The 576,716-nt window shown below is 48.2% G+C and overlaps 1 protein-coding gene and 1 long non-coding RNA gene across 3 annotated transcripts; both read right to left on the reverse strand.

Annotated features, from left to right (window-relative positions):
• Positions 1-11,488: 11,488 nt before the first annotated feature.
• DLGAP2 (DLG associated protein 2) lies at positions 11,489-435,891 on the reverse strand. 2 transcript variants are annotated; one of them, XM_050800200.1, is made up of 13 exons: positions 435,862-435,891; positions 221,794-221,859; positions 166,860-167,917; positions 147,606-147,817; positions 89,677-89,824; positions 85,053-85,272; positions 50,955-51,304; positions 49,851-49,892; positions 42,710-42,795; positions 40,400-40,815; positions 27,880-27,971; positions 21,862-22,014; positions 11,489-18,479 (listed from the first exon to the last, which is right to left on the reverse strand). In XM_050800200.1, the coding sequence occupies exons 3-13, from the start codon at positions 167,847-167,849 to the stop codon at positions 18,261-18,263; spliced, it is 2,928 nt and encodes a 975-aa protein (XP_050656157.1). In that variant the 5' UTR covers positions 167,850-167,917; positions 221,794-221,859; positions 435,862-435,891; the 3' UTR covers positions 11,489-18,260. The 2 variants fall into 2 exon arrangements, with proteins under 2 accessions (XP_050656157.1, XP_050656156.1); XM_050800199.1 differs by lacking the exons at positions 49,851-49,892; positions 435,862-435,891 and having other exon boundaries at positions 221,794-221,853.
• A 133,703-nt stretch (positions 435,892-569,594) lies between these two features.
• Positions 569,595-572,704, reverse strand: LOC126960558 (uncharacterized). The gene is made up of 4 exons (XR_007728057.1): positions 570,447-572,704; positions 570,191-570,373; positions 570,008-570,154; positions 569,595-569,678 (listed from the first exon to the last, which is right to left on the reverse strand). It is a non-coding gene; the product is annotated as an uncharacterized LOC126960558 (long non-coding RNA).
• Between the last annotated feature and the right edge of the window lie 4,012 nt (positions 572,705-576,716).

Below are 576,716 nucleotides of genomic sequence, written 5' to 3' on the forward strand. Positions count from 1 at the left end.
TACTGGGGATAAATCCCTCTTGGTTGTGGTATATAATTCTGTTTACATATTGTTGAACTTGATTTGTTAATTTTGGGTTTTTCTTTTTTTGAGAATTTTGCATCTATGTTCCTGAGAGATACTGATCTTAGAATTTCTTTCTTTTAATGTCTTTGTTTGGCTTTGGTTTTAGGGGAATTCTGGCCTCAGAATGAGTTAGGAATTAGTACCTCTGCTTCTATTTTCTAAAAGACATGATGGAGCATTGGTGTGATTCTTATAGTTACTGGTGAGTTTGGTGGAACTCACCAGTGATCTCATCTGGGATGGGTGCTTTCTGTTTGGGAAGGTGGTTATTTAATTTCTTTAATAAATATAGTCCTATTCAGAATACATGTTTCTACTTATGTGGGTTTCGTTGGATTGTATGTTCCTAGGAATTGGTCCATTTCGCCTAAGTTATCAAATTTAGACATTAAGTTGTTTATACAATTCTTTTTTTTTTTTTAAAGCAGGTTCTCTGTCAATCACCCAGGCTGGAATGCAGGGGTGCGATCAGGGCTCACTGTGGCCTTGACCTTCCAGACTTGAGTGATCCTCCTGCCTTGGCCTTCCCAGTAGCTGGGATTACAGCTATTCTATCAGGTGCGTGCACCAGAATCCGGTGCAGGTTACTATGCCAGGCTAATTTTTTAAAATTATACTTTAAGTTCTGGGGCGCATGTGCGGAACGTGCAGTTTTGTTACATACACGTGTCATTGTGGTTTCTGCGTCCATTGACCCATCATCTACATTAGGTGTTTCTCCTACTGCTCTCCCTCCCCTAACCCCCACCCACCGACAGGCCCTGGTGTGTGATGTTCCCCTCCCTGGGTCCATGTGTTCTCATTGTTCATCTCCCACTTACGAGTAAGAACACGTGGTGTTTGGTTTTCTGCTCTTGGGTTAGTTGCTGAGAATGGTGGTGTCCAGCTTCATCCCTGTCCCTGCAAAGGACGTGAACTCATCCTTTTTTTATGGCTGCATATTATTCCATGGTGTATATGTGCCACATTTTCTTTATCCAGTCTATCATTTATGGGCATTTTGGTTGGTTCCAAGTCTTTGCTATTGTGAATAGTGCTGCAATAAACATACAGGTGCATGCATCTTTATAGTAGAATGATGTATAATCATTTGGGTATATACCCAGTAATGGGATTGCTGGGTGAAATGCTATTTCTGGTTCTAGATCCTTGAGGATTGCTACAGTATCTTCCACAATGGTTGAACTAATTTACACTCCCACCGACAGTGTAAAAGCATTCCTATTTCTCCACATCCTCTCCGGCATCTGTTGTTTACTGACTTTTTAATGATCACCATTCTAACTGGTGTGAGATAGTATCTCATTGTGGTTTTGATTTACATTTCTCTAGTGACCAGTGATGGTGAGCTTTTTTTCATATGTTTGTTGGCCATGTAAATGTCTCCTTTTGAGAAGTATCTGTTCATGTCTCCCACTTTTTGATGGAGTGGTTTGTTTTTCTCTTGTAAATTTAAGTTCTTTGTAGATTCTGGATATTAGCCCTTTTGTCATATGGATAGATTGCAAAAATTTTCTCCCATTCTGTAGGTTGCCTGTTCACTCTGATGATAGGTTCTTTTGCTGTGCAGAAGCTCTTTAGTTTGAGTAGATCCCATTTGTCAATTTTGGCTTTAGTTGCCATGGCTTTTGGTGTTTTATTCATGAAGTCTTTGTCCATGCCTATGTCCTGAATGGTGTTGCCTAAGTTTTCTTCTAGGGTTTTTACGGTTTTAGGTTTTATGTTTAAGTCTTTAATCCATCTTGAGTTAATTTTTGTATGAGGTGTAAGGAAGGGGTTCAGTTTCAGTTTTCTGCATATGGCTAGGCAGTTAGGGAATCCTTTCCACATTGCTTGTTTTTGTCAGGTTTGTCAAAGATCAGATGTTTGTAGATGTGTGGTATTATTTCTGAGGCCTCTGTTCTGTTCCATTGGTCTATATATCCGTTTTGGTACCAGTACCATGCTGTTTTGGTTACTGTAGACTTGTAGTATAGTTTGAAGTCAGGTAGTGTGATGCCTCCAGGTTTGTTCTTTTTGCTTGGGATTGTTTTGACTCTGTGGGCTCCTTTTTGGTTCCATATGAAATTTAAAGTAGTTTTTTTCCAATTCTGTGAAGAAAGTCATTGGTAGCTTGACGGGCATAGCACTGAATCTATAAATTACCTTGGGCAGTGTGGCCATTTTCATGATATTGATTTATCCTATTCATGAGCATGGAATGTTTTTCCGTTTATTTGTGTCCTCTCTTATTTCCTTGAGCAGTGGTTTATTGTTATCCTTGAAGAGGTCCTTCACATCCCCTGTAAGTTGGATTCCTAGGTATTTTATTCTCTTTGTAGCAATTATGAATGAGAGTTCATTCATGATTTGGCTCTCTGTTTGTCTGTTATTGGTGTATAGGAATGCTTGTGATTTTTGCACATTGATTTTGTATCCTGAGACTTTGCTGAAGTTGCTTATCAGCTTAAGGAGATTTTGGGCTGAGATGATGGAGTTTTCTAAATATACAATCATGTCATCTGCAAACAGAGACAATTTGACTTCCTCTTTTCCTAACTGAGTACCCTTTATTTCTTTCCCTTACCTGATTGTCCTGGTCAGAACTTCCAATACTATGTTGAATAGGAGTGGTCAGAGAGGGAATCCTTGTCTTGTGCTGGTTTTCAAAGGGAATGCTTACAGTTTTTGGTCATTCAGTATAATATTGGCTGTGGGTTTGTCATAGATCACTCTTATTTTGAGATACATTCCAACAATACTAGTTTACTGAGAGTTTTTAGCATGAAGTGCTGTTGAATTTTGTTGAGGGCCTTTTCTGCATCTATTGAGATAATCATGTGGTTTTTGTCATTGGTTCTGTTTGTGATGAACTATGTTTGATTTGCATATGTTGAACCAGCCTTGCATCCCAGGGATGAAGCTAACTTGATTGTAGTGGATTAGCTTTTTGATGTGCTACTGGATTTGGTTTGCCAGTATTTTACTGAGGATTTTTGTATCGATGTTCATCAGGGATATTGGCCTGAATTTTTCTTTTTTTGTTGTGTCTCTGCCAGGTTTTGGTATCAGGATGATGCTGGCCTCATAAAATGTGTTAGGGAAGATTCCCTCTTTTTCTATTGTTTTGAATAGTTTCAGAAGGAATAGTACCCGCTCCTCTTTGTACCTCTGGTAGAATTTGTCTGTGAATCTCTCTGGCCCTGGACTTTTTTTGGTTGGTAGGCTATTAATTACTGCCTTAATTTCAGAACTTGTTATTGGTCTATTCAGGGATTCGACTTCTTCCTGGTTTAGACTTGGGAGAGTATTTGTGTCTCAGAATTTATCCATTTCTTGTAGATTTTCTAGTTTATTTGCATAGAGGTGTTTATAGTATTCTCTGATGTTAGTTTGTATATTTCTGTGGGATATCTCCTTTATCATTTTTTATTGTGTCTATTTGATTCTTCTCTCTCCTTTATTAGTCTGACTAGCGGTCTATCTATTTTGTTGATCTTTTCAAAAGACCAGCTCCTGGATTCATTTTTTTTGAAGGAGTTTTCATGTCTCTATCTCTGTCAGTTCTGCTCTGATATTTGTTATTTCTTGTCCCTGCTAACTTTTGAATTTGTTCACTCTTGCTTCTCTAGTTCTTTCAATTGTGATGTTAGGGTGTCGATTTTAGATCTTTGCTGCTTTCTCTTGTGGGCATTTAGTGCTACAAATTTCCCTCTAGACCAGGCACAGTGGCTCACGCTGGTAATCCCAGCACTTTGAGAGTCCAAGGCGGGCAGATCACGAGGTCAGGATATTGAGCCCATCTTGGCTAACATAGTGAAACCCTGTCTCTGCTAAAAATACAAAAAAATGAGCTGGGCGTGGTGGCAGGCACCTGTGGTCCCAGCTACTCAGGAGGCTGAGGCAGGAAAATGGTGTGAACCTGGGAGGCAGAGCTTGCAGTGTGAGCTGAGATCGTACCACTGAACTCCAGCCTGGGGGCGACACAGCAAGACTGTCTCAAAAAAAAAAAAAAAAAAAAAAAAAAAAAAAAAAATTCCCTCTAAACACTGCCTTAAATGAGTCCCAGAGATTCTGGTATGTTGTCTTTGTTCTCTCTGGTTTCAAGGAACATCTTTATTTCTGCCTTAATTTCATTATTTCCAGTAGTCATTCGGGAGCAGGTTGTCCAGTTTCCATGTAGTTACACAGCGCAGTTTTGAGAGCGTTTCTTTTTTCTTTTTTTGTTTGTTTTTGAGACAGAGTTTTGCTTTTGTTGCCCAGGCTGGAGTACAATGGTGTAATCTCAGCTCACCGCAACCTCTGCCTCCCAGGTTCCAGGGATTCTCCCACCTTAGCCTCCCGAGTGACTGGAATTGCAGCTATGTGCCGCCATGTCCGGCTAAGTTTGTGTACCTTTATTTGGTAGAGACGGGGTTTCTCCGTGTTGGTCAGGCTTGTCTTGAATTCCTGACCTCAGGTGATCCGCCCGCCCCGGCCTGAGCCACTGTGCTCAGCCATTGAGTGAGTTTCTTAATCCTGAGTGTTCTAATTTAATTGCACTGTGGTCGGAGAGACTGTTATGATTTCCATCCTTTTGCATTTGCTGAGGAGTGTTTTACTTCCAATTATGTGGTTAATTTTAGAGTAAGTATAATGAGGTGGTGAGAACAATGTATATTCTATTGATTTGGGGTGGAGAGTTCTGTAGATGTCTATTAGGTCTGCTTGGTCCAGAGCTGAGTTCAGGTCCTGAATGTACTAGTTAATTTTCTGTCTCGTTGATCTGTCTAATATTGACAGTGGAGTATTAGACTCCCACACAACAATATGGGAGATTTTAAGTTTCTCTGTAGGTCTCTAAGAACTTGCTTTATGAATCTGGGTGCTCCTGTATTGGGTGCACATATATTTAGGAGAGTTAGTTCTTGTTGATCCCTTTGCCATTATGTAATGGCCTTCTTTGTCTCTTTTGATCTTTGTTGGTTTAAAGTCTGTTTTATCAGAGACTAGGATTGCAACCACTGCTTTTTTTTTTTTTTTTGCTTTCCATTTGCCTGGTTAATATTCCTCCATCCCTTTATTTTGAGCCTATGTGTGTCTTTGCATGTGAGATGCGTCTCCTGAAAACAGCACACTGATGGGTCTTGACTCTTAATCCAATTTGCCAGTCTGTGTCTTTTAATTGGGGCATTTAGCCCATTTACATTTAAGGTTAATATTGTTATGTGTGAATATGATCCTGTCATTATGATTCTAGCTGGTTATTTTGCCTGTTAGTTGATGCAGTTTCTTCATCGTGTTGATGGTCTTTACAATTTGGTGTGTTTTTGCAGTGGCTGGTACTGGTGGTTCCTTTCCATGTTTTGTGCTTCCTTCAAGAGTTCTTGTAAGGCAGGGCTGGTGGTGACAGAATCTCTCAGCATTTGCTTGTCTGTAAAGGATTTTATTTATCCTTTGCTTATGAAACTTAGTTCTCTAGATATGAAATTCTGGTTGAAAATTCTTTTCTTTAAGAATGTTGTATATTGGCCCCCACTCTCTTCTGGCTTGTAGGGTTTCTGCTGAGAGATTCACTGTTAGTCTGATGGGCTTCCCTTTGTGTGTAACCTGACCTTTCTCTCTGGCTGCCCTTCACATTTTTTCCTTCATTTCAACGTTGGTGAATCTGATGATTTTGTGTCTTGGGGTTGCTGTTCTTGAGCAGTATCTTTGTCATGTTCTCTGTATTTCCTGAATTTGAATGTTGGCCTGTCTTGCTAGGTTGGGGAAGTTCTCCTGGATAATATCCTGAAGAGTGTTTTCCAACTTGGTTCCATTCTCCCTGCCACTTTCAGGTACACTAATCAAACTTAGATTTGGTCTTTTCACGTCCCATATTTCTTGGAGGCTTTGTTCATTCTTTTTCATTATTTTTTCTCTGATCTTGTCTTCTTGCTTTATTTCATTTAGTTGATCTTTAATCTCTGATATCCTTTCTTCTATTTGATCGATTCAGCTATTAATACTTGTGTATGCTTCACGAAGTTCTCGTGCTGTGGTTTTCAGTTCCATCAGGTCATTTACGTTCTTCTCTACACTGGTTATTCTAGTTAGCAATTCCTCTAACCTTTTTTCAAAGTTCTTAGCTTCCTTGCATTGGGTTAGAACATGCTCCTTTAGCTCGGAGGAGTTTGTTATTACCCACCTTCTGAAGCCTACCTCTGTCAATTCGTCAAACTCATTCTCTGTCCAGTTTTATTCCCTTGCTGGTGAGGAGTTGTGATCCTTTGGAGGAGAAGAAGTACTCTGGTCTTTGGAATTTTCAGCTTTTTTGCGCTGGTTTCTTCCCATCTTCGTGGATTTATCTATGTTTGGTCTTTGATGGTGATAACCTTCCGCTGGAGTTTTGGTGTGGACGTCCTTTTTGTTGCTGTTGATGCTATTGCTTTCTGTTTGTTAGTTTTCCTTCTAACAGGACTCTGCTGCAGGTCTGCTGGAGTTTGCTGGGGGTCCACTCCAGACCCTATTTGCCTGGGTATCACCAGCGGAGGCTGCAGAACAGCAAAGATTGCTGCCTGTTCCTTCCTTTGGAAGCTTCACCACAGAGGAGCACCCACCAGATGCCAGCCAGAGCTCTCCTGTATGAGGCGTCTGTTGGCCTCTACTGGGAGGTTTCTCCCAGTCAGGATACATGAGGGTCAGGGACCCACTTAAGGAGGCAGTCTGACCCTTAGCAGAACTTGAATGCTGTGCTGGGAGATCCACTGCTCTCTTCAGAGCCACCAGGCATGGACGTTGAAGTCTGCAGAAGCTGCACCCAAAGCCGTCCTTTCCCCCAGGTGCTCTGCCCCAGGGAGATGGGGGTTTTATCTATAAGCCCCTGACTGGGGCTGCTGCCTTTTTTTCAGCGATGCCCTGCCCAGAGAGGAGGAATCTAGAGAGGCAGTCTGGCCACAGTGGCTTTGCGGAGCTGCAATGGGCTTGCCCAGTTTGAACTTCACAGAGGATTTGCTACACTGTGAGGGTAAAACTGCCTACTCAAGCCTCACCAAGCTCGATCATTTCAGGTCGACCTCAGACTGCTGTGCTGGCAGCAAGAAGTTCAAGCCAGTGGATCGTAGCTTGCTGGGCTCCTTGGGGGTGGGGCCTGCCGAGCCAGACCACTTGGCTCCCTGGCTTTAGCCCCTTTTCCAGGAGAGCGAACGGTTCTGTCTCTCTGGCTTTCCAGGTGCCACTGGGGTATGGAAAAAAACAAAAAACAAAAAACAAAACAAAACAAAAACAAGAAACTCCTGCAGCTAGATCAGTGTCTGCCCAGTTTTGTGCTTGAAACCCAGGGCCCTGGTGGCGTAGGCATTGGAGCAAACCTCCTGGTCTGCAGGTTGCAAAGACCGTGGGAAAAGAGCAGTATCTGGGCCAGAGTGCACCGTTTCTCACAGCACAGTTCCTCGTGGCTTCCCTTAGGTAGGTAGAGAATTCCCCGACCCCTTGTGCTTCCTGGGTGAGGTGACGCCCCACCCTGCTTCAGCTCGCCCTCCACTGGCTGCACCCACTGTCCAGCCAGTGCCAGTGAGATGAACCGGGTACCTCAGTTGGAAATGCAGAAATCACTCGCCTTCTGCGTCAAACTTGCTGGGAGCTGCAGACCAGAGCTGTTCCTGTTCAGCCATCTTGCCAGTGAGTCCCCACCAGGCTAATTAAAAAAAAAAAATTTATAGAGATGGAGTCTCACTGTGTTACATAAGTTGGTCTCAAACTCCTGGACTCAAGCAATCCTCCTGCCCCAGTCTTCGAGAGTGCTGGGATCACAGGTGTCAGCCTCCACATCTGGCCCTATGATTTTATTTTGTAGTTCATGGATCTGTAGTAATGCTTTTTCTTTCATTTCTTTTTTTTTTTTTTTTTTTTTTTTTTATTTTTTTTTGAGACGGAGTCTCGCTCTGTCGCCCAGGCTGGAGTGCAGTGGCCGGATCTCAGCTCACTGCAAACTCCGCCTCCCGGGTTCACGCCATTCTCCGGCCTCAGCCTCCCGAGTAGCTGGGACTACAGGCGCCCGCCACCTCGCCCGGCTAGTTTTTTGTATTTCTTAGTAGAGACGGGGTTTCACCGTGTTATCCAGGATGGTCTCGATCTCCTGACCTCGTGATCCACCCGTCTCGGCCTCCCAAAGTGCTGGGATTACAGGCTTGAGCCACCGCGCCCGGCCACCTTTCATTTCTAGTATTAGTAAATTATGTCATCTCTCTTTCTTTTCTTGCTTAGCTTGGTTAGCGGCTTATCAATTTTATTGATCTTTTCAAAACACTGGCTTTTGATTACATTATTTTTCTCTATTTCCTATTTTCAATTTTATTAATTTCTGCTCTAATTTTTATTTCTATTCCTGTGCTTACTTTGGGTCTAACCGCCTCCTAAGGTGGAAATCTAAATGATTGGTTTTAGATCATTCTTTTCTAATACAGGCATTGAACACTAGAATTTTTTCCAGGTACTACTTTTGCTGCATCTCACAAATTTACATATATTGTGTTGTTATTTTCATTCCGTTTAAATATTTTTAAATTTCTTTTGAGACTTCTTTGTAGATCCGTGTGTTATTAGAAGTGCATTGCTTAATCTCCACATGTTTTGAGATTTTCCAACTCTCTTTCTGTTACTGATTTCTAGTTTAACTCCGTTGTGGAATTGAGAGTGCATACATTGTGTGACTCTATTCTTTTTATTCTTTTACATTTGTTAAGGTGTGTTTCGTAGCCCAGAGTGTAGCTTGGGAAGCATGTGTGTTCTGCTGTAGCTGGATGAAGTAGGGTGTTAGGCATTCATTATAGCTAGGTAACCAGGGGTGCTGTTGAGGTCAGCTATGTCCTTCCTGATTTTCTGCTGGCTGGATATGTCGGTTACTGGTAGACAGGTGCTGAGCTCTCTAACCGTCACAGTGGATTTCTTTCTTTGTAGTTCTGCTGTTTTTGTGTCACTTGATACTGTTTTTGGGCACAGGTACGTTGAGCACTGTCACACCTTTGTGGAGAACTGGCCTCTTTATCATGTCATGTCCTTCTGTGTCCCGGAGGAGACTCCTTGTCTGAAGGGTGCCCTGTTTGGTGTTGATGCAGTACCTGCAGCTTTCTTTGGATTGGTGTCAGCACGGTATGCACTGCTCCACGGTGCCACTTTTAATCCGTTTCTTCATATTTAAAATGCTTTTCTAGTCGACAGCATGTTGTTGGGTCTCTTTTTTAAAAAATCCTGTGCTCAAGTGATCCTCTCACCTTGGCCTCCCAAAGTGCTGGGATCACAGGTGCGAGCCACCATACCCGGCCTCCCCCCTTTTAAATACAGAAGTGCTATTGATGGAATGGTAAGGTGTGAGGGGAGGGGAAGCTTTCTCTTATCCTATGATTGGGTCTCAGTCTTTCAGTGAGCCTGTGCCCTGAGGTCTGATCTTCATAAATCCTTCTCAGTCCCTCCTCCCCACCCCTGCCTTAGGATGGCTAGAGGGGGCTTCCCCTAGATACGTCAGACTCTGGCAAACCCTAAGTCTGTTTGTTAGGCTTTGGTAGGATTCTTTCACTGGAGGGCCTTTTGTCAGGTGAACAGATGCTCTGGGCATATTTCAGAATGGCTACTTTCTCCCCACCTGCTGGAAACACAAGGGCGTTTTTCTCTGATCTACACCCTGAGAACCTAGGGGGGTTCCTGGGGGTAAAGCTCACAAAGTGTGAGGGGCGTCCTAAGACTGGGCCCCCTCGAGTTTTCAGCCCTCAGCTTTGTCCATGTTGAGCTTCTGGGTTTGTCAGCTGCAGGTCAGGCTTCCCCAGCCCAGCCTGGGTCCTCACGGAGGCGTCTGTACCTGGGCATCTGCTCAGTGGGTTGGGAGTCTCTGTGTCGGCCTCTGCCATTCTGGGGGAGCTGTTTGCCTGTGACATTCATTCTGATAAGAATCTACAAAGAATTGCTGATTTTCAGCTTGCTCCACTTTTTCTTGTTGTGAGGATAGAATGCTTTATGAGAAACCAGAAATTCTCATGCACTGGTCCCTTGGTTTTTAATTAAAAGGTTCTATAAATTATCTTGTTATAATTTAAAATGAATTCCATATTAATTTATTTGTACTTTTACTGACTTCTGGGAAAATGTTTGACCACATGAGGATGAAGGTATAAAGTTTCAAATGAAAGGCCAAGTAAATTAAAATATTTATTGAAGGGCTATGGCATTAAAAAAGAAAACTATATAAAGCTTTGCATTTGCTGGTTATAAGTGTATCATGAAAAGAAATACCGTAAAGGAAAGACAGGAAAACCAATGCATGAAACACAGTCCTGATGTGCACTGGGGGAAGGTCATCCTCAGGAGCTGCACTGTGCCCTTGGGGAGACGGGAGGGCACTACTCAGAGTATCCAGGCATAGGAGTGCATAGAAAGAAGGCGCAGAGACATAAGGCAGCAGGACTTCACCGATGGGAGTGAGACTAGCTGGTCACAGGCAAGAGAAAAAGTGCAGCTGATCAAGGAGGTGGAAGGCAGGGAGCAATTGCTCAGAGTGGTAACGTGTGGTCCCCCTCCCCGGCCAGGTCCCCCTCCCCGGCCAGGTCCCCCTCCCCGGTCAGGTCCCCCTCCCCGGACTGGTCTCCCTCCCCGGCCAGGTCCCCCTCCCCAGACTGGTCCCCCTCCCTGGTCTGGTCACCTCCCCAGCCAGGTCCACCTCCCGGACTGGTCACCTCCCCGGCCCGGTCCCTCTTCCTGGACTGGTCCACCTCTCGGACTGGTCACTTCCCTGGACCAGTCACTTCCCTGGATTGGTCCACCTCTCCAGCCCGGTCCACCTCCCCGGCCTGGTCCGCCTCCCCGACTGATCACCTCCCCGACTGGTCACCTCCTTGGCCTGGTCCACTTCCCCGACTGGTCCACCTCCCCAGGCTGGTCCCCTCCTCAGACTGGTCCACATTCTCTAACCAGTCTACCTCCCGCACTGGTTTACCTCCCGCACCGGTCTACCTCCTGGAGTGGTCCCCTCCCCGGACTGGTCCCCTCCCCGGACTGGTCCACCTCCCTGGATGAACTGGCTCTCACTGCTTCCTGGCAGCTGCAGGCTCAGTGGAACCCACTTGTCCTCCTGGAGTTTCGTCACCACGTCCACATCCCACCGTCTCACTGACGCCTGGATCTGTGAGGTCCAGGGAGCTAATGTGCGTCTCTTTTCAATGCAACTCAAAAGAGCGTAAAACAACCGTTAACTAAATACTGTAGGATTTATTAATTAAAAACTCATTTAATCTATACCATTTTTGCATACATATTAAATCTGTAGCCTTAATAAATGTCCATTACTTCTTAAAATATAGAGAAATTGAGGGTATTTCAACAATGAAATATATAATGGAGGAAGAGTGTAATTTCTTTTCGGATAAAACTCTTTGGTCTATATAATTTTTCTGAGATTAAAATAACACGAGAATTCACTCCAATAAAAAAGTAAACATTACTTTTCTCAAAAAATTTAATTGCAGAACTATTTACAGGAGGTGAACAGCGATACAGAAGTCAAATGGAGGCATCATCACAGAGGGTTATGGCGGAAACGGTGCGCATTTCTTACAGTCAGATGAGTGAAAAAAAGTCATGGGAAAAAAGAACACAAATAAAGCAATCCTTAAATGCCTTAAAGGAACGACCAACATTCTGATAAGTTACTAAGAAGAAGTAAGAAATTGTCGCGGTGATGAATAGCATATTGCACATTCAGATTAGGTATCCTGCATGCTACTAAATAGAATTTATCAAAAGAACCATAAAAGCATGAGAAAGAATTACATAAAATAGTTTAATTCCAGTGAATGACTTTGTACAGATGCTGAATATTTGGCACTCTGTTCATCCTCACACTCGATATGATTTCATATTTATATTTTTATATATATATATTTATATACTTCTTTAAAACTTTAACTAAACAGCTAGTTTCCTGGTTCTAACATTCCTTGAATTTCTATAGGAGGCATTTAATGTAGTCCTTAGGCCACACCTGGGTATTTTGGTCTGTAGTATGGAAGGTCAGGGATGAGTTGTGTCTCTGCAGGGAGGACCTGTCCTGTCCGAGAGTGAAGTGGCTCACCGTTCGGAAGGAAGCATTCAAAAGGAGACTAGGTCTCACTGCTCGTAAGGGGAAGCTTTGTTGAGTTCAGCAAACCAGTTAGAAAGTGGAGTGAGGGGGACATTCATGCTGAGCCCTTTGAAAGTGATATGATTGTATTATTCAAATGAGTGGGGCTGGGGCATGGTAGTGTTTTGGGGGTAAATCAGAGAATGGGTGAGTGGCTTCCATAAGGTACCACGATCAAGCTGGGAGCATCCTTTGTCGTACTGGCAGACCCAAACCAACACACTCTCTAGGGAGACCATGGTCTACTTGAAAGAGATAAATTTGAACTTAAATTTGTCCAAGAAACCTGGTGTCAATCTTTTCCTTCATTATCACCTCTCCTCCATTGAGTAGGTGAAAGCTTGGATGCCCAAGGCTTTCAGGTTCTGAATAAGCACCAATGAAAAGAGTTACATAAAATCTAAGAAAGTAGGGAGGTAAATCTCTGTCACCTTGGTGTGTGTCTGTACAAAATCTGTTAAAAAGTAGTTTGATAGTAGGTAACGAACATTTCCTCTGCAAAGAAGTCATCTGTTAAGTGTTTACATTGAAACTTGAAATAATTTATTTTAACACTGGATAAAAACGCCAGAGTTAGGACAGCAATTCATAAAATTGTGGACATTTTTCAATGTGGCAAGGATGAAAGATGGTTATTTCCCAGAGCTTTCCCACGGACCACCTCTGCCTTCTCTGAAGTGTGAAATAGAGGAATTAATTAGAGGGGTGGGCTTCTCAAACCCTTCTGTGGTTTGAGTCACTGTGTCTGATTTCGTTCCTGCTGTTTCCCTACCCATGCAATTTTCTGCTTCCAAATTTTTTTTTTCCTTTATCACTTTAATGTTTAGTGTATCTCCTCATTTCATCTAAGAGGCAACTGAGCTTAAGTAATGGTGAAAACGTGGCCTAATTCTGGTTGATGCTGGGTTCTTGTTCTTGGAAGCATCTAGAAACAGTTGAAATGACAGCCAGAAGCTAAGGAGAATGGCCCTTATAGTTATTTCTCCATTTCCAAACCTTTCCAAAGACAGTCTCATGGCCTTTGCCTCTGGTGGTCCCTGATTATCTGAGATGTTTACAACCAGCCTGGACTTTGGCAGCATCCCTTGCAGAGCTGGGAGGGCAGCATTCCAGAAGAGGCCAGGGACTCATCCTTAGCAAGAACTCACACTTTCACCACCTGTTCCCAGGAGCTCAAAGGACTTTAGAGCCAATATATCATTAATCCTCACAATGTGTCCTCAAGGGAGATGGGGACAGGAACTATAATCCCCTTTCCAGAGGAAAAAACTGAGATGAGTTGCTGGCTGAGGATGAATAAAAGCCAGGTTGCCTGACTAACGGCCTAGAGATTCCTAGCAATATCTCCTTTACTTCCAGAACATTCTGCTGCTACTCTGCGCTGGGGGACATTCAGCCGAATGCATAGAACAAGCCCTTTCCTTTAGCACTTTGTTTATGGCCAACAAGGAATTGCAACTCCCAACTAATAGCAACAAGATGGGGCACCCGCAAGGGAAGCTGTGGCTCTGATCTGACCCCCCGTGGTGTGTGTTACAGCTGACACGGTGCTGAAGGAAGCACATTGCGTTGCCCCAGTCCACAGGGTTACGGATCCTACTCAGAAAGGGGTCATCTTTTTCATCTCTTAAGCTCATGGTTTTCTCTTTTATTTTCAAGTTTTGGAACCTTGTATTCAACCCATGCCTACAGAGAAGTGTAAACAGACATGCAGATCAAAACAAGAGAACCCTCGCACATTCCCAGGGGCTGTCGTCCGAAAACTGCTGTTTTAAACCAGCCTGTTAAATTTGCAGTTAGAAAAAAAATGAAGTTCAGGCTTGACAAGAAGAGGGCTGGGAAGTGAGCACACAAGGACCACGGGGAGTTTGGTTATTTCGGCCCGTGTTGGAGGAGCTTGTTTCTATGCTCAAAGGTGGGGCGATTCTAGTTTTCAGTGTGGGCCAAAGGAAGTATCCAGGGGCCCTCCCCGAACCAGTGCTGTTTTGGGCAACGCTTTTACGTCCGTACCCCTGCACACACTCTTACACATTTCCTCCCAGGTTCGTGGGGGGCCCTGTCATCAAGGATGGCCTTGCTGGTGACTGGGGTACCCAGGCTGACTTGGCCACGGCACATGGGCCTCCTGTCTGCTGAAACACCCCAGGGAACCTGCCAGAATTCCAAGCAAGGCTGACTGATGAAACGCAGCTGAAACACGAGCTGCGTCTCCCAGGAGGTCCCCTGGCCCCTTAGTGCTCAGGACCACAGGATGGCTTGACTTGATGGAGGTCCTGCCGATAGAAAAGGCCCTCCTGAGGAAGACTCGGACCCACCTCCCCGACTCCCTACTCGCCCCCAAAAGGTTTGGCCCAAACCAGAGAGCGGTCCCTAATACAGCTCATTCTATAGTCACTACAGGCGCTCCAAACACAGGCCTGCAGTATCCCTTCACTTTCCTGTGGAATTCCATCCTGAACTGGGGTAGCGATGCTTACAAGGATCTCACGAAAACAGAGATGAGCGAATTTACAGATGCAGGGCCTTCTAATGAAAGGGGTGGAAACAGTGGCTGCTTAATATGGCATTGAAAAGGCAAGAATCAAGACAGGGAAGACAAGGACATACGTTCCAAGAGAAATAATCAGAACCTATGCACGTGTGCGCTCTGCCACTGTGTCTTCTAATCATAAACCTGGCCACTGTCATAAGAAGCAGCAGGGAGAAACTCCCTCTACTTAGCAGGTCACTGATTTTGTAGCCTTTTTTTTTAAAAACAAAAAAACCAGATAACCTTACATGTAATTTATATTTTTATCTAACCATTTACCTTTCAATTACGTGCTCGAAGTTTTTAGAATTGATTTGGAGTTGAAAACATTTCCTTTTAAACAAAACTAATTTTTTGGTATCATAAACAGTTCAATTTTTTATATACCATTCTAAGATGGTGATATAAATTTGCTGAGAAAAATATGGTAAAAATTGTCATTGAGAACAGCTAGTTTTACTTCAAACACAATAACACGTGAAGATGCATGAGACGCATCACAAGAAAAGCACTCTGGGTAACAAGCAGCATTCTCCTTTCCTGGGCTAAATGCGAGGTCCTGTTTATCATACTTGTGTTTTATTAACTACAGCCTTCAACAGAGCAGGATCAACCTGTCAGCTATACGGAAAGTGTCTGGGTTTCACCCGTCATTGGCTGTATCATTAGAGAATGTGGGTATGGGGTTAGAGCGAACATCACAATAATTTTCAGCCATGTTCTCCAATGGATGTTTACTCTTTTCTTAAAATTATATTTTAAATATGACAAAATGGTCACACGTGAGCTCCATGGTATGTATCTGCTAGAAGTGGCTGAAATAAGCTAGCTCGAGTAACTAACACAAGTATCATAAACAGTTTTATTTTTCTTGACATGTACAATACATAAACATGGCTTATCTTCTGCGTTTCATGGTAGAATGTCACCTGCATGAGAACTGAGTATATTGCACTTGATTATGTAACACGGACAGGTAACATTCCATCAGGTCTAGCAGCAGGTATCCGTTCTACCATTAAATCATCTTCTTTGGAACATGGCGGACCGAGCGGGGTGTGTCCACATTCACCACGTCGAGTCATCAACCCCTGTGCAATGTAGTGGTAGGTTGGTCTGCTCACCTAGGGATGGTTTAGGCCAAGACTTTTGGGGATTGAAAAATAATGAGTCTACACAACGTAAGAAATCAACCTACATCCAGTGAACATTTTAAGCAGGGATCGTAGAATCTGGGATCTGAGACGAATAATTATTGTCTACTTTAACAGTTTGTTTTTATACATGTTTGTATCAGCTCAAGGAAATGAGTGAAACATATCAGCTGCCAGTAGATAGACCAACGTGAGGAGGTGGCGGGCCTGTATCCACATTACATTTCCTTTCACTCGGAGTGCACACTGACTTTGCTTTACTGTGGTTATTTCTAAACAGCAGAGTTCATCTGAAATCATACAGCATTTTTAAAGTCTAAAATGCCAATACTCGCAAATATATTTGTTTTAACATAATAGAGTGGATATAGGAAGAAGCATCATTACTGTACACTACTCAAAATTTAGGTATTTAGGTAGAAAAATGCTTTGAACACCCTGGGGAAATAGGATTCATTTATAGAAGAATATTTCAGGGAATTTTTTTTTTTTTTTGCATTTTTCAAGGAGATACATTCGTACTGATTTTTGCTTCCAAATATATTTTAAGGCTGTTTGGTAAAATATATACCAGATACGAGGCTCAATTTACAGGGTTTTGTTGTTACAGGGAATTCTTAACTACTCAGCTTTAAAAAAGTAAAACTTCGAAGCTAAACATGCTTTAGTATCAGCTCTGCTCCCAATGGTCCCATGCTCCGTGGGATGTGGCAAATGAGGCAGGGAGACCCCGCGGCTCTGGAGGGCGCTCTGCCGGACAGCTGCGCCTCGAACGCCCTGCCAGCCACGGGCTGCAGAGGGGCCGGGGACGCTGTAAAGTGCAAATCAAGGTGAAGAAACAAAGTGCTATGGGTCGTCCTCGAAAGCGGTTCTGCCTGTGGCTAAGTACATGGTACTCCTTAAGCCGGGAAGGAAGACCAGGTACTGGGGTGGAAACGTCTTACATCGCAGTCCTGCTTTTACTCTGAGTAATAACGAGGACTCTGAAACTGGAACCCAGTGGGAAAATCTGATAGGCTTTTCCTTCGAAGACTGGTCTGAACTGTGAAACAAGTCGTGTTGGAACAACGGTCATGGCAGCTGAATTTAATGATACACACGGAGAGCCTATTAGTCGTTCCTATTTTCCTCTGGCACCGACCACAGAGTCATGAACACTAATTTTTTTTTTTTTTTTTTTGAATTCCACAGCTGGAAATCACAATATGTGACCTCTTTTTCCCTTCAGGTCTAACACAGGCAAGGAATATATTCTTGACTTAAGCAATACTGCATTGGACAAAATAATTCTGGAAAAATACAAATGTAAACTACATTTCTTCTTTACCATTTAAACTGAGATATACTTACCACTCACATTCATATTTCTGAAACTTTTTACAACATCACAATTGTCATTCTAAACAAGCAAACTTTTTGTGTTTTTTTTTTTTCGTGGTTTTTTTTTTTAAAGGATACCCTGGAAAGTCAGCTGATAGAACAATTTGAGAATATATATACACACATTAAAAAAATCACATGTAGCGTAAATGGTGAAACTTAAATACTGGGTGTCGTATTTTAAGTTACAAAGAAATAAAAAATACAATAACTATTTCATAGAAGTAAGGACATTGTTTCCCCTTTATGCTCCCAGCCCTCCGTAAGACGCTCCTCTCTCTGCCTGTGAATTCCTCGTGGGAACACTCGGCTTATCTTTTCAACGTGTAGATGCTGTGCTGGGTATTTCAGTGGGTTCAGATTTGTCATCCCCTGGGATGCTGGAGAACTGTATGGTGGGGAGTTTGGTGGCTGGAGAGAGAACTTTCCCTCACAGTAAGCTGGACACAAGGAGCCTAATGTTTTCTACCTGTGACAAACAGGAGCAGGAGAGCGGAGCGGGTGGATGGGCTGCCTGTGCTCAGGGAGCAAAAGCTCGGGTGTGCGAGGGGAATGGGCCTTTCTTCCTGCACTTCAGGTTGTAGCACCTTCCACTTGGGTGTCTAATGCCTCTAGGGGGTGGTGAGATGCACCCATTTATAGTTATTTGTTATTCTTACCTCTAATTATCACACAATTTATAAAAATAGAAATAACAAAATGTAAGCTGGGTTCCAGCTCCAGAGGCATTTCTCGCCGTCCTCTGAGAACACGGAGGAGAAGTCAGGTCTCACCACGCCTGTCCCTCAGAGCCGAGTGTGAGCCAGGCCACCAGTTAAAAAAAAACAAACAAAAGTCGTCCTCGCCACGAGCTCCGTGGACTCTGAGGCCACTGACCGCATTCCACTGTGTTCACGGTACAAGGAGCATGAGAGCAAGGGCGTGTTCAGTGGAAGAAATGACAGAAACCACCAGGGAGGCAACAAACTGTACAAGCGTTTTGTGAAAAAGCAGGAACAACCAAGGGGAAGGTGGCCGGCCTCCATCCTCAGAGCCGGGTCTGGGCCTCGGGGATGTAGATCTCGATGCTGTCCGCGCGCTCGGTGGCAGAATTCTGCCGGAAGGACGCCGCTCGCTTGGCGGCCATGAGTCGTCTCCGGGCTTCCTGACGTTGTCTGTCGGGCAGGTCCAGGGATTTTTCTCTTGTGATGGGAAATTTCCCTTTGGGGGGCTTCTTTGGTATTGGAGGTGGGACCTTTCTTTCTTCCTGAAAAGCATCACAAGTCAACATTGGCAGGTGGTCGGAGGTGGGTCCTTAACAGCTCAGTGTCCCTGGGGTCTGGCCCACACCCTTCCCGACCACAACCCCCGTGGCAGCATCCTTCATTCCCTTCCCACGTTTCCCCTGGTCCCTGACTCCCAGGCCACAGGCTTGCCTTCTGCACAGTATGTAATTTTAGAAGCTCCCTCACACTCTGAATTCAAAGGGGGCAGAGGTGTTGGGGGCAGGGTTCACGAATCAGGAAATACATTCTGCAGATTCGCGCCTTGCGTCTCTGGAGTCACTGAGTTATTCTGACATTGTTGCCTGATTCCTGCACTTCCCGAAGCCCTGTGTCATCTCCTCTGAGCATCGGCCGATACCTGCGTCGCCAAGCTCGGCACTGCGAGGGTTTTGGACACCATCGCTGGACATCCCTATTAAACACTGCAGGGATTTCCGCAGACTCTGGGATTCCAAGTGTGTTCATGAAAACCATCTTACATGGGTGGGTGTGTTGGGAAACACTGGCCGAATTCTCTTGTTGGCCTCAAATCCCACTGACATGGATGATATTTATAAAACCACTATTCACTGGCTTGCTTTGTAAAAAGATGCAAGTAAGTATTCCTGACCCTTAGCTCAGATTCTCAGATAAGTCACGCTAAAATACGTGTATGCCTTTTTAGAAAGATAAATCTCACAATTACGCAACAAATGCAAAGGGTAAAGCTTGCACTTGCCCCCGCAAAACGTCTGTGTCCACAACTGTGCGTTCACATCGTTCCTAAAGACAGCGGGGCTTGCCCCGTCTCCCCTTCTGGACGGAGCCATGACAGGGACTCTGTAGCCAGCTGTTTCCTTCCCAGGAAAGGGCGCATGGCAGAAGGCGTCAGAACCACTTTCCTAAGTCGGTATCTAATTTTGGGGGAGAAAAGCACGAAAACCCCACTCGTGTCTTTTTCTCTTCAGCCTCTGAAACATTCCACAGGGAGCCCAGAGGTGCTTGGAGATCGGGGAGACAGGTAGTAGCGTGAGTGCAGAGGAGGCCTGTGGCACGGAGGCTGCTTTGGTGTCTGGAACTTTCTTCCCTCGGCTTATTTTACACGACCTAGGCCGGGAGCAATGACTCTTACCTGACTTCTCGGCGTCCATCTAAAACACCGGGGCGATGGGTTCACTGAAACCTTCAGCTACTTTAAGTGATTCCTGTTTTCAGCACATGACTGTCCTCACAGTTCAGGGGACGCCAAGAGGAGAGGAAAGAAGAGGGCCCCTTTCCTCCTTTGGTGTCCCCTGAACTGTGAGCTTGTGAGGCGCACACATCAGTATTTACTGTGGGGTTCCCCGTTCAAAGGAGCTTCTAAGCCTGAGGGTGTGGCTCTGTAGGAGTGTCCAGCAGATGCCGTGCAGGGCCCACCCCAGGAAAATATTTTTTTTTTTGAGACGGAGTCTTGCTCTGTCTCCCAGGCTGGAGTGAGTGGCGCGATCTCGGCTCACTGCAAGCTCCGCCTCCCGGGTTCCTGCCATTCTCCTGCCTCAGCCTCCCGAGTAGCTGGGACTACAGGCGCCGCCACCTCACCTGGCTAGATTTTTGTATTTTTTTAGTAGAGACGGGGTTTCACCGTGTTAGCCAGGATGGTCTCGATCTCCTGACCTCGTGATCCGCCAGTCTCACCCCAGGGAATTTTAAGATGCCATGTTCAGGAGGGGCAGGGCTGCCTCTTCAGGCATGGAGCCTCTGCTCACTTTTTGGACTGGTGTGCTCTGCTCTCAGCAAGAAACCATTTCTTTTTTTTTTTTTTTTTTTTTTTTTTGAGATGGAGTTTCACTTTGTCACCCAGGCTGAGTGCAGTGGCGCAATCTCGGCTCACTGCAAGCTCTGCCTGCCGGGTTCCCGCCATTCTCCTGCCTCAACCTCCTGAGTAGCTGGGACTACAGGCGCCCGCCATCACAACCGGCTAACTTTTTTTGTATTTTTAGTAGAGACAGGGTTTCACTGTGTTAGCCGGGATGGTCTCCATCTCCTGACCTCATGATCCGCCCGCCTCGGCCTCCCAAAGTGCTGGGATTACAGGCGTGAGCCACCGTGCCCTGCTAACTTTCCGTATTTTTAGTAGAGATGGGGTTTCACCATGTGAGCCAGGATGGTCTCCATCTCCTTACCTCGTGATCAACCCAGCCTCCCAAAGACATTTCCAATTTGAGAATCATACTCTATGTGCAGCTTGGGTAGATGGGCTCACATTCACTCTCAATGACCAAAGAATGGAAACTAGATGGAACCATCGCATGCACCTGGGCTAACTTCAGTACGTTCCATTTGAACAGCCTTCTTACTCAACATCACTGATCATTTCCTTCACCTCAGATCCAAACCGTGGCTTACTTGGACCTGCCTAGTCCCACGTGTGGCTTATGTGGACCTGTCCCAGGTGTGGCTCATGTGCATCTCTCCCATGCATGGCTTACACAGACCCTGTGTGCTCCCACCCTGCTCCCCCGTCATCTGGGATGAGAGGGAATCTGGATGGATAGCATCTGGCCTGGAACTCCTCTAGCGGCCAGGACACCTTCTGGGAGGAGCTGATGATGAGGACGATCAGCCTTGGCTCTCGTTCTAATGACCCAGGTGTGCATCCTTGCTGGATACCAAACACCACTTCCCCCAAAGGATGCTGACTTGATTTTCTTTATCATTTTAATTGATAACATTTGTCTAGAAAAATCCAATGATGGTTCCTCAGGATGTCTCTAAAACGTGTGAGGAAGTCAATGTCTGCTGCTGACTCAGAACCATCTACTAGTTCTTCTGATGACAGCAACATGGAAGAAGTGAAATGCCAGGGTTCAGATTTAATGGGAAATTTCAGCCTATTTTAAGGGCTGAGGCTGATGGATCTACAGGAAGATTAATTCATCAAACTGTTCGATAAGGTATGAAATGTTGCCTTGCCTATCATGGCTGTACTAGAAGGTATATTGACTAGGAGACAGTCCATAAGCAGGGCTAAAACTTCCCCTGTGGGAAACCAGCTTCATATTTACACAATCAGAACAGGTTTGATGAATATAATTCAGAGGTGAGACGCCTGTCCGGAATGAGGCTGCAGATTTTCCTGTCATCTTGGCTAGTGTCTCTCTGAAAGGCTTATATAGAAGAGACAGAGCAGCGAAGGCCCTATGACTTACCACCCATGCCCAAGGCTTCGATTCCGCCCCATTTTGGGCACATGCTGCACACATGCACACATACATAGAGGAAAACGTGCTCCTGTGCTGCCAGCAAAAGACTGAGAACCCCATTGTCGTGCGGTACCTGCAGCAGGTCGTTACTGCGGTGGCAAAGGGGGTTTGCGGGGAGCTGGCCCTGCACAGACGCCCTTACCTTTCTTTCCGGGGACTCCATCATCTTCCAGTCATTGAGCCGAAGCCGCTGCAGCTCGTCGAACTTCATGCTGACGTCCTCGATGGAGAGCTGCAGCATGTCCCAGTAGCCGGCCAGGTCCTGTGACGTCGGCCTCGGCATGGCGCTGGGGTCCTGGGGACACACACAGGGTGTTCAGAGCCAGGAGAGTCTCCCGTGGGCGCAGGGCTGGGGGAGGCCGCTCCTCCCCACGCGCGCCGTTCAAGAGGCGGATTAGGGAGAAGCGTGGCTAATTCCACCCTGAGGCAAATATTTGGGAAGGCCTGCCGTGCTTCCATGACAGTTTACTTTAGCACAGGTATTTGCTGATGGCTTAAAAACACGTAGCACAGCCGTTCATTGTCCCATGTTGAAAATGCTGGGGATGGGGAACATGGGAGAGTTTCTAAATGCTCCACAGCTCATAAAAGCAGTAGGACCCTGTGTTTTTGGTCACCTGTGGATGATTCAGAAGGGACAGGGCTCTGTGAGCCTGCCGTGGTATTGGCCTGGTGGTGGTAGTGGGGAACCAGCTTGGAGCCCGTTCTTTACCTGCTTGTTCTCTGACGGCTCTTAGCTCTCGTTCTTACGGGATGACACCTTACAAATGTAACGTGCCAAGGCACAGGACGCTCTCACCAACCGGCGCCCACACTTAGGAGGCACAGGTGATGCTGCTGGGCTGCAGCCCTGGCCAAGTGGGACCCAGAGATGTGCTTGGTTTCTCTGCACAGTGCCTGATAGATACATGATTTCCACCAGCTGCCTACATTTATGTATTTATTTTTGAGACAGGGTGTTGCTGTGTTGCCCAGGCTGGAGCGCAGGTGTGATCATGGCTCACTGCAGCCTTGACCTCCTGGGCTCAAGAGATCCTGCCTGCTCAGCCTCCCAAGGAGCTGGGACCACAGGCATAGGCCACGACACCCAGCTAATTTCTTTAATTTTGTAGCAATGGGGTCTGGCTATGTTGCCCAGGGTGGTCTCGAACTCCTGACCTCAGGTGATCCGCCCGCCTTAGCCTCCCAAAGTGCTGGGATGCAGGCATGAGCCACCGCGCCTGGCTTGCTCCCTACATTGAAATCCGAATGACTTTTCCAGGCATGGTTCCCTTGATTCAGTGGGGGTTCAGCAGAGTCAGAGGAGTTTCTGGTGGGTCGACATTCAACTGGATTTGCTTCCGGTTTCAGCAGTGCACACTCGGCACGCTCAGTGAAGAGCACGCTGAACGGACAGCTCTGCGATTCCTCATCCAGAGCCAGGACCTGGCGTCCCCAGCTGCCCTCTGCTCGGCTGAGCCCGTTCTTCTCTGCAGCCACACGAGGGCAGCCTTGGCCGCTCAGAGCCCCACCAGGCCATTGAGGCGTCCCCCAGGAGCACGGGGAGGGCGGCACTGGCCGCCGGCCGGGAGCCCGAACTCAGCCTCTGTGGGTGGGGACAACCAAAGTGCCTGGCAAGGAGGCCACGTTCTGCACCGAAGTCAGTCGAGGGACGCCAGGAGCTGCAGCCTCAGGGCAGGCCGGGCCGGGTGAGCAGCAGCAGGGAGGCTGCTCAGGGGCTGTAGGGGTGGTGCCTGCCTGGCTTCCAGAAGTCTTCGCCAACCTAACAATGTCCCCTTTCTGGAGGGCTGGGCATGGCTGTGCCCCCTCTTTCTGGAGGGCTGGGCATGGCTGTGCCCCCTCTTTCTGGAGGGCTGGGCATGGCTGTGCCCCCTCTTTCTGGAGGGCTGGGCATGGCTGTGCCCCCTCTTTCTGGAGGGCTGGGCATGGCTGTGCCCCCTCTTTCTGGAGGGCTGGGCATGGCTGTGCCCCCTCTTTCTGGAGGGCTGGGCAGGCTGTGCCCCCTCTTTCTGGAGGGCTGGGCATGGCTGTGCCCCCTCTTTCTGGAGGGCTGGGCATGGCTGTGCCCCCTCTTTCTGGAGGGCTGGGCATGGCTGTGCCCCCTCTTTCTGGAGGGCTGGGCATGGCTGTGCCCCCTCTTTCTGGAGGGCTGGGCATGGCTGTGCCCCCTCTTTCTGGAGGGCTGGGCATGGCTGTGCCCCCTCTTTCTGGAGGGCTGGGCATGGCTGTGCCCCCTCTTTCTGGAGGGCTGGGCATGGCTGTGCCCCCTCTTTCTGGAGGGCTGGGCATGGCTGTGCCCCCTCTTTCTGGAGGGCTGGGCATGGCTGTGCCCCCTCTTTCTGGAGGGCTGGGCATGGCTCTGCCTGATGGTGTGGGGGGAAGCGGAGCGGCTTCTCCTCCCTCGCCCGCAGCTGAGTGGTCCTGGTCACATCTCCCAGGGGACGCAGGAGGAACATGGCCGGCCACTGTGGCGGAGGCTGCCCTGGTCTGAGAGCAGGCATCGCCTTTCCATGCCCCTCTCCTTGGCAACAACATGCCCGTCCTTTGGGCTCACCCAGACCACACTGGGGCCGGACGGGCACAGCCTGGCATGATCAGGATTTGTCTTTGTCTTCTGTTTTCTTTTGGTGGGGGAGGCGGTTGCACCTGAATCCACTGGACATTCAGAGACAATAAGGTGTTTATAATAAAAAAGTCAATGGTTGTGCCATGCCATTCCCTTTACACCAGCAAAGTCATGCAGGGCCTCGTTCCTGTGAAATTGCCACTGTTTTAAATTCACACAGCCCTGTGGCTCTGGCATCTGGTCCATTGGATAGGAACTTCGGTGCCCCGTGTGGCCTGGGGCAGCTCTCTGTGCGCTGGCACCTGCTCAGACGCACACACCTCTGGGGTTGGATGGAGTTAAAATTCAGAGGCAGGCTCAGTGGGTCTGAATGAGACTGAGTTTGTAACAACCTTTCTGGGGATGCCAAACTGCTGGTCCCAGAAGCACAGCAATCAGGCCGCACGCTTTGAGGGAAAGTTCTTTCCGGTATTATGTGCCTTCTGGTTGCGTCACAAGCCACCCGTACAACCCGACCCTGAGAGGCTCCGCTCCCTGTGGTCCGTCCTGAGAGACTCCCCTCCCTGTGGTCCATCCTGAGAGGCTCCGCTCCCTGTGGTCCGTCCTTAATCTCGGGGTGGGGTTCTGACATTTTCTAGGGTCACTCTTTGACTTAAAGCTTAGTTACCCACCAACAACTTCCAGCAGACAGTGGTGCTACTTCGTGCTGTGGACCATTTGGCTTTGATGAGCAAAGCATGTCTTGCCATATCAGCGCTCCTCTCATGCCAGGCCTGTCTCAGGCACCACCCCCTCCCCACACCACTCTTCCCCAGCAAACGTGTCACAGTGTTTTTGTACTAATCCTGAATAGAAGTCGAAAGAAAAGGATGTAGCCAAGCCAGCTATTTCAAAACTCAAAAGGCATAACAAATATTAGAATGAACAATTTTAAGCCAAATATTAGCTATTTCTGGCAGAGCAGAAAGGAACATGTAGCAAGCCTGAATATGCACCTTGGGCTGTGTGTGGGAAGCTTTGGACGAGCGTTTACCTAAAGACAGCGCCTGCCTAGGCTCACCCGAGTCTGCATGATATTACACAGAGTTCATCAGTGGTCCGAATGAATTCCTTTAAAGGTAACAATTAAATAGATACTACAGAGGAGGCAAGGACGTTCACAGGCGACACGACAGCTCAGTGTTTACACAGTTAGCAGCTTCTTTCAAGGCACTCCAAACCTTTCTGTTTCCCCCTTTTAAATGATGATTATAACTTTGTCAGAGTGATGTGTTGATAACTCTTTAAATTTGCTGTGAACTTCAATGGGGTTGATTGGAAAGTGTTAGAGAAGGCACACTTTTTAATGATCCTAATGAAAAGACATGAGATGGCAACTCTGGCTTGCTTGTGCATCCTTTGATATGTAAGAATAATATTATGTCTCCTTGCGTGTGAAAAAGCCAGGGAAAACAATCAAAACACCTGGCACCATTGCTATGCGAGGCCTAGAGGAGACCTATTTGCATTTGACTGAAAATGTTTGGTCTGAAAAAAAATCGATGTGTATATTATAAAACAACCTATTAAGTAGCATAAATATTATTTAGCTATTTCTCAAAATAGTGAATACTTTAGTCAGCTAAGGAAAAGTATACGTGTATGTGTGTAGGCAAATATATAGTATATATAAAATATGTTAACATATATATGTAAACTTACATATATAGTGTATATAAAGTGTATATGTATGTGTGTAGGCAAATATATAATATATATAAAATACCAAGTAAATTTACATATGTTTTATGTATACTATATATTTGCCTACGCACATACTATGTGTATTTTATATATACCATATATTTGTATATATAAAATATATAGTTAATATGTTATATATTATATGTTAATGTTTAACATGTATATATAAGGATACATAAGTAAACCTTCATATACATGTTAATATTTATGTTTATATATCACTACACCTATATATGTTTATATAGGTATATATAAAAACATATAGATGCATACATGATTATAATCATGTATAAATCTAATATATATGAGATGTATATATGAGCTTTTCTGCTCTGCCAGAAATAGCAAATACATATTTATATATTAACATGTGTATATATATATATAAGCACATATAAGCATATATTAACAGGTATATATCTAAGTATATGTAAATATATATGTGGTTTTTCTTTCTCTTTGTCAGGAATAACCAAGTTTAACATCAACTGTATTAATACATCTAGTTCATGGTGTATTTGTTTCACTACCGACTATAAAATACAAATGATAAATTATTTGCAAAATATCCTCTTAATCTCTTCATTGTAATTGTTTACGTGTTTTTACTTCCAGGCACCTCAGATCATTTTCTTCATTTGTGACATTAGCCATAATAGAGATTTCTGTTATTTCTCCTCTTCTAAGATGCTCTGGTGGGACACCCAGTTGCAAAGACACAGCGTTGCCCCGTGCTGCTGTAGCCCCCCTCTTCCTGCCCCCACTCCCCCTTGCAGCCTCCCTACCTCGGTACCACGTTTAAACCAGGGCCGTCTCAGCCTCCCTGACTCGGTACCATGTTTAAACTAGGGCCGTATATGCCTCCCTGCCTTGGTACCACGTTTAAACCACGCCCGTATCAACCTCCCTGCCTCGGTATCGTGTTTAAACCAGGCCCGTATCAGCCTCCCTGCCTTGGTACCAGGTTTAAACCAGGGCCGTATCAGCCTCCCTGCCTCGGTACCACGTTTAAACCAGGCCCGTATCAGCCTCCCTGCCTCGGTATCGTGTTTAAACCAGGCCCGTCTCAGCCTCCCTGCCTTGGTACCACATTTAAACCAGGGCTGTATCAGCCTCCTTGCCTCGGTACCACGTTTAAACCAGGGCCGTATATGCCTCCCTGCCTCGGTATCGTGTTTAAACCAGGCCCGTCTCAGCCTCCCTGCCTTGGTACCACATTTAAACCAGGGCTGTATCAGCCTCCCTGCCTCGGTATCGTGTTTAAACCAGGCCCGTATCAGCCTCCCTGCCTTGGTACCTTTAAACCAGGGCCGTATATGCCTCCCTGCCTCGGTATCGTGTTTAAACCAGGCCCGTATCAGCCTCCCTGCCTCAGTATCGTGTTTAAACCAGGCCCGTATCAGCCTCCCTGCCTCGGTATCGTGTTTAAACCAGGGCCGTATATGCCTCCCTGCCTTGGTACCACGTTTAAACCAGGGCCGTATCAGCCTCCCTGCCTCGGTACCACGTTTAAACCAGGGCCGTATCAGCCTCCCTGCCTCGGTACCACGTTTAAACCAGGGCCGTATCAGCCTCCCTGCCTCGGTACCACGTTTAAACCAGGGCCGTATCAGCCTCCCTGCCTCGGTACCACGTTTAAACCAGGGCCGTATATGCCTCCCTGCCTCGGTATCGTGTTTAAACCAGGGCCTATTGTCTCTGTCCCCAGGGCGGGAAGTCTTCTGTGTAATGCGTGTGATATTCTGCATACCGATAGGAACTCTTTGACAAGGAAGAAAACAGTGAGGATCTAGGGAACGACGCCCATTAACTTGGTTACAGGGAACAGGGGTTCTCTGAGGATCCACTTACCATATTCTGTTGGCAAAGCCAATAAAACTGCTGGAATTTCTGGGACATGAGAAGCTGGGCACTCCCAACGGCACTCCTGATTTTCCCGAGAACTGTTTAGAACAAAAACAAAAAAACAACAGCTTCAAAACTGGGTCGATTAAACAAAAGCAGACACATCACACCAAGGGAGCGGGTCCGGCCGGAGAGGAAACTCCGAGGACTTCATCGTGCCGAGTGCGTTCGCCGGTGAGTCGGGCCTCCGCCTGCTCCGTCCCCAGCTCACGAAGGAAATCCAGAGACGACCAGACGTCACCGCGGGGACATTCTCCTTGGGTATTGGGAGAAACTTAGTTTAAAAGGCGGCCTATACCTCAGGGAGTTTTCCTTATTTTGGCATCGAGATTATTTCAGTGCTGCTGTTTGGATGAGCTGGAAGACACAAGAACACGTGTGAGTAAAAGCAACACTGAGTTCTTCCTGTTTTTTGGACTGCGTGACGTGTTAGTGAACTCGGTTAGGTGCGAATTCCTTCATTTTTAGAAAACAAACACATCCATATGTGTTCTCTCATTGGATTGGATTAAATAATTTCTAGTGGACTGTGGGCCGCTATCTCCTGGCGGTGCTGTGAGGTGTGTGTTATGTAGGAAGAGGCTGTGTGGACAGAGGCCGCGCAGGAAGGTCGTAGCAGCTAAGACGTGGCTCCTCTCCTGAAGATGGCAAAAGGGTCACGAGTTTCTGAATATGCTCACAGCTACTAAACTCACCAACCCAGGTACCCAGTAAACGTGTAATGCGCACGCTACACTTCTGAAGTGCTGAGTCAGCAGACCACAGTTTAGTGAGGTAGGAAGAATTAATCTACAAATGGTTCCTAATTGCAATGACTTTATTTGGTTAATCAAATAGTAATTTTTTCTTTTTTTTTTTGGAGACAGGGTCTCGCTTTATCTCCCAGGCTGGAGTGCAGCGGTGTGACCTTGGCTCACTGCAACTTCCGCCTCCCAGGTTCAAGCAATTTTCCGGCCTCAGCCTCCCCAGCAGCTGGGATTACAGGTGTGCACCACCACGCCTGGCTAATTTTGTATTTTTAGTATAGACAGGGTTTCTCCACGTTGGTCAGGCTGGTCTCGAACTCCCGACCTCAAGTGATCTGCCCATCTCAGCCTCCCAAAGTGCTGGGATTACAGGTGTGAGCTGTTGTGCCCAGCTGTAAGATTTTTAAAAAGAATATACTGTATGTGTGTGTGTTTATTTTTGTTTATTTATTTTGAGATGGAGTCTCACTCTGTCACCTAGGCTGCAGTGCAGCGGCGTGATCTTGGCTCATTGCAGCCTTCACCTCCCGAATTCAAGCGATTCTCCTCCCTCAGCCTCCGGAGTAGCTGGGATTACAGGCGCTTGCCACCAAACCCGGCTAATTTTTGTATTTTTAGTACAGACAGAGTTTCACCATGTTGGCCAGGCAGGTCTTGAATTCCTGACCTCCAGTGATCAGCCTGCCTTGGCCTCCCAAAGTGCTGGGATTACAGGCGTGAGCCACCGCACCTGGCTCGTGTGTGTGTGTGTGTGTGTTTTAGAGACGGTCTTGCTCTGCTACCCAGGCTGGAGTGCAGTGGCAGGTAGCTCACTACACTCTCCAATTCCTTAGCTCAAGCCACCCTTCCATCCTGGCCGCTGAAAGTGCCGGGATTACAGGCGTGAACTACCACGACTGGCCATAATATAATTCTATCAGTGGAAATAATTTAACCAAGAAAAATAGGTGCAGCTACTTTTGCGTTTAGACTAGTCAAAAAAAATACTCTGTTCAAGGAGTCTGTCTCCGAGCCTTCCGAGCTTCCTCATTTTCCTCCTCCCCTGTGTTCACACCCACTCTTGCGTCTGCTGTCAGCCTGGTCCCCACTTTGTAAATAATAGCTTTGGTAGATCCTAGCTCACCATGATCTTCAAAACCACACAGGAATCCACTGGAACCCATTTCTTACCAGTGCACCCCGGGCCCATGGATCTCTGCTAGGTTTTATTTACTGGAGCAACAATTCAACGTCATTCCATAGAGCGTGCCCAGTACACGTATGTGGCTTTTCTGTACCCAGGTCAGCACTTGGGGCCAGGCTGCCCACCAGGCAGGGGGCAGATGATATAAGCATCTCCTCGCCTCTCAGTTCACACCAAGTCTCCCCGTCATGGCCTTCAGCACGGGCGCTTCAAGGTGGGGCCGTCCTTCCTGAGCTTGCTAAGGAGGCATCTTCCGCTTCTTCCGGCCAAGCTGATTCTTCCACCTGCTCTTTTTATTCTCCTTGGAGATTCTCTGCAGCGCACAAATCACTAACCTACACGACACACCCTAAAACTGAAAGTGCTGCTGGTTTAACGAGCCCAGCCCTTTCTCCTGCTTTCACTGGAAGGAAAAGGGGGCATTTATCCTGGAGATTTGCCCCCTTGAACGCAGAGGCGAGAGATCCATCCCCACTTACATCTGTGGTTTTACGTACTTCGCGAGGGAATACTGATGTGCTCAAGGTTTTGCCTAGAGACGTGCAGGTGCCTGGAGCTCAGGGGACTTTGCAGACCCACCTGTGCCTCGCCTGGGGATCTTGTGCCAGGCATGGCCTGACTCATGGGGTCTGGGTGGGCCAGAGAGTCCGTTTCTTTCGAGCATTTAGGAGATGCCCCCGCTGGCTCCCAGGGCACACCTGACTGTGGAAGCCTAGACAGCATTTCCAGAAGTCGAAACCGAGGTCCAGGGAAGTGAACTCAACCCCCGTGGAGGTTCTTCCACAACAGCTCTTTCCCCAAACATTCCTTAACAGTCAGTCCCAGAGACAGTTACTGGTGAGATTCATTCCACACGATCCAGAAACTGGCATCAGAGACCCTGGCATCCTGCCGCCCAAGCTAGGGCGCTGCTTTAGGGAAGAAGAACCACATGTCATGGGCACAAAGGGCCTTAATGTTCATGTAATAAAATGCTATGAGCCAGGCGAAAATGACGTTGCAAAGATCACTTTGATTTGAGAGGGCTTATGACACGCTGTGACCCGGGAGTCGACCACACAGCAGGGTGTGCGGTGTGTCCCTCGTTTTTCAGAACAGGAAGGTCTGGCATTCTGTGCCACATGTTTTGTCCTGGGTGGGATAATGGACTTAAAAACATCCTTTTCTGTCTTGTCTTATTTTTCTAAAGTGAAGATTGTTTTGCTCCCCACAGTTTTATTATGAAGCTTTTCACACATGCAGAAAATGGGGAAGAAAAGTGGAACCCACAGCTCCCTCCCCGTTCCGTGGAGACGGCTGTTAGTGTTGTCCTGTGGTATCTCTTCCTGAGCCCTTTACCTGCGACCACCTTGTAGAACCAGGGCCACTGTCACCCCCGCGAAGGTGACAATAGTTCCTGAATATCATCTAATTCTCCATTGCTTCTAGGGTATGAAAAAGATGAAGAAAGCATAACTTTAATAAAAGCAAATAACTCGGATAACACTTTGGCATCATTTCAGTCTTGAAAAGAAGAAAAGAATGGAAGGTTGTCTGTCGGGCATCTTAACACCGGGGCCTCGTGCTGCTCACAAATCCACTTCAAGACAGGCTGCTCTTCCATGGAGCTGATTTGCCAGCCAGGCTGGGAACAGAGAAGGGAGGGGAGGACTGGAGAAGGGAGGCTGGAGCCCCTGCCCATGTGGCCTAGGATGGAGCTGGCAGGGCTCTGAGTTGGGGTGAGGGGAGTGGAGGGGCCGCTGCGGTCGAGATGCAGCTGGAGGCGTTGGGGCTTGAGCAGTTTTTTTTTTTTTTTTTTGAGACAGAGTCTCGCTCTGTCGCCCAGGCTGGAATGCAGTGGCCAGATCTCAGCTCACTGCAAGCTCCGCCTCCCAGGTTCCCGCCATTCTCCTGCCTCAGCCTCCCGAGTAGCTGGGACTACAGGTGCCCTTGAGCAGTTTCTTGAAAGGGGTGATGGTGAAAGCCCCTCATCCTTCCTCCGCGTGCCGATGCCCCCAGAATGAACGTGTTCTGCAGCCTTGGTCTCGCTGATGATGAGGGGAGGAATCATCTTTGCTTTTGAAATGTTGAATTTCTGTTTCTTTTGTATTCTAAAACCTGGGTAATTAATGAAGATATTTAAAGGGACTATTTTAAGCAAGTGGTTGCTGCAGAAATATATAGAAGTGGATGAATAGATGAATTTATTTTGCCAACTCTATTCTTCCTCAAACTGTAATTAAAGTCTATCAGTTTTTTAAAATTTGAAGTTTAATCCCCAATTTTCACATTTCTCTTAAAGTGGAATTCAACTCAACTGTTAATACAAAGTACTTCAATTTATACTCTTTAACACAACATGAATATATGGGCAATATCTTGGTATTGATTTAATGTAGTGGAGAGTTATTATAAAGGGAATAAATTGAATATTGCTAGGGAGAGATAATGAATGTCAAAGAGTGTAGCTAATGACATGCCTGCTAATGGCAGGAGAATTTTGCTGTTCAGTGACTGAGAATGATCCTATCTGATACCTATAATGTAAATAGCTTTCTATAATTGCAAAGAAGTTGAAGTGAAAATTCAATTTATTCTCTTCCAGTCTCTACTTTCGCCATAGTTTAGACACTTGCAGGAGCTACACTAAGGACTAATTCTCATCCGAATGCAAATTCACAGAGAACCTGCTAGAACCCTAGCCTTTGATGTACAAAGAAATTTGATTAACATACTTGGCTCTTTTATTTTTTCTATCATTCCAATTCTATCTAAATTTGGTATGAAGTAACATAATTTACACTATTCTGGTGTTCTAATATTTGAGATGGATGTTTATAAAATTTGCAGAGAGTCTGAAATGATCATTTGAGTATTTGTAACCTCTGATCCCCTGAGATTCCCTTGTGACTAATTTTGTAGTGGGGTCTGCCTAAGTTATGGCTCCCAGAAATCTCCTTTGAAGACGAGCCTCATCATTTTCATGCTTTTGAGCACATCTATTCTGTGTGTTTTTAATGGATGTATCACAGTTGTACATATTCCTGGGGGCACATGTGATATTTGGACACATGTTTACAATGTGCTATGATCAAATCAGGGTGACAGGGACGTGCATCACCTCAAACATTTATGTGTGTGTGTTGGGAACATTACAATTCTTTTAGCTAGTTTGAAATACACAATACATTATTAACCATGTTTTCTTACTGTACTATTGTATACTAGAACTTATTTCTTCCACCTAACTGTATTTTTGTACCCATTAGTATGAATCAACTTCTCTTCCTCCTCCCTCCTGTTCCCTTCCCAGACTCTGGGAATCTACCAGAGTAGATTGGAGAACCATCCACCTTCATGAGCTCTGCTTTTTTTTTTTTTGTCTTTGGGATAATAGCCATTCTAGCTGGGATGAGGTGATATCTCACTGTGGTTTTGATTTGCATTTTCCTGATGGTTAGTGGTGTCGAATCTTTTTATCACATACCTGTTGGCCCCTTGTATGTCTTCTTTTGAGAAATGTCTATTCAGGTCTTTTGCCCATTTTTGAATTGTGTGTGTGTGTGTGTTTTCTGTTGTTTCAGCTCTCTTATATATTCTGGTTCTTAGTCCCTTGTCAGATGTGCAGTTTGCCGACATTTTCTCCCATTCTGTGAGTTGTCTTTTTACTTTGCTGTTTACTTCTCCTGTGCTGACAAGCATCCATGCCTTTTTATGGTCCGATTTCCCCATGGCCATTTAGTTGGGTTGTGTGGTGACATCTTCACAGGTGCTTAGCAGAGGCCTGGTCAGTGGGTTGATTCTCTTAGTTGGATCCGCATAATGGACACAGTCCATGACCTGCATCTCCCAGGAGATCTGGAAGCAGTGGATGTTCCGTTAAGCTGTGTGATACATTGACCCCTAAGGCTGGTAGCTGCCAATATGTGCACAGGCATCTGCTGTGCTCAGAACATCATCAGTATTTCTGATTCCTCCATCTTCTCTGTTGGTCTGAGACCGCCTGGGTCAACCATGGACACAGGCACAGTTTCTCTGTGGCCATGTCCTCCTCATCCCCTGCACGGAGCATGTGTTCTTCTCGTTCTCAGAGTTGCTCTGGGCTCTTTGTCATCTGCTGACCTCTGTGTGAGTGCCGACTGCTCGGGTGCTTCTTCCCATCCAGACCATTGTGTCTCAGATGGAAGATGGCCCAGGAGATACAACGCCACACATCTGACCCCAGCTCTTGTGTTAATATGACTTGTGGTCATTCTGGCTGTAAAAGGAGACCTTAGTGAGCAAATCCCTATGTGCCTCCCAGCATTAGTGTTTGCCTGGAATGTGGCATCTGACCTGGTGAACACATAGATTATTTGTTACTTTGGGAGGAGTTGCTTGGGGCAAGGAAGTTTCCGATACTGCTTGAAAGATCTGTACATGTGCTCCCTTGGTGAGTTCTTGATGAGAGTTGCATCTCAATGGAATTATTCAATAAAGTCTTAGCTTGGGAAGGATTCCTTTTGTTTTAGCAAATGTGCAAATTTTTGATTTTTCCTTTATGTATTTACCTATTTTAACATAATTAATACAAAAATCTTAAAACATTAGTAATGATTTACAATGTCTTGAGAGTACTTTTATTAACAAGAGGAGGCCTGCATTAATGTGACTTCATGCAGACCAGCATTTCTTTGGGTTCACAATAGTTTTATTAACCATAGAAGATTGAATGAATCTAGATTCATTCAATCAGTTCAGGGAACTGTGTTATGAAATTATATTTTGGGCAAAAATTACTTCATATAATGGAAATTTCAATATTCAGAGATCAGAGTTTGTCTCATAAGCCATTTAATTTAATCTTTATTTTAAAAAGTGCCATAACCAATAACCCTGTATCTGCTCCTAAAATTAGGACTAGAAATTAAGGTTATCATCTTACCTTTTAAACATTTAGGGAATTATCTGAGCTTGATTAATATTGTGCTAGTTTTATGGACAAAGTACATAGATGAGAGGCATAGCAAGTGTTTTGACATCTTTGTCCACAAAAAGATGAAGGTATCTGGGCAATTTAAGAAAAGAAATTAAGAAAATCACAAAAAGTATCAAGTTCATCCATTCTCTGTTCCTTGTGTTCAAAGTTTATAGCAATGCAGTTACATTTTCTGATTAAAAATTAGCTGGGCATAGGGGCGCTCAGCTGTAATCCCAGCTACTCAGGATGCTGAAGCAGGAGAACTGCTTGAACCCAGGAGGCGGAAGTTGCAGTGAGCCGAGATTGCACCACTGCGCTCCAGCCTGGGCGATGGAGTGAGACTTTGTCTTAAAAAAAAAAAAATAGTAGAGCAAAGACAAGCACAATCAGGATCATTTCAGTGGATGTCTATAGAATGCGAAGTGTATGAGCTACTTCCAGCCTCCGAAACTGAGGACGGCTGGGTGATTCTCTGGGATTCTAGATGTTCTGCTTTTATAAACGTGTGAGCAGGAGTGTGGCATCCTGTTCACTAAGACGGCCCATCCTCCTGCTTCCCTTTCTTCCTCCCCATTCCTATTTGCACGGCACTCTGTGCCAGGCGATGTGTGAGGCACTATCTGTGGATGATAAATGTTAAATGTGACTACTGCATTGAAGGAGACTAAAATCTCAAATGAAGGCAGAGGGTGGAGCTTTAGGGAAGTTTCATCCTTTGAGGAACACCTGTCCCCCAGGGCATGGGGCATGGCCCCGACAGAGAGGGCTCTGAGAGGTCAGGTAGCGCACACCCTCCCCGCAAGCCGGGTGAAGGGCAGTGCTGACGTGAAGATCTTCCTCCAGAGGAAGGAGACAAAGGGGCCTCTGCTCCCCAGTTCTCTGCCTCTGCGTGGACTCTTGAATCTCCTTTTCTATCATCCCCATCCACCTCCTTGGCCAAATCCAACAGTGCGTCAAGGCCCAGCACGGTGCCACCTTCTCCGGGAAGCCTTCTCAGAATCTTCCCAGGTGAAAGCGTTGCTGAGACCCCTGAGTTTTTAAGGTACTTTATCTGCACCTCTCTTGTGACACTAAACAGTTTCCACTTCCTGTAAATAGTTTTTCCCTGGTCTGTCTGCTCCCACTGTCAGGTGACTGGTTAGGTCCTTTGCCATGTCTTACTCATTGTTTCATCATTTTTGTCTGTCGGAGAGTGGCTTGCTCCATCATAAGAAATCAGTAAATATCTGTTGAATGCAGACATCACTGAGCTGAGAGAGTCCAGAGGAGGATCCTGGAGGCTCCAAAAGGTAAAAAACAAAACAAAACAAAAAAACCCTACAACAAAACCAAACATGTGTTTAAGGAAATACAATTTGGAGGCAGCAAAAATTAACTTTCCACCCTACCTTATTGAAGAAAAATAGTTTTTCAGATGCCTAATAATAAGGTAAGTGAAATTTAAATACTAGGTATCCTGGCTGGGCGTGGTTGGTTCATACCTGTAATCCCAGCACTTTGTAAGGCCAAGGTGGGCAGATCACTTGAGGCCAGGAGTTCAAGACCATCCTGGCCAACATGGTGAAACTCTATCTCTACTAAAAATACAAAATTAGCCAGGTATGGTGGCACGTGCCTGTAATCCCAGCTACTTGGGAGGCTGAGGCAGGAGAATCACTTGAACTCAGGAGGTGGAGGTTGTAGTAAGCTGAGATCATGCCATTGCACTCCAGCCTGGGAGAAAGACCAAGACTCCCTTTCAAAAAAAAAAAAAAAATTACTATATATCCTAAGATTTTGGAATCTTACTGTTGATCTGGGTCCCTATATGTCATCAAATTCAATTTTGCATGTAGTACTTTTATGGCATAATTTATAGAATTTTCTGGAATGCCTCTAGTGACAGAAAACCAGGACTTACTGCGACAGGGCCTCAGCACTAAAGCCCTTTAATTGTAAGGACTTTCATTCTTGGTTTGAGAAATAATTTGCCTCCTTACAGCTCCCGCCACTTATTTTCCAGTGGCTAATGCGGGAGAACCTTGGCCTCAGCTTCGCGGCTGAGGGACTCTGTGGGCCATGTGTGGGTCACAGCGGTGGAGGGTCAGGGATGGGACACAACCTTGTCTGAAACAGCAGGAGAAAGCAGGGGATGCACATCCAGCGTGGAAGCAGGCAGTGGAGGGGGTGCTTCCTGTAAGGGAATATCTGGACACCTTCGGACCACGGGTTAGAAAGGCGGAGCCTTCAACGTCAGAGGGTTGTGACTCCCAGTCCCGAGTCATTGCTGCTATTCTGTGATTTGGGGCAAGATCTTAATCTCTCGGAGCCCCAGTTTACCTGTAGAATGCTGGCACTACTACCCGCCTAGTCCGTGGGGATGAGCATCAGTGAGGTCTGCAGTGCATTCAGCCTAGAACCTGACCTGTCGTATGTGTTCAGGGAGAACTGGTCTAGATATTGTTCCTTTATTTTTTTGAGACAGGGTCTTATTCTGGAGTGGTGGCGGGATATTGGCCACTGCAACCTCCACTTTTGGGGCTAGGCAATCAATCCTCCCACCTTAGCCTCCTGAGTAGCTGAGACGACAGGCATGTGCCACCACACCAGGCTACTTTTAAAAATGTTATTTTTTTGGTAGAGACAAGGTTTCACTGTGTTGTCCAGGCTGGTCTAAAACTCCTAGGCTCAAGCAGTCCTCCTGCCTCAGACTCCCAGAGTGCTGGGATTATAGGTGTGAGCCACTGCGCCCAGCTGAGGATTCCAATTTTTTTTTTTTTTTTTTGAGACGGAGTCTCGCTCTGTCGCCCAGGCTGGAGTGCAGTGGCAGGATCTCGGCTCACTGCAAGCTCTGCCTCCTGGGTTCACGCCATTGTCCTGCCTCAGCCTCCCAAGTAGCCGGGACTACAGCTGCCTCCATGCCTGGCTAACTTTTTGTATTTTTAGTAGAGACGGGGTTTCACCGTGTTAGCCAGGATGGTTTCGATCTCCTGACCTCGTGATCCGTCCGCCTCGGCCTCCCAAAGTGCTGGGATTACAGGCGTGAGCCACAGAACCCAGCCGATTCTATTTTTTTTTGAAGGTATCTTTTCAAAAATGATAATCCTTGAAGAAACTAAATTGAAAGTACACACTAAACGTGGAAAATGACAGGGAATGTAGTCTCTGTGTTATAAACACAGTAATGGCTAATGTCTCAATGTCTTACACCTTCTAAAGAAGAACAGAACTTTCTGAATGTGTCCTGAATGGGATACACTCAAATGATAAGATACAATTTTATAGGCATTTTATGGGCTAAGCCCTGACGAACATGACCTCTTTGTAAACTTTTCCCTCTCTCCTCCTCCTCAAAAGTGTTCTTTTGAGGAACCACATGCTGCAGAAAACACACCTTGATTGAGTGACACGCAGGTCTCACCACCTGCTCTCATCCTGGAAGGAAGGTACCCCAGCCCGACGCTGCCCCGTCAGCACGCACCAAACCAGAGCTGGCACTTTAACTCGAATTTGGCATCAACTTAGGCAATACAGTTTTTCTGTGTTGTATCTTTGTGCTAAAGATTATAAACCCCTTTTATAATTAAGACAGTTTTGCCAAGTTGAGGCATATACCAACAAGGGGGAAGGTGCTGCAGAAAATGAGTGATTTTTAGATGTCAAAATCGTGAGCAGTCACTCTGTTCAATGTACCCTAACCATGAGAAATGCGAACGCCACGGGAACGATCGGAACACGGCTACACTGACTTGCGCCAGCCCCCTGCAGCCGTGGGTGCTGCGGGGACTGGGTCACGTGGAAGGCTTTCCCACAGCAACATCTCCTCCCCAACACTCAGTGTCCAGCGTCACCTCCTGTAAAGGATACGTGGAATTTGATGATTAAGAGACAAATGTGGAAGAACAGGATTAGTCAATTAAAGGCAATCTCTTTCTTTCTTCCTAGGTTCAGACCTTAAGTTATAACAATAAAAAATCAGCACGTCAATGATGTTCTCAGACTGCTGAGGCTCCAAGGCCGTTGTTCTCTGTAAGTCCCGGTCAATGTAGTTTCACTGTTGTACTTCTATTTCTAGGATTAGTGAATGCCCTGTTAACACAGCCATCTAGAAATGGAATGTCAGGGACAAATTTCCAAGGATCTCAGCTATCCTTTTGAAGTTCAGAATTTATAGTGATCATGTCAATGTACAAATAAATTCGAAGAAAAAGAAAAACACTTTAGAAAGAACATAATTTGTCAAGACATTCAGAAATAGCTTTGTGAAACTGTACTGTGTTCAACATAAGCACTAGTTGTAGGTACTGTGCAATTATGTAATCTATAAACAAAGACAGGTGGTATTAGCTTAGAAGTCAAATACAGCAATTTATAATGGGAGCTGCTTCTGAACTCTTTTTTTTTTTTTTTTTGAGACAGAGTCTCACTCTGTTGCCCAGGCTGGAGTGCAGTGGCTGGATCTCAGCTCACTGCAAGCTCCGCCTCCCGGGTTTACGCCATTCTCCTGCCTCAGCCTCCCGAGTAGCTGAGACTACGCCACCTCGCCCGGCTAGTTTTTTTTGTATTTTTTAGTAGAGACAGGGTTTCACTGTGTTAGCCAGGATGATCTCGATCTCCTGACCTTGTGATCTGCCCGTCTCGGCCTCCCAAAGTGCTCGGATTACAGGCTTGAGCCACAGCGCCCGGCCCCTTTTTTTTCTTTTTAAGACAGTGTCTCACTCTGTTGCCCAGGCTGGAATGCAACGGCACGATCTTGGCTCACTGCAACTTCCGCCTCCCAGGTTCAAGTGATTCCCCTGCCTCAGCCTCCCAAGTAGCTGGGATTATAGGTGCCCACCACCACACCTGGCTAATTTGTATTTTTAGTAGAGACGGGGTTTTACCATGTTGGCCAGGCTGGTCTCGAATTCCTGACCTCAGGTGATTCGCCCACCTCAGCCTCCCAAAGTGCTGGGATTACAGGTGTGAGCCACCGCGCCTGGTCTGAACCGTCTTGATGGTAGGTTTCTCTAGACAAATGGGAGGAAGGTGGAGAATAAGGGGCTGTCCCCTTCCACGTGGAGAAGCAGAGGCACAGCTGAGCCCCAAAGGGGCTGGGACAGATCTGCCTGGTGACACCTGGTAGAGGAACGACGTGGCCTTCCCGTCCCACCCAGGTGAGGAGACCTTTGGGTACGTCATCACATCGTTAACTAACTTAATCTTTTACTTACCTTCGGCATAATGCCAAGGCATTTTCTTGTAAAGCATGAGCTGGTAACAATACTAGAAAATAATACGAATGCTCCCAATGAAGTTTTTGCCAAAATCCAAGAGAACTGCTAGGTGGACTGTGAGATCACCTGTGCTCCCAAGGAAACTGTCAGCACAGTTGATCTTCTATTCAACTTACCTGACGAACAGAACACACACTTTTCCACCGATATCTTAGTGGCTGCTTCTCTTTTCATGTAATTTATATCTTTTCTTAGAATTGAGGGGGATATACTAGAAAGCACGTTTATTTTCATTCACTTGAATACCAAAGGAAGGAACTTTTCTCCATTAATGCTGTGATGTGCATGTTTGCATGACTGAGAAATGGTGTCTAAGAGGCCCCAGGGAAGCCTGAGCTCTTACTTTCCTCCGAGAGATCGTTCTCCTCCGCCTCTCGCTCCATCTCTTTGCACCAGCCTTCCATCCTCTTCGTCTCCGTGTGCAGCAGCTTCAAAAACCAGGACCCATCCCTGCGGCACGGAGACACCCTCCCGGTCTCTACTGTGTCGATGGCGGGCTCCAGCCACGGGTCCGGAGGGGGCAGGGTGGAGGTGTCCACTTGGGTCCGATAGTCTTCTCGATAGCTGAAGAGCCCCTGGGTCCGTACAGTTCTCACCGCGCCATACTGGGTGGGGGTGCTGGGCTCGGAGTGCCGCTGGAAGGATGAGCCGAACTGGAGGCCTTTGTCCTCCATGGTGATGTGGCCTGGGAACCCCTCCAGCTCCAGGTCAGCTTGGACGGCAGCCGTGACGCTGTTAGAACGTTTAAAACGCCCGTGTCTGCAAAAGGAGGGAAGGAAGAGAGGGTAGCCTTTCTGAGAGGACTTGGTGCAACAGAATCCTACATGTGGCTTGTCAGGAGCGCACCTGAGCACAGCAGCATAGCAGCTCAAGGGTGGGTGGTGGTTTGTCTGTGAAATGTGCTGGTGTTTGTCTATGGAAGAACATTTGGTTTTGCAAATCGTTAAACTTTAACATCTGCCTAAGTCTCAGGCCCTAAAAAACGCCCACTTGGGATTTAAGTTTATTGAATGATACAATGAGAGTTAATGTGTTTCATGAAACCGCTATTAGCAAACGGCTACCTCCCTTTCAGAAATATGCTACAAGCTTATACAGCCGAGGTCATGGGTTCTTCTATGTAAACAATACCCACATCATACTGAGTTTTAGTGGCTTCCAAATTGTGTTTCAGGGCCTGAGCCACTTCTGTCTGAATAACTTAATATGTCCCCATTAACCCCTATATGCAAAATAAGGACTCCAAATTCTGACTTTGGTGTTTGAAAAACATTTTCACTGTCTGTATTTTAATGTCATCCTTTTCCACATGGCTGATCACTGAAATAGTCGGCAGGAAGGGGCTTATAGTTGGAGACCAGCATGCTGGGTGAGAACGCTGTGAGCGTGTGTGTGCACGTGTGTGTCCTCTGTATCTCTGTGTTTGGGATATGTGTACATATGTGCATCTGTAGTGTGTGCCTGTGTGGTGTGTGTCTCTGTGTCTACATAGCCCCAGCTACTGCAGCCATCCCCGTGGCTCTGCAGGCTGAACCCACAGAAGCACAGAGCTGGTTAGTAACGTTGCCACGTGTTCCCTTTGCGGGAGGGACACTGAGTCACAGAGCAGGATGGAAGGCAGCCTGCCCGGCTCCCCGGTGCAGAATATGGCCAGGTTCTAGGAGGTCTACTTGGAAACTGGGGAAGCCATGAGCTGGGGTCGGAATCTCTTTGTAATCAAAAATCTCCATAGGGTGGGTGCTAAAATGCTCCCTGATGAGGGAGGCCACCCAACACTGTCCCTATCAGAGGCTGGCTGAGCCCTCACAATGTAATAGTCTCATCAAAATTTGTTTTTATGAAATAGACAATACATGCTATTTTAAATATAAACTAAAATGATCATCCTGCCTCGTTGCAAAAATAACACTAATGGACATCACTTTATGTTTCCAGGTAGTATTTTTGAAGTGAAACAACTTCACGTTATACGAAGGTCTTGAATGTGCTTTGCTGTCTTTCTATCATTTCACGTTTAACATGACAAGGTGTGAAGCCTGTATTGGTGTCACCCTCAGCCCGTCCTTTTTTTTTTTTGAGACAGAGTCTGGCTCTGTGGCCCAGGCTGGAGTGAGTGGCGCCATCTTGGCTCCCTGCAAGCTCCGCCCCCTGGGTTCACGCCATTCTCCTGCCTCAGCCTCCCGAGTAGCTGGGACCACAGGCGCCGCCACCTCGCCCAGCTAGTTTTTTGTATTTTTAGTAGAGACGGGGTTTCACCGTGTTAGCCAGGATGGTCTCTATCTCCTCACCTCATGATCTGCCCACCTCGGCCTCCCAAAGTGTTGGGATTACAGGCGTGAGCCACCGTGCCCAGCCTCAGCCCATCCTTCTTTCCTTTGGATCAAGGACTGTGACTTTCAGGCAGTCAGCTGCTCTGCTTTCAGAGGTGACAAATTACTTTGGAAAGAATTACTCCCTTGCCTCTTGCAAAAACAAGACATAGGCAGGTGTTAACTCATACTTGGGGGCTATCAGTGGAAAAGTATAAACGTATGGCCCTGTTTCCACAAGCACAGGCATGACTGAGGGCCAGCAGGACCTAGGAGCTTCCATCAGGCATTTGACAAAGAGCTCTCCCTCGGGGGTGACTGCGTGTCAGAAGGGGCTGAGTTACCGCTTCTCATCTTCCACTTGCACCCCGACGGAGTGGTATTCCCGCAGACCACGGCTCTCCGTGTCAGAATCTGTGGCCGTTTCCACCTAATTCAACAGAGAACATCTTATTTTAGAACAGAAACATGGGGCCTGCGCAAGGGACTATTTTGTTGTTGTTGCTGATTTGCTGTAATTAATTACGTATTTGTTTAATTAATGCAGAGATACACTTGACCCAGTAGAATCACAGAGAGGGAAATGCATTCACATCAGAGTAATTACATCGCTCCTGCGTCTCATCACATTTTACATAACTACCTGAACTCAGAGCTGCACTTTGGTCTTTTAAATGTATGCAAATAAAACTGCTTAGTTCAGCTCAGGCAAAAAATAGGTTTTGTTGAACTGCATTATTACAGGACTTAAAAGCTCTTATCACGCCCTACGGTGATGAAAGTACAGCATGAACCAAACATAGCTAATGGCAACAAATAAGCAATTTAATAGAATTATACTGATGGCTGCAGCCACATACAGGGAGACACAGAAAGGAATTTAAGCATTGATCAGAAACAGAGGCAAACTCTCCACCTTGACCTCCATAGAGCTGTCTCACATCTGCTAAGAGGATGGCCAGCAGGGTGATGTCAGATCAGAACAGAAATCATATATTCCACAGAGAATTCTTACTGTGGCTATATTATTTGCCAAAAAGTCCCCACAAACCCACCAAACATTTCAATGATCATCAACTATGCAAAGTTATCCCACAAGGGAATTCTAGTACAGTACAGTTTCTTAAAAACAAAAAACCCCTAAGTCTCAGTAGGAAAACTCTGAAACCAAACGTTAGTTAAGCCATTGATGAGATTCCAGGCACTGAGTCATTCCTCCTTCCAGAAAAATATTACCTATGGTAGCAAAAGGGCTTTTGATCCCTCTCTGAAATGTCACAGCTAAGTTATAAAACATCTCTCTTTTCTTAAACATATTACTGATCACTACAAGGAAAAGGTGCAAAGCATTAAATAATTATGACTGTGTTCTCTGGGAGTCAAGAGAGGAGCTGCACGTTGACATTTGAGTTGCAGTTTGTGACTGTCCTAAGGTTAAGCCTGTGTCAACAAGGACTGGCTCAGATTTGTGGCTAAGAGAAGTAATCATGGTAACAGGGAAGACTTACTTGGCGCGTACCCTGTCCCAGGCACTATGCTGAGGTTCCAGCGTTACCACGTGTAATCCATACAATAACCCCAAGCATGTTTCCAGCCCCAGGAGAGAATTGGGGGATCAGAGGAGTGGGGGGGGTGACTTGCTCAGGAGTGCCCAGCTGGTTGGGGGCAGGGCCAGGGCTCTTGTCCAGATCTCTCTGACCCCAGAGCCGTGTGTGGCATGGAAGAAAGCATATGAGAAAACCCTGGAGCTCTTGGCCGGCCACGGAGCCAGGGGAATGGACAGAGACGTCCACTTTCATTGGGTGTAGTTCTGAAGACAGGTGCAGAATCCGTCCCTAGACTGGGATGCGTGTTCTGATAGCTGAGTGAGACGGGCTACAGGAGGAAGAACATTCCTGAGTGAAGATCCTGGCCTTCCTGTCAGAATTGACCATTCCCCTTTCTAGTTTTAAGTGGGTCACGGCTTTATTAAACCTTACCTTGCTCGACATAAACATTATTACACAAAAGGATTGTAATACAAGGAATAGATTTAAAATTCCACGTCTGTACCTATGGAGCTGCCTCGTGTTTTACCTGCAAAGGATCCCATTTGATGAATACAACCTAGTGCATTTAATGAGCCTTCAGTGGAGGGAAATCTGGTTGTTTCTAGTTTTCTGCCATTATAAATGATGCTGCTACAAATACATGTCTGTACTTGTGTGTGTGTGAAAACTTCTGTGAATGTATCCACCGGATGGGAGGTCTGGGTCAGAGGCATTTGCACTTTTTAATTTTGGTAGATATTGTCAAATCTGATATGAGTGAAATAAATTCCAATGGATACTTTTAAAGTTTTTATCATAAAAATGTGGAGAATATTTGTCTCACTTATTCTATTTCTAGGAATCCAGCCTAAACAAAGGATCTTAAATTCTGACCAATGTGTGAGGTGTTCATTGCAGCATTATTTATAAGGTAGCACCTGGGGAGAATGAGGGGGATACAGTGGGATAGGAATGTGCAGTAAGTCATGATTTACTCGTGACATGGAATACCACACAGCCGTGAAAAACGATGGAGCTGGGCATGGTGGCTCATGCCTGTAATCCCAGTGCTTTGGGAGGCTGTGGCGGGAGGATCACTTGAGCCTAGGAGTTTGAGACCAGCCTAGGCAACATGGCAAGACCCCATCTCTACAAAAAACAAAACAAAACAAAAATTAGCTGAGTGGCAGCACCTGTGGGACAAGCTACTCCAGAGGCTGAGGCAGGAGGATCACTGGAGCCCAGGATGTTGAGGCTACAGTTAGCTGTGAATGCACCACTGAACTCCATTCTGGGCAATAGAGTGAGACCCTGTCTCTAAAAAATAAAGATGGTTATAAAGATAACCTCAAGAATGCTTATAATACAGACTTTAAAGGACACAGATTAACAGGTGCCATGGACAACAGAATTACCAGGTGCATGCACACACGTAGAAACACCCATACTCACAGGCAAGTACGTGTACCATGGAAGAGACGAAAAACACACAAAAAAGTAAAAGCTTTTTTGGTCGGGCGCGGTGGCTCAAGCCTGTAATCCCAGCACTTTGGGAGGCCGAGACGGGCGGATCACGAGGTCAGGATATCGAGACCATCCTGGCTAACACGGTGAAACCCCGTCTCTACTAAAAATACAAGAAAATTAGCTGGGCGAGGTGGCGGGCGCCTGTAGTCCCAGCTACTCGGGAGGCTGAGGCAGGAGAATGGCGTGAACCCGGGGAGGCGGAGCTTGCAGTGAGCCGAGATCGCGCCACTGCACTCCAGCCTGGGGCACAGAGCAAGACTCCGTCTCAAAAAAAAAAAAAAAAAAAAAAAAAAAAAGTAAAAGCTTTTCCTTCCTTTCTCTGTCTCCAAATTTCCTCTAATATATTTTTGTTATTTTTATAGTGAATTTGAAAAATACAGCTTTTGGAACTGGTCAGATTCTGCTACTTGCTGGCCATGCAATTTAGGAAAGTCTTTTAAATTTTGTTGAATCTTTGCTTCCTTGTCTCAAAGAGGGGACATCCAATGCCTCAGTTAACTGATGTAAAACTCTCAGCATGAGGCCTGACTCAAGTAGGTTCGTCCACAGCAAGTGCGAATTCCCTGTTCTCTCATCCCAGCTTTAAGGATGGTCAGGTGAATAGTGGTATGCATATTACATTAAAATTACATTAAAGGTGCACGCATATGATGAACCATGCAGATTTTATCGTGGCTGTCTCATGAAATCTTTCTAAGGAAAATGAAGTTCAGCATTGCTGGAAGGTAAAGTCTGAGGGAGACATGGTAAAATCATACTTGGCCAGGAGGAGTTAAGTATCAATTTCAGAAATCCTGGGCATAGAGAGGCTTCCTGTGAGACAGAAAAGCAAATCTGGGACAAAGAAAATAAATTATTTTGTACAGTGGAAAGGCAATTCAAGAGTCTTTTCCAAAGGAAATGCTGGCTAGAAGTAGGTTTAAAAAGTTTTGAGGCCAGGCACACGGGTTCACACCTGTAACCTTGGTGCTCTGCAAGGCTGAGGGGGAGGATCACTGGAGCCCAGGAGTTTGAGGCTGGAGTGACCTATGATTGCACCACTGTACTCCAGCTTGGGCAACACAGCAAGCCCTCATCTCTTACAGTTTTGAAAAATACATGGGTGCAAGAAAAAAGATGAATGAGCGAAATCACTGTCCCGCCTCCCATGCAGTCCCAGGCTAGCAGCAGCGTCAAAGCCAACCAGCCGCTTCTGAGCCAGCTTCTGCAGGGACGCTGAGAAAATGACTGTGGGCAGGGCTGGCAGCAGGAACCGCTCACTAGTAATATCGGGCCAGGGTGCCAACCTGTAATCTCTGCTCTCCCGACAAGCTCATTTTCTGCTCTTTCTTCCAAACCTCACACACAGCAGGGCAGGTGCCCTGGATTTGATGCAAACTCCTCTTTCCCTCTGAGACGTGCTCTCCCTCCAAGAGTTAGGGGTGAGTGGCCAGCCCCACCTGTGAGGCTTTGAGCTCCAGGGCAGCCGTGAGGAAGAGCAGCTGACTGTGTGTCTGGAGAATCGGGCAGACACCAGTCAGCGTCTTTTCCAGGTTGCCTCTGCCCTCTCACAACCTGGTGAGATCACAGAATAGAGACTGATCTCATTGGCCGGGCGCGGTGGCTCACACCTGTAATCCCAGCACTTTGGGAGGCCGAGACAGGTGGATCAGCTGAGGTCAGGAGTTCGAGACCAGCCTAGCTAACATAGTGAAACCCTATCTCTACTAAAAACACAAAAATTAGCCAGGCATGGTGGCACATGCCTGTAATCCCAGCTACTTGGGAGGCTGAGGCAGGAGAATCACTTGAACTCAGGAGGCGGAGGCTGCAGTGAGGCGAGATCAGGCCACAGCACTTCAGCCTGGGCAACAGAGTAAGACTCCATCTCAAAAAAAAAAAAAAAAAATTAAAAAACAACAACAAAACTGATCTCATTTCTAAAGGTGGGGCTCGTAAGGCACCAGGGACAGAAGGATCCTGACTGTTAGACCAAGCCTCCACCTCACCTAACTGCAGTATCTGGGAGCTGTAAACATTTCCCACAGAGTTCCCCAAACACACACATGCACACAAAAGAAAATGGAAAACTTAGCAGGAGAGACAAACCGCAAAGGATAAAAATGAAAGTGAAAACACAAATGGTCCAATTGGAAGAAAAGTAAGGTCAGGCCAGACCGGGTCAGAGGACCTCTCCGAGGTGGCTCAGCCATGCCCACAAGCTCTCCTCCTTATCCTAGGACTGGCCTATGAGTGCCAAGACTGGGGCCCATTCTCTCCTACGGGCATCTAGCCTGCAAATTTGGAGCTCTGATGAGACCTGTCTGTGTGTCCTGCTGTAAGGGCCAGACTCACACGGCCATGTCCAGACATCTGAGGAACAGGGGACTTGCCACTGGCCTCTGCTCTAAGCTGGGCAGGGAGGGAGGATGGGGGCCATAGGTGGTGTGAGCTGAGGACCCTCACTCACTGGGGATCATGTTAGACACAGCCCAGTAATTATAATGAGAATCCTGAATTCAAACCCTGGTAGTAAAAGGTCATGCAATGCACTGTGAACAAGGGAGCTGCCTTGTGGGACGGGACCCCCCTGGAGCTGTCTTTCTGCGAGCCAGCGGGCCACAGAGGGCGTGAGGTCCACAGAAGATGTGTTCAGTAGCATGGACACTGTTCATTTGTAGGAATGACATTTGCAGAACACAGATTCTCCTGCTATCTGCACTCAGACAAAACTGTGCCCAAAGTTTCCCAGAAGCCAGTCCCGTTGGATGCTGGTTGAACACAGGCTGGCCAGCTTTGTCTATGAGCTCAGAACAGCGTGACACCTGCCCTGTGTCCCAGGACAGGAACAGAACCAGGGCAGGCTCCTGAGGGCACAGAATCATTCTGGGATTTTCTCCTCTTTGAGAAGCAGAGCAGAGAGGAGTGGAGTGGAGTGCAGGCTCCAGAGTCTCACCCGCTGGCTTCACTCATAGTCTTGGCCGTGAGCCCTTAGGCAAGTCCCTGACCCCCCTGAGCCTCAGTTTTCCCATCGATAGGCTGGGCACAGTAACAACCAGCACACAGGGTTATTATGAGGATTAAATGGTGCCTTGGTGCCTGGCGGGGACGTGGCCACCTGTCCACAGCCTGCTCACTCCTGTCTCAGCCTGTCACCTCCTGCCCTGGCAAGGCTGCTGTCTGCAGCTCCCCTCCTGAGGCCTCCCAGGCACCCACAGGAACCTGTCTTTCATCCACTCGGTTCCTTCTTTTCCTCCCCTTTACTCCTGCAGTGGTTTCAATTCTTTGGCTGTTTTCCTTATCCTGACACTGGAGCCGCTCCAGCTACATTTTCTCCATAGCTTTTCAATTCGCTTCCTTTGGATAACTGTGAGGTCACCAGCTCACAGGATGCACAGAAAACACACAGGATGTTGTACGTTTTGTTTTTTTTCTTACTGCCTTGATAGGTGACTTTGTTATCCACCTTCATTCCTGTCTTTGCATCCATCCTCACCCAGCACACACCCAGCGACCCATCCGTCCACTCGCTCACCCAACATTTACTGAGCACTCCCTATGTGCCAGGCACAGTGCTGGGTGCAGGGTGGCAAGAGGCTGGGGGTGCAGTCCCCCTCACGGGACACAGTGTGTGGGGCTGGGGTCCAGAGAGGCCCCCGGGAGGGGGTAAAGGCACAGGCTGAGCTTTGCAGGGGAAGCTGGGGGGATGAGGAGAAGCCTGTACTCAGCAGAGGCTGCTGTGCCAGGGGTGAGAGCTGGGAGTGGAAGAGGGGTGACCACTGAGGGGTGTGGGATCCTGGCTGTGGGTGGGGCAGGAAGCGGCGGCATTGTGCCCAGCGTGCTGACTTAACTGTATGAGTTTCCAAAATTATGTCCCACTCATTTCAGATAAAGTCGGTACTACACGTGCTTAGAAGTGGGCGCTGCCTTGGTCATGGCTGGGTGGACATCCTGGAGGGCACCTGTGGGAGGCAGCTGAGGAGAAAAGAGAGAGGGTGGGAGTATCTGGCAGTGGGAAGTCACCTGGCTAATTTGGGGACCTCTCCAGTCTCTACTGCAGACATGACCCTGGAGACGGAGACAGGCGAGGGCACCCTGGCTTTCCTGCTTACGGGTGCCCGGGCCCAGCGAGGCCCAGGGCTGCAGGCAGGTTATGGACCCTGGTGAGCCCCTTGTCCTCATCTAAGAGGCGATGGATGGGGGCACCCAGCATAGTGCCTGGCATATAGAATCAGGACAGAGGCAAGAGGGGATGGATGGGGGCAACCAGCACAGTGCCTGGCATATAGAATCAGGACAGAGGCAAGAGGGGATGGATGGGGGCACCCAGCATAGTGCCTGGCATATAGAATCAGGACAGAGGCGACAAGAGCAGTCGCATAAACATCCAAAAAGGGAGAGAAAATGAAAGTCATGCGGACGCGGCTTTGGAGCACATTTCGGTACTTACATCTGACCTTGGGTATGGCTGATGCTCTGGGAATTCAGAATCCTAAACAAAACAATGAAGCCACATGTGGAGACCCGGTTCGGAGGCCCTGGACCAGCGGGCGGCTCCCCTGCTCTCTCCGCCCGCATGCCTAGCTACCAGCGCGCACGGCCCGGCTCTCACGCACGCTCCACTCACCCTCCTCCCTGGGCCGCCCCAGCGGCAATCAAGAATCTGATTGTTAAAGCTCCGAGGAACGCAGGCTTAATGCAGGGGTAAAAGGAAGCAGGAGGTGGGCCGTGTTGGCAGAGGACTTGACATCCAGCCCTGCTCAACCACATCTCCCAGATCCCGGAGGAATGGGCTGCCTGACCCAGATCACAGGACAATCTCCCGGCCTCCCTGGGTGCGCAGCACTGCACCTAAAACGGACTTGCAGAGGGAGGTGCCCCGTGGGCGGGAGCTGGCCAGAGCTCTCCATTCGCGGGTAAAGGAACCGTCTGCCACGCCTGTATCATGGGCAGACATCTGGGGGCCCGGATGGACGGTGGGTCAACCATCTGTGGTCTGAAACCACGGATGCAGCATCTGTGACCTCAGCTGAGGGGACTGCCTGTACCTGAAATTGCTGTGAGTACGCCCAGGTTCTGTATGGAGGAGGGCCTACCTTTCCTTTTACCTCTTCATTCCCAACACCTTTTGGTTCCCCCACTCAACTCTTTGGCCACAATACTGAGAAGCTTTTTGAAAAATCAGACTTCAACAGAAACCCTCCCTCTTAAGCATCAAAATAGCGTTATCTCCATCCTCTCTAGGCAGCCTTTGGCCCTTGGAAAATGCGCGGCCCGGAGTGTATTTTCAGGGTGACAGGGGACAGGGAGCTGGAACCCCTGGCTTTCCTTCAGCCCTGGACCGGGGTCCGCGTCACCTCAGGGGTCTCCCGCCTACTCGCCGTGCTGGCAGGTCTGCAATGCAAACGCACAGCCCTGCTCTCAGGTTCCGCAGCCCTGCTGGGGTTAGGGTCAGTGCTAAGGACCCAGGGCCACTGGCTGGGTTCTGGCTTATTCTATGCTATTGGCAGGACTGAGTAGAGCGAGGCCCTGACGGGCGGCCACGAGCAGCTACCTGAATCCCGATGGAGGAGCAGCGGCTCTTGAGGAGTTCCTCCGCCTTGGACACCAGGATGGCCTTGTCGCTGGTCCTCGCGGAGCTGCTCTGGCTCTCGGGCATGTGGCGCTGGGCCGCGGCCGTCTCCAGGGCGAGGTTCATGGCCTTGTTGCTGTCCAGGCTGTCCGTGGAGTTGTAGAGGCCGCGGCTGTCCTGGGGCCAGGGCGACATCCTCTGCGCGCGGCTGTCCTGGTAGGCATCCTGGGTGGATTCGGTGCTGCTCTGCGCCGTCACCGAGATCAGAGGCTTGGAGGTGGTCCGAGGGGGCACTGGTGGGGGGGTTTTCTTGTAATTTGTATATGAGACGGCTGTAAGAAAAGAAAGTCCCAAGTCAACAAGCGTGTTCTCCCCCACCAGCCTCTGGTCTACAGTTTCACCACGCCCACGCCCTGTGATTGACAGAGCAAGTCTGTTCCTGGACGTCTAGCCTAAGACACTAGCACAAAACGTGGGGAGAGTGAGACAGCACACATGAATAGACTTGTAAAAGTGCAGGATTATAAAAATACCAACAAATCCAGCAATAGAGACACAGCTAAGCAAGCTGTGTCCCCGCAGGACAGCACACAAATGATGGTGTGGCATCATTCCTACGCAGGTCACGTCATCATGGAAAACGCTCATTCTATCACGTTAGGTTCAGAAGAGAGATGGAGTCTTGCTCTGTTGCCCAGGCTGGAGTGCAGTGGCGCGATCTCGGCTCACTGCAGCCTCCGTCTCCTGTGTTCAAGTGATTCTCCTGCCTCAGCCTCCCAAGTAGCTGGGATTACAGGCACCCCCCCCACCACACCTGGATAATTTTTGTATTTTTAATACAGATGGGGTTTCACCATGTTGGCCAGTCTGGTCTCAAACTCCTGACCTCAGGACCTCAGATGATCCACCCGCCTCGGTCTCCCAAAGTGCTGGGATTACAGGTGTGAGCCACCACACCCAGCCCAAAGTGGATACATTTTTAAAAACCTTGCATTGGAAAGCGAATCTGAAGGCTAGAAAACTGAGGAAGGATGATCAGATGTTATCAAATCAGTCGGGTGCTGAGCTTCTCTTTTACCAGAGAAACATTCAAAATCCTGTCTTCTTTTTGTTTCCTTTTGTTCCTGACGTTTCCCCCTAATGTCAATCCATCCCTTAAGGAAAATTATTGAAAACTGACAATATTCAAGGCACTATTTAGGAGATTCAGAAAGTTCCCAAGACTTCTCCATCCCAAAGGCCAATAGTGCCAGGGAGAGACCTGGGTTAGGAAATCATTTTGTCTCTCTGGGTGGGACGCGTTGGGTTACCACGCATTCATCTCACCTCGGCAGGGATGAGGTCCGTTTAAACACTTGTTTCTCATGACGCCTTTCCTGACAGCGTTTCATAGTGTTGATTTATCAAGGGTGTTAAGTGCGACATGGACACATGATCAGAGAGACGGCGGGTGGAGGTGTGAAGAGGGCTCATTGATAAAGGGGTTTCCACGTGACAGCCCTGGAGAGCAGGTGGCTGTTTTCATGTTAACCCATTTGTCATGGGACATTTACAGAAAACAGAGTCGTCATCATTAATGATATGTCTTCAGATTGTGCGGCTCTAGCCGAAGGCAGGCCGGTGTCTGCTGCGCGCCAGAGCGAGACTGTGGACGGGGGCTCTCAGTGACCTCTCCAGTGGCAAAGCTGGCTCTGCGTTGGTTCTCTTAACCAGAAATACTGATTCCGAAGAAGTTTTCAGTCCCAGCAACAGGGGTAGTAACAATCAAAATCAACAGAGACGCAGGAATACAGATTAAAATGTGACATCTGCCTTAGCATAAATATATTTTTCTTTGGCAAGTTTGAGGTGAGTAAAAGGTGACACTAAACACCCCAGACTGGTTGAGGTGAGTAAAAGGTAACACTAAACACCCCGGATTGGTTGAGGTGAGTAAAAGGTGACACTAAACACCCCGGATTGGTTGAGGTGAGTAAAAGGTGACACTAAACACCCCGGATTGGTTGAGGTGAGTAAAAGGTGACACTAAACACCCCGGATTGGTTGAGGTGAGTAAAAGGTGACACTAAACACCCCGGATTGGTTGAGGTGAGTAAAAGGTGACACTAAACACCCCGGATTGGTTGAGGTGAGTAAAAGGTGACACTAAACACCCCGGATTGGTTGAGGTGAGTAAAAGGTGACACTAAACACCCCGGATTGGTTGAGGTGAGTAAAAGGTGACACTAAACACCCCGGATTGGTTGAGGTGAGTAAAAGGTGACACTAAACACCCCGGATTGGTTGAGGTGAGTAAAAGGTGACACTAAACACCCCGGATTGGTTGAGGTGAGTAAAAGGTGACACTAAACACCCCGGATTGGTTGAGGTGAGTAAAAGGTGACACTAAACACCCCGGATTGGTTGAGGTGAGTAAAAGGTGACACTAAACACCCCGGATTGGTTGAGGTGAGTAAAAGGTGACACTAAACACCCCGGATTGGTTGAGGTGAGTAAAAGGTGACACTAAACACCCCGGATTGGTTGGATTTTCCCAGCGAGGTTCACCTCAGCAGGGAACAATGGGACATATCAAACGTCATAACCATGTCACCACACGTCACAGGAAAATGCAACAGGGAGGAAAGTAATCAGTTAGTGACCTTCCCAGAAAATGTAAGCAAATGCATGCAAATTCATCCCCACCTTGGCTCATTATGTGTTTCATAGTTACTCTCAAAGGTCTCCTGTCGCCACTGTTCAAAATCACAGACCTTACTAAGTGTATTTAAGTAAAATTTAAAGAGTCTGAAAAATTTCACAAAACAACTAAACCTTCCTTCCTGTGTGGAATATCTTGTAAATTAAAAAAGCTCATGGGGCAGGTTATGACTTATCTCCATATCACAGGAAAATCGCATACCACATCTTCTCACTTTATAAGGTGTTTGCTACAGGCTGATGAAATGATTTTTTAAACTGATTTCTTTGTAAAAATGTAGTTGCATGCCACACTTTTAAAACAAACAGATTAAGAAGGAGCAGTTCACCTCCAGCATACAAAAGGAAGAATTTACTACACTCCACCTGGGAGGGCACACACAGCGATTTTTCCTGGATGACTAAAGGGATTATACTGTTTCTAAATGTGTGTGCACATGCCTGCCAGGCTGTTCTCAGAACCACTAAAACGAAAACGCGGTTTGAAGCAATTAGCTGTGCTGTGGTGGTGCGGAGATGACCACTGACTGACTTTCGTTAAGTTATAGTTAGAACTTTGTGGAAGAGCATTGTTTTTCACCGAATCAGCAAAGTTCCAGTGTCAAAGTCATTATTTAGCCTACTGTATTCTCGGAATCCACATTTTAGGATGTGAATCCAAGTATTTAAAAAAAATTATTGCTTAAAACAACTGCTCACTGGTACTGAGTCTGTAACATATCATCAATTTCGTGGTGAAACCCCACACGGACGTTTGACGATGGCATTCAGTTCAACCTGAGTGTCCACATGGTTGCTGTGACCATATAGGCTTTCCGGAGACCATTGATAAGGAGGCTGAAGACCCTGGGCTTTCTTCCACGTTGGGCACGGATGTAAAGTGCCTGGCAAGCTTCGCTGGTGGATGTAAGATTGTAAGATTCGCTGATTTCAGGAGGCGTTTATCTAGAGCCTAAGAGCCTGGCCCCAGTGAGGTCCATAGTCACACTGGAAAGGCAGCCCTGAGAACCGAGGGTGCAGCATCAGAGACTGGGGATGCCCAGAGAGACTCGGGTTGAAGGAAGCTTCCTGGGGGTGAACCTGGCTGTGCCTTGAGGTGGATGGAGCTGCTCCTGGGAAGCAGGAGTGGGACAGGCCAGTGGATGTGGCCTGTGCCTCGATGAACCAGTGCCACCACGGGAAGGGCCAGTGGACATGGCCTGTGTTGTAGATGCACCGATGCCACCTCAGGGGGCCAGGGGACACGGCCTGTCCTGTAGACGCACCAGAGCTGCCACGGGAAGGGCCAGTGGGCATGGCCTGTCCTGCAGACGCACCAATGGTGCCACGGGAAGGGCCAGTGGGCATGGCCTGTCCTGCAGACGCACCAATGGTGCCACGGGAAGGGCCAGTGGACACAGCCTGTCCTGCAGAAACGCTGATGCTGCCGCATCCGCACCCACAGCCTCAGCTCTAGAAAGGCAGCCCTGGTGGAGGAGGGTTTGATATCAATGGGTCAGTTGTTATCAACAAAACCAGTATTCTCTGGCATAAAGATACTGCAAACTTGACTTGGATTTCCCCAGTGGTCTGCAGGCTCCTCTGGGGCTGAACCGCGGGTCACGTTACTGCTCTGGGGATACAGCCTGATCTCTTCTCTTCTTTACAAGTGTCGTGGAATTTTCCTCAAACTATTTACCTTCTGGCAGAACAGCAAGTGACCGTTCTGCCGTTCTCTCTTCCTCTAAATAAAACATGTGCTGTGACACTTGAACTCTTGTTTTGCTCTGTTTTCCTTTGGTGATTTAATATCTTGAGATGATTTTTACTACTCCCTGAAGTTGAGTTTCACTTACAGGATCCAGAGACTCACAGGCAAGTCACAGCTGTCAGACCAAACCTCCCCTGTTAGTCGAAGTTAACCATTTCGCTCAGGGCCCTCTCCCTGCCGGGTTAGTCGAAGTTAACCATTTCGCTCAGGGCCCTCTCCCTGGCCTGTCAGTCAAAGTTAACCGTTTCACTCAGGGCCCTCTCCCTGCCCGGTTAGTCGAAGTTAACCATTTCGCTCAGGGCCCTCTCCCTGGCCTGTCAGTCAAAGTTAACCGTTTCACTCAGGGCCCTCTCCCTGCCCGGTTAGTCGAAGTTAACCGTTTCGCTCAGGGCCCTCTCCCTGCTGGGTTAGTCGAAGTTAACCGTTTCGCTCAGGGCCCTCTCCCTGCCGGGTTAGTCGAAGTTAACCGTTTCACTCAGGGCCCTCTCCCTGCCAGGTTAGTCGAAGTTAACCGTTTCACTCAGGGCCCTCTCCCTGCCGGGTTAGTCGAAGTTAACCATTTCGCTCAGGGCCCTCTCCCTGGCCTGTCAGTCAAAGTTAACCGTTTCACTCAGGGCCCTCTCCCTGCCGGGTTAGTCGAAGTTAACCGTTTCACTCAGGGCCCTCTCCCTGCCGGGTTAGTCGAAGTTAACCGTTTCACTCAGGGCCCTCTCCCTGCCCGGTTAGTCGAAGTTAACCATTTCGCTCAGGGCCCTCTCCCTGCCGGGTTAGTCGAAGTTAACCATTTCGCTCAGGGCCCTCTCCCTGGCCTGTCAGTCAAAGTTAACTGTTTCGCTCAGGGCCCTCTCCCTGCCCGGTTAGTCGAAGTTAACCGTTTCGCTCAGGGCCCTCTCCCTGGTCTGTCAGTCAAAGTTAACCGTTTCACTCAGGGCCCTCTCCCTGCCCGGTCAGTCAAAGTTAACCGTTTCACTCAGGGCCCTCTCCCTGCCAGGTTAGTCGAAGTTAACCGTTTCGCTCAGGGCCCTCTCCCTGCCGGGTTAGTCGAAGTTAACCATTTCACTCAGGGCCCTCTCCCTGCCCGGTTAGTCGAAGTTAACCGTTTCACTCAGGGCCCTCTCCCTGCCCGGTTAGTCGAAGTTAACCGTTTCGCTCAGGGCCCTCTCCCTGCCCGGTTAGTCGAAGTTAACCATTTCGCTCAGGGCCCAAGGGAAAGGGGGCCTCTCGGTCCTTTCCTGCAAAATCTTTGGACAGGGACATCTCACACACTTCCTTCTGGTTCTATTAAACTCAATCTTTCTTGCTTCAGACATGAAATGATGTCATCGTGTGATCTTGGAGAAACTGCCTTCCCTTGGTCTGAGGGTGCTCTGTGGTGTCCGGCGTCTCACGAAGCGGAGATAAGCATCCAGAGAAGCTGGCGGAGATGGGTGCACAGTAAGGGCACTGTCACCACCGGATCCCTGAACAGCACTGGCCGTCTCCACCATCAAAGAAGAGAAGAAAACGTCAGAAGCACCTGCAAACTTGCCACCACCCCTTCATCAGTATGAGAAAGAAAAGTCACCTTGGAGTGTGCATGTGCATGTCCACACACACAAACACACCCCACACTCATGCATGTGTACACACATGCACACCCCACACTCATGCATGTGTACACACAGGCACACACACTGCCCCACACTCACACATATGTACACACACTCACACCACGTGCACACACTCAGACATGCACACACGCACGTGTGCACAGACTGCTCACAAACTCACACTCATACACATGCACACTCACACTCACACTTGCATACACATACCCCTTACGTGCACACACCCACGCTGTCACGCACATATGCACTCATATGCACACACATGCACACACGTGCACACACACCACCTCTCATGCACACATGCATGCACACATGCTCACACAGTCATACACACTCATACACAGTCACAGTTCACTGAGCATCCGCTCTGTGCCAGGCACTCTGTGGAGCACATTATATTTTGCAGTTCATTAAGCTTTTGTAACAACCTTGTGGGGTAGGCGGTCTTGGCATTTCCGTTTCTTGGAAGAGAAGGTGGAAGTGTGAATGGGCTTAAACCTCTTCCTGACATCAGCCCACAAGAAAAATGGTAGAACTGGGATTCAGATGACTCTCCAGCTGTTGGTTATGAGTCTAGTTTTCTTTCTGTGACCATTTACATAGCAGAACCTTATTTCTCATGACCTGATCTAGTATTTTCTCATTTAAGACACGGGTCCAAGAGTGCACATTGGAATCCTTGCCCACTGCAAAATTCAATGAAAGAGGCACTTATTTCAGCAAGAGTTATGGCGGTTCCAGGTTTCCTAAAAACAAAAAATCAAAATGCCTTTGGTGGAGGAAGACATTTTAAAGATTGCACCCTGACACTCCATGACCCAAACTGTTTAAAGGGACTATTAACGAATGGGCTTAAGCCAGAGTAAGAGGAGATTATATGAAATGATCTTTCAATTCCTTAAATCATAGCAAATCAATGAAAATTAGTTTGGGAAAGAGGACTTCGAATATTTGTTTATTGGCCTGATGATGTATTTCCCTGGTTCATGGGAAAGGCATGCAGGACTCACTGATTTCCACAGCATCAGTTTCTCCCTCATGATCTATGGACGGAGACCCTTTGCAGCAGCCGCGTGACCATGACCGTGTTCTTGCCCCGTGGCCTTGCTCTGGCAGAGCACCCAGGCTCGCCGTACCGTGAGGTTCCCCCGTGGCCTTGCTCTGGCAGAGCACCCAGGCTCGTCGTACTGTGAGGAGCGGGCTTTGCAGGAGATTGGTTCTCTGTTTTGGCTGAGTGACGGTGATGACACCAGCTGAATTGTCCCATAGGGGCGGATATTTATGGTTTCTTTGAAATAAACATAGAAACTGACCCTCCTAGTCCTGAAACCTGAGAAAGTTACATCTGTCTTATCTGAGTTCCTTTCTAAGGACAGCAGCCATTGGGCCTCCCAGATAGCATCATGGAGCTGCAATTCACCAGATCACTGCATCTAGACAATGAGACCACAGACCCCGCATCCACCCTGACTGCCCAACCCATCACCTACTTCCTGGTGGCCGCCTCTTCCTCACGGCTCCCTCATTCCTGTTTTCCCACACGTGGTTACACTTCTTCCCTGCTATATAAACCTCTAGTTTTAATTTGCCAGGGAGATGGATTTGAGATGGCTCTCCCATCTCCTGTAGCATCTGATTAAAGCCTTTTTCCCTGGCAATACTTGCTGTCTCAGTGATTGGCTTTCTGTGCAGTGAGCAGCAGACCTTAGACTCAGCTTCCGGCCTTTTGGCAACAGTGATGTTACTCCCTGTCTCTTCTCAGCGCTCCTTCTGGCCATGTGAACACAGAAGAGGCCATGGAGAACAGGTGGTCACGCATCACACAGGTCTCCAGCCCCCACTGCCCTGAGGCTGCATCACACAGGTCTGCAGCCCCCACCGCCCTGAGGTGCAGCGCCTCAGCGGGGTGAGGAGAACCCGGGCCCAGCAGGCTAAGAATGAGAGCTCTCCTGGGGCTCCAATGTGAACAGGAAGAAAACCAGCTTGAATGGCTTTGAAAAGGATTTTTAGTTAGACAACGTTTTCTTGGAATCAGCTAGTGCTCGAACGCTTGTGAACTGCCAGTCACTGCTGTCTTTACATGGATCTGTCCCCTAGCCTCCCCTAACCCTTGCCAGCAGAAACAGGTGAAGTTTCTCCCTGTCTTGTAGACAGGAAGTGGAACATTCGGGTCCCAGCAGCCTCGTTGCTGAAGGTTGAGGTATTAGCTATGGAATCACGGAGCCTCGTATTCTTCAGTGACACCATTCAAGGGGAAAAGCCCACTATGTTACCAGTACTTCAGGTTCTCTCAAAAACACTTGGACCACTTAGCTAAAGGACCAAGGGAAAGTTTCAATTGATCATCTGAGGGTTTACCAACCACAGGATCTGAAATGCCATCTCTGCAGGAGGGAACAGGTGTCCTGGTAGGATATTTCTAATCCCCTAAAAATATTAATCACTTGTCCATGTGAGTCCCTTTGTTAATGACCCCATGGGAAATCCAACACATAGTTTTAATAGAAATAAATAACTGACCTGTACTGTTTAAAGAATTGGAAACACTATAGAAGTTAAAGAAACATTTAGGAATACACATAAAAACTTCCAGGCATGCAGATACCAGACTCATTTTTACATGTGAGTACAGAAGTCCAGGGGGATCTCTGTGTGAAGACCTGGGACAGGCACTTAAAATCTATTTTAAATACAGCTTTTGTCATTCTCACTTACAGTGGGCCTATAGGCAAATAATACAATCCCTCATGTGTTCTGAATGGGAGTGTTTATAGCAGAACAATAAGTTACAAATAATATAGCAGTTATTAAGAAATTATTTTTAGACAACTAGAAAAGGTAAAAGATCTCACTACATTTTTCCTTTAATAAAAAGCAGCCCTCCAGCCAGAGAGAAAGGTCGGGTTACACACAAAGGGAAGCCCATCAGACTAACAGCAGATCTCTCTGTAGAAACTCTACAAGCCAGAAGAGAGTGGGAGCCAATATTCAACGTCCTTAAAGAAAATAATTTTCAACCCAGAATTTCATATGCAGCCAAACTAAACAAACTAAATAAGTGAAGGAGAAATAAAATCCTTTACAGACAAGCAGATGCTGAGAGATTTTTGTCACCACCAGGCCTGCCTTATAAGAGCTCCTGAAGGAAGCACTAAACGTGGAAAGGAAAAACCAGTACCAGCCACTGCAAAAACATACCAAATTGTGAAGACCATCGACACTATGAAGAAACTGCATCAACTAACGGGCAAAATAACCAGCTGGCATCATAATGACAGGATCAGATTCACACATAACAATATTAACCTTAAATGTAAACAGGCTAAATGCCCCAATTAAAAGACACAGATTGGCAAACTGGATAAAGAGTCAAGACCCATCAGTCTGCTGTATTCGGGAGACGCATCTCACATGCAAAGACACACATAGGCTCAAAATAAAGGGATGGAGGAATATTAACCAAGCAAACAGAAAGCAAAAAAGAGCAGGAGTTGCAATCCTAGTCTCTGATAAAACAGACTTTGAGCCAACAAAGGTCAAAAAAGACAAAGAAGGGCATTACCTAAAGGTAAAAAAATCAATGCAACAAGAAGAGCTAACTATCCTAAATATATACACACCCAATACAGGAGAACCCAGATTCATAAAGCAAATCCTTAGAGACCTATGAAGAGACTCAGACTTCCACACAGTAATAGTGGGCGACTTTAACATCCCACTGTCAATATTAGATCAATGAGACAGAAAATTAAGAAGGATATTCAGGACTTGAACTCAGTTCTGGACCAAGCAGACCTAATAGACAGAACTCTCCACCCCAAATCAATGGAATATACATTCTTCTCAGTACCACCTCATACTTATTCTAAAATTGAACACATAATTAAAAGTAAAACACACCTCAGCAAATGCAAAAGGATGGAAATCATAACAAACAGTTTCTCAGACCACAGTGCACTCAAATGGAACTCAGGATTAAGAAATTCACTCAAAACTGCACAACTACGTGGAAACTGAACAATCTGCTCCTGAATGACTACTGGGTAAAAAACGAAATTAAGGCAGAAATAAATAAGTTATTTGAAACCAATGCTTGAGCTGTGTCTCAGAATCTCTGGGACACAGAATTTCTGGGACACAGCTAAAGCAGTGTTTAGAGGGAAATTTATAGCACGAAACAGCCACAGAAGAAAGCAGAAAAGATCTAAAATTGACACCCAAATATCACAATTAAAAGAATTAGAGTAGCAAGAGCAAACAAACTCAAAGCTAGCAGAAGACAAGAGATAGATCAGAGCAGAACTGAAGGAGATAGAGACACAAAAAACCCTTCAAAAAAAATCAATGAATCCAGGAAATGATCAACAAAATAGACTGCTAGCCAGACTAAGAAAGAAGCAAAGAGAGAAGGATCAAATAGACACAATAAAATATGATAAAGGAGATATCACCACTGATCCCACAGAAGTACAAAATATGTTCGGATAATACTATAAGCACCTCTATACAAATAAACTAGAAAATCTAGAAGGAATGGATAAATTCCTGGACACATACACCCTCCCACGACTAAACCAGGTGTAAGTCAAATCCCTGAATAGGCCAATAACAAGTTCTGAAATTGAGGCAGTAATTAATAGCCTACCAACCAAAAAAAGCCCAGGACCAGATGGATTCATAGCCTACGTAACAAACCTGCAGGTTCTGCACATGTATCCCAGAACTTAAAGTAATTAAAAAAAAAAAACCCAGAAAGTAGCCCCTAAACCATTTCTTTTTCCTTAAGGGAAAGGTGCCTGAGAAGTCAGGCAAAGATATGCAGACTAGGAGCTTTCATATGTAAATGGCGCAGCTGTACCTGGAAGCCAGGTATATTCAATATGGCATCTCCTGCTTGCTTTTGCTTGTCACCATGTGTGCAGGGTGTCACGGCAGCCTCCAGGTAAAACCACGCATACAGGCATTGTGGCGACCAACCAGGTGGGGGGTGGAGGCCACATTTGCATAATAAAATATGAGGGTGGGAGGGCTGGTCTTTTTGCGGGCTACGTAAATGTAACACCTGGTCTAACCAATCCCCTGGGCCCTCTGTAAACCAATCACCACCTCCTCAAGCCTCTGTACAGAACTGACTGCATTCTGCTGCAAACGGGGACCTTCTTTTGGGCGATCTGCTGTCTCAGCATAAGGAAGCCTTTTCTCTCTCCTTTTTCTGTTAAACTTTCTGCCCCTAAAATCATGTGTCCATGTGGTAAATTCTTTCTCGGCCGTGACAAAAGGACCAGGGCACATACCCCAGACAACGAAGCTGTTTCACTTACATTTTCCTTATATCGGCAATATTTGATTTTTATAATTTAAAAATTATCAGTTGTCGGCCGGGCGCGGTGGCTCAAGCCTGTAATCCCAGCACTTTGGGAGGCCGAGGCGGGCGGATCACAAGGTCAGGAGATCGAGACCACAGTGAAACCCCGTCTCTACTAAAAATACAAAAAATTAGCCGGGCGCGGTTGCGGACGCCTGTGGTCCCAGCTACTCGGGAGGCTGAGGCAGGAGAATGGCGGGAACCCGGGGGGCGGAGCTTGCAGTGAGCCGAGATCGCGCCACTCACTCCAGCCTGGGCAACAGAGCGAGACTCCGTCTCAAAAAAAAAAAAAAAAATTATCAGTTGTCCTGGTTAAATAAAAATTGCAGTACATAAAATGCTTTCGACATAGAGATTAACATTAAGAAATGATTTCTGAAACATGGAAGTACATCACTGCATCCATTCGTTCATTAGTCCATTCTTTTGACAAACATTTGCTGTGCCTGTACAGCCCTGTGTGATAGAATTGTAAATTCCTACATGGCTTATTAAAGTTAAAATTGGAGGCTGGGAAACAATAGTAAAGAAAGAATTTAAAATGATCATTTGATCACATCAACTTGCTGCTACAGATTAAAATCAATGAATGAAAGCATTTTACACATTACAGAAAAACATCCAGCCATTCAGTTGGATGGTGTGGGTGATAATACTCGTCTTAATTCTGTTTCTGTGAATGCACGCTTAGCATGCGTTTATCAGAACTAATCCTTATGAGGTATAGGCTGTGTTATCTATCACTTTCTATATGTATGTCCAACATTAAATGTATTTGAAAATTTGAAATTTAAGTGAGCAATGTAATTCTAGTCTACATCCTCAAAAAGAAGATGAATCAAGACAGAGACAGAGATTACTAAACAGTCACATGGGATTATATAAGTGATCAAATATGTATTTTGCAATTAGAAGAAGAAATGATTGTTTAATAACTGAAAGTTTCTGAAGACCTGACCTGACTACTGTCTTTAAAATAATTACCAATTCCTCCCATGAGTGTCTGTCTGGTTTTAAAAGCCTAGCATTGGTTTCTTTTACCATGTAAACAACACTATAAAATCCCTGATGTTTTTCTAAGTGTCTTCCAAATTACAGGGAAATAGATGAAAATATACCTGGGCTTTGTAATTCAACGACTGAATTGGTTTGGATTTTGTTTGTTTCACAGGGATCACATACATCTTGGTGTCACCCCACGAATAATGGGGTTGTGGTCAGAGGGAACTGTGTAAAATGCCTTGCCTCTTGAGTACTCTGAGGCCAATGGAATGACTTCGGGCATGAAGAAAAGGTTAAGTACACGACTTAGGATGGAGGGAACCATGCATATAGTAAGTTTTAGGAAGATTTCCACAAAAATTGCATGAAACGAAGCGTGTTGATGCTTAAAGGAAATGTATTCGGGTGGATGTGTCCCTCCCTGTTAGAGCTGAATAAATGGGGCAGGGAAGAGGTGTGTAAAAACTGACCTTCCTCAGATGTATCTGGAATTGAGCCCATCTCATTTACAAACCCTTTCTGAAGAAATTGGTCCAATTTCTGGAGTCAAAAGGACTGTCAGAAGGGGAGATGGCAGAATTGATAAATACACAGTGGGGGCTGCAGTGTTGGCAGACTGAAGGGGTGGGAGACTGCTACCCACGGAAAATGCCCACATACTTAGGTTCACCGCAATTGTGTCAGAAAGCCTCCCTTCTAGACTGCCCTGCCCAATAGCTTAGCCACCGGCCACAACAAATGGCCCAAACTTTTTTTTTTTTGAGACAGAGTCTTGCTCTGTCTCCTAGGCTGGAGTGCAGTGGCACGATCTCAGCTCACTGAAATCTCCGCCTTCCAGGTTCAAGCAATTCTGCCTCAGTCTCCCAAGTAGCTGGGATTACAGGTGCCCAGCACCACGCCCGGCTAATTTTGCTTTTTTTTTTTTTTTTTTTTTTTTTAGTAGAGATGGGGTTTCACCGTGTTGCACAGGCTGGTCTTGAACTCCCAACCTCAGCTTGGCCTCCCAAAGTACTGGGATTACAGATGTGAGTCGACGCACCTGGCCTCCAAGCTTCTAACATTTCTGAATACCTAAAATACCATTACACTTGGGTTCCTCTGCGGCACACGCTGTGTGTCCACCGCTCATAGTCAGGTGTGGCCAGCGGCTACCGCACTGGCCTGCCTCAGCGTGAAACATCTTCCTCATCATGACGGCTGTGCTGGCAGCCGTGTCTAGGACATGTCCTGTGTGAAAAGGCCGTGTCTGGACATAGTTCCCCGAGAGTTCTAACACAGCGCATGAAGCAGAGGACTATGATCGTGAAGGTTCTCCTTCAGGTCTTCAGTGTTGGGTTAGACAGCATCGTGGAGGAGATTCTGGACCAACACATTTTACTGGAAAGAAGCTCATGTGAATGAGAAGAAAGAAACTGCTCCACAAGCCTCACGTCACACGGCTTTGAGGAATCGCAAATGTGAATCCATCATCGCTTTAAACACGTGTTTAATGATCCTTCTGCACCTGGAATTCTGGACACCACTTCTGAATTCAATCCCTGAGAGTCATTTGCAAGCCAAGCGGGAATTTGAAAATTAGCATTCCATCGCATAAAGCACAAATACGTAATCAAGATAAAATGCACTTAGAAGGACAAGCATTGCCATTCTATTCGAATGCAGCAGCCACACTGGAATTCACTGCACTCTCTTAATTAGAACTTCAAGGATGAGCGCATAAAAGGAATTACAGTCATCAAGCCCATGAATGTCTGAATGAGAGAATGAATATTGGACAAACTAAACTTCCAAGGCAAAAGATTCAACATAGAGGATTAAAGCCATTTGGACACTTTAATTAATGTTAGTCACAAAACAGAAGTATACATCAGACGGGACATAGAAGTCACATCCCACAAGCATACACACAATGGTTTTCCTGAAGTTACAAGAAATTATGTGGGCCCCCTGAGTTCTGGGGCAACGTTGATAGGTTAGCAGCAAAGATGTCTATTTTGAATGTGTTAATTAGCAAGAAATTATAGTCTAACCAGCATTTAACATCTTGTAGACAGTAAAATGAAGTGATGACAGCTGCTTTGCTGTTCGAGACACTTCCTGTTTCCATTTAAAAGGTTTGAACATCACATCACACAGTGAGAACTTGTATTTTCTGAAGAATACTGAGAATGAATCAACTTTTAGTGAACTGAAGAGTCACATGTTTCTAAGTACAGAATTTTGAATGTTCAAAGGGCCAGGTAACAAAACTAAAGGATAACCTGGAAAAGGAATCCATCATCAGTGATGGCACACACTGACTCTTAGGATGATTTGACATCAACACACAAAAAAAGAAACATATCAGCAACATAGTTTGGCTCCTTCCCAATCCAATTGATCAGTAGGACACAATTATGTTCCAATTATTATTATTATTATTTTTTTGAGACGGAGTTTCACTCTTGTCGCCCAGGCTGGAGTGCAATGGCACGATCTGGGCTCACTGCAACCTCCGCCTTCCGGGTTCAAGTGATTCTCCTGACTCAGCCTCCTGAGTAGCTGCTAGTACAGGCGCCCACCACCATGCCCGGCTAATTTTGTATTTTTAGTAGAGATGGGGTTTCACCATGTTGGCCAGACTGGTCTCGAACTCCCAACCTCAGGTGATCTGCCCGCCTCTGCCTCCCAAAGTGCTGAGATTACAGGCGTGAGCTACCGTGCCTGGCCATGTTCCAATTCTTTAAGAATGCAAAAATTTTTAGATGAAAACATGTTTGAAAGGAATAATTTTTCCAGTGGAAAAATGGAAAGACCAAGAACTGGAGGATGCTGGTGAGCCTGTGTTTTGAGATGCTGTGAACTGTACAGGAGGCAGCATTTGTTACACACTTTCACAGTCAGTGTGTCTCTCTGTGTGTGCATGTGTGTACATGGGACACCTAATTGTGAATGACGTCTATGCTGAAGTTGTATCAGAATGAAATCTTTCCAGCAAGATTTAGAGGGAGGCCTAATTCTGTAGGTGGTATTGCATTTAATGATGAAAGAGTTTATTTTTACCATGCACATGGCAAATAGTGAGTGCACAGACATTGATCCATCAGCTAATATACCTGAAGTTACTAATGTCTCTCTTTCTATTTATCTATCTATCTATCTATCTATCTATCTATCTATCTATCTATCTATCTATTTATTGAGATGGAGTCTCGCTCTGTCACCCAGGCTGGAGTGCAGTGGCTGGATCTCAGCTCACTGCAAGCTCCGCCTCCCGGGTTTACACCATTCTCCCGCATCAGCCTCCCGAGTAGCTGGGACTACAGGCGCTGCCACCTCGCCCGGCTAGTTTTTTGTATTTTTAGTAGAGACGGGGTTTCACTGTGTTAGCCAGGATGGTCTTGATCTCCTGACCTCGTGATCCGCCCATCTCAGCCTCCCAAAGTGCTGGGATTACAGGCTTGAGCCACCGCGCCCGGCCTAATGTCTCTCTTTCTAAAGAAAAGGAAGTGACCTTCAATTAAAAAATTAATAAAACAATAAAGCAAAGACAACTGGCAAGAGTTAAGACTGTGCTTACCCCTGACTTACACTTCAGAGTCAAATGAATAGATCCTAAACCATGTCAACGTCTCCCGTGAAGCTTGATCAGAAGGTTGGAAGGCCCCCAACCCACACTATGGATGTCTAATCTCAATCTTAAGGTGACGCTAATGGAAAAGGAAATACAGGAATCCGCCCCTGCAATTCACAGCCCACGCATCTTGACTTGCCCTCTGCCCACACCTCTGAGAGGTGGACCCATCAGAGGGCTGCCGTTGGTCCTGCCAGTAAATCAGGGCTCCTTGGATTGGAGTTGCTCTGTCAATCTCCAGAGCCTATGTGGATCAGTAAGCATCAATTTGAGCTAGCTGAGCATGAACGACGCCTGTGGCCGGGAAGCAGCCTCCAGAGAGTGGGGGTATGGGTGGCCACGGGATACCCGGGCTCGGTTCTGGCCCCACCACAGGAAGCCCTATGACCCCAGGCACCTGCAGCCTCCCCGTGAGAGGGGTGAGGATTGTCAGCCCCCCACCCCACCTGCAGGGCCAGCACTAAGAACGAACACGATGCCAGTGTCTCCAGGCCTGGCAGCATCTGTGTGGTGAGGACTGTTGGCTCCCTACCCCACCCAGAGGGCTAGCACCAAGAACCAACGTGACGCCAGTGTCTCCAGGCCTGGCAGGATCTGGGCACTCCTTCTCCATTCTAATGGTCGAAATAGATGTGTTTCAAATCCCCCATTCACAGCGGTACCCTGAAAATGAAGAGCTTCTAACAAAACAGAGAAATGTTCATGACAGTCCTCTGGGTCACCAGGAAATCCCAGCTCTCATGGGCCCAAGGCAGAGGGCATATGGACTGGAGAGGCTGGCATGACAATTGCGCAATGAATTATCTGTGGCACAGCCTTGAGACGCGAACGCTGACGGGTGATACGCAGACGAAAGAGGCTTTGCTTTGCTTTTCAGAAACCGCTCAAAACATTTGGGTTCGCCAGCTGGTCTCATTACTGTCTGTCTCGCATGTGATTCTTTATTTTAAAATAAAGATCTGACCCTGACTTCAAGAGTGACAGAAACAGATGATGCAAATTCCATAATGAATGAAAAGAAGTTCTACATTAAGTGCACAGAAAGGACTGATTCATCCATGTACATGTCCCCAAAAATCTATGGACCGCCTACCACTTCCCAGGTGTTGTTGACCTGACAAAAGGTTTTATCAAAAACCTATGGACCGCCTACCATGTCCTAGGTGGTGCTGACCTGACAAAAGGTTTTGTCAAAAATCTATGGACTGCCTACCACTTCCCAGATGTTGTTGACCTGACAAAATTCTCTACCTTGTCTCTGCCCTCCTGGAAACTCAGAAATATCACTCACAAGATGAAGGTCATTTGCAAGTGGGCAGGAGTGCGAACATAGCAGTTCATAGAGAGAGAGAGAGAATCCTTCTTATTCATTCATTTGTTCCTTGTTTTCACTAAATAAATCAACAAACATCTGTGTCTACTATGTGCCAAGCTCTGTTCTAGGCATGGGAATTCAGCAGCAAGGAAAACACAGATCCCGTGGATCTGATATTCTAGCCGGGGGAGAGACTCACAATGAATGGAACAAATTACTGAAATATACATAACAGGACGAGGAGCGTGATGGGCTCACACAAACTCCTGGAGGACTGTCATTAGCATCTTTAGGTAAGAACCTCGGTGTGCATAAAACCCAATCTCCTTTGCTGCCCACACCAGGGGTCTAACGTAATATTTCCTTAGCACCAGGTTTATGGAAGTACTTAAAAAAGGAAAGAAACACAAATATCTCTCAATTCTACACCTGCATGTTAAGGAGTGTATGACCAGAAAAAAACAACGTAATTCTCAAGGAAAAAGAGAAAGACTCACTGGGCAAATGGGGCTTGCAGAAATGAGCTGTGTGGGTGCCTGGGGCAGGTTACCTTCCTGGCCTGGGTCTGACGAGGCTCTGATGCTGGCCCACACAAAGGCTGGCTGGCGCTGGGAACGTCTGGCCAGAGGTGCAGGAGGTGGCTTGCCTCAGGTAGTCACACACGACTGTGTCCCTCCATCACTTTGTGTGGGTTTTTTTTTTTTTTTTTTAACTTTTCAAATTTACTTCTGATGAGCACAGACCCAGATGGAGAATAAAATCAGGTTTTCTGCTGCCTGGCAGTTGCCTTGTAAGTCAGACCACTTCCCCTGTTATTTCACATGGGGACGGCTACACGGCCCGTGGTGGTTCTGTGAATGCAGAGAACAGAGCTGGGGGCTTAAGCAGCTGGAGCTGGGGGCCACAGAGTAGCCTAGCAGGAGTGGGGTGGCCATGGCGGGGCATCTTCCAGAAGGGATGGACACCCCAGCCGCCATGAGCTGGAGCCATGCCTGCTGCCCCCACTTTGGAGAAGTAGCTCAGTTGGGGTTCTCAGCCTATGTTGTATGCCAGGAACTTCCGGTCTCTTAGTGATGGGGGAGGTAACTAGGGGAGTTGGATCCCTCACCACGAGCTGGCGTCACAGCAGAGACCTGCTCTCTGCAGGAACCTCGGGATTTGGAACTTGCAAGTGGACGTGACCGTGGCTGCTGACGGGGCCAGCGCTTCATTCGGCTGGGCTCAGGGTACCCGGGGAAGACGGGCCACACAGAACACACAGAATCTAGTGGGTCAAGATTTCCAGCCACATACAGGTGTGGCTCTTGCTTCAATCCTGGCCCTTCTGCTGCGAGGCAGAGGTGGGGAGGAAGAAATACGGTATCTGAGTGCTTTCGAAGAATCGGTAAACCTGTTTATCTTCAGAACGTGGACCCTGGACGGTACGTTTGAGAAAGTGAATACATGTATCTGTTAGCAAAATTCCCCAAATCATTCCCCATGTAGTCCGCTGAGCAGGGGTTTTCTTGGTGGTGGATGCTGGAGGCAGAGATGGGAAGCAGCAGCAATGGCAGGAATGTCTATACCGTCCTCCCATCTCTGCTCCAGCAACTGTCACCCCAGCTTCTGTCTCTACCCTCCTCCCATCTCTGCTCCAGCAACTGTCACCCCAGCTTCCGTCTTCTCGGTCAAGAAATGCAGATGCACATTCTGAGGATCTTTTGAAAAACACCCAGTATCTTTCTCTGGAATAGCCGAAAATGTCACATAATTCATTTCTGTTAAGCGCCATCTGCCAGATAACACAGGTGTTTTAGAATAAAACCTCCATCCACAGAATAAGTGTGTGGCAGACCACTCCTGTGCCTTATAATTAAATCATGATCTAAGCTTATGCTGTCAATATTCAGAAGAGACAGGAATTTTGACCATTTTATGAATCATAGAACAGTTTGTAGTCATTCAACACCGATCAGAAGAAGGGACAAAAGTTTTTGAACATGATTATCCTTTTGTGTATACGGAGCTTCTAAATCTATTTTCAATTCTGTTTCCTTTCCTTTTATAAAGCATCTCTCCATTATCTTATACACACCAGGCACTAAATACATATTTGTGAGTTTATTCAGTTGATTGTGTGATTGATCGAAATGGTTGTAATGACCTGCTGTAAACCAATAAACAGATACAAGAAATACTTTTTTTTTTTTTTTTTTTTTTTTTTTTGAGACGGAGTCTTGCTCTGTGGCCCAGGCTGGAGTGCAGTGGCCGGATCTCAACTCACTGCAAGCTCCGCCTCCCGGGTTCCCGCCATTCTCCTGCCTCAGCCTCCCGAGTAGCTGGGACTACAGGCGCCCGCTACCATGCCCGGCTAATTTTTTGTATTTTTAGTAGAGACGGGGTTTCACCGTGTTAGCCAGGATGGTCTCGATCTCCTGACCTCATGATCCGCCCACCTCGGCCTCCCAAAGTGCTGGGATTACAGGCTTGAGCCACCGCGCCCGGCCCTAAAAATACTCGTTTTTATTACAGAAAGAGATTAGGAGCATATCCTGCCCCTATGAAGAACTGGAAATGTAGCCTGTCGCCATATTTAAAGTGTGGGACTTTTCCTCCAGAAATTCCATGAATCTGCAGTTGCCTGTATCGACCATGATCTTTCGGTTGCCTTAGCTAATCAATGTTTTTCTTTTTCTTTATCTTCCTTATGCTCATGGTAACATTTGATACAATCCATCATTCCATTCTTTATCTCTTTCCTTCTTGGCTTCCAAAACTGAATAAATAAATAAATAAACAGAGATACAAATATTCCCCATGATGAATCCACTGGGATTTTTCAAAGCTTTCCCATGACTTATGCTTCAAGAGCACAACACGATTCTCTATCTTAATGGCTATGTTAGGATGAAATGAATCCAACGTAATTACATATTTTAAAAAGGAGTACTTTTCCTATATTCATAGAAGTTTCCTTCCTATATAACTATTTCCTTACTATATTTTATTGCTACCTTCTATGTCATTTGAAAATATCAGTAGTAGTGATACAAATCTCACCACCCAAGTACCTAAAACCACAGACCAAACCAGTGAAGTTTCTAGCACACTATATTTTTGGTGTTTGAAAAAGGGTTCAAAGATTAATTCAGAGTAATCATTCTCATTTAATCTCTTGCTTTGATTTTAGGAACATTAAAATGGCCTAAACAAATTCTGTTTAGCCTAACACCACTGCTGAAAATATAAACAGCTAGCAATAACTAGACACTGGGTATTGAGTAGTTCTGGTAGCTTTGAAAAGCAAAAAGAATTCAGTGGTTGGGTTTTTCCTTCAGTTTAAAAATATTTTTGATATATAGTGTTGGCTTTTGGACATCTTAAGTTTTAGGTAAAGGCAGTTATTCAAATTCAATGTATGTATCTACCTGAATAATTTTTACTTTTCTGGAGAATAAAATTAAATTTTGAAGGGTCACAGGCAATGATTTTTCGGGCCCCTCTGCACCTCTCCCCAGGCGTGTGTTCAGACGCCATCCAAGGATGACCGCGTGCTGGCTGTCGTTCCGGGAAACGCCTGCACTCCACTCACGTTGAAGAATAAACCTCTGTGATGGGATTTGTATGTTTTTCCCCACAGTTCTTCCTATTTCAAGTAAGATCAGCGGTTCTTCCTTTCAGAGATTTCTATGGGAGGAAGCCAACCCCAGGATATCCTCTCACTGGCAAAGATCACCTTGACTTTCACAAAAGCCTGTACTCAGTAGAGACGTGACCGAGGGGACCAGGGGCCCAGGGAGAGGAGGGAAGAGGTTGGAAGCCGGAAATGATGACAGCCACAGAAGGGGAGCTGCGGGTCCCTGAGCAGCTGCAGAACACGGCTCCTGTCCTGATCATGCCCCAGGGAAGCCCTGCAGATTTGATGGAATCCTGCATGCCGAGAGGGACCCAGGATCTCAGCACAGCCGGAGGGAACCAATGGCCTACGACCAGGAGGCTTCCCAGATGCCTCCAAACCTCCTGGGAGTCCTGGCCTTGGTAATGCCCTGAGTTTAACCTGAAATGACAGAGGCTGAATTTCACAGGACACCAGGCAGGAAGTATGGGAACTCAGAATGGAAATTCAGTTGATTAAAAAAAAAAACATTATTTCTTGCACATGTCGGTTATAGATAATTGAATCATGTCCACATAGAACATCTGATAAGGATGCATGGGTGCCCCTGAATAAGTATCGTCCTCAGAAAGGAATTCTACAGAAAAAGGCTCCAGTCGATGCCAAGGCTAACAGCCGAGCACAGTGGAGTTTAAAACTTAAACATCGAAGTCCTCTAAGTTAGGACAAACTCTGAATAGAAAGGGAATTAAAGATCTTATCAACAGTAAATCTTCAAATCACTCACTCATACGTTCAACCCGTATTTATCGAGCCTGGCCTGGTACGGTACGTGGCACAGGTTAAACTCATCTGACTTATCGCCACAGGGGCCTTGGGCGTGGTAGTGACATGAAATGTATAAAAGTCGACCGATGTCTGTGACCGTGGGTTTGTGGATTGTCTGGGGGCAGGATGAGGGATTTGTCCCTTTATAAAGGGATCCCAGGGAGCTTCCTCACGCTTCTTCCACCATGTGAGGATACAGGGAAATCTGCTCCTATGAACAAAGAGGCTGCCCACGCTGGACACCCTGACCCCAGACTTCCAGCCTCCATAACCGTGAGAGATAAATCTGTGGGGTTCATAAGCCAGGCTATGATGCTTCTTTACAGCAACCAGCGTGGAATGAGACAGAGACCCGGCAGGGGACTGGCAGCTCCTGCAGCCTCAGGTGTGGGGACGGTGGCGTTTCCAGACCGTTGCAAGAACCCTTCAGGGATGAACTATCTTGATGCTGCTGTGAGTATGAATCTCATAGGAATGTGTTCTGCTGTCTGCATTCATAACAGAAGTAAATTGTAAATTCAAGTTAGTGAAAGCTAGTGAAGACAAAGACGCACTTTTTATCCCATCCCGAGAACTGTCCGGCATTATTCCGAATAGCATCGCCTCAGGCCCCCACCACCAATGGCAGACATCACCTAACCATCTGCAAACTGAACGGGAAAGACAAGGCCGGGACACGGCGTGTGGGGAGCAAGATGTCTACTTCCTTTCATTTCCATGTGATGCTTCGAAGGAAAAACACCTTTTTAAGGTGAATTCTCTGGGATCCAGGAATACCTATCAGGAAGCTATTTTGTTTACGTCCAAAAATGTCCTATTAAATCATCTCAATGACTCTTGGAACCCACGAAGCAAAGGAAGAAAATTTCAAGTTATAAAAGTAACAAATAGGCCGGGCGCGGTGGCTCACGCCTGTAATCCCAGCACTTTGGGAGGCCGAGGCAGGTGGATCACGAGGTCAGGAGATGGAGACCATCCTGGCTAACACAGTGAAACCCCGTCTCTACTAAAAATACAAAAAAAAATTAGCTGGGCGCGATGGTGGCACCTGTGGTCCCAGCTACTTGGGAGGCTGAGGCAGGAGAACGGCGGGAACCCGGGAGGCGGAGCTTGCAGGAGCCGAGATAGCGCCGCTCACTCCAGCCTGGGAGACAGAGCGAGACTCCGTCTTAATTAAAAAAAAAAAAAAGGTAACAAATAAATTACAACTTTTTACTGTAATATATAGTATCTATAAGATTATTGTCTGGGTAATCAATAAACCCAAAAAGTATATATATATACTTCATGATCACATTTTAAAAATTTCAAATATTACTCCATATAATCCATATTTTGCATCATTACATGGAAGAAATAAATACACAGATGCTCCTCAACTTGCAGTGGGATTATGTCCCCACAAACCCATCATATGCTAAAAACATCATAAGTGGGAAATACATTTAATACATTTAACCCATCAAATATCATAACTTAGGCCAGCCTACCCTAAATGAGCTCAGAACACTGACACTGGCCTGCAGTTGGTCAACATCATCTCGATTAATGCCTATTTTATAATATGTTGACTATCTCCTCAAATTCATGGAACAGTGTACTGAAAGTGAAAAACAGAATGGTTGTGTGGGCACTCAGAGTATGGTTTCTACAGAATGTGGGTGGTTTTCATGCTATTATACGGTTGAAAAATTATAAGTCTAACCATCGTTAAGTCAGGGATGGTCTGTACTAATGTTGGATGATTTTATTTCATTCATTCATTCATTCATTCATTCATTCATTCATTCGAGGCACGGTCTTGCTCTGTCACCCAGGCTAGAGTGCGGTGGTGCAACCAGGGCTTTCTCTAACCTGGAATGCCCGGCCTCAAGTGACCCTTCCAAAGTGCTGGCACTACAGGAGTGAGCCACTGCGCCCAGCAAGTAATTTCATTGAAAAGCATCACTCTAGTTTTTTACGCGAGGAGAGCAAAAGTATTTTTTTCTCAACGTTTTCAGAATGTTTTTAATTTTATGAATCTAAATAATTTGTTTTTAATGTAATGCTTTTTAAACGAACATCCTGTTAGAATAAAAGCCACGGTGTCAATACATTTTCAATATATTGATGAGACAATGTAACGACAAGCAAATGATAAACATAATTCTCTACCATGGGAAGGAGAGGCCGTGCTTCGTGCAGACACAGATCAGATCAGAAGCGCGTCGTGCCGCTTCCTTAAGAAACGATTTCTGAGCTGGGGCTTAAAGCACAGCTAGGACTCAGGCAGAAACTCAAGGAAGAAATTCTGGGCCGACGAGCAGCAGCCGTGGAGGCGAGGAGGTGCGAGAATTTCTGGAAGGGTGGCCGGGAGGGGGTGGGAGCGAGAGGGCAGCCGGGCCGCCTGGCGGGGCCGGGTCACTGGGGTTTGCGACCCCACAGAGGATGGCAGCCTTCACTCCTCTGGCTCTTGCATGGAGCCAAGACAGGGCTCTTGGTTGGGCGGGGTTAGGGTCAGGCTGTGTTTTTAGCAAGAATGTCCTAGAGGCAGGATGGAGAGTGGGTGGGAAGTCCCGCCAGGCGCCTTGGAGGCTGAGCAGGCACCCAGGTGAGCACTGACAATGGTTTCAGCCCTGAGGGGTGACACAGGTGAGGGCTGGTGGGTTTGAGGGGTGACACAGGTGAGGGCTGGTGGGTTTGAGGGGTGTAGGAGGCAGATCCAACAGTACTTCCATCTCCACAATATATGAAAACCTGAAATGACTCATTCATTCACCTACTGACTTATGCAAACATCAATTATTTATTTCAGCCATTACTTTTCTGGGTGATAAGATGTTAAATGACCAATGAGAAATCCTTTCTCACAGTAACTGTTACTCTTAGGACAATGATACGGAAGTCCTCACTGGACTTCTGACTCCATCCCCATAAACATGTGCCTCCAACTGTACCCCTACTTTAGGGAGGAGACGGAGCCCCAGGACAGATGCACCCCTACTTTAGGGAGGAGATGGAGCCCCAGGACAGATGCACCCCTACTTTAGGGAGGAGATGGAGCCACAGGAGAGATGCACCCCTACCTTAGGGAGGAGACGGAGCCCCAGGACAGATGCAGATCACTGTCAACTGCAAGAGTCCTGGACTATGAGTCAGGAACCCATGGCTCTAGTTTCATTCCTATTACGACTAATTGGTCTAGACAAGTTCGCTTGTTCAATGACAGCCTCATCTTGAAATCTCATTACCTGGGAGATCATCCCAGCATTCACATTGTAATTCCAGTCTAAGTACGTAGACAGGAGGATTGTATCAGAGAAGGACACAAATTACTTGAAAACGGCGGCTTTGAAGGGAAGAGCGGGCTACACACTCGGGGAAAATCTTTATGAACACATTTGTTCTCACCCGAGTAATTCCGGCTTACACATGCAGTTCCTGACACAGATGCACGACTGTCCTGCATCACACTCGCCTTCTGCAAACCGGGAGGCATGTGATTTGTCTGCCGTGTCTGTTCTAGAGAGAGGTGTCAAGTATTTTACCTTTGGAAACCCTTACCGGGAGCTGGCTCCACTCCTTCTCTACAGCACAGACCGGGGGCTCCTGTCCTAACTCCGACACCTGATCCCTACCCGTGCCCCCCAGGGCTTCTCCTTCCCCACAGCCAGGAGACGTTGGGTCTCCCTCCTCTATGCGGAGACTGTGCTCTGCCATGGCTTCTCCCATCAGTCCCCAGGGCCGACCGGCTTCATCCACTCATCCTGTGTGCTCAGCACACGACAGATAAAGTACATAAAGCTTTGGCTGTCGTTCAAAGAAATCAAAGACAATGAAATCACAAAGATCAGTTTTCCTCTTTTAGGTGTCTGGGCTGCATGTCGTCATTTCCTGTAAAACACACGTCTAGATGCACAGGGGCGGCCACGTGAGACGTCCCCCTGCGCCTGCGTTTAGCGTTTGATGATCTTGGTGCCGTGCTCAGGCCCGTAACGGGGTCTCATGCCCGAGTCCCGGGTACGCGCCTCTGAACCTCGGACACAGGGATGGGATCTTCATGATGCACACCCTGGGCTTTAGTTTGCAACGTGGAGCTTTTGCTGAAGGATTCTTGGGCTTCATGGAAGCCATCGTGATTGGCGGCTTCTGAGACGTTCTAATGGGGACCGTGACAACCAGAGGCACCTCCTGAGCGGCTGGGAAGACGTTCACCTTCCCTGGGACATTTCGGACCAACTCCCGCACGATATCGTCATTGCCAGGTTTCTGGAATCCGGCCTATGCTGCGCTACGGGGTTGGAGACGTGATGTCAGCAGCAGGTCTGACGCCGAGGACCCACGGGGCAGCCCGCCTGGGCTTCCCTTCAGCAGCAGGTCTGACGCCGAGGACCCACGGGGCAGCACGCCTGGGCTTCCCAGGGTGGACTCTGAGCCTGCACACAGCATCCATCAGCCCCAGCCAGATCTGGCTCCTCTCCATCAGGATCAACCTGGACTTATTACAAGGATTTGTGTAATACTCCTGGAAGAGAAATGGGTTCCCCATGGGTCAGTGTCTGGAGAATGTCACCATTTATAACTGGCTCGGTTCCAGAGAAGAACTCATTCATTCTTGACTCATTCATTCAAAAATGAGTCCACCATTCTTGAATGGTAAATACTCCATTATTTACCGAAACCTGCTATGGTAAATAGAATAACACTCCTCCAAAAATGTCTGCATCCCAGTCCCCAGGGCCTGTGACCATGGTACTTTATGTGGCAAAAGGACTTTGCAGATGTGAGTAAATTCAGGATTTTGAGATGGGGAGACGATCCTGGATCATCCAAGTGGGTCCAGTGTGATCTCCAGGGTCCTTACATGAGGAAGGGAGGGGGTTGGAGTCAGAGGAGGAGGCTTGGATGATGGAGGCCCAGGCAGGAGCCATGTGGCCCGGAGCCAAGGATGGCAGAGAACTCCAGAAGCTTGAGGAGGCAAGGAGCGAACTCCGGGGAGCCTCCAGAAGGACCCGATGTTTGATACTAGCCCCACAGAACCCACTTTAGACTTCTGACCTCTGCAGCTGTGAGATGGTACAGCTGCGCTGCTGTAGACCACGGGGCTTGTGACCATCTTTATAGCCACAAATATGAGACCAACACACCTGCTTTTTAGGGGTTCCTCAGTCCAGCCCCATCTCTGGGGTGACCCATAGGGGTCTCTGCTGTGAATTTATGCAGGGCTCATGGACACCAGGAGCCTGGGCTTACCCCGGGTGGGGGGTGGCACAGGACCCCCGCTGCTCAACAGACGGGCTGCCCAATTCAGGCCTCGCAGCGGCTTCCCAGGACTGTCCACAGTGCCAAGACGCAGGGGCAGCCTCTGTTCCCACTGTGGTGAGCTGGGGCAGCGTTGAACTCCCTCCCGTGGTCCCTCCCCATCCCTCCTGGCTCCCACCTTTCCACTCTCCTTCCGGAGGCCCCTTCTCCCCAACATGCTGGACGCTGCGGGCTCTGGTCTCAGGCCTCTTCTCTTGCTACACCCTCCTGTTCAGGGGTGGCTCCATGGTTCCAGACTGCACTTCCAGCCTCGACCTCCATGCCTCTTCCTGAAGTTGGGTTGGCCAGTCCTGGGACCCTCAGCTCAGCACGTGGGAGCTGGGCCCCGTTGGCTTCGGCTGCTGAGGGGCAGCAGCTGGAGAGGGCTGTCGGGCACTTCATCCCACTCCATCCCGGCTCCCGGTCGCAGTGGTCATCCCTTCTTCTACCCGCACTCCATGACCCAGCTCTCTCGGCTCCGACAGCATCACCTCATCCTGTTACTGCAGCCCGAGGAGGAAATGGCACAGCCCCGTTATGTAATTGGATCTTTTTTTAGAATCTTCAGTTGCGTGTAAGATGACTGTTCTTTATTCTAGTACATTTTTTACATTCCTAAAACAGAAAGTGATCATGTGTGACTTTTTTCATTCGTGAACAAATGACTCTGTTCATGTGTTTACTGTTCATGTGTTTTCATGCTGGGATCTGCATGTGTCCGCCGCCTTCTCTGCGTCTGTCCCTGAACGGAGCCATCATTACAGCCTCTCCTCCTGGACTCCCAGGATACTGCGCTTCCTGGATGAGGTCTTGGAGACTCCCTGCCTGCACGCTGGCTTTCTGGGCCTCATCCACGTCCCAGGCAGGAGGCCTCTTAGAAGCCTCTTCACAGCTCCCTAGAGCTCAGCTGGGTGCCCCTGGAGCTTCCTCTGAAAGCCATTCCTGCACCTGTGCCTGGCACAGCCCAGCCTTGTCCCTTCTCACCTGTGCTCTTTGAGGAGCTGTCTTCGTGCTCCTCTGCAGTATGGCAGGGCCGCGGGTCTTCATTATAACTTGACTCTGCCCCCGTGTTCGTCCTGCCGTGCTGCGGTAACGGAGCAATGCTGATTCTCTCACATCGTGGAGGCCGTGAGTCCCAGACCAAGGTGCCGGCAAAACTGGGGCCTCCTGAGGCCTCTCCTGGGTGTGCAGATGCCGTCTTCTCCCCGCGTCCTCACAGGCTGGTCCCTCCGTGCGTGTCTGTGTCTTCATGTCCTCTTCTTATAAGGACACCGGACAGATTGGATTTGGGCCCCCTGTGACCTCATTCTACCTGGTTACCTCTTCGAAGGGTCTGTCTGAAACTCAGTCACATTCTCAGGTCCTGGGATTAGGGTTCAGCACCAGGTCTGGGGAAAACAACCCAGCCACAGCCCCGTCTCCTGCTTCGAGTCCTCCAGTGTTCTCCAAATTTCAGCCCCATCTCCTGCTTCGAGTCCTGCAGTGACCTCCGAATTTCAGCCCCATCTCCTGCTTCGAGTCCTGCAGTGACCTCCGAATTTCAGCCCCATCTCCTGCTTCGAGTCCTGCAGTGACCTCCGAATTTCAGCCCCGTCTCCTGCTTCGAGTCCTGCAGTGACCTCTGAATTCTGCAAGTGCAAGCACCACAGGCGCAGTGTGGACGTCCCCGTGAGCTCGTGTCCCCCGTCCGTCCCGCCTTCCCGCCTCTTCCTCTGGGCCGGGCGCCCTGCGAATCCTGGGGCTGAGGTGCCCAGCGGTTTTTGGGAGGTTTGTCATTACTTCAGGCTGGCACCTCCCTCTGCCCAGGTTTCTCCTGCCCAGGCCTGAAGCCTCAGCCCAAGTCTTCCCGTAGGTGGAAGAGGCATCCCTGAGGCTGCCGAGGTGCTGGCTTTCCCCTGGGTTTCCAGAGCTGTCCACACACATCTCACAGCACCCAGCAGGTGGCCATGGCTGACGAGCCTTCAACTGAAATTGCTTCCAGAATTCAGGCCTCTGGGGCCAACGCCCAGGACGTTAGTGCTTCAGGATTCAGAGCACCTGGTGCCGCGGCCGGCACACAGCAAACGCTTAATAAATGCTTACGATATAAATGTAATTTGATCCTTCCTTTAGAATCTTCAGTTGGCGTGTAAGATGACTGTTCTTTATTCTAGTTCATTTTTTGCATTTCTAAAACAGAAAGTGATCATGTGTGACTTTTTTCATTCATGAACAAATGACTCTGTTCATGTGTTTACTGAAATGTGGCTTTTTGTCGCCTTTGTGGGGTGTGGAGGCTGGTCCTGGCAGCGCGTAGCTGTTGACTTGTGGAAAGCTATGACCTGAGGCTGTGGGTCTGAGAGCCCCAAGCAACAGTTTCTGAGCCTATTTGTACAGCCCTCGTGTCTGAATGACAGATCCAAGGAGAAGACGTGTTTGGGGAATCTTCTGGTTTTCAGATTTTGTGGCTCACAGAATCTCCAGCTGCTCATTTTTCCAGTGAAGAGCTAAATGTCCTTCCCAAAGCCTTTCCCCATATAGCGCATCTTATTTTAACTCTGCAGGGAAGCTGGCTGCAGGGTCTCCTTGCCAGCCCTATGGGGAGGGAGGAGAGGAGGGTGAAGGGCCTGGTCAGAGGTACGTGGGCCTGGAAAGGCTGCACACCATACACCTGGTCCCCAAGCAAGCACGTCTGCAGAGGCATCCTGCCCGCGGAGCCAGCCAGAGGCCAGACAGATCCTTCTCCTCTGGGGTGCACCTCTTCCCTCTGACCTGGGGTGCTGCGTACTCGGCAGCCATCAGCCGGGTTTACCAAGGGGTGCCCGTGTGGCCCAACACACCTGAGTATGCCCTGTGGTATTTTATGATTTCAAATCACCTTTAGTCTATTGGCAAAACATTTTATGAACAGCCCAGCTGACATCCATTTTCAGTTTCTTTTCTTTTAAATTCTCTACTTTTTCAAATTCAAGTTTTAAAATATGTTCACCATCTTGTCAGGCAAACTTGCATATCAGTTATAGAGTAACTCGACGGTACCAGGCCCTGGTACCAGAAGAAGGTTGAGGCAACACGTTTAGTCCATGATGAAAATTTCGCCAGGCCCACACGCCTGAAAATCCGCTCTTCGTGGTAAGATAAAATTAAGTAAAACACTGTCTTTTATTGTAGAAGATTAAAAATGGGAGAATCAAATACATAAATAAATCATAGTTATTCAAACTGAGGAAGGTCAGCAAAGAAGTAAAATTTTAAAACAGCAACAAAAATCATAGCATTGAAAAATAGTTATTCTGCCTCTTATATTCAAGGTACTGATATATAGAGATAATTTTTCTCCTCTATGTTGGCAAGTGTCTATCTCGGAAATGAAATTACTATGTACCCTTGAGAGACAAGTTGCTATAGAAATATAAATAATAAAATAAGTCTGGGGCTGTTTCCTCTGCCATGGTTTCTACAGATTTTCCCTTTGTTTTCACGACTTCTAGAATCAGTTGTATCATATGTTGAGAACATTTCTGACCCAGAGAAAAATCATTATAACCTAATTTTACAGCATTTTGCTTCACAATATCAATAATATTCCCTCCCTAGAAAAATCAGGTGAGATGCATATTTGGACAAGTAAAGCAATCCGATAAATCATTTCCCAGATGAGAAAGAAACCATGTGTGAAATGAAAGTTAGATGTTTTCAAAACCACTTCATTGAAGGCGAGGACACTAATCAATATGCAGTGGTTTTCATAATGAGAGAAATAGTGGCACGAAGGAACGTGCATGTGTGTGGGTCACCCGCCTCCCAGTGCGTTCTGTTCTTGAGTTCCCTGGCAATTGGATTAAAAGGGTCTATCTCAGCTGAATCACCAGCTGCCTTTAAAGGTTGAGGGAAAAAGCAGGTGAACTGGGGTGTCCCCAAACCAACAAATGTCCTCTGGGAACCTCAACCTGTCCGTGTTTACAATGATGGTCTAAGATGTATTTTTAAATTCTCAATACATCTTTGATGTATATATTCAATATTTATTATATGAATATTATACATTTGTATTTCTACAAGGTGAAACAATCTAATAATAACACCAACTTTTACTTTTCGAGCCTGCATAATGTGTTTAAACAAATCTTGTTCTTCAAAGTACTCACTTTGGAATGTTTTCAAAAATAGCTCTTTAGAATTATTTTCATGAGCTAGTTTTAGAAAGAAAATCATAAAAGAAAATCAATCTGTCAAAATAATCTCCCTCCCCATACACACACACACACACACACACACACACACCACACACACACACACGGATCGATAAAGGATAGCTACTGAATGTAGTGTTAGTATATCAATTCCCAAGTATTTAAATACACAAGTCAGAAGTATTTAAGTAGAAAATTTTTGAAATCCACTTGACTCACGGACAGGAAGCTTTGGATCAAATTTGAAGTTCAGCTGTCACAATGATCGAGGCACTTACATCCTGTACATTTTGATAGTTTTCCTCCATAATTTTGTTTTCCCAGATGGGGATTTTTCATTTCTTTGGTACTTTTTCATAATCTTGCTAAATAGACTATATCGCATGTCATCTAAATTTTATTTAGTAAAGATTTAAATATTTAATATACAATACTTAGAGTAAAATGGGAAACAGGAAAGGTTAATGATTAGTCTGTACTTATATTTCTTCACAAGGGTAACTTGTAATCTTACAGTGCTAAGTATTTCCCTCAGTGCTTTTCATTTCTTTCCTCATTTGATTCTCAGATGTCACATAACTCGGACAGTCCCCTGCATCACCTAGAGGAAATTCTGACTCAAAACTAGGCCAAGATACAATAGAAACTCTGAATGGAATCTTTTTTTTTTTTTTTTGTAATTTCTTTGGTAGGTGCATTTTTGGAATACAAAATACACATGGTAAAAATTGTATATATATAAATTAAAATTTTAGTCTGAGCTCAGAACTGGTTCTTATCACTGTGAAATCTGTTTTATTTTTATTCTCTCTATAATGACAGCCCTAAAAACAATAAAGTCCTTTTCTATGAGGTAATGATTGTTTCAAAGCATTTCTGAAGACTATGAAAGTGCTTAACTGTTTACTTGCTCCTAAGAGACAGTAAACAAATACTGCTGAATGTATGAGTAATGATGTCTTGGAGTGCTGTTTTTCAATGCAATCATTGTAGATCTCATGACTTCCCGAATTCTAATTTGTTCAATGTTTACATCAGGGCAGAGCATGAGAACTGGCCCAGGATTTCACTGAGGGGCAGGAGTGAGCAGAACAGGCCAAACCAGAGGAAAACAGGAGACTACGCCGGGTGCCCACAGCTACCCGGTGGCGGCACCTGGGGCACGTGTTGTCAGCCTGTGGATATCCCTCGGCAGGTCCTGGGCACTGCTCTCCCTCGCACAGAAAGCCCTGCTGGGAGCCAGAGGGCCAGGATCTGTTGCCTTTCTCCCAAAGCCCCGGCTCAGTGGTGCCAGCATTGAAGAAACCTCTACCACACAAAAAGCACACCGAGGATCCACAGCTTTCTTTGAAAAATAATCTTTAAACTTATGCAAATAAATTACCCATGGCTACAGCTTCGTTTTGAATACCACAGAAACCAAGAGTCAGAAAAGTTAACAAGCCTAAGGTCTTACAGTGAGGACATGATGGAAGATAGTGTGAACACAGTTCCTTCCCTTCCATCCACAGACTCCACTATGAAATACTTTCTTCACAAAGTGCGACGATAGTGCCGACTGCAATGTGCGGTTCTGCAAAGTGCAATCTCCTGGAATTCTTGTTCACTTTAGCACTGAAACAAACCAAGACCTTCTCACGGGTGTGATGACACACTCACTCCTGCTGAACTTCTCTTTGCTTCTCTCCTGTTATGTGTCTGCTGTTCCTAACACGATTTATCACGAACATAGCTCTGTTCTATTTCCCCTCGGAGCTGTCCTGTAAATTCCTAAGACACAGCTGTAGCATTCCAAGCCCTCTGGTATTCAGAACGCCTCACGCCCCAGCACTGTGTTATTTTATAGCTTCTCTCTTAGCCTCTCTGTGCAGCGCCTCGAGCTTTTATTGCTTGCTGCGTTTTATGGGTTTCTCCAGGCCATGTATATTCATCGTGTTATAGAAATAATAACATCGTAGGCAGTAAAATATTAGGCAGTAATACTGAGGTTGGGCAGTAAATTTTCGAAGGGGTGGGTATGGTTTTCCATGAGAACTAAAGGAAATAGAGAGACTTGAGTCTTCAGAGCTCTAAGATGATTAGTGCAGCTGCATTAATGATGTACCTGCTTAGCGGTGGTGAGTCGTGTTTACAGATCTGTTTACCGAGCAAGAGACTGTCTGCACATCGCTACCGGGGAGCCTGGGCGTCACCACTCATCAGCCGAGGTCTCACTGCAATCCATTACACTTTCATATTTAACACTTTTTTTTTTTTTTTTTTTTGAGACGGAGTCTTGCTCTGTCACCCAGGCTGGAGTGCAGTGGCTGGATCTCAGCTCACTGCAACCTCCGCCTCCCGGGTTCCCGCCATTCTCCTGCCTCAGCCTCCCGAGTAGCTGGGACTACAGGCGCCCGCCACCGTGCCCGGCTAGTTTTTTTTTTTTTTTTTATTTTTTAGTAGAGATGGGGTTTCACCATGTTAGCCAGGATGGTCTCGATCTCCTGACCTTGTGATCCGCCCGTCTCGGCCTCCCAAAGTGCTGGGATTACAGGCTTGAGCCACCACGCCCGGCCGATCACCTTCCAAATGTTAGCACTTCCATTTTTTCCCTCCTCTCTGAAACTTTATACTAGTTACACTTGATTATTTTAAGGAAACTTGATAATTAGTTGTAAGAAAAAGAAAGGTTAGCTACAAGAGACAAAACACCCTTGCGAATGCGACGGTGTAACGAACGCAATTAGGAAATGTTACTAAACGTCAGGAGGGTACATTGTGCCTGTGGTGCCACGTGCTCCTCTCTCCTTCTAGGAGGAAGACAGGCAAGCCTCTAGAGGCCCCGCTGAAAGGCTGAAAACGGCGTTCCCTTACCTGCTGTTGACCTGATGGTGGAGGTGATGTCAGAGGGCGTCATCATGGGGATACATTCGTCATCTTGGGAGTAGCCGGCTTGAATGGCTCGAAGGTAGCTGTGACTCCTTGTTCGGAAACATCCCGGGAGGTCGAGGGCGTCCATGGCCTGAGATTCGACTTCACTGAAGACGGACTCGCACACGGACTCGAACTGCCCATTGATGTCCGCCTCGCTCACCTGCAATCATCAACAGCACAAGTGATGCCCCGGCCTCCAGGGTCACCGTCACATTACAGAAGAGCCAGGAGACAGCACTCATTCCCGCGCTCCCTTTCACTGCCTCCTATTTCAGCCCAGTGAACCCGAAGTCAGCACGGACAACGGCTGAGCTTGGGGAAGAGATCACTGGTTATCCCTTACAAAACACTTAGGCAAACAGCCAGTCCCAAACGTTGATGAAATTCTGGGGGACCACAAGGCAAACCTTCGAGGTAAGGTTGACAGTTTTTACAAAGTTTAAGAGAGAGAGAGGACTTTTAAAAGATTAGCAAAGTACCTGGTACAAAGTAACTGTTTAGAATCCATTTCTTCCTTCCCTTTCCCGCATGACTGCCCCACCTTTCCAAGCTACTAATGGCGTGATGGCTCCGGGCACTGAGGCCGTGTAAGGAAAAGCCCATTCAGTGCGTACACTAACTACTCAGTTCTTTTTCAGAATACGGAGTCTGCTTCTACCCATTGCCACGGCAACTCATCACAAATTTGGTTTCTAAACACATCTCCTTCTCACCATTACGGCAACAATCTGAGTCCAGATGAGAAAGAAATGGCTGTACTGGTGTTTTTGTCCACATGAAACGTGCTACTTTACCTAAATTCCAGGCTTTCTTATTCTTCCTTAGCTCAGGATATTAGTATACTCCTTCCTTCCTTCCTTCCTTCCTTCCTTCCTTCCTTCCTTCCTTCCTTCCTTCCTTCCTTCCTTCCTTCCTCCCTCCCTCCCTCCCTCCCTCCCTCCCTCTCTCCCTCCCTCCCTCCCTCTCTCCCTCCCTCCCTCCCTCTCTCCCTCCCTCCCTCCCTCCTCTCTTTCTCTTTCTCCCCTCACCCCCTCCCATTCAGATTATTTCTCTTCTTGTTTCTCCTGGGGATGTGTGAGAGCTCAAAGCACCAACAACTTTCTGAACTCCCTGGATTATGTTGGCAGATACATTTTAAAAATATACTGTTTTAAACACCAGATTTGTTCTTTTCCTCTAGTTGTCAGCAGAGTAAAAGGCAAAGTGAAAGAATCAGGTTCTCCCTCTAGTAGTTGTGTTGTTGACACAACACGACAATTGGTGCCGTCTCCAAGGTCAGACCCGTGGACTTCTCTGGTTTCACCCTGAGGTGACCTACGTGCTGGAAGGACACGGCCTCTTTCCTCGTGAGCCTAAGTCAGCACTGACCCTGGACAGGCAGAGGGTGAGCAAAGGGCAGCGAAGCCTGAAGCCACCCTGCAGGGAAGACAGGCCCACGCCGGTCTGCAGAAAGAGCTGGCACAACGCCGGCAGGGTGGCCTTTTTCAGAAAGGTCTGAGGATTCTTGATGCTGGACAGAGACAGACAAACCCAGGCAGGCACAACCGGGACACAGCCGGCAGGACGGCCTCAGGAACCCAGCAAAGTGCTCAGAAACACGCACACTGGCTTGGAAACGGGACGTTTTTCTGGACCATAAATTTCTTCCGATCTAAGTTTTCACTTACGTAGAATTGTATGGAAAAGTCTTAGATTGTGTCATTCCTGTCAAAGATCTATAGTAGACAGTGTGAGAAGGTCCGAATCTATGTGAGGCCCTGGTACGCCTCAGTGGACACCCTTCTGCAAGCCCGGCCCTGGGCCCAGCTGCCCTCGCTCCTAAAGAATCTCGAGACACCGTTAACCTGGTGCGTGCATTTCACAAACAGAAGCCGGCATCTCAGCAAGGACACTTGGCTGTGCTTCCAGCTAAAAGCCTTTCAATGAGGTTCTAGACATGAAGTTGACTCCTCCTCCCCAAAACAAATAAAAAGTGGTTGAGGAGCGTCTCAAGTTGGTCCAGCAGGGAATTAAAATGATCCGTTCACCCAGACCTCCCGCCGAGACTCAGGACACCCAGACCTCCTGCCGAGACACTCAGGACGTGGGGACCTCTGCCCGAGACTCTCGGAACACGAGCTGCAGGAAACCCAAGCAGAGTCCAGCTACTGAGGTTCCAACGAGGAAACGGCATGGACATAAGTGCCTCTCACAAGACTTCAGTTAGATTGTTAATTCCCTTTTTGTGCTTGAGAAAAAATTGAGTGTTAAAGATGAAGGGCAAACTTTTAAGAAACTTTGGTTTGTCACCAAATTCACATCTCCCTAGAGCCCTGAAGTGTTAGAAATTCCAGCTGTCCCATCCTCAACCACGGGAACTGTCCCCTCTCCTTCCAGAATTGTTGGGTCTCATGGCCTAGGGCTGGACAATCAATTAGTGGAAGTTTATTTCTGGGTGTGATACAGTCTCAGCTACTACTAGCGTTCCAGTTTTATTTTAAATAACACTATTTTTTTTTTTTTTGAGAATTCAGAACTGAGTTCAATTTAAAGTAATGCCACAGAACTCTGCATAGGAATGACTTAGAATTCTAAATTTCAAAGTCGTTAAATAAACCCCCAAGCACCCAACTTGTCTGCTTAACCATTGTTTCCAATGTCAATCCTTTCAGATAGAAAAAGATGTGAGAAAATGTTATTTTTACTGGCTTATTTTTGTAGATACCATCTTGGGTTCATCAAAAGCAAGATGACGAGAGAACTAGTATATTTAGCTTACGTTTACCCCCAAAAATGGCGACGAGTCGCAGAGAGCCTCTGAAAGTTTCATAAAAGTCTCTAAAGAGGTGTGAGATCCATTTAATTGAAACTTGTTTGTGGAAAGCATTAGAGATGAACGTTCATACCTCAGATGGGATACCTTTGCACTTCTGTTTAAACCTTTTGTTGGGTTACATCTGATTTTTAAAGCTGTATTTTGGTAAACCAGGTTATAGCAACTGAAACGGAAGGTGCCAGCTTTAAAAGAAGAAAGTTTGCTTTATCCTCATCTCTGTGTAGCGAGAAAGTTGTTAAAACGTATCACTGACTTTCAGTTACTCTGTTCAGTTAATTAGTGTCTCCCCAAATCATCTCGGACTTTATGCTGAAACAATATTTCCTCAATTATTAAAATAATTACAATTATCTAGCTGCTGAGGGTCCGTTGATGTTACTGTTTGCAGGGGGCTGGAGGGCCCACCATTCCCATTTGCCCAGGACTTGAGTGCAGGGCTGGGGATGGTCTTTCCTTGTCATTGGGAAAAAGAGTCAATGCAATTCCTGCCGCAGATGAGAACTTAATCCCATTTCTGGAAGCAAAGAGGTAACTGGGTAGATAAAAGAGGCGGTAGACTTCTTGAGTTGTGGACTAGGAAAAACCTTAATAGTTCAGTGGAAAAAGTTCCGAGTACAACTTTCTGATGAGAAAAAAACCTGCACAATGAATAGACTCTACCTCATGAGGAATTTAAAGTCTGTGGCAAAAGAAAAGACTTGTGCTTACTGAGCCCCAGGGATGCTTCCAAAGCTCATAGCACGGTCTGCAGTCAGGGGGGCTTTCGTGCCCAGAATCATATACTATTACTTACTGTTATCATGGTAATAATAAGCGCTATCGTTTTTGAGTACTCAGTATATGCTGGACTCTTTACCTAATGACATCCAAAATGGACTGCATACTTATTTTGTCACGCCATGAACGGCGTCATGGGAGGGCACGGAAAGCCCAGGCTAATCCCGACTCCACAGTAAGTCAGAGAAAATGTTCGGTCAGCCCAGGCTCTTAGTCCCTACTCCACACTAAGAGAAAACGTTAGGTATACAAACTCAAGGTCAACTCAAGCACTGTTTTCCGAGGCATTTAAATGAGTAAGCAATGTGTGTAATTAAAATGATAAAATTTTGATTCTTCTTTACCATATAATATAGGATGATTAGACTGAAGGACACCTGCCCATTTTGTCACCGTGCGTTCTCAGGCCTGTCCACCACAGGTGGGGGAGCAGGGGGACCTCCCTTTCACAGCCCCCGTGTCTCAGGGACCTGATTTTAATACGACCCCTCGCGTGGTGCCCAGGGACCCTTCTCCTGGCCACTGTACCTGTCCTGAAACCAGCCCTGCCTGGGAGTGGGCCCGACCGGCAGGACTCTGTGAGTGACACCAGGCCCTCCTCTCACAGGACTTTCTGAGGCACATTCAGAGGACACAGCTGAAAGCCGTGCTGCCAGAACCTTTCCCTAGCCCCCTTTTACTGGAAAAAGAGCCTGGGAAGAAGGAAGACAGCCTGAGAGGCCAGGATGTCCAGCCTTCCGGTCATTGCTTCCCCAGAAAAAATCATCGCAAAATGACACGACACGTCGAAAAGAATAGTAAGTCCGTGAGTCTTTGATCGGTCAGAGCTAATTCCAGGCGGAACCCCCTTCGGCGTGGCCTTGCACAAGCGCTGCTGACGGGAGGGCAGTGCCATTGCCGCCTGCGCACGGGGCCTCTGTGCCAGCCTGGCTTGGGAGACTGGACCCCAGGGGAAGGGCGAAGGGACCCGACCTGGCTCACGCAGCTGGCCTGGCTCAGGGTGCTGACGGCCCTCATGTAGCTCTGGTTCCGGGAGCGGAATTTCGGGGAGTTGTAGTTCGCAGCGGGGTCCAGGCTGTGGCCCACAGGCACGTCGCTTGCAGCTTGCAGGTAGCTTTGGCTACAGGAAAGAAGAAAGGAGAAAAGGTATTCTGTGAGTACCCACTGCAGGGCAGAGATGGGAACGACCGTCCAACCCACACCGAGAGGCTGACACCCACCGCAGGGCAGAGATGGGAACGACCGTCCAACCCACACCGAGAGGCTGACACCCACTGCAGGGCAGAGATGGGAATGACCATGTAACCCACACCGAGAGGCTGATACCCACCGTGGGGGAGAGATGGGAACGACTGTCCAACCCACACCGAGAGGCTAACACCCACCGCAGGGCAGAGATGGGAATGACCATGTAACCCACACCGAGAGGCTGACACCCACCGCAGGGCAGAGATGGGAACGACCGTCCAACCCACACCGAGAGGCTGACACCCACCGCAGGGCAGAGATGGGAACGACCATGTAACCCACACCGAGAGGCTGACACCCACCGCGGGGGAGAGATGGGAACGACTGTCCAACCCACACCGAGAGGCTGACACCCACCGCAGGGCAGAGATGGGAACGCCCGTCCAACCCACACCGAGAGGCTGACACCCACCGCAGGGCAGAGATGGGAACGACCATCCGACCTACAGAGAGGCTGACACCCACCGCAGGGCAGAGATGGGACCGACCATGTAACCCACACCGAGAGGCTGACACCCACCGCAGGGCAGAGATGGGAACGACCGTCCGACCCACAGAGAGGCTGACACCCACCGCAGGGGAGAGATAGGAATGACCATCCAACCCACACCGAGAGGCTGGCACCCACCGCAGGGCAGAGATGGGAACGACCATCCAACCCACACCGAGAGGCTGACACCCACCGCAGGGCAGAGATGGGAACGACCATCCAACCCACACCGAGAGGCTGGCACCCACCGCAGGGCAGAGATGGGAACGACCATCCGACCTACAGAGAGGCTGACACCCACCGCAGGGCAGAGATGGGACCGACCATGTAACCCACACCGAGAGGCTGACACCCACCGCAGGGCAGAGATGGGAACGACCGTCCGACCCACAGAGAGGCTGACACCCACCGCAGGGGAGAGATAGGAATGACCATCCAACCCACACCGAGAGGCTGGCACCCACCGCAGGGCAGAGATGGGAACGACCATCCGACCCACAGAGAGGCTGACACCCACCGCAGGGCAGAGATGGGAACGACCGTCCAACCCACACCGAGAGGCTGACACCCACTGCAGGGCAGAGATGGGACCAACCATCTAACCCACACCGAGAGGCTGACACCCACCGCAGGGCAGAGATGGGAACGATTGTCCGACCCACCGAGAGGCTGACACCCACCGCAGGGCAGAGATGGGAACGGCCGTCCAACCCACCGAGAGGCTGACACCCACCGCAGGGCAGAGATGGGAACAATCGTCCGACCCACCGAGAGGCCAGCATCACATTTCCAGCGGAATGTCTGTGTCTTTTGATGGGTAACTTTGCCTTATGCAAATATTCTGAGATTCACATTTACGATTGTGAATTTCATCAAAAGTAATAGGGGAGGCTATTTACAAAATTGCCTTTGAAACCTGAGATTTTATGGCCAGGCAGTGAAATTAAGATCATTCCACATTTTTTTTTTAGAAAAGTGCTGAAAGCACTAGTAACTCCTACAGCATAATAGCAAACTCAGCTCCTGAATTTACGCCAAAAAACTGAGAGTTTCATAAAAATTATTAGCTCTCTGGCAACTTTACGTATTTAAAAAGTAACAGAAAAAATACAAGGCTCGCTTTCAGTTTTAACTTATGCAAAGCTGTCCAGGTTATGCAATATCGGCAAATATAATAGGAGTAGGCTGAGTGAAATCCATTTTATTATCATAATGGTCATTTCCTTCCAAACTCCCTTAAAATAAATCAGCGTTCTCTGGTCTTCCTTCTTGCCATTTTGTGAAATGTTAAAAGCGTGGAAGAACCCTGTGAGTGTTTGGTAGATCGAAGGTCTGGCTTAGCTTACATTTCTGTCTAACTGGACCACTTTCCAGTTTTATTGACAATCTTACCACAATGCAGCAAAATTCATTTCATTTTATCAAAAGCTGTAGAAATGTGGACAGAAATGATTAATTATTCTTCTTGCCTCTTTTGGATCATAATAGGAACATTAAATATCAGTGCACAAGCAGGTACATAAAAATGTATCCAGATGTTAGGTGGATGATTCTGACTCCAGAGCTGGGCATTAAAGCACACACTTGCTTTTCAAATTAAACACTTGGTGCAGTTTTTCTCTGATTTACTTCAGTCTTTAAAAATGGAATATCAGAGAAAAAAACTGGACTCCATGAATTCTTATTAAGTGAAGCTTATTCATTATAGATTTAAAGTCTTTCTTTCTGCTAAATATTTTTGCTTTAAGAGAAAATGTATAACATATTCCAGCTCCTACCTATCTTCCCCTCCCTGACTTAGACCAAAAAAAGGAGGGGGAGAGAGAGAGAGGGGGGGGGGGAGGGAGAGAGAGAGAGAGAGAGAGAGAGAGAGAGAGAGAGAGAGAGAGAGAAAGGAAGGAAGAAAGGAAGGAAGAGAGAGAGAGAGAGAGAAAGCAAAGGGAGAAAATTAGTTTTGAGCCAATCTAAATTCACTATGTATGAAGCACATGGTCTTCACGTCGACGCCCGCCGACTCCCGCTGCACCTGGGCAGTGGGATGGGCAGCTCTGCTGCAGATGTGGGGACCTGCACCTGCACCAGCAGGGGCCCTGTCCCCTCCCCTCCTCTGTGGATCCCCCAGGTCACCTGCCAGTGAACACAAGGTGAACAAACACGGACCCCTGACCTTGGCTGTCACCACCCTGAGTGCACAGGTTCCACAGAGTGGCAATATGTCAACAGTATTCTGAGATATGGTCGCAAGTTTGAGGCTCAGGTTGATGGATGCGTGGACTCATTCTGCAAGAGACCACCGCTGGCTTCCTTTGAATGTGTCCACGTGCCTGTGCGTGTTTAACACAGGGTCATGTGCAGGGGACGGAGCCCTGAGCTGTGGAGCCCAAGCTGTGTGGCCTCAGGTGGATGCCAAGAGCCCTGACTGAGGCTCTTAACTTGATTCACCTTTGTTTTTGCAGAAACATAAACCTCCTGCAAGTCTGCTCTCCTTCTGTGCTTCCTTGAGATTGCTGGTTTCGTAACCTGCATTTCTACTACTCAGCACTTTCTACCAATTACCAATTTTCTTCCAATACAACAGCCATCCCTTCTGATTAATACCACCATTTTGCATTTTAACATTCTCAAATTGAGGCTGCCTTCTAGACTGAGAAAACCTAAAAGAAGGATTCTCACCCTCTGGATCTGCTGTCTAAACAGCGCGTGGTACGCGAATGAAGGGATCACTTCGAGCCATGGCTCATCACCCTGGTGGTGGCTGCTGGACGGCCCTCACAGGTGGATCAACGTGCTTCGTGAGTCTATGTTTCAAATACATATTCTCTCAATGATTCTCTTTATTTCAAAATGGGGTGTGACATGTAAATGTTGCCACTGAAGACAGCTAATAATTTTTTTTTAAAACATGGACTCACAGTAGCTAACCTTTTCTAGGCACAATTACGCCAGAGATGCTAATAAGTGTTTTGCATTGTCCTAACACAGTTAATTTTTACATTAGTCCTATAAACCAGGCCTCTTCCCAACCCTCCTCCTATGAATGCAGCATCAGATGCGCACTGGTGTCAGGTCACCACGCACTGGTCACACTGGTGCCAGGTCACCACGCACTGGTGCCAGGTCAAGCACTCAGGCAGGTCACACACACTGGTCACACTGGTGCCAGGTCACCATGCACTGGTGCCAGTTAAAGCACTCAGGCTTGGGCGGGGTGGGGGCAGCGCTCCTCTCTGAGTCCAGGCATTTTGACTCTGGAATTCATGCCCTAAAATCTCAAGGTCACAGCTGCTGAGTCACAGGACTACGGAGCCCAAAAGATCCCATCCTCTGACACAGACATTTTAAAAAGTTAAAAAATAACAAACAAAACCTCAGCCTCATTTGGCTTAAGAGGCTTTTTAAAAAATATTATAATGGCTTAGCATTTTATCATATAGCGTCCCAGAAGGCTGGGTTCCTCACAGTCACAGATCAAAACTCAAGAACTAGGACCGGGGGCGCCGATCGAGATGGGGGGATGCACCCTCTGGCGGCCCTGCCACGTGACACATGGTGACGCCCCCAGCACTGCTTGCTCCACAAAACCCGCCTGGTGCTTCCTCCTGAAAATCCCCCTCGGACATCCCGGGGCATTTTGAAGTTGACTTTCAGCCCCTTTGGTTATCTCTCCAAGTGGTAAAATTCCTACGGCATCCCAGGTGCCAGAAACAGAAACATATTTTGCTGTATACACTTAGTAGCTCAGAAATTTTTTTTTAAAATAGTGAAAAGTTTTCTAGAATAACACAGAAATGTTTTTGTTCTAGTTGTGCCTTTCAGATGTCGCTCCCCTTAGCTTGTCATCCACACACAGGCGAGAGGACAAGCCGTGCAGATGGATCCACAATCCCGAGAGAACCACAGGATTCCTGGTGTTCAACCTTGTTCTCGCCACGTGCGAATGGTTCCAGAGCTGCTTGCTGAATCCTGGCTCAAAACCTCCTCTGTGACTTAGGTCACTATGAGAAAAAACGTACATAACAAAGGTACCCTTGAAAGGGCCTCTGACCCCAGCTGTTTAGATCCATCTAAACATGCTTGAAAATACACAGCGTAAACCCTCTCCTTTGTTACCTTGGAAAGCAGTAAGGATTCTATGCAGGTTGTGCTAAGGAGACATTTAAGATTTTTTTTTTCCATACTAAATGCGTTCATTTGAAATACAGAGAGCATCTTCTCATTTCTATAAATGGGATCTGACAGGAGAAGCTCCCAAATATAAGAAGTGTTTCTTTCACTGCATTCAACGGAAAATGGAGCACGCTAAACAGCGCTAGTGAAACAGACATTCGTGTGCACACGCGTGTGTGTGCTGTGTGTGCACGTGTGTGTAGTATTCTACCTGCAAAAGGGAAATTCTTAGAACATCTTTCAGTACACATTTTAAATAATATCACAGTGCATGACTGGATTTCAGAAAATGGCTTCTTTCCTGATTATTTCCACATTCAGGGTAAAAAGCGTTCTTGAGCTTTCTGTGCCCTTGCAGGAGATGAAGGCATGCTTGTTCCCTAACTGCACATTTTTGGGGAAAACCACATTTGCATCTCACTGTTGGTGCCCACATCTGGGCTGCCCCACAGTTACCCCGACAACCCATCTCTGGGCTCTTGACTGCAGAGGCTCGGAAGCGCCACACCCTTGCTTGGACGCCCTCCTGGTGCTGACGGAGCCTCCGAGGTGTGACCCCGCTCCAGCTGGTGAGTCCATGGAGCACCTGCTCAGTGGCTTCTGAGCAGAGTCCGGCCTTCTCCATGCTGACGACTGCTCTTCCCAGAGCCCGTGGCAGGTGGGGCTGCAGTGGCTGACTCAGGGCCAGCTGTGAGAGCCAGCATGCTCTAATGCATGATGCTGGCCCGGGTCCTAACGGGGCTGACCCCAAACCAGTGTGGACAACCTCCTCTGGCTCTCCTCTGCCCTGGTCCCACTGCAGCTGACCCTGACCCAGTGTGGACAACTTCCTCTGGCTCTCCTCTGCCCTGGTCCCACTGCAGCTGACCCCGAACCAGCCAGGACAACCTCCTCCAGCTCTCGTCCACTTGGCTATACCAGTCCTTTGCTATAACCGGGGCTGGGCAGGTTTGCAAGGATGTGCCACCAAAGGCTTCCCAAACAGAACACAAGGAGAAGGCATCTCAGTAAGGTGCACCTGCCACATAAGTCTGGGTGCTTGGAAGTGCAGAAAAGGCCTTCCACAAGATAGCAAGAGTAGCGCTTGTTGACAGTGTGTTGGGGACAAAGACTGGAACATAGATATTTTTAATGCAAAATGCTAAAAGGAAATCTAGAGCGTGCGCCAGCTTGGAGGCGGGGAGCGACCACTGTTTGTCTGGAGAGCAGAGGGTAAGCGGGGAAAGGCGTTCTGGGAGAGAAGTTTGTGGAAGCAGAGGGGGAAACTGAGGGACACCCCAAAGAGCTTGATGTTTATGTCACAGGCAAAAGAAAAGTACTACAAGTTCTTGATCAGGGACTTGTGGGCTGGGAGCTCAGGAAGGTCCCTGTGCCTGGGGCTTGGAGGACGAGGAGCCTGAATGCAGGAAGTGGTGCCCTGGACACAGACCCCGAGAGGCTCACGCAGACCTGAACTGGGGTGGTTTCGCATGAGACACCAGAGGGCTTGGATTTTAGGGACACTGAGCCCACAGGAACGAGGAATGTGTTAGAGCTGAGATGATTCCAAGGCACGTAGACTTCCCAACAAAGGCAAGATCTATGCTAGGAAGAAAAGCAGGTTTTGGAGGCTGGGCCTGAGTTTGATCTGGACCTGCGGATTCTAAGGCAGTTCCAAGAAGTCTGTGAAAGAACAGAGCCAATGAGACGGTCAGGGCTGTGAACCTCCGAGCGCTTCAGATGCGAAGTGTGGAAGGCGTCGGGCTGTGAGGGTCATGCCGCAGAATCGTGGAGGAGGCCTCCTGGGTGAGGCGGGGCCACGAAGGCAGTCCAGGAGGAGAGTGAGAGGGTCGTGGGGCGGGGGAGGCTCCTGGGCACCCGTGGGGCAGGAGGAGTCCGGCCTGGATCAGATGCTGAGAAACCAAGTGGAATGAGATGGGGAAGACTGTCGGATGGAGGAACCTGGAAGACGGTTGCAGCGGATCTGGGTGCAGAAACGAGATTGCAGACGTGAAAGGAAGAAAATGCAAGCACGAGTGGAACTTCTGAACGATTCGTCAGGAAAGAGCAGCGCGGACAGGCGGTTTGAGAAAGGCTGTGAGTTTTCTTGGGTGGGAGGATGAGACAACATGAACATTTATTTTTAGAAGGTGAAAATAAGACACCATGGGAAAGACACTCAAAGAGGCTGGACTGGGATCATTTTTCCTGTCTGCAGGAAATGCTAGGCTGAGACCAACGGTGTGCTCGGCCGTGAAATGTGCTGTACAGGTCGGAAGTAACATGGCGTGCAGATGGCAGTGTGCATGCACAGGGAGCACGCGTGTTGATACCTGACAGCCCACGTTCAGATCCTGGCTCAGCCATTTGCCAACAGTGTCATTTGGACAAATCTCTTAATCTAAGCAACATACAATGAGGACGGTAGTCACAGGACATAACTCATGGAGTTCTGTGAATATTAGGCAAGAATGTAGCATGTAATACAAGTATAACACATAGTAAGCACTTAGTTAATATTAACACATACTATGTTTGTTTAATTTGTCTTTGAGAGACCTGTATTGTGACTCCAGATGTTGGCATTTGGTAGATGTCTCAGAAAGAACTGGTCTGAACATTTCAACTATTCATTTTTTATTTTGGGAAAAGGACAAGGTAAACTTACCCAAAAGAAAATTATTTTTCTTTCTTACATAGAAATGAAACAGAAAAATAAATACCCATTAAATTTTATTAATTGAGAGAAAACTGATAGACAGTGAAAGGCACAGGTAGGAATCAGTGAGTGACAGATGTTGACTATCTGTGGCCTCCACCCCATGTCCTCATGGGCATTTTGTATTGTCATCTTTTTAATTTAGGCCATTCTAATGAAACTGAAGTGCTATCCCATTAAAGTTTTAACTTTCACCTACTGGATGACTAATTCTTATTGGACATTTGTGTGTCTTCTTTTGCAAAGTAAACTTTTGGCTTTATGCCCATTTTTGTGGGGTTGTCTTTATGTTCTTGTTTTGTAGGAGTTCTTTATATATTCCGCATTCAAGCCCTTTGTCAGCTAGATATTTCCCTTATTCTATGGCTTGCCTTTCCATTTTCTTAATTGTGCCTTTTAATGAACAGAATTTAAAGATTTTGATGGCTAGAGTCTCTATTCTGTCACATGGATCTATTTTGTCTATTTGAGTAGTTCTTAATCTGGGGCGATTATGCCCTCAAGGGACATCTGGTGGTGTCTGGAGATATTTTGGGTTTGCTACAACTTAGAGGAGGGTGCTACTCGTGTCTGCTGGACAGAGGCCGGAGATGCCGCCAAAAGTTCCTACGGTGCAGAGAGAGCCCCCAACAAGAGAGAATTGTCTGGCCCCAAATATCAAGAGTGCTGAAGGTGCACAGAGAGCCCCCAGTGAGAGAGAATTGTCTGGCCCCAAATATCAACAGTGCTGAGGTTGAGAGACCCTTTTCTATTCTTACATGCATATCACACTGTCCCAAGATGTAACACAAGTCTTGAAATCAGATTGTGTGAGTCCTCCAACTGTGGTCTTTTTTATCGAGGTTGTTTTGACACTTCTAGGTTCTTCGCATTTTCACACATTTTAGAACCTTCTTGTCAGTTTCTCTAAAAATTGAGGTTGCTTGAATCACGTTGATTCTCCTGAGGTCACACTGAATCCATATCTCAGTCTAGGGAGATTTCACATCTTCACATCACTGAGACTTCCAATGCATCACAGTCTAGCTCTCGATTTATTCAGATGGTCTCTCTTAGAGCACCACAATTCTACAGTGCTGTTGAGATGTTTAAAACTAATCGCATTTTCCAATTATTCATCACGGGTCTACAGAAATGCAATGGATTTCTACCCATTTCATTCACGTCCTAGCCTTGACAAATGGCATGATCTGTTCCAGGATTTGATTTGTAGTTTTCTTAGGTTTTCTATGTAAACAATCATGTGATCTAAGAATAAACCTGGACTATAAACATGGAAGGAGCTTCTTCCTTTTAAACTTTGTGCATTTTCTCCTCTTGTTTGCCTCTGTGTCTGGCGAGGACCTCCATTAGAATGCTAAGTAGAAGAGCTGAGAGTTGGCATCCTTATGTTTTATCTCATCTTAGGGTGGGAGTTAAATGTTGCACCCTTAATGCTGACATTTTTTCTCCAGGGTTAGAATTGTAGCCTTTTACTTACTTATTCCACTTACTTTAATACACTTATTATAATGACTGGGTTGAAGTCTACCGTTTTACTGTTGTTTTCCATATGTCCTATTCATATATTTGTTCCTCTGATTTCTTTTTGCTTTCTTTTGGGTTAATCAAATATTTTTAATATTGAGCTTTAGCTCTTATTGGCTGTACAGCATAGCATTAGTATTTGAGTGTTGCTCTAGAGGTGTGCTGTCCATTAAGGTAGATAATGGGAGCGAATTAGACTTAAGAGCTTCTGCACAGCAAAAGAAACCATTGACAGAGTAAACAGAAAACCTACAAAATGGGAGAAAATATTTGCAAACTATGCATCCAACAAAGGTCTAATATCCAGCATCTATAAGGAACTTAAACAAATTTGCCAGCAAAAAACAAAGTGGGCAAAGAACATGAACAGACACTTTTCAAATGAAGACATACATGTGACCAACAAGCACATGAAAAAATGCTCAACATCACAAACCATTAAAGAAATGCAAATAAAAACCCTACTAAGATAGCATCTCACACCTGTCAGGATGGCTATTACTAAAAAGTGGAAAAACAGATGCTGTGAGGCTGTGAAGAAAAGAGAATGCTCATACACTGCTGGTGGGAGCATACATTAGTTCAACCATTGTGGAACGCAGAGTGGTAAATCCTCAAAGAACTAAAAATAGAACTACCATTTGACCCAGCAATCCCATTATTGTGTATACACCCAAAGGAACAGAACTCATTCTACCATTAAGACACATGCACATTCATTGCAGCACTATTCACTATAGCAAAAACATGGAATCAACCTAAATGCCCATCAGTGGTAGACTGGATAAAGGAAATGTGGTACATATACACCATGGAATACTATGCAGCCAGAAAAAAGAATGAGATCATGTTCTTTGCAGCAACATGGATGGAGCTGGAGGTCATTATCTTTAGCAAACCAACACAGGAACAGAAAACCAAATACTCCATGTTCTCCCTTATAAGTGGGAGCTAAATGATGAGAATACATGGACACAGAGAGGAGAACAACACACTGGGGCCTCCTGGAGGGTAGGAAGAGGAAGACGATCAGAAAAAATACCTATGAGGTACAACACTTATTACCTGGATGATGAAATAATCTGTACACCAAACCCACATGACATGAGTTTACCTAAATAACAAATCTGAGCCTGTACCCCTGAAACTAATGAAAGATAAAAAAAGATAGTGGCCACATGTGGAGACATGGATTTAATTTAAAAATACATTCCTTAGCTTTTATTTATTTGAAAAGTATTTTTTTGCTCTCATTTTTTAAAAGGTACTTTTGCTGGGTATTGTATTCTGAATCGATAGACATTTTTGATCACTTTAAAGACATGATTCCATTGTCTTTTGGCTCCCATTGCTTCTGACAATAAGTCAGTCATAATTTTCTAATTATTCCTGTGTGTTCAGATTTGACCCCTTCCTCAGTTGTTTTGTAGATTTATCTCTCTCTGGTTTGCCACAGTTTAACTATTTTGTGGCTAGGTATGATGTTTTTCTATTTATCTTTTTAGCGTTCACTCAGCATTTTGGGTCTATGGATTCTTTTAAACCAAATTTGTAAAATATTTGGCCATTGTTTCTTCAAAAACTTTTGCCAAATTCTCCCACTTTTCTCCCTGGTCCTCTAATTATATGTGTATCCTTCACTTCTTCTTACACATATTACTGAGGCTCTGTTCTTTTTCTTTTAATATCTCACCTCTACTTTCTTCATATTTGACAATATCTACTGGTTTATTTTCAAATTACTAAGCTTTTATCCTGCTCTCTCAATCCACTCTTAAACCCATCCCATACACTTTTCATTTCAGACATTGTGGTTTTCTGTTTTTGAAAATTCAATCTGGTTCTTTCTCATGGCTTTCATTTCTCCATCTAGTCATGCATTAAGACCTTCTTTTCCTTTAAGATCTTTAATCTTGTAATAGCCATTTTTATATCATTTATAAGACCTTACAATGGCTGCTTTAAAGATCTTTCCAGGGAATTCTAACATTTTTATATCATTCATAAGACCTTACAATGGCTGCTTTAAAGATCTTTCTGGTGAATTCTAACATTGAGGTCTTCTCAGGCTTTGTTTTGAGCACTTCAGGTTTTTCCTCGCATGTGGGTTCCATGTTGCTACAACTTTGGCCTCTTTTTGGCATAAAGGACACGACTGGAGGAGACCTTGGCACCTGCTCCCTCCTCCGGCGTGTGCTGGTTTTGGTTGTGGCCAGTCCTCCTGAGCTTTGGGTGTTTGGCTCGTGTGTTGCTGGGGCGGGCCTGGGGAGGCTGCAGATGGTCTACCCGGCCCATGCACTTGGTGGGCTTCAGCCTCCAGCCTGGTCTTCACCATCGGTGGTCAGCAGCTGGACACTAAACTCTTTGAGTGGTCCCCAAGTGTTAATAGACTTTGGGGTTCCCCTCTGTGGCTCCACCCCTTCTGTGCTGACCCCCACCTCTTCTGGCAGCCCCAAATCCCATCCTGTAACAGACACATCCAAGGAGACTGCGGCTGTCTGCTCCAGCTCCTACTGCCCTCCCGCGGTGGGTAGCGAGGGGGGTCAGAGGGAGCTCACGGGACCGTGGACAGCCCTGAGTGAGTGTGGTGCCTTTCCTTTAAAATGTGAATAGTCTCCACTTCCTGCCCAACTCTGCTTTCAAACAGGAGGGCATGTGTGTGCATGTGCGTGTGTGTGCATGTATGTGTGTGCATGTGCGTGTGTGTGCGTGTGTGTGTGTGGGCATGCGTGTGCGTGTGTGTGCATGTGTATGTGGGTTCCACAGTTCACGGCTGTCTTCTGTGTGAGCGTTTGTTCAATATAAGCTACTATCCCAGAGCCAGAACTCCTTATTACATTAAAAAAAATCGTGTCACCAGGGTGAGCATCTGTCTGTCCTTGGTTCGGCCAACCTGCATATCAGTTCTGCTGCTTTGGTGGTTGGTTTGGGGAGCCCAGCACTGTAGAGGCAGAGGCTGCACCACCGGGGGCCTCTGCCTGGGGGGTCTCCTTTCCAGACTCCCCAGAGCTCTTGTGGGCACAAGGTCCTCTGGTAAGACGTGTTTTCTCCACACCTGGAGGTGATGCTGGCAACACAAAGTGGGGTCCAAGCTGTTGATGGCAGCTGCGGCAGTGGCCACCTCCAGTCTGCCGGGTGTCTGTGGTCACATTCCAACCTCGGCACCCCTCGTCCTGCCTGTGGTACCAGCAGCACTGACTGAGGTCTCTGCCAACGCGGCTGGTGATTCCGTGTTCACTGAGGCAGTTCTGAGGGGAGATTCCCCCTCTGGCTGCAGAGGCCCCCCAGCTGCTCTCTTGCCCGACTGCAAATACTCAGGAGACCCCAGCTCTGTGCCATCCATTTTTTTTTCTTGCCTATGAAGAGTTGATTTCTCCATCTGCTGAAGTACTGGTGGGGTTTGCGAAGGACCCCATGAGAGTATGTGATGACCCACCATGTCCCCTAGGCTACAAGGACTCAGCCACGGCTGAAGCCAGGGCATACACTTGCAGTGAACCAGCCTCCCCCACCTGGCTCTGCCGAAGGCCCCCCGAGGCCCATTTTCATGGAAAACACTGATGAGTCAGACCTGTCAGGTCACACATTGCAAAGCCTGGCCTTATCGTTGATATTTGTACTGGGAATGGTTGATGGAACTAGAATGGAAGGTAGCAATTTAATCCTTTGGCATTCAACATTTTTGAGGCTTATTTTTTAAAAATTCAATTTGCTCATCTTTCTCTATGATTTGTTTTTCCAAAAAGAATACAGAGGAGGCCAATGTGAGTGAACTGAACACGCAGGGTTGACATGAATTCGGAAGAATGGAGACCTACATCTGTCCGAACCAGGGCAGAACAGGTTCTCGAAAACGGGCATTCGCTGCTGCTGTTAAAATATTCTTCTAATATATGTTAACTTAGAAAATGAGTTACTCATCTATCAAATACTTCCTGGGCATCGTTTATGAAGGCATGGCCCTTGTCCTCATGGAGCTGGCTGCGCAGTGTAGAAATTTCAGTTGAAGTCAATTTTCTAAAGGATATATTTACAGATGCTCGATGTCAATCTAAAAATCTTATTTTTCTCAAATTGCTTTATATTTCCACTGTGAAATGTATTTCTAAGAAAAGAGAGCAATATTGTGCTAAGGAGAATAAATTAGATTCCCTCTGAGAAAGGAGAGTGACTTACACATCAGAAAAGATGTGATGAGCATTATGGAAATCCTCCATTCATTCGTCCTCCAGGATGTGGGTGTCAGTATATCCATACTGACGAACATACAAATTTTAAGACAGATGAAAAATCTGCTCTTGCTACAAAATCGTGTCTCTATAAATCTTTAGAGATTAAAGAACACAAATCAGATTTTTAAAAATGAGGGAGAATTTTCATATCAACATGTATGTGAAAACATATAATACAATAATGTTACATATGCAACTCATTTATGTTATTTAATATTATATGTAATATAGCCACTTTGAAAAACAGTCTGGGAGTTCCTCAAAAGGTTGAACATCGAGTTATCAAGGACCCAGCAACTCCATTCCTTGGTATATGCCCAGGAGAAATGAAAACATGTGTCCACATAAAAACCCATACAAGAGGCTCACACTTGCAATCCCAGCACTTTGGGAGGCTGAGGCAGGTGGATCCCTTGAGCTTAGGAGTTTGAGACCAGCCTGGGCAACATGGTGAAACCCCATCTCTACCAAAAATACAAAAACTTAGCTGGGTGTGGTGGTGTGCATCTGTAGTCCCAGCTACTTGGGGGCACTGAGAAGGGAGGATTGCTTGAGCTCAGGAGGCGGACGTTGTAGCGAGCTGAGATAGTGCCACTGTACTCCAGCCTGGGCAACAGAGTGAGACTCATCTCAGAAAACAAAAAGAATAATGATCATAGCAGAGTTATTCACAATAGCCCCCGAAAGGAAACAACCTGAGTATACATCCATGATGGACGGGTAAATAAACTGTGGTCTATCCATACAATGGAATATGGTTCTATCATAAAAATAATTGCAGTTCTGACACATGCTGCAATGCGTATCAACCTTGAAAACATTATGCTAGAAGCCAGACACAAAGCTCCAATATTGTGGGGTTCCATGGCTATGACAGGGAGAATGCAGATTAGCGGTTGCCAGGGGTTGGAGGAGTTAGGGGAAGCGGGGAGTGACGGTACAGGATTTCTTTTCGGTGTGAAGTGAATGTTCTAAAATGGATTGCAGTGATGTTCGCACAACTCCATAAATAAACTAAGGACCACTGAATTGTACTTCAAGTGGATGAATTGTATGGCACTTAAATCGTATCTCAATAAAGGATGAAAACAAGATACGAAGAGCACTCTATTTAGCTTTGCCTCATCTGTAACTTGAAACGAACTGTATGCTCAGAATGTAGACTTGAAACAAACTTTCACAAACAAACCACTGGTACCTTCAGTTCGTCTTCTCTCTCGGGCTTCAAGGGAGGACAGTGAGGGAGCTCTGAGGCAGCAGAGTTAACAGTAATTCATTTTCCACAAATACTTTCATTCTTCACCTCTCATTTGGTGCTGGTTGTGATTCTCTGCAGAAGGTATAATTCACCTTGCTTTAACAAGAGGAGAAAGTCTTCACTTACAGGGGACAGGCTCCACAGCACAAGCTGGAGCTGCGATTTGAGCCTGAAGGCCTTCCGATTCCAAATTTGGCATGTGTTGCTTTTGTGGCATATTGTAAACATTTGCCATGGATTATTACAACTATATGATAAACTAATAATTCAGACAAACACGGAAACGAGTCAACAATTTACTTCCAGAGTGGGGAGCTGCAGGCTTCGGTTCTCAGCCCTTCATGGATGCTGTGGGCTTGGGCAGTTAGCAAAGGCTGTGGTCTGTTTTCTCCCTTATAACAGGGAACATAACATCAGCAGAGACACAGGTTTGCTGAAGGGGACGACTGTCGAAAGGAGCAGGGCATAAAAGCCTTAGGCTGCTAATTGAAAAGATTTCATCCTGAAGAGGCACTTAGGCCCACAAGAATGTAGCATGTTTCTAAAGCTCATGGCTAAGTAGAGGCCGCTCTCACTAGAGCCCCGGATTCTCACATTCACGAGAGATTCTTGTGATCATCTGCTGCCTTCAAGTCGTGAACAGAAAACGTCAGGGGAATACGGAGACTGCTTTGCTTCTCAAGCATCTCAAGGCACGCGCTCTGAGAGCCCTGCTGTATTCACCTGAGTGGTGACGGAAGTGCAAAACAAGTATGTAACCATCTTCGGCTGAAATCGGTCCACTCCCCTGAGCAGCAGGGAGCTGTGTCCAGAACACAGGAGTGGAGGCCAGGAGGTCTGGGTCTGGGGCTTGCATTCAGTTCTGTCCATCCTCACTGCATGAACCTGCCCTGAGTGGCAGGGGGCTGTGTCCAGAACACAGGAGTGGAGGTCAGGAGGTCCGGGTCTGGGGCTTGCGTTCGGTTCTGTCATCCTCACTGCATGAACCTGCCCTGAGTGGCAGGGGGCTGTGTCCAGAACACAGGAGTGGAGGTCAGGAGGTCCGGGTCTGGGGCTTGCGTTCGGTTCTGTCATCCTCACTGCATGAACCTGCCCTGAGTGGCAGGGGGCTGTGTCCAGAACACAGGAGTGGAGGTCAGGAGGTCCGGGTCTGGGGCTTGCGTTCGGTTCTGTCATCCTCACTGCATGAACCTGCCCTGAGTGGCAGGGGGCTGTGTCCAGAACACAGGAGTGGAGGTCAGGAGGTCCGGGTCTGGGGCTTGCATTCGGTTCTGTCCGTCCTCACTGTGTGAACCTGGGTAAGTCACGGATGCTGTTTGCCCACAGTTTCCTCTTTTGACAATGGAAGCAATGATCGTGTCTGACCTGCATCATCAGGGGCCGATGAAGTCAGGTAAGCCGATGGCACCGAGGCTGGCTGTAGGGTGGTGCGCCTTGCCTGGCTTCTGGAACTGTTGCTTCTAACAACAAAGCGACGGCACTATCTTTATCCTGTTACATCACAGCCGCTCCACACGTGATGCCAACGCCGGACCTTTTCTGCAGCAGCTCCTGGCAGATGCTAAGCACAGCGACTCTAACCCCCGGCCTCTCACAGAGAAGCTGTGATTCTGCCTGTGGTATCTTCATTATTACTTACATCTAAGCCATTTATGTTTGAGTTTTTTTTTAAACAAGTACATTGTTTTTTTCTTTATAAATAGTTTTGACTGTCATCAGTTTACATTTAAAGGCTGGTGTTGGAGCAACAAGCAAACATTCATTGGATGGTTTTGAAATCCCAGTCTGGATCACAGCCTCCTGTGTGCTTGTATGTGATGTAAATTCCTGGATCAGTCTCCTGTGTGCTTGTATGTGATGTAGATTCCTGGATCAGTCTCCTGTGTGCTTGTATGTGATGTAGATTCCTGGATCAGTCTCCTGTGTGCTTGTATGTGATGTAGATTCCTGGATCAGTCTCCTGTGTGCTTGTATGTGATGTAGATTTCTGGATCAGTCTCCTGTGTGCTTGTATGTGATGTAGATTCCTGGATCAGTCTCCTGTGTGCTTGTATGTGATGTAGATTCCTGGATCACAGTCTCCTGTGTGCTTGTATGTAATAAAGATTCCTGGATCACAGTGTCCTACGTGTTTACCTGTAATGTAGATTCCTGGATCACAGTCTCCTGTGTGCTTGTATGTGATGTAAATTCCTGGATCAGTCTCCTGTGTGCTTGTATGTGATGTAGATTCCTGGATCACAGTCTCCTGCGTGGTTGTATGTGATGTAAATTCCTGGATCAGTCTCCTGTGTGCTTGTATGTGATGTAGATTCCTGGATCAGTCTCCTGTGTGCTTGTATGTGATGTAGATTCCTGGATCACAGTCTCCTGAGTGCTTGTATGTGATGTAGGTTCCTGGATCACAGTGTCCTACGTGTTTACCTGTAATGTAGATTCCTGGATCACAGTCTCCTGTGTGCTTGTATGTGATGTAGATTCCTGGATCACAGTCTCCTGCCTGCTTGTATGTAATGTAGATTCCTGGATCAGTCTCCTGTGTGCTTGTATGTGATGTAGATTCCTGGATCACAGTCTCCTGCCTGCTTGTATGTAATGTAGGTCCCTGGATCACAGTCTCCTGCGTGGTTGTATGTGATGTAGATTCCTGGATCACAGTCTCCTGTGTGCTTGCATGTAATAAAGATTCCTGGATCACAGTTTCCTGCGTGCTTGCATATAATGTAGGTTCCTGGATCACGGTCTCCTGCGTGGTTGTATGTGATGTAGATTCCTGGATCACAGTCTCCTGCGTGCTAGTATGCAATATAGATTCCTGGATCACAGTCTCCTGCCTGCTTGTATGTAATGTAGGTCCCTGGATCACAGTCTCCTGCGTGCTTGTATGTAATGAAGATTCCTGGATCACAGTGTCCTGTGTGCTTGCATGTAATAAAGATTCCTGGATCACAGTCTCCTGCGTGGTTGTATGTGATGTAGATTCCTGGATCAGTCTCCTGTGTGCTTGTATGTGATGTAGATTCCTGGATCAGTCTCCTGTGTGCTTGCATGTAATAAAGATTCCTGGATCACAGTTTCCTGCGTGCTTGCATATAATGTAGGTTCCTGGATCACAGTCTCCTGAGTGGTTGTATGTGATGTAGATTCCTGGATCACAGTTTCCTGCGTGCTAGTATGCAATATAGATTCCTGGATCACAGTCTCCTGCGTGCTTGTATGTAATGAAGATTCCTGGATCACAGTCTCCTGTGTGCTTGTATGTGATGTAGATTCCTGGATCAGTCTCCTGTGTGCTTGTATGTGATGTAGATTCCTGGATCACAGTCTCCTGAGTGCTTGTATGTGATGTAGGTTCCTGGATCACAGTGTCCTACGTGTTTACCTGTAATGTAGATTCCTGGATCACAGTCTCCTGTGTGCTTGTATGTGATGTAGATTCCTGGATCACAGTCTCCTGCCTGCTAGTATGTAATGTAGGTCCCTGGATCACAGTCTCCTGCGTGGTTGTATGTGATGTAGATTCCTGGATCACAGTCTCCTGCGTGCTTGCATGTAATAAAGATTCCTGGATCACAGTTTCCTGCGTGCTTGCATATAATGTAGGTTCCTGGATCACGGTCTCCTGCGTGGTTGTATGTGATGTAGATTCCTGGATCACAGTCTCCTGCGTGCTAGTATGCAATATAGATTCCTGGATCACAGTCTCCTGCCTGCTTGTATGTAATGTAGGTCCCTGGATCACAGTCTCCTGCGTGCTTGTATGTAATGAAGATTCCTGGATCAGTCTCCTGTGTGCTTGTATGTAATGAAGATTCCTGGATCACAGTCTCCTGTGTGCTTGTATGTAATAAAGATTCCTGGATCACAGTCTCCTGCGTGCTTGTATGTGATGTAAATTCCTGGATCAGTCTCCTGTGTGCTTGTATGTGATGTAGGTTCCTGGATCACAGTCTCCTGCGTGGTTGTATGTGATGTAGATTCCTGGATCAGTCTCCTGTGTGCTTGTATGTAATGAAGATTCCTGGATCACAGTTTCCTGCGTGCTTGTATGTAATGTAGGTCCCTGGATCACAGTCTCCTGCGTGCTTGCATATAATGTAGGTTCCTGGATCACGGTCTCCTGCGTGGTTGTATGTGATGTAGATTCCTGGATCACAGTCTCCTGCGTGCTAGTATGCAATATAGATTCCTAGATCACAGTCTCCTGCGTGCTAGTATGCAATATAGATTCCTGGATCACAGTCTCCTGCCTGCTTGTATGTAATGTAGATTCCTGGATCAGTCTCCTGTGTGCTTGTATGTAATGAAGATTCCTGGATCACAGTCTCCTGCCTGCTTGTATGTAATGTAGATTCCTGGATCACAGTCTCCTGTGTGCTTGTATGTAATGAAGATTCCTGGATCACAGTCTCCTGCCTGCTTGTATGTAATGTAGATTCCTGGATCACTGTCTCCTGTGTGCTTGTATGTGATGTAGATTCCTGGATCACAGTCTCCTGAGTGCTTGCATGTAATAAAGATTCCTGGATCACAGTGTCCTACGTGTTTACCTGTAATGTAGATTCCTGGATCACAGTCTCCTGTATGCTTGCATGTAACATAGATTCCTGGATCACAGCCTCCTGTGTGCTTGCATGTAACATAGATTCCTGGATCACAGTCTCCTGCCTGCTAGTATGTAACAGATTCCTGGATCATGGTCTTCTTCCTGTCTGTGTGTGACATTGATTCCTGGATCACAGTCTCCTGCATGCTAGTATGTAATATAGATTCCTGGATCACAGTCTCCTGCATGCTAGTATGTAATATAGATTCCTGGATCACAGTCTCCTGCAGGCTAGTATGTAATATATAGATTCCTGGATCACGGTCTTCTTGTCTGTGTGTAATGTTGATTCCTGGATTTTGTGTGATGTTGATTCCTGGATTGCATTCCCAGAGATGAAATTTAGAAGGGTGGGGTCAGCCCCAAATCCTCATTTTAAATAAACATTCTAGGTGATTCCATTCCTGGTGGTCTATGGGCCAGGCCATACTTTGAGAAGTATGGATCTATTTGGATGGAGGGAATCCAAATAGATCCGCTGAGGTGCTGTTTAGAGAATCTGAATTTCTGTCCATTTCATCTGCGAATCATAATGAACACCCCAGCGAAGCATCTCTCCCTGGTGCTGGGAGACAAGATTCATATTTATATTTTCAGCAAACTGCAGTGCATTTGCAGCAAGGTCCCTGCTCCCCCGGTTACCCAGCAACGTTTCCAGGAAAATGATTTCTGAATCCATGTCAATACCGGCCGTATGTGAACAGGGTCTGCAGTGTTCACAAAATGAAGAAGGGTCCTTCATCTTTGGAGCTGTTCACTTAAGTGTCTTTAAGTACATGTCCTGTCCCAGCTGTGTCTTGGGCATCAGAGTGGGAATGTGTGGCTGCAGCTTGCCTGACTTGAGGAGAGGTGCAGACGGTGGCTGGGGTGTGTGTGGAGGTGGCAGGAGGAGCTGCAGGACTCAGAAAACACCTCGCGTGAAGGCAACTTGAGTTTAATAATTTGCATGGAATCTCACCAAATATTAAGGGGTCAAATATGGAACAGCCGTCTCCTGCCAGGAGGATGTGTGGGGAGGACGATGTAGTCAGGTTTAGAAGCCTGCAGATCCCTCCTCAGCCCCAGTTCCATAGGCAAATAAGCCCCAAGACGGAAATACTGACTGTTCCAGCTACTGTGAACTGGATCCTGGGCCCGTCACAGTGTGGAGGAGACACCGGGGGCAAAGTCTCTGCTCTCGTGCTAGTGTGAAGAGGTTTGACCACACATGAGCAAAGCAATGCCTGAGAACGACGCCATTGCCTTGTCTGCACAACCTAACAGAAGGAAGGCCCTGCCTCTCACCCTGACCAACTTGTGCAGAACTAAGACCCCACCTCCCAACCTAATCAACTTCTGTGGAACTGAAACCCAACCTCCCATCACAACCAAGCTCTGCAGAACTGAGACGCAGCCTCTGCCCTAACCAAGCTCTGCAGAACTGAGATGCAGCCTCCACTCTAACCAGCCTCTGCAGAACGGAGACCCAGCCTCCACTCTAACCAGCCTCTGCAGAACGGAGACCCAGCCTCCACTCTAACCAGCCTCTGCAGAACTGAGACCCAGCCTCCGCCCTAACCAGACTCTGCAGAACTGAGACCCAGCCTCCGCCCTAACCAGCCTCTGCAGAACTGAGACCCAGCCTCCACTCTAACCAGCCTCTGCAGAACTGAGACCCAGCCTCCACCCTAACCAGCCTCTGCAGAACTGAGACCCAGCCTCCACTCTAACCAGCCTCTGCAGAACTCAGACCCAGCCTCCGCCCTAACCAGCCTCTGCAGAACTCAGACCCAGCCTCCACCCTAACCAGCCTCTGCAGAACTGAGACCCAGCCTCCACCCTAACCAGCCTCTGCAGAACTGAGACCCAGCCTCCACTCTAACCAGCCTCTGCAGAACTCAGACCCAGCCTCCGCCCTAACCAGCCTCTGCAGAACTCAGACCCAGCCTCCACTCTAACCAGCCTCTGCAGAACTGAGACCCAGCCTCCGCCCTAACCAGCCTCTGCAGAACTGAGACCCAGCCTCCACCCTAACCAGCCTCTGCAGAACTGAGACGCAGCCTCCTCTCTAACCAGCCTCTGCAGAACTGAGACCCAGCCTCCGCCCTAACCAGCCTCTACAGAACTGAGACACAGCCTCCCACCCTTACAGACCCCCTCACTCTGTTGATTTCTCCCTCGTGGCACTCGACACCTTTAAGATGCTACACACTTCACTTTTTATTACTGGTCACCTGTCATGCTGACTGCTTATTACTTGTCCTCCTCGGTGACAGGGTGGGAAGCACGAGGGCGGAGGTCACTGCCTGCCACGCTCACGGCATTGTGGAGCATCTAGAGCAGCTCCTGACACACGGAGGAGCTCAAGGGACACTTGTGAAATGAATAAATGAATGAATGAATGAATGAATAAATGAATGAATGAATGAACTGACATCACTCCTGGGGAGGAGGGGGCTTCCTTCCTGCCCTGGTGGTCTCTGGGCTGGTAGAGGGTCAGCCTGGAGTAGCTGGTGCCATCTCATCATTGCCTGGGACGGTGTGAATGAAGCCAAAGCAGGTGGGCAGGCCTGAGACCTGGTGCTGGGGTGGCCTGGCCTGGCCCCATGGACTCGGGCCTCCAGCCCTGGCCAGCTCTGGACAACGCAGCTGCATGAGTCAGTAAATTCCCTGTGTGGCCTTTCACTGTGAATTCCCCGTGTGGCCTTTCACTGTGAACTCCCCGTGTGGCACGGGCCTTTCACTGTGAAAGCTGGAGATTCTTAATAATGCCCAACTTTGAAGCCGCAGGCCATAAAGCATGTCAGCATTTTTAAAGGAAGACCCCGTTTCAATGACACTGATTAGTCAGAGCACACCATTAATTGGAAACAGCAACACTGTCTCACACTTTCTACTAGAATATCATTAATTAGAAATATCAACATTAGCTTACACTTTCTACTGAACACTTTTACTCCTCTTGTCATATTGGGCCATTCAACAAATATTAATATTGAATATGCATTGTGAATGATGCTGGGGCATTAAGAACGTATCCATTCACTCACTCCCTTATTCACATATTCAACAACCATAGGCTGAGGGCTTCAATGCAGCCGGTGTGGCCGAGGTCTGGGATGCAGCAGGCAGCATGACTGACTGCTTGTGAGGGAGAGAGGCCCCTGCAAGCAAGAAGGCACCACGGGCTGATCACACACACATATCACTCACACACTCACACTCACACACACTCACACACACATCACACTCACACACACACACTTACACACTCACACTCACATCACTCACACACACTCACACTCACACACACATCACTCACACTCACACACACACTCACACACACACAATCACACACACACCACTCACACTCACACTCACACACACACACCCATCACACTCACACACACACACCCTATTAAATTAAGATTTTAGGATCAACAGTGACTACATAGCTACCTCTGTTGGGTGGTGAAAAAGTATCACTGAACTAGTGCTATTTAAGCTTATATATCAATGACTAATTATGCAAGGATTGAGAGGAACCATTTAGGGAGAGGAAACAGCAACTCCAAAGACCCTAAGCTATGAGAGAACTCTGAGTGTTTGAGTAAATTAAAGACCAGAGTGGCGAGCAAGCAGACTGGTCTTGGTAACAGAGATGTTTGTGGGCTGCGGTGGAGAGGATCCATTTCACTCTCAACGTGACAGACATCCGTCACGGGGCTTTCGGGGACATGGTCTGATCTGTGTGTGAAAAGTCTGTAAAACTGCTCTCTGGGCAGGGCATCTCTGAAAGAAAGGAAGCAGCCCCAGTCAGGGGCTTATAGATAAAACTCCCATCGCCCTGGGACAGAGCACCTGGGGGAAGGGGCAGCTGCGGGCACAGCTTCAGCAGACTTAAACATCCCTGCCTGCCGGCTCTGAAGAGAGCAGGGGATCTCCCAGCACAGCACTGGAGCTCTGCTAAAGGGCAGACTGCCTCCTCAAGTGGGCACCTGAACCCCGTGCCTCTGGATGGGGAGACACCTCCCAGCAGGGGTTGACAGACACCTCATACACGAGAGCTCCGGCTGGCATCTGGCAGGTGCCCCTCTGGGACAAAGCTTCCAGAGGAAGAAATAGGCAGCAATCTTTGCTATTCTGCAGCCTCTGCTGGTGAAACCCAGGCAAACAGGGTCTGGAGTGGACCTCCAGCAAACTCCAGCAGACCTGCAGCAGAGGGGCCTGATGGTTAGAAGGAAAACTATCAAACAGAAAGCAATAGCATGAACACCAATAAAAAGGACGTCCACACCAAAACCCTATCCAAAGATCACCAGCATGAGAGACCAAAGTTAGATAAATTCATGAAGATGAGGAAAAACCACCTCAAAAAGGCTAAAAATTCCAAAAACCAGAACACCTCTTCTCCTCCTAAGGATCACAACTCCGCCAGCAAGGGAACAAAACTGGATGGAGAATGAGTTGGACAAACTGACAGAAGTAGGTTTCAGAAGGTGGGTAATAAACTCCTCCAAGCTAAAGGAGCATGTTCTAACTCCACGCAAGGAAGCTAAGAACCTTGAAAAAAGGGGTTCCAAGATGGCTGAATAGGAATAGCTCCAGTCTACAGTTCCCAGCGTGAGTGACGCATTTCCAACTGAGGTACAGGGTTCATCTCACGGGGCTTGTTGGACAGTGGGTGCAGGACAGTGGGTGCAGCGCACTGAGCGTGAGCCAAAGCAGGGCGAGGCATCACCTTACCCAGAAACGCAAGGGGTCAGGGAATTCCCTTTCCTAGTCAAGCAAATCAGTGACAGAGGGCACCTGGAAAATCGGGTCACTCCCACCCTAATACTGCGCTTTTCCAATGGTCTTAGCAAACGGCACACCAGGAGATTATATCCGGCGCCTGACTCGGACAGTCCCACGCCCACGGGGCCTCGCTCATTGCCAGCACAGCAATCTGAGATCGAACTGCAAGGTGGCAGTGAGGCTGGGGGAGGGGCGCCCGCCATTGCTGAGGCTTGAGTAGGTAAACAAAGCAGCCTGGAAGCTTGAACTGGATGGAGCCCACCACAGCTAAAGGAGGCCTGCCTGCCTCTGTAGACTCCACCTCTGGGGACAGCGCATAGCCAAATAAAAGGCAGCAGAAATCTCTGCAGACTTAAATGTCCCTGTCTGACAGCTTTGAAGAGAGTAGTGGTTCTCCCAGCACGGAGGTTGAGATCTGAGAACGGACAGACTGCCTCCTCCAGTGAGTCCCTAACTCCCGAGTAGCCTAACTGGGAGGACCCCCGCAATAGGGGCAGACTAACACTTCATACGGCCGGGTACCCCTCTGAGATGAAACTTCCAGAGGAACGATCAGACAGCAATATTTTCTGTTCAGCAATATTTGCTGCTCTGCAGCCTCTGCTGCAAACAGCGTCTGGAGTGGACCTCCAGCAAACTCCAACAGACCTGCAGCTGAGGACCCTGACTGTTAGAATGAAAACTAACAAACAGAAAGGACATCCACACCAAAACCCCATCTGTACGTCACCATCATCAAAGACCAAAGGTAGATAAAACCACAAAGATGGGGAAAAAACAGAGCAGAAAAACTGAAAATTCTAAAAATCAGAGCGCTTCTCCCCCTCCAAAGGAACGCAGCTCCTCGCCAGCAATGGAACAAAACTTGCTGGAGAATGACTTCGACAAGTTGAGAGAAGAAGGCTCCAGACGATCAAACTTCTCCAAGCTAAAGGAGGAAGTTCGAACCCATCAGAAAGAAGTTAAAAACCTTGAAAAAAGATTAGACAAATGGCTAACTAGAATAACCAGTGCAGAGAAGTCCTTAAAGGACCCGATGGAGCTGAAAACCATGGCATGAGAACTACATGATGAATGCACAAGCTTCAGTAGCTGATTAGATCAACTGGAAGAAGGCATTAGAGATGGAAGATCAAATGAATGAAATGAAGCGAGAAGAGAAGTTTAGAGAAAAAAAGAATTAAAAGAAATTAACAAAGCCTCCAAGAAATATGGAACTCTGTGAAAAGACCAAATCTATGTCTGATTGGTGTACCTGAAACTGATGGGGAGAATGGAACCAAGCTGGAAAACACACTTCAGGATATTATCCAGGAGAACTTCCCCAACCTAGCTAGGCAGGCCAACATTCAAATTCAGGAAATACCAAGAACGCCACAAAGATACTCCTCAAGAAGAGCAACTCCAAGACACATAATTGTCAGATTCACCAAAGTTGAAATGAAGGAAAAAATGTTAAGGGCAGCCAGAGAGAAAGGTTGGATTACCCACAAAGGGAAGCCCATCAGACTAACAGCAGATCTCTTGATAGAAATTCTACAAGCCGGAAAAGAGTGGGGGCCAATATTCAACATTCTTAAAGAAAATACTTTTCAACCCAGAATTTCATATCCAGCCAAGCTAAGCTTCATACATGAAGGATAAATAAAATCCTTTACAGACAAGCAAATGCTGAGAGATTTTGTCACCACCAGGCCTCCCTTACAAGAGCTCCTGAAGGAAGCACTAAACATGGAAAGGAACAACCAGTACCAGCCACTGCAAAAACATGCCAAATTGTAAAGACCATCAATGCGAGGAAGAAACTGCATCAAGTAATGAGCAAAATAACCAGCTAACATCATAATGTGAGGATCAAATTCACAAATAATAATATTAACCTTAAATGTAAATGGACTAAATGCTCCAATTAAAAGACACAGACTGGCAAATTGGATAAAGAGTCAAGACCCATCAATGTGCTGTATTCAGGAAACCCATCTCATGTGCAGAGACACACATAGCCTCAAAGCAAAGGGATGGAGGAAGATCAGCCAAGCAAATGGAAAACAAAGTAAGGCAGGCGTTGCAATCCTAGTCTCTGATAAAATAGACTTTAAACCAACAAAGATCAAAAGAGACAAAGAAGGCCATTACATAATGGTAAAGGGATCAATTCAACAGGAAGAGCTAACTATCCTAAATATATATGCACCAAATACAGGAGCACCCGGATTCATAAAGCAAGTCCTTAGAGACCTACAGAGACTTAGACTCCCACACAATAATACTGGGAGACTTTAACACCCCACTGTCAACATTAGACAGATCAACGAGACAGAAAGTTAACAAGGATATCCAGGAATTGAACTCAGTTCTGCACCAAGTGGACCTAATAGACATCTACAGAACTCTCCACCCCAAATCAACAGAATATACATTCTTCTCAGCACCACACCACTTATTCCAAAATTGACCACACAGTTGGAAATAAAGCCCTCTTCAGCAAATGTAAAAGAACAGAAATTATAACAAACTGTCTCTCAGACCACAGTGCAATCAAACTAGAACTCAGGATTAAGAAACTCAATCAAAATCGCTCAACTACAAAGAAATTGAACAACCTGCTCCTGAATGACTACTGGGTACATAACGAAATGAAGGCAGAAATAAAGATGTTCTCTGAAACCAACGAGAACAAAGACACAACATACCAGAACCTCTGGGACATATTTAAAGCCATGTGTAAAGGGAAATTTATAGCACTAAATGCCCACAAGAGAAAGCAGGAAAGATCTAAAATTGACACCCTAACATCACAATTAAAAGAACTAGAGAAGCAAGAGCAAACACATTCAAAAGCTAGCAGAAAGCAAGAAATAACTAAGATCAGAGCAGAACTGAAGGAGATAGAGACACACAAAAAATCAATGAATCCAGGAGCTGGTTTTTTGAAAAGATCAACAAAATTGATAGATAGCTAGCAAGACTAACAAAGAAGAAAAGAGAGAAGAATCAAATAGACGCAATAAACAATGATAAAGGGGATACCACCACCGATCCCACAGAAATACAAACAACTATCAGAGAATACTATAAACACCTCTATGCAAATAAACTAGAAAATCTAGAAGAAATGGATAAATTCCTGGACACATACACCCTCCCAAGACTAAGCCAGGAAGAAGTTGAATCTCTGAATAGACCAATAGCAGGCTCTGAAATTGAGGCAATAATTAATAGCCTACCAACCAACAAAAGTCCAGGACCAGATGGATTCACAGCTGAATTCTACCAGAGGTACAAGGAGGAGCTGGTACCATTCCTTCTGAAACTATTCCAATCAACAGAAAAAGAGGGAATCCTCCCTAACTCATTTTATGAGGCCAGCATCATCCTGATACCAAAACCTGGCAGAGACACAACCAAAAAAAGAGAATTTTAGACCAATATCCCTGATGAACATCTATGCAAAAATCCTCAATAAAATACTGGCAAACCGAATCCAGCAACACATCAAAAAGCTTATCCACCATGATCAAGTGGGCTTCATCCCTGGGATGCAAGGCTGGTTCAACATACGCAAATCAATAAACATAAACCAGCATATAAACAGAACCAATGACAAAAACCACATGATTATCTCAATAGATGCAGAAAAGGCCTTTGACAAAATTCAACAGGCCTTCCTGCTAAAAACTCTCAATAAATTAGGTATTGATGGGATGCATCTCAAAATAATAGCTACTTATGACAAACCCACAGCCAATATCATACCGAATGGGCAAAAACTGGAAGCATTCCCTTGGAAAACTGGCACAAGACAGGGATGCCCTCTGTCACCACTTCTTTTCAACATAGTGTTGGAAGTTCTGGCCAGGGCAATCAGGCAGGAAAACAAAATAAAGGGTATTCAATTAGGGAAAGAGGAAGTCAAATTGTCCCTGTTTGCAGATGACATGATTGTATATCTAGAAAACCCCATTGTCTCAGCCCAAAATCTCCTTAAGCTGATAAGCAACTTCAGCAAAGTCTCAGGATACAAAATCAATTTGCAAAAATCACAAGCATTCTTATACACCAATAACAGACAAACAGCCAAATGATGAGTGAACTCCCATTCACAATGGCTTCAAAGAGAATAAAATACCTAGGAATCCAACTTACAAGGGATGTGAAGGACCTCTTCAAGAACTACACACCACTGCTCAACAAAATAAAAGGATACAAACAAATGGAAGAACATTCCATGCTCATGGATAGGAAGAATCAATATCATGAAAATGCTATACTGCCCAAGGTAATTTATAGATTCAATGCCATCCCCATCAAGCTACCAATGACTTTCTTCACAGAATTGGAAAAAACTACTTTAAAGTTCACCTGGAATCAAAAAAGAACCTGCATTGCCAAGTCAATCCTAAGTCAAAAGAACAAAGCTGGAGGTGTCATGCTACCTGACTTCAAACTATACTACAAGGCTACAGTAACCAAAACAGCATGGTACTGGTACCAAAACAGAGATATAGACCAATGGAACAGAACAGAGCCCTCAGAAATAATACCACACATCTACAACCATCTGATCTTTGACAAACCTGACAAAAACAAGAAATGGGGAAAGGATTCCCTGTTTAACAAATGGTGCTGGGAAAACTGGCTAGCCATATGTAGAAAGCTTAAACTGGATCCCTTCCTTACACCTTATACAAAAATTAATTCAAGATGGATTAAAGACTTAAATGTTAGACCTAAAACTATAAAAACCCTAGAAGAAAACCGAGGCAATACCATTCAGGACATAGGCATGGGCAAGGACTTCATGTCTAAAACACCAAAAGCAATGGCAACAAAAGCCAAAATTGACAAATGGGATCTAATTAAACTGAAGAGCTTCTGCACAGCAAAGGAAACTACCATCAGAGTGAACAGGCAACCTACAGAATGGGAGAAAATTTTTGCAATCTACTCATCTGACAAAGGGCTAATATCCAGAACCTATAAAGAACTCAATCAAATTTACAAGAAAAAAACAACTCCATCAAAAAGTGGGCAAAGGATATGAACAGACACTTCTCAAAAGAAGACATTTATGCAGCCAACAGACACATGAAAAAATGCTCATCATCACTGGCCATCAGAGAAATGCAAATCAAAACCACAATGAGATACCATCTCACACCAGTTAGAATGACAATCATTAAAAAGTCAGGAAATAACAGTTGCTGGAGAGGATGTGGATAAATAGGAATGCTTTTACACTGTTAGTGGGAGTGTAAATTAGCTCAACCATCATGGAAGACAGCATGGTGATTCCTTAAGGATCTACAACTACAAATACCATTTGACCCAGCAATCCCATAACTGGGTATATACCCAAAGGATTATAAATCATTCTACTATAAAGACACATGCACACATATGTTTATTGCGGCACTATTCACAATAGCGAAGACTTGGAACCAACCCAAATGACCATCGATGATAAACGGGATAAAGAAAATGTGGCACACATACACCATGGAATACTATGCAGCCATAAAAAAGGATGAGTTCATGTTCTTTGCAGGACATGGATGAAGCTGGAAACCATCATTCTCAGCAAACTAACCCAGGAACAGAGAACCAAATACCACACGTTCCCACTCACAAGTGGGAGTTGAACAATGAGAACACATGAACACAGGGAAGGGAATATCACACACAGGGGCCTGTCAGGGGGTGGGGGGCTAGGGGAGGGACAGCATCAGGAGAAATACCTAATGTGGATAACAGGTTGATGGGTGCAGCAAACCAGCATGGCACATGTATACCTATATAACAAACCTGCATGTTCTGCACATGTATCCCAGAACTTAAAGTATAATAATAAAAAAAGATATAGGAGTGTCAAACAATAAAATTACCAGGTTTCATCTAAAAAATAATAATAGGCAGGGTAGTGGTGAATTTGGGAAGGGAGTAACTGGGTGGGGAGCTCGCTGGGGACTTCCAGAATGACCTATTACTTGACTTCAGTATTTGGGAGGATTTTTGAGGTGGGAACCTATTATTTCTCCTCTTTTGTGTATGTATGTTATGTGTCAATAAAAAGTTTATATATATTAAAAAAAAACCCTGTAAAACCTGGGGATCGTGGCAAAACCCTATCTCTCCTAAAAATACAAAAATTAGCCAGGGGTGGTGGCAGGTGCCTGTAATCCCAGCTACTCGGGAGGTTGAGGTGGGAGAATTGCTTGAACCCAGGAGGTTGAGGCTGCAGTGGGCTGAGATCGTGGCCTGCGCTCCAGCCTGGGTGACAGAGTGAGATCTTGTCTCAAAAAAGAAAAAAAACGAAACCCTAGGAGCTGCTGCTGCGTGGAGAACAGTGTGTACAGATTCAAGATAGGAAGCAGGAGGCCAGTTAGTGGAGCGACCCCACGATGGTCCTGCTGACAGCTGGAGCCCCGAGTGAGTGGTAGGAAGAAGACACAGGTGGGACAGAATTGGCTGTGTCCAGGGGGTGTGGCTGGCAGGAGGTAGAGCACAGAGAAAGAGCAGGGGCAGGGATGAGTGTTAGACTTTTAAAATGTTTAACTTTTTTTTAAACCATATTTTTGGCAGTTAAACTCTAGTTCTATTAGTCATCATAAGAGAGTGTGACCTGGATGGGTACGGTGGCTCATGCCTGTAATCCCAGCACTTTGGGAGGCTGAGGTGGGCAGATCACCTGAGGTCAGGAGTTCGGGACCAGCCTGGCCAACGTGGTGAAACCCTATCTTGACCAAAAATACAAAAATTAGCTGGGTGTGGTGGTGCACCTGTAATCCCAGCTACTTGGGAGGCTGAGGTGGGCGAACTACTTGAACCTGGGAGGCAGAGGTTGCAGTGAGCCGAGATTGTGCCACTACACTCCAGCCTGGGCAACAAAGTGAGACTCTGTCTCAAAAAAAAAAAAAAAAAAAAAAAAAAAAGAGTATGGCCTGTATATGTCTACTTTTTGGAAATTTCTGAGTTCAATAATCAATTTTTAACATTTAAAATATTTAACTTTGCAATAATTGTAGACCGACAAGAAAGTGGCAAAGACCGTGCAGAGCGCTGCCATCTACCCTTCACCACCTTTCCTTAAGGTTAACATCTTACATCACCACAGTGGCTGAGAAAGACCAGGAAATTCCGAGGACGGCACTCCCAGCTCGCGACAGACCTCATCCGGATTGTATCCCGCTGAGGATCTCTCCACGGTGCTGGGTCCAGTCCAGGACCCCACACTGCGCTCACTCCCCTGCCTCCCTAAACCTCCTCCATTTGGTGACACGGTCCAGGGTTCCCCTTGTCTTTCGTGGCCTGGATGCTTCCAACGAGCATTTGTCATTTATGTTGCAAAATACCCCTTTCTTTGGGCTGCGTGATGCTTGCCCACGATTAGATGGAGGAAACATGCTCTTGGCAAGAACCCCACAGGCGTGATGTCGGGGTTTGTCGGTGCATAGCGTCAAGGCCGCTTGATGTCAAGGTGTCCGGCAGGGCTGCCCTTCACCTGAGCAGTGGTTAGGGCGGCGGAGGCTGGCTTCCTCCACTGTGCCTTTTCTGCCTGCTCCTCTCATGCTTCCAGTCTTTCTGTGTTTTCTGAAGCCACATAGATTCCACGCTGCTCTTGCCATTTCCCTGCCTGGGACTGGGATCAGACATTTCTCCCAAGAGCCTGGTTGCTGTTATGAGAAGACGGTGGTAGGAAACCAACGCCTGGCTGCAGATGCTGGTTTCTGCCATGCGTCATTGCTTCTGGGTCCTACTATTATTATACTGCTGTCTACTTCTCCCCTTAATTCTGTCAATATTTGCTTTATATATTCAGGTGCTCTGATGTTAAGTGCATGTATTTATAATTGTCGCATCTTCCTGTTGGATTGAACTTTTACTATTACATAATGTCCTTTTTTGTCTATTCTGACAGTTTTTGTCTGATATAAGTATAGCTACAACTGTTCCCTTTTGGTTACCATTTGCTTGGGATATCTTTTTTCATCTTTTCACTTGCAGCCTATGTGTGTTCTTAAATCTAAAGCAAGTTTCCTACAGAGAGCATATTGTTGGGTCTTGTTTATTTAAAAAAATTCTGTACAGGCACTCTGTCTTTTGATTGGGGAGTTTCATTTCTATTTAAAATAATTACTACTAGGGAAGGATTTAGTATCGCCATTTTGTTGTTTTCTGTTAGTTTCACAGTTCTTTTGTCTGTCTTTTCCTCTGTTGTCTTTATATCTTGTTTTTTTTTTTATTGATATGCTTTGAATTCTTTCTCTTTTTCTTTTGTGTAAGTTCTACAGTTTTTTCTTTTGGTGTGTTTGGTTACCTTGGGGACTTACATAACATATAACAGTCTATAACAGTCTGTTTTAAGCTGATAGCAATTTAGTTCAATCACATAGAGCTCTGAACTTTCACTGTCGCTCCTTCTTCATGCCATGCTCTCCTTGTCACAATTTATAACTATTTAAATTGTGTATTTTAATGTTTTTTGTTATAGTTGCTTTAAACATTTTTGTGTTTTAATTTTTATACTAGAATGAAAAGTGATTTACCTACCACTATTACAGTAGTATAGTATTCTGTATGTTTATACATTTGCCTTTACCAGTGAGTTTTGAAATTTCTTGTGTTATCATGTGACTGCTTGGTGTCCTTTGTTACTACTTGAAAAGCTTTCTTTAGCATTTCTCGTAAGGCAGGTGCAGTGGTGACAAACTCCCTCAGGTTTTGTTTGTCCTGGAAAGTCTTTATCTCTCTTTCATTTTCGAAGGATAGTTTTGCCATATATAGCATTCCGTGTGAGCACTTTTTTTTCTTTGAGCATTTTAAATATACCATTCCATTCCCTTCTGGCCTCCAAGGTTTCTGTTGAAAAATCCACTCAATCGTAGGCATGGAGAGGCTCCATTGTATGTGACAAATTACTTTTCTCTTGCTGCTTTCAAAATTCTCTCTTTGCCTTTGACTTCTGACAAATTGATCATAGTGCATCTTGGTGGTACTTCTTTCGGTTTTCCATATTTGGTTTTTCATGCTTGTTTGATCTAAATGTCTATTTCCTCCCCCATATTTGGGAAGTTTTCAGCCATGATTTTTCTGAATAAGCTGTCTGGTTCTTTCTTTTTCTCTTCTCCTTTTCGAACTTTCATCATGTTTATAATGGCCTGCTTGGTGATTTTCCATAAGTTCTGTAAGCTGTCTTCATTCTTTTTATTATTATTTTTTGCTGTCCTGATTGAATTATTTGTAATAACATTGTCTTTGAGTTCACCAATGCTTTCTTCTGTTTGATCTGGTCTGTCGTTGAATCCTTCTAGTAAATTTTTCAGGTCAATTATGTTCTTCAGCTCCATAATTTCTGTTTGGCACATTTTAAAAATATGTCCCATCACTTTGTTGAAATTCTCATTTTGTTCCTTCATTGTTCTCTTGACCTTAGGGGGCATCTTCATATGCCTTGTTTTGAATTCTCTGTTAAATAAATCATATAACTTCATTTCACTAGGGTCGGTTTCTGGAGATTTGTTTTATTTCCTTGGAATATCTTTGCCTGAGTTTTCATTTTCCTTGACTCTCTGCATTGGTGCCTCTCTCAGTCTTCGTGACCTTGTCTTATACGTGAGAAGACCCCCACCAATCATTCAGAGATTCTGAGGGTCTCAGCCAATTCTTTCCCTTTCCAGAGAGAAGCAGGTACTGTGGTTTTTGCCTGGTTGCTCTGGCTGAGTCAGGGATGAACAACATGGCATCTACTAGTCTAAGCTGTCATCTCTGTCCTCCCCTAAGTGGCTGGACGGCTGGACCCATCAGAGCTCCAAGACTGGAAGGCTTGGAAGACAGATGCAGTTCTCTGTGCAACCCTGAAGAAGCTGAGGTGTGGGATGCATGGATCACTTCTTTCCTCCTCAGTGGGAAGCTGAAAGACGGAGTTCTTGTTTGCTTATTCTGTGCTGAGGAGGGATCCACCAGCCATGCCACTGTCTTCATTCTCCCCCAGGCAGCCAGAGTAGGCCAGACTCCAGCAGGCCCAATGCTTGCAGGTCAGAGACCTCTGGGGGCCCTCTTAGAAAGTTAGGGTGCTAGATGTACTGATCCTTCCCTCCCCTGGGAAAAGGTGGGAGCCAGGGGGTCTCTTCCTGATTATAGGGTGCTGTGCCAGGGTAGGAATTCTTGAGGGAATCTCCCAAGCATCTTTGGTAAGTCTGGTTTTATATTTTCCCAGGGTGCAGGAGATTTTCAATTAGTGTTATTTATTTATTTATTTATTTATTTATTGAGACAGAGTCTCACTCTATTACCCAGGCTGGAGTGCAGTGGCGTGATCTCGGCTCACTGCAAGCTCCGCCTCCCGGGTTCATGCCATTCTTCTGCCTCAGCCTCCTGCGTAGCTGGGACTACAGGTGCCTGCCACCACGCCCAGCTAATTGTTTTATATTTTTAGTAGAAACTGGGTTTCACGGTGTTAGCCAGGATGGTCTCGATCTCCTGACCTCATGAACCACCCGCCTTGGCCTCCTAAAGTGCTGGGATTACAGACATGAGCCACCGCACCCAGCCTAGTGTCTAAATTTTTGTAAAGGGAATTTTCCCACAAATTATTGTTGAACTGCTGTGTTTGTTGAGAGGAAGGAGGGCCCAGACCATCGTACTGCATTATCTTACTGAAATCGCTCCCCAAAAGATTTTTACTGTTGCAATGTATAATCACAAATGCTGAATTAATAAATAATTTGAGTACTTCATAATATAAATGTAAGGATCTGTAGACAGTAAAATCTATCATCCTGCTGTGATTTTAGATAATCAAAGTGTTTACTGAATGTCCATCCATTTGAAATTAAAATGCTAGTGTAACCGCACCATGTAACATCCCAGCCAACGGTACCCTGGTCAGCCGGTGATGCTCACAGAGAAGTCTGAGCCTGACAATTACTGTGGGATAATAAAAAGAAATGAGTTTATATTGCCCTTCCATCTGAGGAGGCCATAATTTAATCAGGAAGTAGAGAAAACACAGAAGATAAAAAATAACCATCACTGCATTAAATGGAACTACAGAAAAATGACACACGGAGAATTCTCACAATGGAAAATTTTCAACAGTTAGAAGTTTTCCAGTCATGCAATGGGAACCCTGAAAAGGAAATGCGTGGTGGGAAACCCCTTGGCTGGACTAGGAGGATGTTGGAAGTTCCTTCCAGTTACATCCGGATGGGATTTGGGGACCGCTCTCTGGACCTTCAGGGGGCAAAGGGGCAACAGGACCGTATTTGCATTTCAGGGAGCCTTTCCAAGCAGAAACACAGGGGTAAAGTCAAAGAGGCCAGAGGCACACATCAGGCCAATCGTCAATATAAAGATTTTAGACAGGGATAAAAAAATAGAATGTGAAGATTTTCAGAGTTTTCATAATTCAAGATTTTTACTGAACATAATCGAACATAATCTACCTTAGAGTAATAAGAAAGAGCCGATGGGTGCGTATTTTGTGAAGGCTCCTGGTAAATGTGAACTGGACTAAACTGGCAGTGGGGAACCGTGGAGATCTGCGACCAGGAGACGGCCCCATTAGGTGAGGCTGGGCGGGCGTGTGCTGGGGCAAGCCATCACAGCTTTCTGTGTGTCTGGGCCCAACAAGGGCCACGGTGGATAAGGGATAAGTGAGACTGGATACTCGGTGCCCCAGCTCCCAGCAGAATTGTGCAGCAGGAGGCATGAAGCTAGATCCCAGGAAACGTGCTCGGATTTCCAAGGCCTGTCTGCATGCCACCTTCTCCCTCCGCTCCTCCTCCATCTGCCACTCGGGGTGGCAGGCACCTCCCTGGGAGTCCATCGGAGTTTGTAGCCTGTGCTAGAATTATTGACGTAGAGGCCAAGCGTGGGTTCCAGAATCCACAAATGCGAAGCGAAGCAGGGCTTCCCTCTGCTGGGGTTGGGTGAGGACCTCCTGCTGGAGATCCAGGATGCAGTTGGGTGTGATGTGGGGCCAGGAGAGATGTGGTGTGTGGGGTGTAGACTGGGCTGCACACCCGCCTTTGGGTAGAGCAATCACACGCATATTTCCTGTAGGTCAAGTAGATGCGTGGCAAATATCAGGTGTGGGTCATTTTACCCACAATGAGTCCCAAAGAAACGTGCCCCACAGTGTAGGATCCAAACAGGCTGTAGGGGTAAACCGTGGAGGTGGGAGGCGGAGGAGGGTGTCAGGCAGGAAAAGGGGAGGTTGAGCCATCTCTCCATGTTAGAAAAGAAAGGAAGGGAAGACCACATCAGGATGCTCAAAAGAACTGAAAAATGCCCAGTCCAATGTCCAGTCTTAGAGAAGCAGTGACCAGAGACCAGAAAGGCCCTTTCTTTTTGCTCAGTCAACAGCCTTCTTTCTCCTCTGTCCTCCTTCACACCCGGCCCAGATGGACCCAGCATTAGGAAGAAGGAGGGGAGGGGGTGTGAGTGACCCCCATGCTCTCACCTCCCTTCCCTGTAAGTCCCTAGAAATTAATGTTTGAGGTTTGCAGAGGGAATGGAAGAACAGAACTTTGAATAAGAAAACAGACTGAAGGTGAAAAGACATCAAGTCTGTCTGCACAGGGCTAAGGGCTGGTGTCTTCACGGGCGGCACCTGAGATTGGGTGCACCCAGTTCTGCAGCTGCCGGCATGGGGATGGGTCCCGAGCACGGAAGGGCAAGAACATGTAAGATGTTTTCATATTGACATCCTCATGTTTTGAGTTTCCTTAATTATCCCAAGACAAGAAGCACATATGTTTGCTTGGTCCTCCAACACCACTGAAGATGGCTTCTCTAAGGCGGCTTAAAGAATGGTTAAGGGACAGAGATCCAGCAGTCCCTGGTAGTGACACTGACAGTAAAGGCCTCCGCCAGGGGTGGGGTTCAGGGATGCAAGGGACTGTCTGCTGTGGACCAGAGGGAGCCTCCGAACGGGCTGGGGAGGAAGGAATGTCCCTCAGCAGGACCCAGGAGCACACAGGTGGGATTCCCATTTTCAGGCGAATAGGACAGAACAAGATCTTGAGCAACCAATTTCTTAGAACGACAAACTCAGTTAACCATGAAATTAAAGTGGAACTTGAGAGTGTGGAATATACACTTCTCTTTATTTTAGGTAGCTAAAGTTACTGCTCTTCATGAAGAATCACAATCATTCGCTAAACTGATTTGAAGACAGATAACTGAGGAAGGGAAATCAGGTTTCAGCTGAGTAATCCGTGCTTCCAGTAGTCAGCAGCAAAATCACCATGGTCACCCAGCTGGAGAAATGACATCCCGTGTTTGACCACAGATTCCGGAAGAGAAAAGTCGACATGGAGACGGAAATAAGTTTCAGAAACAGTGTCTGATAATTACCAAGATAGAGGGGTGCCGTTTTATGCATACTTCATTATCCTGGCTACGCGATTGCTTCTATTATGGACTGAACTGTGTCTCCCTCTAGAAAAGGTCCAGGGAGATCCTCATCCCCAGTGCCTCAGAACATGACCTCGCTTGGAAATAGGGTCACTGCAGATGGAATGAGTTGAGATGAGGTCACCGGAGCGGGCTCCTAGGATGACAGTGCTCTTATGAGAAGAGAAGGGACGAAGATGGGGAAGGCCTTGGGAGGCAGAGGCCGAGGGCGGAGTGATGCAGCCATAGCCACGTATGCTGAAGAGGAAGGAGGGATCCTCCCCTAGAGACGTGCAGGGAGCGGGGCCTTGTCCACACCTTGATTTCAGACTGCTGGCTTCCAGAACTGGGAGAGAGTAAATTTTTATTGTTTTAAGCCACCCTGTGTGTGGTATTTTGTTATGGCAGCCCAGAAACTAGTACAGTCCATCCCCAAATGTAAATGGTGTTGAGTCGGAAGCGACCTCAGAAAGCTTCTATCCCAGCAATACTCAAATGCGCATTCCTCACTCTCCATCAAAGCAAGGGGTTCCCTGGTGCTAACAGCAAACCCCAACCACTCCCTGTGATGTGGTTCTGTCTCTAAGTATTCCCTTACTGTACATCTTCTTTAAAAACACCCTGGGATAGGTAGATTGCTCGAGCCCAGGAGTTTGAGACCAGCCTGGGCTACATGGTGAAACCCCATCTCTACAAAAAAACAAAACAAAACAGACAAACAAATTAGCTGGGCATGATGGCACAAGCCTGTAGCCCCAGATACTCGGGAAGTTGAGGTAAGAGGATCATTTGAGCCTGGGGAGGCTGAGGCTGCAGGGAGCTGTGATTCTGCCACTGCACTCCAGTCTGGGCAACAGGGCAAGACCCTGTCTCAAAAAAAATGACCTTGGAGACACAAAATGTGGTAATACACTAAGAATAAATTTCATTTCTGAAGCTTTGAAACACACATAAAATTATCGTTCCCCTCATAGCTGAAAAGTATAATAAAGCTGTTGATCACAAATTTATTACTATGGTAACTGCAACACAAGGATAATTTGTTTTTAAATGCAGCATTATTATTGGAAAAAACTGTACTTATAGGTTGCTAGGGGGCTTAGAAGACAATGAACCTAATGTTTTTCAATATCTTTTCTTATTTTAGTGCTACATGGTTTTTGCAGGAAATTTGGAAAATATTTAAAAGAAAATACAATTCAACCACAAACCCAGAGATAACCACTGTTAGGATTATTGTGCATTCATGCATTATTAGTTTTCACTGCTGTGTGCGATAGTTTGTGTGTGTCAACTAGGATGTGGTACCATGGCATATGGTCAAACACCTGCATGGATGTTGATGTGCAGGTGTGTTTTAGAAGAGATGAATGCTTACATTGGCAGATTTCCCTCCAAACTTGAGATGAAGTCACACTCTCTGGCCCAGGCTGGAGTGCAGTGGTGTGATCTCAGCACAATGCAACCTCCACCTCCCAGGTTCAAGTGATTCTCCTGCCTCAGCCTTCTGAGTAGCTGGGATTACAGGCATGCACCACCACGCTCAGCTAATTTTTTTTTTTTTTTTTTTTTTTTTTTTTTTTTTTTAGTAGAGACAGGGTTTCACCATGTTGGCCAGACTGGTCTTGCACTGCTGACCTCAAGTGATCTGCCCGCCTCAGCCACCCAAAGTGGTGGGATTACAGGTGTGAGCCACAGCACCCTGTTAAACACTGTTAATGTTTTAACAGTCTATACACATATTATTTACTTGACAATTAATTTATCTATTCAGTCCTTAATATGTATTTACTTACCGAATGAATAAATGAATAAATTCATATATTAGGTATCATATGCCAAAGAAGACAATGAACTCACAGAATACACTGTCTTTACTGTTAAGGAGAATTACATCTAAGATGACTTGTTTAGTAAAACTCACTGCTGCTTCAAGGTTAGCACCAGGTTCTACTAATGGTGTGATTCTACTTAGCTGTGTCCTGAAATCTTACAGATTGGACTCTTTTTTGCTGTATTCTCTTCATTCAGTACATTCTCTGGAATCCTGAAGTGTCAGACCTTCAACAGCCATTAGATTAAGAGACATGAACAGAAAGCCTTGTGTGAATTTTCACAGAAGTATTTAGCTGAACTATCTGTGCTGCTGCTGTTAGACATTCTGAAGTCCATGACAGTAAAGAGAGTGACTCATGTTTAAGGAATGATTATTCTGAACACTCTTCACCATGCAAATGTGAAAAATGCTTTGTCCATTGCGCGGCCAGACCTCTGTTAGGAGTCGTGCGATGAACTCAGGTAAGGCCCTTGGTTATGGGGCAGGAATGCACGTATCACAGTCAGAGGAAAATGCAGAAAAGTAGCTCACTGGTATACTGAAGAGCTAGTAAATGCACTTTGTGGCTCTGAGTGTTATCATGAATGACTTAGCTGTTTTTGAAAGTTAAGACTTCATATAATTAGAAATGGAAAAAAATGATGGTATTTTATCTATGTCTCTAAACCTAACTCCCTACCGAAAGCATGGGCTGAAAAGAGAAAGAGGCCAGTATTAAATAATGTTACACATTATAAAAATTTGAAAAAGTAATTTAAAGGAAGAAAAATAATTAATAGTGGCTATATTTGCACTAGTAACCTTCTCTCTCCTTCCTTTCATTCATGCATCCCTTGAGTCAAAGTGGAAATCAAAGTCAAAATTGCTGAGTGTTTAGAAATTAGTGACTGTAAAAGCATTATCTATCAATATATGTGTGATGTAGCTAAGATATATTCTTAGGAACACTCATAGCCTCATATACTTTTATTACTAAATATATTTTCAGATGAAGAATGAAACAACAAATAGGTCTAAGGAAAGCCAAAGAAGAAATAGCAATAAAAGCAGAAGTTAATGAATTAGAAAACAATTGAAAATGTTTAAATCCACCCACGAGCCACTTCCTCTCTGGCTTCACCCCAGATCACCATTTTCAGTTTTCAGGACAATCCCCCTGAAGCTGGCAGACCACTATAGGCAAAGGTACTTTCCCTGAGAAGCAAATCTATAAAAATCTTCTAAGAAAGTTATTTCCTGAAATTAAATCGTTCCTATAGATGAATGGGCAATGGATTTCTGCAGAGAGACCGGTACTTGGGATAAGGCTATGCCGCCTAAAATTAGGAGATTCTCAAGCTGCCCTTTGGAAGTAGGATGTTTTTAAGAAAGCATGCTGTTACGTTTTTAGGGAAACAGGCAGTAAGCCAGCGTCTGTGGGGTCCTCGCCCTCCCGCCAGGACTTTCCAGAGGTAGGGGTTAAACTATGCATAGTTTACGGGTATAGTGAGCCCATTAAAAAAAAAAAAAAAAATTTTGGAATAACCTCCATTCTAGTCAGAATCTCCTTAGCTGCACTGATGAAGATAAAAGCTTCAGAGGCAGCCACACCCCCAGAAAACGCCCCTGTGGCGCTGCCCAGAAGAAGAGACACCTCGGGAATAAGTAGACTGGTGGCTGCACATTCACAAGTATTTTCTCTGCCACACTCTGTGCAGCAGTGAAAACGTAGAGGTAGTTCCCCAACAGTAAAGTTAAAGTCGCGCAGCAGTGTGTCCGTCCAGTGACACCTGGACCCAGAGTCTGTCGCAGAAGGATGCATGTGGTAGGTCTGCAGGCGGGACTCTGACCCCTGGGGCCTTCCACGCTGGTGCCACATCTGTGAACACGTCACGCTATACAGCAAGCGGGCATGAAGGGTGCGGGCGGAATTGAGGTTGCTAACCAGCCGACCCTGGGGTAGTGAGAACCTCCTGATGACCCAGGCAGGCCCCTGCTCATCGCAGGAGCCTTGAGAGCAGAAGAGGAAGGCAGAGCGAGTTGGAGATCGATGTGGACATGAGACAGGAGGGGTCTGCAGAGTGAGAGAGACCCCCCACCCTGTCCAGCTGGCTCTGAAGATGCAGGCAGGGGCCAGAGCCAACACATGCCTGTGGGCGACCTCTGGAAACGGGGGGCTGACCTCAGCTGACAGCAAGGACACGGGGCTTTGGTCCTGCAACTGTAACACCTTGATGTGCAAGAAACCCACTCCCCACTCAGAGCCCCGGGAAGGGCAGGCTGCTCACACCTCAGCCTTAGCCCAGAGAGACCCGTATTGGGCTCATGACCTGCAGGACTTGGCTGAGGATAAACGTCTTGTTTTAAGCCACTAAGTTTGTGGCAGTTTTTATGATAGCAACAGAAAACTAACAAAATATTTGGGAGAGAAAAGGAAATTGTACAGTAATGCACACAGTGGGACCTCATGTTTATTGTAAAATACGTCCATTCGTGTACATTTTTATACACACACGAAAGTGTCTGGACAGGGTAAAATCATGGGCAGTGGATACCCCTGGGGATGGACATGGCAGAGACAGAGTGATACTCCACTTCACATAATTACATATTGTGTTAGCTCTTTACGATGAGTCCTAATTTTACAGTTTAAGCATCAGCTTAATAACTCATTTACTGAATGGAGTGCGAGTGTGCTGAGAGGCTGGCTACAGTACTGCCCAGGCACTGCCCACAGCTGGGTGGTGGGGGCGCAGGGCTGCCAGGTTTCCCAGAGACACATCTCTAGGGACGTCTCCCTGTGGTGAGCTCCCTAAACTGCATTTCTTGTTTGCACCTGCAATGGCACAGTTGGCTTAAAGAAAAGCGTATGTATTCTGTGGATGATGTGTTTTTAGGCTGCAGTTCTCTGTAAAGGGCTGGATGGTGAAACACAGCACCCACTGCAGCCCTCTGAGCTGACAGCCCTAAGGGGTATATATATATTTTTTCTTGCTTGCTCTGTTGCCCAGGCTGGAGTGCAGTAGTGCAATCTCAGCTCACTGCAACCTCCACCTCCCAGATTCAAGTAATTCTCCTGCCTCAGCCTCCTGGGTAGCTGGAATTACAGGCATGCACCACCACGCCTGGCTAATTTTTTGTATTTTTAGTAGAGAAGGGGCTTTGCCACGTTAGCCAGGCTGGTCTCAAACTCTTGACCTCAAGTGATCTGCCCTCCTCGGCCTCCTAAAGTGCTGGGATTACAGGTGTGAGCCCTCGTGTGCCCAGTCAGTATTAATGAACAAAGCAGGCCCCAGTCTTAGGAGCCTCCCTCTTAACTAAGGTCTTCATGAAAACAATATCAGTTGTAGCAGGTTAAAAACTAGATGTTGAAGTAAAATATGAGAAATATAGAAAGAACAGAAAAGAATAAGTAAAGCGTGAAATTTAAAAATGGAAGTTTTTAAGTTGTCTTTCCTTTTACTTAAGTTTTTGATTTAACTAAGGAAATTTTTTCTAATAGAAAAAGTTAGAATGAGACTAGAGTTGGTATGCACAAGAAAAAAGAAATGAGGTAAAAAGCGAAGAATTTACTAGGGAAACAATGAAATCCATGAAGAGATGTAAGGTGAGATACTGGGAACAGCACGAAACAGGTGGCTGGATAATGTCCCGCGGCCGTTCTTCACGGCTGCCTGTTGGGCCCGCCGGGTGTGGGGTTAGCTGCTTCCCCGATGGGCAGAGTCCCCAGGAGCAAGTGCCAAGTGCCATTCGAATCCCCAGGCCCTCACCTCGTGCCCGGATGCCTGTGCCTCTGATGAGAGACGTCATCAGAGACCTGGGAACCCCTAGGGTTGGACCGATCAAGAGTGCAAATGCTCTCTCCACACGTGCTGGCAACGGTTGCAACACAGGCTGGACCAGAATCTCCCCTCCGCTTCCCTCCAGCTGAGACTAAAAATGTGGAGCCAGCAGCCCATCAGTGGTGGAGGAGACTGTGAGAGAGAGGACACCTCCCCCGCAGGAGCACATAGCTTCCTATTCCCTGAAGAACTGCAGGTTGCAGGTGTGTGGCACGCACGAGGAGGCTGGCGTCTGCTCCCGTTTTGACTGATAGAACCTAAAGCAGCTTAAGAAATCGGGGGAATGTGAATCAGCTTTACACACGTCTTTTAAATTGATTATCTTTATGTTTAGGCTCTAAACATGATTACTTTATCGGCGTCGCTAATAGCAGTTCATTTATTAAGTTGATTATCAATAATCCCTGACAAGTGCATCATAAGACGTTGGTTTTATCCATTCATCCAGTGTGTGCGCAGCACGTGTAATGCCTCCCAGTGCAGGTGCAATGGCAGTGGTAAGTGAGACAGCTCTTGCTTTCAAAGGCTATGGCGACTCTTGGGAAAGCAAACAGGCGTGTGGCAGAGACAAGCACGAGCAGTGGAAATTCGCTGCAGGGGACCTAACTCCAGGGAGGCTTCCTGGAGGAGGCAGTCGGGGAGGAGATGGTGAACAGCCAACTTCAAGTAGGGGAGTGAGGAGGAAGAAAGCTGTCAGGGGAACAAGGCTTTCCGGGGCAGATCATGAAGGATCTGCACTGGGATATGGCAAACCCCCGCAACCGGAGCGTGGAGGGTCTCAAACAGAAAGCTGAGACATGAGATCAGCCTTTGACGTGAGAGGCAGGACTTGGAGCTGGTGGCCAAGACGTGCTAGGAGCTGAGTGGTGTGAAGGAAGCTGTGAAAGCCGAGATACCAAATGGAGTCTCAGCATCAGGAAACGCAGCAATGTCAGGATTGCTGGGCTTAGAAACACAGGAAGCGGCTCTGAAGGGTCTTTCGTCTTTCTAGATGGATTCCGCAAAAACTGTGATTTCTTTGAAAGGCTTCCGACTCAGATGTCAGCCTGACTCTGCAAAGTCTCAAAAGCAGCCCTGACGCTCCCTGCCTATGGAGGCACAGCCACCTGCCATGGTCCAGTGGACGCTAGGAGATCCCCGGGCCAGGCAACCAGCTTGCCAGCATGGTGGTGTTACACTGTCTGGAGCAAAAGGTGTTTCCAGGGCAGGCTGATGGGCCAGGAGGAATGTCTGAGGCCTGTCTTCTGAGCTCTTCTCAGATGCGTCCACCAATAGCTGGTGTTCTCTTGGTTACTCATTTGATCACCTCACCCAACCAACGGCAGATGGCAGGGAGAAGAGGCTTGGAGCCATCTCATGACTTAAATAGGCTACTCATAAATATATCCCCAAACGGGTGTCAGGAGGCTGAGGTCTGCCCCTTCTCTTCCTGTACATGATGAAAAATGTATATGACATATATATGATGTCATATTCATCACATACTCTTCCTGTATATGATGAAAAATGTACAAGAATACAGTTTATTTCTCACCTTGGAGAAACTGCTTCACAGGATTCTGTTGCATCCTCCACTATCCATTGTTTTGGAAGATTCATTTTTGGCAGTTCAGGTGCAGATGCTGAATCGGTCAATGTGTCTCACTCTCTCCATGGCTGTAAGAATTTCGGCAAATGCACGGTCACGCAGCCACCACCACAATGAAACATGCAGCCCTTCCTCTCACTGCAGTTCTAAGTTCCTGCTGCCCTCTTCTCTCACAGCCATGCTTCAAGAACTTCCTTTCTTGGGAGGCAGAGGCGGGCGGGCCATTTCAGGTCCAGAGTTTGAGACTAGTCTGGCCAACCTGGTGAAACCCTGTCTCTACTAAAAATACAAAATACAAAAATTAGTCGGGTGTGGTGGTGCACACGTCTAATCCCAGCTACTCGGGAGGCTGAGGCAGGAGAATCGCTTGAACCTGGGAGGAGGTGGTTGCAGTGAGCTGAGATCACATCACTGCACTCCAGCCTGGTTTGAGGGAACGAGACCTCATCTTGGGTGGCAGGGGGGAAGGAGAAAGAACTTCATTTCATATTTCTGGCAGTACTGGTCTGCTAGCAATGGATTTTCCCAGCTTTTTTTTTTTTTTCCTAAGGATGTCTTTATTTCACTTTGATTTATGAAAGATATTTTCTCTCAGTCTAGAATTCTGGGCTAACGTCCTTTCTTTTCCTATTTTAAATATGCCACTTGATTGTGTTCTGGCAAAATAGTTTATGATGAAAAGTTTGCTGTAGTTCTTTATTCTTCTGTATACAATAGTCTTTAATTTTCTTGGCTTTTTTTTTTTTTTTTTTTTTTTGGAAAAGGTTTTGTCTGTATCCTTTGCTTCTGTTAGTTTGACTGTGGTGTGTACATGTGTGGGGTTTTGTCTGTATCCTTCACTTCCGGTGGTTTGACCGTGGTGTGTGTATGGGCGGGGTTTTGTCTGTATCCTTCACTTCCGGTGGTTTGACCGTGGTGTGTACATGTGTGGGGTTTTGTCTGTATCCTTCACTTCCGGTAGTTTGACTGTGGTGTGTATCTGTGCGGGTTTTCTGTCTGTATCCTTCACTTCCGGTGGTTTGACCGTGGTGTGTGTATGGGCGGGGTTTTGTCTGTATCCTTCACTTCCGGTGGTTTGACCGTGGTGTGTACATGTGTGGGGTTTTGTCTGTATCCTTCACTTCCGGTAGTTTGACTGTGGTGTGTATCTGTGCGGGTTTTGTCTGTATCCTTCACTTCCGGTGGTTTGACCGTGGTGTGTGTATGGGCGGGGTTTTGTCTGTATCCTTCACTTCCGGTGGTTTGACCGTGGTGTGTACATGTGTGGGGTTTTGTCTGTATCCTTCACTTCCGGTAGTTTGACTGTGGTGTGTATCTGTGCGGGTTTTGTCTGTATCCTTCACTTCCGGTGGTTTGACCGTGGTGTGTGTATGGGCGGGGTTTTGTCTGTATCCTTCACTTCCGGTGGTTTGACTGTGGTGTGTACATGTGTGGGGTTTTGTCTGTATCCTTCACTTCCGGTAGTTTGACTGTGGTGTGTATCTGTGCGGGTTTTGTCTGTATCCTTCACTTCCGGTGGTTTGACCGTGGTGTGTGTATGGGCGGGGTTTTGTCTGTATCCTTCACTTCCGGTGGTTTGACCGTGGTGTGTACATGTGTGGGGTTTTGTCTGTATCCTTCACTTCCGGTAGTTTGACTGTGGTGTGTATCTGTGCGGGTTTTGTCTGTATCCTTCACTTCCGGTGGTTTGACCGTGGTGTGTGTATGGGCGGGGTTTTGTCTGTATCCTTCACTTCTGTTGGTTTGACTGTGGTGTGTGCATATGGGAGAGATTTTTCTGTATCCTTCAGTTCTGTGTGGGGTTTGTTTCCGGGGTTGATCTGTCTTGAGATTTTCTCAGATTCTTCAGTCTGTGAGGTGACGTATCTCGTTAATGTTAGAAATTCCCTGGCACAGCGCTTCCCACGTTTCTCCTGTTCTGCTCTCCCTTCCTCCCTCAGCTGGGCTTCGGGTTCTGTGTGTGTGAGAACATTAGATCGCTCTCCACAGCTCTTGGATGCTCTTTTCTGCCTTCCAGTTCCCACGCTTTTTCTCTGAGCCTCTGCTGGGTAATTTCCATGGACCTGTCTTCAAGGTCACTGATTCCTTCGTTATGTCGAGCCTACTGATGACTCATCAGGAAAATTACTGATTTCTGAAACCATGAATCCCATCTGTGGTCTTTACCTCTGCCTCTTTCTTAGAGTTCTCCTCTCTCCGCTGCTTCCCACTGAGCCAGGCCCACTGTGCTGCTGCTTGATCACATGACCATGGTTACTTTAACGGCTTCTCTGAGAGTTTGCGGGGACATCCATGCCACTTCTGAATCTTGTCTCGATTGCCCTGTGTCTTGAGAATGAGCTCTAATTTTACTATGTCTCCTAAGTTTTGATGAAATCTTGGTCATTGTGTACAGAACAGTGGGCATGGAGGTCAATGGTATTAGTGCTGGGAAGCGGACAGGGCTCTCTTATTCGATCGGGCTTTCGGTGGAGGTGTTGAGACCATCAGATGAGGTGCAGAGCTGGCTGAATCGTGCTGCCCTGGGGCTGCCTGTGCCACAGCACACACTTTACTTCCTCCAGAGCTGCCTTTTGCTGAGGCTGGTAGCAGGGCATGGAGAGGTTTTCTCAGTGCCCCCACTTCACCCAAACCAACCCCTCACGATAGGCACTTAGGCAATGTACTGTGTTTTTACAATGATGTGTAACACGCTAGTGAACGTGGCTGTATTTTTCACGTCTTTGCATGCTTTTCAGGAATTTCTTTAGAAGAAACTTTTAGATTTTCAGTTTTAAATGGCATGCTCTCCAAAAGTTTTAGTTATTGATAAGGTAGATGAATAGTCTTTGCTTGGCCTTTACTCATTTTTGCATAGAGTCATTCATTTTTTCCTTTATTGATTTGTAAGGCGAGCTTTATAGATTAAAAATACAAACATTTGTTACTTATATTGAAAAACTCTTTCCCAGGTTTTACTTTGGTGATAGTATTTTTAGTTTGCTTGTTGGCTTTTATCATAAATAAGTTTTCAATTTTATGAATTTAAAGTGGTATCTTTATAATTCTGCCCCATGGAATCAGGCCCAGATACCTCTTCTCCATCCCAAGAGTATAGAATACTCATATACATATGTGTCTATACATATACACACATATATGTGTGTATATATATGATTTTTATGCTTACATATTTAATCCATCAGAATTTATCTTTATATATGATATGAAGTATCTTTGAAATAAGCTCGTTTTTCTTTATAAATTTAAAGTGCTACCTTCACTAGAGAATGACTCAGAGATATTTAAAATTATTAGAGCTTTGACTTTTTAACTGAACTAAGCAGAGAAAAAAAGCAAAGGCCTCCAAATGAAATTATTTGGTCTACCTTTCATCACAATCAGAATTGAATTGGTTATTCAAGTATTTCAAATGTTAATACATAAGCAAGTCCAGTATCTCAAACACTAATACATAAGCTAATTTAGAAATGCAGTAAATTGGATTCAGCAGGACTTGGAATTTGCATTTCAATTAGTTGATAATAATTCTAAGTGGTGCTCTGCACATGGGCAGGGTCTGACCCATGGACGGGGCCATCAGTCCCGGGGATCGACCTTTCCAACTGGGGACACGAGGCCGAGAACCTGTACACCAGGGCATGAGACAGGTGGGACAGGATTGCTGCTTGTTTTTATTTTTAGTTTTGAGAGTGCAAGGCCTTCTGTTATCATGCACCATGTTAGAAAATACAGCAGGGCATAAGTGAGAGTGCTCATATGTATAATTAGGATGTGCATATTAAGTGATTAATGAGAAGACTGATTTTTTTCTCAGTTTTACAGCAGGAAGATAAGATGGTTTTTAACAGAATAATTCTGGCATAGGTGGGACATTTTGAAGTAGAATCCCTGCAGTCTCTGCAGAAGGAGTGCTCTGCTCTGTGGTCCGGAAGGAGGGCTGATAACAGCTAATTAAAGACCCAGCCTTCTTCCACTCCCGTACCAGGCAGTCAAAAAAGAACTGCTGACATAGTCCATCTCGCAGGACGGCACGGTCAGTGCAGGTGTCCAGAGCCTCCGGGGCCTTGGTGTGCCTGATAACTTCCGGGTAAGAACCTGAACCCATACCTATCAAATTAAAATTAAGTACAATTAGTAAGTCCATCTTCCCGTAACATTTGCATTCTTAACTACTGTTCAGGTGACTAGAAGTTGTTCGTGCACACCAAGAGGAGAATAAAAGCCTCACGGAGACAAGTGAACATTCATTCACATTTTTATCGTTTGAATCACTTGGCAACTTAACAGATTTTGTCAATCAGCTCCTGCTGGGAAGCTCTTTGGTGCAAAAAAGAGAAAAACACTCAGTGCACTGTATCCAATTACTTTCAATTCTGTTCAAAATACAATTATAGAATCACCCATTTTGTTTAAAGCAGCCTTTGGGTATAAAATAAACTTAGGATAAGGGTGTCTCTTTGTGTAATTTACCGGCAAAACGTCGTCAGATTACGTTAACGCAGATTTCCACACCTTGCCTCTGGCAGCTATGAGCACCCGTGCTGGTGCCAATGGCAGCTCCGAGGCACCGGGCGGGGGCTCAGGACCCTCGGGGCCCAGGCGGGTTGAAAAGGAAGGTCAGTGCTGACTGCGCTGAGTGCCGCCCGCTCCCCAGCACGCCGTGGGCCGCCGTGGGCCGCCGTGGGACTCCGAGGCTGCTGCTCCTTCCTGGGTTCTGCAGGTTCCTCTTACTCCCCCGGCCGCAGGCTGCTCTCGACACCTGTCCCTGCTGCAGGGACACCAGGACGCAGCCTCCAGCAAGGCCGCCTTTCCTCTTCCATTTCTCACAATAAACCTCTTGTTGGATGTCCCGTGACATTTACTTGAACTATTATTATTATTATTACTGTTATTTTGAGACAGTCTAACTCTACAGCCCAGGCATGTAATGGTGTGATCTCGGTTCTCTGCAACCTCTGCCTCCTGGGTTCAAGCAATTCTCCTGCCTCAGCCTGCCAAGTAGCTGGGATTATGGGCATGTGCCACCACACCTGGCTAAGTTTTGTATTTTTAGTGGAGATGGGGTTTTGCCATGTTGGCCAGGCTGGTCTCGAACTCCTGACCTCAGGCAATCCACCCGCCTTGGCCTCCCAAAGTGCTGGGATTACAGGTGTGAGCCACTGCACCCGGCCCCTTAAAAATTTTTTATGGTATATTGACAAAGTATGTGTATTTATGGGGTTAAAAAGTGTGTTGTGATTTTAAATACAATGTAAAAAATTAAGTGAATTAACATAGCTATCAGCTCAAATATTTAACAGTTGTGTGATGAAAACATTAGAAATTCACTCAGTGATATTGAAATGTGCAGTACTCAATTACTCGCAGTATTCAGCGTGCCATAGTGATCTAAAAACATGAAGAATATCCTCCCGTCTCACTGAGGCTGGTTCTTTTGACCCTTGTCTCTCCATTTTCTACACCCCCAGGTTCTGAACCTCCATTACACTCTCTGCACCTGTCAGTTCCATTGTTTTAGGTCCTGCATTTAGGTGGGGATTTGCAGTGTTTGTTTTTCTGTATTTTGGCTTATTTCATGTAACCTAATGCCCTCTGCTTCCGTTCATGTCTGCCTTCCCTCATTCGCCACAGCACTGCTCACAATCGCCAAGTCACAGAGTCAACCTCCGTCACCAAGGGGTGAGTGGATGAAAATGCAGTAGATACGGTGTGGAATACTAGTCACTCCTAAAGAGGAAGAAACTCTGTCGCTGGTGATGATTTTTTGTATTGTTCATAGCCTCTTGTTACGCATCATTATGACCTAACATTGTGTTTCTCCCTCGCTTGCCTCTCTCTGTCCCTGTGTTGTGAGTGTGTACACACGTGTGTGTTTATAGAAGACACTCAGTCACTAGCAGGAAGCACAGCAGGGGATTCCAAACACAACTCTTAGGCGAAGAAACATCTTCAAGAGAGACTCATTCGGTATTTTCTCAAGGACTGCAAAATCTCACGAGTCACATATTTATGTAGAGTGAGATTCCCGTCATCATGTGTGTTCGTGGGTTTCCTTTCTTGGGGCCGGAATGATCAGGTTGAACCATATACAATTTCTGCTTTTGAATATTGGCTGAATGTTGGCAGTTTAATGTGGGTCAGCCAACTTTATCAGTAAAGGTGCTTAGCTCAGCCTAAGTGGGAGCTTTTATTTGCAGTAACACACGATTTGGGTCATAATAAAATGGAAACGCCAACAAACTGTTTAATAAATGCGCTTGCTCAATGGATATTGAGGCTCTGGTGGGAAGGCCACGCACAGGACTCATCACCGAGGGACGTGACTCATCACCGAGGGACGTGACTCATCACCGAGGGGAGATTCTGCTGCCTCTGGGGGCGGGGGCAGCGCGGTTTAGCGGTGTAAAACCGAGAGACCTAGAGTTGACTTCCAGCAGCGGTGTGACTCGCTGAGACACGGCTCTTCATCTCTCAGGCGTGGGCCATGGTGTCTGCTTCAGCACCCTTACCAGAGCGGTGAGGGCTGGGATGGCTGTTGTTCTTGGTATACTACAAGTCCTGTAATTATTGCCAGCACTATGCCTAGTTCATCACTCTCCTGTCTCACCTTACCCCTCGTACACTAAAATCTGGTGACGCGGAACGTGTTTCCATTTTCTGATCGCACCTGAGTGATGCAACAGAGTTGGCATTCAACATGAAATAGTGCTATTATAAAATATCATTTCCCTCTCCCGTAAAAATGCTGCGTTTTGGGAACTTGGTCCTGCTCTACGCAGGGCCGATGCTCTCCTACCCACCGCTTACCCTCATGCTCTAGGCTGGACCCCTCAGTGCAGATGTGAGTCTGCAGAGAGACAAGCCCGGAGCTCCCGGAATGGGTTAGGAGTCCTGTCTCACGCATTTAGAGAGTACCTCACTTTACACATGTAAGTTACCTACACCGCTTGTGACTACTCACTAAAGGGCACGGGCTCTGTTAGATTCTAAGGGGTCGGCTCACGCTTTCTGTAAAGGGCCAGATGTGAGTATTCTAGGGTCTGCCAGGTGTCAGGGTGCCTCACACCTGCTCAGCCCACCTGAACCTGGGAGGCAGCTGCAGCAACATGGTGACCAGCGAGTGGGCCACATTCCAATAAAACTTTATTCACAAAACAGGCCCTTGGCCGGCCCTTGCTGGCCAGCCTCTGGACTGAAAGCTCCATTCTCTGGTGTTAATTTTCCTGCATTTGGGCACCAGAACAGCATGTGATGTTTCCTACATACTTCCCGAATAAACGAGCTGTTATTATTGATGATTAAATATAACTTAAGCAAGAACACGTTCCCCAAGCTGTGAAGCCCACAGACAGCAGTCAGGGGTCTACAGGACTTTTCTCTCAGACACTCTTCACCCTTTCTGTCTTCTCCATCTCATCAGATGCCCCCACAGTTCACCTTCTCTCCTCTCCAGCTCATCAGACACCCCACGGTTCACCCTCTCTCCTCTCCATCCCATCAGATGCCCCCATAGTTCACCCCTCTCTCCTCTCCATCCCAGAAGGTACCCCCACAGATCACCCTCTCTCCTCCCCATCCCATCAGACGCCACACAGTTCACCCTCTCCCCTCTCCATCCCATCAGACACCCCCACAGTTCACCCTCTCTCCTCTCCATCCCATCAGACACCCCACAGTTCACCCTCTCTCCTCTCCATCCCATCAGACACCCCCACAGTTCACCCCTCTCCTCTCCATCCCATCAGACACCCCACAGTTCACCCTCTCTCCTCTCCATCCCATCAGACACCTCCACAGTTCACCTCTCTCTCCTCTCCATCTCATGACACCCCACAGTTCACCCTCTCTCCTCTCCATCCCATCAGACACCCCCGCAGTTCACCCCTCTCCTCTCCATCCCATCAGACACCCCCACAGTTCACCCTTTCTCCTCTCCATCCCATCAGATACCCCTACAGTTCACCCCTCTCCTCTCCATCCCATCAGACACTCCACAGTTCACCCTCTCTCCTCTCCATCCCATCAGACACCTCCACAGTTCACCCTCTCTCCTCTCCATCTCATGACACCCCACAGTTCACCCTCTCTCCTCTCCATCCCAGCAGACACCCCCACAGTTCACCTCTCTCTCCTCTCCATCTCATGACACCCCACAGTTCACCCTCTCTCCTCTCCATCCCAGCAGACACCCCCACAGTTCACCTCTCTCTCCTCTCCATCTCATGACACCCCATAGTTCACCCCTCTCTCCTCTCCATCCCAGCAGACACCCCCACAGTTCACCTCTCTCTCCTCTCCATCCCAGCAGACGCCTCCACAGTTCACCTCTCTCTCCTCTCCATCTCATGACACCCCATAGTTCACCCTCTCTCCTCTCCATCCCATCAGACACCCCCACAGTTCACCCCTCTCCTCTCCATCCCATCAGACACCCCCACAGTTCACCCTTTCTCCTCTCCATCCCATCAGATACCCCTACAGTTCACCCCTCTCCTCTCCATCCCATCAGACACTCCACAGTTCACCCTCTCTCCTCTCCATCCCATCAGACACCCCCACAGTTCACCCTCTCTCCTCTCCATCCCATCAGACACCCCACAGTTCACCCTCTCTCCTCTCCATCTCATGACACCCCCACAGTTCACCCTCTCTCCTCTCCATCCCAGCAGACACCCCACAGTTCACCCTCTCTCCTCTCCATCCCATCAGACACCTCCACAGTTCACCTCTCTCTCCTCTCCAACTCATGACACCCCCACAGTTCACCCTCTCTCCTCTCCATCCCAGCAGACACCCCACAGTTCACCTCTCTCTCCTCTCCATCTCATGACACCCCACAGTTCACCTCTCTCTCCTCTCCATCCCAGCAGACACCCCACGGTTCACCCTCTCTCCTCTCCATCCCATCAGACACCCCACAGTTCACCTCTCTCTCCTCTCCATCCCATCAGACACCCCACAGTTCACCCTCTCTCCTCTCCATCCCATCAGACACCCCATAGTTCACCCCTCTCTCCTCTCCATCCCAGCAGACACCCCCACAGTTCACCTCTCTCTCCTCTCCATCCCAGCAGACGCCTCCACAGTTCACCTCTCTCTCCTCTCCATCTCTTGACACCCCATAGTTCACCCTCTCTCCTCTCCATCCCAGCAGACACCCCACAGTTCACCCTCTCTCCTCTCCATCCCATCAGATACCCCCACAGTTCACCTCTCTCTCCTCTCCATCCCAGCAGACACCCCACGGTTCACCCTTTCTCCTCTCCATCCCATCAGACACCCCACAGTTCACCTCTCTCTCCTCTCCATCCCATCAGACACCCCACAGTTCACCCTCTCTCCTCTCCATCCCATCAGACACCCCATAGTTCACCCCTCTCTCCTCTCCATCCCAGCAGACACCCCCACAGTTCACCTCTCTCTCCTCTCCATCCCAGCAGACGCCTCCACAGTTCACCTCTCTCTCCTCTCCATCTCATGACACCCCATAGTTCACCCTCTCTCCTCTCCATCCCAGCAGACACCCCACAGTTCACCCTCTCTCCTCTCCATCCCATCAGACACCTCCACAGTTCACCTCTCTCTCCTCTCCATCTCATGACACCCCACAGTTCACCCTCTCTCCTCTCCATCCCAGCAGACGCCTCCACAGCCAGCCTCTTGGGCATTATGGCGTCTGCACCCGTACTGTGGTGAACATGTGAAATCCAACTGAGCCTTCTCCAAACTCAGGTGGGAATGGTCAATTCAGAAATCAATTCTAAAACTAAGATAAATGAGGAAATGGATTAGGAGAACATGTTTGGATATGAATATTCACCTGCTACACATTAAAAATGCAGATATTTAAATGTGCCCAGATGGAAAGGACCCCAGGAGTGAACGTTACGAAAGGGCTGTGCGTAATGGAGCAGGATGCAGAGACGACATCACGGTGCCAGCCACAGTCATGGGTGGTGCTGGGAGTTCACGTGGGTGAAACCCAAGTCGTTCCCAGCACAGTTAACATGACTCTGGAGGCCAGGAGAATGAAGACAGCACATGAATGTGTACATGCCTCCTCGGTCTTGTCTTTCCTGTTTCATCTGAGGTCCCTGTGATGTGCTTCTGACATCTCCACTGTTAAAATCCTTCAAGGAAATTTTGTCCACACTCACTACAACTTAGTGTGCCCTTGTTTCCTGGAAACACAGGGTTACAGAGTGGCAACTATGGGAGTTCTCCCAGTCCTGGCTGTTTTCTTCCTTTTTCTCCTCTCCCCATAGTATCTACTCTGGCCTCAGCCACTGCCCTCCACAGAGCAGTGTCATGGGGTGAAGGCCACGGGGCTTGGGGCTGAGTTACTTTCAGCTGAGAGCCTTGGTGGCTTGCACAGCCTCCAGCACCTCACCTCCCTGAGCCATGTTTCTGTCCACAAAACAGGCATCATCAGAGCTTCCCTGAGTTCCGTAGCTGCAGCAATGCCATTGAAAATGGGTAAATGAATTACACTGGAATCCATAAAACGTAAAGGAATATAAGATAAACTAAGGTGCTAACAGGCAATAGCAAAAATGTGGTGATACCTCCTGGTAACATAATTTTTTTTTTGCAGAAATATTCATTACATTAACCCCAAAGAGTGACCCATGGGAGTTTCGGGGACTTTCAGGTTAGTTCCCAGCAGGCAGGGCATTGTCTAGACCCATCACACAGCTGTTGTCTGCGTTTTGTCATCCACACCACGGTGTCAGATTTAAGGAAAAAGAATGATTGGGGCATGCATAAATTGAGTTTGGCAGAATGCCTGACATTTGTTGGACTGATCAATGAAGCAATAAATCCTGGATAAATGGAAGAATGGACCCAACTGTTGCACCATCTCTGCTGAGTGGACGGCGGCACGGGGGCCACGGGCAGAGACGGACCTGTGTCTGCTGAGTGGACGGCGGCACGGGGGCCACGGGCAGAGTCGGACCTGTGTCTGCCGAGTGGACGGCGGCACAGGGGCCACGGGCAGAGTCGGACCTGTGTCTGCCGAGTGGACGGCGGCAAGGGGGCCACGGGCAGAGTCGGATTTGTGTTTAGAACAGGAGTAACTTAGGCAGCACGTCTCACCCATTTTCCTCACATCTGATCAGATTTGAGGCTGTGGAATGCTTTCTGGTCAGGTGTTAAGGGTTGTTGGTGGGTGAACTCCCAGAGGGTTTTGCCAGTGTTTAGGTGATGCTGTCAGGGGGCCTCGGGCTCACATCCCTTCGAAAATCCCTGGCTTTTCGAAGAGTTTCAACTACATTGGGTGATGGTGTGAGTTTTGCAAATGTAAAGTTCTGGGAGCGTCCTCTGAACATCGTTAGCACTGGAGCCTCGTACAGGACTCTGGGCCAGTCCCTGATGTGAAGAAAGGAAGGAGACACCGTCTCTGCCACTGAAGAATGAGGTGATAACGATCCTGGGGGACCCGCAGCAGTGATGGTGAATGAGTGGGAGAAGGAACCCATTAACATGAAAATGCCTTTCATAATTCTTAAAATTACGAAATAATTCTTAAAATTCTTAGTTCCTGCCCATGGTCTAAAAAGGCTTTTTTTTTTTTTCTTCTTTTCACGCTTTGCTTTCAAATGTATAGAATCATGAAGTGAATCACAAACGTTTAAAGTGTGAAGTTATCAATGGCTGTTTAGCTGGGGGTCCAAAACCCCAGGACTGAGGCTGGTCTGGCAGCCTTGGACCCATGAAGCATAGCTTCTGCATGTGTGTGCTTTTCCCCTGGAAGAGGTCTCACATAATTCATAATTCCCCTAATGTCTTTAAGTGCCCCAAATAAAAGGTGGGTGAGAGCCGACATCCAGTCCAATCCTTCACTTGCCTGTTGGAGCAGATGGGTCAGACAACTTGGCTCTGCTCCCAGCTCCGTCCAGCTCTCCAGCCCCTTCCTGGTAATCATGTTTCCTGGTTGTTTCCTGGCTTACAAACACCTCCTCCCCATTTCCTTCCAACGAGTCTAAGAGCTTCCCCAGGGTAAGACTTTGGCTTTGTTCTCAGCCACTCGTCCCACAAGCTGGCACCGACCACCCTCTGTGGAAGAAGAGGAGATGGATGGGCCTGGGCTGGGCAGACATAGGGCCTGGTCTCAGGGCATGTCTTGTCTGCCATTCCAACACTATAGCGCTTGAATTTAGTTGAACTAGGCAATAATGATAGAGTTCGGATTTGTTAAGTTCTAATTTGTAAGATTTGGTTGCAATTTAAAAGTTCACTTTTTCATCTTGTAAGTCAACAGTAATGAACAACTGGAAACACTGGAAGAGGTCACATGGTCACTGGTTCATCGCTGGGTGCACCTGGCGTGGAGAGAGACGATACAGGGAGGGCCCTGCGGCCTGGGGCTTTGTGTCTGACGTGTGGGTATGATTAATATCTCTTATGTGGCACTGGCCAAGGCTGAGAAGCAGCTCCGCCCTGGCTGTCCACTCGCCCAGGACCACACAGCTGGCCGCGGGAGGCGGGGGGGGGGGGGGGGGGGGGCTTCCAGGCAGTTCTTGGCATTAGCTCCCAAACTAACCTGTGGGACTAGCCGGCCGCGGGAGGCAGTTCTTGGTATTATCACCCGAACTAACCTGTGGGACTCAAGATTCACAGCAGCTGGCTGTTGAGAGTAACAGTCATATTTTCATGGTTCGTAGGAACTGCTGATTTCCCAAAGAGTTTTATCTGTCTATATTTTCAAAATTAAATTTATTAATAATAAATTTTGGGCAAATATGTAAAGTGTAGGGTTTTATCTTTATAAAGCTAGTCTACTTCCTCCCTCCCCTACAAAAAATGTGTTGCCTAGAAATGCACTTATAAAGTTATAGACAATGACAAAATTCCCTGTTAACGATTTTTACTCATAAAGACATTCAAACACACACCCGTATGCACACATTCATACAAACAGAGACGTGTGCTTGTCCTGAGGATAATTTGAATGATCAGAAAGATATAACGGATCACATTGGCTTTAAAATTTGAAATGAAAGTTGCCCAAGCATACTTCCTTAATTACTATGTGATTAATAAATAGCCAAAGCTCTGGTTGTTCTAAACCAAACCAAACCAAACCAACCAAACAAAAAACTTGAAAATTGATGGCCATGGTGTCTACTATTTCCGGCTTGGGAATTTGGTTTAAATGGATGGCACTCAGCTCACGGCGAAGGGGTTTTGCAGAGGGAGCCCGCGGACAGTGGGAAGCGCTTGGAGTGGGAAGGCAGCTGGCCTCACTTACGTCTGGTGCTCTCCAAGCGGTCTCTGTCCGATGGACTTCAGCAGCGGCTCCGGTCGGATCGCCGACTTTGGTGACGTCTTGGGGCTGGAGTCTGACTCTCCGCTCTCCTCGTCCCCCATGGCTTTAATGTAACTCCCGCTTCTCATTCTCCTGCAGGGAATCTCTTCATCTTTGCCACCGGTGGGGTACCCTCCCCACTCGTCCTGAGGCACCTAGGAGCAGACAGACACGAAACACACGTCAACTTTATCACTGAGAACGGTGGCATCAGCTCCTTTTTGGAAACAAATCCTCTACAATTCCATCAAAATATATCTCTTTACGGTCATTTATCGGTTAAAGTCAGATGCATAAAAAAGCATACCCTAAAAGGATATGAATAAAAACATTGGTTTTTCTTCATTATAAGTGATAGGTAAACATATGGATACAGTGAGAACATGTGAGAAAAGTAAGAGAAGAAGGAAACTTGCAATCTCAGCAGCTGGGAGAAAGCACTGGCTAAAATTTAGTTTATTTCCCTCTGGTATAAGAGGAAACTGAAACTTGAGAAACGGAATGAAGAAAAAAAGGAAGAAAAAAAAGAAAACAAGGGAGAAAATGCCTATCTTGTTGTCCATTTATATCTTATTTGCAAGCAAATAAAGGAGGACAGTTTTAACTCCAGAAGCCGAGTTCTATCACACATGCAAATTCTCAGCACTCAGAGTTGCAAAAGGATCTTGTCCAGCCACATCATATGCCAGCTGATATACAACTAAGCACCTGCACATGGAATATGTCTGCCTGTTACAGAACTCAGCACCCGTGCATGTTGTATACCTGTGTGGTACAGAGCTGAGCGCCCGTGCATGTTGTATACCTGTGTGGTACAGAGCTGAGCGCCCGTTCATGTTGTATATCTGTGTGGTACAGAGCTGAGCGCCCGTGCATGTTGTATACCTGTGTGGTACAGAGCTGAGCGCCCGTGCATGTTGGATACCTGTGTGGCAGAGAGCTGAGCGCCCGTGCATGTTGTATACCTGTGTGGTACAGAGCTGAGCGCCCGTGCATGTTGGATACCTGTGTGGTACAGAGCTGAGCGCCCGTGCATGTTGTATACCTGTGTGGTACAGAGCTGAGCGCCCGTGCATGTTGGATACCTGTGTGGTACAGAGCTGAGCGCCCGTGCATGTTGGATACCTGTGTGGTACAGAGCTGAGCGCCCGTGCATGTTGGATACCTGTGTGGTACAGAGCTGAGCGCCCGTGCATGTTGGATACCTGTGTGGTACAGAGCTGAGCGCCCGTGCATGTTGGATACCTGTGTGGTACAGAGCTGAGCGCCCGTGCATGTTGGATACCTGTGTGGTACAGAGCTGAGCGCCCGTGCATGTTGGATACCTGTGTGGTACAGAGCTGAGCGCCCGTGCATGTTGGATACCTGTGTGGTACAGAGCTGAGCGCCCGTGCATGTTGGATACCTGTGTGGTACAGAGCTGAGCGCCCGTGCATGTTGGATACCTGTGTGGTACAGAGCTGAGCGCCCGTGCATGTTGGATACCTGTGTGGTACAGAGCTGAGCGCCCGTGCATGTTGGATACCTGTGTGGTACAGAGCTGAGCGCCCGTGCATGTTGGATACCTGTGTGGTACAGAGCTGAGCGCCCGTGCATGTTGGATACCTGTGTGGTACAGAGCTGAGCGCCCGTGCATGTTGCATACCTGTGTGGTACAGAGCTGAGCGCCCGTGCATGTTGCATACCTGTGTGGTACAGAGCTGAGCGCCCGTGCATGTTGCATACCTGTGTGGTACAGAGCTGAGCGCCCGTGCATGTTGTATATCTGTGTGGTACAGAGCTGAGCGCCCGTGCATGTCGGATACCTGTGTGGTACAGAGCTGAGCGCCCGTGCATGTCGGATACCTGTGTGGTACAGAGCTGAGCGCCCGTGCATGTTGTATACCTGTGTGGTACAGAGCTGAGCGCCCGTGCATGTCGGATACCTGTGTGGTACAGAGCTGAGCGCCCGTGCATGTTGTATACCTGTGTGGTACAGAGCTGAGCGCCCGTGCATGTTGCATACCTGTGTGGTACAGAGCTGAGCGCCCGTGCATGTTGTATAACTGTGTGGTACAGAGCTGAGCGCCCGTGCATGTTGTATATCTGTGTGGTACAGAGCTGAGCGCCCGTTCATGTTGGATAACTGTGTGGTACAGAGCTGAGCGCCCGTGCATGTTGGATAACTGTGTGGTACAGAGCTGAGCGTCCGTGCATGTTGTATATCTGTGTGGTACAGAGCTGAGCGCCCGTGCATGTTGGATACCTGTGTGGTACAGAGCTGAGCGCCCGTGCATGTTGGATACCTGTGTGGTACAGAGCTGAGCGCCCGTGCATGTTGGATACCTGTGTGGTACAGAGCTGAGCGCCCGTGCATGTTGCATACCTGTGTGGTACAGAGCTGAGCGCCCGTGCATGTTGCATACCTGTGTGGTACAGAGCTGAGCGCCCGTGCATGTTGCATACCTGTGTGGTACAGAGCTGAGCGCCCGTGCATGTCGGATACCTGTGTGGTACAGAGCTGAGCGCCCGTGCATGTCGGATACCTGTGTGGTACAGAGCTGAGCGCCCGTGCATGTTGTATACCTGTGTGGTACAGAGCTGAGCGCCCGTGCATGTTGGATAACTGTGTGGTACAGAGCTGACCGCCCGTGCATGTTGCATACCTGTGTGGTACAGAGCTGAGCGCCCGTGCATGTTGCATACCTGTGTGGTACAGAGCTGAGCGCCCGTGCATGTTGTATATCTGTGTGGTACAGAGCTGAGCGCCCGTGCATGTTGTATATCTGTGTGGTACAGAGCTGAGCGCCCGTGCATGTTGGATAACTGTGTGGTACAGAGCTGAGCGCCCGTGCATGTTGGATAACTGTGTGGTACAGAGCTGAGCGCCCGTGCATGTTGCATACGTGTGTGGTACAGAGCTGAGCGCCCGTGCATGTTGTATATCTGTGTGGTACAGAGCTGAGCGCCCGTTCATGTTGGATACCTGTGTGGTACAGAGCTGAGCGCCCGTGCATGTTGCATACCTGTGTGGTACAGAGCTGAGCGCCCGTGCATGTTGCATATCTGTGTGGTACAGAGCTGAGCGCCCGTGCATGTTGCATACCTGTGTGGTACAGAGCTGAGCGCCCGTGCATGTTGCATACCTGTGTGGTACAGAGCTGAGCGCCCGTGCATGTTGTATATCTGTGTGGTACAGAGCTGAGCGCCCGTGCATGTTGTATATCTGTGTGGTACAGAGCTGAGCGCCCGTTCATGTTGGATAACTGTGTGGTACAGAGCTGAGCGCCCGTGCATGTTGGATAACTGTGTGGTACAGAGCTGAGCGCCCGTGCATGTTGTATATCTGTGTGGTACAGAGCTGAGCGCCCGTTCATGTTGGATACCTGTGTGGTACAGAGCTGAGCGCCCGTGCATGTTGGATACCTGTGTGGTACAGAGCTGAGCGCCCGTGCATGTTGGATACCTGTGTGGTACAGAGCTGAGCGCCCGTGCATGTTGGATACCTGTGTGGTACAGAGCTGAGCGCCCGTGCATGTTGGATACCTGTGTGGTACAGAGCTGAGCGCCTGTGCATGTTGTATATCTGTGTGGTACACAGCTGAGCGCCTGTGCGTGTTACATACCTGTGTGGTACACAGCTGAGCACCTGTGCGTGTTACATACCTGTGTGTTACACAGCTGAGCACCTGTGCGTGTTACATACCTGTGTGGTACACAGCTGAGCACCTGTGCGTGTTACATACCTGTGTGGTACACAGCTGAGCACCTGTGCGTGTTACATACCTGTGTGGTACACAGCTGAGCACCTGTGCGTGTTATACGTCTGCCTGGTATGGAGCTGAGCACCCGTTCATGTTATCTATCTGTGTGGTACACAGTTGAGCATGTTATATGCCCGCCTGGTGCAGACTTGAGCAACCACGAATGTTGTATATCTGTGTGGTATAGAACTCAGCACCCGTTCATGTTATATATCTGCATGGTACCAAACTGAGCAACTGTGCATGTTACACATCTGCCTGGCACAGAGGTGAGCATCTATGCCATTATATATCTGCCTGGCACAGAGGTGAGCACCTATGCCATTATATATCTGCCTGGCACAGAACTGGGCCCACGTACATGCTATATACCTGCCTTGCACACAGCTGAGAGCCCACACGTATAATATGTCCACCTGGTTCAGAGCTGGGCATGTGCACGTTACATGCCCGCCTGGCACACCATCAGGCACCGGCACTATATGCTCTGCCTTGTTCGGAGCTGGACGGGTGTGCATATTTTATCCTGCCAGGCGTGGGGTTGAGCAGCCCCCTGTGCTGTGTATCTGACTGGCCCAGAACCGAACCCGCGTGCATTTTATATCTCACCCACAACAGCCCCACAGGCTGCCTGCTGTGTGTTTGTGTTAAGTGTCTCTCTGAGGGGAGGGTAAGCCATGAAGACGACAACGCGGGCCAATATTCTGTTTCCATCCACCATCTGTGAAACTGGAAACCCGACGCGGCAATGAGCAAAACATCATGGAACTGGAGCGCGGTGGTTTGCGCCGCGGGAGCTGCTCTGTGCGGCTCAGGACATGGTTTCCTTTCCCCACGGTTCATTAGCTTTGAACAGCTCCCCAGAGGCTCTGGATAAAGTTCACTCCATAGGTCAAATTCACATTACAAAAGCAAAAGAACACAGCATGCAATCGCTGAGCGTAGAGAACTCCAAAGCTTTCCATAGCAACCGGATCATCACCCACCGTCGGTAGTCAGGGAACTAACGTAGTGTGTTCTTCATGCTGGAGAAGAGAATCTCCCCAAATGCTGTTTACAGAGAAAGAAAATAAAAAATTTCCATATTTAAAAAGTCTTCAGACAGGGTATTTTTTTTCCCCTGCTGTAAAATATTTAGATACTGAGGTATATTCTTTATATCATCGTAAAAGGAACCTGCTATCTTTCCAGTGTCCATATTGCCTGTGAGTCGATCGATAGCATGACCAGCAGGAATCTGCGTGGCTGGTGGTAAAGGCAGGTCTTTTGGCTGAAGGCCCCTTTATTCATTCCTAAATGCCGTGCCACACCAGCGCTCTGGCAGATCTGACATCTTCCACATTGCAGCCCAGGACAGGAGCCAAGGCAGAGGGAAAGCCGTGCTCATTTCTGTCACTCACATATCCTGGACTTCCAGCCTGGACGAGCAGGAGCTCCCCTTACCATGGACCCCGTGTGGCAAGGGATCCTGAACACCACAGAGTCCCGCAGTAACAAGGCACAGACACCCAAACAACACACAGTCCCGCGGTAACAAGAGGCAGACACCCGAACACCACACAGTCCCGCAGCAACCAAGCACAGACACCCGAACAACACACAGTCCCGCAGTAACAAGGGGCAGACAACCGAACAACACACAGTCCCGCAGTAACAAGGGGCAGACACCCGAACAACACACAGTCCCACAGTAACAAGGCGCAGACACCCAAACAACACAAAGTCCCACAGTAACAAGGCACAGGCACCCGAACAACACACAGTCCCGCAGTAACAAGGGGCAGACACCCAAACAACACAAAGTCCCAAGGTAACAAGGCAAAGACACTCGAACAACACACAGTCCCACGGTAACAAGGGGCAGACACCCGAACACCACACAGTCCCGCAGCAACAAAGCACAGACACCCGAACAACACACAGTCCTGTGGTAACAAGGGGCAGACAACCGAACAACACACAGTCCCACAGTAACAAGGCACAGACACCCGAACAACACACAGTCCCACAGTAACAAGGCGCAGACACCTGAACAACACACAGTCCCACAGTAACAAGGGGCAGACACCTGAACAACACACAGTCCCACAGTAACAAGGCACAGACACCCGAATAACACACAGTCCCGTAGTAACAAGGGGCAGACACCCAAACAACACAAAGTCCCAAGGTAACAAGGCACAGACATCGTAACAACACAAAGTCCCAAGGTAAAAAGGTGCAGACACCTGAACAACACACAGTCCCGCAGCAACAAGGTGCAGACACCCGAACAACACACAGTCCCGCAGCAACAAGGCGCAGACACCCAAACAACACACAGTCCCGCAGCAACAAGGCGCAGACACCCGAACAACACACAGTCCCGCAGCAACAAGGCGCAGACACCCGAACAACACACAGTCCCGCAGCAACAAGGCACAGACACCCGAACAACACACAGTCCCGCAGCAACAAGGCGCAGACACCCGAACAACACACAGTCCCGCAGTAACAAGGCGCAGACACCCGAACAACACACAGTCCCATAGTAACAAGGCACAGACACCCGAACACCACACCGTCCTGCAGTAACAAGGCGCAGACACCCGAACAACACACAGTCCCACAGTAACAAGGCGCAGACACCCAAACACACAGTCCTGCAGTAACAAGAAGCAGACACCCAAACACCACACCGTCCCTCAGTAACAAGGCGCAGACACCCGAACAACACACAGTCCCACAGTAACAAGGCGCAGACACCCGAACAACACACAGTCCCTCAGTAACAAGGGGCAGAAACCTGAACACCACAGTCCCTCAAGCCCCTGTGGGTCACAGTGCAGGTAGATCACAGCTGTAGCACCCCCAAGGTGGCCCAGACATACGGAAGCTCACAGTGACACCCCAGCACCATGCACACTAGAAGATCCAGATGCTGTGATGAGGAGAGGGTTGGACAGGATGGAAAGTTCCAGATTCTCCTTCCACCCAGACTCCAAGAGGCCAAAAGGCTCAGAAGAAGGATCCTGGCCTGTGACTGTGAGCTGGACAGGCAGCGTCTGCGGTCCTCTCCAGCCGGGTTCTTCTAAAGCCTTTATGACCTGGTGCCTTTTGCCCAGGTCTGCACGGTTCAAAGAGGAACACAGACCACGCTGAAAGGGAACTGGAGGTATTGTACGCGTCTGTTCTCACACTGCTAATACAGGCATACCCGAGACTGGGCAATTTATAAAGCAAAGAGGTTTAATGGACTCACAGTTCCACATGGCTGGGGAGACCTCACAATCATGGCAGAAGGTGAATGAGGAGCAAAGTCATGTCTTACATGGCGGCAGGCGAAAGAGTGCGTGCAGGGGAACTCCCCCTTATAAAACCATCAGATCTCAGCAGACTTAGTCACTATCATGAAAACAGCAAGGAAAGATGCACCCCCACGATGCAATCACCTCCCACCAGGTGCCTCTCACGACACATGATGACTATGGGAGCTGCAATTCAAAACGAGATTTCGGCGGGGACACAAACCATATCAGGTATTAATGACCTGGTCAAGGTAAAACTCCCACAGATGACACCGCAGAGCTGCAGAGCTGTAGGTCGGGTAAGAGAGGCCTGGGGCCTCAGCCACAGCAGGTTCTCCCAGCAAGAAATCAGCAATTAAGAAAACAGGCATACATTTGCCCATGTTTTGTTCAAATTTTGTCCATGTGAATTTTGGTTTCACATTTCCTGACAGTGAGGAAGTTGGAGCACTGAAAACAAGTGACTAAGGAAGAATAAAACATTCACAACTTTGGGGACTTGACGATTCTTATCTACGTGTCTTCAGGCCACGTGGTGGGCGGTGAAGCTCCCAGTCTTTCTGGAGATGACTGGAGGCCTTCGGACTGGTCATGTCCTTAGACTGGGCAACTTTCTTTCCATGAAGGTTCCTCAAGACAGTGCGACCCAGGGCCAGGGACTGGGGAATTGCTAATCAGGGAGAAAGGAGAAACAACAATACTACATCATAGGATATGACTTACAATATTTATTACAACCACAGGATGGATACTACCCAGCTATCAAAAATAACATTGCAGAATGTGTATTTAGTGATGAAAAGATGCTCATGAGGGGGAAAAGCAATTTTTAAAGCACAGTGTCCACTTGACCTTTTTATGCCTTTTAAAGATGTAACTGTGTTATGTGCAGAAACAGCCAGAAGATGTGAAACAGGGGCCGTCGCTAGGAGATGAGGGTTACGGGCTTTTCAATGACTTTTCCTTATATTTTCTAAATTGTCTACATGAACCCTTATGACTTTTGTAATCAACACCCTTATTTTTAATTTAAGAAAAGCCACAGTCCTCAATGACGTTACAATTCGGTACAGGAGATGGACAAGAAATGAGGGATAGCATCATTAGGGTGGAGAAGCCAGTGTGGAGGGGACACGTGTTGAAGGTCACTGTCGGCCGACGGGAGGGGCCAGGATCAGGGAAGGTCCTGGGGTGAGGTCCGGGTTCCCTTTTGTCTGAGCTGGACCAGCAGAAGGTGCAGGCAGAGGCGACGGGGCAGAGGGAGGCCCGGCCTCCAGGCTCCTGGGCACAGGGGAGCTCGCACTGCCACCCTCCCGGGAACGCGTGAAGAGCTGGGTTCGGGAAGGGAGGCTGAGGCTGGCTGGCGGCAGATGGAAGAGCAGCTCATCTGCCATCAGAGAAGAGATTCACTTTGGCAGGTTTATGAGATTTTTTTTGTGTGTGAATTAAAAACATGTTTCCACAAAAAACAAAGTAAAGATTTTTTTTTTCAGCAGCCTGCAAATTAACTACAAATGAGACCAGCTTGTACGTTTGTTTCTGATTTAAGAAGCCAATTTCGCAGGCTTTGACAGAAGAAATTTCAATACAGAAAGAATGTCAACCAGAGTCAGTTTCAAAGCATGAATTCAAGTACCAAATCCCCATTCCAAAGCGTATGTCTGGAGACTATCAAAAGAACAGAAGAGCAATACTAAAACACCAGCCTGCCTCAGCAAACAAATCTCTCTCCGTTTGTTACAGCGTTCGAACCCTGCAGCCCTCAGCCCAGGGTGGCCAAGTGCACGCTCTGAAACCCAAATGGCTTTATGGCCTTCAGTGAAGGAATGAATAAATTTCTTTTCACGACAGCTACCAGACTCTGCAAATCCAGTTTGCAGTCCTTGCTGCATTTCATGGCAATCAATTACCCTAATTACCTCCTTGCACCTCGTGATGGGTGATGTTCATAATTTCTAACAAAAAGGCATTTTCATAAGGGTGACATCAGCATACATTTCGATGTCTCCTGTTTCTTGCTTTAGGGATAGTTCAACACTGCACAAACTGAAATATCCTTTCTTTCTTCCAAGCTGCAAAGCCCAGGTGAAAGGGGCCAGGATTCCATCACCATATTCTCTTTGAGGCGCTGGAACCGAGGAAGAACATTATCGTCCATTGCTGCACGTTCCCGCAGGCAAATGTCTTCTGTATTCCTTCAAGACTTGTGCGTGTGTGTGTATGTGTGTATGTGTAATGTGCGTATATGTGTGTGTGTGTGCAGGTATATGGCTGTGCATGCACGCCTATGTGCGTATGTGTGTGCATGTGTGTATGTGTGTGTAATGTGCGTATATGTGTGTGTGTGTGTGCAGGTATATGGCTGTGCATGCACGCCTATGTGCGTATGTGTGTGCATGTATGTATGTGTGTGTAATGTGCGTGTGTGTGTGTGTGCAGGTATATGGCTGTGCATGCACGCCTATGTGCGTATGTGTGTGCATGTGTGTATGTGTGTGTAATGTGCGTATATGTGTGTGTGTGTGTGCAGGTATATGGCTGTGCATGCACGCCTATGTGCGTATGTGTGTGCATGTGTGTATGTGTGTGTAATGTGCGTATATGTGTGTGTGTGTGTGCAGGTATATGGCTGTGCATGCACGCCTATGTGCGTATGTGTGTGCATCTGTGTATGTGTCTCCCTCCTTCCGGGAGACTGTGGCAAAGGCTCCTGCCCATGCTTCCCTCCTCCCCCGCCTCCTGACCCATAGGGGTGTCCCTGGGGCCTGGGGTGTGGCCTCACCCTCCTCTGGGGCTGTGAGTTGTGAACTGTCTTTCCTACGGTTGTCTCCAAACCTGTGGGCCGCACCACAGCTGAGTCTACAGAACCCCCATCTAACCCGCCTGTGACTGGGCACACGTGACTGGGCCCCTTGGCCCCGTCCAGCTCCTCTCACCCTCATGCTGATACTAGGAATGGAAGCCATGGGCTCACGGACACCGGGAGGCCACCAACGGAGGCGCTGCATGCCCGGCATGACCCCAGCCACACAGGAGTCCCAGGATGCGTGGATGCCACACTCACCCCTCCAGGACCAAGGTGCCCGCTCCAAGCTGCTGGGAGGTGCCGGCCAACGGCTAAGTCTCTCCAGGGCGTGCCCTGAGCCCCTCAGCGGGAGAAAGCTGTCTCCCCCATGTCCCTCCCTGGGAAGAACACACAGGTTATGGCCTGAATTGTGTTACCCCAAATTCCTGTATTGAACCCTAACCCTTGGGACCTCAGAATGTGATTATTTGGAGGTGGGACCTTGACAGAGGTGATGAAGGTAAGATGAGGTCCCCAGGGTGGGCACTGATCCCATCTGCCTGGCGTCCTCCTAAGGAGGGGAGATGAGGTCACAGACAGGCAGAGAGGAGGCAACCCTGTGGGGATGCGGGGAGAGGACGGCGTCTGCACACCCAGGAGAGGCTCAGCAGGAGCTGGCCTTGGGACTCCACAGTCTTGGGCGCCAGCCGCCAGGACCCTGCAGAATGAATGTGCCTTTAGACCACCCGGGTGTGGATGCCCGTCATGGCACCTGAGCTGACTCATGTACCACCCAGGCTGGCGGCACGAAGGCAGGACGCCCACTCCTTGCCTTGGTGCGGGGACCCCTGAGTTCACACGGCACCCGAATTCTCTCAGAATTGGCCGCGACTCCTCCCCGCTGCTCACCCCTGCCCTCTGCCCCATCTGCGTCCTCGCCCCTCCATCACCATCTCCTTGTTGAGAGGACACCCGTGGCCATTGACACGTCCATCTCACCAGGGGCTCTTTCCGGGACCCTGAGGGAGGTTAGGCAGGCACAGTCATAGCCGTTTATTTCCATGGAAAGCCCCTTTTCAGAGCCCCCCGGCTGCACAGCTTACAAGAAGAATCCCACGCGTCTGTCTTGTTCTAAAGCTCACGCTCTTTGGATGACACCAGCGGTTCCCAATCTGGTAATTCTGCCCCCAGGGGACACTTGGTGACATCTGGAGACGTGTTTGGTTGTCACTAAATGGGGGTGCTTCTGGCAGGTAGTGGGTGGCGCCCAGAAATGCTGCTCGACATCTCCCAGTGCATAAGACGGACCCCACAAGCATCGCCCACTCCCATCCCGCCATGCTGGGCTTGAGAAACGCGGGGTGCGTGGCTGCGCCTCCCGGGGTGCACATCTCAGCGGAAGAGATCTTCGCAACGCTGTTCAATCCACCCTGGGGTCCCTACAACAATTTAGCTTGGGTGGGAAGTTTTTCCTTTCCTGCTTGTTTGTTGTGGTTTTTCCCCTGAGCCATTGAAACCAAGTCAGGATTAGGTTTAGGGTTCAGCTGCCCACTTCATTTTCTTAAGGACAAACTTGATTCCATTTCACTCCCTAACACCAAGACAGACGAGGGATGACTTAAATCGTAGCTCACTGGCCTGAGCTCCAACAGCTCCCAGTCCTGCTGCACTTTGGGCTGGGCCAGCCGTTCCAGGATCATTCATGGACCAGCACTGTGTGTGGACCACCAAGTCCATGACAGGAGACACAGACTCAGCGGGGACAGAGAACCCTGGGGCATCCACTGCCCTAGGAGGGAGAGAACAGAGCCAGACTCTGCCCAGCTGCACACCCACAGGAGCAGACCCCTTAGCTGTCCTGGGAGGGAGAGGTCAGAGCCAGACCCCATCTACCTGCACTCCTGCAGGAGCAGAGCCTCAGCTGTCCTGGGTGGGAGAGGACAGAATGGGACCCCATCCACCTGCACACCCACAGGAGCAGAGCCTCAGCTGTCCTGGGTGGGAGAGGACAGAATGGGACCCCATCTACCTGCATATCCACAGGAGCAGAGCCTCAGCTGTCCTGGGTGGGAGAGGTCAGAGCCAGATCCCATCTACCTGCACTCCTGCAGGAGCAGAGCCTCAACTATCCTGGGTGGGAGAGGACAGAACAGGACCCCATCCACCTGCACTCCTGCAGGAGCAGAGCCTCAGCTGCCAAGTCGAGGGCACCGTGCCCAGAACAAGGTGACCACTTGGTGACCCTCGTTGCTTAAATGCAGCTGGTTCCTCAGGGTCTTAGATCACAGAATACAAGGACCCAGTCACAGACCACAGGGTCTTTGTACCCAGTCACCACGAGGTCTCTGCATCCACGGCCACCTTAAGTTACATGTAGGCTGTGTCATTCTCACCTGGTAAACCTGGATAAAACAGCGCATGTGCCCACCCAGTGTTCCATGTTCACACGAGTCATGATTTCCAATGCGCTTTTCAGGACACTGTCTTGCATCTCATCACAAACTGAGGCACGCAGGATCGATGAGGCAGAAAGATTTACCAGACACAAGGTTGGTCAAAAACCCGAAACCAGACACCCTTCAATATCCATCAGCGTTTCCACAAACATTGCTGGAATTTCTGTCATGGGGATGAGAACGTGGTGGGTCCTAAGATGATGTCACTGAAATGTGACACAGCCCAGCGATCTCCCTGCCTGCCCAGCACCAAGCTGCTCCCAGCAGTGACATGCCGGGTCCCAGGACAACGGGGGGTGATGGGAGGAGTCCAGCCGGGGAGACAGTGAGTGGCCTCACGTAATCCGGGAGGCTCGAAGGCACAGGCCCAGCTCCCGCACTCCTGCAGATGGTCCCTGATTACATGAATGGGCTCGGTGAGCACCAGCGTGATCCTGCCAAGCCCTGTGTGACGTTTCTCAAGGTGAGAGAGGATTCCGTGGCAGTCGGGGCTGGGGGGAAGGACGGGGTGCCCCAGAGGCAGGGCCGTTGTGGAGGTGCCCCTCACAACACGGGCTTTGCCGTCAGGAGATGGTGTGGCCTGGGCCACAGGATGGGGAACATAGAGTGTGGGGGGCGGGCACACGTGGCTCCTGGTGCTGGTGCAGAGGCCACTGCTTTGTCCAAATGAGGCGTTTTAGGACTCACAGCAGATGGAGGGGGAAGCTGGTGGCCAGGTGTTAGTGCCGGACAGATCCAGACAAGGAACTCAAGGGGCTGTGGAAGGAGTGCAGGGCTGTGCGTTTGTGTCCAGAGCAGCTTAAAAGGGGATGAGAAGCTCCTCCCAGCCCTGGTGTTCCACTACGGGATTGGAAGTGAGGTGTGACCACACCCCAACTCTCCTATCCATTCACGGCCCAAGATCTACACCACGAGCCACTTAAAACAAAAGCACTCCTTTCAAATTGCAAACGTGCGTTAGAGTGGAGCACGGCCCGACTGGCTGGTTCTTCCGTTCCACTGAGCACTGGTATGGCTAAGGACAGGAACCAACCACAGCCATCTCCTCTCTCACTCTTTCGGCCCTAAAACTACAAATACCAAGTTTTCTGAGAAGCTTGTCAGAACTGTTGGTTTTCTGGAGTTGAAAGCACCCTATAAGCCACAACTCCAGCCTTTCTGAACAGGTGGGGACCTTCCTGAACAGGTGGGGACACTGTGAGGGTGGTGGGGTGGGGGACTGGGACACCTGGGTCCTTCCTGCTTGCCAAGTTCTGGAACATGGGACACTGAGGTGCCCAGAAAGATCCTTATGCTCGAGCCAGCGTCCTCTGGAACGTTGTAGGACACAGGTGCCCCCTCGCGAATCGGTACCGAGTGTGTTGGACCCTCCTAGATACAGAGGTAAAGTGGGACAAAGACAGCACCCGGGCCCGGGAGACAGATGGCGAGCAGAGGGACCCTCCATAAAGGCCAAGGTGGAGGCCAAGCTGAGCTGAGGGTGTGAAGGAAACAAGCAGGGAGGGGCCACCCAGCACGTGGAGGTGGCCCTGTGGCGGGAGGGCCAGAGGTGGCCCAGGCTGTCCCAACTCTGATGAAACTCAGGTTCCACCCCAGACCGGGCAGAAAGAAGCAAATGGCCAGCATTGTGCATTCCATGACAAACAAACAATTTATTTATTTATTTATTTTTATTTTATTTTATTTCATTTAGAGATGGAGCCTTGCTCTGTCACCCAGGCTGGAGTGCAGTGGCGCGATCTTGGCTCACTGCAACCTCCACCTCCCAAGTTCAAGCAATTCTCAGGCCTTGGCCTCCTGAGTAGCGGGGACTATAGGCACTCGTCACCATGCCTGGCTAGTTTTTGTATTTTTAGTAGAGACAGGTTTTGCCGTGTTGGCCAGGTTGGTCTTGAACTCCTGACCTCAGGTGATCCCCCTGCCTTGGCCTCCCAAAGTGTTGGGATTACAGGTGTGAGCCACCGTGCCTGGCCCCGTGACAAGCCTTTTAAATGCTTATTGTAGAGACAAGAAACAGAGGAGCCTGGCTCCGTTTTGTAAAAGATGGATGATTTTTCTAAACTACACCACAGGGATGACCTGGTGACCGGGGAGATGGATTTTTAAGACGTGTTTCTGTGCCTGACCGGAAACTTCACCAATGTAGTAGCTGAGCCTGGAAGGCAGGGATCTGCACAGCCTACAAAACAGACACGTCCTTCAGAGGAACGGCTGCGAGGAAGGGTCCGTACTCGGTGCTGGGACCCGCTGCAGAGGGCGGCAGCAGGGAGAGGCTCTGAAATACTTCACACGCGGGCGGGAAACACTCATGGCTCCGTGTTTTCATTCCACCCCCTCCCCTCTGTGTTCTTTTCTGCCGTTTGCTTCCAACACGTGAACAGGTAAAAAGCCTGACAGGTAAAACCCAAAGCCTAACTGGCTGCTGCCTGTGAACACGCCAAATAAAACGGGGGGTCTGAACCTCTTCAAGTCAAATAAAACCTAGGGTCCAAACCTCTTCCCCAGGAGGGCCAGGGTTGCAGCCGGGAGATGCCAGGTGGGGAGGACACTGGAAGAGGAGAAAACCAGGAGCGCAGGAGGGGGTGGGAGACTGGGATGCCGCAGAGAGGAGGCCTGAGGACAGCAGAGAAGGAGGCGGGGACAGAGGCCAAGGGCTGGAGGGGCTGCCAGGTCTTCTGTGGGAGGCAGCAGGGACCCTCTATCCCTCCATCTGACACCGCCGGGAGCCTTCCCGGGGAGGCAGCGTCTCTCCTTCCCTGCATGTCCCTGGGACTTTCTGTGGACTGTGGCATAGAGAGTCTTTTGCATCCGGAGCTAAGCCTCAGTGAATCCCTTCTGCATTCCTACAATGCTCATTAAAAGTTTGACCTTAGATGCTTAGTCTGCTGATACAGAAAAGATGAAAATAAGAGCTTTGTGAAAGAATAACGTGAGGTCAGAATTGCCTTTCAATTCCACTTAGTCTCTGTCTTGAACTACTTAAAAACAAGAAAAAAATCTTCCTCTAATATGAACCACATACTCTGTACAAACCAAGGGTGAAAATAAAAAGTTATCCTGTCATTCAGCCGCAAGTCTTCCCAGTAAAAAAAAGGAATGTAATTTATAAACATTACTTCTCTCTTCTAATTCTTTTAAATCTTATCCATACACTAGGACCCACAGACAAATTCCTTTAGTTTCACTATTTCCTGGCTGTGAAATAAAATCTGGGTTTGTGAGGACCCAGAAACCTAAAGTTTTCTACCAGAAAGTTTAATGCAATCGACAGGAAGGGACAGTCCTGCACAGGCATCTTTGAAAACGCCAGACATCAATGCAGCTGGGTCCTAAGACAGAAGCAGTCTGAGGAGGTGGCACACAGCTCCTGATATTCAGCTTCATAGATCATTCCACGAGGGTCCAGTGGTGACCACTGGGGACAGTGAGGAGGGGAGAGAAGTCACCGAGCTGCATCCCCGAAAGAGGTGGTTTCACTGGGAGGTGGATGTGGGGATGCAGGGAGTTTGCTACTGCAAGAAAGTGCCCTTGTGAACAAGCACCATGAAAGCCGTGGCTGCAGATGTCCTCCCATCCTCCAGGCAGTGCTTCCCAATGTTGGCACGATAACGCTCTGGGTTCAGTTTCCGAGGATGTTCACCTGAGTGGACATGAGAGGGAGGCTGGTGGCCATGGCAGGTGTTGTGCTGCATGCAGGGCCGCCGTCCCCCATGGAGAAGCAGACGAAGCTGTTTGCAGGGAAGCCCTGGTGGGTGTGAGGCCTGGTGGCTGCTTTCTTCTCTCTTTCCTCTCTGTCTTGTGGCCACGTCATTGAATTCCAGGGGGATTTCACCTCAATGTTGTGTCCCCAGAATCACACCTTTTCCTGGGGTCAAATCACAGCCTGTCATTCTTTTTTTTTTTTTTTGAGATGGAGTCTCGCTCTGTTGCCCGGGCTGGACTGCAGTGGCCGGATCTCAGCTCACTGCAAGCTCCGCCTCCCGGGTTCCCGCCATTCTCCTGCCTCAGCCTCCCGAGTAGCTGGGACTACAGGCGCCGCCACCGCGCCCAGCTAGTTTTTTGTATTTTTTTAGTAGAGACGGGGTTTCACCGTGTTAGCCAGGATGGTCTCGATCTCCTGACCTCGTGATCCACCCGTCTCGGCCTCCCAAAGTGCTGGGATTACAGGCTTGAGCCACCGCGCCTGGCCAGCCTGTCATTCTTTACCTGTTACTATAAAAAGACATCACATTTTGAAGTCTGGAAAATGCGTTTTGCTGGGACAACATCTCGGCCCAACCCAGGTCGCTCCCTGCCCTGCTGGCTCTCAGCGCTTGGCAGAGTTGTGGGGGGACCCCAGAAAAAGGGAGGTTTGACCTGGCCTCTGCCCTCAAGGCTCTTACAGGCTTGCCAGGAAACCTGGCTGATGAACGTAAAGGTACCTGGTGACCCACACATGTACGGTGAGAGGCCTCGGGGCAGGGAAGTCCAGCAGTGGGTGGCCGGCTGCAGAACAACAGGACCAGAGTGTCTGAAATGACCCCATGGCACGGAACTCAGACTGACAGACACAATCAGACCAACCAGCTGGTTCCAAACAAAGAAAATCCAGGAGAAGGACGAGCGGACAGACAGGAGAAACCTCAGCCTGAACGAGATGAAGAGGCTCAACACCAGCTGCCAGGTGGGCCCCTTCTCTGGATCCTGATCCAAATAAAAGCCAACAAGAGACAGCGAGCCCTCAGGGGAATGTGACCACTGACCAGGCTGATATTGTTTTCAATATCTCATAATGCAGGTGGTTATGCTTCAAAAGAAAGCATCCTCATTGTTCCGTGTGGATCTTTTGGAGATCAACACAGGCATATTTACAGTTGTATCTGTCTGCCGTGTGGGATTTGTCGCAGTGAAGCCTGGGTGGGAAGGCGTGAGTGCAGAGGGAATGAGGTCACTCTCGGAGGGATGGTGTTTGAAAGGGACTGACGGTGTGCAGGTTCATTCTGTCTCACTTCACCTTTGTGAATGATTGGTATTCCCTGCACCTACACCATGGAGTAGCTGTTGGAGGTGGAGAGAAGCGTGTGCCTGGGAGGAAGTGTGTGGGAGAAACTCCTGGGAGAAGGCAGGTCCAAAGGGCACAGGACCTGAGGAGAAGGCACGGATAGAAGGGCTGGGGAAGAGTGGCAGGCATTGGAGGCAGGTGACCCTGGGGCAAAACCTGGAGGCTCTGACAGCGTCCTGAAGTGTTCACTCAGGGAACAGACTATACACCCCAGTTACAGACAAAAACAAGAGAGCTGTGTGTCTGTGACAACGAGGAGACCGATCAGAGTGAACCCCAATTCTTTACAGCAGGTTTCTCTAAACAAGCAGACACAACTTTTGCATTTGGATATGATTAGGGTTTGCAAACAGCAAACAAAATTTGTGCCTCTTCCATTGCTATAAAATAATATTTTATGCAACTACCAATTTGTCTCTGAATAAACCTGCCTGCAAAGGCAATTTGGTTAGCATTTCCTTTCAGAACAGAGCTATTGAGACGTGGACGCTGGACCTGACGGCGATGGTGCCGCTGGAAGCATTTGCCACCACGACTCCCAGAAAGCATCACGGCTGCTGGTTCTCGCTGCCCCGTTAGTTGACTGCCCGTTAGCTCAGCCATCAACGTCCCGTTCGTTACTCCATGAAGACATCTCCAACCCAACGTGCAGCCCACAGCTGCTGCTCTAGGCAAGCAGGAGGGATTTGTGAGTTGGGACACACAAGTTATGTTTTGTTAACAGCACTATTGACTGAGGGGAGTCTTCACTTAGCAGCATCCTCAGAAGTAGCGTGTGCTTCCCAGAGGACTTCCCCAGTAAACTCCGGCATAGCACAATTCAGAGACAGAGAGGGAAATCACATAAAACAGACAATTCCGCAATACGCCAGCTCTAGGGATGTACCTTCTTTCATTTGTTTTTGCCTTTGGTAAATTCATTTAAGCCACACCCCAGAGACACAGAGGCCTTTTCCATAATCAGGCTCTTTGTGGTGGTGGGGCTTAGAGAGGCTGCAGTCAGCTGCAGGGAGTGAACTCACAAATGTCGCAGGCCCATTTCCATTAGGCCGGTCCATCAGCTTTCACGTGGAAAACATCCACATAGGCTAGTCTGTGTTTGCTGTGGTTGTTAAACCCTCCAGCCTTAGAGGCATTAAAGAAATGGCCCACTGTGTTTAGAGGGATGGTTCCCAGGAGGAATTGGGATCTCCAGAGGCCCTCCCAGAGAAGGCCGGAGTCACGCGTGAGAGCTGCCTGTAAATAACGTCTTGCCATTCCTGCAGCCCCACACACAAAGCCATAGCGTGCGGTCAACCCTCGAGTCTACCAGCAAATGATGGATAAAGAAGACGCGGTACATACACAGGGGACACTATTCAACCTTTGAAAGAGGGAGACCTGCCACTCTCCACAACATGGGGAAGCTGGAAGAAACTGCAAAGCAGGATGAGCCCGGCGCACACAGAGGCCACACGGTTGCTCTCACAGGTGGCATCTGAAACAGCTGAACTCATAGAAGCAGAGAGTGGAACTGTGGTTACCAGAGGGACTGGGGATGGGGAGGAACTGGGAGATGTTGGTCAACGGACATTTCAGTGAGGAGGGGTCAGCTCAAGAGACCTGTTGGCCAGCACAGTAGCATCAGTTAACAACCGTGTATTGAATACTTGGAAATCACCCAGAGTGGATTTTAAGTGTTCCCACCACAAAAGAAAAAACGTATGTAAGGTAATGTGTATTTTAACAGCTCAGTGGAGCGGTCCCAGAACATATCCGTCTATCAGAACATCCTGTTGCACACCCTAAATGTGTATGCAGTTGTCATCTGTCAATGAAAAATGGAATAACGACAAAACCACCTGCTGTGCCGAGTGGGCCTCCACAGGGCCCTGCGCCTGCTTACCTGGAGGTAGTGGCACGGCCTCAGGGCGGGCTTGGCGTCCTGGTGCAGCAGCGGCTTGTCCAGGTTCAGCGAGCTCTTGCGGTAGGCCTCCTTGGCCTGGCTGACCGTCAGCGTGGACCAGGAGCTGCGCTTCAGGTACTTGGCATCGGGCGTCAGCGCCAAACCCTCGCAGGCTGAGCATTTGACGTCGTTGTTGCTTTTGGAGGTCTTGAGGGACAGGTCCCCGAACGGGCTCTGCAGCGCGTCGGGGTAGCAGTGGGCCACCGGGCCCAGGTGGTGCCGGTTGAGCACGCTGGGCGTCCGGTAGGTGCTGTCGCTGTCCAGGTTGTCGTCCGAGCTCCACCAGCTGCTCACGCCGGGCCGGGGTTTGCCCTCGGGCTTGCGCTCCTTGCTCTTGCTCCTCTTGCTGTGCTTGGCGTGGTGGGCGTGGTGGTGGTCGTCCGCCCGGCCGTCCGCCTTGGTGCCGTTGGCGTTGCTCTTGGAGGAGCCCTCCAGCGAGTGCGACTTGGTGAAGAGCTTCTGCACGGAGTGTACCAGGTGGCGGATCCGCCCGGGGCTCTCGCTGCGCTGCTCGGCGGCCGCGGACGTCCTCTGGTACTGCAGCGTGTGGAAGCCGTCCCGGTGCAGCGGCAGCTGCTTCTCGAACTGGTCCAGCAGGTTGGCCGGGATGCGGTTGATCTTGGTGCCCGCGTGGGCCACGGCGCAGTCGTCGCGCGTGTCGTAGTGCGAGCTGTAGTGCATCCGCGGGAAGGTGCTGCTGGACACGTGGTCGCCCAGCACCACGGGCATCATCACGCACTCCGAGTGCACCGAGCTGCGCGGCGAGCAGCGGTGGCGCCCCCCGGGGCAGCTGTCCGCGGGGCTCAGCAGGTAGGGCGGCCGCGCGTCGGGCCCGCGGTGCAGGTGCTCGCAGTCCTCGGGGGGCGCCAGACCGCACGTGTGCCCGGGACACAGCGGCGGCTGGGTCCGACTTCCGGAGAGGCCCTTCATGCTCCTGGGCGCGGGCGAGTAGCGCTCCTCATTGAAGTGCTGCGTGGGCGACCATGAGTACTGCGGGTCTGCGGGGAAACAGAAACGGCATTCAGCACCCGGAAGCGCGGCGGAAACCCCCAGGCGCGGGGAAGGGGAACGTGTGACCCCCACCGTGGGCTGTGTTTTCAGTAATCAGTGTCCGTGTCTGGCCTGGGCACTCGAGAGGGCAGGTTTGTGGTTTCTGGTTTTTTTTTCTTTATTTTCTTTCTTTTTTTTTTTTTTTTTGAGACAGAGTCTTGCTCTGTCGCCCAGGCTGGAGGATAAGGGCGCGATCTCGGCTCACTACAACCTCCGCCTCCCGGGTTCAAGCGGTTCTCCCGTCTCAGCCTCCCAAGTAGCTGGGATGACAGGTGCCCGCCACTGCCCCGGCTAATTTTTGTTTGTTTGTTTGTTTGTTTTTTGAGACGGAGTATCGCCCCGTCGCCCAGGCTGGAGTGCAATTGCACGTTCTAAGCTCATTGAAACCTCTGCCTACCGGGTTCAAGCCATTCTCCTGCCTCAGCCTCCTGAGTAGTTGGGACTACAGGCAGGCGTCACCACGCCCAGCTAATTTTGTAATTTTAGTAGAGGCGAGGTTTCGCCATGTTGGTCAGGCTCGTTTCAAAGTCCTGACCTCAGGTGATCACTGGCCTCCCACAGTGCTGGGATTACAGGTGTGAGTCACCGCGCCCGGCCACGCAGTTGTTTTTATATCACAAAGTGTGAGGAGTGGAGAGGGAACACTGATGTTCCCAAATGGTTAATGACCAAGATTTAGCAGCTAGTAGATTCAACAGGTCTCTTGACAGCTGGATTTTGTGGTATTAAAGGAAATTAACAATTTGGGGGAAAAGCATAGTTGTATTTCACTTAGATTTCAGTTGCGTGGTACAGCTTAAGAAGTTTTAAAAATAGCATCTGGTATTTGATGGGTGATATTGTCTGGGAAGCTCATGTATCACATACACACATATTAATTGCGAAATCATTTGTTCAGTTCACATTCTTACAGGCCAGTGAGGATGGGAGGGGCTTTCTCGAGGCCCCATCTGTGTGGGGGCAGCTATGCCTCCTTTCCCAGAGGCCAGGCTGCATGCCCTCCCACCCGACTCCTCCCAGAGGCCAGGCTGCATCCCCGCCCACCCCACTCCTCCCAGAGGCCAGGCTGTAACCCCTCCCACCAAACTCCTTCCAGAGGCCAGGCTGCATCCCCTCCTACCAAACTCCTCCCAGAGGCCAGGCTGCATCCCTGCCCACCCAACTCCTCCCTGTGCCCTTCTTCGGCCTGCAGTGAGCTTTCCCTGAATGCCTGGGGGAGTGAGGCCGTGGCTACAACACAGCACAGCCTGTCTTATGGCCGCTGAGCCACCAAGGGGCAGGTCGCTTGCTCTCTCCTCTCTCCCTAGGAGGGCAGCTGGGCGCTGGGGTGACCTGCAGAGAAGGAGGATCTGCCAGCTCCACGGCCTGTTGCTCCCCCTGGTCTCTGCACCCACATCTTCCTCCTCCTGGCAGGCCCCCCACAACCCCACACCTGACTCCTCCATCCCAGGCCCCTCCCTTCCCAGACCCTCCTCCTTGTCACCAGGACCATCACGATGGCCGCCTCCTCTGTCTCCCTCTCCCCTGCCTCCACCCAGACATAGCCGTGGGGCTGTCCCCCTCAAATGCACCCCAGCCCATCCATCAACTTTTAGGGGAGCCCTGTCTTCTTGGCCTGTAACCAAGTCCACGGCTAGGACAGCGAGCTCCCTGCGGGCTCAGCTGCCTGCCTTGTGACAGCCATGGGCCACCCTGGAGCCGTGCCAGGCCCAGACCAGACGTCCGAGCTCTGTGATGACCAGAGGAGCTGCTGAGCCTCCCTCTGCCTCATGGTCCACACGTCCCTGTGAGTCTGCTGGGCCTTAAGCACACCGGGCTGCCATCATTTGTCGATGTCGCTGCCTGGGTTCTGCCGCCTCTGCTCCCAGGCCTGGAATGCATCCCCTGCATTCACTCCAAGACCCGGCTCCACACCACTCGGCCTTGCTGTGTGCTGTCCTCGAGGCCAAAGACCCAGACAGGAGCAAGAAGTGGCCTCCTCAAGGGCTGAGTGTGGCCATCTCCTCAGGAAGGGAACTATCCCCCGCACGTTTGTCCAACAGCTACCTCCCCTGGGCCATCTCCATGCCTCAGATCCCGGAACGAGTTCCTGCCTGCCAGCTCCCCTATCACCATAAGCGTCTCTTCCACTTGCTCCTCTCTCCCCACCACCCTCCGCAGCCTGAGACGCACCCCTGCCTGCAGTCCTGGGGTGAGTCCGTCCTGCCCCTGCACTCACAGAGCCGCCCACTCTGACTCCCTGAGCAACGTGGATGCCGGGGAAAGCAAGCGGAGTGATGGGGAGTGAGAGTTTTCCCATCGTGTCCAACCCCAACCCTCCAGATAACCAAGGCAAAAAAAAAAAAAAAAAAAAAAAAAAAACAAAAACAAAAAAAACCAAAAAACAAATCCCCTGCTGAGAAAGTTTACCAAATGACTAATCCTAGGTATAGCCTCGAAACGTCCCGTTTCACGATCCAGGGCTGCTGGCCGTCTGGGCCAGCATGGCCACGGAAACATGGGATAAGGAAGGGATGCAATTTCATGGGTCCTTGGGAAGTCAGGGACCAGCTTCTCACATCCAGGTGTGAAAGCAGAAGGGAAATAAAGATTTCCTGAGGGATCCCAAGACTGACAGCAAGGTGTGGGGCTGTTTCTCCCACTGAGGCCAGCAAAGCGATTTCTCCTGCATCCTCTCACAGTAAACAGTCTCCAGTTCAAGGATAAACAGATCCCTTAACTTCAAAGTGAGCCTCACTGTGTTATATTTCAGGTGCCCACGCCGTCCCACAGGAGCACCTGCTGTAACGGCCCGGCTGCGTCTTCCTTTCTCAAATAGTCAAATTATAACGAGGGCACTTTAATATATTGGGGGAATATTTAGATATTATTTTAATATAATTAAAAGCAAGTTTCCAAATGAAATTCAATATTCAACTGCTAAATAGCAAAACTATGTGCTGTAATCCAGACTTTACAGCAGCATAAAGTTGTCATCCTATTATCTTTTACTTTGTTTTTCCATTAATGTGTAATTTAATACAATTCTAATCTCCCTTCATATTAAAAAGCGAGTCCATTACTGCCCCACTCACGTATCCTATTTCTGCCTAATGTTTAGCCCAGAAGCTATCTTATGAATGTGGCTCCATAAAAGAACGGCATAAAAGATAAAATTTAACTGAAATGAATTAAATTTGATTGTGCCACATGTTGATACCACATTCTCATTTCCACTGTACAGGACTGGATTTCCTGATGGATGCATGGAAACATGTACTTTAAAATATTATCACAATAATGACAATGGCAGCATGCTGTAAACAGTGGCAACACTAGAACGTGTAATGAGCACTGAGCTAGGTTTTTTTGGGTTTTTTTAGATGTACACGATGTGTATAATAAATACTTAGGGGCTGGTAATTTCTTTTTGTGAAAATGAGGTCGCAAACACAAAAGGCGGAAAGCATCTTAGTTTCCTAATTTCCAGCTCTTCACGACACCATTTTTGTCATTAAGAGAAAAAACAGCAATTATAGTCATTATTCATGAACGTACAACCATCTCCCCAAATTCAGAATAGAATGTAAATGCAAGTCTTACTGTTGCACTTATAGGGCGGCTGGCCTACCCAATCTAAACAGCATATTGTGAGCGTAGGAATAAAAACGTGAAGAACGCAGTGAACGTTTACAGGGTGCACGCCATGCTTGTGGGACTGTTCCTGGGAGGTCCCCTCCAACCCTCCATCCCTTCATGGAGCACTTACAGGGTGCACGTCGTGCTTGGGAGGCTCTTCCCGGGAGGTCCCCTCCGACCCTCCGACAGTCTTCACGGAGCAGCGCTTACCCTGTTGCAGGCTGAGGAAACTGAGGGTGGATGGGCAGCATTCCCACATCTTACACTTGGCCGCTGATGGATGGGAAGGTAGTGTTTGGAGCCTTACTCTCCTACTTTCTTGTCCAAACCCAGCGAGTAGTTCCACACGGGGCTGACCTGAGCCAGCCAGCTGCCTGCACACCTCGGTGACGATCTCAGCCCAGGGCTTTGGGGAAAGCCTGCAGCTTACCCAGGGCAGCCACCAGTGTGAGAGCAGAGAGGAAGAGGCCGAGCACAGGGGTCCTCCCCAGCCTTCCCCTGACTACAGGCAATGGGGGGCCTTCCCACTAGGATTGCCAGTTCTTCCTCCCTGCCTGCAGCTCGTCTGACCCAGCCTTATCTGCCTGCATTTTCTTCTCCTTAGGAAAGGGATGGGGAGACCCTCAGCATGTATCTCTCCTGCCCTCCGTCCTAGAAAGAATTGCCCTGCTGGAAGTGGGAGCCTGCTGAACTTAAAGCAAAAACCAAACAAACCAAGACAAAACAGAACAACAAAAGCTTTATAAAGTGGACCATGGAGCGAGTTTCTAAATAAAAACTGATATACTCTACCACAGTGTATTTTTCACAAACTAGTTAAACATAAGCAACGTTTCCTCAGAAACTGTAATTGCAGTTGTTGAACATGGTGAGACAGCCCTGGTGGTGCTGGAGTCACACTGACTCTCTCGGCCATCCTGGTCTCTCCATCTGCTCTGCTGTCCCTTTCTCTGTCCCCCAAGTGATACCTGCTCATCCTGCTTCTCTTAAAGCCCCCCAGGCCCTGGAGCCCACCCTGCCATTGGTCAAAACATTGGTCAAACACAAGTGCAAACATAGGCCAAGGATCATAGTAAGAAAGAGAGATTGAACCTATTCCTGTATTTACTGTATGATGGTATGAAAGGCATAGTCCACCATATGGCAAAAGGAACCTATCTGAAGCCCCATTTTTAAAAAGTTCCTTAAAACGTTAGCAAAAAGTATAAGATTTGAATGCCAACAGCTGTCAAGCATTGTTGACAGAAATTGTGACAATCTAGATACATGGAAAGACATACCATATTCATGGATTGGAATGCTTAATCCAATGGTTAAGACGTGGTTAAGACAGAAAGAATTCCCAAATTAATGTACAGATTCTACACAATCCCTATCAAATTCCAGTTGGTTACTGCTTAGAAATTCAAAAGCTGATCTTAAAATTCACAGAATTTTAAGAAAAGGAAAGGAAAACTATAGCCAAAGCTAGCAGAATGAAAGAAAGAAGATCAGCACAGAGATAAATAAAAAAAGAAACAATAGAGAATCAATGAAATCAAAATTTTGTTTTTAAAAAATATCAACAAAACTGGCAAACCTTTACCTAGACTAAAACTCAAAATGTGAGAAAACTCAAATTATTAAAATCAGAAATAAAAGGGCTTGCCACTGACTTTTAAAAAATAAAAAGGATTATAAGAGAATGTTACAAAAAATACATGATAAAAATTAAATAACCTAGATGAAATAAATACATTCATAAAAAACACAAATTACTTCAAGAAGAAACAGAAAATCCCAACAGACCAATAGCAAGCAAAGAGATTGAATCAATAATTGAAAAACTCCTGACAAAGAAAAGTCCAGGACCAGATGGTGACACAAGTTAATTCTATCAATATTTAAAAAAGAATTAACACCAATCCCTCTCAAAGTCTCCCAGGACTAGAATAGGCAGGAATGCTTCCAAGCCCATTCTATGGTAATTCTATCAGGGCCAGAATTACCCTGCTAGCAAAGCCAGATAAAGACAAGAAAAGAAAACTATAGATAAATATCCCTTATAAATACAGATGCAAAAATCATCAAAAATAGGCCAGGTATGGTGGCTTATGCCTGTAATCCCAGCACTTCGGGAGGCTGAGGCAGGTGAATCACGATGACATCAAGAGGTCAAGACCATCCTGGCCAACCTGGTGAAACCCCATCTCTACTAAAAATACAAAAGTAAGCTGGGCATGGTGGTTTGCACCTGTAGTCCCAGCTACTCAGGAGGCTGAGGCAGGAGAATCGCTTGAACCCGGGAGGTGGAGGTTGCAATGAGCCAAGATCACACCACTGCACTCCAGCCTGTTGACAAAAGCGAGACTCTGTCTCAAAAAAAAAAAAAAAATCCTCAAAAATACTAGCAGATCAAATATAGCAGCATATATGAATTACACAGTGTGACTACATAGAATTTATCCCATCTGTGCAAGGGTGGTTTGACATAGGAAAATCAATAAATGTAATAAATCACTTTAATAGAACAAAGGGGAAAAGGCCACATACTCAACACAGTTGATACAGAAAAGGCATTTGACAAAGTACACCATCATTTTATGATAAAAACACTCAGAGAACTAGGACTAGAGGGAACTTTCCCAACATGATAATGGGCATTTGTGGGAAACCCACAGCTAACATCATACTTAATGATGAAGGGCTGAAAGCGCTCCCTGTGAGAAGAGAACAAGACAAGGATGCGCACTTTCACTGCTGCTCAGCAAAGGCACAGGTTACAAGAGCAAAATAAAAAATCAATTGTATTTCTATACATTAGCAATGAGAAACCCCAAAAGGAAATTTAAAAAGCAATTCCACTTAAAATAACATAAAAAATAATAAAATCCCTGGGACCACCTAACCAAGGATGTAAAAGAGGGCCAGACACAGTCACTCACACCTGTAATCCCAGCACTTTGGGATGCTGAGATGGGGGGATCACTTGAGCCCAGGAGTTTGAGACCAGCCTGGACAACATGGCAAAACCCCATCTTTACAAAAAACACAAAAATTAGCCAGGCATAGTGGTAGGCACATGTAGTCCCAGTTACTTGGGACTTGAGTCTGGGATTTCAAGGCTGCAGTGAGCCGAGCTTGCATCACTGCACTCCAGCCTGAGTGTCAGAGTGAGATTTTGTCTCTTATAAAGAGATATAGACCAATGAAACAGAACAGAGCCCTCAGAAATAATACCACACATCTACAACCATCTGATCTTGGACAAACCTGACAAAAACAAGAAATGGGGAAAGGATTCCCTATTTAATAAATGGTGCTGGGAAAACTGGCTAGCCACATGTAGAAAGCTTAAACTGGATCCCTTCCTTACACTTTATATGAAAATTAATTCAAGATGGATTGGAGACTCAAATGTTAGACCTAAAACCATAAAAATCCTAGAAGAAAACCTAGGCAATACCATTCAGGACATAGGCATGGGCAAGGACTTCATTCCTAAAGCACCAAAAGCAATGGCAACAAAAGCCAAAATTGACAAATGGAATCTAATTAAACTAAAGAGCTTCTGCACAGCAAAAGAAACTATCATCAGAGTGAACAGGAAACCTACAGAATAGGAGAAAATTTTTGCAATCTACTCATCTGACAAAGGGCTAATATCCAGAACCTACTACAAAGAAATCAAACAAATTTACAAGAAAAAAAACAACCCCATCAAAAAGTGGGTGAAGGATATGAACAGACACTTCTCAAAAGAAGACATTTATGCAGCCAACAGACACATGAAAAAATGCTCATCATCATTAGCCATCAGAGAAATGCAGATCAAAACCACAGTGAGATACCATCTCACACCAGTTAGAATGGTGATCATTAAAAAGTCAGGAAACAACAGGTGCTGGAGAGGATGTGGAGAAATAGGAACACTTCTATACTGTTGGTGGGAGTGTAAACTAGTTCAACCATTGTGGAAGACAGTGCGGCGATTCCTCAAGGATCTAGAACTAGAAATACCATTTGACCCAGCCATCCCATTACCAGGTATATACCAAAAGGATTATAAATCATGCTGCTATAAAGACACATACACACGTATGTTTATTGCGGCACTATTCACAATAGCAAAGACTTGGAACCAACCCAAATGGTCATCAGTGACAGACTGAATTAAGAAAATGTGGCACGAAGCCGGGCGCGGTGGCTCACGCCTGTAATCCCAGCACTTTGGGAGGCCGAGGCGGGCGGATCACAAGGTCAGGAGATCAAGACCACGGTGAAACCCCGTCTCTACTAAAAATACTACTAAAACATTAGCCGGGCGCGGTGGCGGGCGCCTGTAGTCCCAGCTACTCAGGAGGCTGAGGCAGGAGAATGGCGTAAACCCAGGAGGCGGAGCTTGCAGTGAGCCGAGATGGCGCCACTGCACTCCAGCCTGGGCGACAGAGCGAGACTCTGTCTCAAAAAACAAAAACAAAAACAAAAAAACAAAAAAACAAAAACAAAAACCAAAAAAAAAAAAAGAAAATGTGGCACATATACACCATGGAATACTATGCAGCCATAAAAGAGGATGAGTTCATGTCCTTTGTAGGGACATGGATGCAGCTGGAAACCATCATTCTCAGCAAACTATCACAAGAACAGAAAACCAAACACCGCATGTTCTCACTCACAGGTGGGAAATGAACAATGAGAACACTTGGACACAGGAAGGGGATCATCACATACTGGGGCCTGTTATGGGGTGGGGGAGGGGGGAGGGATAGCATTAGGAGACATACCTAATGTAAATGACGAGTTAATGGGTGCAGCACACCAAGATGGCACATGTATACTTATGTAACAAACCTGCACATTGTGCACATGTACCCTAGAACTTAAAGTATAATAAAAAATAAGTAAACTTTAAAAAAGGAGGTGAAAGATTCATACACTGAAAACTAGAAAACATTACTACTGAAAGAAATTAAGCAAGACTTACACAAATGAAAAGACATCCTATGTTCATGGATTGGCAGACTTAATATTGTTAAGATGAGGTAGGTCCTACACCAAGTGACCTACAGATTCCCTGAAATTCCTGCCAAAACCTCAGATGGCATTGTTTGCAGAAGTGCAAAAGCCAATCCTCAAATTCATATAGAAATGCAATGGGTCCTGAGAAGCGAAAACAATCTTGAGAGAGAAGAACCAGGTTGGAAGACTCACACTTATGGATCCCAAGAGTCACAAAGTGATAGTAATCAAAAGGGTGGGGCCCCACACAAGGGTGCACACATGGACCCATGGAACTGAACTGGAGTTCAGACATGCACCTGCACTTGTGATACTTTTGATAAGGGAGACAAAGTCATCCAGAGGGGAAAGAATAGTCTCTCCTACAAATAATGCTGGGATAGCCCAGTTTCTACACACCGAACAATGAATTTAACCCCCCATCTTACACAATCTGCAAAAATGAACTCAAGTGGCTTAAAGACAGAAAAGGGCTCAAACTGTGAAGCTATTTGAAGAAAACATAGATGCATTTCTTTGTGACTGTGAACCAGGCAATGGTTTTAGACATGTCACCAAAGCACAGGAAAAAATATAGATAAAATGAACTACCTAAAAGTAAAAACTTTTATGGTTTAAGAGATGGCATCAAGAAAATGCAAAGGTCATCCACAGAATGGGAAACATTTTTGTAAATCACATATTTGAGAAGAAACTTGAATCTAGAATCTATAAATCTGACAACTCCATTATAAGACAAATAATCCAAATAAAAATGGGCATCCAAAAAAAAAAGGAGCTGAATATTTCTCCAAAGAAGACGTCCTAACGGCCAAAGAGCACACAGAAAGGCGCTCAGCATCATTCGCCAGTAGGAAAATGAAATCAAAACCACAGTGCGGTGCCACTCAAGCCCCCAGGGTGGACAGAGGGAAAAGGACACAGTTCCAAACCTCGATGACGATGCAGAGAAACTGGAACCTCACGCGCTGCTGGGGAAGGGAGAACAGGCTGGCGGGTCCTCAAAAGGCTGAACACAGAGTCACCAAATGCCCCAGTGAGTCCATTCCGAGGTGCACATCCAAGAGAAATGAAAACACATCCAGGCAAAAGCCTGTGTAAGAATGTCACAGCGACATCATTCATAGTCGCCAAGAAGTGGAGACAACCTGAATGCCGCCCGACGGACGATTGGACAAACATGGGGGCTGCACCGCACGATGAAATCATTTTCAGCAATGAAAACCAGTTAAGCCCAGAAACGTGCTGCGCCAGGGAAGGGCCTTCAAAACCTTATGCCACGGGAAAGAAGCCAGTCACAAGGAACCACCAATGTACGATTTCATTTGTATAAAGTGTCCAGAACAGGCAGATCTCGAAACAGAAAACAGATTGTTGATTCCCAGCATCGCCCGGCGGGTGAGAGGGCAGGCGGCTGCTAAGGCACAGGGTTGCTTTTTGGGGTAAAGATGTTTTAAATTTATTAGAGTGATGGTTGCACATACCTGTAAATCTACTGAATGCCACCGAATTGTACATCCTAAAGCATGACTTGTATGGTGTGTTACTTCTATCCCCATAAAGCTCGAATAAAATAAATACACACACGTGATGGAGGAAGACATACACAGAAACTCAAAATCGAATATGGACACACTTCACTTAAAATTTTTCTTCACTTGCTTTAGAACTCAGTAAAAGCTCTGTTTTGTAAAATTTAGGAAAGCAGGTATGTTTATTTTTTGCTTCTAAATCTCCTCCTTCTCCACAGAACAAAGAATGTGGCTGGAGCTGTTTCCTGGGTTGCTCTGATCACCATATGGCTCAGAGACACATCTGAGGCTCTTAAATCAATAATCGAAGGTCCTGTGACAGTCACATGTGTCTTTTTTCTTTGCCCTTCATTCCCGCTTAACGTTCCTTGACCACGATTGTGGATTCAGTGGACATTCCATCATTCCGTTGTATACGTTTCTGCTCTTACTTCAGTTCCTCATGAAATGAAGCAAGGTATAAATTACTAAATCCGTTAACTGACCCGATAATGTGAGTTTGAGTTACACACAAATGGCTGATGGTTCTTTATCCCCCACCCAGATAACTGCTGAGGAAAGCTTAAGGGAAATCCTTAGATCCCATCTGGGTGAGCTGGCAGAGGGTCCGGAACCCAGTGGGCTCTGCTGTTTCCCACTCATGGGATCCAAGATCTGGTCCTGGGACAGCTCGCTGAGGTCTTGCATTTGCTTATCTGTTTGAGGCTTGCCTTTATTTTCCCATAGTTCAAAGGGCTTTAAACCGAGGCTACACCTCAGCATCACCCAGGAAGTGTGTAAAGGACAAATTTCTGGACATCATCCCAGGCGCAGCAAGACCATACCTCTGGGGTGCAGCCCAGGAGTCTGTGATATCAGCACATATCAGTAGCTACCAGGTTTACGCTCTGCATTGTCTTACATTAATTTTTATGTTTGATATTGTGTGTCCCAATTGGCCTCTTTAATCTGAGTCATGCTGTATACTTAGTAGAATTTCTTAAACTACCAACAGAGGTCTCAATGAATGTTTGATAATGGAATGAATAAATAAATGGATTAAACGTAAAGAGGAAGTGTGCATTAGGGGCTCAGTGGAGGTAAGAATTTGGGTGAAGCTCTCCTCTAGGTCAGTTGGCAAAGTTTTCATCCTCCGCAAATTTCCAAGGCTGGAATTGCTCCAAATAACACATGGTTAATATTTTCAAGCACTCTGACGCTCTTGAGAGGAAGGACTCCGCAGAAAATCTTGGGCTCCGTAGAAAATCCCGTCCCGGTTACCGAACTGTGGATCCCTGGGCCGAATTCTGTAGAAACAATTCTGCTGCTGTACTCACAGGCGCTTCTTTGTACTTTTTTATTTAAATGTTTTTGTAAGAAAAATTCTACTGTTTCTAAAATCGTAGCCCTAAATAGATGAGACCTGGATGTTTGTGTAGTTTCAAACCATTTTCAAAGGTAGAACTGTATTATCCAGCAATGGTTGTGTGGTTGCCGTATTTCATATTTCCAGAAGGTACAGGCAGCTTCTGAGAGGAAGCACCGCCGGTCACGGCCGCCCCCGCTGGGCTCTGGCCGCAGCGATGCCCCCTCCGTGGGGTGAGACACCAGCGTGTGTCCAGCTCCCTGGAGGGGTCTGCAAGGCAGCAGAGCGGTGCAGCTGCAGCCAACTCCAGCGCCCAGCCCAGGAGGAAGTTGTTACATCATGGTCACTAGGTGGGTGTTTTTTATTTTTGGGTTTTTTTTTTTTTTGCTTTTGTTTTGTTTTCTCATGAGGTCATAGAATTATAGAATTGGAGAGGTTTTAGATAGATCTTCTGTGGTATTAGTTTTAAAAGTGTTTTCCTGCCTTCCTTTCTCTCTCTTTCATTAATGACCCAACCCAGCCTTTCAAACAAAATTTACAAAGCACCTGCTGCAAACAAGGCACCGTGGTGGACAGTTAGTGAAACAGCCCCGGCTCCACAGTCTTCAGCTGGGAGGTGGTACTGGCAATAAACAGATAAACAGGCACACGTCAGACAGTGACAAACACTCTAAAAAACGCTGGGCAAGGGGCTGATCACCATGCGTGTCCAGGCTTTACCCCCTGGGACAGGTGTGGCGGGGAGGGCTTGACTGGGGCAGAGACCTAAGGAAGTAGGATGGCTCTCTGAGGGTCCTGGGTGGAGGGTTCCGGGCACGGTGCGCCACAGCTCTGAGTTGGTGCCTGGGGCGGCACTGCTAGGGAGGAGGACCACAGGGAGAACAGGCAAGAGGAGGCCCTGTCTGGGTCCTGAAGGGTGGTGCTGGCAATCACAGGACTTTGCCGGGCTTCTGAGTCTGGAGGCCATAGGAGCAGAGAAGAGATGGGAAGCCACTGACACTTGAAGGGGTCTCTCCGGCTGCTGAGGATGGACTGAGGGGTCTCGGGGGTACAGGAAGAAGACAGAGAAGGGAGGTCCCACAGGACGTGGGCCGTGGTGCTCATGGCACACTGTGTCCCACCTGCCAGCTCTGAGGCGTGTCACACATCCACACAAAAGGTCTTCTGTATCAAGCACAGCTAGACATGCAAAGCAATGCAATGTGGGCAGGTCTCGCTGTTGGCATCCTCCAAACAGGAAAGTGGGGCCTGGAGAGGGAAAAGGTGGCCCCATCACAGCTCCCGGTGAAGGCGCGGGATCCTGGCAAGGCTCAACGGACCCCCGTCCACTCCGCGTCACGCTTCTGGCTCCAGGCACAAGTTAAATTCTCACTCAGCTCGTGGGGATGGGCTTGTTATCCCCAAGGGCACCGAGATTAGAGCTGTCCATCACAGCAACAGTCGCTAGTGTTTTAATGGTGTGGCTACTTGTGTCACGTGGTAATCTGTTTTCCTCTTCCGAGTCCTTACCCAGATGGACTTGACAACTTGTCTGTGGGTTGAATCTCAATGCGGAAGGCATCCGGCCAACAGCAGCGATTATGCCCCAGAGAATATGTGCTGCCTGAGCTTTCTCAGAGTCTGTTGGTGGACATGCTGTTAGTTATGAAAACAAACGGAAAAGAATGAGTGACAGGCCAGGTGCCGTGGCTCAAGCTTGGAATCCCAGCACTTTGGGGGGCCAAGGCAGGTGGATCACTTGAGGTTGGGAGTTCAAGATCAGCCTGGGCAACAGGGTGAAACCCCATCTCTACTAAAAATACAAAAATTAGTCAGGCGTGGTGGTGTGCACCTGTAATCGCAGCTACTCAGGAGGCTGCATGAGAATCACTTAAGCCTGGGAGGTGGAGGTTGCAGTGAGTGCAGATCGCACCACTGCACTCCAGCCTGGGTAACAGCAAGACTCTGTCTCAAAAAGAAAAAAAAAAAAGATGAGTGACAGCTGTCATGACATGAGGGGCTGTGCCTCAGGGTGGGGATCTGAGGGCACTGCGCTGATAGATTCACACACATGTGCACGGGGGGCCGTGACTCTCTGGATTTCTGAGTGACTGTGGCCACGCTGCGGGGAGGGCTGCACCCTGGGGCTTTGCCTCTGACAAGAGAGGTTGGAATGAAAATGGTAAAATCCAATGGATAGAAAAGAGGGCCAGGGCATTCTAGACAATCTCAACAGAAAAGAGGTGGTGAGATGGGAGCGGGGGAGGAAGGATGGAGACATAAGCGCCTCCCTATCTGTATTGTACCTGCACAAAGTCGGCCTGCCCGGAGCAGCTTTCATCTTTTCACAAAATGGTTATCTTATCATGCAGCCTGAGCACTGAGCCTTAAAGAAATCAGCCTGGGGATCTAAGAGGAATTTAATATGCTTTTCATTTCCTCTCTATTCAGTTCTGCTTAGGGGCTCAGGGAATTCTGTGTTTGTGGAGAGAACATGTTTTAAAACGTGCACAGCCTTTTGGGGGCATAATGAAATGGGGGAACGGACAGCCTGGAGGTCAAGGGAGTCCTGCAGGTGAGAAATAACTTTTGAACACACTGTAGAGATTTTAATTAGTTAAGAAGTGTATTTGGGTGACGTAGATAGTGATAAAAAGAAGAGAGAATTGAGAATGAATGAGAGAGAAAACAGGAAGGAAAAGGAAGAAAAGGCAAGGAACGCAGGGAGGACTAAGGCCATGGTGTGTGGGACATGCAGCCCCAAGCCCTGCAGATGCCCCAGGCCAGCTTCTCATCCTCAAATGCAGGCACTCTGCATGAGGCTACAGCTGCCCTCACCACGGACAGCTCTCTGTTCCCCCGGCAGTGTCTTGCTCTGATTCACCTCCTTACTTACGGCCACTCCATCCATCTTTAAGACCCACACGTAAGAGCTTTCTTCTCCTATAAGCATCTTCCTAAACTCTCCTACCTAAATTTAGTTCTCTTTTCTCTGAACATTAGAATTTTATCTGCACTTTTCCTATGACATTTATTCCATCCATCCATCGGTTTATCCAACTGTCCATCTATCCTTCCTTCCTTCTTTCCATCCATCTATCTTTTCATCCATCCATCCTTTCATCCATCCATCCTTCCATCTATCCTTCCATCCTTGCATCCATGAAGCCACAGGCATCATGAGTTGCAGGCTCCACAGCAGATGTTGGGGATAGAGAGATGAGCAGGACGGTCCCTGTCCTACAGAAGCAAGGTGTGGTGTTCATAGTCTAACAGGAGAAACCGGTGAGTAAGACAATCCTTGGAACAGGGTTTCTCCTGCAGACAAAGGGGTACAGCTGAGAGACTGGGGCCGGGTGGTGGTGGCAGGCATCCGAGAATCAGGGAAGGCTTTGGCAGACATCCTTTGGAACTCAAGGATAGGAAATCATTTTAATGACATAAAAACTGTCATGGCCTCCCGCTTTTCCTGCCTTGTTCACCTCCACCCCAACCCACACTCACACACACACAAAGGCACACACAACTATGTGCACATGTGTAACCACACATGCATGATTATGCACATGCACAAACTTGCAAGCGCATGCAAACACACAGATACACATGCTTTTGTACACATGTATGCACGCATGCACACCCATTAGGTCGTAAGCTCCAAGAGAACCCAGAGGCTTGAAAGCCAGACTGCAGAGCAGCAGCGATCCACCACATACCAGCGGTGCCGCCTTGGGAGACTTCCTGACTCCTCCTAGGTGTGAAGGGCCCCTGCCTTGGAGGGTCATGGTGGGCATTAAATGAGCCAACACAGGGAAACATCCTGGACCATGCCAGGCCTGCAGCAAGCAGATCACATGTTAGCCACTGCGAGCACTGACTGCCCTCATGTCTCCTCTTGGGCCTGGCTGGTGCTTCCTACAGGGAGAAATTAGTTCAGTGGTGTCAAAATGAAATATTTGAATGGAAATAAAAATAAAGAGGCGGGAAAACTTGGGAGAGAAGTGGCAGAACAGGAATTGCGATGCTTTGGGCAAAAGGGAGAGGAAATGAATATGAGACCAAATGGGGTTCAGACTAAGACTTTGCTGACTGCATCTGAGGACAGGGCTACTCTTGACATCTTTCTCTAGAGAGTCCTCAGGGATGGTCAGGACGCAGGGCTGGCCCTGTGGGAATTTATACCACACTTCAGCAGAGGCGCAAAGTCCATCACACCAGGCTCAAAATGCTTCCAGATCAAGGCAGTACTCTGGTTTACGGAATGGAAAAAGGAAGATCTTTTAGTTCACTTGAAAATTCCGAATTTTAATGCATCTGCCTCTGTACGGCTAATCTGACCCCATGGATGTTAGATAATCCTTTTTTAGGAATGAATAAGATACTGGTTCTTAGATATGAAATGAGAGGCAGTTTTCATGGTCATCGGCATGGTGCTGATTTCATGTGATTCTGCTAACAATCCCAGGAAGTCATCAGTCACTACCCATGACTGGCAGATGGCAACATTACTGCTCCAAGAAGGTGACATTCCCAAGTTCGGATGGCTTGTAGGTGCCCAAGTTTCAGCCAGAACCACAATGCCCTGGCTTCTGCCTCTTCCACTCCATCAACCAACAGTTTTCCTGAATACTCTGGGTGCCCCCACCTGCCCCAGGTGCTTGTCTTGCTACACCGAGTTGACTCTCACAAAAGGTTTAATTCCTTTAATGGAGAAACTGGGGCTAATGCTACTCACGTGTCATGACTGTTACATTATAGCACACACAACAGACTCTCAGGTCGAGCCTCGAAGAGGATGGCAACGTGTCTGCCATGCAAGGGACGTAAGAGCAGTGCTTGTGCTGGCTGATCACCAATACCATCCATCCACAGCACCATCCATGCCCAAGTCATCCAGGCTTGGGCCCTGAGAGCCGGCACGGGACAGCCCATTGTCTGTTTTCAATGCCCTGCAAGTCTCTGGCACACGTCGATGCTCAACACTGTGTCCTAAGTGGAGATACGCGAGAATTCTGCTCAGAACTCACCTCCTCTTGCAACACCATGGCCATTGTGCCAAGGTGGATGAAAACAACACCATCTGATAAAACCACATCAAGAAGCAGCACACGAAGTATGCCTTAAAAATAACTCCACATTCGCCATTTTTGGTAAAACCAAATCCATCACACATCTTACTAACAATGCAAGAGTTCACAACGTGTGTGCCAGGCACACCCATCTGACTGCGTGAGCAACACGTGTGTGTGCCAGACATACCCATCTGACTGCGTGAGCAACACGTGTGTGTGCCAGACACACCCTGCATGAACACGTGTGTGTGCCAGGCACACCCACCCAACCGCATGGTGAACACACGTGTCGCCACACTCAGCCCTGTACCGTCCTGCCCTCCTGGCCGTCGTTCCTGACCCATCGTGGGGTGAGGCCAGGCAAGTGCATTTCACGTTGGTGGGTGATGGAGAGGATAAATCACATCCTCTTTCTCAGGGTGTTTGAAATCCAGACACTCAGGGCAGGAGTTTGTCAGTGGGGTCACAGCAACATGGAGAACAATTCAGCTGCCAGGCTCAATTCAGCTGTCCAGGGCTGAGGCCGTGATGACCAGGGCTGCAGCCCAGTCCTCTGCCTGAGTGTCCTCACAGAGGCGGCCACTACCCCTGGGGGGACTTCTGGGCGTCTGTCAGGGAGTGGCCAGCACTTGCTGAGACCGGGCCTGCCTCCGTCGATTCCTCCTGTGGCTCCACAGGACCTTGCCCTACAGAAGGTGGCTCCGGGTGCCTGCCCTTTGCAACCAGAAAGAGCTTAATCAAATGAACACCTGGGACACAAAAACAGTATGCTCTGGCAAATGGAATGAAAAGGCCACCTTGGAAATGGAGCTGGCTAGGAAGATTTCATCCATTCAACACAATCTCAGCTAATATTTAGGATTTCATTACCTTTTTTTTTTGAGACGGAGTCTCGCTCTGTCGCCCAGGCTGGAGTGCAGTGGCGCGATCTCGGCTCACTGCAAGCTCCGCCTCCTGGGTTCACTCTATTCTCCTGCCTCAACCTCCCGAGTAGCTGCGACTACAGGCGCCGCCACCACGCCCAGCTAGTTTTTTGTATTTTTAGTAGAGACGGGGTTTCACCGTGTCTCCATCTCCTGACCTTGTGATCCGCCCGCCTCCGCCTCCCAAAGTGCTGGGATTACAGGCATGAACCACTGCATTAACTCTTATAATATGTTCCAGAGTAGGTCATGCAAAGTCTGATTTCACACACACACACACACACGCACATTCACAGATGCACGCACATGCACACACACGCACGTGTGCACGCACACACACACACACACACAGCCTTGTGATTCATCTTTGACCAGCAGGTTCTCAGACCAGCAGGTTCAATAGCGAGATGGATAAAAAAATCCATCTTTAAAAAAAATCTTTAAAACAAAAATCCCCACTGATTCCACATATATCAAAGTTCTAATTTTAAAGAAAAACTGCTATAGATGTCTTTCAATTGGTACAAGGTGAACATAAGGAGTTTTGTGATTCTAAACTCAGGTGTTCAACTCTTCAAATCTTTTTCAGAATTTCATTACATTTTCGATTAAGCATTATGGTAAGCATATTTGCAAGTTAATTGCACTTAATTACCAAGTGACATCTTATTTATAGGCTAACTAAGTAGCTTTTAAACAGATCTTTATTGTAACTTTTGAAAACAATGACTTCCAAAGCACAAAAGAAAGCTGCTCTCAGTTGTAAACCTAATCTCATTATTCCTCAAGCCAAAAGGTCATACCTTACTCTCTGTGCTAGAGAATTTGCCTTGTGAAACACACTTTTCGCTTCACAAAAGTAATTATAATTGTTTCCCAAATATCTTTGAGTTTCCTTTGAAAAAAAATCAAGGGCTCCTTAATTTAAACCAACCAATCAATCTTTCTCTTTTACCTTTTATATGGTTTTGGGTGATTATATTTTTGCTTTGACACAAATTTATAACCTGCTGACAATTTCCAAATGTATATACCAGAATACAGCAAAAGAATGCTTGTCTTAAAACATTTGACTTTTAAGAATTATTTCATAAGCAAATGTAATTTTGAAATATGTATTAATAGTATTTTTTTAAAATAGGGTCTTGCTCTGCTGCCCAGTCTGGAGTGCAGTGGTGTGATCATAGCTCACTGTAGCCTCAAACTCCTGCTCAAGCAATCCTCCCACCTCAGCCTCCCAAGGAACTGGGACAACAGGCTCATGCTGCTGTGCCAGGTTATTTTTTAATTTTTGTAGAGACAGGGTCTCTCCACGTTGCCTAGGCTGATTCACAGTATTTTTAAGGTATTGTTGATGACCTTCTCAGTTTATCAACTTGAAGTTTTATGAAAATTAAGTTAATTTTAAGTTTTAAGATGACAGAAACTCATAATCCTTGGTCTAAACATTGCAACTTAAAATCCACATTTTAAATTTAAATAAAATTTAATATTTAAATTTAAGCCCTGAAAATGGTCAGACAGTATTTGTTCATTGCCATCAGTGCACAGAACATTTTTAGGAAAAACATATTCTTTTACTAAATGAAATGATAAATAGGCAACATCAATATGAATGTATGCCATTAATCTTCCCCCGCCCCGCAGAATCAGTGACTAACAACTGCACAGTTTTTAAAATGACACATTTCTTTGGGGGAGAATATCTCATTTAGGAATCCATAGATCAGGTTAGATCAGGTCTATGAATTTGAAAGAATCATCTGGAAATAGCGTTATATGCAAGGAGAGTAGACAGAAGTGCAGGTGAGTGCACCTCAGAGCCCGGCAAAGGTGTGATTTCACGGGGGCCATGCGCCGTGCTGGGCCGGTGGAAAGGCAGCCTCGCTCCTGAGGACTTCAGAAAGTTACACTGGACTTGTGTTCCTCTCCTAGGAAGAGCCTTTTTGTGAGTTCAGTTCCTTAAAATTGTTTCAAAACATTTGACTATAACAGAACCTTCTAACTGACGTCAGTAGAAAGCAGAGAAAGGGTATTTTCACAAACCCAATCTTTCGTTTCTACCTATTTTAAAAAGTAACTCCATTGTAAATCAAAGTGAAAGTTTTTGCACATTCTTTGAATCAAATAGATACATTAAAAAATTAAAATATGCTGTTATGATTAGGATGCAGTAAAGCAAGAATTGATTATTTGAGGGCATTTATCAGTTAGTGTGACCTTCTGAGAAATAAACTGAGCCAAATCTTAAGAGCCATAAAAATGTTTCCACCCTTTGGCTAGGTAATTATAGTATTCTATATGAAAATACTCTTGAACAAAGGCACCGCCCCTGCACAAGGATGTTTCTGTAGCATTAGAAAACCAATCTCGTATTGCTTATTTATTAACTCCCTGACACATTCTACAAAGGAGTTAATCTGATTTTGCAAATACAAATGAGAAAGTCAGGTACATTTATAGTGTATTCAGATATGAAGCAAGAGAGAGAAGGATCAGAATGGCAGTGGCACGGGAGGGAGGCTTCCACACAGAGTGTGTTCCAGGACCTCCCCCACGTTATGTGAAAGGAAAATCCAGGGGCCCCAAAATCACTAAGCTAAAAGGAAAAATCAAGCTGGGAACTGCTCAGGGCAAACCTGCCTCCCATTCTGTTCAAAGTCATCCCTCTGCTCACTGAGATAGATGCATATTCTGATTGCCTCCTTCAAAGGGCTTATCAGAAACTCAGAAGAATGCAACCATGTGTCTCTCACCTTCCTGTGACCTGGAACCCCCTCTGGACTGAACCAATGTACTTCTTCCATGTATTAATGTCTCATGTCTCCCTAAAATGTATAAAACCAAGCTGTGCGCCAACCACCTTGGGCACATGTCCTCAGGACCTCTTTAGGCTGTGTCACGGGTGCAGGTCATCAACCTTGGCAAAATAAACTTTCTAAATAAACTGAGACCTGTCTCAAATGTTCAGGGTTCACAGTTAGCTATAGGCATGATTTACACGTAGCTCTAACTTTCTGCCAGTCAATGCAAGGAGAGAAACAAAATTTAGTTATGCACACCCCAAGACCACACGAGTTGGTCAGAAAAATACATTTCAAAATCAAAAGAGAATTTTCCTCTTAGAGAATATTAAAATATAAAAAAGGAAATATACATCCTAAACACTAACATACCTAATTTTTTTTTGAGACAGAGTTTCGTTCTTGTTACCCAGGCTGGAGTGAAATAACATACTTAATATTTTAAAAATTTCTGTAAATAAGAAAACACTTCCTTCAAAAAATTATCAATATAAAATAATTTCATAGACATGAAAATACAAATTAATAACAAATAGCTGGAAAAAATTCTAACCTCACTAACATTCAAATCACTGAACTAAATGAAGAGAACAGCTTTTGAAATATAGGAGGTCCATTTAGCAAATAATTTCACCTGGAAACTTATTCTAGGAAAACTAGGAGAATACAGAATGAAGGTTGTCCTTATCTCATTATTATCTTTATGAAATTTGTCCCAGGTTAAGAATATGAACACACACACACACATATGCTCTCTAATATCTTACTATTTAATAAATGTGCCATACTTAACCAATTGCCTGCTTTTTTAGGGGGGAGGGGAGGAACGTAAGTTACTTCAAAAATAAACTTTAAAAGAAAAAAACACAAAGTTTCAGCACATTCAAGGAAATGTGGAATAAATTTGGAAACTTTATGGTTTCTTAATATTTATTAAACACAAAACATTGGAATGAACTTTCAAAGTGATGAAGGTTAGAAAACAAATGTTTGTACCTAACCATTTATATGTTAAATCCAAAAATGTTCTTTACAGTTGGAATTTCAGCCTACTGAATTCCTGATAGACCAGACCATATCACTGGCTGATATTCACACATAGGAAACAGTCTTTTCCGACCCCAAGTCTTCACCTACCTCTGCTGGAAGTGGGTAAGGTGTGCACGTGGAATTGTCATAATCATCACAACAATTTGAGTGTCTGTTCAAAGAGCAATTATTTGCCATTTTTTCCACATTTTTCAAGCTTAACTTCTGTAATTTTTTAATGTTCACCATATCAGCAGTTGTCTGGAATTTTTGGCAACTCAGGTCCCTCTCTTGGGTTTGACAGCACTTGGTGGATCACTCTCTTTGGGTAATAAATATCTTTGGATTTAGTGCTTTCCATAAACCTGAATTTTTTCTCAGTATTTGATGAACACTCCAACCTCTCAGCTCTCCTGTGGCTTCTGAAGTCTTTGGTCCATCTCGTCGGCCACCACTGAGAGAATCCGTGGTGTGAAAGACATCATGAGAAGGTGAGATGGCCAGGCTTTGTGTCTCCATCCAAATCTCATATTGAATGACAATCCCCATAATCCCCATGTTTCAAGGGAGAGACCAGGTGGAGGTCATTGAATCCTGGGGGCCATATCCCCCACGCTGTTCTCATGATAGTGAGTTCTCACAAGACCTGATGGTTTTACAAGGGGCTCTTCCCCTTCTCCTTCCTGCCGCCTTGTGAAGAAGGGACTTGCTTCCCCTTCACCTTCTGCCATGACTGTAAGTTTCCTGAGGCCTCCCCAGCCATGCTGAACTGTGAGTCGATTAAACCCCTTTCCTTTATAAATTACCCAGTCTCAGGCAGTTCTTTATACAAAGCAGTATGAAAACGGACTAATACAGAAGGATTTTTAGCCACTATAATTTTATAAACATGAGGAAGGTTAAATATCACATAAGCATTTTAGGAAATGCTAGGAATCAATAAGTGAGGAGAGAATTATTTTTTTAAAATTGTGGAAAGGCTTTTACCGTTTCCGGAGCACCACTATTTTCTGCCTGGAAGTCACCTACGAAATCAAGCATTTGTTTGCTTTCTGTAAAAGGGGAGCTCCCAGGCCTTCCTTAAGATGGCAGGACATTCCTTTCCCATGTTTCCTCCTTGGCTTATCCTCCTGTTTCCAAACAGGAAGGCCAGGCTCCTTACTGCCAGGGCCTCTGTTTCAGCTCAGTCATCTGGTCATCCACTCACCTGTCCCTATAGCTGGAATGGCAAAGCCAACGCTGACTGAGGACGGCTCCAGGTTGAAGGTGGTGACAGGAGACAGAGCCAGCGTCACATTTATTCTCAGCATCAGAATCACCTGGGGCATCGCAGGCCAGCCCCCTGGGTGGGCCCTGAGAATCTACATTTCTGTCAAGTTCCTAGCTGCTGCTGCTCCTGGTGGAGGCACCGCCCTTTGGGAAGTTTTCAGGGATGTGAGATCTCCCAGTGCTCTGGGCTTGGGAGTTTATGATGTCTTCTGTTCTGCTTTACTTTCTTCCTCTGCCCTCCTCCCTGGCACTGGGGTGGGAACAATGCCCTGTTCACTCCAGGCCTGGGCGGTGAGCCAGGAGCGTTCTTGGGCTCAGGGCCTCCTGGGGTACTTGTCCTCCTGCCCGGGGTGGGCTCCTGCTTGGGCCTAGACTCGGCCAGTGGCCTGAGGAGGAAAGCTAGAAAGCCTCGGGGCAGGTGTTCCAGCGGTGGAACCCAGCAACCCAGGAGGAGGTGCTCTTTTCAGCAGGTATCACTGCATCTGATGGGGTGGAGGCCTGGACCGCACAGCAGTCGCTGCCGTGGTGTGGCTGGAAGCCACGTTATTGCTGGTTCCTCCAGGAGAGGCAGTGCTTTCTGTATTTTAAGTCTTTTTCGGTGAGGACGTTTTTCTTTTAGCTGAAGTGTCATCACTGTACAAAAAATGTCCATGAAAATTGTATGTAATACAATCAGTTGAATGAACTTTCTTTTTCCTGCAAATACTTAAAAGAATAGTTGAATGTAAAGATGAGCTGTGTATTTTTTTCAAACAGAAAACATTAAAAATGGGTGGACTCTCCCTTGGGCTCCAGGTAGCACATGTCCTGGGAGATGCTAAATGCATGCACTGTGTCCCCCTGAGGGGGGTGGCGCTGACAGTGAGGAAGTAACTGCTGTGTGCAATACACATGTGCCATGGGAAGAGCTTTTTGAGGAACGAAATGAAGAATACCAACATGAAAAACTTACAGGTTTGTTTTTAAGAACCACCAAGGAATATTAGGGAGAAAGAAAATTACCAGTCAGATTACAACAATATCCTTCTGCATAGGTTTGAAAAATACGAATTATGATTTAGGATGATGCGTTCTTGCATTTGAGTCACATAACTGTGTGAGACACCTCTTTATGCCACCTACTAAATAAACAATCTAAAGAAGCTAAACTTAGAACAAGAGCTTGGGCTTCTCATAAACAGCTAAAGCGGAGATTTTCAAACATAATTAGCATCTGTAATTCTATGTTCTCAGGTAGTCAGGTTTTACAGCAAAAGTGAGTATCTTTGTACTATTGACAAATAAAAATGTTAAATTATCATACATTATTCATTCATTTATCTTTAATTCATCTTTTAAAATATTCTATTGGGATGCTTATTATATATACAGTATCAGTAAAGTGCCAGATATACGTGGATTGTAAATGAATCAATACAAATATCAATGCTGCATTTGCAGATGCGTTTCTAGTGAGAAGAGTGTGAGGTCACAACAACGCAGACACCACTGCGCCAAGGCACCTGCGTGTGTTCCGCTCAGAGTTCATCTGGTGCCTCCCTCATGTTCCTTCTTGGCCTGTGCCTGGAACAGACAGTAGAGGTAGCTTAGTAGGGAGAGCCCTCTGCCCCCTTGCCAGGTGACCGGGTCCTCACCCTCACACTTGCGGTACACACCTGAGATGCCCTCACACTCTATTTCCTGCAAGGACCCAGCCATTGGTTCAGACTCCCAAATTAGTATAAGGAGCTAATATGTTAAATACAGTGGTGACTTTACCTATGGTTTGAAATAATACAGTTACCTGGAATGAAATAATAAGTACATAAAATACATACACACAGTGCTTAAATACGTAAGCCATATTTGGCTGATGGATTCCAAGCCAGACACTTGATAGCAGGGAGAGTCCTGCCCGTCCTTGACCCCTCAAGCCAGCCCCACTCAAGCCGTGCGTGCTGCCTAGACACAGGCAGGAGTGTTTTACATTCTGGGTATTTCCGTTCCATTCCCACATAGATAGGTTATAATAGGAAGCATATTTCACTTCTCTTCTTTCCTTAGGAAAAATAGAAACTTTTCTCACTCTCAGAAATGCACTGAAATTTACCTATTTTACTTCCCTCTCCATGGCAATGAATCTGTGCTGATCCCAATTAAAGTCTGACAAAGACCAGAGCTGCTGTGAGACACTAATTTCATGTTTGAACTTATTCTGGCTTTCCACTGACATCCTCTTCCTGGCGCCATCTGTCCTGCACGTGAGAAGCGAGAGCTTGCCTGTGACGGTGACTTGCCTCAGAGATGTACCAGGCGGCCCTGCCCGGAAGGGAGCAGCGGGAGAGGAGGGGGCCTCTGGCTGGAGCCCGGGTGGATGGTGGTGTCACTCAGGCATGGGGCAGCAAAGGCTCTGGTGAGAAGACTTGAAAGCTGGGGTGGGATGTGTTATTTTAAGAAGCCTGGACAAGAGGATGAGGGGCACACCATGTCAATCACGGATTTATGAACTCACAGGAGAGGGTTGGATAGGATGTGTGAACGTGAGCCTGTGGTGTAGACGATGTGAAGTCCTGGGGAATGGGTGGGCTTGTGATGGCACCTGCTGCTCGCAGCCTAACTCAAGGCCACACCACTTTTCCTTCCCTTTTGTCCTGCTCTGTCCTCTCCAAGGTGGCAAAGTCATTGCCCCCCTTTCTAGGCTCTGCTGCAGGAGGGCTTCCCAGAGAGACCCCTGGGCCTGAGATGTAAATGGAAGTTATGTAGGGGAGTCCCTGGGAAGCTCTGGGTTTCCACTAACAGGGACAGACATAGCTCACACCACTGTAGCTCCCTCCTTCCTCTCTTGATGTGGAGTTAGTAGCTGGATATCTAGCAACCTCCTTGCAACCAAGAGGACTTAAAGTCATCCCAATAAGGACGGCAGAGTGAAAAGATGAAGAAAGCCTTTGTCCTCGGTGGCAGGACTCAGCGGTCAGCCAGGACTCACAGCTGTCCTCCTCGGGAAGTCTCACTATGAGAACAAACCAGCTTTGCTTGTTCAAATGATTGTAATTCAGGTGTTTCATTATCTGCTTCCAAAATAAAGAGGCATCACTGCCCATGATTACAGTCCTGGGCTCTGGAGTCTAAGATGAATGAGTCTAAATCCAGCTCCACCACTGACTGCCCTGGGACCCACATGCATTCCCACCCTCTGAGCCCCTGATTCCTCCCCTGTGAGGTGGGGAGACTCAGCCCTGCCCGGTAGGTGTGCAGGTAAAAGGTACGAAGGTTAATGCAGGTGAGGCGCTGCCACAGAGCAGGGCTATGGACACGTGAGTGTAAAAACACAGTCGCCACCGCAGTGTCCACCTGGGGAGTCAATGTGGGAGGCTCCAGCAGAGGAAGGAACAGCGTTGGGGAACCGAAGTCCACTGGGAACACCATGGGAACTGAGAGGTGCTCACAGCATTGTCAAAACATCATTACTCCCGAATCTGAAACTTACTGGCTGCCGCGGTGATGGTCAAAGGAAATGCTCACTGGAGTGCTTTGGAGTTGAGATTTTTGGATTAGGGATGTTCACTTGGTAAGTATATAATACAAACATTCCCCATTCCAAAAAAATTCCAAATCTGAAAATGTCTCATGCCAAACATTTTAGAAGAGGGATACTCGGCCTGCAGCATAAATCCACCTTATAGACAAAGCTAAGACACACCGAGGTCCCATCACCGCCCAACATCACACCAAGGTCCCATCACTGCGCAGTGTCACATGGGAGATGAGGCCAAGACACACTGAGGACCCATCACCACCCAACATCACATCAAGGTTCCATCACTGCCCAACGTCACACGGGAGATAAGCCAAGACACACCAAGGTCCCATCACTGCCCAGTGTCACACGGGAGATGAGGCCAAGACATGCCGAGGTCCCATCACCACCCAACGTCACATCAAGCTTCCATCACCCCCCAACATCACACAGGAGACGAGGACAAGACACGCTGAGGTCCCATCACTACCCAATGTCACACAGGAGATGAGGCCAAGATACACCAAGCTCCATCACCACCCAACGTCACACAGGCGATTTGGAGCATTTTGCTAAGAGGTTGGGAGTGAGCATATGCTGTATAAGTAGAGGTGAGATTAGGAAGAACCTCCCAGCATTAGCATCTCAAGGTGACTTTTAAAATCTACTATTCTTTCTGGGATACGCACATGGTTGGGTCTGGGAATTCACTAAATCTTTAGAAATGTGGAGCTTCTGCTGTGTAAGTCCTGAGTTCTTCCATTTCCTGAGGACCGCAGCTTTGAGGTCTGCCCACCTCCTGTTCCACCATCGCCAGGACTGAACACTGGGACTGGTCGCAATAACCGTGTAGCTCAGAAAAAATGGATGGAAAATGCTCCTGTAATTCCACCAGCTAACAGCAATCAATTTCATCCAGAAAAATACAACTAAAAAGCAATTAACCAAAAACATTAGATAATACTTGGTGGTAGTAACTTGTCAGATCCCTGGTTTGAGTTTTGAACTCATGACTTTAAGGTAAGTTCGCTCCCCAAAAGTTTCAACAATGTCATATGTTAAAAAAAAAAAAAGAAAAGAAAAGAAAAAAAGAGAGACAACAGAGTCCTAGAGACACATGGGTGAATGGCTTTGAAGTTGTTGCCCTGGGAGGCCTAAAAACAGCTGAAAATCCAGAAGCTGTACAAAAAGGACCAAGGAATTCGAGCACACTTAATACTTCTGAACAGAAAGAAAACAATGGAAGCAGAATAAAGGCAAATGAAAGCCAGGGAAAGGATTGGTTGCTCTGCCATGCACAAAATGACAATCTCCTCACAAAGCCACTGAGAAGTCAAGAAGAAAAACACCAACAAATGATTGGGGACAAACAGCCAAGGGCTGGAGGAGGGTTCACAGAAAACAGCACTAACAGGTCCCAGGATCATGTGGGAAGATGCTGAACCCACGAGTGGTAAGAGAAATGCAGACAGAAGGACCCGAGATGTTCACAGAAAGCCCAGGTCTGTGGCAAGGTGGCGGGAAGACCGTAAGCTGGTCTGATGATGACGGAAGGACCTGAGATATTCACAGAACGCCCAGGTCAGTGGCAAGGCGGCGGGAAGACTGTAAGCTGGTCTGACAATGATGGAAGAACCTGAGATGTTCACAGAAAGCCCAGGTCTGTGGCAAGGCAGCGGGAAGACCGTAAGCTGGTCTGATGATGACGGAAGGACCTGAGATATTCACAGAACGCCCAGGTCGGTGGCAAGGCGGCGGGAAGACTGTAAGCTGGTCTGACGATGATGGAAGAACCTGAGATGTTCACAGAAAGCCCAGGTCTGTGGCAAGGCGGCAGGAAGACTAAGCTGGTCCGACGATGATGGAAGGACCTGAGATGTTCACAGAAAGCCCAGGTCTGTGGCAAGGCGGCAGGAAGACTAAGCTGGTCCGACGATGATGGAAGGACCTGAGATGTTCACAGAAAGCCCAGGTCTGTGGCAAGGCGGCAGGAAGACTAAGCTGGTCCGATGACTGTGTCCATCTCACTGTGTAACGTCACTTGCACCCTTGGAATGGCAATGAGAAGGTTCTTTATGTGATTATATGGAAAGAGCTCCAGGATCTATTTTTTGAGAAGATGAGATGGGAACACAGAAACGCATGGAGGGATGACGCTGTGAGGACATGGGGAGAAGACGGGGTTTGCATGCCAGGGAGAGAGGCCTCGGTGGGAACCAGCCCTGCCATACCTTGGTCTTGAACTTCAGCCTCCAGGACATGAGAGAATCAATGCCTGTTGTTTAAGCCGCCCATTCTGGGCTACTTAGTTAGGGCTGCCCCAGCTGACTCTACAGGGAGCATTTCAGTTCTGCAAACAACGCTGAATGTGACTCACACTGCTTGGAATCACGGCTGGGGGCAGCCAGGCTCCTTCCTCCCAGTCAGCACCAGTGAGGCTCTACTTAGTCCCCTAAAGAGACAACCTTCTAAGGAGATTGGTGGACCACAAACAGCAAGGATCAGGGTCCCTCGCTGCCTGCCGGCCTCTCTGATGGGCTCTGGGAACATGAGGCTGAGCCTGACGTTCGCCCTGAAGATGTTCACCTTTAAAAGCCCACTCCGATCGCTGCTTGAAAGACAAGGCCAGCCCCGTCTGGGGATCAGTTCTGCTGTCCAGAGTGGAGGCACCGCTGAACTCCCGTGGGACGACGTCATGCAGATCAGAAACGTCTTCAGAAGCACGCACAGCCCAGTTGATCTGATGCTGAATCCGGACCCGCGGCAGAGTCTCCAAACGAATTCTGGTCCTCAGATGTTCGTTTTCCCCACAGATCCAACGGCTTAAGATTGTCTCAGGCCCTCAACTTCTCGACTTACAAGGGGAATTCCACGCGGTTACTGAATTGAAGCTGAATTGTTTTATTCACTGGATTTCTTTTAAATGCTATGAAGTGCAAGAACTGCTGGGAGGCCACCATGGATGGCTGTCCTGAGCTTGCCTTTTAGGGATGTGACGTGGGAGCAGAGACACTGCGGGATCTCTAGTTGAAGGACAGGACTAGTGCCATAATTGACAATAATAAAATGCAGACGGCTCCAGGAGTGTTCCTCGGGGGATGTGTATGGACCACCAAAGCCCTGCCCTGGAGATCCGGAGGCCCCCAGATGTGGGAACAGCTGTCCTCCAAACAGGACTCCATTTTCTACCCAGGTTCCATGCGGTGCCAGCCTGGGGCAGGGAGTCCTTCCCGCCGTCTGAGGCACAGCTCCACAGCCCCGTCCGGACCGGAGACCTGGCCGCCTTGGGGCTCCGTGGGTCTGTGTGGGGCACGGCTGGGGCTGCGTGAAGTCAGCAGTGGCTTGGCCAGCGTGGGGTCAGCAAATCCCCGTCTGTGCTGTGAGGCACGGGGTGGGAAGAGGGATAGTGACCCCGTGATGCTGTTCTCTGTCGAGTGTCTTGGTCCTTCCATCCCCACATCCTGCTCCCCAGCAGAAGCCAGAGAAGCAAATCCAAATTCGACGTGTGTGTGAGGGAGCTATGTCTTCATGCTGTGGGCCCCTGGCGGGACCATGGGCCCGGACCACCAGAGGGGGCCTTTTCCTCACTCCCGCCCCCAAAACTTATTGTACATGTGGTGTGAAAGCTCCCAGGTCTCAGGGGAGGCCTCACAAGCAGCGCCGTCTGTGGGTTCCCAGCCTGGGTGCGACCCCAGTGCTGCTGGTTCTGACCAGTGAACCTCCAGCTGCCCCCGGTCCTTAGTTTACGTGGCTGCCATGAAGAGCAAGGGGTAAGGCATTTAAATTACTTTAAAACATACACATCTGTCACCCATGTAAAAAGCTGCATCCCTTTTAGCAATGGAGAGCTACTCCCTAATTTTCATTCCAAAATGCATGATATCATATTTTTTCCCATGAGGCTATTAAAGAGAATAAATGGCTGTTGCTTGCTAATTAACCTGATTTATTTACTTAGAACCACTTGGCGCGTATAATTCGAAAGTTTACACAGCAGGTCACTGCCGTCTCCTGATCCGGAAAACTCATTCTCCCTCTTTCTGCTGAAATAGAAGCTCCTCCACTCGGCTCCCAGGTTCTGCTGGTGACTTTACAGGTGTCCCCTTAAATCCTTGCAATGGCCACACCGAAGCCTGTGCGTCCTGCTTCACTGATGAGAAAACCGAGACGTAGGGAGTAAAGGATCTGCTGATGGCCGCAGGCCCAGCCTCCTGGCCGAGGTGACGACCCAGGACCCGTGCGTGACGCTCTGACTGGCCTTGGCCCCAGCACTGTGGATCCCATGCTCTGAGCAAAGGGAGGTCCCCGGGCCCCCGTGGGTGTGATGCCCCGGGCCCTGCCTGCTCCACACCTGCCAGCTTCCCCATGCACTCAGCTGTGGGGAGGAAGGCCGCAACGCTGGCCTGTCCCTCTCCTAGGAGGGCGACCTCCATCTCTGCATCTGTCTCCACAACAGGAGGCGGCAGGGGTGTTGCAACGGGGCACTGTGTGCCGTCCCGGCAGGCCAGAACTCCTGCTCCCTTGAGATGTGCTTTCCATCCATGTCTGTGGGGCCACCTGCGCTGTCATCATGAGGTCTAAAGTGCACGGAGGGCCAAGAAGTCCTGTGCATTCTCCACAATGTCGCACACTGACCTGTCACTGGACTCGGGTCCTCGCTCCTCTCCTGGGCCAGGCGGCAGCTTCTGGTGGTCCCTGCAGCTGCGTTCCCTGCCCGTCCCCCGATGATGGACATCAGTCCGGCTTTCTCTTCTGGAGGCGTGGCTCTGATTTGCTTCTCCTCTTCACAAAACAAACAAAACCTCAAGGTGTCTGCGTTGCTTCGGTACACAATCCATGCCCTCCAGACAGCAAGGCCCCTGTCCTGGATCCACGCCAGAGCTCCGCTCATTCCCTGGATTTCTCCTACGTGGTCTAACTGCCTCTAGACCCCTCGGTTTGGCCTGAACGCTAAACAGAGTTCGTGGGGTGGGCTCTCTGTGCCCCCAGTCCGGGTGTTGCTTGTGTCTTCCTTCTGTCTGGAATTCCTTCACTGTCTCTCCACCTCCTTCCACGGCATCTGGGGAGCCAGGTCCTCCCATCTGTTGGACCTGGCTGTAACAAATTCCCACAGCCCAGTGGCTTCAAACAACCTGTCAGACCCTCAGTTTCTGCTGCACACATGAGGAGCTTGGTGGGCCTCACACCATCCTGGCAGCAAGGAAAACCCCAAGCAAACTGAAAATCAGTAACTCTCCTTCTTCATTCTTCAGAGAACTAAGTCAAGGCAAAGCACGGACCCAAAACTGGAGACACAGACAAGCGGGTTCTGGGAACCTCAGCTGATGGGAGCAGAACTCCGCAGGGCCAGCGCCAGGGACCTGAGCTGTTGCTGATGAATTTCTGGAGATGCCACCTGGACAAGTGAGAGAGAAAAACTACAGGGGAACCCAGTTATGGGGGACCTGCGCTTGGTGAATGTTACCTCCGAGAGCTCAACCAGGTTCCCACAGTAAATACTGAGAAAAATTTCCCCGAACTTCCAGCCAGCAGAGGGGAAGGGAACTATCTTGGAAAATGCCAGGGCATTGGGTGTTTCTAATGAGGTTTGCCCTCAGGGGAAACTTGCTAACCAGACCCCACCCTGCTGGGGTTTATCAGAGCCTGCCCGCCTGTCGAAGGAAAACACTAACTCCAGCCCCCTGCAACCACCGTGTCCCACCTACATTAGAGAAAGGGGCATCTGAGGAGCTCTGGGGAAGGCAGGCCTGGGGCGCAGGCTGGCTGACAGAGGGGACTGGTCACTGGACCCAGGGACACCTCCCCAACCCACATCTTCACTCAGCAACAGGGCTGCTGCATCCCAGGGGAGACAGAGCCAAGAATGCCGGAGCAGGTACTGGTCTCGGACACCCACAGGTGCAGTGAATCTGGGCTGATGTCCGGCAGGTAAAGACGAAGCCTCACACACCAGGCCAATCTCCCCCCTCAGTTCCTTCCACCCAAAGCTGAAGTGTTTTGGCTTTCAGCAAAATCACCACAAGGCGTACTTCAGCACAGAACATGCAGTTTGAAGAAACGGAGCAAGCATCAGAACCAGACTGTTACATGGCAGGACGCTGCCACGTCAAACCCAACTGGGAAAAATGGGCGAAAGGTCTAAGCGGACCCCACCAAAGAAGACACTCGGATGCCAAGTGGGCGAACCAAAGATGCCCCATGCCGCCTGCCGCCCAAGTATTCCCAATTAAAACAAGACACCACCTCACCCCGACTAGCATGGCCAGAATCCGGACCCCAACAGCACCAGACGCCGGCGAGGATGGGCCCCACGGGAACTCTCCTTCATTGCCCGTGGGAGTGCAAAGCGGTACAGCCACTTTGGAAGAGACTTTGGCGGTTTCTTACAAAACTAGGCACTCTCACCATGCAATCCAGCCATCACACCCCGAGTTATTCACCCAAACAAACTCAAAACTGACATCCACACATAAACCTGCACACAGATGTCTATAGCAACGTTATTCCTAACTGCCCAGACTTGGACGATGTCCTTCAGTAGGTGAGTAAACTGTTACATCAGACGGTGGAATATTATTCAGTTGCTAAAATGAAATGAGCTCCCAAGCCATGAAAAAGGTTACACCCTGTTTGAATTCATGGGATGTTCTGGAAAAGGCAGTGAAAGAGTCAGTGTTTGCCAGGGGTTAGGGACGGGGAGGGAGGAACGGGGGGAGCACGCAGGATTTTTAGGGCAAGGAAACTGCTCCGTGTGACGCGGCAGTGGGGGGTCCACACCATTACACACTCGTCCAAACCCACAGGGTGGACAACGCCACGTGTGAGCCCTGACGTGAAGGATGAAGGATGGCTTTAGTCACTAATGCATCGATTCTGGCTCATCAGTAGTGACAGATGCACCACGCCAGTGCGAGGGGTGAAGAGCTCGGGAAACCACTCGGGGTGAACCTCCTCCTGCTCCCCAAGCACTCTCTGGGTTTCCCAATCGCGGCGCTCCCCTCCACGTGCCTGTGTTTTCCCATCTTCTTCCCTCTCTGAACCATGAGCTCCGGGGTTGGGGCCTGCAGCTGTTCTCCTCAGCCACTGTGGACACACCATCAATAGCTGATGAATCATTGATCTCGTCGTATAATCACTAACACGCCTATCAGGTGTATGGCCCATGGTGTGCCAGGAAGCAGAGACGGGGACGACGTGCCCAGCACTCCAGGGCAGAGAGCTCTCGGTGGAGAAGGCTTCTCCTTCACATGTAACCAACAGCGATGGCCCACACCTCCTGCCCCTGCGAAGCAGCTGGGAGCTCCTCCTCCTTCCGCAGACTGGAAACTGAGGCTCCCCGGGCAGGTGTGGGAAGATGGACCCAAACCCAGCCCCTCGGGTCTAGGATCCCCACCCCGCCCATGCTCCCCTGCTCTGTGCCCCCAAAGGAGGCCATGGGGGGCCCTGCCGAGGCCATCACCTGCTGAGCACAAAACCCACTGTGACAGGCAGCGGACAGCCAGGTCCCCAGGATGCTGGCACCCCAGCTGGGCCGGGCCCACAGGCTGGCTTCTCGCAGGCAGGAAAATGCATATGGATCCCAGGCCCACAATGAACTCTGGACTTTTCTTCTGGGGTCTGGAACATTTAATCTAGTTTAGGCAAGAGGTTGCATCCATGGGGAAGGTGCACGGGGAGAGCCAGGCTCAGGGTCAACGGAACCGTTAAACAAGGGGATCAGGGCTTTTTCACTTCGACTTCAGAGAAGGCAGCTTGTGCCTCTCTAACGAAAGTCTCTTACTGGAGAGGAAATAAAGTACTGAGTTGAAAAGGGAGCTTTATCGATTCCATATTTTATTTTCTGATGGGTCCAACCTTGAATTTCAAAGTCTCCTTCAGCAGCAGGTTAATGAACTTGTCACGTAAAACACGGAGTTCCGGGCAGTAAGTGAACCTGGAGCTACAGTTTAACACACAAAGCACATGTTTAGATTTTATGTTTTTTTGTTTTAAAGATTTCCAAGTAGACAAGGTTCTGTGCTTTTGGTTTTCAGGCGTAGGATGGGACGTGCCGCTGTATAAAGCCGAGCTGACTTTGGTGCTCTTCACTTCCCAGGGCAGCGTTGTTAATTTTTCTGACACCTTAGCACCTCAGATGTGAAAGCTAAGCCTTCATATCCCTTCCTGGACTGCCAGCTCTGCCAGCTCCTTCACGGCAGGGACCGCAGGCTCCTGTCTGTGGCTCGTTGTTGAGATCCTGGCACTCAGAATTTTGGGATTAGCTGGAGGACGCAGGGTCGGGTGGGCCTGGGACGGACAGGATCCTCCAAGCAGAGCTGGTCTCATCTTAGCCATGCAGAGGGAGAAGCGTGGGCACTGGCGTGAGAATGTGTTTTACTAAATATCCAGATGCCATTCACTACCCGCCGAATGCCGACGTGCACGCACATACAATTATTTTCCAATAGCCAAAGATGGTGACTAGAATGCAAATATCTAACATTGGTTTGATATGGTTTGCAGAATCACTGTACAATTTACATATTATCACAATATTTGGAACCTGAGAAAAACAAGTCTCAAAGACTCCATAATTTACTCAAGAACCATGGTCCATGGCAGGGAGAACCAAATTTATATGACCTGAGCTCAAATCTAGTAGGAACATAAGGGTGTCTGGGTCCAAATAACCACACGGTCATTTATTAGTTAATCAAGGTTGGATGAGACTCAATTTCTTCATCTAAAAATAGGATAATCACCACAGCCATGCTCTTAGGAAACTCAAACATTATATAAATGTCAGCTTTGTTCTACGTGCCTTGTAAACGCACATGTATATATGAGGTGACTTGCTTTTTCCCTTCATAATTTGTATTTAAAAGTCCATTTTAAACCTCCACTTGGTTTGCCACAGCCACAGAATCAACAATTTGAAGACAAAAACAAACAACAAAACCCATAAGAGCTAATGTGCTGTGTCCTGGCAGATGAGGATGAAGCAGACAGATTTCATTAGGGCCAGAATGCAATTTGGGAGCAGTCGCCATTCCAGTTAGGGCTGGACGCTAGCAAACTCGATTTTGTGTCCAATTGGAAGGCTAAATGGTACGGACAAGTCACATAACACAGAAGCGTAACACTCAATAACCTGGACATGCCCACAGACGGTTCCAAATGAGGGCTGTCTGAGATGCACCGGACTCCATCATCTGGCAGCAGCCATCAGTTTTAATCACTTTTAAATTTTTCTACAGATGTCATTTCAACAAAATAGTCCACAAATCTGCCTTGAGTGAAATTCAGTTAGTCTTACTGACAATGGGCATTTGCTCCAGAAAGTTCCCAGGTACAAACAATAGACCGTGGGGAATGCTTATTTTGTGCAAGGTTCCCCGGTCCCTGTCTTATTCTATGACCCTCTTATTCCAGGGTTACACTACCAACGCCGAGTGTGAGCCCTGACGTGAAGGATGAAGGATGGCTTTTGTTTTTGGAAAATAAACACACATTTGTGATCCCTAGTCCAACAAGCAGCTGGACATCGACTTCTTGCCTATTTCCACACCACCAAAACTCCTAGCGTAACTGCAGAAAGGCTTGCAAATGCTGCCGCCTGCCCCAGGCAGGGCTCTCCTAGCCAGAAACGGGAGGCCCTTCTGGTGCGTGGTGCATTTTAGCAGGTGTGTGCCTGCATTCGGGTGGAGGGACCCCTTGCTGGTGGATGGGGAGAGCACTGGCTCAGAGGAGAGCTTCTCAGTTTTCCAAAGAGGAGCGGCTCTTCTGCTCTATCGCGCTGAAGGTGCACAGCTCAGCTCAGTGGAGGAAAGGAGGCCGGGGTGGGAGGGTCTCGGTGGAGCAGGGGGTGGGGAAACATCCTGAGATGTAAGGTTGTGCAGGATCCAGCAATGGGCACCCAGGGGTGCTGCTTGCCACGGCCCCTCCCTCATGGCATGCCCTCTGCTCCTCCTGGGCTCCACACCCGTTCTTCTACCCCTGCCTAGGTCCAGCCACTCCAAATCTAACTCTTCAGGGTTCTTTTTCCAAGCTCCCCACCCCACAGAGGTCTGGACTTCTTCCTCCCCATGGCTGCCAGAATTCACCTTGTAACATCACCCCTTCCAAAAGACAGAATGAAGCACTACATCCAGGACTCACCCTCCACCCAGAGCCACGCGGGTCCCCAGCTCACGTCCTCAACCTGGGGAATGAAGACTTGGACCTTGAGGCTGCGGCCTTCAAGATGGGGTGATTCTACTGAACCTCGATTCCTGGTGACCCCGGTGGTGACAAAGCCTTCCTCACCTCCGCACCCTGGGGCTGGTGGGGACCAGCAGGCCCTCGCTGCCTGAGACAGTGGATGAGGTGCTTCATTTTTCATGTATTTTATTGTTTCAAGCAAACAGAAGAAAATGCATCTACTCATCCTCTTGAAGCCGTAGGGAGTTTCACCTGCTTAAAAATAACTTCAGCACCAAAAGGCACAACCCTGATTGTGCCTTTCACTCATTCTTGCACTCATTCACTCATTCGTGTACTTTCACTCACTCACCCACTCACTCATTTATACACTCATTCATTCATTCACTCACTCACTCATCCATTCACTCACCTGCATATTCAGTCACTCATTTGCTAACTCATTCATTCACTCATTCATTAACTCAATCACTCAATCAATCACTTATTTATGAACACACTCACTCGTGTACTCTTTCACTCACTCACCCACTCAGTCACTCACCCACGTACTCAGTCCCTCATTCAGTCACTTAGTCACTCACTCACTCATTCATGAACTCACTTATGTACTCTTTCACTCACTCACCCACTCTGTCACTCATTCACTCACTCACAGCTTATATACTCACTCACTCACCCAGTCACTCACCCATGTAGTCACTCACTCAATCACTCACTCATTCATAAACTCATTCACTCACTCAGTCACTCATGAACTCATTTATACATTGACTCACTCATTCACTCGTGTACTCAGTCACTCATTCAGTAATTCATTCACTCACTCATTAATGAACTCAATCACTCATTCACGAACTCAGTCACTCACCCACGTAGTCGGTCACTCATTCACTCATTCATGAACTCACTCATTCATTCATGAACTCATTCACTCACTCGTTCATGAACTCACTCATGTACTCTTTCACTCACCCACTCATTCACTCACTCATTCATGCACTCATTCACTCAATAAGTCAGACACTCATCCAGTCACTCACTCATTGTTCACTCCCTCCCTCACTCATTCACTCATTCACTCCCTCACTCATTCGTGTACTCTTTCACTCACTCAGCCACTCATTCAGTCACTCAGCCACTCATTTACTCACTCACTCATTCATGCACTCATTGACTCAGTAACTCAGTCACTCATCCAGTCACTCATTGTTCACTCCCTCCCTCATTCACTCCATGTACTCTTTCACTCAGTCACTCATTCGTGCATTCACTCATTCACTCCCTCCCTCATTCACTCCCTCCCTCATTCACTCATTCATGCACCCATTCACTCACTCATTTATGTACTCTTTCACTCACTCACCCATTCAGTCACTCACTCACTCATGTACTTATTCACTCATTCACTCCCTCCCTCCCTCCCTCATTCATGCACTCATTCACACACTCATTCATGTGCTCTTTCACTCATTCACTCAGTAACTCACTTATTCACTCATTCATGCACTCATTCACTCATTTTCACTCAGTGACTCACTTGGTCACTCATCCACTCACTCACTCATTCCCTCCCTCTTTCCCTTCCTCACTCAGTCACTCACTCATTCATATACTCAGTCACTCATTCATGTACTCTTTCACTCATCCACTCACTTGTTCACTCCGGCATTCACTCATTCACTCATTCTCACTCAGTAACTCAGTCACTAATCCAGTCACTCCCTCACCCGGTCATTCACTCACTCGATCATTCCCTCCTGCACTCACTCACTCACTCATCCATTCAGAGAACTGAACATTTTAATGAGCCCGTCCCTCTGTGAGATGTAGAGGAAAAGGGAAAAGAATTAAAGAGTCCATAGCACAGTACGGAGGGAATGGGAGCAGCGAGCAGACTGGAGGGGCAGACAGGTCAGGCGTTTTGTATGTGTCTGCATGTTTATGCATGTGTGTACATACATGTGAGTGTGCCTATCTGCATGTGCATGTGTTTGTGTGTCTGCATATTTGTGCATCTGTGTGTGTCAATATGTGCATGTCTCTGTATTTGTGTTTTCATGTCTGCATGTGTCTGTGTGCATGCACCTGTGTATGTGTGTGCATGTGTCTGCATATTTTTTCATGTCTGCAATTGTGTTTTCATGTCTGCACGTGTGTTTGTGTGTGTCTGCATGTGCATGCACCTGTATGTGTGCATGTATATGTGTGTGTCTGCATATTTTTGCATATCTGCAATTGTTTTCATGTCTGCATGCGTGTGCATGTGTCTGTGTGCTTGTGTCTGCATGTGTGTGTGCATGTGTGTTCACATGTGTGAATGCCTGTGTGTTTATGCATGTCCATGTATGTTCACGTATGTGCATGTGTATGCTGACTGCCCTCTCTTCAGGGAAGGGATAGGACTCCTTTCTCTGTGCCCCTCCCAGGATGCCTCCACGGTTTCTCTGGCCCAGGTCCTTTTACCCCTCAAATGAAAGAAAGACACCTCAGCCCTGAGACTCAAGTGCAGGGTGGGCGTGCTCATCGGCTGCAAAACAATCAATGCAACAACTCTCCCTTGTTTCCAAGGCTGCCTTCCATGTCTCCTCCTTCCTTGTTTTCTCTTTGGTTGGATGCATCCATCCCATTTCAGGCCACACATGCATTTTCTGCATGTCGGTCTCCCTGCAGGGATAGATATCCCTGCGCGTCGGTCTCCCTGTGTGTCCCCTCCCTCCATGTCGGTCTCCCTGTGTGTCCCCTCCCTCCATGTCGGTCTCCCTGTGTGTCCCCTCCCTCCATGTCGGTCTCCCTGTGTGTCCCCTCCCTCCATGTCGGTCTCCCTGTGTGTCCCCTCCCTCCATGTCGGTCTCCCTGCATGTTCCCGTCCACTGGCTGTGCCGTTGCAGCGGCTCTTCCCCTCGTGAGGTCGGCTTTCATCTCCCCTGGGTCCTGCCGTGTGGCTCCATCAGACTCTGGGTGGCATCACCCTGAGCGCCACCCCCCAGACTCAGGCCGGCCTCCTTTCCTGTCCTGCTGGGAGATGCAGCAGCCACACGGGCTAGGAGCTTGGGCCTCCACGTGCAGCCACATGCCCATACTCACTGACTATGGGACTTGGTCTGTCATGTGCTGTCCCCTCCCTTAGGATGGGGTGACAGCAGAGTGAGAGGCCACACAGCTGTGGAGGGATGAGTGACATCGGTGAGTGTAAGCAAAGACCTCCAGTGGTGCCTGGAAGGTGACAAATGCCCATATATGACTGATAGAAGTTTCACACTCCTGACCACATCTGTAGCTCTTAAAGATTATCGCTATTCATATTATTTCCTTTTATATTCTCCAACACAATATTTTCTCGCTGTTCCTTGATACAGTTGCTGAATTTTATACAATTTCATCAAGTTTTAAAAGTGGAGCTTAAAACGTGCTCTCGGGTTCTGTGTTACGTGAAACAGAAAGTAGGAACCGTGTGTGACGTTTAAAACGTCTGGGCTGTTCCGGGTTCCCCTTCACTTTGCAGGATGCGGGATGCCTTCTGGGAATACTGGCATAAGAAAAAATGAGAGTTGCCTTTAAATTCAGGCAGAAAGAGGACATTCGTATTGGGGAGAAAACATACCTCTGGCTAATTCTGTACAATTCCTCTTTCCCGTCACTGTGAATTCCTCAACGTCTAATTGGGTGCAGGCTTCGCTTCACTCGGGCTGCTCACGTGGCCATGAGACACCACCCAGTGCCTTCTCCAGAGTGGGGGGCGCTCAGAAGTCAACAGTTAAAAGAAAACTGTGACCCACATCACGTAAGATAACCCAGGAAGGGGAGGGGATGTGTGAGCTCCTAGTACCTTTCAGTTCAACATCTCAATCACAGTGTGTAGGCAGCAGGGTTTCGGTAAATGCTCAAATGGATGGATGAATGAAGGCACGGATGGATCGGAGAGTTCCACCGCCATTGTCTGGAAAAAGGATGTTTCCTGTTGGCCCTTGGACTGTATGAATGTGCCCATGGGTGAAACTGGGGGAAGGGTGACCGGGATTTCTCTGTATTGTTTTTGCAACTTCTTATGCATCTATAATTGGTTATTAAAAAGTGTTTCTTTTAGTTATGGGGAATTGCGTATGATTAGGAAACTTTTACTGAGAAAAATTGCAGTTCCCAAAGGGCTTACATGACCAGGAGGGCTTAGCAAGGTCTCACCTCAATTTTTAGGTTCAGAAATTCCATGCTGCGATTTTCCAGGCAGCATTTGTCTCTGGGAGATGGGCAGGTGCTATGCCACAGAGGCAAACCGCTTGCCAGTGAAGGGGTGATGGCCCCTCTGAGCTGGGCTGTGCTTGCACCTCTCCCACCAGCTGTTCCCAGGGAAAGGCAGAGCTTATCCCACCGAGCCTCCCTGGGGCTGGCCTGTGACCTCTCCTGTCCTCCTCCGCTGTGGCCTGGGACACCAATGTGCACACGCAGATGGTACAGGGTGGCGGTGCGACCGGGACCTGGGGCCTCACTTCCCGGGATCAGGGTCATTGGGAAGACAATTAGAAACCTAGAGTGTGACCTTTCTTTAGAAAATGTTGGCAGTAGTCACCCAGTTTGTCTGATTAACCTTTAGATTGATAAGTCAAAGCTGTGAAGGTGAGATCTCTACTGCATGGGCACAGCGGGCTGGGGTACTCACGCATTTGCTGTCAGCTGAGCCTCCTGGAATTCTCAGCAAGGAGCATGCTTGGCTAGAGCAACTGCCATGGTGTTTGCTTTTAATGGACAGCCTCAGTGCAGGCATTTCGCTGCTGCATCAGGCTGCTGTGAGGTGTCAGCGTCTCTCGAGAGAGTGCGTGAGTCACAAGTGCAACCCGAGGGTCTTGTGGGCTGTGATTTTCCGATGCTAGACTCCAGAGCAGGCATGCACCGAGGTCAGGATGGAACTGCCACACCCACAGCTGACACCCATGCTGGGCCCCATCCCTATGCCACTGACGACTTCCACCATTTGCCTGAACCGTGATCACTAGCTGGTGATTTCTGCTTATGAAATTGTGTGAAATAAACAACTTTGATCATGTTGTCAAGGTAAGTGTAATAACATTCATGGGTTATTTTTTAAGTTTATGGACATTTGTTTCTTTGAAATTTATGGTGGAGGAGCACACATTCTTCTACGATGGACGTTTGTTTGCTAGCAACAGGCTTTCTGCAATGTGAGCGTGTTGTAACCCAGCCGTTCCCATCAGGGCTTCTCCCGATGAACCGTGGACCAGACGCGCTAGGGAGGCCATCAGCCCTCAGCCCTGCCTACCTGGGCTGATGCCTCACAGGGCTGAGGAACACCGTTCTCTGGGAGACTTCTGAAGACTGTTAGCCAAATGTCTACTGCTAACTGCAGCTAGCATTCATCCCATGCCAAATCCAAGGGGTGGTAGGAAGTGCACATAAAACATGCATGCTTTTTGTCAGGCTCTGATAAGACTTGGAGCCTAATGTTTCTCTTTTCAATTCCTAAACAGATTTTGTGGTTCACCTTTGATCATATGGCCTATTGATTGTCCTGCATTAGACAGCCCTTACGTCCATGGAAGACTGTCCTACACTAAACAGCCCTTACGTCCATGGAGGATGGCCATCTACTGACTGTCCTATACTAGACAGCCCTTATGTCCATGGAGGATGGCCATCTACTGACTGTCCTATACTAGACAGCCCCTACGTCCATGGAGGATGGTCATCTACTGATTGTCCTACACTAGACAGCCCTTACGTCCATGGAAGATGGGCATCTACTGATTGCCCTACACTAGACAGCCCTTACGTCCATGGAAGATGGGCATCTACTGATTGCCCTACACTAGACAGCCCTTACGTCCATGGAAAATGGTCATTTACTGATTGTCCTACACTAGACAGTCCTTACGTCCATGGAAGATTGTCCTACACTAGACAGTCCTTACGTTCATGGAAGACAGCCATATACTGATTGTCCTACACTAGACAGCCCTTACGTCCATGGAAGATGGCCATCTACTGATTGTCCTACACTAGACAGCCTTACGTCCATGGAAGACGGTCATCTAATGATTGTCCTACACTAGACAGCACTTACGTCCATGGAAGATGGCCATCTACTGATTGTCCTACACTAGACAGCCCTTATGTCCATGGAAGATGGTCATCTACTGATTGTCCTACACTTGACAGCCCTTACGTCCATGGAAAATGGTCATCTATTGATTGTCCTACACTAGACAGCCCTTACGTCCATGGAAGATGGGCATCTACTGATTGTCCTACACTAGACAGCCCTTACGTCCATGGAAGATGGGCATCTACTGATTGTCCTACACTAGACAGCCCTTACGTCCATGGAAGACAGTCATCTACTGATTGCCCTACACTAGACAGCCCTTACGTCCATGGAAGATGGTCATCTACTGATTGTCCTTCACTAGACAGCCCTTACATCCATGGAAGACTGTCCTACACTAGACAGCCCTTACGTCCATGGAGGATGGCCATCTACTGACTGTCCTATACTAGACAGCCCCTACATCCATGGAGGATGGTCATCAACTGATTGTCCTACACTAGACAGTCCTTACGTCCATGGAAGATGGGCATCTACTGATTGTCCTACACTAGACAGCCCTTACGTCCATGGAAGATGGGCATCTACTGATTGTCCTTCACTAGACAGCCCTTACATCCATGGAAGACTGTCCTACACTAGACAGCCCTTACGTCCATGGAGGATGGCCATCTACTGATTGTCCTATACTTGACAGCCCCTACATCCATGGAAGATGGTCATTTACTGATTGTCCTACACTAGACAGCCCTTACGTCCATGGAAGATGGGCATCTACTGATTGTCCTACACTAGATAGCCCTTACATCCATGGAAGATGGTCATCTGATTGTCCTACACTAGATAGCCCTTACATCCATGGAAGATGGTCATCTACTGATTGTCCTACACTTGACAGCCCTTACGTCCATGGAAAATGGTCATTTACTGATTGTCCTACACTAGACAGTCCTTACGTCCATGGAAGATTGTCATCTACACTAGACAGCCCTTATGTCACGAAAGATGTCCATCTACTGATTGTCCTACACTAGACAGCCCTTATGTCCATGAAAGATGGTCATCTACTGATTGTCCTACACTAGATAGCCCTTACGTCCATGGAAGATGGGCATCTACTGATTGTCCTACACTAGACAGCCCCTACATCCATGGAAGATGGTCATCTACTGACAGCCGCTCCGTGGCTGTGTCCTCCAGAGCTGCACTCCTGAAACCTCCTGAATGCACTTCTACACCTGGACAGGTGATGCTGGGTTACCTGTCACAGCGTAAAAGCAATGACAATGATACTAATCATGGTAAAACCCAGCATTTAATGAACACTTGCTGTGAGCCACACCTTGTTCTGAGGTCTTATATTGCCATATTCAATTATCTTAACAAACAAAGAATGAGAAGAACAGGGGAGTTGGGTGAATTGCCCAAGTTCCAGGGGAGGCTTTGCCTGCAGAACCTGCCTCTGAGAACCCACGACGCGCACTGCTTCCTGTTTCAAACCCCGAGACAGCACAAAAGCGATTTCCTTTCTCTCCACCAGCCCGACTGCTGCAAGGCATTGCTCCTGCCAAGGGCTTTCAAACTTTTAGGATTAGATTCCACAGTAAGATGTATATTTTACATCAGAACCTAACACACCCACACACCCCCACACACACCAAAAAATGTTTCATTAAACATGTGCCCCTATTATCCAGAGTGTACTTTGGTATTTTCTAGTCTATACTTTTTTTTTTTTTTTTTTTTTAATGAGTCTTGCTCTGTTGCCTGGCTGGAGCACAGTGGCATAATATCAGCTCACTGCAATGTCTGCCTCCGGGGTTCATGCTATTCTCCTGCCTCAGCCTCTCGAGTAGCTGGGACTATAGGCGCGCACCACCACACCTGGCTAAGTTTTTGTATTTTAGTAGAGACAGAGTTTCACCATGTTGGTCAGGAGGGTCTCGATCTCCTGAGCTCATGATCTACCCGCCTCGGCCTCCCGAAGTGCTGGGATTACAGGCGTGAGCCACCGTGCCCGGCCTAGTCTACATTTTTCTGTTGTATTTTTGTTTCCATGTTAAAATTTGCTGGTAGTGACCCGGTCACTTGAATTCATGGCTCGTGAATGAGTTGTAGCCCACGGTTTAAAACTCAGTGCTCTAAAAGAACTGCAGAACAGAAGCCGTTGACAATGTGACAACATTAGGTCCTTAACTACAAATGATCACCTCTGGAGATCCTCTGAATCCCCGGAGCCCGAGCCTGTGCCCCGTCCGCCCGTCCGCCCGTCTTCCCCGGGCGCTTAGTCGGCACTCACGTGCCTGCTGGCTGTGTTTTTAGGGAACACTGTCAGTGCTTCCTGTGGGCACTGGGTTCACTTCCCTCCAGCAGTTGTGGATTCCTTATTTCTTTCCAACTCCTCCCCGACGTTGAACCTGCTACGTATGTCTGGGAACTTCCAGGTCATTCCCACTGGCACATCCCACAGCGGAGAAAACACCAGTAGCTGCTGTTTGAATGGATGCCAGAGCGCGTGGAGGCAGGAATGATCAACAGCCACATGTGTGTGATGGTGGGGGCTTGCGGGGGGTGGCAGGGGTGTTGGGGGGCAACTTGGGAGCAGGCACCGCCCGGCGGGAGGCAGGGCCAGGCTGGAATGTGTGATGTTTAGGAGAAAAGCTGTAGAATGCACCCCAGAAATTCAGATAAAAACCCCGGCATCCTAAGTTTCACAAATGTTAGATATGTGTAACTTTAAAAGTATCTGATGTGTTTGTGCGGATACCAATTTAAAAATGGGCTTGTTAAAATGCAGTGCTTCCCAGTGAGCCTTCCTGTGATTAACTGACACTGACCTTCCACTGCACGTCACGGCCCCTTTCCTGTGCCACAGACCAGGCGTTTCACGTGACCACGTGTTTGATGTCACAGTGGAGAAGGAGCCTTCTCCTCCTATGGTCACGGTGCTCCCACTGGGCAGTGTAGGAGGGACAAGGTTGAAGCCCGAACCTCCCAAGAAGTGTGGCAGTGGAGGCTACAGGACGCCTGGGAGGGAGGGTGGTCAGTGGAGGAGGGTGGTCAGTGGAGGAGGGTGGTGAGTGGAGGGACAGTGGTCAGTGGAGGGATGGTGGTCAGTGGAGGACGGTGGTCAGTGGAGGACGGTGGTCAGTGGAGGAGGGTGGTGAGTGGAGGGACGGTGGTCAGTGGAGGACGGTGGTCAGTGGAGGGACGGTGGTCAGTGGAGGAGGGTGGTGAGTGGAGGGACGGTGGTCAGTGGAGGGACGGTGGTGAGTGGAGGGACGGTGGTCAGTGGAGGACGGTGGTCAGTGGAGGGACGGTGGTCAGTGGAGGAGGGTGGTCAGTGGAGGGACGGTGGTCAGTGGAGGAGGGTGGTCAGTGGAGGAGGATGATGAGTGGAGGAGGAGGGTGGTGAGTGGAGGAGGAGGGTGGTCAGTGGAGGAGGGTGAGTGAGAGGAGGAGGGTGGTCAGTGGAGGAGGATGATGAGTGGAGGAGGAGGGTGGTGAGTGGAGGAGGAGGGTGGTCAGTGGAGGAGGGTGGTGAGTGGAGGAGGAGGGTGGTCAGTGGAGGAGGGTGATGAGTGGAGGAGGAGGGTGGTCAGTGGAGGGACGGTGGTCAGTGGAGGACGGTGGTGAGTGGAGGAGGGTGGTCAGTGGAGGGACGGTGGTCAGTGGAGGACGGTGGTGAGTGGAGGAGGGTGGTGAGTGGAGGGACGGTGGTCAGTGGAGGACGGTGGTCAGTGGAGGGACGGTGGTCAGTGGAGGGACGGTGGTCAGTGGAGGAGGGTGGTCAGTGGAGGAGGGTGATGAGTGGAGGAGGGTGGTCAGTGGAGGGACGGTGGTCAGTGGAGGACGGTGGTGAGTGGAGGAGGGTGGTCAGTGGAGGGACGGTGGTCAGTGGAGGACGGTGGTGAGTGGAGGAGGGTGGTGAGTGGAGGGACGGTGGTCAGTGGAGGACGGTGGTCAGTGGAGGGACGGTGGTCAGTGGAGGGACGGTGGTCAGTGGAGGAGGGTGGTCAGTGGAGGAGGGTGATGAGTGGAGGAGGGTGGTCAGTGGAGGGACGGTGGTCAGTGGAAGACGGTGGTGAGTGGAGGAGGAGGGTGGTGAGTGGAGGAGGAGGGTGGTCAGTGAAGGGAGAGTGGTGAGTGGAAGGACGGTGGTCAGTGGAGGAGGAGGGTGGTGAGTGGAGGGACGGTGGTCAGTGGAGGAGGGTGGTCAGTGGAGGAGGAGGGTGGTGAGTGGAGGGAGGGTGGTGAGTAGAGGGAGGGTGGTGAGTGGAGGAGGACGGTGGTGAGTGGAGGAGGAGGGTGGTGAGTGGAGGAGGACGGTGGTGAGTGGAGGAGGAGGGTGGTGAGTGGAGGAGGAGGGTGGTGAGTGGAGGAGGAGGGTGGTGAGTGGAGGAGGAGGGTGGTGAGTGGAGGAGGACGGTGGTGAGTGGAGGAGAGGGTGGTGAGTGGAGGAGGAGGGTGGTGAGTGGAGTGAGGAGGAGGGTGGTGAGTGGAGGAGGAGGGTGGTGAGTGGAGGAGGAGGGTGGTGAGTGGAGGAGGAGGGTGGTGAGTGGAGGAGGAGGGTGGTGAGTGGAAGGACGGTGGTCAGTGGAGGAGGAGGGGGTGGTGAGTGGAGGGACGGTGGTCAGTGGAGGAGGGTGGTGAGTGGAGGAGGACGGTGGTGAGTGGAGGAGGAGGGTGGTGAGTGGAGGAGGGAGGGTGGTGAGTGGAGGAGGAGGGTGGTGAGTGGAGGAGGACGGTGGTGAGTGGAGGAGGACGGTGGTGAGTGGAGGAGGAGGGTGGTGAGTGGAGGAGGAGGGTGGTGAGTGGAGGAGGGGGTGGTGAGTGGAGGAGGAGGGTGGTGAGTGGAGGAGGAGGGTGGTGAGTGGAGGACGGTGGTCAGTGGAGGAGGAGGGTGGTGAGTGGAGGAGGGACGGTGGTCAGTGGAGGAGGGTGGTGAGTGGAGGAGGACGGTGGTGAGTGGAGGAGGAGGGTGGTGAGTGGAGGAGGAGGGTGGTGAGTGGAGGAGGAGGGTGGTGAGTGGAGGAGGACGGTGGTGAGTGGAGGAGGAGGGGTGGTGAGTGGAGGAGGAGGGTGGTGAGTGGAGGAGGAGGGTGGTGAGTGGAGGAGGAGGGTGGTGAGTGGAGGAGGAGGGTGGTGAGTGGAGGAGGAGGGTGGTGAGTGGAGGAGGAGGGTGGTGAGTGGAGGAGGAGGGTGGTGAGTGGAGGAGGACGGTGGTGAGTGGAGGAGGAGGGTGGTGAGTGGAGGAGGAGGGTGGTCAGTGGAGGACGGTGGTGAGTGGAGGAGGAGGGTGGTGAGTGGAGGAGGAGGGTGGTGAGTGGAGGAGGAGGGTGGTCAGTGGAGGACGGTGGTGAGTGGAGGAGGAGGGTGGTGAGTGGAGGAGGAGGGTGGTCAGTGAAGGGAGAGTGGTGAGTGGAGGGACGGTGGTCAGTGGAGGAGGGGGGTAGTGAGTGGGGAGGGTGGTCAGTGGAGGAGGGTGGTGAGTGGAGGAGGGTGGTGAGTGGAGCAGGAGGGTGGTCAGTGGAGGAGGAGGGTGGTCAGTGGAGGAGGAGGGTGGTGAGTGGAGGAGGGGGGGGTAGTGGTGGAGGAGGGTGGTCAGTGGAGGGAGGAGGGTGGTGAGTGGAGGAGGGTGGTGAGTGGAGCAGGAGGGTGGTCAGTGGAGGAGGAGGGTGGTCAGTGGAGGAGGAGGGTGAGTGGAGGAGGGGGGTAGTGAGTGGAGGAGGGTGAGTGGAGGAGGAGGAGTGTAGTGAGTGGAAGAGGGTAGTGAGTGGAGGAGGGTGGTCAGTGGAGGAGGAGGGTGGTGAGTGGAGGAGGGGTCAGTGGAGGAGGAGGGTGGTCAGTGGAGGAGGAGGGTGAGTGGAGGAGGAGTGTAGTGAGTGGAGGAGGTAGTGAGTGGTGGAGGAGGGTGGTCAGTGGAGGAGGAGGGTGGTCAGTGGAGGAGGAGGGTGAGTGGAGGAGGAGTGTAGTGAGTGGAGGGAGTGGTGGGGTGGTCAGTGGAGGGAGGAGGGTGGTCAGTGGAGGAGGAGGGTGGTCAGTGGAGGAGGGTAGTGAGTGGAGGAGGGTGGTCAGTGGAGGAGGAGGGTGGTCAGTGGAGGAGGAGGGTGAGTGGAGGAGGGGTGTAGTGAGTGGAAGAGGGTAGTGAGTGGAGGAGGGTGGGTCAGTGGAGGAGGGTGTGAGTGGAGGAGGGTGGTCAGTGGAGGAGGAGGGTGGTCAGTGGAGGAGGAGGGTGAGTGGAGGAGGGGTGTAGTGAGTGGAGGAGGAGGGTAGTGAGTGGAGGAGGGTGGTCAGTGGAGGAGGGTAGTGAGTGGAGGAGGGTGGTCAGTGGAGGAGGAGGGTGGTCAGTGGAGGAGGAGGGTGAGTGGAGGAGGAGGGTAGTGAGTGGAGGAGGGTAGTGAGTGGAGGAGGGTGGTCAGTGGAGGAGGAGGGTGGTCAGTGGAGGAGGGTAGTGAGTGGAGGAGGGTGGTCAGTGGAGGAGGAGGGTGGTGAGTGGAGGAGGGTGGTGAGTGGAGGAGGGTGGTCAGTGGAGGAGGAGGGTGGTGAGTGGAGGGACGGTGGTCAGTGGAGGAGGGTGGTCAGTGCAGGAGGAGGACTTGGTGGCTGAGGACCTGGGCGAACGTATGCCTGGGAGACTGAGGGTGGATTGCTACCTTTTTCCTAGACAGAAACTCAGCACATCACTGCTTCCACTATGTCTAGACATTTCCCTGCAGGAAGTAAGTATGGACAATAAAGTGACAAGAACAGGTAGAGCCAGGTTTTTGTTTTATGAAAGAACACACAAAAGTAAACAAACATCCCAAAGGGAATTCCTGTGAGACAAGATATGGATCATCACTAGAATGAGACGCTGGTGCACTTCAATGCTGGGGCGATGACTAAAGCTATCTGAGGTCCCATTATATAAACGTGTTCACAATCTGTGTGCCTGCCAGGCGGAAAGCTCTAAGTATTATTTCAATATTCAGGTATTTCAAAATCACACAGTGTGTACATTTTCTCAGTGTTATGCTGCATATATAATATGTGCTTAATATTCTTTGATGATTTAATCTGCCTATTGTTTTCATTTCATTTTGCATTCATTTATCAATGCAAAATTTGGGTCAATATAACAATCTTCATAGATGCAAATAAATTACCAACTCTTTACAACTAGTTTAAATATAACATTCAGGAAAATGAAAGAAAAATGCCATTCTTAGAAGTAACATCTATAATGAGCCAATGTTACAAACGTTACTAAGAGGGCAATTTAATTCTAGTGTGTGTGAAGGTCTTCCCTAGAAACCTCTCTTCTGGAAAAAGTGGGATTTTTCTTTTTCATTGTATTCATTTTGAATGTGCCACATTAATCTATTTTATTGGTGACTTTAATTTTATAGAAAACTTCCTTATCCTCCTATATTTCACAGCCATTTTCCCCATCATAAAATTACTTTTCATACATTACACTCTATGAGCTTCAGAGAACGCACATGTTCTTAAGAGGTAATGGGTAATAACACAGGCATGGACGGCTTTATTAATTCATCTGGCACTAATGGTATCTTAAGCGCTTCAGCCAATGCCATTCAGCTTTCCTTGGAGCTTTTGGAGACTGAGGGCAGTTGGAAAAAAAAAGATTGATGCTTTGAAATAGGACCAGAAGCAAATGTCACTTCATTGCTTTATGACTTTAACCTATACTGTGCTATAAAATGTCCCCCCGCATTTTGGAAATGATGGTTACTCATTTACTGTAATAGCATCAAGATCATTATGAAGTGTTTTTAATTTTAATTTGACCCAGTAGAATTATAGATCCATAAATTTGTGACTTGGAAGATCCCTTAAAATCATCATTTAACTCTCTCAGTTTAAAGATGAGGAGATTGGAACACTCAATTTGGAAAAATAAATGACTAAAATGATGCTATTTGCTCCCAATGTTATTAGGATAGCGTTAGGAACCTAACTCAGATATCCTTCCCACCTTCGTTCCTTCCTTCTTCCTTTCTTCTTGTGTTTTTTGCTTTTACTCTTAATTATCCTTTCATATGTTTTATATCAGGATTCTCAATCCTAGGGGTACATTAGAATGATAAAGGAATAATCCAGGAATCCCACTTCTGGGTATTTATCTGAAGGAAATAAAATCGACGTGTGGAAGGGGAATCTGCTCTCCCGTGTTCATTGAGGTGCTGTTCACCGCAGCCAACACACAGAACCAGCCTCAAGCCCATCAGCAGAGGCACAGATAAAGAAAACGTGGAATACCTACTCGGTCTTGAAAACTGAGAAATCCTGGCATTTGCAACAACATAGATGAGCCTGGAGGACATCATGCTAAGTGGAACAAGCCCGGCCCAGAAAGACAGAGGCCATGTGACCTCACTTACACGCGGAATCTGAAAGCAGAGAACTCAGAAGCAGAGGGTGGTCACCAGAGGGAGGGTCGGGGGGAACCGGGAGGGTGTTGGCAGAAGGCTGCAGCATCTCAGTTAGACGAGAGGAGTAAGTGAGGAGGTCTAGGTACCACACGGTAAATGGTTTGTATACTTGAAAATTGCTAAGAGATGAGATCCTAAGTGTTTTCACAAGCACAGGATGATGATAAGGATGTGAGGTGGCTAAATGTTAATTAGATGTTAATTAGCTTTGACAACTCATCTTACAGCATATACCTGTATCAAGACGTCACGTTGTACACCGTAAATATACACAATTTGTATCTGTGAATATAACTTAATGAAGCTAGAAAAAAATATTTTTACAGTAAAACAAGAAGCGTTTCTTCCATTTAAAAAAAAAAAGCATCAGGTAAAGGACTTTTAAAGATGACAGTAGCCAAGTCCTTCCTCAGACAAATACATCAGATGGAGCCTGGGCACTAGTATGTTTTTAAACTTTCTCCAGGGTGATCCTGACTGACATAGAACCAGGGTCAAGACCTAATATTTCCGTGAACAGGCTAAACAGACTCACTGGAACCAGTGCGTCCACCTTCCTCACCAGGTGCACTTCCGCACAAATCTTCGACTCCAGGTCACCGCGCGTCTGCGCCCGGCTGTTTCAGCTCCCTGGGCTCACCAGACGGCTACAGCGGCTCCTCCCTCTCCCTCCACCCACGCGCGCCCCAAGAGGGGAAAGCCAGGGTCCTCTCAGCCAATCGTCACCAAATCCTCTCATTTCCTTCTTTCCAAAGCTTCTAACATCTGACCCTTTTCATTCTTACAACCGCCAACCCTCACCCCATGGCAAGACCATAGAGGCAGCTCGCAAAGCACACCCCGTCCCTAAGCAGTGTGGAGGTTCCTCAAAAGGAGGAAGCATTGGTTCACCATGGGTTCTACCAATTCCACTGCTGGACGTTTACCCAAACGAACCGAAAGCAGCAACATGGGGAGAGAGCTGCACGCGTGTTCACAGCAGCGCCATTCACAACAGTCAAGGAGAAGTGACCCGGGATCTGTCCACAGAGGAACGGAAACCAGTGTGGTCCATCCACACAGTGCAGTGTGGCTCAGCCTCCAAAAGAAAGGGCATCTGACACATTGACATGTGCAGTAACAAGAAGACATTATGCCGTGTGAAATGAGTCGGTCACTAAATGACAAATCCCGTGTGGTTCCACTTCTAGGACGGCCTCGGAGCAGTCAGATTCAGAGTCAGAAAGCAGGATGGGGGTGCCGGGGCTGGGGAGGGGAATGGGAGTGAGTGTTTCATGGGGACAGAGTTTTACTTGCCGAAGAGGAAAAAGTTCTAGAGACGGAGGTGCTGATGGCTATACAGCAACGTGAATGCATTTAATGCTGCTGAACTTACTTACAAAGGACTGAGATGAAGAAATGCTTTCTGTTTCTACAATCCTGCCTGCACCAAGCCACCCGTGTGACATTCTGCCTCCTTCGCCCCCCAGCCTCTCCCTTGATTCTCACTTTGTGTGCCTGTGGAATAAACAAGCTCTCAACCTGGGAGTCCAGGGTCGGAATCCGGGCAAAGCTGGCCTCCCCAGAGTGACTCCTGCACTCTTGTTTCGGTTCTGTGCCCCTTGCTGCAGCCTCCAGGTTCTCACTGTGCCTGTGCCCAAGAGAAGGCCCCTGGGGCACGTGGGGGCCACTGCTATGGAGAAGAACTGGCATAGACACAACTAGGGCATTAACATTGTCCAGAGACAGTGCAAAAGGCAGCTGAGCTACCTCCAAAGCCTCAAGAAAACAAATGTCAAATGAGTCACATGCATTTGGAAGCCTCCCTAGGCAGACTGAGTAGTGAAGATTCATCGCGATGGATTATTACCAGAGTGAGGTTTGAAAAACAGATGCCTAATTATTCCAACACAATAGCCATTGCTGCTTCCTAATGAGAAGTTGAAATACTTTCACTCGTCTATTTCCAAGTGAAGAGAGGCTGTGTAGAACGTCAGTTAGCAACAAATTTAGGACCCAGTTGCAGTGGATAATGGACTGTCATCCTTTACAACTCTACCCATTTCCATCATCTTACATTGAAAAGCAAACATTTTTTGGCGGTATTTTTCTTTAACAGAAATCACAGCTTTATGTAAAGTGGACTCCTTCAATTTTCTGCATTATTCTTTAGGCAAATCAAACCAGCAACAGATGCATTGGCTAAAAGTCCGAATTACGTTTTTAAAAATGCACATTTAAATATGAATTGAACTTGTGATCCATGACCCAGCCCTGAGTGCTGTCACCGCAGACAGCCATCAGTGGGTTGAGGAAGAGGCCAACAATCTTTTAGGTTAGAGAATAACCACAGACAGCAAACCTCTTTTAGGCTAGAGAATAACCACAGACAGAGCCACTGATGGGCTTCCGTCTTCAGCTGTGGTTTGTCGTTGATTGTATTCAACCGTTTGATGTCAAATGTATTCAACATTTCACATCTTTAACACAAGCATTTGGCCTTCTTCTTGTAAGCATAGCCCCATGTCAAAAGACTGATGGAAAATATGGCACCAGCTTTACTGTGCCAGTGGCAGCTCAGAAATGAAATTTCCACGTGATTTTAACCAGCACCAGGGAAAGTATGTCGTGGCAGCCTCTCCCCGGGTCCTTGGAAGGAAGAGCACAGTCATACTCAGCATCCAGACCCCAGTGTGTGGGGCTGGCTGGAGAGATGAGCTGCTTCCTGCCAAGGAAGGGCTATGTGAAAAACGCAAATATGGGAGCTCCCTGCTTCCTGAGGTTGCTTTGAATACGTTTAGTCACAGAGGAGCAAGGGAAGGAAGGGTCCTTCACCTCTGGAGACATGCATTGTTTATGTGAACGGCTGCCTGAGTTCCTGAGGGCCAGGAACAGCTCTTCCTCACCCAGCACTTCTGTAATGTTTAAAAACTATTATTTTTGGAAAAAAGTGTCCCAATGTACTTAGTTCTTTTTAGCTCCCTTTCTAAAGGCAAACATGCTAACGTGTGTTTGTGGGAAGGTCCCGATGGTGGGAGCTGCCCGGAGCGTGCCCGGTTCTGTCCGGGCCCCGCCACAGTAGGGCTGACGAAGGTACTCTACCTAGATCCTCTTCTGCCGGCCCTGGAAAGCTGATGCCCGGCTGGACCAGGTCTCCACCTTCTTCCTCTGCAAAGACAGAAACAAAGTCACTCTTTAATGCGTTTCTGGTATAGACTGCAGTCACTCCCAGCACATCTTCAAAAGCCTCCACACTCAACACAGTTCAAACATGACGGACACCTTCGTATTTCTTCAAACGTCACTGCTCAGAGCCCAGCATTTTGTGCCAATAACCTCAGGAACAACCACTGTTTTCTGTAAGGAAGCATTGTGACCACAGATGCACGTATTTCTCCTACCTAGACACGGACGTAGGCAGTGAGTCCCAATGATTCTCAGCTTTAACTCTGACCTAACTTCAAATTTATTAGGCCTTATTTGCACTGGAACAGACTTCAGTAAAATCAGCCCACTCTGTCCCTGGTTCCTTGCAGCTGGGTGAGTCCCGCGAGGGCCCCGCGTCGTCCATGATAAAGACTTTCCTTCCTGTCTAGAAAGCTTCACGCCATTCGAAGCCTCATTTTGCAATGTTCAAAGTCTGCAGTTGTGGTCTTAGTGTTTAATATTAGTTCATATTAGGTCCACTTTGACCAAAACACTGATTTCATTTCCCTCTGTTGGGAGATCATCCAGGTCACTGGCATTGATTTTCCATTGTTCACTCTGTGCTAACAAAAAAGCAGACATCACTTTCTTAGAATGATATCACCATGTGGCTGTAAAAGGTCTTGGGGTCACTGAGCACTGTCCTCCGTCCATGTGTGGGGCAACAGGGACCTGGGGAGACGGATGAGCTTGTGATTTTATTTAACTGGTCCCTGGGGAGCTGGACTGAGCGCCATCCAGTGGCTCTCCTCCCAATGTGCTCTGCCCAGGAAACCAGGTGCCAACTCTCCAGGCCGCCTTGGTTTCTACCTGGCTGCAGAGGCAGCGCAGACACAGCCGGATCCCAGGGAGGCTCTGCCCCACACCAGCCACAGTGAGAGGGGTGGGGAATGGCCTGAGGAGGCGGACAGGGAGCATCAGATAAGGCAGCATTTGGCACCATGTTACACATGCCTGTAAACATGTTATTTATGGGGTATGTATCAGAACGATGACACATGTATGTACACACATCTTTGTCACCACTTTGGCATATGTGCCCAAAATATAATTATAAATATGATTGCAGGTTCGGACTCTAGGCATGTATTCACACATACATGGGTTTCCAATGTTCATGGACAGGCTTTGAGGCACATCTCACATTTGCCCCCACCCCTGACCCAAGTGTTAGATGCAGTTAGCCAGGCTGTAGTCTGCAAAAGGATTTACTTCAGAACATGATGCTGGAGCCACTTACACTGCTGTCACCACCCCTGTTTCAGCAAATCGGCATCTGCTGTTTTCAGTGAGTTGGCAGAAGGTCAGGAAAGGAAGATGACAGATTTGGAATGTGAGATGCTGATGAAGAGGATACAGTTGCCTCTCAGGTAATGTGAACTAAGATTTCATTTTATGGGATTGCCCAGTTACAGCTTTTTAAAAAATATACACGTATAAGAAGTAGCTATGTGAATTAGGTTAAGTATTTTACAAGACAGCTCATTCAAATGATTTAACATAACTCAACCCCATTTCTTCAAGGCTAACAGCACTTTTTGCATACTCTAAGTTGCATCTTTCAGCTAATGAAATACATCTGCCAAATGCCCACATTAAGTATAACATAAAGCCACAGACTGGAATGGTCTCATTCATGTAAAAATAGGATGGACAGTTCTAATTAAGTACAGTTTCCATGGAGACCATCATCACATGTGTGAGTAATGTGAGAACAGAGCATCCAGCTAGGTGAGAATGGAATTTGGGGATAAACTAAAACAATGGACCCTCAACCTCCGCCCTCCTTATGCCCGAGTTTCAGCACACATGCACACTGAGACAAGGCAGGGCTCTCACCAGGTGGACTTGAAGGATGGGCCAACATCACACAGTTGCAATGACAAGCACGGGCGCTCTGCTAACACCACCAGCAGCAGCAGGCATGGAGTTTAGCAAAGCCACGTGCTTCACACAGAGCACAAGCTTGGTCTCAGAAGCCTGTGCTTTGCTCGAGGAACACACCTAATTATCTTGAGAATGGCACTCCAAAGATGAGGCGTGGGGACGTTCGAAGGTCAGCCCTCGAACTGGAGGAGTACAAATGCTTTGCTGCCTGATCTCCTCCCACCTGCCCTTGCTGTTTATCGGATGAGATAATAGGAGGTCTGAAAGCCGCGTGGCTCAGGCAACATGGCCCAAAGTTAAAAATCCAGCATGGGCTGAGAGTACATGTATGGAAGGTTTCCGAGTGTGGTGTGGCCTTCCAGCTAGGAGAGCTTAATGTAGCATGTGTGTCGGTATAACTGTGGTTACCATCCTTCCTTATCTAACGAGGCTTTGTATTCCCCCCCTTCTCGGAGGTTCTCTTCCCGTGGCTTCAGTCACCTGAGGTATGGAATGAGCGATTTTGAGAGAGACAACGAGACCACATTCACACACCTTTTATTACAGTAGATTGTTATAAGTGCTGATTTCATTATAGTTATTCAGATTACTCTCTTACTGTGGTTAACCTACCAGCTGAGCTTTATCATGGGTGCACACACACAGTGAGTTCTACACTCCGGCTTTCTTCTTGTCTTGCCCAAATTCCTATCCAGGGGGCCTGGGGAGTCATGCCCTACAAACCATGGAGTCTCACTAGAGGGGTTTTCTTTACCTGCATAACGTGGCTCACTTTCCAACCTGACTCTGGCACCACATCATGTGACAGATAAAGAAGGAAATAAAAATATTTCAATCCTGAATGTGTGGGTTTTTTTTTTTTTTTTTTTTTTGCCATATCTTGAAATAGTCCAGGAAAATCTACGTTCTAAAGAGTATTCCCTTCTTTTTCCTTCCTTTTCCCAGATCCAGGAGAGAACTGACTCTGGTAAGAAGCACTTACCATCCATCCCCTCTGCACCCTGCTGCCGGGAGGCTTCCCCTGCACAATGGGAACCGTGTCTCCATAACTCCTTATCTTCACCCAGACATTGCTTTCTATGGATTCTAGGTCTTTAGACAATAATTTAACTCTTTCAATCAACAGCCAGTCGGAAAATGTTTGACTCCATAATGACTTGGGAGGCCCCACTTCCAGCTGTCCCGCCTTGCCAGACCCAACCAACGTACATCTACAGGTATTGACCGATGGCTTATGTCTCCCTAAAGTGTATAATACCAAAAGCTGTATCTTGACCACGCTGGGCATGTGTTCTCAGGATCTCCTGAGGGCTGTGCCACCGGCCATGGGTCACTCATATTTGGCTCAGAATAAATCCCTTCAAAATACAGAATTTGACTCTTCTTGTGGACAATAGGAAAAATCTACCTACAAGTGCTGGCACTGGCTGAGGTTTCAGGCATCCGCTGGGGGTCTTGGAACATGTCCCCGTGGACAGAGGGGACTAGGGTACTTCTACCACGTTCCCATCCCCAGTCCAGAACACTCACTGGGCAAGAACGCTGTTCGCCTGGACAGGCGTGGGTAGGGCCATGTTCTCCTCCTCCTCACATCTTCAGCATCTGGGACCTTGGGGGAGAAATGTTAATGACCATCTCAGCCACCTCAGAAATGCCCTTATCTATGCTTAAAGAGACACAGGAACCCTCGTTCTTTCCGTAGATCTCTCTCTCTCCTGGCCGCCTCCTATGAGGGAGGAGAGCGGTTTGCTCCACCGACCATGGGAAAGATGGGCCGCAGGGCCTAGGAAGCCAGCCTGGCTGCCGTCATAGAACCACAGCTCCGCCTGCGCGCTGAGACCTTCTGAAATCAGGCGACGGAGCTCCCTCCACCTGGCGTCCTTATTTCCCACGGTCCAGACTGAACACCTCCCAGGGAGAGGCTCGGTGCCGACCCAGCCCCTGCCCACGCTGATCACGCTGCGACACTGACAGCGCCGACCTCCCACATCACGTTTCCGTGGCAAAACCAGACACGTGCCTTCCACTGAGAAGTGCTGGGAATCACCCATTCACGCGTGGGATGCGCGTCTGTCTTCACTGGAGAAACGCAACTTTCACCACGGCCACTCCACGTGGGGCTTCCTCACTCAGGCCCCTCACTTCGGTCCCTTCTGGCAGAATGCGCTTCAGGAGTCGCCTTTCTCACCTGCTGGAGCTCCATGAAGGCCGCGCTCCGTAACGCGTGGGAGACCCCTTGAACCGTGTTCCCTAACGCGTGACCCGGAGACCCGGTGAACCGTGTTCCCTAACGCGTGACCCGGAGACCCCGTGAACCGTGTTCCCTAATGCGTGGGAGACCCTGAACCGTGTTCCCTGACGCGTGACCCGGAGACCCCGAACCGTGTTCCCTAACGCGTGAGACCCTGAACCGTGTTCCCTGACGCGTGACCCGGAGACCCCGAACCGTGTTCCCTAACGCGTGACTCGGAGACCCCGTGAACCGTCTCCCTAACGCGTGACCGGGAGACCCCGTGAACCGTCTCGGGGAAGCTGCAGCAAAGCGGTCGAGCGATTCCGTGCCCCGGTGCTTCCGCGGAGTCCGCACCCAGCCCTCCCCCAGCACCGCACCCCTCCGGGCCCAGCAGCGGAAGCGTGGATGGCGTGTGCGGTGCCTCGGGTGCCGCCTGGAGAGCGCGGACCTGCCCCGCGTGGACACAACACAGGCGCACTTTCTAGCATTTCTGATCACCCTTGAGCTTCAGAGAAACGGCTGTCCTGCCAGTCCCCTGTGGCCCAGCGGGGTCTGGTGGGTCTGAGGGTCTGTGACAGCCCTTAGTGAAACACAGGGCGCCGTGAGCACTGCGGGGTACCCACGTTGCCTTCCTTTGCTAAGTGATGAGTCGTCTCAGTGTCACAAGCTGCTCACGCTTCCTGGAAGGAAGACTCCGGCCACGCGCCGTGAGAAAGGAAGGAAGTGGGAGGCTTCCCAGAGCCGCCCTCAGAGCCCTGGGCCCGGGTGGCCGCACCATCAACACTTTCCAGTGAGGAAATCAGCACCAGAGAGGCAGAGCGCATATGCAGAGGACCGAGGTGCAGCCAGACCTGTGGGTTCCAGTCCCCACAATCCTCCAAGTTCAGAGGCACAGACAGACCTGCGGGTTCCGGCCCCCGCAATCCTCCAAGTTCAGAGGCACAGACAGACCTGTGGGTTCCGGCCCCCGCAATCCTCCAAGTTCAGAGGCACAGACAGACCTGTGGGTTCCGGCCCCCACGCACTCCTCTTGGTGCCCCCACAATCCTCCAAGTTCAGAGGCACAGACAGACCTGCGGTTCCGGCCCCCATGTGCTCCTCTCAGTGCCCCCACGAGGCCCTGTGATGCTTCCACCAACACCACAATGTCTCATGTAGAGATTCTGCACTGACCTGCAACGGGGCTCTCCTGAGCCATGATGGAGGGAGGCAGAACACTCCCCCAGTGAAGAGGCAGAAGAGATGAAAGAAATGACTGTGGGCAAGCGAGTGACCGATGGGCCATGTAGCTCCAGGGTAGACTTACTTGTGAGAAGAAACCTGACTTTCAGGGAAGCCAGTGGGTGTTTTACATTCTCTTTGTATCAGGTGGGCTCGTGTTTCCGGGCACTTGAAGGAGGACCGTGCTGGGGGCCCCACATCACCGTCAGCCACACCTGGGCCAATCCTTTGCTGTCAGAGGCTCTTGGGACAGGCCAGGGAGCCGGCACCCAGTGGCCACCGGGCCGTCGTGTGCTTTGCAGATGGACACACACTATTTAACATAGAGATGCACTGAATTCGGGTGATTAGTGAATCGCACATCACCTGCAGACACTAGAAACGGACAGCATACAGGGGAAGGCCCCGAGCACAGACCCAGCACAGCCACCACACAAGCTGGAACTGCCTGTAAGATGACGAGCGTCTGTGATCTGCATCCTGAGAGGCAAAGATGTCCAGCTCAGCACAACCACAGACCAAAGCCAGGGTCCTCCAGGAAGATCTCCGTGAAGCTGAGCCTCAACTCTGCGGCTGGAGCTCCGTGTGCTCTGTTGTGTGGTGGCGTCTGTTTGGAGGAGTTGCATTGAGTGGCATCTGTTTTCTTTTCTTTTCTTTCTTTCTTTCTTTTTTTTTTTTAAGATGGAGTCTGACTCTGTTGCCCAGGCTGGAGTGCAGTGGTGCAATCTCAGCTTACTGCAACCTCCACCTCCCGAGATCAAGCAATTCTCCTGCCTGACTCCCCAGTAGCTGGGACTACAGGCGTCTGCCATCATGCTCGGCTAATTTTTGTATTTTTAGTAGAGACAGGGTTTCATCATGTTGGCCAGGCTGGTCTCAAAATCCTGACCTCGTGATCCACCCACCTTGGCCTCCCAAGAAGTTGGGATTAAGGCGTGAGCCACTGCGCCTGCCCAAGCAACCCCTCATTTCTTAAAGACTTGTCCCGTGAATGCCCAGCTGCGAGGTTTGGGAAGGAAGAGGAGGAAACCCACACTTTAAATTGACAGGTTTTAAACTCAAAGCACAAACCGCATCTTCCCGGGGAAGCTGTCTCTAAATCATGCTAATGTGGAAGCAAAAGGAACCAGTTAAGCCTTCAAAGTGTCGGAAGGGAAAACCAGGTTCACACATGAAAAGGGAAATTGCTCATAAGAAAATACTGGATTTCTTGGTGAAAAAGGAAACAATAGTATTATCACCTCACAGACACCAGGAGAAGGAAAGGATCCACTTTCGTCCTGTGTGTAGGCCCTGCAGAGTGTTTGTTATGTGTTGATGGGTTCATCCCACTGCCCCTCGATGCAGAACAGGAGGGTAGGCGCCCTGCATCCTCCTGGCATGGCGGGCCAGCCCCACCATGGTCAGGAGATTCAACACGTTCCCGCCAGTGTGGTGATTCCACACTGCACTTTTTATAGTACAGGCCTTTTTCCAAATGAAATGGACACAGAACCCCAAACCATAAAACATGCTGTCAGCACTGCCCTGGAAGAATCGGGGTAAGATGCAGGGTCCTGCCACGTCCACCCCTTCTGCATCTACCTCTGCCGTGCCCACCACCCGCCCCAGCTTCTCTATGGGACCCAGTTGCTGCCCAGGGAGATGGTAGGAGGCAGTGGGCTTGCTTCCTTTCCATTTCTGAAAAGCACGCTTACTTCCTTTCATTGCCAGTAGGACGTCTTCTGAGCTGACGGATGTCTTGGCTCACAGGAGGATTAGAATGTGAAGCCTTCACCATTAAACCAAGGTTCAGAATCTGGGGAACTTCACCAGGACCCTCACGGCCCCCACACACGTTCAGCTGTGTCTCTGGGTCTTCCCTGGGGTCCGTCCCTCTAACTGTCCCATTCTGTTGCTTCGTTCTCATCCAGGGAATCTCTGGGCTCACAGAAGCACATCTGAAAGCCACGGAGATGGAGGCAGCTGCCTATGCGCTCGGTCCACAGAGGCGCGTCTCAAAGCTGCGGAGATGAGGGCAGCCGTCTGGGCTCCTTGGGCGCTGCCTCTTCTCCCCTAGTTCTTGCTACACGGATCCACCTGGTTCTACTGCGCAGCTTGAGCTCACTCTCACCTCGCACCCTGCCCAGATCCTCCTGGACTTTCCTTGAGGCTGAATCTCTGTCCAGCCTGCCCCTGGGATCCTGGCATTTTCTCTTGCCTGGGTGAGAACTCGGTTTCCATCTTTCCCAAGGAATGCTAACTGTTCCCCTATGCGTAGGGTGGGATGGCAGTGGAGGGTGGAGGGGGGGCTGACATGTGCCTCTGGAGATGTGTGGAAAGGTATGGAGCGTGCCTGTCTTGGAGTTCTCCCTGTTTTTCTCAGACCAACTGCCCTACAGCTCTCCGTGGTCTTACACAACCCTTCTCCTTATTGGCCTCCCATGGGTAGCACGCAGGTCTTCACGCAGAATCAGCTGCCTCGCCATGAGCATGGAGCCGGGAGGGTGCCTGGTTGGAAGTCAGGGAGGCATGGGGTCCATCCCGGCCCCTCTGCCCCCAGCTGTGAGGGAGGGTCAGGCCACGTGCTCCACAGCACCTCCTCATGGGAGGAGGAGACAGGCGTGGGCCTCGGCTCTTGGAGTCACTGCGAAGGTGCAGTGACAGTGTTTGCAGAGCAAAGTGCGGTCTCCATCGGGTGTCGCCCACAGGAGCTGCTTCCGGGACACGCAGGGAGCACTCAGCAGAAGCAGACCTCCGAGAGTCCACGCAGAGTTCAGCCATCTGAGCTCGCCCCATTTCTAGATTCTTCTAACTCTTGAAAAGTTTACTTTTACAGAAAACACGCTCGAGCCTACATTTGAGCCGCTTCCGTAATGACAGGATTTGAAGGCTGTTTAAATTAGGGATTCATTTCTGCTCCGATAGGACAATGACATTGATTGGTTTTAATGCCGGCTTCCTCTTCCATTTCACTCGCAGCTGTGCACCAGCCGCGCTCAGCCACCGCCGTAATGATTACTAATGGCTTTTCTTTGAAAACCATAGAAATGCTCCTAATTTTATTTTGGACCGAGGATCAAGTCTCCACAGAAGCTGCCCCTAAAGTCTGCGGAATTTTTACCAGTGGTTAAATGTCACTTAAATCAGGCCAAGAGAAAGTCTCAAAGTCACTAATGAAGCAACCCCACTCAACTGAGAATGACAATCAGTGCCTCTGTCAGAACAGATGGCCGCGAAGGCGCACGACAGCCGGGCCCGCGCTCCAGTCACCAGGTGCGTGCATGGCCCCCTCGCCTCCCGCTCCCGAGCTCTGCAGGCCTTACCAGCTTAAACACTACCGTGCCTTCCGATAAATTACAGCATCATCTTCCGAAGGAATGCAGTTATGATTAACAGCAACATACACTTCACTTTGCATTTTTTCTGGACTCAGAAAAAAAATTAAAAAGTGCCGAAGCAGAAAGGCGCACTATTTCTTAAATATCTGAAAACTTCACGATGAAATCGCATCTGCCTGCGGTGAAACTTGAACATCGTTCTCATGAAAAGTGACACTACTTACATTTTATGTAACCTGTTTCAGATCTAAATTCCAAACGCATGCAGGGTTAGGTCTCTTGTACTATCATCTATACTTAATAAAGTTTTATACCAAAGATACCTTAAGGATATGTCCACCATGTTTACCCAGGAAACACTACTTTAAAGACAGAGTAAAGGGCATTTCACAAACCTTAGAAAACTGTGGCCTTCAAAACTCAGGCTACTGCTGTTCGTGCTCACTTTCTGAAACAACCTCTGGGGTCGGGGGGAGCAGCCTGAAGCCTCTGGGGTCGGGGGGAGCGGCCCGAAGCCTCTGGGGTCGGGGGGAGCAGCCTGAAGCCTCTGGGGTCGGGGGGAGCGGCCCGAAGCCTCTGGGGTCGGGGGGAGCGGCCTGAAACCAGCCTTAGCGTTTCTCTTGCTCCCTGCATTGGAAGTCCCTGGGCAGGGCTGTCAGGCAACACGGGACACCAGTTACATGTGAATTTCAGAGAAACAGTGAACATTTTTGTCATATATTTCATGCAACATCAAATGTTTTTCTGAAACGCAAACCTAACTGGGTGTTCCTGTATTTTTATTGGCTAAATCTTGCCTCCCTAACCCTGGGGACCTTACAGGAGGACACAGGCCTCACGCCCCAGCCCAGAGATCCCGCTCATTTGTTGTGGCGTGGGGCCCAGGTCAGCTCATTTGACAGTACCACAGGTGAATCTATCCACAGCCGGGGCTGAGGCCGCCAATAAGTGGGGCAGAACAAAAGTGCTTAACCGAGGGCCCACTTCACCTTCACCCACTGAGCCGGCTGCCGCCCAGGGCTGCCCCACCTCTGTGGACCTCTCTGGAACCACTGCCTTTCCACACAAACACAGGACTCTCCCATCACCCTCTCTCAATGTCTTTGTTACACAATATGCTTTCTGGATAGAACTTTCTCAGGCATTTTAACATGAAAAAAATGTTCACTTTGAAATGCTCTTAACTTCTTTAGTGGGTGTGTATTGTCTGGATTTCCTGCAGCTGATGGATGCCTGGGATTGGTTTCTGTCCTTCTCCACAGGTGCCATTTCAACCCCACACGTGAGGTGCTTCGATGTGGCAGGAGCAGTGACAGCTCTAATTATTACTGACACTTGTTCTGCGTTTTGTGCAAATGACTTCAGGGTAAGTTGTGACACCCATTTCTTTTACTTTAAAAAAAATCGAGGCTGGGCACAGTGGCTCACGCCTGTAATACCAGTACTTTGGGAGGCTGAGGCAGGCGGATCACGAGGTCAGGAGTTCAAGACCAGCCTGGCCAACATGGTGAAACCCTGTCTCTACTAAAAATGCAAAAAAAATTAGCCAGGTGTGGCGGCAGGTACCTGTAATCCCAGCTACTTGGGAGGCTGAGGCAGGAGAATTGCTTGAACCCAGGAGGTGGAGGTTGCAGTGAGCTAAGATCGTGCCACTCACTCCAGCCTGGGAGACAGAGACTCCATCTTAAAAAAAAAAATTGATATGCCTTGATCTTGGAATGTCCAAGTAAAGCAGAATGGTTAAGTAAATTATGGTGCGATTATCATGCAGAATGTTAGAAAGCTTCTAAGTGTTTAGAAATTCCCATCATAACGTTATGTGAGAAATGGTATACGCAAACTCAATACAGTTTGTGATCTGAGTTTGCTCTGGAAAATGTCTGGTGGCAATTAATCAAGATACGGCGATAGTCTCTGTGCAGAATTATGGCCGCATTTTATTTTCCTCTTTAAACATTTTGTGCTTTCCAAATTTTCTCCCACCAACCTGTATGCCTAAGTATAAAACATTGTAAAAGTACTTGGCATCCAACAGTCTTTGGTAAAGACAGCATCTGAATTGTCTTCCTTGTCGGAATGACGTGGCCTGGAATGAAAAGCGTGGTGGTAAAGACGTGCAGCTTCCTTCCTTCTTCCTCTAACGTGGGTCAGCCCCGAGTGACTGCTCTGTTCCCTCACACAGATGGTGGCAGCTCTGCCATCTAGAAAGATACCCACAGAACAGTCCTTCACTCATCCACTCCGCCAGGGACCGGTGCCATCGATGCACAGCGCGTCTTGCAGGAGACTCAGAGACAGTGAGGAAGACGTGCTGCCCTCAGAGCTGACGGTCCTGCTTTCCCACGAACTCCAGCTCCACACATCAGAAGCACGTTGGTCGCATTAACGAGCAGCTCAAATTTCAGCATGGAAGGTTGCTTCCCAAGCTTTTACAGTCCACAGGTAACACGGAGGAGGACATACTTTCTTGGGCATCTAGAAAAGCAACTCTGGAGGATGCATCCGAACGGGGCGACACCCTGGTTCCTTACGAAGTTGGACTGTGTGCAGAAGCTAACAGCACAGATTACTTAAGCTGAGTCCCAACTGAGTCTATGGGGTCTATCTGGTGTCTTCCCGTAATCGATTTCCAAAAACGATCTGAAATGGTAGCTGTGGGGATGACGTGCCTGCACTTGCTCACCCAGCCTGAATTCAGGTCCCCTCTGATGCTCCCTGCATGCCCCACTATCTCCAGGACAAGAGTCAGCCTGGGGCGATCTCTGGACATCATAGTCGCTGACTGCAGCTGCCTGAGAGGAGGGAACACACACCCTCTGAATGCGGAAGATAGAACGTCGTCACGCCCATGGTGCAGAGGAGGAGAGTGAGGTTTGGAGATGTTACGGAATTAAAATCCCACAACTACTCCGTGGCAGTACTGACGAGAACCTGCATCCTCAACTTCTCTCTGGCTCCACAGCCCCCGTTTCTGCCTGTGTGGTGTGTCAGTATTTACTGCTCACCTCTCGGCCTTGGCGGCTGCAGCCCACCTCAAGCTATCTGTGGAGCTGCTTAGGACCCGTCCTTGCAAAAATAAAGGGGAGATGAAGCGTGGGCCAGGCACCCTTCTGACTGGCCTTTCAATGTCTCTTTTGGGTGCTCAACTGCCCATTCCCATTTCTCTTTAAGCCTTTTCTGGCATCAAAATCTGAGCTTGGAAAAGAGACCTGCCAAGCTCACCAATACTGAGTACGAGTGGATTCCAGTGGCCTCCATGGAACAGCCACCCTGCTGCGTCCTCCTGCTATAGCCAAATCCCAGACAGGCATCTGTGTTCCGGAGATGAGGCCTCTCCGTGAGCTGCCGGGTAGGAGTGTGCAGGGCGTGGAGGACTGTGTGGGAGGGGCGTATGGAAGAAGGACTCCCAGCCTCCCACCCAGCTCCTCAGTGGAGGCTCTGCCCCAAGCGGCCTTGTCAAGAAATCCACAGCTTGAAACCGCCAAGGAACTCAACACCTCCGCCCTCCTCAGGGAAGACTCTTGGCGATGATGGAAACTCCTTTCAAAGCGATCATTTCAACAATGATTTCCACAGGGATGATTTTACCCAACGGAACCTGTCCTGGTTCAACAATGATTTCCACAGGGACAATCTCATGTAACGGAACCTGTCCTGGTTCAACAAGGATTTCCACAGGGATGATCTCACCTAACGGAACCTGTCCTGGTTCGACAATGATTTCCACAGGGACAATCTCACCTAACAGAACCTGTCCTGGTTCAACAACAATTTCTACAGGGACGATCTCACCCAACGGAACCTGTCCTGGTCCAACAACGATTTCCACAGGGACGATCTCACCTAACGGAACCTGTCCTGGTTCGACAATGATTTCCACAGGGACAATCTCACCCAACAGAACCTGTCCTGGGAATGAAGTTTAGAGGGATGATCTGAGGACGACGTGGCAGAACAGCTCCAGCAACTGTGGTGACCACTGTCCTCCCAGTTACAGGTAAAGGGACCACCACGCACCTGCTGGAAGGTAGGTAAGCTTCACCGACTACTCGTATCCAACCAGTCCTTGAGGGTGAGGACCTAAGAATCGGCGCTGTGTGGTGCACGCTTGGGATGCAGCAGTGCACAGGTGGGACCCGGCCTGCGGGCTCACAGCCAGGCAGGAGAATCATGTGTGAACAGACGATTCCTACGCCACGAAATCAGTTCAGTCATGGACACACGTACTGGGAGAGTGACTCATGTTATCTGGGTTAGACGGACAACCTCACAGCGCAAACCAGCTTAAAAAGCACATCCTTCTCTTCAGTAACACTATTTTAAATCTGCACTCAGTTGTCCTGCAGAATTGAGTCAACTCAATCGACTATAGATAGAATTTATTATATAAATCTATATACCAGAATATTTCGCAGCCAAAATAGTATGTTTATTCTCATTTTCTAAATTAAAGCACCTTCAAAAACTTGATTTGTGGTTGGTTGTTTTCTTCCCTAAATCTCTGTAAATACCCACTTTCAGTACTATTTACCCATAAAACTGAATTTTGATCTATATCCCCAGGCCTAGCCATTATTCATTTATTCCACTCTGGGTATTAATAACAGTGAATGGCATTTGTTAAAAAATGACAGATGAAACCAGTTTCCTATTATTCACGGACCAATCATGCCTGAGACATCATTATTCTTGTTTTAAATACATCACATGTCAAGCTTACTTGCAGAAAACCAAGTAAGCATAAGGTTTTAGCACGGCACCTAGATTGCAATTCATTTTTAAAGCCTCGGATTCTAGATCGATTGTGTTTTAACAGGTTACAGAGCTCCTGACCTGAAACTTAACCAGGCCATGGCAGCTTGGCGGGCCCCGATATTGTTTCCACCTCCCCAAATAGCTGGCCTCCCTGGGTTACCCAGCAGCATCAGGAATGCGGAGACACACGTTCCAGGCAGAGGCTGTTCCAGTTTTCCCATCTGTTGGTGCTTCTTGAGATTAGCAGCTGCATAAATGCATGTGTTTTACTGCGTGTTTGTGACTCACATGCATGATTTTCACGTTGCCAGCTCCACTGGCAGTATATCCGCCTTCGGCAATTTATGTTTTCTGCGCTGAAAAACCCTGGCAATTTCATCCCACTTGGCATGAAATGCTCAGATATTATTTTGAGTTGGAAGAGCAAGAGGAGACAAATGCAGGTCTGCTAGTGTTGCGACTCTCTGCATCGCAGCCGATGCTGAACTGTTCCTAAGGAAACCGAGAAACTCCTCCATTTCTTGGAATGTGCTGAGCAGACAGCCTTCCGTAGGGGCTCTTTCCCTTCTCCAAGGCAAATGGCTTTCGGAGTCTGTGGAACGTGACAGGCTTTGCACCTGCCACTGCACAGCAGTCCTTTCTAAACAACACAGATCCAGAGAGGACACAGCCCTAACGGCCTCCGGGAGCTGAGATGTCACATTCTCCTGAACAGACTTCCGGCCCCACCTGTCTTAGCTGCCATTTGCAAATGCTCTTTGAACACGCAGACTGCACAGCTTTCCATCTGCCATCATATGCCGGCCTGATTTGCTCAAATCCAGGCTCTGGTTCTTATGATTTGGGGCAAGTAATGAAAGCCTTGGTTTCCTTATCTGTAGGATGGGTCTCATGCCATTCGTGCCAAGGGTCGTTCTGAAGATGAGGTGAGGAAAATGTCCATGCAGCATCTTGGCGGAGCACGGGACGCGAGCAGAGATCTTGAAGGCCACGCTGATGACTGATCTTCCTTTTTAAAATTATTATTGAGATGGAGTCTTACTCTGTCGCCCAGGCTGGAGTGCAGTGGCATGATCTCGGCTCACTGCAGCCTCCACCTGCTGGGTTCAAGTGATTCTCCCACCTCAACCTCCTGAGTAGCTGGGACTACAGGCGCCCACCACCACGCCCGGCTAATTTTTGTATTTTAGTAGAGCTGGGGTTTCGCCATGATGGCCAGGCTGGTCTCAAACTCCTGACTTCAAGTGATCCACCTGCCTCGGCCTCCCAAAGTGTTGGGATTACAGGCATGAGTCACTGCGCCCAGCCTGATGACTGACCTTCTATGACCTCCCTGGGCCCTTTCAACACTTCCCTTATCCTCCCTGTGTCAGTAGGGGCAGGGCTTCAGACCACACCTGTCTTCCCACAGTGGGACCTGGGAGGGGAACTGAAGCGTTCTCCTTCAAGGAACCAAGAACGGGGATAAACCAGTGTTGCCATCTTCACATGGATGCAGCGTGGGACATGCAGCCTCTCCAAATTTCCTTAACTGCGTCTACTATAAAAATCTGCATCCAGCGAGTCCATGACTTACATTCATGCTTTCCCTACTTCCTTTCTTATGTAAAGCCTCATGGCACTTGTGCCTCTAAACTGGTTTTCCTTGAATTCTGAATATGCATGAACGCTCTTAAAAATATTTTCTGCATTTGAATCATAGATAGGTCCTGCCTATGCTCTAGGTGGAAAAATGATATGGAAAAATCTGCAATTCATTAGCTGCATTTTATAGCATAGAGTGGGTCTGGCTAATCAACCTAATCTAAATTATACGCAAAAAGTATATCATAATTATCTGGCAAGATGAGAGGAAGGGAGGATAAAAATAATTTTACGGAAAACTGACCGGGCAGCTGCATTAACGTCGTCCCAATTTCCAAGCTCGTTTCTGAAACTTCCTGTCAAGGCGCATTTGAAAGTGTCCACATCACTTTCTAGAGCTCTTTAAGAGAGGCCGCGGCAACGCCTGATGGTAATGTGAAATTTTCATCCTCAATGCAGTTATTCTTAGCGGAATTTAAGGTAATGCCTTCTTACTGACATTGCAGCCCCTGTGACAAAATGAAGGAACGAGGGGGCAGAGGGCAAAAGAGACGGCAGAGCAGGGAGGGGAGGAGGCTGAACGGCTGAGAGACCAGGTCTGCTCTCTGCTGCCAGGAAATACTGTGGTAACAGCCGATGACTCAGGGTGAGAGGACACGAAGCCGTCTCAGAAGCCACAGAAGGCTCTGCTGCCACCCCTCTCCCTCAAATATGATGCCCAACTATGGTTGGTTTAATTTTTCATGGATCTCTCATAAGAGTTTACGGACTAACAACATGAATATCTTTCTATTAAATGCCTTAGCCATTTTCACCAGAAATTCCTGTCCAGCTCCTAAGTTGGGTCTGAATTGGTTTTACCCTGAGGACTCTGAATCAGTGTGAACCTGCTTTGAGTGTCTGGATGGCTGTTCTGGGCTCTCAACAAAGGCCTCAGCCATTGTGATCAAAGCATCACACGCCCTGGAGGACCCGGGTCAGCGGGCACCACTCCGGGGCAGAGCCGTCCAGTCCCAGGCCTAAGCCAGCAGGTTTCCAATTTCCCTTTTCCTTTTCAAGTGTCCGTGGGCAATGAGGATCTAAGGAACTCATGTCCGTGTCTTAAAATAATCACGGATGTTTTCTTTTTTAAATCAGAAATGATGAATTCTGGAAATCAAGGCCATTGACTCTGCTGGATCAGGCAGTGATGCGGGTCTGACTGCTGACAACAAGCCCTGCAAAAATGATAGCCATGGCTGAGCCAGCTCACTGTTTATTCAGAAGCTCATGGAGCTCAGAGCCCAGGAGGCCTTGGCCTTGGTACCTGGAGGGCCTGCCCTGGCTGCTCTCTGCCACCTCACCAGCTCCTCAGCCCACAATGGCTCTCAGGAAGGAAGCCGGCTTTGTCTTTTGTCCTTCCAGCTGCCTCCATGCCTTTGGGGTCCTCTTCCCAGAAGAGTGTTTAAAATGGGGCAAAATATCCCAGTTTCCATATCACGCTAAACCCATGGGCAAGAACGCCGTTGCCCAGCTTTTAAAAACTCTTTAAAAATGAGTTTCATTCTCATTACTATACGGTGTTGCTATTTTTGAAACTAACAGGCACTAGTCAATGAACAATTGTAGCAAAACACAGCTCCCAGACCCCTTACAAAAGCCCTGTGGTCTGCGCCTGTCTCCCTGGTCCCCGCGTCCTGCGCCTGCCTCCCTGGTCCCCGCGTCCTGCGCCTGCCTCCCTGGTCCCCGCGTCCTGCGCCTGCCTCCCTGGTGCCCAGTCCTGCGCCTGCTTCCCTGGTCCCCGCGTCCTGCGCCTGCTTCCCTGGTGCCCAGTCCTGCGCCTGCTTCCCTGCCCTGTGGAGATGCCCTCAGGTCCTGCTCCCTGAGCCTCCTCCACAGCAGTTCAGCTTTTGGGTCCGTCAAGCGAACACCAGGTGTGCTCATCTCCACGTGGCGCCTGGAGACTCTGGAAACACACTGCAGCCTCATGCACGTCCAGCCCAGTCTCTGCCCACCACGGTCACTTCCTCAGCCATGGAGCAGATTCTAAAGGGACGCATTTTAAAGCCTGGGCTGGGTCACTTCCTCATGAAAACCTGAGTTTCCCCACAAAGTACAGACTCCCTGGACCCCTAAGGGCCTCTCATCAGCCACCAGCGCTCGGTGCACAGCTGCCCTTCCTGCCGGCACCGAGCGTGGCTCATCTCCCCCGCTGCCGCCGGGCTCCCCTCCGGCTCTCTGGCCGCACGCGCCGGAGGCCTACTCAAGCCAGCTCCGGGGAGGAGGCAGCGCAGGAGGGAAGAACAGGTGCGCCAGGGCCCGAGCGTGGGACGTGAGGATGGCCGGGCTGCGGGAGGGCCGAATGCTCTCAGGCCATCCGCCCTCCTCTCCTGGGTCCCTCTCCTCGCTGGTGTCTTTGCTTCCTTCTCTGTCATCTCTTCGTGCGTCTCCGTCCTCCTCTGGTCCAGCCTGATGCCCATCGAGGGTCCGATGCCCATCCCCACATCCACCCACGGCTGCCTGCAGGTCCTACTCTGTTTGGGGCGGGGAGACGCCGAGCGTTGCAGCTGTGGAAGGAAGCGCATCCCAGGTCGGGTGAGGCTGGCCCAGGCGGCCGTGGGAACCACCGCGCAGGGAAACCGTGGGGAGCGGGCGGGAGAAACCCAGCCGAGCAAGCGGCCCACCCTGTGTCTGGCCCACGAGAGCGAGCCAGGCCGGTGAGCTGGGCTTGTTGAGCCTTTTTTGTTAACTACAAGATCCTCTGCGGGACTGCCCTGTGAATAATTAAAAATGCATATAAATTGCTTCGAGCAGACATCCCATACATTCCAACTGTGATGATTTTAAATACATTCTTTAAGAAGAAATGCAATGATTTTCAGCAAATGCTAGGCTGTGTTTCTAGTGTAAAGACACTCGAACCAACCACAACAGACAGAGGGTGGAGAATAGAACTGAGTAAGGCAAGCCTCGCACAGCGTTGACCACCGTGCTGTCCGGCCCAGCTATCAAGAAGCAGATCAAACGGCTTTTTCCGCGTTTCTTTGAAAAGGAAAAGGGTGACTTGAAAAAGCACGTGTTCTGAATTTCAAAATATCTTTGAAACCCACATGTTCTGAAGCACATCACATTTGATATAACTGTGTGATTCCTTGCAGGCTGCCATGTGAGCGTGACACGGGATGACAGATGTCACACAGCCACTTGGATGCTTTCATTTCTTGTGAGCACGGTGACTTTCCAGCCCTGCTGTGAAGACGTGACCAACTTTCCCCCAAGGAAAACAGTCCTGATTCCACAGGAGGGCTGGGGGCAGTCACTGGGGCCCCTCCCACCTGGCCCTTCTCCACCCACCTGGTGGGAGGAACCCTGGCATCAGAAGGATAATCGGGTAGGGCTGGAAGCTTGAGCCTGAGACATGATCAACCCACTGGGTGCCCTGACGTGAGTTTAGTTTTCTGGGCCAGCCAAGGAGTCAGATATTTTTACAATTCCTCTTCTGAGAGTCTCATGTCTTAGAAAATAAAATTTGGCCGGGCGCGGTGGCTCACGCCTATAATCTCAGCACTTTGGGAGGCCGAGGCGGGCGGATCACCTGAGGTCAGGAGTTCGAGACCATCCTGGCCAACATGGTGAAACCCTATCTTTACTAAAAATACAAAAATTAGCCAGGTGTGGTGGCACGTGCCTGTAATCCCAGCTACTCAGGAGGCTGAGGCAGGAGAATCACTTGAACCCAGGAGGTGGAAGTTGCAGTGATCCGAGATCACGCCATTGTACTCTAGCCTGGGCGACAAAAGCAAAACTCCATCTCAAAAAAAAAAAAAAAAAAAAAAAAAAGAAAAAACAAATCCAATAAAATATCATCTCACTTTGACTTTTCCTCTTAAGATTTTTCTGGCAAAAGGCTTTGCCATTGGAAAGAAAAATGTAAATCTTTCCTATCTCCACCTCCAGGCTGGTCTCTGAACGGCCACACTCATCAGTTATCACACTGTTTTGTTTGTTTTAATGGCCTGTCCATGGATCATATAAGAAGAGCATAAAACTAGGCTCCAGGAGGTTTTAAAAACGCCTCCTTCAGTCTTCTTTCATTTTTGCTGTTTTTTTTTGTTTGTTTGTTTTGTTTTGTTTTTTGAGACAGAGTTTCGCTCTTGTTTCCCAGGCTGGAGTGCAATGGCACGATCTCGGCTCACTGCAACCTCCGACTCCCGGGTTCAAGCGATTCTCCTGCCTCAGCCTCCCAAGTAGCTGGGATTACAGGCAGGAGCCACCATGCCTGGCTAATTTTGTATTTTTTTTTTTTTTTTTTAATTAGTAGAGATGGGGTTTCACCATGTTGGTCAGGCTGGTCTCGAACTCCTGACCTCAGGTGATCCGCCCACCTCAGCCTCCCAAAGTGCTGGGATTACAGGTATGAGCCACTGCATCCGGCCTGTTCTTTTATCTTGTTAACATAACTCTTTATTTGGCAAATCATTGATGAGTGATGGACTGGGCCAGGTCAGGGCTCAGCCAACTGTGTGTTTGCTTCAGTGCTGTGTTTCTGGGTTTAAGCAAAATGTGTGTGTGGGAACGTGCCCTGCCACGAGTGCACAGAGCTTCTGCCAGTAAAATGTGACCCTGAGTATTAGGAAGAAAGACGGAGTCAGCACTGAGACATCCCCATCACCCATCCTCTTCCTTTTCCAAGAAAATCTGGAGGCAAATCCATTTAAATCACGTGTGGACTCCAAGGAGACATAAAAACAAGACCTGGCTTTTGGAGACTCAAAACTGACATCTAGCCCCGTGTTTCCTGTGCTCTGAAAAGCTCAGCAGGAGGATGGGGGATGTTTGGCACAGTGGTGGTTAAAGGCTCCACGCCTGCAGCCAGACAGCTGGGGTTCGGCTCTGCACTGCGCGGGTGTCCCTGGGACTCACTGCCTGCCCTTGGCATCCGTGCCTCTCTCTGCAAGAGAGATACTAATTGCACCTGTCTTACAGGGGCTGTTGAGGACTAATCTATGTGAAACATTTAGCACAGGGGCTGGAGCGCTTGTGAAAAACAAAAGTCACGCCAGCACTACCCAATTTAGATACACAGCTGAGATACTTTCACAATGAACCCCACCGGGGTAAATAATCATAGCATTCACATTTTCCAGCCCAACAAAGTCTCCCAGGCCAAAATTTCTGTTCGCTATTCATATTACTTTATCGCAAAGCACAGACCCCAAAAATTAACAGCCAGCTTGGACTGCAGGGGGCTTCTGATGAGGCGCAAGGAAAAGACTACCTTGAAATCAACTATTTTCTTCATCTTACGGTTGGCCAACCCCTTTGCATAATAGGAATGATAAAGGAGACAGAAATGAATGACTCACTGAAATGAAACAGCAAACTCTACCATTTATTGCTTTCAAGAATTGATCAGCAGGGGAAATGGAACACACAGCCTTCCCCTTTGCTCATGAATTAGGTCCTCCGTCAAGTAAACGCCACTTTCCCCACCCCCTTTCAGGATGGATCCAATGTTCAGATGCCCATTCGCAATTAATTAGTGGCTAAATATGCCGCTGTGTTTTCACACCTTGGCAGTAAATCCTGCCAGCTTCCCAGGACAATGCTTCCTATGCAAAAACAAACAGAGGTCACTTTCATCCCAGAATGCCCAGGGGATGAAAGCTTGAGAGGCAGATAATCATCCCTGCGCCCAGCATCTTACTCTGTCCCCACCGCCCCCAGTCCCCATCTGGTTTGGCGGCGGAGTAAAGGTCAGGAGGTCCTGCAGGTTTTGAAAAGGAGCATCGTGTTAGACGTGACTGACTCCGAGACTCACAGCCTCTCTTCTCCTTGAAAGGTTGCTGGAGAAACGCTGGCCTGCTGGCTGCTGCCCCGGGGTTGCTCCCCTGCCCGGGCTCACCCTGCTCCACCCTCAGAGGCCCTTGTGCTCTCAGCTGATTCTATGCCACTGGAAGCAGGTGCTCCTTTCGATTGTTTCAGCGTCATTTGTGGAATGCCAGTAAATTAACATGTCCCCAGAGGTTATTTTCTGTAAGTCGGACGTGGCTAATGCTGCGGCCTGACCTTCAGTTTCTGGGATGCGCCGTGATCTCCCTCAACCTCCAGCTTCATGACTCGTTCCAAGCTACTTTCCTCTTCCTTTGTACCTGGCTAATGACTGATCTTCATCAAGGAGGGGGCTGGACTGATGACCCTCCATTCACAGGCCTTTCGGGATTCCCAGCGACATGCAGCTCTCACGCTGGGGAACCAGCTGGTGGCCGGGGGTGGCTGCCATCCAGATGCCGCGTCCCGGACCAGGTCTATTCCGCTGGTTTGACCATTGCCCTGGGCATCTCCCGTGTCGATGGAGAGAGGGATAGAGAAAGGAGGGCCTTGTGGAGCAAGAATGGCCGGAATCATGGACGCTGTCGGCCACCTGCTGAAAGCCGGGGCTGAAAGCAGTGCCCTTCACACTGCGAGGAGCTTCTGAAAATCTCACGGAAACTCTGGGAAAATACGCTGTCTACACACACCACGTCTCACATGAGCTGAGGGGTTCTCATGTTCCTTCATGCCTGTATGTGTCCTCCTGGCTACAGAGTCCTGAAGGAAAGGGAAGGAGGGCTGGCACCCACACCCCAGACAGCCCAGAGGAAGCCACCAGCGTCCCAGCCCGAAGGAGAAGTAAACAAAGACGGCCACAGGCTTGTGGGTAAGATGAATGCAAGAGAGTGGACAGACACCCGGGATTAAAAAAAGAGAGGACATTTCATTAATTTGCAGCAGTTACGTTCCCATGATCAAGAGCTCAGGGACTGTTTGCAAAAATCGTTTCTTGAAAACTTAGTGCTGAATCACGTAGGCAACAACTGCCTGTTTGGTCAGATTTGCAGGAAAACGTAAACAGATTTCAGTTAGAGACTAGACTTGAACCGCCAGCCCAGTCCTACGGGCTTCCCACCAGCTGTCAGATGGCAACGGTCTCCTTACTATCCACACGGGTCACATGCAGAAGGCCACTACGATTTTAACTGCCGGGTTAAAGCCTGATGCTTCGGTGAAAGATGGCAAATGGGGAAAAGAAACGCAGTGACTTCTGAAGGTCACATTTGCCCCTTACATTGGGGGAATGAAAGTAAATCAAACCCTACATATGGAGGGCGACAGGCAGCACCAAACCAGGCAGGTAATCCCCTGCCTCCCACCACTGAAAATGCATTTTCCACTGGACTGACAGGTGCTCTGTCTCGGGCAAAATGACTCAGGGTCACTCTGCCATCCTGACACCGGCATCCAGAATCAGGTCTATTCATTCCATGGTCGGGACTATCATTTCATTAGGACACTTTTTTTTTCTTTCTCACCTTTCAAATTATTCTGGGCCACATAATCTGATTTCTTGTGGGCTCTGAGTCTGTGAACCCATAATAATCCACATGTTTAAACATGAGAAAATAAATGTCAGGGAAGTAAATAAGTGAGCTATTTTGGATGCACATTCCTGGGTGCAGATCGGCAGAAGCAGGCTGTTTGTCATGGCCACAGACAGGTGAGCTGTGAGGAATAGAAACCACAGCAGACAGGCCCTGAAGACGACCGCCGGGCTGCCAGCTCTCAGGCTGTGCAGCTGCATTTCTGAGCCAGAATTTCAATGAAAGAACAAGGTTCCTCATGGTTAAGGCTGAACGGAGAAAGCGAACTTGAATCGGTCCAGCAGGGACAGGCAAAGCGCAGATTCACAGGGGTGGGGAGAGAGGCTGGCTTCAGAAGGAAAGGACAGAGCCGGAGCGTGGGGAGGCGGCCTGTCCAGCTGGACCTTCCACGGCTCTGCCACCAACACGGCCTGGGACAATTCACATCTGTCCAGTACCCTGCATTACGGTCGGTACCTTCCAGCCATCATCTGAGACCTGACCTAGGCAAAGAGGGTGGGGTCTCTCATCCTGGACAGGTGCACATCCACCCCCACAACTCCCACCTCACATCCAGCTGGTGACATTCCCAGCAGGTGGGTCGAACCCCCTTGAGATAAAAGGCTATGTGTGCAGTGCCTGTGGCAGTGACATGATTGATTGTGTCTGCGGTGGAAGCTCTGCTCTGCAGGAATGACCTAAGAATAAACCTGTCTTCACAGGTGTTTAGATTCCTGGAGGATCACATGAAGTGTGCAGATCACAATGTCCGTCTGACTTGGCAGAATGGGCTGGTGGGTGGCTGACAGCACTCAGCCATCATGGGTGGGTCTGCAGAACGGGCTGGAGGTGGCTGACAACACTGAGCCATCATGGGTGGGTCTGCAGAATGGGCTGGTGGTGGCTGACAGCACGCTGCCATCATGGGTGGGTCTGCAGAACAGGCTGGAGGTGGCTGACAGCACTCAGCCATCATGGGTGGGTCTGCAGAACGGGCTGGTGGTGGCTGACAGCAGGCAGCCATCATGGGTGGGTCTGGCTCCAGGTAGTAAAGAAGGGGAGAGACTGGCTTCTGAGGAATGTCACCGATGGGGACAGCACTAACATTTGCCCTGGTGGTGGGGGAACCGTGAGGAGGTGTGTGATGAAAATACCCAAGCTGGTCTCAGTGGAAATCAGTTTGACTCAGCTCAAAATACCCACGCAGCGCTCAGCTGAACTATAAAAAAACAGGAAGGAACAGGCAACGCCCTCGCAGTGCAGAGGGGAGAAAGGAAGTCGAGGGCGCGATAGGAATAGATTTACTTTGCGATGCAGCCGAGAATGTGCTGCAGGAATATTATTAGGATTGTATTGTTCTCTCATGTAGATGTACATGTAAATAAGACTTCAGAGGGATTAAAAAAAATCATTCAGATGACACTTCAAAAACGTACAGAAATGGAACTAAAAGCTGAGAGATGTACCACGGCAAGCCATGGGTCCATGAAAGCACCTTGGCTCATGAAGCCAGTGGGAGTCAAAGCAGGTCTTGAGTTTCAGAGAGCGAAAGGCTCACTGTCTTGTTCTTCAGACACTGGTTACTGTACCCCCTACACTCCCAACAACCAGTGATGCCCCCTTTTGAAGGATGCCTTGGGCCCCTCATATTTCCTTATTCAAAAGGAGTGTTGGCCAGCTCTGCCTCCTGCAAGATTAAACTCGAGAAGAGTAACTACAAAACTATTTTTCTTTATAATGAAGAAGACATTTTAATGACGTTCTAGAAGAGCTACTTCTAAGATTTCCTAGGGGAGAGAAAAAAAACAAGAAATGGGACCTGAAAATTGAACCTTTCCATTTGGTTACAAAGAGTAATGATCTTCTATAAATCGCACACTAGAAGAATTATTGAATAGTTGATGAACAGTAATTCTTTCTGACAAGCCTTTTGCTGACCTCCCCAAGCCAGCAGGTGCCACTCATGTTCTGCCGTGGACCACGTGAGGGTTCCGGCTTCCTCTCTGCTGTGGCCTTGTGGTGGGTCCTGTGACGACAAGCAATGTTCCTCGGTTCTGAGGATCAATGACTTTGTAGGGCTTGGGGGTAGTGACCTGAGTCAGTATGGAAGATGTTTACTCCCAGCCCTTCATCGATCCTCACAAAACAACCAGCAACCATCAGCCGGGCGCCTCCAAAGCAAAACGCTGGGGGAGGAGTGTTCTCATTTTGATGACTGGTCACCACGATGGGCTCGGTTTTCCATTTCCTACCTAGGGCACTTCAGGGGGGATCAAAAGGTATCAGGCTGCTCCGTGATTTCTCAGTAAAGCTGTTAGAATTACAGCTAAAACCTGCTCCCCTCCCGCTTTTTTTCTTTTTTAACGTTTATTTTAGAATTGAGGGTACATGTGCAGGTTTGTTACATGGGTTGATTGTGTGATGCTGAGGTTTGGGGTACGACGGATACTGTCACCCAGGTAGTGAGTGCCTGGGACACCCAGTGTCTTATTCCCATCTCTGTGTCCATGTATGCCTAATGTTTAGCTCCCACTACGAGTGAAAATGTGCAGTGTTTGGTTCCTGTGTTAATTCACTAAGACAGTGACTCTGGCTACACCTGTGTCTCTGTGAGGACGTGACCTCACTTTTCTTCATGGCTGCATAGTATTCCATGGTGGATATGTACTATATTTTCTTTATTCAATTCCCCTTTGATGGGCGTCTAGGTTGAGGCCATGTCTTTGCTACTGTGAATAGTGCTGTGATGTCTGTATGGGGGCATGTGCCCTTTGGAAGAACGATTTATTTTCCTTTGGCTACATACCTAGTAATGGCATTATGGGGTCAAATGGCAGTTTAACTCTCAGTTCTCTGAGCAATCTCCAAACTGCTTTCCACGGTGGCTGAGCCGATTTACATTCCCACTGGCAGTGTGTAAGCATTCCTTTTCCCCACAGCCTTGCCAACATCTGGTTGTTTATTTTTAACCTTATAACAAAAGCCATTTCTGACTGATGTGAGATGGTATCTCGCTGTGGTTTTGATTTGCATTTCTCGGGTGATGACTGATGAAGAGCATTTCATCATGTTTATTGGCCACTTGTATGTCTTCCTTCTTTTGAGAGGTGCCTACTCATTGGCCATAATCAAAGAATCAAAAAATAATGTTGGTGTGGATGTGATAAAAACAAAACATTTCTGCACTGCTGGTGGGAATATAAACTAGTACAACCACTATGGAAAACAGTGTGGAGATTCCTTGAAGAACTAAAAGTAGATCCACCATTTGACCCAGCAATCCCACTCCTGAGTATCCACCCAGAGGGAAAGAAATCGTATGAAAAAGATGCTTGGACACACGTCTTTACAGCAGCACAATCCACAATCACAAAAACGTGGAACCAGCCCAAATGCCCATCAATCAACGAGTGGATAAAGAAACTGTGGTATACACATACCATGGACTACTAATCCGCCAAAAAAAGGAATAAAATAAAGCCGTTCACAGCAACCTGGATGGAGTTGGAGACCATTATTCTAAGTGAAGTAACTCAGGAATGGAAAACCAAATATTGAATGTTCTTGCTTATAAGAGGGAGCTAAACAATGAAGCTGCAACGGCATAAGAATGATATAATGGACTTTGGGGACTCAGCGGGGAGGTGGTGAAGGATAAAACACTACTCACTGGGTACAGTGTACACTGCTCATGTATTAGTCTGTTTTCACGCCACTGATGAAGACATATCCAAGACTGGGTAATTTGCACAGAAGAAGAGGTTTAATGGACTCACAGATCCACGTGGCTGGGGAGGCCTCAGTGATGGTGGAAGGTGAAAGGCACGTCTTACATGGTGGCGGACAAGAGAGAATGGGAGCCAAGCCAAAGGGGAAATCCCTCATAAAATCATCAGGTCTCGTGAGATGTACTCACTGCCGCGAGAACAGTATGGGGGGCCCACCCCATGATTCAGTGACCTCCCACACATGTGGGAATTATGGGAGCTGCCACTCACGATGAGATTTTCGTGAGGACACAGCCAAACACCACACTCAAGACAGCACATCCCATCACTCCAAAGCTTGCTTGAGTCCCACTGCAGCTAAACCCCTCCCCAGTCTCCAGCCCCTGGAAACCACAGATGCGGCTTTTTCCCTTCAGTTCTGCCTTTTTGGGAATGTGATATGTGTAGAATGAAACCATATGCAGCCGTTTTCTGGTGATTTTACAACGTGGACCACCTGAACACCTTCGCCTCCAGCCCCCTCCCTCACTGCAGGCTCCGTCCTCCGTTCCTCTCGTCCCTGAGTGGTGCTCCGCTGGCTGGAGGAACCTCCTTCTGTTCATCTGCTCAGCCCCTGAAGGGCACTGGGTGGCTATGGGTTTCTGGTGATTATGAATAAAGCCGCTATAAACATTTGTGGGCTGGGCACGGTGGCTCACAGCTGTAATCCCAGCTCTTTGGGAGGCCGAGGTGGGCAGATCGCCTGAGGTCAGGGGTTCAAGACCAGCCTGGCCAACATGGCAAAACCATGTCTCTACAAAAAATACCAAAATTAGCCAGGTGTGGTGGTGGGTGCCTGTAATCCCAGCTACCTGGGAGACTGAGGCAGGAGAATCGCTTGAACATGGGAGGCAAAGGTTGCAGTGAGCTGAGATTATGCCACTGCACTCCAGCCTGGACAAAGCAAGACTCCGTTTCAAAAATAAAATAAAATAAAATAAAATAAAATAAAAACAAAACTTGTGTGAAAGATGTTGTGAGGACATAAGTTTTCCTTCATTTTAGGGAAATATTTAGGAAGGGAATTGCTGGGCCACGTGAAAAGTGTATGCTTAACTTTTTAAAAACTGCTAAACAAGTTTCTAAGGCAGTTGCTCTGTCTTGCATCTTATGGGAGTTCAACTCACTCCGCGTCCTTGTCACCCCAGTTAGTGTTTTTCTAATTTTAGTCATGATAGGGTTAACTTTCTGCAGAGGCCACTGTGGCTGGCTGGCAGCTGCACCCCTTGCCTCATCTGTAGAAAATACCTTCTGAGCTTTAATTCTGAACCTGTATATGTCGAGGGTTGTTTACATCGTGTGTTATTCCATCATCCTCAGTCTGACCTCAGAGTCTCCATTGCTGGCACTCGGGGCCTGAGACCCTGACATTTCCTGCCCCGTCTCCTTGCTTCTAGCCTTGTCCTTGTTTAGTGATGTCAAAACAAACAAAGTGGAAGCAATTCTGGAAATATGTAAACCAGACCACGTCATTCTCACTAAAAAACAAAACAAAAATCACCAACATAACAAAACCAACTACGAGAGCCGCACCCGCTTTGGGATTTACCAGAAGGGCCTGAAGGGATGATGGCACCTGCGCCCCTGGCCTCCCTCCCAGCTGCATCCTCTCCTGCTCCGGCCCCGCGTCTGGTGCACAGCTGCTCTACTGCGTGGCTCAACCCCAATCCCTCCCAACACGGTGGCAGCGTCCCTCCTGCTGCAAGGGTTTCCTCCAGCATCACCTCCCCAGTGTGGGCCCCGTCTGAGCTCTGCACGTCCTGCTCTGTGTTCTCACCGCGGAGGGGCACTTGTTCACGCCTCAGGCCCTCTGTCTCACTCCCACGCTCAGTCGTGGCTGCTGTGAGACCAGGGCTTGTCGGTGCTCACTGCTTTATCCTTAACGTAGTGCCTGGCACAGAGACCGTAGCTAAGTGCATGTTTATTTAATGAAGGATTAAAGAACAATTTACTGATGTTGTACCGAGCACAAGAAGCGGTTGCAATCATAACCATTTACGGACCGCAGGCCTGTGTGGAACCCCGCGCAACTGTCACGGCACGTGTGAGGTCGTGGAAGAAAAGAAGACTCGGAGAGGTTGATTTTGATTTCACCCAGCTTTAGCCACAAAGGTGGGATGTGAACCCAAGGCTGGGAGTAGAAGGGTGAATTCCTACACGGCGTGGCCCGTCACGAGCTGCTGATGGATACGAACCCCTGCTTGGTCTTGAAGAAGAGGCATTTCCCATGGTCATAAAGGGAGGTGTGTGGGGTGGTTGTTTGAGGCTCCCTTAATTCAGGGGTGAGTGGGCTGTGGACAGGAGGTGAGAGGAGGTTAGGGGGGAGGCTGGGGAGGGGAGGGGGTTGCAGAGGCTGCGTTGGCCGTTGTGCACAAGCCTCTGACAGAGGTGAGGCGGCTGGGGGTGTCCTGGGTCACAGTCAGATGGAAGCCTTGTTTGGGAGCTGTGCTGGGGACAGAGTGCTGAGGTCAGTGGCTGGCGGGAAAGGCTGAAGGGGTCGGGAAAGGCTGAAGGGGTCGGGAAAGGCTGAAGGGGTCGGAAAAGGCTGCATGGGTTGGGAAAGGCTGGAGGAGTTGGGGAAGGGGAGGCCGTGGTTGGTGATGCCTTCATCACAGAATATCCACACGGAGCTATGGGCTCTTAGAATGGCAGGATTGTGTGGAGAGATTAGTCACTTTCACTTCTATTCTGCTAGAGTATTTATTCAGTGGCTTGGGATTTAGTCAAACATCAAATATTTAAGAAAGAATAGAATAGGATTCCAATACGTGCCTCCGCGTGTGACTGGTCCATGGATTTAGTTGAATCTAAACGATTCTGTGGAAATACTCAGAAGAGAGTCGGTGGAAGAAGGTGGTGTTTCAGCAGGGATGATATTAAACATATCTATCAGCTGCCACTGCATCGACTGCTCAGAATAATTCCAGCTCCCACCGTGGTGGGCTCGTGTTGTAAGGAACCAGTGGGCCCGATTTGGTGGCACCAGTTGAGGGATGGGGGATGGTGCTGGGGGCCGAGAAGTGCTGGATGGAGCACCTGGCCACCAGGACTGAACACAGGCGGCACAGCGTAGAAGCCCAGAGAGACAGCGGAGTGAAGCATCCACGGTCCGGCGATCCTGTCTTTGAGCAGCCACAACTGAGGCTTTTCTTTGGAGACAGGGTCTTGCCCTGTGACCCAGGCTGGAGTGCGGTGGCACGATCATAGCTCATTGCAGCCCTGACCTCCTGGGCTCAAGTGATCCTCCTGCCTCAGCCTCCTGAGCAGCTGGGATCGCAGGCACACACCACCATGCCTGGCTAGTTTTTTTTTTTTTTTTTTTTTTTTTAAAAGGGATGAGGTCTCCCTATGTCGTCCAGGCTGGTCTTGAACTTCTGGGCTCAAGCAATCCTCCTGCCTTAGCCTCCCAAAGTGTGGGATTACAGGCATGAACCACCGTGCTCGGCCCTCAAGTGAGTTTCATAGGAGTCTGTGTTTTGTGCAACTCCTAGAGAAATAACGGAGAAATAACCGAGTGTCATACGTGGACTTGTAAAGTCGGTTCCTCTCAAACAACAGCAGCACTTCAAGGAGGGCCCATTGCTGGGGTGGATTTTATTTAGGGCAACAAATAATAAATGTGATACAACAAAGAATTCCCAGGCACATGTGGAGGAGGTACTTCTGACGTGAGAATCATCTTGGGGTGAGGCAGGTGCGCTGCTGACTCCACGTTGCCCGAGAGCTGCCAGGCAACACACGTGGGAGGTCTGAGGAAGGTCAGCGCGGGCAGCGAAGGAGCAGGCAGGATCCTCAACAGCAGCGTCCCTCTCCAGGCTGCTTTCCAGTAGCTTCCGAAGAAAGCTTTCCTGCACAGGAAATGGCAGAGATGTACCACACTTTGCTGCCCTTGGTGGCCACGCCGAGGGTCTCCTGAGGAGGTGGTGACCATGCATTAACAGCTGGCTCCTAGGAGTCAAAATAAAGCCCTCTTCGCTCTCGTACAGGGCCTGCTGGGCACAGAGCTGAATGCCACAAGGTGTCGTCCCAGGAGCCAGGGTGGCTGCTGTCATGGCCAATGCGCTGGCCACAGCCACCCTTCACTGTGTAGGAGCTGGGCGAGGGGAGGAAACCCCGGGCCTGGAGGGTCTGCCAGAGCTCCCAGGGCAGGCCTCTGCCTGGTGCTCACATCCCAGCCGGACATGTGGGGTGCCCAGCATGGATTTCTTTCATAGAATGAATGACAGGACGTGTCATGGGTTGAACTGTGGCCCTAGAAGGACGTGTTGACAGCTTCACCCCGGAGCCTGTGACTGTGACCTTGGCCTTTGCAGTGGCCCCAAGTTCAGATGAGGCCGTACAGAGGGAAGGTGGTCCCAATACCAGGACGATGTCTTTCTCAGGAGAGGGAGAGGCTGGAGTGAGCACAGCAGGACGGACATCGGAAGAGAGGCCAGGCCGGGCTGGGCAGCGTGGCCCCAGGACGATGGTCACCACAAGCTGCTGGCATCCATGGAAAGTGGGAGGGAAGAGGAGTTTTCAGAGCCTGCAGCAGGAGCCGTGCCCTGCCCTGCCCTGCCCTGCCTCGGCTTTGGTCTTCTGGCATCAGAACGGCGAGAGGATGCCTTTCTGTGCTTTACGCTGCCCAGGCTGGAGTCACTTTTTACAGCAGCCCTAGTAGATAAAGCGAGGAATGCCCTGGCCCCAAAGCACAGGCTTCCTGGGTTTCCTTCAAGGGCGGAGGGATGCCGTGGTCCTGACCTGGTGGCACCAGGAGCCTAAGACTTGGGATCCATGCGTTGGAACAGGGGCGGTTCTCAGAACCAACCACAGCTGCTGAAGACTCAGGGCCAGCCCAGATCCATGCCGTGTGAACGGGGGCAGTTCTCAGAACCAACCACGGCTGCTGGGGACGCAGGGCCTGCCTGGACTTCCCTGCTCCTGTGACCCTGCGTCCACGTCTTTGGCAAATGATTTCTGAAAGTGTCTCTGCAGAGGGGTCAAGATGCAAAAGCCACAGCACCCCCGCTTCGCAGCACAAAGATTCTTAGAATTGGAGGGCTGAAAGAAGTAGCACGGTTCTAGCTCGGTAACACTTGCCAAAAATGTGTAGCCTCAGAACTTACTAACTTACTTACTTATTTATTTATTTATAGTGAAACAAAGCTGTATGATGTGGTCGCCTCCTGACCAGAGGTGGTCTGGGATCTCAGAGCCAGGTCAGCCTCCCACCCTGGCGTCACCCCTGCAGCAGGGCGTGGGACCCCAGGGCGCTGTGGGACACAGTTTGAGAACCACGGTGGTCTCCGCCGCTCTGCCCCCTTTACTGGCAGCAGTGAGCTATGGAGAGCAGCCAGGCCACGCTCCCTTTAGTGATGGGACATCGCCGTGGTTCTGTGCTGGGGGCTAAAATGTGCAGGCTTATGGGAAGGTGGGCAGGGCAGTCTGTCTGCTTGACACAAAGGCTCCCTGAAACTCTCCCTCTGCACACGCCAAACGCCCATGGTCTCCCATCCACTTAGCAAATGCCAGCTTGTGCCGGGCTCTGCCAATGTGTTGGGGGTCTGGAGCCGAGGTCATGGAGCCCCTGCCCTCAACAGGTCTAGTGCGGGAGCCTCTTGGTGAGTGGGGGTCCTGGGTCTGTCTGGAGCTCCCGGGAGGTATCCTGCGGAGCTAGAGGGCAGAGCTCTGGGGGCTGTGGGAGGCCGTGGATGGGAGGTGCAGTCACATGGGGATGGGTCTGAGGGCCGGGGCCTGCAGGAGGATCATAAGGAGGGCTGGATGTAGAAATGAGGGTGAATGGGGATGGGGGGAGGGGCTGTGAAGGACACTCGGTGACATCGGAGAGAGAAGCCACACGTGACGACGAGAGACCTCCCAGGCCCCTGCCAGACCCTTCTTCCCTCTGGCTGGATCTGGGACTGACCCTCCTGGACCCCCCAGGCCAGGTCCCTCCTCCCTCTGGCTGGATCTGGGACTGACCCTCCTGGTCCCCCCAGGCCGGGTCCCTCCTCCCTCTGGCTGGATCTGGGACTGACCCTCCTGGTCCCCCCAGGCCGGGTCCCTCCTCCCTCTGGCTGGATCTGGGACTGACCCTCCTGGTCCCCCCAGGCCGGGTCCCTCCTCCCTCTGGCTGGATCTGGGACTGACCCTCCTGGTCCCCCCAGGCCGGGTCCCTCCTCCCTCTGGCTGGATCTGGGACTGACCCTCCTGGTCCCGGACGTCTGTCCTCTTTGTCACCCAGCAAAAATCCCATCTGCCCACATTCCCCCCAGTTTCTTGAGGCTTCAAAGTGTTCAGCCTTTCAGCCTCTTTTTTAAAAAATTAAAAATCACTTCTATAACTAGCTCTCTTTTAAACTAATTTCTAAAAGGTGTGTTTAGACTCTAGTTAAGGGGAAAAAAAAAAAAGAAAAGAAACAGCTTCTCCCTGCCCTGGTAGCTCCTAGGTTCTGGCCACTTCCTGAAAAATAGTAATTACCACACGTCTCACCGATCACATTACAGTGCTGAAATTAAGGTTTTTATCACGTGTGGGCCAGACACACACACACACACACACACACACACACACACACACACACACTGAGATGTCTGGAAAAGTTGTACCCTGGTTCCTGATACCCTGTGCCAGGAAAAAATATTCCCTTTTGAGCCACTGTGTCCCCACACAGTCAGGGCACGCGCAGTTCCAGGGGGCAGATTTCCAGCCTGAGAGGAAAAGGGAGGGAAATGTCTCCTGGGGCAGCCGCGGGAGCCGTTGCTGAGGACGAGGGTCAGATGGGCCTCGTCACTGCTCTGCTTGGCTCAGGTCGCCTGGCACCAAACTGTCAGTTAAACCTTTCCAATCCAAATGATAAAATCTTCTTTTTTTTTTTTTTGAGACGGAGTCTCGCTCTGTGGCCCAGACTGGAGTGCAGTGGCCGGATCTCAGCTCACTGCAAGCTCCGCCTCCCGGGTTCACGCCATTCTCCTGCCTCAGCCTCCTGAGTAGCTGGGACCACAGGCGCCGCCACCGCGCCCGGCTAATTTCTTTTTGTATTTTTAGTAGAGACGGGGTTTCATCGTGTTCGCCAGGATGGTCTCGATCTCCTGACCTCGTGATCCGCCCGCCTCGGCCTCCCAAAGTGCTGGGATTACAGGCTTGAGCCACCGCGCCCGGCCGATAAAATCTTCTTTTCCGAGAAGCAAAGGCCATTCTGTGAATTAGTAAAGAGTCTACTGTTTTATTTTCCTGTCTGGTTTGACCCCCTCTGACTATTTATCCACGTGGGTCAAGAGCACACTTGACTTCAGCCTAAACGCTCCAACACGAACGCGGTTAATTTATTACTCAGAAATGCAGCGTAGGTCGGACAGCACAAGCAGACGGGAACGTTATGGCAGATGCAACCGGCTTCCGCCTGTGGTGCCCCCGTGACTCCCTCGGCCTCTGCTGTAACGTTGGGGATCTTTCTCTGACCTCCCGCTCTGTTCACTGCTCTTTCTCTCCCCAAGGCAGGGCCCTTTCCTGGCCTTTCTGTCATGGTGTTGGCCATAAAGGCATCTCTGACCCACCTTTCTCATGTGAGTTCCAAGACCCCCACCCCGGAGGGTCCCGCCCACACCAGGAGGACGGAACGCAGCAGAGAGGCCGGGAAGAGTCTGCACACGCAGGCCTGGCTGGTTTCTACCCTTGGTCTGTCAGCAGCAGACAGCACAGCGACTTTGTCCAGTGCCATTTCCACACGGCTGTCTGTGCCTCAGTCATGCCCATCCACACGGCTGTCTGTGCCTCAGTCATGCCCATCCACACGGCGGTCTGTGCCTCAGTCACGCCCATCCAGTGGAGTCTCCACAAAAAGCCCTAGGACTGGGACCGGGGATTTTGTGGCGCTTCCAGACACCTGAACCCGTGAAGGTTCCTGGAGGGTGGTGCCCTGGGAGGCACAGAAACTCCACGCCCCTTCCCTCTGCTCATCTCTTCGTCTGTATCCCTTATAATACACCAGGAAACCTAAGTGCTCCCCAGAGTTCTGGGAGCCACTCTAGCAAATTAATGGAACCCACGTGTGGGGGCTTGTGGGAGCCTCGATTTACCGCTGGCTGGTTAGAAGCTCCTGGAGCTTGTGATGAGCATCCAAAGTGATGGGTGGTCTTGGAGACCCAACCCTCACCCAGTGGGACCTGAGGCTCCAGCCAGGAGGCGTCCACCGCGGGGCCTGAGGCTCCAGCCAGGAGGCGTCCACCGCGGGGCCTGAGGCTCCAGCCAGGCGAATATGCTGAATTAGGGGATACCTGGCCGGTGTCCCCAGCAGAGCTGATCACCTGCTGGGTGGTGGGGAGAAGCCCCCAACATTTGGTCATGGAAGTCTTCTGTGTTGGTTGCTGTTGAGTGAGAAAATAGGAAAAGCACTGTGGTTTGTTTTCCCTCATCTGGTTTGTGCTTGTCTCTACTCAGATACTACTTTTTTTTTTTTTTTTTTTTTTTGAGACAGAGTCTCACTCTGTTGCCCAGGCTGGAGTGCAGTGGTGCGATCTTGGCTCACTGCAGCCTCTGTCTCCTGGGTTCAAGCAATTCTCCTGCCTTAGCCTCCCGCGTAGCTGGGAATACAGGCACATCACCATGCCAGGCTAATTTTTGTGTTTTTAGTAGAGATGGGGGCTTACCACGTTGGCCCGGCTGGTCTCGAACTCCTGACCTCAAATGATCCACCTGCCTCAGACTCCCAAAGTGTTGGGGTTACAGGCGTCAGCCACCGCTCCCGGCCCACTTGAACTTTAAAGTTACTTCCAACTTCTCATGGAATGGGATGAGGGCAACATGTGTTTGAGCCATTTGCTGGGAAGTAACATTTCCTTCTTGAACGAATCCTTTCAGATAAAATAGATCCTAGAAATTAGAAGCTGCTGCTGTGTTGGGGGCGGGGCCTGCTGTATCTCATGGAGATGAGGCTTGTTCAGGCGGTAGCCCTGGCCTCTGCGGAGAGACGTGGCTCCCTGGGCCTGAGACGGCACATTCCTGGTCCCCTCACCTTCCCCACTGGCAGCCTGAGTCCTGGAGGCTGAATTACCCCAGGATGACTGAGTTGGGGAGGAACTAAAGTAATTCCCATCCACCCGAGGCAGCCACAGTCCTGTGACAGCAGCACCTTCTCCCAACCCGAACACCGCCCTTCTCCCTCCTCCTGGCCACCGAATCAGCTGCTGCACCCAGCCCAGGTGAGGGCTGCTGATTTTGGTTTGTGGAGGCAGAAACCCAGGCCAGGCTTTCCAAACTCAGTTCTGTCCAAATTGTACCCTGGCATTTATCTCTGGAGAGAGTCCTTTCTGATCTGCACCGACCCAAAGACTCGTGTGGAAATTATACTGAATAAAACCCACTGGCCGGTTTCCAGGTTTGTAGATTGCAGTCTTCACCCGTAAAGTATCTTCTCTGATTTAGTAAAAATCATTCTTTACTTTTGATTCCAACCCAATGTCTCCAAAGAGACTGTGGCACAAAACAAAGTATAAGTTTTTATCTCTTTAAAGTTGAGAAAATGTTACCCTAATCTAATGTATAAAAAATGCACAAAAAATTATCCGTCTTCCTGCAAAAAAGAATCAAATTTTACAATTCCATCATTAAAAACCTGTCATGAAAACCATCAATGAAAAGGCCACCAAGTCACCATGGCTGTGCTATGATCCACTGTGGCTCCGGGACGGCGGCTGTGACAGAGGAGGGAGAGGCGCGGCCCCTGCCTGAGCCCCAGCTGTGCAGCCGGAGGCAGTCGCCTGACTTCTCTGGGCTCTGCTGGCTGCATCAATAAAGCGACATGTTCATCTTCAAGGGGCTGTTGTGAGGGCGACACGAAATAAGCTGATAAAAGTCCTACCCAGCATCTGACATGTTACATTTACTCCACAGATATTTGTTTGCAAAATCAGAGCCAATGGTTTAGTTTCTTCATAGTAAATTAAAAATACATATATAGTCATAAGACACAAGTTCGATCATAAGTCACTCATCCATGGAGAACATGGCTCTGGTGTATTTGAGCAAGTGGTCTTCAATGGAGGATTATTTCACAATGACAGGCTCAATTCTTAGGCCTATGTAGTTCCACGTTTCAAAGGAAGCATGGTGCGGACAGAAGCCCAGGGCTGCGGAACCGAGTCCGGCCACGCGCCAGCATCCTTCGTGCTCAGGCTGCACCTGCTCTTGACACGGGGCGGTTACTCTCCGGGTCCCTCTGCCAATTCTGGGAAGTGAAAGCGTTTACTGACTTCACTCCATTACATAAAAACACCCTAGGTCCCGAACTTCTGTGAGTACTTTTTGCCCTGTGGGAGGCTGACGTGAGTGGATCACTTGAGATCAGGAGTTTGACACCAGCCTGGCCAACATGGCGAAACCCCATCTCTACTAAGAATACAAAAATTAGCCGGGCGTGGTGGTGCACACCTGTAATCCCAGCTACTCGGGAGGCAAAGACAGGAGAATTGCTTGAACCCAGGAGGCAGAGGTTGCAGTGAGCCGAGATCACGCCACTGCACTCCAGCTTGAGCGACAGAGCAAGATTCCATCTCAGGAAAAAAAAAAAAAAAAAAAAAAAAAAAGAAAAGAAAAGAAAACAAAAAAGAAAAAAACAAAACAACAGAATTTAAAATTTAAAATGCCAGAGGGGGGGCTGGATGGACCTGACAGCTCTGTGACTGCTCTAGGCCTGCTCCCATTTCCTACATATGTGCAATTAATCAATTTTATAAACAATACATGCTTGGTATTGCAGTTAATTTGAAGAAGAAATGAGCCCAAGCTCATTTAAAGTTTTCCTGACAGTGACAAACAAGCGTGCATGGAATAGAACATCTTTCAAGCATTCCTCAGTTGCAATGTTAATTACAGATAATGAATATCACGACAAGTGACAATCTCTGAACGTGGTGCTTAAAATATCAACATGCTCAGCAGAATAGGATGACCCCTCGGGTAGATGCCTGTAAACCAGCTGACTCCTGTCTGGGACACATGCTGGTCTGTGGGGTGACCACTCAGGTCTATGCATGTAAACAAGCTGGCCGTCGCTCCTGTCTGGGACGCACGCTGGTTTGTGGGGTGACCCCTGAGGTCTATCCATGTAAACCCAGCTGGCTGTCGCTCCTGTCTGGGACGCACACTGGTCTGTGGGGTGACCCCTCAGGTCTATGCATGTAAACCAGCTGGCTGTCGCTCCTGTCTGGGACGCACACTGGTCTGTGGGGTGACCCCTCAGGTCTATGCATGTAAACCAGCTGGCTGTCACTCCTGTCTGGGACGCACACTGGTCTGTGGGGTGACCCCTCAGGTCTATGCATGTAAACCAGCTGGCTGTCACTCCTGTCTGGGACGCACACTGGTCTGTGGGGTGACCCCTGAGGTCTATCCATGCAAACCAGCTGGCTGTTGCTCCTGTCTGGGACTCACGCTGGTCTGTGGGGTGACCCCTGGGGTCTATCCATGCAAACCAGCTGGCTGTCGCTCCTGTCTGGGACGCACACTGGTCTGTGGGGTAACCCCTGGGGTCTATCCATGTAAACCAGCTGGCTGTCGCTCCTGTCTGGGACGCACACTGGTCTTGCACATTGGTGGGAAAGATGCTGAGTGGCCAGAGGCCCTGGCAGAGCCTCCAGAGCCCCATATCACGGGGACGCCTGGCCCTGCTCTCTGTCCTGGGACGCCCTGCATGGCTGCCTTCTCCCACTCGTGTTTCCATGTCTGGATGCAGAGAAAACTCCCTGTGTTCTCTCGAAGTCGACACGTCCTAGGTGGGTCCTGAAGGCTGTGTGCAAACCCTGTCCTCCCCGGGGGATGCTGCTCGGAGCCCTGTCCTGCGACCCGAAGCCCCACACAGGGCTGCGCTGCTGGAGGCTCAGAGATTGTTTTGAGTTTGATAAAAAGTCACGGACACATTTACACACCACTTTGCAGAAAGTGTTAGGGTTTCATGAACTCCCTAAAGTCTGAGCCATTAGTCATGACGCCAGGTAGCAAGGCCTGTCTAAATATGTCAGGTTGAACCATGGGAAGCTGACATTTGTGAAGGTCAAAAACAGTGAAATATCAGTCATCTCATCTGATTCAACACAATCAAAGGCCAGGTATGATACACGTTAGAATAACTTCTACCTGAAGGCATGAAACAGAGTAAAAGGTTTTATCCTTACTGTGGGGAAGGTGCTCAGTTATTCAGAATACTAAACTAACTTCAATGACCAGACTACTACAAACTCAAAAATTTTGTGTGTTTCCAAACATGTTGCAGGAAGGCAACATAGAAGATCTTATTAAGATCAGACAACAGAGGCCGGGCGCAGTGGCTCACGCCTGTAATCCCAGCACTTTGGGAGGCCGACGCGGGCGAATTACGAGGTCAGGAGATCAAGACCATCCTGGCCAACGTGGTGAAACACTGTCTCTACTAAAAACATGCTGGGCGTGGTGGTGGGTACCTGTAGTCCCAGCTACTCGGGAGGCTGAGGCAGGAAAATCACTTGAACCTGGGAGGCAGAGGTTGCAGTGAACAGAGATTGCACCACTGCACTCCAGCCTGGTGACAGAGTGAGACTCTGTCTAAATATATATATATGTATGTATGTATGTATAAATAAAAATAAAAGATCAGAGAACAGAGACAACTGACAGGAGTTCAGCTTTTATAATTTCCCTGCCTCATAGTTTAAAGCTATTTCGTGAGCTGCAGAAATGTACGTGCCCTTGAAGATAGAATTAACAACGAAAATGACAAGCAGTGAGTTCTGTGGCTCTGCAGACACCAGCTCTCTGCGGCCATCACTGAGGCATCCTGGAGGGAGGAAGGGCAACCTTCCGGGGGAGGGGGTGGCACAGGAGGGGTGGGTGGGCTACAATATTTGGCTTTCATGGAGGAAGTTATGCTTTGTGTTACAGGGAAGAGAAATATGGCAATTAATGCACAGTGAGGAAAAATTGCCTGTAAGAAAGATACCATTTTTAGTAAATACCAGATATCAGTTTATTTCAAAATGAAGCTGGTTTGCGAAAAACCATCTGTCTTATCAGAATTAAAGTTTCGACTTGCTGCCATCAGCTTGTCCTATTAGTATTCAAAGTAGATTTCTGGGCTACTAATTAAGGATACAAACCTATGTTTCTAGGAGACCGGGTACAGACAAATATGCTGGAATACATTTCTCAGTAAATCTCTTCTTACGGTATACGCAGCCTCCATGAAAACTGAGAGTTTCATTTTAAAGCAGGAACAATGAAGAAATCTAGTGGAGACGTTTGTTTTCTCTCTGCAACTATTTCTGTGGTTGCCAATCAGTGAACACATCGATGAATTATGACTATAACTCGAGAACAACCCCTCGGACTTCGATCTTGTAAAAAATGTATATAAGCAAAACAAATAAAATGGGATGAAAAAGAATACACAAAAGGCCTACTCCAACATATTTCATCTGCTTGAATATAGGATGCCTTTAAAAATCTTGCAACTCCAATAAAATAGGAGTCTTTTATCAAATCACCGGGGGCATGGAGGGAACAAAGAGGACCGCATTGAAATGAAGCCCTGTGATCTGCAGGCCCGGAGCCGAGCAACCCTCTGAACTCGGGAAAGGCTAATTGCAGGCCCGGGCGCCAGCACTCATTAATGTGCTGTGATGCGGTGCCACTGAGAGACCGCTCGGGGCCGGAGTGCAGGCACCCGGGCTCATCAGCATCACAGAGCTCCCTGGCAAAACCGACGTCACCAGCGCACAGCCTGCTGAAGTCCAACCACCGGGGCCGTCAGTGCTGGCTGGTCACATAAAACATCCTAGACAACTCGTCAACCATTGGTCTCATTTTTATTTTTCTGATGATGCAATTTATGTTTCTCTGGTGACACTTTTTCATTAAATTGCTTAGTGTGCTGCAAAAAGGCGATGCTTCTGATGGTAATTTTTACAAACCAGTTTTTACTAAGAAATGGGCCCTTTCTGGGACCACACTGTCACCATCCTTGGAGTTTGATTGATCCTTGGAGTATGATTTGGCAGATTCTTGATCTGCTGTTTGCAAACAGCAGAGCAGACACCGAAGTCAGTTTTGAACCAGTATGTGATCGCCTTGAAGACGCTCTGCTGTACGACTCACCCGGCGCCATTCATCGGGAAGATGAAAGAATTTCGGCCGTATTTAAAGGTGCGATGAATATGTACAGGGTGGCAGCCTGGGAGAAGTGTGTGCGTGGAAACATTCCATAACCTGCAATGCTGCCAATGAGGAAGGCAGTGTGCAGCGCACTCGGCGCTTGGCAGAGAGACCAGGGCATCCTGTTGGCAAAATGCTGCAGGATCCACGGCTTTCTTAGGAAAGAGGTGGCTCAAAAACCTGCATGAACTCACATCTGAGTTCAGCGCGACGTGGGAGTCAAGCTTTGATCCATTGAAAGCTCCTGGGAGGGACCCAGGAGTCGGCCAACAACAGATTCCTCAGAATGCAACCAGCGAGAAGCCATCGGGCTGGTGGGCATCGAGGGGAGTCGGCTCGTTTTAAGACAAGATGATGTGTCATGGGTCGGACCACGTGCTGGGGGCATCGGGTCCAGCCTCTCAGTCATGTGTATGGATTTCGTGCCGGGCGGAGGGCGAGACAATGAATAAGACAGACCCACTGCCTGCCGTCCTGGAGCCTGTGGTCTGCCTAGGACGCCACGGCCTTGCTGACGGGAGAAGGTGGTGCCTTCCACACACTCGCTCAGCAGCGTGATGGAGCTCGGGTGAGGGTCAGGAAGCGCCTCTGGAGGATACGACCCTTAGTTAATGAATACATGGGTGGAGTGCCCCTGGCAGTGGGACCGGCCCTGGGCTGAGACAGCAGGACAAGCTCAAAGACGAGGTGCGCTCTGCCTCCGTTGAGGCCACGAAGAAAAGCAAAAGGTACTGGCAGCACCTCTGTGTATCGGGCGGCCTGATTTCCTCCTCTCGCCCCCAGGTCGGGCGTGAAGGACACAGGCAAAGCTGTCTAGGCTCACGTCTGAATATTGACATCTTCCCTTCAGTTCTCTCCCCAACAGCTGAGTCCTGACAGGCCAGGGTCTACCTGGGACCCCGAGGGACAGGGGGACTCACGTGGACTCCCGTCTGCAGCGGCCTTGACCCCGCCATCGGGAAACCCCACCTGTGGCCAGGCAGCTCCACAAACCTGCCCCAGCGAGCAAATCAGTGCCCGACCCACCTGCACCTGACTGGGCGTCCATGAGGAGCGCCGTGACCCTGGGCACTCACAGACTTGGTGCCAGCATCTCCATCCGGGCTTTGGACGGGCTCTCAGGGCAGCCGCTCACAGGGTTGCCACGGGCCCATCGCGTTGCTCAAACTACCCCTCACGGCAGCCAGGGATCTGATGACCTGTCTGGAACCTTCCTTGCATCCCACATCTCACCCTCCCCAGACCCCCAAGATGTAGCTGACATGCTCATGGGTGGCTGTGGTTTACCACGGATGAATGTGTGGAAATTGGGGGCCCGATTGGCAGGGAAGCTCAGAAGTGGCCACTCTTCCTGTCCTGGCCATCGGCTCATCCTGTCTGCATGACGGGAGGGTGGGCCACAGGACCACAAAGGCCTCAACCTTCCGTCATCCTGATGGGGTGTCAAAGGTCTGAGTGCTCACCAGGAGTCTCGGGGCCACTGACTTTATTCCTTTTCTACCCGCCTGTTCTGTGACTGAGATGCTGCTCATGACCTCAAACCACAAAACAGATATCTCAGCCTTCAGGCAAACACATATGTCAGCCCTCAAGCAAACAGGTATCTCAGCCCTCAAGCAAACAGGTATCTCAGCCCTCAAGCAAACAGGTATCTCAGCCCTCAAGCAAACAGGTATCTCAGCCCTCAAGCAAACAGGTATCTCAGCCCTCAAGCTGAGCTCCCTTAGAGGATAAGTGAAGTCAAAGATGTCCTTTGAGTTTTTGGAAGTGTCCAGCCCCTGGAATGGAGCTCGGAAATGTGTAGGGATATCATTTGAGATAAATCTTGGCCTTCCTTGCAATGATCACTCACGTTGGTCGATCCCAGCCCACCCAGGAGGACGCAGCGCTTTCTGCTCCTCTCCTCCGGGGCGGGTTTCTGGCTTGAGTCACTGCTACAGCTGCTGCCCCAGAACGACCTGCCCTCCCCTCTGTGAAGTCGCCGGCAGGAACACCCTTGCCCTCAAACTCATGCAGGGACGGTAGGTTCAGTACAGACAAGAGAGAAAAACATCAAAACGTTACAGAGGAAGATAAACCTCAGAGGTGTTCAGATTGCCACAGATGCTCCTGTCCGGCAGCTGGGAAAGCTGGCAGTGGAAACCGGCCACCTCCCAAGTGGGGACTCTGTGGATGACATCGAATGGGGACACCCTGCCGGGCGGCTGTGGACTGCTTGTCACACACACACACACACACACACACACACACACACACACACACACACACACACACACACACACACACACACACGGGGTTTGTGAAGATCCGAATCCCATTCCCAGCCCAGAAAACGTTCCCAAATCTCTTTGCATGTGGTTTCCATAGCTTCATCGTGCCTCAGATTTCAACTCTGCAATCTGTCATTCAACAGTGGTAACTTTCCGCTCTGCCTTTCGGCTGATCCCACTGCCTGGCAGGAGGCCACGCCGGCGGACATCGCCTGTGCCACGCGCCACATCTGGCTTTGTGTCTGTGCACGTGTCCACATTCCAAGACATGTAAAACCCCAAAGACAAAAATATCCCAGCGCATCTGAATATCCCGTTTCCATGGAGACGGAAATCAAAGTGAGCTGTCTAACGAGGGGGCGTTTTTCTCTATAATTCTTGCGTGATGCCTTCTGGGTTGGGAGTATGTTGAAACTCCTGCTGGTTACTAGTCCAAACACATTTTCTAATATGCAAGTCAATATTCTCGTGAGAAGAGTTGATGAGGCTGATTCTCCCGCTTCTCAGGCCCGGGTAGAGGGTTCGGCTGGGTGGACGGTGGTGGTGCAGGCACAGGTGGAATCGTGCTTCTTGCAAAGGACCCCAAGAGATATTCTGTAAGGTGTCACCGAACTCAGTTTGCAAATGACTGCACTCAGGAACAATCCACTTAATTTCTGGGTGTTTTACTCAGAATACATAATGATTTTCAATGCAGCCCCACGAACACTCCAGCATACACTCCGTTCTCCCTCTTACGTATGGAATAATTAGTCGACCCTAACAATAACCTAGTTAAAAAGGTAAATTTCATTATGGGCTGTGTTGCTTTCTCAGACACTTGTGAGAAATACTCAAGAAGATAAATATGATGAAGGAAAAGACTTTTTCTCCCACTGGGCCAGTCACACACCTCCCCAGACTCCTCCTGCTTCTCCCCAGCCTGACCAGCCGGCACGGCCCATTCCCGTCACCGTCACAGCCCCCAGTTCTGCGTGCCTAAGACCTTCCATCCTGGGCTCAGTGGGCCGCCCCAGCCCTCTGCCCAGCGCACTCCAGTACCCAAGAACGTTACCTTTCCTGGCATCTCAGCTCCCAAGCTGTCTCCTCCACCAGGGATTTCTCTTCTGGTCATTTGTGTCCATCTGCACCCCAGAGAAATGTCTAACCCTTCACAGACGGCACTCAGTGTCTCTTTCTTTGAACTGCGGATGTCTCATGCCTCCTTCCCATCCGTGACACCTGCCGCCCGACAGGTATCAAACCCCCGTGATCCACTGCATGGTGGGAGCACAGAGACCTTCGTAATAGACCCGGCCACCCGCCTTTTACAAAAACAGAGACTCTTTAATGGGCACCTTCCTGAGATAATCTGGTTTCATAGGCTGGGGTCCATGGACCTGCGTTTCTAAGAAGCTCAGGTCCCCAGAGATGCTGGTCCGGGAAACCCCTGGAGAACCACTGACCCAGCCCAACCCTGGCTGCTGTGGAGGTGACGGCTCAGCCCCTGGTGCAGAACCCGCAGGGAACCTTTGCTGATAATGTTTCGGGTCTACTGCCTCCTAAGTGCTCTGTTTCCCTCCAGAATTCTCCATCTCCTCTCCCCTGCGTCCTACCTCCACCCTTTGCCTGGGGATTTGAGCCAGACCACTGGGCCTCCAGCTCTCCCCCGAGTGCCCAGCGTCCCACATGCTCACAAGCGTCAGGCATCCTAGTGGCCCTGAGATGACCAGATTCCAGGTCCACTGGTGCTGAAAGCATCATCCACTGTTTTCATTCTCCTTCCCGACCTGGGGCTGATGAACCTGTCGCACGCACAGCCTCGGCTCCGGGCTGGTGTTTGATGCTCTTCCCATAAGCACCTCTGTCCTGTGCACACCTGCGTGGAGGGTGCGTGGCCCTTCACTGTGCAACAGATTGCCCGGCCACAGAACACCGGGCCACAGAACACCCGGCCACAGAACACCGGGCCACAGAACGCCTGGCCACAGAACGCCCGGCCACAGAACGCCTGGCCACAGAACACCTGGCCACAGAACGTCTGGCCACAGAACGCCTGGCCACAGAACACCTGGCCACAGAACGTCCAGCCACAGAACACCTGGCCACAGAACGTCCGGCCACAGAACGCCTGGCCACAGAACACCTGGCCACAGAACGTCCAGCCACAGAACACCTGGCCACAGAACGTCCGGCCACAGAACGCCTGGCCACAGAACACCCAGCCACAGAATGCTCAGCCACCAGGCTACGCCTCAAACTGAGACAGTGTCTTGACAGACAGCTGGAAGACACAGTCCTGGCACATGTGTGTTTGCTACAACCGTGCCCACTGGCAAACTTACGGATGGCTCAGACCTGGATGCCTCGGCTGCATGCTGGACGGGACGTGGACAGAAACCGCAGTTCCCGTTCTCTTAACTAGATTTTGTTGTTGTTGTTGTTGTAAGAATCAGACATGGGAGTGGTGCACAGAGAGCGTGGAGGTGTTCAGAATTGTTTGGGTCCATTCGTGATGATCGCAGGAAACGTGGGCCCAGCTACCTAGTGGGACGTCTGGACGTTGGGAGAATGTCAGGCCTCAGGAAGATGTGGGAGTGGTTAGTGTGGAGGGAGGTCCTGGACATAGACGGAGTTGCAGAGGCGGAGGCAGCAGAGGCTGCGTGATGGCTGAGAAGGGGCTGCTGGGGACCTTGGTTTTCCATGTGGGGAGGAAAGAGGATCCAGCAGCAGAGGCAGAGGGCAGTAGAGGTGGAGGGAAGCCAGGAGGGGACACGTCACGGAGGCGGAACAGGTGCCTCGGGTTTGATGAGGCTGGGGTGGTGCCGAGGTGGGGAAGGATCAAGGTGGGACAGGGACCCTGGCACTGGTGCCCTTTCAGAGTGTGCTGGGGCTGATGGATGTGAGAAAGCGTCAAGCAAACCTCAGGTCTGGCAGGAGTTGGCATGAGGACTCAGTCATGCACGAAACCTAGAGGCACTTGGAGAGGAAAACGGGTGCCGGCCTTGGCTGCCTCCTCCCCCAGGGACTGAGTCTGGGGAGCTGGCTGAGTTTTAGTGGTGTGGTTATACAGAATGTTAGTTATGCTGCAACAGGCCTGTTCCTTCTTCAGGTGTAGAGGAAGGAACCAGGCTCCAAATATGGCAGCAGCACTGGCAGTGGCGGAACATGCTGGAAAGGAGTGACTCCAGTCCCACCCATGGCCTACAGAACAGGAATCCACATCTCACAAGGCTCCAGCACTGGCAGCAGCAGAACATGCTGGAAAGGCATGACTCCAGTCCCACCCATGGCCCACAGAATTGGGGTCCACACCTCACAAGGCCCCAGGTGATTTGTGTGTACCCTAAGGCTGAGAGGCGCTGAGCCAGAGCCAGATGCAAGACCTGGTCATGCACGAATGCCACTGTGATGAGGCTCTGAGCACAGGCGAGCCGCTGGTTCTGGAGACAGGCCAGCTGCAGGGGCGACCGCAGCAGGATTAGCTTCAGGCTCTGCAGGCGGCCAGGCCGAGTCACAACAGATGACATGAAGAATGCTTCCCGAGAATGGAGGGCTTATTCCAGCCACGTCCATGTGGGTCTCACTGCCTTCCTTCCTTTGGCTTCCTTGTAGCCCCAGCCAACAGAAAAGGAAACTAAGGCACGAGGTGCTTCAGCAGTTAACACACAGCATCAAGGCCGACCTCGCACGGAGGCCACCTGGGTCTGATGACGAGGTCCACACCCTTCCTATCCCTGTCACTTCCCGGCCTGGGGGCCTGGCTCACGTGGCACTTGCAGGTGACATCTTCAAGGCCCCTGGGGAGTCCCTTGGACAAGGGCTTGGGGGCTCCTGGGGTTCCTCTGAGTGCCAGGAGGCTGAGCACCTTTGTCCATAACTGCACACGCCCTCCCATCACCACGGACACCAGCACCGCTGTGGGGTCAGACGTCTGCCATTGCACTGATATCACCAGTCGAAAGCACTCAGGCTGGGCCCCGGGCAGTGTGGCTAGAACTCCCCTGAACTGAGTGAATTCAGGACCTCCCCTGCCCCCCACCGCCCACATGCCAGCACCAGGGATGTGGCAACAGAGAGATGCACCCCCCTGGGCCTCGGGTCCCTCAGGGAGGCCTGGGCCACGCCGTGGAGGATCCCAAAGGCAGACACTGAATCCTGATGACTCTCTAGTCAGGGGTCCCTGGAGGTCGGTCCTGGCCTAGGACATATTTGTGTCTTTTATAAACAATCATAGACTTACTGACTCCATCACAGACAATGTAAAATATTTTACTACAGGAAAAGATAGAGGAGACTTTAGCGAAATGTTCCCTCTGGGTGATGGGTTCAGGGTCATGTTCTTTTTCTTTTTCTCTTTCTTTCCTTTCTTTCTTTCTCTTTCTTTCTTTCTCTCTCTCTGTCTCTCTCTCTGTCTTTCTTTCTCTAAGTAGGATATGTGTTACTCACGTAACTTTAAAAACCACCATGGGTATCCACAGGACCTCTGCCAAGCGAGCCAGTGATGCCCTCGAATTCGGCGACACTGGGGCTCCCTCGTCACGGCAACCTTACGAGGTTTGACGCATTTCCAAATGGAGAAATTATACAAAGAGAAGCAACATAAAAAGTGTTCGACTAAGCAATTCATAGACGACTGTTTATTACGGTGTGTCTTTTAAAATAAATATTATTATTTTGTTCTTTACCAGAACAAATGCCTTCTAAATATTTGCCCAAACAGCACTTTTCTGTCTCCCAGGCTTTGGAATGTTGAGCACAGCGATGCAGCCACGCTGCGTGGAGGACGCTGCCTGTCGCTCGGCCCCCTCCTCATCCCTCGGCCTGGGGACGCTGGTCATTTGGAAACGCAGTGTCACATAATTGTAGAGTGGGAACAGTGGAAGCTTAGACAGGAAAACAGGCGGGCAGGAGGAAGCGGCCCGGGGCCTTGGTTCATAGAAAGGCAAGTCCTGCCAGCCCCGCAGTGCCCTGATTCCGGATGTGTCCTCACAGCCCCGCCACAGCCACCGAGGCCGCCCACCTCATCTTCACGGCAGCCGACTGCAGCACGGCTCCTTCTCTGAGGCCCTCCGTGCCTCTCTCGTTCACATCCTGCATCCTTATAGCAAGGCCTGTCCTGGCGGCTGGTGTCATCTGCACACCCTGCTCCCACCTTCTGCTGAAATCTTGGCCTTTGCAAGTGTGGCCCAGGGACCGGCAGCCTCAGCATTGCCTGTTCAGAATGCAGAGTGCCAGGCTCAGGAATGGGATCTGGGCGCAGGCTGGGCTCAGTGGCTATGGTGACTGGAAGCCAGCAGCTTGGCTGTGAGCGCCTCTGACATCCCAGGTCCACGCACGCACGTTCCGTCCCGTCCCACTGCTCTTCCCAAAACGCTGAGCTCTATTCCCAGCTCTGTCAAACTCGAGTCCCCCTGGAAGTTCCAGCTCCAAGTCAACTCTGAGAGAATTTCTGCGGCTGCCTGGGCTGGACTAAGCACGCCGGCCCATGCCCCAGTGACCCTGCACTCTTTAGCCCGTCATAGCCCGACCCTGTCTCAGAACAATTACCCCGGAATCACGAGGGTGAGGACTTAATTGGTACGTGTAGAAACCTCTCTGGCAGCAGGAGGCTCAGCTGGGCTGAGACGTGTGCTGTGTGGTCGGTGTAATCAGGTAAGTGACTTTCCCCATCGGGGAAGATGAGAGGAAAGAATAGGAATCAATAGTCATTAGGCCAGGATGACAGGCACCAGGCATTCCCAGAACTGCCCTGGTGGGGGGCCGGGATGTGCCATCCCTGACCCCTGCTGAGCCTCCCCATCACAGCCTACAGCTCTCAGAACACGCGTCAGCTTTTCAACCACACTGTGTGTGACCTCAGGACACAGACTGTTTCCTTGAAGGCCCAGCAGTGGCTGAATGTTTGACCCACTGTGGAGACATCTGAAATGTGACCTGTTATTACGGGTGAGGATCAACATTAGAATCCAGGCTTTCTTCAAATCTTTCCATGGCTGGATCAGGGCAGTGACTGATGTCATGCATTGATTTTTGTAGGCACTGAGGACGGAAATGCTGAACAAAAATGTTGGGTCTCCAAGTGAAAAGCACATTTAAAAATAATAGCAAAGAACTGTCAAAGTGTTCTAGTTGCTCAGAAGTATTAAATTTATTTAGCTGTATTATTTTGTGGGTGATAGTGTTTGTTTGAGTACCTAAGAATGACCTGGCTGGGCAAGGTGGCTCATGCCTGTAATCCCAGCACTTTGGGAGGCTGAGGCAGGCAGATCACAAGGTCAAGAGATCGAGACCATCCTGGCCAACATGGTGAAACCCTGTCTCTACTAAAAATACAAAAATTAGCTGGGCATGGTGGCGCACGCCTGTAATCCCAGCTACTTGGGAGGCAGGAGAATCGCTCGAACCGGGAGATGGAGGTTGCAGTGAGCCGAGATTGTGCCACTGCACTCCAGCCTGGGCAACAAGAGCGAAACTATGTCTTAAAAAAAAAAAAGAAAAAGAATGACCTGGCTTGAGGCATGATCATGAAATGCCTACTATGCCTGACTACAGGAGTAAGCAGGGGAGAAAGGAGACTGCAGATGGTGAAACTGAGTCAAAATCATGAGATCATCAGCCTGAAAAATGGGGGAAAGAAGGCCCTGAAAGAGGGATGATGGAGAAGGAGGTGGAGGGAGGGTTCTAGGGATCATGGAGCATTGTCAATGTGCTCTTTGAAGGATCATGCACACTGTCTCTTTCTCTCTTACAAAATCCCATAAGCAATGCAAAGACCCACCATGCAAATGATGGCATATCAAAGACGTCAAAAAAAAACAAGGTTAGGGAAGGCCTTAAATATGGAAATATTGTAGACACTGATCTTCAGAAATGAAGAAAGCCACAATGCTGCTCTTCAATAATGATTTGAGTATTTGGTAGTGTTGTTAACAGTTACAAACTCGAATACCATGTAAGTGCCCACTAAGATGGAGTTGGTTAAATTATATTTCAGTCATATTATTGAAGATTATGACATTTAGACAGGTGCAGTGATGCATGCCTATAATCCCAGAGCTGTGGGAGGCCAAGGAGGCCAAGGCAAGAGGATCGCTTGAGGCCAGGAGTTCAAGGCTCTAGTGAGCTATGATCGCACCATTGCACTCCAGCCTGGGTAACAGAGAGACAAAAAGCACTGGAGCGGAAGGTAGAGGGAGGTGTAGGGAGGTCATGTTTTTTCTCCTCCATCCACATATTCAGCATGAGTGGAATGATCATGAACACTGGAAAACTCGTAATTGGCATACTTCTGATAGTCCTAGAAAGCTTAAGTCACAGCTCTGTCTTGTTACAGAGCTAAAGTTGTCATTTATCATCAAGAAAGGCTTTTATCAGTACCACTTCCAAGTCACTCACCCTGAACACTGTTGCCATGAGACACGGTTTGGCTGTGGCCCTGTCCAAATCTCATCTTGAATTTAACAATCCCCACGTGTCAGAGTGGGGCCAGGTGGAGATAACTGAATCACGCAGGTAGTTTCCCATATACTGTTCTCGTGGTAGTGAATAAGTCTCATGAGATTTGATGGTTTGATAACCATTTTAGTGGTTCCCCTGCACAAGCTTCCTTGCCTGCCACCATGTAAGATGGGACTTTGCTGCTCATTTACCTTCTGCCATGATTGTGAGGCCTCCCCACCCGTGTGGAACTGTGAGTCCGTTAAACCTCTTTCCTCTATCAACTACCCAGTCTCGGCTATGTCTTTACTAGCAGGGTGAGAACAGACGCATCCACCACGCTACCCCTCTGTTGCAGGAGAAGAGTGAGTGATGTGAGAAGATGTTCATGAAGCATTAAGTGAAACTGGTAGAAATAAACCCAGGTGCAGCTGGAGAAGGGAAGGCTGGAAGTATTAATATCCAAACATCACCCGTGATTATCTTTGGGCGGTGGGATTACATGTCAATATGTTTTCATGTTGATCTATGTTTTCTAAGTTTTTCTATAATGATTATGACTTTCACAACATAAAACTTTTCACGTTTTTTTTAACTATATACTTTCCATGTATTTGTAGTATTAAAATGATAATATAACTAAGGGTTGTCTAGCAAAGAGAAATGCACTAAATATTAAAGGAATGATAAAGTTAATTTAAAAATCTTAACTACAAGAGCTTCCATAAGTATGTAAGCAGAACTCATATTTATAGAAAAAGATGTAAGCACATTTACGTGATACAAATAGCTAGACTCAGGATCCTGTGGTTTATGGGACAATCCCAGTGGCTGAACCCACAGCAGCCCGGCAGGTCTATGCCTGGATCTATCTCCTCCTCCAGTGGATGAACCCACAGCAGCCTGGCAGGTCTATGCCTGGATCTGTCTCCTGGTGAGGACAGAGGAGACACATGCTCACTCTGTCACTCCTGAGTTTAAGAAGGTGCCCTCTGGGCCTGTGTGCACAGTTCCCCTTAGAAACTGGTCACACTCTTGCTGTGTCAGTTTGCTAAGGATAACGGTTTCCAGTTCCATCCATATCCCTGCAAAGGACATGATCTTGTTCCTTTTCATGGCTGCATAGTATTCCATGGTGTATATGGACCACACTGATAGGTGCAGCAAACCCCCAGGGAGCGTGTTTACCTACGTAACAAACCTGCACATCCTGCACATCCCAGAACTTTAAATTAAATTAAATAATTTTTAAAAAAGAAACTGGTCAAACTTGTGAAAGCCCACTCTTACCATATGTTACAAGCTGAGAGGGCAACTTTCAGATTGAACAGTGATCCTAACGATCCTAAATTTGAGTTTTACTTTTTCTTTTTTTTTTTTTTTTTTGAGGTGGAATCTCACTCCGTCGCCCAGGCTGGAGTGCAGTGGCGTGATTTCAGCTCACTGCAACCTTCACCTCCCGGGCTCAAGCAATTCTCCTGTCTCAGCCTCCTGAGTAGCTGGGACTACAGGCACCGCCACCACACCCGGCTAATTTTTGTACTTTTAGTAGAGACGGGGTTTCACCATGTTGGCCGGGATGGTCTTGATCTCTTGACCTTGTGATCCGCCTGCCTCGGCCTCCCAAAGTGCTGGGATTACAGGCATGAGCCACCGCACCCGGCCGAGTTCTACTTTAAATGGGGCCATAGGTTAATCACTCTCAGAAACAGTGAACAATTAACAAAAATAGCGGCATGAAGACATTTCGATTATTTAACAAGCACAGACATAAGTAATGTAATTTTATGCAATTTAAAAATACAATGATAAACAGTATAGACATAATTAAGTCTGCCAGAATTTATGAAAACTCAGGATACATTTTAATGAAAAGATTAACACTGAATAAATATTGCACATCAATTATATTAATACATCTCTTTGTTCAGATAATACTTCCTCAAAACTGCATTTCTTGGAGCTTTTTATTCTGGGATTATGTTTTGAATATAAACTTTTCCCTTCAGTATCTTTTCTGACTTTAAGACACAACTACAAACATTTCATTTTTCTATGTAGGCCCCTACTGTTTGGCTGAAAAATCCAGGCGGGGAGGGTTTCACGTAGGCTTGTGTGCTTTTGCATTATATTTGTTTTTATAAAAGATATTTCAGAAGACAGTCCTCCAAACTTGGCATGAAAGTAGCAGTTTAGGATGTCCTAAAACACCCCTGGGCACTCCAGAGAGTTCCGTGGTTGCTGGAATATAAACAGAGCCATTGGTCCTCACAACCCGGGCAGTGCCCAGCCTCGTCTGCAGGTTCATCTGCCTGCCTGCACCAATGTTGGGGTTCCTTCTCTGTGAAGAGACACCAGGGACCCTTCAGGACCCAGACGGCGGCTCACCCGACAATCCATGCCCAGCCAGTCACGAGTTCAGCAGGATTTTTATTCAGGGGAGCCCACGAGTCTTTTATAATTTCTGACGTTTTCCCCCTTTAGTCTTAGATTCGTGTCACAGCAAATGTGCATCGTGTAACATTTGCACGGCTAACAGATTCCGCTCAGACTCTCTGGGTTTCTCACTGCTGGGTGAAGAGCTTCTAGTGTTTCTCTGCATTCGGCAGGGCGGGCAGCACACTCACAGCGGAGTGCCTGTGTGCCGTCCCGCTGGTTTTACACCTGTATATTTACATTCACTTTTGAAATGTAATGCAAAATTCAATGTGTAAAATATTGAGTCCATTTCTCATGTGAGTCCATTTTAATGTTAAATTCAAGAAACTGTAACATCCTGAATTTAAAAGTATGCTAAAGTGGAACTTGAACTCAAAATAGATCCCCGATTTACACCACAATTTAGGGCTATGTCTGTTTTATATTTGGTGGGAATTGTATCAGGGTCTTTTCTCCCCTTTAATAGACTTTTTTTCCTTCTTAAAATGAAGAGGAGGAAAATCGCACATTTCCGCTTTCTAGAATAATGGGACCCGAGAGGCAGCTGAGCTCAGGGCTGAGGAGAGTCTTTAAACCACATTCGTATCTTTACGTCCTCGATCCATCACTTACTAGAGTGTGGCTCTGGTGACTTGCACATCGTAGGTGCTCAAACATCAAAATATATTGTGGCCTTAATAAAAACTCAGTTCACAGTCATTGTCTAGGGATGAGGACATTCAACCCGTCCACGGTCTCACGTCTCTTCACACAGGAGGCCTCCAGAGCGAGTGCCCCACTAGGCAACCTCTCTGCTCTGTGTGCACACGTGGCTCATCCAAAGCAGACTGAGGGACGGTGGGGAGAGGGTGGGCAGGAGAACCGCTGCTCACGTTGCTGTTTCCGTTTCAAGACCCCGTCTCACTGCGCACTCCGGACTTCTGCCTGCAACATTCTCACTATTTGTCTAGAAAAAAAGGTAGTAAAGTGACTGAAGACCATGTTGCTGTGGGACTCAGCAAGGCCCACATTAGGATCTCAGCTCGGCAACGTAGCCAGGGTGGGCCTCCGAGGATGGGACTGAGCTCCAGAACCCTGGTCAGCAAGGCTGGGCAGCAGGGCCTCCTGGGTGGGCTCCCGTGAGGAACTAGACAGGATACGCCGAGGCTCCGGAGGGCACATGGTACACAGCAGGCCTGTGGCAATGACGATGCTGTCAGCATCCACCTCCAGCTCCCACGGACAGCGCGAAGCTTCCTCCCAAAACCCCCACAGCGTCCGTCCCTCCTTCCCTTCCCTCTGCCACCAGAACCTGGCTGCCACGTGCTGTTCAGTCCTGGCCCCGGGGACCCTGCTCCCGCCTCTAGAGGGGAGCGGCTGAGTGGACTATGCTTTTCATTCATTTTCTTAAATTCTCAGCACCTAACATGCCACATGGCTCCATAAATCATCAAGGAGGATGAAGTCACCACTTTCTCAGCCCAGGATGTGCCTTCTCTCCTCTCCCATTTACACTCCACACTAAAGCTTTGTTTCCTCATAAGCAGAAGCTACTACAAAGTGGCCAACCTTATTTTAACAAAATGTTCCTATTTTCATGCTTCACAGTTGTGAATGTGTTTTTTTTCTAACAAAAAAATTAGGGAGAAGGTGAATATTACGATATCGTTATTAGAGCCCATTCCACTTCCAACCAGTTTCTGCTCATGAAACATTGTGGATGGCAGTTTCCATAGCAACGAGCGACGTATCTTTAGAGCCTGCTGCTGCCTCCGTTCTAAGAACTGCATTGTTACCACAGTCTGTGCATGCGGAAGTCATTTTCTGATGAAGTGTGTATTGTGATACATCAGATCCTGCCCTTGGGGGAAAAAACTCTGGCGAGTGTTGCCCGGCTTTTGCTCCATGTATAAAATAGTTCTCGGTTCTCTCCTCACTGCTAGTTTCACTAAAATATTTTTGATATCAGTTATTCTTTTGAAAAGAAAAAAATTCCTTGGTCAAAATCTAGTGGTGAGTCACCACTTACATACGTACGGGGGGGTTTCTTAACAAGCCACAGCTCTTTGGGCCTTGTTACTGTTAAGTTAAAATAGTAATTTTATTCTTTGGAAAAACTCCCTTAGCAACCCACTAAAATGGCCTCCTAAGCAGCAAATCTGATGAGATTTAAGACAAAAATGCTAATTGTAACTGGTCTTCTGGTTTTAATTCTCAGTAATGGAAAGATCCCTTACCCTTCCTCCTGTCCATGACAAGAATAGGTGGGGGGAGGAAACTAGGGTTGGGGAAGACTTCAAAGTCTGAAACACACACTATTTAAAATGCATTTTAAAAGAACCAGGTGGCTCGCGCCTGTCCTCCCTCATAACCACACCCACACGATGGGAGTGCTCCCTCCGGCACTTCCTGGGACAGGAGTACTGACCTCTGGGGACCAGCAGTTCCTGGGACAGGAGTACTGACCTCTGGGGACCAGCACTTCCTGGGACAGGAGTACTGACCTCTGGGGACCAGCACTTCCTGGGACAGGAGTACTGACCTCTGGGGACCAGCACTTCCTGGGACAGGTGTTTCTGGGGACCAGTTCCTGGGAAGGAGTAACACTTGGGAGCTCACAACTTGAGAAATCCTCTGGGGACCACACAATTTGGGGGACCAACTTCCTGGGAGGCTGACCTCTTTTTCTGAAGTGAAAACACTTAGCTCACAACTTGAGAAATCCTCTACACATAATTTTCACTTAGGCCTCTTTTCCTACTTTGGTTTTTATTTTTATTTTTTGAGATGGAGTTTTGCTCTTGTTGCCTAGGCTGGAGTGCAATGGCGTGATCTCAGCTCACTGCAACCTCCATCTCCAGGCTTCAAGCAATTCTCCCACCTCAGCCTCCCGAGTAGCTGGGATTATAGGCACCTGTCATCAGGCCCAGCTAATTTATTTTATTTTATTTTTGTATTTTTAGTAGAGATGGGGTTTCACCATGTTGGTCAGGCTGGTTTCGAACTTCTGACCTCAAATGATCCACCCCCCCTTGGCCTCCCAAAGTGCTGGGATTACAGGCATGAGCCAAGCCGATAATATTTATTTTTAATGTATAAACTAGATGCATATTTATAGAAAAAAAAAAAGCTGATGGAGGGGAAATAACTTTTCCTCACACGATGAGGAATCACAAAAGGAAATAATTCACCACTCAGATAGTATTCTGTGTGCTCTGATACATCCGCTCATGTGAACTGAGGTGTTCCGGGAAGGTAAGTCGATGTCAGAACCTGCTCAGAAATTCGGTAAAACAGCGTTTCACTGAAAACACGGTACAAACCAGTGAGGTTCTACTTTCCATCATTAGAAGTAATAAGTACAGTCATGTTCCACTTAATGAGGGGACACAGAGAAACGTGAGGTGGCCTCGTGGTTGTGTGAGCATCGTGGGGCACACTGACACAAACCCGGATGGCGTGGCCCCTACATGCCCAGTCTGGACGCAAACCCCGACCGCGCCGCCCCTACACACCTGGGCTGGACACAGACCCGCACGGCGCTGCCCCTACACACCTGGGCTGGACCAGACCCGCACGGCGCCACCCCTACACATCTGGGCTGGACACAGACCCGCACGGCGCTGCCCCTACACACCCAGGCTGGACCAGACCCGCATGGCACCGCCCCTACACACCTGGGCTGGACCAGACCCGCATGGCACCGCCCCTACACACCTGGGCTGGACACAGACCCGCACGGCGCTGCCCCTACACACCCAGGCTGGACCAGACCCGCACGGCGCCGCCCCTACACATCTGGGCTGGACACAGACCCGCACCGCTGCCCCTACACACCTGGGCTGGACCAGAACTGCATGGCACCGCCCTTACACACCTGGGCTGGACACAGACCCGCACAGCGCTGCCCCTACACACCTGGGCTGGACCAGACCCGCATGGCACCGCCCCTACACACCTGGGCTGGACACAGACCCGCACGGCGCTGCCCCTACACACCCAGGCTGGACCAGACCCGCACGGCGCCGCCCCTACACACCTGGGCTGGACACAGACCCGCACGGCGCTGCCCCTACACACCTGGGCTGGACCAGACCCGCACGGCGCTGCCCCTACACACCTGGGCTGGACACAGACCCGCACGGCGCGCTGCCCCTACACACCTGGGCTGGACCAGACCCGCACGGCGCTGCCCCTACACACCTGGGCTGGACACAGACCCGCACGGCGCTGCCCCTACACACCTGGGCTGGACCAGACCCGCACGGCGCTGCCCCTACACATCTGGGCTGGAGGGCACACGCTTCCTGCTCCCAGGCTGCACCTGTACAGCGTGTGACTGCACTGAAGACTATAGACAACTGTCAAACAGCGGTAAGAAGTTGTGTATCTCAACATGGCTCCACATAGAAAAGCTAGAGTAAAAATATGGTAGGAAAGGTTAAAATGGTATGTCTGCAGAGGGCACTCGCCATGAATGGAGCATGCAGGATGGGAAGACCACTCTGGGTGAGCGGGTGAGTGGGTGGGTGAGTGGGTGAGTGGGTGGGTGAGTGGGGAGTGAATGTGGGGCCCGGGACATCACTGTACGCTACTGTAGACTCTACACACACTGCAAACTTGGGCTACATTCAATCTTTAAAAAATATTTTTCATTCCTCAATAATAAATTAACCTTAGCATACTGTGATGGTTAATACTGAGTGTCAACTGGACTGGATTGAAGCATGCAAAGTGTTGTCCTGGGTGTGTCTGTGAGCGTGTTGCCAAAAGAGAAGAACATTTGTGTCAGTGCCTGGGAGAGGCAGACCCACCCTCAGTCTGGGTGGGCACCATCCCATCAGCTGCCAGCACAGCCAGGATGAAAGCAGGCGGAGGAAGGTGGAAGGCCTGGACTGGCTGAGTCTTCCAGCCTCCATGTTTCTCCCGTGCTGGATGCTTCGTGCCCTGGAACATCAGACTCCAAGTTCTTCAGTTTTTGGATTCTTGGACTCACACCAGTGGTTTGCCAGGGACTCTTGGGCCTTTGGCCACAGACTGAAGACTACACTGTTGGCTTCCCTGCTTTTGAGGTTTTGGGACTCAGACTGGCTTCCTGGCTCCTCAGCTTGCAGAGGGCCTATCGTGGGAGTTCACTTTGTGGTCGTGAGTCAATTCTCCTTAATAAACTCCCTTCATATACATCTATCCTATTAGTCCCATCCCTCTAGAGAACCCAGACTCATACACACACTGTAACTCTGGTACTTTATAAATCTTATTTTTAAAACTGTTTGACTCTCTTGTAATGCTGAGCTTAAAACACAAACACATCGTACAGCTGTACAAATATTTTTAATATTCTTATTCTATAAGCCTTTTACTATTTTTAATCTTTAATTTTTAAATTTACTTTTTAAACTCTCTTGTTAAGCACTAAGACCCAAAAACACATCAGCCTCAACCTGCACAGGGTCAGGACTGTCGACATCACCATCTTCCATCTTCACCTCCTGTCTCACTGTTAGGACTTAAGGGGCAGTGACGGTGACAGACATGGAGCCGCCATCGCCTACGACCACAGTGCCTTCTTCTGGACACCTCCTGAAGGACCTGCCTGGGCTGTTTGCAGATAACGGTTTCCCACAAGCAGAAGGAGCACACTCTAAAATAATGACGAAACGTACAGTATCCTAGACGCATACACCGGCAACACAGTCGCCTGTCAGCATCATTGCAAGATGCACTGCGCGTCCCTGTGTGGCTACACTTCCGTACGGTGGCTGCACAGGGGCTTTCTTCACCCGGGTAAGTCACACGTGAGTCACCACTGTGCCGGCTACGAGGTCACTGGACGGCAGGAGTCTTCCAGCTCCATGACGATCTTACGGGGCCCCCGCTGCACCTGCAGTTTGTCTTTGACGGAAACACGCTTGTGTGGTGCGTGATGCAGTCACAGCGCCGGTGTGGGAGGCTGTAAAGCCCTTGCCTGCTTCCCATGGCACTTAACGCCTGTTTATTCTTACAAAAAGGCTGTGTTGCCCTCATTCCACTACCACCCAAAAATCTACAAAACTTGCTCAAGTCACACAGCTGATGTGGAAGATCTGGGGCTTAAACCCAAATATCCTAACCCCAGATTATGCTTGTTCAGGAAATACAAGAGGACAGAGTAGGCCCAAGTAGGTTGGAAGGGCCGTGGGTTCCTAAGCATCCAGGAGCAGTAAGGACGGCGGGGCCAATGTGACCGTTGAAATGTTGGCAAAGCTCACGTTTTAGGAAGAATAACACAGAGTACTGAGTGTTGTACATCTGGATCCACAAGATCAAGAGTCCAGGGCCAGAGGCATGTGACATGCAGACCAGGCACACCCACTCCTGATCAGAGCCCAGTGATAATAATGAGGATGATGACGGCATGGAGAGGGGAGAGGAGGAAGCGGGACAGGAGGAGGAAGGAACGATAATGCGTGTTACTCATGTTCACGGAGCATTTTCTGTTTCTCAAAATGCCAATGACTGCCGGGCACAGTGGCTCACGCCTGTAATCCCAGCACTTTGGAAGACAAAGTCCGGCAGATTGCCTGAGTCTGGAGTTCGAGACTCAGGGGCAACGTAGTGAGACCTCATCTCAACTAAAACACAAAAATTAGCCGGGTGTGGTGGTGCACACCTGTAGTCTCAGCTACTAGGGAAGCTGAAGTGGGAGGATTGCTTGAGCCCAGGAGGTTGAGGCTGCAGTGAGCCAAGACTGCCCCACTGTCTTCCAGCCTGGGAAACCGAGTGAGACCCTGTCTCAAAAAAAAAAAAAAAAAAAAAAAAAAAAACAAAACCAAAACCCAAAATGCCGACACTCTCCCAGGCGGTATCTCAGTGACCCTGAGGTGGACGCGGCAGGATGCTACGGGCTCTCCCTTACACAGGAGGTGGGCCAGGCAGGTGCAGCACTTGCTGTCTGCGTGTGCGGCTACCTCCCCGCATGGCCCTTCTGCCTGTTGTCTCCTGTCAGCCTCCTGGGTGACTCAAGGACCCCATCTCTGCAGACCCAGATTATCTGCGGGGAAACAGAATGAGATTTCCTCAGGGCCAGAGAATCCACGTTTGCCAAGATGAAACCCACTCAGGAAAAGAGAGCGGCTGAGCTGCTGATGGTCACATTAATCCTCCAATGCCAAACCCTCAGCCCTGCAGCGGCCTCCGCCTCTCCGTGCTCCATCTGCAAAGCAGCCACGCCCACAGCACAGGGCCTCATTTGGTGCCATTTCTGGGACTGTGTAAAAACACTTTCTTGCAGGGCATGGAGAGGCTTAGTGAGATGCCCACGTCCCTTCTTTCTCTCCACTAACATATTTACATGAAGAATCTTGGCTTGTGGTTTGCAAAGAGGTTATTCTCGGTTTCTGAGAGTGTAAGCACCCCAGGGACTGCAGACAGCACTGGATTCCATATGCATCATGGAGAAATTTAGAACAAATAAGCAAAGGTTTATACCATTTAATAAAAATTTGGATTCCGACAAATATGACCTGTTCAGCTGTCAACACAATATCTGAATTCTCCTAGCAAAAAAAAAAAAAAAAAAAAAAAAAAAAAAAAAAAAAAAAAAAGCCAGTTTTGCCTCATCTGTGTATTTATCTTCAGTGTCTAGCAAAACTCCAGGCACCTAATCAGTGTTCAGCAGTTTGCTGAATGTGTGTTTGTGGATACAGGAAAAAATCCAAGTCAGTCGTCAGCTGTGTTTGCTGCCCAGTGTCCAACTAGGCACCTAACTGATTAGGACTATTCTTCAAATGTGTCATCCAGCTCGAGGACCCACTTGGGTGGGCTCGCCAGACAGCACCCCCTGTACACTCGCACACCACAGCAGCCTCACGGGCTCAGCAGCAAGCACCTTTGCAAAGGACCTTTCTAAACCGCGTGGTTCGGGTGCGTGGCCGTGGTCACCATGCAGTGGGTGCATGGTAAGGACCAGCCCCTCCTGTCTGTGGCCCACACAGGCCGTGTGCTGCCTGGGACCGGAAACCCCGACAGCCATAGCTGGACCAGTACAGGGGTTGCTTCGGAACGTGTAGAGCAGACACCTGGATGGGTTCTGTTGCCAGAGGCACCGGGAAGCATCTTCAGTGACTTATTTTCAAGGTGAGCCCCCTCAAGAGTTCATGGAACCCAAGTCCAGCACCTTCCTGGAGGCGGGAGCTTCCTCCCTGCTGACTCCCACCTACACACGGCAGACACGTGGCTCAGCCAGGGAGTCCCAAAGCCTGTGTTAAGTGCCCTGGGACTAAAACTTGGCAGAATCGTGAGGAAAGCAGACTGTGGGGGTCACCTCCGTGGAGGTCCAGCCGCGGGTGGGCCCGCTGGCAGGTCATGGAGGTGCCCAGAGGCCCAGCATCTCACTGGCCAAATTCACAGCATGCCGACGTGACAGACGCAGAAGAGAACAGCTCAGAGCCAGTGCTTTCAATATGAAAACTTCAAATGTGTTTTTACAATTAACTTAAAAGGCCTTGAATTTCTAGAACTACAACTGCAAAAGACAAAGTTTCATAAATTCCACACCCTTGACTCCCTCGTCCATTTCTTTTGTCTCCTCTCCCCAGTCAACAATTTCACTGGCAATTTCAAGAGAATATGCCCCATGAATCTTTATGGGAAAATGACAAATAGACGTTTAGACAGGACTGTGGCTTTCTTGATTGGGTTAATCCCCAGACTGTAGCTTCTTTCAATTAAGTGGATGTTTCATCCCCTCTACCATTATTTTTTTAAGGTGCATAGAATTTCTTGAATATAAAAGCAGTTTCTCAGACTAAATTTGGCAGGTGCTTTTGTAGAGGAAGCAAAGCAAAGCAATAAAGAATTGTTAAATGCTGCAATCTTCATCTTGGCCACTGGCTTTTACAGCAACGAAATATGGGGCAAAACAGCAGAAAGAGAAATGCTTGTTTCCATATGAGTGTGTGAGGTGGAACTAGCCCCGAATGATGAAGCACCTGGGTTGAGCCCCGATGGACGGCAGCTGTCGCGGTGCCGGCTGGCGTGGGGTGCTGGGTGCCGGCAGCGTTCTCAGGGCTTGGTGACCATCGACACGGAGGCATCAGAAGAGTCCATGTCATGCACGCATCAGTGTCTTCATTTTACAAATGAAAACACCAAAGTAAAGAAAGGAAGGCTGAGTAAGCTGCCCAATAGCCCAAAGAGAGTAAGCCTGAGAGCCAGTGTCTCCACTCGGCTGTCGGACTGAAGGCTACACTGCAAGGACCAAGCCCAGTCTCCTCACCATGCCAGTGAGCCTATGATAGGTCAGCCGACTCCTTGCACGGGTGGACGTGGCCAGTGCTGCCTTTGGCCTGGGAACTCGTGCATGAACAGCTGCTGAGCACCAGGCAGCTGGTCGCCTCTTCCTTTGTCCTTTCTCTTCTTCTCGCTGCTGCTGTTTCTATGCATTGCCCGTCCACCTGGTCAGCCAATGGGACTGAGCTAGACACGGTGCTGGCGCCCAGTAGGTTGTCAGCATGGATCAGAGGTGCAATCAAGGAAGATAGTGAATAAATAGATGAATAAAGCCCCTACTCTGTTACTCAACATTAAATTTAGTGAGTTTTAGTCTTTAAAAACATCCCAAAACATTGAATCGGGACTTATGCATAATGATTCTAATGGCGTGTCAGATTGACACAAGATGTAACTTTTGCCAATGGCCTGTAACAGGCATGAAAGACATTTCAGCTCAGTGACTTGTATTTGAATCGTGTGTGTTTCTGTTCTCTGTATACTGGGCTGTAACAATGGAAATAATAGTAGCCGCCTTTGCTTCCCATTTTACAGTTAACAGGCATATTTTTGTTTCTATGTCCAAATATTTCCTTTGCTCCTTTCCGTAAGAGGGGCATGAGTGCTAGCCTCATCTTGTAAAAAGGAAACTTGAAGTGAAAGAGAAGATAATGATTTGCCCAGAACCCCAGAGACAGTCAACAGCCGAGTCAGAATTGGAAACCAGAGCTTTTCATTATTCATTCATTATCGCCTATGCCTGATATCGAAGACGCTGCCGTGCCATTCCTGATTTAATGTGTCAGACATGTTAGGGTCGTCTTTTAAAAACTAACAAAGGACATTTTAATAACTGTTCATCTTATTTTTGGATCTGCAGGTTGAAGCTATTTCTGAGTGGAAGAAAACTGTGATAGAAAAGAATACTTAAAATGATTAATTTTTCTTCAAGAAAATATGAAAGGCAGGTCACAAACTCCTCTGAATCTCATAGAACAGCAGTCATAGGCAACTGTGACACTGAGATCCATGGTCTGATCTTCATTTTAAATACAAAACCTCTGAGGCCCAGAGGCAATGGGATTTGTCTGAGTCACCTTAGCTACAAGGCCTGTAGACCTAGGCTTTGCGAACATCAATCTTTCTAGTCTTCTTCCACTGGAAGCCCAGCTTACAAGTCCTTTGCCTAATGTGATTTCATCAAACCGACCTTGAAGAAACATCAGCATGATTTCCTTGTATTTGAGAAAACACCCACACATTCACAATGCAACGTAAATGTGGCTAAGTTCCTCTATAAAGCAATGAAGCCGCTTAAGATTTAATCTGTACTATTATTTTCTTCTTATTTTTAGCAAGGCGGATTTCAAATGCTTATTTAGAATCTAAATTAAAATCTAACCAAAGGAATCACAGATCATTGGTGACATATAGGGATTAAAATATTTTTGCAGAGGATGTCATCTTTAAAGTGAGTACTGAAACCTCCTAATGAGCCATAAAATTATCCTAAAAGGCAAAATGCTGTGGCAGTGGTTTATTTTACCACACTGTAACATAATTATTCTCACTAGAAATGAATTCTATGTTCATATATATATATGTGTATATATATGCATCTCTTCCCTTCTGTCTGTTTTTGTTCTGCGGAATATTTTCAGGTGCGTATCTGAAAATTATAGAAAAGGCCATGTATGATGAAGGTAAAATGGGTTCTGAGCATGGGCTTGACTCCACAATGAATGGCCAGATCACCTTGGACAAATCAGATGAATACTGCTTATTTTTTTAAGGACATAAAAACACTGCTTTTCTGCCTCAGTGTGAAGCATGCACTGAATATCCTCTATGTGTAAATGAAAAGCACTGGGATTTATGGCAGGGAGGAGAGGTCTGCTTGGAGAGTTGTGACACATGCCTGCTGCAGGCTCATCCCTGCTGGTTTTTACTGTGCTGACACGGGGCAGTAGAACACATTTCTCCCCTCCTCTCAGTGGCTGTGGATGACTGTCTTTAGGATTAGTTCTTGTAAGTTGTTATTTAAGAATGTTTCACAGAAGAGCAGTGTTCCATGTTCCTGAGTCATCTTCAGCTTACACATCGTCAGCACATTAACCCAGCCTTTTGTATCTCTTATGTCTCCTGTACTTTGTGTAGTATGGAAGCCACAGCAATGAACAAGACACAATCCTGGACCCCATGAGCTCACAGTGAGTGACAGCAGCCACCACAGTGTTAACAAAAGTTTAATTGGGAGGCCATTGGGCTGGGATGGCCCCAGCACTTTTGGTTCCTATGTAAGCAAACCAAAGTCCCATGTAAATGGTGAAATGAAACCAGAGACCTTACCAATCAGAAACCACCAGCTCACCTCTAAGTAGGAATTCTACCATTCAGAAACTGCCAACTGACCTCTAAGTAGAGACGCCACCAATCAGAAACTATCAATTAACTCTAAGTAGGGATATTTCTAACTAATCTGACATGTTTTGTTTTGCTTCTAGGAACAACTTATGAAAGCTTCTGTCTCACCTCTCAAGCCCCAGAGAAGTGCTACACTGCTTGCAGTCTGGTGCTGCCCAATTCATGAATTGCTGTCTGTTCAAATAGATTCCACAGAATTTTAATGTGCCTAAGTTGATCTTTTAACAACAGAAATGCCCAAACCTCAGGAAAACAAGGATGGGTCACCCTAGATAGCTGAGCAGGGCAGGGGAGGATGTCCTTTGCATGGGAGTCACCTAGCTGGTAAATGAGCAACTGGATGATGGACCATGCATGCCAGATTTTGTTTAAGGCTCTCCCATGATGGTGTGCAGCACATGTACTGATATGAGCCACATGGCCTCTTCCTGCCTGCAAAGTTTCCACTTGGCACATTTGCTGGCATTGAGCCATCCTTGCATTCCTGAGATAAACCTTACATGATTGAGAGCCATCACTATGTTAAAAGTATGGGCATATGCATATTTATTAGGTATACATATGCATATTTCTGTACCTGTAATTGTCTGTCTTATTTAATATTTTCCATCTGTTCCCAGCAGTCAATCTGACCTATAATTTTCTTTTCTTATACTGTCCTTGGCCTGTTTTGTTACCAAGAATATACCATTTTCATGTTAGCCAAGTAGCTTTCCCCTCTTTTGTATTCCCTGGCACATATTCACTCTCTCTTTCTCTCTCTCTCTCTCTCTCTCTCAAGGAAAGAGAGATCCAATTATTTAAAATTATGGCTTTATTTACCGGTAAAAAGTTTATTTGCATTCTCACTGAATTGTTCAATTTAATTTTTTAGACAAATTGTCCTTTTTATCTAGCTTTTTAAATTTTGTGTCATAAAATTGTTTATTGTATATTTTTTCAAAAAATTATATTTCTAATAGGTTTTAAATTTTTTTTCTGATTTGGTGAGTTTTGATAGAGACTATTTTTAATGAACTAGCATTTTGTTTTCCATTTTGAGTATTTTTATTTTATATTTATCATTTTCTTTCTCTTATTTAGTGTACTCTGTTCTTTTTCTAGCCCATTTTGCTATGTAAGTCATTTATTTTTATTTTCCAATAAATACATTTAACTTTTAAGGCTGCAATCTAAGTTGCATTTTAGCTGTCTTCCTACAAATACATTTTATATTAATTCCAAGTATTTTACAATATTCATTGTGGCATTGTTAAGTCATGAATTATGGAGAAGAGTACTGTATTAGTCCATTTTCACACTGCTGATAAAGACATAACTGAGACTGGGCAATTTACAAAAGAAAGAGGCTTATTGGACTTATGGTTCCTTGTGGCTGGGGAGGCCTCACAATCGTGGTGGGAGGTGAAAGGGCATGTTTCACATGGTGGCAGACAAGAGAAGAGAGCTTGTGCAGGGAAACTCCCATTTTTAAAACCATCAGATCTCATGAGACTCATTCACTATCAGGAGAACAGAGCAGGAAAGACCCACTCCCATAATTCGATCACCTCCCACCATGCTCTTTCCACATGTGGGGATTGTGGGAGTTACAATTGAAGATGAGATTTGGGTGGGGACACAACCAAACCATATCAAGTGCTTTCTGTTGACATTTGATTATTTTCAAAGATATGAGTATGTTTGTTTATATTATTTCTAACTCAATTGCATTACATTATGAGGGAGCAGCTGCATCATATTTATTCTTTAAAATGTTTGTAATTGATTTTGTTACTCTTTGGGGTATGCTTAAAAAGAGTGTTTATTCTATACTTGGTAATACATATTTATCATATTACATTTGTCGTTGTGTTCAAATCATATATATCCTCACTAATTTGTCTGCTTGAGCAATTCCTTTTCTGAGAAAATATACTGAAATCTATAATTGTAGGCTAGTCAATTTCTCCTTATTTTATTAAATTTAATCCTAGTTGTAAAAGGCTTATTAGTTCATACTTGTTATTCTCCTGATTAATTGGATTTTTAACTCTATGTAGTCTTTATCCTTTATTTTGTATTTTGCCTTTACTAAAGTTATTTATTAAAGATCTTAACACATTTTACCTATTGAAGCCACTTCTTTAAATTATTCAAATAAACATTCATAGGTTTTAATTGTCAATAAGACACAATTTTTTTATTGATCTTTCTGCTCATTGTTGTTTCTTGTATTCTGTATCTTCTGTCATTATTTTTTTCTGCTTTCATATGCATTGCAGTAATCTTTCAAGTAGAATAGAAGGTTGAATTTTTGTATATCTGACACTAAATTTTTTTTACAACTAATTTACTTAGACATGAGATTTTAGGTAGGAATTTTATTTTTCTTCGAGATGTGGAATCCATAATTTGACCTTCTTCTTGCATATGTTTTTGCTAATGAAGAATCTATTATTGGTCTAATCCTTGCTCCTTTGTAGATTCCTATCTTTCTGGGTGAGATTAATAAGAGTTTCTCTTAGCCATGCATGGTCTTGAGTTTCACATCATCTGTCCAGGTTGGGGATTTTTCCTTCCAGGCCTCAGGCAACAGCTGAACACTTTCAGTCTGGATGGGTGATGTTATCCTGGTCACTTCCCAGTCACTCTTCCCTGGATACAGCTTCTCTGTCACCCTCTGGGATCTTTTCTTCTGGAATTCTGCTAACTTGTTGGAGTCTCTACATCTTTCCTCCCTAGCTCTGGGCTTCTGCTTCATGCTGTTCATTTGTTTGTATTCCTCAGCCATGTTCTCATGGGCAACTCAACATTTCCCTCCAGATGGACTTTGAGCAGATCTAGTCTGGAGTCGGTCCTTCCCAATGTTAGGTCTCCAAATTCCTTGGTCTCCTCGTTTTTCATAGACATCTGTTCTTAACTCACATCTGCCTCTCTTCTCATCATTTTTAATTTGCTGATGTGGGTATTGGATGAACAAAGTCAGTTCACAATTGTCCTGCTGCATGTGTGGCCTTGCGGTGAGTTTCTCCAGCAGCTGAGCTGGTTTCTTCCTCCTCTTACCCTACACTGATGATTTCTCCCAGCCTTGGGGGATGCTCTCCCTGCAGTTCAGAGCTGGGCCTCACTCCACACTGAGGACCCCACACCCATCCCTTCACCTTGCAGGTATAGCATGTTCTGTTCGGTGCTGTCCTCCAGGTGCCTGGTTTCCATAAGCCCTACATCAGGTCTTGGCTGTTTTGCTTTTCTCCAGTCTCCTTTCTTCCCTGGTTTCAGACACTGAGCTCCAGTCCGCATTCCCCTCTCGGGCACTGAACTGAACTTCTGGCTGTCTCTGTTTCTGGGTCTAGGGCCCTGACATCCCCTGGGCTCATCCTGCAGTGGCTGTGCTGTGGGTTTATTTTTCTCATGGTGCACAGATATCCTTGTCTTGGTTCATGAGCCCACAGGGACCAGTTCCCTACAGGACAGGAGCCTCATCTTGCCGTCAGGGCAGCATCAAGGGTTCACGTGATAGCTCTAGGCTTATGGATGACCATGTGGATTGTGCACCAAGGCTGTCTGGGATCTGGAGAGGTCCACGTCTGCTCCAAGGGATCCAGAGGAACACCTTCTGGGGCCCCTGCGGAGATGCGCCCAGCTGTCCATCTGTGTCTGTCCTCAGGGAAGACCTAAGCCCAGTGTTCCCATCAGACACTTCTTTCTTAGTCCCAACTCAGTTTCCTGATGGGTCCCTGGTACCACAGGCGATGCTGTCAAGTAGCACAGCTAATGTTGTACCTGGCCAGCCTCCCAGGGAAGATGCTAGATGTTAACACCAGGTCCCCTTCTGACAGATCAAGCACAGGCTTTTATTAACCCCCCATTTGCCATGGGCATGGCTAAGTCCTTTATATTCTTTAAAATACAGACATATATTTTCACTATCATTGAAGCGAGTTAAAAGATTGAATTCATAATGTTATCATGAGGCTATGGATTTAGGCATAATTCATAAATTTAAAAATCCTTATATCACCCAGTGCTGAAATATAATTTTAAAAACTACCTTAGTTGGCAAAGTACTATACAAGTTTACTAAAAACTAAGTGCTTAAAACTTTTTAAATGTTTAAATTGAGGTCAGCTACATGTAAGATTCACCATCATAGCCATTTTTGTCTATATTAGTGGCATTAAGCACATTCTCATTGTTGTGCAGTCATCACTACCATGATCTCCAGAACTTTTCGATCTTCCCAAACTGAAGCTCTACTCCATTAAACACTCCTCCTCATTCTCCCTCCCCAGATGCTGGCAGCCTCCCTCTGACCTGTCTGTGCATCTGACTCCTCCAAGTGCCACGTGTAAGGGGATCACACCATCCTTGTCCTATCTGGCCTTCTGTCTGTGCATCTGATTCCTCCAAGTGCTGCATGTTAGAGTAATCACACCATCCTTGTCCTTTTGTGATGGCTTATTTCACTCAGCATAGTGTCCTCAGGGTTCACCCAAGTCATAGGCTGCGTAGAATTTCCTTCCTTTCTATGACAGGGTAACATTCCATTGGGTGGCTATACACAATTGAACATTTTCATTTTATTATTTCATTTGGAAATCACAACCACCCCATATGCCAAGTATCAATATGATCTGGCTAAAGAAAAATGAGAAAAATGTGTAACAAGGGGCTTGGCTCATAGTGGACCCTTGATATGTATGTCTTAATAAGTCTCTGTTGTCTTTAGATTGAAGAGTTAGATGCAGACTACAGAAGAGACCTCCTTTGGCAGTGACTTTCTTACCTATGCCAAGCCATCAGCTTAAGACTAGCTGAATCTGTAGAGGTCTCTCGACTTGCATGAAAGAGAGAAACAGCTGCAGGCTCATTCTGTGTTCCTTCACCCATGTGGAGCCTGCTTTAGTTCACAAGGACGTTCACCCTGGTGTCCTCTGAGTGCCACAGGAGAGTATCTCACATGGGAGGAGAACCTCCATCCAACTGGCTGCCTGATGCGAGCTTTGAATAATCTGGCTGCTATTTCTGCAGAATTCATTCCAGTCATGTGAGTTGATCACAAGAGTACATCTATTTTTCAGCACTCCTTCCTCATTTGGGTTCTTCTGAATGCAGGATATTTTTGCTTTCCTGATGTTCCCCTGCAGGGAATGGCTGTAGACGTGCAAGTGTCATGTGAAAGAGGGATTAACTTGCTCGAATTTCTCCTGTAACAACTAGAAGCTTGGAAGTGCATGGGTCCATTGTTCCTGCTACTAGCCCTGGACGTCTTCCCCACCCGCCTCTCTCCCTTGGAGTGCTCATGCACACTCTGTTGATGGTGTTAGCAGCTAACATGCCAGGCTGTCACTGCACGGAGCAATTCCTCCAAGAGTTCAACAAGGGAGCAGCAGGTCCCAGCAGCCTCCGCTCCCAACATCGTGTTCCCTCATCCTGGGGGGTCATGCTTTTCAAAGCCACTCACAGTCAACACTTGAGGAGTATTAAGCTTGGGCCTGAAAGCGCTGATGCCTTGACAAGCTGGTGCCAGAAGTGCATGGAGCGGTATGGAGATGGCAGGGCAGTGGTCACCAGACCTCGTGGAGCACAAAGTGGACTTCGGCATGTGGTGGGAAACGCAAACTCCACTCTCGATCCCTCCTGGAAGCGGAACCTGGGGTGGTCCTGGGCTCTGCCTCCACCTGAGCTGCCCAGGTGCCTGGGGGAACCTGTCTGTCCCATGGACTGAGCGGGGCTGGGGTCAGGGAGTGGTAAGAGCTGTGACTAAGTAGAGTTCTGAGCTCTACACACCTGTGTTTACATTAAAAAACTCAATCTCTGCTGGTTGAATTCAAAACTATATTAAACTATTAACTTGCCACCTGGGCTTTAGCTGTTGCAATTCATTCATTATTTTAAAAACACATATTTCCACCTAAAAGATTTCCACTTGTCTACATTGTTGTGGCAGTCTGAACATTTTCACCTTTGTTTTGATGTCACTATGATGAGCACCATGTATCTTGATGTGCTCAAGATGTAGCCACAGTCACATGTACCATGCCCCATGCCTGGACCACCTCCCCAGGCTAAGGGGCCCCCCGGACAGAGCTGGCCTAGGGTGAAGTGAGGAGGGAGCTACAGCTTCCTCAGGCCTCACAGTGCTTGATTCTGGAACAGCACAGTACCCAACTCTGCCCTGAGCAGCTCTCACATTTGAAGACTGTTTGTGGATGAAACACTCCCATGCCCTCAGCCTTTCCCCTGCTAACGAACTGACACATCCCCCCCCACCCCCAATCCTGGCTGGTCTCAGCATGCTGAGTTCCCTGAGCACTTAATTAGCACCTGCTATGTACCACCCCATGGTGGCCAGGGAACACACACCAGCCACGCCCTCCGGCCTTTGCCAATAACGGTGAGTCAGCTTCTGAAGATGCATCTACCCCGTCTGTTCCACCCACACCTTATTTTATTTTATTTTATTTTTTAATGTCAAAGAGAGCCTTTTCCAAACACTCTTCTGCCTTCATGGGATCAAGACGCAGATGTACATTAAGTCTCTAAAGACAGGAGAGGTTTCCCTGGCATCACTTGCTCTTAGTGAACCATGCTCAGTCATGGTCATCTTCGCTTTTCTCCCTACGTATACACAAGTGTGTCATTAAGACTTGAGTTGTGTAACTTCGTCTGCAGTGGACATAAATTTCACAGGTACATAATTAATTGCCAGAATCCACTTCTTCCCTATTTTGAAAACTAGAATGACATTTTTCTATCCCTGGTCTTCTGGTATCTTTTCCATATTCTGTAACTCCTAAAAAATACCCTTTGAGAGTGGCTGTGTCTTTCCCACCTAGCGACTGTGAGACATTAGGAAATGCCCTTGAGACCCAGCCATGTGGTCCATGAAACGGGGTAGCTGTCCTACGCACCCTATCCGGGGCCTCTGAGATTCCACAGAGTAATGAACTTGTCTACATTGTCTACACCTCATCTACACCTCGCCCTCAGTGCCTGGTGTGCATTAGATGCTCAGTAAATATCAGCTATTATGATTGCTAACATTTTTACCTGCCACATTTTTTTCTTTTTTTTTTTTTTGAGATGGAGTCTCGCTCTGTCACCCAGGCTAGAGTGCAATGGCGTGATGTAGGCTCACTGCAAGCTCCACCTCCCGGGTTCAATTGATTCTCCTCCCTCACAGCCTCTTGAGTAGCTGGGATGACAGGCATGCGCCACCATGCCTGGCTAATTTTTGTATTTATAGTAGAGACGGGGTTTCACCATGTTGGCCAGGCTGGTCTCGAACTCCTGATCTCGTGATCCGCCCACCTCAGCCTCCCAAAGTGCTGGGATTACAGGCGTGAGCCACTGTGCCCTGCCCTACCACTTTTATAATAGACGAACATTCTTGATCATCACTAATCTCTACTCTCATCTTTTGCAATCATTACTCTCTTCAATATATGAAAATAGAACTTTCCTAATATTCCTAACTTTAATGAAATAACTAAATTCCCCCCACCCCATGGAATACTGTGGTATTACAGAAAGGCTGAGTACGTAGCATGAAAGTGATTCTACGTATTTTCAGGTTGTGTTGGCCTATATATTAATTCTGTGTGTCTCATGCGGGTGTTATTATTCTGGGAGCCTCAGAATGGGATGTTGATTGATGAACTGCAGTCACAACTTCATTCAAACACAGCTGGAAGATTCTGATGCATGCAAGGCCTATACACAAGCTTTTCAGTTCAAAAAGCACTGGATAAAAAAATCAAAGAAGAGCAAATGACAGGCTGTGTTCACAGATTACAGCAGCGCTCACACACACGACATGAAACACACAGATGTTAGAGCCATCCTCCAGGAAAAAAGAGCTTGGCTTCCTGTTTATGAAGCACAAAATTCAAATGTCTGAAAAACATATTTTGGATAAGTGATTTTACCATTTTCTACTAGTCACTTGTTGGAGAGACTGAAGTTTTCTCCAGTGTATTCCTCTGAGTTGGAAAGTCTATAACACAACTTGCATCCTCCTCAGGGGAGCTACAGCCCATGAGAGAGGACCCTGCTCTTTGGGAAGCAACATTCAGTACAGCCTCAAAACAGCCGATCGAATGATTACAATGCAAGAAAGAGAGACCCTTGCCACACCTGCAGCGCAGGCAATGAAGACACCAAACAGGACTGCGCAGATGGGGAAGCGCCTTTGAAATGGCACCAATAGGTCTAAACCTGGATGATTATGGGATTTTAATCAAGGTCACTGTGGGAGGGCCAGGTTAACAAGATTACCACCGAGCCAGGGAGCTGAGTTATGTGATAGATTTGGGAAAGAGCAGTGGCTATATGGGGTTGGAGTGGAGGGCATTTTGGCGAGACGGAATGCAGTCGGAAGCACAAATTGGGTCCTGAGAGCGTGAAACCTTAACCCACAGGCTTTGGCTGTGCTCAACACAGAAGATCACATTTTAAAATATATTCTGGATATACTGTAGATAGCTTAAACATGCTTTAGTAGGATAGTGACATGCATAGAGTTGTAGTTTAGGAAATTTTCTATAGGATGAATTGGAATTAAAAAAAACTCAAAGTGCTGAGATGACCTGGGACACCAGCATAGAGTGGAAGAAAATCGCTGAAGTGAGGTGGCCAGAAATAGGCTTCATTTATGTGGACTTATCTAAACACTGTTGTGATGACTGACTTCTTGCTCAGAGCTCCTAAAACCCCACGGCTTCCCAAGCGATAAGGGTAATAAAGGTTGAAAGGACAGTCCTTGGTCATTCCCAGCCAGCCCTTCAACCACACCTGAGTTTACACTGATGCAAAGACTCCAGGTGGACCCCGGAGAGCCTCAGGATAGGGCAGTCCCCAGGGAACTAGCCTTGTGATTAGAGGATTGGAACTTCCAGCCTCTCCCCACCCCAGACCTCCCGGAAGGGAAAAGGGACTGAAGGTTAGCCGGATCAGGGAGGGTCGGTGATTTAATCCACTGTGCTTATCTAATGAAGTCTCCATAAAAAAAATCCTAAGGATTTCATTCTTTTTGCAGCTGAACTGTATTCCACTGTGTCTGCCTACCCCATTTCTCATGTTCTTTCTCCATTCTTCTGTTGATGGATACTCAGTTTGATTCCATCTCCCGGCTATTATGAATGGTGTCGCTCTGATACCACTTCTTTTGGCTGTACACCCAGTAGTGGGATTGCTGGGTCATATGGTGGCTTTTAGTTTTTTGAGGAACCTCCATGCTGTTTTCCACAGTGTCTAGACTCATTTATATTCTCACCAACACTGTAAGAATTCCCTTCTCCATATCTTTGCTAGAACCATTATTTTTGGTCTTTCTGGTTACTGCCATTCTAATTGGAATGAGACAGTATCTCACTGTGGTTTTGATTTGCACTCCCCTGGGGATCAGTGATGCGATGCTGGATGCTAAACATGTGTTCCTATACCTCACCGTATACCTTATATACACGTATCAATGTGTAATACAGGACTCACAGATATGTACAATTACTATGAGTCAACCAAAAATAACCATTTATAAAAGGAAAACAAAACCTACACACACGTATCAGAGTGTAACACAGTCTCCCACAAATATGTACTATTACTATGATTAAAAGTAACAATTTACTATAATTATAGTAAAAGTAACTTTTACTATAATTAAAAGTAACAATTTTAAAAAGGAAAAACAAAACCACCAAGGGTTTTAGAGTGCTTGCAGAGGGCTGAAAACAGGAAGGTGATGCCCAGAGAGGGCATGGAGGGTCCACTTGGCCCTGGCCTCTACCTCGCCCCATGCGCCCCTTCCACCTGGCCGTGCCTGAGCAGCAGCATTTATACAGTGTGGGTAAATATAAGTAAAGTGTTTCCCTGAGTTCTGTGAGCCATTCGAGCAAATCACTGAACCAGAGGTGGGGCCGTGGTGAACCCCTGATCTCTAGCCAGCAGGCCAGAAGCCAGACTTGGGATTGGCCCGGGTCTTTTGGGGCTGCGTCCTTAACCTGCGGGGTCTGAAGCTAAGCGCAGGTGGTCAGTGTCAGGACTGCAATGAATTAGAAGATACCCAGTTGGTGTCCTGGTAGTGGGAGAAACTATGCATGGGAAAATACCCACACATTTGGCGGTCAGAAATATTGGTGTAAGTGTAGCAAAGAAAAAAAATGGAATTTTTCTTGCATTTGGTGTCAAGAAAGAAGCACTTTTTTCACTTCTATTTGGCGTCAGAGTGCAGAGAGAGCACTGGCAGCCAGCTGAGGCTTCCATTTTAACTGTGAAAGTAGAGACATAAATTGTGGGTTTAGGGTTAAAAGAGAGAAAGAAGTTAATGATGGCTATAATTTCACACTGACTACAGAAATAATCATTTTTTAAAAAACATGCCAGAATCAAATCCATTCATTAGCTATATTTTTTAATGACTAGAGGATATTGAATATAAATATCTAAAAGATGAATATGTTCATGTTTGAGGCCATCTAAAGTGAAGCTGTTTAATTTTTAGACCATACTATTTAATCAATGACTTAGTTATTACATATAGAATATCCATATCTTAAATGTTCAGTAGTGCTGACAGTTACATCATCATTCTTTGGGCCACCCAAGATCAAGGTCTTTGAAAATGAATCCGAAGGAGATTGCTGTGCATGAGGCCGCACCGTATGGCTGGAGATCTTTCATTTGGTGGAGGGGCAGGAGTTACATTTATTTTTGCTAATGAGATAAGAATATTCTTGAGGGCATCTAATCCTCCACTTCCCCTGTCCAGAATGGGACTAAAGACCCCACTCTCCAAACGTGATTTCAGATATTTAATTCTTTGTTTCACGACAGACGCATATCAGTGGTAGCTCTGTTTTGAAAATGTAATATTTTATCAGAGCGAAAGGCTCCTGGAGCTGCACTTGTGTGTTGTGAACTCTGAATTTCTGCCAATAAAGACGAGGTAGTAATCGAATTCTTCAAATGCATTAGCTGCATTTATGGCGACATTGATCACTTTCTCTGAAATCATTCCAGGACCCTCTGGTCTGTTCATAGGTCTCCGTTGCTTCTGCGCCTGGAGCCTCACCGAGTGAGGCAGGAGTGAGGCCTGTTGCGCCCCCGTGGAGCCTCGCCGGGGCAGGAGTGAGGACCCCTGTGCCCCCCTGGAGCCTCCTTGAGTGAGGCAGGAGTGAGGCCTGCTGTGCCCCCCTGGAGCCTCCTTGAATGAGGCAGGAGTGAGGCCTGCTGTGCTCCCTTGGAGGCGGCCACGCAGTGAGGTCCTTCCGAGCCTCCAGTTTATGTGTCCGCATTTTCTCCTCCCCTCCCCCGTTCTGGGCTTCGGATCCGCGGTGCATTCACACCTGCGCTATGCACTATGCCTGCCCTGGTGGGGCCCGTCGAAACCACTGTTACCACATTAACCTTCACAGTGAGAGAACACAAAGAGCTGAAGTCAGAGAAAAACATGGTTTGCTTCAAGGAGCAGAGGCTCCGTGTCCGGATCAGGATAAAGGCAGTGACAATGCTGCTTGCTTCAAGAGCTTCTATGAAAATGTGGTGAGAGGCTGTCCAACCTGTGCACCGCGCAGACGCTAAATGGACGCTGGTCTCCCCCCACTCAGACACTAAATGGACGCGGGTCTCCCCAGGCTTCAGCTTAAACGGACGCCGGTCTCCCCCCTCCACTTCAGACACTAAATGGACACCGGTCTCCCCTGCCTCAGACGCTAAATGAAGCTGGTCTCCCCTCCTCAAGAAGCTAAATGGACGCCGGTCTCCTCCATGCGACTCAGACGCTAAATGGAGGCTGGTCTCCCCCACCTCAGACGCTAAACGAAGCTGGTCTCCCCCTTCTCAGACACTAAATGGACACCAGTCTCCCCTCCTCAAAAAGCTAAATGGACGCCGGTCTCCTTCCCCCGACTCAGACTGAACGCCGGTCTCCCCACTCAGACTCTAAATGGACGCTGGTCTCCCCCCTCAGACGCTAAATGGACGCCGGTCTCCCCCCCCAACACCCCCACCCCAGACGCTAAATGGACGCCGGTCTCCCCCCTCAGACGCTAAATGGACGCCGGTCTCGCCGCCCCGCCCTTTCTCCTGCTCAGCCCGCCAGGGGGAGTGTGGGCGGGAACCCTGACGGCTGCACGGAAGAGTGACGGGGACCCCCAAGCCTGGGCTCGCAGTCCCACAGCCACAGCCGGCTGAGCTGGGCCTCCTCACTCAGCAAATCTGTTTCCTGGAACCAAAGCGCATTCTTTGCAAGTTTGAGAAGCGTTCACATGAACAGGTTTCAGGGAGAGAAGGGATGAAGCTCAGGCTTTGAAACCAGTGTCTGAGGAGAGACAGAAAGGGAGGCCTGCACGGTGCTGACGAGCCGCATTCCACCGCCAGGCTCTCCTCTTAGGCAGCCAACGTGTCTGATTCCTTGTTTTACTACCTGGTTTTGGATTCCTTGTTTTACTTATTAAGCTACCTGATAGACACTTTGGATTAAAATGTCAACATGGACATAGAGTTTCCATGTTGACATTTCTATGTTGAGGTGACAAGAAACTGTTGGTTTTCATGGTGACGTTTTCAAAGAAGGGGTGGCTGTGGAGACAGAGGGGTTCTGGTTCCGACCTCGGGTGGCTCATTCAGCCGGGCCAGAACTCCGTGTCCTCCCTTAGGAAACAGGAGCAGGAAAATTGGAATCTCCCGCCTGATGGACTGTTCTGAGGATCAGACACGTTTACGGAAAAGTTTAATTCGCCTTAGAAACTGAAGTATGGCTGCACTGCAGAGGTCTGAACCTCCCTCAAGTGACCAGGTATATCTGAAATAGGAAGACGGACACCTGCGCTGACCACGGGAGGCGGGTTTCCACGGCTGTGGTGACAGGAACGTACAATCCCCCGCCAAGCCTGGCTGGTCGCCACTCTGTAGAGATGCTGGAATCATCTGGTGGCCACTCTGTATTGACATTGGTATCCAGGCATCGTCTGGGGACAGGATGGCTTTGCACTGAAAATACTTTGAAAAGTCTCTTTAGCAGCTCAAGCAGATATTATACAGGATCCTCTATGTTTTTGTCATCTAAAAACATCTCAAAGTCTGCCAAATAGTTTTGCATTTTCCACCTGCTTCCCATTGGCAGGGGTAGTCAGTTTTGTCATCCATCACCCTCCCCCAATTTATATGTTAAAAAAAATTCTTTTAGTCACGAAATTACCCCTTAAGGAGTTTCTACCCTGTTTGTGGAATTGTAAATTAGTTCAGCCACTATGGAAAGCAGCTTGAAGATTTCTCAAAGAACTTAAAACAGAACTACCATTTGACCCAGCAATCCCCTGACTGGGTATATACCCAAAGGAAAATAAATCATTCTATCAAAAAGACACCGGCACATGTATGTTCACAGCAGCACGATTCACAATAGCAAAAACATGGAAGCAACCCAGTGTCCATCAACGGCGGACGAGATAAAGAGACAGTGCTACCTATACACCATGAAATTCTACGCAGCCATAAGAGAGAATGGAATCACATCCTCTGCAGCAACATGGATGCAGGTGGAGGCCTTAGTCGCAAGTCAATTACTGCAGGAACAGAAAGCCAGACACCACGTGTTCTCACTTACAAGTGGAGGCTAAACATAGGGCACACATGGACGTGAAGGTGGGAATAGCAGACACCGGGGCTACCAGAAGGGGAGGGAAAAAGAGGCTGGGCAAGAAACACCTTCCATTGGGTTCTGTGCTCAGTGTCTGGGTGAGGGAATAATTTGTACCCCAAACTTCAGTGTCATGAAATAAACCCATGTAACAAACTTGCCCATGTACCCCCAAATCTAAAATAAAAGTTGGAAGAATAAAAATTAGCCCTTAAATCAGAAAGAGACTCACTAGAGAAAGTCATAAGAAGATAATTAAAAGTGAAAGTTTTGTATTCTAAAACCAGCTTAGGGCTGCCTGGAGTCAAGTTCACAGATTAAAGATAGAGACAGCCCACAGGTTGGCAGAGTAGACTTGCCTGTTGGTACGCATGTGTGTGTGCATGTGTGTACTTGTTTGTAAGTGTGTGTGCACATGTGTGTACACGTGTGTATGCATGTGCACCACAGCCAAAGGCTGGACAAGTATAATACAGGATCAAGAATCAATCAAAATGCTTGATTCTTCTTCTTCTCCTCCTCTTCCTTTTTTGAGATGGAGTCTTTCTCTGTTGCCCAGGCTGGAGTGCAGCGGCAGGATCTTGGCCCACTGCAACCTCCACCTCCCAGGTTCAAGTGATTCCCCTGCCTCAGCCTCCCAAGTAGCTGGGATTACACGTGCCTGCCACCATGCCCAGCTAATTTTTGTACTTTTAGTAGACATGGGGTTTAGCCATGTTGGGCAGGCTGGTCTCCAGCTCCTGATCTCAGGTGATCTGCCCGCCTTGACCTCCCAAAGTTTTGGGATTACAGGCATGTACCACTGCACCCAGCCAGACACCTGATTATTTAACAGGAGGTTCCATGCCTGTAAGGCAAGACACGCTGAGGGCAGAGGCCACCTGGACATGCGTGGATGGTGGGATCCTCAGAGACACCTGGCCTACAGCTCTGCTCAGTCCCTCCCCGCCACCTTCTCCTCTGGTGTGGACCCTGCGCTGGGACCCCCAGCCTGGTCAGTCCCTTGTGTCCCTGTGCCTCTTGCCTCCTACAGTTGACTGGCTTTGTGGGTCATGACCTGACTCACACCCTGGACCTTGCATTTCTGGCTTGCCCTTGACAGGTCCTCACTACCTCTCCCTGGCTACAGCCTTCAGCCTTATTGGCCTCACTTCACCCATCATGCTGACAGCTGTGAAACACACCCTCCAATCACATGCTTGGGGCGCCGTGCCAACCTCACGAGAGTCCACAGAACACTCCTGCCATGCCAGTTTCCGGCTTTAGCACTTTCTCAGGTTCCATCTTTATGAATATGTCAGTTTCTCTCAACAGACAACTCCCCCCAACTCTGAATATTCCACTTTCTCAACAGCCTGTAACTCTGACTTTACAGACCTTGAAAGAATGCCTTTCCCCAGCACTAACAGCAGAGGAAAAAGCAGAATTCCTGGACATGTCACCAAGTGTCCATGCAGTGCCCTGAGCTGCACTTTTTGACTATTTGCTTTAAATGACAGCACCCTATTGATGGTGTCTTCAGGGAACAGCTTACAATGACTTTGGGGCTCTTTTTGAAAAAAAGTGATAAACAAGAATTCACCATTTAATAAGTATACCATTGACATTGCGCATCTGCACGTGCCTCTTCTCAGGCTGTGCCTCACCAAGGCCCACCTGGCAGGCGTGTGTGTACTCATGGAGCTTTGTGACAGCCGCACAATCTATCCCCATCATCCTGTCATTGCAGCTGCAGAGGAGCTACATATTGGGAGACTGGGTGGTGACCTTTGAGTTCAAGACCATTTATCAAAGATAAGAGTGACTCCAATCATTGATTACTGAGATTTTCATTCCCTTTCATATTATTTCTCCATCCAGAGAAGGGCCTTCAAACATTTCATGTTTCTGAACTTTAAGGCAATATTTTTCTGTGACAAAAACATTTTTTCATTTCCATTATAACTCTATACTTGCCAGATTTAGTGGAAAGTAATCTACAGCTTTTTGAGAATCTAAGTAAAATATGCATAGTGACTTTTGCTTGCCCTTAAATTGGATTTACTTTGAAAGTCTTTTTTATGCTTCTTGAGCATTTAAACTATATTTTCCTTTCTTCAATAGATGGTTCATTTATATTACAATAGTAATTCAGTTTCTTCCTCTGTTCTCATAAATATCTATCCATTTATTCATTCTGCTTCCCATCCTTCTATCTTTTGCTTCTTCCTTTATTTACTTTAAAAATACTATAAATAAATAGCTAATAGTAAAGGTGTTGAGACATACAAAGGTGCTACAGAGAGCAGGGAGACAAGCCATGACTTGGAAGGAGCCACCATCCAGTAAAAAGCACAGAGGGGCAAATAGAACACAGGGCTGTGAGTTCCAGAAGAGGGATTTTCCAGGGGTCACTGGGAGCACCAAGGAGGGAACAGCACTGTGGTCAGGAAGAGGAAGCCCTCTTCACAGGGGAGGGGACACTTGAGCTGGGTACTGAAGGATTTTCCCCACACTGTGGTCAGGAAGGGCAAGTCTGTTTCACAGAGGAGGGGACACTTGAGCTGGGTATTGAAGGATTTTTCCCAGTGGGAGGGAGGGAAGTCAGAGACAGGAAATAGCATGTGAAAGGCACTGTAATCTCAGGAAATGGCAGGTGGCCCTGGGCACTGGAAACACAGGGCATCTGCTGGGGAGGACTGTGAAGAGGGAGGGTATATTAGAGCCAGAATGGCCATCACAGCTGGCAATTGCCTTGTGACTGCAGAGGTCTTGCTAGGTGCCCAAGAACAGCAAGAAAGACTCAATAATTACATGCACTGACTCTGACCTTCACAAAAAGCCTGTGATCTTCACAGTGGGTTCCGTTGCTATCACCATTTCTCAGATGAGGACACTGAGGCAGAGAGGGGTGAAGGAACTTATCTGAGGGCTCACGCTGGAAAGACTGGGGCTTACCGAGGATACACAAGGCCAACCTAAGAAACCACACTTTTATTCTGCAGGTCAAGTAGCAGCAGTGGGATATTTCAGCATTGAATTCGTGAGATCAGATGCATGCATTTAACAATGTAACAAATTATGTAGAAGTGGGTGAGACTCCCAGAACCTTCTGGAACCTCCACATCTATAGGAGAGATGGAGGAGAAAGAGCCTGGGAGACAGGGAGGTTGAGGGAGCGAATGGAGCCTCAGAAGGCTAGGGAGGAGGAGGCCTGAAGAACAAGCAGGCCGCAGAGTCTAGGGCCCAGAGTGGGAGGCTGGCGGGGGACCTCCCCTTCAGCACAAAAGTTCCAGTGCTGGGGGCTCTGCAGAGGGCAGTGGGAGCCATAGCACTGGGGTTAAAATGGGAGCACAGGTGAGGAAAAGGGAGACGTAGCAAGCCCAGCCCAAGCTTGAGAGGCCTGGAGGCAGGAATGGAGAAAGGGCAGCGACTCCAGGGAAGGTGAGGGCCCATGGCAGGACATCCCTAGCAGGAGGTCACCTGGCCATAGCATCTGCGTCTTCCAGAGCCCTTGCTGTTGCCTTTAGGTTTTCGGAGCATGCGTCTGAACGTGGAGGATACTGGCGTGGCAGCACCTACCCCCACACTCTGTGTCCCACTTGCACAGGCCTCGATGGGTGTGCTGCACCACTAGGGCCCCCATGACGGCTCACGGGGGCAGAGCTGATTAGGGAAAATTCACCCTTAGTGAGAGAGACTTCATGCATCGCTTTCCATAAATTCAAGTTCTGGAAAGTTCACGAAAATAATTTTAGAAGCCCTTAAATGAAGCAGACACGCAGCTTAGTGAGCCTGTGAAATGTGTATTCTTGGCATTGTTTGAAGTTTAGCAGATGGTTCAGAGCAGGAGGGAAATGAGTGGATAAACCGGGCCAGGAGCAGCGCGAGGCCCTCAAGTCTACCACCTGCAGGTTTTGCATTTCGGTTACCTCATCTAATCTGCCCAAGGCTCCACCAGCACGGTGTATGACTCCATCTTCCTGCCAGTGTTGCCAGGCCAGGGAGGCGGAGGTAAGCAGGCTGGAGCTACATCGTCAGCACAAGTGGGGCCGAGGGCCAGCCAGGACTGCCTGGCTCAGGGGTCAAGTCCTTCGTGCTTTTATGCTGTCTTATGTGGAAAACCCGTATGTATCAACATTATAATTCCCTGCCTTCAAAACCATACAACATTTTTGGTGTTTTGATTATTCCTAACTCTGTTTTCTTTGACTTATAATGGTATATAATGTAGCTATTCATTGCACATTGTTAAAAGATATATATAATATAAATATAAGCACTTATTTTCAGACCAAATTACTGCAATGAATAATTTCTCTGTGGTTAAGCAGAACAATTAGCATACGATGATTTTAATTAGGAGATGTTGGGTTTCTAGAACAAGAGACCATGACTGAAGACCTGTAGGGAACGTTTGGCATATACAGGTAGCTTTCCATGGTGACACTTCGGTCACTTTTTATGCACTGAAACTCAATAAATAAAGCCAGAGCAATATTAGTTTAGCTGATGAATCAAACTAATGTACAACACTATGCAATTATAACAAACTAACGATTACAATCTCTTAAACAGAGATGTAAAGATATTTACATGTTCACCAGGAACTCAGCCTTCCTTCCTGGATAAGACAACTCAAGGAAGTTTTTTAAAAAAATGGCTCCAGAGTGAGGCAAGGAGGTTCCCACAGGGAAAGGTGACCATAATCTGGGAAAATCCCTGAACAAGAAAACTAAGTTCCGAATCAGCATCTCTGGATCCCTTGACCTGGATGTGGGGTTTGACGCAGGCCCATGGGGTGGTCCCCGAGGCCGTGTGTGAAACACACTTGGGTGCTGTTGCCTCTTCACATTTACAAGCTCTCCCAGGAGTTTTAAGCCATAGTTTCATTGTATTTCATTCTGAGAAGGGAGCTGACTTGATGCTTTAACCCGACCTGTGCAGAAATGCAGTAGCCTGTGGACGGACTCCTGCAGGAAGCCTTCCTCCAGTGACCCCATGACACTGTGGGACACGACAGTAAGTTATTACTACAGAAATATGTGAACTGCGGGGACAGAATCAAAAGGAGGTGCTCAGCGAGTATTTCACAGGGGTCAGAGCGGCGTCCGCTCTGCTGTGAGCTCCTCACCGTGAGGCTGCCTGGGCCACAGTGCCACACGCCCGAAGCCATGCCTGCGAACGTTACCTTCTGTGTCACTATTACTGTATCCTCGTTGCCAGTGCCTCCCACTGCAAAGATTCTGCTCTGAAGCCAGTGAGATTCCAGCCACTCCCAGATGATCTGGGCCCTGATGGAAGCTTGAGGTCTCCTCAGCAGATCGAGGGCATGTTCTGAAACCGCCCCTTCCCCTTGGGCACTCAGTGTCAGAGTCGGACATTCCTGGGGAGGACACCGTTTGGCGTGTGGACCTGATACCGTTGCTTACTTAGCCGAGGGTCTACACACCTGCAGCGGTATTCGTCGGGGTTCTCTGGAGGAATGGAACCAACAGGACTCACAGACACATAACAGGGGGGTTTATTTTCCAGACTGGATCATGTGATTATGGAGGCTGAGAAGCCCCACAGCTGGGGACCCAGGGCGTCGGGTGTGATTCAGTCTAAGCCCAAAGGCCCTGGCACTGAGGGGCTGCCGGTGAAAGCCTCAGAGCCCAAAGGCCCTGGGGCTCCAGTTCAGGAGAAGAGGAAGGTCCCAGCTCAAGAAGACAGGAGGTCCTCCCTTCCTCTATCTTTTTGTTCTACTCTAGCCCTCGTGGACTGGGGGACACCCGCCGGCACTGGGGAGGGGTCTGTTTACTCATTCCCCGATTCAAACGCTGGTCCCTTCCAGAAACACCATCACAGACACACGTGGATAATGTCTTCCCAGCTCTGCGGCATCCCCTATCCCAGTCTAGGCGATGCAAAAGATTCACTATCACACGGTGACAGGCCGGGAAGTGTGGAGGGTTCTGAGCACGTTCGTCATGCCCAGCTCTCGTCTTGAACTTGTGTCTAAAGAATTTCTGAAATCAGTCTTTACTGAGCCCATTTCTTCACGTTGATCCTCAGCTGATCTACACAATTCTATGCTGAGGACCAGGACTGCCAAGGGGAGCTGGGCGCCTGCTACAGTGAGGAAGGGACTGGGCAGTGGTCCATTCTGGAACTGAGGCAATGCTGCTGTCTTTTCACAGGTGGATGTATCTTTCAGGGAATTAACTGACGCTTCCCCAACAGACATCGATTAAATGTCCACTGTTTCCAACACAACGGACCCTGTGGCCCGGGCAGGTGGGCAGACGGGCATCATGGACCACTGCTGCCCGGCTTTCCTCTCTGTGCCCTGCACACCTGAATGTTAAAACGACAGTCAAATCTTCTCACTAATGCAGTGAACGTGACAGACGAAGGGTTTCTCAGGGGTAGAGCTGCTACGAGTTCCCAAAACCTGGCTTTCCCGGGTTCTGCTCTCACCAGAAAACCCTTTACACTGTCCTGTGAAAGCCTGAAACGAGGACTTGCTAGGAGGCTTCAAACATCCGAGACGCGTTTTCAAAGAAGTTATGCACGAATCCATGTTGCCTGCTCCAGAAAACAGGCTTAGAAACTCCAGTTGCTGAACAGTCAACACCGTGTGTGTCTTGCTGCTGGAGTCCCAGTGGAGAGCAGCACCCGCATCATCCAAAGCCCAGAGAAGGACCCTCTGCAGGGCCACGAGTCCCAGTGGAGAGCAGCACCCACAGCAGCACCTGCATCATCCAAAGCCCAGAGAAGCTCCCTCTGCAGGGCCACGAGTCCCAGTGGAGAGCAGCACCCACAGCAGCACCTGCATCATCCAAAGCCCAGAGAAGCTCCCTCTGCAGGGCCACGAGGGCTTCAGGACTCGACACTGTGCCCAGATGCTTATGGAGATTATGCCAGGCCCCAGGTGAACTAAGAGGTTGCGAGGAACTTGGAGCTGGGGCCTGGAACTGACTTCTCCCCTGATGAGAATGCAGACGCATCCCGAGGGAAGGGGAAACCTTCAGACACTCTGGGGAGTGAGGAAACAGACCCAGGTCATCAGGAGGAAGGGAAACTGAAATGGCATCGAGAAAGTGGAAGATGAGTTGGACAGTCAGGCAGATGGAAAGAGCGTGAGGATTCCTGTGTTCTTCAACTCCAGGAATAAAATGTTAGCTGCAGATGCTGGAAAGAAAGAGTGAGCCAGAGACTGGGCTTGCCTTGACCTCAGTGAAGACCAGCTATTCTCAGGGGATAATTCTATCCCCTGGGGGGCATCTGGCAATATCTGGAGGCATTTTTGGTTGTCCTGACTGGCATCCAGTACTGAGTCCAGTGATGCTGTTAAACATGCTGTGCTGTCCAGGACAGCCCACCCCAACCCCCAACAGGAACTGTTGGAAGTCCTGAGGTGGACCCTGCGGCGCTCAGTAAGCACTCAGTACACAACTCTGGAGGACGAGGAGGTGCGCTCAGTAAGCACTCAATACACGACTCCGGAGGACGAGGAGGTGCGCTCAGTAAGTACTCAGTACACGACTCTGGAGGATGAGGAAGTGCGCTCAGTAAGTACTCAGTACACAACTCTGGAGGACGAGGAGGTGCGCTCAGTAAGCACTCAATACATGACTACGGAGGACGAGGAGGTACGCTCAGTAAGTACTCAGTACACAACTCTGGAGGACGAGGAGGTGCACTCAGTAAGCACTCAGTACACGACTCCAGAGGACAAGGAAGTGCGCACAGTAAGCACTCAGTACACGACTCTGGAGGACGAGGAGGTTCTGAAAACCTCAAATGCCTTCCTGAGGCCTCGGATTCACATTTAGAGCAAAACTGATCTGTCTGCATTTGGGGGGAATAGTTGTAAAAAAAGAGTCACATTTAACAAGACGCATGCCCCATTCCAACACACATACATTCACTTTGGCAAAGTCAAATCGCAGATGCTCAGGGGTTCCAAGCTGCAATTATCCAGAAGAAAGAATACAGCCCACGAGCATCGCTGCCGTGCAATCACCCGGCACAGGCCCGGTGCCTTTGCTGAGACGCAGAAGTGCTGACCCAGGCCTTGCCCAGTCCCCAGAGATGCACGGAGGCCCAGCCGTTCATTAGCAGGCCTGTGTGACTCCCCATGGGTTTCCACAACGTGTAGGGTCACAATTAAAATTCAAAGTTAATATGAAAATAAGCAGAGTCTATTTTAGGCCTTTTCGGACAAGGTCTATTTGCTTTCACTCGGCTGCATTCTCACGCTCGGCAATGAGGCACAGCAGGACAATGGCACTTAGAAGGACCACATAGCGTCCGAGTCAGCGGACTGGGTTCTCCTCCCATTAGCAAGTCAGGCCGACGCAGGCTGCAAGCTTTCCCTGAGTGCCGCGAGTTGATGGGAAGAAAGGGAAACCCTCCTCCTGGGAGTGCAGGTAACGGGCAACCCTGCGCCTCGACCGGGGATCTGGACTCACACAGGAATGACTCATACTCGCGTCCACTTCAAGGCTGCCCTGTCTATCATCTGGGTGTTCCAATGGCACCTGAGCCTGGAACCCAGGGGTCTTGCTTTCTAGGCCCTTCTCCGAAAAATGAGAGATATAGATGAGGCGATTCAAACAGGTCTTCATGCTCTCAGTCCTACGACCCGGGTTTTCTGAAAGATCCTACAGCATGGCAACAACGGCTTATTTTCTCATAGACACGCACGGCTCCTCCATGGCCCCTCGCTGGTCGTCCAAGGTGGACGCACAGGCGTGCGGGAGGGTAGGACACACACTCGGGTCGTGGAGACGCAGCAACGCATTTGCTGCCTCCGCTTAATGAAATGATTGCTTCTAAAGATAAACTGGTTTGAGAAAGGGTGTTGTCTTCAATCTAGGAAAACTAAATTATTTGCACCAAAGTGAGCTCCTTAAATACTGGAGTAAAATCAAGAACAGAAAACACATCGCCAGACCCTCTGCCCTCTAAATCTTTTATGAACCTGTCTCCTCTTCCAGAGCAGCCCCCCCGCCCAGCTCCCTCCTGGACTCTGGACGGGGTCAGCTCTGCGAGGCATCCACGGTGGACCATGTGTTTGTAGTGCTCCAACCGATAAAAACACCAATCTTACTGTGATTACGCTGGGCCAAACCCGATATTACCATTTTCCATCATCCCTCACTTTGCTTGGCACTGAGTCACGCCTTCCTGACATCCCATTTGCAGCCACAGCCTGGTGTCTCCGAATGAGCTGCACGTCCCTGCACAGATCGGATCTGGCCTCCAAATGGGGCATCCAGACGCACGGGTACTGCCAGGATGTTCTGCAGGGTACCCCAAAACCCCTACCTCAGGCCGTTTGCTTTCTTGCTCCAAGTCCTTGAATGCCCCATTGCCTGGTTTGGAAGCTCGTAATGTCTAGCCTTGGATTCAACATCCTGGACAATGTCTCCATGGACACTTCTGAGTGAATCTTTCCTGCTCCCATCTAGCCAACCAGGCATCTCATTATCCCCAGACATCTCTGCCTCCAAAGCTTCTTCCTACTCTTGGAATGTGTTCTTTCTTCTTACAGTCCAACTCATTTTCGAGGTCCTGTTGTCTTCACCCAAGGCACCTGTTCCCGATGACCTCACATGGGGGGGGTGCAGCTGCTGCCCCTTCGTCCCGCCAGCGCAGACCCTGGGTCCTTCTGATTTCGGTGCTGCCACGCTGGCTGTGTTTAATTTGGCTCCCTAGGCTGCTGCCTGCCTTGCCATTTTATGAGGATGGTGATGCTGCCTTGTAATTCTTTACGACTCTTGCACACAGCACAGTGTGTTTGCATTTGCTATGGGCTCGCTCTGTGGATAAGAGACTTGAAAAATGGTTTTGTAACAGAGGGTTGAGCTGAAATCCACCTGCAGTTTTCTTAGGCACAGCCCCCTGGCAAATGCAAAGATCCTCGCTCACCACCGTCGCCCAACGAGAGATTCCGATCAGAGCCTGGCGGCTGAACGGAGGTGAGAGGTGGACGGGACTGCAGTTAGAGGGCAGAAGTCCAGTCCCCACACGGGCAAGGGAAACAGCACACAGAGCCCAGATGCCTGCATGCATACAGGAGCACACAGCTCAGACAGATCGCAATTTTCTAACTGTAGTGCAGGACACAGAGGTCCCAAAATACACAGCAAAGGTTTCTAGGTGGGCCTGGAACTAATCCTGATGTTCTGAGTTCATGGCCATCTGTTTCATTTTATGCTTCCAAAAAACTTACTCCAGCAAAAGGAATAAAATGAAAAAAAAAAAGTATTATTTTAATAAATGGAGTTTTAAAAGGTCACACATAAGAGTTTGTAAAGAAACACACCACAGTGTTGTGTAGGTGACAGACACATTTCCGCGCCTTCTGGAGACACCCAGGTGAGAGGCTCCCGTCTGGTTTCCACCAACATGATTACTATGGCAGAGATCATTCCAGAGTCAGTGGTTTACATCTGCAGAGCTCATAGAGTGCCTCGATTTAGTTACTGACTTTTGGAAGAGCTTCTCCTCTAAGCCTGATACTCCACCAGGGCCCTGTGATCCCCATCAATGGATGAAATGTTGGCCTGTGAAGTTTTTCCTGCCTGGAAGCATTTCCGGGCAATGTCCACCCAGACATGCTCCGTGGGTGCAGACAAGAGCCTGCGGTTGCTCCTGTTCACGTGTGAGGAAGAGCTGTCCATGTCGGAGCTGGGTGCTCCGCAGCCCCTCTCTGTGGGACGCCTGCTAGCTGTTTTTCAGCAATCACCGTTGTCTTCCGATTCTCACAAAGTGACAGATCTAGGTCTGTGGTGGATCTGGGTCTGCGTTGGATCCTTGCAGGGAAGGCTCGTTCTGGGTCTCCACCCGGGTTGTGCCTCCAGGTCCCCCAGCTGTTCCACCGTCACCTAAGAGGAGGTCTGGAAAACAGCTGTCCTTGAGGACGTTCTCACAGACACACAGTGCTTGTCTGTCCGCTGCATCCATTCTGCACAATCTGAGGTCTGGAAACATTTCATCATTGGCTTTTCCTATCCAAGCTGCTGAGCCTGGTGGGATACAAATCAAAGAACTGGGCAGATTGGTTCTGCTACAAACCTGTGGTCTGCACAGAGCAGCCTCATCCACACCTCTTCCAGCTCTGGGTGCCCTTAGCGGGGCCCCTCGTCGACTCCCGAGTGATCATTCCAAGCTTCGCCACGCTCTCTGACCTCTCCTCTCTGCAGAGCCTCTGGCTTCCCTGGGATGCTGCAGCTGCCCTCCCCACTGACAGGGAGGGAGCCATGTCCCCTTCCCATCGTCCTCCTCCTGTGTCCCGCTCCTCCCATTCGGCATTTCCCATAAAGAGGTCCACGTGCCTCCCGCCATGAAGAGGTCCTGCACTTCCACACCCTTAGTCTGTGCGACCAGAGCCCTCCATACCCACGGCCTCTGCCTCTCACAGCCCTGACGCCGTGAGATGCTGACACCAGCCCCAGCCCGCACGCACTGGCTGCATCCACCTCTGGCTGGTGAGTCTCTAGCAGCTCTGGGCCCACAGTGTTTGCTCATGCACTGGGGACCTCCACGCCTTGATCCCTAACCCACTAGTAACCCTAACTGCGGGGCTCCAGGCCCCCACATGAACCCACTCACAGGACATCTCAGCTTCCAGCGCCACCAAATGCACAGGCTCTTAAACTGACATCACTGGCCTCCTTATGCCTTTTCCTGGTTCCGACTGTGGCACAGGTGAGGCCCTCCACTGAGAAAAACCTGGTTGCCCTTCCTACCCGAACCTTCCTCTCACCCTTCACCCCTCTCAGTGACCAACCACCTCAGGCCAAAACCCGGGACCCAACTTATCGCCTCTTGATCTTCCTCACTTCAAAGTCAATCAGGCACCTGATCTTTTTGCGTGGGGTAGAACATACATGAAATTGACCATTCTAGTCATGTCCGATGGTGTAGTTCAGTGACGTCAGATACACTCACTGCTGTGCAATCACGACCACCGTCCATCTCCAGAACCTCCTCAGTTCTGCGAACTACCCCTCAGGCCCCGTGCTCCGGACCGCCAATCTTAATGCTGTGACGTGCATCTCCAGGTGGCTCAAACCCAGCCTTCTCTGCAGCCCCGTGGCCACTGCCCAATTCAGGGGTTTCTACTCTCTGTGAACTTATTCCATTCTTGTAAATTCCAAATTTTGTCTTTATACTAATTTTTCATGTATACACTTTTACAAAAACCCAATAATACTACAAGCCTTACGAAGAAAATCAGCAGACCTGCCTCTCAGTCTCTCCACCCTCTGCATGAAGACCTCATCCCACAGGCAAGCTCACCTCTCCCAGCCGTTTTCTTCAATACCATCTTCCTTACTGATAATGATCACGACGGCTCTGCTGTTTTGCTATATGATGCTTGAGCTTTTCAGCCACACCAGCAGTCCATGCTGGTATCTAGTTCCCCTCTTCTCTGGCTTACCAATATGACGTTCAATTTAATATTTAGTATTAAAATTATTTTTAGATAAATATTGTTCAATGTCAATCTGCATAATGAGCTATTATTATCTATCCTCATACAACATTTTGCCTTCCCTGGAGTTATTACTTTATTTTTAATGTGCATAATTTGTATCATTAATACAGTTTAAAATTCTCTCAACATAGTCATATCATTTTTTTCCATCAGTATAGTAAAACCCATTCAAAAATCAATCCTTTTTTCTTTGGATCCCACCCTCTTGCCGCACTCTGTGCCCGTGTGGCCTGGGCTTTCCTCCCCATCCTGAGTGTCCCCTCAGGCTCCCACCTGGCTGGATTCCCGGTTCCCGGATCCCCACATCTTCCCTTGTCCAGGTTTCTTCTCTCGTTTCTGGGCCAGCATATCCCCCGAATCTTGCTGAGAGAGGGAAGGGGAACCTCAGAGACTGCATGGCTGGCCTCACACTCTCCTCTCACATTCGGCCGGTGGTGTGCCTGTGTCTGGAGCTCTGGAGCAGCCACCACTTCTCCAGGGTCCTGGAGGGAATTCTGCAGGTTCTCCCAGCTGTCCCTGCTGCCCTGGAGAAGACGGAAGCCGTCCTGTTTCTCCATCTGTCTTTTCTCGCTGAAAGCTCACAGGCTCCCCCGGCTATGCCGGTGTATGGGAGTTTCCCAGTGGTGTCGGCCTACGTTGTGTTCGTTGTTCTGGGGAGTTCATGCTCCTGTCATCTACAATCTCACCAACTTTGGGTCTGGTGATTTTTCTAGAATTTCCTTTTCCTGGACAACTTCCCCACTCTGTGTTCTCTATGCTCTTTTGAGAACTTTGTCTTCATATGTTGGAGTTTTTGCAAAGTCACTCTGAGCAGCTCATCTTTTCACTTATTTTCCATTATTTTGCCATTTTCCTGTTTTCTGGGAGATTGTTGTTTTCAATTTTATTTTCAAAATCCCATGTAGATTAAACCATATTTTTGTAATGAGAGATTTAATTCCTAGGAGCACTTGCCTGGGAATTGCTTGTATCCTCAGATCTCATTGATTCTGGTGTTAGGACTTTGGGTGCTGCTGGCTAGGTTCCCGTGGCTCCAGGAGATGCACCAAGTTCTCAGGGGCCGGGCACAGGCCGGGATAACTGTGCACCAAGCTCTCAGGGACCAGGCACAGGCCGGGGTAACTGTGCACCAAGCTCTCAGGGGCCGGGCACAGGCCGGGGTAACTGTGCACCAAGCTCTCAGGGGCCGGGCACAGGCCGGGGTAACTGTGCACCAAGCTCTCAGGGGCCGGGCACAGGCCGGGGTAACTGTGCACCAAGCTCTCAGGGGCCGGGCACAGGCCGGGGTAACTGTGCACCAAGCTCTCAGGGGCCGGGCACAGGCCGGGGTAACTGTGCACCAAGCTCTCAGGGGCCGGGCATAGGCCGGGATAACTGTGCACCAAGCTCTCAGGGGCCGGGCACAGGCCGGGGTAACTGTGCACCAAGCTCTCAGGGGCCGGGCATAGGCCGGGGTAACTGTGCACCAAGCTCTCAGGGGCCGGGCATAGGCTGGGGCAGAGGAGGGTGCAGAGACTGTGCAGTCACAATTTCTGCTCTTTCCAGGAAAAAAATTAAACTCTGAAAATGACATCCCGAGCCACTTCATCCCTGAACTTTTATGAATGCTTTGGTCACAGTAACTTTCGCTTTAACAAATATAGACCTGACATGGCAACTTAACGAATTCTGACCTAGTTCTTCTATTAATTGATACCTAAATAAGCGTATCTTCTTTCCCAACGTCTGAATAAGCCAGTGAATAATGAAAAACCCTTTATTCTTGGGGTCACATATTTCATCACTAAGTACAGACACCAAAACCCCAGACACGCATGTGTGGGTCTCCTTCATGAATATATCACATCAGAGAAGAGAATGGGAGTAAAATGAGCTTCCTGTCAGAGTCCACCGCCAAAGACGTCTGCCGCTCTGTCACCCATGAAGAGTAAAGAGATTCGTTAGTTTACTCTGCTGGAAAGGGCTTGCTGGGAGCTGCTGGTGGTCATCTGACCAGGAGTGTAATTCATGCTTCCTGTCACTGTCAAGTTAAAGTTAATATGGGCTCTGATGTGGCCATTCAAACACCACGAAGTTTTCACTGACTTTGCAGAGAGACAGCCTCAGCCCCGGGCCAGGCGCACGGCAGCCTATCCAGCCCCAGCCAGTAAAGGGAGCCACGGAATTGGGATCTGGTCGTTAATCAAGCAGCCTTTGAGCTTCCCCAAAAATAAGACACAGGCAGGGAGGCTAAAGCTCCTCAGACTGGTAACATCGCCGACTTCGTGTGTCCTGAACCATTTCCTTCCTTGAGCGAAGGCCAATCAGCCTCCACCTCTGTGTTCTCGTGTGTACAAGGCAGGGCTAACGCATCCCAGACCATGTGACAGAATCTCTGTATAAAAGTCTGAGATTTTTAATGCATTTCTCCTTCAGGGTTGCTGCCCTGTATGTTTTCAGCATCCGGCACCAAGTGGCAGCAGAAGCACTTTTCCAACACCTTTTCCATATTTGACAATTTGAAGTACTGTAATATATTCTCCAAACCTTATAACTTGATGACTTTTCAGAAAGCATGTAATTATTTTTTCAAAATAAAAATCGCTTATTTTTCTGGTTACAAAATTAATGAATATACCTGACACAATTATAAATTTGCCAAAATAGATAAAGGAGATGATCCCTGCAATCTCACAACACAGATATGGCACTGCTCACGTGGTGAGGAATATCCATCTGAGAGTACTTATGTCCAAAGATCCTTAGATTTGTGTTCCACAAAGATAACACTGCATATGCTAATTGTATCAGCCTGATTAACATAATATTATAATTTCTCATTGATTGGGGTCTCCCTCTCTACACACACACACACACACACACACACACACTTTGTATACATACATCCCTTCCATAATTGTAATTGCCTATAGAACTTTTTTGGGGTGATATACTAAAGTTTATTTAACCAGTCCTCTTTGATGAAGCATTCAATATGGCTTCTAATTTCTTGCTATAATAAACATAAACTATACATTTTTCTTTCCCCCCTTTGAGACAGGGTCTCACTGGGTTGCCGAGGCTGGAGTGCAGTGGTATGATCACGGTTCACTGCGGCTTGGATCTCCCGGGTTTACACAATCTTCCCACCTCAGCCTCCAAAGTACTGGGACTACAGGCACACGCCACTGCATTGCTAAGTTTTTAAAAGTTTAGTTTTTGTAGAGATGGGGTCTCACTGTGTTGCCCAGGTTGGTCTCGAACTCCTGGGCTCAAGCGATTCTTCTGCCCCTGCCTCCCAAAGCTCTGCGATTACAGCTGTGAGCCACCATGCCTGACTGATGATACATATCTCTGCACATATATTCATGGACACTTGACCCTTGAACAACATTGGGTGGAACTGCTGGAGTCCACTCATATGTGGATCTTCTTCCTCCTCTGCCACCCCTGAGACTGCAGGAAAACCTGTCTTCTCCTCCTGAGCCCACTCAACGTGAGGACGGGGATGAAGGCCTCTGTGGTGGTCCATTTCCATTTAATAAAATGTAAATGTATTGTATTTTATGATTTTCATAACATTTTCTGTCTCTAGCTTAGTTTACTGTATGAATACAGCATGTAATACATGTAACAAACACAATGGGTGTCAGTGACTGTATTATTGCTTATGCTTCTGGTTAACAGGAGGCTATCAGTAGCAAAGTTTGGGGCAATCAAAAGTTATATGTGGATTTTTGACTGCATGAGAGGGTTGGTACCACTAACCTCTGCTTTTTTACAAGGGTCAACTATGCATTTATTTGATTTTTTTCAAGACTGCATACATGTAATCTAAAAAACATTGTGTAGACTTTATCATTCTTGGTGCTGGGGTTCAGGGGTAGACAAGAAACATACATTTTATATTTCCTTAATGTAAATGTGTAGACATGGAATTCCTCTCTGAATGGCTATGCTTACTTTGGAAATGTCACACACACACACACACACACACACACACACACACACTAGAATAATCCTCATATTTGCTAAGGAAGAAAATCCTAGCACTCACGGCAACCCGATGGAGCTGGAGGACATGCTGCTGAGTGAAATAGGCCAGGCACAGAAAGGCAAACGCCGTGTGGCCTCACTTATTTGTGGAACTAGAAAAACCCAGATTCCTACAGAGTAGAAGAGTGGGCACCAGGGCCCAGGGAAAGCAGGATGGGGAGATGCTGATCAAAGGACATAAATTCAAGTCACAGGATGGGCAAGTTCTGGGGCTGCACTGTCCAGCCTGGATGGGGATGGGTGTGTTAATTTACCCGGCTGTGGTCATCACTGCACAAGGTAAACTGACATCAAACCATCATGTCTTACTCCTTGAGTACAAAACAGTTACGCTCAGTTCAAATTGCCAAACTGACCCACAGAAATGTTTAATATGTAAGCAGGAACCGTAACGGCCCATTTTTTCGTATCTTTGCTAACATTGGCTATTATTAATCTTTGCCAATCTGAAACAGCCAACAATGGAATCTTATTTTCATGGGCACACACAGAATTGGTGGTGAGGTTGAACGTCCTTCACTGTCTCTGCTTGTTTCTGGACGTCCCGGGGAAACACCTGTTCTGGCCGTCATCCAGCCATGTTTGCGTATGAAGCATTTTCCGTCGGTTACGAAGAGCAACTCCTCACCATATGCTGTGAGCCCTTTATTTTTAATTTCCTCTTAAATCTAATTTTGATTTAGAAAGGAATTCCTTATGTTATTTAAGTAAAATATAAATGTAAAAATATAAAATGTAAAGAATAGCCTTTTTTCTTTTTGGCCTTTTGGGTGTTTTTTTTTTTTTTTTTTTTTTTTTTTTTTTTTAAATCATGTTCAAAACATCCAACCATTTCTGAGATGATACAAATGGTCACCAAAATCATCTTTTGCAATTCTTATGGCTTTATTTTCTTAAGTCTAAGCTTTTAGTCTCCATGGAATTTAATAAGATAAGGTATTGTGAGTTCGATGTCACTTTTTTCCAAATAGCTATCCCTGTGTCCCAGTTAATACCAATAGTCATTACTTTAGCAAGAGTGTAAAGAATTTTTCAAAGTAGCTCAGCGCTACAGAGTCCCAACTGAACATGACACCTCGGTGAACTTTTAATTTCTGAAGCAATTTGGAGTAAGACGTGGTTGGGTGTTCATGCTGATCCTTCATGTGGCCTTTAATTCATGTCGCTTTGTAACCAGGTGAGATCCAAAAGGCCCGCACGCTATCTCAGAAAAAAGCCTCGCTTTTCACAAGTCTTTTGTGCAGTTGAGCATCTCTGGCAACTGGAGGGGTGGGTTTTATGTACGAATTTGTGCTTTTCCAGTCTCCTTAGTTCAACTCAATGGTGATTGAAATGCTTCTGAAGTAACCTGCGATTTATTTCACAATTTCTGAAGAGACGGCTGCTGCTAACCAGGTGCATGTAATTTGCGATGCAGGAAGCAACAAAGCCTGACTCGCGTCGGCGCCAGCAGCCCCACATGCACCGCAAACACTCATGTTCATGTCTCTGCAAAGCACTTTGCTGCCTGAAGTGCCAAGAGACACCCTTTCCCACATTCCAGAACTCTTTTCAGGATTTCTGCGCATGTTCATTTGAAAGTGTTTATTGAACTACTGCTACAAACCAGTGGCTTGGCTGGGACATAAAAGAGAATGAGACCCAGAAAAGGCAGCCGCTGACCCCAAGGACTCAGCAGTGGGCAGGGCAGTGATCTCCTGACCAGGGTGCAGATGCTGGGATGGAGCCAGGCTCAGAAGAGACTCAGAGAGCACCCCCAAAAGAGCAGGCCCCCACCGAGCAGGAGGCGAGGGACGGGAGGGCACCCTGAACTCAGCAGGCCCTCACTGAGCAGGGAAATGAGGTTGTTGGCTGCTCCCTGGCAGCCCCTGCACAATTGCCCTTCTCCCAGGCACAGCTGCCATGCGAGCCTCTGTCACTCAGGGCACTGGGGACTCCGATTTTAAGTGCTGGGCCCCTGCCAGTTAGAAAGTAAACTCTTTCAGGGCCTGGAACGAGTTTTCCCATCTGTATATGACAAAGACCTCCAGGGACCTGGTTAAAAATGATGATGGGGGTTACCGTTCTTACAAGAAGAGACTGAGTATGACACGTTAGTGTACACAGCAGCACGCATGGTGGCTCAGTGAACGAGTGAAGGAAGCGGGAAGAGGAAATTCGCCATGAGGAGAGGGCTCAGCGGCCAGAAGCTGCCTCGGTCTGAATCCCAGCCAGGTATTTAGTCTCCCTGCCTGTTTCTCCACCTCTCAGTTAAGGGATGCCAGGCATACGTGCTGTGTGGGGCAGCTGTGCCAGGGGCATGACTTAGCAAAGATGTGGCTGTTAGGCCTATGCCTGGCACAGAGAAGGTGACTTAGCAAGGATGCTCTCAGGCCTGTGCCTAGCACGGAGCTGGTGACGTAGCAAAGATGTGGCCCTCAGACCTGTGCCTGGCACAGAGCCGGTACTGCATGGACATGAGCTAAAATGTGCGAAGGCAGGAGGGCTCAGGCTGATGGCAGCGGGTGTCCCCACGAGACCGACGTGCCACAGTCTAGTGGGGCTCAGGGAAGAACCGGCCTCATCTCCTTACTTAGGTGTGCATTTCATGGTCTTGTAGCTATAGAAACTACACCTTTTTGGGAAAGAAATTGAATTTTTTCATTTTAATTCAAAAAGAAGCTTTATCCATAGCCCAATGTCAGCCCAAGGGAACACATGCTTTGGTGGATCCTACAGGGCTAACACTGAGCTAGAAGTGATTGAATTTTTTAACAACTTGGAGGCCAAAGAACAGGGAAGTGTGAGTGTTGAACCGGCCGACCACAATGCCCTGAAGAGGACGGTGCAGACTCCTCAGGGAAGAGAATCAGGATTTGAAAGAACCTGGGGAAATCAAGGAAATGCCAGAAACTACGTAAGAAAAGAGTGAAAAAGCGAGAATGGAAATAGAATAAAAGCAAAACGTGACTTTCCAAAAATGAGGGTGATGAAAGCATAGAGGAAGATGGAGCCTGTTCCCGCCCAACCCATGTGTGCAGGACAGACAGGTGAGGCCAGATGCACGCGGGGTGGACAGGTGGACAGGTGAGGCCAGGTGTGCGCAGGACAGACAGGCGAAGTCAGGTGTGTGTGGCAGGGACAGGTGAGGTCAGGTGTGCACAGGACAGGTGAGGCCAGGTGCACCTGGGGTGGACAGGTGAGGCCACTTGTGTGCAGGAAAGACAGGTGAGGTCAGGTGTGTGCAGGACGGACAGCTGAAGTCGAGTGTGTGTGGGATGGACAGGTGAGGTCAGGTGTGCGCAGGACTGACAGGCAAAGTCAGGCATACATATGAGGGACAAGTGAGGCCAGGTGTGCACCTGCATCCAGATATCTTGAGACGGGTCACTTCAGCAGGAGCACAGCAACTCCTCTCTGAAGAAACGTGCAGGTCAGGTCTCGGGGCAGCTGTCTGATTCAGCGGCTACTAAGAGGGACCAAGCCTGAGGGTGTACGGCAGCCAAAGGCCCTGGGGGACACTGCCCTGGGGGAGGCTGCGTCTGCACAGGGGTGCATGAACTCCATCAGCTGATTTGGGGCTCCTCCCTGAGACAGACAAGGTAGGTGCAGCTTGGCCGAGGAGATGCAGGCTCCAGGCCTCCCCCTGGGCACACTTCCATGCCTATGTTTGGGTTCTGCGTGGAGCTTGAGTCTTACATCACAAAGGTGAAAAAGATTAAGAAGCTGTGCTGGACCAAGAATACCCGAGCTGGCAATATTATATTATCTTGGGAGGAGACAGGAGGGAACTGGACTCAGATCCACCGACCCCCATCCCGGCAGGGCCCTCCCCGCAGGCCCTCGGGGCACACTGGGTTCTGACAGGCTGGGGTGTTACCCTCTGCCTCCCAGCTTCACCTTTCCTGGGATATGAAGACCTGTGCATTAAGCAGCCCCCTCCTGGCTGGCCCCAAACACCTCTGCTGCCCTAACCCTACAGCTGCACACCACTGACCTGGAGGCGCCAGGCAGGGACAGATGCTGTGGGGCTGGGCCCCGGGGACTTCCTCTCGCTGGGACGCACACGCCTGTCTGGAAGCTCCGCACAGAAGTGGCAGCCGCCTCACTGCCCTATTCTAATTGAAGCAGCCAGGGACCACGCACAGTAGCTGACACTGTGGTTCTGTGGGAGCCTGTGGCCCCTTGGTGCACTTGGTTAATTGCATGGTATGATTACAAATCAGTTCCCATTCCTTCAGAACCACGTCTGCACAAGGGGCCACGACGAATCCTTCGATTTGGGCCCCGCTCTGAGGCCATTTCCTACCCTTGCACATTTCGCTTTCACGGCCAAATATGCTTGCAGTAACAAGAACAACTCCACCTGCTGACCACACATCCCACCGGGCTCAGAGTGAGGGTCCTGTCAACCCTGGGAGCCGGCGTGTCCCCACCATCCACCGACCACACATCCCACCGGGCTCAGAGTGAGGGTCCTGTCAACCCTGGGAGCCAGCGTGTCCCCACCATCCACCGACCACACATCCCACCGGGCTCAGAGTGAGGGTCCTGTCAACCCTGGGAGCCAGCGTGTCCCCACCATCCACCGACCACACATCCCACCGGGCTCAGAGTGAGGGTCCTGTCAACCCTGGGAGCCAGCGTGTCCCCACCATCCACCGACCACACATCCCACCGGGCTCAGAGTGAGGGTCTCAGCAGCCTTGGGAGTCGGCGTGTCCCCGCCACCCGGCTGCCCACCGCCACCTGGCTCCCCCTTCCTCAGCAGGAGGAGAGCAGCTTCTGAAAGGGAGCGTCTTCCTCTGAAAGCGCCTCAATTGTACCAGCAAGGCCTCCAGCACCGTCGGAGCTCTGAGTTCTGAAGCGCAGGTCGGCCCAGCTTCCAGGCTGATTCATTGCTGCCAGCAGGCGGGCACAGAGGCCACGCGGTGGGGTGCTTTTCAAAGAAGCTCCTCTCTCCACAGGCCCTGTGGCTGATGCTCTGTGAGGGACTGTGGTGCACGGGAGCTCACAGAGTGAGAAGAAAAGGCACAGAGACCTGGTTTGTCTCCCGGGAGGTGGCTCATGGCTATGAGACAGCGCATCCCGGGCCCTTCACCCACAGCTGGGCTTCAAGGACTCTTTCTGAATTTACTGCCTCATTCTGATTCCTTTCATGGCTGATGTCTGTCTTATTTGAGAAACACTGAGCCCAAATGTAGGAGGTGGGGGCTCAGTTCTCATGCCATGGAGAGGTGATGTTAAGGATCTAATTTCCTAGAGATGAACAGTGCCTCAGTGGCATTCTCCCCAGTGACCATCTGCTGTCAGTGAGGACAGCGCTCTGGCTGTGGTTGTGGGCTTGGGATCCCACTCATGAAACAGGCGAATCATGGAAGACGAAGTGCCAGGCCATGTGGCATCAGCGTCCCACGCACGGCTGTTTTCCTAAGTGGCCTCTGCTTGGACCGATTCGGACTGCAGTTGTGACGTTAGGTGCCTCGGTGCCCTGCAGGGATTTCCACCGTCCAGTCTCCACTTTATACATTTTGATAATGCAAAGTAAAACTAACAAAGTCAAGAAGGATGAATAATTACAGAATCGAAACGAATCAGAGATGAACTTGGGGTTCAAATCTTTAACTCTGCCACACAGTTACATCACCGGAAGGGTTTTTAATTTTCAGAGAATCATAAAGCACAGCCCAAACAAATCCACCTGAATGCCCTTTGTTAAGTAAATTGGAGCAAACAGAAGCCTCAGAACTCCTGCTGCTTTCAGAATGACTCTGGTGACCTTTTGTGCAATTATCCTACAGAGAAAGCAAAATCGGCTCTGGTCCAAGAACAAAAGTCGGCCTTGTAATCAGGGAGCTGCCTCCCTGCTGAGGTCACTGGACCCACGCGTGTGTGTTTGGGGGATTGTGTGGGACCACCCTGGGACAGGGAGAAGGCCCCACCTCCACCACACAGCCCTCTGCAAACCTAACCTAACCTCCACCACACAGCCTTCTGTAAACCTAACCTAACCTCCACCACACAGCCCTCTGCAAACCAAACCTAACCTCCACCACACAGCCCTCTGCAAACCTAACCTAACCTCCACCACACAGCCTTCTGTAAACCTAACCTAACCTCCACCACACAGCCCTCTGTAAATCTAACCTAACCTCCACCACACAGCCCTCTGCAAACCTAACCTAACCTCCACCACACAGCCCTCTGCAAACCTAACCTCCACCACACAGCCCTCTGCAAACCTAACCTAACCTCCACCACACAGCCCTCTGCAAACCTAACCTCCACCACACAGCCCTCTGTAAATCTAACCTAACCTCCACCACACAGCCCTCTGCAAACCAAACCTAACCTCCACCACACAGCCCTCTGCAAACCTAACCTAACCTCCACCACACAGCCCTCTGCAAACCTAACCTAACCTCTACCACACAGCCCTCTGCAAACCTAACCTAACCTCCACCACACAGCCCTCTGCAAACCTAACCTAACCTCTACCACACAGCCCTCTGCAAACCTAACCTAACCTCCACCACACAGCCCTCTGCAAACCTAACCTCCACCACACAGCCCTCTGCAAACCTAACCTAACCTCCACCACACAGCCCTCTGCAAACCTAACCTCCACCACACAGCCCTCTGCAAACCTAACCTAACCTCCACCACACAGCCCTCTGCAAACCTAACCTCCACCACACAGCCCTCTGTAAATCTAACCTAACCTCCACCACACAGCCCTCTGCAAACCTAACCTAACCTCCACCACACAGCCCTCTGCAAACCTAACCTAACCTCTACCACACAGCCCTCTGCAAACCTAACCTAACCTCCACCACACAGCCCTCTGCAAACCTAACCTAACCTCCACCACACAGCCCTCTGCAAACCAAACCTAACCTCCACCACACAGCCCTCTGTAAATCTAACCTAACCTCCACCACACAGCCCTCTGCAAACCTAACCTCCACCACACAGCCCTCTGTAAATCTAACCTAACCTCCACCACACAGCCCTCTGCAAACCAAACCTAACCTCCACCACACAGCCCTCTGCAAACCTAACCTCTACCACACAGCCCTCTGTAAATCTAACCTAACCTCCACCACACAGCCCTCTGCAAACCTAACCTAACCTCCACCACACAGCCCTCTGCAAACCTAACCTAACCTCCACCACACAGCCCTCTGTATATCTAACCTAACCTCCACCACACAGCCCTCTGCAAACCTAACCTAACCTCCACCACACAGCCCTCTGAAAACCTAACCTCCACCACACAGCCCTCTGCAAACCTAACCTAACCTCCACCACACAGCCCTCTGCAAACCTAACCTAACCTCCACCACACAGCCCTCTGCAAACCTAACCTAACCTCCACCACACAGCCCTCTGCAAACCAAACCTAACCTCCACCACACAGCCCTCTGCAAACCTAACCTAACCTCTACCACACAGCCCTCTGCAAACCTAACCTAACCTCCACCACACAGCCCTCTGCAAACCTAACCTCCACCACACAGCCCTCTGCAAACCTAACCTAACCTCCACCACACAGCCCTCTGCAAACCAAACCTAACCTCCACCACACAGCCCTCTGCAAACCTAACCTAACCTCTACCACACAGCCCTCTGCAAACCTAACCTAACCTCCACCACACAGCCCTCTGCAAACCTAACCTCCACCACACAGCCCTCTGCAAACCTAACCTAACCTCCACCACACAGCCCTCTGCAAACCTAACCTAACCTCCACCACACAGCCCTCTGCAAACCTAACCTAACCTCCACCACACAGCCCTCTGCAAACCTAACCTCCACCACACAGCCCTCTGTAAACCTAACCTAACCTCCACCACACAGCCCTCTGCAAACCTAACCTAACCTCCACCACACAGCCCTCTGCAAACCTAACCTAACCTCCACCACACAGCCCTCTGCAAACACCCCACCCTTGGGCTTAAACCTCAGGTTGCATTTTGTGACCTATTGGGTTACAATAAAGAGAAATAAATGACTATTCTATAGGGATAACTTTTCTCAGAGAATGCCCATTACACTAATTCCATGTGTCCGGCGCTTCACGTGCTGTGGAGAGCATTCTCCGCGCGTGTGTACACATGTGGCAGCGGGCAGCAGGGTAGATCCGTGCATTGAACCTGACCTTCCTTGCAGGCTACGTTTGTGTGTGAGGAGAAGACACGGGAAAGGCACGTCCCTGAGGTGGAGAGGTCACCACGGTGCACTGACTAAGCTCCTAGCTGGCGGACGCCCCATGGATGTGGAAGGACTTCACTGATGGTCCAGATTGGAACCCCCTGCAAGAGGAAGTGAGGTGAGGGTAGAGAGAGCGCCGCTGTGGCCGCCTCATCGGTGAAATGATCTCACTGAATGTTGACAAAAACCACATCTCGGTGAAGGGAACGATCGCCCACTGCCCTCTCTGTGGGCAGACGTGTCGACAGAAACACAAACCTGACCCCGAATTTGGGTCTCCGCAGACGCGTCTCTGCGTGCAGCACCCCCGTCCCTGTCAGGCAGAAAGCCCAGGAGACGCACGTGGCACCCGGCTCTGCGTCTGGCGCTTCCCAACCTGTGGCCACGGTCCCGGCGCGGCGCCTCCGGAAAGGCCGGCCCGTCAGCGGCTGCGCGCTGCGCTCAGCTCCCGACACCCTCCCGGGGGCAGGTCCGCGCTGCGCACGCGTGGTGGCGGCGTCTCGCCTTGAGGCAGGTCCGGGCTGCGCACGCGTGGTGGCGGCGTCTCTCCTCGAGGCAGGTCCGGGCTGCGCACGCGTGGTGGCGGCGTCTCTCCTCGAGGCAGGTCCGCGCTGCGCACGCGTGGTGGCGGCGTCTCTCCTCGAGGCAGGTCCGGGCTGCGCACGCGTGGTGGCGGCGTCTCGCCTTGCCGCAGGTCTGGGCTGCGCACGCGTGGTGGCCGCGTCTCTCCCCGAGGGGCGTGGCTTTCTCCAGCACAGAGTCTTGCTGTTTAGTCAGTCACTCAAGCAAACGGTAGCAAAAGCAAATGCTCCAACGGTCAAACCAAATGAGACCCCTAGAGACGCCCCCGCCCCACATGCTGACGCCTCCCCAGCCATGGAGATCTCGTGGAAATCACTCTCACGAACGAAGTCTCAGTGCTCCAGAAGAAACAATAGGAGGAACATGGATTTGTTCATAAAGGGCGGCTAAACTATGAACGAAACTGTCATCTTGCATACATGGCCATGTAGGGGAGCACATAACCCCGCATCCTTTCACTGACACATTTAATAACACACTCAGAGTGCCCTGTACGGATCTTTAAACGGAACCCCTAAGATTTCACAAAGAAGAATGAAACACAGCTGAAGGAATTCTGGCATTGAAATGAATTTTGATTTGGTTGTATCTAACCCCATGTTCACTTGGGAAAATGTACTGCCTCTCTTGCAGTACAATAAATAAGAGTTTAATGATGAAACACTGGAAATATATCACAATTTTCTCTCTCTCTGATCTTCCTCTAACCCACGCCATCCATGTCCAACTTATTGAAAAGCATTAAGATAACTGGTTTTGAATCATCGGACAGGTCACTCCGGAGAGTGGCTTAAAGTCTCCGCACTTTCACGAAGTGCTCCTGGCATCTAGCAGGCAGCAGCCAGGGATGCTCCTAAAATCCTGCAGTGCACAGGACGGTGCCCACGCAGAGGAATTACCCAGCCTGGATGTCAGGAGAGCTGAGGGTGAGAAGCACTGCTGTGGAGGGGACCCACATGACATTCGTCTTCCCCATACCAGGAGAGGGAGGAGTGAGGGCAGGACGGTGTCTGCTTTGCTCGCTTGCAGAGCCGGCCCTCGATAAGTGTTGGAAGCACATTAAACAGTGTCCTAGTGTTGGCACCACGGCGACTGGCGTCCTAGTGTTGGCACTACAGTGATCAGTGTCCTAGTGTTGGCACTACAGTGACCAGCGTCCTAGCGTTGGGCGCCACAGTGACCAACGTCCTAGCGTTGGGCGCCACAGTGACCGGCGTCCTAGTGTTGGGCGCCACAGTGACCAGCGTCCTAGCATTGGGTGCTATGGTGACCAACGTCCTAGCATTGGTGCCCTGGTGACCAGCATCCTAGTGTTGGGCAACATGGTGACCGGCATCCTAGTGTTGGCACCACAGTGACCGGTGTCCTATAATTGGGTGCCATGGTGACCAGTGTCCTAGTGTTGGCACCACAGTGACCAGCATCCTAGTGTTGGCGCCACAGTGACTGGTGTCTTAGTGTTGGTGCCATAGTGACCAGCATCCCAGCTGGTCCCTCTGCCTAGACCTTCTCCCTGGAGAATCCGTCTGCGCCATAAAAGTCTGTTCCTGTCATGGATCCTTAACGCCCTTTGCTGCCTCCCTACTACTTAGAGTGCTGGTTCTCACAGAGCAGCCCTGGGACCAGCAGCCTCGACTTCCCCTGGAAACTCTCAGTTGTGGCCCCCCAAGCCCTGCCCAAGAACCCCTGAATCAAGAGGTGTGGGGTGGGCCCAGAATTCTGCTTCCACAAGCCCCCGGGTGACTGAGGCTCACTGAAGCTGAGCACCACCGGCCACGAGAAAGCTCCAATGTAGGAAACCAGCTTCCTCCTGGCTGCCCTCATTTCTTATTCTAAAGCGAAGGCAGAAAGAAAAGTTACAGTGTCCAACTTACTTGTGTGAATCCTCTGTTCTGGCACTGGACACACAGAACCTCAGTATAACTCAGAAAGGCACCCACAGACACGGCCGAGACCCAGGTGTGCGCATGACACAGACACGGCTCGGACTGATGCTCCTTCTGACTCTCGTTCTCACAGAACCTCAGTATAACTCAGACAGATACACAGACACGGCCCAGACCCAGGTGTGTGCACGACACAGACACGATGTGGACCGATGCTCCTGCTGACTCTTGTTCTCACAGAACCTCAGTATAACTCAGATACACAGAGACACGGCCCAGACCCAGGTGTGTGCACGACACAGACACGGCTCGGACCGATGCTCCTGCTGACTGTCGTTCTCACAGAACCTCAGTATAACTCAGACAGATACACAGACACGGCCCAGACCCAGGTGTGCGCACGACACAGACACGGCTCGGACTGATGCTCCTGCTGACTCTCGTTCTCACAGAACCTCAGTATAACTCAGACAGATACACAGACACGGCCCAGACCCAGGTGTGTGCACGACACAGACACGATGTGGACCGATGCTCCTGCTGACTCTCGTTCTCACAGAACCTCAGTATAACTCAGACAGATAACAGACACGGCCCAGACCCAGGTGTGCGCACGACACAGACACGGCTCGGACTGATGCTCCTGCTGACTGTCGTTCTCACAGAACCTCAGTATAACTCAGACAGATACACAGACACGGCCCAGACCCAGGTGTGTGCATGACACAGACACGGCTCGGACTGATGCTCCTGCTGACTCTCGTTCTCACAGAACCTCAGTATAACTCAGACAGATACACAGACACGGCCCAGACCCAGGTGTGTGCACGACACAGACACGATGTGGACCGATGCTCCTGCTGACTCTCGTTCTCACAGAACCTCAGTATAACTCAGACAGATACACAGACACGGCCCAGACCCAGGTGTGTGCACGACACAGACACGATGTGGACCGATGCTCCTGCTGACTCTTGTTCTCACAGAACCTCAGTATAACTCAGATACACAGAGACACGGCCCAGACCCAGGTGTGTGCACGACACAGACACGGCTCGGACCGATGCTCCTGCTGACTCTCGTTCTCACAGAACCTCAGTATAACTCAGACAGATACACAGACACGGCCCAGACCCAGGTGTGCGCACGACACAGACACGGCTCGGACTGATGCTCCTGCTGACTCTCGTTCTCACAGAACCTCAGTATAACTCAGACAGATACACAGACACGGCCCAGACCCAGGTGTGTGCACGACACAGACACGGCTCGGACTGATGCTCCTGCTGACTCTCGTTCTCACAGAACCTCAGTATAACTCAGACAGATACACAGACACGGCCCAGACCCAGGTGTGTGCACGACACAGACACGATGTGGACCGATGCTCCTGCTGACTCTCGTTCTCACAGAACCTCAGTATAACTCAGACAGATACACAGACACGGCCCAGACCCAGGTGTGCGCACGACACAGACACGGCTCGGACTGATGCTCCTGCTGACTGTCGTTCTCACAGAACCTCAGTATAACTCAGACAGATACACAGACACGGCCCAGACCCAGGTGTGTGCACGACACAGACACGGCTCGGACTGATGCTCCTGCTGACTCTCGTTCTCACAGAACCTCAGTATAACTCAGACAGATACACAGACACGGCCCAGACCCAGGTGTGTGCACGACACAGACACGGCTCGGACCGATGCTCCTGCTGACTCTCGTTCTCACAGAACCTCAGTATAACTCAGACAGATACACAGACACGACCCAGACCCAGGTGTGCGCACGACACAGACACAGCTCGGACTGATGCTCCTGCTGACTCTCGTTCTCACAGAACCTCAGTATAACTCAGATACACAGACACGACCCAGACCCAGGTGTGCGCACGACACAGACACGGCTCGGACTGATGTTCCTCCTGACTCTCGTTCTCTCGGAAGGAAGGAGGGCAGCAGGGAAGAGGATTTTAACATATGCCAGCTGCAATTAAGTGGCCTTTCCTATTTGGTAATTAATATTTATTCATGAAACAATTTGAATAAAATTGTAAAAAATGCCACTACCCTGAAGGTTTTAGGAAATCGGCAGCCGTGAGTCCTGCCGGAGGGCTGCTGGGACAGTTTCCAGCTGCAGAAATGACGAGTGACAGCGGCACATGCCTGGGAGGGAGGAGGAGGCCTGCAGGTGAGGCCCAGGTCCCAGAGCTGCCCCCAGCCACCCACCCCATCACCTGGCAGGTGCCTGAGCAGTGTGGGCCTCAGTCCCCCCACCCGCGCAGACAGCAGGCTGCACCACTGAGTTGACCTGCAGCATTGAAATGCCCAGTCTATGTTGGTAAGAAACTCTTTCCTGTTCTCCCTGGCTCCCTTTTCAGAGCAAAGTGGCATATTGAAAAGGGCCCTGCGCTCTGTCACTGGTCTGTGTGACGCCGGACTCTCTGGGGCCCAGCTTCCTCATCCTGACACGCAAAACAGTCAAGCTCACTTCCGGGGTGAGTGGACATTCCATGATGCCCATAGAATACAGGAGAAATGCACAAATATCCACTTCCCCTCTCAAGTGGCAATGACGTGTGAGCTCAAAGCCCTGGCCACAATTCTGTTCTTCCAGCTCAGCCCTAAGATGTCCTGTTAGCAATGATTTATTAACCTCAAATTTCAACATCCAGTTTCATTACCATCAAATTTAAGAAAACATAAAAGATCTTTAAATTCCTTCTTTTCCATTCAAGTCCTGGGAAGTGAGAGGGTAATAGAGTTCTGCAGAAGAGATTTCCAATTACAGAAGCCACAAACCACCACTGCATATTAATCCCGCAGTGACCGGGTAGCAATGCTCTGGGCACAGCACCAGCCTGAGTCATCCTGCCTTTCTGTCCATCGCCCATGCCTGGAGTCCAGGAGCCATGCCTGACTTCTGCCAAGCGGCAACTGCTCGGAGCCTCTGCCCTGGCGCAAATGCCATCCGTGTGGATACAGCACCAGCCAGGTCCAAGTCAGGAAAGGAAAGGAGCGAGTCACTAGAGATAGAGGCCGAAGGAAAGGCTTACGGCTAAGGCGAGCATCCGTTTAGTTCCACTCAATGCCTGTCTGAGGACCGCTGACCAGGTGCTGGCACTGTTACTGTGTACAGGATGGAGGCAAAAACATGTCTTGGCCGGGCGCGGTGGCTCAAGCCTGTAATCCCAGCACTTTGGGAGGCCGAGATGGGCGGATCACGAGGTCAGGAGATCGAGACCATCCTGGCTAACATGGTGAAACCCCATCTCTACTAAAAATACAAAAAACTAGCCGGGCGTGGTGGCGGGCGCCTGTAGTCCCAGCTACTCGGAGGCTGAGGCAGGAGAATGGCGTGAACCCGGGAGGCGGAGCTTGCAGTGAGCCGAGATCGCGCCACTGCACTCCAGCCTGGGTGACACAGCGCGAGACTCCGTCTCAAAAAAAAAAAAAAAAAAAAAAAAGACATGTCTTACTCCCTTCCTTGAGGAACGACACGTGCATCTGGGAGGCAAGAAACATGCAGGATGGTTTATAAAAGCAATGACAGTGCCTCAGCCAAGGCTGCTTCCGATGACAATTACTGTAATCATATTACATGAATGGTATTAGAAGTGGCTGACACGTAAAACACTATCCATGGTGTAAAGCGCTGTTCTAGGCACCTAACACACAGATGAACTTATTCAAATACTATCCATGGTGTAAAGCGCTATTGTAGGCACCTAACACACAGATGAACTTATTCACTCCCTACAGCAGTCCTGTGTGGTGCGTTACTCATCTTTTATGCCCATTTTAATGATGTAGAAACGGAGGAATGGAATAGCAGATTTCAGGAACTTGCCCCAGGCCAGGCAGTGGTAACTGTCAGAGCCTGGGTGCCGAGTCCGGCTCCTACATACACCAGCAAAACAGAAAAAAAGAAAGCAAGAGTGGAGGGGTTGTCTGGGCTGATCCCAGGAGCAGGTGCCTTCAGATGGCTTCTAATCCTCGTTGGACGTGACAGCTCCCCGTGCTCCCTGTAGCAACCAGAGGGTGATAAAAGACAGCTTTTTTCGTTTTTAAAATTGATTTTTCAGCATTTTATTTTAAGCAAAGGAAACACAAATAAATATGTGACTTATTACTTAAGTATAGATGGTTTAAATAGAAGATAAAGGAGAGTGGAATGCCCCAACCTATTTTATGTTCATTTTCCACCTCACTATTTTGAAAGCACGAATGGTAAGATAAACAGTGAGAAGTCCTGGACGGTGTTAAGATGGTGATGAGATGATGTGACCCCACCTGCCCAGGGAGAGCAAGGGTTTGCCGGGGATGAATCGCGCCACGTGACTGCTGCCAACTTTCAGGGAACTGCTGAGAGCCTGTCAGAGCCGGGCACTGTGGGACGTCACCTCCATTTTCTAATTGTCTTCAGAGTCGGCCACTCTGAAGGGCAGTGCTGAGGACACTGAGGGAGAACTGTCAGGGAAAGATTAGGGCTCAGTTCGGGGAAGACCTTTCCAACTGTCATAAATATCCAAAGACCTGTGGGAGAAAAGCTGCCTGGGGACAGTGTTAGTCACCCCGAGAAACAGCCAACGGGGGCTGGACCATGACTGGGGAGGATGCTGCTGAACTCAGGGCTGCGGCCAACTGCGTGAAGAAGCCCTAAGGCTCCCATCACTCTGAGAGTTCAGGACTCACGAATTCTCCATGCCACTGCGTTGCGTTGCATTGGCACCGCTGCTCACTCTGAGAGTTCAGGACTCACACGTTCTCTGCGCCACTGTGTTGCGCTGGCACCGCTGCTCACTCTGAGAGTTCAGGACTCACACATTCTTCATGCCACTGCATTCTGCTCCACATTTAGTCCATAACGTGTGTGTGCTTTTCTCGCTTGTTTGCTTCACTGTTTTACCTCCAGCCTGTTTGTTTCTCTTATGTTTCTTCACTTTGGGAAGAACAGAGGGATCCTTTACAGGCAGCACCAGGCACTCAGTGTCCTCACCTTCTGTGCACAAGGCCCCCGTGGCATGTGTGTGGTGCTGGTGTGAGTGTGGTACTCAGCAATGTGGTCAGTCAAGCCTGGCACACCTGGCACGTGGTTTAAATAGAAGATAAAGGAGAGTGGAATGCCCCAACCTATTTTATGTTCATTTTCCACCTCACTATTTTGAAAGCACGAATGGTAAGATAAACAGTGAGAAGTCCTGGACGGTGTTAAGATGGTGGCTATATAAATCCTCAGGCTGTGGCAGCTGCCTCTGCACGCCCCGGGACAGCGTCTTCCCACCAGGCTTGTGCTTTGCGCCTCCAAGTGTCTATCGTGGATCCACGAGAGCCTCAGAGAACCAAGGCATTTTCCTACATCACTGCTGTGTGCTTTGCACAGATACAAAATTTTAAAAGAGTTCAGAGGCTACAGAACTTGGCGGGGCTAGGATAATTTGGAAAAGGCTTTCCAAGAGCCTAGAGATTTGGACAGGGCTCGCGAGGTGGGTGCGATTTAGATGTGAGAACGGAGTTTCATGCATTCCACCAAAAAGAATGTAGCAGGATGAGACATCCTGTAAGATATGGGCACTTCTAGAATTTACACTGGAGGCCAAATGAAGTAGACAGGGAAACATGGGGAAAGAATTTTTGGTGCAAAACCAACTCTGAGGGCCCGAATTGTGGCCCCCAAATTCTTACGTTGAAGCCCTAACCCCCGGGACCTCAGAATGTGACTGCATTTGAAGACAGGGTTTTTAAAGAGGTGATTAAGGTAAAATGAGGTCACTGATGCAACAGGACTGGGGTCTTTACAGGAAGGGGTGACAGGACACAGACACACACACAGAGGGAAGACCATGTGAGGTCACAGCAAGAAGATGGCATCTGACAGCCAAGGGGAGGCCTCAGGGGAGTCCAGCCCTGCCCACCTCACCATCTGGGACTGCTGGCTTCAGGACTGTGAGAGAATAAATGTGGAAACCACAACATCTGAGGTAATTCGTAATGACAGCCCCAGCAGAGGAACACCAAACTTGAAAGCTTTGATCAAAAGCTATCTGTTATGTTATAACATAGAACTGTGGGATTCCAATGTGGATTTAGGGTTCTGCGTTCTCTGCAGTACTGTAAGCTCTATGCAGGAAGGGGCTCTGTGTGCAGGAACTAGCTCAGTGTCTACCAGTGTCCCAAGCCAGGCACCGGGCGTCACGTGCACAGAGCTCAGGGTGACGCCTAGTATGTGTGGAGGACAGGAAGGGACAATCAGCTGTGGATGCTGTATTACAGGAAGAGGCCACCTGGAGCCATCGGAGTCAATTTGACCTTTGTGCTGGGAAAGCATCAGAAATAGATGGTTCCAGGCTAAGCAAAAGTTTACCTAAATGCTGCAAAGATGACTTGGATTTCAAACCAGCACGGGCTGTTGCGGCTGTATTTCTGGAGTCAGCAGATAACGAATTATTAGATCACCAGCTAATGAGATAACTCTGTAGCATACCAAGTGCTTTATGCCAAAAATAAAAATAAAAAATTGATATACGGCACCAAAAGGACAAAAAGACTCATAAACATCTTAGTCACCCTGAAAGATTTGCCTTTATCCATTTTTAATTATTAATCCTCCCAAAATAGGCCCACATTTAATAAACGGAGGTCAGACTTGATGGTATATTCTACAAATATTTACTGTGATAATCCTCTGTGTATTTCCACATTTTTCACAGAGCACAGCGTAGGGGAGAGCTTTGCCCACAGCTCCCCATGTGGCCACAAAACTTACACATACATACATGCACACACACACATATACACACATACACACATATGCACATGCACATAGACACATAACACACAGATATACACACATGCACACATGCATACATACATTCATACACACATGCATGCACACACATACACACATGAACTTGCACACATACATACAGACATGAACACACACAGACATGTACACACATACATATGCACATGCACACATACACACAGATATACACAGACATATGCACATGCACATCCATACACACATATGCACACACATACATGCACAGATGCACACACACATGCATACACACACGGATATATGCACACACACGTACATATGTGTGCACATATGCACACACATGTGCACACACAAATACATACACATGCATACACACACAGACCTACACACATACAATTAGCACTCAACGCAACAGCAACACAGGAGGCCGCCGTGATAGGAACGCACATTAAAATGTGAAAGCGGAGTTAACCCCCAAAATAAAACCAGACAGTCCCCATCTGGGGACTGAGGAGGGAGGTGAATTCTGGTGGCAGAGCCGGTGCTGGCTCCATGCGAGGCACTGAAGATCATCCAGAACAACTTAGCTTGTTTGGGTATCTGACTTCTCTGCCCCCTCTTCTCTCTCACCAGTTTATATATGATTTATGTCTAGACACAGGCTAAATAACTTGCTATTTGTGATAAAATCTTGATATTTAATCCAAATACACTGTAAATACACAACAGAGTGATTTTCTGAACTGCAGTGAAGAACGTTCCGCAATAGGGAACCATTTTAAATGAGACACTCATTAAACACTCTTTGTTACAAAACTAAGAGGTAGCATAGTTTCCATGCATAGCAACCACAATTACCTTCCAAAATGCTTTTTCTTAGCAACGTGTGAGTTATGCCTTTCCTGACATTTTAGAACGGTGAGAGCAGCTCTAGAGGGGAGGTGACAATGATCCCACTGTCCTCTGCGGCTCCCAGTAGGGTGTGCCTGGACTTTTGGGATTCCAGCTGCTCCACAGGCATGTGCCGGGGCGGGGAATTATGAATGAGGCTCTGACAGGAGTGTGTGCTAATTCTGTGTGCTGGTTGGTCTGTGGATTTTCCCAGAGAGACAGGAACAAGTTTTCAGCAGATTCTTAAAAGGTTTGGGATGAAAAGGAGAATCCAAAAGAATCTTCTTTAGGCACTGATTCCTCGAGAAAGCTTTTGAGTTGCATGTTTTGTGTCATGTCACCTATGGTGACTCCTACGAAGTCACCAGGCAATGGTCAAAATTCTTGCCTTTTGATTCAACGGCCAACCCCCATTCCTAAGAGAAACTATTTCTCAAAAGACGATCTGCGGTTCCTAAATCATAGTGGCCGCTGGGGTCTGTGGTCACTGCGTGTGTGTTGGAGGGGGTTGCCATGTAAATGTTAACACTGTTATTTACATGGCATTTCTCGAATCTCTCAATAACTCACTTCACCACACACACCCTTATTCCATTTTTCTTATTCAGAGCAAACGTGCTGCAGGGACCTGAGACAGAAGGCCTAGCCTCCAGGATGATGCCTGCTCTCCGTCCTTGTGGGGTGCAGGCACCTCCTGCCACTTCCCAGCTCACCTCCTGTCCTGCCCCTTTCTTCTGCACCAAGTGAATTCTGCCAGCGCTCCACGCCACTGGGTTCCCCTGCTCTGTTCCTGTGCCCCGTACTCTGCTCTGCCCGGGGTGCCTCTGCCCCATCCCTCCCCTCACACTCTGCCTTGTCCCAGGTCAGCCCGTTCATCCCCAAAGCCTCAGCTCAGGACGACCAACTCCAGGAACGCCTCCTGGGCTGCCCCTCCTTCAGACGGGGACCCATGTCTGTTCTTGCTGCCCTGAGGACACAGTGTACTTGATTCTCTCACAACATGCCCTTGCAGAGTGACAGTTCTCTGGGTGTGCAGCCCCTCCAGCCTGGGAATTCCTAAAGAACAGGAGACGTGTCTCATGCACCTTTATCTCCAGTCCTTAGCACTGGATATGGTACAAATGGGTGATAAATGTTTATTTTATGAAGGAATAAACAAATGCATGAATATTGACAGTACAGAAAGCAGCACATTACAATTCATTTTTAAAATGGAGGCCAAAGGAGAGAAAGAATAAAGAAAATAGGAAACTTTTCAACTTGTAAAAACTTAATGAATCCCCAGCACAGGGTCTGGCCTTTGGGTGCGCAGTGACATAACATAAGGCAGACCCGCCCCTGCCAGCTGCGGTTCATGGGACGGCACGTCTGTGGCAGAAGCCAGGCTGGGCGGTGCCACAACGGGAGGTTTCGCAAGGACGATGGACATCTGAGCAATTTCTCCACAAAGAGACGTGAAGCTACAGTTATGTGGCTTCTGCCATCGCCTGTTTTTCCTCCTGGGCAGGCATTTATTCTGGGGAGTTAGAGAGAGGTGACACTGTATTTACATCTGAGCTGCAGCCCCCCAGGGCCCCGGCATGCGACGGGGCACAGCTCTGGTCCCCCACGTGCCTTCTCGCAGGCTCCCCCTCCTCAGGGGCCTCAGAGCTCCCAGGAAATTTAGAAATTTAGTGGCCTGGGCTGCAGCGACTCCATCTACTGGGACCTGAGATTGATTGTGCTTGGCTCGGCACACTTGGATGCTTGGTTCTGGAGACAGGTCAATGCCATTAATAGCTAGAGGACATCCAGGTAGCAGCTTTTAGTGGTGTAGCAAGAATTATTGTACCTGGGCAAGCAAACTTCCCGAAGCCATCCCCACAGATTCTGCAGGACCTGCCATCCTGGACCCGGGAGGGCACCTGCTCACTAACTGCACTTCCTTCTTCATTAGGAGCGAGCCCTGCGGATTCCAGTGGGCTCCATCTGCCCCTTCCACCTCCATGGTTGGAGAGGAGAGCCAGGGGAGACGCAGGACTCCAAGTGTCTGCCTGCTCCCCTGTGCCTGTTTCCCAGTATCTGGGGACCCTGGACCACCTGCAGCCTTGGTGCAGAGACCCCCACACTCAGCACCTGAGCCACATATCCCCAGAGCTCGAGGCTCTGAGTGAGGGGTTCCTAAGGAGTGTCTGCCAGACGCATGTGTGGACTGGGTAGAAGTGACCACACAGGTCCCAACACACCCCTTGACTTCCCCAAACTGCAGATGGCTTTGTCCTGACTGCAAGCCTCTGACCTCCCACTTCATGGAGCATTTACTTGATAAAACTATGTCCTTGCAGGGTTTCTCTCTGGTCATCTCAGATGTAAATCTTCTGCTGGACTCTTCCTAGCTGTACCCGTCTCTGAGGGCCGGGTAGCCGTCCCTGTCAACACAGGCATGGGGGGGGGGGCCTGTGCCCAGTCTCTGGGGAGGGTGGGAGCCTCGCAGCTCTTCCAAGTTTTAAAACTACCCCCTGCCATGAAGATAAGAGAGTTTGCTCTTCCTCTGGGAAAGGCCGATTGGCAAACGCAGAGCCCCGGGAGCCTCGTCCACTCAGACGGAAATGCACAGCATCACCTCTCTCTCCAGCTCTGAGAAGCCCTCCCGTCCTTCGTTCAAGGGGAGGTGAACTCTGGCTGAGTCCGGGGCTGTCTCCCCTGCTGCAAGTCTTAAGCGGAGGCTTAAGTCTTGCGGGTTGAGCTTTGCCCAGAGCAATTTTCACTTTGACACAATGCATTTATGTCACTGACAGAACCACCGGAGAGGTGGTGCGCCAGCCCCTGTCGCGAAGATGAGGGAATGAAGTTGAGAGACGCTGCCCTCCCAGCCCCAGTCCTCCAGGGAAAATGTGTCTGCTTCGCTGTCCCTCATGCCCTTCCCGTGACCGGCGCCCGTCTCCCTCTTACAGCGGCGCCCTTTCACCAGAATCCGGGGTTCCTGAAGGTCAGGGTGGAGGAAGCCCCCAGGCCTGCGAGGCCACTGCAGCGCACAACCCTCATCTCCTGCTTGGCAGCCCTTGGCGTTCAGGAGAACGATCCCACTCTGAGTCTGGGTTCTCTCACCCCAGCTCTGTTCCCACCTGGACCACAGGGCACCCCTCCTCTGGGGGCAGCTGGCTTCAAGGCCACCTGAGGCAAAACTCACAGCTGGGATCCAGCCCTGGGGCACCGTCCACCCCTCCCCTCTGTACAGGGCTCCTTGATGCAACGTGTCATCCAGCGGGAGGAGGCAGGGGAGACAGGGATTCGGGAGGGAAGGGAGGTGGGGCCGAGAGCTGTGTTATCCCAGACATGGGGTCTCCACCTGAAGGAGGTGGGGGTGAGGAAGACGCCCTTGGGGCTCCATGAGGATCAGTGAGGGGTCCCCCCCCAGTGCACCTGACAGAGGGTGAGGGGCTGGGAGGCACCCTGACTCTTACTGTGCCACGGCCAATAGCCTGGCTGTCACTGTCAGGGAGGGATTCTCCAGCCAGCACAACCTTATGGGGAGCAGGTGGTCAGAAGGGGCCTCCCAGAAGCATGGCAGGCCAAGGCCAGGCTGGGCAGCCGGGCTCTGTCACGCCGACAGCCTCTGAGGCCTGGCTGAGTCGCCCGTGGGTCCCACACAGCAAGGCTGCACCTCAGCCATCGCAGACGAGCTGCCGGCACTTCGGGTTCTCTTTCCTTCTCTGCAGCTTCTCTCCATGTCCTGACTGTTGTCCCCACCCAGCAGCAAGGTCAAGAGGGCCAGAAATCAGAGAAGATTTGCAGATCCAGATCCTGACGTCCCCTGACAGGGCTGTGAGAAGACAGCCAGGACCAGGTTCCTCTGGAAATGCTGGGGATCCCACCGCCCCTGCGGGGAGACATGCCCCGAGCTCCTGCCACGATGGCTTTTTGTGGACAAGGCCATCACTGGGCGGTGGAGGAAACGCGTGTGGGGGATGGAGGGCTAGCGTGTGCCTCTGTGTCCTCCTGACCAGCAACGTGGAGGCAGGAGAGGCAGCCGTGGGCACGGGGGTGCTTTCGGGATGCTGCCTGTGCCGCCCGTACCTTCGTGTGAATCTCCTTTTCTTTCTCAGAAAGGAAGGCTGGCGCCTGCAGCCTGGCAGCCAGCTCCACCTGCAGATGGTTTTGTGTGGCCCACGTGGTATTTTCTTTTTATGAATTACTTGCCAACTTCTAAAAATGAGAAGATTTCAGACAGAAACCAGATTTTTGGCTTCTCTTTAAAGCTTAGAGGGTCTGGTGGTGCAGGCCTGTGTCCAGCGGTGGGGCTGAGATGTGGCTTCCTCTGCGGCTGCCCAAGGCCCTCAAACCCCCTGAGGCTACTGCCCTGAAATGAAGAACACTAGCAGGACAGACAGACAGACAGGGAAGACGAGAAGAGAAGACAGACAGATGGGAAAGATAAGAAGAGAAGACAGACAGGGAAGATGAGAAGAGAAGACAGGAAAGACGAGAAGAGAAGATAGACAGACAGGAAGGATAAGAGAAGAGAAGACAGGGAAGATGAGAAAAGACAGACAGATGGGAAAGACGAGAAGAGAAGACAGATAGACAGACAGGAAAGATAAGACAGACAGGGAAGATGAGAAAAGAAGACAGACAGATGGGAAAGATGAGAAGACAGACAGGGAAGACGAGAAGAGAAGACAGACAGACGGGAAAGACGGGAAAGAGAAGAGAAGGGAAAAGAGAAACTAGCAGTTGACTTCAAAACGTCCAACACAAATCACCAGGAGAAGACTGGAAGCCCAGGCGGTCGCGCTTAACCCCAAACCCACGGTGTCAAAGAAGTAAAGAAATGGATGCTGTTGCTTGAAACTAAGGCTTTCTCTCTTGAATTAAAAAGCAAATAGGCAGAAAATAGATTTTGGTTATTTCGGGGCTCAGCACTGCCTGCCGCTATAAAATGCTTTCAGAGAAAGCTGAGGACGGTGCTGGCATTAAGGGGAGAGATGGCCTCATGTCACTTTTCCATGGCGACTATGGCCGTGAGAGATCAGGGCTAGCCCACAGTTAATGTGGAAGCCACGGCTCACAGGGACCACACAGTGAAAGGGGAAGTGAGGACACTGATGAGTGTCCTCGCCTGAGGCTGCATGTGCACCACTCCGGCCCTTACCAAGTCTCCCAAGGGCGCTGTGACAGTGGGGCTGCCGTCTGCATGGGACATGGGAAGATGGACGATCAAGAAGTGGCAACCTGCCTGAGGTCGTGAGCTGTAAGTGGCAGGACCTGGGTCCAAACCCGGGTCACATCCCTAAGACCCAGGATTCGACCCTTTTACCTGCCTGGCCCTGAGTGGAGCTGCCACTGTGGGGAACGCCAGGTCCCACCCATGGTTCCCCAGGACTTGCTGCCACCTCGGCTGCCCCTGCCCCTCCCCTGCCGGTGTCGAGATGGTGCTGCAGATGCCTCGGAAGGCTCAGATCACACAATCAGTCCCAGCTGCACCGTTCTCCATGAATTCTCTTTCATTCTCCTAAACTTCAACCCCAGACACCGAACTTGCCGCGGTAGCAGGGAAGGGCCACTCCACCTCTGCAGCCAGCACCTTCCCGGGAGACTGCCTGGCTGAGGCAGCACAGTTAGTGCCCAGGAGAGCAGAGAAGAAACCAGCGGAAATGAAACCGCTGGAGCCGGGCTCAGGCCTGCGCTGAAGACGCTGCACGCGCACTTTTCTCTTAGAACTCGACCCACGGAGGCGGATTCGGGGAGGATCTTCTCCTCCACTGGAGTTTTCTACAGGTTTCTGACTCGCAGCTTCCTCATGGCTCAGTTACCCTGTAGGGCCTTGCACGAAGGTGCTTGACATCAATTTAGTAAATGAAGAAAGCTAATAATCAGACCCAGGGGGTCTTCCATGCACTGTTTAAACTATGCAGTGAGTTAAGAATGTATCAAGTTCAATAACATATTTAACATCATTTCCCTAAAACAATGATGAGCAAGAAGAAGCTGAAGAAATGTTTATGCAATTCTCAGCACCAGATGGCTACCTACAGAGCTGTGTGTTACAGTAATTCTGAAGATAAGGGGAAAAAACTACAGAGATAAGAGTAATTTTTAAAGGCAACACATAGATTTCTGTTTATTTGTATAAAGCACTAAGAAACATAAATCCATGTCCTATACATAGAATCTGAAGTAGAGACTTTGGATGGATAAAAGCCGACTTTAAAGTTGTGTGTCGGGGAGAATTTTATTCATGAAATATCGACTGGAGAAGCAAGGTCTCCGCTGTCTTTGGGGAGTCACCCTGCCGCAGGGACCATGGTCGAGGCTACACATTTGCAGTTGGTGGTTCGACCCCTGCAGACACTGTTGCAAATCTCGCGTGGTGAGGTCCCAGGCAGTGACCACCAAGGACCATCTCAGCTGGTCAGCACCATCACTGTGAACAGCCGGGGGTTGGCCCCGGGCACAGGCCACACAAAGCTTAAAAGGAAGGGATCACAGAAGAGTTTCCGTCCCCTTCTCAGGATGAAATTTTAAGCCTGGCAACATTTTCTGTAATCACCCACTTCCCTTTTAGACACTTGGCGCTGTGCTTCTCAAACACACGTGAGTGAGGAGAGGGTGAAACCCTGTTCACGTGTCCGGTGGGACCAGCGCATTCCCGGGTCTCTGTTTGGATCTCCCACTCGTGTGCAGACGGCCCACGCTCTGCCTCAGGGCTCTTGTTTCCTCGTGCCTCATGGGCAACTGTGTCAGGCTACACAAGAGACTGACCATCACGATCAAACAGGAGTTTGGAAGCTACCAGAACACGGCTGCTGATCCCCATGGTGGTGTGTGTTTCTCGGTCTCTGAGGGCTGCAGGTGCCCTCAGGATGTGGGAGATGTGCGTATGCCCCTGGTTGAATCGGATTCCCTGTGTGCTTTTCGGGTTGCTGGACTCGGCCTGCCAGCCCAGCTCACCCAGACGGGCAGCTGGGGTCCCGTGCTGCCTCTTGGGGGCGAACAATCAACCCTGAGCCATGTCCACATGCAGCGGGGCAGGGTGGGCCCTTCAATTTTCTTCCTGGAGTGGGCAAAACTCTCTGGGCACCTGGAGGACACCCATGCCCTCTACTCCAACACAGGCGCAGGCAGACGCCGAGAGAAGCCTTTAGCTGCACCCTGGGCTGCTGGACGATTTGTTGAAAGCACCGTCCGGGAGAAGCCCCGCCCCGGGGAAGCGCCGTCATGGAGAAGCACCTTCCGGGGAAGCCCCGCCCCCGAGAAGCCCCGCCCCGAGAAGCCACGCCTCTGAGAAGCCCCGCCCCCGAGAAGCCCCACCCCCGAGCGCATCCGGGAAGCAGCAGGTCCTTAACCCTTATGCATCTGCACCAAGGTCACACCCAGAAAGACAAATCCCTGCAACCGCTCCCCTCCTCTCCTCCGAACGCCACACGAAGAGCTTCATGGATTTCCCCAGTGGACGTGGATGAAGAGTGTGGAGAATCAGCTAAAATCTACCTACTTAACCAAACCCTCCTGATCAATACAATTTTAACCTCAGGCCCGGGTCCCACACCAGATCTCTTGAGTTGTCCATCCTGCTTTCTTCCTGTAATCCATGATTGCACCTGACATATTCTAAACAAAAGCTGCTGATTGGAAATGAAAACGTTAGGAGAAAATACTTCAGTGAAATAGTTTAGACTCTCACCTCATTCCACTCACCAAACCTTTCACAGCCTCTTTTCCTTTGTGCGTCCACATCCTTTTGAATAACTTTTCACCTACAAAGCTACTTCATGAAAGGATGCACCTGGGTTTTCTCTTTTATTTTATAATCTTCACTTCTACCCGAGCTTCCTCCTGGGAGGGGGCTGCGTTCTCCTCCTGCCTGTGCCCCTACTCCTGGAGCACCTGCCAGCCGTTCCCCTCCTTCCTCCATTTGGTTTGTCAAGGAGTCCTGAGACGGCTCTCTAAGTCGATTGGGTCTGTCCTAAACTTCACCAGCAAAGGAGCCAGAACACCCGGGTGCTCTCAGCGTGGGGAGCCAACATCCACGTCAGTTAGATGCAGGTGCAGGGGCAGGTGCTGCTCCCCATGGGGGCCCGCCCCCTCCCTGAGCTCTGAAATCCACAGCCCTGAAGCCCAGCGTATGTCTGAAGAGCACTGCACGGCAGCACACGGCTGCGCAGAACCACAGCAGAGCACAGCGCTTGCTGGAGGCGTCTGCTGTGGTGCCCGGTATCGCAGCAAGGCTGGCGTCTCACATTATGAGAGTTAAAATCCATCAGAGGCAAGAGGGCTTCTTTTTAAAAATTTCTATTTTGAAAATGTGTAAGAGGTTAAAAAGCATGCTTTCCAGGAAACTATGAGAATATTTTCCGCACTAAAATGCCAGGGCACCTGTGAGGGGGGAAATATTTGCTGTCTCACTACTATAGATGGTATTATTACTCACCAGCAATAGGAATAGCAGTCACTGTACATTAAAGGACTCCTGATAATTGCAGTGACTGTTTTAATAATAAATCACACACACACCCAAAAGATTCGACACCAATGGATGCATCAGGAAGGGGTTGTAACTGGTTTAGGTGAGCGGGGGTGTCAGTGTGATGAGTTGGCCATCCACTAGCCACTCTGTGGCATTAGCCAGTGAAGCACTACCTTGAAGGACACCCCTTCTCCAAGGACTGGCACATTCTGCAGTCTGAGAACCGCGAATGTCTGCACCAAGACCACCCGGGCCCACCCTTGTGACCGAGACCCCCGGCGGCTTGTTTCCTGGGCCACAGACTGGTGTAGAGCATATTTCTTCTGCAGTAGAGCATTGTATATTAATTTTGGATTGCTCATCTGCCTTAATGTCATGGATCAAAGTCTGCAAGCAGAACAGACATTAACAGGGAGGATGATTTCTCCCGCCGGACTCTGAGCTCTGAGCCGTACCCCGCTGTGTGTTCCCAGTTGTGAGCACAGCCTCAGCCCTCGCAGCTGCTCACAGGTTTGCTGAATGAACATGCGGTGTAGACATGGACGCTGCAGACACAAGCGCACACCCTGAAGACGAGGTGTTTCCTGGTTGTGCAGGCTTGGCTGTTATCCTTTGCTTATACTCACCTCATTCACTGACTGTCATGGTTTCACCATATCCCACTGTCTGTTTTTCCTCCATACTTGGCCTTGGCCGTTACCCTTTACTGTAGTGTCACATTGTGGCGAATGATCATTTGCTCATACTCATCTCATTCACTGACCGTCATGGTTTCACCATATCCCACTGTCCGTTTTTGCCTCATACTTTACCATCCCTGCACATCTCCACCATGTTCTGCCTGGGGGGCCACAGGATAACTCTCGCAGTGTGCACCCCGAGGGAGGAGTGCTTCCTGGCATCCCATCCCAGGCCACCAGCACAGACAGAACCAGGTCCCAGAGTCCAGACCCCCAGAGATGCCCACTGCAGCCTCTCACTGGCATTTCCTCTGAAAGCACTTTCACATGGTTGTATTTTTCTGGTTGGAATCCTAAACTTAATGAGCTTTCACCATCTAGAAAATGAGGATTTGTTTCACTGCCTGTAAACGTTCAAACCATAAGGTGAGGGGATCGATACAGCTGCAAAACCAGAGGACAGCTGACAGCAGGTGAGCTTTCTGCACAGTGACTCCCCAGGTCCCATCTCCCTGAGCAAAAGCTTTCAAAGGGAGTCTCTCCGGGGGTCCACAGAACAGCATCAACCACAGGGCGAGAGCCATGGAGGGGCTGTGAGGTCCACACGAACCGTCTGTCAACTCCCAGTGGGGCCCACCTCGTCCAGGGACCTGCACTGGTTGGCATAGCGTGAGGGCCGCCCCACGCTACACAGTGGCCCACAGTGCAGTGGCCCCAACCACGCAGGGCAGGGAGGGGGGACACACAAATACCCACAGGAGGAGCCGCCTGTGCTTCCCAACACGCGTGTGCTTGAACGGCCTGGGCATGGAATTTTGCTTAATGTGAATATGAACAGGTGATTATAATGCAGACAGTGATCCCAGGGTAGGAGTGAAGGGGACTAGCTTTGAGGGACTGGCTGGTGGGCATGGCTAGGACCTTGGGGCTAGGGCAGGGGTGGGGGTTGTGGGAGGAGTCAGGGAGCCACCCAGCTGTGGGGCACTTGTCCACAGGGACAGGGCCAGTCGTGCTCAGAGCTCTGTGGCTACCAGTCAATCAAGCACTTGTTTTATTTTTTCATTAAAAAATATTCATACTTGGCTGGGCACAGTGGCTCAAGCCTGTAATCCCAGCACTTTGGGAGGCCGAGATGGGCGGATCACGAGGTCAGAAGATTGAGACTATCCTGGCTAACATGGTGAAACCCCGCCTCTACTAAAAAATACAAACAACTAGCCGGGTGTGGTGGCGGGTGCCTGTAGTCCCAGCTACTCGGGAGGCTGAGGCAGGAGAATGGCGTAAACCCAGGAGGCGGAGCTTGCAGTGAGTTGAGATCCGGCCACTGCACTCCAGCCTGGGCGACAGAGAGACTCCGTCTCAAAAAATATATATATATTCATACTTGGCCAGGCACAGTGGCTCACGCCTGTAATCCCAGCACTTTCTGAGGCTGAGGTGGGTGGATCAAGAGGTCAGGAGTTCTAGACCAGCCTGACCAACATGGAGAAACCCCGTCTCTACTAAAAATACAAAATTTAGCCGGGTGTGGTGGCACGCACCTGTAATCCCAGCTACTCAGGAGGCTGAGGCAGGAGAATCGCTTGAACAAGGGAGGCGGAGGTTGCAGTGAGCCGAGATTGTGCCACTGCACTCCAGCCTGGGCGACAGAACGAGACTCCATCTCAAACAAACAAACAAACAACAACAAAAAAACACTCATACTTGCTTAGATAAAAAAAAAAAAAAAAAAAAAAAGAATCTCTGATAATCTCACCACCCAGAGACAACCCGTTAGTGCCTGTTAGGACACAGGTGCTCTCTGCCTGTGCCCTGCACACTGGCACGCAGGTGCTCTCTGCCTGTGCCCTGCACACTGGCATGCAGGTGCTGCCTGTGCCCTGCACACTGGCACGCAGGTGCCACCACAGCCACGGTGATTTCTGCTCTGCTTTGCTACTTAAAACATACAACACACATTTCCGTGACTTTCTGCCTTCATCCACAATGTCATCTTAACAGCCCCAGAGTCTTTCATTCCATAGTATTTTCTTTTCTTTTTTTCTTTCTTTCTTTTCTTTTTTTGAGACAGTGTCTCGCTCTGTCGCCCAGGCTGGAGCACAGTGGCACAATCTCAGCTCACTGCAACATGCGCCTCCCGAGTTCACACCATTCTCCTGCCTCAGCCTCCTGAGTAGCTGAGACTACAAGCCTGCACTGCCACACCCAGCTAATTTTTGTATTTTTAGTAGAGATGGGGTTTTGCCATGTTGCCCAGGCTGGTCTTGAACTCCTGGCCTCCAGCAATCCACCCGCCTTGGTCTCCCAAAGTGCTGGGATTACAGGTGTGAGCCACCACGCCTGGCCTCTATAATTATTTTTTTTCTTAAATTATATCTCACTGTTGAACAGGTTGTTTTTAACGGTTCATGCTGAGGGAATATCCTTTAAGGTAAATTTCCAGAATTTCAATTTCTGGGTGAAGTAAATGAGTATTTTTAAGGCTTCTGATACAACATTTCTCCCCCCTGAAGACTGCATTTATTCATCCTTCTATAAACAGTGCTGCCCATTGCCACTCCATCATAAATAGAAGAAGCACTAGGCTTTTAACTTTTAAAACATGACCACTTACTTCATTGGCAGTGATGCTGGATTTTTTTTAAAATAATTTCTAGTATTTTCTAATAATTTCTAAAGCTAAATAACTGCTTTTTCCCCTTTGCCAATATTTTCCCCTCTAGGGATATTAACCTGCATTTTTCATATTGATTTGAGATATTTTTCCTGTATTAAAAATTTGGTGTCAATGTGTTGCAAATATTTTTCCTGCCGTGTTTCTGCCTTTTAATTTTGCTTACAAGGTTTTTTGACCTATAGAAATTTGAATCTTATGTTAAGTAAATTATGTTTCTTACTATTCCTAATTCAATTTCATGCTTCTAAAGGCTTGGTAATCCAAAATTTGCCTCTATTTTTATCATAGTACAAATACTCCTCACCTTATAGTGGGGTTATGTCCTGACAAACCAACATAAATGGAAAACATTGTAAGTCAAAAATGCATGTAATACAGCTAAGCTACCAAACATTATAGTGTAGCCTGGCCAACCTTAAACATGCTCAGAACACTTAGATGGGCCTACAGCGGGGCAAAATCATCCGGCACAAAGCCTATTTCATCATACAGTGAATATCTTACATAATTCATTGACCACGATACTCACAGCAGAAATCAGAAGGGTTGTGAGGGACTCGAAGTACAGTTTCTAATGAATGGGCATTACTTTCGCAGCATCATAAAGTAAAACAACCTTATCGAACTGCTGTGAGCCGGGACCGTCTGTCCCTTTATTCACACGTGTCTAGAGAAAGCCTCCTGTGTACACAGCCCTGCGCTGGGAGCTGAGCACGGAAGGAAGCTAATGCAGGACATCCTTACCTGCCTCTGAGAATCAACCACACACAGGTGTGGGAAGCAAACGGATACCCTTAGGGACCTGCAACCTCCTCCGATCACAGACCTCGGGGTGGGGGGTCCTTCGTAGCTTCCTACTGTCCAAGGCAGCTCATGCCTCTGAAAATCAACAGCACACACAGGTGTGGGAAACAAACGGATACCCTTAGGGACCTGCAACCTCCTCTGATCACGGACCTCGGGGTGGGGGGTCCTTCGTAGCTTCCTACTGTCTAAGGCAGCTCATGCCAGTTCAGGACACTGCTGAATCCAAAGAACTTCTCCCTTCAACTGAGTCAAAATCTGCCTTCGATCCTGTCTACATGTGGATATGGATTCAGAGCTCTGGAAGAGTCAAGGAGCACCCCGATGGGAGGCTGAGCTGGAAGCCCAGAGAACCCATTCTCAGGCTCTCTCAGCCCTTCTCTCTCCTTCCTCTAGGACCTCCTGCACCTCCACAGAATGACTGAGGATGGGATGAGCAGACGTGGGTAGGGGCTGGAGAGTGGCATCCCAGACTGGAAAACTACCAGCCTCAGATAGGCAGGGGAAATGCATTTGCAGGGCACAGAGAGCTGTAAAACTCAGGGCAGAGAAGTCATATAAAGAAGGAACGTGGGCAAGGCCAGCCACGCCCCAGTCAGGATCCAAGTCTTTACCTCAAAGCTTATTCAGAGAAATGGGCCAACTGAAGCTTGTTGGTTCCAGGAATTGACATACTTAGTAATTATTACAAACTTGGATGAATTAAAATGGTATTATAATAAACACTCTAAGAATCTTAATGCCATGGTGGCACTTAAGACGTCTGTCTGAGGTGGGAAGAGTCTTCGGGAAGTGATAAGAGCTAAGGCCCAGCGGTGACCCCAGGAAGGGGAGGGAAGGGCAGGTGCAGGGGGACTTCCTGGGGACAGGAGGAGAAGGCCCATGAGGAAGCTCCTGGACTGGAAGGCGGTTTTTGCCAGGTACGATAGAAACCACGGGTGTTTGGGTGTTTACTGGCTATTTGTACTTCTTTTGGTGAATTTCATGTTCATTTCCTTACCCACTGTTCTATTGGAGGATGCATGGCATGGAAAAGTCAGTGTTCTGGGGATAATGGAAAAAACGGAAGCTCTGATGGAAAAGAAGTGCCTGAAATGCTGACCACACGCGTGGACGTGGGAGGCAAGGATCTGAAAGCAAGGCTGAGAGAGAGAAGGGACCACAAGGGAAGAGAGAAATCGCTCTTTTCCTTCGTTCCTTACCAAACCTCCCTTTTACCACTGAGAGAAGAGGCATTTATTGGGCGCCAGCGAAGAGCTCATCGAAGAACTGGCAGTTCCAATGAGAACCTAAATCCAGTCCTGGGGCCACGTGGGCTCAGCTGGGGCAGACCAGAGGTTTGTCCAACTGCGATGGCGAGGACCACGTCAGGGGCTCCTTCCAGACCAGACACTGCAGCCTGAGGAGCAGCCGCCAGCAGCGGACGGGGCCTCGGCCCCAGGGCTTGCCCTGCGATCGGGGTCTCAGCCCCGGCGGCTTCCCCTGTGATCGGGGCCTCGGCCCGGCGGCTTCCTCTGCGATCGGGGCCTCGGCCCCAGGGGCTTCCCCTGCGATCGGGGCCTCGGCCCGGCGGCTTCCTCTGCGATCCGGGCCTCGGCCCCAGCGGCTTCCTCTGCGATCCGGGCCTCGGCCCCAGCGGCTTCCTCTGCCATCGGGGCCTGCACAGCCACAAGAGCATGAAGCAGTCGGGGAGGTTTTTATTTCTTCCTGCATTTTAATAACCAGTTGATTTTACAAATATGAATAAATTATTGGCACCTTATAAATGCTTTAATATCGAAACAGCTTCAGTATTAAAGTCATCATTTTGTTCCCTTTTATATTAGCTGTAAGGTTATATGTGTTTGTTTTGGTTGCTGAAAAAAAATAGAGCCTCTATAAAGTACAGCGTGTTTGTAAGAATCTGCCTAGAGATAGAGGCAAATGTGTTTGCTCTGAATATTAAACAAAGATATACAGTCTATGCAATGTAACTGAGGTACAGAATTTATTATATAGCAACAAAAGTTGTTGGAGCAATTCAAGACGTGTGATGAGTCCGCGCCTCTCTGTGGAGTCACTGGTGGTCGGAGGGAAAGACGCCGTCCTTCCTCTTCCTGCCTGCGCGTGTGTGTGGGCGGGAGGCTCACGACAGAGTCCTCTCCAACACCTGGTTTATGGATCTCAGCTACTGTAATGTCACATTTTAATATGTAATGCGAATGTACAGCACAGCTGCGTTTGATAAAGCTGTGTCTGTTTAGGTGAATGGGAAGGAAAGAGACCTGATGGGCTTGCTGGCCCCTTAAAAATGGCGGCACTCCGAGGTCAGGGGATCGAGACCATCCTGGCGAACACGGTGAAACCCCGTCTCTACTAAAAATACAAAAACTAGCCGGGCGTGGTGGCGGCGCCTGTGGTCCCAGCTACTCGGGAGGCTGAGGCAGGAGAATGGCGGGAACCCGGGGGGCGGAGCTTGCAGGGAGCTGAGATGGCGCCACTCACTCCAGCCTGGGCGACAGAGCAAGACTCCGTCTCAAAAAAACAAAACAACCACAAAATAAATGGCGGCACTCTCTGAGCAGCTCACCCCTGAGGTGACTTTGCAGGAACAAGTGGCCGCATCTCCACCCTGCAGCTAATTTATCTCACTATGAGTTCCAGAAAGATAAATGATTGCTGAGAATATTTAAAAATATCTCTAAGCAAGGCGACAGACCATGGTGACCATTCTTCAGTATAATTCAGGTCACATCCAAAATCCTACCCTGAGACGATGCCACAAGATTCCAAAGGCACAAGCAGGCCATGGAGGGGGAAGCAACCAACGTGTGGTGGGGACCGATACTGGCTCGTGCTGAATGCATTAACATGCTGCACCACATTCAGAATGGGTTGGGTCCTCTGCACAGCCACCATGAGTGCAAGACATCAGAGCACGGGCACTCAACCTCCACACAGCCACAATGAGTGTGATGCAGCTCTGTATGGGAACTCAACCTCCACACAGTTACCATGAGAGCAATGCAGACGTGTATGGGCTTTTGACTTCCGTGCAGCTACCATAAGTACAATGCAGCTCTGCCGGGCACTCAACCTCCACACAGCCACCATGAGTGCAATGCCCATGGTGTGGGCACTGAACCTGTCCCATCTACACTGGACACAGGAGCTGGTGCCAGAGTCTGGACCCTGTTTCTATGGGCAGCTCAAGGGCTCGGAAGTCAAGCGCTGCCTTGTATCTTTCCTGCCTGGAGTCATTTCACGTCTCTGAGTTTACTTCCTTCCTAGAGGTCAACCACTAGCGATGGCGACAAGCAGTGCACTCCAAGCACACCCACTTAATGTTACAACAACGCTGAGGTCAGCATTACAGGCATCGTTACACTGATCAAAGATAAAAAGCCTGGGGAAGGTCAATAACCGGTGTTTGAAACAACATCTGTCTGATTCCAGAGCACGAGCCCTTCGCGTCTGTCCGATTCCAGGGCACGGGCCCCTCGCGTCCGTCCGATCCCGGGGCACGGGCCCCTCGCGTCCGTCCGATCCCGGGGCACGGGCCTTTCACGAGCCTCTGTGCATTTTCCTGAAGTGGGGTCATTCCCTGTCCTGCCCACTCCTCAGGGCTGCTGTGTGCTGATGAGACGTGTTAACACACGTGAAGGACTATGACAACCAAGGAATCACATCAACACAGTGTTTTCTTAAAACAATTAAGATGGCTTATCAGATTAAAAATTTTATATAACAGAAAAACTCATGCAAAGTAATAGCAAAAACTATTTTCAACAAAGGGACAAAGAGTGAAATCGTTTGTATATTTTGTAGTAGATGTAGTTTCTTTAGATTTTGGCAACTAGGACAAAATGGGGGAAATTACATCCAATGTACTTATTCTCAACAGCAGAGGAAAGCAATCTAACAAGTGTGTTTGGCAAAGAGAGACAAAACAACTGCACACACTGCACGGGCGGAACTGAACCTGCATCTTAAGTAGAGAAACAGAACCGCACACTCTGCATGGAAGGAACTGAACCTGCATCTTAAGCAGAGAAACAGAACCGCACACTCTGCACGGAAGGAACTGAACCTGCATCTTAAGCAGAGAGACAGAACTGCACGCTACGCTCTGCACGGAAGGAACTGAACCTGCATCTTAAGCAGAGAGAACAGAACAACCGCACACTGCATGGGAGGAACTGAACCTGCATCTTAAGCGCAGGATACAGTAACACTCCTCAGAACTCTACTTCATAGAAAATGTACTGTGCCCTAACGAGTTTCCTTGGTCTCAACACTGCACCAAAACTGAATTCTGTCATTTATACACGCAGCTAAGCTAATTGTTCCAGAGTCATGAAATTTGCAAAGGGCCAGATAACTGAGCTTTTAAATGATTCCTCTGAAAGATGCATGGTCCCAATATCAAATTTGGAAGGAATTTTATTGAAAGTGATTAATGGGTGGTCCAGCCCTTTGGTAGTGCCTGGTGATGTTGAGTCGTCTTCACCAAGACCCTGTCTTTGACTGGAAGTGGAATATTTCGGTCCAGGAGAGAGGCCAGCCTTCATATTCCAGTCTCTCATTCATTAGTTCAACAAACATGTATTCTGTACCTGCTGTGAGCCAGGCACATGCCCAGTCCTGCACAGATGCCTCCGTTACCAGTGATCCCCAAGGAGGAGAGCAGGAAATGGAGCAGAGCACAGCCTTACGATGTAGCAGATAGACCAGTGCCCGGTTTTCCTGAGCACTGAGAGGTACAGGCACTCTTAGTCTATCCTAGGAATTACTCCATGAAATCTCTGTGACACTCTTATGGAGAAAATGTGAATATTCCCATTTTACAGATGGGGAAACTGAGGCACAAAGTGCTTCAGTAACTAATGTCAAACAGGTGAGTCTGAGTCCAGGCTTTTACACACATGGCCACCTAGTATGGGGAGCAGCTTCTCAGAGACAGCAACACTAGACCTCTCTGGAGGATGCATGGCTGTACCCTGGCCGTGTGCGAGTTATGAGGTCAATGCAGGTGGCACCATGGAGGCCGTTGTCTGCACAAACCTGCCAGCAACCCAGAATGCCCGGGCACGTAGCTCGAGAGGAGGCTGGGCAAAGCGTGCAGCTACAGATTCTACACGGCACAGGCCCCGCAACAGGGTCCCCAGTACACAGACCCAGGACAGTGCCCTGAGGACACGGACCCAGGACAGTGCCCCCGGTACATGGACCCACGACAGCACCCCGAGTACACGGACCTGGGACAGGGCCCCGAGTATACGGACTCAGGACAGGGCCCCAAGTACACGGACCCAGGACAGGGCCCCTGGTACACGGACCCACGACAGCGCCCTGAATACACGGACCCATGTGGGATTCCCAACATCTTTTTCAACAAATGAGAAAGTAAAAATGAAAACGCTATTCATTTTCCCCTATTATAAAATAACATGTAATTATGAAAGAATGGAATATCAGGAAAAAAAAACAGGTTATTAACTAGAATACATTTATCTATCTATCTATCTATCTATCTATCTATCTATCTATCTATCTCACCACATGGCCTTCAACCCCCCTTTTCTTACTTTGTTGCAGGACAGTGAAAATTTTATCACACTTCGTTGCATTCTTGAGCTGCAGTTTGAAACCCACGGCTGGAAGCTGTGAGCTTCTCAGGACATTAATGGATTTCTTAAAAATAGATTTATTGTCATGGGCTGAATTGTGTTGTCCCAAAATTTATATACTGAAGCCCTAACCCCAATATGACTGTATTTGAAGACGAGCCTTTACAGAGGTAATTAAGGTAATGTGAATTCATTAGGGTGGGCCCTGATGCAATCTGACTGGTGTCCCTCTAAGAAGAGATTAGGACACAGACAGGCACAGAGGGATGACCCTGTGAGGGAGAAGACAGTGTCTGCATGCCCAGGAGGGTGGCCTTGGGGAAACCAGCCCTGCCGACACCTTGGTCTTGGACTTCCAGCCTCTGGGAGTGAGGAAATACATTTCTGTTCTTTAAGCCACCCCAGTCTGCGGTGCTTTGCTCAGGCAGCCTGAGGCGACTCACGTAGTTATCTTACACAAAGTAAATAAATGTGTAGCCTTGACCAAGGGAAGCGGGTGAAATCTTAGTTAATAACCTCGTGAGTTATCTTATTCTCTCTGTCCTGCAGCCATTAACGCCACCAGACGTAAGACACGAGCACTGAATGCCTGACCGTGAACGTTTCCCATCTACGTGACATTTGCAGGCATTATTCCGTTACTGTAAAGACAGGACCTGTTCTTTTCTGTCAACGAACTTGAAACATCTGTGAATAGGACGCCGATAAATACAGGTCTCCTCTGTCCCCCACATTTCTCCGTACACCTGCCCTCGGCCACGAGGGAGAGCCCTGGCATACATCACGTGGCAGGGAGCTGGCACCCGTGAGGAGCATGAGAGGGCCGAGCTCCCCCTACTCCCTGGAGCTGGAGCATCACCCGCTTCGTCACGGGCGGACGTGCGGGGAGGATCTCATGCCACAGCAGGCGTGAAGCCCACAGCACTGCCGCTGCCTCTTGGAGAGGCCTCTTTTCCACCGTTGTGAACACTGGACCCTCTAGCGGCCCTCCCCATAAAAAACGTTCCGAAAGTTGACTGCGGAAATCATCTCCCTACTTTTATCGAGGAAAAACAGGACGTGCATTTACTTGGTGTGCAGTGAAGGGTTAATATTGCCAAGAAAGGGCTGGTTTTGACCAGCGCCTGGGGTGACCTGTGAGCCTTCGGGGCTTCCAGCCTGAGGGAGTCCTTGCTTATCGAGGCCCTGGGCCACGTGGTACCAGTTTTCCCTCTGAGGGGGCTGGAGACTGGGCATCTAGGCTCAGTCACGTGGGCACCCCAAGCCTACCTCGTGGACCCCAAGAAAACCCCAGGACACAGGCTCGTGGACAACTCCGGCTGGCCGTGCCTGTGGGTCTTGTCGTGTGTCACTGCTGGGGGATTAAGCACGACCTGTGTGACCCCCGGGAGGGACACCTGGAGGCTCAGGCCTGGTCTCTCCAGAGCCCTGCGCACCTCTCACTGTGGCTGATTTAATTGGTGCCCTTTTGCCCTGTGAGGCCACAACCATGCACACTGCTCGTCTGTGTCCTTCTGGCGTATCCTGAGCCTCCTGGTGGTCTTGGGGACTTCCGCACGCTTGGTGAATAATTAAGCACCATCTACTAAGGACTGGCCAGGGTGTGGGTCTCAGTTTGTGAAAATAGGAACAAAAAGTACAGAAATTAATGTGGCAAGAACAGATTTCTCAATAATCTCTGCGCTTCCAGCACCCCACACCCAGGCATGAGCACATGCCGGAGCCTAACATTTACAGAAAAACAGAAACAGCTGGTGCCTGGCACCTGGTCTCACGGCAAAGATGACAGAAAGCAGTTTAGAAGGAAAGCAAAAGGTAAGGGAAAGAATTGTGACTTGGAACTCAGAAATACGGTGCTAACTTAATCATGAGAGAAATGACAAACAGGCACCACAGGACTCTTTCCGGCACTTTGACACACATGCCGTATTTCACAAGCTTGTTAATTTTCATTTTGACGTTCTGTTTAGTCATTTGCAATTAATGTTAAGAGAGGAATATAAAGTTAGGGATGAGAAATAACAGAAAATTCAGCAGTCGCATGTGATAAAGCTCTTGCTGAAATGCCAGCTCGGTGCACAGCCAGCCTTTGGCACTAGTACATGTCAGGAATCAAAACTTACCCTACTACAAAAGTACAATAGATGCGACACACCACATGGCCCACAAACCCAAACTATTAACACTTGGCCCTTCACAGAAAAAGGTAGCTGAACTGTGCTGTGCATCATTTAACAACAACAGGGTGGGTCAATATTATGGACGCTACAATGTATTACCTAAAACTTAAAATCGGAAGACCTCCCGCACATCACAAATTAAACGCATCATTTGTGGGACCCAGTAATTCACGAAATTGCTGGAAATAATATGTGAGGTTGGGAGGTTTGCAATCCAGTCTCTGATCTGCCTGAAGCAAGTCACTTTAAACCTCACAACCGGGCCAGGTGCGGTGGCTCACGCCTGTAATCCCAGCACTTTGGGAGGCTGAGGTGGGCGGATTGCTTGAGACCAGGGATTTGGGACCAGCCTGGGGAAGCAACATGGTAAAACCCCGTCTCTGCAAAAAAATCAGCTGGGGGTAGTGGCACCTGCCTGTTGCCCAGCTACCTGGGAAGCTGAGGTGAGGAAATCACCTGAGTCCGGGAGGTAGAGGCTGCAGTGACCTGAGATCACACCACTGCACCCCAGCCCTGGTGACACAGCGAGATGCTGTCTCAAAAAACAAAACAAAGCAGAACAAATCAAAACACACAACAAAACAAAACCTCAGACCTCAACTGCTTCACCCGCAGGCTAGAATCCCACAGTGCACCCACTGATTTCAGCTCCCATAAGTGATAGCTCCATGTTCTGTAGGCCACGACCTCCGCAATGCACCAGGACCTGGGGATGGAGGGACCCTGTGGACAGCATTCCTGCTGCAGCTGGCGAATGGCACCTGCTAGCACACCGTGTTAACGTGCCCAGAAGGGCGGTGACGGGAGACACCAGAGGGTCAGGGGCTCATCTCTGTTTCCCTGGGAGCCCCTCTGGTCAAGACAGCCAGCAAGTTCATATTTACCTGCAAGGATTCGGGGGAAGACCACACAGAACTAACTTTTGTACTGGGTCAGCCATAGTCATCTCCTTCCCATCTCTGATTTTTTCAAGACATGGCTTCAACTAACTCATCCAGCCCACACTGTAGGCAGAACTGCTGATGCGGGGTTTCCGTTAAATACGCCTATATGTGTTTCAGAGAGGAGTGATTTATGAAGCTAATGTTCAATAACAATTTGGCTATGAATAATTTCTGGGTAAGAACTATCTAATAAAATTAAATGTACTGCAAAAAGAAAGTATGCCAAAAGGACTGCAGGTCTCTGTTGAAAAATGCTGGGGGATACAAAACACGCTTATTTTTCAAACAAAAGGAGAATATTTGAAAACTTATTTCATATGTATCTCATTTTTTTAACTTTGATTTTACATTCAGGGGTACACGTGCAGGTTTCTTACACAGATAAACTTGTGTCATGGAGGTGTGTTGTACAGACTATTTCATCACCCAAGTATTACGCCTAGTGCCCTTTAGTTATTTTTCCTGATCTTCTCCCTCCTCCCACCCTCCACTTCCCATAGGTCCCAGTGTGTGTTGTTCCCTTCTATGTGTCCATGAGTTCTCATCATTTAGCTCCTACTTACAGGTGAGAACATGCAGTATTTGGTTATCTGGGATGAATGCTTAGGAACACACACACTGGGTCATAAGGTAACTCTGTTTAACTTTGTGTGGAATTTCCAAATTAAACCACGTGGCTGCACCATTTTTCGTGCCCACGGGCTGTCTCTGAAGGACCCGGGTTCTCCAGTCCTCACCAGTACTTGTCATCATTCATTTTTCAATCACAGCCATCCTAGTAAGAATGCAATTGTATCTCATCTTGGTTTTGATTTGAATTTTTGTAACGATTCATGATGTTGAGCTTCCCTGTACTTAGTGGGACATTTTAAGGCCTTCTTTGGAGAACTGTTTATTCAAGTCTTTTGCCCATTTTTAATTTGAGTGGTCTTTTTCACCGGTTGGAAGAATTCTTTACACAATCCAGACACTAGAGTTGTCTCAGATAACTGATTTGCAGATATTTTCTACCATTCTGTCGGTTGTATTTTCACTTTCTAGATTGTGTCTTTTGAAGCACAAAAGATGTCAATAAAGTTTAATTTGCCTGGTTTCACCCTTGTGTTGCTTGTGCTTTTGGTGTCACATCTAAGAAACCACTGCCTAACCATTTTTGGGGAGATGAATTAATGCATGAATCAAAGATGAACCCAAGCATGCCATCTTCCTGCTCCTCTTCATCACCACCACCATTATGATCATCATCATCATCTTTTTTTCTTTATTCTCCCCCATCCTTTTCCTCCTTGCCCTCCTCCTCCTCTTCTTCTCCTCCATTATTATGTCATCATCACCATAATCATTATCACCATCACCGTCATCATCACCATCCTCACCACCATTATCCTCAGCACCATCATCCTCACCATCATCATCACTGTCATCAGCATCACCATCCTCAGCACCATCATCACCATCATCATCCTCGCCAACAACATTATCATCACCACCATCATCCTCACATCACCATCATCACTGTCATCAGCATCACCATCCTCACTACCACTATCATCCTCATCCCCATCATTCTCACCATCATCATCACCATCACCAACGTCATCACTGTCATCAGCATCACCATCACCATCCTCACTACCAATATCATCCTCATCCCCATCATTCTCACCATCACCATCATTGACATCATCACTGTCATCAACATCACCATCACCATCCTCACCACCACTATCATCCTCATCCCCATCATTCTCACCATCATCATCACCATCCTCACCACCACTATCATCCTCATCCCCATCATTCTCACCATCATCATCACCATCACCATCATCAACATCATCACTCTCATCAGCATCACCATCACCATCCTCACCACCATCATCCTCACCATCACCATCATTACCATTGTCATCCTCACCAACACCACTATCGTCACCACCATCATCATCACCATCATCATCCTCACCACTACCATTATCATCACCACAATCACCCTCACATCACCATCATCACTGTCATCAGCATCACCATCCTCACCACCACTATCATCCTCAGCACCATCATCCTCACCATCATCACCATCATTCTCACCATCACCATCATCAACATCATCACTGTCATCAGCATCATTATCACCACCCTCACCACCATCATCCTCACCATCACCATTATCACCATCATCCTCACCACCACCATTATCATCACCACCATCCTCACATCACCATCATCACTGTCATCAGCATCATTATCACCACCCTCACCACCATCATCCTCACCATCACCATCGTCATCCTCACCACCACCATTATCATCACCACCATCCTCACATCACTGTCATCAGCATCATTATCATCATCACTGTCATCAGCATTACCATCATCACCATCCTCACTATCGTCTCATCCCCATCATTCTCACCATAACCATCACCATCATCATTATCTATTTCATCTTCCACCTCCTCCTCCTCTCTCTCTTCTCCTCATCGTGTCACACACTGCCATTACTGGTTACTATGTACTGATCACCAACGACTATTCTAGGAACTCATCACCTCCGCTCCTCAGTCCCATTTGGTCAATAATATCTTCATTTTCGGATGGGATAACTTATATTTAGAAAATATGAATTGCTCAATGTCATTTTGCTAGTAAAAAGCATGTTTTTCTGATCCCAGAATAAATACCTTTTAGCTACTCCTTAAATTACTTTGCAGTGAACATTAGGAAAAATGTGTGTATGTATTAAACGAACAACAGCTCTTAAGTAGTTTATTTAAAAAGGCTGAGAGGAGCCCATTGCCTTCACTGGTAAGCTGAGAGGTCACTGAATGCATCTAACTTACTTAGGGGTGAGAAAAGAGTGGCTCAACAGAAGCAAGACATGGGCCTCGAGGGGCTGCAGCCTCTTCCAGATGCATTGGAGGTGCAGAAGCCACAGAGGCTGCTGGTGTCCAGGCCCCTGTGAGTAGTTGGAACAAGCTGTGCCAAGCCCAGAGCCCAGCCAAAGTCCTTCCTGTGCTGGGAAAAGCTTCTGGTACAGAGTTGTGTGCATTCCAGTGGCACACCGGAACGTCCTCATAACGGATGTCTGTAAAGATGAAGGAAAGAGACCAGACTTCTACCGGCTGGTTCCTGGCAGCCTGTGGATGCACAGTGCCTTTCCTCCTCCTCCTCGCCACTTTTCCTCCTGTCCCTGGCAGCCTCTGGATGCACGATGCCTTTCCTCCTCCTCACCACCGCTTTTCCTCTAGCTCTTTCCTTGCTTTCTCTCCCCACCCCTCTCTCTTCTTCACTTCCACCCTTTCTTCCCAGAGCCAAGGTGCTTCAGATCTCAGAACTGCTTGACTGTTTCCATGCTAGCACTGAATCAGCGTCTTCAAAGTAAATCCAGTTAAGAACATAGTTACATTCAAAACCATCCATTGAATACATTTATTTAAAGCTCAGAACAAATCCACAGAAAGGAGGGACCCATGGGGTCACCAAGGTGGGGAGGAACAGGGTGCTATTGGATGCAGCAGCCAAGACTGCAGGTGTGGAGGACCAGGCTTGACTTGAGACGGGCTGACCACCCAGCACTGCTCAGAGTTTCGTTATATCGTGATGTTTTCCCCACTGGGGGCTCTTTACCTCGAGTTCAAAGACAATCCGGGGGTTGCTGAACCACCGTCGTGTGGGAAGACAATCCGGGGGGTTCCTGAACCAGCGTCGTGTGGGAAGATAATCTGGGGGTTCCTGAACCAGCGTCGTGTGGGAAGACAATCCGGGGGTTGCTGAACCACCGTCGTGTGGGAAGACAATCCACGGGTTTACTGAACCATCATGTGGGAAGACAATCCGGGGGTTGCTGAACCACCATCGCGTTCGCCATTTTGCACAAGTGCATTTTCACCCGTAGTCTGGGGACAGCACTGTAGATGTGGATGCTTGGAGTCACACACAACCCCTTCCTTTCCAGGAGGACCCAGGAGGTTTCCCCACGTGGGAAACTGGGTGAGATTTCTGTCTGTCTTGTTGGATTATCACGTATGCCGGTTTTCATTTTCTTTTTTCCTCTGGTTTATAATTTTTTGTTTTTGCCACGTCAGTATTCTAAATCTTGTAATAAGCGGTGCTGCCTTCTCCAGGACAAGTTGTCTCAACCACAGCAAGGGTAGAGGATGTAATTTGTCTTATAAATACGTGTGTGCGCTGATTCTGTTTCAGGCTCTGTTTGAGGGGCCCAGGATCAAGCTGGAGAAAAAGCACGAAGCCCTGGCTCTGGGGGCCCTGATGCCTCCTGCGTCACCACGCACAGCCCCGGCTCTGACACACTTTGCTTCCCTTAGTTTCGTTTTAGTTGCGTTTTCTTATTTATCTGAAACTTGTTTTATTGTGCCACAATAAATCCACTCTGGAACAAGGAAGGGCATAAATAAACATGGCAACAAAACACATACATCATACTCAGGGTTCCCTGGGCGTCCTGCCTCCTTCACAGACAATGTGTGTTCTTCCAGGATTGCTCTTGGCTCTTCCTCTATCCATCAAACTCCTACTCATCCATCATGGCCAGTCCAAAGCTTCCCTGTTTCCTGAAACTCCCACCCAGCACCTCACCCTGCCCTGCCAACGACCACCCTCCTCCTCTGAGCTCATTTAGCAGTTGGCACGTCTTTCCGGGCCTCACGTCTGATGCTGCAATGTGATTATTACCCATTCCTCTAGGGGAAGCACATCGTCCCGTTCGGTTCTGGGTCTCTGGACACGGCATGATGCCAGCCCACAGAACACACTCGGACGTGTTGCGGAGTGTGAACAGGACTGTCTCAGAGTGAACACGTAACGCGAAACTCGATCTTCTAAACTCTTTGTCCACTGTGGCCAGCTGAGGGTCATTTCTCCAGCAGCAGCCTCTTTCAGGCCACCCTAAAGCATCCAGCCTTCTGGTCACAGCTGGTTTGGAGCCTGAAGCCTCCTGATGGTTTAGGTGTAGACTGAAGGAGAAGGGCCACACTACCTCTGCTTTGTCACTCCCAAGAAATCCAGAAATTATCTGGGCAGCGACTCAACAGCCGTGTCCTGGATGAGGAGTTCGCTTCTGCAGAAACGTCAGACCACAGTTCCTAGAACTAACTGTTCCTTCAGGTTTGCCCTGAATTTCTAGACAATCCAGCACCAGCTACGATTTACTTAGATGCTTATAAGATTTCTGTGTTTTCAAGGCCTGATGGAAGTGTCTGTGAGAGCTGGGTCCCGGGACACTGCCTGATGGGAGATGTCGAACCGGTGCCCCCACAGCGAGGGCCGAGGCAGGGAGGAGCAGACAGAACATTCAGAGAAAAGGGGTGAGAGAGGCAAGACGGGGGTGTTAGTGAGGCAATTTCGTGTCTCCTCCTTTACACCATGTCAACACACGTATCATGTATTTATCATGTTACATTATGGCTTCTGGTTGGTAGGAGAAATAGCTGCCACGTGGTGCTGCGGAAGGCACACGGCCTGGCTGCCATGGAGGTGTTTACCCTGGAGTGCCGGGAATGCCGACGTGGACACACACAGGTCATCCCGCCGGAGTCCACACATGGCCCACGGTGGGCACATCTGTGCACTGGGGGGTGGAAGGCAGGTGGGGAGGGGCCTGCCTCTCACACTCACGTCCGCGTGACGTCCTCACTGGAAGCTGCTTTAGGAATCACACTAGTGCCTTTCCCAGAAGATTTACGGGAACAAAAAGTAGGCACGAGAAATCCACAGCACATTCCCACAGCACGTATTTACAGAAAATTCACCGAACCCTTGAAGTATCCACTGTTGGATGTGGATGGTTTTGTTGATGTCATTTTTGAGTTGGTGACAGGTGGATGAGGGCTGATGCCAGGAACGCTGGGCCACCGTGTTGGCTCTGGGGGAGCTGCCAGGGCTGCGTGGAGTGGCAGCTGCTGACCAGTGTGGCTTCTCAGCTTAATCAGCTCAGCTGTGCAGCTAAAAGCTGTCCATTTTCATCACAGGAAACATGTCCTCTGCTTTCAAGGCAGCCCATCGGAACGTCCAGAACCGCACCGAGGAGAAACGCAGACATCACTGTGCGTCACTCTTTCCGGTCCAGGCACAAGCTGTTTGGGGCTCTCAGGGGCGCAGAAGTCTCTCGGTGAAATCTGGACACCGTGGGCCTTCCTCATGCAAGGAAGCCGCTTCCCCAGCCGTGCTGGCCCCTGAGCCACCGCATCTGCACCTTCAGCAGCCCCGGGGCCGAGCCTCGCAGTGGGAGGCAAGGATGCACCTGGGACCTGAGTTTCTGTTCCGCCTGCTCTGCTAGAGAAGTTCAGGTGGAGATGGACCACCCCGCGTCTTACCTCCTCTGAAAGAAAGTTCCCCATTAAAATCAGGTGTGAGAATAGGTGAGAATCATATGAAACCGAATTTGAGGCAAGTCTCACATAAGCAAGTCCAGACCTGCCTGGGGAGCCCACGGTTACATCAGCACACAAATTACCTCCGAGTGCCTTTCTCACTCCACGGGCGTCGCCTATTATGAGGGCTTGATATGGACTCCACAGGCGCTCAGGCAATGGGGGTGTCTGGGCGAATGAACCCCGCACACAGGACTTACGGGAGGAGAAACAGAGTGTGAACTCCGTCCGTGGAAGAACTCGCAAAACATCGCTATTCAGACCGTCGGACAATGGGATGGGAAAGTGTCAGGGACAGGACCACAGTTGGATAAATGAAGACTGTGCTGGACATTAGAGCGTGGCAGCAAAATCTCTTCAACCTCTGCTTCCTCCTCCCCAGGGAAGGGAGACAGGGAAACACCTGCACCCCGGCCCTGACTGTCCCTGTGTCCTGAGAGGACAACAGCAAAAGCTCTTCAACCTCTGCTTCCTCCTCCTTGGGGAAGGGAGACGCCCACACCCCAGCCCTGCCCGTCCCCGTGTTGAGACTCGAGGCGCCACACTCTGCACAGCCCACCAGGGCTCTGCTCCTCCTGGCCAGGGTAGCAGCGGGTTTCTCCTCCTTCCATCTCTGAAATGTGCAGGAGGCAGTCTGTGGAGGCTTCTGGATGGTCCCTGATGTCTCTCCTTGTGCTCATGCCTGCAGCCGGGAATCCATCTGCTTAGGAGGAACAGACCCCCAGGAGGCGTGAAGAGCCTGACCTGCCCCAGATACCGCCACTTTCAACGCCTCGGGAGGTGCCACAGGGCTGCCCCTGCCCCGGCGCGCCACACCATTGGAGGAAGGTGGGCCTGCTGTGAGGGGCCACGTGCTGTGGACGGGAGTGGGCTCTGCTGGGGGCTCTGCTGGGCTCTCTGAGGAAACACCAGCAAGTGCTCCCACTCCAGACACGCCCGGCGCCTTCCACACGCGTGTCTGCTGCACCCAGCAGGAAGCTGATGTGTTTTCATTCGTTCCAGCCACGCTGATGTGACGCTCGGCTAGGAACGGTCCAGGACCCTAGAGAGCTACCTGCAGCCTCCATGGCTTTGCCTTGCCTGGGGTGTGAGAGGTGAGGCTGAGCTCACCAGTGACTCAGAGGTGATTTCTGAACGCTCCTTGTGTCTGCAGGCCGAGCCTGTGGAGGCCAAAGGCTGGTCACGTGGATGTGGGGCCTGGAGGGGAGGACTGTGCTTCTCAGAGCATGTGTGACAGCCAGGGGCAGAGAAGCTCCCTGTGATAGCAAGTGTGTGTGCATCTGTAGGAGTGTGCGTGCACTGACACACGTGCAGATATGAGTACACAGAAGTATATACACTCTCACACACACATGCATATACGCACACATGCGGACACACACACTGACACACACGTGCAGATATATGTACAGACATATATACACACACACATACACACATGCGTACACTCACACGCAGACACACACACTGACACACACGTGCAGATATATGTACACAGATGTATATACACATACACATACACACATGCATATACTCACACATGTGGACACACACACCATCACAAGCACACAATGCACATAAACACAAATACAAATACACTCACATTTGCGCGCACACACACTCTCACACATCCCCATTTCTACACCAGGACACACATTGGCTGCGGTAAGGGAAGGCGGCTGTTGGGAATGGGCTGCGCCAGGCTGTGGAAACCCCTCGCAGAGGGCTGCACCCCCACACTGGTTCACCAGCGAAAGAAGGAAGATGCCGCCGCCCGCTCCCAGCCCTGGCCCACCCTGGGGCTGTTCGGGGGGTTGGCAGCAGGTGGCTGTGCCCTCCGCGGTGGCTCCCTAGGGACTGTTTGCTGACATGCGGCCCCCGACCCCAGCGCTGCTCTACTGGGAAGGTTGCAGGCCTGAGAGGAGGGACCCACGGCCGCTCTCCCTCCGCCACTGCCTGTTCACAGATCCCAGAAAGGTGCACGGATTTACACACGTCTGGGATGTGAGAGGTTTGCCCAGGCCGTGAGCAAACCAAGACGCGTTTTAAATGTTGGAAGGACCCTCTGTAAGTGGGTCATCTTTCACGTCCGGGATATTTTAACCACGTTTGTCATATACCCAATATGTTGCCACCAAACTGAGATTAAAGAAGCATCCAAGAAAAACACAAGACGGATTCTATCACCAAACACTGAGGTGGATGAACAACAAAGTCTCCAAACGCAAAGAGTTTACGAAGAGTGTCCAGAGCCTCGCCCCCGAGGTCATCAGAAAAGGTTTCCGGGGCAGGAGGAGTCTGTCGTTTGCCCGGCACGGTGTCTGGAAGGAGGGCAGGTTTGTGAAGGGGAGGGAGGGACACGTTTCAGGCTGGGGTCTGTAGGAAAGGCCTGTGACCTGCCCGCTAGCCCACTCCAGGCTGTGAAATAGGTGTGTGAGGAGAGCGTGCAGCCGACCCACCCAACCAGTGTAACCCCAGACACTGTGGCTCCCAGGACCTCTGAAGGAATCTGTGGCCTTACTTACAGCACACAGTATGGCTTCGATCAGCAAATCAGTGCCGCATCACTAGATTCCTGTCATCTAAGAACCCACTTTCCCAGTGTGCTGTGATAGCCATTTGATTATTAACACAGATGAAAGAAAGTGTGTATGAATATCCAGCACGTGGCTAAGCCAGCCAGGAGCAGCCCGTCCTCCCTGACATTGCAGTCGCTTCACGTTCCTGTGAAGCGGTGCTCCCACCCAGAACTCAGTCCCTGTGAAGCAGTGCTCCCACCCAGAACTTGGTCCCTGTGAAGTGGTGCTCCCACCCAGAACTCAGTCCCTGTGAAGCGGTGCTCCCACCCAGAACTCGGTCCCTGTGAAGCGGTGCTCCCACCCAGAACTCGGTCCCTGTGAAGCGGTGCTCCCACCCAGAACTCAGTCCCTGTGAAGCGGTGCTCCCACCCAGAACTCAGTCCCTGTGAAGAGGTGCTCCCACCTGGACTGGGAACTCCGTCCCTGTGAAGCGGTGCTCCCACCTGCCCTGGGCGTCAGCACCACGGCCAGCACCTGCCGGCTCCTGCCATCACCTCATCACTCCCAGAGCCACATCTCTCGCAGGGGCAAGATAGAAAGAAACCTTGGCCCCAAATGAGGGACCGTGACCTGCCACAAGCATGGGACATGGAGCAAAGCCGCTTTAATGGACACTCATTCTGTCCCCGTCGGGGGGCGGTCCGCAGCTCACTCAGTCCCAGCCCCAGACAACCAAGTGAACCAGACGGGGAGAGGAAGCTCTGGGGTTCTACTGCACGGCAGGGTGACTACGGCTCACAGCAATGAGTTGTGCATTTCAGGAGAGCTAGAAGACAAGGTTCTGAAATGTCCTAGGCCTGTTTGGTATGAGACACATGGTGGGAAGTCCAGCCCCAGTTTGATGGGGCTCACAGCAGTGCTAGCTTGGGCTCAGGCAGGTGCAGCCGGGGCTAATGCACCCCCAGCCCCAGGGTTTCTGCTGTTAGAAGGTGGCCTCACGCACGGCTCATCTTCGTTCACCCCCGGGGTCTCTGCTGTTAGAAGGCAACCTCATGTAGGGCCCGTCTTCATTCCCCTCGGCTACCTCAGGACCCGGCACAGAACCAGGATGGAGTAGACAGTCAGTAAGCATCTACTGAATTGAATTTCCCCAAATAGAATTCACTTGCTCTTTGAACATGCACACACATGCACAGACTCTCTAAATGAAACACTTGGGAAGAAAGAACTGCAAAATTTCAGAAATCATAGAAATAATATTTTGATCTAAAATGACCTTAAAAATGGATCTGGCTGAATCTAACCAACTGGTGAATAAAACATCGAAAATGGATATGGATTCTAAACGAAATGCCATTTAATCTCAGTCAGCCGGAAAGTTCAGGAATGCGGCATTCACGGGCACACCTGTGCGATGATGAGAGTAAACGTCATTCCGTGAAACAATTTCAGAAATTAAACATACTTTTAAAGACTGACTAAAAGACATTGTTTTTAACCCATAAAGGTTTTTCCAAGTCTCTTGAGGACCCCAGGCTGATCTGGGCCCAGTTTGGTCCGTACGTTTGAATCTGTCCCCTTCTGAAGACTTTTCTTCCCGCTCGCCTGTCGCAGTTTAGCCGAGTCATTATCAGAGCAGCACACATATGCCCAGCACGTGGACTCTGCCTCCAGCTCTAAGGCTGAGAAGAGCCTTCCGCGTATAATCCACAACACAGCTCCTCAGAGTGTTGCAGAGAACCAGACACTGTATTCTTTATTTCATGCCATTTCCCGAAAGTTTCTACCACGTGTCTCAGCAAACCACCGAAGTGTGCACATGAGCATCTGTGTTCCGCCTTTCTCAGAAACACAGCTCTACGTAAACACCCCGATACGTAAGCGGCATACCGACGTTTCCACCATCTCCCATTATTATGGGGAGCTTCGTTCATTTTGCTGTGGTTGTTGATCTGTCTTTACTAAGAGTTTTTAAAAAGAGTGAATAATGGTGATCACTGAATTTAAGAATATTAACTGTAAGCCCGGACGCAGTGGCTCATGCCTGTAATCCCAGCACTTTGGGAGGCCAAGGCGGGCAGATCACCTGAGGTCAGGAGTTCAAGACCAGCCTGGCCAACATGGTGAAACCCTGTCTCTACTAAAAAAAAAAAAAAAAAAAAATTACACAAATTAGTCAGACATGGTGGTGTGAGCCTGTAACCCCAGCTACTCAGGAGACTGAGGCAAGAGAATAGCTTGAACACAGGAGGCGGAGGTTGCAGTGAGCTGAGACTGTGCCATTGCACTTCAGCCTGAGTGACAGAGTGAGACTCCATCTCAAAAATAATAATATTAAATGTACAGCACTTTGGGAGGCTGAAGTGGGTGGATCGTGAGGTCAGGAGTTTGAGACCAGCCTGGCCAATAAGGTGAAATCCTGTCACTACTAAAAAAATTTAAAAATTAGCCTGGTGTGGTGGCGCATGTCTGTGGTCCCAGCTACTTGGGAGGCTGAGGCAGGAGAATAGCTTGAACCCGGGAGGCGGAAGTTAGAGTGAGCGGAGATCGCACCACTGCACTCCAGCCTGGGCAACAGAGTGAGACTCTGTCTCCAAAAAAAAAAAAAAAAAAAAAAAAAATTAACTGTAAAAAGGCCCTTGTTACAGAAACACAGTCTCAGCCTCACCCATAAAGCCTGAAGGGCTCTGCTCTGTCTCCAGGGCCCAAAGACACGAACCAGCAATCCCTGTGGTCCTGTACAGTCTGAGGAAGATGCATCAGAATTAATGAAAAAGTGGAGAATGGATTCATTCACAACATGTTAATTAATTAATTAATTAATTAATTATTTATTTTGAGACGGAGTCTCACTCTGTCGCCCAGGCTGGAATACAGTGGCACAATCTCAGCTCACTGCAACCTCTGCCTGCTGGGTTCAAGCGATTTTCCTGCCTCAGCCTCTTGAGTACCTGGGATTACAGGTGCGCACCAGCACACCTGGCTTTTTTTTTTTTTTTTTTTTTGTATATTTAGTAGAGACAAGGTTTCACCATGTTGGTCAGGCTGGTCTCAAACTCCTGACCTGATGATCTGCCTGCCTCGGCCTCCCAAAGTGCTGGGATTACTGGTGTGAGCCACTGCGCCCGGCCGACAAGCATGTGATTTTTAAGAACACTACTTGCATGAATATAAAATGCATCCCCTCAAAAATAAATGGTAAACAACTGCCCTGCCCTGATCCCCCCAAAAAATAAACGGTAAACAACTGCCCTGCCCTGATCCCCTCAAAAAATAAACGGTAAACAACTGCCCTGCCCTGAAGGCACCTTTGTCACAGGCCTGGCCGCCAATCTCAGCGGTCAGTGAAAAGTGAAAATGCAGATCCCCCGTTACTGAAAAATTATTAAGAAAGCCAGGATGTCAGCAGCGGAGCATTAAGCCCAGCACAGGGCCCTCTTGTGTGGCTCTCAGGCCAGGGGAGCCACCTGCCCATCACTGCTGGGAGGCTGAGCACCTCGGGCCAGCGTCCCTGGGCATCAGGAAGGTGCTGCTCCAGAGCACGGCAGCTTCGCACACATCACAGCCAAGATGGGGGCTTCCTCTTCTTCCTGTGGGCAGCGTGCCTTTGAAATTAAAATGCCAGAAGCCTTTCAGCCAGTCAGAGACACCTTTTGTGTTATTCTACAGACTAAAATGATACACATTTATTATTGTTCTAACCCACTATCAAAACAATGGCTTTCAAATAAGATTCAACCTAATTTCTAGCAGAATGTAATGATTTTTCTGTTGCTGCCTCCACTCCACTAGTCGGACGATATGGGCTTCTACTTCAAGTAAGAGAACAATGACCCCTCTAAGGGCCAACGCGTCACCTCCCTGAGGGTCCAGCACAAGTGGGTCACATGGCGTGTCTTCATCTACACTGTGTGGCCACCTGTATACACACTGTCTTTTCTTTTTATTTTCTGTTTTTTAATGATACGTTTGCTTTTCCTAAAACTGTCACATAGGAATCATTCAGTTTTACTGCATATTTGGCTTGCTTTCTAGTTACCAGAATTTACTGAAGCACATATTTCTTGTATTTCCCAGTGTCTGGAGATTTTGTTTCTTCCCAGAGTCGATAGAAAATGAGTGCCCATCTGAAGTCTGGGCCTTGCTATTGGACTTCAGAATACCTCTTATAGCACTCAAAGGGAGGAAATTCATCTCCCCACGAGGCCGCGTGACCTTGCAGTGTGTGTGGTGGACACGATCCGCCAGGCAGCAGGTACCACGGGGCACACACAGGCTGCTTGGCTCCTGAGTGCGAGCGCCCAGACGCCCCCCTGGGATAAATGGCGGCTCAAACACCAAGCCACTGGTCTCACCTGGGAGGCTCATGCTCGCCGAGTCTGTCGTGCAACCTGAGGCTCAAAAGAACAGGCAGCTCTTCCTGTTGACCATTCTCCTTGAATCTTCCTCCACCATGTTTCTTTCTCTTTTTTTCTTTCTTTCTTTCTTTCTTTTTTTGTTTTTTTTGAGACAGAGTCTCGCTCTGTCACTCAGGCTGGAGTGCAGTGGTGTAATCTCAACTCGCTGCAACCTCCGCCTCCCAGGTTCACTCCATTCTCCTGCCTCAGCCTCCCGAGTAGCTGGGAGTACAGGTGCCTGCCACCGGGCCCAGCTAATTTTTTTGTAATTTTAGTAGAGATGGGGTTTCATGGTGTTAGTCAGGATGGTCTCAATCTCCTGACCTTGGCCTCCCAAAGTGCTGGGATTATAGGCGTGAGCCACCACACCTGGCTTACAATGCTTCTTACACTTGTGAGAGATTTAAACTTTTTAAAAAGGTCAAGTTCAATTTCTCTGGATCTATTTTTCACAAACTATAGCAAGTGATAACTAAATGACCAGAAGTCACTAAACCAATAAATAAGACAAAGAGATGTAATGATGGCTCAGGCATACTTCATTCTGATGAGCCCAAAATACTCTATACAGACTGATGACCTTTTAAATGAAACTCACTGCAGCCCCCCGGAGCCACAGGTGTGGAGCTGTGAGGCTGTGCAGCGAGGGGTGGACCCATTACATCCGCCTCGGCCAAGGGACCCTGACTGGTCACTTAGCTTAGCCTCACCTGTAAAATTGCAAACAACTACACAGCAGCATTAACGTCCTAAATGGTGAAATGTGAGATGCCTGGGAACCCTAATCTCGCTCAGCATCAGGAGGATGGAAGGCAGGCTCGCTCTCAGGAGAGGGCTGGGCCATGTGGAACTAGGGCTCTGCCTCCAGGGGCCGGCCCGGGATCTTCGCTATGGAAACATTGGCTTCAGAATCACTGCCTAGGTCTTAGTTCACCCTCATAACCCAAGGCCTGTGTCATTGCTCAAGACATTTTATGTTGGCTAAAAAGCTGATCTTGTGTAACGGTTTTTTCCACCTATTTCTCTTCTCCCTCTATTTTCACCGTGTTTAGATATTTCCACAACACCACATACTACAACACGGAAGGGAGGAAGGTACTGTGAAAACTGGGCATAAATCAGAGTCACGCGAAGAAACAAGAGCTGGAAAGAGCCGTGGAGTTAGTCTCTCCAGTTGAAAAACCAAGACGATGGAACTAAGGTTCAAGCATGTTCTTTAAAGGTTTTAACTTCCCCAATGGAAAGCTCCTGTTCACTTGGCAGGTCCGGACCGGGACCGAGACCGAGACCGAGACCGAGACCGACACCGAGCGAGCGCCGTGTCCTGAGTCCCAAAGGAGAGGCCGGGCTGGCCTCCTGGGCCCGCGGGCACCGTCCTGGCCGGGGGCTCTGTGCGGGGCCTTGGAACCCACGGCGCCTCCCTGTCCCACTCCCCCGGGGCGACCCCGCGTCTCCGCTGCGGCTCCGGCATCCGGTTCTCACGCGCCGTGGACTCGCGAGCGCCTCCTGCTGGAGTCACGCCCCTGCGTCACCACCTCCGAGTTCTCAGCAACTGTCTCGGAATCTGGGGGTTTGCGAACGAAGCGCATGGGACCGGGGAGCACATCCAGGCAGAGGGGACGCGGCGAACCACAACGCCTGCTCCTCCCGCCCTCCATCTGCGCAGCCTTCGCAATGTCCTGGGAGCACAGAAGCCCGGGAGATCCACAGTCGTGGACCCTCGGCAAGGCTCAGCCAGAGCAGAAGGCTGTGCGCAGGACAGGTGAGCGGGACACACCAGACCCAAGAAGTCAGGCTTCCCCTTCAAGCCGGACCGAGCTTCAGAAGCTCAAAGAAGGCAGCAGCGTCCGAGAGACGTGGCGGTCCGGGAATCCTATGACACCCCTCCCTGGTCACCTTACTTCCCTGAGCCGGCCGACCACCTCTGCTGAAGACGATGACTCAGAAAGAAAAAGAAAGGGCGGCCCAGAGCTTCCTTCCTTTCATTCCTCCCTTGCTCATCAGTGAGTCAATGGGAGAGAGTTTTGTTAAAATGTAGCACACTGTGAAGTGAAATTAAAGTACTTATTTAGTTCAATATTTCCATTGTTCCAGGAAGAACAAAATATATGTGCAATACTGAAATACAGATTGTCTAATTTCAGTGATTCTGCACACAAGTTAAATGCTCTTTTATTTTTATTTAAAACTGCTGTCACACAGTATAAAGACAAATGGTAAAAGCATACTAATAGTTTAGACTTCTAATCTTTATTTAAAATAGCATTAAGGAGCACATAAAAAACACCATGGCAAGTCAAGAAACCATGGAAGAAGAAAAAAGCTATATAGTTGAGTCCATTTGTGGCCATTTTTCCTGCTTATTGAACAAGTGGCCCATATTTTCATTCTACGCTGGGTCCGAAAAACTAGATGGCTAACCCGGAGGCAGAAACTCACGTTTCCATGGGCCTTATAGCTTAGTGGGGAAGATAATGATTAGACCTGTAGTTACTACTACAATAAAGATTACAAAATAGAAGAAGGAGATCAAAGCAGGAGACGGTGGCTGGAAAGCCATCTCCATGGACGGTCCTTGCCAAAAACGATCCAAGAAGAGTTGAGGACAACCCTTGACACAGTAATTTAACATTTCACCCATCTCAGGAAAACAGATCTGAGTTTGCCATTTTTCTTTAGCAAGCTGTACCAAAGTTGCTTTAAACTCTCTAGCAATACACGTGAGAGGAATAATGAAAACCCCAGCAAGCACTGCTGGAGGCTGCTCTGTTCAGGCTCTGTAGGGTATGTCTCCTTAATTCTTTTGGGAGAGATCCCTTTTGCATCCCAAATCAAGTAAAAGCAAATGTTAACTAGATTTAATTTGGGCTGAGCTAGCAATTTATGCATACAGAGTTTGTTAAAGATAAATTCACCAAGCACCCCAAATCTTGAAACCTTAGGAAACAGTGAAAGTTCACTTGGCTGGGCGCGGTGGCTCAAGCCTGTAATCCCAGCACTTTGGGAGGCCGAGGCGGGCGGATCACAAGGTCAGGAGATCGAGACCACAGTGAAACCCCGTCTCTACTAAAAATACAAAAAATTAGCCGGGTGCGGTGGCGGGCGCCTGTAGTCCCAGCTACTCAGGAGGCTGAGGCAGGAGAATGGCGGGAACCCGGGAGGCGGAGCTTGCAGTGAGCCGAGATCGCGCCACTGCACTCCAGCCTGGGCAACAGCGTGAGACTCCGTCTCAAAAAAAAAAAAAAAAAAAAAAAAAAAAAAAAAAAAAAAAAAAAAAAAGAAAGTTCACTTGACCAGCAGGTAGCTCAAAAATGCGCTATAGCAGCTGGGCTGCAGGGCTGCAGGACCACACCCAGGGACCAGTGCTGCTGGAGGTGGGACAAGCCCCCCTGCAGGCAGATGGCTGGACACGCAGGCAGCTTAAACTCTTAGATGCTACGTTGTATGGGAACTGCCTCAGTCCAGGAAAGAAAGCTTGGTGAGACCATCGGACCTCTCACTCTTGGGGTCCTGGAATGACTGTCTCATTGTGATGTTGAGCATCTCAGGACAGCCTCGCTGAGAAGACCATCCACTACACCAGCTCTGGAGGGCTGGGGAAAAGTGTCCCTGCAGAGCTGAGTTTTAAATTAAGACTGGAAAGACAAGCAGGTGAGTGTTGGGTGAGGTGGAGGCCGAGGATGCCAGGCAGGGCATCCATCGGTTCAGCTCGAGAGGTCTAAACTGAGAGAACCATCTGCCCTGGGAAGTACAGGGATGGTTTGGGATATTTGTGAATCTGTAATTCTCATCCTGAGTCTGCCTCCAGGGCAAGGCTGAGCCAAGCAGGTCAGCAGGATCCGGAAGACGAGGCTTGTAGATTCCTCCTTTATTCTTGTGCTCTCTGCAGCAAGAAAACAAGTCAGCTCCATATTTAATGGGACTGCCAAGATGAATTTCATTTTAGATGCTGTGATTCCCGCTCCTCTGATATTTTAGGAAGAAAGACAGGAACACGGAATTCGTGCCTGCCCAAGTATCTCATGTATGTTAAGTCCTCAATAGTTAAGGGATTCTGAAACGGCTGAAAAGGACATGGCTCAAGGACACAGGAATTAATCCCAGTCAAATGGAGATTTTGAGAGGGTAACACTTGTTGTCCTTAAATTGCAAACCATGCAGCTTAAGAAACCCCTATAGAGAATGGATGGAACGTTGTGTCCTGGACGGTTTTACATCTTGAGCGATGTGTCAATGGCTAAGATGATCTCGGAAGAAGGTGCCTGCTCTGCTTGTGGAAACATGTTGCTTGAATGCCGTGGAAGAATTTCAGACAGTAACGCAGACGAAATGTTGTGCATTTTTAAAAGGGCAGCTGAAACATCAATCCAGTTACAGTGTTGTACAGTCAAACTCAGGACTAAGTTGAGTCAGAAGAGATAGGATAGGAACGTGCTGTCTGGCACAAAATGATCTAGAGCGCAATGAAAACCATGTTGTTATTGAATTACAAACACCGTTTGGTTCTTACAGGGGAACAGACAGCAGTTTGTCCTCATTTGGGAAAGGTTGAATCATGTTCAAAGCAGCTTAACAGCAAACAGTCCGTATTCAAAATACAGACTTTGGGGTTGCCTTCTGCCCCCTTCAATGGACACTTTTACTTCCCTAAGCCAGGGGCCCTAGAGAGATAACTTCAGCCTTTCCTGTTGGATATCACAGCAGACGCACACTTCAGTTGCCAGATGAATCAGGTGTAAAGAAACAGCAACTTCTTTACTGTGTCGAAACTCCCTACATCAATCCTATTAAATAACAATTGGGCTTTTTGAAAGAGGCAGAGCATAAATAATAAACAAATAATTAGGAAACGTGATCCATGAAATGCCCTCGTTTCAGCTGCTAGTACAGCCAAGCCCTCAGCTCCAAACACACGTGCTTAGGGAAGGAAACACGATGTGGAACTCTTCCTTCAAAGATCCAAATAAAAAGGCGTCCTGGGCAGCACAGAGGGTGACTCAGTCATTGGAGCACAGGCAGTGCACCTGTCTCAACTGGCAAGTTGGGGATTAGTCTAGGACAGGGTGCTAAGGATAACTGTCCTGAAGAGGCCACAGGGCATCTGGGCATTGCTGCCCGTTCCATATCTACATTGAGGTACAGCAGGAGCTGATGCTGCCTGCCCTGCATTCGAATCCTGTTCAGCAGGAGCCACTGCTTCCCACACCGCATTCCCCTGGCACCGCATCTGCACCCTGGTACAGCGGGAGCCACTGCTTCCCACACCGCATTCCCCTGGCACCCCATCTGCACCCTGGTACAGCGGGAGCCACTGCTTCCCACACCGCATTCCCCTGGCACCGCATCTGCATCCTGGTACAGCGGGAGCCACTGCTTCCCATACCGCATTCCCCGGCACCGCATCTGCACCCTGGTACAGCGGGAGCCACTGCTTCCCACACCGCATTCCCCGGCACTGCATCTGCACCCTGGTACAGCGGGAGCCACTGCTTCCCACACCGCATTCCCCGGCACTGCATCTGCATCCTGGTACAGCGGGAGCCACCGTGTGCGGCGGGAGGAAGAGTTCCCTTGTCATGGTTGTCATGTAAACTTACAACCAGGGCCACCCAGACTCAAAGCCAGCCCCAGTTTAACAACCTTCCCTCCCAGAGAATGAGCATCATGATTGTTTAAAAAGCCTTAAAATGTGTGAATTTCAGGCCGGGAGTGGTGGCTCACACCTGTAATCCTAGCATTTTGGGAGGCTGAGGTGGGCAGATTGCCTGAGCTCAGGAGATCAAGACCAGCCTGGGCAACACGGTGAAACCCCGTCTCTACTAAAATACAAAAAATTAGCCGGGTGTGGTGGCTGGCACGTGTAGTCCCAGTTACTCAGGAGGCTGAGGCAGGAGAATTGCTTGAACCTGGGACGCGGAGGCTACAGTGAGCTGAGATCGTGCCATGGTACACCAGCCTGGACAACAGAGCAAGACTCTGTCCCCCACCCCCCCAAAACAAAACAAAATGAAACAAAGCAAAAAACAAAAACAAAAAAACGTGAGTTTAACACTATCAACATCTATTAAGCACCCATTCTGTGGGGCATGGAGGGGACAAAGGTGAATTTTAAAAATAAAATGAATTACAAGGAGTTCATAATCTACAAAATGAGGCAGACGCTCTGATAATAATACACAATATGATTATAATAATTATGCACTGTGACAAATGACACATCATACAAACCTACATATATAGCACCGTTAAGGAGAAAGTGATTAACTCGGCTTATCAGAGAAGGCCCTGATGCAACAGGGAGGATCCGATCTGATCTATGTTTCCCAGGGCAGGAAATGCAGGGAATTATCTTCGGCTGAAGGAATAACACGAGTGAAATCACGGAAGCAGGACGCAGCACGCCGGGCAGGTGCACGCATTTCCACGGATCAACACGTGTGAGTCACAGAAGCAGGACGCAGCACGCCGGGCAGGTGCACGCATTTCCACGGAACAACACAGGTGAAATCACGGAAGCAGGACGCAGCACGCCGGGCAGGTGCACGCATTTCCACAGATCAACACGTGTGAGTCACAGAAGCAGGAGGCAGCACGCCGGGCGGGTGCACGCATTTCCACGCACATTTCTCTATTAATACGTCCTGATTTGCGTTTGTTGTATTTATTGTGGTAAAGAATGAACATTTTAAGTTTGGGATTTCAAAGTTTTTTCAGTATGCTTGGCTTTTAACTAAAATTATATTTTTGGAAAATATGAAATACTCTAATTTCTATTAAATGATGTACATCTGAAATATTTAGTGGTTAATTAATTCACAATTAAATAATTCAGCTATGTTGAGGGAATAGTTTGCTAGAAAAAAAGTATTCACTTAATATCAAGTCGGGACTATTTTTTTTTATCATTAGTTCACTGCTATCTAGGGTTTCTGCTAACTTGTAGGCTCACTTACAAAATAAAAATCCATTGGGGATTACAACAGATATAAATTCTAATCTCTAGAATTTAAGCACGCTTCAGGGCTTAAGCTAGATTTTAAACCACAACATAAAATTAAATGCCTGTATTTATTGAATCAGTTTGTTTGGTTGCTCTGGAAGCTGAAGAATAGGTCTGAGAATATTAATTCCACTAATTGAAAATAAAGGAAGGAACTCCTGTTTATCCAGAATCCACATAATCACCAAGCACATTATTTTCCTTAGAATTCCAATTACACATTTTCCCCTTTAGAATTCTAAAGTCAGAGAATCACTGAATTTTGGATTTTATAAACGAGGAAGCTGAGTTCTAGAGAAAATCCATGAGTTGTATGCATGTGATTTTAAACATCCCAAGAAAAGCTTCAGTTCCTTTCTAATACTAAAGGTGAATATGAAAAAAAGTATCCTGATGTAAAAACAATTATCTGCTGAATTCCTGTGGGCTGTGGAGGAAAGTTAGCCCAGGACTTAGAAGGCAGAGGCTGTGAACAAGTCCTCTCATGAGAGCCAAGCAGCATGGCGGTCACAGACCATGCACACGCACATGGACGCAGATGCACGTGCACACACAGAGACACACGGATGCACACACACACAAATGAAGAGGCACATGGATGCATGCACACACATATGCAGAGGCGCACGGATGCACATGCAAATATGCAGAAGCACATGGATGCACACGCATATATGCAGAGGTACATGGATGCACACACATATGCAGAGGTACATGGATGCACATGCAAATATGCAGAAGCACACGGATGCACACACATATATGCAGAGGTACACGGATGCACACACACATATGCAGAGGCACATGGATACATGTGCACAGAGACACATGGATGTACGTGCACATGCAGAGGTACACAGATGCACGCACAGAGGCACAAAGATGCACGCACAGAGGCATGTGTATACACAGATACATGCACACACGTACGTACACACCTGTGCATACAGACATGTGCGCACACAGATGCATGCACCGAGAGAGACACACATGCGCACACACAGACACACACAGGTGGCGGCACCTCCAGCCTTGGCTGTGGCATCACTGTTCTTGAAGGCCTATGGCTTGGGGGAAGACCGCAGAAGCATTTGGAGAGATCTGGCCATGACTGGGGTGGGTGTGCACAAGGTGCTGGGAAGTGGCAGCTGGTTCAAAGCTGAGAGCGACAAGAACGTCATGCTTGGGGACACCTGCAATGAATCCCGTATGACCAGAACTTATAGTACGTTCAAGAAGTCGAGAGAGCTGAGCATGAAGCACCAGGCAGAGCTCAAGCACAGGCGTGGCTATCACATCAACGCGGGACCCACTGCTCCACGCCCGCACGTTGCCCGTTCACTCATCTGCCAGGTGCCTTCCCAGCCTCAGCAGACAGACAACCCGGGCTCCACCCCGCCCAACCTTCTTCACTGTGTCTCTTCCTCCTCCTCCAGTCTGGCTCCAGGGTTCACAGTCATCTGTAGGTTAAAACGCTTTAGTTCCCTCGGGTCCTGGCCTCTTTCCTGGACTCCAGGTGTCTCTGGGTAGCTGCCGCCTTGGCACGTCTGCTTGGATCTTTACTACACTCGCTGGGGCTCAGGGAGGACCCACGACTTTCCCTGCAAATCATTTCATCCTTGCCCTTCCCCATTTCCGGAAACAATGCCGCAATGACTAACAACTCAACGCTCAGCTGGGACACAGGCCGTCCCTTCAACGCTGGTCTCCCTTCTTCACCTCAGTCTCGTGGGCTCTACTTCCAGAATGCACCCAGAGCCCAGCCACTCCGAGTTCCTCAACCCCTGGGCCGCAACACCTTTCGTCTTCATGTACACTCATCTTTGTCTCCTGACCTGTTCTCCCCCACCCCCATTACTCTACCAGCATTTGGCACCTTCAGGAACCCACAGCCCACTCTGGGTAAAAGCGAAGTCCCAGCACATTCTCAAAGGCCCTGGGTCACCCATCGTCCCCGTCTCTTCCCTCCGGCTTTGTCTCCCGTGGTTTTCCAGGCTGACCACAGTGCTCCAGCAACCTGACCTTGCCGTTGTCTGACATGCGATCTACATTTCCTTGTGGTCTCTGACCCCTTATGGGCAACAGCTCCCTGCCCAGAAACTCTCCCCCAAAGCTTCTGATATGTCTTGGCGCTTCCCGTTGTTCTGACATCTGCTTGAATGCGCACGCCTCAGAGAGGCTTTCCCTTAACTGACATGAGCCCCTCCCCACTCACTGGCCAGGCCCTTTCTCATCTCATCACAGCCGATGGACATCCGGCAAGCCTACCTTCCTGGGAGAAGACAAGCTCCTTGAAGTCAGTGATTGTGACTTTTAACTCATGCTGTATTTCCATAATGAGTGCTCCACTGGTTCCACGTCAGCTGCCTCCACACCCACTCCAGTCTCTCCTGGGGTGCAGAGCTGGAGGACAGAGGATGGGTGAGTGGGTGGACAGACAGACACACTCATTTCCTAGAATCCTGCCAGGAGGTTTCCACACGTGGCCTCTGTCCCAGCACCTGCATGAGCCTCTGATCTGGGATTTGAGTCAGAGAAGGTTGACCTCAGGTTTCAAGGAATTCACTTTACCAGCACACATTGTGACAGAGGTGGTGGTAACGATTCCAGAGAGCTCAGCTCAGAACTCAGCAGTTCACTGGGGTGGCAGCAGATGCCCTGACCAGGGAGAAGGGAGGGGAGGCAGTGAGCACAATTTCCCAGCGGAGCCTGGCCCTCCAGCCCTCGGCGACCTCAGAGGCCACTAATCCCACCAAGTCTCCATTCTGCTTCAGTGAGCAACAGGGAGCCCATTGTTCACGTCTAAGCTCACACTGATACATCACCCAAATCTCCTGAAAGCCCCAAAAAGCAGACGCTACATCGATTCCCATCTCACAGGTGAGAAAAAGCCATGCTGAGAATTTTGGCTTAATCCTGAAATCTATGGGGACCCACTGAACCCTTCTAAGTGGTGGAAGGACATCACTAACTCTGCCTTGTAGGAAGACCGTTCCAGCAGCTGTTGGGGAACATAGTGGAGGACCCAAGGATGAGAGGGAAGGGGGGCTGATCACTGACAATGGATTAGTTGGGCAGCGCAGCCCCCTCTTCCATCCCGACACGCACACTTTTCCACTCACGCGCGACATAAATCACACTCATATTTTGTTAATCTAGCTATAAGTTAATCTAGTAATAAGCCATTTCGCAAGAAAAGAAAACCATAATTAAATACATATGTTTTATTTTCTCAGCACTCAGTTAGGTTTGCCAAGGAAAAGCTATTGCCAAAAACAGGGACCGGTATCCACTTGAGGCAAACATCCCCACAGCAGAAACAGGGCTTTGAAGCAAACTACAGTCACGGATGTGGGGGCCCGCAAAGCAAAACCTCCTATTAAACCTGCTAATGTGAACAAGGCCTCAGCCACAACGGTGCGTTACTGTTGACTCATCGCTTTGTGTGAACTCACTAAATATTTGATGCATATCACAGCAATTCAGGCTTCTGGTGGCCGCTGGCAGCATTCTGCGTTCCTCGGTGTGCAGATGCGTCACCCCAATCTCTGCAGGCATCGCTGGGCAGCGTTCCCGTGTGCGTGTCTGTGTCCAAACCTCCCTCTTCAGAAGGGCACAGTCCTGCTGAGCTGGGCCCACCTTCTCCAGCACGGCCTCTTCCTAACCAGCTGCCTCCGCAACGGCCTTACTTCCAAACCCAGCCACACTCTGAGGCACCTGCAGACAGGATGTCAGCAGGGAATGTAGAGGCACAGCCCCCACCCAGGATGGTGCTCGCCAATGACAAAACACAATCACACGGACCCTCCTTCCTGTCTCCTTCCGTCCTTATACAGCAGGAAACCTCATCTTATCGCACAAGACGCTGGGACTTAAGGCATTCCAAGGCGGCTTCAACCCATGGCTGGAAGCCACATCCTCCAGGTGACTCTTCCGTCCTCCCCTCCACCGTCCTCCTCTCCGTCCTCCCCTCCACCGTCCTCCCCTCCACCGTCCTCCTCTCCGTCCTCCTCTCCACCGTCCTCCCCTCCACCATCCTCCCGGCTGGCCCAACCCGGCTGGAGCCCAGAGGCCACGTGGAGACACCTGGAGCCCCACAGGAGAGCTCAGCGTGCCCTCTTGGGCTCTTTCTTTTACAAATGGAGAAAGCTGTGACGCTGGGGACAGTGTAAGCCTAGCCAAGCTCTGGTGGCCCTCACCAATCCCTAGAACCACCTAAACAGGACTCACAGACCATAAAATTTACATTCTAAAGTGTACCAGTCAGCGGGTTTTAGTATAGTAACAAAATTGTGCAGCCTTCACAGCCATCAAATCCCAGAACATTCTCATCACCCCATTAGCCCCAGTCCCCTGCCCAGCCCCTGGCAGCCCCAGCAGCCTCTGTGCCCTGCAGCCCTGCCTGTGCTACACGGTCCCCATTCATGGAATCCCACACTCAGTGGCCTTCCGTGCTTCCTTCCCTCCACGCCGTGCATTCGAGGAGCACGCTCCGGCAGCTGTCTGTGCTCCTTTCCTCCTCACAGCTGGGAGGGGACGTCCCACTGCCTGGATGGACCACATTCCTTCCTCACTGCTTGCCTTCCTGGCTCCCTTTCCTCCCTTTTTCTGAACTTCATTAGCTTCTACTGTCTTCAGATTAGATACTTTTTAAGAATGTTTTTACTCTTGCTACATCCCCCAAATCCTAACCTGGGGTTGGACACAGGGAAGGCACTTCATACGCACTGTCCCCACGAGCGGCAGAGGCAGGAACAGATGCGTCCATCGGCCCAGCCGTCAGGAGAGCTTTGTGTGGGCACAGGGTGCCGGGCAGCCCCTGCCCTCTCTGCAGGGTGTGGCCCCACCTTTCCGGGCACCCACAACTTCCAGTGGAGCACCAGGTGTGCAGCTTGGTTTGGACACAGCAGGTTTTCCAGCCCGAGCAGCCTCCTCCATAACCGTGTGGCTGCCCACGGGTGTCAATGGAGACTGAGAGCTCCCCTGAGCCAAAGGGTAAGGATGCTTAGAAGGTTTGACCTGGAACGTGTCTAAGCCACAGAAACAGACGATCCGGTGTCACTAGCCTTCCCACTGCTGTGCTTCTAGTCCATGAGTCTGCACAATGAAAACAGTAAGATTCTATTCAATATGAATAGGAGCCACTCAATTTTCATTTTGAAAGTGGTAAGTTAATATATTGCTTGGCAGTATTTAATTTATAGCCACAGATCCCATTTTCGTAACATGAGAGAACTGCCTTTCTACATCGATGGGGGAACCTGTTCCCCACATGAGGTGAAAAACCGGCCCTGACAATGGACCCCTGTGGAGGCCTGAACTTCGAAGTCGGGAACAGCCTTTTACAGGATCAAAGGTGCGACGACAGCTGCCATTTTGCTAACTGGCATATGGGGGACACGAAGAAACGAAGGTCACTAACAATCTGGGTGTACTAGATATGGACAGTGCGGAGCCCTGTCGGAGAAATACAATACAAAGATGGTTTTGAAAATAAACTCAGGAAAGTAAAACTGAACTGATAAAGCCATACATTCTTTGACAACCTAAAAATCAAGCTTTTTATTTCGTATTGTTGCCTTGATTTGGAGAAATCAGAGTTTGAAAGAGGACCCTTCAAGGGTTGCAAAGAAATGAAAAGCAGCAAAGCCCTTTGCAGACCCCTGTTTATGAGACGCTGCCCTCACACGGGCTCCATTTTTAAAAAGCGGCCGAGTTTCTCGAGTGTAGACCCCTGTTTACGAGACGCTGCACTCGCGCTGCACTCACACAGGCTCTATTTTTAAAAAGCGGCCGAGTTTCTCGAGTGTTGGGAATTATCCCAAGTTATTTCTTCACTCTCTTCAGGAAGCTTTACTCTTCTCAAAATGTTACTTACTAAATACGGTTCTATGGTGTCACTTTCTGAAAAAACCTCTCTTGTAAAAAAGTATTACTTAGAAAACCATCGCCATGAAGCAGTGTTCTGAAAGTCCTATTAATAATTAAAAACACACAACGGTGGCTTAGAGCTGCTGGGGTAGGTCACCCTTTCAGTGGGCAACTTGTGCCTTCCCAGGTAGGGCACGTGGGAGCTGTAAAAGGAAAAGTGTAGTATTTTTCTTCAAAAGGGTTCAGGATTTATTCATGGAAATTCAGAGGAGACTTAGGTTGGAGATAGGTTCAATCCTTTGTGTATCCTTCCTAAGGAACAAATGAAACTTCCAAAAAATTCAGAAAAGAGAGAAGTGGCACCATAGGGAGATCCCTGAGAGTCCTCGACCTCAGGGGCAGGAGGTGGACTGGGGTGGGAGAGGGGCCCCCAGCAGTCCGGTCCCAGGCGGACGGACCCTCCTTACACCAGACCATGGGCTGCCCCAGTTCTCCAAGACCCTCAAACTAATGCATACCTGAGAGGCAGCAACACAAGAGTGATGTTCGGTAAGTCGGATGGTGGCCGGAGGGTGACTCGGCCAAGTCTCCCCTGACATGTTAAAAATGTTATTTTTTAGATGGAGAAATCCCAAAATGCTTTTGTGACAGCACAGACAGCTCTAGAGTGTCATTATTTTAATGGAGTTTTAAAAAATATTGTGTGCCCTTTAATTTCATTACTGTGACAGAATATGCACTTCCGAGGGGAAGAGTCAACGGCAAAATCACTTCAATCTGCTACAATATGACGTTGGCCTCCAGGTGCAAAGAAAACTTCGCCTTTTTTTTTTTTTTTTTTTTTTTTGAGGCGGAGTCTCGCTCTGTGGCCCAGGCTGGAGTGAGCGGCGCCATCTTGGCTCACTGCAAGCTCCGCCCCCCGGGTTCCCGCCATTCTCCTGCCTCAGCCTCCCGAGTAGCTGGGACTACAGGCGCCGCCATCATGCCCGGCTAGTTTTTTGTATTTTTAGTAGAGACGGGGTTTCACTGTGTTTGCCAGGAGGGTCTCGATCTCCTGACCTCGTGATCCGCCCGCCTCGGCCTCCCAAAGTGCGGGGATGACAGGCGTGAGCCGCCGCGCCCGGCGGAAAACCTCTTACTTTTTAAGGGTCAGTGACCAAAAGTATTTCACATATCTAACTCCACAGTAACCCAATTAGAATGGATAACTGAAAAGTGTGTGTTACTATGACATCTAAAGCAAATAAACATGTGTTTCTTATCATACAGTTTCATAAGATTTTATGAAATATTTTAATTTTTAAAATCTGAAACCAACATTTCACATATCTAATTAAGTCAGCAGTAACTCAATTAAAATGGATAACTGAAAAGCGTGTGTTGCTACAAATTCTAAAGCAAATAAACCTGTGTTTCTTATCATATGGTTTCACAGGATTTTATGAAATGTAATAATTTTAAAAATCTGATAACCAATAGTGAAGTGAGATCAGTTTGTGTGGAAAGTTTCTGTATGGTGGTTTGTGGGAGTGAGGTGGGTTTCAGCCCTTAGTCTTTGATGTCACTGATGAATATGACAGGGGGATGATTATCAAGGCTCAGTTTCGGTGCCGGCTGAACTTGGGTCTTGCTTCCTTCTCCCCTCCCCTGACAGAATTCAGCCTTCCTACATCTGATATTCAAAAATCTGACCTTTTCTAGTCTCTGATTGAAACCCTCTTTTGTTCTTTAGTGACCATCGGGTTCAGGTGGGACTTCGGGCAACCCGGGACAGAGCCTGCCGCTGTGACGTCTGAATCCACCCCTGACTTTCTGGACTGTTACCAGATGGCCTGAGGAAGTGTCATGTTGGTCGGTAGGCAAAACGTTTACGAGGAATCCATCCTCACTACTGTTTATCCATTCTTGACTTTTCTTCAAAGATTTATCAAAATTCTGGACTTTACAATTCTCCATAATTAAAGGTGAGAGTATAGGGGAGAGTATGGGGGAGAGTATAGGTGAACGGCACATGTGCAGACAACCGGAGGGTTCTCTAAAGACTCATGGATTCCTCCAGAATCCAGTGGTGAAGACGACCAATTTGTTTATTCTAAGTGTCAAGTTTTACATTTTAGCTGTTCAATCAACACTGAATATATATAATGCAGACACGCACTGAACAACAACGAAATCATTTAACTGTTAAATCAACACTGAATGTCCATAATGCAGACACATGCTGAACAACAACGAAATTTCAGGCACTCATGATTGAGAAACCCCGCACCCCTCTTCACAGACAACTTTTGTTACAGGATTTCTGGCCTGTTTCATTTTTCAGACATGTTCTATGTCTATATAAACAGATATAGGTAAATGTCACCCCCCAAAGGGGCAACACCAAATATCTGACTGGGTTCAGGGGCTCTGGCACACACTGGGCAGCACAGACCGTGGCCGGCAGGCACATCAGGGTGTGTGTCTCAGTCCTGACCTCACAGAACACAGGACATCTGGGGTTCTGCGTCTTGCTATTTTTCAAGGAGACACACGACCTTTGAGATCAGTCCGTGCTGCACGTAGGGCCTGGCCTCACTCATTTTACGGGCTTCACGGTGCTCCCAGCACAGATGCACAGTGAAGTGGTCGTTTTCTTACAGATGGACACTCATGCTCATTTCCCGTCTTTCATTCCTGCAAACCCTGTTGCAAGAAGCAGCTCTCCTTCTACATGTGTGAGCATGCGGGCACTTCAATGGGATGAATTCCAGGTTAATTAACTGAGTCGAAAGGTATGTGCATTTAATTTTATTTTTTATAAATATTTTTTATTCTGGTAAAGTACAGATGACATAAATTTGCCATTTCACTGATTTTAAGTGTGTAATTATGTATCATTAAATACATTCATAATGCTGCACATCCATCATATTTCCAAATAGAACCTCTATAATCATTCAGAAATAACTCCCATTCCCTCTCCCTCAAGCCCCCAGAAACCCCAGATCTATTCTTGTCTCCATGTGTGTTTTCTTCTCGTTGCTTAAGAGTTCTTTGTACATTTGGATACCAGTCCATTACTGGATGTGATTTGCAAAGATGTTGTCAAATCTGTGGTTTGTCATTTCATTCTCTTCACTGTCTTTCAGAGAGCAGAAGTTTTAAATTTTAATGAGGTCCGATCAATCTTTTCTTTCCTAGGCTGCCTTTGGTGTTGTCTCTAAAAACTCATCACCAGACTCAAGGTCACCTGGTTCCCTCTGATGTTAAATTCTAGAGTACTGTGTTTTACATTTAGGTCTGTGATCCATGTTGAGGTAACTTTTATGAAAGAGTTGAGATCTGTGTCTAGATTTTTGGCCCAGAATGTAGCCTATCTTGGTGAATGTTCTGTGTGAGCTTGGGGAGAATTTGTGTTCTGCTGCTGTTGGATGAAGTAGCCTACAGATGTCAGTTAGATTCAGATGACTGATGGTATCACTCAGTTCAACCCTGTCCTTGCTGAATTTATGAATCTCTGCCTGCTGGATCTGTCAATTACTGGTAGCAGATGCTTAAAATCTCCAACATTAATGATGGACTCATCTATTCCTCCTGGCAGTTGTATCAGTCTTTGCCTTATGCATTTTGACACGCTGTTGTCAGGTGCATATACATTAAGGATTGCTGTGTCTTCTTGGAGATTTAATCCCTCTATTATTGTATAATGTTGGACCAGAAACTGGATGTCTTGGCTGTGGCTTTTCACAAATGCCCTTTATCATATTGAGAAATTTTCCTTCTACTTCTAATTTTATAAGAGTTTTTATCATGAACAGTTATGAGATTTTGTCAGATACCTTTTGTGTGTCAACTGAGATGTGCAGGTAGTGTTAATTAATTTTCTTAAACTGAACCACTTTTACATTCCTGGAATAAGTCCCACCTGCTCACATGTCTAAACCTTTTAATACACTGTTGGATTAGGTTTGCTGGTAATCTGTGGAGAATTTCAGCATCTACATTGATAAGGAATATGGTTTGTGATTTTCTCTTCTATGACCATTTTTATCTGGCTCAGCTACCAGGGTAATGCTGGCTTCAAGGAATGTGTTAGGAATTGTTTCCTCCACTTCTATTTTTTTGGAAGGGTCTGTGGATTTGTGTTGATTCATTTTTATATGTTTGGTGGAATTCACCAGTGAAGGTATCTAATTCTGGATATTTCTTTCTGAGGATTTTTTTTATCATTATAGATTCAATCTCTTAACTTATTATAGATCTGTTGAGATTTTGTAACTTGTCTTCAGTCAGTTTAGATCATTATCACTGTTTTATAAATTTGTCCATTTCATCTGGGTTAGCCAGTTTATTGGTGTACAACTGTTCATAGTATTGTCTTAAATCCTTTTTATTTGTGTGGTCGGTAGTAATGTCCCCACTTTCCTTTCCAATTTTAGTTATGTCTTCTTTTTTCTATGTCAGTGTCATTAAAGGTTTGTCAATATTTTGGTCTTTTCAACCAACCGACTTCAGTTTTGTTGGTACTCTATTTTTTAAATTTAATTTAATGATCTCTTTTCTACTCTGTGTTAATTCCATCTGACAGCTTTCTTCTCGTTCATTGTGGTGTAAAATTAGGTTATCTGTGCTGTTTCTTCTTTTTAAACATAGGCTATTAATTTTCCCCAGAGCACAGCCTTTGTAACCATCTATAAGTTTTGGTATGTTGTGTTTTCATTTTCAATTATCTCTAAATACGTATTTCCTAACTTATCTTGTAATTTCTTCTTTGACCCATTGTCAAATTTCCAGTTTTCCTCCTGTTATTAATGTCATTGTGGCTAAAATGTTACTTTGACAAAAATTAGGTGGGTGTGGTGGTGGGTGCCTGCAGTCCCAGCTACTCAGGAGGCTGGGACAGGTGAATTGCCTGAACCCAGAAGGTAGAGGTTGCAGTGAGCCGAGATCGCACTACTGTACTCCAGCTTGGGTGACATAATGAGACTCCATCTAAAAAAAAAAAAAAATACCTCTGTATGATTTTAATCTTTTACAATTTATTGAGACCTGTCTTTTGGCCTAACATTTGGCCTATTGTGGACAATGTTTCATGTACACTTGAGAAAAATGTGTATTCCCATTGTTGTCAGGTGGATGGTTCTATACGTGTCTGTCCAAGCCCCATGTTTCTTTGTTAATCTTCTGTGTAGATGTCCTGCCTACTATTGAAAGTGGTTCATTCCAGCCTTCAACTATGACTGGAGAACTACCCCTTACTTTCTTCAATTCTATCAATGGTTGCTTCACATATTTTGGGACTCTGTTTTTGATTTTGGTACATATATCTTTAAAATCATTATATCTCCCTGGTGAAATAGACCCTTCTGTCAAGGCTTTGTCCTTGGTTTTCTTAATTATTGTCTTTTTTGTTGATTTTTTTGGAGTGAACTATTTTGATTTCCCTTTTGTTTCCTGTTGAGTATATATTTTAAAATACTTTCTTTGAAGATAAATTTAGAATATTAGGATTAAACATAGAACCCCAGATTTATAACAGCTCCATTCCTCCCTTGCTGTCACAGGTTTCATCTTTTTTTTTTTTTTTTGAGATGGAGTAGCCCAGGCTGGTTTACAGTGGTTCAAGCGATTCTCCTGCCTCAGCCTCCCAAGTAGCTGGGATTACAGGCACCCACCAGCATGCCTGGCTAATTTTTGTGTTTTCAGTAAAGACAGGGTTTCACCATGTTGGCCAAGCTGGTCTTGAACTCCTGACCTCAAGCAATCTGCCCGCCTTGAATTCCCAAAGTGCTAGGATTACAGGCGTGAGCCACGGCGCCCGTCCTGTCACAGGTTTCACCTTTACACATTGAGTGCGCAGTAACGTGATGTATACTTATCTTTTATGCTTTCATTTTTTAATTTCTATAGCAACAAAAGGCGGGGTTACAAACCAAATACATAACATTGTTGGTTTTCCTCGTTACCCATGTATTCACTGTTACTGAAGACCTTTTACTTCACATAGCTTTGAGCTACTGCTGCTGTCCTTTTACGTCAATCTGCAAGATTCCCTTTAGCATTCTTGTAGAGCAAGTCTCAAGTTTCATTTATCTGGGAATGTCTTACTTCCTCCTTCATTTTGAAGGATAGTTGTACTGACTATAAACTTCTTGATTTTTTTTTAAGAACTTTATTATCCCATTCTCGTCTTCCATGGTTTCTAGAGAAACCAAGAGAGAAGCTTTTTCTGAAAAATAAATAATCATCCTTTGTGTGTGTGATGAGTCACTTCTCTTCTGCGGCTTTTGGGATTTTCTCTATCCCTCACTGGTTTGATTATAACGTGTCTTTTGCAAATCTCTTCATGTTTATCTGACTTGAAGTTCATTATGCTTCTTAGATTTGTATATTCATATCTTTCCTCAAATTTTGGATGTTTTTGGCTTTTATTTTTCCAAATATTCTTTCTTTTCATTTCTTTCTCTCTTCCCTTTTCTGAGACTCTCGTAATGTGTAGGCTGATCAGCGTGATGATGTTCCACAGGCCCTCAGGTTTTGGCTCCCAGTTCTTCTCTTTTTCTTTCTGCTCCTCAGGCTCCACAATTTCATTTGTCCCATATTTATCTGTAGACTCTTTCCTCTACCTGCTCAAATCTGCTGCTGAAGCTCTATAGTAAATTTTTCATTTATTTTTCTCCAGATTGTCTGTTTTTTTTTGTTTGTTTTAATTTGATCTCTTTAATTTTCATTTTCTTCATACATTGTTTCCCAGTGTCCTTTAGTTTTGGGGCATATTTAAGAAAGCTTTAAAAAATATTATTTGGGGCCAGGTATGGTGGCTCATGCCTATAATCCCAGCACTTTGGGAGGCCGAGGCAGGCAGATCACCCAAGGTCAGGAGTTCAAGACCAGTCTGACCAACATGGAGAAACCTCGTTCTTTTAAAAATACAAAATTAGCCTGGCCTGGTGGCACATGCCTGTAGTCCCAGCTGCTTGGAAGGCTGAGGCAGGAGAATCACTTGAACCCAGGAGGTGGAGGTTGCAGTGAGCTGAGATCACACCATTGCACTCCAGCCCAGGCAACAAGAGTGAAACTCCATCTCAAAAAAAAAAAAAAAAAAAAAAAAAAAAAAAAAAAAAAAGATTTGCTTTGTTGCTCTGAATGAGCCATACTTTCCTGTTTTTTAAATATGTCTTCTAATCTTTTTGTTGAAAACTGGACACTTGGATATTAGAACGTGCTGTTCTGGTTCGGCTGTTTTTGATTGTTGAAGGCTGGTATAGTCTGTTTAGTGACTTTCCAAACTATTTTTTGAAAACACTGTATTATTTGCTGTGTGCAGTCACTGGAGTTCTTAGCTTGTTTCAAGCTAGTCTGATGACAGATATTTCATTAAATGCCAAGAGCTACAAACCAAAAGACAAACACACCTTTCCCATTCTCTGTGGGCACTCTGTCCTGAGGCACTTCTACATGTCGCCTGGCTTGCAACGAGCCCAGGGACCAGCTTGAGGGGAAAGTTATGGATCTTCTTAGGCCTTTTCTGCACACATTGACCTCGTGTGTGCATAGCTTTGTGCGTTCCCCCATGTACATGGGTGCTTTTTTGAAAAACGGTGGTAAAATATTCATCTTAACCATTTCATGTGTGTAGTTCTGTGGTGTGTTAGGGACATTCACACCATGGTGCCACCATCATCTCCAAAACGTGTCCTTTTCCTCATCTGAAACTCTGTGCCCGTTTCTAACTACCTAGTTCTTCTTCTCTCCAGCCCCAAGTCCCCGGCAGCCTCCTTTCTACTTTGTCTTTATGAATCTGACTGCTTTCATACCTCATGTGAGTGGAATCACAGTCACTCTCTTTTTGTGACTGGAGAATTTCATTTGGTAGACTGTCTTCAGGGTTCATCTATATTGTGCCATGTGTCAGAATCTCCTTTCTTTTTAAGGCTAAATGTTCTTCTTTGACCCGTCTAGGCCCTATTTTGCTTGTCCATCCATTCACGTGTCTATTGTACACATGGGCTGCTTCCACCTTTGCTACTGTAACTACTACTGCTTGAACGTGAATATACAATTATCTGAGCCCTGCTTCCACTTCTTTTGGGTGTACGGCCAGAGTGAAATTTCTGGAGCATAGGAAAATTCCATGTTTATTTTTTGAGGACTCACCATATCATTTTCCATGATGGGAACATCTTTTTGTATTCTCACCAGAAATGCACCAGGTTTCTAACTTCTCCACATCCTTGCCAACACCTGTTCTCTTCTTTCTGTTGTTGTTGTTTTACAATGACCACTCTAATGTGTGTTGACATTTCCTTGTGGTTTAGCTTTGTATTGCCTTAATAATTAGTGATGTTGCTGTGCTTATTGGTCATTTGTAAATCTTCTTAGAGAAATATCCAAGTCCTTCGCCCATTTTTGAATCAGATTATTTTGCTGTTGAGTTGTAGTTATTTAGTGTAGATCTCAGTCCATTTTCAGATCGATATACGATTTGAATTTTGATATATGATTTGATATCTACTCCCACCCCATCCCTTTCATTCAGCTGAAAGTGTCCTTTAACGCACACAAGCTTGAATTCTTATGATGTCTAAATTATGTGTCTATTCTTCGGTTGCTTGTACTTTTGGTATCCAAGATCACTGTCAAGTCCAATGTCATAAAGCTTATCCTCTCTGTTTTCTTCTGAGAGTCTTATAGGTTTAGTTCTTATGTTTAGGTCTTTTATCTGTGAGTATTGTTTGTATGTGGTATAAGGTACAGGTTCAACTTCATTATTTATATGTTGATACCCAGTTTCTCCAACATAATTTATTGAAAAAACTGTTCTTTCTCCATTGAATGATCTTGGCACCCTTGTCAGAAATTATTTGACAATATACACCAGGGTTTATTTCTGGCCTCTCTATTCTGTTCCATTGGTCTAGATGTCTGTGATTATACCAGCACTTACCACACTATTTTGCTTATCATAGCTCTGTAGTAAGTTTTGAAATCAGGAAGTGTGAGACTCCCAATTTAGTTCTCATTTTTCAAGATTGTTTTGAGTATTTGGGATCCCTTGCAATTTCATATAAATTTTAGGGTGGATTTTTCTATTTCTCAAAAACCCACTATTAGTAGTTCTGACATCTTAACAATAGTAAGCCTTTCAATCCATGAACACAGCTGTCTTTCCATTCATTAGTGTCTTTAATGTCTTATAGCAACAGTTTATAGTTTTCGGCATACAGTCTGTCTCCTCCTTAGTTAAGCTTATTTCTAAGAATTTTTTAAATGCTATTATAAATGCAATTATTTACTTCTTTTTAAATTGTTCATTCTGATAGTATATGGAAACACTACTGATTTTTGTGTGTTAATTTTGTATGCAGACACTTTGCTGAATTCCTTTTTTATAACCTTTTGTATGTGTGTGTGGGGAATCTTTACAGTTTTCTAATATAAGATTATGTCATCTGCAAATAATAATTTTACTTCATTCCAATTTGGATGATTTTCTATTTTTTCTCTTTTTTTGCCCAATTTATCTATCTAGGACTTCTACTATGATGAATAGAAGTGGCATTTCCTGTTCTATAAAAGGAATTCAGCAAAGTGCCTGGATACAAAATTACATGCAAAAATTAGTAGGTGTTCCCTATACTATCAGAATGAACAGTATAAAAGGAAAATAAGAAAATAATCCCATTTATAAAAGCACATAAGTAGAGGGCAGGCAAGGGCACACTTGCCTTGTTCCTGACCTTACAGGAAGAACTTTCAGTCATCCGCTGTTGAGTGGGGTGGTAGCTGTGGTTACACAGGTGCTCTCGAATGTCCTGATTTACTGAAGGAACTCTCCCAGCTTCTGCTCCCAGGCTTTAGGTGGTATATGGTATGTTTTTGGTGTAATTTTTGTCCCAGCAGGTTGCTGGAGGCCTGCAGTGTTTATGGTATGTTTTCAGGGTAATTTTTGTCCTGGCAGGTTGCTGGAGGCCTGCAGTGTTTCAAACAATGTCCCTAATTTCTCTGGCCTGAGTTTCAAGTTGGGTGAAGCACAGATGAGGACCCTGCATTCTTCCTTACACAGACAGAACAGAAAAACACAAAAATGTATAAATAAAGTCCTTATAGACACCCAGGGATGACTGTAAGGGGTTTACATCTCATGAAAACTGTAAGGACTAATTTCTTTTAAGCCAAATGTAAAATAAACATATGAATTATCTAAACCAAACAAAATAATGCTGAAGATCATAACTTCAGTAGCCCCACAAAATCCCAGAAACAACAGCCACTAAAGATGGGGACCTGTGGAAGGCCGAACACCTCACATATGCTGTCTCTCATTTTCACAACTCCCTAACATTGAGAGATGCTACTTTCATTTTTTAAAGAAGGAAGCTAAACTCAGAGTCAAGAAGTCACTTGCTTAGGTCACTGAATGGGAAGTGGCAGAGCAAGCTTTTTACCCAGGCCACTGATGCTCCCGAGAGATATTCCTGGGATAACCTCCAGGTGGGGTCACCTGCCAGCCCCTACAAAGGTGGAAACCAAATGTGACACCTCCTGCACAGTTATTCTTAGCTGTATTTGTCCAACTCATATCTGTGTTACTTCAGCTGGGTATATATATGATTATTACCTTATGCGCTATATATGTGAATGACAGACGATTATGTCAAGTGCGATTGCAGAGAACACAGATTGTGCTTTTCAGCTTATCTTGTGCAGTACTGAGGGGTGCTTAGCATTTATTATAATTGATGGTGATCCACAAAATATGGATTTATAAGTACAGGACCCCAAAATGTTCATGTAGCAAGAGGTACTTAGCTTTCGATAAATTACCCTTCTTGCTTTTATCGATCATCTTCCTTCATTCTCTCTCCTCCCACTCCATCAGAAGTACTTCCACACCGTATTTATCCTTAAGGTACAGCCATATCAATTTAATTATTATTGGATAAGAACAATTGCACCCATCTTTTTTCTTATCCTACTTTCTTCTTTTAAAACAAAACTGGATTAAGACCCACTGTTGCCCAAAAATCATTATGGAAGCTGTTTTCCTTACATCTCCCGCCTTTGCTGTCAGTGTTTAGTGCTTGTTTTTGGAACAGGTGGGTTGTCACTCTTTTTAAAATCTCATGTACAACTTTCTCCATACGTGAAACCTGGGCACTTGAAATTCCTCCTCGTTCTGTCAGGTGCAAGGGCTTCCAGAGTGAGAGATCCATGTCGTCTTCATCATCAGGGCTGGCTGCACCTGCCACCCTGGGTATGGGGCCACAGTGGCCAGCGTCCTGTGTCTCTGTAGACCATGCCCAGGTCTCCTCGAGGAAGAGTTCAGTGTGGACACAAAATCTGTCATCTCTTAGTTCCTTTCAAGGACACTCTGGCCTGCTCTCATGAAACCTTCCAGTGGTTTCAGTTGCAATTTCATGAATATTAAAATGGCCTCTGCACTGAAGAATGCAGTAAAACCCCTCTGCCCTGATTCTGCTGCTGACCTTTGCAGTCTGAGAAATGAGCTGTCTGGAAGAGGTTGAGTGGCTAAGCAGCCTTCTAGGGTCTGCACTCACCTCACAAATGGAAAAATTACCTCTTCCCTTCTGTGAGAGTGCATCAGCAGCTCCATTTACGAGGGAGGCAAATGGCCTCAAAACCCCATCTCCCTCCACCTCCTGGGCTCCGCTCAGGGGCAGGCCAGCCAGGCCTGCAGGGTGCCTCCTGAGAGTCCCGCCTTCTCCTCAGTGCAACGCAGTGTTGGGCAAGCACCAGATGCAGGACTAATTTAGCTCCTGTGAGAAGCAAAACCCCAGAGACCAGAGGAAAAAACACCAGGGAGGAGGCATCCACTCCTCCCAAGGAGACCCTGGGCCTTAGGGCTTCCTGTGGACTCCTGAGTGTTGGGGAGTTAGGAGTGTGTTCAGAGGCATGGACGGAGGACTTTCTACTTATTCTCCATTAAGAGAGGGTTACACCTTTAAAAAATAAATAACCCATTAAAGCTAATGCATAAGACCAGGGCAGTGCACAGCCCAGCAGGGTCTGTGAAGCTCAGATCTTATTTCCAGGTCAGAGCTCCTTCCCTTCCATGGGAAATCTTGGAGGAAAACACTCCTCTTCCCCTTCCTCCTTTTTCTTTTCTTTCGAGATGGAGTTTCACTCTGTTGCACAGGCTGGAGTGCAATGGCGTGATTTAGGCTCACTGCAACCTCCGTCTCCCAGGTTCAAGCAATTCTCCTGTCTCAGCTTCCTGAGTAGTTGGCACTACAGGTGCCGCCACCACGCCCAGCTAATTTTTTTGTATTTTTAGTAGAGACGGGGTTTCACTGTGTTAGCCAGGATGGTCTTGATCTCCCAACCTTGTGATCCGCCTGCCTCAGCCTTCCAAAGTGCTGGGATTAAAGGCATGAGCCACCGTGCCCAGCCCCCTTCCCCTTTTTGTTCATTGGCTTTTTCCTCTTCCAAGTACACTCACTCCCCTGCGAGGTGGAGTCCAGGAACATCCAACCATCTGTGTCCTTACGAAGGTCCATCCTCGCAGCCTGCGGCTGACAGCTAAGAAATGATTCCTACAGCGATGGAGTCTCCAAGGACGTGCATGTTTTTCTGAATCTACCAAAGGCACAGCAGAAGGAGGCGAGTTACATACAGCCTGAGGTTTTGGAAAACACCTGAATTAGAGCTGTGAACAGCGGGACCTTGGCATAAACCTTGTGTTGCGTTGAGGGGGCCTCCCACCACTGCCTCTGCTGTGGTCACAGCCCTTCCCTGAGGAATGAGGAAATGGAACCGGCCATGGCTCTGCTGCCGTGGGAAGAGAGGGGCACTGTGGCAAGAACAAGCCCAGCGCCTCCTTCAAACATCAGAGGCCTCCTGACATCCTCTGCAGGACTCATCCCAACCTGGAATCATCTCTGCCTTGTTTATTTGTAAAATGTGAAGCTTATGTTGGGCCCTTCCTTATCCTCCACCCTCTCCTAGCGTCCATCAGGCAGGGACGCCCATACACGGGCAGGATCGGGACCATCAGGATAGCAACAGCGAGAAAAAGAGTGAAAGCTTGGGTGTCACGTACTCGATGTCCAGCATGAGCCTCAGACCTACCTTGATCTGATCATCTTCAAAAAAACACTTTAAGAAAAAAAAAAAAAGTGGAGGTTTGGAGGGTGTCCTACATTTCAAAGCCGATCAGTTGCTATTGAGAGCAGAGCTTGCAGCAGAGATGAGCTTTTCCCGTGCCTCCTAGGCCCCGGAGCTCGGGGCATGATGTCCAGGCGGAGGCCTCTAGGGGAGGAGACAGCAGTTTCCATGGAAGGGGCAGGATGTGCTGCTGTCAGGACAGAGTCCTGCAGGAGGGCTCAGGTCTAGCTCCCACGTCAGGTATCGATTGGAGAAAGACCTCAAGCTCAGAGGACCTGCAGCCCTGGGGGAGCCAGAAGGGCTTGGCTAGCCATGGGACACAGCCACGCTACCTGTGAGAAACGGCCCGGCCTCTTCCACGGCCAGAGGAGGGGTTGGGGGGTGGGCAGCTCTGTTACTCAGCTGCAGAGGCCGCACAGCCAGGAGCTGGAAGCCACGTGCAGCCAGGCAGGGCCGCTTCCCACAGGTGAGGGTGGTGAGCCCCACCAGACGAGCGCAGAGTGGACGCCGAGCCGCAGGGAGGACGCTGAGCTCAGTTCACGCAGCAGGCTCTAGGGTTTATCTACCCGGTCTCGCTGGCTGGAAATATTCGCTTAGATAATAAGATAAGGATGAAATCACACATAGAAAACGAAGAGAACTGCAACACGCCGCACACACTTATTTCAGGGGCTGCTCTCGCTGTTCCCGTGCTGTGTCCCTGGATGTGAGGCCTGTCCTGTTCATGGTGCAGTCTCAGAAAACATGAGGGATGCCGCTGTCCCCATCTCCTAGGCTGATGTCCAGGAAGCTGCAGCTTAGACGCTGGGCAGGTGAACCTCAAAGCTGCACTCGGGATTCTCACCAAAAACTGGCCCCCTCACCTCCAACTCCAATTTGTGCTGACCCCACACCCGGCAGGGTCTGCTTCGCGTCGGGACTGAACAGGGACAAGGGGGATGGTCAGTGCTTGATAGGTACTGAGCACGGCTCTATGTCCCCAGGTGCTTCGCAGAGGAAAGATGGCATTCAACTCCTGTTATGCATCTGGGGTGGGCAGAGCCGCATTTCAGCCGTGCAAACAAATGCCAGTGTAGGGAGAGAAAACGTGTCTGGTCAAATCCAGTCCAGGGCCCCCCTTCCTACCCTTCCCCTCAGTCCCCTGCAGGGTCCAATTACCCACTCCAGGGGCCAGCCCACGTATATGTGTGTGTATGTGTGTGTGTGCATCTACACACTGTACACATATGCACACTTTGCACACAGACACCCACACATGTAAGGGTGCTATCAGCTTTTAATATTGCTAAGGGCTGAATTTGGTTTCCCTGACAAATCCCTATGCTGAACCCTAACACCCAGCGTGGCTGCGTTTGGCATGAGGAAGTAGCGAAGGTAAACCAAGGTAGCGAGACGGGGACTCTGATCTGAATGGATCAGGATCTTTCAGGAAGAGACACCAGCCTGTCTCCCTGAGGACACGGCGAGCAGGCGGCCAGGAAGAGGCCCTCCCCAGGAGCCAGGTCTGCCCACGCCTTGATCAGCCTCTGGAACGGTGAGAAAATTAATTTCTGTTGCTTAAGCTGCTCAGTCGGTGGTGTTTTGTTGTGGAAGTTCCAGCAGATTAAGACGAAGTCATTTGGGTTGATTTTCAAATTTTCCTTACATAAGAAAGTTGCTTCAGATCTACCCTTGACCTCCTTTAAAAGTGCAGCCCCGTGGGAATTGTAGATGATAATAATTATGATATCATTTGGTTTTATTCTGAGGAGCTCACAGTACTTTAAAAACATAACTGAAAAATATTAGTTTGGGAATAGCATTATTGCTTCTAATTTGCAGCCAACATCAGAAGACAAGCTTTTAAAATGAATGTCCCAGCAGGAACGAATCTGCTAGTTACTGAGCTGAAGGTGCGATCGAATTCTGAAAACCGTGTTTCTGTTGGAAAGGGCTGTTCCTCCATATGCGTTTATGCTCACCTCATGCAACCTGGCATTCCCAAGATTCCTAAGAGTATCACAAAGAGTATTATTAAGCATCCTCACAATTTTATGGAAAAACATTAGATGAGATCCACATGTGAAAGAAGGGCCATGAGACTCTGTTTCCGGATTTCTCACTTGTTTATTCACTTGTATGGTGGAGACGCCACTGAAAATCCAGGGAGGCCAGACAGACCATCCGTGTGGCACCCTGGGTGGCCTCGGGTGGGGGGTTCTGTGGACGGTCAGGATGGGCACCCACTGCAGAGCCCAGAGCTGTGCTGCCCTGCTTGCTACCCACCACCACTCTGAGCCCCTGAAATGCCATCTGGCATTTGGTCAAAACCAAACTTAATTTTGCCTACTTCTTTGTACCGTACACATTCACATGTCAGTAATCCAACTTAAAAGTTACCCACGAGGCTCCCATGCTCTGCCGGCAGCATTGGTCTAGATGGCAGTAACAGCCTTTGCCCACCTTTGCTCCCCTTGGGCCCCTCTGGGTCATTCAGCACGAATCACTGAGAGAGACACAAGTGCCGCAGCTCGACCCAGCCGTGGGAAGAGGTTCTCCCCCTGTTCCTGCCTCAGGCCTGTGTTACTGCCCCTGGGAGCTCGCTGGGACATTCGAATTACCACCACTTTTTCATGAGCTAGCCACGGCCAGCATTATATTGCCTCTCAAGACAGTCTTTGCAAATGGAAGCCTTTATTTTAATTTTTTTATAAGGGGATTGTCTTGCCCTTTTGTAAATTCTAGTTACCCCCTCTGCCGCACACGAATGCTTGTCCTGGGGCCCTAGGCATCTACTGTGGCCGAGGTGCCCGCTGCAGTATCCCCGGTGCTTAGCACCAGCCACGCTTCTGCAGGGTGCGTGGACGGGCAGGACTGTGGCTGAGGTGCCCGCTGAGGCGTCCCCCCATGCTCAGTGCCTGCCATGCTTCTGCAGGGTGCACTGCCTCTCAGCGCTCTCCAGGGCCACAGGAGCACACTCAGCTCCCTCCTGTGTGTCCCCATAAAACCATATTTATACCTCAGTACAGAACATGTCACATGGTGATCCAGGGCTTCCTGGTATCTCCACCGAGGGACAGCGACAGTGCCAGGCCTGGGGCCATTGCATGGAAGGATGCGGCCTCTGTAGGCTGCAGGACAGACGGACCAGAAAGTGGGCGCATTTGGTGTGTGGGGGGTTTAGATAACTTCAATTATATGACTTTTACTTGATCCTTTATATAGATGCTGAAATAAGATCACGTCCTGGATCGTCCCTATCTCACATGGTGTCTGTTCACACGTGCCACGTTTCTCCTGTCTCACGTGGTGTCTGTTCATGCATGCCACGTTTCTCACCAAGTGAAATACACGATTTAAAGCTCTCACTGAAGCGCTGGTTCTTAGAGAGATGGCCAACAACCTCTAGACTCTAGAACATTCTCATCCTAAACAGCAGGGGAGACGTGTTTTTCTGACATACGTTTACACGGAAGTGTTAAGATGTATTTGTGGATACGAATGCATGCCTTCCGCAGGAGACTGGGGGTAAACTCAGTACCTGGAGGTCCGTGTCATTCTCATCGCTCTGACTGTGTCCTTTCTCAGGAGACTGGGGTAAACTCAGTACCTGGAGGTCCGTGTCATTCTCATCGCTCTGACTGTGTCCTTTCGCAGGAAACTGGGGTAAACTCAGTACCTGGAGACTGGGGTAAACTCAGTACCTGGAGGTCTGTGCCATTCTCACCGCTCTGACTGTGTCCTTTCGCAGGAGACTGGGGTAAACTCAGTACCTGCAGGTCTGTGTCATTCTCACCGCTCTGACTGTGTCCTTTCGCAGGAGACTGGGGTAAACTCAGTACCTGGAGGTCCGTGCCATTCTCATCGCTCTGACTGTGTCCTTTCGCAGGAGACTGGGGTAAACTCAGTACCTGGAGACTGGGGTAAACTCAGTACCTGGAGGTCTGTGCCATTCTCACCGCTCTGACTGTGTCCTTTCGCAGGAAACTGGGGTAAACTCAGTACCTGGAGGTCCGTGCCATTCTCATCGCTCTGACTGTGTTCTTCCTGCATTACTGTGAAGACATCTTTCCTCTCCCCACGTTCATGAAAACCGTGCAGCAAAGAGGGAGAAAAGGAACAGCATTTGCCGGGAACCTGCGCTCTGCCAGGCATGATCCGAGGCTTTTCCAGCTCTCCTGGAGTTCCATCCTTAGCACAGGCCCTTCGGTCTCCAGTTCCCATTATCCGGGATGCTCAACTCTGCCTTGGGATTGAATGACCTCCACCCCATCCCAGTGTCACGCAGCCTCCACAGACTCAGGATTCCAGGCCCGGCCTCTCTGAGCCCCGCATGAAACATCCCCTCCACAGCACTGCCCTGAGTGGCTCGGGGGCAGCTCTGGTGTGGCCGTGCACCTGCCACACCGTCCGCACGTCAGCGTCACGTTCAGGGACTCACGTGCCACATTTCCCACAAAGGAACCCAAAGGGCCTTTGATGCTTTAAGTGCCTCCTTTGCAAAGTGGGGAGGAAAGGGCTGTGTTCTCTGTTCCCAGGATGTGTCAAAATCCCACGTTCAGTAAGACTTTGCATAGATCATGAAAGCAGCTTTTATGCTATCCCAGAAAAATATTTATTCATGTAGAATTCCAGAAAGAATTTAATAAAATGCACACTCTGCAAGCTAGGCTGTGACAAAGATCAGCACGAGCACCAAGGCTCTGCTTCCTAGAGACACACATACAATCTGAGGGCTAAGAAATCTCCAGTGATAACATCTCCCTTGGATCTGGATAATCGCGATCCATTTTGTTTTTGGAAGTTACAAGGCACATGCAGCCAGCGTGCCATGGAGATTAAAGGAACGCTGAAAATCTCTTGAAGACACTCGTTGGAATTCATTTATAGAGTTATAATTGAGGTTCTAGAAAAGAACCCATGATAGAACACGGATCATATGTATTCAAGAAGAGTGTTGAATTTATGTCCATTGATTTCTAAGCTCTTGGTCATCAAGGGTCCCAGCCCACCTGCACCACGCAAAGGGAGTCAGAAACCCGGGGGCCTGCATTTCATCCACCATGACTCCACCCTGCAAAGCACCCTTCCGAAAATCAACACTCAGGGGAAAGCTTTAAAGGCACTGGGCGAACAGCAGGCAAAGCCAAAATAAAAGCATTGTTGGCAGACACCCTTCCAGGGATTTCATTAACGCGCCTGGTGACCTTCAAAGGCGAGTCGCACTCCTCCGCATCCGGCTGTCTCCTGGCAAAACCAGGATAAACTCTCACGTAGCCTGCGGGCATGTTGTGATGCTTCATTAATTAAGGCTCCTGAAATCGTTTCCAATTCCCAGGCAGGTGCCAGGAGAAGGTGTGTAAATGACGGCTTCTGCTATGAGCAAAACGGAACATCTCTTCCCACTTCCCTGTCATGAGGGGACGATGGTCAGGACACACCCCACAGCTCCCCTGCCCAGTGTCACCCGTCCTTGGGTGCACAGAGAGACTGAAGCCCTGAGTGGGTTTTATTCTGTTTGTCTTTAAAGGATCCAATTTGGCTTTTATGAAACATTTCAAAGCCCTTTGGGATTTATAGTCATAATCCTACATTGACCCACGGCACCCTGCCTTTGTGGAGAGCAGTTTCCAGGAGCAGGCGCCGACCAGAGCCCCTTTCACTTCAGTGGGGCAGGATGGCTGGGGTGCTCCAGCAGGTCATGGTGGACAGCGACTGTGCTTTCCGCTGTGGCTGGGGGCCCACAGCCGTTCCTGGCTTTCCTCCCCTCCTGGCGGCTGGAAGAAGCTGCCCAGGGAGAACTCCAGAGCCACCAAGGAGGGCAGAGCCTGCAGCTGCTGCGCTGGGACTCCAGGCCCATGGTCACCAGGAAGCTTGGTTTTTGAGGCTCTGTCATCTTCAATATGCAAATGTGCTGTGTGTGAGTATCTGCCCCATGGACAGAAAGAGGCGGCACGGAGGACTTTGAGGTTTTCAGGTTCCCGCCTTCAGTCTGATTGGCACTCACTCTTGCCACCACGTCTGCTGTAAGGGAGGCCAGAACATGCAGGCACCCAAGGAGACGGGTTTGTGAACAGCCCGCAGACCCCACTGCAACGTGGGCCCAGTGGATTTCCTGTTTGCTGTTTGCCTTTTAAAATTAGTTCCTTTCCCTCTGCTCAGCGATATCACCCTTCTATTAACAGTGACTATGTGACTCCTTTTTTTCTCAAGTGAAGTTTAAATATATTGTAAAATCTTAATTTATATCATATCCAGTATACAAGTCATCTACTGCTACATAACAAAACTTGGTGACTTAAAAAAATAAGCTTTTCTTCTTTTTCCTTTTTCTTTTTTCAGACAAGGTCTTGCTCTGTCACCCAGGATGGAGTGCAATAGCACAATCTCAGCTGACTGCAACCTCCACCTCTCAGGCTCAAGCAATCCTCCTGTCTCAGCCTCCCTAAGTGCCAGGATTACAGGTGTGCACCACCACACCCAGCCAAAATAAGCTTTTATAATCTAAATCTCTCACACATACAACATTATTTCAATGGGATGGCTTTATGTTTTAAACATTTGGTGACAGATAATAAAAAGCCTATTTACTCTTAATTTTAAAAATCCAATTCGACATTGACCCAGTAGTGCCGCGACACAGGTGGGACGCCACACCGTCCTCGCTGTCAAGAGCTCACCAAATCGCGGGAGAGAAACGCGCCTCCATCGCCAATCACACTTAGAACGTGACGGTGAGAATGTGTTTTAACACATGGTCTCAGTGACTCATCAGAAAAATGGGGAAAACAGTGCCTCAAACAGGAGACACCATAACAACCTCACCAGTCCCTCATGGACGACGACGGAGGATGCCAATCACAGGCCGGCTTCTCCGAGATTCTAGTGTGAACAGGACATTTTTTGCCTTAATAAGACAATGTTTACCAGCCCAAGGAGGATGTGACCAAGAAAATTAAATTCTGTGAAACCTGAACCGCCGGCAAGGGGAGAGGTGGGAGGTGATGTGTGGGCCCTGAGGGACCACCAGCTCCTCCACCGAGTCTTGTCTGAATTCCAGGAAGCGAAGGCGAGTCCATTCTCTTCTGCCCAGCAGGGAGTCCTGGTGGCAGCCAGCCAGCGAGCCACCTTCCCACAGCAACCTTTCTTTCTAATATGGTGTAAGGCACCTGCAGCCTGGTACTTGTTTTGCATCAAAATCAATCAGGTTCAGGACCTCAGCACACCCGTTTCTGAAGATAATAAACTACTTTTTAAATATATTGCTCAGTAAGAATACCAGATAGAAAGAAATACTAACAATATCCAATGAAAACAAAATTTTTAGTATGTGAAGAAGGAGTCTCTGGGATTCACTTCGCCCCAGCTCCAAAATGTTAATTATCATTTGTTGGTATTATAAAGAATGGGGAAGGGCTGAGGCTGGGCACTGTTTCTTTGATTTCTGAGAAATTCTAGAGACAGCAGGCATGATAATTTTTTTCTGTTCAGATTGGAGGTTAATGGTTAAGGATGTGACAAATAAATTTTAGCACAGAAGGAAATGAAGAAACACGTAGGTTATTTCAGGAAAAAATCCAGGCCCAAAGGAAGATAATGGGAAAATCTCCTGTGCCATTAATCTCACTGAGATAAACTGCACAGGAGCCCAGAAAAGGGAGGCACAGGGAAGGAGCCATGGCTGAGCCATCCAGGAGCCCTGCCCACTGCTGCCTGGCTGGGGGCCGTGCTCCACGCCCGGGTACCCCTGCATTGCACCAGGAAAGGGAGAGGGGATGTGGGCACGTGTGTGTGAGAGAGGGAGACAGAGACAAAAAGACAAAGAGACAGAAAGAGGAAGACAGAGACAGAGAGAGAGGGGGAGACAGGGAAGGATTTAGAGACACGTATGGATTAAAACTGGGGACCCTGCTCATGCCTCCCTCTTTCTCCCCCAGTGGGGGTCAGGTTGACTTACTCAACGTTTACTCCAGCTGCTTTGGACTCAAAACCCTGGATAAGCACCTGTCTTAAGCATGCAGAAAAAGAGAGACGAGGAACGGCCACCACGCTGTGGGGGAGACAGACATGCCCAGGGTCCCAATGCAGGGAGGACAGGTGCTTAGGGGCACTCGGAGGGGATGCTGACCCATGCACGGGGCACTCGGAGGGGACACCGACCTATGCATGGGGCACTCAGAGGGGACATCGGCCCATGCACGGGGTGGGCATTATTGCTGGAGGAGGCAGCGTAGGATTGGGATGTGTGGATGAGCAGGAGTGAAATGAAAGAGCTTGGGAAGGTGTTCCGAGAAGAGGGGTGACATGAGTGGAAAGGAGGCTTGAGACAGCAACACCAATGTGGCCAACTCCAAATAATTCCTGGGTCAGAAGGAAAGTAAAGCCCCATCCACACAGCCTTTCTCAGCCTACAAAGTGTCCAAGTGACGGAGGCTGTTACATTGGGTAACACAGTATTTGTTGTCTTTTTGCTCAACCTACTTTCAAAAATATTTCAGGGAGAATTTAAAATAAAATTATACCACATGTAAACAGAGGTTATTGAAAAGGTATAAAAGGAACAGACCGGGCCAGGTGCGGTGGCTCACGCCTGTAATCCCAGCACTTTGGGAGGCCGAGGCGGGCGGATCATGAGGTCAGGAGATCGAGACCATCCTGGCTAACAGGGTGAAACCCCGTCTCTGCTAAAGATACAAAAAATTAGCCGGGTATGGTGGTGGGCTCCTGTAGTCCCAGCTACTCGGGAGGCTGAGACAGGAGAATGGCATGAACTCGGGAGGCAGAGCTTGCAGTGAGCAGAGATCGTGCCACTGCACTGCAGCCTGGGTGATGAGCAAGACTCCATCTTAAAAAAAAAAAAAAGGAACAGACCGAAATTGTGTAGAGAAAGCAAAGAGATGAGCTATTCCTTCACCTGAGAAGTCAAGTTGATCACGCACACTCCCAGCTGCCCAAACACCGCAGCACCGTCCCAGCCTCCGACAGGAGGCAGCTCTCCCTGACCGGCGGGACAGGCCGTTTCCAGGTGGCTGATGGGACTCCGACATGATCCACAGGATATCAGACCACACGCTAGGGCCACCTCTTCTCCTGTCCTTCCACATTCCTTGGCCAGAAAGAGCCAGGGCAGAGGGAACCCAGTACCTTTGTTGTTTGTGAGTACAGGTGACAGAGCTCACTTTCTAGCCAGCAGAGGAGAGTGTTGATGAGCAAAGCCTCCTTCCCCCCACAGCCAGTGCTTCTGGAGGGTGCCCAGGGTTTTTGCTGTTTTTAATAACAGGCTCAGCTGACACACCTCAATTCATATGTCTTCAGAGTCAGAACATTCTACTGAATTTTCCTTATTGATGTTACATCTCCAAACATTTCAACCACTAGCATTTGTTTTTCACATCTTTACTGAAAACCTCTCATGTCCCTACATCTGTCTGGCCCCTGGATTCTGTGATTAAGAGTCTTTTGAGAGTGGACCTTTTGTAACAGCCAAAAGTTAGTCAAGGGCAAGACTGGAGAGAAGGTTGGGTGATCAGCCTAAGCCACACGACCTGCTGAGCAGCACAAGGTGTGGCTGGAGGGCAGGGAGATGGATTTGCTTGTATGATGAAAACCGGCCCCAGGGGGCTCAGTGTTGGGAGTGGTGTTGGGGTCCACAGCACACTGGAATACCCAACTTTGAGGAGGATGTGCATCCACTTATAGAGTCTTAGATTTTAAACTGGAAGGTATCTGGGGATCCCTTAGCCTGATCCCCTAATTTTAAAGACAGGAAATATGCTAAGAGTAGGCAGGGGCTTCCCCAGAATTACTCCCAGATTAGGAATGGCAGGGCTTCGAATATGCCACAAAAGCCCTCTGTGTCATGGGCTTCCCTCCACCACGGGAAATACGGCACTGAAGGGGGCCATACGTCTGCCTTTCATTCGTGCCTCACCATGCAAAATTTTCCCTTTGACCAATAATTCACTCTTACATGTGGAAATCATGACTTTAGAGAGTAACGCCCATGGTAGAAAAAGAGCTCCTCCTGCTTGCTTTTGGTTTCCATTTTCATGCTTTTCCCATCCCTTTATCTTGAGTCCACAAGAATCCTTACATGTTAGCAGAGTCTCTTGAAGACAGCAGATGTTTGGTTTGTGATTTTCCATCCATTCTGCGAATCTGTAACTTTTAACTGGAGCACTTACATCATTTACGTTCAACATTAATATTTGAGATGTGAGACCCATTTCCAATCATCGTGATGACTGTTACCTAGATATTAAGTTTTCTTCACGGGGTTATTATCTTATAGGCCCTGTGAGTGTCATGCTTCCAGGAGGTTCTATTCTGGTGCATATAGACCTTTCGTTTCAAGCTTTAGAATTCCTTTTAGTATTAGTTGTGGGGCTGGTCTGGTAGAAAAAGTTCTGTGGATAGATGTGGGAGGTGGTTGTTCAATATTGTGAATGTCCTTAACACCACTGAACAGTACACTAAAAATAGTTTAGGTAGTAAATTTCATGTTATGTCTATTTTTCCACAGTGGAAAAAATTAAGGCCATTTCTTTAAAACACACCTTACACAGTATTGTTTATGTTGACAGCTCCAAGCCATCAGACCTGAGCATAAGCTTTGTACACACAGCATTTTAGCATTTAAACTACATACTGTCTGGAGTGTAAAATGGATACATAGTCTACAGAGTCTCCCAGAAAACACAGGAGAGTGCATGGGAGGAAATTAAAGCTCAGCCACCGTCCTGCCACAGAGGCCTCTGCCTTCCTGGTCTTTCTGCTGCGTCCACTGTCTCCCCACGGGAGCACCTGTTTCCTAAAGGCCTCTGTGGGTAACTTGTCTCTTACAATTACTAACCTTTGATCCATTATAACGGGTTTAGAGCCTTATATGGTTTTATCCTCTGATGACAATTAAAAGCTATTAAAGATCTGGTCAATAGTCTCGTGGAAGGGCAGGAGCGCTCGTGTGCTGGTCAGACGGCCCGAAGTTCAAACCCTGCCATCACTACATAGGCACCATTTGTCAAGCGGGACCATCACATGCAAACTGCAGGTGTATTGTAAATGACAACTCGATGGAACTGGATGCACTGTGTAGCGTCAGGCGTGCGACAGACGTGATTCCTTTCCCGACTTTCTCAGCTTTGCTAACTCCCCGTCTTCATTTTGCTCGAGTCCGGCTGACTAGATCTGCTTAGAGAGGCCTGTGATGACTCATGTCGCACATTATATAACAGAGTCAGAGCCTCTTCTCTCAGCACCTGCAACCCAGGTAGGAATAAATCCCCAACACCAACCACGTCACTGAGATAATATGACAGGGACCCTGAACAGGGGTTGGTTAGTTTTCCACTTGGTGCATAGAACCTTTTTCAGCAGCTACTCCTTCCTTTATGACTACATCTTATCCCCAGAATCTACCATTTGATCTGTCTTGAGTATCAATAGATGGTCAAGAATATACTGAATTGAATAAAACCACTTACAAATCATCTTAAATATCTTAGGAGAGATTCTCTTAATTCCCATCACTGCTGGAATCCAGTGGTCAGAGGTCACGAGCAGGTTCTCCTCCTCCTCGTAGGTGGTCCACAGCACAGCGATTCCTGCATTCGCGGAGGAGGCTGAGCTCTCTGGGGGTTGCACAATCTCACAACATTAGCCCAGGGGAGTACTTCTGTAAGAACACTGCACGGTGGAGGCTTCGCCGTTCATCTCAAAGGCAGCAGGGACTACGTAGGAACGTAAGCCAGGCCAGCCCCCAGGAACAGGCATTCCCAGGACTGCACTGAAAACTGTGACAAGCAAAGCTACTGGCATCCATGAGGAACAAAAGGAGCAAGGCATGAGCTTTTACAGCCATATCCCCACACGCAGATCTTATTAATACTGTCCGGTGTGCAGAACGACTTAAAAAATAGAAGAAGGGAACCCTGCAAAATAGACAGGCCATATGCGTAGCAACCACTCTGTGAACTAACAGTGGAATTGAGGTGGAAACCCTGTGTCTCAAACTAAAAAAACATGACTTGTTAAATGTGTCTTCTACATGTAATAATTTTCATTTCCTCCAATTTGGTCAAATAAGTAGATGCCTCTATGTATTAGCAATCCTATAACAAACTTACTGATCCATGTAACTTATCCAACCTTTAAATGGTTTCTGATGAATCCTGCACTCCCAATACTGGCTACTAAGACATAAACACCGCTAAATGCAGACATTAGCTTTCTCCAGGCTAGAAACAGCCTGGGGTCTCAATTCAGAAGCCTTCATAGAGTACATTAGCATTGCCAGTTCCCAGACAGAAGCAATACCAGCTCTATCTGCCAACGTCAAAAGAGAAAACAGATTCAAAGGGATTTTTGTTTTCCTTAGAGGTTTTCTTAAATTCAGTAACTCGCATGCATAAATGACTTGCATTTTCTAAGTCCTGAACTTCATGTTAAAAATCTTACATGATTTTCTACAAAGCAAGCCAAGCAACTGAATTCATTTGAAGCCTAAGGAGCAATGAACATTGTGTAATAGTTCCCCTAACAGAACCATGTACACACACTGAACCGAAATTAGTTCCCCTCCTAACAGAACCACACACACACACACTGAACCGAAACTAGTTCCCCTAACAGAACCATGTACACACACTGAACCTAGATCCCCCCCTAACAGAACCACGCACACACACACACATTGAACTGAAACTAGTTCCCCTCCTAACAGAACCACACACACACACATTGAACTGAAACTAGTTCCCCTAACAGAACCACGCACGCACTGAACCAAAACTAGTTCCCCTCCTAACAGAACCATGCACACACACACACGCTGAACCAAAACCAGTTCTCCTAATAGAACCATGCGCGCGTGCGCGCGCGCGCGCACACACACACACACACACTGAGCTGAACAAATGAAGCAATTGGTTCACATTATAAAACTGACCTTTTTTTAAAAAAAAATAATTTGCTAAGGTTTATACCTGCCTAAAATAACTTGCTGATGGCCAGTTCAAGCATAAGCCCTCATCGTATTTAATGTTCTCATTCTACTGAGACTTGGTTTTCTCCTCGAATGCACTTGTGCAAATCAAGTCACTTTCCCCACATGGTCTAACAACTCTAATCCTTCCACAGGAGTTGATTTGAATCCAGAGACACTGGGGAAGTGGTTCAGCACAGCACAAAGAGGGTGCACTTTGAAGATAAGTGCGGATTAACACTCCAGTTGCTCCGCTTAATGCCTTGGAGATATGTTAGTGTTCTCATAGGGATTGAGTGAGATGCTGTACAGCCCAGCACAGATACACAGTTCAGGTCAGACTAGATCATTACAGCAGCAGAGGATGGTGTGGGCATGGAGAGGGGAAAGCTCTCACTGTCAAGCACCTCCGCAACCCAGACACAGGCCTCAGCCCTCCGTTTATGCAATGTCCTCATTTTACAAACGAGAAACCAGTCTACGGGGCAAGCTTTTCCAGAGAGGGTAACTGATAGAGCTTGCTTTGAACGCACCTTCTTCCTTCATTCTCTTTGCATTTCGATTTCTATATACATTGTATTCGTTGGTATATTAGTCTGCTGTCACACTGCTGTAAAGAACTGCCCAAAACTGGGTGATTTATAAAGTAAAGAGGTTTAATTGACTCAAAGATCTGCTTGGCTGGGGAGACCTCAGGAAACTTACAATCATGGCAGAAGGCACCTCTTCACAAGGCGGCAGGAGAGAGGATGAGTGCCAAGCAAAGGGGGAAGCCCCTTATGAAACCATCACATCTTGTGAGAACTCACTGTCATGAGATCAGCATGGCAGAAACCACCCCATGATTCAGTTATCTCCACCTGGTCCTGCTCTTGCCACATGGGGATTATTACAATTCATGAGATGTGGGTGCAGTCATAGAGGCAAACCATATCAGTTGGTAAATTATAAAAGAAAAATGTAAGTGAACAAGTCAAAAATAGAAGGGTTTTGGGTGTTTCTTTGAGACAAGGTCTCTCTCTGTCGCCCAGGCTAGAGGGCAGTGGTGCAATCACGGCTCAACCTTCTGGGCTCAGGTAATCCTTCCAAGGATTGGTGGGGCTGCAGGTGTGTGCCACTACACCTAGCTAATTTTTAAATTATTTGTAGAGAAGAAGTCTAGTTATGTTGCCCAGCCTGGTCTTGAACTCCTGGGCTTAAGCAATCCTCCTGTGTCGGCCTCCTAAAATATTGGGATTACAGGAATGAACCACAAAAATAGAAGTATTTAAGGTGTATTTATGGTCTATCACTTTGTTAAAGCAATCTGTTACAAGCTATTTTTCCCCTCTTAAAAAGCAGTGATTATTGTATGAATCAGCAGAATTATTTCCTGCAACAGGTGCATCTTGTTCACGTGGGCAGTGGACTATTATTACTCCACAGCACCAGATACTAGACACCTGCACAGCAGAATCCAGACAGGCCTTCCATCATCTCTAGGACAGTCTCTACTCACAAGCATATTCTTCTCAAATATCTTCCAAAACTAATCTAAATGCAGTGTTATTTTCATTTGTTAGTGTCTTTTTTGCAGTTCGACTGAGCTTTTTGAGAAAAATAAATCAAAAGGCATTATTAAAAAACAAATATATGTACTGTTTTATTTTTTAACAATGAATCATGGAAAACCATTCATATGGTAGATACTGAGATGTGTGACCTGTAGTTTAGTCATCTACTTATATTCTCAGTCCACGATGGGAGCCATTGGGAAGGTGACCAACACAACAGAACACTCAGAAAGATACGATGCAAGTGCCAAGTTTCCTCATTCCAGCCATGTGGAATTCAATTACATAAAAAATATGGTAGAATTTACACTACACATAACCTATTAAATGGCATGGGCAGGATATTGCTAAAATTTGGCAAAACACCAAAAAGCAAGGGAAATAAATCAGGATGCAGGTGGAGACAAGAACCTGGCATTTGCTGGCTCTGAGCCCTAAGACTCTGGTGCAACGAGATGGGCAGGCAAAAAGAAAGTAAAGGAACACAGAAGGTCAAGAATGAGGAAAGAAGAAGTGCTGGCTCATGACTGTCATCCCAGCACTTTGGGAGGCTGACGTGGGAGGCCAGAAGTTCCAGACCAGCCTGGGCAACACAGCGAGACCTCATCTCTCAATAAATAAACAAATTAGCCAGGCCTGTGGTCCCAGCTACTCGGGAGGCTGAGCCGGGAGGGTCAGGCCGTTGAGGCTGCACTGAGCTGAGATTCCAACATGGGTGACAGAGCAAAAAAAAAAAAAAAAAAAAAAAAAGAAGAACAAAGAATAAACAAAGAATGAAGAAGACAGGAAAAATGTTTTGTTTGGGATGAATGAAAGAGCAATAAAAAGAATTGAGAGAAACAGGCAGCGCTGAAGGGGATGAGTTGAGAGCTCATGGTCCGCATGGGGACTGTGGTCTGGTCTTGCAGCAAATCCTCACATCTTTGCATTAGCGCCAGAGCCCGGGTGACGGTCCACACACCTGCATACTCTCACCGTCTCCTCTCCATACTCCACCTCAATTACTGATGGGATCATTTTAATGGGTTCCTCTGAAGCAATTTAGAAAATCTCTCCTGGAAATGTAAGCCTGCAGTGGACTCCTCAAATGACCACCGGCAACCGTAGAGCCCTTTGTCCTGGAGATTGCTGCACTTAGCTGCTGCGGGAGACAGCCGCGCAGTCAGAATGCTCTGAGCTGTCTCACTTTCCTGCTGCTCTAAGGACTGGGCAATAGTAATTTTGAAACAACTTTTCCTATTATCAAGAAGGCCACATACTTGTCATAGAAAATTTGGACTCTATAAAAGAGAAGCAGGAAGATAATAGGAATCTAGAGCTCCAACGTGAAAGATAATCACTTTGAACATTACTTTAGCTACAGACGGACGCTCTAGCATTTTCCACGTTTTCAGAAATGTTATAAAACATCACATGGAAGGGCTGTGCATGATTTTATCACACGAACGGTGTAGCTTACTCTCATACTTTAAGTGTGGTAGTGCTAAAATTGCTTTTGTAAATAAAATGGCAGTAAATATGCTATACTTGAAGCTTTTTCTGAATATTTACTTATTTTCATGGATTGTGTCCCAGAATTAGAGTGACAAGGCCAAAGGGCATGAACATTTTCAAAATGCTTGTTAGGTGGCAAAAAGAATTTTTACAAAAGGAAAGCTGAATATTCAGTGAAAATTGTATCAGTATCATCGCTACTCATTTCTGCAGTTGAAGCAAAGGCAAATAGAAAACTGGAAATTATAATGAAGCAAAGCCGAGCGCCCGGGCTGAAAGGAACTGTCTCCTGCAGCTGCTTAAGTGATTCATCTTTTCAGTAGAGCAAAGGAGGATACATTTGTATTTTATTTTAAAATAACTCATATTCAATAAATCAAAACAAACATGTGATACCCAAAGACACATGTCTTTTATGAATGTGAAAAGCCTGGGCACTGTTGAGGGAATAGAAGAGTGACAAATCCAGGGCGCTGAGTTCAGGTCACACCACGTCCGGATGGTTCAGCCCTGGTGCATGCTCACGGATCAGCAGTAACTGACACCATCCCATGACCCTCTGGCTGTGGTTTGAACGTCTCTCCCAGGGCCGATCAAAGCCCAGTGTGGTGGAGCCATGTCACAGTTCAAAGGCCAGTGGGGTGGGGCTGCGTTCCTCCACACCTCTGTTCCCATCTCGTACAGCTGACCCCCCGGGGGAGCCTTCCAAGGAGCTGGGGCGGCCACCTCTCCCTGGTCAGCTCTGCCTTAAGGAGTGTGGGGAGCTGAATTTCATGAAGAACACTGGTGCTGTACTCTTGACTGGGTATGGATTTTATTAATAACAGCTCCCCAATGAGAATGAGGACGTGCTCAGAACTGGTCAACCCTGGGTCTCCACTCATGTCTTTAATACTGTCTGAGCCCTGCAGGTGACCTCAGGGAGCCCAGGGCTATCTCTGCCAGGGCTGATGCGTGTTCAGCCTATGCCCAGGGGACAGAAGGGCTGAGGAAGCGCAGGAACTTGGAATATTCACTGAGCGTTGAGCCGTATGCCACTGGGGGTGCCTAAGGGACTAGGAATAGAATCAAGGTCATGATGACAGGAAGTCACCCAAGAGGCTGCCTTCGCCGGGAGCGAGGGGGTGGAGGCACCTCCACCATCACCCATTTCTCACAGAACATAATGCAGCACATGGCTCAAAACCCACATCTACAACTTTGAAGGTATCTGCATTCTGAGGTTGTTAAATCAGCCCTGCTTAGACATTGATAGGATACAGACTAAAACTCGTAATATGCACACACACACACACACACACACACACACACACACATTTTTTAAAAGTAAATAATTACAGTGCGTTAGGCACTATGATAAGAACTTGACATACATAATCTCATTGAAACCTACAGCTTTCTCTGAGCTGGGCACTATTCTTATCTCAGTTTTACAGAGAAGGCTCGGGAAGGCCATTACTTGACCAAGATCGTGGAGCTATGGTTAGGATTCCCTGTCCACCTCCAGCTGGCTCCAAATCCACTTTCCCCATACAGCGTCTGATGCAAACGCAATGGACTTGTTCCCAGAACACGCATGTAATACTTGAATGTGATTTCAGGGATAGACCTGAAGATACCCTAAGCCCTAGGATGGCCTTTGCGTCCCATTTAAGAATCTCCCCATTACAGGTGACATCTGCAAACACGAAGCTTGCACGGCAACCTGACCCCAAGCTGCCCTTCCAGCCTGTTATCCTTAGACTCCTCTGCCCAGCTGGAGGCGGCACCAAGCTCTCCTACTTCCCCTCCATGCCCATGACCCATGCACCTGCCGACAGGGGCCCTGGTGGCAGAGGGGGTCTTCCCATTCTTCACTGAATGAAATTCCCCGTACTCCTCAAGACACACATCAAACGTCACTTCTGCCATGAAGTTCTTTAACTTTGAGCCACAAGAAATCCTTCCTCCTGTACAGACCCCCAAAATATTACTGTTTCCTAAATCCTCCTATTAAATACCTTCCTATTTAAATACCTAGTGGCATGTATTTTTCTGATACAGGGAAAATAAATAGGTATTTATTAAATAGAGATAAATAAGTATTATGATGCAGGTAGGTTTTAAGAAAATTTTCCTCAGTTAAATATTCATGGATCACTTTTAATTGCAAGGAAATAGATGGGAAGGGGTTAGGAGCACAGCTGGGCTATAAACTAAGTGCAGAGATGGTTCAAATCCTTAGTAGCAGGACTCATGAGATTTGATCAATAAAATTGGCTCATGAAGAGGAAACCTCAGAGGCACCCAAACCAGCTAGTGAACAGCCATCAGGAATGAATGAAAGGAATTGTGCGACCCCTGAAGCCACATTTGGGGATCAGTTAAGGTCACAAGAGCATTCACATACCAGAAAGCTCAGAACTTCCAGACCTTATGTGAGTGCATGTCAGCAGGTTACTAAATTCTAAGCTCCTCGAAGTCGAGAACTTCTGTTCACGTTACTTCTTCATCCTGGTGCAGTGGACAGAATGTAGGCGCCTCCTGGGCTCCCCGCCTCCTGGTGCTCAAACCTGTGTGTGAACCTGTGTGAACCCCTTCACTGGGGTGCAGGCAGGGCCTGAGACTTCTACCCAACAGAGGGTGGCCAAGGTCCTGGGTGTCTCTCCTGTGAGTAGGGGATACAGTGAGGAGGTTCCATCCTGCCTGCCACTTTGCCACTTGCTCTGTTGCTGGCTTTGAAGCAGCTGCCACGAATCCTACAGCCCACAAGGAGATAAATCTTACCAGCTGGCTGGGCGAGCTTGGAAGCCAGCACCAACTCAGCCAAGCCCCACAAGCTGACACCTTCACGACAGCCTTGCTGAAGACCCAGCTACGCCATTCCCAGACCCCGGACTCACACTCCAAGATGACACATGCGTGTTGTATTCCACTGCTAAGCTTACGGCAGTCTATTATGCAGCCATAGGAATCTAGTACACCTAGAATTGCAATTTCCCTCTGCAGCAGCTTCTTGGTATATTAATTAGGATACGTATTTCTGCCTTGAAGCTTAGTTTTGAACACATCTAACTTTCATACTTCTTGGTAAAATCAATTAAGACAGACACCGCAGTTAGGCCCACATATTTACATCAAGTGCCAAACAGAGCTTCGTTCATGGAAGGCAGTTATAAAATTTTATTGGATTGAAATTGAGTTGAAGAAGATTCTAGAACACAGAATCAAGGAGCTGACGAATCCTAATAACAAAATGATCCAAGGACGTTAGTGCTGTTCTTACAAAGGGCTTTCGAGGTTAAGAACTTCCTAACTTAAAATTATCAGAGATAAGCCTGTCAAAGCACACTACTGACACCTCTATTTGCAATGCTGCCCAAGTCCCAATTAGAAAAATACATTTTGTTCTTGTTTTGTAAATTTTTACAGTTAAAGCACATCCCCTGGGGTGAGTATAATTCATTTCTTCCCCGTTACTGCTAATGTTCTATATGTTATGTATCCTCGTCTTAACTGAAAGAAATCATAAGTGACTTTACTCGTGTACAATCATGGATTCATCAATGTGAAGGACATTTCTGCATAAATATCCCCTAAACATTAAATTGTCCAAAAAGTCATATACATAGTCTTCCTCTCCTCTGGAAAGACTAAGAAGTGTTTGTGTTTAATCAAATGGAACACTGAAAGTATTTTTATGGCTTAAAACCTTTCATTGTCAAAGGGATCTTCATTACATAATCCATTTATCAAATGAAAGGCAGTTGTTATAATTGCCTGTGCCTAAAACATGCAGATAGGAGGGTTACGCCACCAATGAGGTGAAGTAGAGGAGAAGGCACCAGCTACACAGGGATCTCCTTTCTGCAACAAATCCTTGGCTTGACTAAAGAAATACATCATTTTTATTAAAATCTGAATTTTACTAAACCCAAATTTTAAAGATTCATCAAGTTACTGACAGTACCAGTAAGTAAACAGAATGATATGCAGTTGTTTTGTTAAGTTAGCATAAGGATTTAATTGTATTGGAATTCATTTATCCTTCTCGGCATTTATCCCTCAACCAACAACAAGGAAAGTAATTGAGTATTGACCAGGTTCACGATTGCACCGATGACATGGCGAGCAGAGTCCCCAAAGAGCTGAGGCTCTTTCAAGTCAAGGACCATGCTGTCTAATTCTGTTCTTCTAATCACTGGAGCTTTGCAACTGGAAGAGATCTTAGAAAGAATATAGATTTTCTTTTCCACTTTTATAGGGAAGTTAATTGGGAGCCCAAGGGAGTGAGTGGCTTCTGATGTCATCCAGCTTTTTGATGGAGGAGAAAGAGCTAGAACACAGCTCTGCTGACTTCCGCGAGCACGGATGCCACTCCCTCACCTGACCTGGCCTGAGGCATCATCTGAATAAACGAGAAACAGAAAGGCATGTGTCCCGAATGTTGAAACTGCAAGAGGCTACTGAGAAGCTGCTACTGACAAAGATGATTAAAAATAATAATTTATTTTTTAAGATGTTTGATGAGCTCCCATCCCTACCAACTCCCTCCCAATACCCAATCTAGAATCACGTTAAATTAACGGAGATTCAAGATCACGTTTCTGCCGTGAACATCGTCACGGACAGGACACCTCTGCCTCACTGTCCTTGTGCAGTCCCTGCCCCAGCAAAGGGTGGGGAGTTGGACCCTTACAGAAACGTGCAGAGGAAGGTGAGGTTTCAGAGCAAGCCGGTCCTGCCAAGGGAGGAGGTGCTCCCTGACGTGGGCATGCTGATTCCTGCCCCGAGCTCAGTGCAGCTGCCTCCAGCCTGGAAGCCCACCCCCCACTCATTTGGGTTAACACCTGGATACTCGGACACTCACCCACCAGGTTAACAGCTGGATACTCGGATACTGACCTGCCAGGTTAAGACTTGGATATTTGGATACTGACCTGCCAGGTTAATGCTTGGATACTCAGACACTGACCTGCCTGCTGATACTTGGATACTCATCTGCTGGGCTAATACTTGGATACCAAGACAGCTCAAGAATCATCTGCTTCATAATCATTTTTTTTCTAATTCACCTGCCTCCTGGTAAAACTGGCCATCCCCATTTGACCCCACACATCTATCACAGGTCAGATGTTTGTTTTATATGCTTCTTGCTATATGTATTTCTCCATGCTCTCTTAATTTCCACAGTCTTGCTGCTTAGTCTAGAGCCTGCCAAAAACAAGCTGTCTAGATTTATTTGAAGTAACAAAAAAAATAATAATACAGTTTCCAAACCCTTGGGGAGGGGCTACATAGGCACAGATACACGTCTGCCACTTCAGAATGGGGAAGAAGCACATGTTATAAGTCACTCCTGGGTTCCAAAAATTCATTAGTAGAATAGTCACACTTGGAATGAACCACTATATTTCTGAGACTTCTAGATTCAATCATGAAGGAGTATACAGATGAAGCTATAGACGTATTCCCAAAGGTACGACTTATATCAGTAAAATGATTAGAAACAGCTTAAATTTCCATTACAAGGGACCGATTCCGTAAATCACAGTGGGCCAACAAAATGGAATAATATGCAACCACTAAAAATGATATTTAGGAACACATTTGATGTTATATGATTCCATTAAAAAACACCTACTCCCTACTCACGGCATTCCTGAAAACTCTGCCACGACATGGAAACCTAATTTTATTAATTTTAGTGAGAAAATGACAATGTCTTCCAATCCAAGATACTGAAGTTCTTTTTGCCAGTATAAAATATCAATTCAACAATGAAAACAACTTTACATTTTAAATAAGTACTACATTTAAAGAAAACCAACCAAGACATTTGGCCAATAAAATGTGAGCTAGAGTATCTCGTTCTACTCATCCAAGCAGACTTTCTAGAGGGATCCAGGGATGTGTGGCGGAAAGTCAAAGCATCGACACCAGATGCACCTGCCTTTGGGCTTCCTGGTCATCGTGTACTCAAACCGCACTTAAAGTGAAAACTATAGCAAGAGAAACACCTTCAGGGTAAAGTACAGGCGGAATACGTGAAGATACACACACAAGCAAAGTGAAGATGCCACCTCAGCAGCCCTCCCGTCCCCCCCCAACCTTTCCCTCCCCAGCACCCACTCAGCAAAGCCGGGCGGGTTTACCAACATGTGGCCAGGATCCAAACTGGTTCCATCTGACAGTGCCTGATGAAAATCTACATTCCAAGTCAATTCATGTGTCAGTCCAAGACCCTAATGTTGAACTATCACTTTCATAGTGTTTTGGGTACAAAAGCAGCTATCATGATTTTTTAGGTTGTTATAAAAGAAATATAACATTGAGAGCTAGGGTGGGGGGTGGTGGTAATTGGAGTTAGGAGAGAGAGCAAGTGCGTGAGCAGTGCCTGAGTCTCTCCGCGGCAGGATGATGGCGAGTTTCCGTTTCATTTTCCTCAGTTATATATTATGGCTGTTCTCTTTTGTAAGAAGGTCAAAGTAAAAAGATTAGAGAAATAAAGGACAGCATTTATACATGGCAAATACACATTAATGAATGTTCCCCAAAGGGCAATATTGATTTTTACAAAAAGCATCTTTTATTTTAGTCCTTATAGATCTCTCTCAAATCCTTATTTTGCATGAAATCTCATGTATTTTGCTCTTTTCAGATTGGGGACTGTGATGGTTAATACTGAGGGTCAACTTGATTGAAGGATGCAAAGTATGATCCTGGGTGTGCCTGTGAGGGTGGGGCCTAAGGGGATTAACATTTGAGTCAGTGGCTGGGGAAGGCAGCCCCACCCTCAATCCAGGTGGGCACCATCTAATCAGCTGCCAGCACAGCTAGAAGATAAAGCAGCAGAAAAATGTAAAGAGAGACTGACCTAGCCTCCCAGACTACACCCTTCTCCTATGCTGGACGCTTCCTGCCCTCAAGCATCGGACTCCAGGTTCTTCAGTCTGGGGACTGGGACTGGCTCTCCCTGCTCCTCAGCCTGCAGACGGCCTATTGTGGGACCTTGTGATTCTGTGAGTTAATATTTAATAAGCTCACCTGTATTTTTTATATATATATCTCCTCTCAGTTCTGTCCCTCTAGAGAACCATGACTCATACGGGGACAAAGTTCCAGAAGCCCTAGAGTGACAATTACTTGGACCCTTTTCCTATATACTTCTTACAAAGAGAGGTTTTGCAGTATCTTTTTGTCTTTGTGAAGATCTGGGAATGAAAATAAATTCAGTTTGCATGAAAACGATGCTGTTACGAGTTCCACCTGCATCTGGGATTGATGCCGATGTCTGATTGGAGACTGAAGTCATCTCCGGATGGCCCCGGGACCAGTGCCCAAGGTCTTGTGGTAAATGCGATGGATGTGAGCACTCCTTCAGCATCTGGGGTGCAAATCTATTGTTGTGTGTGTGTGTTTTTTAAAATTCCAAATTCCCTGCCCGAGCTAGAGTGTGTACCTGGTTCTATCTGCTCTGCAAGCATCTAGTAAGCTACTCTGCCTCTCTGAGCCCCAGTTCCTTCATTGCAGACTGAGGGATCTGGACCATGTGATCCCAAAGGAATTATTTTTCCCTCCTCTTAACATTGGGATCAGGTTTTATACATAATAACTCCAGAGCTGGTCTCTGTAACTCAGGGAGGCACTAGGACCATGACATTGAGCCAGTGCTCAAAATTAAAACACAGGTCCTCAGGGACCCTCTCTGCCTGGGCTGGAGCCACCACCACTGTGGGCTCTGTCTGTCCGTCTGCAGTAGAGCAAGCAACAGACAGGGTCATGAATCAGAGAGCTGGGACTACGGGCACTGTGGTCTCTGTCTGTCCGTCTGCAGTAGAGAAAGCAACAGACAGGGTCATGAATCAGAGAGCTGGGACTACGGGCACTGTGGTCTCTGTCTGTCCGTCTGCAGTAGAGCAAGCAACAGACAGGGTCATGAATCAGAGAGCTGGGACTCCGGGCACAGCAGCAGGCAGTGAACACTTACTTATGGCTGCGGCAATTCCTAGCGCTGGATGAGGTGGGGTCTACAAGGAATATTCATAAAGTAGTTGCTCCCAAACGAATTAAAGCCAGAGCGCATTTTAAGTCGGTAAATTAAGAGAAAGAGGGTTCCTTGCCTCCTTTTGTTTGGAATTATATACCAAATATCCAGCCTGAATGTTCGGGATGGAATTCTTAGCTTAGTTCAGCTTGACCACAGTTACAGCAAACAAACAAACAAACAAAAAAGATAAATGAAAACAACAATCTCAGAAAACAAATCCAAAGTCACTCATTTTATGGTTTATGTTCTTATATGTGTTGGCTTATTTTCATGAAATATGAAAATATTTTCACATGAAAATATGTGTGTATGTGTGGGGGCACATGTGTGGTTGTGTGTCATGCGTGTGTCATTCCAGTACATTTACAGTGGGTGGGGAAGAGTTCACGATTTTAAATAATTTTGTTAAATAAATTTAAGATTTATTTGAAATATAAAGTATTTATTTTAAGATTAAAATATTAAGTTACAAGATATAACTTTAGAAGATATAATTTTAGAATTATCTATAAATGTAAAAATGCCTGACTCTTGCAAATTCAGATATGCTGAACAGAGCCATTACACTGTTAGAATTCTAACGATTTTATCTCAAAGCCATTATTTAAATTGACAAGACTTTCATATATGAAAAATGATTACTGAATGACTCAGGTTTGGAACTGGTTTCAAAATCACAAAGAGCTTTAGTGAGCACACACCTTATTGTCCAGAGTCAGAGCAGATTCCCGGCTGTACATGAAGATATTAAAGTCCATAAATTTCATTTAAAGTCCCCCATTGGGAATTCTACACCAATGTCATTCCAGCCTCTGTCTTTGAACAGAATCCCACTTACCTCCCTGGGAATTCTACAACAAGTTTATCTTAATTTTACATGCAGCATATATCCTGATTCATTAGAAGCAGCTTTGAGCAGAGGTACCACGTGGGCTGGAGAATTTGGATTAAATTCAAATTCAGGCCAACATTTGCATGCAGTAAACTCCAAGGGCCTGTGCAGAGCCAGGGGCTTCTGGGAAGGATGGAGCTGCCTCTGCACCTGATAAAGCCGTCACTGCATGTCTGAACCAGCAGAGCAGGACGCTCCTGCCGGCCATCCACACCTGAGCGTGGGAACTGCTGCAGCTCGAGACTCCTGGTCACCCATCATGAGCCTAAACCTCGTCAAGTTACGGTGGGACGTAAAGGCACATTGACCCCCCGGGTCTCCACTCCACAGCCAGCTGTGCAGCCTGGGGTGATTCAGGAATGTGAGCTGTGCCTGATGCTCCCACGCAAATGCTCATCTGGCAGCAGGGACTCGAGTCTCCAGCAGGGCTCTCTCAGAGCAGCCCCGGCGGCTCCCAGACTTCCTACAGCTCCCACCTCTTTCCACACCCAAGTACTGGACATTAGGGTACATGTGTGTTTCTGGCTAGGGGAGGGCCCGCCTGTAGACTAACCCAGCCAGGTCCACTCAGACAAACACCTTCCAGAGACAGCTCTCCATAGTTATCCACAGCTACCATTTACTCATTTTTATCATAAGAATGGGCCTGAGATAAAAATTCAGGAGCTGGACCAGGATCAACCCCAGTGGTCAAATGGACTTTGTTGGAGATATCCAAGGCGGAGGTGGACCCAGATGGCTTTGGAACATCTACACACTCTAAACATTCCTTCCCAGGTTCCATAACCCACACCACGGAAGCAGCTCTTTTCACCTTTTATGGGGTCATGAATCTCCATGAAAATTTGATGGAAACTACACATCCTTCTGCCGCCAAAGCCTCTACAGACACTTACAACAGTGAGAGGGACTTGTAGGCCTGCAGCTCATGGACCTTCTTAGCTCTAGAGGGATATCTGTAGCATGATGGGAAGAGTCACCCATGGTCTGAGTTCTGCAGACCCTCGAACCTCAACACCATGCTCCTCAGGCCTGGCCTTCCTATAGGGTCCTGCGCACCATTTATCAAACGCCTCCCCCATATCCAGCACTTCACGATTGATTATTCCTCTCCACAGCTGAAATCATTTGTGCTGCTTTGGCACGATCATAAAACAAAGTTTAAAATGTTACAGAATTTATATGATATATAGATATATTTATATGAAACATAGATGTGAAATATATATTCTATATAAAACGTTTATATGTAATATATATGTTATATATATATAATGTTTTATATATAGACGCCTAACTTCTATATATAAAACTTCTATATAATATAAAAGCTTTCTTTTCCCGCTAGATCTCACTTTTTGGAAATTCCTTGGCCCCTACCACAATACACTGGCACACTGTGGACCTGCTATGCATTATATATGTTCACTCACATAAACTGAGTTGATGTTTCCATCTCTAACTGCAGAAATACCAACTCAAATTCAATTTGTCTTACATTTTACCTAGAATAAGGGTATTCTAATTGCTTTTAAAATGTGAGTACATTAACTTTCTTATTTTTTATTTGAGAAAATGGAGAATAATCATTCTAGGCCAGGCATGGTGTCTCACACCTGTAATCCGAGCACTTTGGGAGCCTGAGGCAGGCGGATCACCTAAGGTCAGGAGTTCAAGACCAGCTTGGTCAACATGTAGTGAAATCCATCTCTTCTAAAAAAAATACCCAAACTAGCTGGGTGTGTTGGCACACATCTGTAGTTCCAGCTAGTTGGGAAGCTGAGACAGGAGAATCACTTGAACCCGGTGGAGGTTGCAGTGAGCTGAGGTCGCACCACTGCACTCCAGCCTGGGCGACAGAACAAGACTCTCTTTAAAAATAAATTCATAAATATGTAAAAATTAAAAAGAAATCATTCTAATTGGATCTCCAGAATTTATTCATCTTAAACAACAAGTGTGTAGCCTTCAACCAACATTGTCCCATTTCCCCTCCCCCTGAGCCCTGGCAGACACCATTCTACTCTTGTTTCTATGAGTTCACCATTTGTGGGAACCATTTTTATAAAACAGTAGATCAATATTCATCATCATTACAGTACAACTATTGCTGTATTTACAACTCTTTATTGCAACTATTGATTGAATTTTCAGATGTTTCTCGGATGTACAACTATCTCGTTTGTGCCTGTACTTCCTCGGCACTCATGTAATGCCTGATAAATGGGCTTGGCGCAAGACACAAGAAGCGAATAATCAAGAAATGAACAAGGAAGTTCATCAAGTCAAGTCTCCAGAATAAAAATAAAACAGAAGTCACTGCATCCCCACTGTGTGCCACGCATTGTGCTTAAAGAGCATAACTTCCAAAATCTCATTGAGATGGGCGCCCTTTCACCCCTCCTGGCTGAGGACTCCAGACGCCGTGAGGCCACACCACGGGCTGGATGTCTCGCAGTGCGAGGTGGAGAAAGCCAGACTTTTACCAAGGCCTGTTTGGCTCTAATCTTGACTCCTAATGTATGCTATTTTCCCCTTTTCATGTATTTTTTTTTTGTGGGTTTATGATTTAATTATTTAATAATTTAATTTGGTAATGGTTAATCTGCCAAAATTCACCACCGCTGATTTCACGAAGATGTGCGGAAAGAATTTGAGAATTGCAATATTAGGAAATGGGTCATCCATCATTACAATTCCGAAATTTAAAAAATTACTTCCCATCTGCCTTTCTGCAACACGTCTAACAATAAGAAACAGAGTTTTACCAAGTAGCGGGTCAATGGCGTTTACAGTTGTGGAAACCAAATTCATGTAGAATATCCAGAAAATAAAAACCAGCCCGACAGCAGAGGCTTCACTCTGTAGACACACACAGAGAGGTAGACACACACACACAGAGACACACACACACACAGAGAGGCGGACACACACACAGAGACACACACACACACAGAGACACACACACACACAGACACACACACACAGAGACACACACACACACAGAGACACACACACACAGAGACACACACACACAGAGACACACACACACACAGAGAGGCAGACACACACAGACACACAGAGACACACAGAGACAGAGAGAGGCAGACACAGAGACACACACAGACACAAATAGATACATACACACACAGAGAAACACACACAAACACACACACACACAGACACACAGAGACAGAGAGAGGCAGACACAGAGACACACACAGACACAAATAGATACATACACACACAGAGAAACACACACAGAGACACACACACACATACACACACACAGAGACACACACACACACATAGAGACACACACACACAGAGAAACACACACAGAGACACACACACACATACACACACAGAGACACAGAGAGAGGCGGACACACACACACAGAGACACACACACAGACACAAATAGAGAGATACACACACACTCAGAGGTAGACACACACACAGAGAGAGACACACACAGAGACACAGAGAGGTAGACACACACACACACACAGAGACACACACACACAGATACAAATAGAGAGAGAGACACACACACACACAGATACAAATAGAGAGAGACACACACACACACAGATACAAATAGAGAGAGAGACACACACACACACACACAGAGACACAGAATTTTAAGGCAAAGGGAATTTTACAGGAGAACGTCAGGGTCTGAGAAGTCAGGTTCTTAAGAAGCCCCCACTTTGAATTAATGGTGAAGAGGTTAAGATGGCACCTGGTTCCTGGCCTGACTCTGTCCCAGGCTAGGCTCGGAGCCTGCATTTCTCCTAAGTCAATCTTGGACATAAGGCAAGAGTGGAAACAGAGGACATGTATGTTGGCCTGACTGTCCGCTAGGCTCGGAGCCTGCATTTCTCCTGAAGAAAGTCAATCTTGGACATAAGGCAGGAGTGGAAACAGAGGACATGTATACTGTAAACGATTTTTAAAGCAAAACAAATGCTTCTGCATCCTATAAGTCAATGAGGCTGTGATGATCAATAATCACCTTCATTCTCCCCATTGCCCACATTACAGGTTCTACTTCTCCTTCTATTTCTGGACATTTTTCAGAGCTGTTGTTCCAGCACGTCCGCAGACGTTGCTTCTCCACTGATCCGAGTCCCTTCTGTGTGTACGGTTCACAGCTCTCATATTCCCAGTCCCATGCTGTTGACCAAACACAGCATCCTGCATGTGGCTTCCCATCTTGGTGAGACAAGACCCACCTGTTTTTTAAGAATCAGAGCGGCCGGGCGCGGCGGTTCACGCCTGGAATCCCAGCACTTTGGGAGGCCGACGTGGGCGGATCACGAGGTCATGAGATCGAGACCATCCTGGCTAACATGGTGAAACCCCGTCTCTACTAAAAATACAAAAAGTAGCCGGGCGAGGTGGCGGCGCCTGTGGTCCCAGCTACTCGGGAGGCGGAGGCAGGAGAATGGCGGGAACCCGGGGGGCGGAGCTTGCAGTGAGCAGAGATGGTGCCACTCACTCCAGCCTGGGCGACAGAGCAAAACTCTGTCTCAAAAAAAAAAAACAAAAAACAAAAAACAATCAGAGCGACCCACGGCCAGCAGGAGAAAGCATTGCGTCACGGTCGGTCAACCAAGACGTGGGCTCTGGGTGGAATACAGGTGTCTGTGGGGAGAAGGAGGAGGTTCTACTTCATCAGGAGAGACCAGGACCCCAAGGGGAAACGGGAAAAGACCACCCGCTACTGCATGTTGAGAAAGGCAAGGCCTGTGATGAAAACGCTCCCCGCCCAGGAAAACACCGGTTTCAGGACGATTCCGTCCACACGCGGGATTCTGCATGTGCCTCTCCACGGTCCATGAAGAGGAAATGAAGATTGAGTTCAATGTTTTTTAGAGAATGAGTCACCCAGCGAGTTTGCCTTTTCGGTTCCAGGGCTTCTGGTGTGCCCATTACACCACGGTGATTCTCCAGCTTTAAAAATACGTCAGTATCTAAAACTCCTCGCCAGCCTTTTTTGCTTATTTCTAGGTTTGCAGCTTGAGTTCTGGGTCATCCGATCGCAAGGTTGGCTGGGGGAGGGGGTGCACAGTCATCCTATTCTGGGGTGATTTCCTTCCAAGGTCATTTTGCAAAGGTGGGTGCTGCAAAAATTTCGGTTCTTTGTAATTGCTAATGTTGTTAGATGTACCAATCAGAGAGGAGGGCACAATTAGGGATTTATAGCCACAATAATATGGGGTTTCAGGGCGAAGGGATTCTCATTTCTCCCAGTTACATAAACAGACAAAGAATATCTCAAACTCAGCTCGAATGTAGAGAAACAAGCCCTGGAGAAAGTGTTACAGGAAGGGGGACGGCTCTGACCTGGGCTCGCTGCACCTGCTCTGTGAAGCCACAGAGCCACGTGGTGCCACACGGGGTGGTCTTTCTAGCAGGTCTGGTCCTCCCTGTACCAGGAACCTCTGCAGGCTGGGAGCTCAAGCCTGGAACAGCCTCTGGCTCCTCCTCCCGGCACCCAGCATGGTGTCCTGGGACTCATTTACTGCTGTGAAATGCGGGCAGGAAAATGAAGAAAATCCAGGAGAAGGGCAGGGAAGGAAGCAGCGACAAACATGGCCCGGAGAAGAGGGGGCAGACGGGTCCACCGACAAAGGGGTGGGCCAACGTGCAGTTGCTTAGGAGCCCAGGATATTTAGACTTGATGAATTCACATCCGTATGCCCTACCAGTTCATCAGGGAATTCTGTTCCTCGTCTCTGGTCTCCCTCCAAGATTCATCTCAGACCAAGGATCATGGCGGAGTTGTCTGTAGAATCAGCTGCAGATAGAGCTGAGGGCCCCGCTGCTGTTGGCTCTGGCCATGTCATTCTACCACAAAGCCGACTGAGCTGGAAGGTCTAAGTCAAATAAAAGCTTCTTTCTCTTTGAAAAGGTCTTGGCACCTGCCAAGTCAGAGTGAGACCCCAGAACAATGCTCACATTTCCCAGTGTGCGACATGAGGTGCATGATTAGGAAATGTTTTTAACTTTTTAAAGAAACAAAGAGTAAGTTGAGATAATGTGGCTTCTGCAGCGACACGTAACTCTCAGGAAATCGAATAACCATTTAACATCTTTGTACTCCTGGAGCTCAGGAAGATAAGAATTCTCTTAAGGATACTTGACTCTCAGATGATCAACGGAAAGACGTTAAATTAGGGGTATTTTATGCTTCTTGTGAGACGGCATGAATGATGTTCTAATTTTACAACAAAGTTCTTGCTTTTGAGATGGCGACATTCTCACACGGAAGACAGCTGTCAGACTCTACCCCACATTAAATGTCTCTCTTTAGCCGATTTTTTCAATATTGCAAATGAGCTTATTATGAATTACTGAGAATAATTCTAATACTTCTTTTCCTCAACATTCAATTGCATATATTTCCATCTCCCAAATATGCTTCAAAATTCAACAATTAGGCATGTTTAGCAAAAAGAAAAGAAACGGTATTTTCTCTAATCACACTAAACCCATGGCCTGATATTTAAATTACCCAGTGACCAAAAATATAAAATATTTATGTATTCCTGAGCCTATCACTGAGGTGAAATTGTTTCAATGCCAGAATACCTGAACCTCTGATATTGGATATTATTTCTTAAAAAGAAAGAAAGTTGCAAATTAGCATTTGTGAATTTTATAACATTCTGCATAAATGGGTAATTGTTGCAGTCTCAGACACCAGATGGTGTGTACAATTCATCCCCATTTCACTGTCTTATCATATTTAATAGCTGTGGCATCACCTCTGATTCTAAATGCAGCACTTATATTGTAATAAGAACAGACGTCCATTAAGCCAGCTTTATGCATTTGATTCACAAATACATGGCTACGAAATGCAGAGGACTAGGGTGGGTGTGGTGGAGGAAAAATCAGTTTCCATGCTCACAGTTCCCATAGAACCAGCACTGAGCTCAGTGTGGGACACACATTTGGCCCCAACAGACATCTGCAGAGGAGAAAAAGGGAAGGGGTGTCAAAGGAAGCCCAACAGAGCTCTACGGAGGGGCCAGCGACAGGGAGGGCGCGGGGGTCTCATCGGGGAAATGGTGCCTGAGCTGACCCTGGAGGTCTTTTTCTAGACCTATTTATATATTTACTTACTTAATTTTGAGCTGGAATTTCGCTCTGTCTCCCAGGCTGGAGTGCAGTGGCACAATCTCGGCTCACTGCAACCTCCACCTCCTGGGTTCAAGCAATTCTCAGCCTCCCAAGTAGCTGGGATTACAGGCGCCTGCCACCACGCCTGGCTAATTTTTGTATTTTTAGTAGAATTGGGGTTTCATCATGTTGGTCAGACTGGTCTTGAGCTCCTGACCTCAAGTGATCCACCCGCCTCAGCCTCCTGAAGTGCTGGGATTAGAGGCGTGAGCTACTGTGCCCACATAGCTGACTATTTATTTTATTTATTTATTTTTAGATGGAGTCTCGCTCTGTTGCCCAGGCTAGAGTGCAGTGGCAAGATCTTGACTCACTGCAAGCTCCGCCTCCTGGGTTCACGCCATTCTCCTGCCTCAGCCTCCCCAGTAGCTGGGACTATAGGTGCCCGCCACCACGCCCAGCTAATTTTGTTTTTGTATTTTTACTAGAGACGGGGTTTCACCATGATAGCCAGGATGGTCTTGATCTCCTGACCTTGTGATCCACCTGCCTCGGCCTCCCGAAGTGCTGGGATTACAGGCATGAGCCACCGCGCCTGGCCCCTTTTTATTTTTAATACAAACTATTACACATCCCCTCTCCCCGCTGTGTGTGCAACTTCTGCTGGGATAACGAATTAATGAGCAAGCCATTCATTCTCCTAGCAGAAGCTGCACACACAGCGGGGAGAGGGGAGGTATTCCAAAGTATTCCTCAACAGCTTTCTCTTTGTTCATAAAACACACACACAAACACCTACACACACACTCAGTCTGCACTCAACACCCCTCCTCCCCCATCACTGTATCGTGCTTTTATTGTAAAGCCTTCAATGTCCCAGGTGCACCCACAGACCCGGACGTCAGTGTGTGGTGACTGAGAACGGAGGGTGCCTATTTCATATGTGGTTAAATAGCACTGGACAGACCAGTAGGGGCAAGATCATGAATGTGGAATTTCTCCAACAGAGGAAGAACGGATAACATTTAAGGAAGGAAATGATATGATCGACTTATGCTTTGGTAATAGTTATTTATGGCTGGCCATGAAGACCAGGGTGATGTGGAGATGGATTCTTGGAGCTTCTGAGGACCCTGGGAAGGGAGAGTAAAGATGCTGCTTCCTGCTCCACACCCTGCCCAATAGAGAGAATGTCACCCAGGGGAATCTGTGCTCATCTGGAAAGCAGAAGGGTCCTGCAAATATTTCCAATAAAAGCACGGCTGCTTGGATAAGTGCTTGCTAAAATGCCACATAAGCCAAAAAAGGACTGAAGTCAAGCAAAAAATTAAACTTTGTAAACTTGGCAAGAACCCCCTTCAGCAGATAGAAGACAGCGTCCCTGTTGGGAATCAGGGGCCAGGGAAACCCCTTTCAGAGCGTCTCTTCCTTTGCTGGGTGGGACCCACTCCCTTCGATGAGGTTGTGTCCTTAGACAAGGGTGCCTCCTGTCATAATTTTTCATTTGTTGGTTTCTCCTTGTAATTATTTTTTTCCTTTGCATATCTTGAATCTATTCTAAAGTAGATGGTTCTTAGAGCTTCTTGGAGCAGATTCCCTTTATCATTAAACAATGATTTTATCTATAAAAATACCTGAGTCAGCCGGGCGCGGTGGCTCAAGCCTGTAATCGCAGCACTTTGGGAGGCCGAGACGGGCAGATCACTAGGTCAGCAGATCGAGACCATCCTGGCTAACACCGTGAAACCCCATCACTACTAAAAAAAAAAAAAAATACAAAAAACTAGCCGGGCGAGGTGGCGGGCGCCTAGAGTCCCAGCTACTCGGGAGGCTGAGGCAGGAGAATGGCGTAAACCCGGGAGGCGGAGCTTGCAGTGAGCTGAGATCCGGCCATTGCACTCCAGCCTGGGTGACAGAGCCAGACTCCGTCTCAAAAAAAAAAAAAAAAAAAAAAAAAAAAAAAAAAAAAAAAAAACCGGAGTCATCCTACCATGTGCTTTGTGTTGTCTGAGCCTTTTTCTCTCCCTTCCCCTACCTGTCTCCTCTTCTATTCACCTTTACATTAAGTATTTTGCATTTTATTCACTCTCTTTATTGTCTCAGAAATTCTTAGACATTATTCCAATGTCATCTGGCATCAATATTGACTATAAAAAGTCTCCTGAAAATCAAGTACATTTGTCTGTATTCTCTCTGGCTTTATTGATTCTTTGTCTCCTATTCTGTGGTTTCACTTTAGAAGGCATGGGAGTGTCTGTACTTGTCTGGCTTCAGTCTTAGGAGTCTTTAGATCAAAGAGGCTGAATAAATGTCTTCAGTTCTAGGAAAATATTGGCCTCTACTTCTTTGACTAATGCCACTTCTCCTTTCTCCCCATTGTTTTTTAATTTCTCATTTAATTCCAGGCATGTGTTTGTGTTTCTCAAGCCATCTTCCATGCATCTTAATTCTTCTATTTCCCTTTATATTTTTTATGCAAAGTTCTAGGTAATATCCTAATATCTAGTTTCCAGTTTGGCAATTCTCTTTTCAGCTCTGTCTAATCTGCTTTCTAATAATATATCCACATAGTGGTCTATTTAAATGACCTATCTTGTTTCCAGATATTCTGTTTGTTTTTAAGTCTTTCTTTCCTCATAATAGACACTTCTTACAATTATGGCTCCTGTTTCTTTTGAAAATCTATTTAATACTTGTAAATGTATCCAATATCTAGGCAAGTCTATTATTTCTAGGGCTTTGGTTGTTCATTCTCCTGTTGTGTCTTCTTACTCCCCATATTATTCCATTTTCATAGTGCTATGAAGAAATACTTGAGACTTGGTAATTTATTTTTAAAAAGAGGTTTAATGAACTCAGTTCCACTTGGCTGGGGAGGCCTCACAATCATGGCGGAAGGCAAAGGAGGAGCAACGGCATGTCTTACATGGCGGCAGGCAAGAGAGTGTGTGCGGGGGAACTGCCCTTTATAAAACCATTAGATCTCGTGAGACTTATTCACTATCATGAGAACAGCACAGGAAAGACTCACCCCCATGATTCAATTACCTCCCACCAGGTCCCTCCCACGGCACGTGGGGATTATGGGAGCGACAAATCAAGATGAGATTTGGGTGGGGACACAGCCAAACCATATCACTTCCTTAAAGTTTCTTTATATGGATTATATTCTTTTCTGTATGTTTATCTAAAGTGGGTACTATTTTATAGTGGAGAAGTCCTTTGACCCCTATGTTGTCAAGAATTCTGTGTAGATAGTTTGTGATTTTGATTCTGCCAGAGCCCTTAGGCTCAGACACAATCATAATTGATTTTGGAACAACTTTCATATGAATGTCACCATGTTGTCCTTCTGCAACACACAGGTAATATAAATTCAGATCTCAGATCCATACCTGGAGTGTGCATTTCTTGTTGGTAACTTTATGTCCTACCAACGGCCCTGGATGTGTGATAAGCTTCTTCACACTTTCTCAGGCATGTTTTTCCAGTTCTTTTCTCACAAACAGGGAAGCTGGGTGAGTGTCTGGGTTTGATTCAAGAGGCTCAATTCCAGTGTTTCCACCACCCCTGCCTCACAGGACACAGACTGCAATCCCAGCCCCATCCCAGGCCCTTTCTGGGATTGCATCTCAGGAGCTACTGCAGCTGGAACTCGTGCTGATCCCCTGGCTGGAATTCCTTCTTAGTTATTGGGGCTCAGGGGATCTCCTTTCTTTTGTTTTCATCCAAGCTCAACTATGCACTGAAATAAATTTTGTTACAAATTGTACAGTATTTTATTTATTCTTATTGGGCATGGGACAGGGGTCAACTCAGTCTTCCATCTGGGGTAAGAGAGGAGCAGTATTCTGTCTCTTACCCTAGAGACTGTTTCCTGACTTCCACTAAAACCCTAACCATATTAACGTCCTAGAAGACAGACTGGCTGGAGCTGAGTCTGTTTTCCTTCAAATCTTAGTTGAACTTTTTAGTTCTTAAGCAACAATAATCACTGAAAACCACAAATAGCAATTAGAAAAGACCATTTTTATACAAAGCATTCAATTAAAAAGGTATGGTCTCAGAGAGGCGGGGTGGCAGCCCTCTTTGAAGAGGTGGTGCCCTTCCCCTCCACAGAGAGCAGGGAACAGGGCTGGGGGTACTTTCTAAGCTCTTCAATATGCAATTTCAAGAACCCCAGAATTGTTAAGAGGTCTTAAAACGTCAAGACGACACACGTTCAATTAAGGTTAAAAACAAAAAACCACTAACGAGACCTCATTGTTTTGAGTCACTTGTGGGGAAAATCTTGAATATCTTACATTTAAAAATCAAGAACTTCATGCTACTAACTTCAGGAAAACTTTCCCAATATCTTGATTATGAGTTATGAAGGGAGAAGAGATGGCCTGGGTTCCTCCTACCTGTGATAAAATATAAGATTCTGTTCGTCTTCCCAAAATGCTCAAATACAAGATTCTGTTCGTCTTCCCAGAATTCCCAGGGCAGCATGCAGATTGTGTTTTCCAATAACCAAAGTAAAAACAACAAAAATGAAAACAGATTTAGAAAGAAAATCTCGCACCTTAAACTACTTAGTTTTTTTTTAAGACTTGAATTTTGCTTTTAGCCTGGAATTTCTAAAACATTACCCAAATAATCCAATATATATATTTCTGCCATCACAAATCATCTATTGTGTCTTAAAATTCCAATCTTAAGGCCTCTGTTGCTAAAGAATCTTTCATGTCAATGTATCCCAACATTTTTGTAGCATTTTCTCATGCTACATTTATATAGTAACAGTAATAGCTTATTTTATTTCTTAGTTTTAATGGGGGCAAATAACACAGATCTAAGACACTGTTATTCCATCGCTGTGGATTTCAGATACGTTCTCCCGGCCCCACCAGGCATCATTATCTGTCTTCCTACCTCGGAAAAATCTATCTGCTATGGTAACAAATCAAGCCATAAAAATGTAAACCAACAGACAAATCCATGAACTGACATCTGTGACCCCACCCAATGTCCATAAATTTTCCCGTGTTCTAGTTGAAAAGCAAGTAGTGTCATGCATCTGTCAATAAAGTTTAAAAAGAATCATGTACTCTTATTTTCCTATATTAAACTGACAGATTATATGACACACGAATTTTTGCTGTGTCAAGATAAACCAGTCTGCCATCTTATCGCTCTATAGTATGTGGTTACTGCCTTTAGCTAAAAGGTAACAGGAATCACTAAGAAAATGATACAAATTGAGACCATCTTAGTATTAAATTGGCAGATTATTATGACAACTGAGATTGTTCTTAGTAAATTTATGATTATTATTAGGAGAGGTCTCTGAAAGCAGAACCTGCAGAAACTGCACTCCTGTTAAAGGCATCGAAACCCTCATTAAGCAAACTGCTGCTCCATTTTCACGCCACGCTGCATTTCAAGGATTTAGAGTTGGGCTGTCCGCATATTCTTGGTAGGAACAAAGGTACCAATAAATAACAATCAATCTATTAAACATTTTTATCTCATGAAAACATAGTCTCACAAGTTTCAAAATCTTGTAACACAGAACATGTAAGTAATTTGCGTATTGAGATCATGGTCTACATTTTATATGTAATTAAAATTTTAAGTTCTCTGAAAAATAGGCCACACCATTGCAGGGCCTCCCCGCTGTAGAATTCTGAGGTCTCCAGCATCCTGTAAACTTTGTCCCGGGTCGTGTTTGTTTGACAGATATTATCATCTGAGACCAGGCTAATTATTCAATCTGGATCCAAAGAACTAGGTCTCACTGAAAGAACTAATCATTAAAATGCAAATAGGTGTTTCCCACTTCACTGGCTTAGCCACCGAAGGCTGTTAACAGCTTTCTGACAAGAAAGAGAGACGCTAAATGAGTGGTGCCTTCACCTTCTGGATGTAATGAGTGCTGCACACCCACATCCAAGCCGCCTGTGCTGCCGCCAGCCTCTGGCTGGTCATTACTGTGCCACGACATTTGTGAGTTAACTCACAGAAGCTGCCTAAGAAATTATCGAACAAAAAGGCTGATTTCAGATTCCACTCTCCGCGCCCAGCCAGTTCTCACTTAGACTAATTACTTAAATGATTTTAAAAATGTATGAATATTCATATGACAGTGCTTTGCAAAAACTAAAACACAGCTGAGACCTCGCCATGAGCCCGTCCTCCTCCCTGATCTGGAGCAACCGCACTCACACGTCTGAAACACCCGGACAGCTTCAGAGAACTGCGGCCCAGTGGGGAGGGGCAGGCCAGAGCAGTGAGCCCCACCCCCAGCCCCCACTGCCCAGCCCCTCCCCCGCCACCCTTGGCTGGAGAGCCCCCCGACTTCTGTGGGGCTCCCCACCGGACAGTGGGACTCTTCTTATTTGGAGTCCAGTCTGTCTCGTTTTAAACATTTGGAAGCTGACCTGCCGTCCCAGTCTGTCTCGTTTTAAATATCCGGAAGCTGACCGGCCCCTAGAGCAGCAAGGAGCAGGTCTCTCCCCGTCCCCACCCCACTGTCACACATTTGCTGTGAGCTGACAGTATGTGTGGTGTGGAGGTCGAGCCAAGGTAGGTGACCAGGGGGAGCGACCCTGAGATTGTCCAGGACCGCACACTCTGGTCTGACGTCTGGTGGTGCCGGGCCTGAGAGGCCACAGACCTGAGGCTGGAGTGCCCCGAGGGAGCCAGCCCACCTCCTCATGCTCCGGACGACTCTGGTAGTCTCAAGTCAGCCTGGGCGAGCCAAGGTCCCTTCTAGAGTCAATCCCAGAAATCACCCAACATCCATCCCTGAGCCAGGACTCTGGGGTGATTTACCAGCCTTCATTCGGTCCAAACATCACTGATTCTGACTTATTGGGACCAAACTCTTCTTTTCATGACAACGCTAAGTGGCACACGACAACAAAACACACCCCACACAGGCCACCGTCCTTGGCAGAGGCAGACATTTGTTATTAGAAACAAGTAGATGAAAAGCAAGATGCAATGTGTTTAAACCACTATTTACAAGGTTTTATATTTCACAGTTTCTCTCACACACTGAAAACTCTCGATAGGGGGTTGGGGGAAAGAGAATGAAAAATGAACTCAAAGCATGACATGCTTTCCATAGTGGGAATATGGCAACGGAAGTATAATGATAAGAAATAACAAAGCTTTCAAACACCCAACAGACACGCTGCAGAATTTCATGATCCTCTGCAGCAGCCTTGGCGTCTCCAGGAGAAAGGACCTGCGGCTTCCCCATCACGGGAGGCCCCTGCCACACCCAGACCAGCATCCCCATCACGGGAGGCCCCTGCCACACCCAGGCCAGCATCCCCATCACGGGAGGCCCCTGCCACACCCAGACCAGCATCCCCATCACGGGAGGCCCCTGCCACACCCAGACCAGCATCCCCATCACGGGAGGCCCCTGCCACACCCAGACCAGCATCCCCATCACGGGAGGCCCCTGCCACACCCAGACCAGCATCCCCATCACGGGAGGCCTCTGCCACACCCAGACCAGCATCCCAGGCTCCACCTGGGAACAGCCCCCACCCACCTGACTCTAAAACATCACATTACTTTTGACTCTGGAAATGCCAGGGATCCAAAGTCTGATGTTTTGCATAAAAGTGAAGCTTAAGATTTTAAAATACACAGTAACTGACTTTATCGTGGATATATCTGTGCATTCCATGCCTACTAAATGACACAGGAAAAAGTTTTAAAAGCCTTGTCATATTTCCCTTAACCACCAAATGAGGGAATTGAGTGTTTGACAGAAGTTCCAAGTTAACCCTGTACTCACTTTATTTTATTTTTTAAATTGCGGGTCAGAGCCTTTCCAGTGGATGTGACTGAGCTTCTGTGGCCGCAAGTGTACAGAAGCCTTTAACATTCAGCTCTCGGAGTCACGGGTTGGGATCGTCTCACCTGTGGGAGCAGAGCTGGGCTGGGCTCTGACCCAAAGGCACACCCCTGGGGTTGGCAGCGTCCCGTGTTCCCCGAGGCTGACTCGTTTTCTAGCCAATTTGCCTCTTTCTGCTGAAAACAGACCTCGAAATCAAAGCTCCAGTTAATTCAGAGTCCCCATTAATAGGGGTCAGGCGTTTACCACATTTTCCTTATTCTTTCCAATTAGACCATCGAAAAATATTACATCAATGCTGGCTTTCACTAATTCCATTCCAAATAGTCAACAAATGACAGACTCAAGGGTCCCGCTTTGCCGCGTGTTTAAAACACATGAGACTTGCGCGGAAAGTGAAATAAGCAACACTGGTGAACGTCACTCATGGCCAGCAAAGGCCCCACACGCTCTCAGGCTGAGCCACCGACAATCGGGAACGGCTTCCCAGATCCGACTCAGCCAAGGCTCATTGGCATCTTGGGTTCATGCACTTAAAGCCAATAAGCCTGTATCCGCCTCTGTTACCTTGCAGAGACTGACGGAAATTTATCGATCCAGAACAAAAAAAAAAATAAAGACAATATTGCAATTTGATGGTAAAGCCAGTTCTTCTTCAGAGATGAGCAGCTCAGTCCTAACGCTCACCCTGCACTTTGCTTCCATTATTTGATTCACGTTCATATCAAACATCACACAGAAAGGGTCCTCAGTGTTCAAGGTTCTCAACACGTTTCATGGCAGATTGTCACCAGCCACACACCTGTGAGCCGCGCGGCCCCCGCCCACCCCAGGCAGCATGTCAGATACTCACCTTCCGGCTCCCCGCAGAGCGTGCACTGCGACTCTGAAACAGAGACAGAGAGAAGCGGTTACACCCACAGGGTCTCAACCATGCAGTTAAAGATTCAACAGCAGCAACAACAAAAGTACAACTTTGAGATGATGCCACTCGACCACCAGAGCCGGTGGACCCTCCGTAAACAAAGCCAGCTCTGACCTTGCACGCCAGCAACTTTTATTTCAAAAGCTTCCCTTGGCAAATGTTTTACAGATTACATTTTTACTTTTGAGAATTAAAAAAAACATTTTTTTTAAGTTCTGGGAGACATGTGCAGAACATGCAGGTGTGTTACACAGGTATACATGTGCCATGGTGGTTTGCTGCACCCATCAATCCATCATCTAGGTTTTAAGCTCCGCATGCAATACGTTATTTGTTCTAATGCTCTCCCTCCCCACTCGCCACCCCTCCCCACCCCCCAACAGGCCCTGGTGTGTGATGTTCCCCTGTGTCCATGTGTTCTCACTGTTCAACTCCCACTTATGTGTGAGAACATGTAATAACAACCTCTCTGTCATATGCACACAGCAAATATAGTTTTTTAACTGTATATGGCTGAACACAAATTACTTAGATGAAACAAGAATGGTATATTTTATCCCAGTTGCAATATTGAAACCTTGACTTTGGCTACAGCTCCGTTACATCTCCTTTCAGGCACAAGTTATGAGCAAATGTGTATTATCTTTCAGGAAAACACTGAAATCCATGGGTACGGACTGAGTCCCCCGTACGTAGGTCCCTGAGTGACTATGAACTTGGCTCTGTCTGCAGAACAGACACAGACGCTTTGGGAGCATCTACAGCTGATCCTCACACAAGGAAGCTGTAGCAAGTGCACAGAAACACAAGTGCAAGATCTTCGTGGGAAAGAATTCAGCCTTGGGGGCTGGGTGGGCCCAGGTTCAAAGCCAGCTTCCATCCACTTTCCTGAGAACATGCAGGCAGGTGACCTAACCCCCAGCCCTGAACTAGTGTCGAGGACCCTGAGCCCACAAGGGTGGGAGGGGAATGAGCAGGTGTGTCAGATATTAAGGCTGCAGGGACAGCGCTGGCCTGCACAGGCCCTCAGAAAGACACTGGCTCCTCTGCACCAGCCACAGAGGCACACACTCTGCCATCCCATGTGACAGCCCAGGGCCCATAGAGGAGACGCCACGTGATGCCATCTGGCCTGAGCCTTGAAGGACAAGCAGGATTTTAAATAGGAATCTGGGGAGGGAGCACAGACGTCCCAGGAAGGGCATGGACAAGGTGGACAGGCAGGGGACAGGCAGGGGACAGGCAGGGGACAGCAGCAGCATCTGCCCGGAGGGATGGGGCGGGGTGGGGGGCAGGCAGGGAGGTGAGCAGAGGGCGTTCAGGCGGGAGCGGAACATTGAAAAGGGAGTTGAGGTGTTGTTCAAAATAAAAATTAGGAGGCAACAAGGGATTTTGAGGCAGAGCCTCACAGGCTTTCATGGTTCCTCTGGAAGGTGACCTTGGTGGCTGGGCGGGGCGGGGACAGAGCCCACGCGGGGCCCGCATGTTTGGGGCTGGTCGGGCTCTGTGGGCGAGTGGGAGAGGGTTCTGGTGGAAAGGAAAGAACAGGAATCGTCCTTTAAAACTGTGACTGAGCTCTACTGAGCTCTCCCGACTTCGGGGAGACAGAGCCACACGCCTCGGGGTGGACCCTTCTGACTGCACCTGCCTTCACGGGCACCGGTGGAGGGGAGGGGAGAGAAGACGTGGGGGCCACAGGGCAGGACCTGAAGGAGCAGCCCTCGGATGCAGGAGCCCTGGGCCCAGGGCCACACTGCTCCGCATGAGAGGAATGGGACAGGCCATGGTCCACGCACGGGGCCACCTCCGTCCCAGCCATCACCATCCGCAAAGCCTGTGGAGGGAGGCAGGGCTCCTGTCACCGAGGGGACATGGGGCAGCCAGCTCAGGCTCAGGCCATCCCATCGTTGCCGTCACTGAAGCAGACCCTCAGGTTTAGTTAACCTGGAAATGCGGGCACCACCCCTTCACAAATTCTGCAGAAAGTGGGAAGCAGAGGCCTCTCGCTGGGGAACAGAGGGCCCACAGTCAGTTTCCCCTCGGTCTCCAAGGCGAGACTCTCCATGCTGGCATCTGACTGCAGGAGGCACGGGCACGACTGTGTCCCTGTGCACACACACAGTGCCCGGGCAGGAGATGACACACACAACACCCGGACAGGAGAAGTAGGACCAGAGGGCCGGAGAGTGAGGCCCATGGAGGAAAAGTCAGGAGCAGGCTTTGCGGGAATGCAGTGAACCGCATGGGCCAGGGAAGCTAAAATCCAAAAGTCAAAACTCGCACACTCACTCGGCCCCCGAAACCCAAAAGGGATTTTTCATCTCGTCTTGAGAAGAGCTAAGGCAGGAGGCTCCCGGGAAGGATGCCACTGAGTCATACGGACAAAAAACTGCTTTAAATAAGAGCACGAGGCCCTGAAAGTCTATTTTAGAGTCAAGATGCGAGAAGCCATCTTAAGCCATAGATCGCTTTATTTTCCCCAAACAAAAAGTCAATGCTGCCAATTATCGCCCCCCACGGTACGTTCATGAGAGCCACTCCCAAACTAGAGGCTCCGAGGAGGCCCACGACATCGGAGCCCACTTCATCTTATCTAATCAAGATGTTCCTAAATGTGACCACCGAGACCTTGGCAGGACACTCAGGAACACGGAGTGAACACAGGTGTCAGGAACTGTGGGATCCACTCCGGCCTCCCATGTGGAGGAGACCATGAGGCCTCGATGGACCCATCAGAGGCCACACGATGGGGACAGAGCGGACTCCCGGATGTGCCCCGGCTTCCCCCAGAGCAGGGCAGACGCTGGCTTCACCATGGTGCCTGTAGGAGGCACTGATTTCAGGGAAGGGAGAGGCCGACTGAGACCCGCAAGGCTGGGATCTGTGACCAGCCCTCAGCGCGGAGCCTGCAGGCACACCAGGTTCAAATCGGCCTCCCGGCCATGGCTGTCCCCACCCCGTGCCCCCAGGAGGGACTGGAAGCCTCATGGGCAGCTCACTCAGATGTGGATCACAACAGTGGTTCCGCACCTATTGTCCAACGCGAACCAAAATGTGCGTCGAAACTGACCACAGATTCAAGGCTTTCCCCAGAGTTCATCTTCGTCACAGGTCACATATGTTTAAAATCACCCAGCAAGCTGAACACACAGCAAGTTACTAACAGCAGCATGGACCCTTTCAACGAATTCTTCCCCAAGGAACACCCATTAAAAAAATATTCACAATGTAGAGAATTAACCTCGATACACTGTGGATCCATCATCATTAGTGCTGAGTCTCATTTAAATTAGGAGAAGCCTGCACTGATCTGTGCTAATTGACACAGATGGAGAAACCTGCCTGATGGTTTTGTGTAGGTGAACCCGTACCTGCACCACGTGCGGCCCAGTGAGAACCGGCTCCTTCCCCAAGCTCCAGACGTGAACAGCAAAAGCCCAGCCCAGTGTTTTCTGACACAAGGCGTCTTGTGTTAATCTCCTAGAAAAGAGGAAACTGCAGCATCTCCTGTGCAAATTCATAGAGCAAGTTATCTACGGAGGCCACTTTAAATGTCTGCACATATTTTTGGAGAGGCAGCTTTGAGGTCTGGGAAGCCGAGCACACACTCTCTCTGGATTCTGCATGGAGTCGGCCTCTGCAGTAACCGCCTTCCCTCCTCACACCAGCCCGGGGAGGGGCGCGCAGCAGCAGCCGAAGGAGCCGGGAGATAAAGGAGCCCCGGCAGCTCTCCTGGAGCCCCGGGAAGAAACGGCACGCACGGGAACCGCTCAGCTGCTGCAGCCGTGCGTGGTGGACACAGCCCGGGCCCTTGGCCAGAGCTCCTCAGGGTGAGGCCGAGCTCAGCATTGCTGGGGACGGGTCCTGCTTTCCTGAGGCTGGTTCTAACTCACCCATGAATGCAAAGAGCGTCTGTGCTCCTTCTATAGGAAGCCATGCGGGGACAGGCCCGGGCGTGGGCGGCGTTTGCCGTGGGCCGTGCAGCACAGGCTGCGGAGGGACAGCGGGATGAGGGCTGGCGCTGGGAGGCCTGGTGCCGGGAGGCCTGTGGGGGTGCCTAGATGTGAGGCCCAGCACCAGGCTGCTGTGACAATTGCATTAATTTGCTGCCTCCCCCGTCCTCTGTCCTCCTCTGCCTCCCTCCAGCTGTGACAGTGACTAAGAGAGGGGAGAAAACCGCCAACGTCTTTCCTCTTCCAAGTCTCCGAGCACATGGCAGGATCCTCTGCTGTGCTCATCAAGAAAGGCTCCATGTCAGCAGCCACCTGGAGGCACCGCGTCCAGCCACGCGTCAACAGGAGCTCTAGACAATAGCAGGTCTGCCAAGCCGCCACGGCCACTGCCCAGCCATGGTACCTGGCGGCCTTGCTAGCACTTCTCACACAGCAGAGGGCACGAAACGATGACGCTTAGTCAAGATTATGTGAATAGCCACTCACGCATGCAAGCACTTGACAGAACACAACCGTGTGACACCATGACCCAGGGCGTGACTGTGAGACAACACGCACACCACGTGACAACACCACAGTGTGACATGACATGACTGTGACTCTGTGACCCAGGACAACACAACACACCATGTGACAACACCACAGTGTGACATGACATGACTGTGACTCTGTGACCCAGGACAACACACCACACCACGTGACAACACCACAGTGTGACATGACATGACTGTGACTCTGTGACCCAGGACAACACAACACACCACATGACAACACCACAGTGTGACAAGTGTGACATGACTGTGACACCCAGGACAACATGACTGAGAAAACACAACAGGCCCACGTGACAACACAACCGTGTGACCACACAATACTGTGACGTGGCTATAGGACACATGACCCTAAGACAACATGATGTAAGAATATGCAACATGCCTACAGGACACAGCCGTGCGACGTGTGATAATGTGACGTGACGATGGGACACCACAACCCTAGGACAAGATGACAACGTGACTGCATGACAACCTGGCCACACAGCTGTATGACATGAGGACGTGTCTCCACGATCACATGACTGTGTTCCAACATGACCTGACGCAGAGGCCAAAAACCCCACTCATCATCAACTGAGTGATGCTTAAATGACAATTCAGCCAGGCCCCGTGGCTTGTGCCTGTAATCCCAGCACTCTGGGAGGTCCAAGTGGGATCACTTAGGCCTAGGAATCTGAGGCTGCAGTGAGCCAAAATACACCAGTGCACTCCAGCCTGGGGGACAAAGAGAGACCTTGTCTCAAAAATAAATAAATAAATAAATAAAGATAATTTGTGGATGCTATGGAATCTTCTCTGCTCAAATGGAAAAGTACCAAACATGAAAAAACAGAAAGAGCAAAAGGTAACACATTATCTCATTTTTATTTTTGGATGTGTATTCTTTAATACTGACTTAATATTCACAGAAAACCTACTTTGTGTCAGGTACTACGCTAGGAGATAGTCATTGATAATATTCTAATAACAATAGTCATGTATATTTATAAATGCTAAGTAAAAGCCCAGAATGACAGTAGATTTTTAGAAGTTATTTCTTAGGGAGAAATTGTGGTAACAATATTGCTGGTTGCATGGGTTAGGGAAGGGAGACAAGAATACAGAGTAACATTCTTGTGAACATGGGTTAATTTCTAATTTGAAAACCAATGTTTAAACTGCAAATAGTTGATGTATAAAGAAAAAATACCTGTAGCACAAAGCCAACCCCTAAATATTCACCCAGATTTCACGACTGCGCAACACACCCACGTCACACAACTGTGCTTATATCCCTTAAATTTGTACAAATGAAGGCAACACAACAAAGCCGCCTGCTGGCACGTTTCTCAGAGCGTCGTCCCGTCGTTACTGACGCCTGACTGTAATCAGGAAGCACGTTGACATAAGTATGCTCCAATGTTAATTAATAAATCGTGTGTAGGATAGTTCCTTCAATTACATATGCATTCAAATTCAATTCTCATTCAATTTTTTTTTTAATGAAGTTGAAAAACGTGAAGGCAAACCCAGGAGTGACTGGCTTTAATAAAGCAACGAACCGTTGGGCACGACCGTGAAAGTCAGATGCACAGACAGGGAGGGAACATGTCTTCTCTTTGCCTGAAGCTATTGCTTCTGGTCCGAGATAACTACCTGCTCAGGACCCTCATGTGAGCACAACCAAGCTCTCATGGCCAGACGGACGCACGGGTGCTCAGCTATCCTCAGAGGAGGCATTCATTCACTCCCTTCTTCCTTCAACGAACATGACCGAACATCTACCACGGTCCTAGTGTTGCTCCATGTGCTGGGGGCCGCCTGCAATCAACACAGGATGTCTCCGGCTCCCAGAGCTTTCATTCTGGAGTCCCTGACGCCTGCAGCTGTGGCAGGAGGAAGTGCACGGTGTGCAGACCCAGCGCTCGAGCTGCTCTGGAGACAAACTGAGCTCACGGCTCAGCCTCTCCGCTAGCCATTGTCACGTCCTGAAATGCCATATCTGACTTTGGGATGTTTCCGAGGGAGCAGATTTATCTTCAGAGTAAGCTTAGCCTAAGAAAGACGGCCGGGCTGGTGGCTCACGCCTGTAATCCCAGCACTTTGGGAGGCCGAGGCAGGCAGATCTGAAGGTCACAAGTTCGAGACCAGCCTGGCCAATACAGTGAAACCCCATCTCTACTAAAAAGACAAAAATTAGCTGGGCGTGGCAGCGTGCACCTGTAGTCCCAGCTACTTGGGACGTGAGGCAGAAGAATCACTTGAACCTGGGAGGCAGAGGTTGCAGTGAGCCGAGATTGCACCACTGCACTCCAGCCTGGGTGACAGAGCAAGACTGTCTCAAAAAAAAAGAAAATAAAGTTAAATAACTTTTTTAAAACCTCTAAGGAAAAACAAGGTCTTGGTATTATTCAACCCAAACATGTGCTCACTGCCTAACGGATGTGCACCCAGGGTTAACAACTAGCTAAAAAGTAAATGGCCCACCCTTGGATAACCAATAGTTTATTTTGATATCCGTTTAATCTATGAAACTCAATGCTGCTCATGACTCCAGTCTTACCAACTCCACGACCGCTGTGTGTGAATCATCAGCTTGTTTACGTCTTTCATTCGGTTCAGGAAAAGGATGCCCAAAGAAAGGAAGTGATTTGCCTCTGGTCAGCCATTCGTTCATATAAGGAATTATTCTAGTTTTGTTTTTAACAATTTCCAAAATATTTCATCAAGCAGAAGATTGTTTAGTGCAATCTCTTTCCAGCTTTTTATGTGCACATGAGAAATACGTAAGAGCAGAGGAATAGACGAAAGTCGTGTTTAGGCCTCAGTAGTTACGAAACGCCTGAAGAGACGACGTCAGGAACTAGATGGGCGGCACACGGCCGGCGAACTCCACTCATGGGCAAACGACGGGCCCGAGACACTCGCTCACGCAGGCTGAGACTTCCCGGAGGATGCACAGGCAGGCCCAGTGGCCCATTTCCGAGTCTGCCATTCTGCTCCTGAAATGCACTCCCAGCGCTGAGTTCTGAGCCTGTGGAGTTCTTGCCATTCTCTTCTCTCCAGCAACGATGCAGGGAGGATAGGGCGGTGCTTTCTCATTAATCCGCCACCCTCCTGGGGCGGCGCGCAGGACGCTCGTGTTCAGCTCCGTTTCCGGTGTTCTCAGCCTCTGTCCCAGCTGAGTCTCTTCAATGCCACAGCAGCAAAAAGGGCCTCTCTCCTAAACACGGATGTCCCCGGGGTCCTGCTCTCGCACTGTGGCTGAGCTCAGCCTTCACGGCCTCTCTGGGAAATTCATCCGACGTCAAGGTTTTCGCCTCCACTCATTTATGCCAAAGGTGTCCTCAAGCTTCAGAGGCACAGAGCCAAATACCCGGTGACTGCGTGCAGGTCCCACCTCCATCACTCCACTGCAGACATCTCTTCCCACCGTCCGGACCCAGAAGCCTCCTCCATTCACCTTTCTCCGCACAGTCAACCTCACCGTCCACTTCCGCCTTCGGGGCATCCGCCACTCCCTCTCTGCTATGCCCAGCCCTCCTGAGCTCAGCTGTTACCCAGGCGGGCACTGCCTCCCCTACAGATCTCAAAGGTCTTCCCGGCCACTGGCCACCGACGTGGGCCATCACTCCCACACTGATCTCAAAGGTCTGGCCGGCCACCGACGTGGGCCATCACTCCCACGCCGATCTCAAAGGTCTTCCTGGCCACCGACGTGGGCCATCACTCCCACACAGATCTCAAAGGTCTGGCCAGCCACCGACGTGGGCCATCACTCCCACGCCGATCTCAAAGGTCTTCCCGGCCACCGACGTGGGCCATCACTCCCACACAGATCTCAAAGGTCTTCCCGGCCACCGACGTGGGCCATCACTCCCACACAGATCTCAAAGGTCTTCCTGGCCACCAACGTGGGCCATCACTCCCACACTGATCTCAAAGGTCTGGCCGGCCACCGACGTGGGCCATGAGACTCACACAAGCGTCTGCACCGGCGTCAGGGCACGTGCCTTGTGTGGCAATGCCACACACATCCCCAGTGGTTCATGCTCAACCTCCAGGAGTCCTTCAAGTACAAATCCCTCCAATTCCATCTCCATTGTGTGAAAGCACATGCAACAGTCTTCACTAAACTTGGGTGGTGGGTTTAGGATTTCCTAATAGTATCTTAAGCATTGTGCATCTCAATAAAAACACAGTATTTAATTTTTCAACCTGATGCAGAAGAGCACGATGAATTCCCAAATCCAAGGGCTCTGTGCTGCTCCCCTCAGGGACAGGAGGCTGAGGAGACACACTGAGGAGAAGGCCCCTGTGCTCTCAGCAGCCGCAGATGGCAGGAGGCCCTGGTGGAGGGAAAGATGCCCAGCGGGAGATGGGTAAGCAGGTAGGGCCTCCAAAGGCACTATGGCTTTAAACTCACTTTCCTGCATAGAACTGTGAATAGTGGGAAATTCGTTTATATATGTCCAGACCGACTGCAAGTTTCTACAAGTCTACTATTTTATGGCTACGTTCTCGCCTTAATTTATTACTTTTGTCTGGGCCAATTGCCCACATCTTGAATATTAAATTGACCAAGTGCTATGGAGTAATTACAAAGCATTCAGAAGATACCTACGGGAGTCCTATTCATGACACATTTAAGATATTTAGAAAGCAAATGGCTTCATTTGAACTAAAAGGTAGACACTGATAGTACATAAAGAGCAGGAACAGTTATCAACATGAAATTTGGGTGTGGAAGTGGAAAGAGTTCTTCCTCAACACATGCATTTCTTGAACGCTGAGGCCTTCCCTGCTTGTCAGGCACAGGAGGCGCCTCTGTCCTCCCCACAGCGGTCACACTGGGACCACCCACGCTCGGAGCTCAACCACACCAGGGTCCCGTGCGCCTCGGGGTCTCCATGTGTGCCACTGTGCACAAAGTATGTCTGCCTCTGCCCTTTTTTTTTTTTTCCCTGGAAAACTACTCTTCATTGCTTTTTTAAAAGTGATTTATTCCTAACAGCTTTATTCAGATATCATCCACACGCCATCTGATTCTCGCACTGGAAGTGCACAGCTCAATAGCATACTCGCAGAGCTGTGCAGCCATCCTCACAATCAATCGCAGAACACTCGTCACTCCAAAAATAAACCCAGGCCCTTCGGCAGCCAGCCCTCATTTCCGTGCCCCCAGCCCCAGGCTACCAGTAATCTACTTTCTGTATAGATTTGCCTGTTCTGAACACTGCGTCTAAATGGAATCCTATCCGTGGTTTTCATGACCGGCTTCTTTCACTTAGAAAACGTTTCTGAGGTTCGTCTGTGCCGTACACGCACCAGTGCTTCATTCCTTTATTGCTAGAGAAGATTCCATTGCACGATGGACCACCGCGTGTTTGTCCACCCCTCCGTGTCCGGACACTTGACCTGGGCTGTTTCTCTTGGAGTACCATGAATAATGCCTCTGTAAGCAATCAGGTACGAGTGTTTTTAGTGGACATATGTTTCATTTCTCTTGGGTATGTACCAAGAAATGGGATTTCCGGTCACACGGTGACTCTATGTTTAAACTTATGAGGAAATACCAGGTGGTTTTCCAAAGTGGCTGCACGATTTTCTATTCCCAACAGTCATGGACGAAGGTTCCAATTGCTCCAGGATCTTGCTGGCACTTGTGATTGTCCGTCTCTGCCGTTACGGCCATCCTAACGGGTGGGCAATGGTGTCTCGCTGTATTTTGATTTGCATTTCCCGGCTGGCCAAGGATGTCCAGTGTCTTCTCACACCTTCTGTGGGGGAACTGCCTGTTCACGCCCTCCGCCCATCCCTTTCTCGGCTTCGTTGTCTTTTGATGTGTTGTAGGAGTTCTTCCAAATATAAGCCTTTTTACACATACACTTTGCAAACATTTTACCTCATGACGTGAGTTTTCTTATTTTATTGATGGTAACCTCTGAAACACACAAAAACTTTATTTTGTTAAAGCTCAATTGGTTTATATTTTTTCTTTTGTAGCTTGTGCTTTGTACTTTCGGTGTCATCTCTGAGAAACCGCTGCTTAATCTAAGGTCACAAGGATGCAAGTCCATGTTGTTTTATAATTTTATCTCTTGCCTTTAGGCCTTTGACCCATTTTGAGTTAGTGTTGTGTAGGGAGCGGGTGGGGCTGAATTTGGCGTGTCTGCCCGTGGGTGCCCAGTTGCCCCAGTGCCATTTGTAGAAATCCTACTCATTCTTTAGATTTGTTGTAAATATCAGCCCTTTGGAGAGGCAGCCTCAACCCCTCCATCGTGAACTAATCGTCCCTTCCTCTGTTTCTACAGCACCTCCTTTACAAAACTTTAATCTCATTATATTTTGCCTTCCTCCTCAGGAGCTCATACATCTGTATTCACACAGCCTTCAACGCATGGGCTCAGTCAATAGCGTGCGCTTTCGAGAAAAAATGGTCTATTTATTAAGCACCTCCACAGTGTGACAGAGCCTATGCCGGGCACTAGGGTGCAAAACGAAGTTGTCCAGAAAGGAGACAGGTACGTGCACCTACACATGAACTCTAACTGCATCGCACTCAGAGGCATCGAAGAGCCTCTGGCACGCACAGGAGCCCGCACCTGGGAGCATCTGACACCGTCCCTACGGTGGAGTGCGGAGGCTGGGAGCTGGAAGGTAGACCCGGTCACACAGGAGGGACTTGCTCAGTTTCTTTAACAAGAGAACAGATGCTGAGGCACTGGACTTAATCATGTGGAGAGTGAGGTTACTCGGGGGCCTAAAGAAAGGGAGTTAGATAAGTAAACGTGGACTCAGGAAGGTTTCTCTGGTGGCAGGGTAGGTGGCCCACCTGAGAGAGGAGACAGCAGGGATGAGATGCTCTGTTACTTAGGACTTGAGGAGGATCGGGGCATGACCGAGGCAGTGGTGTGGGCATCGGCAGGCTCCAGCCCCACTGAGTATGGGACGTGGGAACCACACGCCAGAGCTGGTTTTCTGAATCCTCTTTAGGGAAGAGGGGTCCAAACAAAATAATGTGAGGAAACCAGAACCTCAAGGATTTTGTAATTTATCATAAGCGAGAAGAAAAAATAAGAGGAAACTAGAATAACATGAAATGACAACAGAACATAAATAATGCAATGGCCAAGTTCAGAACATCTCTCCGCGGGGCCAAGTTCAGAACACCTGGCCTCAGATGGTAGAGGGTGCAGTCCAGGCAGCTACGCAAGAGGAATGACGTCGCTCACAAGTGTCTGGGTTTGTAGGTGTGTGCACGTGTGCCTGGCAGCTACCTCGCAGAGCAGAGCTGCACCAGCTCCCGCCTCAGCTCTGCACGGCACCAGCCCCTTCCCTTGAGGAGCCAAGCAAACCCCAGGGCAGGTGCCTGCAGGAGCTCTGAAGGCCAGGCAGGTCCTCACTCTCCTCGTGTGTCCACTTAACGTGAGCTGCATGAGCACACCCTGCCCTGCCCATGCAGTGCTCACGGTGACCTCCCACAAAGGACAACTCTTCAAGCAGTCAGGCAACAAAGTAAGGCAACATGGGGACGTGAAAACAAAGGAGAGAGCTCGCAAGTTTGCCTGGGGAAAAGATTCAGGAATGGCTCCCCAGAGAAGACGATGCTTGGGATGATATTTGAGGCATCAGAGAAGGTTCTGTCCCTCCATCCATCCATCAGTCCATCCACTGTCCATCCATCTGTCCAGCATCCATCAATCTATCCATCCACCTGTCCATCTGACCATCCATCCATTGGTCCGTCCATTCATCCATCCATCCATCCACCTGTTTGTCCATCCATCCATCCATCCATCCATCCATCCATCCATCCATTCATCCATCTGACCGTCTGTCCACCCATCTGTCCATCTGTCCATCCATCCACCTACCCACTCACTGTGGGCCCCTTACCATTAAGGAGGAGAGGGCATGTGAATCAGGGAATCCCAAGAACAAACACACAAGGTCAACGGCAACAAGTGCCACAAAGCAGAGGGCTCATGCAAGGGTGGGCCGTGTTCTGCATTGGGGGAAATGTACCTGAGCAGGATTCAAGAGGAAGCAGGCTGGGTGGGCGCAGCATTCCAGAGATGGGACATTTCATCAGAAACAAGGGAACAAGGTCCGTGGCCAGAAAAGAACAGACAGGCCAAGCCCTTTGCTGCTGACCCCTGGCTGATGACGCGGGGCCCTGCCCATTCATGGCCTTTCTAGCCATGAGCAGGTAATGGCATAGCTCCCCCAAATTCTCCAGAACCCCATCCTCGCCCCGTCACCTGCATCCTCTCATGTCTCTGACAACCAACCCCTCTCCCCACGACCTTCCACAAACACACCAGGCCTCTCTCAGGCCCTCAGTTCCCGGAGCTCTGCCAACTAACTGGATAAACTAATTAGTGTCTTCGTGTTAATTAATGTTCTGTTGTTTATATAAGCTATGGGATTTCTGTTCCTGCCGTGGTCCCTTTAGGTAGGTTTAGCTACAAACAAATTAAATCCCATTACACCAAATTATACTGGAATATATGCCAATCATCAAAGCACGTCTACCTGCATGCCATTCCCAGAGTTCCCTCAGAGACCGCCTCGTGCCATAAAGGAATGTTTAAGTAGAGGGAGTGCTCATCATTCATGTACCTTGTCATATTAAACTTCAAGAACATTTATTAGAAAAGTCATTTTAACAGTGTGACAACTACATTTTTCTCTACAATACCAAGTTGTGAAAATTAACTCATCAGATTTAAGAGTGTCAGTGCCTCTGAACTTTAAAATTAAACAAGACCAACCTGAAGGTTTCCAGAATTTATTAGTTTTTTTTTCACCACTTACATATGTTTTGCTGGTTAAAATCTAAACCATACACTCGCCCTGAAAAATTAAAATTATACAGTTAATTCAAGTCATTTCCACAAATTATAATGGAGTATTTCACAAACGCTTAAGCCCAGTGTGGAGTGAGAAGTCTCTAGAAGCTGACTGGCTCCCCCGGGAGAGAACTGGATCAAACGGCCCCACAGGAAACATGTTCCACTTCCTCTGTAGGGCTACTGCCCCTACAGGCCTCGAGAGCGACGGCAACGACGTCAAGGAAGAAATAAATACTGCCTCAGGGTGAGAGCTCCAGACACAGCACTGTGTGAGAGAACTACACACGGCGCCATGTGAGAGGGAACCAGACACGGGCCGTGGGAGAGGGAACCAGACACGCGCCGTGGGAGAGGGAACCAGACACGCGCCGTGGGAGAGGGAACCAGACACGCGCCGTGGGAGAGGGAACCAGACACGCGCCGTGGGAGAGGGAACCAGACACGCGCCGTGGGAGAGGGAACCAGACACGCGCCGTGGGAGAGGGAACCAGACACGCGCCGTGGGAGAGGGAACCAGACACGCGCCGTGGGAGAGGGAACACGAGCCGTGGGAGAGAACCAGACACGCGCCGTGGGAGAGGGAACCAGACACGGGCCGTGGGAGAGGGAACCAGACACGGGCCGTGGGAGAGGGAACCAGACACGGGCCGTGGGAGAGGGAACCAGACACGCGCCGTGGGAGAGGGAACCAGACACGCGCCGTGGGAGAGGGAACCAGACACGCGCCGTGGGAGAGGGAACCAGACACGGGCCGTGGGAGAGGGAACCAGACACGGGCCGTGGGAGAGGGAACCAGACACGCGCCGTGGGAGAGGGAACCAGACACGCGCCGTGGGAGAGGGAACCAGACACGCGCCGTGGGAGAGGGAACCAGACACGGGCCGTGGGAGAGGGAACCAGACACGGGCCGTGGGAACCAGACACGAGAGGGAACCAGACACGCGCCGTGGGAGACCAGACACGCGCCGTGGGAGAGGGAACCAGACACGCGCCGTGGGAGAGGGAACCAGACACGCGCCGTGGGAGAGAGGGAACCAGACACGGGCCGTGGGAGAGGGAACCAGACACGCGCCGTGGGAGAGGGAACCAGACACGCGCCGTGGGAGAGGGAACCAGACACGCGCCGTGGGACCAGACACCAGACACCGGCCGTGGGAGAGGGAACCAGTGGGACACACGGCCGTGGGAGAGGGAACCAGACAACCAGACACCGGCCGTGGGAGAGGGAACCAGACACGGGCCGTGGGAGAGGGAACCAGACACGCGCCGTGGGAGAGGGAACCAGACACGGGCCGTGGGAGAGGGAACTCCTAGACATGGCGCTGTGACAATTAAGTGTTGATCAGTGCAGGTGTCACTCCTGATGTGACGCTGTGAACTCACTCACTCGAGGGCACATGAAAGGCCCCAGGTGCACAACGCAGAGGCAGCTTGATCCTAACCACCTATGAGTTCCCAGAAAGGGTGTGACGTGCAACAGAATCACTGTCAGTGCAAAGTCAAGCTTGTGGGACATAATTTTAAGCCTTGTTCTCAATCTGTTCTGGAGATGGGATTATTTTAGTGGTTGTGCCACTGGTTACAGAAGTCCCAGCAGACACGTGCACCACCTATGACAACAGCCGCAGAGGACTTTCCCCTTCGGAGGCAGGACAAGAAAAGCCTTTTAAACTCAATTCCTTTTTATAGTAATAGGCTACAATGGTGAAGAACTTCTCTTTGACAATTTATCTCTTTAAAAAAGTTAGCTGCTCATTTGGGCCTTTCAATAGTGCTGTTACCAGTCACCAACAGACCAGTCAACATGGAGCCCATCCAGTGCAGGCCTACTGACCACCTGGTCAAACCCCGTCCTAGGACACCTTGAGTCCTTTTGTGTCATTAATACCATTATAATTATTATCTCCATACACATTTGTGTGACACTATCATGTGTAGAGGACAGTGGTTTAGCCTACGGATTAAAATATCTCTTTCCAATACTTCTATATTTAGGTACATTTTACATTTCCAAGTATGGAGTACAACTTCCTGTGGGACCCTGATGTTCTAAATATTTATATCCCCTTGTATTGCCCAGAAAGTCAACTGACATGTGCTCAACACACTCTTAGGCACCGAGATCATGTATCAATAACTAAAAACACAAGCAAAGCTTAGCAAGTCTTGCCCATTGGACCCAGAGCTAGACACCTCCGAGCCTGAGTTCCATCTTCACCCCTTGCTAGCATCAGGTCCCTTTGAGTGACCTCTGAAATCCTTCCAGGCCTCTCACATCACAGGGCTCCAGCTGCGGTCTATATCCCACCCTTCCCTGCACTCTGCAACTAGCCCCATTAGCCAACGATTCAGGCCTATGGTAGGCATGACATTTGCAATAATTACTAAGACAGACACACCCCTGCTCTCAGGGGGTTACAGCTGAGTCTTCTGCTATTGAATTAAGGGCTTCTTAGAGCACAGGCCAGGCCTGACTCATCTCTGTAAATACATCACATGGCAAATAGTCAGTGAAAGGTAGGGGAATGCATCCGGGACGCCCACACAAATGTTCACAGCAGCCTCATTCATCACAGCCAAGAGGCAGAAACAACTCAAATGTCCAACGACTGACAAACAGATAAATACAATGGGGTATACAAACAACACAGTATTATTTGCTTGTTAGAAGCATGGAGGGGGTGTCTATGAGGCGCTGGCACTGCTACCCCACAGATGAACCTTGAACACGTGGTGCTAAGTGGAGGAAGCCAGGCACAAAAGTCCACCGATGCCATATGGTTCTATTCCTATGAAATGTTCAGCATAGCAAGTTCATAGAGACAGGAAGTAGACTGGGGACTTCCTAGGGCTGGGCAGGGGGTGGGCCTAGAATGGGAGCGGTTACTAATGAAGATAAAGTATTCTAAAATTAGATTATGGTGATGGCTGCGCAATTGTGCAAACGCACTAAAAACCACTGACTTGCACACTTCAAAAAGGTCAACCATGTGATACATTTACTACACTTCAACAAAGCTATCCAAAAAGGTAAACCACGTGATACGTTTACTACACTTCAACAAAGCTATCCAAAAAGGTAAACCATGTGATATGTTCACTGCACTTCAACAAAGTTATTCAAAAAAGTTAGTGGATTAAATGAATGTGCGAATGAGTGAGTGGTCTCAGACAAGTTACTGAACATGCACCTTGTCTTGTGTTGAAAGGGAGAGTGTCTACAGAGATTTTGCAAGGATAAGTGAAATGTGTACATGAAAGCATCTTGTGGATTCCACGCTCAACAAATACAAACATCAGCCAACGTAAAGGATAAGTTGTCCCCGTACAGCCATAGCCCCCATCACCACACTGAGCCTCAGCCCAGCACGGTGATGCAAGAGGAAAGGAGCTGACGTGAAGTTCGAGAGACAGGAGGCACCCTCCCCTCCCCACAGCCTGCACCTGACCCTGGTGGCCACTACCATGAGGGTGCTGGAGAAAGGGATGGGGTGGAGACCTGGAATGACCAGGACGAGGATCGCTCATGTTGGCCCCAAAGAGCAGGCTCTTCACAGCCTGTGGGGCCAGAGGAAGACACTCCCATTCAGGGTCCAAACAGCAAAGCCAAGCCAGGAAAACCCACTCCTCAGCACTGGGTCCTTTTGTGTTGTGGGCCAGCTCTTGCTGACTGATGACCCCAGCAGGTGTGCAACGTGACACTTTGTTCTCCAGCTGCCCTGATGGCTCAGCACCACCCAGTCATGAAGGGGACAGTGCTGGATGAGAGCTCCTCAAATAACCATCCCAGGCCCTTCTTTAAATTAAAGTTAAAAAGGAATTCAAAATATTGGTTCACTACTTGTGTGGTACTTTCAGATTCCCATAGCATTTTTTTTTGGGGGGGGGGGGCTTCTGTCATTTATAATTTTATTTTGAAAGATTTAAATTTAATTTTTTCAACTTTTATTTTAGATTCAGGGGTACATGTGCAGGTTTGTTACCTGGGTCTATTGCAGGATGCTGAGATTTGGGGTATGACTGAACTTGTCACCCAGCTACTGAGTATAGTATCCAACAGTTTTCCAACACTTCCTCCCGCCTTTCCTTCCTCCTCTAGCGGCCCCCAGGGTCTACTGTTGCCATCATTATATCCATACTTCCAAATGAGAACGTTCGGTATTTGATTTTCTGTTCCTGTGTTAGTTCTCTTAGTAGAATGACCTTCTGCATCCACATTGCTGCAAAGAACATGATTTCATTCTTTTTATGGCTGTGTAGTATCCCACGGTGTACAAAGACATTTTCTTTATCCAGTCCACCTGTGTTGCACACCTAGGCTGATTTCCTGTCTTTGCTATCGTGAGTAGTGCTACAATGAATATGTGAGTGCATGTGTCTTTTCAGTAGCACAATTTTGTTTTCTTTTGGATATACAGCCGGTAATGGGATTGCTGGGTCAAATGGTCATTCTGAGTTCTTTGAGAAACCTCCAAACTGCTTTCCACTGTGGCCGAACAAATTTCCATTCCCACAAACAGGATATAAGCATTTCCTTTTCTCTGCAGCCTCACCAGTATCTGTTGTTTTTTGCCTTTTTAATAATAGCCACTCTGACTGGTGTGAGATGGTATCTCATTGTGGTTTGATTTACATTTCTGTAACAACTAGAGATGTTGAGCATTTTTTCATGTGTTTTTTGACTACATGTATGTCTTTTAAGAAATGTCTGTTCGTGTCTTTTGTCCGGTTTTAATGGGGCTATTTGTTTTTTGCCTGTTCAACTGTTAAGTTTCTTATAGATTCTGTGTATTAGACCATAGCTTGCAAATATTTTCTCCCATTCTGTAGGCTGTTTACTCTGTTGATAGTTTCTCTTGCTATGCAGAAGCTCTTTAAGTTAATTAAGTCCCACTTGTCAATTTCTGTTTTTGTTGCAGTTGCTTTCAAGGACTTAAGTCATTAATCCTTTCCCAAGGCTGATGTCCAGAATGGTGTTTCCTATTTTTTTCTTAGGATTCTTATAGTTTGAGGTCTTACATTTACATTTTTAATTCATCTTGTGTTATTTTTTGCATATGTGGAAAGGCAGGAATCCAGTTTCATTCTTTGCATAAGACTAGCTGGCTATCTCAACACCATTTACTGAATAGGAAGCCCTTTCCTCATTGCTTATTTTTGTCGACTTCGTCAAAGATTAGATGACTTTAGCTGTAAGCGTTCATTTCTGGGTTGTATATTCTGTTCTGTTGGTCTATGTGTCTGTTTTTGTACCAGTGCCATGCTACTTGGTTACTGTAGCTTTACAGTATAGTTTGAAGTCAGGTAATGTGATGCCTCTGGCTTTGTTCTTTATGCTTAGGATTGCTTTGGCTATTCAAGCTTTTTGGTTCAACATGAATAGTTTTTTTTGTTTGTTTTTTGTTTTTTTTAGTTCTATGAAAAATGACATTCGTAGTTTGATAGGAATAGCATTGAATCTGTAGATTGCTTTGGGCAGTACAGCCATTTTAACAATATTGATTCCTCCATTCCATCATCATGGAATGTTTTTATGTTTGCTTGTGTCATCTATGATTTATTGTAGCAGTGTTTTATAGTTCTCCTTGTAGAGATCTTTCACTTCTTTGAGTTAGATGTACTATTAAGTATTTTATTCTTTTTGTGGCTATTATGAATAGGATAGCATTCTTGATTCGGCTCAAAGTTTGAACTTCACTAATGTCTAGAAATGCTACTGATTTTTGTACATTGATTTTGTATCCTGAAACTTTACTGAAATTGTTTTTATCAGTTCCAGGAGCCCTTTGGCAGAGTCTTTGGGGTTTTGTAGGTATAGAATCATATCATCTGTGAAGATAACCAGTTTGACTCATTGTTTTCTTATTTGGATGTCTTTTACTACTTTTTCTTGCCCGATTATTCTGGCCAGCACTATGTTGAATAGGAGTGGTGAGAGTGGGCATCTTTGTCTTGTTCCAGTTCTCAAGGGGAATGCTTTCAGCTTTTGCCTATTCAGTATTAATGTTGGCTGTGGGTTTGTCATAGATGGCACTTATTATTTTGAAGTATGTTCCTTTGATGCCTAGTTTCTGGAGGGTTTTTATCATGAAAGGGTGTTGGATTTTATCTAAAGGTTTCCCAGATGTATTGAGATAATTGTATGATTTTTGCTTTTAATTCTGTTTACGTGGTGGACCACATGTATTGATTTGTGTGCACTGAACCAACCTTGCATCCCGGGAATTAAGCCTACTTGATTGTGGGGAATTAACTTTTTGATGTGCTGTTGGCTTTGATTTGTTAGTATTTTGTTAAGAATTTTTGCATCTGTGTTTATCAATAAGCACAATTAGAAATGACAAAGGTCACATTACAACTAATCCCACAGAAAAACAAAAGATCCTCAGAGACTATTATGAATACCTCTACACACACAAACTAGAAAACCTAGAGGAAGCAGATAAATCCCTGGAAATACATAATCTTGCCAGATTGAATCAGCAAGAAATATAAACCCTGAACAGACCATTATTATCAAGTAGCAAAACTGAATCAGTAATAAAAATCCAACTTAAAAAAAAAAGCCTCAGAACGATGGATTCATACTTGAATTCCACCAGATGTACAAAGAGGAGCCGATTCCTATTCTAAAACTATTGCAAAAAAAAAAAAAGAAAATCCAGGCAGAAGAACTCCTAACTCTTTCTATGAAACCAGCATCACCCTGATACTAAAACCTTCTTTAATTTTCTCAATATTTTATAGTTTTCAGAGTATAAGTTTTGTAATTGTTTTATTACATTGTGTTCATTTTTGTATTGTTTGTTGACGGTATACGTGCATGCAATTGAGTTTTGTATGCTGATTTTGTATCCTACAATCTTGCTGAATTCAGTTATTATTTCTAATAATTTGTTAGGAAATTTCTAAATATTTTCTAGACAACTTTATATTACTTGCAAATAGACACCATTTTACTTCTTCCTTTCCAATAGGAATGCCTTTTCTTTTTTCTCACCTGCTTTTCCTGCCTAGAACCAGTACAATGTTGAATAGAAGTAGTGACAGCCAGGATCTTTGTCTTGCTCCAGGTCACTGAGGCAAAATTTTCAGTCCTTAACCATTACGTATAATGTTAACTGTAGGTTGTTCATATGTGTTCGTTTAAGGTGGAGGATTTCTCTTCTATTTCCAGTTTTTTGAGTGTTATTTGAAGAGGTGTTGAATTTTGTCAACTACTTTTTCTACACCTATTGAGTTGATCATGTCATTTTCCCCTTTTTATTCTATTAATATGTTGCATTACATTAATTGATTTGCAGATGTCAAAACAAACTTGCATTCCTGGAAAAAATCTGGTTGGGTATGTTCTATGTTGCTGGATTCAGTTTGCTGGTTATTTTATGGAGGACTTTTATATCTACATTCATAAGAGACACTGGTTTGTAGTTTCTTATGATGTCATTGTATGGTTTTAGTATCAAAGAAATACTGGCTTCACAGAATGAGGTGGGGACTCCCTCCAACTTCTGATTTTGAAAGAGCATATGGAAGATTGTTATTAATTTATCCTTTAATGTTTGGCAGAATTCACCACTGAGACCATCTGAACCTGGATTTCCTTTGGCACAGTTAGCTTGATTATTAATTCAATCTCTTTCCATGTTATAGATCTTTTCAGATTTCCTTTTTGTAAAGTTTTATTTTTTAAATAAATTTGATTGTGTATACTTAAGGTATACAACATGTCATAAGATGCATATAGATAGTAAAACAGTTACTACAGTGAAGCAAAATAACATATTCATCATCTCACATAGTTACCCATTTTGTGTGTGTATAGCAAAAGCAGCTAAGATGTATTAATTTAGCAATAATCCCAAATACAGTTCAATTTTATTAGCTATAATTCTCCTGTTTTATGATAGATGTCTAGACTTCATCTTACATATCTGCTCCTTTGTACCCTCTCACCTACATTTCTCCTTTTCCTCTCTCTACCCCATCCCTGATAACTAGTTTTATCTCTTTATATTTGACTTTTTAAATTTCTAAATTCCACATGTAAGTGAAATCATGCAATATTTTTCTTCCTGCATCTGGCTTATTTCATTTAGCATAACAACCTCCAGGTCCACCTGCATTGTCACAAATGGCAATGCTTGAAAATTGCTTGAACCTGGGAGGTGGAGGTTGCAGTGAGCCAAGATCGTGCCCCTGCACTCCAGTCTGGGCGACAGAGCAGTACTCCATCTTAAAGACTTAAGTGTTAGACCTAAAACTATAAAAACCCTAGAAGAAAACCTAGGCAATACCATTCAGGACATAGGCATGGGCAAGGACTTCATGACTAAAACACCAAAAGCAATGGCAACAAAAGCCAAAATTGACAAATGAGATCTAATTAAACTAAAGAGCTTCTGCACAGCAAAAGAAACTACCATCAGAGTGAACAGGAAACCTACAGAATGGGAGAAAATTTTTGTCTACTCATCTGACAAAGGGCTAATATCCAGAATCTACAAAGAACTCAAACAAATTTACAAGAAAAAAAACAAACAACCCCATCAAAAAGTGGGTGAAGGATATGAACAGACACTTCTCAAAAGAAGATATTTACGCAGCTAAGAGACACATGAAAAAATGCTCATCATCACTGGCCATCAGAGAAATGCAAATCAAAACCACAATGAGATACCATCTCACACCAGTTAGAATGGTGATCATTAAAAAGTCAGGAAACAACAGGTGCTGGAGAGGATGTGGAGAAATAGGAACACTTTTACACTGTTGGTGGGACTGTAAACTAGTTCAACCATTGTGGAAAACAGTGTGGCGATTCCTCAAGGATCTAGAATTAGAAATACCATTTGACCCAGCCATCCCATTGCTGGGTATATATACCCAAAGGATTATAAATCATGCTGCTATAAAGACACATGCACATGTATGTTTATTGCGGCACTATTCACAATAGCAAAGAGTTGGAACCAACCCGAATGTCCATCAGTGACAGACTGGATTAAGAAAATGTGGCACATATACACCATGGAATACTATGCAGCCATATAAAAGGATGAGTTCATGTCCTTTGTAGGGACATGGATGCAGCTGGAAACCATCAATCTCAGCAAAATATCGCAAGGACAAAAAACCAAACACCGCATGTTCTCACTCATAGGTGGGAATTGAACAATGAGAACACTTGGACACAAGAAGGGGAACATCACACACCGGGGCCTGTCGTGGGGTTGGGGGAAGGGAGAGGGATAGCATTAGGAGATATACCTAATGTAAATGACGAGTTAATGAGTGCAGCACACCAACAGGGCACATGTATACATATGTAACAAACCTGCACGTTGTGCACATGTACCCTAGAACTTAAAGTAAAATAAAATAAAATAAAAATACAAAACAGAGAAAAAAGAAAGAAAGAAAATAAGCAAGACTCAACTCTAGGCTGTCTTCAAGAGATTCATCTCACATATGAAGACAGCCATAGGCTCAAAGTAAATGTATGGAGAAAGATCTATCAATCAAATGGAAAACAAACAGGTAGAAGAGTTGCTATTCTTATTTCAGAAAAAAAAAAAACAACCAAGCAACAGACTTTAAACCAACAATGATCAAAAAGGACAAAAAGAAAGGCATTACATAAGGATCTTATTTTTATAAGGCTAAACAATATCCCATTGTGTGTGTGTGTGTATAAAACAAACATATAAAACACTGTTAACAAAAGAACAGATGATATATATATCATATACATGATATATCTATATATCTATATAGGTATATATCCATCATATATATCATATCTCATATATATGATATATATATATATCACAGTTTCCTTACCCATTCATTTGCTGAGGGACACTCCGGTCATTTCTATATCTTGGCTATTGTGAAATATGCTGCAGTGACCAGGTGAACAGGGAGTGCAGATACCTTTCTGAGGTTGTGATTTTGTTCCCTTTGGGTACAAGCATTAGAGGGGTTGCAGGGTCATATGGTAGTTCTATTTTTACTTTCCTTAGGAACCTCCATACTGTTTTCCATAATTGCTGCACAAACCGACATTCCTGCCGAAGTGTTTGGGGGTTCCCTTTTCTCTGCACTCTAACATTTGTTATCTTCTTTTTTCATAGCTACCCTATTCAGTGGGCATGAGGTGATATCTCAGTGGTTTTGATTTGCATTTCCCTGAGGATTAGTGATGTTGAGCACTTTCAATAGTTGTGTGAAAAGTGCTCAACATCACTAATCCTCAGGGAAGTGCAAATCAAAACCATGTTGGCCATTTTTATATCATCTTTTGAGAAGTATCTATTCAGGTCCTTTGCCTATAGTTTATTTTTTAAGTTCCAGGATACATGTACAGGACATGCAGGTTTGTTACATAGGGAAACATGTGCCATGGTGGTTTGCTGCACCCATCAACCTATCACCTAGGAATTAAGCCCCACATGCATTAGCTATTTTTATTGATGCTCTCCCTCCCTCTTGCCCCCGACAGGCTCCAGTGTATGTTGTTCTCTTCCCTGTGTCCATATGTTCTCATTTTTCAGCTCCCGCTTATAAGTGAGAACACACGGTGTTTGATTGTCTGTTCCTGTGTTAGTTTGCTGAGGATAATGGCTTCCAGCTTCATCTACGTGCCCGCAAAGGACATGGTCTCATTCCTTTTCGTGGCTGCATAGTATTCCATGGTGTACCACATTTTCTTTATCTAGTGTATCATTGATGGACGTTTGGGTTGATTCCATGTCTTTGCTATTGTGAACAGTGCTACAACATACGTATGCATGCATCTTTATAATAGAATGCCCATGTTTTAAACTGAGCTATTTTTTATTTAATTATATAAGTTCTTTATAAATCTTGGATATTACCCCCTTATTAGATATATGACTCAGCAATTCCTCTTCCATATATACCACATATATCCATATATACCTATGAGAAATTAAATCACCACCTTGTAAATATCTTTTTAAAATATTAAAAATGAAAAGGAAAAATTATATATATATATTTATGGCATACAGCATGATGTTTTGATATATGTATGCATTATGGAATGGCTAAATCAAGCTACTAAATCTTTTTTGTGGCATGAACTTAAAATTTACTCCTTAGCAATTTTTATTTATACAATATATTATAAACAGCAATCACCACAAGGTACAATAGATGTCTTGAACTTATTCCTTCAGTGTAACTGAAATGTTCTGTCCTTGGACCAAGAGCTCCCTAATATTTCTTCTTATTTTTGGTAGTATGTGCCTAGTAGAAATTTGTTCATTTCATCTACGTTACCAAATTTATTGGCTTAAAAGTGTTCATCATACTTGCATATGATTTTAATTTTTAAAGTCGAGATATAATTAAAAAACATAAAATTAACCATTTTGAAGTGATCCATGTAGTGGCATTTAATACATTCACATGTTCAACCACCTCTGTCTAGTTTCAAGACGTTTTCATCAGTCCAAAAGGAAACCCCATCCTAGTGAGTGACCGTTCCCCATTCTCCTCCCTGCTCTGCTGCTGGCAGTTACCTCTCTGTGTTCTGTATCTGTGGATTTACCAATTATGGATATTTCATTGATGTGAAATCATGTAATATGTGACCTTTTGTGTCTTGCTTCTTTCACTGAGCATAAGGTTTCTGAGGTCCTTCCTCCGCTGTAACATCTACCAATCCCTCACTCATGTTCATAACTGAGAAACGTTCCGTTGTCTGTATATACGCATGTGCTTACCATCCACCCCTGTGGACATCCAAGTAGTGCCCCTTTGGCTATAACGCAAGCACTGCTGTGAGTTGGAAGCTCCTGCACTGGTTTGGGCACCTACTTCCACTTCTTTTGGGCAGACAGGCAGGATGGCATTCTTTTCCATGTTTAAGTTTTTATGGATAGTGAAAACTTAAACTCTTTTCCACAATGGCTAAATAACTTCACATTCCCAACAGCAACATATGAGGATTTCAACTTGTCCATATTCTTGCTAACTCTTATTACTTTGCTTCCTATTAATTTTGTCACTGATAACCATCCTAGCGGGCGTGGTGGAGCACTTCATTGTGGTTTTGACTCGCAACTCCCCAGTGACTAGTAGTTTTAAGCATCTTATCATGTGCTTGTTGACCATTTGTATATCTTCCTTGGAGAATGTCCATCCAGTCCCTTGCTCATTTTAAATTTAAGCTTTTTTTGTTGTTGAATTGTAAGAGTTCTTCGAATATTATAGACACTATAATTCATTTTATTCTTGTAAGGTTAGTGGGAATCTCTCTTCTTTCATTCTGGATTTTAGTAATTTGAGTCATCTTTTTTTCTTTATGAGTTAATTAAAGGCTTCATAATTTTGTTGAGCTTTTCAAATAATAAAGTTACAGTTTCATTGATTTTTTTCTCTCATTTTTTGTATTTGATATTTTATTAATTTCTGGTCCACCCTTACACACAACAATTGTGAGATGAAATAAACACCTGAATGTGAAAGCACCTTTAAAAACTAACTTGTGTATAAATATGTATTAATTCAATAATTATTTAAGATGCTTTCTATCTGCCAAGCAGGCTCTGTTCTTGGTGCTTGGGATATGAGAGTGAAAATTTGTTCTACATGATGGTACTTAAAAATATGCATATCAATTATGTCTCTTATATGAAAGAACTGTACCCTACTCATCTTTATATTCCTTTTTCATGGCCCCCATTAAATGTTCCATGAATGTCAGGTAAATGCTAAAATAAGAGATATTTTTATTATCTGTCATTTTCTTGCAATTCCTCTTAGACAATGGCTCTTTGAGAGGAGAAAACCTATCTTAACCATTCTTGTGGTTTAAATTCTGTCTGCCACGATGCCACAAACATATTGTATGCTCAAGAATATCATTTTGATTAATTGCTTAACTTGAATCTGCCTTCATATTAATCCACATCAAGGGGAAACAAAAAAGGAGAAATCAAAATTAATAAAGTAAAATAATTAAGGTTAAGAAAATATCCTTATTGTTTTTAGCAACGAGGGCTATGTCTTCTGTTTTTCTCCATCTCACACAGATTGCCAGAGAACAGAACATACAGATGCTCCATAAATATACACATATAGAACATACTGGTGCTCAATAAATCTCTACCTACTGTTCAATTGTTTTTCTCCTTGGAATTCCAACAGGTTAATTATCCCACTTCCCTTAGGGACAACCGAATAGTCATCACACAACCCTCCATCATCACTGCAGGGGTCCACAGTGGCAGACAAGTCTCGCTCTTCCCTTTCAGGAATCTTGCTGTGGGAACACAAATCAGTGCGTATGTCTCTAGTGTTTAAGGCACTTACAATTTTTAATGCCATGTTTTTTAAAAAGAGAAAGTGAAGATCAACAACCCTGGTCAAACCATTCTTTCAAGCAGCCCTCCTTAGACAATGATCTTTTTTCTTTAAAATTTTTAACTTTTAGTCATCTTGTAGAAGAAAGAGAAATGTCATCCACCCACTAATTGTTTCAAAGTACTTCTTCTCCCCACCCTGAACAGTAGTCACTGTTTAAAAATTGCAGCACCTCGGAGAAGAGCCAAGATGGCTGGCTCCATGCAGGTAGGAAGTGCTTCTCACAGAGACCAGCCCATGGCGTAGACCAGCACATTGCGAACAGATCCTTGGAAAAAGGGCTTTGAGCGTGGACGGTGAGGACACAGATCCCTGGCTGGAAGGGGAGGAAGCTGGGAACCCTGTGCAGGGTTGCTGGGCAACAGGACTTGTTATCGGCCTTGAGTGACTCCAAGGGGAGGACTGAGAGAAACAGGCCTGGAATGACGCACTCTTGACCTGCATCTCCTCGATCCCAGCTTTGGGAGACCCAGTGACCCCCACAGACATCTGAGCTGGCAGGGAGAAGTGCCCACGGAGTTGGCAGACAGAACTCCAGAAGATTTAGTGTGGGAATGGCTGCAGTGGAGCTCAGCCATGGGCCCCCATCCCCCAACGCTTGCCACACTCCCCTAGGTGGCTTTAGGCTTTGTTAGCTGTGGGACCAGAAGAGAGCAGGGCTGGCCGGCCCCTGGGATGCAGCCAGTCTGATCTGAATGCCCCTCTGACTGCTGGCCTCTTCCGGGCTCCCTGCCTGGATGCACCCATTTGCAGCACAGCAACAGCTGCCCAGCCAAGTCACTCATCAGTAGCCACAGCCATAGCCCTCTCACCAGCAGAACCCGCCTGTCCATCAGAGCACTTCTGCAGATAAACCCCCACCAGTGCACACCCACTCACAGCCTTCCCCCGCCAGCATGCACCCACCTGCAGCCTTCTCCCACTGTGCACACCCACTCACAGCCTTCTCCCACCATGTACACCCTCCTGCAGCCTTCTTCCACCATATATACCCACCCGCAGCCTCCTCCCACCGTGTACACCCACCTGCAGCCTTCCCCCACCAGCATACACTTACCTGCAGCCTTCCCCCACCAGCATGCACCCACCCGCAGCCTTCCCCCACCATCATGCACCCACCTGCGGCCTCCCCGTTCTGTCTTGCCAGCACAAACATGCGTGTGCACTTATCATCTCTCTACAAGGGCACTTTGGCTAGCAGCCCCCACTGGAGTGTTGTTACCAGTGGACTGACTCAACTGCATGCTGTCTTCAAGAGACCAGGAGATTATTCTCATATGTGAAGACAGCCATAGGCTCAAAGTAAATGTATGGAGAAAGATCTATCAAGCAAATGGAAAACAAACAAGAGGAAGCATTGCTATTCTTATTTCAGAAAAAAAAAAAAAAAGGCTTTAAACCAACAATGATCAAAAAGGACAAAAAATGGCATTACATAATGATAAAGGTTCAATTCAACAAGGCTTAACAATACTAAATATATAGGCACCCAATGCTAGAGCACCCAGCTTCATAAAAGAAGTTCTCAGAGGCTATGAAAAGACTTTGACAACCACACAATAATAGTGGGAGATTTCAACATCTCACTGACAGTGTCACACAGATAATTGAGGTAGAAAACTAACAAAAATATTTGGGACTTAAACTTCACACTTGACCAAATAGACCTAACAGATGTCTACAGAATACTCTCCCCAACAACAACAGAGTATATACATAGTCTATACAGAATATATAGTCTCCTCATCTCCACATGGCACATACTCTAAGACTGATAACATCCTTGGCCACACAGCAATTCTCAACAACAAATTCAAATAAACCCAAATCATACCAACCACACTCGGACCACAGCACAATAAACACAGAGATCAACACCAAGAACATTGCTCAAAATCATACACATCATGGAAATTAACCTCCTCTTGAATTACTTTTGGGTAAAGAATGAAATTAAGGTAGAAATCCAAAAATTATTTGAAACTAATGAAAACAAATATACAACATGCCAGAATCTTTGGGTCACAGGTAAAGCAGTGTTAAGAGGAAAGTTTATAGCACTAAATGATTACATCGAGAAGCTAGAAAGATCTCAAATTAATAAGCTAACATCACACCTAGAGAAACTAGAAAAGCAAGAGCAAACCAACCCCAAAGGTAGAAGAAGAAAAGAAATTGCCTAAATTAGAACTGAACTGAACAAAACTGAGACACAAAAATCCATTCAAAAGATCAACAAAACCATAAGTTGGTTTTTTGAAAGAATAAATAATATTGATAGACCACTAGCTAGATTAAGTTTAAACAGAGAGATCCAAATAAACACAATCAGAAATGACAAAGGGGATATTACTGCTGACTCCACAGAAATACAAAAAGCCCTTGGAGACTATTACTCACACCACTATGCACACAAACTAAAAAACCTAGAAAAAAATGGATAAATTCCAGGAAGCGTACCATCTCTCAATATTGAACCAGGAAGAAACTGAAATCCTGAACAGACCAATAATGAGTTCTAAAATTGATTCTGTAATAAGCCACCAACCAGAAAAAGCCCTGCACCATACAGATTCACAGCCAAATTCTACCAGACATAAAAGAAAGAGTGGATACCAAACCAATAAAACTATTCCAAAAAATCAAGGAGGAGGGACTTCTCCCTAACTCATTCTAGGAGGTCAGCATCATTCTGATACCAAAACCTGGCAGAGATACAAAGAAAAAAGAAAACTTGTGGTAAGTATCCTGATGAACATAGACGCAAAAATCCTCAACAAAATACTAACAAATCAAATCCAGCAGCACATTAAAATGCTAATCCACCATGGTCAAGCAGGCAATATTTATTCCTGGATGCAAGTTTGGTTTAACAAACATAAATAAATGTGATTCATCATATAAACATAACTAAAAATAAAAAACACATGATCATCTCAATAGATGCAGAAAAGGCTTTCAATGAAATTCAACATCCTTTCATGTTAAAAATCCTCACAAACTAGTCATCAAAGGAACTTACCTCAAAATAAGAGCCATCTATGACAAAACTACAGGCAACATCATATTGAATGGGTAAAAGCTGGAGGCATTTCCCTTGAGAACAAGAACAAAACAAGGATGCCCTCTCACACTACTTCTATTCAACATAGTACTGGAAGTCCTTGCCAGAGCAGTCAGGCAAGAGAAACAAATAAAAAGCATTCAAATAGAAAGAGAAGAAGTCAAATTGCCTGTCTTTAGACTATATGATTCTATACCTAGAAAACCCCATAGTTTCTGCCCAAAGGCTCCTAAAACTGATAAACTTCAGTAAAGTCTCAGGATACAAACTCAACGTACAAAAATTAATAGCATTTCTATACACCAATAACATCCAAGCTGAGAACCAAATCCAGAACACAATCCCATTCACAATAGTCACATAATGAATAAAATTCCTAGGAATACAGCTAACCGGGGTGGTGAAAGAGCTCTACAATGAGAATTACAAAATTCTGAAGGATATTAGAGATGAAACAAGTGAATGGAAAAACATTCCAAGCTCATCGTTATGAAGAATCAATATTGCAAAATGGCCATACTACTCAAAGCAATTTACAGATTCAGTACTATTCCTATCAAACTACCAACATGATTTTTCATATAATTAGAAAGAACTATTCAAATATATATTGAAACAAAAAAAGAGCCTGAATAGCCACAAAAGTCCAAAGCAAAAAGAACGAAAGTGGAGGCATCACATTACTCAACTTCAAACTATACTACAAAACTACAGTAACCAAAACAACACGGTACTGGTACAAGAACAAAATAAAACAACAGCAACAACAAAACACAGACACATAAACCAATGGAACAGGATAGAGAACCCCCAAATAAAGCAGCACACCTACAACCAATTGATCTTTGACAAAGTTGACGATAACAAGCAACTGGAGAATGGATTTCGTATTCAATAAATGGTGCTGAAATAGTTGGCTAACCATATGTAGAAGATTAAAACTGGGCCCCTTCCTTTTACCATATACAATAATTAACTCAAGATGGATCAAAGCCTTAAATGTAAAACCTAAAACTATAAAAAATCTGGAATAGAACCTAGAAAATACCATTCTGAACATAGTGTTGGCAAAGATTTTATGATGATGCCTCTGAAAGCAATTACTACAAAAACCAAAATTGACAAGTGGGACCTAATTAAAGAGCTTCTGCATAGAAAAAAACTATCAACAGAGCAAACAGGCAACTTACAGAATGGGAGAAAATATCTGCAAATCTACCCATCTGACAAAGGTCTGATATCCAGCATCTACAAGGAACTTAAATCAACAAGCAAAACACAACCCCATTAAAAAATGGGCAAAGGACATGGACACTTCTCAAAAGAAGACATACATGCAAGCAACAAGCATATTTTAAAAATCCTCAACATCACTACTCATTATAGAAATGCATATCAAAACCACAATGAGATACCCTTTCACACCAGTCAGAATGGCTATTACTAAAAGTCAAAAAATCGCAGACATTGTCAAGGTTGCAGAGAAAAGATAACACTTAATTTATATTCCCACTACTGGTGGGAGTATAAATTAGTTCAGCCACTGTGAACTCATTTAAAATTCCTAGGAATATAGCTAACCGGGGAGGTTAAAATTCCTAGGAATTTTATGGAATTCCTAGGAATACAGCTAACCAGGGAGGTAAAAGATCTCTACAAAGAGAATTACAAAACTGCTAAAGGAAATCAGAGATGAAACAAGTAAATGGAAAAACAGTCCAAGCAGTTTAGAGATTTCTCAAAGAACTAAAACTAGAACTACTATTTGATCCTGTAATCCAATTACTGGGTATATACCCAAATGAATATAAATCATTCTACCCAAAAGACACATGCACTCCTATGTTCATCCCAGAACTATTCACAATAGCAAAGACATGGAATTATCCTAGTGCCCAGCAATGATGGACTAGGTACAGCAAATGTGGTGCATATGCACAATGGAATACTATGCAGCCATAGAAAAGGAACAATATCATATCCTTTGCAGGAACATGGAGGCATCTAGAGGCCATTATCCTAAGCAAACTAACACAGGGACAGAAAACTAAATACTGCATGTTCTCCCTGATAATTGAGAGCTAAACACTGATAATTCATGAGCACAGAGAGGGTAGCAACAGACACCGGGGCCTACCTGAGGGTGAAGGGTGGGAGGAGGGAGAGTGTTGAAAAACTACCTATCGGGTACTATGCTCACTACCCAGGTGACGAATTTTTTTGTACACCAAACCCCAGCTATGCAATCTACTCATGTAACAAACCTGCCCATGCACCCCAAACCTAAGGTAAAAGGTGAAGAAAAAAGCAGCAGCATCATCCTTGCCAGGTCTCATTGTAAATGAGAAACGGTACCTATGTGTGGAATATCCATCTCGTATTTACCTTGATTTGTAAATTATTTTCCACCAACTAAGATAGAATAGAACTCATTCCCTAATTAGGTTACTACTGTTCACTTCATATCAGATTCAGAAAAATCTGAGATTTTTGGTGGGGGAAGAGTCGATGATGTATGAACAGTTATGAGAGAGAAAGGGAGGGCTAGGTAATACGAGAGCTACAGTACAGTTTAAGGCGAAAACTAGATAAAAACTTGTTGGTGGTTAAAAATCAACTGAGGGCAGGATGTGGTAGCTCATGCCTGTAATCTCAGCACTATGAGGGGCTGAGGTGGGAGGATCGCTTGAGCTTAGGAGGTTCAAGGCCAGCCTGGGCAACATAGTGAGACCATCTGTAAAAAAAAAAAAAATTGAAAAAAAAAATTAGCCAGGCATGGTGACACATACATGGAAGGTTGAAGAGGGAGGATCTCCTGAGCCCACAAGGTCAAGGCTGCAATGAGCCAAGATTGAGCCACTGCACTCCAGCCTCGGCAAGAGTGAGACCCTGCCTCTTACAAAAAAATCAATTAGGAGAGAGCCTGAGTCCCTGAAGTATGGACGTGCCTTCCTGGATGTCAGAGCCCCCTGTATGAAGCTGACTGAGCTATCTGTAGTTACCACTCAACGTCTAGGGTAACTGAGACATCAGTTCACGTGAGACCTGAAGACCCCAATCTGACATGGTTAAGTGCAGCTATTAGTCCCCTGCAGATGTGTGCAAACATGCGAATACACACTCCCTGTCTAGACACACCCTTTACAACTGAGAAAACAGAACCTCCTTTCACAAATTAGAAGTAATTCAAACTTGGAACCAACCAACATGCACAGATGCACCAGAAAGCTCCTTCCAAGCACTGTGTGAGCCTAGACGTCTCCAGGTGATGTGCCTAATGAACCCATACAGGTACCTGGACTTCTCCAGATAATGCACCCAAATGAGTCCATCAAGGTACCTGGACGTCTCCAGGCAATGCATCCAAATGAACCCATCAAGGTACCTGGACTTGTCCAGGCAATGCACCCAAATGAGCCCATCAAGGTACCACTCTCAACCTCCATGATCAGCTTTAGACCTTAACTCTCAACCAACCTCACCTATCAGCCTCCCATGATCATGCTCAGAAGGTGTTGACATGTCAAGAAGACAATTAACACATTAATTTGACTTTCTCTTCTCCTACTCACAAATTCTTTATCTTAATTCCCAATTTGATTTTTAAGATTTTGTTTACCTTTCCAAAAATGAGACTCCATTAATGACTTCCTTCAATTCTCCCCCTCTTGTACCATATTTTTGTGAGTGCCCCAAAGTTCCTCACTTGACAACATTTACTGTTTCCTGCATGGATGAAGTTGTTTTTCCCTTTTGTGTTCTTATACTATTTCCACAAGCCTTAGAGAGAGAAGTGGGCACTGAGATACAAGAGCACAGATTGCTTTCCTGAAACGAGATTGCACTGCATTTTTAAACGCATGTTCTAGTATGTTTGAGCCGGAGGAGGGATGCACCTGCCCCACTTAAGTTCAGGTTATGGCCACAAACGTGGAAAACACAACAGCAGCAACAGATGGCTTTAATTCATTAGAGAATGTTATGTGGAAGTCAAGGCTAATTAGAAAATCTTGATAGTAGTAACAATAGCAAATATTTATGCATTCATTCACTCTACATAGACTTGAGGCAAGCCTGCTGTGTCTGTGCTAAGAACTAGGTGCTGTGCATGGAATGAAAGATGCCATCCTTGTTAACAAGGACCTCAGAGCCTAACTGAAAACAGACAATAGGGAAGAAGCAGACACACGACCAGTTAATTGAAAGAGACCACACGATAAATGAGAAGGCGGCCATGTGAGAGGTAACTTCACTCCTGGGATCTGACTTCCGAGTTGCGGTCTTACCTCGGCCACTGCCCTCTGCCTCAGCATCTCCTACGTAAAGTGGGGATAATAATCATAGCTGATATTTAAAACCACCGAACAGCCCAGCTTGCTGCCTGCAGTCCCAATCTACCAGTTGTCCTTCTGTGATCAACAGCACCTGCTCCCTCTGGAAGGCACCCTGGGCTGGTCATGGAAAAACGATTGCCTGAGTGGCCGGGCCGCAGATGGTGAGCTTTTGTCCTGGAGCTGTGGTTTTGACGGCTCTTCCTTCTCCCAGTTCCACCTGGTTGGTTAGGAGAGACCCTGCTGAGGAGGGCATTTAAAATGAGACTCGAAGAATAAAAGGCCCCTGCTGGGAGGCAGTTCTGGGAGGCCTGGCACGGAATGAGGTGTGGAGGGAAGGGGGCTGGGAGAAAGTGCGGTAAGAGGCAAGGCCCCTGTAGAGCGTTCCAGGGGAGGAGCCTGGGGAAACCACATGCAGGTGAGGACAGGTGGCTGTGGACAAGGGAGGCACAGAGGCCACGGCCCAGTCTCTGAATGGATGCCAGGGCAGAGGTGGCCTCTGAAGGCTGGAGATGGGAAAATCACATGGTCACCCTGAGCTCACTGTGGAAAAGGAACTGGGCCAGCAAAAGCAGTGAGGGCCCGAGTGATGGGGTGGAGTCTGCTATGTGCTGGTCTTCTAGGCAGGCAGGGATCACCTGTATCAGCTCAGGAAGCAGCGGTGGCCAAGCGCAATGGCCACGGGAGCCCCTGGAAAGACGGATGCTGGTGTCCAGAAAGCACTTCATGGAAAGCTCTTGGTCCCCGACAGTCTGATGGGAGAGGGCCCTTGAATACTAGAGAAGATATAATTCCTGCACCATTTAACCTGGATCAGAGCCCAGAGAAAGAAGGGAAGCTCCCTAAAGAACCCCGCTTACCCCTGCTATCAATATCTGAGAAAGATGCTGCAGAAAACCTACCCAGCAATCTTAGGAATACAGGTGGAAATCCCTCACAAACACGGGTGATGTAAATTCAGGAATAGTTAACATTATAATGGGAGCAACATGGTGAGTACAGCAAGGATTTACTCTGGGACATTAAGGATGTAATATTAGGAAATCAATATTTATTGCCATAAATTAATAAAGACATACTGGGTTATCATTGCAATATACAGTGGAAAGGCGTTTGACGAAATTTAATTTCAAAACTTGATCAAAACTAACTTTTAGTAAAATCAATCAAATGTGGGCCTCCTGAGTTTCTTAAAGGATGAACATCCTGAAGCCTGTTGTTGACATGCAGATTCGATCCCAGGAAAGCCACAGACAAGACTGAGTATGACGCCCGCAAATGAGCTAATAACATCCCGCACACAGCAAGGAAAACACACCGTGACTTGCGGATGATGTGATTCTCTTTCTAGGAAAACCCAGAGATCTTTGAGACAGTGAAAAGTTTGTTAAGATGCCGGATACTCACCGTTCTGTGGCCTCCCAAATTCTCATCATAAGACAACTTACAGAATTTAACTAGAAAATCTCTGCCATAAGAGCAACAACGGCATATAATAGAATAAACCTCACAACAGATGTTTGTGACCTATATGAACAGCACTAAAATTTTCCAAGGTTTATAAATAAAGAGTTGTATCAACTAAGAGATGTGATGTTTTTGAGAAGACGAGTAAATATTATACATGTCATTCTTAAGAAACATGAATTTAAGAACATTAATCCAATTAAAATTCCAATCATGGGGGGGGGGTGGGAGGAAGAGAGAGAGAGAGAGAGAGAGAGAGAGAGAGAGAGAGAGAGGTCTTGGCAAAAAGGTACTGGAAAAATAAAGAAATAAGAAGGTTTCTTAAGCACACCTGGGGTGATGTCAATTGCTGGCAACAGTCCTCCAAAACCCAGATATAAGTCACTTCCTCCAGGCAGCCTTCCTTGATGAGCACGTCTGCCTCCTCATTCTAGACTGCAGTTTGTTAATACGTCTCTCTCTCCACTACACTGCGAAGTGTGTGGACACTGAGATTTCATCTAGCTCATCTGTCTATGGACAGTGCTACGTGGCTCAAAAGTGTCTCATTCATACTAACTAGACATCAAATAGATCTCTACCAAATGAACGATTTTTAAAAGCTCAAAGGACGGCATCGCCTGTGCCATAACCTGGAGTTCTCTTAATGCTCCATGGGTCTCAGCCCGAGAGGAAGGATGACCTCTTGTGTACCTCTGGAGACCGAGCAAACCTTCCTAATGTTAGTTCCCTTAGAACTGAAAGCAGCTCCAAGTCCGATCCCTTCTTTCCCTGGTGAGATTCCAGGTATCTGAAGGGTGAGACAACCTGCACATCTTTGAAAGATCGTCAACATGAGGCTCTTGGGAATGTGGCGATTTTGCCCTTTTCTTGTTATTTCATTTCTTTTTCTGCACATTCGGTATTCTCTGAGTCACTGCACATCCCCAGGTTTAAATGTTTTCATTTACTCATAAAATAATTGTGTGCCCACTCTCCTCTATGCTTTAGGACTGTGAATCAGGTGGAGAACCAAGAACCAAGAGCCTTGTGTTCCCACAGCACCAATCAGACCTGCGTCCTGACAATGGTGGCCTGGAGCGCGAGGAGCATGGAAAGCGATGGAAGCAAATGATTATTTTTATTAATTTATTTTTTGAGACAGTCTCGCTCTGTCATCCAGGCTGGAGTGCAAAGGCATGATCTCGGCTCACTGCAACCTCCACCTCGTGGGTTCAAGCAATTCTCCTGCCTCAGTCTCCTGAGTAGCTGGGATTACAGGTGCCCGCCACCACACCCAGCTAATTTTGTGTTTTTAGTAGAGACGGGGTTTCTCCATGTTGGTCAGGCTGGTCTTGAACTCCCGACCTCAGGTGATTGGCCTCCTAAAGTGCTGGGATTACAGGCATGCGTCACTGTGCCTGGACACAAATGAGTATTGATTAATGGATACGATGATGTGGTGCTAACACCTCACATAAGCTGTTTACGTGTTTAAAACAGAAACTTTAAATATAATGAGAGTACTTTATATCATCATCGAGAAATTTTTAATGAATTCTGGATTTAATTCAAAATCCAACTGCTCCAGGTTTAAAAGCAAAATCCTTTTTGCTGCACCCAAAGTTGTTTTTCTGTGCATCTATCTTATGGAAAAACAAGACCGTTGGCTGGTGGTGTTCATCACCCCTGCAAAAGCCCTCACAGGCTCCACTGATCAGACCCACTTTTAACAATGTCCCCAGGGCCACCCTGTCTTTGCCACAAAGGAAGGAGGATTTTACTCAGGAAATGACAGAAGTGATGGGGAGGATCTGCAGGTCGGGGGCTCCTGAGAACGCTGTGCTGGACGCAGGCTGTTCATGTGAGGTCATGTTGCAAAACCACGGAACGTTGTTCAAAACAAGCTTGGAAATGCCCTCAAACCACAGCTCACCCTCACTTGATCTCCACTTGCCCAAAGCTGGCGGAAGAGCCGAGCCTACCAGGTCCTCCCTGGTGTGGGCTGCCTGTCCTTTAAAGACAGCCGCAGCCTCGCTGGACGCTGGGGAGGATCTGTCCTTGAACCTAATGGAAAATGGCATTGATTGCTGGGCAGAAGGGCAGTGTCCTGGGAGGGACACGGCTGCCCAGACTGGCAGAGAATCTGGGAGGGAGGGGGAGCCACAGGGGAGTGACCTTACAAAGTGTCCCAGACGGGAAGACCGACCACACGGGGCCCAGGGGAGCTGTGGGAAGGGACCCAGGACCCACTTTGGCCCTGCAGGGGTGCCGCCATTGGAACCAGGACTGGGGTTGGGGGTCAGTTTTGCCAGCTTCCCTTCTTTGGCCTCAAGTGGCCCCAGACTCACTTCTAAAATACTCTCAAGGCAGCAGCCATGGCAAAAGAGAACCAGGCCCCAGAGGGAGCCCCCTCCATGCCACACCCCACCTGCCAGAGAAACTTTTCTGCACACTCCCCACACAGGAGGCCTGTGCTGTGCTTGCTGGAGGCATTCTATGTTTCAGCAGAGCTGCCTGCCCCACCTCAGGGCTTGAGCCCCCATCCTTCCCCCCACACACCCCTGCTACTCTTGAATGAACATGGAAATTCTTTAACGGGGTCGGCCCTCAAGACATCTCAAGCTCCTCTGCTGCAGGCTGCATCCAGTTTCTTAAACACTGCACTGGTTTTGTCTGGCCCTGGACGCATGCCCTTCCAGACAACCAAACCTCCTCCTGCCCCAACATCAGCTGAATCCCTGCTATGCTTCCAACATCACCCCGTCCTAAGCCGGCTACTCCAGGAAGGCCACCTGAGCCCTGGTCGGATGGGACGCTCGTCACATGCCCAGCAGAGCCCACTCCACAGAACCTGGCCTGGAACCTGGGGGGTGATGATGTGTAAATCCGCCACCACTAAACACCAAGCAAGGCCCAGCACCCTACCTGGGATTAAGTCAATCACAGGCTCTTAGGCTCAGGGGTTGGAAGGCGCCGGGGCCAGGGGGATCGCTGAGCAGTATGACAGACACTGAATCCTGGAGATTATGAAACTGGCATATTATTTGAGTAGCTAAAAAGATAAAATTTCTCCAGTTGAAAGTGGTCAAGTGCCACTGATGACACGCCGTTTCTCAGGGAGGGAGGCGGGATTACGAGGGGGTAGGACTTGCCTGGGGTTCTGAGTAGCTTCTGTGGAAGAGTCCTAATATCTCAGTGAGCTGTGACAACTCAGGATACAGACAAGTCAGACCGTCACAGTTGTGCAAAATAAGCTCACTTATGACTAATTCCTGGAAAAACATCTTTAAATGTTCTCCTTTGATTATAAAAATGACTCATTAATGACACGTTCAGACATTCCAAGAGTGCTTGGAATAGGGGGTTACTTTCATGACATCACCTAAACTTAATTACCTCCCCAAAACCCCATCTCCAAATACCATCACATTGGGAGTTTGGGCTTCAACACAGGAATTTATTAGAGTAGTATAGAAATGGATTAATTGTATTTATGAAAACGATTCACTCAAGAAACATTGATGGAACAGCTAATGTCCACCATGGGCCCAGCACAGATCTAGGACTACATATGCAATGATATATCACAAACCTGATCATCTTTTTGGAACTTAAAATGTAGGGAAGGAAAAAGCCAATAAACAAATAAGCCTATAAAGAAAAATTACACTCTATTTCTGGGTCCTCTATTCTGTTCCATTGCTCTACATGCATATTTTTATGCCAGTACCATGCTGTTTTGGTGATTATAGCCTTACAGTATAGTTTGAAGTTGGGTAATGTGATGCCTCCAGATTCATTCTTTTTGCTTAGTCTTGCTTTGGCTATGCAGGCTCTTTTTTTGGCTCTATATAAATTTTAGGATTGTTTTTTCTAGTTCTGTGAAGAATTATGATGGTATTTTGATAGGAATGATATTGAATTTGTTCATTGTTTTTGGCAGTATGGTCATTTTAACAATATTAATTCTACCCATCCATGAACATGGGATGTGTTACCATTTGTTTGTGTAATCTATGATTTCTTTCAGCAGTGTTTTATAGTTTTCCTTGTAGAAGTATAGGGATCTTTCACATCGTTGGTTAGGTATATTCTTAAGCATTTTATTATTTATTTATTTATTTACTTTTGCAGCTATTATTGTAAAGGGGTGGAGTTCTTGATTTGATTCTCAGCTTTGTCATTGTTGGTGTATAGGAGTGCTACTAATTTGTGTACATTGATTTTGTGTCCTGAAACTTTACTGAGTTCATTTGTCAGATCTAGGATCTTTTGGGTGATGAGTCATTAGGGTTTTCTAAGTATACAATCATATCATCAGTGAACAGCAACAGTTTGACTTCCTCTTTACCAATTTGGATGCCCTTGATTTCTTTCTCTTGTCTGATTGCTCTGGCTAGGACTTCTAGTACTACGTTGAAAAGAAGTGGTGAAAGTGGGCATCCTTGTCTTGTTCCAGTTCTCAGGGAAAATGCTTTCAACTTTTCCATGTTCAGTATAATGTTGGCTGTGAGTTTGTCATAGATGGCTTTTATAATCTTAAAGTATGTCCCTTCCATGCCAATTTTGCTGAGGGTTTTAATCATAAAGTGATGCTGGATTTTGTCAAATGCTTTTTCTGCATCTATTGAGATGATCATGTGATTTTACAGCCAACTGATCTTTAACAAAGCTAACAAAAACATAAGTGGGGAAAGGACACCCTATTCAACAAATGGTGCTGGGATAATTGGCAAGCCACATGCAGAAGAATGAAACTGGATCCTCATCTCTCACCTTATACAAGAATCAACTCAAGATGGATCAAAGACTTAAATCTAAGACCTGAAACCCTAAATATTCTAGAAGATAACATTGGAAAAACCCTTCTAGACATTGGCTTAGGCAAATACTTCATGACTGAGAACCCAAAAGTAGATGCAACAAAAGCAAAGATAAACAGATGAAACTTAAACTAAAAAGCTTCTGAACAGCAAAAGAAATAATCAGCAGAGCAAACAGACAACCCACAGAGTGGGAGAAAATCTTCAAAAACTATGCATCTGACAAAGGACTCATATCCAGAATCTTCAAGGAACTCAAATCAGCAAGAAAAAAAAAATCCCATCAAAAAGTGGTCTAAGGACATGAATAGGCAAATCTCAAAAGAAGATATGCAAATGGCCAACAAACATATGGAAAAAACGCTCAACATCACTAATTATCAAGGACATGCAAATAAAAAAAACACAATGTGATACCACCTCACTCCTGCAAGAATGGCCATAATTAAAAAATAAAAAAATAGTAGCTGTTGGTGTAAATGTGGTAAACACGGAACACTTCTACACTGCTGGTGGGAATGTAAACTAGCACAACCACTATGGAAAACAGTGTGGAGATTCCTTAAAGAACTAAAGGTAGATCTACTGTTTGACCCAGCAATCCCATTCCTGAGTATCTGCCCAGAAGAAAAGGCTCATTATACGAAAAAGATACTTGCACATGCATGTTTATTCACAATTGCAAAAACACAGAACCAGCCCAAATGCCTATCAACCAACGAGTAAAAAAAGAAAATGTGGTATATATACACCATGGAATACTACTCAGCCAAAAAAAGGAACAAAATAATGGTATTTGCGGCAGCCTGCATGGAGTTGGAAACCATTATTCTAAGTGAAGTAACACAGGAATGGAAAACCAAACATTGTATGTGCTCATTTACAAGTGGGAGCTAAGCTATGAGGATGCAAAGGTGTAAGAATGACACAATGGACTTTGGGGACTCAGGGAAGGATGGGGAGGAATGAGGGATAAAATACTACACATTGGGTACAGTCTACATGGCTTGGGTGCACTAAAATCTCAGAAATCACCACTAAGTAACTTTTCCATATAACCAAACACCATCTGTTCCCCAAAAACCTATTGAAATAAAAAAGGAAGAAGTGTAGGTTTAGGTAAGATTGTGAAGGACACATCTAGGAATGGAGAGGGTGAAACCTGGGTGAGCTGTGTGTGTGGTGGGGACAGGAGAAGCCTCTCTGGGAGGGTGGACAGGAGAGGTTTCACTGAGATAGTGCTCACTCAGCACTGAGATGGGTGACAAGGAATACTGGTGGATGGAGATGGGGGCAGACCAGGGACAGGGATGGATCGTGAGAAGGCTGAGGTAGGAAAACCTTGCTGTGTCAGGGACAGAAGAGGGGCCTGTGGAGCCTCAGCCTGCAGGTGCAGACAAAGAATGGTAGCAGCAATGGCAGAGAGGTAGGCAGGGCCCATTTCTCCAGGACACAGCTGGTTCCTGTGACAGGCACTCAGGAGACCAGGAGGGCGTGGAGATTAATTACTCAGTCTACCCCAGCCCACGGATGGCTGGAGATTAACCACTCACAGTCTACCCCAGCCCACGGATGGCTGGAGATTAACCACTCACAGTCTGCCTCAGCCCACGGATGGCTGGAGATTAACCGCTCACAGTCTGCCCCAGGCCACAGATGGCTGGAGATTAACTGCCCACAGTCTACCTCAGCCCACGGATGGCTGGGGCTTAACTGCCCACAGTCTACCTCAGCCCACGGATGGCTGGGGCTTAACTGCCCACAGTCTACCTCAGCCCATGGATGGCTGGAGATTAACCGCTCACAGTCTGCCCCAGGCCACGGATGGCTGGAGCTTAACTGCCCACAGTCTACCTCAGCCCACAGATGGCTGGGGCTTAACTGCCCACAGTCTACCTCAGCCCATAGATGGCTGGAGATTAACCGCTCACAGTCTGCCCCAGGCCACGGATGGCTGGAGATTAACTGCCCACAGTCTACCCCAGCCCACGGATGGCTGGAGCTTAACTGCCCACAGTCCATCCCAGCCCATGGATGGCTGGAGCTGCAGGAGTGCCCAGTGGTGTGTGGCCAAGAGACTGTGGTGCTCAAACACCCAAACATCAACCATCACGGCACCTGTACATACCCTTCCCACAGCGTCTTCCCTTCAAACTCCTTTGTGATCCACCGAGAAGCTCACGGTAACATCACCTTGGGTGCAGAGGAGTTAACAGGATTTCTAAACACTCAGGGATATCCCGACTGAGATGGCTGCCTGAACTTCGTGTTTGATTTGCTGATGAAATCCCCAAGGTCACCCTTCACTTTTGTTTCCTTGAGATGGGGTCTTGCTACATTGCTCAGGCTGTACTCAAACTCCTGGGCTCAAGTGATCCTCCTACCTCAGCATCTCGGGTAGCTGCAATCTCAGACACGTGCCACTGCACTCGGCTGCCCTTTATTTTTGAAGGGAATAATATGTCCTCGAGGTTTGATGTATTCTCACTCAGGCGGAGTGAAATCCTCCTAGGATTCCATGAATTTCCAGTCACAAGACAGCCATGTCTCCCTCCCCCATCATAAGGACTCCATTTGGAAATTGAGATGCTGAGAACCTGTCCAAATCCCAATGCTCCGGTCACCTGCTACCTGCCCGGCCCTCCCCCCTCCTACCTGCGGCCTTTCCCGAGGCGAGGTGAGCAGAGAATGGTTCACACACCACGGGTCCCAGTGGCAGCTCCTGGTGCCTCTGTGTTATAGAAAAAGCTCCCAGGGTTCTTCCTAAGAACAGACCCCACCAGTTGTCTGGGAATTAATCAGTGGCCACAGAGGGTCCCCCTGTCAACCACCTGGACTCCCTCCCAAGCTCTTTGAGACTGGGACGTCATGTGTTTCTAGAGCCTTTTCAGGAAGAGCCTGCACTTCCAGACCCTTCCTTTTCTCAAACAGCCAAGACCCTGAGGAACAGGCTGCCCATCACCTCAGGGGCTACCCCCCACTCCTCCTGTTGGACACACCTCCTTGACATCAGCTGTAAAACTATCACTTTACTGAGGCAGAGCATCGACTTCTTACCCTACAGTTACAAACATAAAAACAAAACCGGTTTTATCTTAGCAGAGGGAAAAACGTGACGGACCTTTCCAGGACAAGGGTCGTGAGACACAGAAATTCCCATCTGGCCCCTCGTTGACAGACAGGGACCCAACCACATTCCGGTTCCCTGTGATGCAGAGACCGGCCCTAATGACTGCAATCACGGCTCCGTTCAACAAACGAACGACTGGACGTTACAATGGAGCCGTCAGCCCCACTGAATTAATCCTGCTGAAGGACCGTTTTCATCTGTTGCTCCTGTTCCAGGCAAGCAACCCTGGTCGGCTCCGGGACCAAGTCCAAGTTCTGGAGAGGGCCGGTGTTCAAGGCCATTCGTAATTTAGTTCAGCCTCATAAATCTAACTTATCTCTCTTTCCACTCTACTGCCCATAAGAACCTCTGATTCACAGTTTTTCTTCCCTGTCCCTTGCTTTCTCCTCTCCCATCACCTCATCCATCTCCATTCCTCCCTCATTTCCAGGCAGATGTCAAGGATCTCACACGAAGGATGGGGAAATGGGCTGGGTTCGTTGGCAAATCAGCCAACGTGCAGTTTCCAGCCTGTCTCTCCGGTCCTTTGGGCCTCAAAATTACCCACAGAAACTAGCACATCGTAGGTGTACATAGACGGATACACACACATACATGTGTTCTTTGTCCAGGTTCACCAGATGTGAAAATTAGATCGAATAGATGAAGCTATGCGCTAAGTTGCTCAGGGCCACACACAGTCAGTACGCGGTCAGCCTGGCTTCCAGCCAGCGTCCACCACCACTCACACCCACGAGCCATCACTTCACTCCAAAGTCCATCCTTCTTTAACTCCCTGAATCCCTGGGTTCTTCCACACCACGGTCTGTAATTGTTCTCCCCTGAGCAGTTCTGATCTCAGCAGATGATGAGATTGTCTCATCCCGTTTATTTCCAATCTCTCGAGGAACCTAACACAGCATGGGGCACACAGTAGGAGCAGATAAAAACCCGCTGATATTCTGTGATGGGTGTGACTTAGCCCCCTTGCTACTCAAACTCTGGTCTGTGGACCGGCATCGCTGCCATCCATGGCAACCTTTTCAGAGATGCAGAATTCAGGTCCCACTCCAGACCCGTGAGTCAGAATCTGCATTCTCCTGAGATCCTCAGGGGGTTTCTAAGCACATCAATGTTTCAGAAGCACTGCTTTACCCTACATGCTCAGTTCAAAAGAACGCTTTTTGGAAGTGACCTACCTTTTGACACTTGACATGCACACACCTCGGGGCAGGCTCACAGGTGAGCAGGCTCAGCCCTGACACGGGCACCTTCCACTCCTCCCTAAGTGAGAAGGAGCCTGCCTCCAGCCAGCTCCCCGACTGCCGCACCATCCACGCACCAGAACACACAGGACAGCCGCTGGTGACACTGGCTACATGAGAACAACAGTGATCTTTTCTCACTGTGAAGTGACAGGAGAAATCATTTGTGCGTGTGGTGGGTATAGAGCGAGAATAAGGAGGTTTCTATAACCTCAGTTCTTCGCTCCGTTGGCCACTCCTTCCAGTCACAGTGGGATGCGACCTCCGGTGCCTGGCTCTGTGGGCGTTACACTCATGTGAACAGAACTTCCACATTTGCCTGAAATCCACCCAAAGAATGAATACATCAAGCTAAGTTCCACTGACAGAACAGAAAGGCCGTCGCACCCAAGAAGTCACTCACGACCGGGGCCGGGGCTCCTGACGTTCCCTCGGCCTCCTGCAGACCTGAGGCACTTGGGTGGGGAGGGGCTGTCTTCTTGCCCCAGGACCAAGGGGACCTCGTCATACCAGAAAAGGGATTGTGCTACCCCCGCCAGAGTCCGCAGAGGGGCGCCCAGATCAGCAATGAACAGCATTCACTTCTTTGTGGATAATTAATGTGTGTTAATAAGAATAACAGACCAAAAACAAAAAAATCCTAAGAGGAACGGACAAGCAGCCCATTTGGGAGAGCCTGAGAGCAGCTTCCGGAACTGGCATGGATGTGGGTGCCTGGCAGATGGACAGGGCAGGGGTGAGGAGAACTCTGGAATCACCGGAGCACACAGAGACCGCGATGTTGCTCAGCTTCTCGGGGTGCACGCGCTCACCCCATCCAGGAGAAATGCGTGTCCCGAAGAGGCGCGGGTGGTCTGCGGGCAGCGGCCGGTTAACAGCTTAGACAGGGCATGGCTGCTTTTTCCTCCAGCTGCATCTGATCAGGCATGTTCAGTGGCTTGGGCGATTGTCATTTGGGCGGATTCAAGGCGAATGCCTGAGGCCTCTGGATCTCACACAGGTGCAAAGGAGACCGAGGGGGAAGCGCTGGGCAGTAGGGGTCCTGGGGCCCCACTTGCCACCTTGACTGTGACAGCTGAAGGGGGCACTGCCTGGCCCCCATCCCCAGAGCTGTCCCGTGTTACAGCCTCTGTGGCGTCTCCACACCTCCCATCTGCTGGGGAATTCCTATGCATTAGAGATGGACTTGGAATAAATGTATTAAAACATGTTTTTGTATGCCTGACATCTCCTCCTTCCTACAGAAAAGGTAATGATTCCCCATTATAAGAAACCCAAATTGAAACCACACGTCCTCACAGTCCTGAGGGCTCACGCGTGCCCCACAACAGCAAGGACGTCCACTGCACAACAGCTGCCACGAGGAGCCGTCCCTGCCCCTGGCCCAGGCCTCACCCCCAATACACACACACACACACACACACCACATATATGCACACACACACTCCACAGATATGCACACACACACTATGCATCTATACATACAGAATACATGCATACACATACACCGACAGATACATCACACCACACAGATACACAGATACCGTACACAGGTGCACACGTGCACACTTATACATACCATGCGTACACACAGCACACACACTGTACAGGTGCACACGTGCACACTTATACATACCATGCGTACACACACCACACACACTGTACAGGTGCACACGTGCACACTTATACATACCATGCGTACACACACCACACACACTGTACATGTGCACACGTGCACACTTATACATACCATGCGTACACACACCACACACACTGTACATGTGCACACGTGCACACTTATACATACCATGCGTACACACACCACACACACTGTACAGGTGCACACGTGCACACTTATACATACCATGCGTACACACACCACACACACTGTACATGTGCACACGTGCACACTTATACATACCATGCGTACACACACCACACACACTGTACATGTGCACACGTGCACACTTGTACACACGTGTATACACACACCAGACACCGCACACATGCACACATGTACACATGTGTACACACACATACACACATGTGTACACACATACACCACACACACACACACACAGGAGCACCCCTGTGTGTCTGTGGATGCCGCCTTGTGATGAGGGAGGGCACAGCATACAAGCCCCTCACAGGGAAACGCGCTCTGGGTCCAGCTCCATTCACTGGATCCCACGGCCTGGGCCACATCACAGGCATCTGACAAGCAGACACTGAACCAGGAGCACCGCGCGTGTGAACCCCTGTGTGAGCCGCACCTGCATCCACCCCTGCCGTGCCAGCGACCACATGCCGGGTGTCTAAAGCAATCTAGATCCGTCCGGAGATGCGATGTCCAAAACGGACTCCCTGGGCTGAAGCACACTGTCCCCAGGACCCGGCTTCCTTCTGGAGGCTCTGGAGAATTTTCCTCCCCTTCCAGCTCCTCTTGGCGTCTTCATCCCATCCTCGAAGGCCTGAAGGGAACAGAAGGCCGTCCCGTCCCGAGGAAGGGGGACTCCCCAGGCCTCTGAGCAGCAGCAGAGCTCCGGCTGGTTCCAGGATCGCCGCCGGCCTCACCCCCGGGCGGGGATGCTGAGGACGTGGGCTCCGTGGTGGGGACTTGCCAGCCTCCAGTCACACGCGGGCATGCTCCCCTGGTTCTGTGTCTCTCGAGAACCCTGATGGACACGGGGCTCCCTCCTCAGCGGCTGCAGCCTCCCCGGGGCTCCGTGGCACCTGCCTCTTCCTCCCACAGCTCCAGGCCTCGGGGACCGGAGCGGCCTCCCCGGTGCTGGTCTCTGGGCATCTCGGCACCCGCCCGGCCGCGCGCGCCACACACACCTCTAGGTGTGGGTCCCTAACCGTGGGGTCCACCTTCCAGCAGGGTCCAGGGAGACAGCTGTGCCTTCTTTCCCCAAGGCTGAGCGCAGCGCCCTGCCATGCAAAACACGCTCCTTGATCTGATTCGCCCACCGCCGGAAGCCAGCAGCAGATGCATCATTTGATGCCAAACCGAAGTGTGTGAACAGAAAACAAAGTCAAAGCTGCTACTCTCCATTCTCTCAGAGTCTTCTGGAAGCTTCCGTCGAGCAAGTTAGGAACCCGTGTTATCAATTAAAGCTCTGTAAATCTGAATCCAGGCTCCCTGATTTCAATGTGTCTCTAAATAAGATCCAACCTCTGAAGGTCAAGGTCTGTGCACTCCCCCGAGGCTTTGTCAAACCAACATTTGCAATTTGCCGTCCAGTGCAAGTGACACTTTGGTGGCGCTAATGGACGGGTGACGTGGGACCTGCAGGCGGGAGGCTCTTTCCGGAGGTCCGAGGGGTCCGCGGCTGAGGAGCTGGTGGGTCAGACCAGAGCACAATCAGCATCCAGGCCCTTCGGCCCCGAGGAACAAGAGGCCAGATGGATGGTTTATGATGAATAAGCATCGCGGTGTGAACGGAAACACCATGAATCATTTCAGAACAACTGCTAGCGACTGTCCTTGAGGAAATACATCGAAAAGCACAGTTTTAACAAGCACTGAAGATGAATTAGGAGCCGGGGCCACGGGGCTGAGCTCAATGAGAAAAGAACACGCAGGAGCCCAGAGCAAGAGGCTGGAGAAGGTGCATGAAGCCTCGCTGGAGAAAGGGGCAGACGAGGGAAGGACACCAAGCTGTCCCAGGAGGAAGCTGACACCCGGTGCTACGTCTCCAAGATGAGAGCACGGGGGCCATGCAGGCCTGTACAGGAATCTGCTCCCGGCCCCCACACCCTGGTCCCTTCCGCCTGCGTCCCTCCCGGCTTCCCTGTACCGAGTCGTCCTCGTCCTCCTGTTCTCGGGGTCACCCCCAGCCTCCCCACACTTTTCCACGGGACGGACCCCTCCTGGGACCCGGCCTCCATGGGGGTTGCGGGGCGGGGGGGACGATCCCTTCCACCCCGTGGCTGTGTCGTCCCCGGGGGAGGGGTGGTGCGGAGATCACGCTCTCCACCCAGTGACACAGCTGAGGACTCTAAGACTTATTTCTTAGGTGTTTCTAAGACTTATTTTTTTTCCTCTTCACTGATCTGAAAATAATCATTGTTTAAGTGTTTCCATACACCTTCCATTGTGCGAGAGTTCCCATGCTAGAGTGTCCTAGACACAAACATTTCGCCCGAGAGCTGCCAAGTGCAAATACCCGTGAGACTCTCCACCGTAAAGTGGGGTTTTTCACTGAAAGGACAGCATTCACTTTCTAGTGCTCGTCTGGCAGGCATGAGTGTGCATCACGAAGATGGCTTTTCCCAATGTCATTACTTTTCTGAAGCCAATCCTGAGTTTCCCAACCTAGAGGCCTGGAGGTGGCTGTGCTGTGATCCGGACACATACCAGCCTTCACTGGACTGTGTGTGCCTTTACTGTGTCCTCCTACCCTACTTTTATCCAACATTTTAACAGGTCCACTAATTTGTAGTGAATACTCACTTCTCTTCTGTAGTCCTGGAATCTACTTTCCTACAAAGTATGCAAAAAAGAACTGCTACATAAATTAATAGCCAAAATATATCACAAGGGAGAAGCTCAACCTGCTCAAATATTGCAGGATGCTTGTTGAGTGAAGCAGAGTCTTAAATGAGATCTACTCAGCCATGCTTTCCATGATCCCCACTGAGTGAAGATGTTAAAATTTCATTTCTACACTATTACTCAATACCCCAGAATTCTCTTCAGTAATTCAGACGGTTGTTGCTGTTGTTGTGTGTATGTGTATTTAAGTATTCTTTAATTATTTCAGATGACTTAGAACCTTTCTAAACTGCGCAGTCTGAGTCTGGAACTTCACCTTTATTCAGCCATGCGACCTCTGCTGCATTTTAAGGAGCAGCTGAAACTGAGCTCTGAGGACTCATCCACAACTGGCACAGCCCTTGCCAAGCACAGTCTGCCTGTACTCAGGTCCTGGGCACACACGCCCGCTGCCACCCTTCCCTGTGCACCTGCACACGCCCCATGCAGGAGTGGGGGCGCAGCTCCTAACCCCCAGCCAAGACCAATGCCCAGCCCAGGAGGGAGGTGCCCATCCCCCTCCTGTAGGGCTCACTCCTGAGGGGAAGGGGAAACGTCCTTCAGGTGCCGTCTTGCCAGAGGACGCCTTCCCGCTGCCCAGGCACACGTGTCTCTTCAGGACATAAGGGGCTTGCCGGACCCATGGACATGGGGTGGAGCTGGGCCTGAGCCGCTCGGCCTCTCTCCCCTTCCCTTTTGGGGTCTGCCTGTCTGCAGAGCACACACTCATCTGCAAACCACACCCGCCACCTGGGACCTGGCCCTCCTGAGTCATGAGTGGTCTCCTTGCAGCCCCTTCCCCCGAGCTCTGGCAGACGCTCATCCTTCCGCACCGCAGGCCCCGGCTCCACCTGCACTTACAGAGGTGGGTGGGAGGCAGCTGCCACCTGCGCTCCCTCTGCACACCCAGGGCACATGTCCGGCAGCTCTCTGCAGAAAGCAGTGGTGCAACACGCGTGATGCCCACGACAAAGCTGGTGCAACACGCGTGATGCCCACGACAAAGCTGTCGTTGTCGTTTCAGAACAATAGGGAGGTTTTTCTGGGCTGCTTTCTGGTCACAAACTTGAAGATGACGAAAGTCCCTTTCCTTCTCAGAGTGACATGCAGCTCGCTAACGGGGGTGAGGAGCTGGCATGCTCAAGGAAAGTGCTCCTTTTGGCCACAGTGTGGCCCAGCACCACACCAGAGGGCCTGTGTGGGAGTCTATGTCTACACACACACACACACACACACACACACACACACACACACACCACACAGGTAAGAGTCCACAGAACAGGCCTCTGTTCCTCGTCCACAGCCCTGGCTCGTTTCCACCGGGTCCCTGAATAACCCAGGCTGCTCCTCGAAGGTCACTCATAGGACAGACCTGGGTGTGCACGGGTGAGGACAGATGCATGTGTGGGCCAGTTCTGGGAGGATGCACCTGATTCCACTCATCCCCCAGGGGAGGGAACACTGCAGGGGGCCCAGGAGATGAAAAAAGTAGTGCGGTTTGTATGGACAGCTGGTGACCAGGACGCTCCATGTTGGCGTGGCCCAGCTGCTCCACAGCCACGTGGCTTAGGTTTATGGAAGATAAACAGTGCTTGATCCTGGGTTATAAAGTAGCCCTTTTTCTACAGCATTTTCTGTCCAGGGTCTTTATCTTGGTTTGGGTTCCCCCGAAAGAAGAGACTGAGACCAGGGCTTAGGTATTGGTGTTCATTTGGGAGAAGAGGAGGGAGGGTGTCGTGGTGAATTCTGTGTCGGCATGGACAGGGATAAGTGACAGCCAGGTAACCGGTGGAACATGACTTCCAGGTGTGTCTGTGAGGGCGTTTCCAGAGGGACCTGCACTGGGCTCTGCAACGTGGGAACATGACGTATGGGTGTGTCTGTGAGGGCGTTTCCAGAGGGACCTGCACTGGACTCTGCAACGTGGGAACATGACGTCCGGGTGTGTCTGTGAGGGCCAATTCCCATAATAAATCTCCTCTTGCATATCCATATATATCCTGTCAGTTTTGCTTTTCGGGAGAACCTGGTGTGTGTGCGATGCGCAGTTACTATCGCAGGCTCATGACTGTGGCAGCTGAGGTGCAGCTGTCCAAGCCAGGAGGTGCGGGCTCCTACTGCAGCTACCTGAGCCCCACTGACAACGTGCGGCTGCTTGGGAAATCATGGCAGATGGCACTACCTTTCCCGACATGTGTGTTTTTCAAAATACTCTTTTCATCTCAGAGATACCCCTCTCGACCTGTAGATGCCTCTGCACAAGGGCCGTTGGTGACTATAGCCACTTGTCTGTCATTATTCTTTCAGGTTATCCGCTGAGAAACTCCATGCTATGAAAATCACAGATGACTTGTTCCAGCTCAGGCTTGAAACACGACGAAAACTTGAATGTTTCCTTCCGGGGCACAGGATCCCTGCCCCACTCACTCACTCGGCATTAACGTCACACACCTCTCCTGCTTCTCCCTGCGTTAGCCTCGTGCTCACACCTGGGGATGGGGAAAGACAAGCACACTCCACACAGGAGAATTTCATGGTGCTCGGGAAACAGTTGTCACTGGTGTGTGTGGACACAAACACTTCTCTATGCAGATGCATTCACACACACACACACACACACACACACACACACACACACACAGTGAAACGTGGCCTATTTATAAAAGAATCGATGGACAATTTACCAAAAACAAACCCATAACATGAAAGTAGGGTGTTTAACCGGTGACCACCACTGCAACAAGCAGCTAAGCGGATCAAGAGACAACGTGACGGAGCCCTGGGTATTGGTGATGCCTAAGTTAGGACACAGGTTTCCGGGCTGTGGCCTCCGTTTGATTTTTCTCTGTGTCGCGGCTATTTGAGAGAAGCTGAACTCTGCTCACGAACACGAGCATCCCCACAGCCGCCCAGTGTGAACATCCAGACATGGAGGTAACAATTAAGTTGAAACAAAATATTCTTGCACTTTATGGGAGAATCAGAAATGCTAAAAACCTCGGTTAAGAAAAGTGACCCTCATTTGGAAGCCTTTTTGCAGAATGCATCTCACACTGCAAGGCCTCGGAGCAGGTCACACGTTCCGGGGAACGCGCCACACGGTCAGCGCCTGGGTGAGCGACGATGGTGATGGGATCGTTTGTGTAACGAAAATCAAACAAACGTCCTGACATACAACACACGCCCCTAACGCCTGATAAGACGTCCATAAACCAACATGGCACAAGTATACACATGTAACAAACCTGCACGTTATGCACATGTTCTAAGTTAGAACTTAAAGTATAATAATAATAAAAAATTTTAAAAAAAGAAAAAAAAATTCTAGATATTTTTACATAAGAATTATATGTTTTGTGAGTGAATTAAGAATTACATATTTTAAAAAGACTAGGAAGGTACCAAATAATTGGATACGCAGCAAGAATTTCTCCAAGTGGGGAAACAACTGCTTTCTCAGTAGCGCTTTCTGAAAACAGTTTCTGTCCTGGTTCACTGTGCAGCCTGTTTCCCTTTTGAAGACACTTCCCCATGTTTTTCATTAATAACACACACACCTCCATCTCTGACCTGCCGGTGGCTGCGTGCATCTGACCAGCCTCCACGCCCGGTAGACAGCCCTGACTTCAGGCTCTGCTTGGGAGAGTTCAGGGAAGCCAGTTCTAACTGGGTGCTTGGCCAGCGGGAGGCAGAGCTGGGAGGCCCGTCCTGGACACCCGCAGCCCCAGTCCCGGCGGGGATGACCATGGGGCACCTTCCTGACACTCTTGTCTCTTCAGATGTTCACCGTTCTGACACCTTTGTGACCTCGGGCACTCTAATCTCCACCCGCCATAGCCATGAGGATGCCGGGGGTCTGGACAGGGCTTGAGCACTCATGCTGGGGTGGACGCCTCTGAAATGAACACACTGTGTTCAGGCTTCTCAGGAGAGCAGGGCATGAGGAATGAAGGCTGGGAGAGCAGAGGGGGTGCAGCCCTGTGCACCCAGGTGGGGCAGCCCCGACCGTCCGTGGGTAGTTGACAACTGAATGCCCAGGTGGTCTCAGCAGCAAACTGTAAGCACCGAGCACGGACACAGCCCCCCGTGTCTGAGCCTGAGGGAAAGAACCCTGGCCACACGAATCTCACGGTGGTGACCTAAAGCCGGAGAGAACAATAGAGACTCCTGTAGGAAGCAGAGCGTTCCCAACTTCAGGTCTAATGAAGCTCATCCGGCCAAGTGAGTCTCCATCGCCGCCCAGGACACCCGTGGCAGCTCCGGGGCGAGCCTGTGGTCGGGGCGGTTTCCCAAAGCAGCAGCACCAACATGTTCCTGTAGCAAGGACTCGGCTTCCAGAATCTTCCCCGCTGAATGAGCAGGCATGGGTGCTTGAGGGCTTCCTGACTGGTCCTGAACTCTCCATGTGATGGAGAATTTCTTCACATCACAAGGAGTGACCCAGAGGGAGCCCTGGGGATGACCCAGAAAGTGCAGCTGAGGGAAGCTCTGCCATCCTCCCCACCTGGAAGCCGCCCTGGGCACGAGGAGCCTCCAGCTCTGCCTGGACATGGTGGGCACAATGCCCTCATGTGGGCTGGCCGCCAACCGACCACTGACTGTCCGCCTGGCATTCGGGCTCCCTCCACACAGCCAGGACGCGGCACTGCCAACGTCTGCTCGTCTCTTGTAGGTTCACTCTCAAAATCGCCAGAGCCTCTGTTTCAAACTTCCCAGCAGCTGAGCTCCTCCTGAGTCTGGCTGAGAACAAGGCACAGCCTCCCACAGGGGGCAGTTTCTTCTTTAACATCCCCCCACCCCTCAAGAGTAGGGACTGTGTCTTGCTCACTTTATCTAATTTTCCACAGTGTCAAAACTGCACTTGTTACACTGCAGCATCTCAGTTCACATCTGTCGCGTTGACTTGAATGTCACAGTACGTGGATTTGGTCCTGGTAATGCCAAGGAGAAACTTCACCAGAGGCTTCAGACACTACGATTTCCTTCCTGTCAGGCTCTCAGCAAAGACTTTAAATTACTGAGAATGGAAATCTCCCTACAGCAGCTCCTCCTGGCTGCAGGAGGCACAGTGTGGAGGCTCTGGAGGCCGAGGCTGGGATCTGCCCTGCAGGACCCCGTCATCCGGATGCTGTCCAGGGGTCTCAGGTGCAGAGAGTGCCAGCCACGCGAGACTCAGGTGGCCTCAGTGGGATCGTTCACAGAAAGAGCCGTGCCAGGGAAGCAATCTAAGCATCCATCAGCGGACACACAGATAACGGGGTGGTGTGTGGACACAGAGGCGTATGTCCAGCCTTAAACAAGAAGCAAACCCTGCCGTCTGTGGATTTCAGCGTGGATGAGCCCTGAACACATGGTGCTGAGTGACAGAAACCACATAAAGCCAAACGCCCCAAGAGCTCGCTGACACGAGGCAACCCCGGAGCGCGCAGACACAAAGCACCCAAGACACTCAGACTCATGGGAGTGGAGAGTGGAAGGGCGGCTGCCAAGGGCAGGGCTGGGGACAGACTTGAGAGAGGCTGGACAAAGGGCACGAGATTTCAGACCCACGGAGGAGCAGGTTTAAGAGCTCTACAGCTCGTCACGGTGATGCAGTTCGTAGCAACGCATCATATTCTTGAAAATCACTGACAGTAGATTTCATTGTTCTCACGGCAAAAAAGTGAGGTGAGGCATCTGTTAATCAGCTTGATTGAGCTATTCCACAAGGTATTCATATTTCAAAGCATACTGCACACCATAAATGTATATTTTTGTCACTTAAAATCAATAAATGTAAATAAGTACTTGAAAAGGACTAAACCCATTGCCCAGCTTAGCTGGCACCTGCTTCATGGCCCTGGCTGTGACTGATCGTAGCAACAGGAGCATCTCAACAGCCCTGCCCACAGCTGCAAGCCCAGCCCATCATGGCGCCAGTGTCACCAGGTAGGAGACGACAAAGCCATTCAGAAAGTGCAGGGGCCACGCACACCTCAAATCCATCTCAGAGAGCCCTGGGAGGCTGGCAGTAGCTATGAGTCTCAGTCACACAAGGTAACCAGAATTCGCAGCCCCTCGCTGTGATTTGGAGATGTTACGTTTTAAAGTCATTGTGCAACAAATACAAATACCATGTGAAACCAATGGCCACAGCTGAGGTCGGCAGTGAGCTTCACGTTCAGAGGGGCCGACTGCGCCCAGAGTAAAGGTGCTTCCTACTGATCGCAATGTGAACACGTGATACCAGCTTAAAGGCGTATCTTATGTAAGATAATACAGTTTATTTCTATACAATTGAATTCCAAGGTAAAGGCCCCCTGGAAGAAGGAAAATACACAAAAATAGGAGGGTAAAGTGTGATCAGAGGTGGAAATTAAACAGTAAGTGGCAATGAGCTCAAGTTCTTTCTCGATTTCTAACGTTTTGAAGCTTTGTCTGCTCATTGGAACAGAGAAGGCCCCAGGTCCTGCACGCGCTGGCGTTAAACGTTGTATCAACACATCGGGCTGCCTGTCTTGTTCTGTGTGAGAAGTGCAGAGGACGGATCTTCAGAATTTCAAGAGATAATACTTTTTACTTCTTGTTTTACTTAGTACTTTAGACAGGATAGTAGAATTTTCTCATAGGTAAATTGTATCTACTTATGTGGAAACACTTAGTTACAAAGAAATGTATTCACAAAATGTATCGCAAGACATCCCATATAAATAAACACCTCAAAGCTTCAGAACCCAGCCTCTCCCCATGGGATGTGGCAGGGTCATCCTGCACCTGCTGGACTCAGGTCCCTTAGCTCCCCCGACTGTGAGGAACGGGCCTGGGCCTCACCCACCCCCTCACTGGGCTGCTGGGGATGTCGCCGTCGCGTGGTGGGACGGCTTCCAGAGCTGCGTGGAGCATAAACACGCACCCCACGCCTTGCTGCTGCTGCACCTGGAGCCTGGACTCTGGTCATGGGTCTGCCCCTGGCGTAAGGAGCTTCACTGAGGCAGGTGACCTCTGGCCTTGGCTTTCCTCTTCCCTACATAAGACATGGGGTTGGGAGGATGAGGAGAAGCCTCCCAGCCAACCACACACTCACGACCTCGCACAGGCACCAAACAGCTGTGTCGGCTCTCAGTGCCGAAAGCGACAGGCAGCTCGTGGTGCCCTCTGAGATGAGAAGCAAGGACGGGGTGGCCCGAGGCGTCGAATGGGATGGGTGCCTCCTGCATGAGATGCTGCCGGGAAAGACCGCCCAGCAGCAAGTGTCAGTCACAGGGGAGCGACTCCAACAGCAGACGCCCCGAGCCTGACTCTCGCCACTCCAAGCACATAACCGCCAACACACACGGGCCGCAGCATCACGCTTCTATTTCACCCAGCCTGACTCTCGCCGCTCCAAGCACATAACCGCAACACACACAGGCCGCAGCATCACGCTTCTATTTCACCGAGCCTGACTCTCGCCGCTCCAAGCACATAACCGCCAACACACACAGGCCGCAGCATCACGCTTCTATTTCACCGAGCCTGACTCTCGCCGCTCCAAGCACATAACCGCCAACACACACAGGCCGCAGCATCACGCTTCTATTTCACCGAGCCTGACTCTCGCCGCTCCAAGCACATAACCGCCAACACACACAGGCCGCAGCATCACGCTTCTATTTCACCGAGCCTGACTCTCGCCGCTCCAAGCACATAACCGCCAACACACACAGGCCGCAGCATCACGCTTCTATTTCACCGAGCCACGTGAAAGGAAACAGAGTGGACAGAGGGCACGATGGTGCCGTAAACCACAGCAACCGAGGAGTGCCGTGGACTTGGAGGAGTCTCTGTGAGACCACCAGCATCCGGAAGAGGTCTGGGTCTGAGCATTAGGGCAACACGGAATCCATTGATCTGAAGTACAAACCATAACTCAGCTCAGGCCCTACAAAGTGCAGTTGTTTATTATCAGCATTAGGAGTCCAGAGGGCACTTCCCTCAGGCAGCAGCAAACCAGAGCCCATAATTAGCCTGCCAACTCTGTGAGTAAAGGAGGGCCTTTAAACTCCAGAGAACAGGGTTCTCCTTTTAATGGTGTTAAGAATTTGCTACAATCTCACTCACCCTACTTGGCTTTTCCTAGGATTTTTGTCTCCTTTCCTGGCACCCAAAGCCATGAGTTATCCTCCCCCATCACCTCCGTGATTTCCCTTAATCACCGACTCCGGCCTGCCAGAGCAGCCCCTTCTTCCCCTCATGGGGCCCCTCCTGAAGCCCTCCAGCTTATGGAAACGTCCCAGGCAGGCGGCTGTATTTGCCATGTCCTGAACACAAACGGCTATTGGATAACTCGAGCTTGCTTCATATTGCGAGCTGTAAACTTCCTGAGGGGAAAATCCAGCCCTATCACCGACCCATCCCAGGTTCCAGGCGCGGGGACGGTCACACATCAACTGCCGAACATGCTTGAATGATGAAAAACAGTTTCTACACAGTAAAAGGTAGAGTTTAAGCCGGTCTTTCCGTAACCAACTGCATTGAATTCATAATCCATAGAGCGTAAACTTGAGTTACTGTATAGTATTTGCTTGAGTGGGTAAAAGAAGGTCTGGTTTAAACGTCTCTTGGTGGAGACTACTCCTCTTCCAAATGCTTCTGACATGGTAACTGCACTCTATTTAGATGGTTCAGTGTCTTAAGTGTTATTTAGGGACCACGTTGACCCATCTTCCCGCTGGACGTGTGACTGCCATGGTGGGCTCCTGGGTCTCCCGCCCTTGCAGCTGGCGTGGACATGGGTGACAGCGACTCCCGCTGGGGCCCGAACCCCATGTATGGTCAACCCCAACTGTGGAAATGGGGCCTGAACCCCGTGTACGGTCAACCCCAACTGTGGAAATGGGCCCTGAACCCCGTGTAGTCAACCCCAACTGTGGAAATGGGGCCTGAACCCCGTGTACTGTCAACCCCAACCGCGGAAATGGGGCCTGAACCCCGTGTACTGTCAACCCCAACCGCGGAAATGGGGCCTGAACCCCGTGTACTGTCAACCCCAACTGTGGAAATGGGGCCTGAACCCCGTGTACTGTCAACCCCAACTGTGGAAATGGTGCCTGAACCCCGTGTACTGTCAACCCCAACTGTGGAAATGGGGCCTGAACCCAGTGTACTGTCAACCCCAACTGTGGAAATGGGGCCTGAACCCCGTGTACTGTCAACCCCAACTGTGGAAATGGGCCCTGAACCCCGTGTAAGGTCAACCCCAATTGCGGAACCAGCCTGAGGCCCGAACCCCGTGTACGGTCAACCCCAACCGTGGAACCTGCCTGGAAGCCACACCGCAAGGCAACCTGCGTGCAGAGGAGACGGTGTGGTGTCATCTGTATTTGGAGGTGCTTTTTAACGTTTTGAAGTGACAAGTCAGTGTTTCCTAAAATAGTCACATCCTGAGTATGCAGCAGGCGGCCGCCCCAAAGCTTTTCTTCAGCGTGTAACGGGAAGCGTCTTTCCAGATGCGGACATCTCAGACTCCGACTCTGTACTCGTGGTGACTGTTCAACTGCTTGCCACAGAGAGAAGCAACATGTCTTCGCGCCCCCCGAGTGCCAGGCGGACGAGTCGCTCCTCCGTTGGGAGGAGCCGTGAGATTTCGGGAGGCAAACATCAGAGTCCCCGGTGTTGTGATGACTGCCCCCGAGTTTACATCACAGTCAACATGTGGCCGGTGCTATTTTGGCAACTCACAGTCATCTGAAGGTATTGACGCATCTCCAAGCAGCTGCTCAGAGCAGCCCTTCCACGGACTCTGGGCCTGGGGAAGGCCCACATCGGCCGCCTGCAGCGAGGCTTAGATTGTTCGATTTACGGGTGTGACAGAGACGTGTGGAAAACAAGGCTCCTGGATTTTCGTGCCCCACACGATTTCCCAAATACCTGTTTAAGGGATATGGGGTGGGTGAGGGAGGGCAGACGTGGGGGCTTCTGAAAGTGAAAGAGAAGAGTAGGAAGAAGACAAAAAGGCAAAGCCAAGCCAGGCACTCCCGCAGGGGCTTCCATGAACCTCCAGACAAGACCAGCCTCCTCGGAGCCAGGGGAGGCGACGACTTGAAATTATCCCACAGACAGAACGGGAACGGTCATACCCCAGACACTCACAACAGGCTACCAGCTCAGAAGACCTCCCACCCGCCACCTCCATGACAGGAAGGGAACGGTCACACCCCAGACACTCACAACAGGCTACCAGCTCAGAAGACCTCCCACCCGCCACCTCCATGACAGGAAGGGAACGGTCACACCCCACAGATACTCACAATGGAGTATCAGCTCAGGAGACCCCCCCACCTCCATGACAAGGGAATGGTCGTAATAACATCCTGCAGGGCTATCGGGAAGCGCAGAGGGATGAGGCGCCTGGAAGCTGCCGCAGTCAGTGACATCCTTGCTGGTGGGTATTTCCTGGCTTAGGGCACGAAGCAAGTAAACTCACTGCACAGCGGGGCTGAGAGGAGGCCTGGGAACTGTCCCCCACCCGTTTCTCTGCCTGGTCACAGTTTTGCAGCTGGCAGAGTCTATGTGGACCCTGGTCAGAATAAGGAGGAAGTAATTTTGTGAACTGCCTTAACGGTGGGTGCGCTGGATCTGCTCCCAAGGTTCGCAGGCGCTCGACCCTCCTGGTAACCCTGGCATAGCTGCTGCAAGGGCACCTACCGCAGAGTGCAGCCCCACCCTGGGTGCCACCGACCCACCGTAATCCTGGCACCAATGCTAACAAAACCTTCTGCCCGCAGACAAGCATGCAGGGCGAGAGGCGCCTTGGCGAGGCCACCGAGTTGGGAGGAGGCCCGGGCTGGGTTTGACCCTGGGGCTGTCTCCAGAGCCCGGCATTGCCACACTCCAAACCTGACTCACTCATGCAGCACAGGAACAGGGCAAGGAAGCCGGCCTGGTTAATACTTCTGGAGGGAGGCGACGGGGGCCTGAGATCACAGAACTCCGAGGTGAGAAGTCCTCGGCAGAGGGGAACCTGCTTCTCAGTTCCGGAGTGTTCTCTGTGGGGTAAGTTTGGCGTCAGTGCTGATTGGATCTCCTGAATGTGTGTGTGTGTGTGTGTGTGTGTGTGTGTGCGCGTGTGTGTGCGTGTGTGTGTGCGTGCGTGTGTGCGTGCGTGTGTGTGTGTGCGTGTGTGTGTGTGTTTTAGAGCTCCGGAGTGTTCTCTGTGGGGTAAGTTTGGCATCAGTGCTGATTGGATCTCCTGAATATGTGTGTGTGTGTGTGTATATGTGTGTGTGCACGTGTGTGTGTATGCGCATGTGTGTGTACGCGCGTGTGTGTGTACGCGCATGTGTGTGTACGTGTGTGTGTGTGTGTGCATGTGTGTGTGTGCGCGTGTGTGTGTGTTAGAGCTCTGGAGTGTTCTCTGTGGGATAAGTTTGGCGTCAGTGCTGATTGGATCTCCTGAGTGTGTGTGTGAGTGTGTGTGTGTGTGTGTGTGTGTTTTAGAGCTCCGGAGTGTTCTCTGTGGGGTAAGTTTGGCGTCACTGCTGATTGGATCTCCTGAATGTGTGCGTGCGCGTGTGTGTGTGTATGTGTGTGTGAGAGTGTGTGTGTGTGAGTGTGTGAGTGCGTGTGTGTGCGTGTGTATGTGTGTGAGTGCATGTGTGTGCATGTGTGTGTGTATGTGTGTATGTGTGTGTGTGTGTGCGCGCGTGTGTGTGTATATGTGTGTGTGTGCGTGTGTGTGTGTGTGTGCACGCACGTGTGTGTGTGTGTTTAGAGCTAGTTTACGTTGCTCTTGCACCAGCCTTGGTTCCTACTGCTTTTGGAATTGTCGGGTCCTTTTTAGATTTTCTTTTTTACCATTTTGCATGATGGAATTAGGGAGTCAATAAGTGACTAGTGGATGTTAGGATGCTTTGTGGAATGATGGTTCCTAGGAGCTTGATCAAACAACCCCCACATCCAAAAATTCCTCCTTTTAGTCAATTTCAGCATCCTACCTGCATCTTAAACCATTCTCTCTCTTCCCAGAGGCACAGCTGACCGGCCTTAGGGGTCACCTCGTGCCTGCAGATGGCCCGGTGCTGCTGCAAGTGCCCTGGAGACAACACCTGATTCCGGGATGACGCCAGCAGAACCCTGGTGTCACTCAGCCCGAGGCTCACGTTCATTGCACCCCAGCCCTGAAGTTTGACAGAGAAACTCTCAGAGCCCCCATTGTATTAGGCTAGAAAATAAAGGAAAACCACCTTTCTGTGGCGCCATGGAGAGGAACAAATGGAATAAAAATGAGCAGCATTCGCAGGGCACGTGTTCAACAGTTCTGACGTTGCCCCCAGTGCCAGGTGCTCCTCTGCCCCGACACCCCAAGAGGGGCCGCAGGACTCAGATCCCTTGCCTGACCTTTCCTGGGAAACAAGTCATTTCACCATCCTCCGTCCCCCGGGTCAGACCCTTCAACACTCCCCACACTCCTGCTCTAAAGTCTCAGCCCCTCAGCAAACCTGGGTCTGAAACCTGCCTCTTCTGCACCAGGTTTTATGATGTGGACAAGTGAGTCACCTTTGCAACTCAGTGAGCTCCTTCCAACCTGGAGATCCTTAACTGGCATGGAGATTGTAAGGTGAAGGCACACGGTGTGCACAGAGCACTCTGCCCCGGCCTGGAGGGGGCCAGGTTCACCAACCCGTCGGTGCCACCAGCACGCCTGCCTCCGGTCGCCCCACCCTCCAACTGGGCTACAGCTGCCCTGAGCCTCCTCCTGCCTCCTAACCACACCCCACTGTTTCCCGCACACTCCGAGGGTGCTGCCTGCTGAAAACGAACTTGCCCTCCAGCCCCAGGCTCGGCATCTGCCTGGGAAATCCCTGCTGGTTTAATTTAAGATGCAGGTCGACCACCCAATCTGTGGTCACTAGAATTCGCAGTGATGATTTCCCTCCAACTGCCCTGAGAACAGCAGGTGCACCCCGGGTCCCCACTGGCTCCCAGGGAAAAATGGCCTCAGCCTCTTCTGCTCGTCTCCTTCACCCGGGATGTTTCCAGCACTAAACTGCTACCACGAGAAGAAAGGAAGACATGAGCTTCCAGACAGCCGCTCCCCAGAAGCGCTCACACTCCAGTCTGTGTTTCGGATGCATCTCCCAGTACTGTGCACTTTCACCAAGTTTCACGTCTTGAAATAATAAATCACAAAGGCTTCGTATTTTAGTATATGTTCTCTTTAGGGCAACTTAAAATTTAACCTTTTAAATGGCATATTCTCTACGGTTTTAGAATGAGGTGTGACGATCGCATGACAGAGACCGCCGTGCAACGTGGAAACATCAAGTCACTTTAAACACGACGCAAACACACCACTTCCCCAAACACAACGCAAACACACCACTTCCCCAAACACAACGCAAACACACCACTTCCCCAAACACAACGCAAACACACCACTTCCCCAAACACAACGCAAACACACCACTTCCCCAAACACAACGCAAACACACCACTTCCCCAAACACAACACAAACACACCACTTCCCCAAACAAACGTAAACACACCGCTTTCCCAAACACAATGCAAACACACCACTTCCCCAAACACAACGCAAACACACCACTTCCCCAAACAAGGCAAACACACCACTTCCCCAAACACACACAAACACACCACTTCTCCAAACACAACGTAAACACACCACTTCCCCAAACACAACGTAAACACACCACTTCCCCAAACACAACGCAAACACACCACTTCCCCAAACACAACACAAACACACCACTTCCCCAAACAACGTAAACACACCGCTTCCCCAAACACAATGCAAACACACCACTTCCCCAAACAACGTAAACACACCACTTCCCCAAACACAACACAAACACACCACTTCCCCAAACACCACGCAAACACACCACTTCCCCAAACACCACGCAAACACACCACTTCTCCAAACACAACACAAACACACCACTTCCCCAAACACCACGCAAACACACCACTTCCCCAAACAAGGCAAACACACCACTTCCCCAAACACAACGCAAACACACCACTTCCCCAAACACAATGCAAACACACCACTTCCCCAAACACAATGCAAACACACCACTTCCCCAAACAACGTAAACACACCACTTCCCCAAACACAACACAAGCACACCACTTCCCCAAACACCACGCAAACACACCGCTTCCCCAAACAACGTAAACACACCACTTCCCCAAACACCACACAAACACACCACTTCCCCAAACACAACGCAAACACACCACTTCCCCAAACACAACGCAAACACACCACTTCCCCAAACACCACGCAAACACACCGCTTCCCCAAACAACGCAAACACACCACTTCCCCAAACACAACGCAAACACACCACTTCCCCAAACACCACACAAACACACCACTTCCCCAAACACAACGCAAACACACCACTTCCCCAAACACCACACACACTGCTTCCCCAAACACAACGCAAACACACCACTTCCCCAAGCACAATGTAAACACACCACTTCCCCAAACAACGCAAACACACCACTTCCCCAAACAACGTAAACACACTGCTTCCCCAAACAACGTAAACACACCACTTCCCCAAACAACGTAAACACACCACTTCCCCAAACACAACGCAAACACACCACTTCCCCAAGCACAATGTAAACACACCACTTCCCCAAACAACGCAAACACACCACTTCCCCAAACAACGTAAACACACTGCTTCCCCAAACAACGTAAACACACCACTTCCCCAAACAACGTAAACACACTACTTCCCCAAACACAACGCAAACACACCACTTCCCCAAACACCACACAAACACACCACTTCCCCAAACACAACGCAAACACACCACTTCCCCAAACACCACACACACTGCTTCCCCAAACACAACACACACACCACTTCCCCAAGCACAATGTAAACACACCACTTCCCCAAACAACGTAAACACACCACTTCCCCAAACAACGTAAACACACTGCTTCCCCAAACAACGTAAACACACTACTTCCCCAAACACAACGTAAACACACCACTTCCCCAAACACAACGTAAACACACCACTTCCCCAAACACAATGCAAACACACCACTTCCCCAAACACAATGCAAACACACCACTTCCCCAAACACCACACGAACACACCACTTCCCCAAACAACGTAAACACACTACTTCCCCAAACACAACGTAAACACACCACTTCCCCAAACACAATGCAAACACACCACTTCCCCAAACACCACACAAACACACTGCTTCCCCAAACACGACCGCAAACACACCACTTCCCCAAAGCCTTTCAGCCATCTGAGTTCTATGACCATCATATAATATTAACAGTAATAATGGTGAAAATCAACAGAAATGTTTTTATTGGCCAAATATCATTTTTACGTGTATAACTTTAATGTCATGATCACACAATGATTACATACTATTATTCCTAGTTGATAAACTGACAAAAGCTGAGACCTTAAATAACTCAGCCAGGTGCACACCTGCTGAATGGAGGCAGGACGTTCTCGGCCTGAAGGCTTGCAAAGGGTGCTTCGTGTTCTGCAGCTTGGTTTAGAATTATGATTCAAAAAAAGCAGATGTCCATTAATAAAGACGCCTGGACCAGGAGGCAGTGATAACAGGAACGAGGCCTGGGGTAGAAGCAGCCTCTCTGCCCTGTCTCCTGGGCTCCACCGCCGGCCCTGTGGACCTCCTCAAGCCAGGAGCTGTGCCTTCCTCACAAGCCCCCGCCTCCGTGGCCCAGGGCAGCATGTGCAACGTGGTGGGGATACTAACAGCCCCTACCTCATAGGCTGCTGCGATTAACAAATCAGTGAGGATATTTCCAGCACTTGGAACCCTTCCTGACAAGTAAACATTTGCAATTACTCTTAGCAGTGCAATCTATAAAGCAGCAATGTCAACGAACTAGATCAAACATCAATATCAGAAAACACACTTGCACACACCAGGCACTGCCAGATCTATAATCTAAAAATAAACAATTGCTAGGCTAATTACAAATTGGCCGTTTTCCCTTGTAGTTATTTTATTTATTGTGTAAACTGATATTATTCTGGAGTCTCCCCTTCTGTGAACCTCAATGTCTGTCACGTCCTCCTCCCCTCCACGCCAGGACCCCGCTCCGAGACGCCCTCCCGGTTCCATCCCGGATCCCGGCTGCCGTGTCCTCATGCAGCTCCTTGTTTCCCTGCCCCACCCACAAGGCATCTCGGGGGAACTGAACCTGAATGCATTTGTGTCATACCGCTCTTACCAAAAGCACTCCAGTAGGTTCCGCTGCTGGGTGAGTAAATCTCACGTTCCCCGCACTGACAACGACATACTTCCAGGAACTGGCCCCAGCTTGCTCGAACGTCTACCTTCCACCGGCTCCACGGTGCGCGTCTCCCACCCATGCCACGCAGGGCTGTGCGCTCACTGCATCCTGAGCTCCCCTGAGCCCCGCTGCACCTCCCTGGATGCTGCCGATCCCACAGGCTGTGGAGCCCGTCCCCCACGCACTGCTGCCCAGAGGCGCCGACCCGTGGACAGGACTCTCCCTTCCTGCCTCTCACACGTGCTCCACTCGGTGGTGTGTGCCCCACAGAACATGCTGGAGCTCCGTGTCTCAGGGCAGCGCAGACCTGGCGGCGGGGCAGACTCAGTGACCTATGGGAGCTCAATGCCCAATTTGCCATGCAGAGGTCACAGAAGGACAGGCAAGGATGACCGCCAAATGCCCTTTCATTTCCCATTGACACAAGTGTTAGGGCCACAAGTGCCAACTCTGAATCCAGCCACCCAGCATCTCACAGACATCACACGTGTGAGCATGAACGCACGCTCATTTCCTACTGACACGAGAATTCAGCAACCTGGCATCTCATGGAGACAAGACCTGTGTGAGCATTAAATGCCTGCTCAGATCCTATGGATACAATTCTGTTAGGGCCGCAAGCGCCAACTCTGAATCCAGCCACCTGGCATCCCACACACACGTTGCGTGTGTGAGCACTGCCACAGTCAAGGGACCTCAGGTGAACACACCTTGTGCCCTTCTCTCCATTTGTCCAAAATAAGAACACGGCAGTCGCCTCTAAGCCCTGCTGGGAACACGAAGTGGTTTCTGCCCTGCTTAGTGCACCGTGACTGAGATGCCCCATGCAAAGGAAGCAGCAGCTGCACACGACTCGCCCCCTCGGGAACAGAACGCGGAGGAGAAACTGTTGTGAGCTGAAGATCAGCTCCTTAGCAAGACCCGTCTATCAGGCACAAGGCTCTTTCCCACCTCAGCGCAGGGGCTGCAAGCTCCCATGTCAGCTCCACTTCACCTTCCGCCTCAGCTATCAAGCAGAGGCTTGTGAGGAAGGAAAGCTCCTGACTTGAGTAGGTCCACAGGTTCACCTAAAATGTTACTGTCTATCAAGGGTTCACAGACAAGGAACAGGAGAAACGCATCCTGGGATTACAGGGACGAGGCAAAGTCCTCTCCAGGGAGTGCCGGGCAGGGAGGAAGGTGGGGCCTGTCACTCAAGGCTTTCTGCGTGGTGCCTCCTCCCGGGGTCTCCATCCATCACGCCCTGGCCCAGCCTGGGGAGCACAGGGCTGCTTCTGCTTCACTGTTGCAAGTTTACATTCTTCCCGCCGTTTGTTCATGTCTTATTTAACTTTTAAGGTCAGGGGTAAATGTGCAGGTTGGTTTGAGGTAAACTTGCGTCCTGCGGGCTTACTGTATAAATTATTTCAGCCCCCAGGTATTAAGCCTAGAACCCATTGGTTACTTTTCCTGATCCTCTCTCTCTTCCCAGCCCTGCTGTGTGTTGTCCCTCTCGGTGTCCATGAGTTCTCCTCATGCAGCTCCACTTAGAGGTGAGAATACTATGCAGCCATTAAAAAGAACGAGATTACGTACCCTGCAGAAACATGGATGGAGCTGGAGGCCGTTATCCTTAGCAATCTAACACGGGAACAGAAAACACTCTTCCCATCGTTAAAGCTCAAACAGTACACTCAAGCTTTACTTTTTCTACAGACCACAAAACATGGTGAGTGTACTGCCCTTGCACACAACGTGCGCCACACACACTCGACGATAAGTGTGCTACCCTTGCACACCCACCCACACTCGACAGTAAGTGTGCTGACCTTGCACACCCACACACACTTGACGGTAAGTGTGCTGCCTTTCACACAATGTGCACCACACACACTCGTTCTTGTGTGAGATTACAACGGATAATCCATAGTGATGCAAGACAGAAGACTACGAGCTGGGCATGGTGGCTCCTGCCTGAGATCCCAGGCACACAGGGCCAAGGCAGAGGACTGCCTAAGTTCAAGACCAGGCTGGGCAACATTATGAGGCCCCGTCTCAAAAATGATAATAAATCAATCAAAGAAATCAGAAGTGTGCTTCTGGTGGCCAGGGTGTAACCGCGATTTGGCAGGAGGGAACGGCCTGGAGTGTGCAAGAGTTCCGCATCTGACTGGCATGTGGGTTGCATGGACATATGTGTAGCTAGAATCTGGCCACCTCACTGCAAGTTGTAAGTCAAAAAACAAATCTGGCTTTCTCAGAAAAAAAGTGCAATTTAGGTCCCACTTTGGAAAAGGAGGAAGTTCACTGTGAAGTGAACATCACAGTGTCACTGTGAAGGGACATCCATTTTTACTGATTTATTGGATGGTATGGAATTGATACAATATGAACATTCAACAATTCTTTGTAAGTGCTTCTCCATTCGAATAAAAAATTATATTATGTGTTCACTTTAACTGGCCAGTATAAAACACCAAGTATTTTAATTGCATTTACTCAAACAAGCATCCAGTCTTTATTTCTAAAGGCATGCTTTAATTTCCCGTCTACTCGTTATTTTGTTTTCACATAATTATTTGTACATTTTAGCTACTGTTATATATTGAATATCTTTCAATCTATTCTTAGCAGTTACTGGGTATAAATGTAAGGGTATGCCACAAAACCTAAAATATTTTTATTCTCTAGTTCAAAATTTTGTACTCCCATTTATATTTCATAAAATTATTATAACTCTCTAACTGTATATTAAGGTAGCGCCTGATATTCCAGTGTCACTTAATATATGTTTAAAACACAAATTAGGATTGCAATACACATAGAAAAACAGCTTTATTTAAAACTGCATGTAAAGGCAACTTGGAGAGTTAATCTAAGTACACAGTACCAAATTAATTCCACCGTCTTGAGTAAAAGGAAACTTGGAGAGAGGTGGAAGGCTCAACCCAGCAGCCAGGTGCCTGTGGGGCAGCCACGTCTCTTGCAGAGCCTGCTGGGGACACTCCTGAAGGTATGGACAGCAGGGAGCTGAGCCTTCCCAGAAAGCCGGCAGCACAGGTGTCCGTCGACTGCACAGTCAGAGTCCCCCAGCAAAGCGCTTCCTCCACCCACAGCCTCGGCTGGTGCCCGGCCACCTTGGCACAGGCGAAGATGGGGGTGGGGGAATGAGGGAGCTGAGTGCTCACCCACTCCCACTCTGCATCTAAGGTCTCTGAAATACTAAGTCATCCCAGCTCCCAAACCGCAAACTGGGAAGAACAACAGGCTTCGCCATTTACTTTCTTTGGGCACTTGAGGGATTAAAGAAATTAAGTCCCTGAAACACTCCAGGCGCTTTGGTGCCCTAACCTGGTGTAGAAAAGTCACTTGATGTTTCGTTTAAAGCCCGTTTTAGTGCGTACCTGCTCTTAAAACTCAACTCCTTATAGAAAAGTGCGTACCTGCTCTTAAAACTCAACTCCTTATAGAAGCTGGGAGTTTTACAGCAGGAGCACAAAATAAATCTGTAGGGACCTAAAGCCCGTGAACTGGAGATGAGATCAGGGAGGTGTGGGCTCCGGGTGCAGAGGCTGGTGTGCCCAGGCTGAAGGGGCACCGGTGTGGGGCAGGGGCGCTTTTAATCGAAAGAGCCGTTGCCGCTGAACCACACCCATGCCCTCTTGTGGGAAACCAGGGTGGACAGATGCTGGCGGTCGGCACAGCTGACCTGGGTCTTCCCTGGAATTGGCAGAGAATCCTTGCAGGTAAGATGGTCTCTGAGTCAAAGCGGAAGAAAAGTGCTGCCCTGCGGTTGCTAAAACCTCTACATTTTGTGCATTTCCCAAAATCCATTCAAGGTGGGTTTGAGAGCTGAGCTGCATTTATACTTTAGAACCTGGGCAAAATTAAGTAGGAGCTAACCTTGCCTCAAAAAACAGAGATGCCTAACTTTGCCTTTCATTAAATCCCAGATGAAACCAAATGCTGTGTTTGTCAACATTACTTGATATTTATGTTCAGCTGTTTTTTTTTTTTTTTTTTTTTTTTTTTTTTTTTTTTTTTTTTTTGAGATGGAGTCTTGCTCTGTAGCCCAGGCTGGAGTGCAGTGGCCAGATCTCAGCTCACTGCAAGCTCCGCCTCCCGGGTTCCCACCATTCTCCTGCCTCAGCCTCCCGAGTAGCTGGGACTACAGGCACCGCCACCTCGCCTGGCTAGTTTTTTTTGTATTTTTTAGTAGAGACGGGGTTTCACCGGGTTAGCCAGGATGGTCTCGATCTCCTGACCTCGTGATCCACCCGTCTCGGCCTCCCAAAGTGCTGGGATTACAGGCTTGAGCCACCGTGCCCGGCCCCTGTTCAGCTGTTTTAATAAGGATGTCTATTATGATAGCAGAAGCAGGACAGAAATACAGAGCGAGTGGGGGCACCAACCCCTGAATCTGTTAAGTAAGTCTTAGGAACCCCCCAACCATCCCCCCGCCACCGGGCCAGCAGACACTCTCTCAAAGTGCAGGTCTTGTCCGAATGAGAAAAGAACAATTTGCAGCCTTCTAACCTCACCAGCCAAATGCAGTGACTCCGTAAATCACCTCTGGGACATTACCTGCTTATGCACATTTAACTACTATCTTCCTGAATTTAACCTTTCCCTGCCTTCAGGCAATCCTCTGGGGGCCCCTAGTTCTCTCCCAGGCCTTGGATCCTGGGGTAATGACTCAGATGCCACTAGTTCAGGTCCCAGAGCACCACGTGGCATGAGCCGAGAGGTGCCAACCACCACTGGCCACGGCCACAGCCCTTCACTGAGAGTCACTGTATTGGAGATTTCGACCACTGAGGCCACAGCTGGTGCTTCCTGAGGCTTTGCTGGTCGGAACACATCTCCCCGAAATTCACATGCTGAAACGGAGCCCACAGTGGTGGTATCATGAGGTGGGGCCCTTGGGAGGTGATGAGGTCAGAGAGTGGGGCCCTCGTCATAGCATTCTTGGCCTTTTATCAAAGAGGCCCCAGAGAGCTCCCTCACCCCTTGTACCCTGTGAGGGCACAGCAGGCGCCGTCTACGAACCAGGAAGCAGCCCTCACCAGACATCGAACCTGCCGGCATCTCAGCCTCAGAACTGTGAGAAATAAACTTCTATTATTTATAAATGACCCAGTCTGGGGTATTTGTGCCAGCCGCCGGCATGGACTAAGACAGGCTTTGCCTATTTTCTCTGTTTGAGATTGAAATGTAATGAAATAAATGTCATCTAAGAGCAAAGACACAAACAAACGAAGCAACATAACCACACGCCAAACAACGGCACTAACATCTGACACTGGCACCAAGCGTCCAGAATCGGGGCTTGTGATCCGCTCTGCTGTGCCCTGAAGATCGTGGGAAAGTCCGGAGGCCTCCTGGCAACAGACGGCGGAACTCGGGCCAGGAGAACACACATTTTTCGATCTGGTAAATGTGATAAAACAGCCAAGCTCATGATATAATGCCTCTCCTGGGCAAAAAATACTCGAAGAACATACGGAGAAAAGATAAATAAATATGGGCACTGGCAAAGGATCTAAAATAAAGCACAATCACGGGACACAAGACAAACCACACAGCTGAGCTACAAGAAAAGACGCAAGGGCCCCAGCAAAGTTCTTCATTCATGGGGCGCTGGGCATGCGTGCGTCCACTTGGAAGCTGGGACTTTCAGACCCCGTGTAACAGGTTAGACCATGTTGACTATATTGTTATAATATACCAAGGCAAGTATAATTTTTTAAAGTGTTAATGCAACATCAACAATGATCTCAAGGACTGACTTTTCCCAGTTTCCAGAGCCAGGCCACCGCTTATGTGTACCGTGACTTGCTTGCTGAGTTTCCCGAATTCTCTCAGTGTGCTGCTTTGCTGCCATGGCATGAAACGCTGGGTCCTGTCTGATTCGGTGATGTATCTGGTCCTTAGCTACTCCACGAGAGTGTGGAAAGAAGCCAGAGGGTGTGTTGAGAGAACGTAACCACCAGGCCTGCCTCCAGCTGAGAGCTCTTTCTGCAGGGACCCGGGGACCGTCTGTTCTGGACCAGCAGACAGGGCTGCACCTGAGTGCACAGCAGGAAGCATGGCAGACAGAGCTCTGGGCTGCCACCCTGGTGACCTTCACCTTCTTGCCCTCTCACCCAGCCTCCAACTTCTTCCCTGTCATCCTCACAAGGAAACGTGAGAGGGGCACTGGATTGAGATGGGTGGGACCTGAGCATTAGTGCCATCAATAAACCAGTTACATTCACAGGGCAGCTGTGAGGGCAGGATCTCCAAGTGTAGCTCCTCCTGGCTGTAATGCTCGCGGCTCCATTCATCGCTCTACATCTCGTTTAAATACTCAGAACAAACACCCAAAGTGTAGATCTAACAGAGCTCACAGAAACTCTGGTGATCTGGTTTGGCTCTGCGTCCCCACCCAAATCTCTTCTCGAACTGTAATCCCCATATGTCAAGCAAGGAACCTGAGGGAGGTAACTGGATCATGGGGATGGTTCCCCCCCATGCTGTTCTTGTGGTAGTGAGGGAATTCTCACGAGGTCTGATGGCTTAAAAGTGGCAGCACTTCCCACAGTCTCTCACTTGCCACCATGTAACACGTGCCTTGCTTCCCCTTCACCTTCCACCACCATTGTAAGTTTCCTGAGGCCTCCCCAGCCATGTGGAACTGTGAGTCAATTCAACCTCTTTTGTTCATAAATTACCCAGTTTCTGGTAGTATTTTTATGCAGTGTGAGAATAGGCTTATCCATCTGGGAAGATGGACTAGTCAATATTTATTGGGCGGCTGGTGTGAGATAGGCCCCGTGCCAGTTCCCACATCTGCTAATCTCTTTGTCCTCACTTTGCAGACGGCAAAGCTGAGAGGGAGGATGCAACCTCCCCACAGCTACGTGGATAATAAACAACAGGCACAGGGTTTTAATCTAGGTTTGTGTAAATCCAATGCCGAGTGCCTTCCTCTATACTACGTGCCCAAATAACTATTAAGATTTACTTTCCCCATGAGGTATAGAGTGAATGACAAAGATCTAGTTCTTTATTCACACAGAGCAGGTCCAGAATCGAACTCTTGAAGGTGCTGACATCTAACCCCACACATTGTCTCTAAAAGTCTGACAACACCAAGCCATGGCAAAACGCAAGGGATGTATTTACTGCAACACCCTCCAAATTTCTCAAAGACAGCCTGGCATTTAGTCATGTTCCTACTGCCCTAATGGAGTCGCATATAGAGCTAGAACACAATGTTCTCCCTTCCACGGAAGCCTCAATGACACATGATAAACAACTTTTATTAGCCCAAGTACATATATTAGTGATCAAATTATGCTTTTATAATAGTTTCCTTTTTATAAATGAAGGCTATTTTAGTCACAAATATGATGGTAATGTAATTTTTACAGCTAATGATATTCTTCTAGACTCTTAGATGAGATTCACAGAAAACTAAGCCCACACGTTCATGTATTGATCTGCCCCATGACATGCACTATTGGGCTAAATTTAACGCCACTTCTCAGTTTTTAAAAGTCAAGCATGTGAAGACATTTCTGTACTCACTGCGGGCTACTAGTTAATTTTACGGCCATAGCATAAATGTCATCAATTTTAACATTTAACAAAATAGATTCTTCCAGATCTAAAGACAGAAGGTAGCAAAAAAGTGTGGGAAGGGGAATCCTAGAATAATTTTATTGGGAAACTAAATTTATTTTTGAGTTCCATCCAAACTCTCTACTGTCATCTGACTACTTTTATAGGGAAATATCTAATTTTCATTCTTGGGGGAATGAAACTAGAACGGGGAATTAATTTTTTTATCATAACAAGAAGGTGGTGAACAACATAAGCCCTCTCAGAGCTGCCTCCTGCCTGTCTCACCTTCTTTCCCTCACTCACTTTGGATTTTGTAAACAGAGATAAACAGAACCCGGCTGCTACAGTCTAGATGATGGTAATAATGATGGTGGTGATGATGATGGTAGTGATGGTAATGATGGTGGTGATGGTGACAGTGATGGTGATGACAGTGATGGTGATGATGGTGGTGGTGGTGGTAATAATGATTTTGGTGACGTAATGATGACGACAATGATGGTAATGGTGGTAGTGATGGTAATGATGATCATGGTGGTGATGATGAAAGTGATGGTGATGACAATGGTGGTGGTGATGATTTTGGTGATGGTGATAATGACTTTGGTGATGGTAATGATTTTGGTGGTGGTGGTGATGACAATGGTGATGACAATGGTGACAATGGTGATGGTGGTGATGACAATGATGGTGATGATGGTGGTGATGATGACAATGATGATGATGGTGGTGATGACAATGATGATGACAATGATAGTGGTGGTGGTGGTGATGACAATGATGATGATGATAGTGGTGATGGTGATGATGGGTATGTGGGTAGACTTATCACACTCCCTACAGAATAGCACTTTTTCTATTTTTCCTTCTTCCTAAAATGCTGGAAAACGTACCTAATTCCTAACTCACCCTTCAATACCCAGTTCCAGGCCCACTTAGATCTCCCCTAAACCCTGAGCCCTCTGTCACTGTTTAACACTGCTTCCATGACCTCTACAACAGCCCAGGCATAGCTGTGTCATAAACAATGGGCTCAGGTTAAGTACTTGCTAATTTGTCTACATCCCTCTACTGAACATTGGTTTAGGACCTCAACCATGTACTTTATACTTGACCTTGTACCTCAGTGTCAGGCACTGCAGACATTCAACAAATGTTTGTCAACTGAATGGATGCTGATGCCCAACAATATCCTAAGAAGAAATTCCAGATTTCCCTAAACCAAGAATATTCCATTTCATGACTACTACCCTAAAGAAATTAACTTTCATAATCATTAAAACAAGGTTAAATGATGTTCAATATAATTTTAAGTATTAACTCAATGTGGGCCACTTATGATCATCTGATTAAAGGAAACTAGGGTGTAGTTCACGACTAAGATCCCCGGGGCTGTAACACTGCAATTCCAGTCATTCATGTAGAAACACCACAGGTTTGACATGCATAAAACCCTGAAACTCTGCTTCCAAAGCAGCCGGGGACACAGCCTCTGCCCTGCCAGCCTCACCCCTCTCTGCTTTTTTCTTCCTGCTTAGCAACTCCCTGTGAGGCGCACTGGTCTTCCCTGCAGTGTGTATTGGACTCCAGAAAGCCAGTTATTTCTCTCCTGCCCTTGAAGTTGCTGTGGTTGAGGTTCTGTGATAAATTTCATGGAGTCAGAACCTTTGGGGACTTTTTCTTGTGAGTTTCATACATGTGCTTTTTCTTCTCTTTTAACTTTTTTGGCTACATAAGTCAGGAGGCTTTTATAAATTTTGGTTTTTCTTTTTCTTCTTTTAGAGACAGGGCCTTGATCTGTTGCCCAGGCTAGAGTATAGTGGTGCAATCACAGCTCACTGCAGCCTCAACCTCCTGGGCTCAAGCCATCCTCCTGCCTCAGCCTACAGATTAGCTGGGACTACAGGTGCATGCCACCACACCCGGATAAGTTTTTGTAAAATTTTTTGCAGAGATGGAGGTCTCACTACATTGCATAGGCTGATCCTGAACTCGTGGCCTCAAGTGATCCTCCCACCTTGGCCTCCCAAAGCACTAGGAGTGTTTTTTCTTTCAAAATTCATAAGCTACTTTAATATACTATTATCATTATCCATATGTAGAAAACCACGAAACAATACTTACATTTACCAGAGACCATTGTTATTGTATGTAAATTTTATTTTAATTGACAAATAATAATTGTATAATTTATTGAGAGGTAAACTGTGATGTTTTGATACACATTCACAATGTGGGGTGATTAAATCAGGCATGTTTGGAAACAGACGACATGCTTATGTGGCGTTGACAGGAGACTCTGTATTCTTAGGATAAAATTGGAGAAATGAACACCATTAACCTGCAGGGACATTTCTCATGAATGCTCTGCCCTTCTATAAAAACGGAGCAATTCATACGGTGAAAAGGAGGAGAAAAATCAAACAGAATATTCTAATGTGAAGCTCTGCCCACTCCTTCCTGGAGATGAACAGAGGGTGAAAAGCTTGAACTAGCAGAAGTCAAATCAGATGGCGCATTAAATAATCAACCTGGTTACATCTTCAACGAGATGCTGGTCCTGAACGAAGAGGATAATTACAGGCCGGGGCCTCGGGAATACGGAAGCACCGGGTGGTGCATCTACCATGGAGACTGGGCCGTTAGCCATGACTCAGGAAAGCAGCGGGGGGGAGAGTGTGTGGTGCAGGCATTTGTTTAAAATATATAAATAAATTCAGATGCTGTAAGACAAACAAGACCTCAGAGAGGCCGGGGAAGGCCAGGCCTGATGCTCTGGCATGGAGCCGCTAAGGTGCCATGACCTGAGAGAAAGCAAGAGCCTCCTCTTTAGATAACCTTGGGCAACAGAGCACCTGTGGATTACTGATGGGAGATTACTCAGTTTTCTTAATAATTAGCCACATTTTTTCCCAAATATTACTGGAAGAAAAACATCAACAGCAACAAGAAACGTGATAATGGTTAACATAACAAGCAATAAAATCTGTTATTATCTTAAAAGTGGCACATCCATTAAGCCTTCCTGAATTTTTCTTTCCTTTAATTTAACATGGGAAAATTAGGCTTTTAAGAAATGAGAGCCAAAGAAGAAAAAGTAACAGGAGGCGATACCAGTTGTAAAATTTTAGAGTTCCTAAGAAAAACTGAAAAAGCAAAGCTTCATAATATTGTTTGTAAACCCTGCACCGCACACTGAGCTAAAAACATAATTTCAACAAATAAAATTAAAAATTAAAAAGGATGAAAATCACGTAACAGTCACGCGCAGCGACTCCGCAATTTCACAAGGGCAGGGGCCACTGTCTCTCTTGCTGGCTGATGTATTCCAGTATCTAGAACAGGCTTGGCAACACACGCCATGCAAATCACCATCCGATGAGCGAATGTACACATTAATTAGTGCGATGCCGTTTGCACCAAAAACAAATGCACAGACGCACATGCATACTTTGTGAAAAATCAGCCTCTGATCATAGCACCTGTCCCCTAAGACTCGAGCCTGGCTGTGCCAGCGCCTTGTAGCCAGCGACTGATGATCCTGGGGCCCTGAGGGCTGACGCTGTGCGTGCACTCTGTCTGTCTCTCTCTTCCCCCATCTCTGTTTCTGTCTCCTTTCCTCTCCCTCTGCCTCTGTTCCTCCCTCCCCTTCCCTTCCCTTCTCTCTGTCTCCTTCCCTCTCCCTCTGTCTTCCCCTCCCTCCTTCCCTCCCTCTGGCAGCAGAAGTGCAGGGCCTGAGAGGGAAGGAAACGTCATCTGGAGCAGCCGAGAGGGAGCGGAATCTTTAGCCGGGACTCCGGACTCGCGACACCCAGCCCCATCCCTGAACTCAGAACAGTCTCCAACTCCCAGCCTCTCTACTGGGAAGATCCTCTGGGTTTCTACAGCTCAAGAACTTTGTCATTTTCCACCATGTGCTTTCACAGGAGAGGAGGTCAAGGGTGAGACCACAGAAAGCCTGGGGCTATCTCAGCGACAATGACAAAGGGACCTGGTGTTCTCGCTCTCCCGTGCATACTTTCCACAGGCAGCAGTCGCAAGCTCCTCTGAAAGAATGACTTTTCATAGACCTTCGACATTTGTTTTGGGCCTGACGGAGTCAGAATGACAAACTTCACAAAACTGATGATGGAGATACAGAGAATGCAGCTTAATTTCAGGCAAGGGCCTCCGAGTCAGGCCCCAGTGGTTCTGAGCACGGCTCTTCCCTCTGACGTGGGCTCTGTGGCATCTGGGCTTAGAATATGACCCACGAGTACTTGGGCAGCGTCCGTGGCACCACTGGGAAGGGAGGAGAGCTCCCGCACGCCCAAGCTGGTTAACCCGGTTAACTCCCCCGACAGGACGTCGGCCAGTGACAGCCAGGCCGTCGCCTCCAGACCTTCACATGGGGCTGAATTGCAGCTCCCTACAAACCAAAACAACAGGCCCGGGGGGCTCACAGAAAAATCTGTCCCCACCACAGGGAAGAGAAGACAGCCCCAGTGTCAGCCCGACAGACCGAGTCTCACTGGAGGAGATGAAGGACAGCATCTCGTCAAGGAAAAAATCTGGACACTGAGTCTTAGAGGGCTCTTGTCTTGGAGGCCTGGGAGGTGGCCTCCACGACCTCACGCGGAGGAAGCCGGGGTCCCTGGACACCGGACTTCCTCTCCTGAAGGAGACCCAACAGCAAGGACATGTCGGCAGCTGCAGTGCTGAGCAGAGCTCTTTGGCCTCCGTGCCCAAAGCCCACCCCGCAGGCAGCCGCTCCTCACCACCGTCATTTAGGAAACAGAAGGCAGGAGAGTTCTGCACCCAAGGCAGCCGTGTTACTTCCACCAGTTACCACCGAATGTGCCCAGTCATTACAAATAGCTCCTGAAGCACCCTCTCCAGCCCCAGCCCGCACCAGGGGGCCGCCTCTCCCGGGCCCTGCGCTTCCCAAGTCCGTTACATAACCGCGTTCTTGGCTCAGGCAGCGCTCTGCCCCGAAAGCACTTTGCTCAGACTCGTTAATTAATCCCAAATCCTACAGCTCCTGAGTCTTTGGAGTCTCAGTGAATACATAATTGTCACTGGCATACAGAGAGTTTGCTTCCTGCTGGGAAGCGTCCCAGAGCATGGGACACAGGCCTCCCCTCGCCCACTGTGGGGCGGCCTGTCTCCAGCCGGGACCCCAGAGACAGGGCTCAGCAGAGGTGAAGGGAACAGACACCCGGGAAGGCCGGCAGCAGGCAGGGGGTGCAGCACAGCCTACACGGTCCTGTCTGGGAGTTTAATATCTCACAGGAGACTCCCCAGAGACGAGGCGATTGGTAGGAGGCGCATCTGCCATCGTCAGTTTTTCACTGGCACAGACGCATCAGTGGCCTCCAGTACTGGCACTAGTTTCAGTGCCTGTGCCTCCCGGCCACGGAGGACCAGAGGAGGGGACAAGACACACAGTCAGCCTCACATGCCACAGCCCCAGGCCTCTACCAGCCGAGGACTCCACGTTCTCACTCCAGGGCCTCGCCTCGGAGTCCCACACCAAACACCAAAGCTCCCAGGTGGATGGGATTCCTGAGGGCTTCACAGGTGCCTTCTACCAAGCTCTGACTTTCCTCCCCAAATGGGAGCCCCCTCAGCTGAGCAAACGGAGGACAAGCCATCATGGACCCCAGCCCAGCACCCTCTTCTGGTGCCCCTGTGCCAGGGCTAGCATCTGCCCACAGCAGCACCCGGGGACCTCCCGAGATCAGGACTGGGCCATTTGGCGGCCACAGAGCAGCACAGACAATGGACACAGCACACGTCTGAATCTTCCCAGTCACTCCTTGGGGCTGTTTGTATACTAAACTATATTATGGAATTAATATTATGAAATAAAAATGTATCCACAAAACACTCAACCGTCTAAGCCCTAAGATGGAACTTCAATGTGTGCACGCTCACGTTTCACGTCATTTATTCTGAATGTCACTATTATGAGACTACTGGATAGATTATATTTTGATAGTTTTTAAACCTGCTTAATTTTCTGTGTTGATGGTCTCTGTTCCTAGTGATGCTAGCGGGGAGTTGCGTATTTCTCTTCCACGAGTAGAAAGAGACTGCCTTAACTGATGCATTCTCCTGTTGAAAACAACATTCTTTCTCCCGCACCGGAGACGTCTCCACCATCAGTGTGTGTTGTTTCAGCCACCGCTCAATTCACGCTGGCTAGAAACAAACGTCTAATGGAGTCAGACTCACCTACGCAGACGTGGTGCTCGGTAAACACTGGCAAATATTTGCGAAATGAATAAATGAATAACGACACTCTTCATTCAAAATGGATGAATTGCCGCCTCCCTCGCCTCCGAGTTCTGCAGCACAGGCCTCCCCTGCTGCCAGGAGGGCTTCCTCCCTCCGTAGCCCCCTGTGGAATCTGCCCCACGGGCTTACGGGCATTAACGAGATAAGAATCAGCTGGAACGTCTGCTGCAAACGCAGGCTCCGACCCCCTCGCTGGTCCCTCCAGTGCCTCTTGCCAAGGCCCAGCCACCTGCATTCTAGCAAGCAGGCCCTCAGGTGACTCTGACACACACCCGACTTGGCACACGGATGTCCTGTCTACGCCCTAAGCCCCAAGGGTGGGAACTGTGTCTCATTCGAGCTTGTGGCTCCAGAGGGTACCTGCAGGCCGCGAACACAGAAGGCCACCAAGAGGCACCAGTGTGGCCTCTGTCTATCTCCAGTAGGCCTCCAGGAGCCCCGTGGGTGCACCACGGCACCCAGGGAGGCTTCGTCTGCACAGGACAGCTCCGCGGGGCTGGACCATGCGTGCCCTGAGACAGAGACACGGACTCCTGGTGTGAGCCCTGGGTAGGCTCCGTTTCCCTCCAGGCGTTCAAACCCCAGCACACGTGCGTGACTCCAGGGCCAAGTCCCATCGGCTCATCCTGTGGAGCGGAGTTTGGGAAGGTGCCCATTTTCTACCTAACTTTGAGTGTGTGTCTGCCAGGAGGTCTTCTCCCTGCCCCGGCCCCCACACATCCCAACGGAATTTGTCCCCCACTCTTAGGCCAGTTTGCAAGATCGCTGAGCCCTCTGCCAGCATTTAAGCCTTTTGATCTCCGTTACAGAGATAATCTTTGATCAGGAAGTTGAGAAGCTCAGTGAAATCTTCCACCTGCTTGTAAAACGTTAAGCCCACTTACCATTTCCTTTCCTACCACACCTAGTTCACGCCTGTTCCACGCCAGGCCCTGGGCCGGTGTGGTCAGCTCGTGTATTTAAAATCAGCAGATGGTTCTATCCATGCCAGCCACAAAGATATCTCTGGACAGTGGGACACATCCTTGTGTTTACAAGCTGACATAATGCAAACTGTTAATAAATGTAAGACCTTTTTCTATTCGTGACTGCTGATAATTTAGTAGTAACAGCCATAAAAGTAAACCTGCTGGAATAGGCAAAGTCTCTTATCAATTTTTTAAGTACCTTCAGGAATAAGTTGGATATAAATAAATGCTGTAGAATACTATCCAATTATGAAATACATTCACCAACATCTTGGTGGCTATTTCTGCCATAGCTATGGGGTAAAATAATTCCTTAGGTGAAAAACCCAGATGATGGCCAGTCTTTAGTGACTTACCTGATGGGTAGACTTATATTTAAACACCAAAAACTATCAAGCAGGAGGCGGAATCGCGTGCTGGTCTTCGAGGTGGTGAAAAACCAAGGAGCCAGGCCCGGGCGGCTTTGCGCTTGTCTGCACCACGCTGACGTGAAGGTCCGCACTGTCCTGGAGTTATCCTCATTACACACACATTTAAGCACAAACGAATGGGGCCCAGTGGAGAGCAGCCATCTCTTCCAAGGCCTGTACGTGGAACTAAGTTGTTACTCCCCAAACTGGCAAACTAATGGGCGTAAGATAAAGGCATCCAAAGCAAAAGCACGTGCACTACCTCCTCCTCAGTCTGCGGCGGAAAAACTGACCACAGGAGACTCCGCTAGCTGGAAAAAGCACCTCCAAGGCTAGAGAAAATTACGCACACGTGCTCACGCGCGCCCGCGCCCACATCCCAGAAAGCCTTAAGGCAAAGACCAGCACTTCCTTGCCCCGAGTTTGGGGTGGGGCCGTCCTCGATTCTCCAGAAGGACCCGGCGAAGCGGGCGCCAGACCTGTCAATCACTGACTGCCCAGGGCATGTAAAGCCAAGGCTCCAGGCTTAGGTCCCCACCCAGGTGAAAAGCTGTGCTATTTATACAGGTGTTTTCTACTGTGAACTGCCTACTTCTAAGCAGCAGCCTAAGTTTTACATTGCCAAGTAGTGCACAGCGTTTCAGAGCAATTCCGAACCACGGGGGCAGCGGCCTCAGCTTCCGTGGAAGATGGAAGTTCCGCCTGTGAGGTGCCGTGGGGCTCGGTTGACCACGGTGATCCTCGCAAACAGGGTGCAGGTGATGCTGCCTCCTCACACTTAGGACGGCTCCACAACGCCAAGCGCTTTCAGGCGATGCTGATTTAAATTTTGTTCTAGTCTCACAGGGAGGTGGGAGCAGCGTTCCAGGGCCCAGTGTCCACACCTGCTTCCGGGGTTGGGGGCCTGCAGACAGACACCCCTGCAGGGGCTGCGTTCAACCTTGTTCCAGGTAATCAATAAACACAGCAAGTTTTCATTCGTTCCTTGAATACGTCATTAGTATTTTTCAATGTGTGATTGAAATCATATAGCCTCAAACTCCATATAACTAACTGTACCAGCCGTGTGTGGAGTGAAAATGTATATAAAATTACCAAAGTATCCCAATATTTCCATTCTGAGATATTTTTGATAAATGCAGGTATTCTCGCTCTGTCGTACAAATCTAGATAGAAAAATGAAATATACAGAAGAGTGTGCTGGTTTGTGAGCTGTTTAGTACACATCCCAGTAAAAACTCTAGTAACTAAAAATCCAGTGTCTCCATAAGCCAAGTGCAATACTCTGTATGTAAGGAACTCTGATAACTGCGTATTAATTGTTGACATGTGATACCTCTCAGTAACCTGGGCTCTGAGATGCATTTTTGATCTCACAGAATAAACCAGTCCTGAAAGTAAACAAGTTCCTGATAATCAAAATCAGTATTCCTGATACCTCTTCTTACATTGTTTAATTACAACTTTCCTTAAAGGATTAAACAACAGGAGACTCTTGAGACAGATAAAGTAGTAATTTGATTTCATAGATGGAACAAGAACCAAAACAACAATTGCTCACATTTATAATAGCTTTGACTAAATGCAGAGACCTCAACCTTGTCTGTATTTTTTATCAGACATCTTTCCAAGAATCACAGAAATCCCTTAAAGGTGTCAAACGACCAGGTCCACTTTCTTCCCTCCTCAAGGGTAACAGAGCAGCGTGGCTCCTGGGTAAAGCTCACTGACATCGAGGTTAACATGAAAGTGCTTTTGTCTCTGTAGAGAGATACAGGGAAGGAAGAGGAAAATATATAAAAGGTTCTGTACCTTTGAGAGGGGTCAGTCCACCCAAGTTTCCTTTGCTTTTAGTCATTTTCACTTCCACTGGTCAGGCCTGACCCTCTAAGCATGTCCTTTGGAAAACAGGAAGTAAGAATCCCGCTAACAGGGTCCCCAAAGTGACCAACACACAGGAAAATAAACTGTGCAGTTGTCGATGTGGAAGGAATCATGAAGGAGACCTCAAGGAGTTTGTGTGACTTGGAGCCACCAGGACCCGCGTGGCTCTGGGTGCGCAGCCCACGAAGGGCAAAGCTGCTCTGGATGGTGTCACGCAGCAAACACAGAGCGCAACGGCCAGCTGCAGGTTCAAACCACCTGGCACGACAGAGGCCTTCCACGTAAACCACTCATTTCACGGGTATTGTCCAAAGCCATGAAAAGACAGCAGTTTCTATATATGAAAACATCATCTTCGGAAAGCCACTCACACACACACCACTGGAAAGGTGTAATTATTACATTAGTAACCCCCAATGATCCAAGGTATAGTGACACTAACTGCAAATCAAATCTATAGTAAAAGTTGGCATTCTCAAGTATAAGTCAATAAAACATCTTTACACACACTGTATTCTGAGGGAGATTACATATGTACATACATACATGCAAATATACACATGCAGATACATGTATACACATAATGGTGTCCGCTGCTATATACACACATGTAGATACATGTATACACATAATGGTGTCCACTGCTATATACGCACACACAGATACACATACACACATAATGGTGTCTGCTGCTATATACACACACACAGATACATGTACACATGTAATGGTGTCTGCTGCTATATACACACACACAGATACACGTACACACGTAATGGTGTCTACTCCTATATATACACACACAGATACATGCACACACATAACGGTGCCTGCTGCTATATACACACAGCAGATACACGGACACACGTAATGATGTCCGCTGCTATATACACACACACAGATACACGTACACCTGTAATGGTGTCTACTGCTATATACACACACACACACACATGCACACATGTAACAGTGCTGCTATATACACACATGCAGATACATGCACACATGTAACGGTGTCTGCTGCTATATACACACACGCAGATACATGCACACATGTAACGGTGTCTGCTGCTATATTCACACACGCAGATACACAGACACACGTAATGATGTCCGCTGCTATATACACACATGCAGATACATGCACACATGTAACGGTGTCTGCTGCTATATACACACACGCAGATACATGCACACATGTAACGGTGTCTGCTGCTATATACACACACACAGATACATGCACACATGTAACGGTGTCTGCTGCTATATACACACACACAGATACATGCACACATGTAACGGTGTCTGCTGCCATATACACACACACAGATACATGCACACACGTAATGATGTGTACTGCTTCCTCCGTATAATGCAGCACCATAATGGCAATTTTTTACGTTGCCTCATTTTAATTCAAAAAGTTATACTGGCCACAAAATCATTATATAGCTTATTCAAACTGGCAAATTTAGACTGACCAAATATGTTTGAGTTACATGAGCTTTCTAGAAATAGCTGTAAATATGTAGCAGCATGGTCTATTAGAAAAACTAAACGCAAAGGCGGAACCCGCGAGAGCCAGCTCCATGGTTCCACGGCGCCGTAAGCTACGATGGGCCGTGATTTAACCCCTTTGGTGCCCAGGATTCTACTCCATAAAACTGGAATCTGTCTCTTGTGTAACTCCCGATATTCCTGAAGGCACAGTGAACAGTATGGATGATAACTGTTGACTTACACAAGGTGCCCAGGAGACTGAACACAACGGAACACAGGCAGCGTCTGAGACAGCGCCTGGGATATGCTCTGTGCTCAGCAAATGGGAAGCGCCTCCCTCCGATCCCAGGATGACCTTGTGTTGAAAAGGCTTTTCACATTAGGAAGCTCCACGCATAGGTGGGTGGCTGATGTTCTTTCATCAGGTCGCCGTGTGTTACTTTTATTAAGAGCCTGTTATTATCTTTATTAGAGTTTTAGAATTGTCTTTCTACAGTACATTTGCCAGAGAGGATGCACAAGTGAGAACAGCCCCAAGACAAACAGCGCTACCGTCTGCTGGTCTTGCTCTGGGAGTCGGGACACAGCGCGGCCTGAACGGCTCTGAAAGGTCCACGTAATTTAGATGGGTCTCCTGGGGCTGGGAGATGGGAATGAAAACTTTAGACTGAAAGGGAATAGAAAAACATTGCAAACTTTGGTTTCTAATTATGATTCTACCATTCCTAGCATGTACTCTTAAAAACGACAACTTCTCAAGAGGACTGGAACTCCCCGAGGGCCGTCCTGTGTGCCCTTGTCGCTGGAGGAGCATCCATCGGTGAAATGGCTGAGCCGGCCGTCTCTGAACGTCACAGCTCTCATCTGTGCCACGAGAGACATCCTCCAGTGTGTCTGGGCAATCGCGTGATGCTCCTGGGAACTGCCTCACACACGGGGCACGGAACCCACAGGCCGATCACAGCTACACAGAACTTTTCCCCGCGGTCACCAGTAAATCCACAAGCCCAGGAAAGACGAACGATAAACCAAAGTCTGTCAAAACTTCCGTAATTAACAGACACCACCGAGTCCCTCAGAAGCTCCCTCTGAAGGCATCACCGAGAGCCTGGGACGCTGGCTCCCCTGAAACTTGGAGGGGACTCGGGGGAGGAGCTGGAAAAGAGAGTGAAACACAGTGAAGACAGGAACTCAAGGATGGACCGACTGAAAACCCTGAGTGCACCGCAGGGCCTTCCTAAGTCAGCCTCCTCATCTTCATGTGGAAATCAGGACCTTTTTACCAACCTGTCTCCGTGTGAATGAAGGTGGATGAAAAATGCCACCTGGGAACAAGGTGAAAAGGAGACGTCAGCACCAGCCGGGGGCGCTGAGCTGGGGGGCTGGGCGGGGGGGTGGGGGGGCGCTGAGCCAGGGCACTGGACTGTGGCACTGAGCTGGGGCGCTGGGCTGGGGGGCTGAACTGGGGGGCTGGGCTGGGGGGCTGAACTGGGGGTCTGAGTCAGAGCACTGGGCTGGGGGCCTGGGCTGGGGTGCTGGGCCGGGGTGCTGGGCTGGGGGGCTGGGCTGGGGGTCTGAGCTGGGGGGCTGGGGGGGTCTGAGCCGGAGCACTGGGCTGGGGGGCTGGGCTGGGGGCTGGGTGGGGGTCTGAGTTGGGGGTCTGAGCCGGAGCACTGGGCTGGGGTGCTGGGCCGGGGTGCTGGGCTGGGGGGCTGGGCTGGGGTGCTGGGCTGGGGGTCTGAGTTGGGGGTCTGAGCCGGGGCACTAGGCTGGGGGGCTGGACTGGGGGCTGGGCTGGGGGGCTGAGCTAGAGCGTGGCCGGGATCTGGGGGAGTCGGGTCCACTCCTAGAGACTGACTCCCTGTGTGACCGGCTGTGCCACCGGGCAGGGGAGGCGGAGACGTGAGCGGGGGCCTGGCACCATGTGAGGCCTGACAGGGACACCTGTGTGGGCCACACCCGGGGCGTCCAGAGTGAGGCCACCACCTCCTCCCCTCCTCGCCTCGGGGCCGCGGGCCTCTGCAGCGCCCAGGCTCTCCTCGGGTAACCGGGGCCCAGCCGGGAAGGAGGAGGAGACCTACCGGGTCCTGGTTCAGGTTCCCGCGGCAGAGGGAGGGTCTGAGAGCCTCAGCCCGGGTGATTCACACACAGCCAAGCCCAGGGGAGGCTCCGAGGGAGACCCCGCATCTGCGGCCCCTGAACCAGGGCTCGGCTGCACCAAGAGTTTCCTCACCGAACGGCGGGAGGGGCCTCTGCGAGGAGGAACGGGGCGCCCACCCTGTCTCCCCGAGCCCTGCCGCTCCCTCGGCCCCTGCACACCGGCCTCCCCCGCCCCTGGCTGCAGACAGCTCGTCCTTCCTCGTCTTCCTTCCTCGTCTTCCTCTCCACACTCGCCGCTGGCCCACTAGAGATCGTGTGTTCATTCCACGAACGCTGCAGCACCTGTCCCCGAACCCGGGCGTCCCAGCCCCGCCGACCAAGGCCCCGCGCTCCAGGGACGCAGCCGGCGCGGGCGGGGAAGCCTCGGAGGGGCCTGGGGATCTCGGAGTCCGGAAAGACCAGACCGCGCCCTTCGTGAGGCCAAACCCCGGCCAGATGTGGCGGGAGCTGGGGCTGCCCTGCAAGCTGCGAGCCTGCAGCACACATCACACCCCACACCTGCTGTCTTCAACAGCCTCCGGCCACGGACGCTCTTCAGAAAAGTTCCCTCCGAGATTTCCGGAGTGAATTTGCCGAGGTCGCTCAAAGACACCCAGGGAAGTCGGTGAGGCCGCTGCGATCCCAGCGAGCAGCCCCTGGCAAGAGCTCCGCTGGGAGACCGTCCGGGGAGATCCCCAACCCCGGTGCCCCTCGCAGGAAGCCCTAGGACTTTCCAGACAGGCCAAGAAAGCGTGTTGGAAACCACTCCCTCTGGGAAGACGGGGTGCAGCCAAAACGAGAAGCGACAAGTCATTCACGCACCTGTTCACTCCTCCAGCAAGCGTTCCAAGAAACCCTCGTGTGTGCTGGGCAGAGGAGACACACAGGGGTCGCGGGACCCGGCCAGCCCCTGCCCCAGGGACACCCAGAGGACAGGACCCAGGCAGGGGTTAAGACGGCCCCTCTGAAGAAGGCAGTGGCCAGGGTGAGAGGTGCTGGTGCCCAGGCAGAGGCCTGCCAGAATGAGCGGGAAGAACAGAAGTAAGAAGGGATGAGGGGACAAGGCCAGGGAAGGAGCAGCCATTGGGTGAGGGGCTGCAGTGAGGAGAAACAGTAAGAAGAGAGATACGGTTCCTGTAGGCCGAGGACACTGAGGGTCCAGGTAGCAGACACTAGAGGGTGGATGAGCAGAGTGGCAGCTGAAATCCTAACTCCCAAGGCACCCCTGGCCTTTGTCAGGCCCACAGTCCTATTTTAGGGTGGGATGGACAGCACCACGGCAGAGGGTGCCCGGCCATAGTGAGGACTGAAATTCTGACCGACTGTGGGAGAAAAGGAGGCTCGGTCCTTGCCTCTGGAGGGGCCTGGAAAGCTGGTCCTGGCCACCTCCATGGCAGCGTAACTGGCTGCTGGGGTTTTTATGGATGGTTAATCTGTCTTTTCTTGTGATTGTGATGAGAGAAGAAAAGAAACAAGAAAGTGAGCAGAAAAGAAATGAAAAAATCGCTTTATTTAGTTTCTCAGTTTTGTTCTGATCAATTTTCTCTGCCGTGTCTTTGAATAAGGGAAATAATTAATATGCACAAATGTACGTTAGAAATGAGTGACATCTACTACTTTGATCAGTCGGAAGAGAGGGACATTCACATAAAATTGTATTTGGATGTATTCGTTTGGGGGCAAATACTGGCACATCTGCACACCTGGTCTTGGTCGTTCTGCTGTGCTGGGGGATCTCACAAACTCACTCAGGTCAGTAAATCAGCTCTTCAAACCTGACATCAGTGTCATTTGCTTTGCAATGCATTTTCTCTTTTGCTTGGATGACATCGTAGTGATTCACAGTGGCCCCTCACATTACCTTAAGGCATCTGATCTTCACAATACCCAAATGAAGCCATCTGGTTTGATGCGGGTGCATATCCACGTGTGCACATTTTTAGTTCCTTATTTCTCTTTTCTGCTTGTTATTTTCTTCCATATTCCCCTTGTTTATGCTTGCTTCATTTCAATAAAGTTATTTTTGAGAGGAAAACACAAGAAAACGAAATTACTGAAAAATAAGATCACTGCAAACATGAAACCTCTAGGAAGTGGGAGGAGACAGAAAAATTTCTATGGAGTCCAGTGCACTTGAACTGATTTTCATGCCAGTAATATTTTTGCCGAGGAAAGTGCTAGATGATGCATTTATCAAGACTTTAGGTGGTGAAATTTTACCACTGAAATGAGATCTGCAAAACATTACGCTGTGTTTCCTAACAGTTACGACTGCAAATGTCTGCTGCTAAGCAGAGCTAATGACATTAAAATAATGTTAATGGTCTGGCAATGCAGGAAAAGCCTAATTTTGATGAATTAGTTCTCATTAGACTCACATTCTGATACGCCTATGAAAAGTCTAAAAAATATTGGTTTGTGACTTTCACTTAATATCGGTTGATACTTCTAATGAAAAAGAAAATAAAAACAGGTTAATTAACGTAGTGGGCACCATATACATCGACGTTGGCAGGATGTGTTCCTGGATTCATTAGTGGGGAAAGGATTGCATATAATAATCCACACGACTGGTAGGTTTCTACTGTACACATTGCTGAGAAAGAGCGAACTGTACCATGTTCTACACTAATTAAATCCGCAACTAGAAAGAGGCATGTTTAGAAGCCTGACTAAACCGCTTTTATAGCTCTTGAGGTAGGCAAGTTATGATTTAGGCATACCCAGTGCCAAAAGCTGATTTTTTTCCTTCCGAAGAAGATGACCCCAATTATCTGGGCATGTTCAGATCGAGACTGATGATTCTCTGGCCAGACCACGAGGAACCACATGCCTGCTACACCACTCAGAGTCTGGAAACTGAAGGGTCAGGCCCTTTGCAGGAACAAAAGAGGAAATGCACTAAGTCAGGGTGAGTCAAAGCAGGGGGAGAAGGTGTCTCAAAGGCAGTGTTCTTGAAATAAAATCATTTCCTGTCTTTTAAAAGAATCTTAAGCATGAGTAAAGGAGGTAAGTTTCATTTTAAATTTCTACAGAATAGCTTGAATTAATAGTGCCAGATACATCAGAGAGGAAAAATGTTTGAGTGGGCTTGTTTCCATACTTTGCAAAAAGATGCTGATTTGCTTAAGTTCTAGTTTCCAAAGCAAATGGTGTGCAAGATGAATGGCTGTTTTGTGGAAGAACACAGCAGCACTTTTTGCACAGAGCCACTAAGAGGCAAAATGTGATACAGGTTTGGCCCGGGTGGTTTCAGACATAGCCGTCAGCTTCAGCATCTGGGAGGAAGCTGATTCTAAACGAGCATGTTTAAGATAGCGATGATGCCAAGAGGTGGAAGACCCATTTCTCCCCAGTCCCAACCTCACATCCCAGGAGGCCCTGCAGGCACCCCCGGGAGTTCCCTGCCCGACCACAAGGCCTCCCCTGCTGGGCCCCCCATGACGTCATTCCATCAACCACCACCTTCCTCACTGCTTTGCATTTTTTAAGTCATCCAAAAAAGGGTATTTGGGAGAGGAGTGAACATACGTTTTCCTATTTAACTGCGACCAGGAAATTGAAGGAAGGAAAAGTCTTCCAGTCATTTTTCGTTCCAGAGACTCTACGTCATCCCGTTTAAACGCTGTCATTGCGTTGAGGCAACACGTTCCATCAAACTCTGTGTTTTAATGATGGTATGTTCCAGCGGGAAATTTCAGACTACATCACAATTTATACATGTTAAAAATGGCATTTGCAAAATAAAAAGGCCAAAGTCTGACTGCAAACATATTTCTGAAAGTCACAAACTATTAGTATCAACAATATATAAAGAATTCGAAAGAAACAATAAGAAAATCACTAACACTCTCATAGCAAAAACAGATAAATGTCTACAAGTTAAATTTACAAAAGAAATATAGCCAGTAAACACTTGAACACATATTGTGCCTCTCAAGGAAACAGAAAAACGCAAAGTAAAATGGAATATAGTTGTCGTCTTCTAATTTGGAAAACATTAAAAATGAACCATGACTTAATGCTGGTGAGGTTGAGATGAGAAAACTACTCGCAGTGTCTTGTGGGAACAAACACTTATTCCGACAACCAGAAAAGCAATCAGCCTTCACACATAAGGACCCTTCCACGTTTATGATATTTGACCCTATAATTTTACTTCCAATAGTGTTCTAATGGAATAACCAGAAACAAAGCCAAAGATTTGTGTAAAAATAAGTTGACTGCAACAGTACAAAGAGTAGTTTGTATAAACAGAACAACCTAAATGCCTGATCCCAGGGACGAAGAAGATGAGACGACACCATGTGACAATGGCCTCTTTGGCCTAAGCACCGCTTTGAGCTGAAGCCAAGAGAGAAACCACAGGCACAGGAGGAGCTCTCTGCCCTCCTCCTTTCTACCTAAAGCCAGTGCACACATTTGCCCTCGTGAAGGTGCCCCTCACCTCCCACACCAGGCAAAGAACAACTGGAATCGCCAGACACGGAAAGCCTGCACTGAGAGGATCTGCAAACAAGTCTTACGAAGATAACCCTGCTCTCCCATTCATCTTCCCACATGTTCACCGTCCCAAAGCTGCCACGGCGAAGGCCAAATCTCCTTGTCCTCTGTCCAGTCGCTTCTCTGCATCGTGTCAGCCTTTGTTAAAGTGCCTGTGAGCCCCCGAGTCTCACTGCTTCTCTGAGTTTTTCACTTTTTACTGTGGAGCTTCTTTTCATTTTTACTGTGCAGGTAAAAATGTTAACATCAAGTAAACTGTGTACGACTTTTCTCCTATGAATCTATCTTTTGTCGGTTTAATTGGCAGACTCCAGCTAAAAAACGAAAGAGGGTGGAGGAAAAGTTTTTCTTCCTCTACAGGGACGTGGTTAAATGAACAAAAATGCATCCATGAGACAGAAGCCAGTCACTACCTATGATCATCTGAAAAAATGTTAATGAAATATAAAAATGTTAACGTCATTTTCAATGGAAAAAGAATGTGGAGTACCAAATCAAAAACATGGACGCCACCCTTCTCTCCTTGGATTGTCAAGAAGCCACAGTAGATTAATAGGAATGAGGAACAATGACAAATCCTCATCTCTGTCCCAAGAGGAATTTTAAGTATAAAAGACAAATCCGGCACAGTCCTGCATTCTCAGATAGAAGATTCTTCAGCCTTCAGCTCTACACAGAACACATGGATACAAAGTCATGCCTAGGACAGCAGGGTAAAACTTAAAAAAACCAAAAGCCAAGAGAAAATATTATAAGAAGCCAAAGAAACGTTAAGATTTAAGCAATGATACCATGCCCTGGCTTCCTAATAAAAACAGAGAAGGCAGAAGACAGTGTAATGACAGCTTTAAAAGGCTGAAATAGATAACTGCCAACTTACAGTTCTAGAGTTGAGAAAACATCTTTTTCACCAAAAGCTGAAATGAAGACATTTCTAGGCAAACAAAAATTGAGAGAATTTTCTTCCAAGAGATCCACACTAAAGCAAAACTTAGGGGAGCTCTTCAGGGAGGAGCAAAACAATCCCAGACAAAAACAAGGAAATAAGTGAAAAAATGAAGAGCAAAGAAAGGTGAATATGTGGGTCACTAAATCTATCAACCACATAAAACAATAACACTGATGTCTTACTGGCCTTAAACATACATACAGAATTCGTATTTGTGGCTAAATACAGAGCAGGAAGATATCAGAGGAGTTAAGCCTTTCAGGGCCTTGGCATTTTCTGGAAGGTGATAATAATACCCACTGGTCTGAGTTTCTGATAACCTAAAGATGACTGTGGTGATCCTCAGGAACTACTGAAAGTGAAAGTGACGAGTCAAGAGAGGAAAATGTGGAATAAAAAAAGATAAATCTAGGTCAATACAACTGGGTGTTAAGAAAGGGAGAACAAAGAATATAAAATAGGTGCAGAATACAACATGAATAGTAAGATGGCAGATGAAATTCCTGGATGTCAGGAATTACATTTAATATATACAGTCTGACCAGATGAAAATGAAAACAACCATATGCTTAAAGAGTAAAATTTAAATATTAGAATATAGAAAGTGTGAAAGTAAAATGATGAAAGAAGACATAACATGCGAACATTAACCCAAAGAAAACTGATATATACTAAAATCAGATAAGTAGATTTTAAGACCAAAATCACTGAATGAGATAAAGAGGGTATTTCACAATGATAAAAGAATGAATTTTTCAGGAAGGTATGAGAATCTGAATTTGTACATCCCATGATGTGACTTCAAAACATCAGATGCAAAAATTGACAGAACCAAAGACAAAAATAAACAAACCTGGATAAATCTGATCAATTAAGCACATAAATTAATCCGAAAATATTAGTAAATATTTAAAACGTCTGAACACAAGGATTAATACTGAATTATTGATACATACAGACCACTAAAGTCAAGAATAAAAGAATTTCATTTTTTAAGTACACACAAAACATTTGCCAAAATTGGCCATATGCAGGAACCTAAAAAAAAGACCTAGAAAAGCTCAAGTAATTGAAATCCTTAAAATATATTCAGAATATATTATTTGACTACAGTAGAATTAAATTTGAACTCAATAATGAAAAGCTAACAAGAAAATGGCCAATTATTTAAAAATTAGGAAAGATACTTCTAAAATATTTTTGTCAAAAGAGAAATCAAATGAAAATTAGAAAATGTTTTAAACTGAAGTTCATGAAATTATTAATACTCTTGAGATGCAGCTAAAGCTGAGCATAAAAAACTGCAATCTTAAGTGCATATATTAGAAGATAAAAGTCTAAACATCAATGACAAGAAGTTAGAATAAGGATAGGAAATTAAAACCAAATGAAGAAATAATAAAGATTAAAGCAAAAATTAATTTTAAAACACAGTGTAGGGAAAAAATCAACAAAACCAAAAAATTATTATTCTTTGAAAGACTACTAATATTGATAAATTCCTATTAAAACTAATAGAGAAAACAAAAGAAGCTTAAAGCAATAACATCAGAATTGAAAAGGAAAATAATCACAGATCCTAGAGACATGAAAAGATTTTAAGAGGATGGTGTAACCAATTTTATATCACTAATTTGTAAATCCAACTGAAATGGAAAAGTTCCTTGGAAAACACAACTTATAAAAACTGACACAAGAAGAAATAAAAAATCTCAACAGTCTTGTCTAGAAAAGATATCAAATCTGTAATTATACCTTCACATAAGAGAGAACCACTAGAAGTAGATGGCTTCTCCAGAAATATTTCCAATGTTTAAAGAATAAATAATATAAACTATACAAATTATTCAAATAGAGAAAAAGAAACACTTCTCAAACTTGTCTTGAGGCCACATTAACTTTATCCAAATCAAAGGAATTTTTAAAAATAGACAATCTGTTGTAAACATAAATAAAAAAACACTAAATAAAACATTAGCAAATATTACATGTTAAAACAATTTTAAAATTACAAAATTATTGTATTTATTTCAGGAATTAAAATTTCATTTATCATTCAGAAATCAATCACTATGCCACGGTATTGGGAAGTCGAGGTGGGAGGATCACTCTAGGCCTGGAGTTCAAGTTCAGCCTGGGTGACACAGCAAGACCCTCTCTCTGAAAAAATTAGCTGAGCTTGGTGGAACTTGCCTCTAGTCTCAGTGACTAGGGTGACTGAGGCAGGAGGAGAGCCTGAGTCAGTTCAAGGTTGTAGTAAACTCTGATCTCACCACAGGATTCCAGCCTGGGTAACAGAGACTCTGTCTTTCAAAAAAAAAAAAAAAAAAGAAAAGAAAAAGAAAGTATAACAATTACATAATCATCTTGCTGAGAAAAACGTTGAATTCAATTTATGAATTTCATCAGAAAGATAATAAAACTGGCATTTGCAGACAACTTATAAATGTAGAAAGTCTAAAATGTCTACCGAAAAAATAAATTAGAGTTAAATAATACATAAATACAGCAAGATCACTAGAATCAAAGTTAATAAAAAATTTATTTCTACACAATAGCAATAAAAAACCTGTAAACTACTTTATAGAGTTTCATTTCTACAAAAAAAAATCATTTTTTGATGCACATAAAGTTTACAACAGCATGAGGAAATATCGAATGCCTATGATAAATCTAAGGAAGATGGAAAAATGCACAGAAAACTGTAAAACATTGGGAGAAACCTCAGAGCGTCCAAAGAAACGGAAGAAACTACTATGTCAATGTATTTGAAAGACTCGATATAAGGATGCCAGATGTCCAAAATTTAATTTCCGTATTCCATAAATTCCTAATCAAAGCCCAATGAGTTGTTCTTTAAAAACTGAGAAGCAGATTTTAAAATTCATCTGGAAATGCAGGGTTGGAACATAAAAGCCAATTCTGAAGAAGAAAAATGTATTGGAAGAAAAGGAAAGCAAGATACGGTGATAACAGTAATTGTGGCAGTGCGGAATTGGCTTAGTATCTGACAAAGAGATCAGTGGTTCTCAAAGGCAGCCCTGAAACAGGCCTGTCCTTGTGTGGGGACTTGAACTTTGAAAGGCTGCACTTCAGGACAGTGGGGACGTCTTGTCCTTTCAATAGCTGGTGCTGGACCAACTGGATATGCCTTGGGAAAAGGAATGAATGTAGTCCCCCATCTCCCTACACACATGTACACGCACACACACGCACACACAGGTGCATGCCCACACACACACACATGCATGCACACACACACACGCACACACACAGTTCCAGAGATATTACAGGTCTAAATATACACAGTAACGCTTCCAGAACTTAACGGAAGTTCTAACTACAAAGGATAATAGTGATGAATGGGCCTGAATTACATGTAAGAACCTCTGATCATCAAAGATGCCACTTAAGAGAATGAAAAGATGTCCCACAGAGCAGGAGGCATTAGCAAACCTGTGTTTGCAAAGGGCCTCATATCCGGAATCTGTGAAGACAGCACACTACGAAAATGGGCACAGGACTCCATTTGGCCCTTCTTAAAAGAAGCTACCGGATATGGGGTGGCGGATAAAGAAAAGAAGTTTGAGGTGACCGGGCGTCCATGACATTACGCTAAACCACGGCAAGACGCCGTCACAGCACCTGCGGGGGCTCCTGTGGAGAAGCTGACACCCTCGCAACTGCGGAGGTGCATGGCAGGTGCCCTCCTGGCCTGGCAGTGAGCGTGTGGGTTGGTGAAATGTCTGCTGGGATGTGTTAGGAGGACAGGCACGCTCTGCCACCCGACATCCCGGTTCTACCCACACACAACAGAATACATCCACAGATTCACCAAAAATATGCAGAAGATGTTTACAGCAGCATTACTGGTAAGAGTTTCAAACTAGAAAAGAGGAGGAGAGAAGTGGAAGGAGGAGAGGGGTCTGTTGACACTGCGGTGGATGAATGAAGCTCACACAGCCACACGATAGGAGACAACAGTGGAGTCATGTACGGAGGACACCGCACACCAGTTCAGCCGGGTCTCCCAGGCCCCATGCTGGGCGAGCGGAACCACAGCCAACAAGCCCACGCTCCAGGGGCCACCGCGCCAGACACAATTCATAACCCATGGGAGGGGACTGAAAACAGCGGCTCCCTGGAGGGACGGTGTCTGGGTGGGGGAAGCTGTGTTTCTGGATGGTGGCTGGGTGGGAGCTGTGTTTCTGGACGGTGGCTGGGGGGAAAGTTGTGTTTCTGGATGGTGGCTGGGTGGGAGCTGTGTTTCTGGACGGTGGCTGGGGGGAAAGTTGTGTTTCTGGATGGTGGCTGGGTGGGGGAAGCTGTGTTTCTGGATGGTGGCTGGGTGGGGGAGCTGTGTTTCTGGATGGTGGCTGGGTGGGAGCTGTGTTTCTGGATGGTGGCTGGGTGGGGGAAGCTGTGTTTCTGAATGGTGGCTGGGTGGGGGAGCTGTGTTTCTGGATGGTGGCTGGGTGGGGGAGCTGTGTTTCTGGATGGTGGCTGGGTGGGGGAAGCTGTGTTTCTGGATGGTGGCTGGGTGGGGGAAGCTGTGTTTCTGGATGGTGGCTGGGGGGAAAGTTGTGTTTCTGGTTGCTTTGTCTGTCTCTATCCTCCTGGCCACCTCCAGAAGCTACAGGAAATAAATGCTCTTTTCATCCTGGTACTTTTGCCACCTACAAATACAGAGAAGTCGTGTCTAGGTGAATATTAACTTCTGCTTTTGCTTTTCCTTCCTTTGTACTGTGAATACAGGCCGTCTGTGGTTTTACTGTGGATACAGGCCGCCTGTGGTTTTACTGTGGATACAGACTGTCTGCGGTCTCACTGTGAATACAGGCTGCCTGTGGTCTGGCTGTGGATACAGGCCACCTGTGGTCTGGCTGTGGATACAGGCCATCTGTGGTCTGACGGTGCATACAGGCTGTCTGTGGTTTTACTGTGGATACAGGCCGTCTGCTGTCTGACTGTGGGTACAGGCCATCTGTGGTTTGTGCATACAGGCCGTCTGTGGTCTGACTGTGATTACAGGCCATCTGCAGTCTGACTGTGGATACAGGCTGTCTGCGGTTTGACTGTGGATACAGGCCGTCTGCTGTCTGACTGTGGGTACAGGCCATCTGTGGTTTGACTGTGCATACAGGCCGTCTGTGGTCTGACTGTGATTACAGGCCATCTGCAGTCTGACTGTGGATACAGGCTGTCTGCGGTTTGACTGTGGATACAGGCCATCTGCAGTCTGACTGTGGATACAGGCTGTCTGCGGTTTGACTGTGCATATAGGCTGTCTGCGGTTTGACTGTGGATACAGGCCCTCTGTGGTTTGACTGTGGGCTGCGTGTTTCCTGGATGGACCCTAGAGCATGGGCTACTTCAGCCAACAGTAAAACTGCAGACAGGGCCTATGCTCACAGCACAAAGGAAGGAAAAGCAGAAGCAGAGATTAATATTTACCTAGACGCAACTTCTCTGTATTTGCGGGTGGCAAAGGGACCAGGATGGAAAGAGCATTTATTTCCTGTAGCTTCTGGAGGTGGCCAGGAGGATGGAGACCGACAAAGCAAGAATCCTTCATTTGCAACGTCCAGACAGAGCAGGACACAGACTGGGTAGGAGCATTTAGAAGCCTCAAAGAAACAAGAAAGCTTCACTATTATCTTCATTGTCTTTACCATCTTCACAGTTTCTAGATTTCTTACAGCATTCTTTCTAAAACACAATTCCACTAAACTTTACGACGTGGCCTCCCTGGCCCATAAACAGTAATTTTACCTTCTGATTTGTTTTTCTCTTTAATCATCCACTCGAATGCTCCGCCGCACTCTCCATCTGTGTCCAGATACTGTGAGTTTATATTATCTTCCTAAGTGCCTTTCCAGCACAGGGCGGTGAAAATGCGCCCGCTGGAAGCCATTCCCCTCCTTTCTTTTTGCCTCATCTCTATTCTTCCGTGACTCCCCTCATTAATTTACTCGATATCATTCCTCACATTCTGAACGCACGGGAAAGGTACGCAATGGAGGGAACAAATGGTGCTGGCGGTAATAACAGGACTAAGATGCGCTTTGTGTGGAATATTGTCCTAACTCCAGGTATTCCAAAATTCCACCTAATTATCTTGACGTCCCTTATCTGTTATGCCATTCAAATAACACACATGCATCTAGTCCTCTGTTATGTAGCTAGCTGAGCTAGCAACAGAGACAGAAAGCTGCATCTGCACAGGCCCTCAGTGAGGGGCACAGGTGCACGGGGGTCAGGAGGGCCCAGCACTGCACAGACCCTCAGCGAGGGGCACAGGAGCACAGGGCCAGGAGGGCCCAGCACTATACAGGCCCTCAGCGAGGGGCACAGGTGCACGGGGTCAGGAGGGCCCAGTACTGCACAGACCCTCAGCGAGGGGCACAGGTGTGAGAGGTCAGGAGGGCCCAGCACTATACAGGCCCTCAGTGAGGGGCACTGGTATGGGAGGTCAGGATGGCCCAGTACCACACAGGCCCTCAGCGAGGGGCACAGGTACCACACCCTCAGGCCCTCAGCGAGCACAGGCCCTCACCGAGGGGCACAGGTGCAGGTCAGGCGGGCCCAGCACTGCACAGACCCTCAGTGAGGGGCACAGGTGCAGGTCAGGCGGGCCCAGCACTGCAGAGACCCTCAGTGAGGGGCACAGGTGCAGGTCAGGCTGGCCCAGTACTGCACAGGCGAGGGGCACAGGTGCAGGTCAGGCGGGCCCAGCGCTGCACAGGAGGGAAAGCAGCAATGCCTGCACACAGGGGTGCTGGTGACTGTTGGGGAGACTGGGTTTGAAAGAACAGAGAACAAGGTGAAGGTAGCCAGTGACTCGGGGTGGCCAGCGTGTAGCATCCATGGGCCAAATAGCAGGCAGCGTGGGTGAGGGCAGGAGAGGCCTGTTCTGAAGCCTCTCAGATGCCGCCTGCAGAACTGCACTTCCCTCCCAGGCAGCCCAGAGAGCCCGAGGCTCAGAGCCCTGAGTGCTGACCAGACGTAATTTGAAGCGCCTCGCTGAAATCCGCCACACCGGTGGGCTCCTGTTCCAGGTCCTTAATCATAGTGCTCTCACAACTCGGTAAACATCCCGTCTGTAGCTTTTTGGAAAGAAATTGTGGAACCAAAAACTGAGAGTTTGATAGAGATATTAAGGGGAGAGAGACTCAGAGTGGTGAAACAGAAAATTAAAACTTTGAATGCAGAGATTTTAGAGAAATTCTCCTTACTGCCCATTTCAGACAGACACCCCACTTAGGATGTCCACGTTTCAGTGCGTCATTCACGTCAGTCTGTGGAACTTTCTGTCCTTTCCAGCACATGATATGTGTTTTCAATTTACCCTTGTCATATAGTAACTTTACACAGAGAACAGCAGCAGAAACTGGGAGACACTGTTTCCCCCAATTGATAAAGGAGAGAACCCTGGCTGGAGGGTGGCCACTGCACTAACGTCAAGCAGCTGTGGGCCTCGTGACCGCAGTCCCCACACTCGGGAGGCCCCTGCAGAGGGGATGCCGTCCCGCGAGCTTCCTATAAATCCAATCTCAGGAAAAACGGCCTCTATCCTGTGTAGTTCTGCTCTCCAAAGTATCTATGAGAACACAATGAGCAATTCTGAAAGGAAGGAGATGCGACCCCTCTTGGCTCTTCGGAAACCTGGGTGTGCCCTGCCCTGCCCTGCCACGATCCCAGCGTCTCCTCCTCCCACTGGGTCTCTCGTGAAGGGCTGGCCTTCCTTGCTTTTCAATCCTCTGCCTAACCTCCCTCCCTTCACCCTCCCCATGCCTAGAACTGTCCTGACTCCAGCAATGCAGGCACGACAATGGCAGCTCCGTTCTGCCCTGGCAAAGCCATTCCAACGGCCAATGGAACAGCTGGTACCACTTCCCCTAAGTCGAGGCACTTCCCAAAACCCTGTGGCGCCAGGGCTCACAGGACAAGCACGAATCAAGATCTGCCCTTTTCATCTCTTCACGGCGGAAATGCCACGTGTTCTCCTCTTACGGCACTTTTACAAAACATGTTCTACACTAGACCCAAATAGTTCACGAATATCTATCGAAGCGGTGAGGCAACACTAGCTTCCCTGCTGACCTCTGGGTACGAACACTCCATCTAGTTTCTTCCTGCAAATCTCTACGTTCAAGGGATGTGCTAAGCCTATCGACTCATTTTCTATTACATTTAAAATTATGAGGCATGTGATGCTCAGAACTCATGGCTTATGTGTCATACTTTTTTTCTTCAGAGAAAAATTAACTGTATAACTCTTCAATTTGTTGGTGAACCACCTTATGATGCATAATTTTATTATCCAATTAATACACACAAAAAACTGTATAGCAACCTCTCAGAACCTTAAAGATCTTCAAATCCTTAAATAAAATGCAAATTTACTTTCCAAAGATTTCTTATGAAAAACAATTGTCTAAAAAATGGTAATTTCATAGCAAAAAAAAAAAAACTTATATATGTACGCAGAATATGGACATTTCTAAGTCATCCAAAAAGCAGCGAAATACCTTGAGATATATTTTTCCAAACCATTCTTAAGCAAAAAGTAAGCTTACTTATTTTTGAATTTTTCCATATACAATGTTGATAGCATGCTTAAAAATTATAAACTTAATATGAGTTCATTTCAGAAATTTTTGAAAATATTTTTCAAAATATAAAGAAACAAAGAAATCTAAAATCTAAGCATAAGCATTAAGCTTTTGTATAAATATCATTAGTATTCAGCCTTGAGTCGTATTTTTCAGTCATTTTTATATGTTAAGCACTTTACTCGTGGTATTAAATATTCTTCAAAACTATGATTTTTATTGCCAAGTTTTTGGTACATAATTCATTTTCTCATTCCTCTATGTTAGAACTTGAAGGTTGTCCAAATTTTTGCTAATATTTACCCATGTCTTTGAGTATGTCCACAGGAAAAATATTCTAGAATTGGTGTAATCTCTTATAAAGGTTGTGGCTGTCTGTGTTCCCATTAATCATATAAGAAAGATCCCGTTTGACCACAACAACAATATTTTGGATTACATTTTTCTTTTTTTAATAATATAGGCTTTCTTCTCAATATCAGGTGCGTTGAATTCAAGAGTTCTGATTCCTGTGCCCATGAATTTTCAAGCATAAAGTAATGCTTGAAATGCTTTATCAAGCATAACATAAATCAGGTTCAATTGGGTTTCTTTAGCCCAAATTCAGTTTTGTTGGGAAATCCAGTTACAGAACTTAAAAATGAGTTAATTGAAAAAGGATTCAACTTTCAACACTCACTTGAAACGAACACCCTTCTCTAATCTCAGCGAATCCCGTCACTCCCACACCCGCATCAGAAATCATGACCCAGCCCCTCTGTAAAAGCCCCTCAGCCCCTCCCCAGGAGAAAGCTACCTTTTCCAGGTAGCAGGGCCTCCCCATCATTACCGTCCACAGCACACAGCAGAGTCCTGAACTCAACAAAGACAGGCCCAAGGAAACCAAACCACTTTCCTGCCACACCTTCAATGAAGAAGCCAGATACCTTATCATTTATTTATTTTTGAGACAAAGTCTTGCCCTGTCACCCAGGCCTGAGCGCAGTGGCATGATCTCTGTTCACTGCAACCTCCGCCCCCGGGGTTCAAGCGATTTTTCTGCTGATTCTCCTGCCTCGGCCTCTGAGTAGCTGGGATTACAGGCACGTGCCACCGTGCCTAGCTAATTTTTGTATTTTTAGTAGAGACAGGGTTTCACCCTGTTGGCCAGGTGGTCTCTGAACTCCTGACCTCAAGTGATCTGCCCGCCTCAGCCTCCCAAGTGCTGGGATTGCAGGCGTGAGTCACCGTGCCTGGCCAAGGCAGGGAATTTAAAAAGAACAAGGTGGCAAGAAATACAGGAGGACGACCTGGGAAGTCAGCCCCCAGCCGGGCTGAGTGAGGGAAGGGAGGGTCAGGGCCAGAGCCCCAGGAGGTCTCTGATCAGGTGTGTGGGACCCAGGGGCCTCCGAGGGGCACCAGGGCTGGTTCTGGGAGTTGCTGGGACAGACCACTGGTGGGGAATGAGTGCCCTGGGGCACGAGGCACGGGGGAGACGGCAAAGAGGACGGAGCAGGCGTGTGCCCTCTTCTGCCTTCCAGATGGAAGGGAGGCCAGAGGGAAGGCGTGGGACCGTGCCGGGGCCTCCCAAGGAGCAGAGGCGATGTCACCCACCCGGCAATGCTTCGTCCAGGAATGCCCTTGGCAGAGCGGGACGAGCGCTGAGGCCCAGAGTTTCGTGTCGCCCTGCTACGACGTGGGGCTGGCCGAGTGCTGTATCTGCTCTGAATCTAGGTTTCCTTGTAATGGAAATGGGAGACGATTCTTCCCACTGGGCTGATAGCCACACTGTTATGATGTTTACCCAGCAAAAAAGCACCACTTAAAATGCATAATGTTATGAAAATGTGCCATATTCCTGTATAGTGGAGAGGGCACCAAGGCTGGCTCAGGCCCCAGAATACCCATGTTCAAGCCTCGCTCTGCCAAATACCAGTCGTGTGACCTCAGGGAAATCCCCTCGTTTCCCCCGCATTTCCCTCACCTCAACCAGAGCTGGTAACAGAACCCTACGCCCTAGACCCCTGATGAGAATTAAATAAGTTAATACACTTAGAGTGCTGAGAGAGCCCCTGGGAACTGTCAGACCCCAAAACCTGTGCCAGGCACCATCCTCACTCCCTCTCCATGAAGGTCCTGAAATAATACGGGCGCGTCAGGTGCCAGTTCTAGGTGGTCTCACTCTTCCCCTGATAAGGTGTCTCTCTGGGCTTCACGTTAATTAGTGATCTGTGGGCTTCCTATTTGCCATGGGCTGAACGTTTGCATCCCCAAGACTCCCACGGTGAAATCTTAACCCCCGAGGTGATGGCTTTGGGAGGTGACTAGGTTAAGAGGGTGAAGCTCCTGAATAATGGGGCCCAGGGAGGCCCCTCGCCCCTCGCCCCACGTGAGGACACACGAGAGGGCATCATCTGTGAGCCAGGACACCGTCCACTGCAGATTCCACACCTGCTGCACCTTGATCACAGCCTTGTGAGAAGGAAATGTCTGCTGCCAAGGCTGCCCGGCCTACGGTACTGCGTCCCGGCAGCCTCAGCTGAGACAGTGCTTACTGACCTGCTTTTGTAAGATAAGCACAAATGTTGGCAGAGAACACGGGGGCAATGAGGGGCAGCCATTGGTGGCTGGGAGCTCCCCCCGCCCTGCACATACCCCAGTCTCACGGGTGGCCCAGCAGGCCACCCGTGCCCACGTCCCCCCAGCCAGGCTGCAGAGGCCGGCAACAGGCACCCAGGAAACGCAGTCATCACCCAAGGAAACACCTGAACAACCAGGACTTCAGAGCAATTTCAAAAGTTCCTTCAACCAGAACGATGCGTAACCAGCCAGGGGGCCGAGGCAGGGGGAACGTTTCCCACCAGCCGCACAGGCCAGAACTAGTAAATAAACAGGAGGAGAAGGCACCACTGCAGACTGGAACTTGGCTTCAGAAAAGATTTTTCCAGACCTGAGAGGGGGGCCAGCAACATTCCACTTAAAGACGGAATTGATCGGGAATGTCAGGTCGGGAATGTGACATCGGGAAAGTCAGGTCGGGAATGTCAGGTTGGGAATGTGACGTCAGGAATATCATGTCAGGAATGTGACGTCGGGAATGTCACGTCAGGAATGTCAGGTCAGGAATGTCAGGTCGGGAATGTCAGGTCGGGAATGTCACGTCGGGAATGTCACTTTATTCGCACTTGTACTTCTCAGCGTCTTCTCGGGTTTCTAACAGGCTGCCCTTTCCAAAGCTGAGCACCAGTGAGCCAGGAGACACCCCCCTTCCCCTCAAATCCATACTCAGGCTCACTCTGCTGGAATCGTGGCATCGAGGGATTGAGAGCCGCCCGTCCTGGTGTCAGCGGGGCAGGGTGGATGTGATGAGGTGATGCCCTCGAAAATGTTCCATCGAGAGACGGGGCCGGGCATCGTGGCTCACGCCTGTAATCCTGCATGTTGGGAGGCTGAGGCGGGTGGACTGCTTGAGGCCTGGAGTTTGTGACCGGCATGGCAGCCTGCGCCTGTAGTCCCAGCTACCCCAGGGGGTGAAGCATGAGAACTGCTTGAACCTGGGAGGCGGAGGTTGCAGTGAGCTGAGATCGTGTCACTGCGCTCCAGCCTGAGCAAGAGTGAGACTCTGTCTTAAGAGAAAAAAAATAAAAAGAGAGCTGGGAACCAGGTTGTAACTTTTCATTTCCAAAAACATTTTTATGAAAAATATTTGATTGGGGAAGTTTATACAGTAGACAGAGCAAGACTGTACATTGTAGCCAGTGATCTTGTTTCAGATACCAATTGTTATAGAAAGATAGTGACCTGGACTCTGACCCGGACTCTGAATACTAGAAACATTCAAAGAGTGAGTTTTACCAATGCATTTTTTTCCGAGTCCAATATAACTTTAGGAATCACCCATCGTAGTCAGTTAAACATTTCTGCTCCAGTGCACAGAATAAGAAAAGGGTGTGGGCCGGCTTCAGGTGACCGCTCAGACAGTGAGAGGCTCCATGCAGTAACGTGACAGTGTCCTGCAGCCTCACCGATAGCGGGACGTCGGCTCGGGGCGGCTTCTGTGGTTTGGACTGAATTACACACACCCCAAATCCATACTTCGTGCCCCAGCCCAATGTGACTATAGTCTGGAGATGGCCTAGAAAGAAATAATCCAGGTTAAACGAGGTTTTGAGGGAACCCTAATCCAACAGGACCGGTGTCCTTGTAACAAGGGGAACAGGTGCCAGGGCTCTCCCTACACACGCGCAGAGGGGAGGCCGCAGCACACAGGCAGGAGGCCACACCGCAAGCCGGGAGAGAGGCCTCAGGAGAAACCAGCCAGGCTGTGGCCCTCTTGTCCTCGGACTGCCAGCCTCCAGACCTGCAAGAACGTAAGTTCCTGTTGTTTGAGCCATTCTGGGATCACGGCCCGAGCTAGCACGGTGGCTGGGCACCATCTTGAGAGGCAGAGTTACAGTTTTTCAGACATACCACACACACCAGCTGAAGCAGCGCAGAGAGAATACCTCCGGCACTCGACAGCTGCTGTCAAATGTCTTTGTTTGTTTTGAGCATTCACTCTTCACCATTTAGGATCACTACATTTAAAAACTGCCGTTCTGGAGAGCAGCCGGGCCTGGGATTCCGGGCGCACCTGCGCCATCAGCACACCCCGTGTCCTCCTGCTCTCTGGCCTCCGCGTTTGCCAGCCTCGAGAGCTGGCTTCAGGTGGTTCCTCACTCTCTTCGGGCACGAGGCTGGGGGAATCCACATTCAATTTGCAGAACATAGAGAAAGGCGCCTTTACTGAGCGTAGTCACGTGTTCAGAGCCATGGATCTGCTGTGCACCAAGCACTAGATCTCAGCGCCCTGCGTTGTCTACACACCAGGCGCTGTATTTGGTGCTAGTCACGTTGTCTGCCATGACCCTCATGAAGGAAACTTTGATTATGCAAAGCCAGCCTGACGATGAGGAGGGCGTCCGCCCCGGCCTGTCTGGGGAACCAGAGTGCTGTCCAGGGTTGCTGCCGCAGGGAGGCTGTGGTCCGGCTCCCTTCTCTCCCATGAGCATCTGCAGTGGACAGGCCGTGGGGCATCTGAGTTACAAGCCCCCCTTCATGGCTGACGGGAGGGGAGTTTTTTTAAAGACATTTGAAGTCTACTCACTGGTAAATGAGAGGGCTGGAAATTGAGGCCAGGCATGGGGTCAACCCAACCCACGTGCCTAAGGGCAGCAGAACCCAGGGGTCTTCAAAGGCAGGCGTCCCGCCCCTCGGCACAGTGAGATACTGGGCTCCTTACAGCTTTTACCTGGCAGCTTCCCCTGGAAGCAAGAGGAAGGCGAGGGGAATCTCAAATCACTCACGTGGATTTTTTGTGAGCAGGTTGCAAAAAAAATCTTTAGCACAGGAAGAGAATGAGCTTCTTGACTTGAATAAAGTTTCATTTTTGGAGGATCTGGCTCATTGATTCTACAGCCTGTGACAAGAGGCAAACTGCAAAGCAGTTTAAATCTCATTTCTTAACTTAGAAAGATGATTGCTTGTGATTAAACAACTGGCAACCTTCCCTGCGACGATTCCCACCAATCCCCGTGTTCAACAGAGATCTGCTGTTTCGTCATCATGAATGTCCCCTTCGTGTTTTTCTACCAGAAATGTCACCAGCTCATACTGTCCACACAAGTGGCCATCACCTGTGTTCGTAAGCTTAGGGATCCACGGAGAGGTCTGGCTGTTTTCAAGCAGAGGCTTAGTTCCCAACCTGCCGTTCCTGGGAAGGATGTTTCCCGGCATGGCTGAGACTGTCGCTCCCCTCAGATGTGCCGTGCTCCGTTTCTTGAAACACCTCATGCTCCTTTTCAGAGTCTAGCACTTCTTAAGAAACGGGAAAAAACAAAACCAAAAAACCAAACCACAAAAAAAAAAAAAAAAAAAAAATTCCAGGATCCAAGGTGAGAAATTTGTAAGTGACTATGTCTGCATGCTTCATAAAACTCATTTCCACCTCTCTGCCGACGCACCGTCAAAGGCTCTTTCCCCTGTGACGAGATGGACTCAGACAGCCACCTGGGTCCTTTGCTTTGCTTTTGCTGTCATGAAACTGTGTCCTGAAGCTGCTTTTTAATTCTTGAAACTGGATCTGGGGACAAAGGCTTTGCTTAGGCAGCTTGGAAAATACTAACTGACATATATTTGTTAAGCAAAAACAAAACAAAAAACCCCACAACGTTACATAGAGTAAGTGCCTATACTTGTAATTTAAAGTAACCAATAGCAGCAAAAGAAAAAAAAAGCTGTCAAATTCCAGAAGCTTTATAGGTGAAGGTGTTAAAATCCTTGGGACAGGACACTTTTCAGTGACAAGAATGGAGGAAATAGAAAATAAAGAATAGAATCATCTTAACGAAGCCCTCTTTGGCACTAAAAATCATATTCAAAGTTTAATCAATAGAGTTTGATATTGATTCTATTGATATCCGCACCCAAATCTCATCCTGCATCGTAATCCCCAGGTATTTAGGGACAGACCTGGTGGGAGGGGATTGGATCATCGGGGCGGTCTCCCCCACGCTGTTGCCGTGACAGTGAGTTCACCGGAGATCTGGTTTATATTATAAATGGTGGTTTTTCTCTGTGCTCTCACACACTCTCCCTCGCCTGCCGCCACACAACACATACCTGTTCTCCTTCCACCTCCACCAAGTTTCCTGAGGCCTCCCCAGCCCTGCCGAACTGAGTCGGTTAAACCTCTTTCCTTTATAAATTACCGAGTCTCAGGCAGTTCTTTATAGCAGTGTGAAAACGAACTCATACAAGTTTATTCAATTTGAAATCGTCTTTCAGATTACATTGCTTACATTATTAATATGATTAATATTTATACATGTTCTGTCATTAATTTAGTATAAATTCCTGGCTATTACTAAAAACTCAAAAAATAACACACGCAGACAAGGTGGCGGAAAAAAAGGAATTGCTTATACACTGTTGGTGGGAGTGTAAATTATTCAACCACTGTGGTAGACAGGGTGGTGATGCCTCAAAGACCTAAAACCAGAACTACCATTGCACCAAGCAATCCCATGACTGGGTATAAACCCAGAGGAATATATATAATTCTACCATTAAGACACATGCACGTTCATTGCAGCACTATTCACAATAGCAAAAACATGGAATCAACCTAAATGCCATCATTGGTAGACTGAATAAAGAAAATGTAGTACATGTACACTGTGGAATAGTATGCAGCCAGAAAAAAGAACCAGATCATGTCCTTGGCAGGAACATGGATGGAAGTGGAGGCCATTATCCTCAGGAAACTAATGGAGAGAAAACAAATGTGCATGTTCTGTTTGATAAGTGGGAGCTAAATGATGAGAACTCAGGGATGCATAAAGGGGAGCAACATCCACAGGGGCCTGTGGGAGGTGGAGGGGGAGGAGGCGGAGGAGCAAGAAAAGTAACTAATGGACACTGGGCTTAATATCTGGATAAGGAAACAATTTGTATCGCAAATCCCCATGACACACATCTACCTGTGTAACGAACCTGCACTTGTACCACTGAACTTAAAAAAAAAAAATTAATCAATTCCCAATATGGATTTTATGATTGTACAAAACAACTGTGTGATATTCATTACAAATTAAATACTACTCTGTTATTTGAAATCCAAAAAAAAGTCCGGTTTTAGATTACTCTTAATTCTATTGCTCACATTCATATGATTAATATTAATATGAATTCCTGACATTTGTGATGCTGGCTAAACTAGAATTTATGCTGTAATAAAATCTGAATAATATTTATTATGACTTGATGAGCAAAGTATTTGTGTCCAGGCCCGTCTTAATTCCAAGCCAGCTTTATGATCTGGGCAAAATAGTCACAGTTCCAGAAATCTATTTCTGATAAAGTTGGACTTAATTTTTTTTCCAGAAGACAAATCTATTAGTTATCATTCTAAGTCCCTTCCAAAAGCAAAAAATATATATTTTTATTCATATATATTTCTCATAATGACTTCTATTAATGATCAATACAATTTTATGATAACTTCCTGGTTTTACAGAAAGATGAATTTATTTTTGATAATTTTCTAACCATAATCTTCTGCAGAGAAGTTGAAATGAAGCAGAAACCCCCACTTTAGGAGCCTGCAAACCCCCATGCATGGAAGTGAAGGAAAATTCCAGAGTTCTTTTCAGAAAAACTCCAGGTATCCAGCTAGCCCCAGGGAACTTAAGTAGCTTGTTAAGAAGGTAATCACCTAAAACAACAGCCAAGGAAGCCAGAGCTCTAGAGCTGTTTGCTTTCTTCCGGAAACTAAAGACAACACCTGGATATTGCCCTTGAACTGTCCTTCACAGGCTCTGACCCCATAAGGACCCCACCACACAGAGACCCCAGATTAGGGGGAAGTGAGGACACAACTACAAGGATTGCCCTTTGCTCTGAATTCTTCCTGAGGGCCTTGGAGAAAGTCTTCCTAGCAAGTTAACATGTTTCTGTTGACCCCCAATTTTTTAAACAAAGCTTCTCTTCTTTAACCAGTTGCAAATGAGAAGATCTCTGAATCCAGCTATGATCCGTGAGCCCCGGCGACAGGGTGTCCTGTCCTTTCAAGCTTCAACATGTGTGGCCTCCATGCGTTGATTTATGATGTTGCCTGTAGCTTCTGCACCCCTGCCTTTAAAAATCCTTGCTGCAGCCATGGGGAGGCCAGGATTAGAGCGACACTGGCCTCCTTGCCTGGCGCTCTGCAATAAATGCCTTCCTTTACATCACTCCAAAACCGCGGTGTGAGCGTCTGGCTTTACTGTGTTGGGTGAGTGGATGCCAGCTCAGCTCTGTATCAAGGTACACACGTACATGTTACAGTAAATAAATGTTACTAAGAAAACCCATCAAGCAGTATCGTACTCACTGCTGCAGATGATCTAGTCTTTTAATTATTTGGTTGATTCTCAACCTTGCGCTCCTCTTTTAACCACTCAGGAAAGACAAGTAACTTAACTGTAATGCTACAGACATTTGTATCTAACAGCTGGTTTTGCTAGTCCCTCACTAACCCGTCTCCAGGCAATGCTTCAGGCAGTCTAGTTTTTATACCAGGCTTTAACATAAACCAATTAATAGAAGAGATTTTGCAATAAAAAGCACCAAAAACAAAATAAAGACTACAGGATTTAAAAGTCATCAAAAACAGGGCTTTCGATTTCTACAAATTTACGTCTTTTAAACACGACAGTAGCTTTCTACTGTCAAATAAGGTTGACTTGTTGATTTCACAATTAACACATATAACGAAAAACTGTCATTCATTATGAGATCACAGCACTAACCTTTGTGCATTATCTGGGAACACACACACCATCTTATTCTAGTCTGTGCTGACAGTTAAATGCAACCTGTATTCTTTCACAGCTGGTCAAACGTAAGATACCATCGATCCTCTCTAATTCATAACAGTCACACTTATGAAGATACAAACATTCTAATTAAGGTATCTGTCAATCAAATCCAGTGGAATGGAAGAATGACTCAGCATCGAAAAATGGGACCATCTCATTGATAAATCAAGGGAGGAAAAGATAACTCGCATGTCCCCCAAAAGCATAAAATTCAAAACATATTCTGGATAAAAACACTTCACAAGCTAGAAATACAGGAAATGTCTATAACACAGCATATCTTACCAGATCCCCAAAGCAAACATCTCACCTAATGTGGAACGGAGCCCGTGTCCAGCAAACATCTCACCTAATGTGGAATGGAGTCCGTGTCCAGCAAACATCTCACGTAATGTGGAACGGAGCCCGTGTCCAGCAAACATCTCACGTAATGTGGAACGGAGCCCGTGTCCAGCAAACATCTCACCTAATGTGGAACAGAGCCCGTGTCCAGCAAACATCTCACCTAATGTGGAACGGAGTCTGTGTCCAGCAAACATCTCACCTAATGTGGAACGGAGCCCGTGTCCAGCAAACATCTCACCTAATGTGGAACGGAGCCCGTGTCCAGCAAACATCTCACGTAATGTGGAACGGAGCCCGTGTCCAGCAAACATCTCACCTAATGTGGAACAGAGCCCGTGTCCAGCAAACATCTCACCTAGTGTAGAACGGAGCCCGTGACCAGGAAACATCACAACTATGTGGAACGGAGCCCGTGACCAGGAAACATCACACCTAATGTGGAACGGAGCCCGTGACCAGGAAACATCACACCTAATGTGGAACGGAGCCCGTGACCAGGAAACATCACACCTAATGTGGAATGGAGCCCGTGTCCAGCAAACATCTCACGTAATGTGGAACAGAGCCCATGTCCAGGAAACATCTCACCTAATGTGGAACAGAGCCCGTGTCCAGCAAACATCTCACGTAATGTGGAATGGAGCCCGTGTCCACAAACATCTCACCTAATGTGGAACGGAGCCCATGTCCAGGAAACATCTCACCTAATGTGGAACGGAGCCCATGTCCAGGAAACATCTCACCTAATGTGGAACGGAGCCCGTGACCAGGAAACATCACACCTAATGTGGAACGGAGCCCGTGTCCAGGAAACATCTCACCTAGTGTGGAACGGAGCCCGTGTCCAGGAAACATCTCACCTAGTGTGGAACAATGCCCGTGTCCAGGAAACATCTCACGTAATGTGGAATGGAGCCCGTGTCCAGCAAACATCTCACGTAATGTGGAACAGAGCCCATGTCCAGGAAACATCTCACCTAATGTGGAACAGAGCCCGTGTCCAGCAAACATCTCACCTAATGTGGAATGGTGCCTGTGTCCAGGAAACATCTCACCTAGTGTGGAACGGAGCCCGTGTCCAGGAAACATCTCACCTAGTGTGGAACGGAGCCCGTGTTCATTCTCGTGAAAGTTGCTATATGGAGCAGGTGTTCATGTCACCCTAAATTCACACGGTGAAGCCTTAACCCCCAGTGGGACAGTATGAGGAGGGTGTGGCCTTTGGGAAGTAGTTTGGGTGGGATGAGGCCATGCGGGTGGAGAAGCCACGGTGGGACGAGCCCCTTACAAGATGTGAAGAGCCCAGAGCCGCCTCTCCCCGACGTGAGCACAGAGTGAGAAGCCACCTCCCGCAAGCCGGGGAGAAGGTTCCCACCAGAAGCCCCACCTGCCGGCACCTGGATCTGGAGCTCGCGGCCTCCAGAACCGTGAGACATGAAGCTGCTGTTTTCAGCCGCCCATCTATGGCAACGTGTTACAGCAGCCTGGGTGACTGAGCCAGTCACTCATTTTTCCTGAAAACAGGCACACGCCTGGCACCCCGACTCCAAGTGGCTACTAATGGGGCCCCTGAAACCCAGGAAAAGCAGCTGAAGGATTCCAGCAAACCCTGTGTAGGTTGGATTACTGCTTTTCTTCTGTTATAAAATGAGTGCATTTTATATTTCCCATAACATTAAAAAATAAACATTTTTTCTCAAAATTAAGGAAAATAATGTGCATCCTTCTAAAGAAAACTGAGTGGCATGAGAAAATGTGTATGGAGTAAGCTGTGCTCTGGGCAACAGCAGGGACACAGCCAGGACTCCACCCTTCCCCTCATCAGGGAGGCCCGTCTCTGTTCTCTCAGCCTGGCTGCTGCAGAGCTGGGGGGCGTGCTGTGTCGCACTCCCATTTTCCCCCAAAGATGACTGCAGCAAATGTCAGGCCTCTGGTGGGCCTGTCTTGGGATGCCCTGCCTGGGAGGGAGAGGCTGGTTGCTGGTTGCCATGGTTACAGAGATGCTGGTCCACGCCGTGCTTTACAGCCTCCCGGTAAACACCCAGGGGGTGTCTCTTTGTCACGGGGGACCAGGTACGGTTGTGGTCCAGAAAACGCGGCGTCTGCTTTCATCTAATGGGTGCATGAGTCACCTAATTGAGCCTCCATCCCTCTGTTTTTTTTGGCTGTCCAGACATAAGTCTAAATTCCTGGCTTATCTCAAGCGACGGCGGGTCACGCTGACAGGTCCCTTCTGCTCCTGGTTTATCCTGTCGATACTGTTTTACTTTGAACTCTGTTGTCATATCTGTGAGTTGCTTTTTATTACTTTTTTGAATAATAAAGGAGAAAAAATAAACACACCCGTATAATCATATCTATATCAATAAAACAGAACATTAAACTTCTCATCAATCCAAACATCTCCTTCTGCAAATAACACCTTTTAAATCTAGAGAGGCTGGAGTGCGTTTGTCAATAACACACCTCACTTCTGGCTGATTACCCGAAGGTCCCTCTGCGTCTGACGCCACTCCTTGCATCATCTCATACAACTCGTGTGAAGTGCCCAACACGGGCTACACGCGCAGGATCCCTTGACTGTGATCAGAATCAGAGCCTCATGGCACACCTGTCATTACTCACGTAACAAACGTGGACCTGGGGGTCCAAGGCCCGTGGTTGCTGACTTCAGAGTCAGGGCTCCCAGCCGGGAATCCAGGCTGCTCCTCAGTGGGTCTCTGCCGTAAGGACCAATTCTTTCCTATCGTAAAACGCAGGATTCCCGCTAACACGTGAAGAGGTGCAATGTGGGAGAATGGAACACACCAGCATCAACTCGACCTGTATCCACGGTTATGAGAAAACTAAGTAAAAATGAAACCAAGACAGCAGGGGTCACCTACGGGGCATCGCTGGCAAACTCTCAGGCTTCCTGCGAGGCTTGTGGGGGCAGGTGCCCCTCTCAAAATAATATCAACGTCTCCTCCCAGCATTTCACAAAACTTCATTAGGATTATAGCTGCAAATGTGAGTGATAAGACTTGCTTCAGTTCCAGAAGGGTGTAAATTTGCCTTTAAATTTTAATAAGTTTTTACCTGTTTAAATTTTTTTTTTTTTTTTTGAGACGGAGTCTCGCTCTGTTGCCTAGCTGGAGTGCAGCGGCACAGTCTCGGTTCACTGCAACCTCTGCCTCCTAGGTCCAAGCAATTCCCCTGCCTCAGCCTCCTGAGTAGCTGGGACTACAGGCACGTGCCACCATGCCTGGCTCATTTTTTTAATTCTTTTTTTTTTTTTTTTGAGACGGAGTCTCGCTCTGTCACCCAGGCTGGAGTACAGTGGCCGGATCTCAGCTCACAGCAAGCTCCGCCTCCCGGGTTCACGCCATTCTCCTGCCTCAGCCTCCCGAGTAGCTGGGACTACAGGCGCCCGCCACCTCGCCCGGCTAGTTTTTTGTATTTTTAGTAGAGACGGGGTTTCACCGTGTTAGCCAGGATGGTCTCGATCTCCTGACCTTGTGATCTGCCCGTCTCGGCCTCCCAAAGTGCTGGGATTACAGGCCTGAGCCACCGCGCCCAGCCGCCTGGCTCATTTTTTGTATTTAGTAGAGACGGGGTTTCACCATGTTGGCCAGGATGGTCTCAAACTCCTGACCTTGTATCTGCCTGCCTCGGCCTCCCAAAGTACTGGGATTACAGGCGTGAGCCACCGCGCCCGGCCCTAAGTAAAATTTAAAATGTGATTCCAATGTCCATGTCTGTACATGAAAGCGAGAGGGGACCATGAAGTGGAATTGTGAGTTTGTTTTGATTTCTTGTTACTGAAAGCACATGACTATGAGTGGGCAAAGAACTGTAAGTTCCACTGGGGAGCGTCAGTTTGCCAGTGTCCTGAGACACACCTGTCGGCCACCCTGGCTCACGGAGCGTCTGATGCGTCCATCCAGGTTAACTCACCAGCTGCACCTTCTGGGCTTATTTCCACTACGGATCGGCCGAAAACCAGTAAAGACCAGACATCCAACACTTCACAAACCATGAGCTTTTAATGTCTTATCAGAGACTAATTTGGCATGTTGATATTTTGGGACACTCAGAAAAGTCACTAAATTCTAGTGCTTCAGTATTTCTGACACATGCTCCTAAGACATAAAATATCAAGTAGCTAAATCAATCTCATGTCTCTCAACACCAGGGATAGGTTCTGAGAAACGTGTTGTTGGCCAATCTGGTCATGGTGTGACCATCATCGTGTGTCAAACAAACCCGGCGATCCAGCCGGCTGCACACCCAGGCTGTGCGGTGCCGCTTGTTGCTTCTGGACTACATACCCGCACAGCACGTGACCGCGCTGAGTCCTGCAGGCAGCTGGAACACAGTGGCGAGTATGTGTGCACCTAAGCCCAGCTAAAGTTAGAAAAGGTACAGTAAGAACTCGGCATTGTAGTCCCATGGGACCACTGTCCCCTGCAGGCCCTCACCGCACATGACACCAGGAGCTAGTCCTCACTGAACAACACCAGGAGCGGGTCCTCACTGCACATGACACCAGGAGCCGGTCCTCACTGCACAACACCGGGAGCGGGTCCTCACTGAACACAACACCGTGAGCGGGTCCTCACTGCACAACACCAGGAGCGGGTCCTCACTGCACAACACCGGGAGCGGGTCCTCACTGAACAACACCGGGAGCGGGCCCTCACTGCACAACACCGGGAGCGGGTCCTCACTGAACACAACACCGGGAGCGGGTCCTCACCAAACAACACCGGGAGCGGGTCCTCACAGAACACAACACCAGGAGCCGGTCCTCACCGAACAACACCGGGAGCGGGTCCTCACTGAACACAACACCAGGAGCCGGTCCTCACCGAACAACACCGGGAGCGGGTCCTCACTGAACACAACACCGGGAGCGGGTCCTCACTGCACAACACCGGGAGTGGGTCCTCACTGAACAACACCGGGAGCGGGCCCTCACTGCACAACACCAGGAGCGGGTCCTCACTGAACACAACACCGGGAGCGGGTCCTCACCGAACAACACTGGGAGCGGGTCCTCACCAAACACAACACCAGGAGCCGGTCCTCACCGAACAACACCGGGAGCGGGTCCTCACTGAACACAACACCGGGAGCCGGTCCTCACCGAACAACACCGGGAGCGGGTCCTCACTGAACACAACACCGGGAGCAGGTCCTCACTGAACACAACACCGGGAGCCGGTCCTCACCGAACAACACCGGGAGCGGGCCCTCACTGCACAACACCGGGAGCGGGCCCTCACTGCACAACACCGGGAGCGGGTCCTCACCGAACAACACCGGGAGCGGGTCCTCACTGAACACAACACCGGGAGCCGGTCCTCACCGAACAACACCGGGAGCGGGTCCTCACTGAACACAACACCGGGAGCGGGTCCTCACTGAACACAACACCGGGAGCAGGTCCTCACTGCACACAACACCGGGAGCGGGTCCTCACTGCACAACACCGGGAGCGGGTCCTCACTGAACACAACACCGGGAGCGGGTCCTCACTGAACACAACACCGGGAGCGGGTCCTCACTGCACACAATACCGGGAGTGGGTCCTCACTGAACAACACCGGGAGCGGGTCCTCACTGCACACAACACCAGGAGCGGGTCCTCACTGAACACAACACCAGGAGCGGGTCCTCACTGCACACAACACCGGGAGCGGGTCCTCACTGCACAACACTGGGAGCGGGTCCTCACTGAACAACACCGGGAGCGGGTCCTCACTGAACAACACCGGGAGCGGGTCCTCACTGAACAACACCGGGAGCGGGCCCTCACTGAACAACACCGGGAGCGGGTCCTCACTGAACAACACCGGGAGCGGGCCCTCACTGCACATGACACCAGGAGTCAGTCCTCACTGAACAACACCGGGAGCGGGCCATCACTGCACAACACCGGGAGCGGGTCCTCACTGCACAACACCGGGAGCGGGCCCTCACTGCACATGACACCAGGAGTCAGTCCTCACTGAACAACACCGGGAGCGGGCCATCACTGCACAACACCAGGAGCGGGCCCTCACTGCACAACACCGGGAGCGGGTCCTCACTGAACAACACCGGGAGCAGGTCCTCACTGCACAACACCGGGAGCGGGTCCTCACTGAACACGACACCGGGAGCGGCCCTCACCGCACACGACACTGGGATATGGTGCACGACCGTATTCAAATGTGAGCTGCTCTTTCCTAAAAAGGCAAGCATGGAAACATAAAAAGCCTCTGATTTATTTTGTTTTACTTTTAAATTGGGAGAATGAGAATCTATTTGAGAACATTTTGCGTGGCTTAATCATTATTTGAAAGATCCACAATAGGAAAGTGCATCTTTAGACTCTTAGTTCAGACTCTTCTACCAAGCCTTGAATGACTAATGCACTTAATCATGACGAGGCCACATCAAAACAGCACCCGGCCTTTCTACTTCACACCCAGTTACAACAGGATGGGCGTCGTTAGCCGTTCTCCTCTGGGCCTCCGTGTTTTCTTGAAAGCTGCAGTTTCCGAGGTTTTCTGTTAAAGCCAGAACAATCTCATCTCTCCCCTCCAGGGTTCTGCACGGGACGGGGAAAGGAGGGGCCTGGGGCTGCCCTCAGGCTGTGCCCTCCTCTCACTGCTCAGGCTGAGGGTTGAGGCCACTTGAGACGTGTCCATCGGATGCAGGAGGGTCAGCCAAGTGGTCTAAAGGCCACTGCCCCAGATGATTAGCCTGGGAGCCACAGCACAGGGAAAAGCAACGTGCAGCTCTAACGTGGCCACGAAGGGGCCTCCACACACAAAGGGGCCTCCACACGCAGGGCCAGCAGACCTGGGGCCTGTGGCTCTGAGCCCGCCCCTTCCCTTGCCCCTCATGGTGGCCGCAGTGCTCAGGAAGAGAATGGGGTTCACCCGACCTGGGGTCACCCTGCTGAGCCCAACCACTAAAAATCTTCAACTCCTCAAAGCATGGCCACAGCAGCCCTGCAAGAGGCAGCTCCAGGAACACAAGCAGAAGGACCCTTTAAGAGCTGGGCTGGGACAGGGTGGGGGGTCCCTCATAAGGCTGGCACACGCGGGGGCTCTGTGTCAGGAGGAGCTGGTGGAGGGCAGGCCCATTCCCCTGGGGATCCTCCAGCGAGGCCCCTCACCTGCACCACAACGGGCCGGTGCCTTCCAGAGCCCGTGGGAGCCTCCAGAGCAACGTCTGGTCTCCTGGACCCCTCGAGAGTCTCTGCACGTCTTTCCTTCCAGAGACAACAAATGTTCTTTCCAAAAGACATTCTGACTAACCTGACCCCAAGACCCTCCCTGAAAGCCCTCAGCAGCACAGCACTGCCCACAGCGGAGTCTAAGCCTCTAATCCCGCCACCGAGACCTCCCAGCCTGACCTCTGCCTGCCTCCTGTCCATGCACAGCACGACGAGAGACCCCTGCCCCTCACCTCCCCCGCATCCCTCCTCATCTGCCTGTGTTTCTTCTTCTCTGTCCTGTTTCTGGCTACATGGAAATATATTTTTATATATGGAGGGAGCTTTCAAAGACCTACTGACTTTTAAAAACCTATTTTTGAGAATGAAGGGTATAGGGCTATGAAAATCCATGGCCCTGGCAAAGCCTGGCAGGTGGAGCAGGCAGCGCATCTGCATAAACGCGGAAGCCACGGCACCACCCCTCACGCACTCACCGCGGGGCCGTCAGACACTGGGATTCTAGTCACTGATTTCCTGCTTCTTGAAGACATGTGGGTAAGACCATGGCAGGGGATACACGGACAGTTTTACAAATTACCGACTGCCAGAGCCAGAAGTGTCCATGGAGATGAGCATGTTCTTTACAGCAAAGGGTGGATGGGGCGCCAGGGATTCTCAATGCCAACATCAAGCCCGCTGGGTCCTTCTTCAACCCCCGCAGTCCTCCCTGCCTTGCTGTCTCCCGCATTTCCACCTCCCTCCCGCCTCAGCCCCACTAACTCCAGGCTCAAGAGCCTAACTGTCGGGCGGCCTTCCCACCTCTGCAATGCTTTGCTTTCAAATTCCCAAACACGGGTTTCAGTAAGTTATACACAAGACAATGTAAAACCCTGCAAGTCTGAAATGCACAGATAAATCAAAGCACATTAGTAAGAAAACATCCATTTGTGATGGGTATTTTTATGTTATTTATCTAATAAAACATAAATCACCTGGCTTTCATACTGTTAGATTTGAATCAGATTAGATAGCAAGAAGAAATAGCCCCTATTTTTAAGAGTTGAGTTGGTTTCATCGGCATGATATAATTTGAAATAAGTGGTTATATGGCATTCAAACACAACCTAGGAATATTTATTATAGATATAGTACCTACAATTGGTTGAAAAACAAGCGTCATGCTATCATAGGAAATTCCATTGCAGGTAATGAAAGAAACTCATTTTTTTCCCATAAAAAAAATTGGATCAAGAGCCGAGTATTTGTCTGGGACGCAGTAGAATTTTGATTCTAAAACTCTAACCATACCGTTCTGGAGACTGGAAGTTCCAGGTGGAGAATGACGATTAAATATCTTACAGGGAGATTTTTAAAACACTCATGGTGTAATAGATTATGTGTGGAGGAAGCTGTAAGCATCCTGTTTTGTCATTGTAAGGCCATACACAGTAGCGGGGAAATATTTAAAGTCAATCTTGGGAAAATGGTCTGAGTATGCCAGAGAAGGCAGAGGTGTTATGGAACACAAAGACATGACGGGATTCAAATAACTAGAAACACAGACCCTGAACGAGGAAATGCTGGGCAGTCAGCGAGAGGGAAAACGATGCCTCCTCTGTGTGGGGGCAGAGCAGGTGCTGGACAGTCAGCAATGAGGGGAACGATGCCTGAATACAGGCCCCAGATGAGGAGGTGCTGCACAGTTATCAATGAGGGGAAAGACGCCCCTCCTTGTGGGGGCAGAGCAGGTGCTGGACAGTCAGCGACAAGGGGAATGATGCCTCCTCTGTGTGGGGGCAGAGCAGGTGCTGGACAGTCAGTGAGAGGGGATGACGCCTTCTCCTTGTGGGGACAGGGCAGGTGCTGGACAGTCAGTGAGAGGGGATGACGCCTTCTCCTTGTGGGGGCAGGGCAGGTGCTGGACAGTCAGTGAGAGGGGATGACGCCTTCTCCTTGTGGGGGCAGAGCAGGTGCTGGACAGTCAGTGACAAGGGGAACGATGCCTCCTCTGTGTGGGGGCAGAGCAGGTGCTGGACAGTCAGTGAGAGGGGATGACGCCTTCTCCTTGTGGGGGCAGAGCAGGTGCTGGACAGTCAGTGACAAGGGGAACGATGCCTCCTCTGTGTGGGGGCAGAGCAGGTGCTGGACAGTCAGTGAGAGGGGATGACGCCTTCTCCTTGTGGGGGCAGAGCAGGTGCTGGACAGTCAGTGAGAGGGGAAGACGCCTCCGCCATGTGGGGGCAGAGCAGGTGCTGGACAGTCAGTGAGAGGGGATGACGCCTTCTCCTTGTGGGGTCAGGGCAGGTGCTGGACAGTCAGTGACAAGGGGAACGATGCCTCCTCCTTGTGGGGGCAGAGCAAGTGCTGGACAGTCAGTGAGAGCGGATGACGCCTTCTCCTTGTGGGGGCAGAGCAGGTGCTGGACAGTCAGTGAGAGGGGATGACGCCTTCTCCTTGTGGGGGCAGAGCAGGTGCTGGACAGTCAGTGAGAGGGGAAGACGCCTTCTCCTTGTGGGGGCAGAGCAGGTGCTGGACAGTCAGTGAGAGGGGAAGACGCCTCCGCCTTGTGGGGGCAGAGCAGGTGCTGGACAGTCAGTGAGAGGGGAAGACGCCTCCGCCATGTGGGGGCAGAGCAGGTGCTGGACAGTTAGTGAGAGGGGATGATGCCTCCTCCATGTGGGGGCAGAGCCTTCCGAGGGCCACATCAGCAGCTGGAATGGGAATCATGCCTGAAACCTGGAGCCTGGGGTTCCGGGCCCCGCTCAGCCCTCCTGCAGACTGGCCTCTACACCGCTAAAATGAGATGATGTGATGGGAAAAATGAAAACACCACATGGGGACTGTGTGTGTCATTTCAGATGATAGCAATGACACCGATGGCTATTATCTGTATTTCAAAAGATAGTGAAAATCATACGTTTGCTCAGGATCAATAACACAGATTAGCTAAAATGCAGGTTTCCTGTTTTCAGCTGCTTGTCTTTCTTAAGCAGCTTAGTGCGGGAACACAGCTAGATTACAACATGGTGCAAATATTCAATTCACAATTATATATCATGAATGGTAGGAAACAAACAGAAAAGTATATTTGATGAGTGATAAAAATAGAAACATAGGAAAACATTAGCCAAGTCATGGTGGCTTAATGTAGCTTACTTAAGTGGCCCAGCTTCCCAAACATACAGTCTAAGGAGGAGCCCTTGGCAGCAACATGTTGGGCCCTGGACTGAGCTCTGAGGTCCCTGAGAGGAGTCTGGGCCGCAGGAGACCCTTCCGGAAGCAGAAGCCCTGGAGCCGCTTCCTGGCTCTTCTCCGTGGCGAGTTCCTCAGCCCGTGGTCCTCTCCCTGCTGACTCAGCTTCTTTCTTCAGAATGGAAACCAAGGACTATGTTCTATGTGTGTTATGAGGATTAACTCAGGCAATACACAGACAGCGTTTAGAACAGCACCTGACATTTCTATTGGCGTTAAACTCTGGGAGAACGATGGGCATGAGACATGTTCACGGTGCCAGGACAGTGCTGCTTGCTCTGCATCCAGGGGAAATGAAGGGCTGAACTTTTTAAAGATACCATGCTCTCGCTTCCTCTAAAAACAGGCAAGAAAAAGAAGGTCACTGCCTGCTCTGGGGAGCAACCTGAATGCATGCTGTCAATCAGAACATGTTCTTTGTTTCAGAAGAAAGAAGATTCTTCTGAAAAATAAAATAAGTTTTAGGTTAACAGGAAAGAATACTGAGGAAAAGGTGAGGTTAATCCTTGATATTATTAATGAATATGGATAAATGCACAAAGTACTGAAGTTTTATTCCTAAAGGGAGTCAGGAGGGTGGCGAGAGAAGGGAGGGAGGGAGAGACACCTAGGAACTGGAGGAGGAGAAAGAGGTTGTGTATAGAACCATTTCTTTTTCTCCTTAGGAATAAAGGAAAGATAAATTATACATCATTTGAATGGCCTTCTCAGGTTTATAATGAATCATTTTTCCAGGTTTCAGACCAAACATCGGACACTATAATGATTTTTCCTGTTAGAATCTCCAAAGCTAACAGGCATCTTTCCATGATATGTGTGCTTGGAAAATAGTATGAAGAACCTCCTTGTTTACTGGCAAACACTGGGCTTAGACTCACTAAGTCCTGGTGTCTCATTCTCACTGGGTGAGGGCTTTACCTACTAAGTCTCAGATGTTACTTGAGCAAATTTGAATATTATCACCCACCTCATGAGAACTGAGAAGTGAAACATGAAAGAACCACCATGTGAGTTTACAGTAATAAAAAGCATTGCTCATGATTCTTTGCTTTACATTTTAGAATGCAAAAGCCATTAGTAACTACAATTTCTATAAAAGTTGATCAATGGAGATGGCTTTTGGTTCATAATTCACAAAATAGTCAAAGGCGCTCATTCAAAGCTTCTGAGCTGAAACCTATCATCTGAACTGTGAGATAGTTTTGACAGAAAGATTTGCATAGTTATTTTCAAATACATTTGAATATTTAGTGCCCCCCACCCAGTTTGAAGGCACAGAATTATGCTGAGTTTAACTGTATCTCCTGATCACCCTCTGTCTGGTGGACCTAAGCCAAAGCCTCGTTGTGCGATGTTCTTAAAAAGCTGGTATCACACTCTTCCCAGAGCTCCTATGATTCCATTTAGAGCCTAACAAATCTTCACCATCTAATACGACGGGAACTACTGGTCAGGGGAAATGAGAGAAATGGTATTTTCAAGACTGCATCAAACTTAAAAAGACAGTTCCCAGAAAAGAAAAGAAAAAAAGAAAAAAGGAAGAGGAAGGGAGGGAGGAAATGAGAGAGAAAGAGAAAAAGGGAAGGAAGGAGGAAGAAAGGGAGTATAGCTTCTACTTTATCAACTAAAATATTCCTCAAAGAGCAGGATCAGTTCTACCTTGATATAAAAACCAGTATGTATTTTTGAAAGACATACACTTAGTAAGCAGGAAAAATGTACATAAATCACCAAAGGGAAACAAGTTCACTATGACAAAACTTTAGGATAAAAGAAGAAGTTTTCTTAATTGCAATTCCACGTATTGTGGGATCCAAAATGTGATCCTTCTCTACGTTCTGCTCAGGTCTGGATGGCAGTAACAGAGCTCCAGGAATCCTCCTCAGCTGCACATTTAAACAGCCCATTGGTAAAGATCAGCCCATCCTGGGGAAAGCCATTTAGAACCTCATGTGTCATCAGTGACTCTGAGGTTCTTTCAGCCCTGACCAGATGGACCAACTGGCAAACCTGCGCGTGTCATGAAAACTCCACTTCATGGACGGAAGGGGAGAAACAGGGCCACCCCGTGAAGTCCCATTTCATTCTTCTATGAAATGAGAGTCTGCTGTGGAACCAAATGATCCCTAAAGCCATACACAAAACCAGAACCTGACGGTAACGGTGGTAACAACTCCACATCTGGCCCAAAGCTCACCTAAGGGAGTGCAGTCTCCGACTCAATGGGTTGGGGCAACACCACGAGAAAGAAGCACTCACTCCCGAGGAGGGTCTGTCTCCCATTAAAAGGAATTCTGAGCAAATGGCCAAAATAGGATGGACGTCCATGGATTCTAAAGGAACAAGGATGGAAGGTTATAAGTTCGAAGGGACAAGGATGTGTTGTCATGAATTCTAAAGGAATGAGGATGACAGGCCACGGGTTCTAAATGGACAAGGATGGGAGGTCATGGGTTCAGGAAAGATGAGGATGGGTGGTCAGGGGTTCTAATGGGAAGAAGATGGGTGGTCAGGGGTTCTGAAGGAACAAGGATGGGTGGTAATGGGTTCTGAAGGAATGAGGATGGGTGGTAATGGGTTCTGAAGGAATGAGGATGGGAGGTCACGGGTTCTGAAGGGGAGGATGGGTGGTCATGGGTTCTGAAGGGACAAGGATGGCAGGTCATGGGTTCTAACTGGACAAGGATGGAAGGTCATGGGTTCTGAAGGAACAAGGATGGGTGGTTATGGGTTCTGAAGGGACAAGGATGGCAGGTCATGGGTTCTAACTGGACGAGGATGGGAGGTCATGGGTTCTGAAGGGACTAGGATGGGACTAGAATGACTAGTTTCTAAATAAATTAGGATGGGTGTTCATGGGTTCTGCAGGGTCTAGAATGGGCAGTAATGGATTCTGAAGGTACCAGGATAGGTGTCATGGCATCCAAAGGACTAGGGCTGATAGTCATGGGTTCTGAAGGAATGAGGATGGGTGGTCATGGGTCCTAATGGACAAGGATGGGTGGTCATGGGTTCTGAGGGATGAAGATGGGTAGCTGTGGGTTCTGAAGGAATGAGGATGGGTGGCTGTGGGCTCTGAAAGTAGCAGAAAGGTGGTTATGATTTCTGAAGGGTCTAGAATGGGCAGTCATGGGTTCTTAAGATACCAGCGTAGCTGTCATGGCATCTGAAGGACTAGAGTTAGTGTTCACAAATTCTGAAGGGTGCCCCTTCATATTGTTCTCATTCAGACGCCTGTTGGCTGGAATGAAGATGCCTAATGAGTGTGGTCTGAGCTTCTCAGGCCTTGATCCTGACCTCTGCTTGACCCCTCCGTGTCTGGGTGTGAGCCACAGAAACAGCTGCATGGAGGATGGCTCTCTTCCTCCTCCCATAAAGGAAGCAGCTGAGCTCTTAGCCTAATGCTCAGTAGGGTTATGTCCACAGACCCAATGGCGGTGAAGTGGGACCTGCAAAGATGTCTGAATTTCCAGCCTAGCTAAGATGTAGTCAGGATTTTCCTGCTTTTGTTAGAAGTTGGCGCCTGACCCAGGGTTTTGCCAGTAGACTCATTTTTCAGCCCAGCCCTAACAGTGCTGAGCCTCCCTTTTCCTCCTAGCCATTTCCTACAGCAGCCTTCCAGAAAGGGTCTTCCCAACGACAAGGAACACTTTCTAGTGAGCAGTCCCTAACGTGGAATAAGCTAAGGTGCTGGACTCCACGGTATTTTATTTAAAATCGTGGTGCCAACCACCCTCCTAAGTCAAGGTAGGGTCAACTGTGACTCTTACAGCTTGTACCAACTCTAGAGGCAGCTGTGGTCCAACTTCAAGGTGAAATTCCCCATTGGATATGAAACGTTTGACAGTACCTGGGGAGACTTAAATTCAAAGTTGAACGGCAAAGCCTCTCACACACACTATCACTTGAAGCTCAGCTGGTCACAAGAGGAAACAGCTTGTGTGTGCTGTGGTGAGGTCAGTTCCAGGTATGGCACCCAGGAGCCTCAGGCTGCTCAGCACCTCTCAGATACTGCCTCTGCTACCCCAGTCTGCTGAAGAAGAGGGGAAGGGCTGAACTGCGAGAAGCAATGGGCCTTCTGCTCATCTATGAACTGACGAGTACAGAAGTTAAGCAATGTTCTCGGTGTCATGGAATAAAACCAGCACTCACACGACACACCGCAATAGAGGCACAGTCAGCCTCCCCTCTAAGAGCATGGGGAGGCAAGAGGAGCTTCTTTCCAGCTAAACACACTGGACACTAAAATATTTTGCAGATGAATTAGCAAGCTTACATTATATCAAAGGCTATAGCCTGAAATAAAAGTAGTCCTACAAAAGATTCCAAACCTACTTAAACTATACATCCTATTCTGCAAACTGCATGCCTCAAGTATGGGAAGGATGTGGCATTTATGCCAACTCAGTGCAAAATAATATGGGCCAATCTCATTCCTAATTTTCAAGTCAGTACTTAACTGGGAAAAAAAATCACTTATCTTTTGAAAGTTGAATCAGTTATAAAGTAGTAGGAAAAGAGTTAATAGTAAAGTTGTCTATTAAGTACTTATATGAAGTAATTATACAGTCACTTGAATGGTTCTCCACAGTTAGGCTTAAATAAAATGATATTAAACATCAACCGATAAATTATTCTATGGAAGCATAACGCTACGTCTCACAAAATAACACTCACCTAGTCCCATAAATTTAAACTTAACTGTAGGTGTTGGTGTCATTTCAAGGAAACAAAGTATTTTGAAAAATTGTATCATTCCAGGAAGTACAGCCATGAGGAACTCACCCAAGGATGTTTCCCATCATTTAATTTAGTTCAGGTTCAGAAAGGGTCCCACCACACAGTACATGTACATTTATTTATTCCCAAGTTCTTTCAGTCCTCAGAGCAGAGTGTCACGACCTCGAAGGCCGCTCTAAACACTGACAAAGTGCCCTCCGGACGGGGGCCGCCTGCAGTTCCTCGTAGACTTCTGTTCGGGAGGCAGAATCCCATTTCTACGGATTAAAAAGCAAGCGGCAGCAGCAGCCGCCCATTCGTTCTCATTTGCACAGTTCAGCTGCTTTCCTGATGCTGCTTTTGGATTCTAATGAAGACATTTGTCCCAGCGCAGAAGTTTTGCCCTAAAGATAAATTAGGCTTTTCTCGGCAGCGAAAACGAGCACCTTCCACCAGGAGGGCCCTTTTCACTGTCCTCAGACAGTCACGTAAGGAACCGAACAGGGACAGTAACGCAGTTTCGAAAGCCTTCACCGCATTCTCAGTCTCTGCTCACACAGTAAGGGGTCAAGAGCTGCAGATGCTGGAATCAGCACCAGAGTGAAGCTGAAGCAGTTCCCCTGAGCTCACAGCCTACTTACGTCAGGGACTTCAGAATCTCCAGACATGGCCTATTTAAAGTGTAATGAATGCATTTTAGAAAAAGCCATTAAAGCACTTTCTGAACTGTGGTTAATTTCCCCACTCCGCCCGCTCCTCTGTCAACCGACATGCAACGCTTTTGGGAGCTGAGGTACAGCATTCAGGTCAAAACCACTCAAGACCAAATGAATCTATACAACTTTTGAAAGTATATCAAGGTTAACAAATTTGCTTTATAATTTCATTGGAGCTATTCCATATGGAAAAGGGTATGTACTCATTAACTTTTATTTTAAAATGTGTTTTCCATGTTTGAATTGCTGATATTTATGTCTGATGTTTTTAAAAAGAAAAAAAAATCTTTCAAAAGTCTAACTGTGAACCAATGCTGCCCACTATGAAAGGGGAAGGCCCTGAGCCCAAGTGAATGTCAAGAATGTGCAGGTGATTCCGTGTGCACACCCTCCTGGGGGATCCCCTGGGGGTGTCTCACAAACAGTCCTCGCCTGGAGAACAGCCGCCTCCCCCTCCTCTCTACTGCCCTCCTCTCACTCCGGCAACCACAGGGCAAGAATGAAAAGGCCGTCTCCGTTCAGACTTGCTCTACGGAGTGTCCACCCCACCCTCAGTCCTGGTTGCTACACATCTTCCCACCATAAGCCTGTTTCTTCTCTCTGAATCTGATACTTGATCACCCACTAAACATTTCCAACCTTTGTCTTCAATCTCTTGGCTCAAAGAAGACCATGTGTCGTCACCACATCCTCAGCGTGGCATCCCCAGTGTGGCACCTCCGAGAGGCGGGATGTGTCCGCATACCTGCTCAGGTGTCGTCACCACATCCTCAGCGTGGCATCCCCAGTGTGGCACCTCCGAGAGGCGGGATGTGTCCGCATACCTGCTCAGGTGTCGTCACCACATCCTCAGCGTGGCATCCCCAGTGTGGCACCTCCGAGAGGCGGGATGTGTCCGCATACCTGCTCAGGTGTCGTCACCACATCCTCAGCGTGGCATCCCCAGTGTGGCACCTCCGAGAGGCGGGATGTGTCCGCACACCTGCTCAGGGTTGTGACGTCAGCCTCAGAGAGGGCGCAGCCCCGTGGCACCTGCTCAGCACCGTGCTTCGTCCACAGGCTCACCTCAGGAAGAGAGGTCAAAGAGATGGTGTTGGGTTTTCCAAAACCTCTTCTTGACGCTGGGTCCCAAGGAGGTGAAATGGCAACAGCAAATTTTAAAAACCCATAAAGCTTTGGGATCCTGCAGAGAAGCCCGGGGTTCATCTGAGGACTGCACATCGGGTTTATTTTTCAGCTTTCTTTTGGCAGAAGTGATCCTGGGATCTCCCTCCCGCAGAGGAAGCCAGTAGCTGTTGGCTGCCGAAGAGGTTTTGCTTTGGTTTCTGTCTTCCCATCAACTGTGTTCAGACTCAGAGTCAACTAATTTTTATTCAGTTCTTCATGTTCCAGATATAGTAACGAATATTCTTTTTTTTTTTCTTTTTTTTGAGTCAGGGTTTTGCCCTGTCACTTAGGTTGGAGTGCAGTGGCACAATCACAGCTCACTGCAGCCTTGACCTCCTGAACTCAGGCAATCCTCCCACCTCAGCCTCCTGAGTTAGCTGGGACTGCATGCCACCACATGTGGCTAATTGTTTTTATTTTTTGTAGAGATGGGATTTTGCCATGTTGTCCAGGCTAGTCTCAGACGCCTGGGCTCAGGCAATTCACTCACATTGGCCTCCCTAAGTGCAGGGATTATAAGTACTGGATATTTTCAAATATATTATCTGCCCCATTCTCAATGTGAGGTGAATATTGTCACCCCCACTTTACAGATAAAGAAACTGAAGAAATAAGAAAATCCCCAGTGTCTTATGTAAGGTTATCTAGCACCAAATTGTATAATTTAAATCCAAACCCAGGTTTTCTGACCCCAAGTCTTCTGGGCGCCAACCCCTCACTCTTCGTCCAGGCTGTGGCTGAGACATGGCTGGTGCTTTGAAGGGCATCGTGGTCAGTCACCCTTAGTTATCTGATATGCAGAAAGAAGCCCAGGGCATGTCAGGGCCCAGATGAATGGGGAAGGCCTGCTCCCTTCTCACACAGAGGCCGGTGCGGGTGTCCCCAGGTGACACCTGCGCACCCCATGGAGACGGGACTGCATACCCCATCAAGGCTGAGCTCTCCAAAACCACAGACCCCCACCGGGCCCACACCTCCAGCTTTCCAAGAACCCCTGGAAAGTCCTCCCAAGTGGCTGTCACTGGGCACGTCTGATGGAGTGACTGGCTCCCATGGTGCTGTCTGCTGGGATTGTTTCCTGGGCACTGATGTCTGTGAGTGATGCTCTCATGTCTTCTAGAAGATTCCAGGGCCATTACATCCCATCACTGAGCAAAGGACAACAACGTTCCATACCCCCAGCGCAGTCCCCCGTGTGTGGTAGGGATAAATGACTGACTAGAAGAAGAGCCCAAGTGAGATCGTCTCAACAAATGTAAAAACTGTTATTTGTGTCTTAAAATGAGTGTGGCTGACCACTGACGTGAATTCTCGTGCCAAGAGCACCAGCTGTAATTCTACACAGCCAGTGGTCTCAGCACTGAGGATTCCTGGCAGCTCAGACACTTCACAGCTACACCTCCATCCTCTTAATTGTTTGGATTTTACCATTGCCTGCAAGAAGGATCCCTAAATATGGCACTGTATTTAGATCATTTAAATTTCTACAGCATCTATGGTGTGTCTTAGGCACTTTACACACACAAACTTGGAATCTTCATAATATTTTTATAAAGTAGTTACTACTACTCCAATTTTCAGAGGAAAAGTTATTCCTCGTGGTTAAGAAACATGCCCAGTAAAGCGTTCAATTCAACAAGAGGGCCTAACTATTCTAAATGGGTATGCATCCAACACAGAATCATACTCTTGGGCTCTTATGAACCCAGTTGGGTTCACACAGCAGGTCTTAGAGACCTTCAAAGAGACGAAGACTCCCCCATAATCATAGTGGGAGACGCCAACATTCCACTAATAGTGGGAGATGCCAACATTCCACTGGCGCGTTAGACAGATCACTGAGAGAGAAAATCAATGAAGATATTCAGCATCTGAACTCAACATTGGACCAAATGGATATGACAGACCTCTATAGAACGCTCTACCCAAAAACAACAGAATATACATTCTTCTTATTGCCACATGGCACACACTCTAAAAGAGACCACATAATACTCAGCAAATACAAAAGAACCAAAATCATACCAAATACAATCTTGGCTCACAGCACAATAAAAATAATAGAAGTCAAGACACAGAAAATCACTCAAAATCATGCAACTACATCGAAATTGCACAACATCCTCCTGAATGACTTTGGGTAAATAATGGAATTAAGGCAGAAATCAAGAAGCTCTTTGAAACTAATGAAAACAAAGATACAACATACCAGAATCTCTGGGACACACCTAAGTCAGCGTTAAGAGGAAAATTCATAGCACTAAATGCCACATCAAAAAGTTGGAAAGATCTCAAATTAACAAGCTAATATCACAATTAAAAGAATTGGAGAAGCAAGAACAAATCAACCCCAAAGCTGGCAGAAGACAAGAAATAACCAAAATCAGAGCTGAAGAAAACTGAGACACAAAAACTCGTTCAAAAGATCAATGAATCTAGAAGTTGTTTTTCTGAAAAGAAAAATTAATAAGATAGGCTGCTAGCTAGACTAATAAAGAAGAAAAGAGAGGAGGTCCAAATAAATACAATTAGAAATAGCTAAGAGAATGTTACGACTAACCCCACAGAAATAAAAATAACCATCAAGAACTACTATGAACACCTCTATGCACACAACCCAGAAAACCTACAGGAGATGGATAAATTCCTGGACGTTTACACCCTCCCAAGACTAAACGAGGAATAAATTGATTCCCTGAGCAGACCAATAACAAGCTCTGAAACTGAATCAGTAATGAATAGCTTACCAACCAAAAAAAAAGGCCCAGGACAGGTGCATTCACAGGTGAATTCTACCAGAGGTACTAAGAAGACCTGGTACTATTTCTACTGAAACTATTTAAAAAAATTGAAAAGAAGGGACTCCTTCCCAATTCATTCTATGAGTCCAGCATCATCCTGATACCAAAACCTGGCAGAGACACAACAAAAAAAGAAAACTTCAGGCCAAAATCCTTGATGAACATTGATAAAAAAAATCCTCAGCAAAATTCTTGCAAACCAAATGCAACAGCATACCAAAAAGCTAATCCACCACAATCAAGTAGGCTTCATCTCCTGGATGCAAAGTTGGTTGGACACATAAATCAATAAATGTGATTTATCACATAAACAGAACTAAATACAAAAACCACATGATTGTCTCAATAGATGCAGAAAAGGCTTTTAATAAAATCCAACACCTCTTCATGTTAAAAACTCTCAATATGCTAAGTATTGAAGGAACATACCTCAAAATAATAAGAGCTACCTATGACACACCCACAGCCAGCATCATACTGAATGGGTAAAAACTGGAAGCATTCCCCTTGAAAACTAGCACAAGACATGGATGCCGTCTCTTGCTAGTCCTATTCAACATAGTATTGGAAGTTCTGGCCAGGACAATCAGGAATAGAAAAAATAAAGGGCATCCAAGCAGAAAGAGAAGAAGGCAAAGTACCCCTGTTTGTAGATCACATGATTCTATATCTAGAAAGCCCCAGTTTGGGCCTAAACTCTCCCTCAGCTGATAAACAACTTAACCAGAGTTGCAGGATACAAAATCAATGTACAAAAATCACTAGCATTCCTACACCCCAACAACAGCCAAGCTGACAGTTAATCAGGAAGGTCATTCCATCCACAACTTCCACAAAAATAATAAAATACCTAGGAATACAGCTGACAAGGGAGGTTAAAGATCTCTACAATGAGAATTACAAAATGCTCCTCAAAAAAATCTGAGAACACACAAACAAATGGAAAAATCTCCCATGTTCGTGGATAGGAAGCATCAAAATAATTAAAATGGCCATACTGCCCAAAGCAATTTACAGACTCAATGCTATTCCTATCAAAATACCAATGACATTCTTTACAGAACTAGAAAAAAACTATTGTAAAATTCATATGGAAACAAAAAAGAGCCCAAATAGCCAAGGCCATCATAAGCAAAAAGAACAAAGCCGGAGGCATCATATTATCCAACTTTGGACAATACTACAGAGCTACAGTAACCAAAACAGCATGACACTGGTACAAAAACAGACACATAGACCAATGGAACAGAACAGACAGCCCAAAAATAAGGTTACACACCTACAACCATCTGATCTTAGACAAAGCTGACAAAAATAAGCAGTGGAGAAAAGACTCCCTAGTCAACAAATGGTGCTGGGATAACTGGCTAGTCATACATAGAAGATTGAAGCCGGACCCCTTCCTTATACCACGTACAAAAAGCAACTCTAGATGGATTAAAGACTTAAATGTAAAACCCAAAATTATAAACACCCTGGGAGACAACCTAGGCAGCATCATCCTGGGCGTAGAAATGAGCAAAGATTTCACGATTCACGCAATTTCTGCAACAAAAGGAGGAATTGACAAATGGGATCCGATTAAACTTAGGAACCTCTGTAGAGCAAAAGAAACTTTCATCAGAGAGAAAAGACAAACTACAGAATGGGAGAAAATATTTGCAAACTATGCCTCTGACAAAGGTTTCATATCCAGCATCTATAAGGAACTTAAATTTACAAGAGAAAAACAACCCCATTAAAAAGTGGGCAAAGGACATGAACAGACACTTTTTTAAAGTGTCTTATACATGTGGCCAAGAAGCATTTGAAAAAAACTAAATATCACTCATCATTAGAGAAATAAAGCAAAACCACCATGAGATACCATCTCACACAGTCAGAATGACTATCGTTAAAAAGTGAAAAAATAACAGATGCTGGTGAGGTTGTGGAGAAAAAGAAACTAACACACTGTTGGTGGGAGTGTAGAGTAGTTCAACCCCTGTGGAAAGCAGTGTGGTGATTCCTCAAAGAGTTAGAAGCAGAACTACCATTCGACCCAGCAATCCTATTACGGGGTATATACCCAGAGGAATATAAATCGTTCTACCATAAAGACACATGCACATGAATGTTCGCTGCAGCACTATTCACAAAAGCAAAGACATGGAATCAACTTAAATGCCCAGCATTGACAGACTGAATACAGAGAATGTGGTACATATATACCATGGACTACTACACAGCCATAGAAAGAATAAGACCCACGTCCTCTACAGGAACATGGATGGAGCTGGAGGCCGTTATCTTTAGCAAACTAACCCAGGAGGAGAAAAACAAATTCTGCATGTTCTCACTTACAAGTGGGAGCTAAGTAATGACAACACATAGACACAGAGGGGAACACCACACACTGGGGTCTATCAGAGGGTGGAGTGTGGGAGGAGGGAGAGGAGCACGAAATCTAACTATCGAGTAGCGGGCTGAATTAAACCTGGGTGATGAAATACCCTGTACCATAAATCCCCGTGACATGAGTTAACCTGTGCAAGAAGCCTTCGCATGTGCCCTGGAACCAAAAATAAAAGCTAAAAAAGAAAAAAAAAAGAAACACGCCCAAGGTCACACAGAAAATGGGGACTGGAATCTGAACCCAAGGAGTCTGGCTCCAGAATCCACACCCTTCAGCACACACAGTGCTGGGTCTTTCGGGCGCGGAGGGAAGACCATTCCTGCCGCCACGCCGGGAGCACCAATGGGAAGCTGGGAAAGTCAGATACTAAGCCACCTCTCTCCACGTTTTCTCTGTATTTAAATTATTTTCCGTAGCTCAGCCATCTTTGCATTTCCAGCCCTACCATGAGTGATGTTCTGGACTCTGTGAGGCGGAGGAAGGCCTGGGTAGAGAGCGGGTCCAGAGTCAGGCACTGTGGCGTGCAGACGGGACATGTGTGTGGAGCATGTGTTCCAGCAGGCACGAGGAGAGGCTGCTCAAACCCATGTGTGACCCTCGGCTGCCAGATGCACCTGACTAACCCAGCCAAGGAACCGACCCCCCACACTCCCTGACCCCAAACCCCCAAAAGCACCATCCACAGGGGAGGACCCTACAGACAGGGGTAGCTGAGCCCTGCGCCAGGCACAGACGGTGTGTGGGGTCCTGGGGGTCCTCACACCTAAGACACAGGTCAGGGCTGTGCAGGGTAAATACAGACAGCTGCATGTGAGAGAGAGGGTCCATGAGAACAGTGCTGCTGCAGGGCTGTGGGACGCTCAACGTCTCTCAAAAAATAACTGCTATAAATCTTCCCTGAAAATGGAAAGCTGTTATTTGCAGATGTTTGGATTTGTCATTGTTTTCCCCTAATTTCAGGGATAACGCGGCACTGCTGGCTCTCTCACGTGCCAGATGCCAGACACATCGCAGACCCATGCACACTTCATAGGCACGTGCACACCTCACCCACCCTATGCACACCTCACAGACCCAGCACACATCACAGACCCGTGCACACCTCACAGACCCAGCACACCTCACAGACCCAGCACACCTCACAGACCCAGCACACGTCACAGATCCGTGCACACCTCACAGATCCAGCACACATCACAGACCTGTGCACACCTCACAGACCCGTGCACACGTCACAGGCCCATGCACACCTCACAGACCCAGCACACATCACAGACCCAGCACACCTCACAGACCCAGCACACGTCATAGACCCAGCACACCTCACAGACCCAGCACACATCACAGACCCGTGCACACCTCACAGACCCAGCACACGTCACAGGCCCATGCACACCTCACAGACCCAGCACACATCACAGACCCAGCACACGTCATAGACCCAGCACACCTCACAGACCCAGCACACGTCATAGACCCAGCACACGTCACAGACCCGTGCACACCTCACAGACCCAGCACACGTCACAGACCCGTGCACACCTCACAGACTCAGCACACCTCACAGGCACGTGCACACCTCACAGATCCAGCACACATCACAGACCCAGCACACATCACAGACCCAGCACACCTCACAGACCCAGCACACGTCACAGATCCGTGCACACCTCACAGACCCAGCACACGTCACAGACCCGTGCACACCTCACAGACTCAGCACACCTCACAGGCCCATGCACACCTCACAGACCCAGGACACATCACAGACCCAGCACACCTCACAGACCCAGCACACCTCACAGACCCAGCACACGTCACAGACCCAGCACACCTCACAGGCACGTGCACACCTCACAGACCCAGCACACCTCACAGACCCAGCACACCTCACAGACCCAGCACACGTCACAGACCCAGCACACCTCACAGGCAGGTGCACACCTCACAGACCCAGCACACGTCACGGCACGTGCACACCTCAAAGACCCAGCACACGTCACAGGCACGTGCACACCTCACAGACCCAGCACACGTCACAGGCAGGTGCACACCTCACAGACCCAGCACACGTCACGGCACGTGCACACCTCACAGACCCAGCACACGTCACAGGCACGTGCACTCAATCACATCCTCACATCATCATCTTATATGACAGCCTCAATCACAGGCAGCCCCTGCAACGTCAAACAAGCATGAAAGCTGCTCCCAGGGTTTCATTTGTTTTATTAATGCTGAAAGTGGTAAACTTTCAAATTCACTGCACTGTCTTCTTTTCACTTCCCCACAGATTGGGGAAACCTTCAGCACATACTGAGTTTGGAAACCATTCTCCAGAAAGTCTCCAAATGCATCCGGACAGGACAGACAGTGACAGCCAATTCATTTCCCATCACCTTTCCGATCTCTTCTTCCTACCTAAGATCTCCACTCCGCACAGCGTCCAGGCCATCCTTTCCCATGGTTGGAAAAACAAGCTGAAATTAAGACCAGTTTTTCAAAGAAACAACAAAAAGAAAACACGCGAGTTGGCTTTCTGCCCCTCTGGAAACTCAGGCTCAGTTACGACTTTGCTTCAGGCACTTCAGCAAGGAGAGGAGTCCACGCCCCAGGGTTACGTTCTGTGCACACCCCTGGTCTGTCTGCCATCCCGTGAGCTCCCTCTCGCGCCCCCCCGAGCTATAGACATTTGACAGCTTAGGGTGGTTCAGGGATCAGGAAAGCTTCTGCCAAATGCAACACGGAGGTGGAAACAGCATGGGAGGGGCCGTAAGTCCCAGAGGCGGACGGAGAACGGAGTCCCTGGCACAATTAAAGTGAAGAATGGCAAATACTTCGTGTGCTTTATAAAAACGGCTCTGCTGGGACAGAGCAGGGAAGAACAGCGGAAATGAAGCCTCAGCAAGCCCTTCCAGGCACATGTCGTACAGAAAGCCCCTTCTCTTAGAATTCTCCAGTTAGCTGCCTCCGTGCTTCCACCCTGGAATTCTGCTGGAAAATAACAGCACATAAGCTTCCCGTGCGAGGGGCCCCGACATTCCCTGTGAAGAGCTGCGACCTCTTCTCAGGCCAAATGTGACCCGCACGGGACAAGGATCGGCCCGGTGCACAGAAGCTTCCTTTGGACGCCTCTGGAAGCCTTCAGTGACCTCTGTGTGAGTGGATCTGAAGCCGAGGCAGGCCCGGGTGCTGGGGCTCAGCAACAGCGAGGGTCCATGCCAGCCCAGCCTCCGGCCCTGGGGCGGTGATGAGTATCTGGAAAGCACTCAGCTGCCCTCACCTCCAGCCTCTCTGTGAGCCACTGTCTCCATTTCACAGATGAGAAAACCAAGGCTCAGAGCAAAGTCACAGAACCAGTGCACTGCAAAGCCTCTGCTCTCTCCACTCCGCAGTGCTTTAAACGCCCCCACTCGCTTTTATATTGATGCGTGTGTGATACTGCCCGCAGCTCGGCAACTCACACAAAAGCCACATGTTGTTAGAATGGGAAATCCGTTTTCAGTGCACGCACTGCTGCCTTCTAGATGCCGTGCGCAGGTGCGGTTTAACAGACTCTCTCACTCTGCTCATCTGGTAAGACTCTTCCCAGAAGAAAATATGTCTGAGAAGTTAAAGCAAACCTGCTCCTAGAACCCTTAGAACCCTCAGAGTCTTATCCTCTACAGAGTCCAAATGGTTCTATTTTCATTTGGTAATTTCCCTTTCAACACAGTTCATCACAGGTGTCACTCGCAAGTAAGTGACAAGCACGTCCACCCTCCTAGAATGGCTCCCTTCATTAGAAAATGCACCGGGAGGAAGCTCCTGCCTTGTCACTCAGCACAGACCCCCGCTCAGCATGGCTCCCTCTCCCTGCATCTCCCACCATCAGAGGAACGCGGACCAGAACCACGTTAGGGTGACTGTTCTCATCAAAGGACAGAAGTCACAGGTGCTGGTGAGAATGTGGGGAACCTGTTCCCAGCACTATCCTCCTCCTTCAGGCAGAACGAGGTTACTCCCCCCAACACGAGGCCTGGACAGTTCCACAGCCCTCACTAACCACAACTGTGGCAGAGTCTTCACTTTCAGAACACTTTTCACTTTCAGGCACCATGGTTGTAATTTTTAAGGTGTTAGAACTTTTTCTCTGTAGAATGGATCACATATGAAAAGGTGGAGTTAAGAAGGTAAATCAATGACAAATCATCACTCTGAAATCTCAGGACAATTTACGAGCCTGGACACTGGGACTCCGGGCACCCGTGAGCCTCCTTCAACACATCCTCATGTCGTGAGACCGCACCTTTCCGGCTTCCTCCCCGGTTCTCCCAGGCGGACCATCAGGTGCGGCACCTGCACGGCCGCTGCCGACCACCGCTCCTCCTCCGCTCCGGGACGTCTGGCCAGTCGAGGTAGGCGAGGACGAGATGGCGGAGATTTTCTCCTCTGCTAAGGAGGAAGCTGCCAGGTGCTCCTCAGAGGCCCCGCAGATGGAGGAAGCACACTCCACTTCCTGCTCTCTGGTGAGGGATGCAACCTAATTAAGAGTAATTAACCTAACAGCAGGTGCGAGCGGTCCCCAGGGTTGCCTCGCTGACAAGCCTTGGGCACAGGAGCAAACTGGGGAAGGGGGTGGCGGCCCCAGGGCCCGGGACCCCAACCCCTCAGTGCAGCCCACCAGCCCTGGAAGCGACAGCGTCTTCCTCTGGGAAGTGGGGCCACGGGCGGTGATTTCCTGGAGCAGCCCAAGGATTAACTGAGACAGAGTCAGCAAACGCCTCGGCCAGGCTAGAAACCGTTTGGGCCTCTGTTATTGATCGTGCTCAGGATCAATTAAGTCATGAGTTCAAGTCCCTCTGAAGACGCTCGTGGTTTTACATGCCCACCCCTAAGGCATCTGCTCCAGCCCACACATGCCCTGACTTCCCATCACCAAAGGGTTTTCCGTAACGTGGCTGTGCTGGTCCTGTGGCTGGAACCCCCTCCCGGATTCTCTTTACCTGGCTGGCGTCAACCCTCCCTCCACTATTCGGTGGTGTAACGTGGCTGTGCTGGTCCTGTGGCTGGAACCCTCTCCCAGGCTTTTTACGTGGCTGGCGTCAACCCTCCTTCCAATATTCAATGAACGCCTCTCTCCAGCCACCTTGTCTGAGGCTCCGCTGTGGCCGGGGCTGGATGCTGTTCTTGTTCCTGAACTGTCCATCACCAGTGACCCCTGACCCTAACACGTGGCACCCCCGTGGCTCCCTCTGCCGTGGCATGAAGGAAACGTGCACACGTCTCGCTGTGGTGATTCATGCGTGAGGATGAGCCAGCCAAGCAATCCTGTGCTCCGCAAGCAAGCACTTTGTGTTCTTGTGATGCCACCCGATGCAGGGGTCCAGAAAAGGTTTGTTTTTAGAAGATTCCCACAGCCAAGTCCGTCACTGGCATCTCACCAAAGGTCAACTCAACAGTGGCAGGTGCAGCCCCGACATGGGTGCGGGGACTCCCCGAACTGATTTCCAATAAACAATTAACCACTTGCACACTCCTGAATAAGACACCTGCCAGTCATCACCGTTAACCAAAGCCGCACAACTCTGCAAATAAATCCAGAAGCCCTGAAAGTCTCAGCATTGTGAGTCCAGATGAACCACACAGAGACCTGGAAGTCTCCAAACACCCCCAGACGATGGCCAGGGCAGCCACGACATGACACACACACAGGGCAGCCAGGACGTGACACACACACAGGGCAGCCACAAAGTGACACACACACAGGGCGGCCAGGACGTGACACACACACAGGGCGGCCAGGACGTGACACACACACAGGGCGGCCAGGACGTGACACACACACAGGGCAGCCACAAAGTGACACACACACAGGGCGGCCAGGACGTGACACACACACAGGGCGGCCAGGACGTGACACACACACAGGGCGGCCAGGACGTGACACACACACAGGGCGGCCAGGACGAGATACACACACAGAGCAGGATGAGATACAGGAGAGGGTGGCCAGGACGAGATACACACACAGAGCAGCTAGGCCGCTGAGATTCACAGTCACCTCCGTTCCCTTCTTACCTCCACCAGAGTCAGACTCCAGAGACTCAGAGAGACCCCGGAAAACCGCAGAGACCCCCAGAAACTCACAAAGACCTGGGAAAACCACAGAGACCCCAGAGACTCATAGGGACCCAGAAATTCACGCAGACCCCAGAAAACCACAGAGACCCAGAGACTCACAAGGACCCCAGAGAGTCACGAAGACCCCAGAGACTCACAAGACCCCACACACATTTTCTGCCCAGTCACTTCCCCCGGGGCTGTGCTTTCTCCCTCTTTTTCTCCTTCCCACATCACCACCTCTCACCTGTGAGGACCCCAGGCTCCTGAGCGCAGACGCCTAAATCCCCCCACGCAAGAGGCCACGGCCTCACAGGCTCCCTTGCCACAGAGGCGGGCGCCCACGCGACAGGCCCAGCGGGCAGATCACTTTTCCTGAAATCTTATCAGAGTTGCATGGACTTGTGCAGAGCCTTCAGGAGACCATGTCTACACACTTACGGTATAAATATACAATATTAAAATAAATAAATTACTCTCGAATCACAGGAATAGCCTGCATTTCTCATTTAAGAGACAGTCTCTCTCTAACATGGATTTTTGGATGGCATGCCAATCACTGAGTGATTCGAGACAGCTGTGTGTGTCTGTAATATTTTATGTATATATAAATTACATATAAATATATAGATATAATTATATATAATACAAAATTATATATGTAATTTTACATATTATAATGTAATCATATATTATATGTAATTTATATTTTATATATTACATATGTATATAAATATATATTAATATAAATTAGTAAAAGCTTGAATATATATTCAATATATATTCAATATTATATATATAATTATAAATTAGTAAAAGCTTGAATATATATTCAATAATATATATTCAACATTATATATAATTATAAATTAGTAAGAACTTGAACATATATTAAGCTTTTACTAATTTATATTGAATAAAATGTGTCATATCACATATATTGTTTTATAATATGAGTTCTTCTCTTTATTTGAACATTTCCCGAATTGAATGTTCCCCTATAATATAATATACGCTGGTTGCTTTTTTTAGTTCATAAATCTTTTTTCCTCTTTTTTGTGCTAAAATAAACATAATGTAAAATCCACCATTTTGATTGTCTTAGGTGTTCGGCCCAGGGGTGACGAGGACCCTCCCATCGTTGTGCCGTGTTCGGCTCAGGGGTGACGAGGACCCTCCCATCGTTGTGCCGTGTTCGGCTCAGGGGTGACGAGGACCCTCCCATCGTTGTGTCGTGTTCGGCTCAGGGGTGACGAGGACCCTCCCATCGTTGTGCCACCCTCTCTGGAACTCTTCCATCTTCCCAGACTGAGCCTCTGCCCCCAGGAAATGCCCCCTCCACCCCCAGCCCCAGCACCCCATCTGCCTTCTGTCTTTGTGAGTCTGCAGACTCTGGGTGCCTCCTGTGAGTCGGCCACACTGCGGGTGCCCCTCTGTGGCCCACCTGTTCACTGAGCTGAATGTCGTCAAGGTCCATCCACGTTGTAGCCTGTGGCAGAATTCTAATACAGAGCATGCTCACTTATTTATTCTGCAAGCAGAGCATACGCCGGCCAAGAAACAGCCCCTCCGCTCCCCGGCCTTGGCCCCACCCTGTGTTGGTGAGAAGCCTGTTGAATTTTAAGGAATTGCTTTCCCAGTTCCACTCAGCAGTGCTTCCAGAACCCCCAGGCTGCACACTCAGAGACAGATTTTATTTCACTTAACATTTGCGCCTGCCATGCCCATCAGGGCAGATTCAAATTGCTAATATCAGAGCGAAGATGCCCGTCAGGCCCTTCTAGCCCCCGAGGAGTAGACGTGGGCTTGGGAACACCAGGAACCCAGGAGAAACCCCACGTGGGACCAGCACGGGAATCTCACCACAGCCTCCCAATCACTGCAGGTGACGCGGGTAAAAGAAATGTAACTGGTACTGCTTATCTTTAAAGAAAGTTTCACTGGAACAGCTACAAAGCAATTGAAATGCTATGGTTAAAATGAGTGGCTTTAAGAAATTGATTTTTAAATGCTATCATCTATACGAAATTGAATCCATTTTCAAGGTTAGTCTATTTCTACAGAATGCATGATTTCTCAGCAGCCCCTCCTTCTTACAAAACTCTGTCCTGCCTGGCAGATCACGTGTGGAAAGAGAATGAAGTCAAAAGGAGCTGAAATGCAACAGGGGTGCCAAGTTCACAAACTCGTCAATCATGTCTGACAATTATCCTCTGAAATACGCCTTCTAAGTGTGTGGACCCACCTTTATTTTCTTA

This window comes from Macaca thibetana, chromosome 8 (assembly GCF_024542745.1).
Source record: "Macaca thibetana thibetana isolate TM-01 chromosome 8, ASM2454274v1, whole genome shotgun sequence".
NCBI lineage: Eukaryota > Metazoa > Chordata > Mammalia > Primates > Cercopithecidae > Macaca > Macaca thibetana.

Bases quoted from the DNA above. Each gene is read 5' to 3' on its own strand.
- DLGAP2 (XM_050800200.1), bottom strand. From the start codon at position 167,849: ATGAAGGGCCTCTCCGGAAGTCGGACCCAGCCGCCGCTGTGTCCCGGG. The intron at 147,818-166,859 runs GTAAGCAGGCGC...GTCTGCTCCTAG, and splicing joins GGCCGTGCCACTACCTCCAG to GTGCCTCAGGACGAGTGGGG. The intron at 89,825-147,605 runs GTAAGTGAGGCC...TCTTTCCTGTAG, and splicing joins CCGCTTGGAGAGCACCAGAC to CCAAAGCTACCTGCAAGCTG.